General features: G+C 37.3%; 3 protein-coding genes, 1 long non-coding RNA gene and 2 pseudogenes across 12 annotated transcripts; 4 read left to right on the top strand and 2 right to left on the bottom strand.

The window, feature by feature from the left end:
* The first annotated feature begins 95,228 nt into the window (after nucleotides 1-95,228).
* Nucleotides 95,229-97,072, top strand: LOC306655254 (large ribosomal subunit protein eL32-like; annotated as a pseudogene). The gene has a single exon. The product of its transcript is annotated as a large ribosomal subunit protein eL32-like (transcript).
* Nucleotides 97,073-100,031: 2,959 nt separating this feature from the next.
* Nucleotides 100,032-100,889, bottom strand: LOC306653986 (small ribosomal subunit protein uS12-like; annotated as a pseudogene). Its single transcript has one exon. The product of its transcript is annotated as a small ribosomal subunit protein uS12-like (transcript).
* A 16,902-nt stretch (nucleotides 100,890-117,791) lies between these two features.
* Nucleotides 117,792-212,363, bottom strand: LOC306653989 (uncharacterized protein). Of its 4 annotated transcripts, XM_079127198.1 has the most exons (7): nucleotides 203,541-203,922; nucleotides 200,193-200,294; nucleotides 161,546-161,647; nucleotides 149,781-149,868; nucleotides 145,510-145,724; nucleotides 130,545-130,931; nucleotides 117,792-118,156 (listed from the first exon to the last, which is right to left on the bottom strand). In XM_079127198.1, the coding sequence occupies exons 1-5, from the start codon at nucleotides 203,563-203,565 to the stop codon at nucleotides 145,685-145,687; spliced, it is 357 nt and encodes a 118-aa protein (XP_078983324.1). In that variant the 5' UTR covers nucleotides 203,566-203,922; the 3' UTR covers nucleotides 117,792-118,156; nucleotides 130,545-130,931; nucleotides 145,510-145,684. The 4 variants fall into 4 exon arrangements, 1 of the variants encoding a protein (XP_078983324.1); XR_013761848.1 differs by lacking the exons at nucleotides 117,792-118,156; nucleotides 130,545-130,931; nucleotides 145,510-145,724; nucleotides 203,541-203,922 and adding exons at nucleotides 150,184-150,324; nucleotides 205,879-212,363 and having other exon boundaries at nucleotides 149,468-149,868; XR_013761847.1 differs by lacking the exons at nucleotides 117,792-118,156; nucleotides 130,545-130,931; nucleotides 149,781-149,868; nucleotides 203,541-203,922 and adding an exon at nucleotides 205,879-212,363 and having other exon boundaries at nucleotides 145,519-145,724.
* LOC306653966 (alpha-(1,6)-fucosyltransferase-like) lies at nucleotides 204,091-471,432 on the top strand. 4 transcript variants are annotated; one of them, XM_079127144.1, is made up of 8 exons: nucleotides 205,184-205,499; nucleotides 302,493-302,583; nucleotides 313,664-313,762; nucleotides 343,577-343,996; nucleotides 394,272-394,387; nucleotides 394,506-394,668; nucleotides 408,922-409,036; nucleotides 471,163-471,432. In XM_079127144.1, exons 4-8 carry the CDS (start codon nucleotides 343,794-343,796, stop codon nucleotides 471,415-471,417), a joined length of 852 nt encoding a protein of 283 aa, XP_078983270.1. In that variant the 5' UTR covers nucleotides 205,184-205,499; nucleotides 302,493-302,583; nucleotides 313,664-313,762; nucleotides 343,577-343,793; the 3' UTR covers nucleotides 471,418-471,432. The 4 variants fall into 4 exon arrangements, 2 of the variants coding, with proteins under 2 accessions (XP_078983270.1, XP_078983271.1); XR_013761842.1 differs by lacking the exons at nucleotides 394,272-394,387; nucleotides 394,506-394,668; nucleotides 408,922-409,036; nucleotides 471,163-471,432 and adding an exon at nucleotides 287,961-288,008 and having other exon boundaries at nucleotides 204,091-205,499; nucleotides 343,577-343,690; XM_079127145.1 differs by lacking the exons at nucleotides 205,184-205,499; nucleotides 302,493-302,583; nucleotides 313,664-313,762 and having other exon boundaries at nucleotides 343,570-343,996.
* Nucleotides 271,042-276,359, top strand: LOC306653313. Its single transcript, XR_013761702.1, has 2 exons — nucleotides 271,042-275,373; nucleotides 275,489-276,359. It is a non-coding gene; the product is annotated as an uncharacterized lncRNA (long non-coding RNA).
* Nucleotides 471,433-499,785: 28,353 nt separating the features above from the next.
* Nucleotides 499,786-561,097, top strand: LOC306653960 (alpha-(1,6)-fucosyltransferase). The gene is made up of 5 exons (XM_079127126.1): nucleotides 499,786-500,055; nucleotides 543,399-543,645; nucleotides 545,434-545,610; nucleotides 555,657-555,807; nucleotides 560,114-561,097. Exons 1-5 carry the CDS (start codon nucleotides 499,914-499,916, stop codon nucleotides 560,429-560,431), a joined length of 1,035 nt encoding a protein of 344 aa, XP_078983252.1. The 5' UTR covers nucleotides 499,786-499,913; the 3' UTR covers nucleotides 560,432-561,097.
* Nucleotides 561,098-576,716: the final 15,619 nt, after the last annotated feature.

Raw genomic sequence — 576,716 nt, 5'->3', positions numbered from 1 at the left:
GAACAGTCTCAGCAACTTAGCAAGACCTATCTCTAAATATAATACAAAAAGGGCTGGGGATGTGGCTAAGTGGTTAAGCACCCCTGGGTTCCAAAAAAAAAAAAAATAAAAAAAAAATAAAAACTCAATACTCTTTGAAGGAAGACAAAAGAGATCAGACCCTCAATGGTATAATATTTATAATGACTAGTATTCATTCATCAAGTTTCTCGATAGAACTGGACACAGTGGTGTACACCTATGAAACCAGCAATTTGGGAGGCTGAGGCAGGAGGACTGCAAGTTTGAGACCAGACTCAGCAACTTAGCCAGAACTTGCCTCAAAATAGAAAAAATTTAAAAGGACTAGGGATTTAGCTTTGTGGCAATTTCTTGATAAGCATAAAATCAGGAGAAAACTTAAGAATGAGAGAAAACATCATTAGTAGGCAAGGACCAACAACCATGATAACATTCTCAAGGATTTAAAGGAAAACATAAACATAACGAAGAAATAAAACTTTTAGAACTGAAAAATACTCTGGAATGACAAATTACACACTGCAAAGAAAGAGCAATAGACCAGAGACCCTGCATCTTACAGAAGAAAAAGTGGGTCCAAATCTTCAACTCGTTGATTTAGGATCAGACTTCCTTAACAGGACTCCCACAGCACAAGAAATAAAAGCAAGAATCAATAACTGGGACAGATTCAAACTAAATAGCTTTCTCTCAGCAAAGGAAACTATCAGCAATGCAAAGGGAGAGCCTACAGAGTGGGAGAAAATCTTTGCCACTCATACTTCAGATCGAGCACTAATTTCCAGAATATATAAGAACTCAAAAAACTCTACACCAAGAATACAAATAACCCAATCAACAAATGGGCTAAGGAAATGAACAGACACTTCACAGAAGATCTACAAGCAATCAACAAACATATGAAAAAATGTTCACCATCTCTAGTAATAAGAGAAATGCAAATCAAAACTACCCTAAGATTCCATCTCACCCCAATTAGAATGGTGATTATCAAGAATACAAGCAACAATAGGTGTTGGTGAGGATGTGGGGGAAAAGGGACACTCATACATTACTGGTGGGACTGCAAATTAGTGCAGCCACTCTTGAAAGCAGTGTGGAGATTCCTTAGAAAACTTGGAATGGACTTACCATTTGACCCAGCTATCCCACTCCTCGGCCTATACCCAAAGGACTTAAAATCAGCATACTACAGAGATGCAGCCACATCAATGTTCATAGCTGCTCAATTCACAATAGCCAGACTGTGGAACCAACCTAGATGTCCTTCAATTGATGAATGGATAAAGAAACTGTGATATATAATATATATATATATATATATAATATATACACATATACATACAATGGAATATTACTCAGCCATAAAGAAGAATAGAATTATGGCATTTGCAGGCAAATGGATGAAATTGAAGATATTTAGCTAGAACTTACTGTCCTACTTGTGATTTAGAATAAAATCCCCAGTAACAGCAAATCAATTCTGCAAAAGTGCTGTAATTGAAATAATATAAAGAAAAGGGGAGATAGTGTACTCTAGAAAACTGAGATGACCCAAAACATGGACCTAAGGAAAACATATGCTGATATGAAAGCGACTTGGAAAGAGTTTGAATAAAGTATTTCATAAGTAAGAATGAGAAAAGGTAGTATTTTTACCCTAGAATGTTATTTTATATACATGATTTTAAGGATGTATGTGTTACTAAAGTAATATATAGTTTTAGCGAAAAGTCATGTTTTAGAAGACCAATAACAAAGAGAAAAGGTCATGGCAGAAATAAATCAGTATAAAAGTGTTTGGTGTATAAAATTATTCTATCGCAAATACAAATACATATGAAAGAAAATAAATATCTATTGATCTGTAAAGAAAGTCATAAAAATAGATTGGTTATATTTGGAGCTAAGATTACAGGTGAAATTCATTTTCTTATACATTTCTAAACCTTACACAATGAATAATTATTGCTTTGATGACAAACAAGAACCTTATTGTAAAAAATTGAAAAAAAGTTTTTTTTTGTGTGTGTGTATGGTGTTGGGAATCTAACCCAGGGCTTCATGCATGCTAAACATGTGCTCTACTTTCCCAGCCCCAAAGAATCTTATTTTAAGCTGGTATGTTGGTGCATGCCTGTAATCCCAGCCACTGGGGAGGCTGAGGCAAAATGATTGGAAGTTCAAGGTCAGCCTCAGCAATTTACTGAGGTTCTGTCTCAAAAAGGGCTGGGGGTGTAGGTCAGTGGTTGAAGTGCCCTTGGGTTCTCAGTCCCCAAAACCAAAAAAAAAAGAGAGAGAGAGAGAGAGAATGAATATGAATGAGAGAATAGCTATCTTCGAGTGTGAATCATGTATGTAACTGGCACTGTTTTGAGTATTTGGCATGTATTTTATGCAATCACCACTTAGTTCTATGATGTTGACATTGTTAACAACAAATTTTGGCCCTTCTCTTAAGAGAAAGGAAGAGAACCCAAAATGGATCTTTTTTTCTGTCTGGTGTCAAGAAGCCAAAAGTGAAACAGGCTGAGCGCCAACAGCACAAGTTTATTCAGTGGTCAGAGAATGGAGAAGCAAGGGTCTCACTCACAAATCAACTTCTCCCCACTTCAGGGGCAGAGAGAGGGGAGAGGATAGAGATTTCCCAGGGACTCCTGCATCACATCTTGATGCTCCTTTTATGATTCTTTTCAGCTGACATCATGGCAATTGCCAACTGTCATGGCGCTGGGGTGGTATCTCATTTAGCATGCAAATGGGAATAAAATAGGGCTTGGGGTCTATTAGGGGTCATTTAGGTGGTCACTGGGGATCTCTCCTGTTTCAGCCAAGTATTATGAAAAGGAGCTTCTCACCTCCAGATCTCCTGTTTTCAAAGGTAAGCACTGTTAGGGTAGGGTAAGAGGTAAGCCAGGCTGTGTTGATGTCGTGCTGGGTAAAAACATGCAAACCTGATTTTAGGTGAGGAAAACAAGTATTAGAGAGGACTAGTTCTTGGCCTACATCTCACAGATAGTCAGTGGGTGTGCTGGCATTTAAACCCAAGCAGTTGGGTGTGGTAGGGCACGCCTACAATCCCAGCAGCTCAGGAGGCTGAGGCAGGAAAATGGAGAGTTCAAAGCCAGCCTCAGCAACTTAGCAAGGCCCTAAGTAACTTAGTGAGACCCCGTCTCTAAGTACAATACAAAAAAGGGCTGGGGATGAGGCTCAATGGTTAGGCGCCCCTGGATTCACTTCCCTTAGTACCAGAAAAGAAAAGAAAAAGTCCAAGCAGATGGACTTCAGAGGTCACACTGTCAGCCATGGTATGACCCTGTGCTGCCTTCCAGCACTCCATATCTATCTGGAAAGATTTCAGAAGCTGTAAAATGCCAGCCCTGGGACAATTCCTAGCCTAGTGTCCTGAACATCTTACTCAGCCTCCCACTCTACAGAGCTAGAAATTTTAATTGAGGTTAAGCAAGAGCCATGGTCTGAACTTTTGTGTCTCTCCAAAAAACTCATATGTTGAAACCTAATCTCCAATGTGATGCTATAGGTCATGAGAGCAAACCATTCAAGAAAGGGATAGTGCCTCGATACTAGAGGCCACAGAGCCACTGTGTCCTTCTCTACCATATGAGGACATAGTGAAAAGGTACCATCGATGAACCACAAAGTGGTGAATCTGCTGGTGCTTTAATTTCGGGCTTCCACGTCCCCCACATTGCAAGAAATAAATTGTTGTTTGTAAGTCACCCAATCTGCTGTCCAAGCTGATCAAGTAGCAGATTCTCATCTGGGACTATTTCCTGAGTCCCCAGGCCTTGAGTTCTGAGTAGGGCTCCTTGAACTTTTTACCAGAGCAATCACGCAGGCCCTGGGCTTGGTCTCTTGCTCTGCTGCTGCCATCTTGAAATTTTAAATCATTTTTTTAACAAGGGATTTATTTTTGTTTTTTCACTGGTAGCCTACAAACTGTATATCCTGTCCCACCAGCAGGGTATCAAAAGGTAGTAGATTTCCTCTGAAGTCCTTGGGTCAAAGGACCAGGGGGTGTTGGGCTACAGGGAAAGCTTCCCCACCTCCTTCAAAGGTTTGCTGAAGTGAATCAACAATAGATGGACTAGAGACGAAAAAGGCTACACGTTTATTAACATGCATGGAAAATCACAGGAGAGTGATTGATAACAGGGTGAGGTTCAGCCACTTAGACACCCTTCTTCATAGGGGACACGTGAGAGAGGAGAGGGGTGGAAATTTGCTGCCAACAAGCGCCGTATTGTGCAGGTAAAGTCTCCCAGGTAATCTCTCTGAGCTGCTCTCAGAACCGATGAAAAGCCGGTCTGGGTGTGCTGACCACGTCAGTCTTCTCTCTTCCCTAGAGGTTAATCTTTCCTGGCTAGTCAGTGAGATTCCCTGGGCTGGGGGTGGGGGTGTTAAAAACAATCAAACGCTTTAGAAGTTTCCTCAGTCAGCTTAGGAAACTTCAGAGAAAGCTCTTTCTTGTGCTTTGGGGGAAACAAAGGAAGGTCAAGGAGACCCTTGATTCTGAGACAGTTTTTCCACCTTAGCAGGTCAAAGAGCCTGGCTTTGGTGTATCACTTTCTGAACTTCAACAACAGGAAAGGAGGGAGATCCTCTAGTGACAATGAACCTGGAGGGCAATGGCACCAGAGACAGGGGACCCCAATCTCTCTCTCTCTTTTTTTTTTTTTTTTTTTTGCGGTACTGGGGATTGAACCCAGGGCCTTGTGCTTACGAGGCAAACACTCTACCAACTGTGCTATATCCCCAGCCCTCCGGTCTCTTCTTTTACCCTGTTTATGGCCACGGTCATATGGGAGGGGACGGGGAAGGGTGGCAAGGGTGGCTTCAGGATGCTTGCTTTGTCTTCAGGTCTCCTCTCAGGCTCAGAGGTTTGTTCTCAGCTGCTGAGAGCTGACCCCGAGGATGGAAAGTTTGAGGTGAGTTCAGCAACTTGGTGAGACCCTGCCTCAAAAAAGTAAATAAAAAGACTGGGAATGTAGCTCAGCAGTAAAGCGCTCCTAAGCTCAATCCCCAGTACTGGATTTCTTTGTGTGTGCATGTGTGTGAGACAAATATGCTTTATTGTGACAGCAAATGCACATAGTGCTGTAGGTAAGCATGCTATTGGGTATTTTTTGTATATTTAAAGACCAGTATAGATATGAATGGGAATGAACACTATTTGATTTTATTATTATTATTTTTATTTGGTACCAGGGATTGAACCCAGGGACACTTAACCACCGAGCCACATCCCCAGCCTTTTTGTGTTTCATTTAGAGACAGGGTCTCACTGAGTTGCTAGGGCCTTGCTAAGTTACTGAGGCTGGGTTTTGAAACTGATCCTCCTGCCTCAGCCTCCTGAATCGCTGTTTTCTTAATACTGGAAAATTTAGTCTGTGGTGAAGGGAATTTAGAGAAGAATTTGTTCCACTATTAAATAAAATGTATAGGAGGTTATTTTCTAGACTAATCCCTTGCACTAGTTCCCAGCATATGAGAACAAAACAAAATGGAATCTGCAAGGGTCAGTTTGACAAACAGACAAACTCAAAACACAAGAGATTAGCTGTGACCTATGAAAGAGGCCCACTCTACCTGAGCCAGCATGATTAGGAAGTTCCCATTGTTTTCACCCCATAAGGAAGGAACCTGAACAAACAAATCTGCTTCTTGTCGTCTGGTTCTACTTTCCTCAGTCTTTCCCTGCCCATAAACCAGGCCTCTCTACTCCAATTCATCTGGAACACAGATTCTCTTAAAGAATGAGGTGTTGCCTGATTTAAAAATTACAAATAACAGCCAATTAAGTTCTCTAAACTAGGGGTGCCAAGGATGTAGCTCAGTGGTAGAGCTACCTATCCCTGGGTTTGATCCCCAGTACCACAAAATAAAACAACAACAACAAAATCTTTAGACTTAATTTGTTATAATTTTGTTTTTTTTGAAATTACTTATTTCAAGTGGTACGCTATACCAACGGTAATCAGGGATCTGTGCTTCTAGCCAAGAGCCCAAAGGCAAAAAAGAACATCAAATCTTTTTTATCCTATTTTATTTATTTTTTTGAGACAGTCTGCTTTGTTGCCCAGGATGGGCTTGAACTCCTGGCTCAAGTGATCCTCTCACCTCAGCCACCAAGTAGCTGGGACTACAGGTGCATGCCACTGCATCTGGCTGCCTTTGTTTATTTTTTAAAGCTACTTTAGTGAGAGATGATTGACACACAATAAGATGTATTTAATGTATACTGTGAGAAATAGAAAGTCCAGTGGTCCATTTTCAGAATATAGTTAATTTAGCCTTAAATGTAAAATTACTGAGAATGTAAGAAAATAGGTTTTAAAGAATGGTAACCAGCAATTAACACCTGAGTGTGACAGATTGGACAGATTCGCAACCCCTTGACAAACAGGAGGTGGCAGGGGAGGGGTCTTCCTGACCAACAAAGATAATTTCATATGTGCCAAAAGGTACTCAATCCCAGAAAGGCCTTCCTGACACAGAGAACAAAGGAGGTGGGAACAGCTAAATAACCCAATAGGAGACAATGAAACCTGCACCCCACAGTTCCTCATCCAATGAGGAACCGGGAGAGGAACCCTGTGCCCCGGGGGACAAAATGCTGATTGTAACTGCTCTGGGGTGTACCTGCTCCCCTAGACACTGGATCTTGCAAGACTATCATTAAAAGTCTACTTTCTGTGTATCTTTTGTGCCTGTCCATTCTTTGGGTTTGGACAGGTGAGCATATTTCTCACATATACAACTTGTTGTGTTTGGAGAATAATCATATTCCTGTGAAATCCTCAACCATCGTCACTATTGTTAGCACAAAAGGACTGGGCCAGACACAAACTTCATGGATCTGCTCAGCACAGCTTTTATTCAGCAATGGAGTGATGCCTCTGATGGACCCATGTTCCTAGTGGAAAATGAGCCATCAGACAAAGGGGGAGGAGTGTAGGCTTAAATAGGTCACACTGGGAGGTGACTTAATTAATAGCATGTCGGTTTGGGCTATCTTTACTAGGCCACTTGGAGGATGTGGGGTCAGTGGGTGTGGGGTCAGTGGTTAGAATCTGGGAAAGTTTAGGGTGCGATCAATGCTTTGGCCTCTTCCCAGAAACTGTCATTTCAGATTGATGGATATCTCCTCCCTAGGGCCTATCTTGTCACTGGGAAAGATAGTGACTCCCTCATTCCTTCTCCCTGGGCCACATTATCTTGGGATTTGTCATTTTTCATGTCCAACAACTATCAACGTCACAGACTCAGCTATCACATCCAAAAAATTCTTCTTGACTCCTTTGCTTCTGTTTTTCCTTCAGGTCGTGCCTAATAGTTTCTGTTCTGTTCAATTTCTTGTTTGGTATTGATTCTGTCTCAGTTTCTTAATTTTACTTATGAGACTTGTTTTACATTCTCGGTCCGTTTGATCCTTCTGCTGCCGGTACAGGTGTGACTTGTGTGGGTTGCTGTTTTTTCTTCTGGGAAGTGACAGTGCCCCTATCAGAGCCCAAGTTCCCTGGGACTCTGGCTGCTCCTTTTCCTGTTGCGTACATGCAAGAGTCCAGCACCAGGGCCAGGTGTGAGCTTTCCCCCGAGGGGTTTTCACAGCCTTCTTGCTGTTGTTGGCTCCTGGAATCCCTGTTTTCCTGTACAGTTTCTCCAGTGTGGTTGGGGAGAGGAAGCCAGCCACCCTGGCAGACCACCAACTTGCAGGAACCGGAAGTTTTCTTCCTGACACCCTCCATCCTCTTGTGGGACCTACCCAGGCTGCACTCTCACTCGTAGGTGACAAGCCATGTTATCATAGGTTGCTAGGTGGGGGCAGTTCTCCCTTGAAATCAGTCTATTTCAATTATTTACTTGGGGCCAATTGACTGCTCCTTCTTTTGATTCCAGGACCTTAGTCATGGAGGTTAATAAACCAAGTGTCTGTGAGGAGAATGTGATTGCAGGGTGGCAGGATATGCCACCCCAAAACATGCCACTTAGAGCTAAAGGCACTTAAAAATAAAATAAAACCAGCAGGTGCAAAAAGGGTGCTCCAACCTCCCTCTGCTCTTCTTGAAAGGACAAAGCCTCAGGCCCTGCCCTCAGAGTCTCACTCAACAGGGCTGAGCTGGAGCCAGAACTCTGCACTCCCAGTGCCGGAGGTTCACAGACTCCCCCTCATTCAGGCCCACTGAGGAGCAGATGCCAGGTTGAGATTGGATGTAAAAGAGATTTATTGAGGAAATGTCTGTGGTAGAAAAGAGTGGGAGCCAGGAAGGTGGGTATGTGCAGATTGCGATGCAGGTTGGACTCCTAGAAGGAGAGGCATGGGCAGCAGTTGAGTCAGGGCACCTGACAAGTTTTGAGGGAACAATCCCCACAAGACCACCCTCACTTCTGACACCCTTGCACCTTCAGAGGTCCCCAAGACCACCTGCAAGTTTCAACAATTTGCTAGAAGGGACTTATTTTTCTACTCGTGGTTATAGTTTATTACAGGGAAAGGTTACAGATTAAAACCAACAAGGGGATGGCAGGCACCATGGGCTTGGGGGCAAAAGCTCCTCTCAGTTCCCGGCTGTTAGAAGAACTCTAAGAAGGCCGGAAAGGAGTAGGAGATGGTCCAGGCAGCTGAGATCCAGAAGATGAAAACATGCACAGGATGGACAGGGATGATTAATAATTTATGAAAATGAATATACGACCTTAAATAGAATATGTTCTAAATACCAGAAGCCCCCTCCTTTGTAATATTTGCAACAAGAATTAATATGAACGGAGTTAATGGTTTTAATGGAGTCATAGGCTCGGAAGCCGTTTATCAGAGCTAGCAACATGGCAAAATTCATACGAGGCTGTTCCACAAGAGTGTTGGTGCTTAATGAAATCTAGAGACAATATGAAACTCCCTCAGGCCCTGAAGGACAGTGCTGAGGGCACTTAATCAAAAAGAAAACCACAGGTCCTTCCTCTCCTCCCCGTTCCATTTCAGTCTTCATTTTTTGCAGTAGCGAATTGTCTGGATGTCTGGTAGACCTTGCGTTACTAGAAAGGAAGCTCCTATTTAAAGGTCATTTATCTTAAGGTGCAGTAAGTGATACTAATTTTTATGTCCATTGGAATAAGTTGTGGTGTAACATAAATAGCAACAAAAATCAACCAAGGGAAGGAGTGCAAAGGGTGGGGTCAGGGAAGTATCCATCCAGGGCTTCCATTGTCCTTTTCCTAGGGAGTCCGGATGTGCTGCTTTCCTGGCACTGATGTGTGGCAGTATTCAGGGAACCCCACCTTGTTGGTACCTTGTGACCCAATGCCCCACCCTAAATCAAAAAGGTTGATTTTTCTGGTGTGGCCAATACCCACCTCCTGTCACCTTGTTAATATCTGGCCAGTCCAAGGCCCCCAGGCAAACAAAGATTATGTTTCACAAGCCAGGGGTAAAAGCCATACCTCTCCCATAGCAAGGTTAAGTTCTTTACTGCACAGGTAGGAACAGCACAGACTGCAGCCTAGCTCCGAAAAAGGTCCCATCCAGGTGGTGTGGAACTCTTTAGCTCAAATTACCCTTGAGAGGAGTCCTGGGTCTTGCAGGAGTGGTCCAGTTAGTACTGCTCACCCGAGGTGCTAGTTCATTTTCATTTTAATAATGAAATACCCAAGGCAGTCTACTGGACAAAGAGCAGGGTTTATTTTGGTTCATGGCTCTGTAGGTACAAGGGGCTGCATTGGGTGATGGCCCTTCCGCTACCAGAGTCCTGAGGCAGCAGCACAGGGTATCACATAGCAAGACAGGGAGCACACGTGTATCGACGTTTGTGCCTCTTCTGGTCTGTCTCCCTTTTCTCGTAAAGCCACTAGGCTTCAATCCCAGGGACTTGACTCTAATGACTTTAATCCTAATTAGTTCCCAAATGCCCCATCTTTAAACACCACACTCTCCACCTTCTCAATACCTTAGAATTCAGCATGAGTTAGAGGTGTGGCTACACACCTAATCAAACCACAGCACCTCCCACGCTAGGCTTGGCCAGAAGGCCTGGGGAGTGGCTTCAGTGTGGACAGGAGGGTGAGGGCAGATGCAGAGCAGTAGCATTGGGACTTCTCGTCAAGCCTGCTCAGGAGCAGGAGAGCCGAGTGGTGCCTTGTCATGGTTGTTGGGCCACCAGAACTGGGAAGGGCAATGGGGCCAGGGTGGGGGTCCAGCTGGCCTGTTAGCCTTCCTGCTGCAATACACTGCCCTGCTCCTTTGGTTGGTCGGTGTTTGGTCCTGGGGATTGAACCCAGGGGTGCTTTTCCACTGAGCCACAACCTCAGTTTTTTTATATTTTATTTTGGGTCAGGGTCTCACTCAGTTGCTGAGGGTCCTGTTAAATTGCCCAGGCTGGCCTTGAACTTGCAATCCTCCTGCCTCAGCCTCCAGAGTCACTGGGATCACAGATGTGCACTTCCATGCCTGGCTGCTTGTCTCCTTTGCCTGGGATGACTCTCCTTCTCTTCTGACCCGTGGCTGCCAAACACAGCCATGCCAGGGGTGGGCAGGCCCTGGGCTGTACATGCACCTGTGGTGCTGTGTGTTGGTAATCTGGGCAATGCATACAGGGTTAAGAATGAAGCATAACACAGAGGCTGGGGTGTGATGACAGACGGGCTTCTGCTGGGGGCAGTGTGGCTCTGCTGTGGCTTCTGCTTGGGCAGCTATTCTCCTGGGACCCCATGCAGCTTTGCCTCAGCGACCTTCAGGAGAGTTCCCACACACGTGGTACCTGAGGGGCAAGGTCTCCCATGTAGGAGAGTTCCACACACCCAGAATGACAGCCAAGAGGAGTGGCTCCTCTCCTCTGTGCTGGGAAGGAGCTGGGGAGAAGCCACCCAGGGGATTGGCCAGAGGCAGAGCTGCTTTTCTGGGTCCTTCCTGGCACAGATATTTCAGGCCTTTATAGATTTCTCCTTGACCTCCAACAGGAAACCAGGTGGGAGAAACTGAGAAGGTAGAGAGAAAGTGTCAAGTGTAGACCAATCATGTGGAACCAGAAAGGGGACAAATGACTCAGAACAGACTGTCAGATCTAGTTGTGTGTGAGTGTGTCCACACCCGTGTGTTTTTTGAACTCCTTAGTTGGGTTTGCCCCTCATTTTGAAGACTGGTCCCTATTTTCACCTTGGCTTTCAGGTATGCATCTGTAATTCCTGCAACTCGGGAGGCTGAGGTAGGAGGATTCTGAGTTTGAGGCCAGGTCTTAGTGAGATACTGTCTCAAAATAAAACTTAAGAAGGGGGCTTGCTTGAGCTCAGTGGTGGAGCACCTCACTAGCATATAGAGATCTTGGGTTCAATCCTCAGCAACATGAAAAACAAACAAACAAAAAAATGCCCAGCCCTGGGCCAAACCTCTACCGAGGCTAAGGCTAAAGGAAGAGTGGGGTGGCAATCCCTCCCCCAGAACATGGTGATCTTGGGAACAGGACACTGGACATGGTGCCTTGAGTCCTATTCTTGACTTTGCCATTAACTATTTTTACTGTGTTTTGGATTTTAAGTCACCATTGATTATAAGACGCACCATCAATTTAAAAAAACTGCTTTTGGGGGGGTAGAAAAAGAAACATGGCCACACAGAACACATATATCAACTGAAACACCCATCCCTGAATCATTCAAATGTGAGAAATAGAATGCCTCTTAAAATCAGAAATATTTTTTTAAAGGAGCAAAATTTATAAAAACTAAATACAAAGAAACTGTCTCTAATCCTGGGAGTGAGATGCAAAATAAATACTCACATTTTGGAACAATAGTATTACTAGTCCTTTTACCATGTGTAGCTGCTGTTTGGGGGGAGAAAGAGGACAAGAATTGGCCTGATAAATACTCACCCAGAAGTGTGGTACTAGTGATGTTTATATCACTAAATCCTGCAAACACTGCAGGGTTCAAATTGATTTGTTTAGTACATATTTGCCGTTGTTTTTTGGGGGGGGTTCTGGGGATTGAACCCAGGGCCTCATACATCCTAGGCAAGCACCCTACCACTGAGCCACACCGTCACCCTTTTTGTTTTAGTTTAAGATAGGAGCTCACTAAGTTGCTGAGGCCTGTGGAGTAGCTGGGGCTCTAGGTGAGTGCCACCACACCCGACTGACGTTTGCATCTTCTAACCACACAGCTGGAGTAAGAGAATTCCATTTTAGGATAGTAATAGTTTGTGGAACACTTTTTTTTTTAAATTGCAATGCTAAGGATGGAACCCAGGGCTCGTGTATGCCAGGCAAGCAGCAGTGAATAGCTTCTTATGCACAGGTGCTGCTCAGGGTAGCTTACCATGTTTTAACTCATTTAACCCCTTGAAAATCCTCTGAAAGTCTGTGGCTCTCTCGGCCTTAGAAAAAGGAGCAATGAGCCACAGAGAGATTAAGCAATATGCATGAGGTTCCCACAGGTAGAATGTAGACGTGAATCCCAGGATGTGTGGCTTTCGACATACCCCCTTGTTTAAATGTGCCATGCCTTTTCTCTGAAAGCATGCAAGAGGGAAATAGATCAAGCAAAGCTGAGAGTTTCTAGTCATTGCTGTGGTCAGAAGGAAATGTGAGGTTGGCCCATGGCAGTAAGTATGCTGATAAACTGGCTCTTCTCCCCACAAAATGCCCTGGTTTATAATATTTGCCAATTTCTACCTTGGCTAATTTCAAGATGCCAGTCTGCTGGTACAATTCCCGAGTGTTCAGCAGTTGCCACGGCACACCAACTGCTGAAATTAACTGTCCAAGATGACGTGGGACGTTTTGTCCAGGAACACAACTTGCATAGTGTTACATTAAGTCCACTGTGGACATGATTTAGCATGTGTGTTCAGGGCTTGGAAATAGATTCCTCCACTTTGATTCCCCATCTGCCAAGTGGGGGAGGAGCACTGCTCTCCACCCTCCATTGGTCCCCCTTTGTGCCACAGAAAAAGCTGAAGACCACAGTGCCCACTGAAAGGTACCCGGTTGCCTGACTCACGGGGTTGCTTAGTGGCGGTGGTGAAATAATAAGATGTGAGGGGAAAAAAACTGCCAGGTTAAATAGGAGGGGAGAGGGCTTCTGAAGTAGGCTGACCGAGGGCCAGGAAGAGGCTGGTGTGCTGTGGCCCAAGAAGGCAGAGAAGAGAGAAAGCCCTGACAAGTGAAATAACTGGAAAACACAACCTTACAGTAGGTTACTGTAAGGACAGCGCTGGAAATAAAGTCATGAAGCAGGAGTCAAACTCAGATGCCTCCATTGCCCAGGGGGATATTGGACAAGGTGTAATAGAATAGGGAGTGGTGGAGACTGTGGTGCTATTTGCTGGAAGACATTGAAGGCTTTTAAGGTTTATTTTATTTTATTTTGTTTTGTTTTATTTTGTTTTGTTTTGGTACCAGGGATTGAACTCAGGGAAGCTCATCCCCTGAGCCACATCCCCAACCCTATTTTGTATTTTATTTAGAGACAGGGTCTCTCTGAGTTTCTTAGTGCCTTGCTTTTGCTGAGTTTGGCTTTGAACTCAAGATCCTCCTGCCTCAGCCTTCTGAGCCACCTGGATTACAGGCGTGCACCATTGTCACTGTGCTGGCTTTTTTCTTTCTTTCCTTTGTTTAAAACATTATGACCACAATCTGGATGCACGTCTCTACTTCATGAATTGTCCTGAATCTCCACAAAAGGTCTTAAGGTCCAGACTCCTAGGTTAGACTGCTGGTAGCCACCAATAGTAGTTGCTTCTGTCCTCATCTGAGGCTCTGGGGCCCCAGGGGTGGGTCCAGTACTGGGATTCATCCATCCCAGGTGCAGGCCATAAGGGCTGCTTTGTTTGTAGCAAATTTTAAAACAATAATAAGAAAAGCAAAATTCAGTCTACTTTTTATTACCAACATGTGCTTGAAATTCTGTTCGAAATATTCCTCCTTAAGAAAAGTCTTGTTGGTCCAAGTTCTACACCACTGTTATGACTGTTGTCAATCTTAACAATGTACATACATATAAACTTCATGGACACATTTAAGTAACTTACCTGTTGATTAACATGCTTGTCTACATGGAGGTTAATTCGGAGAATTAACCCCTGACTCGAGTGGTTTCACCCACAAGCATTTCTTTCCAGAGTTGGTATCTAATGATTTGGAACCCCTTGGTTCCAAACCCTATGGAAACATATAATCCCATGGTTAAACAATAGATTCCAAGTAAACAATGATTGCACATGATTGTAACGCGAAGAAACAGAATCCTAGTTCCTTTCAATTCTCTTGTTCAGTGTGGTCACTGCCAGAACTCAGAGGGGCAGTGTTTCAATGCTTTGATTGTTTTCCTCAAGAATGGGATGCTTGTTCTAAATCAACAAATCCAATAATGCCAATACTTCCTGCCACTCAGCCATTTCCTCTGATTTTGACAGAAGCAAAACTTGAGAAGTTCACCACAACAATACAAATTTATGATGGATTTGCTGGCGAAGGTGTTTTAGTGGGAAAATTTTGACTGGAGATATTTAAAAGCAGTTACAATCAATCCTAAAGAAATACATACTCAGTCTTGCATCTTCTGAAATTAATTTTAAGGTGAGATTTTTATGACTCTCCAAAAATCTATCCTTAGGTTTAAAGCTTCCTATCTATTTGTATATCTGTAGATTCATCGAAAATTAAATTTTCTAAGTTAAAGTTAGTAATTAACTGTGAGTAAAGAGAGATCCACAAACTGTCTACTGAACATGAACATGTGAACATCAATTTTGACAGAAATTCACACATTTGTATTCATTAAACCTCAAAAATGGAAACCATAATATTATTCATTGTGCTGATAAATCAATAATAGGAATGTTTGTTCCAGGTTTTGAAAATACTGCTGTAATTAAAACATCGATTTGTTAGTTTTTTTTTTTTTTTATATTTTAATGTTTATATTTACTGACAGTTACATGCTTCCTTTCCTGATCATGATTATTATTTGTTTCTTTGCATTATTAACTGCTGCAAGTGGTCCCATAGAGGAGAGGGGGTGTTGACAACCCTCTGTGCCCCATGGCTTGGTGTGCCCTCCTCTCGGGCCTGCCTTAGCTTCTCAGGCCAGACAGCCTCAAGGACTGGTGAGAGCCAAGGGGAGGAACCCTGGATGCTTTCTAGTGTAGGCACAGGTCACATGCAATGGGTTTCCCTGAAACATTTTGTTTAAAACCTTATCAATCATAGGAACAGGTTTATTTATTATGACAATATTGTTAACGTCCTCATAGAGGCTATTTGTTTTCGAGTTGCATACTGTCTGACCTGGGCACTGCTAATACTGATCTCCCCCTTAAAGAAAAGGTTTTGGAAACCTATAGGGTCACTATAAGCCTCTAGGGGGGAAACTGCAATACCCCAGGTCTGCACTGCTAGAGGGGAAGATACATGAACAACATGAAAAAACAAGGGAAGAAAATGACCCAAACAAACCTAGATTCTATATTAATAGAATCCAGTGACAGTATGGTAGAAGAAATGTCAGAAAAGGACTTCAGATTATGCATAATTAAAATTATTTGTGAAGCAAAGGATGAGATAAGAGAGCAAATGCAGGCAATGAATGATCATACCAATAAGCAGTTGAAAGAGCAACTGCAGGAAGCAAAAGATCATTTCAACAAAGAGATAGAGATTCTCAAAAAAAAAAAAAAAAAGGAAATCCTTGAAATGAAGAAAACAATAAACCAAATAAAAAACTCAATGGAAAGCATCACCAACAGACTACACCACTTGGAATACAGAACCTCAGAAAATGAAGACAAAATATTTAATCTTGAAAATAAAGTTGCCCAAACAGAGAAGATGGTAAGAAATCATGAACAGAATCTCCAAGAACTATGGGACATCATGAAAAGACCAAAGTTAAGAATTATTGGAATTGAGGAAGGCACAGAGATACAAACCAAAGGAATGAACAACCCATTCAATGAAATAATATCAGAAAATTTCCCAAGCCTGAAGAATGAAATGGAAAATCAATTACAAGAGGCTTACAGAACACCAAATGCACAAAATCACAACAGGTCCACACCAAGGCACATTATAATGAAAATGCCTAACATACAAAATAAAGATAGGATTTTGAAGGCTGCGAGAGAAGAGCATCAGATTACATATAGGGGAAACCAATACGAATATCAGCAGATTTCCCTGTCCAGACTCTAAAAGCTAGAAGGACCTGGAACAACATTTTTCAAACTCTGAAAGAATATGGTTGCCAACCAAGAATCCTATACCCAGCAAAACTAACCTTCAGATTTGAAGATGAAATAAAATTTTTCCATGATAAACAAAAGTTAAAAGAATTTACAAATAGAAAGCCTGTGCTACAGAATATTATCAACAAAATATTCCATGAGGAGGAAATGAAAAACAACAATGTAGGTCAGCAAAGGGAGGAACTACCTTAGAGAAAAATCCACTCAAAGGAGAAACCAAGCCAACTTAAAAACCAAAAATTAGCCCAAATGACTGGGAATACAAATAATAATAACCCTGAACATTAATGGCCTAAACTCATCAATCAAAAGACATAGTCTGGCAGAATGGATTAAAAAGAAAGACCCAACAATATGCTACCTGCAAGAGACTCATCTCATAGAAAAAGACATCCACAGACTAAAAGTGAAAGGATGGGAAAAAACCTACATGCACATGGACTCAGTATAAAAGTGGGGGTTTCCATCCTTATATCAGATGAAGTGGACTTCAAGCCAAAGTTAGTCAGAAGGAATAAAGAAGGACATTTCATACTGCTTAAGGGAAACATAAATCAGGAAGACATAATGATCATAAATATTTATGCCCCAAACAATGGTGCATCCCTGTACATCAAATAAATCCTTCTCAATTCCAGGAATCAAATAGACCACAACACAATAATTCTGGGTGACTTTAACGCACCGCTGTCACCACTAGATAGATCTTTCAAACAAAAACCAAACAAAGAAACCATAGAACTCAATAACACAATCAATAACCTAGACTTAATAGACATATATAGAATATTCCATCCATCAACGAGTAGATACACTTTCTTCTCAGCAGCACATGGAACCTTCTTGAAAGTAGACCAGATGTTATGACACAAAGCAGCCCTTAGGAAATGCAAAAAAATAGAAATACTGCCTCGTGTTCTATCAGATCATAATGGACTGAGAGTAGAAATCAGTGACAAAATAAAAAACAAATTACTCCAACACCTGGAGACTGAATAATATGCTATTGAATGAAACATGGATAACAGAAAACATCAGGGAGGAGATTAAAAAATTCTTGGAGGTCAATGAGAATGATGATACAACATATCAAAATCTCTGGGACACTACGAAAGTGGTACTAAGAGGAAAATTCATTGCATGGAGCGCATTCCAGAAAAGAATGAAAAGTCAACAACTAAATGACCTAACATTACAGCTCAAAGCCCTAGAAAAAGAAGAACAGAATAACAGCAAGAGTAGTAGAAGACAGGAAATAATTAAAATCAGAGTTGAAATCAATGAAATTGAAACAAAAGAAACAATTAAAAAAAATTGACAAAACAAAAAGTTGGTTCTTTGAAAAAGTAAACAAAATAGACAAATCCTTAGCCACACTAACAAAGAGAAGAAGAGAGAAAACTCAAATTACTAAAATTCGTGATGAAAAAGGAAATATCACTACAGACACCACTAAAATACATAACATGATGAGAAGCTACTTTGAAAATCTGTATTCCAACAAAATACAAACTACCGAAGAAATTGACAAATTTCTAGAGACATATGCACCTCCCAAACTGAACCAGGAGAACATACACAATTTAAACAGATCAATATCAAGCAATGAAATAGAAGAAGCCATTAAAAACCTACCATCCAAGAAAAGCCCAGGACTAGATGGATTCTCAGCCGAGTTCTACAAGACCTTCAAAGAACTCATTCCAATACTTCTCAAAGTATTCCAGGAAATAGAAAAGGAGGGTACCCTACCAAACTCATTCTATGAAGCTAATATCACCCTCATACCCAAACCAGGAAAAGACACATCAAGGAAAGAAAATTTTAGACCAATATCCTTGATGAATATAGATGCAAAGTTTGTTAAAATACTGGCAGACTGTATAAAAAACATATTAAAAAAATTGTGCACCATGATCAAGTGGAGTTCATCCCTGGAATGCAAGGATGGTTTAACATCCGTAAATCAATAAACATAATCCATCATGTCAGTAGACTTAAGGATAAGAATAATATGGTTATTTCAATTGACACAGAAAAAGCATTTGACAAAATACAACACCCCTTCATGCTCAAAACACTAGAAAAAATAGGGATAGTAGGAACATACCTGAACATTGTAAAGGCTATTTATGCTAAGCCCATGGCCAACATCATTCTTAATGGAGAAAAACTGAAACCATTCCCTTTAAAAAATGGGAACAAGACAGGGATGTCCTCTTTCACTACTTCTATTCAACATAGCTAGATGGACTAGATGGATTCTCAGCCGAGTTCTACTTTTGGACCTACTTTTTCTTCTATAAGGTGCAGGGTCTCTGGTCTGATTCCAAGTTCCTTGATCCATTTTAAGTTGAGTTTTGTGGAGGTTGAGAGATAGGGGTTTATCTTGTGGAGGTTGAGAGTTAGGGTCCAAATCTTCAACTTGTTGGCTTAGGATCAGACTTCCTTAACAGGACTCCCATAGCCCATGAAATAAAAGCAAGAATCAATAACTGGGATAGATTCAAACTAAATAGCTTTCTCTCAGCAAAGGAAACTATCAGCAATGCAGAGAGAGTGTACAGAGTGGGAGAAAATCTTGGCCACTCATACTTCAGATAGAGCACTAATTTCCAGAATATATAAAGAACTCAAAAAACTCTACACCGAGAATACAAATAACCCAATCAACAAATGGGCTAAGGAAATGAACAGACACTTCACAGAAGAAGATCTACAAGCAATCAACAGATATATGAAAAAATGTTCAACATCTCTAGTAATAAGAGAAATGCAAATCAAAACTACCCTAAGATTCCATCTCACCCCAATTAGAATGGCGATTTTTCAAAATACAAGCAACAATAGGTGTTGGAGAGGATGTGGGGAAAAAGGTACACTCATACATTGCTGGTGGGGCTGCAAATTAGTGCAGCCACTCGGGAAAGCAGTTTGGAGATTCCTCAGAAAGCTTGGAATGGACCCACCATTTGACCCAGCTATCCCACTCCTTGGCCTATACCCAAAGGACTTAAAATCAGCATACTACAGAGATGCAGCCACATCAATGTTCATAGCTGCTCAATTCACAATAGCCAGATTGTGGAATCAACCTAGATGTCCTTCAATTGATGAATGGATAAAGAAACTGTGGTATATATATACAGTGGAATCTTACTCAGATGTAAAGAATGATAAAATTATGGCATTTGCAGGCAAATGGATGAAATCAGAGAATATCATGCTAAGTGAGATAAGCCAATCTCGAAAAACCAAAGGACGAATGATCTCGCTGATAAGTGGATGATGACACATAATGGGGGGTGGAAGGGGGGCAAGAATGGAGGAAGGAGGAACTGTATAGAGGGAAAAGAGGGGTGGGGGGGAGGAAAAATAACAGAAAGAATCAAACACCATTACCCTATGTACATGTATGATTATACAAATGGTATGCTGTTACTCCATGTACAAACAGAAACAACATGTATCCCATCTGTTTACAATAAAAATAAATAAAAAAAAGAAAAGAAATACTAACCAGAGCAATTAGACAGACTAAAGAAATTAAAGGGATATGAATAGGAAAAGAGGAACTCAAGTTGTCACTATTTGCTGATGACATGATTCTATATTTAGAGGATCCAATATACTTCTCCAGAAAACCTTTAGACCTCATCAATGAATTTAGCAAAATAGCAGGATATAAAATCAACACACATAAATCTAAATCATTTTTATACATAAGCAATCAAACATCTGAAAAGGAAATGAGGAAAACAACTCCATTCACAATAGCCTCAAAAACAAACAAACAAACAAACAAACAAACAAACTTGGGAATCAATCTAACCAAAGACGTAAAAGATCTCTTCAATGAAATCTACAAAACATTGAAGAAAGACATTGAGGAAGACCTTAGAAGATGGAAAGATCTCCCATGTTCTTGGATAGGCAGAATTAATAGTATCAAAATGCCATACTTCCAAAGGCACTATACAGATTTAATGTAATTCCAATTAAAATCCCTATGACATTTCTCATAGAAACAGAAAAAGCAATCATGAAATTCATGTGGAAGAACAAAAGACCCAGAATATCCAAAGCAATCCTAGGCAGGAAGAGTGATGCAGGAGGTATCACTATACCAGAACTTAAACTATACTATAGAACAACAGTAACAAAAACGGCATGGTACTCACACCAAAATAGACAGGTAGATCAATGGTACAGGATAGAAGACATGGAGACACACCCACATAAGTACAGTAACCTCATACTAGACAAAGGTGCCAAAAACGTACAATGGAGAAAAGATAGCCTGTTCAACAAATGGTACTGGGAAAACTGGAAATCCATATGCAGTAAAATGAAATTAAACCCCTATCTCTCACCTTGCACAAAACTCAACTCAAAAGGAATCAAGGATCTAGGAATTAGACCTGAGACCACGAAATAGAAGAGAAAGTAGGCCTGATCTCCATCACATTGGCTTAGGACCAGACTCTTCCTTAACAAGACCCCCATAGCACAAGAAATAAAAGCAGAATCAATAAATGGGACAGATTCAAACTAAAAGTTTTTTTCTCAGCACGGAAATAATCAATAATGTGAAAAGAGAGCCTACAGAGTGGGAGAAAATCTTTTCCACACACACTTCAGACAGCACTCATCTCCAAAGTTTATAAAGAACTTAAAAAATTTTACACCCAAGATACAAAGAACCCAATCAATAAATGGGCTAAGGAAATGGGCAGACATTTCACAGAAGATATACAGGTGATCAACGAATATATGAAAAAATGTTCATCATCCCTAGTAATTAGAGAAATGCAAATTAAAACCACCTTAAGATTTCATCTAACTCTAATTAGAATGGCTATTATCAAGAACACAAGCAATAATAAGTGTTGGCAGGGATGTGGGGAAAAAGGCACAGTCATACATTGCTGGTGGAGTTGCAATTGGTACAGCCAGTTTGGAAAGCAGTATGGAGATTCCTCAGAAAGCTTGGAATGGACCCACCATTTGACCCAGCTATCCCACTCCTCGGCCTATACCCAAGGATTTAAAATCAGCATCCTACAGTGATGCAGCCACATCCATGTTCATAGCTGCTCAATTCACAATAGCTAGATTGTGGAACCAACGAATGGATAAGAAACTGTGATATATATACACAATGGAATATTACTCAGCCATAAAGAAGAGTAAAATTATGGCTTTTGCTGGTAAATGGATGAAGTTGGAAAATATCATGCTAAGTGAAATAGGCCAAGCCCCAAAATCCAAAGGCCAAATGTTTCTCTGATAAGTGCATGACAATACATAACGATGGGGGGTGATGGGGGAAGAGAAGAATGAAGGAACTTTGGATAGTGTAGAGGAGAAAAGGGGTGGGAGGGAGTGGGGATGGAAAAACAGTAGAATGAAACAGATAGTATTACCCTACATATATGTATGATTACACAAATGGTGTGAATCTACATTGTGTACAACCACAGAAATGAAAAGTTGTACCCCATCTGTGTACAATGAATCAAATGTGTATGTAAAAATAAAAAAAATAAAACCTTATCCATCATAGGAACAGATTTTTTTTTTTTAGTTGTTTGTTTTTTATTTTTAGTACTGGGTATTAAGCCCAGGGGTGCTCAAACCACTGAGCTACATCCCCCAGCCCTGTTTATTTTATTTTTTGTGGTGCTGGGGATCAAACTCAGGGCCTTGTGCTTGCGAGGCAAGCACTCTACCAGCTGAACCATCTCCCCAGCCCCTTATAGGAACAATTTTGAGACAAGCTGACCCTAACCACCTGATTGCCTGGTTTGAGAGTTCATAATGGTAGCACAGAATGAATTTTGGGACCAACTACAGAAACTCCCATATTCACAAATTAGATTTCATGTCTAAGGAGTGGTGATTCTTGTTCCCACTTGAGAATAAAAAATATTGTGGGGATCTTTCTGGCCACCTTCCCAGTTGAGTGACTTGGGGGTTTTCACTGGCACAATGATCTCACATTGGGCAGAAGGATGGAGATGACTTGCTCTTCTGCTGGCTCCTGGCCCTGAGCCAGATCATTTCACTGCAGGCTCCATTGTGTCTACCACTCACAATGGTAGAGATAGGAGGTGGAGATAGGCTAGTTTGAGGAAGGGGCTGAGCTAAGGTGTGAGAATGATCCCTAAATCAGCCAGACAGGGCGAGGCTGGGTCCTACTGTGGCCGTCCCTGGAGGTCAGGGATGCACAGCAGGAATGGGGTAGTGGGGAATCTTGGGCAGGATAAATTCAGGACAGATGGGCAGGATAAAAGGGGCACTGGGGGTGTTGTGGGTGTGGCTCAGTGGTTGAGTGCCTGCCTAGCATGCATGAGACCCTGGGTTCAATCTCTGTAACAGGAAGAAAGAAAAGCAAAGCACTAGGAGTGTGGGAAAGTTCTGGACTGCCAGGGCTTCATGCGGAACCAGATGCCTAGGGATGGAATAGGCAGAGGTTCTGGTCCTTTTCACTGTATTTGGCTCATTCAGGGCATCTAAGATTGTCATGTGCCTGGGAGACCAGGTGGTGGCATGGAGACACTCCAAAGGCAACTGATTTCTTCTGGAAGCTGTTAAGGTTATTGATTTAAGTCATGACAGGCTCAGGGCACAAGAGAGTTCTCAAAAGAAATCAAACTGTTTCTCCAGGTGACTATTGCTTTTTATTTAGTCAGGGGTCTGAATCTATGGAGGTGAAAGCTACTGGGTCTCACCTCTGGAGCAATCTGGGGAGACCTATAAAGTTTATTGATTTGACTTACTTAACTTACACTGACTAATAATAAAACAACCAGACCCATCAATCAGTCTCCAGACCCCCCAAGAGAATGATTACTGAGTGGATTGATTCCTGTGCAGAGATGAAAGTTTATGGGGAAGGCTCTGAGGGGGTCCGGACAGTAGATGCTGCCCATGCTGGGGGCTAGTCTGTCCCTTTGCATTGCACAATGACATTCAAGGGCAGTGCACTAGGGAAGCCGCTTCCCTGCCCAGGTGAGGGATCTGGGAGAGGGCCAGGAGTTCTCTGGGAATAGGCTGCAGTGTCTTCTCTGGACAGCAGAAAGCCAGCCTGTCCCCAGGAAAGTTTTGGGGAGCTGCCAGATTTGTCTTTGCCAGGTTAAGAAAAGGCAAAGAGAAAGAGAATATCAACACAGGAGGAGGTGAGGAAGGAGAGTTGGAAGCCGAGGGGCAGGCAGCCAAGATAACAGCAGCCAGCACGCTGGCCTTGAAGGCTGGAGCAGGGCCTTCCAGAGGACACACTGCCTGCCTTTGTGCCAACAGGAAGGACTTGGAGGGGGAGTCATTCAACCCTAGTCACCAAGCTTCTCTTGCCTCCAGAAGACCTGTCCTTACCCAGGGTTACTGCAGACTGGCTGCAGAGACAAGATGTTCCTATTTGAACAAGATAATGAACTGAGTCCTTTTATGATGAAATGCCAAGCGAGGGGCTGGAGGTATAGCTCAGTGGTAGAGCGCTTGCCTAGCATGTGTGAGGCTCTGGGCTCAATCTCCAGACACAACCCCCATCCCCAACCCCCCCAAAAAAAGCCAAGTCAGAGGAGCACATTATAAGTGCTGTGGAATTCTCTATAAAGGGTGCCCTATGAGAGCTGGAGGGGTTGGGGAGGGTCTCAGAGAAAAGCTGAACCTTGAATTAGGCTTCCCTATTCAAGAAAGAACAGAGGGGTGTCGGATGAATAAATCCATCTCCTAGAAACGTAATATCTACTGTGTAATTGGAAGCAGAAACACTCGAGAACAGTCAGGTAATATACAGACTGGTGAAATGTGAGCGCTCTGGAGTCAAAGATTGGGTTTAAGAATAAACTCTTCCAATTGTTATCTATATGGGGCAAGTAACACAACCTCTGCAAGTCTTAATCTCCTCATCTATAAAATAGAGATAATGATAGTACCTGGTAATAGTTTTTAGTAACAATAGTATTATTAATCATATAGTAATATTAATAGTAATACTACTAATGAAGTATTAATATAATAGTAGTAGTACCTAATAATAGTACCTATAAAGACTAAATGAAACTAAAGTTTGGAAAGCCCTTGGCACAGTACTTGGCACGCAGAAAACACTGAGGAAGTGATCAACACCACCGTTATTATTATTTTCATTGTGAGTGGTAGTAGGAACAATTTTCAGATTACCACCGGGTTTGGAGATGCTCTGATTCCTCTTTCCCTCTGCTTGGGGGAATGGACAAAGGGCAAGAAGAAATTCTCTGTCCTGAGGGAGATCACGTACAGAATAATTTCCAAAATTTGAATGTGCTTCATGGAGGTCCACGTTCTTCTTGTCTTCTCAGTCCCAGAGTGAACCCCCTGCCCCTCCTCCTCCCTTCCCGAACCCATTCAAGCGCCCCTCCTTATGAAGGTTTCCCTTTCAGCTTCTGTGTCATGAGCAAACTATGCCATTAACCCCGACAGGACACGTTTGTATCTTTCCACAATGTCACAATTTATTGAATAACAATAAATTCACAAGCTACATCACTTTCATCAGCTTAATTCATCCAAACATTCATGGTTCACTTGATATCAAGATTGAGGCAATCACAAATTCTTTTATTTCATTCCAATCTTAATTACTAATATCAATACGTAGCATATCAATCACTAGTAATAAATTATAAATCTCTGTTACAGAAAGGCCAAGAAAGAGTTAACAGTGGCCACAGGGTTTTAAGAAGCTGCATGAACACAGGCAGAGAGCAGATATCAATGCAAAGAGTCACTGCAGGTGGTCAGATTAGATGACGAGTCCAACCAGTCAGAGAAGCAGTTCAGGGCTCAAAGCTTTTGGTTGTGGAACTTGTTCTAGCTGAGGACCCTCCTGGCAGGGAGTTTTGAAGGGGGCCAAGGAGGAAAATGAGCAGAGCTGAAGTCCCACGGACAGACAGAGGCTGCAGTCTCTTGCCTGCTGACCTCAGGTGTCCTCAGGGCACATTCTCCGATGGTCTGATAAGAGGACAGGCGGGTGTGTGCTGCCTACCACCACGTTAGGCGCTCCTATGGGTTTCAGGTGAGGTTCCATCATTCTGTGGTCTGGTGTGTTGGATAAGCCCACAGGTCTGGCCTCCCTGATGTGAGTCTGATACACCCAGGCAGCCATCCATCCCCGAGCTTCTGATTTAGTTCGGTTCACAGGGGGTCATTCTTTATTATGATTCATTTATTGATCAGTTTTTGCTTGATGATTGTACTGTGCTGCTGGGGGTTGTTCTTTCTGGTAAGTTCTGTATGTCCAGCACCTGGTGGTTATCTGTTTTCCCACACAACTTACCAAGCCATTCTACCTTAGCACGCGTACTCACCGTGTAGTAGCCTGGGACTGGGCACCCGTGAAAGCTGCTGTTCCCTACAACGTGGAGCAGCTCGGCAGGGCACAGCCTGCCCTCTTCATCCCGCCACCGGGCTCTCTCCTTCACTGAACCTGTCACCCCTCATCTCCTTGGCCCCAGGTTGGAGGACCGACTCCTCTCCTGTGGAGCCTCTCTCAGGGCCAGGCATTTCTCATAAGTGGGTAGTGAGCACAGCGATGTGCTCTGTAATCAGCGGATGAATCCAGTTTTGCTGAATCTGCAGACCTGGTGTTCCTCGAGATCTGAAGGTTTTTGCTCTTGTTCTATCCTACCCCTTTCCCATCAAGCTTGTGCCTATTGCTCAGTACCTGGAACCCAGGTGCCCTGTGGGCTTTAACCTCTGCCGTCTTCCCAGGATGTCCATGCCCCACTGATGAGGACCCTCCCTGGGTGGGCAGGCTGAGTTTCTGTGGACAAGGGAGGGGCACAGCTGTACCTGCTCTGGGCCCAGGCTTGGATTGGTTTTTGGCCTCTTCAGAGAAGTGGCCACCCTAGTCCAAATGGGTCTCAGACAATTTCCATTTGAGAGATCTGAGCCCCAGTCAACCTGATAGCTGGGACAGATTGGGATCTGTGCCGGGAGGAGGAACAATGACACTGCCTTCTTGCTTTTCTGTGGCTTTCCTTCAGGGCTGGGAACTCCCCCTAAATCATATTTTATATTCTTGGTTTTCAACAGTCGCCTGTCTGGCAAGCATATTATTGGAACCATTTCTGTTCCTCCTACTGTCCCTGTTTTGTTCTCCAACCCATACTTAGGAAGGGAGATTAACAAGGAGACATACTGCAGGGCGATTAGAGAGAGGCTCCTGGACCATCAAAGGAGATGGCCACAGAATGGGGAACACCCCCTTCCAGAATAAATAGTCTGAAACATCATGCAGGGACAGCCACATACAGACCAAGGAAACCGATCATACGAGGAAGGATAAAACTGAAATCTGGCCCTAAGTTCTTGCTCCTTCAAGGGGAGACATTTTGGCCCAGATGTCACGGAGATTGTTCTCAGTATGGAACCTTCTGTTCTGGTTGATATTTCCTTCATGCATGATCTCCTCTTTGCATTTTATATATATGGCCCTTACTAGAATCTGAAGGACAGGGAAGAGGAAGCCCCAGAGCACTCCGAGGAGGTGAGCTATGGTGTGCCATTGTGGTAGCTAGCCTGTGTAGTGCCTTGCAGGGAAGAGATAAAATACCCCTGACGTTTACAGGGCCTCTACTTACAATGGAGCTCCCCAAAGGCACCAGTGGAGCGCTGGTAGGAATATAATAGAGTGGAATGCAGCTGTGAGTCTTGAACTTGAAGCCTCTGCCGCCTAGAGAATAAATAGATTGAAGAAACTCTGAGAGAAGGCAATCCTTCAGGGATTCAGCAGAGGCAGATCTAGAAGCAATGACTCCACAGCAACAATTTCACAAAGGGGTTCCTAAATCGTTGTGAGATGAAAAATAAACCAATCTCCAATACAATACCAGAGTGCCTTGGGTGATATTTACAAACATCTTCAGAGTGGGACAAGGAGCAAACTTGCCCACTCACTCTCTAGCTAGGTCTCCTTTGCATTCCCTGTGCAAACAAAAGCCGCAGGGCTAATACGCTCTCAGAATGGGGTGAAATGGAACTTGGAGAAGTGGTACTTTCTGCAAGTTGGCAGGGATTAGCCAGGGTATTGGAGAGGTCAAGGAATACATGAGCCACTGTCATTTTTTAAGGTCTCTGGCATATTAGAGAAAGAGAGGGAGGGAGGGAGAGAGGGAGGGAGGGACGGACGGACAGAGGGAGACGGGGAGAGAATTGTCAAAGCAGAATAATAAAAGTTAGTTGTGATATTGTTTGAAACTTTATGTTTCATAAATTGGTACATGTCACCAAAGGTACTGAGCTATTCATAAGATAATGAGAAGACTTTTGAAAAATATTTATCCATAACATATCACAGGCACCTGATCTGGTGATGGGGACACAGATCTAGTTATATGAAGAAGAGTCTCATCTTCCAGTGTTGTTGTTAGTGTGACTCTGAAACTTTATGCATAACCTCATTTGCAGATGACTCAGAATTTTAAATTTGAGGACCTTGTTTAGTCTGGGATAAAATGGGATAAATGACTTCTCCAATCCTCCACTTCCTTCCTACCATGATAGCCCTGGGTTTAGCAGGAATAGTTTATATAAATGCAATATTTGAGGAAGATTCAGAAGTCCTGGATAATATTTAACCAAGATTCCACAGTAAGCTGTGGACCTGGCCAACTCCACAACACGTTTCTGTACTGGTTTTTAAAATTTCCCTCCCTCTAACCTCCCACACTCCCTCACTTCTGCTCTTATGTTCCCCAGCAAAGGGCTTGCATAGCACGTGCCCCAAACCATGATTACCACGCCTAATTTGTGAGTTTGCTTTTTTACTGTCTTAAGGCTCTGCTCTCTGCAAAACCCCCGCAAAATCTCTACATAAAAACTAGTGGTATACTTGATCTTACTGTTACTGTTCTCTTGCAATTGATTTTTTGAGCATTTTTTATTTTGCATTTTAAATGCAAAATATGACATTGAGATTGGTTACATGCTATCGATGGGAATGTTTTTAAATTCTGCCTTTGCCACTTAACAGTGTTATCTGTGCTTTCTAGCCTTGCATTATCTACGAATTTGCCCATAAAATTTATTGGCTGTTGAAAAAAAAAGCCATCGATGACCAACTTCTGCAACCTCATCTCATGCTTCACCTTCCTTGATTACTACCCTCCAGCAACCTCACCTCCTCTCAGGTGCCTAAATGGGTCAAGCTCTTCCCCCTCAGAGTCTTGAACTTACTGTTCTTTTGGCTTAGAATTCTATTCCCTCAAGCTCTTCACATGGACATCTCTGTGTTACACCTTATTATTTTATTTATATATATATATATATATTTAGTTGTCAATAGACCTTATTTTATTTATTTAATATGTGGTGCTGAGAATCGAACCCAGTGCCTCACGTGTGCTAGGCAAGTGCTCTACCGCTGAGTCACGACTCCACCTCTGTGTTACACTTTAAAAACTCTGCTTAAAAGGCACATCTTGAAGATGACTTCCATGGCCACTGTGTTCCTGTCATAGCACGTATCCCAAATAGCGATTTCGATGTCTACTTTATTAGTTGGCATTTTTATTGTCCATTTCCCTAGTTAGAATGCAGTGGGCTGGAAGGCAGGCTATATCCCCAGCACCTGGTCCATGTCTTACACCTGGAGGGGTTCAGGTCATCCTCTCTACCTGTGTACTAGCTAGAAGCTGCGCCCCTTTGCCTATCCAAGGGCTTCATCCCACCGATTCCCTCTCCTCTCTCCTACCTCATCATCTCCCTCTCTTTACTCAGTCATTACTCATTGTCTGTCTCTTCCACTAGACAAGCAACTCTGCGATGCAAAGATTTGGGTCTGCTTTGTTGATTGTCATATCTATAGTGCCTTGAAAGGGCCTGGCCCATAGTAAGCACTCAAAAAAAACATGTTGAATGAACTAAGTCACTTTGTGCAATGAATGAATGAAACAGCCAAGCCTTTTTTACTAACAGAGAAAACCATCAGTCTATATGTAACAGAGCCCCCTTTAAAATTAAACAGCCCCAAAGTGTTTTTGTTTCCCAACTTCCTAGTAACTGCTTTTCTGCATCCAGAATTTCCTCATCCTGAGAAGCCACCCCCTGGCCTGAGCAAGCACAAGGAAACTGAAATTAGGACCGTATCTCTGATTAGCATAGCCTAGCTAGATCTATATATGTATATTCCTGGCTTTTGTTCCTATAATTGTAACCACTTCGATAGGACTTGGGGGAGACAGGTTAGCTGCTTCTCCCTAGTTCTGGCCAAGCTGCAGTTAAATTCATTTTTCCTTTTAACACTGCTTGTTTATTTCTTATGTGGGCAGGCAACCGAATCCAGTCAGCCAGGATCCAGACAGACTCCCTGACTCGGCTGCCACTAACATAGATTTTTGAGCAATGTCTAAATAACTTACAAGATCAATATTCAACTAGAGAACAAAAATGCACAAGACAGCTCTCTAGGGGTGCGTGGTGGCTATTTAGCTGTGTAAGTATGTGGGGAAAGAATTCTCTTTAATTCTCTAGCACAGCCTTTTTTTAGGGGGGAGGTGCTGGGCATTGAACCCAGGGGGCACATTCCCAGTCCCTTTTATTTTTTATTTTGAGATAGGGTCTCACTAAGTTGCTGAGGGCCTTGCTAAGTTGCTGAAGCTGGCCTCGAACATGTAATCTTCCTGCCTTAGCTTCTCAACTTGCTGGGATTACAGGTGGGTACACTGCCTTTTAATGTGGAAAGCTCAACAGGGTAATTGGAGAAAGGAAAACCTGCCATAGACTCCCCCAGCATTTAGATAAAAGCCTTGACTTACAGATGCAAAGACTGAGGCCCAAAAGTAATTTTTTCCCAAACCCTGTGTCCGTCCATCTAATGGCCTAGGGTGTTATCTTCCACACAACACATCAGATTACTAACTTGTGCTTACTTAGGACTGGAACACCAGGAATTGCTTTCTGGAAAATGGCCATGCAATAATAGTACTGGCCAGGAGATGGCGACTTGCTTCTCTCTCCAGGAGGACTACACTCTAGGCAGCATGTAAGGACAGAGAGGAGGTTGGGCCTTGGGCCCTGAGCCCTCTAGGGAGGAGAGCCCAGAAAACAGGACTCTGCCTCAGAATGCCTCTTGTTGGCTGGGCCCACCCTGATAAAAAGTGCTTGCTGAAAAACATACATTTTCGAGACTTCAGATGCAAGAGCAACCATAAGTCCAGGACGGTTGGCAGGTCCACAGTCAGGATATTTATCTCAAATTCAGGGAGTCTGAAAATCTAGGACAGCTCCTTGGCAACCCATTACTGACAGCCCTTTTGTTCAACTTTCCCTAGGCCTCGGCAACACCTCTGACAGCCAAGTAGATTTTCTCCAAGATGCAGACTCAACCTAGCCAGCGTTCTGCCATGAGAATTATTACTTGGACTTTGGGGTCCTCTCACCCTTAGACTGTGTAACATTGTGCACAAAGGTTGGGTGATGTGCTGTAGATGGTCACACTTCTGAGAGAGAAAGCCTTTAGTTCCCTCTGTTTCATATAGGGCTCTGTGTCTCAAAAAAATGATTAAGAAACTACCTTATGGGCTGGGGGTGTAGCTCAGTGGTCAAGCACTTGCCCAAGGCTCTGGGTTCAACACCCAGTACTGGGAAGCTGTGGGGGAGGGGACGGAATAAAAGAGAGAAAGAAAAAAGAAAAACTATTCCAGCGCTTCCCCTCAGAGGCTTTGCTGATTCTGTACTCCAAAACAGTGCCCTGAGATACTCTAGTTCTCCATTTTTCATTAGGAAGTGTTTTTGATCAGGCACCAGGGACCAGTCAGGAGGTAGAAAACATTCTCAGATATTTGAACAGAGAGGGTAATGGAAGTATTAACTGAGAATGATTTTGTTAACTAGCTATCTGAAAAGGCACAAAGGGGACCCTAAAGTATCATAGTAGTAGCAACTGCAGGAAGTCGTTACCACCCCCAGAGCTGTTATGCGGGGGGCGGGGGCAATTATTAAAACTTAAAAACTTGAATCTAAAACTCCAAGAAGGAAGCTTGGCTTGGCCGGGCTGGTGTCTCTGCGCACGAGGGACCTGTGAGGACCTGATGTCTTCTGGAAATGGGGGCGTGATGAGGCTGCTTCTGAAAGTGTTGGAGAAACTGCAAATGACATTTGACTGTTGTCACAAGAAGGAATGGCCACTGCCAAGGTGAAAAAATGAGACTAGGGTGACACTGAGAGAAACAGAAACCTCACGGGAAGCAGAGAGGCTGGGACGAGTCCTCTCTTTCTCTTCCACCCATGCTGTTCCTTCTAGTGACTTCCATTGGAAGAACTTAGCATGGAGCCAGCTGGCAAAGCGGAAGCGTGGCTGGCAGAGTCCCAGCTCCAGCATCATCAAGCCAAGTGCAGAAGGTTTGGAGTGAAGAGTAAGTTAAGAAGGTCTCCCAAAACATTTTGTTTACTGCAATATTCACAGCCATTATCCAATCTCTACATGCAAAGGGATCCATAGTCTAGAGAGATTAATCACAGGGCCGTCTCTGGGGGCATATCTAGTGGATTTCCAGCCAAGTCTGGAATTCCCGGAGGTAAGGCATAGCATCCATCTGCTTTCATGGTCTTATAGAAATGAGAGCAGCAGTGAATCTAATCTAATCTCTTCTTCTCTTTTTTGTGGTACTGGGATTAAACCCAGGGCCCTCTAATACTGGCTCAGCCCCAGCCCTTTTTAAAAGTTTTATTTTGAAACGGGGTCTCACTAAGTTGCCAAGGCTGGTCTCAAACATGAAATCACCCTGCCTCAGCTTCCCAAGTTGCCGGAAGTACAGACATGTGTTAGCTATCATTTTCAACTTCAGGTCAAGATGGTCTTCTGATCTGGTGGGGAGCAATGGAGACCTCTTGACCATGCCCCATATATTTAGTTGGTCTTACCTCCCTAGTGAAATCTTTTGGGATTTTGACTCATAAACCTGTCTTTCCTTGATCACTAGTAAATCTCAGTATTGGAAATTTGGATGTTCACCAGGCTGAAGAAACCTGATTCACGGGTTTAATCAAAAGCAAAATTTGCTCCAGCGCTGGGGGGAAAAAAAGCAAAATTTGGAGGTTGAGGGTATGCTTAGTGGTAGAGCACTTGCCTACTATGCATGATACCCTGCATTGGATCCCTGGAACTGCAGAAAAAAGGAAAAGTTAAGTATATTTTGGTATCCTATCCTTGTCTGTTCAAAGAAATGAGTTCTTCCTTTGCCCCAGACGAAATATGGAGCAAGCCCCATGACTTTCTGGTCACACTTAGTGTTTTAGCTTTTCATTGCTATGACCAAAATACCCAATGAGAACAACTTAGGGGAGGAAAAGTTTATTTGGGGCTCACAGTTTCAGAGGCCTCAGTCCACAGATGGCCACTCCATTGCTCTGGCCTAAGTGAGGCAGCAAACCAAGGGGAAAGGGCCAATGGAAGAAAGCTGCTACCCTCAGGGCACCAAGGAAGCAGCGGGTGGCAAGGGCACAGGGAAAATGTGCTCTGCCAGAGGAGCCCCCACTGACGCACCTCCTCCAGCCACACCTCACCTGCCTACAGTTACCACCCAGTCAGTCCCTCTGAACTAGGATGGACTGATTAGGTTACGACTCTCACAATCTAATCATTTTACTTCTGAATACTCCTGCGTTAACAGGAGTTTTTGGGGCAACAACTCATATCCAAACCATAATACTTAGTAACACCAATAATCTTCCAGTCACTTTAATCACCTGGTAAAATGAATTAAGCAACAAATGATTTAGTTTCTGCTCTGGTTGAATATGGTTTCAGTGTGTCCCCCAAAGGTTCACATGTTCGAGCCTGGTCCTCAGTATGGCAATGTTGAGAGGTGGGGGGACCTTTAAGAGGTGGAGCTTAATGGTAGGTTTCAAGACTTGCCCCTCCCCACACTTTAACTTCCCACTAATCTTTCCCTCCTGTAGGCATGATGCTGTCCACCAGGATGAGATGTCACTAAGGGACCCCTCACTAGAGTCAGTGCTATGCTATTTGGACTTTTAGTTTCCAAAGTCATGAGCTAAATAAACCTTTTTTTTGGTGTGTGCTAGGGATTGAAACCCAGGCCCCATGCTAGCTAAGTGCTGCACTGTTAATCCTCATCCTCAGCACTAAATCCCACCTCCTACCTCCTCCTAACCCTCTACTGGGGTGGAACCCAGGGCCTTGGGCATGATAGGAAAGTAGTCTACCATTAAGTTATATCCCCAGCCCTTTATAAAAATCTATTTTGAGATAGCATCTTTCTAAATTGTCCTGATTGGTCTGGAACTTGTGATTCTCCTGCATCATCCTCTGAGTAGCTGGGATTACAGACGTGTGTCCCTGTGCCCAGCTCATCCTTCCTTGACCTGTTTGGTGGTTTGGTACTTCATTTTAGAATGTGATATTTGTTGTCTTCAGGCCTTAGCAGAAATTCTATTTTAACACCATGTTATATGTGTACACTGAGAAAAAAATGTGTAAAGTAACTGCACTACTTTATTATTCTAAATGTAATGGTATTCGGAAAGCTCCTGAACATGAGTACTATAGTCAGAATGGGACTTTTTAGGCCTTTTACCAACTGTTCAGAGAGAGGAGAGGTGCTGCAGAACTTCCCCATGGCCTTGAATCAACTCTCAACTAAAAATCAGCAAACTGTTTCTAATCCCTTCTAGAAGGATTGAAAGCTCTGGGATTGTTTCAAAGGACTTTCGTCCACCTCGCTGGTTTACCATGAGGATTAAATGAGATAATATACATGAATGAATTTTGTAATTGGATAAACTAGAAGGCACAATGCACAGACATGTACGGATCTATCATGACTATCAGTACTTTAAAGGAGTGTTGATTATCTTGATTCCTGGGGTTTAAACCCACAGCCTTGCACACACTAAGCATATGCTCTACCACTGAGCTATGTTCCCAGACTTGTTATCTAGAGTTTCTAAAGACAGCACTAAGCAGGTATTTACAGTTCAAAGAGAAAATTTTGTTCTTTAAAACTAAATTCAGCTGAGCATGGTGGCACATGCTTGTAATCCCAGCAACTGGGTAGGGAGGCTGAGGCAGGAAAATTGCAAGCTCAAGGCCAGGCTCAGCACTTTCACAAGACCCTGTCTCAAAATAAAAAATAAAAAGGGTTGTGGATGTAGCTTAGTGGCAAAGAGCCCCTAGGTTCAATTCCAGTACAAAACAAAAGAAAACAACAAATCAAAACAAAATTAGATCCAGAGCAAATAACAGAGCTATTTGGTGGCAAGTGTTTTGGAGAAGAGGGTACATTAACCTCACTGGGCATTAACTGTAACTGGTAGTCAAGGTACCACCCTACATAGACGGACTACCCTAAGGTCACCTGCACGCTGTTCCCATTGCACCAACAGCTTCGTCCTCCTCCTTCTTTGTCATCTATGTCCCAGGGATTTAACAAAGGAGCACTTGAACACTGAGCCATATCACCAGCACTCTTTATTTTTTATTTTGAAACAGGGCCTTGCTAAATTGATGAGGCTGGCTTTGAACTTGCAATCCTCTTGCCTCAGACTCCCTGGCTGCTGGGATTATAGGCCTGTGCCACTACACCCAGTGCTTCTTGCTTTTTTGCTTTGGAATACCTACCCTTGAGGAGGAAAGGTAGTGAATGCCTCTGGGGCAAGCCTCACCGATGGGGGATGGGTGCAAGTGTTCCCAGGGACCTTTCTGAGGTGTATCCAAATAATTTTGCAGAGGATCTCAGAGGGATCAAACCCCTTTCCCCAAGTTAGCCTGTTCACTTGGCTTGCCTCTGTCAAATACAAAATTACTACAAATTTAGTTGAGAGATATTAATTGACTTTATCTGCAATTCTAAAGTCAGCCAGCACCTCATCCTGTAAAATAAAATGTGTGCCAATGAGCTGAGTAGAAGAGGCTAATTAATTTTATAGTCAGAAAAGGGCTGAAGAAAACAGAAACAAAGAACGAAGAGTGGATTACTTATTTCAGAGTTATTTTTCTTGTAAGGTGGGAGACAGAACAATAGAAAAAAATAACCGATTGGTTAACAGGTAGTTTTAGATAACTTTTTAAAAATTTTTTGTACTGAGGATTGAACTCAGGGTTACTTTACCTCTAAGCTACATCCCAGGATTTAAAAAAAAAAAATTAAATTTTGAGACAGGGTCTCACCAAGTTTCTGAAAGTCTCAGTAAGTTGCCCAGACTGGCTTTGAACTTGCCATTCTCTTGCTTTAGCCTTCGGATACTGGCAGTGAGCACAAGCACTCCTGGCTTCAGGTTACTTCTTTTGATAAGGAATAAATCAGAGGAACTTCATTATCATGTCAATTAAAAGTGGCCTGTAGCCCTGTGGCTGTGGGAGATGGACTGTGAGTTTGCAGCCAACCTCAGCAACTTAGTAGGCCCTAAGCATCTCAGATAAAACATGAAGAAGGGCTGAGGATGTGGCTCAGTGGTTAAGCTCCCCTGGGTTCAATCCCCAGTACCAACAAAAACCAAAAAACTGGCCTTTATGGGAAGTTTGGCTGCTATCTCTTTTAACTTCCAGGAAAGCCAGATAACAACCGAAATTTGGTTTGGTGATATGGAAATTGAGCCTGAGTGACTCCATTTTGAGATTTGGTCTGGTCTGCTGGGGCCCAGTGCAGGCCTTCATCCAAACAATGACCTCCTATAATGTGCACCTAACTCATTCCTTGCCTGCCTGACTTCCCCATTCCCCCAGAGAACTTTCTGGGATCACTGACCAAGCCCCAGGCAAAAGGGGAAATCAGGAAAGCCTGTCGTTGCCAGAAAAATATAAATTATACTAACTGAAATGAACACTTCTCTGTAATCTAACTCCCATATGATAGTAGAAAATTGTATCTCACATTCACATTTATTGACAGCTTTCTTCATCCCAGGCATGATCCTAAGCACTTTCCCCAAAACCCCATTCATAGAGATCTTAGGCAAGGTGATCCCTTATTCTACACATGAGAAACTGAGGTACTGAGAGTTGCCCAAGGTCACATAACTTGCACATGCTGGAGTGGGATTTGACCATGGAAATCTAGTTCTAGAACCCACGCTCCCAACTACTCAGGATACTTTTCAAATTACTGACTGCCGAACAAGCCAGGGAGTCAGGTATGGTTCTCTGAATTACTTTGAGAGGGCTACATCAAGGATAGTTGAGAGACATGTTGGGGTACGTAAATTTGAGAATTATAAGCCTAAAATCAAAACTACATACCACCATCGCTTATCAACCAAATGACCTTGGACAAATCACTTCTTTTCTGATCCACAGTTTAAACCTTCTGTGTAACACAGGGTAGTGGTGGAAAATAATGTGAGTCATGAGGATTTTGATGAGGTTCAAATGAGGTGAAGTTTGAGGAATCCTTGGCAGCCTTTAAACATGATGGATGATTTTGAATGCAATGACGTCTACCACAGGCTCCAGACTTCCTCCTCTTCAGAATGCCATCCATTTACTGTGTCCCAGGGCATAGACCTTCACCTGCTGCTTTCTTGAAAGTGTTGGTATGATATAGGTGTAGTACAATGATGGAGCTTTGGAATCTGATAAGGACCTGAATTCCAGTTCTGCTATTTCTACCTTTGAAAAAACAAAATAAAGCTGGGCACCATGGCACATGCCCATAATCCCAATGACTTGGGAGGCTGAGGCAGGAGGATCACAAGTTCGAGGCTAGCCTCAGAAAATTAGTGAGACCCTGTGTCAAAATGAAAAATAAAAAGGGCCAGGGATGTGGCTCAGTGGTAAAGTGGCTCTGGGTTCATTCCCCACACACATTCACAAAAAAATAGCACATTATGAATCTCTCCAGGCCTCAGTTTTGTCACCTTAAATGACAGAACTGTGGAAAAAATTAAGACAAGGCACACGTAGTGTTTAGCACCACCCAGTAGTGTTAGTACTCAAAATACAGGGGGTCAGTTATTGCTATTGATTTTGTGAGAGGAAAAATAGGAGCCCCATCCAAAGACAGAAAAAGGGAACGTGGATTTGATTGACTTTACATGATATTTAAGAAGCTGTTGCCTCATCTACTCAAGAGGAAGCAAGAAGACCTCAATCTGTCACTGCATTCCAGTTTACATTCAAATTCCACACATCTTACCAGAGGGGGATAAAGAGGGTTGGAAGAGAAAACCGTTTTGGAAGCCATCATCAACAATGAGGTAACACAAAAGATAGCATCTGTAGCAGAGAATGAGCATTAGATTCTTTAGATGTAAGCAAAAGCTTCTATTCCTGCGTCTAAAGAGATAGCTAGGCTCCTTGGGCCGCTCTTAGGCGTGGAATTTGAAAGGAGGTGGGGGAAGGGGGGGCAGAAAACGGTGAAGAAAGTCAGCCCTGGCCTCTAACAGAGCGGGGCGCCCGCGGCTCCGTCCCTGCCCCACCCTGCCCGCGGGGTCTGGCGACTGCGTGAGAACCGCGGTGCTCACGAGGGCTTAACTGCCTATTGGAAACTCAGCACTTGTTAACTTGTCACCGTATAAAAGAAGGGAGAGAGGCCTGACATTTTCCCAACCCCTGAAAGTGAAAGAAGAAAGAGTTCTTTACTTTCAGGGCCACATCCTGAATGACAGGGGTCAGTGTCTGCCACTGATCCCTGTGGGCGTGGGTTGCTAATTATTTCCTGGATAACCTGTTATCTATTATCCATCAGGCTGTGTGCCAGAATATGCTAATGTCTCCGGAGTTCCGGGTCTGGATTCTAAGGAGCATTTTTTATTCTGCTTTGTTTTGCATTTTGTTTTTGAAGGGGATGCAGGAGTTGAGGGGCCAGCAGCTCTGAGCATCCATTAGCAGAAAGGCTGTCCCTCACCTCTGCATTAGCCCTTGCTGGTGGAAAGCAAATGCCACCAGGCTTATGTGGTAACTTGCGGTCTCTCCTTTTTCTCCTGGCTCTTTGACTCACAGTCCTCTGGGAGGCTTGACTTTTTTCAGAACCTTCTGGAAAAGCTTCTGAGAAAGACATGTTTTTCTGGGCTGCTGTCGTTTGCTTGAAGAACAAGGAAACTCTTCAAATAATCTTTTGTTTGGGGAAGGGAGGGTGTCAGAATTCAATAGGCCTGTTCTGCAGAGCCAGGGCAGAGTTTGGCCATCACCCAGGTGAGCTCCATATCATTAACCATCAGTTACACCCCTGGCCTGTATATTTGTACTAAGACACAATGAAATGCCATCAAGTGGGAAAAGTGCACAAGCATAGTGCATTATTCTTTTTTAGAAAGAGTATCCCATGCACATTATTCTAAAATTTAGAAACTCCAGAAAAACAGAAAGAAAGACAAAAGAAAGAAAGAAAGAAAGAAAGAAAGAAAGAAAGAAAGAAAGAAAGAAAGAAAGAAAGAAAGAAAGAAAGAAAGAAAAGAAAGAAAAAACACTCAAAAGTTCATTTCTTAGAGATAATCACTGTTAACATTTTGGAGTATCTTCTTTTATCTTACTCCGATTTATAGCTGGCTCTATGAAAAATGGCACTTTTGATTAAAAAAATGCCCTTAAATTTTTTTGGAGGTGCGTGGGGGTGGAGGGCAGGGATGTATCCTTTAGCACTGGAATTGAGAGTAGCTCTCTGAAATCCTCAGTGGGTGAGTTTTATGAAGTTAAGAGGGAGTAGGGCTGAACTCAGCAGGATCTAGTAGTGGTTGAAATCCAAGATCTTTGGTTTTAAGCATTTATTTTCATTTATGTGCACATGGAGAAAAGGGGGGGTAGGTGGAGCTGCCCAGGAAAAGAGAAAGAGAGCATGTAATGCTGTTGATCAAAAAGCAGACTGGCAGATTATGAACTAGCCCTCCCATGGTAAACATCTAGAAAACCAGACAAAGTATGTGAAACAATTGTTTCTGCACATTTCAGATATTCACTGAGAGAGAGGAGACAAATGAGGTGATTCCTAGATTGCCCTAGCTTTCTGCCGAGAAGCACATTCCAGAACACAACCCAGGGATGGAAAATCAAGCAGAACACAGCAGACTTGCTGAGTTGAGGAGACAGAGGCCGGGGGAGGCTGAGGTGGTTGGAATTTGCCAGGCAGAGTATAAGGGAAGAGGGATTCACACACACAAAGACCTCTAGAAAGCTTTATAGGAGAATTTGGCTAAATACTAGGCCACAAAAGTGCAGGATCTCAGGGTAAGTTTCTATAAAAATGCAAGAACAGTTATGGGAGAAAGAATAAGTATTGGGGAACTATAAAATGGAGACCACAAAAGTTTATATGTAGTTGGAAGGGTTTCTGTTTTTGTTTTAAAGTTCTAATTGGCTACTATAAAGATACCTCACTAGACATCTGGAACATTCAGAAAAGTTGGGCTTTAGAAGTGATGCTGAAGTAGCATAGAATGAAGGTCATGCTAGATGTATGTGCCCTAACAAAGCTTGCTTCAAAAGGATCATGATAAATCAGAAGAAGCTTAAACTACTCACAAAAACAATATTCAGTCAGGTGTGGTAGTGCATGCCTATAATCCCAGTTGCTTGGGAGGCTGAGGCAGGAGGATTGCAAGTTTGAGAACAGTCTCAGCAACTTAGCAAGACCTATCTCTAAATATAATACAAAAAGGGCTGGGGATGTGGCTAAGTGGTTAAGCACCCCTGGGTTCCAAAAAAAATAAAAAATAAAAAAAAAAATAAAAACTCAATACTCTTTGAAGGAAGACAAAAGAGATCAGACCCTCAATGGTATAATATTTATAATGACTAGTATTCATTCATCAAGTTTCTCGATAGAACTGGACACAGTGGTGTACACCTATGAAACCAGCAATTTGGGAGGCTGAGGCAGGAGGACTGCAAGTTTGAGACCAGACTCAGCAACTTAGCCAGAACTTGCCTCAAAATAGAAAAAATTTAAAAGGACTAGGGATTTAGCTTTGTGGCAATTTCTTGATAAGCATAAAATCAGGAGAAAACTTAAGAATGAGAGAAAACATCATTAGTAGGCAAGGACCAACAACCATGATAACATTCTCAAGGATTTAAAGGAAAACATAAACATAACGAAGAAATAAAACTTTTAGAACTGAAAAATACTCTGGAATGACAAATTACACACTGCAAAGAAAGAGCAATAGACCAGAGACCCTGCATCTTACAGAAGAAAAAGTGGGTCCAAATCTTCAACTCGTTGATTTAGGATCAGACTTCCTTAACAGGACTCCCACAGCACAAGAAATAAAAGCAAGAATCAATAACTGGGACAGATTCAAACTAAATAGCTTTCTCTCAGCAAAGGAAACTATCAGCAATGCAAAGGGAGAGCCTACAGAGTGGGAGAAAATCTTTGCCACTCATACTTCAGATCGAGCACTAATTTCCAGAATATATAAAGAACTCAAAAAACTCTACACCAAGAATACAAATAACCCAATCAACAAATGGGCTAAGGAAATGAACAGACACTTCACAGAAGATCTACAAGCAATCAACAAACATATGAAAAAATGTTCACCATCTCTAGTAATAAGAGAAATGCAAATCAAAACTACCCTAAGATTCCATCTCACCCCAATTAGAATGGTGATTATCAAGAATACAAGCAACAATAGGTGTTGGTGAGGATGTGGGGGAAAAGGGACACTCATACATTACTGGTGGGACTGCAAATTAGTGCAGCCACTCTTGAAAGCAGTGTGGAGATTCCTTAGAAAACTTGGAATGGACTTACCATTTGACCCAGCTATCCCACTCCTCGGCCTATACCCAAAGGACTTAAAATCAGCATACTACAGAGATGCAGCCACATCAATGTTCATAGCTGCTCAATTCACAATAGCCAGACTGTGGAACCAACCTAGATGTCCTTCAATTGATGAATGGATAAAGAAACTGTGATATATATATATATATATATATATATATATATATATATACACATATACATACAATGGAATATTACTCAGCCATAAAGAAGAATAGAATTATGGCATTTGCAGGCAAATGGATGAAATTGAAGAATAACATTTTAAGTGAGATAAGCCAATCTCAAAAAACTAAAGGACGAATGATCTCGCTGATAAGTGGATGATGACACATAATGGGGGATGGGAGGGGGGCAAGAATGGAGGAATGTTGCTCCCTGTTGAGCAACAAGGTCTGATGTATCTCCTTAGGGCCCGCCCAAAGGAGAATACAGGGAGAGCAGGATGATGAGTGTCGTTGGCTAAGGAACCACACCAGAGCCGGAAGGTCTGTCAGCACATGTGGCAAAGCAGGAACTCGTTTATTGAGGAGGTTACACAGGTTTCATGTAGGATGGGAGCTAGGTGGGAGCTAATTAGCTTAAAAATTAACAAGGCACGGGGGATTCATGCAGGGGAGAGTTCCATAGGACTATATGGCAAGCACGAGTTGATCACATCGCAGAACTGCTACTAACCAATCCCTGACAGCAGGAGGTGGAGATAAGCAGGCCAACCAGGGAGTTACACGTAACTGGTTGCTGGGTAAGAACATACCTCCCAGGTCTCAGGGGAGGGCGGCAGGGCAAGGAGGTCTGAGTAAACTGTTAGTGAGTCAGGCAGTGCCACGTATGAGGAGGGGGTCGCCATGAGGGTGCAGTCACCATTATAGGGTATGTTCCCTATAGAGGAAGGAGGGACTGTATAGAGGGAAAAGAGGGGTGGGAGGGGTGGGGGGAGAAAAAATAACAGAATGAATCAAACACCATTACCCTATGTAAATGTATGATTATGCAAATGGTATGCTGTTACTCCATGTACAAACAGAAACAACATGTATCCCATTTGTTTACAATAAAAATAAATAAAAAAAAAGAAAGAGCAATAGAAATTATTCAATGAAGTCCACAAAGAAAAAAGAATGAACAAAGATGAACAAAAGTTTCAGTGATTCATGGGACACCACAAGGTCTGACATACTTGTATTCAAAGTACTAAAATCAGGTAAGAGATAGAAAAATATTTGAAGAAATAAAGGCTGAAAACTTTTCAATCTCAATCACAGATTCAAGAAATGTAATGATCTCCAAGCAGGATAATTACGAAGAAAGATCAGAGTAGACAAATCACTGTCGAAAGCTTGGTCCTTGTCCCCAATGACAATCCAATAATGAGGACATGGTTTTGAGAAAAATGAAAAAGCAGCTTTATTGCTTTGCTGGCAAAGGAGAAACAAAGGGACTCCTGTCCCAAAGGATGTGATTCTGCCCATCAGCAGGAACAGGGGACTTGTAAAAAGGTGACTCAAAGGCTACATTTCACGCGTTCTCTGTCTAGATTTGTAATTCACTTGTTCGTTTGGGAGAGAGTCGTTTCTGAGATCTTCTGGCACCATCTCCAAAGTCTGGATTACTTCATTCCTGTGGTGGGTGTGCTCAGGGACAGATAACTCTGCCTACAGTGGGGAAAAAAGGTAATCCATTTTCCCCTGAGATTAGGGAGACAGAGAGATTAGGAAGGAGCAGGGAGAGAGGAAGAGAAAGAAACATGTCCATTTTGAAAATAAGTTGCAGTGGCAGAGCAGCAAGGTCTATAGTCAAAGCACAAAGTGAACTGTTGATACCGCCATTTCCCGGTGACGGGTTCTGCTTCCTCAGGGGTTGAAGTGTAATATCAGAGAAGCACGCGGAGGCAAGCATATTAAGCAGGTTTTATTTAAAGGTAAAAATACAAACTTCTCCTGGGAGGGAGAAGAGGGCCATGGCTGATGTTCTAGAGTCCCAAGAAGTGAGCATGCCCTACATCTTCTGTAGGTTAAGGTTGTAATACAAAGCTGCTCCCCCGCCCTTTCCGCTGCAGCCATTTCCCCGCCTCCCAGCTACTGTCAGTCTGAGAACATCCTAGCTAGCTATTGGTTCATCAGTCAGCTCGCAAGTATCCTTCTCCATTATTGGTCCCCTGTTAGCCCGGCGGGATTCTTAAAGATAGCTTCACCGTCATCTTCTCTCATGCTTCTCTCTCCCCTGACTCACTTTTCTTTCTCCTCCTTGCTTTCTACTCTCTCAAGCGCGCACCCTTTCTCGTTCCCTTTCTTTTCCTCTCATTTTCTCTCTCACCCTGCAGGGAGACACTCTGCTTAGTAAACTCCCTTATGTGATATCCCGTGTCTGGCGTGGTTTCGTGGGATTCCTTACAAAGATCTCTTTTGTTCTCCATCTCTCCCCCCTTATCTCTCCTTCCTGCCTACATGACTAGGCCTGGTTTTGCAGGTGAGATGCAAAAGTGAGAAGCGGATGGGCAGGGGATGGGGGGCAAAGTGATTAGCCAGGTAGGGGATCAGGGGGCATTAATTAGAAGCTCCTTGCCTGTAGTTCATGACAGGGGCAGGTAAATTTGGTGATCAATGAGCTCCTGAGATCCTTGACATTCCATTCTCCCAGGGGCAGTCTCCAAATTCCAGAAGCAGATAGCTTTCCTGACCTCCATTTCCTTGATTTGACCGGATGCCTGTCCCCAATTCTGGCTTCACTGTTACACAAAGACACAGAGAAAATAATTAAAATACAAGGAAAAAAAAAAAAGCACTTTGGAGGTTGTCTGGGGAAGGAGGATTAACTGTAAAAGGACACAAAAGGACTTTTTGGGGTGATGAAATTGTCCTGTATCTTGACAGCAATGGTGGTGATTGTGATTTTAGAAACTATTAGTTCATACTAATTCATTCAGTTCTTATCCAAGATATCCATAATCATTATATCTCCCCTATTCACAGTAAGAAACCAGTTCCTAACTATATTTACCCAATAGTTTCAGAATTTATAAAATTATTATATTTTAAAAATTTAAAAAACAGATATACTAAAAAAGTTGTTGTTTTGCAGTTTTCCCCGTCTACACTGTATATATTTGAAATGTGTTTAAAAATTACTTGGATTATTTATCCCCTACCCTTTCCATATGGTTATTTAAAATACACTTGAGTATCTCTCAGTGACCAATAAGGGGACAAAAGTTATTTTTAACAAAGAATTTAACATAAATATTTTTTAACTAGGCACTAAGTTGTTAAATAGGTAACTAAACAGGTTAAGCTTTTGGGCAGCAGTTCTATCCTTACTGGTTTTAGAAGTCTTTTATACTTCTATAAACTAATTGAGGACCCTGAAGAACTTCTGTGTAGATTAAGTCTATTGCTACTATCATCAGTATTGGAAATTAAAAATTAAAAATTTTTGAAATATTTATTTAAAAAAATTCATTTAAAAATGACATCAAACCCATTGCATATTAATGTAAAATGTATAATTTTGTGTGTGTTTGTGTGTGCGTGCTTGTGTGTAGTGCCAGGGATCAAACCCAGAGCCTTAAGCATGCTAGGTATATCCTAGCTGAGTCACATCCCCAGCCCCTAAATAACAACTTTTTATAAGGAAAAAAAAATATAAGAAATTTAATGAGAAGCCAGGCACAGTAGCATACACTTGTAATCCCAGAAACTTGGACACTGAGGCAGGAGGATCATAAGTTCAAGGCCAACCCTGGCAAATTAGCAAGACCCTTAGGAACTTAGTGAGACCCTATCACCCCCCCCAAAAAAAAAAAAAAAAAAAAAAAGAAGGGTTGGGGATGTAGTGTCCTTGGTTTCAATCCTCAGTATGAAAAAAAATAATCAGTGAGAAGAGGGGCATTATTTGAACATTTTTGCAAATCTAACATCTGAAGTAGACAATTGAATACTCATATCTGTTCCTGCATTCAATACATCGATAAGTTGTTTTAGTTGAAGAAAATCTAACAACACAGATCTGTAGTTAGAAAAGGGAGGAACATTTTTAGTAGACTTTTTCAGATGATCACATCTATCCTTTTTGATATCAAAATTGAACAAGTGATAGTTTCTTAACAATTGTTTATAATGTGAAATCTGAAACCATGTCTAAAAAACTTGATAATCTGTGATATTTTAGTACCTTGATCTGTCTTGCACTTGAATGGATCTTTGACCTATGTATGATTTTATAATCCCATGCATGGGTCACTTGAAAAGATTAGTGACTGAGGAAGACAGATATTTTGAATGTTGACACATTTATTATACACTATCAATAAAAAATCACGTTTGTTAATGTCACCATCAATTTTACCAGTATTGGGAGCTTTAAATATTGGGAGCTGTCAAGCTCAGAATGGCAGATGCATGTTTTCCAAATTTCTAATTTTAGCTTGAAAGCTCACATTTTATCATTGGCAACAAACTTTATCAGTTTTTCTTCTTTGGAACGACAGGCTTACTTTGTTCATTTTTGAGAAAATGTCTGCTAAATTTCCAAGTCTGAATAACCACACGTTGTCAATTTTTTCTTTCATCAAAAATGCATTCAGTGGCTGGGTGCAGAGGCACATGCCTATAATTCCAGAGACTCTGGAGGGGCTGAGACAAAAAGATCACAAGTTCAAGGCCAGCCTCAAGGTCAGACACTGTCTCAAAATAAAAAATAAAAAGGACTGGGGATGTAACCCAATGGTAAAGTACTCCTGGGTTCAATCCCTGGTACCCTTCCCCTCACAAAAAAATACACTCAATGGAAAAAGTGATTCGTTTAGCTAATAATTCAAACAATTTCACAAATGCTCTTCCTGGAGACAACCATCATATTTTGCAATATAACAGAAATACTTCCCACTTAATCATAATATTGAATGACGTGTACATAATGAGCATGATTTAATATAGTTACTAATTTTTCTTGCTTCATCAAGGATTTTCTTAAGGGTAACTACATTATTTTTCCTGAAAGTGTGTGGTAGTAAAAAATATGAGTGGGCTGGGGTGCAGCTCAGTGGTAGAGCACTTGTCTAGCGTGCCTGAAACCCTGCGCTTCATCCTGAACAACATAACCCAAACAACCCGACAACTACTCCTTCAGTACCGCCTTTAGAAATGCTAGTATTTTACGCATTATTACTTTTGCATCATCATTTTGCAAATGTCAACACGATGAAAAAGGGAAATAATGTCTTTTTTTTTTTTTTTTTTGGCATTGGGGATTGAACTCAGGGGTGCTTGACTACTGAACTACATCCTATTGCGAGCAGTGAGTAAGAGAGGAAAAGAGAGGAACCAAGTTGGGTTCCAACAAGTGGATTTTATTCATGCAATGCACACTCAACATTCCTAATAATAGCAAGTCACCAATACATTGAAGATTCACTCCCTTGTTCACCTAGAGTCCAATCCCCATGGACTTACTCAATGCAACGTCTCTTAGCCATGAAGTCATTCAGCAAGACTGAAGGGATTCTTCTCAGCCGTAGCCTCTCTCAGCTCCTCGGATGTCTTTGGCTGTCCTTGGGTGTCGGATAAGCCAGAGGCTGGGTGGCAGTAGTTGCCGTGGGAGAGGTGGTCAATCATCTGGCCTCAGTGACAATGGTGGATCAGCAATTGGTGATGGAGTGGAGAGCAGCTGGGGCAGTCAAGAGACAGAGCGACATGGAGTCCTCTGGTCACGGTGCTGCCGACAGTTTGCTCCGAAAGTCCAGGGATTTAAGTAGTGATTTTCAGCCCAGTCATGCCCTGGTCTTCATTGATAAAGACCAGAACATGGCTAGATTAGGAGCCACCACTCAAATCATAGATAAAGGTTCATATTGGCATTGTTCAGGAGTGTCATCCTGCCACACAGCAAGTTTGTCACCAGGTGCCTTTATTTTAGTTTTACAAGTTCAGGCATATACCAAATACAGCTTATTATTACTGCATGACACACGACTATAGCAATTCCTATTATTTCCTTGTCTCATTACAATCCCCAACCCTTCTTCCCTTTTTCAAGACAGGGTCTCCAAGTTGCTGACGCTGGCCTCGAACTTGTGATCCTCTTACCACAGCCTTCTGAGTAGTTCTGTCTTATTATTAAAGAAAATATTTTGGACCTCATGGATCCCCTGAAAAGCCTCAAGCTTCTTCCTCATCTTTCTCATGGATCCAAGAAACATACGTTTAAAAACTGCTGCTCCAACAAATAAATGAATAAAAGTTTAATATAAAAAACAACCACTGTTGCTCTAAGTTCTTATGGTAGCAACTGTTGGAAATACCTACCACACTGAGGGGTGAGAGAATAAAAGGAGGAGGTTCTGATGATTAAAACTCAGGAACTTAGAGGAAGGGACGCGTGGAGCTGAAGCTCAGACCTGCGAGGAGAAGATCCTACCTGGCGGAGGCTGGTTTCTGAGAGTTCAGAGGTGGGGCCCTTAGAGCTGTAAGCTCTGGTGGGAGCTTTGAGAAGGGGGTGCCAGATGGCTGGACCGGGTGTGCCTCTCATGATGTGATGAGACTGGTTCCTAAGTGTCAGAAAAACTGTGAGATACACTTCGCTGTTGCTGGGCAAAGGAACTGGGGCTGCCAGGGTGAAGAAGCAGGGCTGGGGTGAGACCCAGAGGCGAGCGGGAAGGAGCGGTCTCCTCCAGCCTTACTGTTGCAGAGCCAGCAAAGCGGAAATGTGATCTGCAGAGGGTGTGCTCCAGCATCCCAAAGCAGAGCACAAAAGGGTGGCCTCGGAACTGAGAGGCAGTAACAGGCTGGTTTGGGTTTACTTGCCCTTGTTTGCATTTATATAAAGATCCCTACCCATGCTTCTTACTAGATTTTATTTTTTGAGTATGTGAAATATTAACATGCTTTGCAGGAACCAAAACTATACAAAAAGGTGTATCCAGAGAAATCTCATTCCTTATCCTTTTAACCCATATCCCTCCTCTTATAGGTAATGTGTTCCATTGTTTTCTGATTATCTTAATGCATTCCATTGCTTTCTTTTTTTAAAAAGTATTTTTATTAGTTGTTGATGAACCTTTATTTATTTATTTGTATGAGGTGCTAAGAGTCGAACCCAGTGCCTCACACATGCTCGGCAAGCGCTCTACCAATTAGCCACAATCCTAGCCCATTCCATTGCTTTCTGATGCATCTCTCATCTGTATTTTTCCCAAATTAAACAGATACATATATATTATCTTATTCCCTTTTACCTTTTATACAAAATATACTATGTTTGTTCACTTTCTGTTACTGTAACAAATACCTAAAATAAATAAACTTATAAAGAGGCAAGGTTTTTTCCAGCTTATATTTTTAGAGGGTTCAGGGCTGGACACATAGCTCAGTGATAGGGCACTTACCTAGCATGCACAAAACCCTGGGTTTGAACCCCAGCACTGGGGGGGGGGAGGGGGGGGAGTGAAGACTAACAATTTTGGAGGGTTTGGTCTGTAGTTGATTGACCCTGTTGCTTTTGGGCCTGTGGAAAGGCAGCACATCATGGCAGGGGGAGTGTAGCAGAGCAGTGCTCACCTCAGGCTTCTAGGAAGCAAAAAGAGACCAGTATCCCACAATCCCCTGCAGGGGCCCATTTCCAGTGACCTCAGACTTACCACTCAACTCCACCTCTTAAAAATCTCACTCTATCCTGGTAGTGCAAGGCTAGGGAGTAAGCCTTTAACACATAAGCCTTTAGGGGTCATTCCAAAAACAAACTATAGCATAGATCCATGTATTATAAATCATTCTTTTCACTTTGAATTTTTCATTTAATGTACTTTGGAAATCAGTTCCTAGAGATTGTTATACTACTTCAACCAAACACCACCAATTTAGCCCATCTTTAATGTTTATGTATCTATGACATTAATTTTTGCAATTGCAAATAATGTTACATACAACTTAGTGCATGGATATTTCAAAATTCCTGGAGGTGCATCATGGTAAATTCCCAGAAGTGAGACTACTGGGTCAAAGGGTAAATGCCTCTGTAGCTTTGGTATTGCCAAGTTCCTCTCCACCGGGATACTATCATTTTTCATTCCTAGCAGTAATGTATGAGTGCCTGTTCTCCACAGTCTCACCAACACACTGTATTTTCAACATTTTGAGGTTTTGCCAATCTGATGAGTGAAAAATGCTCAATATAGTTTTAATTTATACTTTTCTTATTATGAGTGAGGTTGAACATCTATTCATGTGTTTAAGTGTGAGCTTTACATTTCTTGTTAATATTTTATCCACGCCTTTGCTCTTTTTTCTAAGAGACTTTCAGTGCTTTTCCTCAAGTTTTAGAAGTTATTTATGTATTAGTGATTTTGATCCTTTTTCTGTGATATAGGTTGTAAATATTTTCCTCTTACTCTGTCATTTGTCTTTTGATTTTGTTCCTGGAGGTTTTGCCCTACAAAAGTTGTGAAAATTTAGGTAATTGACTGTATCAATATTTTCTTTTGTTGCATCTTCATTATGAGTCATAATTAGAACATTTCCCCCTTCCTTGGTTGTGGAGGAATTCATCCATATTTTCTTTTAATTTCATATTGTGCCTATGGTATCTTTTTCCAAATGACTGTTCTTGTTATCTATTACTATACAGCAAATTACTCCAAAACTTGAGCAATTTGAGACCATATGTGTTTTATTATTTTACATAGTTGTGTGTGTAGACGGGGCTCGGCTGGGCAGTTCTGCTGACCTTGCTTGGTGGCTGGAGCTTGAGTTTTTCAGAGGCTAGGGATGCAGGGAGGCGGGGCCTCTCCTTCCCCATCCTCTCCACGTGGCCTCTCGAAGTAGGTAGCTGGACTGCCCCTTCCTCTCCCTCCCTCCCTCCCCTCCCTTCTTCCACCTCCCTTCTCAGTTTACTAAGATAAATTTAACAGGCCATAGTGCTCACCCACGTGAAGCCTGCAGGTCAGTGTTTTGAGTATGTTCACAAATGTCATCATCACCACAATCTAATTTTACGATATTGTTAACACCCCCCCAAAAGAAAGCCTATAGTCTTGGGCAGTGATTCCCCCTTATTGATGGAAACTTCACTCCTGCTCCAGCCTCAGGCCAACAGCTATCTACCTTCTGTCTCTATGGCTTTATCTATTCTGGACATTCCCTATTAATGACTAGTTTTTTTTACTAAGCGTAATATTTTCAAGACTTACCCATTTTGTAGCATGTATTAGAACTTCATTCCTTCTTTATGCCTAAAATAATATAATCTATGATGTGACTATTAAACATTTTGTTTATCTATTCATCTTTTGGCATACATTTATGTTGTTTCCACTTTTTAGCTATTATTAATAATGCTCCTATGAACTTTTTTGTATACATTTTGTGTGGACATATAGTTGTCCCTTGGTATCCACGGGGGATTGGTTTCACATAACCAGTGTAACTCACCATGTTAGTCATCTTCCATTGCTATAATAAAACACCTGAGATAATCAACTTATAAAGAAAAAAGTTTCATTTTGGCTCACGGTTTTGGAGATTCCAGTCCATGATTGATTGGCTCCATTGCCCGGGCTTTTGGTGAGACAGCATATCATGGAGGGAGCACTCATGGAGCAAAACTGCTCACCTTATTGCCAGGAAGCAGTGGAAGAGAGGAGAAGCGGTGGGAGCAGAAAGGAAGAAAAGAAAGGATGAGTCAAAGTTCTGCAATCCCTTTCAAGGACATGCCCCAATGACCTTAAGCCCTCCTACCTACCAAAGGTTCTGCTACCTCCCAATAGCACCCCCCTGATGACCAAGCCTTTAATACATGGGCCATTGGGGGACATTTATCCAAATCATAAGATGCCCCCAGTGGATACCAAATCCACAGATGCTTGATTTCCTTATAGAAAATGGTAAAGTATTTGCATATACTCTGCACACATCCTTTCATGTATTATAAATCATCTCTAAATTACCTGTAATATCTAGTACAATGTAAATCCTGTGTAAATAGTTGTTATACTGAATCATTTAGGGAATAATGAGAAGGTAAAAAATCTATTCACGTTCAGTATATATTTTTTTAAAAATTTATTTTAAAAATTTTTTCGGTACCAGGGATTGAACCCAGAGGCACTTAACCACTGAGCCACATCCTCAAACTTTTTTATTTTTATTTTGAGACAGAGTCTGGCTAAGTTGCTTCGGGTCTCACAAAGTTGCTGAAGCTGGCCTTGAACTTGTGATCCTCCTGCTTCAGCCTCCCAAATTGTTGGGATTATAGGTGTGCACCACCATGCTTGGCTTTTATTTTATTTTATTTTAATTTATTTATTTTAGGTAAGTTTTTTTAGTTGTCAATGAACTTTTATTTTATTTATTTATTTATATGTGGTACTGAGAATTGAACCTAGTGCCTCACACATGCCAGGCAAGTGCTCTACCACTGAGCCACAACCCCAGTCCTTATTTTTTTAACAGTACTGGGAATTGAACCCAGGGACACTCTATGACTGAGCTACATTCCGAGCCCTTTGAGTTTTTATTTTGAGACAGAGTCTCACTAAGTTCCCAGTCTGGCCTTGAATTTGAAATCCTTTTGCCTTTGTCTCCTAAATAGCTGGGATCCCTGGTGTGTGCCATTAGGCAGGACAAATGCTTCAAAAAAAATGTTTTCCCCATCTGTGATTGGTTGAATTCATGGATTCTGAACCCATAGATAAGAAGGGCTAATGGTACTGCATATTTTTTTCTTCTTTTCCTTGAGTATATACCTAAAAGTGGAGAAGCTGAATTATATGGTAATTCCATATTTAACTTCTCAAGGAACTGGCAGTTTTCCAAAGTGGTTGCACCACTTAGACATTTTTGTTAGGGAGGGGGGATGGGAATGGGAAGGAAGTAGAATGAATGGGACAGAACTTTCCTATGCTCATATGAATATGCAACCAGTGAAAGTCCACGTCATGTGCAACCACAAGAGTGGAATCCTCACTGGAATGGGTTATGATATGTCATAACATGTATGTATGATATGTAAAAATACACTCTACTGTGACATATGTCTAAAAACAATAGAAAAATCTTTTTGTCAAAGGATGTATCATCATTTAAGGTGAAATCATTTTATATTCTCCTTAGACCCTGTGTTAGGCAGTTTTTCATCACTGTGACAAAATATCTAAACAACAATAACAACAACAACAACAAAACTTACAGGAGGAAAGATTCATTTTGGCTCATGGTTTCAGTCCATGGTTGGTTGACTCCATTTCTTTGGGTGGGGCAGAGCATAACAGCAGAAGGACCTGGGGGAGGAAAGCTGCTCACCTCATGGTATCCGGGAGGCAGAGGAAGAGAGAGGAAGAGCCGGGGATGAGACATAGTCCCCAAGACTGTAAATTAGTGCAGCCACTCTGGAAAGCAGTATGGAGATTCCTCAGAAAACTTGGAATAGGCCCACCATTTGATCCAGTCATGCCACTCCTTGATTTATACCCAAAGAACTTGAAATCAGCATACTACAGTGACGCAGCCACATCAATGTTAACAGCAGCTCAATTCACAATAGCCAAGCTCTCTCTCTCTCTCTATATATATATACACACACACACATGTATATATATATTATATAATGGAATATTACTTAGCCATAAATAAGAATGAAATTATGACATTTGCCAGTAAAGAGATGGAATTGAAGACTGTCAAGCTAAGTGAAATAAGCCAGTCCCACCAAACCAAAGGCTGAATGTTCTCTCTGATATGTGGATGCTTGACCACAATAAGGAAGGGTGGGGAGGGAAGAATAGAAGTCCACTGGATTAAACAAAGGCAAATGAAGGGAAGGGAGGGGGGATGTGAATGGGAAAGACAGTAGAATGAATCAGACATCACTTTCCTTAATTCATATATGAATACATGACCTGTGTAACTCCACATCACGTACAATCACAAGAATGGCAAGTTTTACTCCATGTATGTAGAATATGTCAGAATACACTCTACTGTCATGAATATCTAAAAAGAACAACAAAAAGATAGTCCCCAAGGGCACGCCCCCAAAGACACTCTCTTCTACTAGGTTCCACCTCCTGTGGTTTCCGCCCCCTCTCAGTTGTCCTTTTATGAATCTCTCAATGGCTTGATTCATTGATGAGGTCACTTCCCAAAACATTGAACATTGCTGCATTGGGGACCACGCCTTTAACACACGAGTCTTTTAGGGTCATTCCAGATCCAAACCATAACAAACCCACTGAATTGTATTAATGGATTTCTGATTATCGAATTACCCTGTCATTCCTGATATACTTCCCAACCAGTTTTCTCTTTTTCTTATGGTATTAGGGATTGATCCCACGAATGCTCTACCACTGAGCTACATTATCAGCCTTTTTAATTTTTTAATTTTTAAAGTCTAGGTAGCCTCAAATTTGTGATCTTCCTGTCTGAACCTCCTGACTAGCTGGGATTATAGGTGTGCACCACTACGCCCAGCTCCCGTGAATGATTTTTGTTTTTTAAACCAAGATGGAGCCCAGGAGTACTTTACCACTGAGCTACCTCCCCAGTCCTTTTTATTTTTTTTGTTGAGACAGGGTCTCACTAAATTGCTGAGGGCCTTGCTAAGTTGCAGAGGCTAGCCTCCAACTTGCAATCCTCCTACTTCAACCTCCTGAGTTGTTTGGATTACAGACATGCACCACCATGCTTGCCTAAGCAGTGAAGTATTTCTTGATGATATGTCTCTGAGTTTCAGTTTTGTTATCTATAAATTATGGATAATAATAGTATCTACCTCAAAGGGTTGTGAAGATTTAATGAGATAATGAATGTAAAGTGCTTTTTACAATGCTCAAAATATAGTAAATACTCAAAAATGTTAGCTACATATTTCTATTTTTAGTTGTAGGTTCCCAAAATATCTAATGCATTTTCCAGCTACAAAGTCTGAAACAACTGAATTTCTGTGTGGAGAATTTTTCTGCCGGGAACAGTGTACTTTGTAGTTAAAGGCTCAGGCACTGAGATCAAGCAGACATGAGTTAGAACACTGAGTTTACCACTTATATGCTCTGTGCCTTTTTGAATGCTTTAATTAACCTCTCAGTTTTACTTCTGTCATCTAGAAAACAGGGACATTGCCTACTTCATTCAGCTTATCTATGAATGAATCAAAATAATTTATGTAAAACAATCTATAGTAATATGGATTAAATACATGGTGTGTGTGTGTGTGTGTGTGTGTGTGTGTGTGTGTGTGTGTGTATTATATAGCACAATATATAGTGATTTGGAACTTGAAGGGGAAGAATAGCCTGGCAAAAGAAAGATGTTCCATGAGATGGCAACAAGTTGACTTAGTCTGTTTTCTGTTGCTATGACATAATACATGAGACTGGGAAATTTATCAAGAATAGAGGTTTGTTTAACTCATGGTTCTGGAGGTAGGAAGTCCAAGATGGGGTGGCTACATCCCAACCGCAGAAAAGCAGAAGGTCAAGTTGAGCATGTGTGGAAGAGATAAGTATGAGGGACTGGGTTCATGTTATAACAATTCATGCTCCAGGTAACTAATTTAATCCCTCTTGACAAACTAATCATCTCTTAAATTTCCCCTCTCAACACTGTTACATTTGGTGACCAGATTTCAATATGTGTTTTGGAGGGGACAAACCATATTCTGATAACTGATTGGACCAAGATAAGCCGTCTCCTCTCCACTCTTCTGTCAAAAGAAGAATTAAGGTCTCTTGACAGGGTGAAGGAGGAGTGTGGAAGGGTGGGGACACGGACAGGGAATTCAGAGACCTGGCTCTAGTATCGATTTGTCCATGAATGACGGCTCGGCCTTGACTGAGTCACTCTGTAACGAGATTAGTCGCTTTCAAATATTTAATCACATCCTGAAATCAATATTGAGTTATACAGGATGGTCTAATACTTATGTATTTATAGACGTAAGTGAAATAGTTTTATAATGCAATATTTATCCTTATCCTTAGTATCGTATTCATTTTCTATTGTGCAGAAATTGCCACAAATGTAGTTGAAAATAATGTTACATTACCTCACGGTTTTTAGAGGTCTGGTTCCAGCTTAGTTGAGTGCTCCCCTTAGGGTCTCACAAGGCTGTGATTGAGGTATCTGCTGGGTCTCATCCTAGGCTTGGGGGCCTCGTCCATGCTTGTATGGTTGTTCCATGCTCACATGGTCGTCAGGATCCGTTTTCTTGCAGCTGGAGAATTCATGGCAGTTTGCTCTTTTTTTTTTCTTCAAGCCCTGAGGAGAATCTGTTGCAGGGTTTGCCTGATTAGATCAGGCCCACCCAACATGATCAAAGTCATCTGCTCACGGACTTCATTTTTTTCTAAAATGCCACATGTCAACAGAGTTATGAGGGTGATATTCCATCATATTCACAGATACTGTCCACACTCAAGGGGAGGGGGCTACATAAGGTCATTGGAGGTTCTTTTTGCATTCTACTTTCTATACATTTTAGGTATCCTACACTTTTCTTTCCTTTTCTACACTTTTCTTTCCATTAAAAACAACAACAACAACAACAGATTTTGCTATTTATTTAATGGATTGGTCCAACAGCTTGAAAACACTGGACTAGATGATTTTCAAGGGCAGGAATCTATGCTCTCAAGCACAGACCAGACCCTTGGATTCTTGGAGGAGTCTGGCCATAGGGGCGGAAACAGTTGTATTAATAACTTGGACAGAGAGCTTGAAGGTATTGGTGCTCACTGTCTGAGTTTCTTTGACTCTGACCCTCACAAAGAACTCCTGTCTCTCCAAGTTGCAAGGTATTTTATCTAGACAACTCCCAAGAGGAGGGAATAGCTGGGACAAACCCAGAAGTGCCAGTTGTCATCAATTCTACCTGGCTCAGGGGCTCACGGTACCCCAAGGAGACAGGAGAAGGGGAGGGAATGGAAAACAGATCCAGGCCCGACACAGCGGACGTTAGCAGGCACGTGACTTGCACTTCAGAAAATTCTTTCTGGACCCCAGATTCCGTCTCTGATAGAGGAATGGGTAAGGACTTTTCCTATTCAGAGCACTTATGGCTTTGAGAGGAAGCAGAGTTGACATTTTTCTTGGAGACTGACATAGGAAGGGGACCATCTCCAAATAGGTGGTTTTATTCTACTGGTCAATGATCAGATATGTTCCAGAAAAGATCAACTATGAGAAGCCAGACCGTGAACTTCCCAAGAGCAGGGACAAGGACTTCCTCACCCTTAGGCTCCGACCTCAAGCACAGAACCTGGTACCTAAAATTTTGTTTGGGGCTGGGGACATAGCTCAGTGGTAGAGCTCTTGCCCCTCATGTGTGAGGCCCTGGGTTCAGTCCCCAGTACTGGGGGGGAGGGCACCAAACCAAAACATAAAAAAACAAACAAACTTCATTTAGCTGAACAAAAGAACTCTAGAAGTTTCTTCTTCCTTTTTAAGCATTAGCTTCCTGAATCCTACCATCTACTCTAGTTTTAGGATTAAGAACCTATCATGATGGAATATTACAAATGGTATGCCTTTACGCCATGTACAAACAGAGAAACAACATGTATCCCACTTGTTTACAATAAAAAAAAAAGAAGAATGAAATTATGGCATTTGCCAGTAAAGATGGAGCTGTAGAATATCATGCTAAATGAAGCCAATCCCCCCAAACAAAAGCTGAATATTTTCTCTGATAAGCAAGTGCTAATTCACAATGGGGGGGCTAGGGAAGAATAGAAATACTTTAGATTAGTAGAGGGAATTGAAGGGAGGAGAGGGCTATGGGGGTAGGAGGAATAATAAAATGAATCAGACATTATTACCTTGTGTACTTATATAACTATATGACTGGTGGGATTCTACATCATGTATAACAAGAAGAATGAGAAATTATACTCCATTATATGATATATCAAAGTACATTCTACTACCGTGTATTACTATTTAAAACAAATAAAAAAAAAAAAAAAAAAAAGAAGAACCTATCATGAACTTTGGCCAGTGGGGCTGTGAACTGCCTTCCAATTGGTTAAAAGGAATTAAAGTTGTTTCTAATCAGAAGCAGCTGGGGCCATGGAGTGGCATGAAGCTGAGTGGCAGGAGACCTGAGTGGGCGTCTCCTGGGTCTGTCTGAGGCCTCAGGCACCTGAAGGGCATCACGACACCTCATCTCCCAGAACCAATTCTGGGACCTGCCTGGAGTAAGATCATTTCCAGGAGAGAAAGACTTCTGGGGTGAACTGAAACATGGGGAAAGAGAGGCAGGGATGGGAGGGGGAAAGAAGTGGAAAGGGGAGGGAGAGAGGGAGGGAGAAGAGCAGAATAACATTGATTTTAAGACTAGGTTTCTTTGCCAGGCTTGGTGGCTCACGCCTATAATTCCAGCAACTTGGGAGTCTGAGGCAGGAGCATCATAAGTTCAAATTCAGGCTGAGTAACTTACTGAGACCCTGTCTCAAAATAAAAAATAAAAAGGGCTGGGGATGTAGCTCCGTGGTTAAATGCCCCTGGGCTCAATCTCTGGTACACCCTCCCCCCACCGCCAAAAAAAAAAAAAAAAAAAAAAAAAGACTAGGTTTTTTCCCCTGGGGATTTTCAAAGGTGAAAAATCAAAGCAGCAACAACAACAATACTATTTAAATATCTCTGCTGTGGTTGGGACATTTGCGTCTACCCCTAATAGAAAAATAGACATATTGCAGCTTAATCCCTAATGTGAGCCTTTGGATGCTACCTCATGAATAGGATTAGTGTCCTTATAATAAAAGGCCTGAGGGAATTTGTTGGTCCCCTCAGCCATGTAAGGACACAGAAGGGCCCATCTGTGAGGATGGGTGGCCACTAGGTACCAAATCTGTTGTGCCTTGATCTTGGACTTTCCAGCCCTTAAAACTGTGAGCAATAAATTTTTATTGTTTATAAAATAACTGGTGTAAGTAATGAGGTTCCTTATCTTCCTCTTCTGAGTGGGCAAGGTCTGGGGGCAGGAGGTTAACCCCTCGCCCTTGCCTCCCCAGGCAAACCCTACATCTGCTCCCTGCACCAGCCCCTCGCTCTTAACGTCCAGGGCCTGCTCCCTCAGCCTGCGGTTCATTTCCCAGATGCAGCCCTTTCCGTGGTGGGACCCCCTGGCCTGCCTACATTTTGATAAAAAGTCTCTATGAAACTTTGTCCAAAGTATGTAGCTTGAGTATGTCATCCGTTCCTGCCAGGATCCTCAGTGGGGCTGGCGGGTTTAGGAGGGGAAATTTGACTACTGCAGCCCCTTCGCCTTCCTTTCTTCCTGGGTTCGGCCTTCCTACCTTGCAGTGCAGTGAAGTGGCCCGGACCCTTCCAGGTGCTGGAGCATCATCACTATCGGCGTTAATCAGTAACAACTAGGGCCTCCATTTGTTAAGTCGTTTGTCTTATTCCTCAGCCTACAGAGGGCTTGGTTAGGAAAGAGGGGCGTTACTGGGCCCCGTTCCAGGGTGCTTGGCGCCCTTAATGAGGGGAGGGTGTGGCGGGGAGGTTCAGGACGGCGGCGCTTCTTTCCCCGGGGCATCCTGCCCTTTCCGGAGAGGCTGCTGTGGGGTGGGTGGAGGCAAGCGCCCCGGTGCTGTCAGAGCTGCTGAGTCAGCCGCTGGCTGGCTGGGAGGACGGCAGCCGCTAGCCGTTCATCCCAGCGCCCGCGCCAGGAGAGGCTCCAGAGCTCCGGGCCTCGGGAGCAGGCCTGGGAGGCACGGCCTGGAGAGCCAGGCGCGAAGGGCCCAGGAGCCCCAGGGAGGGGGTTCTAGCGTCTCAGGGAAGAGGAGGCAGGTGGCTGTGCACAGGGGGTCCCCTCCTGTTTGGCTCTCTGTGGGCCACCGGGGGACCCTTCACTCCAGTCTGCTCCTGTGTGCTACCTGTGTGCTTGGAAACGCTCATTAATTTTTATCTTAACATAAGAGAAGTTAATTAGGAAGGTGAATCCACTGCAAAATAAATTCTTTGATGCATTTACAAAGGAATGAATTATCTATTGTTCGGGATTGTTCTGCTCTGCTCTCCTTCCATTAGCACAGCCAAGTGTGAACAATAATTGTTGTTCCATAATGGAATAATGTGTGGTGAGGGCCACAGGAGTGGCATAGACAATAGGCACGAATAATTTTCAAGGAGGAAGAGGTCACATTAGGTGAGGTTGACAGGAAGGTTTCACAGAGCTAGCTTTAGGCCTGGGGTGATATTCTACAGCATCCATTGCTTCATATCATTTCATTGTATAAGTTTTCCCATCATTTATTCAATCAATTCTCAATGGTTGAACGTCTAGGTTATTTCCAGAATTTTTGTTACTATATATAAAACAGTCATGATCATGCTTAAACACACATTTTTTATACATTTATTTAAAAAAATTTATACCAGGGATTGGATTTTGTACCAGGGATTGAACTCAGGGGCACTCAATTACTGAGCCACATCCACAACCCTTTTTTGTATTTTACTTAGAGACAGGATCTCACTGAGTTGCTTAAGGCCTCGCTAAGTTGCTGAGGATGGCTTTGAACTTGTGATCCTCCTGCCTCAGCTGCCAAGCTATTGGGATTACAGGTGTGAGCCACCATTTCCAGCTAAATGTATCAAAATTTTAAAGAATATTTTTCTTGAAGGGGAGTTGATAAATCAAAGGGCTTACACAAAATTTTTTAAATCATTATTTTTTTTCTGATAACCAAACCAATGCATACTTACTCTAAAACCTTCAAACACAACCAAAGATTACCATTTTGAAAATGAAAGACTCCTATAATCCCACATCCCAGAATTATTTTCTTATAACAGTTTGGTAATTATTTTTCTAGCTTTTAAAAATGAGGCACTAAAATGTGCAACGCACACACTTCAAAGGACTGACTGGCCATCCCAATTAAATGAGATGGCTCAGGGTGGTAGGGTTTACTATCACACTTAAGAATAGATGCCTGGACTGGGTGCTGTGGCACGTGCCTGTGATCCCCGTGATTCAGGAGGCTGAGGCAGGAAAATCACAATGGCCAGGCTGACCTTGGCAATTGAGAGAGAGGCCGTCTTAAAATAAAAAAAGGACTAGGGATGTAGCTTGGTGGTAAAGTGCCCCTGGATTCAACCCCCAGTCCCTGCCCCCCCACCCAAAAGAATAGGTATCTGAGCCCATGCCATGGCTGGACCCAGATGGCCCTTGTGACATCCCCCTGCCCCATTCTTTTTTGTTTGTGTGGCACTGGGGAGCAAACCAGGGTGCTCTGTACCTGAGTTAGATCCCTAGCCCTTTTTATCTTGAGACAGGATCTAACTTGCTGAGGCTGGTCTGGAACTCGAGGTCTTCCTGCCTCAGCCTCTTGAGTAGTTGGGATTATAGGTGTGAGCCACCATGCCTGACCCCCACTACTCTTTCTTTCTGTTACTTTGCTGCAGCTGCTCCAGTCTCCTTGTTGCTTTTGGAACCAGGTGAACACGCCATGACTACAGGGTTTGTGATGTCCAAGCCTTGTGGTCGGAGTGTTCTTCCTCTATTCACAGTGGTCTTGCCTTTACTCGGTCTCTGCTCGACCACTACCATTTCAGAAAGGCTCTTCCTGACCACCCTCCCTAAAATAGCACATCTCAAAACTGTTTCTTCATGACTTTATAGTTACCTGACAATTAATTATATACCTATTTATTTGCTTATTATCTATCTAGAAAACTCTGGGAGGGCAAAACTTTGTCTCGTTCTTTTGTATGTCCCCTGTATGTAGAACAGAAACTAGCACATTACTAGGTGCTCAATCAATGCATGTCAGATGCTTGAATCAAAGAAAACTCTGAAATAATCTGAAATGCATACTTACTCTAAGTTCTGAAAATGATCTTTTGGTAGGTAGAAAGTGCAAGAGTTTATTAATAGATAATAAGTAGTACTTTTTGGAATTCTTTGGGAATTCACTAAAATACACATTATAAAGTCCATTGTTCAACTTGTGAATGAATATAATTAACATTGGAATTAAGGAAAGGGAAAGTTATTCATAAGAAGGTTGTACATACAAAAATGAAACCTGTTTTTTTTTACTCAGAGTATATCATGTATATCTTTTCATATCAGTTTATTTATCTTTTAGTTTTTCAATGTATTCTCTTTTTCTTTTTTGACAGTGCTTGGAATTGAACCCAGTAGTACTCTACCACTGAGCTATATCACTAACCCTTTTAGTTTGTTTTTGTTTCTTGTTTTTTGTTTTTGGTACCAGGGATTGAACCCAGGGGCACTTAACCCCTAAGCCACATCCCCAACCTTTTTAAATATCTTATTTAGAGATAGGGTCTCACTAAGTCACCCAAGCTGGCCTCAAGCTTTCGATCCTCCTGCCTCAGCCTCCCCAGTCACTAGGATTACAGGCATGTACCATCATGCCTGGTTTGCTTCCTAGTTTTTCTAAGACTGCTCAGTTGTATCATTATTTACTCAGTTCTCTTTTGATGAGCATTTGGCTTGTTTCCGATTTTTCTATATTGTAAACAATGTTGCACTGCATATCCTTATGCATAGTGCCTGTATTTTTTTTGGTCCTTTTTCTGAGACAATGAAAAAAACATACAAGCATAAATATCTAGCCTGGTGTTGGAACTGCAGACTTAGACCTGAGAGGTCTATGGCCCATGGTAGACTGGAGACTTCACACACTCCCCAATCATTGAAGTCACAGGACTCAGTGAAATATAAAGATGGAAATTGAGCAAAACTCAAGAACCATGGACCATAAGCAGTGTTTGCACATAGAGGGCAGGAGGGGCTAAGAAATCATTCATTCGTTGAACAAATATTTATTGAATTGGTATTTTTCTAAAAGTCAGAAACAGTAAGGCGGTGTGAGTGCGGTAGACGTCGCCCCTGCCTTCCTGTGGCCCGCAGGCTAATGGAACAGCCTTGCAAAATATGAGAAATGAAATCCGACAACCACAACAGGGCGGTTAACACGAGGTGATGTTGAGCTTCCAAAGCTCCAGACTTTACAGAAAGTGTTCTAGAAGTGACACTGAGGCCGAGACCGGAGTCAGGAGTTAGCCGATGAGAGACATCTGGGAGTGAGAGGTGTCGCCGGCTAAGGAACAGCGCTTTTGAAGGCTCAGAGCCATGAGGGGACAAGGCCATTAGGGCCACTGGAAGAAGGAAAGTTTATGTGGTGGGAGAGTTAGGAATAAGGAGGGTGGTGGGAAGAGGTGATGTCGGGAAATAAGCAGGAGCCGTCTGGACTGGGCTAATGGGTTAATGGGTTTGGCTTTTATGTTAAAGGCAATTAAGGAATTTCAAGCAGAGAGGTCATGTGATCAGAATCACATTTGAAAATTACTCTGAGTGCAGTGTGGGCCCTGTATTTTGTTTTGGTACCAGGGATTGAACCCAGGGCCCTCAACCACTGAGCCACATCCCCAGCCCTTTTTAGTATTTTATTTAGAGACAGGGTCTCACTGAGTTGCTTGGGGCCTTGCTAAGTTGCTAAGGCTGGGTTTGAACTTGAGATTCTCCTGCCTCAGCCTCCTGAGCTACTGGTATTACAGGTGGGTACCCTTGCGCCCAGCTTGACACTGTATTGAAGGTGAGGCACAGATGTGGACAAGAAAAAAGGGACACCTGTTAAGTATGACAGGAGAGGGAATTTGGGGCCAAATTGGAGTGATGGAGATTACAGAGTACAGTGGATAGATTGCAGAGGTATTCAGGAGGATCCGAAGGTGTGATTGACAGAACAGGGTTACAGATTAGATTTAAGGAGAGAATAAAAGTGAAGACTTAAAAGATGATGATCTGAATGAAGAACAGCTTCTGGTTTAGGTAATAGGAAGAGGGACAGAGAGGACAGGGATGAAAATTTTATTTGGGCAAGTCAAGTTTGAGGTGCATGTGGGATAGTCAAATAGAGATGTCAAGAAGACAAGAGAGAAGGGGAGATCCAGGCCAGATACAGAGATAGATGTCATTGGCATCAAGAGAGAATGGACACCACTGGCAAATGTCAAGTCCACAAGAGCCAGGACTTTGACCCTCTTCCTCGCTATGGTGCCCTTAGGGTGCAGAACATTGCCCAACTCATGATGGGAGCTCTATAAGAATTTGTGGAGTGAAGGAGTCAATGAGATCAATTGGGGCAAGGGAGAAAAGGAGGACCAGGAGAGAAAGCAGAGGGGTACCACCACCGCACAGGAGAGAAGGAAGGAGGGAGGAGGAGGGGGCACTGGCTTGTCCTGGGCACAGAGAGGGAAAAGCCAGGGGAGGAGAGGTAGGAAGTGGTGAATAGTGTCAATGCTATCTAGAATAAGTCAGAGGCGACAAACGGGTCCAAGGAATTTTGGCAAGAAGGAAGTCATTGGTAACCTCGGTGAGGTTGTTGACTGGCAAGTTGGGGAAAATGTTATAGTTCACAGGACTGAGGAGTGACCAGAAAGGGTGTAAGGGGAGAAAATAGGCACCTAACCCTTACAGGAAGTTTCATTGTGGAGCTGGGGTTGTGGTTCAGTGGTAGAGCATTTGCCTAAAATATCCAAGGCCTTGGGCTCAAACCCCAGCACTGGAAAAAAAAGACAACATAAGCAAGAAGTTTGACTATGAAATTGACATTAAAGGATATGAAAATAGACTTTAAAAAAAAAATGAAACAATAATATTTTCATGATTTGAAATGGATAAAGAAAATGTGGTACGTATACACAATGGATTATTACTCAATCTTAAAGAATGAAATTATGACATTTGCAGGTGAATGGATGGAACTGGAGAATATCATGCTAAGCGAAATAAGCCAATCCCCCCAAAACCAAAGGCTGAATGTTTTCTCTGATCAGTGGATGCTGATCCTTTGTGGGGGTTAGGTAGGGAAGAATGAAAGAACTTTGGATTGTTCAGAGGGGAGTGAGGATGGGAAGGGCGGAAGATTTAGACAGACATTATTACCCTATATACATGTATGAAAGTAATTAAAAAAATATTTATCACTGTCAAAAAAAGTTAAAGAAAAAAATAAAATAAAAATAAAAAAAGAGATGGAAACAATAATATTTTCATGATTTTAAGGAAAAGCAGCAGAAGCAGTAAAAAATTGAAGAGTAAGGGAGGGTAATTGTTAGAGAGAGGTCCCGGAGAAGGTGGAAAGGGACAGTATTCCCTCCTGGATGGAGAAACTGGTGCAGTTCAAGGAAGAGTCAAGCGCTCCATTTCAACTACAAAAATAAAATGCATATGACAGTGAATTTTCATGTTGCAGGTGGGAAGTTGGGGTGTTTCTGTCTGGTGGCCTCTGGTCCCTCATGAGGCCACCAGCAGTGGTGGGAAGGGCTACAAAAGCAGAGGCATTAGCCGTGGAAGGAAGTTCAGCAAGGGAAGGGCCTGTCAGCAAGCAGGGGCGCCACCTGGACCAGTGCCACAGAGGAGAGAGCAGGAGTGCAGAGGAGGCACAGGGTCTGGTAAATTGTGGGTCATCCCGAGCGTCTAAAGTTTCCCAGAAGTGACGGAGTATAGACCTGGTATTGCAAAGGTGCATGGAATGAGCAGAAGTGTGGGAAGTGAAGGCAGCAGTTCTAAATAGCTGGGGAGAATTCTGGAAGGAGAAGGCAGGGTGGAATGGGTGTGAAGGATGAGTTGAACTTAATGCAAGATTTATAAAGAAGCGCAGCCGGGGCTAAAGACATGGCAGGAGCCACCAGAGAACCGCGTGGAGAATAAATAAAGGCAAATAAAGGAACGGAGGAGCCAGAGAGAGATGGAATTCAAAGTTATGTGAGGGTATCCCTAAAAATGTGGCAGGATCCTTCCCTTTTGTGACAGGAAAGGATTCGGAGGGGACTGGTACTAGCAGAGAAATAGGCTAAGGGGAGGTATGGACTCAAAATTCTGGGGGGACTGTTTTTTTCTATACAGATTATCCATGGGAGGGCAGGAGGCACATATTTTCCCTTTTCTCAAAACTTTTACTTCCCAGGTTACCAGGCATCTGATGCCCATGGCAGCCCTGGCAACCTGCCCCACCGGCTGAATCAAAACCAAGGACTAAGGATTTGGTAGTCTCCGCCCTGGCCCTCACACAATGAAGGACTATTGTCGTTCCTGCCCGTGTTCCCTTTTGGAAAAGAAGAACACAGAAAATTGGGTCTGGAAAGGACCTCAGAAAACACGTGGTTCGGATCCCAGAGTATACAGCTGGGAGAAGATAAATCACCCTCACAGAGAAACTCCCACAGTGTACCTTGTCTCCCTAGCTGATTCTTTGTCACCGCCTTGTCAAACCCTGTAGCCTCTCTCCATTGTCTTTAGAAAGAAGTTCCCAGTCTGTACCTTGGGATCCAAGGCCCTCCACTATGGGGCCTCACTTGACTCTGGAAACCCCAGACTCTACTTCTCCCCTAGAACTTTTCATCTGAGTCGATGTTTCCCCCTCAAATTGGAGCACCTTAACTTCTCGGTGGAAAGCCTGCCAACCTCAATGAAATCCTGATCAAAATCCTAGAATTTTTTTTTTTTTTTTTCTTTTTAGTGGGGGAAGGTTAGAGAAAGTAGAAATTGGCAAATGGATTCCAAAATGTATAGGAAAACAAAGGATCTAGAATAGGTAAAATGATATAGTAAAACAAGAATGATTTCATGATCAAAATTGAATATAGAGTCCAGAAATACATTCACATTTATAGAGTCAACTTATTTTGGACAATGTTACCAATGAAGTTCAATAGGATAAGGACAGGCTTTTCAACAAATAGTGTTGAAACAACTGAATTTCTGTAATCTTAAAAGTTTTTTTAAAACATTGACTCTTACTTCTATACTATAAAGATTCCAGACAAAACCATAAGAGAATATCTTCATAATCCTGGAGTAGGCAAAGATTTTTTTTTCCTAGGTTGCACAAAACAATAGCCATAAAAGAAAAAAAAATCAATTAGATTTCATCAAAATGAAAAACTTCTGTACCCTTAAGAAAATGAATAGGCAATCCAGAGTCTAGGAGAAAATATTTGCAAAACAAAGATGCTATCAATAAAATTGAAAGTGATCATACAACTAAATAATGAGAAAAGTGACACATTAAAAAAAAATGGGCAGACACTTCACAAAAAAAGATGTGCCAGAGCCTGATAAACATATGAAAAGTGCTCAACCTCACTAATCAGCAGGGAAATGCAAATTAAAGCAATCACATACTCACTAGAATAGCTAAAATTAAACAACAAATGACAACAAATGTTGATGAAGATGTGGAGCAACGGGAATGCTCACACACCATTTTGGAAACCTGCCTCGTGGTTTCTTAAAATTGGGCATGTGCATGTTCTGGGACCCAGCAATTAAATGTCTAGAAATTTACACAAGAGAAAGAAAAACATGTCCTCAAAACGCCTTATACAAGAATTTTTCTGTCTTCGCCACTTGACTAGTTGAGTGTCTGTGTTACTCAGGGTTCTCCAGAGAAACAAAACCAACAGGATCCATGATATCCAATGATAGTTAACCTATCATTAACTGTCATCTGATTTATGGAATACCTACCTATAGGTAGGTAGGTAGGGGTGACAGACAGACAGACAGACATGAGATTTATTATAAGGAATTGGTTCACATGATTAAGGAAGCTGAGAAGCCCGGAGATCTACTGTTGGCCAACTGGAGACCCCAGAGAGCTGAGGGTATAGTTCCAGGCTGAGTCTGGGTCTCGAGATAGGGGCAAACTGATGCACCATCTAAAAGTTAGGCAGAGAGAGCAAATTCTCCCCGATGTGGCCCTTTGTTCTATTCAGACCTTCAGTGGATTGATTGAGGTCCACCCACATTGGGGAGGGCCATCTGCTGGCCTTGGTCTGCCAACTCAAATGTTAAATCTCATCCAGAAACATGCTCAAAGACACCCAGAACAATGTTTAACCTCTATTGGGTAACTCATGGGTCCAGCCAAATTGACACATAAATTACTCATGACAAGCCCACCCTTTGTCAACTTAGCACCTACAGGCATCTCCCTAAACCATCTTAATCTCCAAATAAAGATAATAACAAGGTCATAATTCTGCCTACCATGATTCACATATCCTGCATACACCCCCAAAAAACATTAACCTCTTTCCCAGAAAAGGAACTACAGTCCTTGAGGGATATTTACTTTCTCTTTGCTATCTTGTATCTTAAATACAATGATGTAAAATTAACAGTGTGTAAATACTATGATATAAAGTCAATATATCTCATTTTTATATAATGAAGAAATAAGAGATGGCAGAAAAATATATCTGCTTAGCATAGAGATAGATTAGTATCTACACACAGACAAACACACAAACACATTAACCTATCATTAACTGTCATCTGATTTATGGAATGCCTAAAAAAACTTAAACTGACTAATAAATATTTCATTTATGGTAACTTTAAAATAAATATTTGTTTTTAGAATTCTAGTCTTTTAAGAAAAGAATATATGAATAATTAATGATAATATCAATATAATTAATAGTATAATTATAATTAATTATATAATAAGCTCTAGATTATGATATTCAATCTATTCTAATGTACCTTTGTCAATTTCATTGAAATATTTGCGGAATTGAAAACCTAGGGGACTGGGGTCATAGCTCAGTGGTAGAGTGCTTGCCTAGTGTGTGTGAGGCACTGGGTTTGATTCTTAGCACTGCATATAAATAAATAAATTAAACAAAAGTCCATTGACAACTAAAAAAAATATCAAAAAAAAAAAAAAAGAAAAGAAAATCTGGGTCTTCTGGGTCAATAACAAAATAAGGAGGAAAGACCTGGGACAGTCACGGCCCTTGTCTATAACTGGTCACATGGCTGTACCTTCCCTCACTACCCATTCTGTATTCCCTTTGCCTTCAGCAAGTGCCTCAGCTGGTTCTTTACCTGGTGCAGTGACTCAAACCGTCCTTCCTGAAGAGTCTGAGTCATTCATAGTTCTGATTGCATTGGGTTGTTGTAGTTTTCCACTGACCTTAATCACAGGGCATTACCCAAAGCAATCTTCTGCATTCCATTCTACTCTTCCTTGCCTCATCTGTGGAGTAGTAATCCAGTTTCTCCTTGGTAGTCAGGATCAATCACCCCAGTCAGCACCACAACCCCCTCCCCACCCCAGTTTTTTTGTATGGGGGATTTAACCCAGGACTGAGCTACATCCCCAGTCCTTTTTATTCATTTTTAAATTCTGAGACAGGATCTTGCTAAGTTGCTTAGGATTTCACTGTTGCTGAGACTAGCCTTGAAATTGAGATCTTCCTGTCTCAGCCTCCTGTCACCATATTCCTTTTTGTCTATTGATTCAGAGACTAAAGAGACCTAAGTGATCAGGTGACTATCTTAACTTGCAGACCAAGGGAATCATTATTATATCTTCTGGTGGAAGTGGCTCCCTTTGGAACTGAGACCTCTAGGCCAGTAGGAAAAATTATATATGAGAATAGGAAACAAAAATTTTGTTCATGGGTCACTAGAGGTATTAGTGTGTAATACCCCTTACATTTCTACTGCTTTATTTTTGGACTTGTAAATTCCAGCTAGGGGAGACACAGCACCATATATTGGAGCACATATAGCTTTCTGCAGAGCTACTTTCAGTTCTACAAGGTCTTGCCACCTGTCTGGTCCTGTCATTGCCTTTTCAAAATGCCATTCCAGTTGGGTGTGATAGGGCACACCTGTAATCCTAGCAAGTTGGGAGGCCAAAGCAGGAGGATCCCAAGTTGAGGCCAGCCTTGGAAACTTAGCAAGACCCTGTCTCCAAATAAAAAATAAAAAGGGCTGGGGATGTAGCTCAGTGATAAAGCTCCCCTGGGTTCAATCCCTAGCCCTGGGACAACAACAACAACAACAACAACAACAACAACAACAAAAGCCATTCCACCGTTCTATCAAACCATCTGCTTCAGGATGGCAGGTATGTAAGTCAACTTTCCATTACTGCAACAAAATAGTTGAGGAAACTTATAGTTTATTTTGGTTCACACTTTTGGAAGTTTAAGTCCATGACTGGTTGGCCCCATTGCTTTGGGCCTGTGGCAAGGCAGCATCATGGTGGGAAATAGATAGCAGAGCAAACTGTTCATGACCAAGATGTGAAAAAGAAAGTAGGATCCCTTCAAGGGCACACTCCCAAAGACCTAAAATGTCCCACTAGGCCCACTTCTTAAAGTTTCCACCACCTTCCAAGAGCACCACTCTGGGGGTCAAGCTTGTAATGCACATGCCTTTGGGGGACATTCTAGATCCAAAATATAGCAATGGGGAACATGGAAAGATCAGTGAATGCCAGGAGCATGGGCCCTTTGTCACATTTCTTTCTTTTTTTAAAAATTATTTTCTGATATATCTTTTAGTTGTTGATGGACCTTTATTTGTATTCATTTATCTATATGTGGTTCTTAGAATTGAACCCAGTGCCTCACACATGCTAGGCAAGTGCTCCACCACTGAGCCACAACCCTGGCCCCCCTTTGTCACATTTCTTTCACTGTGAATTGAGGTCCTTGATCAAAAGCAATGCCACGTAGAATACCCTGACAGTGGATGATGCTTTCTCTTAGGTCCATGGGTGATGTTTTGGGGTAAACTCACTGTGTACAGGAAAGCTAAACCCATATCCAAGTAAGCATTTATTTTAGGCAGAACAAAATGCTATCCGTTCCATGATGGAAGCAGTCCAATGTAATCAACTTACTACCAGGTAGCTGGCTGATCTCCCTTAGGAATGGTGCCATTTAAGGGACTATGTTGGTCTGTGCTGCTGGCAGATTGAGAACTCAGCAGTGGCCATAGCCAGGTAGGCCTTGTCCAGTGGAAGGACATACTGCTGAGCCTGTGCATAATTTCTGTCCCTGCTACCATGGCCACTTTGTTCATGATGTTAGTGGTGGCTGGGTAGAGAGGCTGACTGGTATGCACAGAACAAGTCATCCTAACCACTTAACTATTAAAATCCTCCCATGCTAAGGTCACCTTTTAGTGAGCATTCACATGGGACGTAAATAACTTTAAATCTTTTGCCCAGAGAGGTATCTCCACACACCTGTTCCCCAAGTTTCCTAGTCACCAATTTTCCAATCATATTCCTTCCAAGTTCCTGACCATCCAGCCAAGCCACTGGCTATAGATCATAAATCTGCACAAGCAGAGTGAACAACCAGGTACCCTCCTGGGATTTCTGCCACTGGCCCTTTACCAGTGACCCAGAAAGGGGTGGTAGTGCTGTGGCTGTCCACTTTCAGGTGGAACCTATGTACTGTATGGAACCATCTGTAAACCAAGTCAATCTTTTTGTCAGCTGATCATAGGGAGTTCCCCAGAGGACATAGTTGCAAACTGAAAGAGAGAAGGGAGTGTAATGGAAATCGTGACTATTGTCATTTGGGCTCCTTCTTCATATAATTTACTTACGCCTGTGGGACCTGTTCAGGCTCAATCACATATGCGTCACATCTATTTGGTGAAGTAGTACATGTGCTACTTATGATTCAGTGGGTCAGATAACACCTCATTAATGATGGGCAGCTCAGGGTCCATGGTAATTTGGTAGCCCATGTTCAAGCCTTCAATTTCTACCAAGGTCCAGTAGTCGGCTAAGAGTGAGTATCTGCAGAGGACGGCAGAGTCTTGCTCCCAAACTCTAAAGGCTTATGCTGTGTTTTAGCTATGGGGCCTGCCAAAAGCTCCAAACAGCATCCTGTCCGCTGCTGCACTTCAAGCATTTGCAGGTCTGCTGGGTCATACTGCACAAGTGGCAGAGCAGCTTGCTGCATGCCAGCTGCTGTTTGGACCTGTTGCAAGAAACTTCTCTTGTTCTGGATTCCACTGAAAACTAGCAACTTTTCAGGTCATCAGGAAATGGGGCAGAGTCGCACACCCAAAAAAGGAACTTGTTGCCTCCAACGTCCCAAAAGGCCCAATAGGCATTTAGTTTCTTTTTTGATGGCAGGAAGGACGAGATACAATAACTTATCTTTCCTCTTAAAGGAGATGTCTTGACATGCCTTATACCACTGTACCCCTAGAAATTTCACTGAATGAAACCACATCTGCAATGAAACTACATCAGTAATGAAACTTCATCTGGTACAGCAGCTACAATTGGAATCGCCACCTGGTTAAGCTATGATAATCTACTGTCATTCTCCAAGATCCGTCTGTCTTCTACACAAGCCAAACACGTACATGAAATATGGCTGTAGTGGGTATTACCACCCTGTATTCCTTAAGTTAGTTTTCCTTCCTTCCATTCTTCCCTCCTTCCCTCCTTTCTGTGGTGCTGGGAATCAAACCCAGGGCCCCAGTGGTAGACAAATGTTCTACCACTGAGCTATACCCCACCCTCCTTTCGCCCCCTGCACCCCGCCAAAAAAACAAGTGGTTGTGGTCTATTTCCTTTAAGTTCTTGGTGGCACTTAACTCTATAATTCCTCCAGGAATTCAGTATTGCTTTTGCTCTATTAGTTTCAGAGGGAGAGGCAGTTCTAGTGGCTTCTATTTGGCCTTTCTCAGCAGAGTTGCTGCTGTATGAGTCTGTTTCTGTCAGTATTATGAAATACCCCAGATTGTCCCCAATTTCATAAAGAAAACAGGCTTATTTAGCTCATAGTTCTGGAGACTCAAGGCCATGGCACTAACATCAGTGTGGCTGTGGGGTACACCTCATGGAGGCTGGTGCCACGATGGCAGGTATGCTAGCAAGAGGGAGAGTCAGAGGACAGGAAGTCAGAGGTCCGGCTGTGGCCAAGCTTGCTCTTTTGTAATACTGCTCTTGTGAGAACTAATTCAGGGTCCTAAGAGAACTACCTTCATCTCTTTTGAGGCTGTGCTCCCTGCAAGATCTACATTAGGCCCCACTCCTAAAGGTCCTTCCACTACCCTCCACAGACACTGAGAGCCAAGCCTTCAACATGTGAACCTTTGGGGAGCAAACCACACCCAAACCATAGAAGCTGCTATGATTTGAATATACCCCAAAAAAACTCATGCTGAAATTTCATCCCCATTTGAGGTTTTAAGGGGATATAAAATTAATCAGTCTATGGCATTTGAAGGTGGGAGGTCATAAGGGTGAGGCCTAACTCCAGTGGGACTGTGGCTTTATAAGCAGAGGAGGAGAGGGACGGGAGTGTAGCTCAGCAGCAGAGCACTGGGTTTGATCCATAGCATTGCAAAAAACAAAGCAACAAACAAACAAAAACAGGATGGAAAAAGAAAAGAGGAGAGACCTGAGCTAGGGTGCTTAGTCCCTCCCACCATATGATGTCCTGTACCACCTTGAGATTCCACAGAGAATCCCCACCAGTAAGAAGGGTCTCACCAGTTGCCACTGCCCAATTTTGAACTTCCTAGTTTTTGGTATTGGGAGTGGAACTCAGGGATACTTTATCACGAAGCCACATCCCTGCCTTTTAAAAAAAATTTTTAAAAATTTTTAACAGGATCTTACTAAGTTGCTGAGGTTGGCCTTGAACTTGCAATCCTTCTACCTCAGTTTCCCTAGGATTACAGGTATGTGCTATAATGACTGGAACTTCCTAGCTTTTGGAATCATAATCTGAATAAACCTCTTTTCCTTATAAATTACCCAGTCTATGATATTTGGTTACATAATTGAAAATGAACTAAGACAATATCCCTCGCTCCACAGGTCAGGGAACCCATGCAGTGATTCTGCCAGCTGCTGAGTGTCGTTCTTTTCATTCTGCATTCCAGAACTGGGGAAATGATCACAGGGTGGGCTTGGCGGTCTACTGGACCCACTGTGAGGTAGACCTGGGAAAAAGATCTTGCACTTTATTCACATTTACTACATAAATTGGTAAGCGTGGGAGTTTTTCAGGCTCTAAGAAGGGGATGCTAGTGTCCTCAAGAGAGAATTCAACACAACAGAAGAAGGAACACAAATGCAACCCTGGGGAAGGAAGGTGACTGTGTGTACCTCACAGTGAGCAAGGCTGCATTTGGAAGATGAAAAATGCTTTGTGTTCTTTGTGGTGATTTATTAGATTCTCCTCAAGTCAACTATGGGGACCCCACTCCACATGCCAGGGAGTGGCTCAAGAATGGGCCTGTACCCAATTCTGGTCAATAAGACACAAAGGAGATGCTATGGGAATTTCTGGGAAAAACTTCCATGCTTCTAAGAAACAGATGCTGGAAGAGAATCCTTTTCTTCTTCTAGATGTTATTGGGTCTGTTGCAGACATCTTGTTACAACAACAACAACAAAAAAACAACCTGAGGACAAAGACAACATATTGATAGCAAAGCAGAGAAATGAAATGAAGACACGAGATGAAGCTTCCCTCTGGCGCCCTGAAGTTTCCTGGGATGAGCTCAAGGGCCAATGAAGAGTAGAAAAAGCATACACATTTATTTAATGTATATGGGGCATACCAGGACAGTGATTATCCAATAACCCAGTGAGGTTTAGATGCTTATCTTTCCAACTTCATTGGAGAGGAGGAAATGGGGAAATGAATGGGAATAGGGACCAGATGGCCGTTGGTAAATGAGTTTCTAGAAGTTGAGTAGATCTAGGAGACAGACAATAGTTTGTGGACAAGGTAAGGAAAGGTGAGGGGTAAATGCATTGTGAACAAAGGTTATCTTATGATGTGGATAAATTTTCTCTCCCCCCCGCCCATCTGTCACAGTTGTTCTCAGAAGACTAGAAGAAATGTCTGCCTGGGTCTTGGTAGCAACTTACAGTTTCTTCTCTTCTTAAGTGGCTAATCTTTCCTAGTTATTTAATAATATTCCAAGGGAGGCCGTTTTAAGACAATTGTATTTCTTTTGAAAGTCAAACAAGGGAAATTTGGGAGAAAGCCCTTTCCTGTTCTTGTGTAGAGAAAAAAGAGGATCAAGAAATGGGGGAGGGGAAGGTCAGAGAGACCTTGATTCTACAGAACTTTTTCCTGCAAACTTGGCAGCACAGTGTTCTGAGTTTCAACAAAACCTGGTCTTTGAGGGCACCTTGAATCACTCAATCACACCTGGAACCCGTTGCTTCTGGACTTCCTACTTATGAGATAATACATTTCCTTATATATTGTTTGAACCTGGATTTTCTAATACTTGAGGCTAAAGCATCCTAATCAACAGAATATGAAACTGGATTTCCTACATTAGCTGGTAGGAGCTTAGAGCTAATAAGATTTGAGTATTAAGAAAATGTAACTGGCATCTTCAAGGCTGGAGAGGTGAAGTCAATGGGTCATTCTTCTATACATGTTTTTCTTTCTTTCTTTTTCTTCCCTGGTACTCAGGATTGAACCCAGGGGCACTTTACTGAGCTACATTCCTAGCCTTTTTAAATTTTGAAACAGGATCTCTCTTAAGTGGCTGAGAGCCTTGCTAAGTTGCTGAGGCTGGCCTTGAACTTGTGATCTTCCTGCCTCAGCCTTCTACATGCACCACCTTGTCCAGTTTTTTTTTTTTTTTCTTAAATCAAAGAAAATCTGACTCTGAACTTCCAGTCCTGTTCAGTGAACAGATTATTAATCTATCTCCTGGGGGGCTCAACCTCTTCCCCACCGGATAGTGCTTAAGTGGATAAAAGTGTGGGCGTCCTATCTAGTCATCAATCAAGAGTCCTCACTAAAATTTCCTCTGCTGTCCCACATCCTTTTCAGCTTGGCAATGTTGCTGTTTCTGAGCCCAGGAACTTGTGGGACTGGAGACCCAAGGCCAAAGACATTATTCTGAGTGTTCTGGGATCTGACTGTTGTCTGACAGTTCTCACAACCACAGCTGTTCTCTCTCTCTCTCTCTCTCTCTCTCCCCTTCCAGTCTCTGAACACCCCCCTCTCTATCTTGTCCTTCAAGGCCCTCTTCTCTCTGCCTTTCCCCTTTCTCCCTCAGATCTGTACTGTCACCTCAAAAAACCAGGACTTTTACCAAAGACAGCCAGCATCTGCTTCCTGTCCTGAAAGAATTTCTAAGGGAAGGCAAAACAAAGAGCCCAACTAGAAGTCCCTGCTTGGGAAGAGAAGGTAATGGAAAAATACAGCACAAATTACTATCTTAATTGTCTTATCCCAGGTACCTCAGAGGTGACCGGGAGAACTCAGTCCCAGGAGAGGGCTGGCTCCATGAGGAGCAGCAGCCAGCCAACCAGTGAGAGGGTGATGAAGGAAGAAGGCGGGTCACTGCTGAGGAACTGTCTGTTAACTTGGGAGACCTGCCTGACCGCCCAAGAGCCTTGGGACATGGCTGCCTCTTTCCTATCTCCTGTCCTAGGTGTCCTTAAAAATACCTTTCTGATCCCACAGGCATTCTCTTGGTTCTCTCCCTTGTGCTCACGCAGTGGGGGAGGGAGCTACTATATATACTACCCTCCCGAGGGAGAGAGAAGGATCAGATGAGATGACATCTGTGAACTGAATCTTTCAGCAGGAGGAAGGCCCTGCTCGCCTGCAGCAGACCCTCGTCCTCCCCAGGGGCCGCTCTCCTTACAGCTTGGGAACTCACCTGCGGCCGATAGCTGCCATGGCCCTCCAGGTGGCCCTGGGTTCCTGGGACTTCTGGGCTTGCCTCAGAGGTAAACCAGAGCACAGATGTCCATGTAGCTTGGATTTCAATAGTGCCTTCACACCCAAAAGTGAAAAGACCTTTAAGGTCATTAGGGTGAACTCCCTAATCCCTAATCCTACAGGTAAAAGCCCTGAGGCTCAGAGGAGCCAAGACACTTGGCTAAAATCACCTGAAACTATAAAAGCATACAACTAGGGGCTTCTCTTACTTTCAGCCTTACTTTTCCATCCTGATCTCCCTGGTCCTGCCCCTTGATCCTGACTGTCCCCTCCAAGGGTGCTTTCAAATGGTTTACCTACACTGCCTTATTGCCGCCTCTGAGGCCAGTACACCTGGACCTTCCTGACTGACGCTTGCTCTCTTCAACCTCTTGGACTGTGAGATGATTAACCCAAGGACAATGAAGGGCATGTTAGCCCAAGGGCCTCTGATCCTGGCCTGGGCTTCTGCTCGGATTCATCATCCTTAGAGAATTTTTGAAGGGCATTTGGACTGTGAGTCAGCCCTGGGCATTTCCCAATTCACGGAGTTTTGCTTCTTTATTTTAAAGAATGGGGTCTCCGTGTTGTCCAGGCTGGCTCTGAACTCCTGGGCTTGAACAATCCTCCTGTCTCAGCAGTGATCCTTCTACCTCACCCTCCCAAGTAGCTGGAATTACAGATGTAGAGTACCACACCTGGCTAACAGCAGGTATCTTCTCGGCATGCTCTTTTGTGACTTTTTGACCTGAATCATGTCAGTTTAGAGATGATTTTTAATACAGTCACAAGGCAACAGATCTGGGTTTGTTCCCCTCATTGTTTTGGTTGGCTTAAGAACTAATAAACCAATCATATATTCTGAGGCTTCTTTAGAATCCTCAACTGTGTTCCAGGTCGTGACCTTGTGTAGCATTTTATAATTCAGAACATGTTATTTCACTAGCTCTATGAGAGTCTTTGAGTACTATAATACCCATTTCACAGGCATGGAAACTGAGTCAGCAAGGTTAGATGACCTGCCAAGGTCCTGTCAGGGAAACAGAACAATAAAAAAAGAACTGATTGGTTAACATCAGAGTCCTTTCCCCTCCACTCCCCATCATGCTTTGGTGCTAGGGATTGAACCCAGGGCCTCATGCATGCTAAGCACGGCTTCTACCACTGAGCTTCACTCCCAACCCCCTACCTCACCAGTCTGCTGCCTTTCTTTTTTCTTTTTTTTTTTTTTTTTAATAAGGACTAAAGCTTATCATGCTATCATATCCTGTTTGGGCAATCTGGTTATTTTCTATCTTTCCTGATCTCTAGGAAGGTCATATAAAAACTTAGTTTCAGTTTTGGGATGGGGAACTTTAGCATAAGTGACTCCATTTTGATTTTTAGTCTGCTCTTTCAGGACTTAGTACAGGAACTTAGCCCAAAACAAGGGCCTCCTAAATTTTTATTTAACATTCCCCCATTACCAAAGGTCCTAGAGAGGCTTTGGGGTCAAGGTTCAGGGCATTTAGGGGCAATAAAGCCCAGTCCGAGCACCTCTGGCAAAGGTGTGTGCCAATTCACTCCTTTCCTTATCCAAGGTGAGTGACCCTTAAACTTCGGTTCACAGGGGAGCTGTGAACTTCACTATGCCTTTGCTCGCACCTAGACTTCAGGTTAAGACCAAAGACTGCATTTTAAACAAACACTTCAGGGCATTCTTTTTTTTTTTTTTATTGTAAACAAATGGGATACATATTGTTTCTCTGTTTGTACATGGAGTAAAGGCATACCATTTGTGTAATCATAAATTTACATACAGTAATGTTGTTTGATTCATTCTCTTATTTTTTCCCTTCCCCCCACCCCTCCCACCCCTCTTTTGCCTCTATACAGTCCTTCCTCCATTCTTGCCCCCCTCCCTAACCCTAACTCTAACCCTAACACTAACCCCAACACTAACCCCTCCCACCCCCCATTATGTGCCCTCATCCACTTAGCAGAGAGATCATTCGTCCTTTGGTTTTTTGAGATTGGCTTATCTCACTTAGCATGATATTCTCCAGTTTCATCCATTTGCCTGCAAATGCCATAATTTTATCATTCTTTATGGCTGAGTAATATTCCATTATATATATATGTGTGTGTGTGTGTGTGTATATATATATATATATATACATATACACCATGGTTTCTTTATCCATTCATCAATTGAAGGGCATCTAGGTTGGTTCCACAGTCTGGCTATTATGAACTGAGCAGCTATGAACATTGATGTGGCTGCGTCTCTGTAGTATGCTGATTTTAAGTCCTTTGGGCATAGGCCGAGGAGTGGGATAGCTGGGTCAAATGGTGGTTCCATTCCAAGCTTTCTGAGGAATCTCCAAACTGCTTTCCCGAGTGGCTGCACTAATTTGCAGCCCTACCAGCAATGTATGAGTGTACCTTTCTCCCCACATCCTCACCAACACCTATTGTTGCTTGTATTCTTGATAATCGCCATTGTAATTGGGGTGAGATGGAATCTTAGTGTAGTTTTGATTTGCTTTTCTCTTATTACTAGAGATGTTGAACATTTTTCCATATGTTTGTTGATTGCTTGTAGATCTTCGGTGAAGTGTCTGTTCATTTCCTTAGCCCATTTGTTGATTAGGTTATTTGCATTCTTGGTGTAGAGTTTTTTGAGTTCTTTATATATTCTGGAAATTAGTGCTGTATCTGAAGTATGAGTGGCAAAGATTTTCTCCCACTCTGTAGGCTCTCTCTTCGCATTGCTGATAGTTTCCTTTGCTGAGAGAAAGCTATTTAGTTTGAATCTATCCCAGTTATTGATTCTTGCTTTTATTTCATGGGCTATGGGAGTTCTGTTGAGGAAATCTGGTCCTAAGCCGACATGTTGAAGATCTGGACCTACTTTTTCTTCTATAATTTGCAGGGTCTCTGGTCTGATTCTGAGGTCCTTAATCCATTTTGAGTTTAGTTTTGTGCAGGGTGAGAGATAGGGGTTTAGTTTCATTCTGTTGCATATGGATTTCCAATTCTCCCAGCACCATTTGTTGAAGAGGCTATCTTTTCTCCATTGCATATTTTTGGCACCTTTGTCTAGTATGAGAAAATTGTATTTATTTGGGTTTGTGTCCGTGTCCTCTATTCTGTACCATTGATCTACCTGTCTATTTTGGTGCCAATACCATGCTGTTTTTGTTACTATTGCTTTGTAGTATAGTTGAAGATCTGGTATTGCAATTACCCCCTGCTTCGCTCTTTCTGCTAAGGATTGCTTTAGCTATTCTGGGTTTCTTATTCTTCCAGATGAATTTCATAATTGCTTGCTCTATTTCTGTAAGGTATGTCATTGGGATTTTAATTGGAATTGCATTGAATCTGTATAGCACTTTTGGTAGTATGGCCATTTTGACAATATTAATTCTTCCTATCCAAGAACATGGGAGATCTTTCCATCTTCTAAGGTTTTCTTTAATTTCTTTCTTTAGTGTTCTGTAGTTCTCATTATAGAGGTCTTTCACCTCTTTTGTGAGATTGATTCCCAAGTATTTTATATTTTTCAAGGCTATTATGAATGGGGTAGTTTTCCTAACTTCTGTTTCTGAAGATTCATCACTTACGTATAAAAATGCATTGGATTTATGGGCATTGATCTTGTAACCTGCTACTTTACTGAATTCACTTATGAGTTCTAAAAGTTTTCTGGTGGAATTTCCTGGTTCCTCTAAGTATATAATCATATCATCAGCAAATAGGGATAGTTTGAGTTCTTCTTTTCCTATTTGTATCCCTTTAATTTCTTTGGTCTGTCTAATTGCTCTGGCTAGAGTTTCAAGGATATTAAATAGAAGTGGTAAAAGAGGGCATCCCTGCCTTGTTCCAGTTTTTAGGGGGAATGCTTTCAGTTTTTCACCATTTAGAATGATATTAGCCATGGGCTTAGCATAGATGGCCTTTACAATGTTAAGGAATGTTCCCACTATCGCTATTTTTTCTAGTGTTTTGAGCATGAAGGGGTGCTGTATTTTATCAAATGCTTTTTCTGCATCTATTGAAATAATCATGTGATTCTTGACTTTAAGTCTATTGATATGGTGAATTACATTTATTGATTTCCTGATGTTGAACCAACCTTGCATCCCTGGGATGAAACCCACTTGATCATGGTGCACTATCTTTTTAATATGTTTTTGTATGCAATTTGCTAAAATTTTGTTAAGAATTTTTGCGTCGATGTTCATTAAGGATATTGGTCTGAAATTTTCTTTCCTCGATGTGTCTCTGTCTGGTTTAGGTATCAGGGTAATATTGGCTTCATAGAATGAGTTTGGGAGGGTTCCCTCCTCTTCTATTTCATGGAATACGTTGAGAAGTATTGGAATGAGCTCTTCTTTAAAGGTTTTGTAGAACTCGGCTGAGAACCCATCTGGTCCTGGACTTTTCTTTGTTGGTAGGCTTTTGATGACTTCTTCTATTTCATTACTTGAAATTGGTCTATTTAAATTGTGTATGTCCTCCTCGTTCAGTTTAGGCAATTTATATGTCTCTAGAAACCTGTTGATGTCTTCGAAATTTTCTATTTTGTTGGAGTATAGATTTTCAAAATAGCTTCTAATTATGTTTTGTATTTCAATCGTGTCTCTTGTGACATTTCCTTGTTCATTCCGAATATTAGTGATTTGGATTTTCTCTTCTCTTTGTTAGAGTGGCTAAAGGTTTATCAATTTTGTTTATTTTTTTGAAGAACCAACTATTTATTTTGTCAATTTTGTGTATTGTTTCTTTTGTTTCAATTTCGTTGATCAGCTCTGAGTTTAACTATTTCCTGTCTTCTACTACTGTTGGTGTTGGTCTGTTCTTCTTTTTCTAGGGCTTTGAGCTGTAGTGTTAGGTCATTTATTTGTTGAGTTTTACTTCTTTTATTGAATGCACTCCATGAAATAAATTTTCTTCTAAGTACTGCTTTCGTAGTGTCCCAGAGATTTTGATATGATGTTTCTTTGTTCTCATTTACCTTTAAGAATTTTTAAATTTCCTTCCTAATATCTTCTGTTATCCATTCATCATATAATAGCATATTATTTAATCTCCAGGTGTTGGAGTAGTTTCTGTTTTTTACTCTTTCATTTATTTCTAATTTCAATCCATTATGATCTGATAGAATACAAGGTAGTGTCTGTATCTTCTTGTATCTGCTAACATTAGCTTTGTGGCATAATATATGGTCTATTTTAGAGAAGGATCTGTGTGCTGCTGAGAAGAAAGTGTATTCGCTCTTGGTTGGATGGTATATTCTATAAATGTCTGTTAAGTCTAAATTATTGATTGTGTTATTGAGATCTATGTTTTCTTTGTTCAATTTTTGTTTGGAAGATCTGTCCAGTGGTGAGAGAGGTGTGTTAAAATCACTGAGTACTATTGTGTTGTGGTCTATTTGGTTTCTGAAATTGAGAAGGATTTGTTTGACATACATGGATGAGCCACTGTTTGGGGCATAGATGTTTATGATTGCTATATCTTGCTGATTTATGCTTCCCTTAAGCAGTATGAAATGTCCTTCTTTATCCCTTCTGACTAACTTTGGCTTGAAGTCCACATTATCTGAAATGAGGATGGATACTCCAGCTTTTTTGCTGAGTCCATGTGCATGGTATGTTTTTCCCCATCCTTTCACCTTTAGTCTATGGGTATCTCTATGAGGTGAGTCTCTTACAGGCAACATATTGTTGGATCTTTCTTTTTAATCCAATCTGCCAGTCTATGTCTTTTGATTGATGAGTTCAGGCCATTAACATTCAGGGTTATTATTGAGATATGATTTGTATTCCTGGTCATTTGGTTCATTTTTTAAATTTTATTTATTTATTTTTTTTGACAAGACTTAGTTCCTCCTTTATTTAACAATTCCTCTAGGATAATTCCTCCCTTTGCTGATTTGCTTCTTTGTTTCTCATCTCTTCCTCATGGAATATTTTGCTGAGAATGTTCTGTAATGCTGGCTTTCTTTTTGTAAATTCTTTTAGCTTTTGTTTATCATGGAAGGATTTTATTTCATCGTCAAATTTGAAGGTAAGTTTTGCTGGGTATAAGATTCTTGGTTGGTATCCATTTTCTTTCAGGGCTTGAAAAATGTTGTTCCAGGCCCTTCTAGCTTTTAGAGTCTGGGTTGAAAAATCTGCTGATATCCGTATTGGTTTCCCCCTGAATGTAATTTGGTTCTTTTCTCTCACAGCCTTTAAAATTCTGTCTTTATTTTGTATGTTAGGTATTTTCATTATAATGTGCCTTGGTGTGGGTCTGTTGTAATGTGTATTTGGAGTCCCACAAGCCTCTTGAACTTGATTTTCCATTTCATTCTTCAGATTTGGGAAATTTTCTGATATTATTTCATACAATAGATTGTTCATTCCTTTGGTTTGTTTCTCTAAGCCTTCCTCAATCCTAATGATTCTTAAATTTGGCCTTTTCATGATATCCCATAGTTCTTGGAGATTCTGTTCATGATTTCTTACCATCTTCTCTGTTTGTTCAACTTTGTTTTCAAGATTAAATAATTTGTCTTCAATATCTGAGGTTCTGTCTTCCAGGTGTTCTATCCTATTGGTTGTGCTTTCTATGGAGTTCTTAATTTGGTTTATTGTTTCCTTCATTTCAAAGATTTCTGTTTGGTTTTTTTCAATATCTCTAACTCTTTATTGAAATGATCTTTTGCTTCTTGTATTTGCTCTTTTAACTGTCGATTGGTGCGATCATTCAATGCCTGCATTTGCTCTTTCATCTCATCATTCAATGCCTGCATTTGCTCTTTCATCTCATCGTTTGCTTCCCTGATCATTTTAATGATGAACATTCTGAACTCTCTTTCTGTCATTTCTTCTGCCATGCTGTCATTGGATTTTATTGATGTAACATCTAGATTTGTTTGGGGCATTTTCTTCCCTTTTTTTCTCATATTGTTCAGGTATCAGTGGACCACTGAGATATTGCAGATTTCCTCTATTGACTTACAATGTCCCTGAAGATTTCTAATATAGCCCCTCTTAGCCTTCAGTAGGCTGAAGTCTTGGAGGAAGTTGATAGCGTGGTGCTCCACAAGGAAGCTGCCTCTCTAGGACTGGTGGCCTTCAGGTGGGGTATATTCCCTGCTAGTGGGCAGAGGTGCCTCCACTTGTTGATCAATGGTCATCCAAAGGGGAACTAGGCTGCGGGCTGAGGCAAGGCCTGTTTGGGCCTGTGTCTCTGGTTTTACCATCTTTGTGGGAAAACCTCATCCAGCAGGAAAGACTCACCTGGTGGGGAGGTCTCGCTGGTCGGTTCCCCTCCTAGAGGTTCCCCTCAATCTACAGCTACTGCCTGGGCTGGGCTGCCTTCCTCTGCAACATTCCCAGGGGCCTTCCTCTTGGGACTGGGAACCTCGCCCTTCGCAGTCGAGTCTCCTTAGGCTGCCCCTCCTCAGAGAAGCTGCCCGCAGTCCTGGAACCTTCATTCCGCCCCTCAGCTTGTCTCTGTGAGGCTCTTCCACCAAGAAGTCACCTAGGTCCTGGGACCGTGCTCTGCACCTAATCACCTGGCTATGCGGCCCCTCCTCTGGGCAGCCACCTGGGGCCCCGTACAATCGCTCTGAGTCCCAGTGACCCGCCGCACTCCTCTTCCTCCGGGCAGCCACCCAGTGTTCCAGTGCAGTCTCTAGGAGTCCAAGCAAATCACTGCACGCCTCCTCCTCCTGCCAACCGCCCGTAGCCCTGGTGCGGTCACTCCGAGTCCAAGTGACCCACTGCGCTCCTCCTCCTCCTCTGGGCAGCCCCCTGGTGTTCAGGAGCGGTTGCTCTGAGTCCAAACAGCTCGCTGTGCACTTCCTCCTCTGGGCAGCCGCCCGGAGCCCCGGTGGGTTGCTCCAAGTCCAAGCGCTATGCTGAGTGGCCTCCTCTACGATGCTCCCAGTTGTCCGAGTTCACTGCTCCAGCGGGGGGAGGGGTGTCTTGCTGGGCAGCTCTACTTCACAAAGTTCCCTGCTTTCGGGGACTACCGCCCCATCCGGGACGCCTCCGCAACGGGAGAGACTCACCCGGTGGGTGAGGTCCCAAGTCAGTTTGAGTTGGTCCCAAGTCTCTCAATATCTCCTCTTCTTGAATCCTGAGTCCTGGAGCAACATGAAATGCAGCCACTCTCTAGTCCACCATCTTGAAAACCACTTCAGGGCATTCTGAGGCAGTCAGCCTACAGAGCACACTGCAGGAACCATTGGTGAACTGTCTTGGGTCTCTCTTGCTGTCCAAATTCGAACGAAGTTCTCACCCTCTCTAAACTGGGGATAGGAGTACTTTATAGGGCAGTTGTGAGGATTCAATGAGAAGAACTGTAAAGTACTTAGCATAATGTCTTACATATGGCAAGCACTTGACCAATGTTAGCTGTCATTGCTATTATGATTATTTTACTCATGTCAATATTCAACCAGACTCCCTGGAACTACTGTCTGCTTTTTTTTTTTTTTTTTTAATTTAATTTTTTTGCAGTACTGGGTATTTAACCCACTGAGCTATATTCCCTGCCCTTTTTTATTTTAAGACAAGGCCTCACTAAGTTGCTGAGACAGGCCTCAAACTCATGATCTTCCAGCCTCTGCCTCCCCAGTTGCTGGAATTACAGGCATACACCACCATGCCCAGAGAGCTTCTATTAGTCTTCTCAGCCATTGACCTCCCAATCCCATCATATAGATTTCTTTTTTTTTTACTGGAATTTTAACTCAAGGGCACTTAACTGCTGAGCCACAACACTAGCACCCCCCTCTTTTTTTTTTTTTTTATATTTTGAATACTTCTGTTATTTAAAATTTTTTTTTATTATTCAGTTGTCAATGCACCTTTATTTTATTTATTTCATTATATAAGGTGCTAAGAATCAAACCCAGTGCCTCACACATGCTAGGCAAGTGCTGTACCACTGAGCCACAACCCCAGTCCGAATCTTTCTGGTTTTTTTTTTTAGACAGGATCTTACTAAGTTGCTTAGGGTCTCAATAAATGCTGAGGCTGTCCTTGAACTTGAGATCCCCCTGTCTCAGCCTCCAGAGCTTCTGGGATTACAGGCATGTGCCACCACACCCAGCCATCAAATAAATTTCTTATCACTTAGCTCCTGAGTATAGACTAAAATGCCAGGGTCACCCCCACTTTCTTGCCCAGACACACACACACACACACACACACACACACACACACACACACACACACATTATCTCTCTCTACCTGTGCTCCAGCTCTGCACATTGTCTCCTGCAAATCCTGGTTGTCAAGGTGTTGAGAATATTGACAGAAGTTGTCTTTTGGTAGGCGATATTGTAGGTGGGGACTTTCTTTTATTTCCTTTCTTTGCTTGTCTGTATTTTCTGATTTGTTTGTCATGAGCATGTATGCTTTGTACCAAGAAAAATTATTTTTAATTTTTATAAAATCTAGTTGTTGCTATGTCTAGGAAACTTTCTCTGAAGGGTTCTACTGCATTCTGAGCATTCATTTTAAACTTCACGCCCCCTCAGCATCTCTCTTCTCTGTGCTCTGTTACATTTGCATTTGCTTATAAATTGCTCTGTAGATGCTCTTAAAGGGCTTGAGCATCCTTAAGCAGCCATCTTGAGAATAGAAGTTAAGTTTCTTCTGTAGAAATAGCTTGAATGTATCTTAGGCACTTCACTCTACCCTCCTCTCTGAACCATTGAACTCCGGTGGCTATGGGAAGTCTAGGGTGCTTGATTAGAGCAGGACTTGGTTCTTCCAGCTGGATTTGCCCTTGGTCATGTTTTTGAATTGACACTGGGCTGGCAATGTAGCTCAGCAATAGAGTACTTGCCTAGCATGAGGAAGGCCCTAGGTTTGATCCCCACTTAGAACCATAATAAATAGATTAAATTCCTGACACTTAGGCTATCAGCAGAGTGCAGTCTTTGGGGACCTCTGTTAGATACAGAGGGCAGATATTAGTAGGGATTGGCCTTGTCAAGGGGCTTGGAGGCAGTGTCTTAACTTGGGCAGGAATTTAACCTAGATCTTACAAAATCTGCAGATATTCTCTTTCCCTCTGATTTTCTTAATCCCTTTACAGCTCTGAGAAGCCTGATAGAGGCTGAGTTAAGATTCATTCATCCAGTTGTAGCACTTGGGGGGCTGAGGCAGGAGGATCACTTGAGTCCTGGAGTTTGATACCATTGCGAGGAGCACAATGAGACTCTGTCTCCAAAGAAACCAAACCAATCAACCAACCAACCAAACAACAACAAAACCCCCAAATCCACATTTACTCATCTGGTATATATTTAAGCATCAAACATGATTAAAGGCAGACGTGAAGCACATGGGCTTGAGATAAACCAATTATCTTAAACCCCAGCTCTGATCCTTAACTGTGTAACAAGTTACTTCACCTAGCCTTGCTTTCCTTACCTGGAAAATGGAAATAGCCTTTTAGGATCCCTGTCAGAATGACAGAAAATAATGCATATGAAGTGCCCCGTGCTGGTAACCATCACTACTACTGGGATTTTTTGATGCTGTAGAGATACAAAGGAGAGACATTACCTCTCACTTGGAAAAGTTTTCTCAAAAGAGACAAAGGAAGAGACTCATGTGACACAGACAAGTCTAAGGTAACATGCCCACCTTCGGGGGAGGACAAGGGGCACACAGTACATGAACGTGCTTGGAGCTTCAGATGAAGTGGAACAGTCTGAGAAGTCTGCAGAAAGGAAGGACATCATCAGTGAACCTGGAGGGATGGGTGCTGTGCAGAGGACAGCTGGTGGACTGTGGGTTAGTAGGGCTGTGGAAAGAGCAGTATGGGCTCTTGGTTAAGAGCTCCAGGCTAGAGTCAACAGGGTCTGCATTTGCGTTATTAACTAACTATATGATCTTGGAAATGTAGCTAATAAACAACAGAATTTTAGGGCTGGGGTTTTGGCTCAGTGACAGAGTGATCACCTAGAACATGTGAGGCACTGGGTTCAATCCTCAGTACCACATAAAAGTAAGTAAATCAAACTGAAGGTATTGTGTCTGTAATATATAAAGCTGCTCCCCAACCCTTTCCATTGCAGCCATTTTCCCCGCCTCCCAACCACTTGTCAATCTGTGAACATCCTAGCTAGCTATTGGTTCATCAGTCAGCTTGCAAGTATCCTTCCCCGATATTGGTCCCCTGTTAGCCGGGCGGAATTTAACCGCCATATTTTCTCTTGCTTTTCTCTCCCCCGGACTTACTCTCTTTCTCCTCCTCGCTTTTCCACTCTCTCTGGCACGAGCCCTTTCTCTTTCCTTTCTCTTTTCCTCTCACTTTCTCTCTTACCCTGCAGGGAGACACTCTGTTTGCTTAATAAACTCCCTTATATATTTTTCCGTGTCCGGGGTGGTTTTCGTGGGATTCCTCACAGTGTCCAACTACAACTAAAAAAAATTTTTTAAGGAATTTTGTGCTTTATAGTTTTGGAGGTTGGGAAGTCCAAGATTAATGTGCTGGCAGCTTCAGATGTCTGGTGAGGGCCAGATTCCTGGGTAGTAGGTGAATCGTTCTTGCTGTGTCCTCACATGTTGGAGAAGGCAAGAGAACTCTCTGGAACCTCTTTTATATAGTCACTACTTCTATGGGCTCTGTGCTTATGACCTAGTCACCCCTGAAAAGTCCACCCCAGGGCTAAGGTTGTAGCTCAGTAGTTGAGTGCTTGCCTGGCACATGTGAGGTCCTGGGTTCCATCCTCAGCACCACATAAAAATAAATAAAATAAAGGTACTGTGTCCATCTACAACTAAAAAAAAAAAAAAAATTATATATATATAATATATTATATATAAAATATATATTATAATATATTATATATTATATATAATATATTATATATATAAAATATATATATTATATATACATATATATATAAATTATATATATATACATATTAAAAGAAAAGTCCCACCCCAAATTCCATCACCTTAGGGGTTAGGGTTTCAGCGAATGAATTTTGGGAAGACAAAAACATTCAGAACACAGCAGTTACTTACCCCCTCCCCAATGAACCTGGATTTTCTTATTTGTGTAATATAGCTAATGGTAGTTCCTTCCTATTAGAATTTTTATGAGATGTTAATTAAATAATGCTTGCAAAGTGCATTTTAAAAGTTCACTAAATACTGGCCAAAGTAACTTCCACTATTATATCATAAGTATCATAAAACCATACTTAGCCTTTTTGTCCTCCAAAAGAATTCCATTGCAATATTCCCATATATTTGGATACCTGCATTCATTCACCTATTGATACCACTGTTTATTGTTTATCAGTGATGGGTTCTGCTTCCTCAGATGTTGAAGTAAAACACCAGAGATACACACCAAGGCAAGAATATTACGCAGGTTTTATTTAAAGGTAATCACACAGACTTTCCTGGGAGGGAGAAGAGGGCCATAGCTGATGTCCTAGAATCCCAAGAAATGAGTGCACTCTGCCCTTTTTATAGATTATCTCCTGCTCCCCCCCCCCCCCCGCCCCGCTTATCTCTCCTTCCTGCCTACCTGACTACTAGACCCAGGAGATGGCAAAAAGGTGAGAAGCAGATACGCAGCGGGGAAGGGCCACACGGAGTGATTCAGGCAGGTAGGGGCCCAAGGGATGTTAATTAGCAATTCTCTACCTGCAGATTTTTGGGAGGGGTAAGTATAGGCAGGTAACCTTGGTGATCAAAAGGGTATAGGAGACACTGACATTCCAATCTCCCAAGGAGGGTCTCCAACTTCCCAGACTCAGATGGCCTTCATTCCTTGATTTGACCAGATTCCCTTTTCTATACTAACCGGCTGTCCTCAATTCTGGTTTCACTATCACATAGTAATAGTATGTAGTATATGTACAGTATATGTAATAAAAATAGTAGCTAACATTCAAACAGCAAATTCTATGTGCCAAGCATTGTTCTAAGTACTTAATACGTATGAAACTAATTTAATGTTCCCAATAATGCTGTGAAGTATGCCCTATTATTATCCTTATTTTATAGAAATTGAAATTGAGATACAGAGAAGTTAAGCAGCTTGTTCAAGGTCACACAGCTTTTTCATTGTTGTTTTCTCCTTTTTTAAGGGAGTGACTATTGAACCCAGGGGCACTCTATCACTGAGCTATATCCCCTGCTCTTTTTTATTTTTTATTTTGAGACAGGTTCTCACTAAGTTGCCCAGGCTGGCTTCAAACTTGCCATTTTCCTGCTTCACCTCTCAAGTAGCTGGGACCACGGGTGTGCGCCACTGTGACAGAGCTATAATTTTTGGTTCCAAGAAGTCTGGCTTGGAATCTATGCTCTTAATTACTTGACTATTTGACATCTGACGCCATCCAGCAGCGTCGATTTGGCGCGGGGAACAAATGAGTAGCAAGGCTCTTGAATTCCGAACGGTTTATTGTTGAATTAGGAAACCCGGGAACTCTGGCTCTCGAACCTGGAACTTGGGACCTCCAACCTCGAACTTGAACTCCGACCTCCAGTGCTCGAGGAGAGCCGGCTATATCCCCTCCAGGAGGTGAAGGGTAGGGCTGACATCAATTATGCAAAGATTAGGCGAGGAGCTAGCTGCCCAAACATGGCAAAGGTCAAAATGAGCAGGCATGATCAGGAGCACTTGGGATCACTTGTGCACACTTTGTGTGCGTGGACTTAATTGAATATGGCCAATGATAAATCACCTGGGTGTGCTTATGTTAATCAACCTCCTCACTGCCGATGTGACCAAAACAACTTCTGGCTGGGTGCCAGGCGCCATCTTGGTGAGTTCGCATGGCATAGCCCCCAACAGACATCCACGCTATGTTCAAAGATTCTGGGAAGAACAGAAGCGCAAAATTATGAAGTAAATGCTAATCTTACCCAACGGGAGATAGTAGCTAGGAGAAGTGATAAGGTACAGTAAGACGGTAGCTGCCCGAGGCACTGAGCTCATGACTGTCCTGGAGATCCAGGTAGAGCTTGTGTGGGCTTCTCCACATGCCTGAGTTATCACTTGAGACCAGCTTGGGGCCTCAGAAGTCCCTGCTGCAGTCTCTCTCAAGTTACTTCATGCACTGAGTGTGTTGCTGTTCCTGCTTTGCCACAGGTATCAGCCCATTTAGTGTCCCTTGACCAATGGAAGGCTGGATGACAATATGGCTGACTGGGTGTACACCCAGTCCAGTACTAACTGAAAAAATAGCTCCAAGCACAGGGTATATTGATGCAGGCTGGGTCATTGCCCCATTGGGTTATCACATTATTCGTGGACTGACCACCTGTTTTTTGCTAAGTTCTCTGTGCTGAATATTACACCGAAAACATACTTGTGATCTGTCCTCCTGAGTGTACTTTCAAAATCCCCAGCAATTTTTTCACTTGGCCCTTCCTGACTTCAAATGGCTTATGCTTTAGTATAAACATTTAAAACATTGGTGCTACCAAGGTCCTAGATAGTGTGGCATGCTGAATACCAACTTGCAAATTTTCAGGAATTGTACAAGCTGATTGTTAAACACAACCACAATCCAAAAGTTGAATTATATAAATGTACAGTCAAATAAAGTATATTAAAAACAAAGGTAATAGGGGGCTGGAATTGAAGATCTGTGGTAGAACACTTGCCTGGCATGTGTGAAGCACTGGGTTTGAACTTCAGCACCGCATAAAAATTTAAAAAATAAAAAATAAAGGCGTTTAAAAAAAGTAATAAATGTGAGGCACTGGGTTCGATCCTCAGCACCACATAAAAATAAGTAAATAAAGATATGTGTGTAAGATATAAAGCCACCTTTCCCTCCCGTGACAGGAATTTCCCACCTCCCAACAACCTGTCAATCTGCGTTCTCCCCACCTCTCACATTATAGGAATTTCCGGCTTATGTTGCTGTAATATTCCTGCCTCCCACGTTAGGTCCTAATATGTCATTGGTCCATCAGTCAATCTGTAAGAATTCTCCTCCACGATTGGTCCTCTCAGCCCGTGAAATTTCTATGTCTGAGAGAAACCTTGCGCCATCTTTCTCTTTTCTTTTTCCCCTTTCCCGTGCAGATGTGAATTCTTCTGCGCAAATTAAAGGGTTCCTTGTGTGAGACCTGTATCTGTGGAGCGTTTCTGGGAGCTAGCCACGAACCATGACTGCGCCCTTTTACCACCTAACATCTGGTGCCGAAGACTCGGGGATGGGTTTTTTTTTCCGCTGACTAAGCAGGTGGTACCCCATCCTATAGCAAGCTCCAGCGCCCCCCTTATACAGGCTCATCTTCCATTTACCTGGATGCCCAGTTTTCTGCATACAACACCAGACTCCAGAATTGGTGAGTTCCCTTAGGGCCCTGACCAGAAACACATCTCCGCAGCCCACGGTGCGCCGTGGTGCCGTTCCCTCTCCCCGCACTGCGGTTTCCCTCCTGGGGCTTTTTCTCGCTGCCTGAGGCTCCCGCCGTGGTGCCGCCCCCCCCCCCATCTGAGAAGCGGCCATTCCCGCCGCTCCCTTCCGCTGCCCTGCGCCTTCCCTTTCGTGGCTTCCGCCGCCTGGCCCGCGGCTCCCGCCGCTGGACTGCCAAGGTGTGGGGGTATCTCCGTGGTCCCCAGAGCTGGTCCTAGTTGCTGGGTGGACTCCTGGGTTTTATGGTGCTGAGATTCTTTCTCAGGGTCTGAACCTCTCTCTTATTTCCCACTGTGTCTGGCTCGAAATCCTGGCCAGGTGTTGAGACCCTCTCGGCTTATGCCCGGTTAAACATTGGTTCTTGGTGACGACCAGCCTTTGTTCTAACCTCTCGTTGCCTGGCATCGTGGTCTCAGGACGCCGAAATCACTAGCCAGGTGGGTCTCAGTTTACCATGGGATTCAGGACATCCACCCCAGCAAACTCGCCCCTGAGATGTTTAAATCATCTCAAACCCCTTCACCTATTCCCTAAATCAGAGCTAAATTGTCCTTTAGATAATAAGTCAGAATGGTCTATTTATGGCACCCTAAATTCTAGCTTTATACTAGGTAAAATTATATGCCTTTACAGCCTGCTCTCCCCGCAACTGGACTTCTACCATGAACCCCTCAATTGACTCAATTTCTAAAAAGGAACCTCCAAACTGCTTGCCCCACGCTGCCCACTTCCAGCTCGAAGAAGTCAGATCGGTCATCGGCCCTTTTCCCTACAGTAGTGAAGGAGTTCCTAGTATTAGAGGGGTAAATGAAGTCAGAATTGGGGAGAGGCAGTTAATGCAGAAATAGGGGATCAAGCAAATCGAGAAAATGAAGTCCATGAAAATCATCTGCCTTTGGAAGCCTGGGAGGAGAATGAACTTTTTACATCTCACCTGCAAAACCAACCCCAGTCACCTAGGCAGGAAGCAGAGAAGGCTTCAAAAAGAACTGGAGAGCAAGATTTTTTTATTTTCTATATAAAATGAAATGGGGGAATGTAAGATATAAAGCCACCTTTCCCTCCCATGACAGGAATTTCCCACCTCCCAACAACCTGTCAATCTGTGTTCTCCCCGCCTCTCACGTTATAGAAATTTCTGGCTTATGTTGCTGTAATATTCCTGCCTCCCACGTTACGTCCTAATATGTCAATGGTCCATCAGTCAGTCTGTAAGAATTTTCCTCCACGATTGGTTCCTCTCAGCCCTCGAAATTCCTATGTCTGAGAGAAACCTTGCGCCATCTTTCTCTTTTCTTTCTTCCCCTTCCCCCGTGCAGACGTGAATTCGTCTGCGCAAAATAAAGGTTCCTTGTGTGAGACCTGTATCTGTGGAGCGTTTCTGGGAGCTAGCGACGAACCATAACTGCGCCCTTTTACCACCTAACAATGTGTCCATCTACAACTAAAAAAATATTCTAAAAAAAGTAATAAACATTCAAAATTCATTGCTGTGCTGGGCATGGTAGGACACACCTGTAAATCCTAGCTGCTCAGAAGGCAGAACCAGGAGGATCACAAGTTCAAGAGAAGCCTGGGCAACTTAGAGACCCTGTCTCAAAATTAAATTGGAAAAAATAAAAAGGGCTGGGGATGTAACTCAGTGGTAGCATGTTTACCTAGCATGCCTGCAGCCCTGGTTTAATCCCCCGTACTGAAAAAACAAACAAGCAAACAACAATGATAAAACCCTCATTGCTTCATAATCAGTTTCCTATATGATGGGTTACTGCATGCCCAATTCTGCATTTAGTGACATGACTTGGTAGCTTTGAATTTAGCCATGGTGGTGATATTTACACAACTGATATCAGCAAACACTACAAATCAGCTCTTTCCCCAAAGCCCATTGTTAAATATTTCCCAGAACATTGCTGGCCCTAGAGATAACCAACTCTGGTGTTTTTTTCACCCTTTTTCAGCAGAGGTTTTCCACTAAGAGTGCTTGGTTGCTGCTTGGAGGAGGAAGAGGAATGAAAACAGGCCCTGCCCATGTGGGTTTGTATGTTATTGTGTGGGTTTGTGTGTGTGTGGTGCTGGGGATTGAACTCAGGGTTTCAGGCATGTTCAGCAAGTGCTCTATCACTGAGCTATATCCCCAGCTCCTCCACCACCTTCTTTGAGACAAGGTCTCTCCTAAGTTGCTGAGGCTGGTCTTGAACTTGGGATACTTCTGCCTCCACCTCCTTAGTAACTGGGGTTACAGGCATACACCACCACATCAGCTGTTTGTATGTTTTTAATACAAACTTATATGTAAGATTTTGAGTAAAGTCTTTTTAGTTAAAATATATTGAAGTGACTGGTCTGATTCTTCTATTTTACTGTTTAGGAAAAGCAACTTTTAATGTTCAGATCCACAGTGAAGTGACTTCCTCTAGGTCTGCAGGGCCTAGTCCACTGCCTCACCTTGGGGAACCAACACCATGGCGCCTCACAGTGGGGGACAGACTCCTGCAGGGGCTGCTCCCGGTCCCAGTGCCAGAGACTCTCTTTGCTCCTAAGGGATCTGTGAGCCTTTCCAGAGCCATGTGCACTGGGCCTCTTTGCCCTGTACAGAGTAGAATCCCACCAAGTCTGACACGTGTATTCTCCCTTAACAGAAATCCTTCCCGACATGTTAGGACTGCTGGGTTTTCAGAACCCATCTTCCATGACCGATTTGAGGTCAAGTTGGAAATCTGATCCTCATAAACAGGTTTTTAAACTTGTTCCCAAGTTTTGGTTGGGAAATCTGCTTAAAGCCTTAGAAAAATAAACAAAACACAATAGCTATTTTATTTTATTTTTTTATTAAGTAGAGCCAGAAATGGATATGAGAGCCCGCTAGAGGGCAAGAGGCTGTATTGGCAATAGTACTTGGGCGGGTACACAGGAGATAGCGGAAGGGTGGCAAAATGGAGAGAAGAGGATATGGGAGTGAAAAAATAGAAACATTTAAAAGAATTATTTTTAGGGGTAAGAAAATTTAGCTCCAGGTGTCAAGGAGTATACAATTTCCTGAGACAAAATCTTGCCAATTGCTTCCCAGTAGCAGAACCTGATCTCTTATATTATTAGTCAGTTCTGCTTTGTTACGTAATCCCAATTATACAGCACTTAGGCAGTACATGAATGCATTGCTCAAACATTTTCATGGTACCTATCATGAAGAATTCTGTAATAAATGTTGAATTCGTTTGTTAGGGCTTCCCTAACAAAACTCCACAGACTGGATGATTTAAATAAACAGAAGTTTATTTGCTTACAGCGTGGAGCCCAGAAGTCCAAGATCAAGGAGTCAGCAGGTTTGGTTTCTTCTGAGGCCTCTCTCCATGGCTTGCAGCTTGCTGCCTTCTTGGTGAGTTCTCACATGGTCTGCACACACATCTGGTGGTTCTGTGTGTCCAAATTTCCTCTTTTGATAAGGACACTGATCATATTAGATAGGGACCACACTAAAACCCTCATTTTAAACTTAATTATCTCTTTAAAGATCTTATTTCCATATGTAGCTATAACAGTGGTTCCCTTTATGCTTTGAATATAACCCTTGCTGTGCTGCCTCTGTGACTTATTTTTAAAATGGACATGTTTTCCCTTCCTATCTCCCTGCTCCTCCCTAATCTTTCCTCCTCCCTAATCTCAGGGGAAACAGGATTTCCTTTCTTCCCCATTTTAGACAGATTTATCTGTCCTTAAGTACACACCCACCATAGGAACCAAGTAATCCAGACTTTGGGTGTGGTACCAGGTCTCAGAAATTACTATCTTCCAAATTAACTAGTGAATTACAACTCCAACAGAGAACAGATGGAATGTAGCCTTTGAATCACCTCTTTAAAAGGCCCCTGTTCCTGCTGATGGGCAGAATCACAGACTCTGGGACAGGAGTCCCCTGTGTTTCTCCTTTGCTAGCAAAGTTATAAAGCTGCTTTTTCCTTTTTTGCAAAACCATGTCCTTGTTATTGGATTTGGCATTGGGGACAAGGACCAAGCTTTCAGCAATATAGCTATATTCTGAAGTGCTAGACTTTAGCATTTTAATATATGCAATTTGAGGGGATATAATTTGACCTAAAAAAAATGTTTAAGAACTGTTTTTCCAGCTGGGTATGGTGACACATGCCTATAATCCCAGTGGCTCAGGAGGCTGAGGCAGGAGGATCACAGGTTCAAAGCCAACCTCAGCAACTTAGTAAGGTCGTAAGTAACTTAGTGAGATCCTGTCTCAAAAAAAAAAAAAAAAGAAAGAAAAGGAATGTGGGAATGTGGCTTGGTGCCAAAGTGCCCTTGGGTTCAATCCCTGGCACAAAAAACAAAAAAACAAAAAAAAAAAAACAACCACAAACTTTATCCTATCTTGAGTGAATATGACCCCAATTGCATTCTTGGCTATAAAAAGGAGCTCCCCCACTGACACTGAGGGGTTTTGTCATCTACACAAGTTGACTGCTATGCCTGGGGCTGAGATCTTATCAGGGAAAGTGCCTTTAAGAAGCATCTCATGTTGACTTAAATAATTTTAAGATTTACACCTCTCCTCCATATTGCCTTTTTTATCTTGTTTTCGTTATTTATTATTATTACTATCAGGGTTTGAACCTAGGGGTGTTTAACCACTGAGCCACATCCCTACCCCCTTTTATTTTTTATTTTGAGAAAGATTCTCATTAAGTTGCTTAGGACCTTGTTAAGTTGCTGAGGCTGGCCTTGAACTTGCGTTTCTCCTGCCTCAGCCTCCCAGGCCCACAAGTATGCACCACTGTGCCCAGTTTTGTCCAGTTTCTACAGAATTATTTTAATAGGTGAGAAGTCCCCAAACAATTTTCAATATTAGCAGAAGCTACTAATGATGTGGAAACAGGTGCAAGGGCTGAGCTGAAAGTAGGTAGCGAGATCACTGCCAGAGTCAAAGTATTTCTCATCTAACAACTTGTCGAGTACTTCCTCTATGCTGTGTCACTGTTCCTTCATTCCTTCCTGAATCCATTTGTATTTGTCAGACATCTGAAGTAAGCTGGACCACTGCAGATGCGCAGCAGAGTGACATTCTCACCACCCTGCCCTTATGAATTTACAGTTCATTTGTGCTGTTACAGAAAGTGACTCACAGAAACAGTCCCTGTCCTACAAAAGGAGAGGCTCCTAAAAGGGTCATGACCAGGAATTCTCTGGAGACCCAGAGTGGTGGTTTCCTTTAATCTCCGGGAAAAGACTAAAAGGATTGCCAGATAAGACTGCAGTCAAACTCCTTCCTGTCCCTCCACACATGCATGCAAATGAATTTGAAATATGAATTTTAGGTATTCCTTTAATGACCTGGTATATTAGTCAGGGTTCTCTAGAGGAACAGAATCAACAGGAAGTATGATTATAAAAGGGGATTTATTAGATTGGCTTACACGACCCGAAGCTGGATAGCCCACAATGGTCGTCTGCAGGCTGGAGAGCTGGAAGCACCAGCAGCTCTGTGGTCCAAGAGGCGGAAGCCCCAGAACAAGAAGGATCAACAGTGCTTCCCTAGTCCAAGACCAAGGCTTCTGAAAACTACCTAGAGAATCACTGGCAGAGTCCTCTTTGAAAGAGTGAAGAAGTGAGAGTCCAGTATCTTCAGACGATCCAAGCAGCAATCAAGAACCCGTTCAGCTCTCTCTTCCTCGGCGCTGCCTACAGAGGTGACTGCCATCTGTATTTGGCATCATGGCTGCCCTCAGACCTCTTGTGAAGCCCAAAATCATCAAAAAGAGGACAAAGAAGTTCATTGGGCACCAGTCAGACTGATATGTCAAAATTAGGCGCAACAGGCGGAAACCCAGAGGTATTGACAACAGGGTGCAGAGAAGATTCGAGGGCCAGATCTTGATACCCAACATTGGTTATGGGAGCAACAAGAAGACAAAGCACATGCTGCCTAGTGGCTTCTGGAAGTTCCTGGTCCACAACGTCAAGGAGCTGGAAGTGCTGCTCATGTGCAACAAATCTTACTGTGCTGAGATTGCTCACAACGTTTCCTCTAAGAATCACAAAGCCATCATGGAAAGAGCAGCCCAACTGGCCATCAGTCACCAATCCCAACGCCAGGCTGCGCAGTGAAGAAAACGAGTAGACAGTTCATGGGCACATTTTTTGTGTGCTTAAATAAAACCATAAAAACCGTCAAAAAAAAAAAAAAAAAAAAAGAATCTGTTCAAGAAGAGTTGAGCTTGCATCTGCATCGGCATCTGCTTCCTTGTTCTTCCAGCTTTTATTCCATCCAAGCCACCATCCTATTGGGCAGTGCTGCCCACACTTAGGGAGGGGCTCCACTTCAGTTCACTATCCCACATTTCGATCATTCCTGGACACACCCTCATTGACACACCCAGAACCTCTTAATCATGGACATCACTTAACCCAATCAAATCAACAATTCAAATTAGCCATTATACCTGGGAAGTGGATTTTAAATAAGAAAAAGCATTGTGTATGCCTTTCCAGTCCTCTGCCCCAGTAGATTATAAACCATCTGAGGCTAAGAACCAAAGTGTGTCATCTGTAGCCTCAGGCATTCTTTGTTGGAAGTGGGCACTCAATACATATTCACAGATGTGATCTGAATCTTCAAGAGGAAAGAGGGTTTGTTTGTTCATTTGTTTGTTGTTTTGGTACTGGGGATTGAACCCAGGAATGTTTTGCCATTGAATTTCATTCCCAGACTTTTTTATGTTTTTATTTTGAGAAAGGATCTCCCTAAGTTGCTTAGGGCCTTGCTACATTGCTGAGGCTTACCTTGAACCTACAATCCTCCCGCCTCAGCCTCCTGAGTCAGGATTAAAGGCATGTACCCCTACACCCAACTCAAGAGGAAAGAGAGGTTAACCAAAGCCACTTCAATACCAAGAAAAAAACAATGTCATCACTCTTTTAGATTGAGAAAGAGGTAAGGCCTGAGTACCCCAGAAAGCAACCCAAGTGACTGGTGGCAGGTCATACTCTTCTTTCTTTGAGGTCTGTGCTCTTCAGGTCATGAACTGGAGAAAATGGGCTGGTGGTGATTTCCACAGGAAATTCCTATGACCCTTCCAAGGTGTGGACTTGAATAGCTTATAGCTGTAAGGTATTTGCTCTCTTGTCCATTCTCTATAAACAATAACCCAGGGTGACCTAGACTGCCTCTGCGCCATGCTCAGAAGTTAAATGAACTCAATTCCACAGATATTTATTATGTAGTTCAAGATAAGAGGGCTCTCAGATAGCTTATATTTTAAGTAGGAAGGACCCAAAAATCTGGAGAGGGAACTTAGAAGAAGGTTGACCTTTGAATATTGATTTATTTGTAAGATCTAGGCACAGGGCTATAAAACAAAGAATAAGTAGAACCTAAACTGCTGGATGGGAATTTATAAATTTAGAAAAGTGGAGTGCTCATCATTCATGCATGTGATCTGGTGGTTAATATAATCCAAACCTGGACTTGAGTTTCTTCTGCAGTGGTAGTATAGGTAGAGGCATTTGACTTACTACGGTCAAGTAATTAAAAGAAGTAATTAAAAGAACCAGTGCAGGAAGCTGGGGGTGGAGAAAAAGAGGAAGACTTCCAGAAAAGGCTAATACTGACAAAAAGCCTCTGTCATTTTGATGGTTCAGATACTAGTCACCACTTGAACACTCTAAGCAAAAAAAAAAAAAAAAAAAAAAATATATATATATATATATATATATATATATATATATATATATATATTCAGTTTAGGAAACTGGATGCTTAAAAGCACGGATGGGTAATAGGAGCAGATCCTAGGCCACACCTTAAGCAGAACCTGAGAACACCACAGAAATGTCTGTTGGGCTGGCTGTCATGTGTGTAACCATCAAGAAGCTGGGGGAATCAGGAAGCCATAGCAGCAAGAGTGGTTCCAGAACTATGCCACCTTATCTACATCCAGGGATCAGGAAGACATTTCAGGGCCAGACTGTGCCTTTTTGACCTGTGTGGGTGAAAAATGAGAGCCCTACTTCCTGCTTCTCTGTACCCAGCAAGCCTGTGATGGGCTGGCTCTGGGACTTTTGCTAACAATGCTGCCAACGTCCAGTGCCTCCATGCCCACGATTGCCAGGAAACTGCAGACAGAACAGACCGCAGCCTCCTTTCACATTTCAAGAGGGTGCACTGACATGCATTCTTCACCTGAGGACTCTGTTAGGGGAACACACCTGCCCTTCTTCCCACCTGTCACATGTTCTTTTCCATGGGACATGAGTGATCTATCTGACTGCCAAGTTTGAAAAGAAATCTGACCCGCACAGACCAATCCCCTTCTCTTCTTTCTTTGTGCTTTCTGTTTTGTACTTCCAGGGACAAGCTTTCCCCTGAAGGAGATACATATGGTTCTCCAGAGTTGCCTGTGACTGGCTGGGTAAATTGGCCTAGTATTGGGTTCAGTATTAAGATACTCACTTACCTACAGATAAACCTCCTATCGGATTTATCAGAAATAAGGGCAATGTTTTGATTTCTATAAACCAACACTCTTTTTCTTTATTTCTTCTTGGATTAAGAACTCTGGTGAGGAAACTAGGGGTAGAGAAATAGAATCAGGCTCCCCTGTTACTGGTTGAGACCAGGCACTCCTTCTGCCTGTCACTCTGCCTCTTAGAACAGTCAGCAGCTTTACAATGATTTCACACCTGCACCTTGGGAGATGCTCACAAAAACCTGTTGACAGAGGCAGGACAGACATCATCAGCTGAGACACTAAGACTGTAACCTTGGTGCTTCCAAACTTTTCCATAGCATGATGCACACAGGAAACTGAAAAGAATGGATAAATTGAAAAATAGACACACACAGGTACACATCACACTATGAACAATGTATAGAGCTTCTGGCCCAGAAGGTTCTGGCAGCCCTGGGCCTTGCCTGGCTACTCTGAGCATTGAGACAATAAGTATCTCATCAGCCCATAACCCACTCCCTGCCTACCAGTTGGGAAGTTGTAGCTGAAGGAAGTGTGTGAAGTCGTTCAAGAACACAAGGTTAATATATAGAAATTTGAACCCAGATCTTCTGAGTCTGAATCCAAACAAGTTCAAGTCTGCAGTGGGGGAGCACTTATTACCAGCACCAAAGTTTACTGGGTCAGTGGAGTTTCAAGGTGATGATTTCGTATTCCCAACTGTGTCTACTAGGCCAGTCTCTATCTGGAAATGCTGTCTGCCTCTCATCAAGTCTCCTCCTTTCTGAACCAGAGCAGATTTTTCTAGTTACATTCTATAAAGGGGAGATTAGGGGAATCTGCTTGAAGGTCTCATGACCTGGGTGAGTCTCTGTTTTGGTCCTGCAACCCACTATGGTATGGGCAGTGCATATTACATAACCAATGCACTGTCCCTACTCCCTACACAGGCAAAGCTCTCCTGTCCTATGCTACCTGAGTAGTAGATCCTTTAATTGATAATGTTGGTTAAAGGGGAACCATGAAAAAATGATAGAAACATACCTTAATCTTTTAATTATTTTTTCTGGAATATTAAAATTTATTACTATTGTTTTCATCAGCAAAATTTATGATCTTTGTTTTTCCTTCTTGCCTTTGTATAGGGCCAAAAGAGAGACATTGGCTACTTTAACAACCTTAAAGCAGACTCCAGGAATGTCACCAACAGCATGACCTTTTCGACCAAATCCAGCAACCAGAACCTCATCATAAAGTTCAGGAAACCATCATGGGTACAAAAGCTGTGATTTTCTTGCCATGCTTGATCAACTGGACCCTGACACACTTCCTGATGGCAGAATTTGGCTGTTTGGCTTCAACCCCTGCTTTTTCCAACACAATTCCCTTTGCATGGGAAGCACCACCAAAAGGGTTGGTCTTCAGGGCTGTGCCCAAATGGGCTTTCTTGTACTGTTTATCATGCCACTTCTGGTCCCATTGGTGACTACAGAGCTTCTTGGCGGTATGAAGACCATGGCACTTGCTCATACTGTGGGTGCCACAGGGACCAGCGAAAGAGCAATCTTTTAATTTTAACTTAAAGCATATACAGGTATGTTTAGGTACCATGGATTTTAGGATAGGATCAAGCATTTGTCTTAGAGCAGCCCTTTGTTAATTGGAGTACTGCTTCATCTTTCTTGCCTTAATCATACCCACAATTCATTTATTTTACAAATATTTGTTGTGCTCTTTCTATGTGCCAGACATATTGTAGGTGTTAGAAATAACAGCAGTGAATAACATGGTCTCTGCACTCATGAAGTTTACATTTTACTGTGATCTACTAATTTCAGGATGGGTTTCCTTTTTTAAGTTTAAAAAGAATTTTTTTTTTTTTTTTTTTTTTTTTTTAATATGGGTCTCACAGTGTTGCCCAGGCTGACCTTAAAACTCTTGATCTTCCTGCCTCTTTCTCCCAAGCAGCTGAGATTATAGATGTGCTCTACTGTGCCTGTTTTTCAGTGCTGGTTTTCCTAAAGTAGAATGAGGACTCAAGGCAGTCTGATTACAGAACTATCCTAAAATATTTATGAATCCTCCCCCCCTGCCTAGTTTTTCTGCATGTCTTTCCCACACTAATTCAACAGTTTTTTTTTTTTTGTTTTTTTTTTTTTTTGCATGCTTGACTTGTCTTTATGAAGCCTTTCCAAAACATACAACTCGAGTTTTCACAGGAAAAGGGCTCTTGTTTGTTTGTTTTTTTTCACTCAAATTTCATTGGTTTTCACAATAATCAAATTACATCATCAGAATGACAAGTACAATGGGCAGATGTGGATTGGGAACAAATTGCACTGAACTCTGGTGAATGCTTGTTTGGATTTGTGGAACAGGAGTGCCTGAGAGTACCTCTACTTGTTGAGCATCTAGTGTGTCATGGGCATTAGTGGGTTTTACAGAGGCAGCAGAGAACATCTGCTACCCTCCTGTTTGGTTAGATGGGGGTCAGTGTCAAGAGCTTCTGCCTTACTGATGTGCCCATCTTCTCCAGACCAAATACCAAATGCATTATGAACTTGGATGATGGTTTGCATCACTTTTTATTTTTGACTTTTTTTTTCTTCTTTGGTACTAAGGATTAAACCCAGGATCTCTACTTCTGAGCTACATCCCTAACCCTTTTTTATTTTGAGACTGGGTCTCATTAAGTAGATGCTCAGGCTGGCTTAGAACTTTTCAAGATCAGACAAGATCGGGTGCTTTCAGGGTGGTGTGGCGGTAAACTGGCTTAGAACTTTCAGGACTTTCAGTCCTCCTTCCTTAGCTTCCCACATAGCCATGATTGTCCGTGTGTGCAGCTACATCGGCTGTGCCATGTTTTTTCCCCAAGATTTTAAAATTGATACATTATACATAATAGTGGGATTTATTGTTGCATATTTGTACATGCACACTATGTAACAATATAATTTGGTCCACTTCATTCCTCAATACCCCCCGGCTGTGCCATTTTTTTTTTTTTTTTTTTTTGGGAGGTACCAGGGCTTGAACTCAGGGGCACTCAATCACTGAGCAATATCCTCAGCCCTATTTTGTATTTTATGTAGAGACTGGGTCTCACTGAGTTGCTTAGCACCTCGCTATTTGAAAGGTCAAGTACTTACACTAAAGCTTTACAAACATGGAGGGAAAGGAGTTGTATCTTTGTTTAGCTAAGTTTTCTTTTGCTTTTTTTTTTTTAATTTATTTTTATTGTAAACAAATGGAATACATGTTGTTTCAGTTTGTACATGGAGTAACAGCATACCATTTGCATATTCATATATTTACATAGAGTAATGATGTTGATTCATTCTGTTATTTTTTTCCTTCCCCCACCCCTCCCACCTCTTTTTCCCTCTATGCAGTCCCTCCTTCCTCCATTCTTGTCCCCCTCCCACCCCCCATTAAGTGTCATCATCTGCTTATCAGTGAGATCATTCCTCTTTTGGATTTTTGAGATTGGCTTATCTCAACATGATATTGTCCAATTTCATCCATTTGCCTGCAAATGCCATAATTTTATTATTCTTTATAGCTGAGTAATATTCCATTGTATATATATACCACAGTTTCTTTATCCATTCATCAATTGAAGGGCATCTAGGTTGGTTCCATAGTCTGGCTATTGTGAATTGAGCCGCTATGAACATTGATGTGGCTGTATCTCTGTAGTGTGCTGATTTTAAGTCCATTAGGTATGGGCTGAGGAGTGGGATAGCTGGGTCAAATGGTAGGTCCATTCCAAGTTTTCTAAGGAATCTCCATACTGCTTTCCAGAGTGGCTGCACTAATTTGCAGTCCCACCAGCAATGTATGAGTGTACCTTTTTCCCCACATCCTCTCCAACACCTATTATTGCTTGTATTCTTGATAATTGCCATTCTAATTGGGGTGAGACGGAATCTTAGTGTAGTTTTGATTTGCTTTTCTCTTATTACTAGAGGTGTTGAACATTTTTTCATATGTTTGTTGATACATCTTCTCCTGTGAAGTATCTGTTCATTTCCTTAGCCTATTTGTTGATTGGGTTATTTGTATTCTTGGTGTACAGTTTTTTGAGTTCTTTATATATTCTGGAAATTAGTGCTCTATCTGAAGTATGAGTGGCAAAGATTTTCTCCCACTCTGTAGGCTCTCTCTTCGCATTGCTGATAGTTTCCTTTGCTGAGAGAAAGCTATTTAGTTTGAATCTATCCCAGTTATTGATTCTTGCTTTTATTTCTTGTGCTATAGGAGTCCTGTTAAGGAAGTCTGATCCTAAGCCAACAAGTTGAAGATTTGGACCTACTTCTTTTTCTATAAGATGCAGGGTCTCTGGTCTGATTTCAAGATCCTTGATCCATTGTGAGTTGAGTTTTGTGCAGGGTGAGAGATAGGGGTTTAGTTTCATGCTGTTGCATATGGATTTCCAATTCTCCCAGCACCATTTGTTGAAGAGGCTATCTTTTCTCCATTGCATATTTTTGGCACCTTTGTCTAGTATGAGAAAATTGTATTTATTTGGGTTTGTGTCCGTGTCCTCTCTTCTGTACCATTGATCTACCTGTCTATTTTGGTGCCAACACCATGCTGTTTTTGTTACTATTGCTTTGTAGTAGAGTTGAAGTTCTGGTATTGTGATACCCCCTGCTTCACTCTTCCTGCTAAGGATTGCTTTAGATATTCTGGGTTTTTTATTCTTCCAGATGAATTTCATGATTGCTTGCTCTATTTCTGTGAGGTACGTCATTGGGATTTTAATTGGAATTGCATTGAATCTGTATAGTACTTTTGGTAGTATGGCCATTTTGACAATATTAATTCTTCCTATCCAAGAACATGGGAGAACTTTCCATCTTCTAAGGTCTTCCTTAATTTCTTTCTTCAGTGTTTTGTAGTTTTCATTGTAGAGATCTTTTACATCTTTGGTTAGATTGATGCCCAAGTATTTTATTTTTTTTGAGGCTATTGCAAATGGTGTTGTTTTTCCTCATTTTCCCTTGTCAGCTGTTTCGTCGCTTGTGTATAAAAATGCTGTAGATTTATGTGTGTTGATTTTATAGCCTGCTATTTTGCTGAATTCATTGATGAGGTCTAGAAGTTTTCTGGAGGAGGTTTTTGGATCCTCTAAATATAGAATCATGTCATCCGCAAATACTGACAGCTTAAGTTCCTCTTTTCCTATTCGTAACCATTTAATTTCTTTAGTCTCCCTAATTGCTCTAGCTAGAGTTTCGAGGACAATGTTGAATAGAAGTGGTGAAAGAGGACACCCCTGTCTTGTTCCCATTTTTAAAGGTAATGGTTTCAGTTTTTCTCCATTAAGAATGATGTTGGCCATGGGCTTAGCATAAATAGCCTTTACAATGTTCAGGTAGTTCCTACTATCCCTATTTTTCTAGTGTTTTGAGCATGAAGGGTGTTGTATTTTGTCAAATGCTTTTTTCTGCATCAATTGAAATAACCATATTATTCTTATCCTTAAGTCTATTGACATGATGATATGTTTATTGATTTACGAATGTTGAACCATCCTTGCATTCCAGAATGACCCCACTTGATCGTGGCTGCACATTTTCTTAATATGGTTTTTGGATACGGTTTGCCCATATTTTGTTAAGGATCTTGCATCTATATTCATCAAGGATATTGGTCTAAAATTTTCTTTCCTTGATGTGTCTTTTCCTGGTCTGGGTATGAGGGTGATATTAGCTTCATAGAATGAGTGTCAGTAGGGTACCCTCCTTTTTCTATTTCCTGGAATACTTTGAGAAGTATTGGAATGAGTTTCTTCTTTGAAGGTCTTGTAGAACTCAGCTGAGAATCCATCTGGTCCTGGGCTTTTCTTGGATGGTAGATTTTAATGGCTTCTTCTATTTCATTGCTTGATATTGATCTGTTTAAATTGTGTATGTCCTCCTGGTTCAGTTTGGGAGGAGCATATGTCTCTAGAAATTTGTCAATGTCTTTGGTGTTTTCTATTTTGTTGGAATACAGATTTTCAAAGTAGCTTCTCATTATGTTCTGTATCTCAGTGGTGTCTGTCGTGATATTTCCTTTTGCATAATGTATTTTAGTAATTTGAGTCTTCTCTCTCCTTCTCTTTGTTAGTGTGGCTAAGGATTTATCTATTTTGTTTACTTTCTCGAGGACCAACTTTTTGTTTATGTCAATTTTTTGAATTGTTTCTTTTGTTTCAATTTCATTGATTTCAACTCTGATTTTAATTATTTCCTGTCTTCTACTACTTTGCTGTTATTCTGTTCTTCTTTTTCTAGGCTTTGAGCTGTATAATGTTAGGTCATTTAATTGTTGACTTTTCATTCTTTTCTGGAATGCACTCCATGCAATGAATTTTCCTCTTAGTACTGCTTTCATAGTGTCCCAGAGACTTTGATATATTGTATCATCATTCTCATTGACCTCTAAGATTTTTTAATCTCCTCCCTGATGTTTTTTGTTATCCATGTTTCATTCAATAGCATACTATTTAGTCTCCATGTGTTGGAGTAATTTCCTTTTTTTATTTTGTCATTGATTTCTACTCTCAGTCCATTACAATCTGATAGAACACAAGGCAGTATCTCTATTTTTTTTGCATTTCCTAAGGGCTGCTTTGTGGCATAACACATGGTCTATTTTGGAGAAGGTTCCATGTGCTGCTGAGAAGAAAGTGTATCTGCTCGTTGATGGATGGAATATTCTATATATATCTATTAAGTCTAGGTTATTGATTGTGTTATTGAGTTCTACAGTTTCTTTGGTTGGATTTTGTTTGGAAGATCTATCTAGTGGTGACAGTGGTGCGTTAAAGTCACCCAGAATTATTATGTGTGGTCTATGTGATTCTTGAAATTGAGAAGGATTTGTTTGATATACAGGGATCCACCATTGTTTGGGGCATAAATATTTACTATCATTATGTCTTCCTGATTTATGGTTCCCTTAAGCAGTATGAAATGTCCTTCTTTATCCCTTCTGACTAACTTTGGCTTGAAGTCCACTTTATCTGATATAAGGATAGAAACCCCCGCTTTTTTACTGAGTCCATGTGCATGTAGGTTTTTTCCCATCCTTTCATCTTTAGTCTGTGGATGTCTTTTTCTATGAGATGAGTCTCTTGCAGGCAGCATATTGTTGGGTCTTTCTTTTTAATCCATTCTGCCAGTCTATGTCTTTTGATTGAGGAGTTTAGGCCATTAACATTCAGGGTTATTATTGAGAAATGATTTGTATTCCCAGTCATTTGGCTTATTTTTGGTTTTTAAGTTGGCTTGGTTTCTCCTTTGAGTCGTTTTTCTCTAAGGTAGTTCCTCCCTTTGCTGACCTCCATTGTTGTTTTTCATTTCCTCCTCATGGAATATTTTGTTGAGAACATTCTGTAGTACAGGCTTTCTATTTGTAAATTCTTTCAACTTTTGTTTATCATGGAAGGATTTTATTTCATCTTCAAATCTGAAGGTTAGTTTTGCTGGGTATAGGATTCTTGGTTGGCAACCTTGTTCTTTCAGAGCTTGAAATATGTTGGTCCAGGCCCTTCTAGCTTTTAGAGTCTGGGTTGAGAAGTCGGCTGCTATCCGTATTGGTCTCCCCCATATGTAATCTGATGCTTTTCTCTTGCGGCCTTCAAAATCCCATCTTTATTTTGAATGTTAGGCATTTTCATTATAATGTGCCTTGGTGTGGATCTGTTGTGATTCTGTGCATTTGGTGTTCTGTAAGCCTCTTGTATTTGATTTTCCATTTCATTCTTCAGGTTTGGGAAATTTTCTGATATTATTTCATTGAATAGGTTGTTCATTCCTTTGGTTTGTATCTCTGTGCCTTCCTTAATCCCAATAATTCTTAAATTTGGTCTTTTCATGATGTCCCATAGTTCTTGGAGATTCTGTTCATGATTTCTTACCATCTTCTCTGTTTGGGTGACTTTATATTCAAGATTAAATATTTTGTCTTCATTTTCTGAGGTTCTGTCTTCCAAGTGGTCTAGTCTATTGGTGATGCTTTCCATTGAGTTTTTTATTTGGTTTGTTGTCTCCTTCATTTCAAGGATTTCCATTTGGTTTTTTTTGAAAATCTCTATCTCTTTGTTGAAATGATCTTTTGCTTCCTGCAGGTGCTCTTTCAGCTTATTGGTATTATCATTCATTGCCTGCATTTGCTCTCTTATCTCATCCTTTGCTTCGCGAATCATCTTAATCATGTATAATCTGAAGTCCTTTTCTGACATTTCTTCTAACACACTGTCATTGGATTCTATTACTATAGAATCTAGATTTGTTTGGATCATTTTCTTCCCTTGTTTTTCATGTTGTTCATATATCTTCCCCTCTAGCAGTGCAGATCTAGGGTATTGCAGATGTCCCCCTATAGGCTTATAGTGGCCCTATAGGTTTCCAAACCCTTTCTTTAAGGGGAGATCAATATTAGCAGTGCCCAAATCAGACACTATGCAACCCTAGACCAAATAGCCCCTATGGGGACAATAACAAAATTGTCATAATAAACAAAATGAGTTCAAATGTTATCTTCGGTAAAACAAACAGGTTTGCAATAAGGTCTGCAGTTTCTAAGGGAGGACAAAGAGGATGCAGAGGGATGTAGAATGTGGCTGTTAATGGGATAAGAAAAGAATATACAGAAGTTCTAGAAAATAGAAAGGGTGAGAGTGTAATCAAAAGAAATCGGATGTTAGCATGCAAAAGAGGGAGAAAGAGACTCTGAGGGAACAGGTAAACAAAAGGAAAAGAAAGCAAGAAAAGTAAAGAAATAAAAACTTAAATTTTTTTAAAAAGGAGAAAGAAAATCTACTGTGTAACAGTCATATACTAATGAAACCTCCCAGTGTTCAGTAGCCTGATTATGAGAGGTACCTGACAATGAGCTTCAAGCCTCCCGTAGGCGTCTCAGGATGGGATTTGCCCCACCCGAAGATCGGAGCTCCGGCTTCCAGGATTATCCAAGATGGCAGTTCTGGCTTCGAAATGTGTTGGCAAATGGGGAGCTGCAGCTTAGGGGTGGACGTGGTCAGCTGGACGTCCTGTAGACGGGATGCAGTTGGTCCGGCAGGGGTCCTGGAGGTCGGGTGTGTTTGTGGTTGTGGGATCCTGGAGGCCGGGTGCAATCAGTTGGTCTGGGTTCCCAGTGAGAGGGCACAGTCAGTTGGTCTGGGGGTCTTGGCAGCAGGGAGCAGTCAGTTGATGTGAGGGCCCCAGAGGCAGGGAGTGATCAGTCAGGCTGAGGGATCCTGGAGACGGGGCTCAGTCAGTCCGGCCAGGGGTCCTACGGGGCCTGGCTGTTGTCTCAAAATGGCGGCAGCCACGTGTAATCAAACCTGCAGGTACTGTGACAGTGAACTTCCAGGCAATAGCAGGCAGCTGGTTCTCCACTGGCAGTCTGTGGTCAGTCTGCTGGCAGCTGTCGGATGATCGGGAGGTGAACCTCGAGCGTTGGGTGATGGATAGGGATAAGGCAGGCGATGGACAGGCGAGAGGCAGGCAAATGGCGGATGATAGACGCCTGATAGTGAGCAATCTGCTCTCAAAAAAGGTGTTGATATGCTGGCAGATTGCAGGTCATCACAGCAGACAAATGGGTAAACACCAGGGGCTTCTTTTGCTTTTTATAAAATACATTAAGGGGTACATATGCCTCCATGTAGCCTTTCGTATGATGTCATTGGAATGTCCTTTTTCTTGTAAGCTTCTTTCATTTACCTCCTTAGTTGGGTGCCCCAACTCCTTCCTCAAACATAACACTGATACCTTAGGATAAAACAATGCCATAGGGCTGGGGGTGTGGCTCAGAGGTAGAGCATTTGCCTAGCATGTGTGAGGCCCTGAATTCCGTCCCTAGTATCACGCACATAGACAAAAATTGATGAGCACAGTGGCTTGTGCCTGTAATCCCAGCTATTCAAGAATCTGAGGTAGGAAGATAGCAAGGCCAGCCTGGTCAATTTAGCAAGACCCTGTCTCCAAATAAAACTAAAAAAGGACTGGAGGTGTAGCTTGGCAGAGTGCTTCCCTAGCAGGCCTGAAGCTCTGGGTTAGATCCCCAGCACTGCAAAACGAACACAAAACCCCATCCCAGCCCTTCCTTTGCCTCCCAGATTGTATCCTTCAGGCATCAACTGGGTACCACTGCATTTTCCTTTAGCACAGGCTTTGTGGGCTTTGCAGGGGCAAGAGGTAAATTCTGGTCCGTGGATGGTAGTGAAGGAGGAAAGAGAACCTTGGCTTCTTTTCATTGGAAAGCAAATGGAAGTCACCACCACTACAAAATGTGATTTCTTCAGAAAATCATCCAGTCTTGTCTTCTTTACTTTTCTGGGGAGGGGAGAGCCTATTTTTCCTATTATGACTTGGCCCTGATTTTCTCATCTTTTATTTCATAACAAAGGACCTCCTCTACCCCCATTAGCTGAAAATGCCCTTGCCAGACTCGTTCAGGGCAAACGACACTGTGTTCAAATAGCATATGATGTCCAAGTTTCTTCCTGGGTGTTGAAGATAGAGTTTAGTTGGTCCTCTGTAATAAAGTTCCCACTCTAAGGGTGCCAGTTGCCCTCCCTTTTGTGATAAGAAGAGAACATGTACCTGCACATCTCCACAACAGCACACTAAAAAGGGCAAGCACTATTAGAAACCAACAGGCAACAATGATCATCAGAAGACAATGTCCCATGTTGTTCCCAAGGTGATGATGAGATGACAGAGATCATTTAATTCAACCAGGTTATGTTACAAACAAGGAAGCTTATTTGTACTTGGATCAAATGACCTGCAGAAGACAGAGCTGCTCTGAGACACACCTGAGGGGTCTTTGATATTTAGTCACTTGCTGCTTCCACTATACCAGCTGTTCTCCAAGTATGGTCCATAGGCCCTGAAGACCCCTCTGCCATACTTCATATACCTAAAGAAGTCAAAACTGTTCTCATAATAATACTAATTTTTAAATTTATTTTTATTTTGCTTGTTTCACTGTGCTGACCTTACACTGATGGTGTAAAAGCAATGGTGGGTAAAACTCCTGACACCTTAGCATGCATCAAGGTAGGAACACTGAGCTAAGCTAGTCATCATGGCTACATACTTGTAGGATAAAAAAATGCCAGTTTCACTCAAGAATATCCTTGAGGAAGTAGTCATAATTGTTAATCATGTTAAATATTGACACGTCCCAAAATAACCTACATAATAAAATGGGAAGTATGCATCAAGTACTCCTGCCACATTCTGAAGTATGATAGTTATCATGGAAAAAGCACAGAAAAACACTTGGGCTATTATTTGAGTTGTGAATTGAATGAACCACTTTTTATCATGGAACATTTTTTTTTTTTTTTTCTTGAAAGAATGACAAAGAATGCTTTTTTCAGACTGGGCATTTGGCAGACATTTTCTCAAAAATGAACAAAGGGATCCTGTCACTTCAAGGAAAACAACTGTTAGTACTGTTGCCAATGATAAAATTTGAGCTTCTTAGTGAAAATTAGAGCTTTGGAAAACTTGTACGTACCGCCATGGTGCTTGGCAGTTTCCCAATACTTAAGGACTTTTCTAATGAGATCGATGGTGATATTAATGAATACAATTTTTTTTTCCAACTTGGCATAATGAAAAGTGTCAACATTGGGAATACTGGCATAACTCAATAAACCAATATTTTCCATTGACCAATGCATTGTGTTACCAAATCGTGCCTTGGTAAAAGATCCAGTTTGGGTGCACAATGTGGCTGGTGGTATTGCTCAGTGGTGGAGTGCTTGCCTAGCATGCATGAGATCTTGGGTTGGATTGGCACTGAAAAAAAAAGTAAAGTCATTCTAAGTACAAAATAGAGCAATAGACTGATGGACAGATTACAAAAAGTTCATTTACAGGGTTTCAAATTCCACATTGCAACTGATATTTAAGACACTTATGAAGTTTGGTACATTATGAAAAAGAATCTCTACAATTATCTTAAAAGGCTATTATTCACTCTTCCTTTTCCCAGCTACATATTTATGTAAAACCAAGCTTTCTTCATATACTTAAGCCAAAACAACATATTGCAATATACTGAGTGCAGAAACAGATATGAGAATCCAATTAACTTCTATTAATGTAGACAATTTTAAAAGTTATAAAAATGTAAAATAAGATGTGACTTAAAAAATAGAAATATGTTAACATGGAATGGGTTTTTATTATTGTTTTACAATTAATAAATTTTTACTAATAAAGATAACCTCCATACATTCTCCAACCACTGCAGTAACTACTCTGCTCTCCAGAAGGTAGACTGGAGGCAGGAGACATGTCCTGCTACTTGACCCAAATAACCCAATGCTGTTTTATTTATTTATTTTTTAATTTAATTTTATTTTTTTTGTCAGTGCTGGGGATTGAACCCAGGGCCTTGTGCTTGACAGGCAAGCACTCTACCAACTGAGTTATATCCCCAGCCCTGTTGTTTTATTTTTAAATCCAACCTGCCTTCTTCCTCCAAAACTGTTAGGAAGTAAAACTGCCAAAGAACTGTAGCTTCCCCAAATCACAGGCCCCCAAACACAAAGAAGTGAATAGGAGCATCTCCAGGATCTGCAAGGCTGGCCCGGGACACCCCCCTCCTGGCAGTCAGGGAGGAGTCGCCAGTTTCTTTTTGCATCATTGGTCTCACACCCAGTCACCCACTCTCACCCACTGAGTCTCAAAACCCATCTTGGAAAGCTATTGTTCTCTGGGCCTTAAAAAGGAATTTATAAAGCCGTGAGCTGACCCCCACCCAGACCCCTTCTGGAATTAAGGAGCAGGGAAGGACACTTTCAGATTGTGTGGGAGCCTCCCTCAGCCCCCTGTTCTCAGGCTTAGGGTTGAGGTGAAAAGGGAAGGCCACTGTTTCTGTCCTGAAAAGGAAATGTAAATCTCTTGCAGACCACGTACCAGAAGCTGCCAGAAGACCATTTCCCTGTTAGTAAACAGGGTTGCCTGGGCCATCTTTCTCTTCTTTAATAACCTGTGGGGCACCTATTGATTGCACATGCTGGTCCCTCATAAATTAGAACAGGGATGCCTTCCGGTTGCTCTGGAGCTGCATGGATGGTGAAATTGGCTCACTAATACTTCATGCTCATGGAGCACAGTGTACTGCACCACATAAACATGAAGAATATGTATCATCAGGCGCTGAGAATGCACGGGAAACAACCCTGGTGGCTGTGAAGGCTTCTGGGCATGCGGCAGACTTTAATTAGGCAGTTTCTTCCAGTCATACTGGAGACTGACAGAAACATGGACTGCAGGCCTCCTTCTGCAGCCTGCTCTGCTTTCTAGTGGGAGGGAGCAGCCAGACCTGGTGGGTAAGAAATTGGCCAGCTCCTCTCTCTACCCCTAGCCAGGAATGGGAGCCAGCAAGTAGAAAGGAATTCACATCTCTTATGCTGTGGTGGATCACTGCGTTAGGAATCAAAAGACATGTTCAAAACCTCCACTTCAGTCATTTATGGTTGTGTGATCTTGAGCAAGTCCCTTAACCTCTCTGAATTAGTTTCTCTTCTGAAAAGTGGGGGAAAAACTATTTAGTTTGTTGTGATGGTGAAGGAAAATGAGTCCTGCCTGGTGCCCAATATGCTCTCAGTAAACACTGAAGCTGAATTCAAAACAGATGAAAACATGTCAATAGGTATAAGACAAACGCTTTTTTCTCCCATCTCTGAAATCTGGCAGCAGGAACTTTCTACCACTACCCCTAGCAACACCTTGCGCTCTCTCTCTCTCTCTCTCTCTCTCTCTATATATATATATATATTTTTTTTTTTTTTTTCATGATGCTGGGGATTGTACCCAGGGCCTTAATGCATGCAAGGCAAGCACTCTGCTAACTGAGCTATATCCCCAGCCCCAACACCTCACTCTTTTAAGAAGTGAGGACATGGAACTCATAGCTTGATAAGTTGGAAATGTGTCTTTTATCCTTTGCCCAAAGCGTGTGGCACTGCTGCTATGTGATACAACCAGAAACCTATGATAGTACAGCACCATACTCTTGCACCTCCAGAACTGCGGGGGAAAGAAACTTTTTTTCTTTATAAAGCATCCAGCCTCAAGTATTTTGGTATACCAACACATAATAACTAAGACTGCCACTGAGTCCATGGTAATTTATTAGGGAGCATAGGAAACCTCTATAATATGCTCCAGAGGATGGACCCAGGTGAGGTTCATCTTCCATAGGAGATGTTTTCTCCTTCTGTGGCAGGATTTGCCTGAGCAATAGCCTCAAGCAGCCCAATCTGCAACTCTCAGGAAATCTAAACACCTAGATGTGACTGTGGCTAAGGATCTGCCCTGGAGAAAGCAACTTGAGATGTTTTCAGTATCTATCAGCAGACAAAGCACAAGAGAAATGGGCTGAATTTTGGACCTAGACAGAGATGGGTTTAAAACTCAACTCCATTACAGGCTTTATGACATCAGACAAATTATCTGTACTCTCTATCCTTCAAGTTCCTCATTTATAAAATGAGGCTGATCTGTGCTTACCTTGTAGGCAAGGGCAGACCCAGCATTTTAAGATTGTGTAATCTGGGGGACTTTTTTTTTTTAAGAGGAAAGAATGCAAGTTTTAAATTCAAAATTAGAGAAGGGGTCTTGGAAGAGCCCTGTGCAAGTGAGAGTCCTCGAGGTTTAAACCAAGCTCACCTCTTCATCAGGAGCTCTGAGATTCTAGATAAAAACATGAAGCCCAGGGCAGTGCCTGGGTCCTAACCTGAAATACAGTGAAAGACCAACACTTAAATGTCCACTAAAAAGTCTATAGATTTGTACATACCACACAAAAATATCAGATAGGGCATGTGCCCCACAGATAGCTAGTTTTTGCCCTGATGTCCATTTTCCCTTCCTCTAAGATAACAGAGAACTGACATTTAGGTGATGGCCATGTGCTCAGCTCAAGTTTGTCTTCTGCATCTTGCAGCTGGGTGTGGCCATGAGACTAAGCTTTGGGTAAAGAAGTAGAAACAAAGAAGAATAAAAGAATTCTTGGGCATTAAACCACTGAGCTACATCCCCAGCCTTTTTTATTTTGGGCAGGGTCTTGCTAAGTTGCTGAGGTTGGCTTTGAACTTGTGATATTCCTGCCTCAGCCTCCCGAGCTACCGGGTTTACAAGCTTGTGCCATTGCACGTGATGAGTAAGAGAATTCTACAAAGTCTCCTTACCAGAGAGTGTGATGTAAATCATGTCTTCCCAAAGTTCATGTATTAAGTCCTAATTTCTAGGACCTCAGAATGTGGCCATTTTGGAAATAGGGTCTTTTGTTTTGTTTTTGTACTCGGATTGTACTGGGAATTGTACTGGGCGCTTAACCACAGGGTCACATCCCCAGCCCTCTTTTGTATTTTTTATTTAGAGACAGGGTTTAGCTGAGTTGCTTAGTGCCTTGCTAAGTTACTAAGGTTGGCTTTTGAACTCGAAATCCTCCTGCCTCAGCCTCCTGAGCTACTGGTATTACAGGTGTGCACCACCGTGCCCAGCTGGAAATAGGGTCTTTAAAAATTTTTTTTTATTTGTCCTTTTTAGATACACATGACAGTAGAGTGTATTTTAATATACATGGAGTATAACTTATAGAGTGTATTTTAACATACATGGAGTATAACTTATTCTAATTAGGATCCCATGCTTGTGATTGTACATGATGTGGAGTCTCACTGATGGTGTATTCATATATGAACATAGGAAAGTTATGTTTGATTCATTCTTCTGTCTTTCCTATTCCATACCGCACTCCCTTCTCTTCATTCCTCTTTGTCTAATCCACTGAACTTCTATACCCTGCCCCACATTTGGTGTCATATCAGAGAGAACGTGGACCTTTGTTTTTTTTGGGATTGGCTTATTTCACTTAGCATGATGGTCTTCAGATTCATCCTGCAAATGTCATAAGTCATTTTTTATGACTGAGTAATATTCCATTGTGTATATATACCATATTTTTTTTATCCATTCATCTGTTGAAGGGCACCGAGGTTGGTTCCATAACTTAGTTATTGTGAATTGAGCTGCTATAAACATTAATGTGGCTGCATCACTGCAGTATGCAGATTTTAAGTCCTTTGAGAATGGGATAGCTGGGTCTAATGGTGGTTCCATTCCAAGTTTTCTGAAGAATCTCCAAACTGCTTTCCAGACCGGTTGCACCAATTCATAGTCCCACCAGCAATGTGTGAGTGTACCTTTTCCCCCACATCCCCACCAACATTTATTGTTACCTGTCCTCTTGATAATTGCCATTCTGTTCTGACTGGAGTGATGACATCTTAGTGTAGTTTTAATTTGCATTTCTCTAATTGCTAGAAATATTGAACATTTTTTTCATATACATTTTGACCATTCATAGGAAATAGGGTCTTTATAGATGTAAGTAGCTGAGGCCATTAGGATGGACCCTGATCCAATCTAAACGATATTCTTAAAACAAGGGAAAATTTAGACACAAACACACACACACAGGGAGAAGCCATGTGAAGGTGAGACAGAGATCAGGGGATGCTTCTACAAATTAGGAAGCTCTAAGATTGGCAGAAAATGAGATTGGCTCCTCATGGGAACTGATCATTCCAATACACTGTGAGAACGGTGAGACAATAACTTTGTTATTTAAGCTACTCGGTTTTGTGGTACTTTGTTGCATCAGCCCTAGCAAATGAATGCAGACAGACATACCCTTCTTCACCACTTTTTCAACCAGCTGCCTCAAATGCAGGTCAAAGGGCTGATCCTCCATTAGCCATTTTGGACTTTATGGACGGCCTATTCCTGGGCTTATAATTTTATTTTATTTTTGGGGGCAGATGGACACAATGCCTTTATTTTGTTTATTTAGTTTTATGTGGTGCTGGGGATCGAACCCAGCGCCTTCTACATGCTAGGCAAACGTTCTACCACTGAGCCACAATCCCAGCCTCACTGGGCTTATTTTTCTGAAAAATAAACTTGAAGCTATTGTTGTTGTTATTGTATTTTGAAACATGTAGCTGAGCATAATCTTAACTAATATACACATGGTGTTGATAAATTAGTTAATCTCTGGGGAGAGGGCTGGGATTGGAGTATCCATACAGGGAAATTTCAGCATTATCTATAATGTTTCTATTTTGATTCCAAAACTGTATCTGTGTATTCTTTTGTAATTAAAAATACATTTATTTTATAATATATATAAATTATTAGAGGAAAACAAAGGATGAGAACCCGTAGATTCAAAGAGACCTAAGAAATACATCAACCAAATGCAATGGATCCCAATTTACCAAAAAAAAAAAAAAAAAAAAATCTTAAATTTATGAGACAATTGGGGAAATTTTAATATTAATTGTATATTTGATAATATCAAGGAATTATTGTTAATTTTATGTATGCTAACAATATTATGTATTTAAAGCAGTTTTAAACTCTAAAGCATGTTTTTAAAGCCTTGGCATTATTGTTATTTTAGCCAAATAACTTTGTCCTGAGGGGCTATCCTATGCATTACGAGATATTGAGCAGTACAGGCTTCTGACCACCAGGCACCATAGCCTCCTCCAATGCTGAGGTTTTAACAACCAAAAAAATGTTTGCAGACATTGCCAATTCCCTCTGGAAGGCAAAATTGCCCTGAGCGGAGAACAACTCCTCTAAAATTTAGGGATGTTTACTGGAATATTTTTGGGTGAAATGATTTGATATTTGGGTTTTGCTCTACAATAATCCCAGTGTGGGGGTGGGAAAACACTCCATATGAAAAGTTTAAAATACATTTTAAAATGTCAAGGAGACTCTTTGGGCTTAGCTTTCCATCAATATGGTGGACTGAATATTCCAAAACACTCTCCCACTGTAAAACCTGAATATCCTGGATAAAATATAGTAAATAATGATCTTCCTCAAGCCAAGATTTTATCTCATATCATCTATTTGACCTACATGATCATTAAAACTCAAGGCTCAGGCAAGCCCTCACTCCCCGGGCACTAACTTGGCTCTGGGGCATCAGGAGCTCCTTTTGGACCAACTTCTGTCACTTGGTAACCTCAACTCCTGCCTCCCTATTTCTATCCTCGGAGACTCCTCCTTCTCCAGTCCCCAAGGTCCAGCGCAGGGGAGCTGGGCTTGGAGCCAGATTCATTAGGGCCTGTGGCTCCCTCAGAGAGTGCAGCCCATTAGCTCCCCGTTCACTGTTTACAGAAGCTTCGAGCCCTGGCAGAGCACCAGGCCGGCCTATTTCCTTTAAAAACACACACCTGTATCCTTATTCTCCATTTGTGACTTCACATGGCCACATTAGGCCTTCTCAGGATAGGGCTGGCCATAGACGTGAGTTGAAAGCTGTCTGCTGAGAGGGGATGGGACCAGCCCCTCGGGGGCGGGGGTCAGGGTTGGGGATGGGGGCCGGACCGGTGGGCGCTGCTCAGAACCCAACACTAGGTCTCAGGCTCTCTGCTTGGCCGGCAGCCGAGTGCGCAGGGCCTGGCCGAGGCTTCCCGGCTGCGCTGGACAGGCAGGCGCGGGTGCGTGGGTGGGCCGGGGCTGCAGACCTTCCCCGCACAGCGCGGGGAGCAGGCCTGAGTAAGATCGGCCTGGTTATTTTTACACCGACACCTTTCCAACCACAAAGACTTGTTTCCGAAGGTGGGCGGTAGCCTGGTGGAAGGATCTTTGAGAGGAGGGCATGGCAGGAGGCCGCCCACCGCCACTTCCTCTCCCCTTCTGAGTGTTCCAACATGCAGTCACCAATCCTGGTTCTGCTCCAGTTTTCTGTCTCCTAAAGAAGAATGAGCAACCTGTTCGCTTAGGAGACAGACTTGGCCACTGGTGAGTTTCAGGTGACTTGAGAGCCCCCCCGCCGTCCCTCTTCACAGAAACTGAAAACTCTGCAGGTTTATAACAGGGCTGAGGAGACAGAGAGCTCTGGTTCAAATCCCAGATCCTCCATGTATTACTTGTGTGAAACAGTAGGCAAGTGAGTTGGCATGTCTGTCTGTGCCTCACTTTCCCCATATGTAAAATGGGAATAATCGTACCTACTTCATGAGGTAAGATTATTGTATGAGTAGGTAAAATTTACGGGTACATAGTACTGTTTGTGCCCATGACCACAGTGTGTTTGTAATAACTGAAACTTATTGAAATCTTGCTCTCTGAAAAAGACCCTTTTCATCAACAAGCAACTCAGGGAAGGAAGAGAGATGACTGGCAAGGAGGCAGTAGTGAGGAGCCATTCCTGATGTTGGAGCAAGAGCATCATTGAAGTAGTCAAATACAGACACAACTGACTAATGGGTTTTGAGGGTGGAAGCCTGTGGCATGCTTGGAAGTGTTTGGGTTCACCAGATGTGCTCCTAACCTTTGATTGGGGACACTTGTTTTTGCTTACCAATTTCCCCATCCTTAATGCCAAATAGTCCTTTGGGAATGCTATGACTTGGATATGGTTTGAGTGGGTCACCCAAAGTTTCATGTGTTGAAATTTAATCCCCCTTGTGAGGTATAAAGAGGGTAGAAATTTAATCTGACTATGGTATTTAGAGGTGGGACCTTTGGGAGGTAATTAGGATTAGATGAAGTCATTAGGGTGAACCCCTCATGATTGAATCCTGGTGGCTTTATAAGAAGAGAGACCAGAGGACACACATGTGTGCGCATGCTCCCTGTCTCTTGCCATGTGATGCCCTGTACACGTGGCACTCTGCCGGCAAGAAGCCATCACCAGTTGGGAGCCCTTCAACCTTCAGAACTGTGAGCTGAATAAAATAAATATCTGTTCCCTATAAAGGTATACCCATCCTCAGGTGTTTGATTATAACCAGCAAAATGGACTAATACAGGAAATCACCCATCTTCTCTCTCTTGCCATATAGTTGAGGTAAGGTTGGCTTCATCCCCTAGCTCCAGGTGAGGGTATATAACCAGGCCAGGCTACCCACAGTGCTGGTGATTGGTTGAGGGACAAGCCCTTTATCTGGAGTGGGTCAGTGAGAGTCAGCCTTTTACTGACATAGGCACACCTTTTCCACTAGAGTTGCAATGCTAAGAGAATAAAAGTCAAAGCCAATGCCAGGCATCCTTACCACCTTGTGACAGTCTGCCCGAAAAGAAAGGACAACAGAAAAGAAGCAGATGCAAGAGCTGAAGAGACATAGATTTTGGGTTGCCCTGGCTGAGCACCTGGAACCAGTCATTTCTAAAGAGGTAGAATTTTTACTCACATGAACTAACATATTACCTTTTTAAAGACAGTTTGATTTGGGGTCTGCTACTGGCGACCGAAGGGGTTGTGACTAAAGCCTCTATTTTTTATATGGATGAAAAATTTTGCCATTTTTACATTGTGGCATAGAAACAGAATCCTGACATGTTTAACACACCCTTTTGACAGTTCTGTCTATTTCTGTCCACAGCATGCTGGGAGGCTGTGGGAACCCATTCTCTGTGTTGACCCTCATCCTTTCTAAGGACACTTTAATTCAGAACTACATAAATGTGTGCTAATAATCTGATGAAGATGATGGTCAGAACTGGGCTCAAGATACTAGTGCGTAGGATTAGAGTAGGGGGAGTCCAGAGGCAAGAGGACCACTCAGGAAGTCAAGTGAGAAGTAATAGGCATTTTCATGAGGTGGAGCTTACAGGGATGGAGAGGGGAGACACGGAGGGGTGGCATGATCATGGTTTGGTGAAAGATTAGGGGCAAAGGAGTCAACATGCTTTCATCCGGCCGCCCTATGGGGGCTTACCCCCCTGTTTTGTCCCTGAGTTGTCACTTATCATCTTTTCCTGTGCCCTGTCTGCCCAGCTACACTGGTTTTTGAACTTGCTGTGTCCTCTGTCTGGGACACTCAGACTCCAGAGGCCCCCTGAGGGCTCCTCACCTATCGGTGCATCTCTCACCCTCTGCACTTCTTACACCTGATTTTTTTCTCTTTAGTACCTAACACCTGGTTAACTATGTATAGATTTCGGTCTCTCCTGACTAGAAGGCAGGCTCCAGGAGGGCAGTGACTTTTGTTCACTGCTGAGTCCCCAGCATCTAGGGCAGAACCTGTCACCAAGTAGGTTCTCGAATATGAATGAATAAATCTTGAACAACTGGGACAATGATGATATGTTGACAAGAGCGGAAACGCTGGGAGATGAGTGGTTTCCGGGTTGGAGGCTGGGGGGGTGAGATGGGCTTTAGAGCCCATGGAATTTTAAGGTTAGATGCGCAAATAGCAGCATAGCCTGCTGGCTCGAGCGCAGTCTAGCACTGGAGGAACTATAGGTGAGGATCCAGGAGGGAAGGACGCAGCAAAGGCTGGTGGAAGCTGTGGAATTGGTGAAACCCCTAGGGAGATTGCAGAGCTGGGAAGAACTAGGAACAGAGTCCTAGAGGCCTAACGTGACCAAACTGTCCCGGTTTGCCCAGGACTTTTCTGGTTTTCAAATTAAAAGTCCAGCATTTTGGGAATCCCCTTGATCCAGGAATGCGGGAATGTTGGCCACCCTACCAAGGTGGAAGGAGGGAGAGGATTGGTTGGAGAAAGCTGAGGCAAAGCAGCCTGGGGCTTCCCCGACAGAAAGTGGAAAGGGACAGAAAAGGACAGGTCACCCTCCTTGTCTTGCCCTAGGACCAGTTTGGTTCTGCCTGGAAAGTCTGACTCACCTCTTAGCCCCGTGTCCCACACCTCCCGGCAGCACTCAATAGCTTCCTGTTAAGCCAGATGGCTGGTGTGGTTCCAGGACTTGGGCCCCAGCCAAGATTAACCAGAGAAAGTATGAATCTTTAAATTCTGGAGTCTGGGGGCTTAAGTGGTGCCCTGGATAAAGGGTTCTCAGTCAGTGATCATTTCCTGCTTGTCTCGAGGTGGAGCTTAAGAGTACAAACAACTCTGCCGCCACTGTGGCTAAGGAAACAGGAAGCTGTGTCTCTCCTTGTAAATAACACCAGCCAAGATTAGTAGCACTTGCAAGTTGCCAGCTCTTACCAGTGGACACTGAGTTGTGCTCACGACTAAATTTCAAGTGAGAGAAATTGTTGCTGGGTGTGCAGAAAAAAAACAAAAGAAAATTCTCAAGGGGGCATTTTCAAGCCTCTTTAGTTGGGCAGTGGAGTGAATCCTGAATTAAGTGTTTCAAACTCTGATTATTATGAAAAGCAATTAAGACAATAATTTAAAATAGAGTGTATAGAGTTTAATTTTAATTTTTAAGAATTTTAAATACATGTATATAAGTTCTTATCTCTGGGTCTTGTTTCATTTAAAGAGATTCTCAATATTTGATCTACAGAAAACATGGTTACTGTCCTCAGAGAACTAACTCCATCGCTTACCTATAGAGGTAAGACACACACCAAGTTTATGAAAAAACTTTAACTGTATTTACTAAGCAATATGTAAGGAAGGAGAAACAAATGCTGCATCTACTCCCTGGTCCTCATGCTCCTTTCCAGCTCACTACCCCACAACGTACATGTCTGCCTTCCTAATGAGCATGAAGAAAAATATAATTCCTCCAGGCCTGAAGGTGAGAGGGAGCATTATCAGCCACCGTACTTTACCCATAGACCTGTTCTGGTAGGAAGGGGCCAAGAATGTGGCAAGCCTGGGCTTCTATATGATGCCTAGAAGTTTGATTCAGTAAGTGTGTGTAGACCACCTATTGAAGGCTTAACTCTGCCTTAGGCCCTGTGGGCATCTTAAAGAAGACCCTTGCCCTTAATCTCACGAGAGTGATGAAACTGTGAGTCCCCCAAACAAGGTCATGTATTGCTAAGTGCTGATGTTAATTATAAGCATAATGAAATTCTAGAAAGGGGAAACTTTAGTACTTTAAGCAGACTTCATACTTTAGGGAGGCTGAAGCCAGATTGACTGACAAGAAGGAAACTTGATGATTGAGGGTGTAGTAGAACGAATGAGTACGGCATTTGGGAAAACAGCAGTGAGACTTTCTGCTGAGATCCTGCTTGAGAAGGTCGGGAGAGTATTTTATCTCTTCTTAAAAGATATGGGTTGCTCCCATGTACATATCTGGAAACTATACAGTGAATCCCACCACCATGTACATCCAAAAGAATGGGACTCTAACTAGAATAAGATACATTCCATGCTTGTATAATTGTATTAAAATGGATTCTGCTGTCATGTATAACTAAAAAGAACCAATCAAAAAAAAAATAGGTTGTTTTTAGTAGTATTGAAAGAATCCATGGATCTTAAAAAGTTTAGGGGTTTGTTTGTTTCTTTGTTTATTTACTTGGATACCAGGATTGAACTCAGGGGCACTTAACCATTGAGCCACATGGGCAGTCCTTTTTTATTTTTTATTTTGAGACAGGGTCTCACTGAATTGCTAAGAGCCTCACTGATTTGCTGAGGCTGGCTTTAAACTTGTGATCCTACTACCTCAGCCTCCCAAACCACTAGTTTTACAAACGTGTGCCACCATGCCTGGCAAGTTTAGGGGTTTAAAAGGAGAAACCTTCATGCTCCAGGTTGATCAGAAAACCTGGCTCTTAAGGAATTTAAAGGGTTATAGAAAATAATATTTCAACAAGACAGCTCCCCAAGAAAAATGGAGGGACAGTGTGGCTTGGGAGGAGAGAGGGGAAATTGGCCAAACATTAAACGTCTCCCAGTGCACACTTTCCTAATAACAATGGACCCTAAAGGAAAGGGGTGGATACTAACCTTGACCTTCCTCCATGGCAAATGATAGGGAGCTTATGCTGTAGTAACAACCTCTAAATCTCAGTGGCTTGATAGAATAAACATTTATTTCTTGCTCAAGCTATATGTCCAATGTGGATAAGGATAGTGTGGGTCATAGGCTCTGTTTCATATAGTCTTAGGGACCCAGGCTGATGGAGGTTCCACCATCTTGGATTGATATGATTGCATCCTGTGGCTTCCAGGGGTGTTATACAGGGGAAAGAAAACTGTAAGATGCTTATAAGAGCTAAGACTATGGTTGATTTACCTCATTTCAACCAAGAACCCACTGACTAAAACCTAGTCATAAGTGAAAGGATCTGTGAAATTTATCACTTTCCTTTCTACCCTGAAAGAGGGAAAATGAAATAGAATTTAGTAAACATAGAACATATCAGTCATGACCAAAGAATGATCCAAAGAATCTTACTGTAATCATAATAGCCACTACATTTTGCTAATCCTTATAATAATCCTGTAAGGTATCTCCATTGTATAGATGTGGAAGGTGAAGCAAAGGAAAATTAAATCACTTAATCGCTTATTCAAGGTCCCATAGCTGGTAAGAGGTCTTACAGGGATTAAAACTCAGGTCATTTGTCTCTGGAGTTTCTACTCTAAATCACTATGCTATACTTTCCATGTTATAGACTTAAAATGGTAGTTACATCATGATTCCATGCATCCTACAGAAAGCTTCTAGCAATGGTGTTAAGTTTGGCTCTCACCAGTTCACCTTGCCAATATTCATTCCCACAGCGTCAGTCGTATAAATATATCCACAATGCTCTTGACCTGCCTATCTTGGATTCCCATCTGTTCTAAGGGACATGGTTGGGGCTTGATTGTGTGTAAGCTATATGGGTAGATGCTGTTTCTAAATGCAACACATCTTGCATAGGCATCAGCAATCGTCAGAAGTATTGTGCCCTCTATTTCTGTCCTTGGGTGAGGCATTCTGATTCCCTTGTCCTTAACTGCTCTCCAGTACAAGTTCTTCTCATTCTTTGGAACAGAAGTTAAGTGAACTGCATTTCTTCTCCTAAATCAATGTAATGGAGAAGATTATGTACAGAAAAGTGGTGGGGGAGATGTTGGCAGCTGGCCCTGAGCCTGGCTGAGTAATGGATGTACCAGGAATCCAAGTTATCTCAAGCTTCAGAATTATTCAAGTTTCTTTATGTAACCCACATGTCCAAGGTCAGCTTAGTCTGGAACAACATAAGGGCTATGATTTCAATAATATTCAGTCTTGAAACCTAACTTGAGCAGGGATTTTGTATATTTTGTTCATGGTTGTATAGTAGGGCATTAGAATGGTGCCTGGGATATAGTAGACATGCCCTAAATGTTGAGTGAATTTGTTGACTAAGTTCTGATCCTCTTTGGAGACTACAACGTAATGGTAGAGCACTAACTTTAGAAGCAAAAGCCATATGACCCCTTTTAAGTTATTTGCCTTCTCAAATCTCTTCCTGCCTCATTGGTAAAATGAGGCTATTATTATCTACCTCTTGGATTGGTAGGAAAATGAAACAATGTTTAATGTCAACCACTCAATACATTGCAGCTATCGCTTTAGCCTCTATCAGAAAAGTTTCTGGAAACTGAGTCATTCCTTAGAGTTCCTCTCCAACTTTTCTACAAGTCTTCAGGGTTGTCTCAGGTCCTTTTGTTGACCAGTTTTCTTAGCTACCAAATCTAATACTTCACTTGGCTTTTCCACCATCCTCCTCCTCCTCTGCTCTTATTTCTGCTGGTCCTGTCTGATGCTGAGCCCTCTCCTACCTTTGTGCAGTGCCTACTGTGTAAAGTGCTAATGTCTTGAGCTAATGGTGCTGCTTCCTGCCTAAAGTCAGTGATGTCAATGCTGAATCCACAGCATTGAGGCCACTGCAGCTACCACTTCCTGACCTTTAGATACTCGTTAGACATCCACCACTGCCCATCCAAGTGGCCTGCTGTCTCTCTGCTTAGCCACCTCACTGAGCCTCTTCTGAGGAAAATCCACCTGCTGAAGCAGAAAGCATCCCTTAGCTGCCTCTTTGACACATGTCCCACATGACGCTGTGCATTGGGGATTATTCACTTATACTTTTCTCCAGAGTACTATTTGTAAAACATCCTCAATATTTCACAGAAATTTGGTGTGGCTGTGTCTACTTCAGCTTTCCACCACTCAAGTCCCCTTCCTGTTTCATGTGATTAGGATTTACTCACACCCACAGGGTATTGAGTGAGGAACAATTAGAAAGGCATTCACTAGCTGGTACTCAAAAAATACTCCTCCCCCTAGAAGTCAAGTTACAACTTGTGTCTTCCAATTTCAGGTTCCGCGTATGGATGTTTCCTGACAGACCTCCGCACCAACCTTCTGCACAGACCAGACATGGCTAAATCCGAGCAACAGGTGGCTTGCTTCCAGCCCAGACCTTCATCACTCTTAAAAGGGAAAAATTAGCTACTCAGGGGGCTGAGGCAGAAGGATCACCAGTCTGGACAACTTATCAAGACCCTGTCTCAAAAGAAAAAATAAAAAGGACTGGGTGATAGAGCACTTGAATAGCATGCAGGAGGTCTGGGTTCAAACCCCAGTGCTGCAAAACATAAATGAATAAGCAAATAAATAGCAGTAAAGGAAGAGTAGACAATAAAAAGTAAAAACATTAACTTCCTTGGGACTTTCTGAGCTGATCAATAAGTACTGAGAATACAAAATTAAGGTTTTCAATGAACATAGAAAAACAATGCTGATTGAGATGATTTGGTTAAAAGCAGAGGTGGAAAGTTCTAGCCTTTCAGAACAGATGGGAGAAAAGTTGCACAGAAGCCAGTACCGGAGCTATCTGCAGAGCAGACGTCTGATATGCAAATGCTGATGAAGCTTGGAAACTCAAAGGACCTGGAGGAGGCCCCTTTTGAGACCGTTTGATAAAATGACAAGCACAATCACAGAACTGGGCATGTGCTAGGAGTTTTATGTACCTTGTCTCCAATCTTCAAACAACCTGTGTTACTGGAAAAAGCCGCTTGCCTACACCCACTTCCTCCCCTACTCACCAGACAGCCTGGGAGGAAAGAGCTTGTCTCTCAAAGCAAGTGTAAACTTAGGGCTCTTACAAAATACAAAGGGTCATTTTTTGTAGTTGCAGTGCTCCAACCAGGTGCCTCATGCAAGCAATCTACCACTGAGCTACCTCCTAGCCCTATAATGGATACTTTTAAAGCTTTAGCAAAGTCCTTCAATCTGTTCAGCACAATGTTTTCAGTAGGGACTGGAGAGAGATTATCTGGTGGCATTATCTGTGTTGTTGTTGGTGGTGATGGTAGTGGTACTGGATTGAATCCAAGGCCTCATTCCTGCCAGGCCAACGCTCTACCACTGAGCTATCTCCCTAGTCTATGGTTGCATTATCTTATGCAACTATTATTTTATAGAAGGAATCTGTCTTTCCTCTAGACGTGGGGGGAGAGAAGGAGAAGAAAAGGAAGAAAAGAAAGATGAGAGCATGGTGGCAGACTGGAGCCAGAACTGGGAAGAATGCCCAGGGACAGAGAAAGAGAGATAATGTTCAATTTTAAGTATTATTGATTGGATGCAAATCTGTCTATGCTTCATGCAAAGGCTTTGGTGAGTTTTTGTCAAGATTAAGGACTGAGCTTTAAACTGAGTTGATGTGGCACAGGTCAGAGGCAGCTTGAGGGGGATGATGAGTCATTATTCTAGAATTTGAATAATTCTGCCGAAGCAGGATCTCATAACCAGAGTCTTCTTATGCTTTTCCAGAAAGTTTCCAGACTTCCCTAGGGGGATATTGTACTGCCTATACCATGTGATGAGTGTGATGATGTGATGAACACATCTTACCTAAAAATTAAGTACCAGAAAGACCCTCTGCCTGACCTCTACTTATCAATTTGTATCATGGTATGTACAATTTTTTAATCGTCTGTCATTTTGCATCACATTCATAAACTTTTCCAATGTCATTAGGATTTCTTTATTCCATTAAAATTTTTTGCACAATACGGGTATACCTTAATTTTCTTAATTCTATAAAATTGAGTATTCTGGCTGTTTCCACCCTTGTTTTTGTTTTGTGATTTTTTTTTTTTTTTTTGCAATTATAACTGCCACTGTGATAAACATCTGTGCAATAAATTTTTAGTGAGCAGCAGTTTCCATCCTAAGAAAAAAGCAGGTAATCCAGACTGACTAGGATTCGCCAGGGCTGTCTCTCCCCAAGAGACTGAGCATACAGAGTGGTCAGACCATATGTGAAAATTGAACTCTGACTCACACAACCTCCATAAGCAGTTAGCTCCCAAACTGTTAGGACTTGGTTAATAGTTGTCAGCTTCCCCAAGTTTTGCTCCACCTTCCAACTCAGGACCAACCAGAGTGAGCCAAATGTGCTCTCCCAACCAATCATACGGGGTACCCTGCTTCAAGTTAGCCTGCTTCAAGCATCCCCACGGCAACAGCCTCCAATCAGAATACACCTGATGCTTTCTCTCTCTTTTTTTTTTTTTTTCTCACTATGAAGCTTTCCCACTTCTCCGCCCCTCTTTGAGTCTTTGCCACAAGCAAGTGATGGCAGCTGACTCCTGTGCTATTGTAAGTTCTGCTCACATCCCTTCCCCTTGGTCTCATTTGGGTGGTCTTCATTTATGTCCACCCTCCCAGCAAGCTCATTTCAAGTTAGCCTGTGGATGCTGAATCCAAAGGAATTTTACTGACCAACTCTGCATTTGAGCTTTTTCCACTGTGAGTTCTTGGGAAATACCTGGCTATTTCTAGAAAGATAACTGAGAGAAACACTGCCTCCACACCCCATGCACACCCACCACAGAGAGGGCCCAGGGCTCAGTGTGTCCCGGGCCACTTGGTGCCTACGTGTTAGCTGCAACAGTAGAGTGGAAAAACATAAAATATGAATCAACTGCTGAGTTCGAATTGCTCCAGTCCATCATGCTGCTGTGTTGCCAGCCCATGGTACTTTGCCCATCACCACCATAAGCACTGAAGTCACTTTTCAAAACATGGCCAAACTCCAGTAGGGCCAGTCAGGCGTTAAAACACACATACACAATTGTCAAAGCAAAGAAATTGGTGCCACGAAGTAGGAGTCTGGGCTCCAGGTAAGCAGTCACCTGGGTGACAGCCTGAAGGTTAGCTTTTTGTGTTCAGACTTAACTTCAGTGGGATCTGGCTAAAAGAAGGGGCACCCCTGTAATCCCAGCTACTTGGGAGGCTGAGGCAGGGGGGTCACAAGTTCAATAACAGCCTGAACGATTTAGCAATACCTTGTCTCAAAGTAAACAAGTAAATAGAGAAAAAGGGCCAGGGATGTAGCAGCTCAGTGGTAGAGTGCTTGCCTAGCACGTGTAGGACCCTGGGTTCAATCCCTATTAGTGTCAGAGAGAGAGAGAGAGAGAGAGAGAGAGAGAGAGAGACAGAGAGACAGAGAGAAAGGACCTGAGATGAGAGGGGACCCAGGCGTGGAATTCATTCATACTGAAACCACAGTGGTTTTCTATACTGTTATTCCTGGGCAACCACAATTTGGGGACTGTGGGCAACTGTGTCAATTCAATCCAAAAGCTTCTCAGCCAGGGTTCACTCTTGCACATCAGTAAATGGACAAATGTTTCCTGACAACCTGCTGTGTATCTGGCACTGAGGCTCCTTGATGGATTGAAAATGTCTCTGAAGTGTTTGACTCCTTGGAGGATACATGACAAGAGGCCCACCTTTATCTCATTAGGGCTCCTTCTCCAGGGCTATTATCATTGTCAGTGTAGATATTTTCATACTGGGCTCCCAAGGAAAATTCTGAAAAGCTCCTTTTGAGCCTAACAATGTGAGAAGTTATGCCATCTAACATTTAAGTAGGACTTTAACATCTATTAATCACTATCTACATAACATACTTGGTTTAATCTCTGTATATCTTCTAAGTTGGTATTATCATTATCCCTCTCTGAGGCTCAGAGAGTAACTTATCCATTATGGGTGAGGAAGGTATACAGGTAGAGCTCTTCTGTCAAAATCTACAGAGCTCCTTAACTGGAGGGCTCAGGATGGTGGTAGAAACAATAGAACATCTGACTCCCTCCAGAGCTGGAGGTGTTTGCCCTAAGCCTTCTGATAGAATTGAGAGAGGTGAATTTGAGAACTTGCAAGGCTCACATGGAAGCTTTTGGCTAGAAATAGCCTCTGAGTGTTTAAACCTCAAGCCCTGGAAAGGGAGTGCCTAAATGAAAAAAATTTTTCTGGTGTTTTAATGGAACAAAAAGCAGGAAATAAGCCAAGCATGGTGGTGCAGGCCTGTAATACCAGGTACTCTGGAGGCTGAGGCAGGATTGCAAGTTTGGCTACTTAGCAAGACCCTGTCTCAAAATTAAATGAAAAGTACTGAGCATGTTGCCTAGTGGTAGAATGCCCAATCAGCACTGCAGGGATTGGGGTGGAGAACAGGAAATGCAAGGAATGAGCTGGTTGCTGGGACAGTCCCTCACTTACACTTGAACTGCAATGAGCTAATGAACGGGTCATTTCCTGGATGTAAAGGAAAGGTTTAAGAAAAAAAGCGACAGAGACGGCTCCCACTCCCAGTCATCAACCCGGCCAGCTGCAGAGGGGGAAACAAATGAGCTTCTATAGATGGAGTCCTTTGTTTGAATAGTTAATTTTGGCTTTCCTTTGTGTAGAACTCAGGTTGGGCAGTTACTACCTTAATGCTTTTCTCAAGGCAGTGAGTAGGAGTCCCTGAAAGAATGCCCACGTTGGGACCCCAGAGGAGACCACTTATTAGAAAGGCTGTGAATCTAGAGGAACCAAAGATGAATCAAGGGATCAAGTCAGATTTGGGTAAGGAGCCTGTGGATCTAGGAGAGGAAGGACATTTTCCTGCCAGGAGTTCTCCTTTCTTATCCTCTTTCCAGGTTGCATTTAGGTAGCAAGACCAACTGATTCAAGAGGCTGAGGCAGGAGAATTACAAGTTTGAGGCCAGCCTCAGCAACTTTAGTGAGGCCCTAAGCAACCTGTCTCAAAAAGTAAGAAGGGCTGGGGAATGTAGTTCAGTGGCAGGTGCTCCTGGGTTCAATTCCTAGTACCAAAACAAACAAACAAAGAATGATGGATAATAAATTCCATCCACCAGCCCCAGTGGGAATGAACTGAGTAGCAGGTGACATGTGCCGGAGACCATGGGGTACTGGTCATGTGTGCGGGTGCCCAGGGAGGGACAGGCTTATTTTGCTGCTCACACCCCCCAGCCCACTCCAGCACCACTATCCATCAACTAAGTGCCTCTTGGGGGCTGGGAAGGAACTGGACCCTACCCAGCTCCTCCCCCATTCTCCAGTGACTGCTTCTACACCACTTCCTCCTCCCCAGCTCCTGGAACCTTCCACAGCTTCCCACAGAGGTGCCGGCAGGGATCACCACAGGTCTGATGGATTCTGTACTTTCTCTCCTTACAAGTCGTCCAGGGCATGTTCCCCTCAGAGTACTGAACACTGTATCCTGGCAATAAAAGACAACAAAGAGCTAGAAGCGGGGCGCCCTTCCTCTGGTGAGCTCATTCTTCAGTCCCATCCTCTAACAGCTCCCCAGCCACGTTGGGCCCCACAAAGGGCAGTTTCCTGCTGTGTGACTTGTGAAACCAACCTTAGGGCCTGCAGCAGTGATGGGAGGTGGCTTCCAATGGCTCAGAGGGGAAGATCTCTCAATCATGGCAGTTTGGCAGTTATTGCTTTAGAAATTGCTTGGGAGAGGACAGCACAGGAAGTTTGAGTTGGGAGTGAGTTTTCACCTGAAGACCTTTGAAATCTTTCTGAAGGGAACAGAAAACACATGGGAAAAACAAACAAACAAAAACAATAAACAGGTTTTTAAAAAGAATCCAGAAGTGAATCTTGGGTTTTGCAAAAGGTGAGACTTGGATATAGCTTCAGGACAGACTATTGGTTGCCTAGTTCTGGGAAAACCAATATAATGGCCTATTTAATTATGCAAAGGTAGGAATATAATAACCAGGGAGGGAAAAGTGTTCAGGTGGTAAAGTGAATGGATGTATCTATATCAGAGTCTAATATGGATTTCTGCTATGTTTCCTGAGGAAAAACTGGGTTTGTTGAGAAAGGATTTGGCCTGTGCCAGGCTGATACCCATTGAACTGCCTGTATTCTTGTATAGCTCATCGTAGGTGAAAGATTTGATTTTGCAAAGGCTTTGTGGGGACCCTGGGCACAAGCAATGCAGAGTTGGTGAGATTCTGTGTGGAGTCCAGCCGTATGGACAATTCTGGGATCCCAGGAAAGGCTCTCTTGGCCAGGACATTGATATCCTTGTGATGGGCACCATTAGCAGTGAGGCCCTTTTAATGACTTTTTTTGGGGGGAGGGTACCAGGGATTGAACTCAGGGGCACTTGACCACTGAGCCACATCCGCAGCCCTATTTTGTATCTTATTTAGAGACAGGGTCTCACTGAGTTGCTTAGTGCCTTACTTTTGCTTAGGCTGGCTTTGAACTCGAGATTCTCCTGCCTCAGCCTCTCGAGCCGCTGGGATTATAGGCATGCACCACTGCACCTGGCTTGAATGGCTTCTTTAGGTATTAAATATTCACTAAACTAGGCTCAGGTGTTCTTATTCTGAAACTATAGTCCCCCCCCCCCCAAAAGTCGGCAAATAAAATTTAGAGACCGTATGTACTTGGATTAAAAAAAAAAAAAAAAAAAAAAAAAAAAAAAACCTGTATTTTTACTACTAATGAAATGTAGCCGTTCCTTTTATAACTATATAGGCAATATTAGCAGAAATTAGGATTTTGTTGCCAATAGAAATTACAGATATTTCATATTATTTTACTGTTGCTGGTGTTATCTTGAAATATTTTTCACATAGATTACTGCTTCCAAATTATAGTACCTATTTGACTTGCTACTAGAACCTGACAGGATTGAGCCAAACTTCTTGTTAGGGTCAGGTGATAGAATTATTTACAGGTGGCTTACACTGGACCTGACAACCTGTGCCTTAGACCATCTGGAAGGGTGTGAGCTACTGTTTGGGCATAGGTGGAGAGTACCTATGCTGTATCTCTAGCCAATTCACCTATCTTGAACACAAGTCATTTTGCAAGTGAAAACATCCGATTTTTACTCTGCTAATTAACAAACCCTCTGGTGTTAATATGAAATGAAGATAGTTGAATTTATGGGGTATCACTTTATTGTTCAATCTTTATTGCCTAGGGTTCTGTTTACAGTCTCTCAGGTTCTTTCAATCTCTGAGGAGTGCATGTTGTTTAGGGGACTTTGGGTGTTAATTAGCAATTCCTAGGACAGAGATGACATATATATATCATACTAACTATGCTGAAAAAATTTTAAGTAATTGGTTGACTATAACACAAATCAACACTGACCCAGAAGTTTGGTAAGAATTGTAGATTATCTGGCACCCAGTGAATCCTTGTGCTTCATTTGGATAGTTAAACATTAAATTTCTCTTTGGACTTATACTTAAAACCACTTGGGGGACAGCACCAGGTATATGGGCTTAGATATTACTAAAACCCTTGGTCAAGTTTGGACTGTCAGAGCAGGTCTAGCAAACTCTCCAATGCCAGGTCATTGGGTCTTTTGCAGGGACCGGGGGAACAGTTACTGGTGATTGAACCCAGGACTGCTTTACCACTAAGCTACATCTGCAGCCCCATGTATTTTTCGTTTTGAGACAGAGTCTAAGTTGCTAATGCTGACGTCAAACTTTCGATCCTCCTGCCTCAGCATCCTGAATTGCTGGGATTACAGGCATGTACCACTGCACCCAGAAATGCCAAATCATTTGAAAAAAGGGTTTCCTGAAGCAGAAGATCACTTCTTCACTCCTTATCCTTTTCCTGGAAAGATGTGCATTATTTTAAGGTCAGCAGGTAAGTTCTGAATGGCTGCCTTACCCTGTTCTTAGCTCTGTATTACAAGTGTTCTATTCCCCAAGGTGCTAGTTCTAGCTAAATATAGTCAAGGTATTGAATCCAAGAGCAAGGGATGCCAGTCTTCACAACCCTTGGTATCATTTTCAAGTGTAAAGAAGTTCAATGTCCTTTAGCAACTAGAGATACAGGACTCAATTTTTCCCCTTTTGAAATTGAACTGCCTTTTTGCCAGAAAGGATGCAGTTAAATTCTAAGCATTATTAATGTAGGAAGAGATCACAGTGTTTGGTCCAACTTCCCCATTTAACGGATGAGGAAACAAAGGCTGAAAGAGAGGATTGTTTAATGGCCATACCATAGGGGTACTGACTAATCTGAAAGGATTTTCCTTCAACATAAAGATGTGGTCCCTGCTGAGATGAGACAGTGGGAGATAATGGAAATTGGAACTTCCAACTTAGCAAGTACTCCACATGCTAGCAATAACCATGCAGATATGCAATGGGGACATTGATTCTCTTATAAGAGCAGCAAAAATGATAAAATTCCCTCGATAGATTTTTTTTTCACATCATCCACAAGAATTAATTGTGGATTGATTAAAGATCTAAAAATTTTTAAAAAGCAATAAAGGACTAGAAGAAAAAATGATATGACTTATATTACTTATATGACTCATGAATAGGAATGAAGGACTTTCCCAAGTAAGACATAAAGCCTCAGATCCACAGATATTGCTGAATAAAAATTAAAAACCACTGTAAACAAAGGTAAGTGATAAGCAATATTAAGAGATAAGTGATTAAGAGAATATTGACAACATATATAAGAAGAAAACGGTTAATATTCACAATATATACAAATATCAATAAAGAAATACAAAGAACGAAGATAAGTCAACAGAAAAATGGACAAAGGATATGAACTGGCTAGTCACATAAGAAATACAGTTTTCATTGAGCACATGAACAAATAATGATTTTTAGAAAAATAGATTTTGTTTTAGAGCTGAGGTCTCTCCGGGCTGGTCTCTAACTCCTGGGCTCAAGTGATCTTTCTGCTTTAGCTTTTAAGTGCTGGGACTACAGAACACCCAGCTAAAAATAGATTTTTTCTTTTTTTCTGATACTGGGGATTTAACCTAGGGGTGTTTAACCACTGAGCTACATCCTAGCCCTTTTTATTTTTTATTTTGAGGCAAGGTCTCGCTAATTTTCCCAGGTTGCCTAGAATTTGTAATCCTCCTGCCTCAGCCTCCAGAGTTTCTGGGATTATACACACCTGACTAAAAATAGATTTTTTTTTTCAATAGGTGCTCTCTACCACTGAACTACATCTTCAGTCCTTTCTATTTTGAGACAGGGTCTCATTAAGTTGCTAAAGGTTTTGCTAAACTGCTTGGGTGGACCTCAGCCTTCTAGGTCACTGGAATTACAGACATTCACCACCAGGCCCAGATAAAAATAGACCTTTCTCAGTACTGGGGATTGAAGCCAAGTACACTCTATCACTGAACTACACCCCCAGCTCTTTTTATTTTATTTTTTTTATTTTGAGACAGGGTCTCACTGAGTTGTTCAGGCTGACCTCAAACTTGTAATCCTCCTGTCTCCGCCTCTAGAGTCTCTGGGATTACAGGATTGCAACACCATACTTGGTAAAAATATTTTTAAATTGTGGTTCAGAACCAACAAAAGAAGATTAATTCATGGGTAAGGGATAGTGTTCAGAGAAACACTTTCCAGAAAGTTGCAAAGGTACAAGATATTGTTCAGTGACTCCGGGCCTTATTAAGTTTGTTTCCAGAACAGGGAGAGCACTAGGTTGGTAACACCCCTCAGACAGAAATATGGCTTTCATATATAAAGAGCTTACTAAAGAGCAACAAAACCCCTTAGTGAAGTTAAGACATGGCAAGCTTGAACTTCTCTACATCTGGTTTGACCCAGGTGCTCACAACTGCACCTGGCAAAAGTATGTTTTTTTTTTTTCTTTTTTTAATTCTTCCTGCAGTTCATAAAGCTGCCAAGTGCTTGATTAGCATTTTTATAGTCCATAGCCTGCTTTCTTCCAGAAAGTCCTGATAGAACAGCAGGAATTATGGGGTTGAGAGACAGGGGTCTTGGTTCTGGTTCCAGGTCTACCAGGTATTAGCTGGGTGACCTTGGGCAAGTCAGTGAGTCAACACATTTATGGAAGGTTTTATCCTTGAGAATTACAAAAATGAAAGACATAGTTCCTGCCCCCAATGAGTGTACAGAAAATTGAGTAGAAAAAGATACAAGTAAAGGACTATCTCACCATGTGATAAAGGCTATGACAGAGTTCCAACGAGAGGAGAGATACCTCGAGGAAAGGTACCCAGCTTAGCCTAAGAGGTGGTCAGGAAGTCTCCTAGCCTCTCTGAGTTTCAGTTTCTCCGCTGTGAAGTAGGCGGCTTTCATGTGTTTCTGAAGGGACCTAATATGTTGGAGCACAACTTGCTCCCAAATGAAACCCCTTCAGTGACTTACACCTGTCTCCATTTGTGGGTAGGAAAGAAAGCCCAGCTGGCCCTGCCATCCGTCCCTCTGCTTTGGACTCTTGTGAGGTAAAGCTTGCCCCTCCCTGCTTCTACCTCAGTCCACCCAACCCCCCATACCCGCATACACACATTTTATGTATATACTTTCTTGGCTACCCATAAATTCTAGGTGTGTGTGTGTGTGTGTGTGTGTGTGTGTGTGTGTGTGTGTGTGTGTTTCTGGGAATTGAACCTAGGGCCTTGCATGTGATAGGGCAAATTCTCTATCACTGAGACAGCCCTCCAGATGTACTTTCTATGTAAATGTGCTAAATTGAGAGAGATGAGATTTGCTGAGTTGGCAGAAGCAGGGAGCTGCTGAGCAAAGGGAGTCCACGCTCAACCAGGGCAAGACAAAGAACAAAGAGAGGAGAGAGCAGAAGGAAGCAGAGGTGCGGTGGGGAAGGGTAGGAAAGCAGGAGACAAAACCAGTTCTTAAGACCATCCCAGGAGCCCAACAGCTCTAGAGGTTAGGGACTGTTTGACTCTTCAGGAGGATGGAGGAAAGTCAAGAGAATTGTCTCTTTATAGCTGCTAGTTAATTTAACAAAAGCTCTGAGTTCTAAGGGGACAGAATCAAAACAAAATTAAGGGAACAGGGACTTACTGAATAACTAGGAAGATGATACCATTGCTTACAAAGGTATATGCGTCCCTTCAAGGGCATAGCTACAGCTGCATTTCTCATTCATTAACGCCCACAGTCATTCATTCACTTTGTGTAGGGGAATGAGTGGAATATGGAGTTGTGTATACCTCAGCTCCTGCCTTCAGTTTTATTCTACCAAACATTTATTGAGCATCCACTCGATGCCAGACTCCATCCTAGGATTCAAAAATAAGGAAACTACATTTTTTTTTTTTTAAACTGGAGGAGCTGATAGTCTAGTCAGTTTGCTAATAAAATGTCTTCATGCTTAGAATATTCTAAGCATTGACTTGAACAGACATTATTCTCGCTTGTGATTCTGTCAGTTCTTTGGCCTTGTTGGGAGAATAAATCCTCTGGATTTATTCTAGAGGCTTGGCAGTTCAGCTCTGAGCTCACAGTATTTGTGACTGAGAGGGAAAAAAATGGTCTGTTTCCCTATCTTTCCCCTACAGGTTTAACAATGCACCTGGCTGGATCAGGAACATTCACTTTGTTCTCCAAATGAGGTGTCACACACACTGAGTCATTTTTCTGGCTTTCTTAAAAGCTTGATTCAACCCTCCAATTTCCCACTTTCTCTTCCACCTGCCTTGTTTGATAATTAGGCTGTTTAATAAATGCTTTTGATGAGGAGTTGGGGAGGAGGATAGCGATTGTCAGGACTTATGTAAAGCTTCCTCTGCCAGAGTCATCGTCTTCTGGGTTGTTCCTTGGGCATCTTGCTAAGTGGACAGGCCAGAGATTTTTCCTGTTTCATCACTGAGGCTCGACTAACCATGGGTCATTCTGTCCCTAAGTGCCCTACCAAGGAACCAAGTTTAGTTTCTGTCTCTGCCTCCTTGTTGCTTCTGCTCCTAATTTACCTTTCAATTTATTTACTTGGAGCTTTTAATAATAGCAGTTGACCACTGTTTTCAACTACCTACTGGGTTTGTAAGTTCAAAAGCAGACTAGTCTGGGTAGAAGGAAAAAAATCCAGGCCAGTTTGTGACAGAGTAAAAAAACCAGAAGCCCTCATAGGTAGAGCACGTTTCAGCAGGCGAGTCCGGAAGACATGGACTTTAGGAAAAGTAGAAAGTACCTACAGACGAGAAAGAGGGGCGACACACAGAGAGACAGATATACACGCAGAGGAAGAGAGAGACTGACCGTCCTTCCTATCAACAGGCTACGTAGCTTGGAAAAGGGAGCATTGATTTTAGAATCACAAAGTTATAGGTTTGAATTCCAACTCCACTATTAACTAGCTGTATTATCTGGGCACATCTTTTATTCTTCTCTAGCTTAAGTTTCCTCATTTATAATATGAAAATAATACCTATCTTACATAGTCATTTGAGAAGTAGTGATAAAATATGTCAAGTCATTTGCATGTAATAGGTACTCAGTAAGTGGTACCACGGTTGGGTACAGGGGCATGTGTCTGTGGTCCCAGCTACTTGGGAGGCTAAGGCAGGAGAATACTTGAGTCCAGGAATTTGAGGCAAAGAGAAAAGAGAAAAAAGAAAAAAAGAAAAAAGTAGTACCTGTCATCATCATCATCATCATCATTATTACTATTATCATTATCATCATTGGTACCAGGGATTGAACCCAGGGGTGCTTAGCCACTGAACCACATCTCAACCCTTTTTTATGTTTTATTTTGAGATAGGGTCTAAATTGCATAGGGCCTCACTAAATTGCTGAGGCTGGCTTTGAACTCACAGTCCTCCTCTCTCAGCCTCCCAAGCCTCTGGGATTACAGGCGTGCACCACCATGCCCAGAATGTCATTATTTGAGTGTCTTTTGGGTGTACTGTGGGATATGCGAAGAAAGTGTAATGTAACATATAGGATTCTCTAATGAATGGTCCCAAGAGCTCTTTTTGCCTGGCAATAGGCTAGCTTCCCCTTTCCCCAAAAGGAGGGACTAGCAGTACCCAACCTTAACTTTCTTGTCCCCCACCTTTTTTTAATTGGTGCATCATAGTTATACATAATGGTAGGATTTGTTATTACATATTCATACATGCACACAATATGGCAATATAATTTGGCCAGTATCATTCTCTACTATTTCTCCTTCTTTTTTTTTGATATAAAATAACTTTTTATTTACATAATTTATATCTATAGAACAACTGCTTTCTTTAGAACAAGAAAATTTACATATGACAGATATTGCTTTTTTGTCAACAACTTCTTCAAGCAAGATAGTATACATGGTTGCATCTTTTAAAAATAATATGGTGGTAAACGATGGATATTAATATTTTTATCGGTGCCTCAATCACTTACCAACAATTAGGCTTTGAAGCCATCATGTTGATCATGTGCTAAGACTTAAGTGTTCAGGAGCAAAAATCAAGAAAAGATAAAGACCTTTAATCACATCTTCTTCAAGATTTATGAAATAAATTCTTTGCAACATCTTTACATCAGTCAGACTTAACACAGATCATTCCATCTTGTAAGGTAAGTACACTGATTAAACTTCTCTTTATCCAAGATAAGTTTTAAGACTATTAACAGTAGGATAATCTGTTGACTGACTTGATTCTCTATACAATGAATGCCCTGTATTTGTTATACAGTAAGAAATTATTATTGTCCATAAAATTGGTTTATTAACAAAGTTAAAAAATAAATATTATACAGGGATAAATAACAATTCAGTCATGTCAATGTAACACCCAAACTAATACTAATTAACAATTTCAGAATGAGTTGTTTTGTCCTTGAGATAAGTTCTTACCATGTTGCCCAGGATGGGTTCAAATTCATCATATGCCTTCTTCGGCCTCCCAAGTAGCTGAGATTATAGGCATGTGCCACTGTACTCAGTACAATGAGATTTTTTAAAAATTTACATACACAGGTTATTAAAATAGCAATGTGATTTACTACCATGATTTTGTGACATTAGTTGATTAAATAAATAAATGCATACTTATAGAGAATTTCCACTCAGACTGAGATCTTCCTCATGACAAAAACTTAAATTGTAAGTTTCACTGTAAGACAATGAATACGAAATGCTCTAATAGCAAGTTTCAGTAAATTAGCATCACTGGTAAACTTGCTAAGCCATAATCCTCTTTCTAAGGAACTTGAAAACTGGCCACCATTTTCTCAATATACAAACCTTAGAATTATCTAGACTTTAAAATATTTTCCCAATTGAAATACTTATCAGTTCATAATACAATGGACACAGTTTTAACTTATAGGCACAACTCATAACTTCAATGACAAATAACTTATATATATAGATGCCAGCACCTCAAGGTAAGAAAACTACTGTCTAATATAGGGTAAAACTAAAAACAATCCAGCCATGGCCCTTCTTTCAAGTACTGTCTGTGGCTGCTTTCACACGGAATGGCAGAGTTGAAGAGCTGCCACACAGACCAGCTGGCCTGCAAACTTGAAAACGTTTTGCAGAAGAAGTTTATAACTCTAGAACTAATATAGAATATCAATCTAGGAGGCTTTTCAAATAAAATCAGAATAAATCTGCCCTTTGAGAAATTTAATTTGAACCAGGAAAGATTTGCTCAGGTAGAATGCAGTATTTCCCCTTCTAACCTCTGCTTCCTATGGGATCCTCTGAGTATTTCACAGCATTTCCCTAAGAAGTAGCTCTCTGAAGTTCATGCTGCCAGTATCTGAACCCCAAAATATCTAGTCCCCCTAGAAAAGTTCCTTTCAATTTGACCCATAAAAAGAAAGAGGCACATGGTGCATTGCCCTTTGGTACATCCTGCTGCACCCCAAATGACCCCACCTTTCTGCAGGATCCAGGGAGGACAAGGGACCTGCACATCTGCCCCTTTCTTGAGTTCCACCTGCACCAGTGATTCCATTAGTTCTGACACCTTTGCCATAGTAAAAAGGCAGTCTTTCTTCAGAAAACAACTATTATGGTCCTGTGTGGTAAGTACTTTGAGACTTATTTCACAGGGTTCTACCGGGGCTCAGGGCTTGGGCTCAGAGGTGAGGCAGCTGATTGCCTTTTGGAGAAGGTGCTACTTGAGCTAAACTTTGAAGGGAGAGTTGCCAGGCAGATGCAGGGGTGATCTTGGGGAGAGACAGTTAAGTTAAAGGGAATAGCATGTGCCAAGTAGGGAAGTGTGAGAGGGATTGTAAGGATTGTTTGCTCTGAGAGTTGCATATGTAGTGAAGTGACAGGAGATGATGCTGGAAAGGTAGCCAAGACTTTGAGGGCTGGGCTGAGAAGTTGGGATTTATTTTGGAGGTAATGAAAAGTTACCAGAACACTTGAGACAGATCTGCGTTTTAGGAAGTTGTTTTGCAAACTCTCAGTGTGGTGTTGGAGGATCAAGGCTGGAAGCAGTTGCAAAGATCCAGGTAAGAAGTGATGGTGGTGTGAACTAGGGTGGTAAAATCGGAAGATTTGAGAAAGAGAATTTGAGATATAAATTTTAATAATCTGTAGTTCTTTCTTTTATTTTAGTTCTTTCTTTTAGTTTTAGAAAACTGAGACTGAACAACTTCTGACAAGTTGAATCTCTTTGCACCAAAAATCTCTCTATCTTTTTTTTCCCTAAGAGAATTTCCAGATGGTTAATAAGACCTGAAAAAGTTTTTCAGGGCTCAGTTCTCTAGGTCTAGTTCTTGGTCTTTGGGGAAGTATAAGGGGAGGGGAGGGGAGTGATAGGGGATTTCTAATTAAGAGTAAATTAGAAAAAGGAAGAAAGGGGATTGTGTGAGTCTCTTTCCTCTACTTGATGGTCTCTCAAAGCATCCTACATTTTAGAAGGATGTGGGTTTTATCTGCAGAACCACAACCTCTAGTGTATTGGTTTGTTTGTAGAAGAATTGACAAACAGTATTATTTCCTGGCAAATAAAACATACTCAATTTCTTAATGTTTGTGAATGCCTGGGAGTGAGTCTACAATATACACCAAGGGCAGAAATTCAATCTGATAGAATGAATGTGGGTTGCCAGCAAAGTCTAATTGGTCACTGGGTGTGTTATCCAGCTCTAACAATTTAGTATAATTTCTCTAGACTATCACTTGAGATGTGTGTGTGTGAAATAATCCTGCGCTATAAGTATTTTTGGTTGCATTTAACAGAGAGGGAAGCTAAAGCCCAGAGAGACCTTTACATTAGGCCTGTTGGCACAAAGTAAGTAAGCAGTGCTAAAATTCAGAACTCAAAATGCCTGATTCACCTTCCCTTTCGTTCCCCTTACACCTTGTCACCTCCACAGTAATTGGAAGAGAACTTGCCATGATTTCTCTTTTATCCCTAACTCCTGCAAGTCCATGGCTAGATGGTCAGTTGGGTGGATGTAGATTATATTCAATCTGTAATTCTTTCAGTTCTCTGACTCAAACATAGACTGGACCACCCACAGATGAGTTTGGGTAAAAGATGCCCTTCTTCAAAGGCACAACTGTTGTGCTAGCCTCAGCATCACAGGGTATGTATGGAACATTCTAGTAACATACTAACCACCTGTCTTCCTTTAAGTGGGGTGGGAAAAAGACTGCTAACACTGAGGAGCATTCTTTTTACTTGTACCTTAAAATAATGTTTTAATTATAAAATATTTTGTAGTATTATAAGTATATATAAAATAAATAGCAAAAATTAATGTTCAGGTCTAGTGTTGTAGCTCAGTGGTACAATACATGCTTATGTGTATGAGGTCCTGAATTCAATTCCCAGTATCTAAAAAGAAAAAAACAATAATGTTCATCCTAAAATTGTATATGTATATGTGTGTGTGTATTGTGTGTATAAACATTGGAAAGTCTGTACTTATACACTATCTATATTTGTATAGAAATGATGCCAAATTTAGATAGATTATAGTTACCCAAAGGGCTGGGGATGTAGTTCAGTGGTTGAGTACTTATCTAGCATGCATGAGGCTCTGGGCTTAATCCACAACACTGCAAAAATCAAACAAAGCCATCTATCTATCTATCTATCTATCTATCTATCTATCTATCTATCTATCTATCTATTATCTATCTATCTATCTATCTATCTATCTATCTATCTATATATCTGCACATGTATTTCTTTTGCACAATTGGATTCACATTGTACAATCTATTCTACAATTTGCTTTTTCTTTCAGTTATCAAATACATTGATATTTCTTCATAAGACCAAATTGTTGACTTTCCCTGACAGATTCTGGAGAGTTTCAGCACCTCCACTATTTCCTGATGGCTCATGATAATTGTGCATTTTGATAAGGCTTGTATGCAACTTGATCACATAAGATCATGTATCTAAGAATACTTTAAAACTATAGGGTGCAATGCTAATGTCAGCTATCAAAATATCTCATGTGAAGCTAGGAGCAGTGGCTCACAACTGTAATCTCAGTTATTTAGAAGGCTGAGGCAGGAGGATCACAAGTTCAAGGCCAGCATGGGCAATTTAGCAAGACCCTGTCTCAAAATAGAACAAAAACACTGAAGATGTAGCTCAGTGGAAGAGTGCTTGCCTAGCATGTGTGCAGCCTTGGGTTCAATCCCTAGTACAGCAAAAATAAAGAAATAAAATAAACTGATAGCTGTACACAGTAGCACACACCTGTAATCCCAACCACTTAGGAAGCTGAGGCAGGAAGGTCACTTGAACTCAGGAGGTTAAGACCTACCTGGGCAGCTGGGCTTGGTGGCACATGTCTATAATCCCAATGACTCAGGAGGCTGAGGCAGGAGGATTGCAAATTTGAAGCCAGCCTCAGCTACAGTGAGACACTAAGCAACTCAGTGAGACCCTGTCTCTAAATAAAATACAAAATAGGACTGGGGATGTGGCTCAGTGGTCAAGTGCCCCTGAGTTCAATCCCTGGTACTGAAAAAAAAAAAAAAAAAAAAAAAAAAAAAAAAAAAAAAAGACCAACCTGGGCAGCATAGACCCAGACACACATATGCACAAGGCTCTGTGTTCAATCCCCAGCAGTGTTAAGAGAAAAAAAAAAAAAAAAAAAAAAAAACGAGCAAACAAAAAGCAACTTTCGTGACATCAAGAGTATATTTGTATAGAAAGGTTGACTGTTGACTGCTTCTCATAATGGTTTTGTGACTTAGAGGGATATATTTGCATTTTAGATGGGGAGATGGAAAGATTAAACACTGAGATTGATAACTTAGTTCATCCTCTCTTTTGTTAAGTGCCACAACAAAAGGACCCTTCATAGAGCCTCAACAGCGCTGGCCTCTGTGTGCCTCAACCTGCTTCTTGTGGCCTCAATCCCCTAGATTACCCTGGTTATTAATCTGAGGAGCTTTTCTGCTGACATCTGTCTCACCTGACTATAAGACCCTAACCACAATGTGAACAAGATTCCTCCTAGCATCCTCTGGGAGTCCAGAATATGGGAGCAGCCCTCTACCAAATAAAGGGGTTTGACTTGGAGAACATGGGTACAAGTGTAGCATCTTCTTAGCTTCTTAAAGCAACCTCAATTTAACATTTTACTTCTTTCTCATTTCAGCTGACAATTGGAGAAAAAAACAAATTTGGCAGTTGGCTAGTTGGGCTTTTTTTTTTTTTTTTTTCATACCTAACAACAAGCCCAGCTTAAAACTGTTCGACCATTCTTCACGTTCCAATACCGTGTGTCTGTTGATAAACAGGCATATATATTATCTGCTTTTGTTTACTTCTCCCCAAATGGAAGTCCATTAATTTCCCAATATATTTTACAGAATGACTTGACTCTTGCCAGTGCTGGGACGATATATTAATTCTTACTTTTGAAATGTTTAAGTTAGAAAATAATGGGAAATAGGAGAAATAGATGACCAAGATGACTCATTTGTCTCAGATGTTCACCCTCAAGTACTTCAGAAATGCCAGCAGTGAATTAAACCCAGAATTCTAGAAGAATGACCTAAATCTCAATTCAGCAGGGAGAATCTTTAGTCTCTTAGCAAAATTGTGCTTTCTGTCTAGAATGGAGGAGCTTGAAGATGGCTTGAGTCAAGTGGCATGAACTTAACTCCAGTCTGGGGACAAAGAATCAATACTATCTCTTTATGTGCAGAAACCTTTTTAGAAGAAGACAAAGGGAAACCACAGTTTAATATAGATACCGACATGTTGTGGTACTTTAGTGCTGAATAGGAGAACTGGCTTGGAAGAGAGTGGTAGACCAAACCCGCACTTCTGTTTTGCCTGAGGTGGTCCTCCTGCCTTAGTTTTCCCCAGGCACAAATGAAGTGGCCCACAGAGATCCATAACTGATTTTACTATCCATAACCGTCTGAGGGTTGAGGATCTCAGCTTGCAACGGATGGTAAAGCCTAGGGTTGTGATTGAAGCAGAAATCAGAGAGAAGATAAAACTCAGGGTAAGAAACCAAAACCTTCTGTGTTGAAAGTTAGTAAGAGTTCACATTTAACTAGCTACCTCAGGGAAGCAACTAATCTTACAACATAATTGACGTTAGTGGTAATGTTGATTACTTACTGCCTTGAACGACATCCAGAACTGACTTTCAATTTTATGCACTTATTGTTCAAGCTGTAAATTTGATCTTGGAATTAACAGGTGGTAAGGTCCTGGGAAGCCTAAGAAGGGAGATTATTTACTTTATGTATAATGAAGGATTTGACTGAATCAAGACTGTTAGGAAAGAGAGAGGGAAGAGGAAAGATTGAGTCTATTGGTTAGGCTCAAATGGTTCCTAAATGCTCCTAAGTACCAAGTCTAGGTCTTGTGTCAGTAATCTCATCTGAATCTCAAAAGTTAAGAACTTTCCTTTTGGGCTGGGGAGATAGCACAAGGCCCTGAGTTCAATCCCCAGCACCGCAAAAAAACAACAAAAAAAAACTTCCCTTTTTTTGGCCTTCAGGCTGTGACAACCCCACTCTTCCCTGGAGCAGGGCATGTCATGGTCTGCAGAGCAGAAAGTTTCTGTGAAGTGTGTGATATTGATGGCAAAAGGGAAGACCTGGTTGATGTCTCAAAATGTCCTTCTGTAGATGCAATGTTCTTGCATTTATGCTAAGTTCCTTAGACCTGTGTGATCCTTTAAACAGTCCTTGGAATTAAACACAGATGGATCATTTGTTTACCCATGAAGAACTGAAAGTTCAGAGAGAGGGTGGGTACATTGTTCAAAGATTCCAGTGATAAGTGGTAGAGAAAGAACTGAACCTAGGATAATCTAATTTGAAACCTTCATTTTAAATCCCAACTATGGTCTCACATCTTGGTCAACAACTGATTCTTCAGAGAGTTGATTAAAAATTTTTATCAAGACTCATCCTAGGAGATCCAAATACAGTTGTTCTGAGATGGTACTTGGTCATTTGTACTTTGAACTGCCTCTGTAGGTAATTCAGATACACACCAAAGTTTGACAGCCAGCTCTGTCACTTATTAGTTGTGTGGTTCTGGACAAATTTCTTCTTCCAGCACCTCAGTTTCCTTATTTGTTAAATGGGGGATGATGACAGTTTCAACACCATTTGAGTGCTGTGGGAATTAAATGAATTTAAAATGAAAACACTTGAAAGAGTACTTGGCATATCCTGACTTCTCAGTAATTGTTAAAGATTATTTCTTTTCCTGTTTCTTAGTAGCAGCTTACAAAGTGTTTTATACCCAGTTCTGCCTACTGGACATATTACCAAAAAGGGTAATTGTGTGTATTTACTTAGATTTTTAAAAATATAATTTGTATCTGAGAAAGTAGAAACACTTTCCCCCAAATCTAGGTTTATGTTTAATTTGGATCTCATGGTCTCCTGTGGTCCTCAGCTACTCCAAGGACATTTTATGTAGGCAAATTGAAATTAAGCTATGGATATAATAAGGATGGCAGATAAAAGAGAAAGAGAGTAATGGGTCTTTTTTTTTTTTTTTTTTAGTACTGGAGATGGAACCCAGAGCTTTGTGCATTCTAGGAAAGAGCTGTACCACTGAGCTATGTACCCAGTCTTGGAGAGCTTTAAATAATACCCAGGCCTTACACTAGATCAACTAATATCAGAAATATATGTATATACATATATATATGTGTGTATATATGCATATATTTATATATATAAATATATAATGCACACAATCATGCACTATCCCATATATATACACACTATATATACATATATATATACACATACACATATGTGTATACTTAGTGTGTGTATATTTGTATATATACATATATGTAGATAGTGTGAGTGTCTATGTTGCCTATCCTGTTCTTAACCTCCTGAGCTCAAGTGACTTTCTGCCTCAGCTTCTTAAGTAGCTGGGAGTATAGGTGTATGCCACTGTGCCCAGCTATCAGTTTATTTCTTTTATTTTTGCAGACCTAGTGATTGAACCCAGGGCCTTGCACATGCTAAGCAAGCACTCTACCACTGAGCTATATGCTCAGACCTTTTTAAAATTTTATTTTGAGATGAGATCTCCCTACATTGCCCAGGCTGACCTTGAATTTGTGATCATCCTGGTTCAGTCTCCCCAATAGTTGGGATTATAGGCATGTGCCACCATATCCAGCTCCCTCTTTTTTTAAACATCCAGGTGATTCCAAGTGTGTAGTCATTTGGCCCCACCCCAGCCCAACTTGACTGGTTAGAAGTTCGGGAGGTAATCTGTGTCTAACAAGCTTGCCACAAATCTCAGGACTTCTCAGGACCTTCAGTTTAAACCATTCCACTATCCTTCCAGTGCCCAGGCTGCTGTTTTGCTGGTTTTGCTTATCTGCTAAGACTTGAAGGCAAGAGAGTGTAGTAACCCTTACTTAGTCCTTTAAGAAGGTGCAAGCAGATAGGTACTGTGTATCAAATTGCTTTTTATTCTAACCAGACTTGCAGCAGACAGGGAAAATGAGGGTCCTTCAGCCTAAATGCCTGTTTCTCAAGAGGCAGATGATCTGATTAAGAAGGGCTCCATTTTCCCAGAGTGGAGAACCCGTCAGTACAGTATTTACCTAAAATACCCCTTCTCTCCAGTCCCAACCCTGCCCTGGAAGCTTCACAGAGGTCAATAATATGTAAACAAGTCCCAAACCAACCCATCTGCTTTTGTTTCCCTCTGTGGAACGCTAGAACACGCTAGAACAAGTCTTTTGCTTAAGGTGAATCCTGTTCTCTGTCCTGTCAGCTCGGCGCTTGCTGTGTGTCTGCAGACCACCTCAGCTCCTGACTCCTGCACGGGAGCGCTTCTGCACACACTTGCTCCAAACAGCGCTCTCAGTTGTTCCAGCAGTTGGCCTTTTCCATTTTAGTGCACAATGGTATCTTTTTCTTTGTTTTAAGCACTGTCTTCAGTCTGCTCATCTGTCCCTTCTCCTCTGGCAGGTGTAATGCTAGCCACATTTGGAAGCGACCTTGTTCCCTGGTAGCCACCAGGATGTGTGAGGGAGAATGGTGCAGAAGGGAGCATGGGCCAACAGGAGCTGCTCTCCTGGGGCGCAGATGCCTCTCTTGGGACCTCCACATCATGTTTTCCGTCTGTGGGGGTTGGGACCTGAAGTAAGCCTGAGTTTCCTTCCTAAATTTAAGCAATGACTTCAGGTGACCTTAGCCACCCTTGACTTTGTTCTGCTTCTGTTTAGCGTCTGTTTAATGACCTTTGCCACCAATTAAAGAGAGTGAGGCCCTACTCCGTTGTAAAGAAGTTCTGAATTGTAAACAATGTGGAAGAAAATTTCTAGGGAAAACTGCAGGGCAGCAAAGCACCCCTGTGTTCTCCTTTAGGCACGAGGGAGACACTGCCCTCTTCTTGCTCAGGACTTAAATTGGTCCCTCTTCTAAGGCAGAACACCAAACCCCACACCCACCCCAAAATACACTGTCCTGTCTCATCCTTCAGCTTCTCAGGGGCTGCCAAGAATAGGTTAGGTAAGACGACAGCTGTTATTGCCCTAATGTATCTTCCCTCTAAATGTCAACAACAAAAACTTGAGTGCAGTCCTTATACAAAGCGCTGTGCTTTAAGACTTAGCTGTGGCCTTTAAGAAGCTTATGTTCCTGTTGTAGAGTCAGGATATGTGTGTGGGCAAAGATAACAGCCTGAGACCACCCTGAATGAACCAGGTGGATGACAAAAGTTAAAGGAGTACACAATTATTTAAAAACTTATATTGAGTACCTGTTACATGCTATGTTTTGCATTAAGTACTGAAGCTAAACCAGTGAGCAAGATATAAAGCCCCTGACTTCAGGCATATTATATCCTAACGACACAAGACAGAGTGTAGAGAAATACTGTCACAGGTGGTTTAAAGGAAAATAAAGCAGATTAGGGAGGCTAGAGTGATAGAATTGAGGGAGGGTGATTTTTTTCAGATGGGAGATTGGGGAGACCTCTCAGGTAAGGTGATATTTGAGTCAAAATCTAAAGAGGAGCAAGTCAGCTGAGTATCTAGAAGAATTTTCCAAGGAAAGTAAATAGCAAGTGCAAAGGCCCTGAGGAGGGAGTGTGTTTGGAGTGTCCTAAGAAGGACAAGTGACCAGTGTGAAGGTCAGAGCAGGAGATATGGTCAGAGAGGTGATGGGGAGGGTCAGAGGGCACTGCAGGCCTTGGTTAGGATTTTGAATGCTATTTTGAAGCCATTGAGGTTTTTTTAGTGAAGCAGTGACATGAAGACTTCCATCTTTGGAGGATTCTTCTATATGAGGACAGACCCTCAGGGTGCAGAAGGAGAGACTGAGGTCTGGGAGAAGGTTGCTCTGATAATCTAGTATGAAATGAAGCTATTCTGGTCCCAAGCATGAGTCAGAAGGTGGGGAGAAGAGGTTGGATTCTGAATGTATTCCGAAGGTGGAATAGACCAGATAAATAAGATATGGCATTCAGGTTTTTGATATAAAGAAGGAAATTAGGAATGACTTTAAAGTTATTGACTTGAACTCAAGATTTTAAGTTCATAGGAGTGGCTACTTTGGATTAAGATAGCTAGAGAAGGCTTAATGAAAGAGCTAATGAATGCACTTTGAAAACAGGTGGGATTTTGTGGTTTGTAAAGACTCTCAGTGGTTTATTTTGAAACCATTTTGTCTTCTTGGACCCCAGCCACTCACCCTAATCCCACTTTATTATTAAGTTTTATCAGCCTTTATCACAGGGGACCTGGGACTGAGGACTTACCCAAACCCAAGTGAACTTGAGTCTTTTGACTAATCATGGAAAGCCTGTGTTCTGACCAGTAATTGGTATAGAAATGGGCTGGTTTAGGAATGGGCGTGTACTCTAGTTCTGGAATTCTGCAGGAGGGTCTCTGGGAAAGTCTCTAAATCTTTAAAATGAAACAAGAAACTCTGGACTCCAGATGTTATAGTGCAAGGATGTAGCACTTGAACTTCCTGTTCGATCTTCCAAACAAAGGAGAAACTGGGAACAATAGCAGGCATGTAAAGGGTGGCAGGCAGGAAAGGTAGAAAAAGCAAGGTTCCTTGAGGACACCAGTGCGCACTGAGTTCACCCACTCTGTAGCTTCAGTTTCTGGACTTCTTAGGTGAGTTTTGTTTTTTGTTTTGTTGTTTTTAATTCCCCTAAGCTGGGCATAGTGGCATGCACCTATAATCCCAGTTTCTTAGTAGGCCGAGGCAGGAGGATTGCTTTGAACCAAGGAATTCAAAATCATCCTTGGGCAACATAGAGAGACCTGGTCGAAAAAAAAAAAAAAGTATAAGAAGAGAAAGAAGAAAAAATATCCCCTTATCATTAAGGGTTCCTGAGTTAATGAGTAATTTGTATTTGAAGCAGGAAGTACATCATTTTAGATAAACAACAAAGACTATGTGGAAACATACAGCAAAAGCAAACACTTTGAGGCACGACTTTCTTTGAGACAGTCTCAAAACATAGCTGGGATAGATGGATGGAATCATTTGATTCCAGTTGTTCAAATAAATTCGTTGAGTCCCTGGTAAACTGCAAAGAACAGGGTGGGCAGGGTCCCTTTTATGCAGTTTATTACCTTGTAAAGGACAGATTGGTGCGTGAATTGGACAGGCAGAGGAACATGGTCCAGGAAGGCCTAGAGCAGTGAGGCATGTCAGGGTGAAACTCTGGGCTTTCGAATTGGCTTCCTGCTTCTGCTGTGCTTCAGGTTAATTCTCTGAAAGATTTATTAGGTCAAAGGGCAGGAGCAATTTCAGTACTTTTACTTTCCTAATCAGTTAACATCAATTTAAATACAACCTGCCGTGAATACAGGTGACCATGTTACTGGCTTTAGATTTGGGAATTTAGATTTTAATGTGAAGGGATTTAATTTAGTAAAAGAATTATTTAATGAAATCTATTTAGTTACTGTAGTGAAAGAAATAGCATACTTCTTTTAAGCTACATTTTTTTTGATAACTAGTAAAGCTGAATATTTTTTCATGTGTTTACTGTGTTATTTGTTTGTGGGTTTTGTTAGTAGTTTGTTCAATGCTCAGCTGAAGTCTTAATGAGATTCTTACCAGCTTGTCTTCTTGAGATAGCAACAATATTAATCTGTTTTCATCATGTGTGTTTGCAAATATATCTTCTAGTATGTTGTTTGTCCTTAATATTTGGTATTATATTACCCGTAAAACTTCTTTTAAAAAAGTTTAACTGGTCAAGTACTTTCAGTGTTTTCTATGTAGTAATACAATTGCTTCTGAGTAAAGAGTTACTTTCTTATTAATGCATTGATAAATATTTAATTCTATTTACTTTTGGACTTCATAGTTTTAGATGTATTTAATATTCAAATAAAATTGAATTAATTTTAATGTGTACAATAAGATGAAGGCCTAAATTTTTCCCTTCCCTTTCAAATTGCTGATCAGTTGTCGCTCCACTGTGTATTTAAACTAATCTTTGTCTCATTATATAGTAGTGTCTTCAGCATATACTAAAATTCTTAGGAAAATGAGATAATGAGATTTTATATGTGTGTGTGTGTGTGTGTGCCAGTGTGTGTGTATGAATTTTTTTTTTTTCATTACTAGGGATTGAACCCAGGGGTGCTCCACCACTGAGCTATATCCCCTGTCCTTTTTATTTTTTATTTTGAGACAGAGGTCTCACTAAATTGCTAAGGCTAGCCTTGAATTTGTGATCCTCCTACCTCAGCCTCCTGAGTATCTGGGATTACAGGCATGTGCCATGGATCCTGGCTTAGGTTATATTTCTGATCTTTCTGTTAAACTTAGAAGAACTATCCATTCTGACAACAAGACTTCAATATTTTGGTTTGTTTGTTTTATAAGTTTTTACTGTTGATAGATCTTATTTACATCTTCACTATTCCACCTTCCCTCCCCAACACATGTTCTTATTTGTTTAAAATTTTTCTTTCCCTCTTTCTTGTTGTCTTGCTTAAAAGTTCTTTTGGGTTTTTTTTACCAAGATTCTCCTAAGAATTTAAGATGTCTTATATTATAGGAAATAGGTATTTATATAATTTAGGTTTCCTATCCAAGAACTTCTGTTTTTCCATTCATTCACATCTTTTCAGACATGAAAGTTTTTATAGTTTTCATATAAAGAAATGCATGTACATACGTAGGCATACATACAAAATATCTAAACTTCCTACTTAGACTCTGAGATGAAGAGCTGTGTGTAGAGGGTTTTTATAGAAAACACACCTGTAATAAGCAGTTGTAATTGGGACCTTAGCTGATTTTAGGATGGGAGATGTAGTGGGGATTGGGGGAGATGCTCCAGAGCTGGAATGGGACTTGGAGGTTTAGCAATTTACAATTTAAGTACAATCTTCATGACGAGAAGGCTCAAGTCAGCCTGTCTCTCAAATTTTCTGTCCTTAGATAAGCCTCACAGGCAGAAAGATTATCAGGGGATGCTTGGGAGGCGTGGGATCAGATGAAGGAGTGAGCTGATCTCAAGAAATGTCTTTCAGCTAAGGCAGGTTACAGCCCCCCAAGGCAGGAAGTGTAATGGGAGTCAGCTTAGCAATGGAATTCTTCTGCTGTGTTTAGGTGGCACAGGCAAAATTACCTGACCAAATGACTCTCTTGTACGTACAAGGTCTTTTTCCATCTAGAGTTCAAGTTTCTGTTTCCTGCATGACTGTTGCATTCTTCTGCTTCTCTTGAATTTCTCGGAACACCTGCACTGGAATACTGCCTCTTCTCTATCTCTTCAGTCACAAGTTTACAATCTCTAGATTTACCTCCATATAGTTAATCACATTTATAGTGTGGGAGTTTTACTCATTTAATTTTGAGATCAATTTTATTTTCAGTTTCTTGGGAGGCACCTTACTATGATCTTTAAGGATTGTCAACAGCATCTACAAAGTCACCATTCAACATTAGGTACTCTTGGAGAAGTCTCATTCTATCTCTGTTAACGTTATAAATGCATGGATGTTAAATATTAAATATCCTTTTTTGAGTTTATGAAAAAGTCAAATGATGTTTCCAGCTTAATATCTCATGATATTCTCACTTTATTATTGGCATTAACCCCTTATTAAAGGCTTAATCGCCAGTCCATGTCACTATTAGGAAGTGGTGGAACCTTTAATAGGTGGGGCCCAGTGGCAGAAGTTAGGTCATTGGGGGTGGCCCTTGAAGGAGACAGTGAGCTCCTACTCTCTGTCCTTCTCTCTCTGGCACCTGGCTGTTATGAGGTGAATGGGCCTCCTCTGCTGTGTGCTCTTACCATGATGTCCTGTGCTGCCCTTTGGGCCAAACTGTGGCCTAAAACTGTGAGCCAAAATACTCTTTTTAAGTTGAGTGTCTCAGGTATTTTGTTATAGTAACAGAAAGTGGACTAATGCACCCCTACTTCTATTAATGAATCATTCTGAATAGCTAATAATATGCACATGACACTAAATGCAGAAAGTACAAAGAGAAATACAGTTAAAGTCAATTTCTCACCCTTGACTTCCATCCACCTTAAGGCAAATGATGATATCAGTTTGTTGTATATAATTTTATACGTGGCTTATACATTTTCAAATATCCTTCCCTCTGCTCACTTGTTCTCTCTCTCATACACACAGTAGCATATCGTTCTGTATTATTCTGCGTATTTCTTTTTTCAATTAACTGTTTATTTGATACATTTCTATAACAATACATATAGAAATATTTTTTAGTTTTTTCAATTGTTGCATAGAATTTCAACATGAATGTGAGAATTTATTAACCAGTCCCTTACTGATGAACAACTGGGTAGTTTTTAGGCAATTCGTTTTTATAAACAGTGCTGTAACTACGTCCTTGTGCATGCCATTTTGTATACACAGAAGTGTATCTGTGAAGAGTTATTGGAAACAAGTGCATTTTTAGTTTTGAAAATTATTGCCAAAAAGTCTTCCATATATCTGTACCATTTATAATTCTCTCAGTAACAAATTAATGTTCCATTTCCCTTGATGATACCGGATATTATCAACTTTTGACCTTTATCAATCTGGAGGTAAAAAATGACATTTCATTGTAGTTTTAAAGTTCATTTATCTTTAAGAGGTTGAGTTTTTCCTATGTTTAACAGCTATTCATATCCCTTCCTGCAGCTGAGGCTTGTAGCATAGTACAATCTCACCTTTACATCCCAATTTCTACCCTGCAGAACCCAGACATAGCTTTTGCATCAGTTTAGGATAATTTTTACTACTAATATCATAAGACCCTGACTTGATTGACTTTTATAGTAAGGAAAATCTATTTGCTTATGTGACATCATGTCCCGGTATACAGTAGCTCTGGGGTTGGTTAATTCAGCTAGTTTACAAAGGTCATTGAGATCTCTGGTCTTCCTATCTTTCTGGTTTGCCAAGTTCTGGTTAGAGTACCTTGTGATCACAAGATAGCTGTGTCATAGCCAGGTATCCCATGGACATAATAAAGTATCCAATAGGAAAAAAGGGACAGGTTTTTTTTCTTTCTCTTTCTTCTTTTGTGGTACCAGGGATTTAACCAGGGCCTCTCACAAGCTAAGCAAGTGCTCTACCACTGAACTACGTCCCCATCCCTTTTTAAAATTTTATTTTGAGACAGGATCTTTATAAATTGCCTAGTCTGACCTTGAACTTGTGATTCTCCTGCCTCAGCCTCCGGGGCCTCTGGGATTACAGGTGTGTGCCACTGCACCCAGCAAACGTACATTCTTTCTTACTCTGAGTCTCTATTTAAGAACAAGGAAACTTATCCCATAGGCTACTCCTAGAAGATCTCCCCTCAAAGTTCGTTGGCCAGACCTGGGTCTTTTGCCAATTCCAGAACCGGGAACCAGCAAGACGATGTAACCATTACGATTAGTTCATGTGAATCAGAACCTCCTCCTAAACTATACAGAGCAGTAGTGAACACTCCCTCTCCATGACTCTCCTCCACCATGCCAGTCAGGAACATGGGATTAATTGTAGGGTAACAATCACCTGTGACTGTCACGGCTTGGCACATGCCATTTCCTTTGTCTGAAATAGCTCCTCTCCATTTATTCTTTCATCCAACTACTCTTCTTTCAAGTATAGCCTCAAGGCGGCTTCAAGGGAACCTTCTTTACCTCCTTTAGGTTGAGGAGACATCCCCCCTCCGCTCCCTGGCGGCCTGTGCCATGCCCATCAAACTGAATAGAAAGTCTGACTTTACTTCTCAGGCTCCCATATACCCCTGCTCCTTGAGGGCAGGGACTGGATCTTTGGGTCTGTGTCTCTAGTCCCTGGGACATTGCCCTGTCCTTGCACAAGGCAGACATTTGATTCATGCTTGTTGAATGAAATCTATTTGTTTTTCTTTTATTTGAGAATTTCAAGTCTAGATTCACAAGAAAGATTAATTTATAGTTTTGTGTGTGTCAATGATGTGTTTGTTGGGATTTGGAATTAGGGTGGTTTTTCCACACAAAGCAAATTGGAGATTTTCCAAAACAAATTGTTTAAAGAGTGGATTATTAGTTCTTTAAAAGTCCAGAAGGTCAACAAGTGTTTCCTGAACACATGCTATGTGTTTGGCACTGTGGGCACTTTGTAGAAAAGTGGTATAAGAACTTGTCTCTGAATGTAGAGTTTCTGCTTTAAGGCAACTTTTTTCCATCACGGGTAATGAAATTAATTTTGTGGTCAAAACCACCATTAAAAGGAAAAGAAAAAATGCAATGGTGTAAAACAAAATCTATCAGAGTACATTACTCTTAGTAAAGTTCTTGGTCCAGTTATATATGTATATAATGTGTACCTATACATGAATGACGTACTGGGTCGAAATACAAAATGTGTTTTTTACTGTGGGTCATAGTAAAAAAAAAAAAGTGTAAAGTCATTGTGCTCAGTACCAGTATGTTTTCTTTACTCTTTTTTTTTTTACTCCTAATATCTGGGCTCCCTAAGAATAGGGCAAGAGAGGGATTTGAGATTCTGCCTCCCCCTCCTCCCTGGCCGGCTCCCAGCCTTGGATTTGTTAGCCTGGCACAGACTTCAGAGTCAGAAGGCAGAAGTCCAGTGCTCAGCTCCTGGACTTACAGAGTCAGCAGCTGTGGGCAAGTCACTGGAGTGTTCAGAACATCTGCTTTTCTCTTGTGGGTTGGAGAAAACATAGTAAGTATAATAAGGCAGTGAAGAGCATTGGTTGAAATATGTGAAAATACTAGTTATTTAGTAAACTCCCTTCAGTTAAAAGGAGAAAAGCAAACTTTGTGTGTAGGTTAAAAAAAAGTTTTTTGAGAACATTATGTTAAATGAAACAAGTCAGGCACAGAAAGGCAAATACTGCAGGATCTCACCCATGTGAAATCTAAGAGAAGTTGATCTCATAAAAGTTGAGAGCAGAATAGTGGTACTGGAGCTTGGGGAAGGGTAGGAAAGTAGGGCAGAGAAAGGGACAGGGAAATTTTTTGATTGGCAAAAAATTAGGGTTTGACAGGGAAATGAGTTCTGGTGTTCTATTGCACAGTGAGGTGAGTATGCATAATGGTAATGCGCTGTATATTTCAAAAAAGCCAGGAGACAAAATTTTGGATGATTCTACCACAAAGAAATAATAAATGTTTGAGGAGATAGATACTCTTATCCTGATGGAGCATTATACAAAGTATACATGTATCAAAGAATCACAGAGTACCCCGTACAGTTGTATAATTTTTATGTGTTAATTTTAAAAATGTGTCCCCTGAAGAGAGAGGAAAGATCTTAAGGAATGATCACCCAGAGAGTTAAAAGTGGACTCTCACACCCATGAACTCAAGATATTTTAATCAAAATGGTGGGGCTCAATGGGGGAAGATCTGGGCTGCCCTATTTTTCCAATGAGCTGTTAATTTTTATTTCTTGTTTTTGTTCTTTTTGTGGTACTGAGGATTGAACCCAAGGCCTCACACATGCTAGGCAAACACTCTACCACTAAGCTACACCCAGCCCTTTTTATTTTTATTTTTTCTTTTGAGATAGGATCTCATTAAGTTGGCCTTAACTGACTCTGGCCTCCTACTTGTGATCCTCCTGCTTCAGCCTCCTGAGTACCTGGGACTACAGTTGTGAGCCACTGTGCTTTATTTCTACATGACACTGTTGAGAGAAGTCTGGAGGTGCTGGTGTGCACACTGCTGAGTCACATGGTGGGGGGAGAAGTTGTTGACAGTGTTTCCTTTCAGTGAACTTTGCAGGAAGGACCAGGCAGTGGACTCAGTCCTTATTTTGCCCCTTGGAGAGGGTGTGTGTGGAGGAGTCACCCAGCTTGGAGATCACTCAGGTTGTAGGGTGGGGTTGAAGATTGGAGTAGGGCAGGGTTGGGGCTCAAGGCAGCAGAGCCCATTGGCATGACTGGCCTATTGTGTGGGTCGCACTTCACTCTTCTGAGAGTCTCTTCTCAGTGACTGTCTCTGAGCAATTGCTTCAGTGGAGAGGTTGGAGAGGTTGGGCACTGGCTGTCTTGCTACTCATTTTCCCCAGCTGGGCCTCCTGCCTCCCTGGAAATGCTGAAGCCTTTGCAGCCTGGGTTCTCCTGTTCCCAGCGATATTAACATATATGAGGCGCCTTAAATAAAAGGTAATTAGTTGTTTGTTGTTACTCCTGACTTACTGAGACTGGGAGACTTTGTAGAAGCTCCTCCTCCCTGCCCCCACCCCAACACACACACACACACACACACACACAGATAAAGAAGATGGGAAGCTTGCTTGCCTTGGTCAATAGCCAGAGCAGTAGAGGTTGATACCCACCCAGGTTGGGATTTGTCCTAAACTATCCCAAGGGGATGCAGAGTAAGCAGAGAAGAGGAAAGTTCAAGAGAATATGGTGAAGACTGGGGATCCAAGAACTCAATGGTTCTTTGTTTGGTTGGTTTTTTCCAGTGACTCCATCCTGAAGGAGTCCCATCCAAGATCTTGGAACTTCATTCCCTGTTCTCTTCGAACCTGCCTTGGCCCAAAGGTGCTGTGACATGCTTGGTGGAAGGACGTGGCAAAACAGGTTCAACTGTCAGCATCGGGAGGGAGTAAGCTTCACCCGTGAGTGGACGGCTGCTGCTCACTCAGTCTTCCCAGTGTGCTGGCCTGGTTGTCCACTTGTCAACACCTATCTCCAATTGTGCTTTCTTGAAGGTCACCAGTGACCTTTTAGACACCAAGGCCAGCAGCTTTTCCTCTCCCCATCATCCAAGTGACCAGCCCTTCTGTCTTAAATGTTCATCCAAGTTAGCTAGTTCTACCCCTATATCAGTAACAGCTCATTCTCTGGTTCTTTTTTTTTTTTTTTTTCTCCTTCCTAAATGTATGTCTTTCCTCAGCCTCTGTCTTTAGCCGTTTTCTTTTCTTTATCTCCCTCTCTCTGGGAAAATCTTTTATTTTCTTTGCCACCAAATAAGTAGTAGTTTGTTTTAAAAAAAAATGGGCAAAAAGGGTATTATAGTCCAGTGTGGTAATCCCAGTGAATTGGGAGGTTAAGGCAGAAGGATTGCAAATTTGAGGCTGGTCTCAGCAATTTAGCAAGGCCCTAAGCAGTGAGACCCTGTCTCAAAATAAAAAAATAAAAAGGGCTGGGGATGTAGCTGGGTTCCAACCACAATACCACACACAGACATACGCACACAAACTAAAAAAGAGATTTATAGTCTAAGGTGTCTACAGAGTCTGGTGGAGACAATGTCTGGGCTGAATCAAGACTGGAGAGGCTTCTGGGAAGGCAGGCAAAGTTTGCTGAGGCATTGGTGTCTGCTTTCTCTATGCCTGCTGACATCCTTCTTTCTGGCCCACCCGTCTTTTCTGAGGCCTTTGCAACCTCTTTAGTAATTTTTTTAAATAATTTTTTTGTAGTTGTAGTTGGACACCTTGCCTCTCTTTTATTTGTTTATTTTTATGTGGTGCTGAGGATCAAACCCAGTGCCTCACATGTGCTAGGTAAGCGCTCTACCACTGAGCTGCAACCCCAGCCCTCTTTAGTGATTTCTGTTATTTTATTTCACCAGTTATGGCCTCTGCCTTGGGTCCCCTGCATCAGAGGACCCCTTCTTGCTCACTTCAGCTATACCTATCATAATAAAAGGAATCCCTGAGATCAGTAGGATATTCTCATTTGGAGCCCACATTCTCCTAAAGCCTACTTCTTGGGCCTGGTTCACTTCTCTAGGTACTCACCTGAAGACTGACTACATCACTATAGTACTCCTAGAATGGAAAGATGTCCCAGGTACCAAGGGGTAGTTGGTTGGTGGGGAGAGGTGGGGTGAGGTGGGAATTAGAATGAAGATGGAGCTTAGACATGTCCACATGAATGCATCCAAGGGCCCTGGTCATGTGGGACAGTGCCTGTGCTGAGAAGAAAAGTAAGGGTGGGTCAGGGGCCAAATCTCTCTAATCTACTATTTTCCAGCAGGAACTCTGACAAGTTCAAGAATTCTATATTTGAACGTGGCCTTCCAGGTTGTTATTAAGGTATATTTGTCAGTAAAGAGAGATGGAAATATTTTATTTAACAGTTTGATAGTTCAGTTTGTAAGTTTTAAACCCTCTAAATGGTAAATGGCCCTCTATTTGTATTCATGCCTGAGTCCCCACAGATTGTAGGGTCAAATCTCTCTTTCACTATTGGCCTGATTTTTTTTTTTTTTTTTTTTTTTTTTTTTTTTTTTTTGGTGTTGGGGATTGAAGTCAGGGCTTTGTGCATACCAGGCAACACCCTAGCACTGATCTACACACCCTCAGTTCCCCCTCAATATTTAAAAAAAAAAAAAAAATTGTACAAATGAAGCTCTGATTATGCCATCAACTGCCTTAAAGCTTTTGATGGTAACTACTACTATTATTGGGAAGTAACTTGTTACTCTAGATGAAGCTGCAGTCAAGTGGGACTTGCCTTTCATCAGAAAGAGTCAGACCTGATGAGAGTAGGTAGGAGAGCATCTGGCTGCTCAGAACTCTCTGGGGAAGCTTGGAGGGCAGAGCCAGGGCAGCCCGAGAACCAGCAATGGAAACGTGAAGCAGTCAGAGATGGCACAAGTTCATACAGCAAAGGTCAGAGAGTCAAAGGTAAGTGACCAAGAAGTGGCTATACTGAAGTTGCTGAGGAGGGTAGGGCATACATTAAGACTTAATTCCTGTGGTCACTTTTGGGTCCCTATTCCAGATTTTCCTCTAGTTCCCATGTGCTAGAACTTGTCCTAACCTCGTGCTATGAGGTGGGAGTGGACCACAGGTGTGCGGCTCAATTCTTAGCAACAGCTTCTAAGGAACAACTCAGTACAATAATGAGCACAGAGTGTGTATAATCAATGTCATTTCCCCCCTGTATACTGGGGATCATAACTGGTGCCTCACACAGTCTAGGCTACTGAGCCACACCCCTACCTCTGAAAAAAATTGTTTTGACCCAGGATTTTTTTATTCCTTTTCTCCTTATTATTATCTCTAGATACCATACTATAAAGCCATATAAGGGTTTAATATATTTTTCACTCTTATTAATCAATAAATACAAAGTGATTTCTAAGGTGGCACTGCAGTGTGTTATTAAAGGGGACTTGGGCATTATTTTATCATGAAATAGCCCATTTCCTGTTTAACCAAGCATAGCATAAATATTGGGGGTTATTTAACAGTTTGCAGAGTATAGTCTTTGCCATAGGAACAAGATGGACTTTCAAATCAGCACTTTATGGGGTCAGACACATAGCCCAACAAGGTTGAATATGTGATAATCAATGATTTTTTTTAAAGAACCTCTGGAAAGAGCACATTTTATGTATTTTTTTTTCCTTTTAAAAAATTTGTTCTAATTAGTTATACATGGCAGTAGAATGCACTTTGATACATCACAAATAAATGGAGTATAATTTCTCATTCTTCTGATTGTACATGATGTAGAATCCCACTGGTCATTTGGTCATATATGTACATGGGGTAATAATGTCCAATTCATCCTACTATTCTTCCTGCCTCTACACAAGGAATCAGATTTATGGAACAAGCCATTTAGACCAAAAGAAAGGATAAGTGGGCAGGACTAGAAGGAGGGTGGAGGTGGACTAGGGCAAGTTGAAGTCCATGGCTTCTCTATACTTCTGAGATTGAGTCAGGTGCTCATACTGGGAAAGAAGATGCAGAACTGAATCCTGCATTAGGCATCTATGCAGTGCAGCTCCAGCTGCCAAAGCAGGATAACTTGAGAAATTCCCATTCCAGATGTGGGAAGGTCAAGAGCCTCACAGAGGAGCTATTGTTGAGCTTGAGAGACAAATAGGTAACTTTTAAAATAGGAAATGTGGAGCAATGTATATTGTAGGAAAAGTTTTGAATATAAAAAATAAAACCTAAAAAGGAAAAAAAAAAAAAATCACATGCACAGCTTTCCTGGACTTTGAAACCTGACATTAAGAAGAAACTCCAAAAATCCAGATGTCAGGTTGTTCTTTTATGGAAAATTGCTTTATCTCACACTCAGTGAGGTAGCCTCTAATGGAGGACACTGATGTGTTAGGATGGCTGCCTCGCAAGGACTTCAATAGTCCACTTGTGTAGTACCTCTTAAATCAGAGCACACGTCAGAACAACTCAGTAGTAGTGCTTGCTCAAAACACAGAATTTACAGGAAGTTTTATATTATCCCAAATAATCTCTTAAAAACAATTATAGGAAGGGTCTTACTTTTAAACAACAAAAATTATGTATTTAAATTTTTTTAAAAAGCTACTTCAGCAGTACTTAAAGAAAAATAAATTCCTACTTGCAAAAACTTAGGGGAGGGCAGAATGAAGAAATTTTTCCCCATATAAGCTTAGAAATAATATTAGGAGCAAAATATTCTAAAGTTTACATTTGTTGGGTAACCTGACTGGGAAAAAAAGAGTAACCTTTAAATGGAGTCATTTGAGAAGAGTGTAATCAAGGCCATACTTACAGAGCATGGGCTGGGCTCCAACAGAGCAAAAGCTGAAAAGTTCCCGGGCTGTTGCCACCACTAGGCCTGAAAGGGCAAGGGAGTGGGACCAGTGAAGCGGACCTAGAAAACAAGTAGAGGGAGCGGGTCACGTGGCAAGAAGTCAGAGGGGGGAAAAAAACGTTGATTTCTTGACTAACCCCCTTCAAAAGCTGGAGGAGCCAGTCCACCGATGCAGTCCATGTGACTTGGCCTCTCTGGGCAGAGAAGGTTAAGAGTGGATATTGAGAGGCAAATGGAGAAAATCCAAGATCCATCTGAGATAACTAAGAAACAGAGAATGGCTATTGCATATCTTAATAAGCACTGAAGAAAACAGTAAAAAGACTTTCCTTTCTGTCTTGTGTATATAAACCTGCAGTATGTTTCTAAGAAACATATCATATTAAGTGTCTTGTGTGGTTGGAGGGACAACCCTATGCCTCACCCCCAGACTTAAACAGAATCAGGTCACATTCCAGAAGGAGCCCAGAAATTTGAATTTTAAACAAGCTTTCCAAATGACTCACATTCAACTTTTTAAAACCACCACTGAGCTACAAAATGAAAGACTGAATAGTAGTAGTGATTTGTTATTAAAATGGCAAGGTTATCTATGTGGTGAAAGCAGCTTTATAAAATATTTGTATGTATGTGGACAAAGATAGGCAGGGAGAACAAATGAAAACAATTGATTAGTAAGGGTGTTCAGAGTTTTAAAACTTTTTTGCTATGATAATATTTATATAAAAGCTTGTTGAACAGGAAGCCTTTTTAGGAGCACTTGATGCAAATTAAACATTAAGACCATCATCACAAGGGTCTGACTGAGGAGTCCATTGAACTTGACCACAGTATCTGCTTTCTTGGTCTCTGTCAGGGTGGTGTAGAATCCTGAGTCTTCTAAACGAGCTTAGTCTTGAAGCAAACAGCCAGAAGGAACTTCTGTAGCCTGAAAAAGGAAGGTGAGCCCCTGACCTGGCTTCACAAGTCTTTTAGGTACCAGTGGCTACAGGGCGCCAGCCTTGACAAAGCTCACCTTGTCTCTGCTTCTGGGATGAATGGCTGAAATGTCTGGACTCTGACTGGGGAGGCCCCCCTCTTGGTGTTCTTGTCAGCATTTTCCAGAAAGTGAAAACTATCTGTCCAAGATAACCTTAAACTGCAACAGAAATAACTCTTGGGCTAGAGATGCCAAGGTTGTACTAAAAGTTTCCAAAGCAGCACAACACTTAGCTTTATGACTGTGTCCCCACAGAGGCCCTAGTCTTCCTTCTGGGACTGTTCTTCTGGGGACCAGGGCAGGGTTAGTCTGCAGGATTCAGTCTGGTTTTCTGGTGAAGGCCAGTGAATTGCCTGCAAAGAGGAAGTTCTGGCTGGTAGGCCTCAGGGATAAGGAGAGAGGCCTTCTCTAACCCTAGGAGTCAGGAAATGCTCATTATAATACATAAAGGGACCCCCAGTGTTTTCTGGGCTGACTCAGAGAAGGACTATTTATTTCTTAGCCATGGCTTTCTGAATTGGCAAGCTCTTCAGAGCCAAGCGAGGAAAAGCAGATCCAGACAATCATGTGATGAAATTACACCTGCTGTGATAAAGAACAGTGTGGCTCCCCAGGTAAACATTCTTGCAGACTCTACATTGCAAACTCTGGCTCAAGAGGTGCTGGGCTAATTTATCTTTGTCAACTAAAGGCAAATAAATGCAGGAGGGCAGAACCTGGCAGCTTTTCTAGCTGCCTGGTGATTTGAGGATCATTCTAACTATTTCCAGCCCTTTCCTATAATAGGTATGTGTTCACTCTATTTACCAAGGACCTAGGAAACACATATCTCTTTATTTTTCCAAATCGAGTGAAATCATGCAGTCATGCCCTGGGCCCTCCTACCTGTGCCTGACTGGTGGGATCCCTGATATCATTACTGAAATTTCCTCTTCCCTGCTGTTGGACAGTTCTAGAATTCAGGCTACTTGGTAACAGAGATACAGGGCAAGGGTCTGAGTTAGTCAATAAAGTCATTCTTAATTTGGATTCTTTGTAATGTGATGCAGCTATTAGACTAGAAGGTTTCTCCTCATAGTACCTACTTTGCCTGCATACTTTGGGGGCCCTTGCCCTTGTCCATGTTCAAGGTCTTCTAGTTAGAGATTGTCCCTGAGGCATTAGTCATGTGCTGAGTTTGGGTGATGGTGGTGGAAGAAGTTTGAGGAGAATGAAGCCAGAATTAAGGACAGGTAGTTAGTGTAGAAATAGGGGATCAGGTCAATTCGAGGAAATGAAGCCATGAAGCCATGAAGCCATCTGCCTCTGGAAGCTGGAAATTGTTCCTGGAAGAATGGAATGTCAACGATCTCCGGAGCCCATTGATTACCAAATTTACCTGCCTTTATCAAGGACTGCAAACAAGGAGCTGCTAATTAATGCCCCCTGGGCCCTTGCCTGCCTGAATCACCTTGGCCCTCCCCCTGCCCATGGCTTTTCACTTAATGCAAAACCAGGCCTAGTCATGTAGGCAGGAAGGAGAGATAAGCGGGGAGAGAACTGTAGAACGAAAGTGTATTTAACCTATAAAAGATGTAGGGTGCGCTCACTTCTTGGGACTTTAGAACATCAGCCATGGCCCCCTTCTTCCTGCCGGGAGGGAGAAGTCTGTAGTATTACCTTTAAATAAAACCTGCTTAATATGCTTGCCTTGACGTGCTTCTCTAGTGTTCAATCTTCAACATTAGAAGGAGCAGAACTCGTCACCGGTAAACAGCGGTATCAAGACTTTGGACCTTCCCCCTATAATCTGTATTGTAAGGCCCCCAAAAAGGAAACCCCAACTCTGTCCCATGGATCGACGGCAACCCCAATCAACCGCAGGAGGCGTCACTTGATGCAAACCGCAAGAGGCTTCTATTCTAGCGCGCTGGGACCGGACGCGAGGAGTCGAGTCCCTAGCAGAAAATCTTGTAGGTTTATAAAGGCAGAAACCACACATCAGGAGGGGTCGCACATGAAAGGGAAAAGGGGAACAAAGCTGCCGGGAAATTTCAAAGGGGGTCTGGGTTTGCTGATAACATACAACATGTTTCACAATGTTTTACAACAGGGCATAGATTCTGGTCAATAGTTTCTGGTAATCCTACTGTTTGAGCACTATCTGGCTATCTGGCTCAATTTACCCTTTTACTCCTTGTTTGGGGCTGATTCCTGGAACAGCTTTAAGGGTTTTGTTCCCGTCACTGGGAGGGAGACCTTAGGGAGTTGAGATAAAACAGACAGCTTAAAAAAATGTCCATTCTTTCAGTATCAGCACCCCCACATTATTTGTTAGTTACTAATTTCTCATTTTCATGTATACAGCCATGTAAACAGCATAGAGCACTCTCCTCTCCTGGGCTTTCAGCCACATTACTGCTCAAGACCCTCCTACATGTAGAGACATGCTAGTGGCCTCACCACCAGGCACCAATGGCTCCCCTGGGATCCTGCATGGAAAACGTCCAACTCTCCAATATTTGAGGATGTCCTTGAATGTCCTCCCAGACTTAAAAAACCCAACTCTCTCTCATTCAGGAATACCTAGCTTCTTTCCTCCATCCCCACCCCATCCTCTGAGGCATCGGTAGCTTATTTCCTTTTTGGGCTTGACCCTGAATTGTAGAGAAGCCTTTGGCTAACCACTGCCAGCAACCTCCACCCAGATAAAATGAGGAACAAAGACCACTGAACACAAAGCATTGGCTGACTGGGGGACTGGGAGGCGAGTGAATGGGAACTAATTTTTCCCCCTCCTTTTCCAATTTTTTTCCCCCAACAGCAGAAAGGAAAATAAGCCTCATTTGATTATCATTCTGTCACTAGAAAGTCACTTCTCTGGGTGAAACATTGCTACTCCAGGGGATCCCATATTAGGATGTCCTCTTGGGAGAGTTACAAGTATCGTTAGCATCTTACTGTGAACAGGTTCGTCTGGTACTTCCTGATGTGGCAGGAGGGAGAATGTGGGAAGGAGTCTGGGGACACCGGCTCTTCACCACTTTATAGTCAAAGCCAGCCATTGGCATTGTGGTTGAGTCTACCAAGTGAGGCTGACCAGGAAGGCTTCCTCAGGTGGAAGATAAGCACCCAAATTTTCTGTGTTTTGTTAGGGCTGACCCACCCCGTCCTAGCAGGTAGCATGGTGGGGGTGATGAGATCTGATATCAAACCACCTGGGAGTTATTGCTGTTTTGTAAGAAACAAAGACTCAAAGGTCGAGTCTAGAGAGAACATGTCACATATTTGGTAGAGGCACTGAGGATGTGACAGTGACCTCCTTTGGTGCCAGTGGGATAGAAGTTGGAAATATCATTAAATTGATATAGTTGGGGACAAGCACTGTGACAAAGTTCTCCCTACAGAGCTAAGAACCATTAGCCAGCTTTTGGGTATCCTCAGGACAATCTCATCCTACACTGATTGGAATCCAGGTCATTTACTTAGCTATGTGACATGTTTGTGCCTCAGTGTTCTCTTCTCTAAAATGGGGACATTAACATATCTACTCTATGGGAGTGTCACAGGGATCTGTTAATATGTGTATTTAAGGCACTTAGAAGAGTGCTTGGCACACAGCAAATGGTATATAAATGTTAACTACTATATTTATTGTTGTTGCTGTCTAAAGGAGCCAGGTGCAGACCACAGAGACAGGAGCCTCAGGCAAGCCTCTGGAGCTGAAACTAGGAAGATTTATAGCATTTGCCCTGCTTCCCAGATTGCCTAAGGCTGCACATGAGATAATAGCTGTAAAACACTCTGTGCTTCCCTGGGAGGGGCAAAATACCCAGATTCATCTCTAGAATACAGGTGATAGAGGCAATATATTACTGTGGGCTCTGAGCCTATGTATACCCTGCTCCTAGGGGGTTGATACACCCCCAGTGGCCATGATCGAGAGGCCTCTACCCATCTCCATCATAGGCTTGCCTCCGTGCCTCCAATCTTCTGTATTTCCAGATTTGAAGCTGTGTAGTCCTGGAGAAGTTACTTAATCATCTGTGAGAGTGAAGGTAGTGACAGTACCATCTTTATAGAGCATTTGAGAATCAAATGAAATAGTGTTTGTAATGGTTGAACAAAGTGTCTGGGACCCTCTGAACACTCAGGAACCAGTGATGATGGTGGTTTTTACTATTAGAAGGCATAAATTAGCAATTTAATATTTACCCGTGAGCACTCAATTTTTTTTTTTTTTGCAGAACTAGCATTGAACATGCTAATAAGCAAGTACTCTACCACTGAGCAGTCCTGAGTACTCAATTTATAATGCTTTATAATAAAAATAATCAAATATACAAAAACTTTCAAAAACTAATATAATGAACACCTTTATATAACCACTTAGGTTCAAAAACTGTTTTATCTATGTCTTTGTCAATTTTTCCCATTAGTGGGGGTGGGTGGGAGTGCGTGTGCTGTTGTTTTATCATTGTGTATATACATATATTTTCCCCTTAATAATTTGAAAGTAAGCTGCAAGCATCATGATATTTCACCCCTAAGTACTTCAGCATGTAGTTTCTCTTATAGAATCACAATACCATTCCACATCTAAAATAACTGACAATGATTCTTTAATATTATTTAATATAGAGTCCATATTTAAATTTCTTCAGTTGCTCCCCAAACATCTTTTAGATTTGTTTTTTTTTCAACTAGGAATCAATTATAGTTCATTCATATACAGTGTTTGTCTCTTTAGAGGCTTTAAATCTAAAATAATTTCCCTGTCTTAATCTGTTTTCTGTTGCTACAACAGGATATCTGTGACTGGGAAATTTATAAAGCAAAATGGTTTATTTGGCTTACAGTTTGGGAGGCTGAGAAGTCCAAGAGCACAGTGCCAGTTCCTTGCTTCTGATGAGGCCTTGGTGCTGCATCCTAACATGGTGAGAAAGCAAAAGGGCAAGTGGGAGTGTGTGGATAAAGCAAAACAGGAGGTATGGCCTTGCTTTATAGTAACTCACTCTTCCCACAATGAATCCAGTACTGGGAGAACCATATTAATCCCTCTTTAACAACCTAACTACCTCTTGGAAGTCCCTACCACCTCTTGAATCTGTTACATTGGGAATCAAATTGGCACATGCCTACTGCCTAGAGTGTGTGAGAGAGAGAGGAAACTCAAAAAGAGGGCACACTCAGTTTTTGTTATTGTAGTAATAAAATGAAATATATAAATATGTAAAACATAAAAATTGCCATTTTAACCATTCTTGACTGTGTGCAGTTCAGTGGCTTTAGGTACATTTACATTGTGTGACCATCGCCATCATCCTTCCACAGAAATTTTCATTTTTCCCAGCTGAAACTCTGAACCTGTTAAACACTAACTTCCCATTCTCCCTTCCCCTTAGTGCCTGGCAACCACCATTCTACTTTCTGTCTTTATGAATTTCCCTACTCTAAGAATGTCATGAGGGGAATTATCCATTATTTGTCCTTTTGTGATTGACTTCATTCATTAACAGAATATTTTCGAGGTTCATCCATATGGTTGCATGGTCAGCACTTCCTTCATTTGAAGACTAAATAATATTCCATTGTATGTATAGAACATACCTTGTTTATAATACATACATCTATTGGTGGGCACTTGGGTTGCTTCCACCTTTCGGTTATTATGAATAATGCTGCTATGAACATGGGTATACAATTACCTGATTACATCCCTGCGAGGCACACTCATTTTTACATTTTGTTGTGGGACTAGAACTCATACAGCCTTTAATAACAGGTAATTTTAGAAATCATGTTTTTAATCTGATTTTCTTCCCATCATTCTCTCCCTTTTACCAAAAGTCTAATAAAACTACTCCTTCGACTCTGACATCATTGGGAGCATACAGTCATTTATACTAAAGAGAAAAACTTGGGCACTTCTCGGAGTAAGTGTTCTGTACTGTTAATGCTGTAAGTATATTGATTATAATATCAAAATGTGAAAAGCAGAAAGATGCAAGCTTTTAAAGTCAATAAATGCCAGTGATACCATTTTAAATCAACCTAAGGGATTTTCAACCTATTAGGCTCCCATACTTCAGAGGACAGCTTATTAAATGCATTTATTTCAAGATTCCAAGTTAACATGTCTGGTTTATATCTAGCTACCCACAAAGCATGAGAGGAAGCAAGGCAAAGTAGTGCAAGTTCTGAACTGGAAAAGCAGGAGATAGGGATCCAGGATTTGAGCTCTACTGATAACCATGTGACCTGGGGCAAAGCCCCAAATTTACTGTGTTTCAGTTTTCACTTCTGTCAAATGGGAGGAGGCTTCTTGCCCTGAAGTACTTTGGTTCTCTGATCTAAATGCTAATATATATATATATATATATATATATACTTTTTTTTTTTTTTGCAGGTATAACTAGCAGGGAGACAGGTGTGGAAATGAGAATGTCCTAAAGTGGAGTTCTAGCTTCTTTTCCAAATGAGTTGGATAAATTTGGGCAGATCCCTTAATTTTATGAGACCATATTTTTTTCAAAAATTTCTCTGTGAAATGGGAATGATAAACATTTCAAAGCAGTGATATATATTATAAATAATGAAGTATGATGCAAGGGCTTTGGGAACTTTAAGGTGCAGTACGATCACATGAGAGTAATGACATGAAGGATTTTAAATTATAAAGAGCTCCACAAATGTAAGGGATTACTATAGACCTTACATTGACACCTTCAGGACTAAATTACTATATAGTCCTAAGTAGGGACGCTAATGTTATTGACTCATACCAGCTCAATCTTTTACATAGCTGGGCACAGTGATACTGTAATCCCAGCAACTCGGAAAGCTGAGGCAGGAGGAATCCAAGTTTGAGGCCAGCCTTAGCAACTTAGCAAGGCCCTTAGCAACTTAGTGATACTGTTTCAAAACAAAAAATAAAAAAGAGCTGGGGATGTAGCCCAGTGGTATAGCACCACTAGGTTCAATTCCCAGTACCAAAAAATAAAAATAAATAAATTATAAATCCTGTTCCCTTCTCCCCAAGAATCCATTCTCTCTTGGCCCTTGGTATTTTCTCAAATTGCTTTGTATGTTGTGGTGGGCCCTTTCCCACCCCCACATTGTAAACTTTCAACAGCTGTTTGAAATGCTTTTCTTTATTTCACTCCAGAACTTGTTGCAGCATATCTTGTTTCAACAACCCTTTAGTCTGCCAACAGAGCTTTGGTTTTGCCAGTTGCAATGACTACAAAGCTCTTTGTCAATTCTTTTTAGTCTTGGAACACTTGATCAGCCAGTTGGGTTGCATGTTACTTTAACCACTGAAGAGCAGATTCTCAGGCTTTGCCATGTTATACAATCTAAAATTTAATTAAGATTATTTTAACAAGTGTTCTTTGCCAGATCTTCAAATAGTCCCTGTCAACATTTGTTTACTCTTCTCTTTACAATCACACAATACTTTCTCTTTTTTTTTTTTTTTTTGCAGTGTTGGGGATCGAACCCAGGGCCCTGTGCTTGAAAGGCAAGCACTTTGCCAACTGAGCTATCTCCCCAGCCCCCACAACACTCTCTTCTAAGGAACTCACTGTATTTCCAGTTCAAGGGGGGACTCCGAGGAAAAGAATACAGAAATGGATGAGCTCAGAATTGCACTGAGGCTCCATGGATTACCCTGCCTTAGGGTTAAGGATGGCTTGCTATGCTGAACAATTAGTAAACGTAAGAATCACACGGAGTTCATAATAAGTGCAGATTTCTGGGCCCTGACCTAGATATTCTCTGATTAAGAATTTCTTGAGACTTTACCACTGTCTTTAAGTTGAACTGTTAAACTGGATAAAAACTTAAGCTGCAAATTGATAACTTTGCTACACAACAAGGAACATATAAATATTTACAAACGGCTTAAAGATTTGCATGTGCAGTGTGCATTTATAACAAACTTCTGATTGCACAAAACCCATACCAGCGCAAAGTTTAGGTGTACACTTTTACCCAGGTGAGCATTTTTAGAATGACCACGGCACAAATTGACAATAGGTCATTGTCTCTGTTTTTTTTTTTTTTTTTTTTTGTTTTTTGTTTTTGCTTCCCTTTCTTTTTCTCCCCTTCTTCCTTACTCCCGACCCCAACTCATGAAAATTCTATGGATTGAAAGAGCCCCAGGCTAAAAGGACTGGACTGCCTTGATTGACATGGAGAAGGGGCTTAGTAGACTATGTGGTATCAGCAGCAGAGGATGTAGCCCAACGTGTGGTTTTAATGACCAACACACAAGGCAAAAGCATTTTGCACAGTGTTTGTTTTCCTGTCTTGCACTTACAAATAAGGTCTATGGGAGTAGCATGGAAAACATTTGCTATTTTTCCCTTTTTTTAAAAAAATTGCTTTTGTTTAAAATTTGATTGCCTTAACTACTGTAAACATAGCCTATTTTTGTGCTTAAGATACTGAATGGAAAACTCCATGTGTGTTGCTGGACTGTTTTGGAAATATTTGGTCAAATGTGTGTTAATTTGGCTGTAAAGACATTTAAAGCAAACAAACAAATAAAAAAGCTGTGAAAATGGCCTTGAGAGCATTATCTTTAGTTACTTGAAGAGTTTCTAGTTTTTTTTTTAAATAGTTTATGTTAAAATAATTTTTATTAATTTAGAGAAGACAATGTCTGAGAAAATGGACTTTCTTTTGGCTTTTCTTTTTGTGGTCATCCTGAGTGATTGCTTTTCCCTTAGTTTCACATTATTCCGTTGTTCAAAAACTTAGACTGACATCTAGCTTTGACACTCATAGTATGTTTTATTTTCCTGAAGGGGGGAATAACTTGTAATGCTGTTTAGTTTTGTATTATTGGTTTTGGGTGAATTTTTAAACTGTGTGTTAACTGCAATAAATTATATGAACTGAAAAAAAAAAAAAAAAAAGCATTTCTTGAGTGGGTCACCGGGTTCAGGACATACAACCTTGACATTATTAAACTTTTTAAGTATAAGAAGTTGGAGAAATGACATGTGTGGGATAGACTTTTCTGACTCTCCCCAGAAGCAGATCATAAGACCTTCAAGTGAGACGTGCCCTCCTTTTGACTGGAGGAAGGAGCATCTGACCTCTGATGATGAAGGACAGTGAGTGGAACCTGAATCCACAGGCCTGGCTGTGGCTCCCAGTCCACTACTGGTAGCTCAGGCATTTTTGTCCTATCACATGTCTCCACCACTCTTCATTCTTCCTCAAACCTACCATAAAGACACTCAAGATTAACTTCTTCAGGTCTTCATTTCTTTGTGTCATAGCATATAAAAGTTACACTAAATAAATTTGTATGGGCTGGGGATATAGCTCAGTGGCAGGGCACTTCCCTAACATACACATAAGCCCTGGGTTCGATCTCCAGTACTGTGAAGAAAAAATCAAAATACATTTGTATGCTTTTGTTAATCTGTCTTTTGTTACGGAAGCCCCCAGACAACAACTCAGAGGGTAAAGAAGAAAAAGATATTTTTTCTTCCCCCTATAGTAGATATAAATTTTAAGCATGTTCCTCAGGTGATTCTAAAGCAGGGATTCCACAGTTTTAGAAACCTAGTGAAGAAAGAACTGGTTCTCCCATTTTTTTAAGCAAGCTGGCTTTGGACAAGCCACATACATTGTGCTTCAGTCTCTACCTTTATAAATGTCTTTGAGCTGGGTGCGTCGGCGCATACCTGTGACTGCAGTGGCTCAGGAAAGCACAAGTGAGGCACTAAGCAACTCAGTGAGACCCTGTCTCTAAATAAAATGCAAAATAGGGCTGGGGATGTGTCTCAACTTTGTTGAGTGCCCCTGAGTTCAATCCCCAGTACCACCCGTGTCTCCAAAAAAAAAAAAAAAAAAAAAAGAAAGTCTGAAAATAGCAACTGCCTTCCCAATCTCACGGTTTTGAAATAGGAGTAAAATGATAACAGATCCAAACCATTTTGAAAGATAAAGAACTCATGCCAGTACAGATCCCAACTGGCAACCCACCTTCCCAAGACTTGCAGGTGTTTACTTGGGGAAAGGAAGGTTTGCTGACCCTCTTTTGGTCTGTTTCCTCCAGACAGGTTCATCTAGGTTTATGCCTTCTCAATTGAGCGCTGCAAGACCACACACATTTCTGTCTGACATTGTGCCAAAACAAGATCAGGAATGACCTTCCTAACAGGCTACATCTCCTTGAAATCCAGGTACATCTACATCATTAATGATCCCATTAATTTCATGTTCCACAATGTCAGGTCATTCCTGGGTCACATTTGATTGCACTTGGGTCTTCCCTGTGAGCCAGGGTTTACCCCGAGGGTTTGCTGTCCACACCCACTGCTCATGCTTTGGCTGTGTTTTCTGTGTTGTGTATACCTTTTGAAGTTTAGAGTGATCACATTAATCTTTTCTCCCTCCCTCTAATTCCTTTGGCAAGAACCTAATTTCAAGGTAGCCTACCCTTTTTGGCTACTTTCCCCTTGAAACAAAATGATGAGAGTACTATTTCCTGAAGCAAACAGACCAAAAGCAGGTCACATTGCCTTTGTCTTTTGGGTATATTGGCAACCTTCTTGCAAGACCAGCTGCTTGTGGCTTCATTAAACATTCTGCCATTCCAATGAGTATGTGAGTATTTGCAGTATTTGCAGTTACATGGCTCCCCAAAGAGCAAAGAGGACCTGATTCCTGTCCTAAGTCCTCACAAAGTCTTCCTATTGTGCTTTCTCTCTCACACACTTTCATTCATTCAACAAATAATAATGATATTAATATATATATACACACACACACACACACACACACACACACACACACATATATATTACTGTGATGCTGGGGATCCAAGCCAGGGCCTTGTGTACACTAAGAGAGAACTCTACCCTGTGCTGTGCCCTCCCCCTCAACCCAACAAATAATTACTGATTGCTTCATATGTGCCAAGTACTAGAGAAAAAGTTTCTATCCCTATGGAGTTCATGTTCTAATAGGGAAGACAGCAAATAAGTGAACAAGAAAATTTAGGGTTACAGTAAATATTATGAAGAAAATAAAAAACACTGTAGTGTTATGTACAGTGAGTGGGGCAGAGAAATTGCTCTTCTAGACTAGGTATTCAGGAAAGGAAGTGATATTTGAACAGATACCCAAGGAATTAGACATGGAAAGATTGAACATTGGAAAGCTGTTATGCAAGCTTCCCCTGATGGTTCCTGTGTTTTCTTGCACAGAACAGGAATCCTTACTCTTATGTTCTTATCACATGACATTATTTTATGTTATTGCCAGGACATGTATACAAAAGCCCATTAGAATGAATCTCCAGAAAGTACAAAGGGAAGGCCTAAATAATTATCACCAATATGGAGGGTAGGAAAGTGGCATCTCTTTAAACAAATGACTTCTTATCTTTAAAAAAAGAGCCTCATGGATGAGAAAGCCTCAGTAGAGTGAGATCTGCATTACTGTGTGACCTTCATACCCACCAATCCTATAGGAGGTCTAAATGGGCAGGAGATAGAGTGGGGCTGGGCAGGGGCTAGAATCTAGAGGGGTTGTCCCAGCGCTGAGCAAACCATCTTCCTTTTGTTGCTCTGGGTCTCACTTGGAAGAACTGAAACGGGAGAAATAAATGAAAAGGAAAATCCTAGAAAGCTTTGTGGACTAATTCAATGAATATTTAGAATAATAAAGTACCCCAAATCTTGATGTCCTTAGGAGAGTCAGTCTCCTAGAATTATAATCAAAGAAGGCAATCCAGAAATCAAGAAGAAATTAGACAAACATTCCAATCTTTAGAGGTGCAAATCTCTAAAAGAACTCTTCAGGGCCTCATCAGATTCTTCACTTGAAGGACACTTCTTAAATCCCCAGAATCTGCATCCAACAGAGTTTTACCCACCAAATTTCCCACATTGCCCCCAATACCCAGGCCACATGTTTATTACTTTTCTTTGTTCACTCTCTCTCTTTTCTCCCATCTCCTAATCCCATTTTTCTTTCTCTCCCAATTCTTCCTCATCAAACCTTGCAAACTGATTTGGGAAAGAAATTATCCTTAGAACACTGCTGTTTGGTGGCAATAAACTGTAAGCTGCATATGTAATTTGAAGTTTTCTTGTGGCCACATATTTAAAAAGTAAAAGAAAATTAATTTTAATAATGTTTAACTCAATAGGCTCCAAATACTATTATTTTAACTATTGATCGATCTAAACTGAGAAGCTATAAAAGTAGAAAGGACTTTTATTTGGTATTTTAGGAGTTGCAGCTTAGGAGGCACAAGTTCAGATAGTTCTGAACCCGTGTTCAAAAGAAGGCAAGGAAGCTTGGAGACCTGTACTGAGCAAACAGTGTTGACTTATTACAAGGGAGAAAAATTATTTTGTGGGAAAACTTCTGTTATAGTTGAGGACAGGTGCTGTATGATATGGACTATGTGATCAGTAGGAGATATAGAAAAGAATGTGTATATGTAATGAAAATATCCATAAAACAAGAGTCCAGTAACCTCTTGATAAGTTGCTGGGCACAGTGTAATTATTCTAGATGCCCGAACTTAATAGCCAAAATTCACGTGTCTAGAAAGCTGTTGGATCTGGGCAGTGTGTCCTGCTTCCTAACAGTTTCCCGGTTTCATTTTGACAAGTCCTTTTGATATTTTCATAATGATTTTCCCTTTGTTTTCACACATTAGTAAAAATTTAATGAGATATTTTACATTTTTCATACTGTCTTTTAAATCCAGCATATATTTTACATGTACAGCATGTACAGCACATCTTACAATAAACTAACCATATATCAGTGCCATGTACCAGTTGGATGGTGGTCTCATAGACAGATGAATGGCAAGGGAGGAGGAAAGGGGGGCCCCAAGTGTGGGGAATGTAGTCTGGTTCATGGTGTTTTACAAGTTAGTTTTATGGTGAAATGATAAGAATAAGGAGAATGTGTTGAGTTTTTCTTAGAGGCAAATTTTATATTTTGAGATTATATCTGTCCAAGTGAAATGGTCCTCATAGAAATAATCATTTTATGAAATGATAATAATAATTGATGGTAGTCTTATTCTTCTTAATGTCTTCTTTTAATGTGGCTAAATAAAAAGATCATAACTACAGTGTTTTTCCCACTAAAAAAAGTTTTACTGGACCATGAAATCCAAATGACAGGAAACCACTGCTTTATAGCACACAGAGTCTACATTAGCCTGTTTAATCACCACGACTATATGATATATTGCATTTTTTGTTATGAAAGTGTAGGGGAGGAAAAAAAAAAACTTTTTTCACTGTCTCCTAGGTTCTCCAGTTTGAGACCTGGAAATTAAACTGACAAAAGATAGAATCACAAGAGGAAAGCAAACAGTGTTTATTATCATGTGTAGTATGTACACATGTGGCTGAAATTCAATGATGAGTAATTCAAAGCAGGTGGTTGGAACTTGGGCTTGTGTAGTATCTGAACAAAGAACAATATGTAGACAAGTGACAAGACAAAGGAAAGGCATTTTAATCTTTTAGGGGCAGCAAACTATGGGAAAGTTAATATGTGGGGGAAACTAATGTAAGATAAGGGTTGTTTTGGTAAGGTTTGTTATAGAGATTTCTCTTAGTGCTAGCTCTGGACCTGAGAATAAGAGTCTAATCCATTTAGGCAAATGGAGGGGTAAACAGATTTTTGTGCTATTTCTCAGTTGTCTTTTGCTCAAAATTATCCTTGTGTCAGAAGTGGCATGTGTGGGGGTAGCATATTCTGATCTCCTACCAAGCAATCACACTTTCAGAAAAGTTGCAAGTACAGTGTACAGAACTTTTCCCAAAAAACAATTTGAGAGTGAATCGTTTTGATCTGATGTGCTATCACACCCAAAATTTTAGTGTGTATAGTGTGTATTTTCTGCATTAAGGACACAACATAGAAAAAAAAAAAAACTATAAAAAATTTAGGAAATTAACAGTATGCATACTCTCTTCTCGTACTTACATCCCACTCAAGTTTTCACACTTGTCTCAATAATGTCTTTAACCTCCTTCCTTTGGTCTAGAATTGCTCAGTCTTTTTGGCTTACATGAGAAATGATTTTTAAAATTACAGCTCAATTATTATAGTTAGTATTTAGTAAAGAGTTGCTTTGATACTGCAAATATCCCATTCCTCATCAAAGTTTTAACTTATGTATTTTAATCCCCAATTGGTCATTGGTTTAGTTAGTAGGAGCCCCTTCAAGCAGCCTCCCAAGTCTTTTGACATGTTGCCATAATTCTTAAGTGTGTTCTTGTTTTTCTGACACAAGATATTTTCAGGTTCATTTTGTACTTTCTCTGTCCCACTCCAGCAAACAGTCATTTCTCCAAGGAGACCTGATGGACAATTTTAGGAGTCAAAATCTGAGTGCTAGGTGTACTCATTTCTATTTATGCATTTCTGTCCCATTTTCCTTGGTTGGCGGAGTTAAGGCATATATGTGTGTATGTACAAATAAACATACATTCACATCTTTGTTAATGTTTCTATTTATATCTTCTGTATTGGAAACCATGAATTCACACTGATATCTCCAATTCTAACTGAGTGTCAAGGAGCACATATCGGTTTTCTTTCTTTCCGTGTGTGCATCCCTTCTGGGGAATGGAAGTCTGGCCTACTATATATAATTCATTTACACATTTGATCAATCCCTCATATGTATCCAAACTGCTGCCTCCTTCCATGCACAACTTCTTTTCTTTTCCGACTTGAGCTCTGATGCCTTGTGCTAGGAAATTTACCACATGGGACTTCTCTGTCTTCTAATCCTTAAAATAAATAATATTTTCTAAAATCATATTTTCAATTTCCTTTTTAGAATTAAGTTACTTCTTCCTTTCTTCCTTCTTTTATTTTTTAATAGATTGCTGTTCTTGTTTCATGGAGCAATTTCCCTCTTATCTTTATGATGGTAATAATTCTAGTTTGTTCAGTTCTCTTCTGCTTCCATCATTGTTTCTGGTTCTTCTGAATTCCTCGATATTGTTAGTTTTGGCCTTTGTCTTTCCTCTTGGAGGTTTTTCTTATATTCCTGGTGGTTCTTAGCCTTCTGTTCCTGTATAAGAATGAGGCACTGTCTAGAATACAGGGTGGGGGATAGAGATGCCAGATAAAATACAGATAACAGGTTAAATGTGAATTCCTGATAAATGATAAATAATATTTTACTATAAGTATATCCAAATATTGCATGGAACATACTTATACTAAGAGACTATTCCTTGTTTATCCAAATTTAAAATTTATTCAGGCATTCTGTGCTTTTCTTTGCTAAACTTGGTCATTCTAGGTAGGATGTTAGTCAAATAGTGATTTCCTTAAGGGTAACTTTATGGGCCCCCAATTGTTCTGAGATTTATGAGTTTTCTCAGAGAAATAGCCTTGAGTTTGCCCCTTTGGGTTTTAAACCCAGCTACTAATATGCCACAAACCAATTGTGGGAAGGGAGCAATGTACAGACTATCTTTTTTTTTTTTTTTTTTGGCAGTGCTGGGGATCAGGGCTTTATGCTTGTGAGGCAAGGACTCTACCAACCAAGCTATTTCCCCAGTCCTGCAGACGACTATCTTTAATGTCACTGTCCACCTCTCCCAGCTGTGCTAAGTTCCCCCCTGGACTCCTGGACATAAATTCTGGAGGAGGGAAGGAACAGTTGATTGGCAGGGAGAGTTGGGAGAGGGAAACCAGAAATAATAAGTTTTACACAAACTTTCAACCAGTCCTTCTGTTTTCAAGCCTGCCCAGCCATCCTCCCTTTGAAGAACGAGTTGACCCTAATACCTGACTCTGTGATTCTAAGACTGATTTATTTCTTTTCCTCTAAGTTTAAAGTTTCAGATTTCTCTGAATATTGTTTATTTCTCTCATTTACTATGTCTTTATCTACTGTTTTTTTTTTTTTTTCATCTTTGTGGGTTTATGTCATTTGAAAATTCCTTTACTGAATTTGTTTTGTGAGTGTAATAATAAATATGAATGTTCAATCTGCCATGTTTAACTGGACAGCAAGGTTTTCTTCTATTTATTTTATTGGCTAACATACCCAGAGGAGGAATAGTCTCTAATGTGTTGCATATCCCCCTATGCTGGGAGTAAAGTGTTTGGATTATACCCAGGATTTTTCTCTAATTTTCTTTCCTCAATGAAAGACAAAAGGTGACTCTGATATGAATGCTTTGACCTTTTGGACTTGGTATTTTGGAACCTTCTGCTCTCCAAGGAGGACTGGTCTACAGCACCTATAAATCTTTAATCTTAACCACGTGAATTTAAAATCTAACCATTCCCTGCATGTCTGTTACTTAGAGCAATCAATTTAGGTAAGGGCAGGGTTTATATTTTTTTATGGCCTTATAATAAGCGCTGCTTGCTCATGATCATTGGTTTACAAAAGCTCTTGAGTGACTAATAAATAAGTACTTGGAGTCATTTGTTAAGTGGAAGATGAAGAGTCCCAAGTCCAGAGAATCCTGGTCTTTACCTAGTTCTTCAGACACACTTTCTGAGACCAACCCCAGGCAACTTCAAAGATAGTCTGATTGCTTAAAAAAACATTGATTTTTGCCAACTCATAATGTTGTAATTAGACTACATGCTGGTGTGGAGATTAGCCCACACCAGTAAGCACTAGGAAAGCACTGGTAGAGTGCTTTCCTAGTATGTGTGAGGCCCTGGGTTCAATCTCTAGTAACATACACACACACACACACACACACACACACACACACACACACACATACACACAAGAACTGCATGTTACATGTGGCAAATATTCTAGGCAGTAAAATTCAGGCTGATCACCACCAGAGTCAAGAAATGGAAATGAGTAGCACTAGGAGAGCAGGAATACTATCAGCTCTCACTGGAGTTGGCCCCATTTTACAGATGATAAAATACTTGTGTCAAGTAAGTAGTGTCACTGGTATTCAAACTCATGGTTGTTGGACACTGTCTCTTAGAGATTTAGACCCTCTTTGAATTAAGAATCTTCTTTTAAAAATTATTTTCATTTAGCTTTTAATTTTTTATAGACTGCATTTTGATTCATTGTACACAAATGGGGTACATAATTTTGTTTCTATGGTTGTACACAATGCAGATTCATACCATTCATGTAATCATACATGTACATAGGGCAATGATGTCTGTCTCATTCCACCATTTTTCATACCCCCCTCCCTCTCATTTTCTTCTACATATTCTAAAGTTCCCCCATTATTCTCTCATTCCCTACCCCCACCCCCATTATATATCATCCTCCACTTATCAGGGAAAACATTAGGCCTTTGGTTTTTTGGGCTTGGCTTATTTCACTTAGCATGATATTCTCCAATTCTATCCATTTATTTGCAAATGCCATAATATTAAACCTCTACCTCTCACCCTGCACAAAACTCAACTCAAAATGGATCAAAGACATAGGAATTAGAGCAGAGACCGTGCACCTAATAGAAGACAAAGTAGGCCCAAATCTTCATCATGTTGGCTTAGGATCAGACTTCCTCAACAAGACTCCCAAAGCACCAGAAATCAAAGCAAGAATCAATAAATGGGATGAACTCAAACTAAAAAGCTTTTTCTCAGCAAAGGATACAATCAAGAATGTGAAGAGAGAGCCTACAGAGTGGGAGAAAATCTTTTCCACATGCACTTCAGATAGAGTACTTATCTCCAAAATTTATAAAGAACTTACAAAACTTTACAACAAAAATACAAAGAACCCTATCAATAAATGGGCCAAACATGTATCCCATTTGTTTACAAAAAAAAAAAAAAAAAAAAAAAAAAAAAAAAAAAAGAGAAACATGTATCCCATTTGTTTACAATAAAAAAAAAAAAAAAAAAAATGGGCCAAGGACCTGGACAGACACTTTACAGAAAAAGAAACACAGGCAATTAATAAATATATGAAAATGTGTTCAACATCTCTAGCAATTAGAGAAATGCTAATTGGGGGAAAAGGCACACTTTTACATTGTTGGTAGAGTTGCAAATTGGTGCAGCCACTCTGGAAAGCAGTATGGAGAATCCTAAGAAAACTTGGAATGGACCCACCTTTTGACCCAGTTATCCCACTCCTCGGTTTATACCCAAAGGACCTAAAATCAGCAAACTACAGTAACACAGCCACATCAATGTTTATAGCAGCTCAGTTCACAATAGCTAGATTGTGGAACCAACCTAGATGCCCTTCAACAGATGAATAGATAAAGAAACTCTGGTATATATACACAGTGGAATACTATTCAGCCATAAAGAAGAATAATATTATGGCATTTGAATTAAGAATCTTAAGGGCATGGAAGTGCACATCTGTAGACCCAGCTACTTGGGAAGCTAAGGTGAGAGAATTGTTTGAGCCTAAGATTCTGAGACCAGTTTGGGCAACATCTTAAGACAACTGTGTCAATAAATAATAAATAAATAAATAAATAAATAAATAAGAAAGAAAGAAATGAAGGAAGGAAAGAGAAAGAAAGGAAGGAAGGAAGGAAGGAAGGGAGGAAGAAAAAGAAAGAAAGATCTGAAAGGACTATATTTGTTCTGGAAAGCATAGAGTAAAACTAAAGAACTTTCTGCAGAAGGAAATTTCCAACTCTATTTTCAAAACATGGTTTTCCACATTATTTCTCTAGCAGATATTACAGGACAGTGGAACTGGGAAGCCAGTTGTTTTGATGAAGCGATAGAGAAATTTACATGAACTTGATGTTAGTATCAACCAAACAAAATCAAGAATATGTGGTGGTTATAGAGGTAGTCCAGAAGAGTCTGGAAATATAAGATTTTTATGTCCATTTTAATTGTTTTGATGTCTTAACCTAGTAATAAATTGTCAGTTAATCACTTTTATGCAATAATAAAAGGTGCATAAAATGTTACTGCTGCTTCCTATTCAGGACCCCCTCCTCAACTTGGAGTGTTATTGAGATACATTTCTTTCAGGTAAGTTGGCAGTTTTATCAGAGCATAGAGGACACCCTGACAATTACCCTCCATAGCACAGCTGACAATATAAAACTCCTCTAGGTCCAACCTCTCTCTGACTCTCAAGAGCATACATTGAGGAAGGAGCAACTTTGGTGGCCCCAAAGAATTTTTTCACCTGGTTATTTGATTAAAAAAAGAAAGAAAGCCCATGTTCCTGTTCTTAGATGTTAAGGGTTTGTGAATGGAGAAATACAGGTGATTAATAAATGTGATAAAATGGTCATTCTGTGTTAAATCCAAGATGTATGTATAGGTTTTTACTTTATTGTTGGTGGTGAGATTGGTGTTTTGCTATGTTGTCCAGGCTAATCTTAAACTCCTGGACTCAAGTGATCTTGCTTCAGTCTCCTGAGTAGCTGGACTATAGATAGCTGCAAGGTTTTTTAGATTGGGTTTATATAACAACATTCTTGAATTCTTTCCAGTTATCAATGAAGTCAGAGTGACCATAGAAAGCCACCATGTATGAACCTGAATCCTGGAAAAACAGTCATTCCAGATTTCTTCCATGTGACTCCAGCATGACCTCGCTGATGTTTGATTTCTAATCCCTTAGTTTAAGAGGAGAAACCTCTTTAAAAGATTACCACATAGAGTACTAATTGTCAATACTGATTTTGTAAAAAGCCAGAGTCTTTTCTGAGTCTGTTGCAAATTCCCAAGAGATTTGAATCTGTCCTAGTCTGCCCTTCCTACCAAGTGGATGACATCAAGAGAAGCAGTTATAAAATTAAACAATGACGGGGTGATGCAACTTCAAAGTGGTTGGAAATTTCTGATATAATAACGTAGTAAAGTTGCAGAGTAAAAGCAATGACTTGACTTCATGATGACTAATATGACAACCTCGGCACTTCACTTGGTTGCTGTTGCCAAAGGAGGAGGGAGCAGAAAAAGACAGGGAGTTGAGGGGCGGAGGGAGAGCTGCCTCAGTTGTGACAGTTCTACTAGACCATAAATTTAGCTAATTATTAGTATCAGCTGTTACTTGTTATTTAATTCAGTAGTGCTGCTCTGTAATTCTACAACTCTTAAGTTGGCAAAGCATTTTGTAATGGAGATAGCGGCATCAAAGATTCTATATAAATTGAAGATTACATTTCTTGTTATAGATTAGGAGTCACCCTATCAAGCTGGTATGACCACGAATAAAGAAGATGAGCTGCTAAGGAAGAGATCGAGAGATAGCCGATGTTTGTTTTAAGCTAATTTTCTATAATCCCTGTCACTAGAAACAGAGGGCCGGTGGATAAAGCATGAAATCTGTGATTAAAGCCAAAGGTGTGGGTTCTATTACTGATTTTGTCATCATTTTGACCTTTTAGGAAGGAGATGAAATGAAAATGTTTGCCTTGTATCTTATCTGTCCAGGATGTAAGAGAGAAAAACAAAAGAGAAGAATGGAGACTTCCTTAAAGAAACACATTAAGTAAATGTCAGGTGGTATCACCCCAAAAGGTCTTCTAGCCATAACAATTTCACTTGAAATCTATTTATTTATTAAACAGAAGACAGAAAACCCTGAAGCTTCATACTGCTACCCCCTTAAAGCACCTCTGTTAAAACATTTCCAGGACTATAGGCAAAAGAAGTACACTGAAAGATTAGGAAAACATTTGTGTTTCCACAAAGTGAGCTTCCTTATAGTGTCAAAAGGTATCTTTGACTATTTCATATAAAGAGTTATGAGCTGAGCATGGTGGTACATGCCTATAATCTTAATGACGGGAGCTGAAGTAGGAAGATCACAAGTTTGAGGCCACCCTCAACAACTTAGCGAGGCCCTAAGTAACTTAGTGAGACCCTATCTCAAAATAAAAAAATAAAAAAGGACTGAAGGTGTAGCTCAGTAGTAAAGAACCTCTGGGTTCAATCCCCAAGGCCCCTCCCCCCCAAAATTGTGAAAAAATAATAATACTTTATAAGGCAGTTTAAAAAATAAAAATAACATGGAAACATGACAAAGCAACATGACATGGGCAAAGTTGAAACACTTAATAGATAGCTAGTGAGTATCAGCTACTATATGTGTCAGGCACTGCATGGAGCTGAGACTGTAAGGGTGAGTGAGACTCCAATCTCCAAATAATTTAAGAGTTGCATGGTATTCTGATCACTTCAAATCTTTTTTTTTTTTTTTTTTTCAGTAGGTGTCTTAGCTGGTTTGTGCTACTATAATAAAATACCACCAAGCGGGTAATGTATAAACAATAGAAATTTATTTCTCACAGTTCTGGAGGCCAGGGCATCCAAGTTCAAGGTGCCAGCTTTTGGTATCTTGTGAGGGCTTTCTTGCTGTGTTCTCGTGTTCAGAAGAGGTGAATAGAGGAAGCTAAAGGACAAAAAGGGACTAAACTAGTTCCATTCAGTCCTTTTATAAGGCACCAATCCATTTATGAAAGTGGAGCTCTTTTGACTTAATCATTTCCCCAAAGGCCCCACCTCTTAATACTGTCACAACAGGAGTTAAGTTTTAACATAAATTTTGAAAAGGACACATTCAAACCATAGTGGTAGTCTAGACATAAATACTAAATGGGAGAGAGATAAAATAAGGTAGTCAGGCATGGCTCAGTCAGCATTCTGTGGCAAGGGGCCCAGTAATGCCCTTGACAACAATTTATAATGGTTCAATATTGAAACGGTGGAGAGCAAAGCAGGGGTGCTACCCTGATTTTATCCCAGCCTTCTACAACCTTGTCAGCCAGAAGGCTTAACCCCTGGGGTCTCCAGAAGCTCCTTCAGGCCTGTTGGTCAGGTTTCCTGCCCTTCCTTGCAGCTATTCCTGCACCCCACCTTGGTTTACTTGAATGTCAGTGAAGGAAACACGTGGCAGCTACGTCTGAGTTTACTGATCCCAATTTTGTAAAATGTTTCCTAGAGAAAAGGACAGCCATTGTCACAAGTTTTTCATTTAGAGGTTCCCATTTGCCATCTGGAAAATTGGAAGCCATCAAGCTTACTGGCCTGCTTGCCTGTATAGATGGTTAATGGAGGGTCTGGCAATGTGGGATGGCTCCATCCTCAGATGACATCCACTGAGCCCACGCAAATGCCCAGGCATTGTAGAAAGAGGTCACACAGTTCTAGGTAGTTCTGCAATCCAAAGTCACATTCTTTACATCCTCTGTTTTAAGGAAGAACTTTAAAATATGCAGGCTAAATCTACTTCCTAAATATTTATTGATTGCCATTAACTTGGACCATTAAACACTTATCTTTTTGAAGCCCCATCTCCCCTTGCCCTCACTAATGGAGCATTCTCAATAATCGGCTTTTTTAGTTTCTTAAATGATCTTCCACAGCTCTTCCCTTTAAACTAAACTAAGGAAATATTATCATAACTGAAATATTTTCCTATTCAGCTAGAAATGAGCATTTAACTTAAAACAAATTGCAGGCCAAGCTTTAAAGGGCCATTAATTTGTAATGGTACCAGAGGAACAAGGTGACTAGATGGCTGAAATTGGGCAGAATAGGCCTCTTATCTTTGCCTCTTATCTTCTTTGACATTTGTCCTTGAAGAGCCCATTTAATCACTGAATGCAGAAAGTTGGAAGAACTTCAACAGGGCACCCAGCAGATGGAAAATTCTCCTTAAGTATTCTTTTTCCTTCTTCTCTTTTCCTTCTACCTTCTCTGCTCTCAGGAGTCATGCCTTCCATCTCTTTGAGAATAATGGCTTGAACTCCTTTACCTTTTCTCAACTTAAATCCTTCATCTCTGGAATTCCTTCCCTGGACAGACTACTGTACTGAAAGGCTTGATTCTGCCCACTCTGGCTTCCTTTGGGGTCTGCTCTTCTAATAACCCAGAATGTGCCTCTTCATCCTCTCTTTTAATGTTTCCTGAGTCTTCCTCAACTAGTATGCTCAGCTTCAAGTTCCATAAAACTTTCTTTCAACTTTTTCTCTTCATCAATTATGGTTTTCTTCTAACAATTATATTAAATGTCTTGAATCTATTCTCCTTCCCTTCACTTGCTTTCTCTTCCTGGTCCTAAAATCGACTCCTTGCTTATTGCAATCTGACTTCTGTAGGTGCTAACACTGCTTTCCCGGAGATCAGTAATTACCCACTATGCACCGAATCCAGTGGCCTCCACACATTCCTCTTCCACCTGTCTGTGCCATGTGATATTCTTGTCCACTCCCTTGCTAAAATTCTCCTTACTTAATGCCTTTCTGTTTATCTGCCTGCTTTACCTCTGTGCTGCTCATCACCTCCCTTGCCCATCCTTTTAAATGCTGGTGTCTTTCATTCTTAGCTGCTTCTGATTTGCTCTGAGTTAGTTTTTCTCATTCTGGATGCATCTAAGAATCACATAGGGAGCTCTTTAAAAATACAAACCCAGGTTGAGCCAGGTGGTGCACATCTGTAATCCCAATGATACGGGAGGCTGAGGCAGGAGTATTGTAAGTTCAAAGCCAGCCTCAGCAGTTTAGCAAGGCCCTAAGCAACTTAGTGAGCTCCTGTTTCGAAATAAAAAATAAAAATGGCTGGGGGTGTAGCTCAGTGGTAAAGTGCCCCTGGGTTCAATCCCCAGTACCAAAATAAAATAAACAAACAACAACAAAAAACAACAGGAACAAACGAACAAAACCCAGATTAAATTCTATTAAATCTGATTAGATATATACCAATTAAATCTGTTTACTAGCCCCATCTAGAAAATCTGATTTCTAGTCCCACCTAGAAATCAGATTTAACTGATCTGGGGTTGGATTCTGGCATCTACTTTATAAATTGCTCCTCAGGTAATTTTCAAGTCTCACTAGGAATGAGAACCACAACTCTGGATTATCTGCTTTTATCTTCAGTTCTTACCTAGTCCTGATACATAGATGCAAATTTCCTGCTCTTTGCTGAGCATTCTCAACTTGAGTACTTCTTAATACCACTGCCTACGTGAGGTATAAATCAAACTCATCATGTTCCCAATTCTGAGAATCTTTCTTTGTTTATAAGGCCAACTTTTTCCCATGTTCCCACATTGAAGACCTAAAAATCATCTTTAAAAATCCCTTATGCTTTGTCCTCAATTCACTTACTTGCCATACCCCGTAGATTTTGTTGTTTCTTTTTTAAAACATGTGTGTGCACAATAAATGACTGTATTTTACTTGCAAAATTATCAGACAAGGGACTGAGCCTGTAGCTCAGTGGCAGAGCACTTGTCTAGCACATATGAGGCACTGGATTCAATCCCTAGCACCACATAAAAATAAAGAAAATAAAGGCATGATGCCCAACTACAAAAAAATTTTAAAATATATCTGACAAGGGCTGGGGTTGTGGCTTAGTAGTAGAGTACTTGCCTAGCACATGTGAGGCAAGCACATCCTTAGCACCACAGAAAGAAAGAAAGAAAGAAAGAAAGAAAGAAAGAAAGAAAGAAAGAAAGAAAGGTATTGTGTCATCTACAAAAATTTTTTTTAAATCAGACTTCTTTTTTTGAAACTGTCTTCAGTCTCGTCATGTAGCTACAGGAAATAAAATGTATAGTTTGGGTTTTTTACAAAAAGATCTGTATATCATTCTGCAAAAAAAAAAAAAGAAAGAAAAAAAGAAAAATAAAGAAAGTGTGTGTGTTACTGGGGATTGAATTTGGGGCCATGTGCATGCTGGGCAAGTTCTTTACTTCTGAGTTATATCTCCAACCCTTTGAAAAATTAAAAAAAATATTTTGAGACAGGGTCTCTCTAAGTCACCCTGGCTAGCCTCCAACTTGCAATCCTCCTGCCTCAACCTCCTGAGAAGTTGGGATTGCAGGTGTGTGCCACTGCACCCAGTTTTATTTATTTTTTTATTTCTTTTTGTAATGCTGGAGATTGAACCCAGAGCCTTTCATGTGCTTGGCAAGTATTTACCACTGAGCTGCACCTACTGCCCTTTATTTCACTCATTCAAGAGTTACCTAAAGGTTGTCAGGAAAACAAAACAAAACAAACAAACAAAAAAACCTGGGATTAAACATAACCCAGAGGAGGTGCCTCCAGAGTAGGGAGAGTAGAACAGCAGGGTCTAAACTGGCTGATTTTCCCCAAAGTCCGACGTGGTGCCATTCTAGATCCCTCCCTCATTCACATTTCTGAAAAAGGTTCCGTGGACGATTACTGTTCCAAATGTGTTTGCCCTAATGGTTGGATGGGGTTGGAGGGAAAGATGGAGGGATTCTAAAATGGTACCAACCTGGAGGAGAAGGTGAAAAGTCATACCAGGGTAGCAGGGGTGGCAGAGGGCCTCAGCTGGCAAGAACTGGGCACACTGTTTGGAAAGAAAGGCCAGGAACTGGGATGTCTACTGCACCATTGTGTTTCCTATTGTCCTGTAGATTCATATTTAGGATCTTGTTTTGAGGGGATACATCTTACCCATATGATAAAATTATAGAGAGAAGCAGGGAATAATTAGCACGAAGTTCAGGACAGTGGTCCCTCTGGGAGGATGCAATGCGGCAGAACCCACGAGATCCTCAAGGATCTGATTATATTCTTTTCTCATCATGGATTGGGGCATAGAGGTGAACATTTTTTATCATCCTCTAAACTTTACATATACATTGTATCTGCTCATATGTGATTTGTTTCTCAAAAATTTATAAAGCTTGTTCATCACTGAAAATTTTATTAAGTAAAACTTTGTAAATAATCAAGGGTTCATTATTAACAATCTGGTTGATTAGCTTAGAATATCTGTTTAGCAAAATTCTAAATAGTCCATTAAAAATAATAATATAATAATATTCCCTAGGTTCAATCCCCAGTACTGCCAAAAAATAAAATAAAATAATGCGGCTGGGTGTGGTGTGCATTCCTGTGATCTCAGCTGCTTGGAAGACTAAAGCAGGAGAATCACAAAGCAGGAGAATCACTAAAACAGGAGAAGTTCAAGGACCGTCTGGGCCACTTAATGAGATCCCGTCTCAAAAAAATAAAATAAAATAAGAAAGACATAACTTAGTTGTAGAACACACTTGGGTTCAATCCCCAGAATAATAATAATAATAATAATAATAATATATTCAATAAGCAACAAAAATCAATAAGGCAAGAAAGGCCAGCTTTAGCATTTCTTCTTTTACATACTCATGCTCATGTCACAATTGTCTTCTGAAACCACCCCTGTTTTCTTCCCTGCTGGGAACCATTCCTAATTCCTTCCTAAAGGGATTTTTTTTAATGATCCATTTTGGGCTGAGCTCAGTGGTGCATGCGTATAACCTCAGCAATTCAGGAGGCTGAGGCAGGAAGATTGCAAATTCAAAGTCAATCTGGGCCACTGAGTGACACTGTGCCTCAAAATAAAAAATAAAAGGAACGGCATGGTATTGGCACCAAAATAGACATGTAGACCAATGGTACAAAACAGAAGACACAGAGACAAACCCACATAAATACGGTTATCTCATACTAGACAAAGGTACCAAAAATATACGTTGAAGAAAAGATAGCCTATTCAACAAATGGTGTGGGAAAACTGGAAATCCATTTGTAGTAAAATAAAATAAAATTAAACCTCTATTTAAAAAAAAAATCCCTTATGCTTTGTCCTCAATTTACTTACTTGCCATACCCCGTAGATTTTGTTGCTGTCCCATTTCAAATATATTCTCCTTACCACCAATCAATGCCCTATTATAGGACTTATTAAAACAATTTCTTTCCTGGCCTCCCTGCCTCTACTCTCTTTCCTCTTCATTCCATTTTCCATGTGCTAGTAGAGAGATCTTTGTGGAACGCAGATCTGGTGGAACACAGATCTGATGACATCCACTCGATCACTATCAAAGGCTTTCTCTTACCCAAGAACAGAGTCCACATTCCTTGGCAAGGCCCTCATAATTTGACTCCAATTCTCTAAAATGATTCTCCTCTATCCTGAATTCCCATCCATGCTATGTTCCTCAAAATGCAACTCTCCAGTTGTGCGGTTCTGTAAGCAAGCGTTCCTTCTTGTCTTTGCTTATGCTGTTCTCTCTGTCTAGGATTGATTCCACTCAGATGGTTTAAATGGAGTATTTACAGAGATATGCTCATGGTAAAGGGAAAACACAAAAATGGTTGATGCATCCAGAGACTAGCAAACTGAGAAGCACTTACTCTCCCTAGGACGGATGGGCCAAGAGGATGACAATTTTCACAGCACAGGGAGAGCTGGAACCACAGGAAAAGGGAGCCATCAAGGTAGGCTGAGCTGTGCATAGAGAGGGTCGTAGCCACTGCCAGAACCATAGTGAGGAAACCGAGATAGGTCAGTGAAAAAATACTCTTTAACCTCTCTCTCCTTCTGCCGTCTCTTCTCTAGTGTCTTTATTTGACCAAACTTAATCAGAAGCTTAACCACCATGAATGGTCAGGTAAGGGAGTCTTTTGGTTACAAAAGCAGGACACACACAGAGAGAATGAATGGATGAGGGAGGGTGAAATTAAATGATGGATAACCACATAATCTTCTTTTCTGTGTCGCAAAATCCCTTTTATTTTTCAGGGCACAGTTCAAATGTTACCTTTCATATGAAGTCTTCTCCTGTTTTCCTGCCCCAAGTCTCAGTTACTATTTTACTCCTCTTTGTCCCTTTAGCTGTTGTTATGTCTTCACTTTCAGTCAGCTGTTGGCCTGACTTATGACACAATTGTTTATGTATCTGCATCCATCTCTTGAATCACATTTTGTGCTTCTAAAGGAAAGGGATAGCGCTTCATTTGGTGCAGTGTCTTACAGATAACAGACACTCAATAACTATTGGTGGAAATTAATTTTATTCTCACATTATCACCTTCTCAGCCTTTGTGGAGGAGATTTATACATACTTGTAAACCAGAGTCCTCACTTTTTTTTTTTTTTTTTTTATTTAACGTTCCTACTTTTCATAATAGTTTCTTTTTGGTCCTGCTTCTGCTTCTTGCTTGTTTTTTTTTTCCTTCTCCATACCTACATTTCTTAGGTTAGATTCTTAACTAAAGTTCCCCAACAAATTTTGGGGGAATATTATCACTGATCTTGGCAAGGGGCTATAATTTTCTTGCTTTTTTTAAAAAATCTGAGTGGTGCATATAAAAAGTTTTCTTTAATTTATGCATGAAGAAAGCTCAAAAATGAAGCCACAGAACCCAATTTTTCATTTTTTACTGGACTTTAAACTCTTCTGAATAGAAGTTATGCTTGGCTTAATATGTTTTGAATATAGAAAAGTCTTGTGTGCTGTTCCTATTCTTTATAAATACCAATAGCAAATGCAGCTAACATTTTTGCTATGCAAACATTATTCTATATTGCTGGTTGGGATGGACATTTATGTAAAAAGGACTATTTTTAAGCCCAATGAAAAGTGTCATTTTTACATTTGTGGTATTGAGAATAATGGAAATAATGGGAAAAATTATAATTCCATAGCAGTTTTGAGTTTTCAGCTCAACTATTGCGTTTTTCATCTTGAGAAGTTCAACTTGGATCTTTAAAAAATATATGTATCTTTTCCTAACACGCTCATGTTTTATATGGAGCATAATTATAATTACTATTTTAATGTATTTGTCTGCCAATTTTATCACCTGTGGTATATCTAGGTTTGTTTCTCTTATTTTTCCTCATTATGGGTTATATTTTCCTGCTTCTTTGTATTCCTGATAATTTTTTATTGGGTTCTTACTGTAAATTTCATCTTGTTGGGGGCTAGGTTTTGTTTTTTGTTTTTGTATTCTTTTAAATATTTTTGAGTTATATTCTGGGACACAATTCAAGCTACTTGAAAACAGTTTGATCCTTTTGAATCTTGCACTTAAACTCTGATAGGCAGAAGGAGAGCAACCTTAAGACCAAAGTGGTCTCATGAAGAAATAGCCTTCTGAGTGTGAAACTCAATGCATCACAGTTTTTCCATTCAGTCTGTTGGGAATGTAAAATTTCCATTCCTGTGTTAGCACCAGTAACTGCTCCTTTAAGGTGTCTCCCGGGCTCAGGTGGAGTGCTGACCTGACCAATACTCAGCTGAAGACTCAGGTGAAGCTCCTGGGACTCTCCACAACTCTCTGAGTGCTTCTTTCTCCTCCCTGGATAACATGCCCTATGAATTCAAGCTGCCTCAATCTTCCTGAATTCTGTCTCTACAGCTCAGGAAAATTCCAGGCTTTGTTGGCTCTCCCTTGTCTGTGCTGTAGTCTGGACTTTCCAGAAAATAAGCTGGGGCAATTATAGGTTCACCTTGTTTCTCTTTCAGAGATCACTGTCCTGTGTAGCATGTTGTCCAACAACTGACAACTCTTTATATATTTTGTCTTGTTTTCAATACAGAGTAAATTTGGGACCGGTTATTCCATCATGGCCACAGGTTAAAGTTGAATCTTAATTTTCAAATGGGGAATGAGGGGTATGTTGAACCAATTTTGTATCAGAAAATAAGCCAGAGTATGATCATGGCCCACTCATTTATCTTCTTAGTTTTACTTTCTTCGTTCATAAAATGAAGAGGTTTGATAACTTCTAAATATAACTTCTAGATATAACCTGTGTTCCTACATACATACCTCAGGTAAAATTCAGCCAAGTATTCCCTAGAAGATAGGGAGAGATATTTGGAAACATACACAAGGCCAAAATTACAAAATCTGAGGCTCATTATGCAAGTTGGAAAAAGTGCTAGGATTTGCTATTATACATGCCCAAGGTATTTTCTTCTGATGCTTTTATCTGCTTTAAAATTTATGGTGCTGTTGTTGGTTTTGAATTCTTGAAATGTCAATGTAGCAAGTAGATAGTGCATGAAAGATGCTTCCAAAATCTAGCCAGCCAATGAAAGGATATGAAGAACAAGATACCTGACTTCAGGAGACTTATTTCCACATATGAGAGGTTTATTGTGTAGAAACCACTATAACACATGAATAATAGGAAGGAAAACACTACTGTTGGGGGGGTCATTATTCAAAACGGCAATGTTTTGGGCAGATTATTTACTTGCAGGAAGCGTTCTTATTCTCCTCCCAATCTGAGCCATAGATTAATAATTTAACAAAAGGGGGACCACTACTAGGGGTGTCACATTTAGCATATAAAAGTGCAGGATACCTAGTTATATTTGAGTTTTAGACAACAACAAATAATTTTTTAGCATAAGTATACTGCATGCAATATTTGGGACATACTAAAAAATGATTCACTGTTTTATCTGAAAGTAAAATTTAATTGGGTGGATGCCATTTTATCTGGCAATCCCAAGAACTAAACAGAGTAGGGAGTAGACAACATAAATTGTCTTTCCTTCATCTTTTAGTTCTTTCATGATGTGTTGCTGCTGACGCCCTCTACACAAGCAGGATCCGATGCTGCAGAATCGGAATGCAGAAAACAGGTCATAGAGTGAACTACCTATGTTTGTACTACATAGGTAGATTTGTACTGCCTAGGTAGATTTACTCAATGAATTATGGAGGAGCTACCTATGTTTGTACTACATAGGTAGATTTGTACTGCCTAGGTAGATTTACTCAATGAATTATGGAGGAGCTTGGAGACCATGTTAAAGGTTTTGTGTTTACTTTATGAAATGATGGGGCCCCTCTGAAGGCTTCTGATCAGAAAATGGCATGATCAGAGCGGTGCCTCAGGAATATTGATCTGATAGCTCTTTAAGGAGGGATTACAAAGGCAAAAAGGAGTGGGAATAGGGTTTAAATGAGAGGGGGATGCTGGGGTTGTAGTTTAGTGGTACAGTGCTTACCTAGCATGTGTAAAGTACTGGGTTTGATCCTCAGTACCACATAAAAATAAATAAAATAAAGGTATTGTGTTCATCTACAACTAAAAAAAAAAAGTTTAAAAAAAATGAGAGGCGGCTATAGTCAGGGCCACTTTCAGTTGGTTTGGCATCTGTGTTTGAATTAGAAAAGGCACTTCCCCAGAGGGGTATGCAGCCCAGGGGCTGAATTTTAGCTCTCTGTTATCCCCTTGGCCAGTGTAGTAGTTGGTTAATTAACTCTGGTGATTTGATGTAATGAAGATTTGTTTCATGCTCATGTAATAGTCCAATGTCTATAGAGTATTTTTTCTCCTAAAGAAGATTTGGGGATCCAGGTCACCTCATTATAGCAGGACTATCTACAGTATGTAGTTTCCAAAGTTACCATGGTAGGGGAAGAAAGAATTGGAGGTTCTCTCAGGGTCACTTGTGGCCAGGCTTGAAAGTAACTCATATCACTTCTGCTCACCTCCCTTTGGCCAGAGCCTGGTCTCAACTTGACTACAGGGAAGATGGGAATAAAGAAGCATAGTAACTTATGCTGCTCTGTGGCAGGACAGCACTGGAAGATGATTCCAGTAGTTGAAGAAGATCGTAGGGAAATGTGACATACTTAATTCCATTTTCATTTTGACAATAAGAAAAGCAAAATATCCTTTTTCTTATACAAAATACTGTATAGATTTAATGAGCATCCATGTCTAGCAATTTGGAAAATTACGAGTCATAAATCCAGGAGAGACCTTCACTCATTGAATTGTCCATGTTACTCTGTCAGAGCATGACTGACTCAAGCTGAAAAATCATTAAAAAAATTATATATATACATATATATATTATATACATATATATACACATATATATACATTATATATACACATATATGTATACATTATATATACATATATATTATATATACATATATATACACACACATATATATATATACACATATACTTGTACATATACTTGTTAGTTTCTTCTTCTCCTTCTTTTTTTTTTTTTTTTTCTTTTAATACTGTGGCTTTAACCCAGGGGCACTGGATTTAACCTAGGGGCACTTTACCACTGAGCTATTTCTTGCCTTTTTAGTTTTCATTTTTTTATTCTGAGACAGGGTCTCACTAAGTTGCTGAGGCTAATCTTGAACTTGTGATTCTCTTGCCTCAGTCTCCTGAGTCACTGGAATTATGGGTGCGCACTATCATGCCTAGCGTCAAACAGGATTTAAATATTTCAGGTTCATTCCTACAACGTTCATATGTCTTACACTTTCTAGGAAAATTCAGATTGTAAATTTAGATTTAATTTTGGATCACATTCTCACCCTGCATTTGGTGAAAAAAATATGGTCACCACAAATGTTAAGTTGTAGAAGAAAACTAACCAAGCACATTTTTGTCTTAGAGGCACATAAAATATTAAAAGTAAATAGATATTTTATTAGGCCCTTATTTTAAAAATGAAGAATATTCCTATAAAAGAAAAGATAAAGATAATTGAATTTCTCTTGTTATTTAGAAATACAGACATAAATATATATAAGATTTCCTATGCTATTTTAAAAATGCTATTAAAAACAATTAAAATTTTCTTGGAAACCATTTGCAGGATCTAACAACATGTAAAGACTTACTTAGTGAAATATTTTCTGTTGCAATAAACTCCTCTTTCTTTATTTCTTTCTTTCTTTTTTTTTTTTTTTTTGTGGTGCTGGGGATTGAACCCAGGGCCTTGTGCTTGTAAGGCAAGCACCCTACCAACTGAGCTATATCCCCAGCCCAAACTCTTCTTTCTTTATTCATTTATTTATTCACTCATGGATTCATTCAATACTATTCAATAAATTATCTTCCATAGGTCAAGCACTATTCTAAATACTGGGGATTCAATGGTGAATTTATCTGATCATGATTCTTTGGTAAGATATTTTATATTTTTGTAAATGAAATATACTAAAGTGTCTGCCTGCCCATTTCCATACCCATTGCTGAAGAGGCAGCCACCAGTGCCTTGAAATAGTTTGGACTAGAAGTAATACCTATCTCAAGATCAGAAGACCTATGATGTGACTCAGTAGAAAGAGATATGCAAACCCAACAAGATTTCATTCTCTGGAGAATATGAACTGAGAAACTCTCAGAATTTGCAAGTTAAGATTATGTCTGTTACCATGAGGAAGATGAAATTACAAGGGAAGGAGAATGAAATTATAAGGGATCCAAGATTATGAGCAAGGAGAAACCAAAAGATAGAAGGTATGAAAGTGAGTTCGTATGGAGAGAAGAGGAGAAGAGCAGAAATGATGTGGGGAATGTTGAGAGAGAATGAGACATCGAAGGGCAGGCCTCTAATTGTTTTGGTATCCAAAGATGTTTTGGCTCCAAGATAAATTTCAGTTTTTGTGTATTTTAAAAGTCCTCCTTTCTTTGAAGTATATTGAGCAATTCTTTGTTCCTTGTATTTTAAAGAGATCAAATTAGTTGTATTGTCTTTTCAGTCATTTGACTTTAGTGTAAAAGCCAAAAGATGAAGAATATTTTGTTTATTATTATTATTATTATTTTTAGTGTTAGGGATTGAACCCAGTGCTTTGTGCATGCTACCACTGAAGTATACTCCTCAACTCAAGGTACTTTTTAAAAAAATTTTTTTTTGGTTGTTGATGGACTTTTATTTATTTTTAGGTGGTGCTGAAAATTGAACCCAGTGCCTCAAGTGCCAGGCAAGTGCTCTACCACTGAGCCACAATACCAACTCAAGTTACTTTTAACTGAATGATCACTCTTGAAATAAATACAAGGTATTCTCACTTGACCTCTATCTATGTAGGTTTGCAAGCCTACCTGTAAATCAGGCCAGCACAATTTATAGGGAGTTGTTTTTGGAACCTTTACTCCTTGTTTTAAATATCAACAATTGTGTTATAGCATTACTGCAGAACTGAAATGACATTCAGCCTTTGGTCTAGAAAATCGTGTCAATCACTTATTTATTTTGCTTTCATAGATTGTGTTTTCATGTTATCTTTAGATTTAGATCAGATAATAACAGTGTCCACAAAGTCTTGATTTAGCTTAGTGTTTTTGTAGAGCTATAAATGGCCAGCATTTATTATGTGCTTATACTGTGTCAGGTTGTTCTCATTTTATAGTCACAGCAACCCCAAGAGGTGTTCCCATTCTACAGATATGAAAAAATAAGATAGATTTAAAATTTCTCCCAAAGTCTTGTAGTTATTAAGTGGTGGAGCCAATATTCAAATACAATTAGAATCTACATTCTGAACCATGACTTTATATGGCTTTGTTCCCATGGAAACCATACAAGATCCTGACTAACCAAAGGTTATGTTTCTTGTTCCTACTGGCAGTTATATTGCAATGAAAATTAATTCATTCAATAAATATGCTATGTGGTGGTGATCAAGACAGATAGGCAGGGACTCTGCCCTCAAGAGGGCTTCTGCCCTTTTAGACTCCTATTAGTTTGGTTAGTTAATCTTTACCCTCAGAATCTAATTTTTCCTTGGATAGGTTCTTAAAATTTAAGGCGAAAACATTGGAACTTTGGTGACTTTAATAAGGTTCATTTTTGTTGGAGCAGGTATTTGTAGCACATTGACGGTGGTTAATTATTATTATTTGGCTGAAATTTTTCCCTCCGACCTCCTGTTGATTCCATCTTTCCCTAGTCCATATCTTTATTTTTGTTTTTAATTTTAAAATACAGTAGCATGTATTTGTGTCTGCTACATTCCCTTCCAGATTTTTTTTGTGATTTTTAAAAAATTTTGTAGAGCACTAATGATTTAGCTTAACTCAATATAATTTATCAACTTAAAATGGCATTGTATCAATTACATCAGGATTAGGTTCACTGTAATGTTGACAGAAAAACCCAAATGATGGTGGCTTAAATAAAACTTTTAGCTTATTGCTTTTTCATATTAAGGAATTTTTGGAGGTGAGTAGCACAAGATTGGCATGGAGGCTTCACCAAGTGGCCAGGGATCCAGCTTCCGTCTACTCAATGTTATCTGCTGGGTGTGGTTATCCTCCTAATGATTCGAGATGGCTGAAAGGGCTCCAGGCATCATAAAATGTTCCAGGTAGTAGGATGAACAGAAGAGATAAGAAGAGTCTAACTTCTTCCTTTTAAGGAATTTTTTAAAAATATAAGTCCCACATGACATTTCTGGTTAGATCTCAATAGCCAGAATTTAGTTATATGGCCGTATTCACTAAAAGGGAGATTTAGGAAATGTAAGATTTTAGGTGAGTTGCAATAGAATCAGTCAGAAATGGGGGTTTGTCATTATAGAAGAATAAGAGAAGTCTGTGCTGTAGGTACCTTACATAAAGTTGGCATTTGACAAAAATTTTTTCATTCATTTTGATAAACCTGATGGTCATATTCTTAAATGGTATCCAGGCCATTAATGAAGATAATGAATCTAAGAATTTTCCCTTTTGTTTTTTACTTTAGGCTAATGTAGCATATTATTGCATTAATTTCATTTAAAGTAAACCCATCTGGAAGCAGCTTAGATAAAATGGGGAATATATTGGGAGGACACAGGGAAGAGACAAGCATAAACAGAAGGAAAGGCAGAAATTTAGCCACTTCCTTCAAAGTGAGAATTCCAGTGTAAAAAGCACAGTCTGTATTCTCTGCTTTCTTCTGTCCTTTGAGTTTATTCTCTCTGTGCACAATGGGCTTTTTCACATGGGAAAAAAAGGTGTCCAATGACATCTCCCAGATTTTTTCCCCCCCATATTTTACATCTTCCAGATTTTATGTCTAGGTGAGGCCTGAGATGACTTCTGTTCCTAAGTCTAAACTCCTGGAGGAATGGCTTCATTGGATCGTTTTTTTAATCAGGTGTCTTTTTCTCTTGACCAATTAGCTGTGGCAAATGACGGCAGTAATATGGCTCTTCTTGCTGCCATAATGATAGAACTATGGAAGTGAAGGGAGCAGCTCCTATAGAAAAGGTGATATGTCAGGTTTTCATCACTGTGACCAAAATACCTGACAAGAACAACTTCAAGGAGGAAAAGTTTATTTTAATTTATGGTTTCAGAAGTTCAGTTCATGGTTGGCTGACTCCATTGCTCTGGGCCCATTGCTTCATGGCAGAAGAGAGTGGCAGAAGCACTCTGCTCTGCTCATGGTGGCTAGGAAGCAGAGAGAAGAGGTGGGGGAAAGGGCCATAGGGAAGATGAATCCTTCTGGTACAAGCCCCCAGTGGTCTACCTCCTTTAGCAATACCACACCTACCTATAGTTACCACCCAGTTAGTCCATTCAAAGTAGTACGGACTCATCAGGTTATAGTTCTCATAATCTAATCATTTCATCTCTGAATATTCTTTTTTTTTTTTTTTTTTTTTTTTTTTGGTGCTGGGGACCCAGGGCTGTGTGCTTACAAAGCAAGCACTCTACCGACTGAGCTATCTCCCCAGCCCTCTAAATATTCTTACATTTTTAACACAGGAGCTTTCAGGGGACACCTCATATCCAAACCAGAGCAGGTGGTTGCTGGTCACATAATTAAGTAGGTGTTCACTATAATTATATGTAATGAAGACACACAGGTTAAAGGTCTGAATTAAATGAACAGTAAAGGAGAACAGGATTTATATGCTAATGCATAAAAATGAGTTTGCTATGAATAAACATTATTTAGTAGGGCTGCAATGTACACAACATTTACTGTGTGTCAGGCATTATACTGAGTGCTTTTTAATATTATGAGTCCTTTATTCCTCACAACACTATGAACTAGGGATTATTTAAAAAAATTTTTTTAAATAACTAATTTTTTAAAAACAACAAAAATAAGTTTTAGTTGTTGATGGACCTTTATTTTTATTTATTTATATGCAGTGCTGAGAATCAAAACCAGTGCCTCACACATGTTAGATAAGTGCTCTACCACTGAGCTACAGTCCTGAACTAGGAATTATTATCCCCTTATTACAGGTGGAAAAACCAGAGCTCAGAGAAGTTACATAATTTATTCAAGGTCACATAACTAGTAAGTAAATTCTACTTGTTTTAACTTTAATGTTTTCAACTATCAGGGAAACACTGCCTTAATACTTCAATATCTTGAGTTAGAAACTATGGTAACTTTTTCTGAAGCAATTATTAGTTGTTTTCTCCCTCTCATTTCTGCTATAATAAAGATATGCAAACTTGATAAACCTCTTAATATCTCTAAGTCTTAATCTCTTCATCTGAAAAGACTGAATTAAACCAAATTATTTTTTCCCTTTGTTAATAGAGATAATATTTTATTTCTGAAGGCAAGAGTGTGAGCTATTATATTTAAAAAATTTTTAATGCATCCGGTATGTTTGACTTCTTGAGCTAGATCTATGAGGAACTGCGATGAAATTAAAGATATCCAAAAATGCAGTTTCCTCAGTGTTATGGAGGAACAAACAAAATTATTATTTTGCAGAATTAAAAATCTAGGAAGAGCAGCCTTCAGGAGTGATATGACCATCAACTCACTCATACTTTCAAGTGTTTTTCTAGCTCTGCCATTGTCAGTATGTTTACTTTGTTTTAAGATTCGTTCCTTTTGAAGTTGTACTACTGCTACCCATGGCAATTCAGCTACAGACTGACTTACTTATACCTGGTGGGAAAGAGAGTGTCCTCCAAGCATGGAAGCATGGACTGAAAATTCTTTCTTTTGGTCTGATGGAGCCAGTTTACTCCAGAATACATTGGTTTTCAATATTAATTAGAATAGTCTGGAACTTTTCTGATTTTAGCATATACCAATCTACTATAACTGAGATTCTAGGTCATACTGCAGTGAAAAATACACCCACATTTCAGCAGCTTAAACAACAAAAATGTATTACTTACTCAAACTACATGAGGGAGGTGGATGGGTTGTTCCAAGTCGTCCTTGTTTGGGAACATAGGCTGACAGAGGCTTTACCATCTTCAACAATACTGGTCTTAAGGCTGGGGAAGAGTAAACACTGTAAGGACTTACACTGGCAATTAAATGTTCTACCTGGAAGTGACACATACCACTTATACCCACAACCTGCTATAGCCTAGTCCAGCCCTGCTGCAAAGGGGGAGGGTGTCTGGGTGGGCATGGAAAAGGATAGTCTTTTTAATGGCTGGAATGAGAAGGTAAACACTATAAGCCTTTACCATTCTGGGAATTCATTTACTGATTGACTCAGGTTAATAGAGTTGTATTCTTGTAGCTGTAGTTGTTCTTCTTGTAGCTAGATTTTGGGTAGTTATCCAAAAAAAAAAAAAAAAAAAAAAAGGCAAATAAAAACAACAAGAAACTCTATTAATAAGGAAGAAACAGAAATGGATGGTAAATAAGAAATCAGTGGTGTGAAGTATATGCTGCCTTGACCCAAAGAAAAAGACTGGTATTTCATCGGTGAAGGCAAATCATACAGAGAGAAAGTAGCTAGTTTCATCAGCTTTTAAATCAATCACTTCATTTACTCTTCTGATGGGAAAGATTAGCTCTGGCTTTTTAATGAGCAGGTATAGAGTTTCTATTTAAGGATTTGGCTCAAAAATGACTTAAAACACTGGATTTGAAAAGAGAGACTATTTTTCCATATTTCATTTTCGTAGTTACTGTCAATGGTATGTCAAGTTGGCTAAATTTATAGTTTTGGAACTGGCAAACAATTACAATTTATCTAGTCCAACCCCCTTATTTTCAGATGAGAAAACTGAGGCCCCCAATGGATAAAATCATTATTTCAAGGTTATACCTTCTTGCCTGTGCTAATAACTGTACTACCCTTTGTATGATTTCCTGCACAATAGAATACTATCAGTGAAATGTAGTTACAGCAATGATTATAAAACAAGAATAATTACAAGTTATTGAGAATATTTCCAGAGCCCACATTCAGTTGGTATACATTGGCAGAGATGGAAAAATTTCTAAACTCTTTGCTAAGCAGCTGCTGCTGAGTCTCCTGAGTGCCTCAACCCCTACTGGGACCCTATAGATTTCCCCACTATATTAACAATAGGATCCACCTCAAAGGTTTGATTTGAGAAGTAAATAATGAAGAGCTTAGCATGGGGCTTGTGCTCAGCAGTATTACACCTTGGTTATTATTTTTATTATAGTAATAATAAAATGGTAGTAAATTTCAAACTAGTTTCTACATGAATGTTCACAACTTAGGAAATGTGATAGCATTCAAGTTCATTAACTTTGATCTAGCTAATCTCTCAATAAAATGGCCAGTCATGTATTCACTTAAACATTCAGTTTGATCTTTTCCATTGTCTAAGAGTTGACTTTTTGCCCCACATGCAAGTCCCCATAGCTCTGACAGATGACTATCAATCGACCCAGGATGACCCACAAAAGAAAGTGATGGACTGGGAAGGTCCTTTTAGTTCTTGTGGAGAATGTTTTGTACAGTCTTTTGTTGAGAAGAACTTGTCTATAATTTTGGAATAAGCAAAGGTTAGGCCCAAAGCCTAATTTGGAAGGACAGGAGTAGAGGAAAAGATGGAGCATTTCTTGCCGAAGCAAATATTAGAAACTGGGAGTGAGGTAGAGGCAAGCAGCTGGAGTGAGAAGAGGAGATCAGGGGGCCCAGCAGCAGTTCTGGAGGCTGGAGAGTGTGAAGAAAATACCTTTGACAGAGACACTTTCTGATGATTAATGATGTTTAGAATCTTTTAGGGGTTCTTTCTTAGAAACAACCTTATTAAAGAACAGCACAGTTTCAGGACTTTTTCTCTTTGGAGAGAGTAGAAATGTATTTTCTTTTTTACTTTTTGCAGTGCTGGGGATGGAACCCAGGGCCTTTCACATGGCAGGCAAGCCCTCTACCACTGAGCTATACTTTTGAGCCTCAGAAATGTACTTTTTTTTCTTTAGTTTGCACTAAAAGAGGCAGTATAAGTACTCCTGTTATAAGTGATTCTCAGGAAATTCATTATTGGCCTGGAATGTGTAAAGAATTCTTCTCAAATGTCAGTTATTTAACTGATATTTCCAGTTCTGGGATGGCAGCTAAATCCTGGGCATGCCCTAGAAAGGACTTTGATAACAGTGTTCTGTTACAGGTTGAGAAACACTCAACAGAGTTCAGAATCGCTGAAGGACTAGTTTCTGACGGTATTCCAGAGACATCAATGTGCTAAATCCCAGACAAACTTTTTTTCTTGTTTGCATTTTGATGGAAAGAAGGTGGAGAAGATAAATATTTTAATTCCTAGTTTAAAAAAAATTGTATTAGCTATAGGCAGACACAATACCTTTATTTTATTTTTATGTGGTGCTGAGGATCGAACCCAGGGCCTCACGCGAGCTAGGCGAGCACTCTACCACTGAGCTACAACCCCAGCCCTAATTCCTAGGTTTTTGGAAGGAAAAATTGAAGGTTAGATTTAAAAACTTGAATGTTTTAAGGCAAAGGTAAAGCTCTGAACTTAGAGATCTGAAAGTATTACAGAACATAACCTATAATGATTAAACCAACCAGAAATGTTTCTCTTCTTTCTTAAAGTTACACATGCCTGTTAAGATATTTTTTTAGAATTCTATGTTTACACTAAACAGTCAATATCGACTCCACGTCTGACTTATCAAGGCAGGGGATGTGTAGTTCAGCGGTAAAATACATCTTTAGTATTAGAATGCCTTAGGCCCTGGGTTCATTTTCCAGCACTGTGTGTTTGTGTGTGAGTATGAGTGTGCGTGTGTGTGCGGGCGCGCGAGGGGGGCGGGGGCGAGATCAAAATCTAGAGTATGTCCCTACCGCTCAGGAGGCTGAGGCAGGAGGATCGCGAGTTTAAAGTCAGCCTCAGCAAAAGCAAGGCACTAAGCAACTCCGTGAGACCCTGTCTCTAAATGAAAATACAAAATAGGGCTGGGATATGGCTCAGTGGTCAATTGGCCCTGCGTTCAAACCCTAGGACAAAAAAAAAAAAAAAAAAAGACTGACATGTTTTCGCTTTTGACCTATCTAACCAGGATATGTCTAAAATTTGTCTATTTCTAACATTCAAAGGTGTAACTCTTACAATTTTGTTGTTTAGCCCAAATGTCTCATGGGCGGACACCACCCACTCATTTCCGTGCATTTAATAAATGGTTATTGAACGATTTTGTTAAAAGATGATACCCAAACTCTCTGGGCTAAAAAAATAGTTCTGGTTTCCCCAGAAAGGGGGTGGGTGGGGGTGGAAGAGAAGTCTCACCTTGGATAAGGCACTTAATTTTCATCTCAATTTTCTTTTACAGGGAAATAACCATAAAACGATGGCAAAGTACTTCTTGCTTTTAAAAGTTGACAAGAAACCGATGTCACAAGGTCTAGAAAAGTCTAAGAAGATCCTGAGCTGCGTGAGAGCAGGGGTTTTCTTTTTTGAATCCACAAGGTCTTATTTGTATCTCTGTAACACAGTTGTTAGCCTAGAAAAAAGTCTCGATAAACACTGTGAATTTATGAAGTTATAAGGCAGATTGCATTCTTGGCAGACCACTGCTTCTTAAATCTTTCTGCGAGCCTTTTAATACTTAGAATCGAAAAGGCTGCAGCTCTTTGCTCTACGGTGAATACAAAAAATACCCTGGCCGAAAGGAATAATTCTTGTCCTCAGGGCACTTTTCCCTCTTTCCAGCTTGCTGCGCCGGGGGCTTGGGATCTAGGTCCCGAGGCTACAGGGAAGAGTTCGGTACGGGAAGCTCATCTTCCGGCCCTCTGATTGGCCGGCTCGCACTCCACTCATGGGGCTCTCAGCTCTGATTGGTCCCTGCGGCACCCCTCGGCCCGAGACTACTTTGTGTGCCGGGGCGGCTCGCTCAGGTCCTCCCGCTCAGCTTGCGGTCAGGACTGGCCTGAGGTATCTCTACGGCCCACTATTCTGCTTCGCGGGCGCCAGGAATTCCCGAGTCGGAGCGGGTAGGAAGCATCCTAAGGAAAAGTCTCTCCCTCCCTCCCGGTGCTGTTCTCTTCCCCGTACTCAATAAACTTCCGCTTCAGAGGGCTGCTGCAGCCGCGGGTCGGGAGAGGCCGGGTATAGAACTAAGGCCCTCTTGGGGGGTCTTTCTCTTTGCGCGAAAGTAGAAACATAGCTCCCACAAGACAGGGCTGCGCTGGGCTGCTTGGGAGCGATGCCCTTGTAGGATCGCGCTGCGGGCTGCGGTGGAGCGGCCGGACCGGGCAGCAGGGGCAGAGTAGCAGCAGCAGCAGCAGCAGCAGCAGCAGCAGCAGCTGTAGCAGCAACAGCGACCACCCCTAAAAGTAGCAAGGAGCCTGCTTCCAATCCCCAGCGCGGGTGCACCTTAGGGCGGCGGACTGAGCTGGCATGGGCGGTCGCCCCCCCAGCGCTCTAAAGAAAACGGCGTTCCCAGGAGGTGGCTCTCCCTGGCGTGAGGAGCTGCGCTCAACTCGCGCCCCCTCGGCCGCTGGCCTTAAGGCGGTAGAGGGCGGCCTACGCCTGTGTGCGAGCCCGACCCAGCGCAATCGCTGCCCAGCTGGAACTCTGCCGTCCCGCTGTGGCCCGAGGCTCTTCGTGGCGGTGGATGCTGCAGCTACGCTATCCACGGGTGCAGCGAGGAAGGGGGCGGGGAGGAGTTCTGGCACATGCCAGGGTCGCCGTAGGAGGCAGCGGCCAGCGCATGCGCGCCCTCTCCCAGAAGCCTGGAACGCTGAGGGGCGCGCACCCCCATCCGCGCGCGCCCGCCCGCGCTGGCCGAGGCTTCCCCGCCTGCGCTTGTTGTCGGAGCCGCTCTGGCGCGTGCGCGCGTTATCTCGGGCCGACCCTAGTGGCCGGGTTCCCTCGGCTCCAGGCCCCCGCCCCCCGCCGCCCTCTCCGGGCCCCCAGCCAGCCGGTCCCCTCCCTCTCCTCTCGGAATGGGGCTGGTGCTACTCGGGGTCGCGCGCCCGGGACCCGGCTCGCGCTCGGTCTCGCGCTGTCAGCTACTGCCCGGCTCGCGCCGCCTCGCGCTCTCCCTCAGTCAGTGGCGCCGGAGGCTCCGTTAAGCGGCGACCGTGGTTCCTGTTTCCGTTTCTTCCTCTCCCTTTGGTCGGGAGTAGCATCCTCCACCCAGCCACCCCTCCCACTCCCCCAGCACTGGACAGCTGCAGCTGAGGGCTGTGGCGGTGGCGGTGGCGGTGACGGGGATCGGCGGAGACCGCCTCTCTCCCGCCTCGGGTAAGGGGGCGTTAGGAGTCGGGCCCCGCGCGCCTCGGGTCTTGGGCTGGGCGAGCGCGGGATCTGTGGAGGCTCTGGGGCTGTCGCTTCTCTTCTCCGGGCGACCCCTGGGCCTGTTGCTGCAACTGCTGCTGCTTATCCAGCGGCTTGCGGAAAAGTGGGGAGGGAGCCCCCGGGACGCTCAGGCGGGTGTCTTGGCGCGGCCCGGGCAAGGGGTGAGGGGTAGCCGCCGCCGAGCCGGGACGCTGAGCTGCGCTGTGACAGCCACCGCGTCGCGCATCCTTGCTTAAGGCAGGGGCCGAAGCCAAGGAGAAAAGAAGGGATGGGGGCGGGGGTGGGAGGTGTCCCTCTTCTCTCCTCATCTCCAGGCTGCACCTACCTTCCCTTTCGGCAGCGCTCGGTCCCTGTAGTCCCCGACTGGGAAGGAGAATGCCTGTGTGTTATGGGGTTTCTGGGAGTGCTCCTCAAGATAGAAAACATGGAGAAAACCCGCACAAAGATGCGCTCGCGGCGAGGGGCCAATGCAGGGCAGTTAACGGCTTGAGTGCCTTAGTGCCTCCTTTTGATGTGCAAATGAGCTGGCGGCTTTTGAGTGTCTAAACTTATTTGGAAAGGTTAAATGAATCTTTATTTATTAGTTCAAGGAGGTTTGTCCTGCAAGTGTGAGTAGGTTGTCGGGTGCAGCACCTGTTCTCTTCATGTGGAAATTGCAATCCTCAGAGACGCAACGAATTTAAGTTAAATGGCAATGTCATGGTTAATGGGTTTATCCCCGATGAGCTTGTAGCATTTTGGTGCATATTACACTTTAGAATGAGGACGTAAGCAGGGAGATGGTGTGTTTTTCCTTCCTATGTTTGAATTAAGCTAACTCAAGAAGGTGAGCTCAGGAAAGCCAGACTCCAGTAGATAACTCCAAATCTCAAGGCTTCGAGAACAGTGCAATGCAAATTTTGTATCGGAGTTAAACTTGTCACAAGTAACTAACTTGACTTTGACTTGACTCTATAGAAACTGTAAGTAGGTTTCATTAGTTATTATTATTTTTTTAATTTCTGGGCTGTAAATGCATATTTATTTTCTGGATTAAATTGAAATTCCATGTTTTATGCCCTGTTCTTTAAAAAGGGTGCATCGTATAGAAAGTAGTGTAAGGGAGAAATTACATACTGAAATGTATATGTTGTCTCTCTCTCTCTCTCTCTCTTTTTAACGTAAATCACTAAGCCAAATTGTAAGATTGTTTTCTTGTGAAATATATTATAAAGTGTGTATAGAAAGTCTTAATTATAAATGCTATGGTAGTTATAAAATGTTATTTATAAACAACTACAGTAGAAGGACAAAGTGGAAATGCAAGCATTTGAAATTGTGTTTTTATAGGCTTTAATATGTAAAAATGTAGGCAGTTAGAGAAGAATAGACTTGGAGGCATGGATTTTTCTTTTGCTGCTCTATAAATTGAGGATTCTGTTTGAATTGAGCTGAACAGCTGGTATGAAACTTGCATAGTTTGCAGAAAATTTGCAAAAACGTGTCTTTCTCACATAGTTAACCTGAAGGGTATCTTGTAGTTTACTAGGATAGTGAGTCAAAATAATTTTAATATGGTAATGTATAGATAGTATTTATAAGAATGTTCGTGAATTTATCTAAAAAGTCACTTGAAGTTGTTTTCCTGCACATCAGTCCTATATAAGATGTATAGAATTGAAGGAACAATCATTCTGATTACATTTTGCAATGTTTTGTTACAAATTCTAACCAGTTACTTTTAAGGAATAGGAATGTACTTTAAAGTGTTGAATTTTGAAATTTATTAGTGGTTTGAAAAACTTCTGTTCCTCGTTTGTTGTTTTAAATGTAGTTACATTAGTAGGTTGGTCTGGAGGGGGAGCTAGTGCCAAAGAAAAGTATCGCTTAATAGCTGTTTGAACTTTGAAAACACTTAAAACCAGATTTTTATAACCAGGAGAAACATAAATTTTTAATTAAAAAAGTAGGGGAATTAATGTGGGCATAGATCTGTACTTAGTTATTTGTAGGGTGCATATGTTTTGATTACAAATTAGTTTAAATTCATCTGAAATAATGAAAGGAGGTGTTTGTTTTTTGAATTTCTCATGTAAATCTCTGCAAATATGTCCTCATGTGTGATAGTATTTTCTTAACCTTCTTGTGCAGCACATCAGAGGGCAATGTGTTCTTGACCCTTTGTGTATTTGTGTGCTAATTTTTTCTTTATAATATCTGTACTCCTAAAAAATGTTTCAAGCAAAGTCTTGTATAGGAGGAGATATTAATTATGTAGTAAGGTAGGTAGGTATTTATCAAAAGTACAGATACTTTAAAAAAAGAAGTGGAACCTTCAGACATCTGAAGAGCAGTATCCCAAAGTTACTTCTTAACCTCTATAACTGCTGTCTCCTGGAATATAATGCAGGGGGTCTAGCTAATCTGTTAAATTGAACTTGTGCCTTTGAATATGAAACAGATATTTTGTGATCTGTGTTCCTTTAGATTTCTGAACTGTCATCAGGTTTTATTTTTGATCATTCACATATCTTTTAAATTCAAGCCTAGAAACTGATAATGATGTATATATATTAAAATCATTAGCATATTCACTTTTCTGAGGATAGTGGTTGGGTGGGTTGTTATCTGTAAATTATGTAAATAGAATCTCAATGCTGATAAATAAATAAATTTTCTCTTTCTTTAATGGTTATCTTTGTTTTAATATAAACTGCAATTTGAAAATATCTTGGTTTAATTAAATGATAGATGCACCTATTTCATTTTACAACACATTTATAAATTTAGAAGAAAGTGTGTCATTCCATTTTATGAACATAAAAGTAAATATTTTTAAAGTCAGTAAGTTTTCTTTTTTCTTTCCTTTTGTTATTTGTATGTGTGGTACTGGGGATTGAACCAAGGGCTTCAAGGATGTTAGATGAGTGCTCTACCCCTGAATTATACCCCTGGCCTTTTTTATTTTACTTTAAGATAGAGTCTCACTAAGTTGCCCAGGTTGACCTCCAACTTGTGATCCTCCTGACTCAGCTTCCTAAATAGCTGGAATTACGGGTGAGTGCCACATCACCTGGCTAGACAAATTTTTAAAGAGCCTTAAAAAAAACTCAACAAAATAATATTATATGGGTGTGTGTGTGTGCATTTAAAATGTGTTTGAATTGATTAGTATCAAGTTTCAACCTTCTTCTCTCTACATTTTCTTTTGTCTACATTTCCCCTCCCTCAACCACCCTTCCTCATCTCAAAGTTTACTTTTTGGAATGATTAAAAATCAAACCAATAAAGTTAAGCATCACTCAACTGGCAGAGGTTTTTCTTCCTTAACTAAAGGACATAATATCAATCTCTAAAATATTTTGAATATATAACCTATGTAAACTTTATATGATACTGCACATTTTCCTTTCAATGGAAAAAGCAAATAAGGGCCTATGGTATGAAGCCATGAATGTCAATTACTTCCTGTACACTAACTGAAAGCAGAGCTATAGGGTTAATTTCATTTAAGGTTTCTTTTAAGAAGACTTTATTTGCTAAAACCTAGTATCCTACTTACATATTACTATTTAAAAACATTTCTCTGTGATAATCTTGGTTATAAAAAGTTGAAGGGAAAAACCCTTAAATGAAATATCAAAATACTATTAATACCTAGAACAGAATAAATTTGCATATGTTATAAAAATATTTAGAAACCAAGCTGTAAAAGCTTACCAATGTTTATAAGTGACCTTATTTTGTAATCATTTTTCTATTTTGGGAATACAATTGATAGTACTATCTTGATAACTGAAAAGCTGGAAAAATATAATTTGTAGTTTTTGTATTAAATCCATTGCTTGGGACACTGGCAATCAGTGAAGTGAGGGAAGTTGGGAGAGATCAAGAATTGTACTAGATAGTAACCAGCCTTCTTGGGAGGTAAGGGAGTTTTTTTTTTTTTTTTTTTTAAATCTCCTTCCACTTTCTTCTGCCTATTTGTCATCCTTTCCTGGCAGTGGTAGGAAATGTGAGAATTTACTTTGGGGTTTTTCTTTTTCTTTCTTTTCTTTCTTAGGGTTAAGAGGACGTTTCCAGGTAAAACATTAGTTCATAATGTTACAGTAGGTTTGTTAATGAATTTGTTTCTTTTTGAGATGGTAGGCAAGAGACCAGAAGAACATCATTTCTGTACTTTGGTGGTACTAGAGATTGAACCCAGGGCCTTGCACATGGTAAGCAAGTGTTCTGCTACAGAGCTACATGTCCAGTCTTTTAATTTTATTTTTGAGACAGGGTCTTGTTTGCTAAATTGCTTGTGCTAGTCTTCTAATTTGTGATAATCTTCCATCAATCTCCTCAGTATCTGGGGTTACAGATGTTTGCCACCATGCCCTGAAAAATTTTAGTATTTTTTATTAAAAAATAAATTTGTAACTGCATATGAAAAGGGAGATGGGACTAGTGGTGTATATAGCCTAGTGATTAGAACACATGCTTAGAATGTAGGAGACCCTAATTTAGTCTACAGCACCAAAAAACACAAAGGGGTGTGGAAGATGATTCACGATTAAGCATGAATCACTCACATACTTATTCTATTTAATGTTTAATATAATCCCTTCTTCTAATTTCCTAGAGTGCATTCTCATGTCCTTTATTTTTTATCTTAATCTATAGAGTTCCGGACTACAGGGAATTGATTTTTACGAGAACAGATTTTTTACCTGTTTTGTATGCCTCATGGCAATGATATCAAATAGTGTTCATTGAAGAGAACTTTTTTTTTTTTTTGCTTGTATCGGGGATTGAACCCAGGAACACTCTACCACTGAGCTACATCCTCAGCCCTTTTTATCATTTATTTTGAGACCGAGTTTCCTGCTAAGTTGCCTAGGCTGGCCTTGAATTTGTGATCCTCCATCCTCAGCCTCCTGAGTAGCCGGAATTAAAGGTGTGTGCCACCACGCCCAGCTAAGAGAACTCTTAAACTAAAATGAACAACAGTATCCTTTACTTAAGGGAGTACTGTAAGCAGCTTTAGGCCAGCTGTTGTGAAAAGTTCACATGGAGTAAATGTATTTGTTAATGAGAGCTCTAATCATTTGGAATCTGATTTAGTTTCTCCAACAGGTAGAATTGTGCTTGTACCTAAGGGTGAAATATTTTTGGTAGAGATTCTGTTACAGTTTTTGTGCCTAGAGTTCTTTGAATAACTAATTCAGTTACCAAATGTCAAAAGATTAATAATTTTGAGAAAACCTGTTCAAAATTAGAGTTTAACCACGATAAACATTTTGCTTTCTTTTCATAAAATTTTAGATTTTTCTTTTCTTTTAGAGAGTTTAGTGAAATTCTAGGGGTTAGGAAGGAGGTAATTGAAATTCTTGGCCAAAAAACTCTTCTTTATGCTTGGTAAAGTTGAGCCTCAGCAGTGCTAGGAATGGAGGTTTAGTGAGTAATCCTGATCGCTTCCTCTGACAAAATTAGAGACAATTAAACCTCCATTTACTAAACTCTTTTTTTTTTTTTTTTTTAACTATCAAGCTGATACTTCAAATATTAGAAGTATCAGCTTGATAGTTTGGCAGTTATGCCAGGATGAGAGATACAGTGTTACTTTTAATATTTTAAATTTGTAAGTAAGCACATAATGTTATGTTCTCAATGCTAAGTAAGCTGAAGACATGTATGTCTACTAAAAATGGGCCAAATAATGAACTAAACAAACCTACTGATGTACAATTAGGAATAAAGAGATTCTATTAGTGTTTAAATTATAATGGCACAAAGATGTAATGAAGATGAAATCACCAGAGAAGTTTGGAACAGTTTTGTTAGACCAGATAAGAGATAAGAGAACATATCCTTTGTTCTGTAACTATCTGCAGAGACTTGGAGCAATACAGATAGTTCCTAAAATGAAATAATGATAATTGTTTTAATAGGAATTGTGTACAAATTTCCTCTGTATGTATGTACAGTTCTTAATACTTTGTTTCCATGGCAAATGTAAGGTTGGAAAGTAAGGTATTTAACTTTTGGAAATTCTAAAGGGAAAAGGACCTAAAGTTTGGAAAAATGCTGCTTTCTTTTGTGTTTTAGTGATATAGTACTTTTATAGTTTCCTGAGAGCTGTCAGATCTTAAAGCTAAAATCAGAATTCCTTATTTATTTAAGTGAATTTTTTTTCTCCCCAGTTTTACTAAGGTATAATTGGTAAATAAAATCATATAAATTTAAGGAGTATAATTTTATTACTGTATGTATGCATTATGAAATGGTTACTACAATTAGTAATTACTACAATGATTACTAGTCAAGCTAATTAACATGTCCATCACCTCACATAGTTAACCATTGTGTGTGTGTAATAAGAACTTTTAGGATCTTCTCTTTTAGCAAATTTCAGGTATATGTGACAGTATTACTAACTGTAGTCACCATGCTGGACATAGATCTCCAGAATTTACTCATCCTGTATAAAACATCTTGCACTGAAACTTTGTACCCTTCAATCAACATCTCCCGCCCCCCCATTCCTGCTAACTACCACTCTATGTTCTGCTTCTGTGAATTTGACTTTTTAAAAATTTCACATATAAGTGATACCATGTATACAATATTTGTTTTTCTGTGCCTTGCTTATTTCACTTAGTATAATGTTCTCCAGTTTCATTCCAGTGACTGTGTAGGGTAAGCAAAACTTTATCCTTTCAGGTTTTTTTCCCCCTCCTATCTGGGCCTGAGAATTAAATTAACATAAAATAGGAAAAAAGTATACATATTTATTTTATACAAGTTTTATGTGACACAGAAGCCCTCATAAGGAGATGAAGTCCAGAGACACAGAGTTGAATGCTTACATACTCAGGTGAATGAAAAATAGTAACTTTAATCCTAATGACTCAGGAAGCTGAGGCAGGAGTATCATGAGTTTGAGGCCAGACAGTAATTTAGTGAGACCCTGTCTCAGAAGGGCTGGGAATGTAGTTCAGTGGTGAAGTGCCCTTGGGTTCAATCCCTAGTAACCCCCGCCAACCAAAAAGAAAGTAACTTGTGAAGAAGCAACCAAATTCCCTGATTACCTCCCAAGACAACAACAACAACAACAACAACAAAAAACAAACAAAAAAAACCATAACCAGATTATATGAGGAGGCTTAAATGATAGGTATTTTAACAAGGTTTGTACGGAATTCTCTCCATTTCAGCCTCCTTTCCTCAGTAAGAATGTTATTCCCTTTAGTATGGAGAAGGTATCTTTCATGTGGGAATTTCATCTCCTGCTTTTAAGATATGGAAGGTTAGAATGATTTCGTTTCACCTGCTGCTTTTTGGGTGCCTTTAACAAAATTATCAATATGCCAGAATGGCCTGTTTTTTCACTTCTTCAACAGGATTTCCTCTTTCTTTCTTTTATTTATTTATTTATTTATTTTTTTTGTGGTGCCCGGGATTGAACCCAGGGCCTTGTGCTTGCAAGGCAAGCACTCTACCAACTGAGCTATATCCCCAGCCCTCCTTCTTTCTTAAGGCTGAATAAGATTCCACTTTACATATGTTTGCACAGACATTTGACCCTCTGCAGCCCTGTATCTAACAGACTGATGGAATTGGGGATGTAACTCAGTGGTAGAGCACTTGCCTAGCATTCACAGAGCCCTGGGTTTGCTCCCCATTACTGCAGTAAGCAAACAAAACACAAAACTTTAAGAGACTGAAGATTGTAAATATTTGGGAAAAAAAAATTGCATCTGTACCGAACACATACGGACATTTTTCCTTCTTTTATGGTATAAGCAGTATGGTATAACAGCTATTTATGTAGCATTTGCATTGTGTTACGCATTATAAATGACCTAGAGATTATATAAAGTATATGGTAGGAAAAAAGTATATGATAGGATTGCATGGGTCATAGGCAAATACTATGCCTTTTTATATAAGATGCTTGGGTTTCTGTGCTTTTATCTGTGGAGGTGAGGTATTCCAGAGCCAGTCTCCCACAGATACTGAGGGGCCATACTGTATTCTCTTTATTCATTGATGGATTCACTTAAGTGGATTTCATATCTTAGCTATTGTAAATAATATTTCAGAGCACATGGTGGTACAAATATCTCTGACATACTGATTTCATTTCTTTTGAATGTATACCCAAAAGTGGGACTGCTGGAGCATATGGTAGATCTATGTTTAATATTTGGAAGACTTTATAGTGTTTTTTCATAATGGTTATACTGATTTCCACCAACAATATTAAAAGGATTTTCTTTTGTGTACTTTCTTATCAACACTTACTTTTTTGTCTTTATGTGAGTAGTCACTACCACGTGTGAAATGATATCTCATTGTGATTTTTTTTGTTCTAATTTTTTATACATGACAGTAGAATGCACTTTGACACATTATACCTAAATGGAGTATAACTTGTCATTCTTCTGGTTGCACATGATATGGAATCACACTGGTCATGAAGTCATATATGCATATAGGGTAATAATATCTGATTCATTCTACTATCCTTCCTACCTACATATCCCCTCCCCTCCCTTCACTCCCGTCTGCCTAATCCAAAGTAACTATTCTTCCCTTGCCATCCCCCTTACTGTGAATTAGCATCTGCATATCAGACAAAACATTTGTCCTTTGGTTTTTTGGGATTGACTTATTTCACTTAGCATAATATTCTCCAGCTCCATCCATTTACTGGCAAATGCCATCATTTCATTCTTCTTTAAGGCTGAGTAATTTCCACTATATATATATAGTGATATATATGTGATATATATATATCACATTTTCTTTATATCACATTTTCTTTTTCCATTCATCTGTATAGGACCCTTAGCTTGGTTTCATAGTTTAGCTATTGTGAGTTGAGCTGCTATAAACATTGATGTGGTTGCATCACTGTAGTATGCTGATTTTAAGTCCTTTGGGTATAAACCAAGGAGTGGGATAGCTGGGTCAAATGGTGGTTCCATTCCAAGTTTTCTGAGGAATCTCCATACTGCTCTCCATAATGGTTGCACCAATTTGCAGTCCCACCAGCGATGTATCATTGTGATTTGGATTTACATTTCTATAGTTATTAGCAGTGACAAGCATTTATTCATATACCTGTTGGCTTCTGTCTGTCTATGTATGTTTATGTTTTTTTGGTGGTACTGATGATCAAACCCTGGGCCTCATGCATGTTAGGAAAGCACTCTGCCAATGAATTACATCCCCAGCTCTACATGTGTTCTTTTGAAAAATGTTTATTTAGGGCCTTTGTCCACTTTTTAATTGGGTTATTTGTATTCTTGCTATTGAGTTGTTTAAGTTCCTTAATTACTGAGTTCCTTCTCAGTAATTTATTTATTTGAGAACAAAGAAAATTACATTTGTTGGGGGTTAATTAGGATTACAATCTGGGAAAACAAAGTCAAGCAATTTTGAAAATGTGCTTTCCCTTCTAAGTAATTTTTTAAAAAGTTTATTGATGTATAATTTATATATCATGAAATTCACAGGTCAAGTTTTAGTAAATTTATACAGTTGTACAACAGTGATCACATTCTGGTTTTAGAATGCTTTCATCTTCCAAAAAACTCCGTCTTGCCCATTCGTAGTCAATCCCTGCTCCTATCTCCAACTCTAGGCAACCACTGATCTGCTTTTTTGTCTCTATAGTTTTGCCATTTCTAGAAATTTGACATTAATGGAATGTGTAGTTTTTTTTCTATGCCTGCCTCCTTTTCTTTGGCATATTCCTGTTTAGTAATTTGAATGAATGGTTAAAATAGAAAATCTTTAAATTTGAGACTTTGTTACTAGTGTTGGCTCTGCCACCAAACATGTCAACTTGTGTAAGCTACTTCACCCCTTTGGGTCTGTTTTTTTTTTTTTTTTTTTTTTTTGTAAAATAAATTATTTTCTTATATTCCAGTTTTCACAGCTAGGTAGAAAATCAAGGACCTTTCCCTAAAATGTATGTTAACTATTTCCCTTAAATATAGTTATTTGTTCTTTATTTTCCTTCTCTGAATCAAAAAATGAGACTTATGTCTACAATGGTCTTAATGTTTGCATCGTCCCAAAAATCATATTGAAATATAATGGTATTAAGTGGTAGGAACTTTGGAAGGTGATTAGGTCACGGGGGCAGAACCCTCAGGAATAGGGTTAGTGCTCATATAGAAGATGTCTGAGGGAACTTGTTCCCTCCTGCCATATGAGGTACTGTGGTACCATCTATGAAGCAGAGCAGATGGAGTCTTGATCTTAGTCTTCCTATCATCCATAATTGTGAGCAGTATATTTCTATTGTTTATAAATTACTCAGTCTAGGGGCTGGGGTTGTAGCTCAGTGGTAGAGCGCTAGTCTAGCATGTGTAAGGCCCTGGGTTTGATCCTTAGCACCACATTAAAAAAAAAAAAAAAAAAAAAAAAAAGGTATAAAAAGTATTTCTTAGTCTAAGGTATTTTGTTATAGCATTTTGAACAGATTAAGATAAGGTCTAATAGATGATTTAGCAATGAACAAATTTGGGATTGTAAGAATCAAAATGAGTAAACATTTTCTTGGGTATTTCTTAATTTATGTGCACAACTCTGAGAATTGAGTTAATCAAATGCTTAGTTAATAAATATTTTTGAAGAAAATAAAGTCACAGTTGACTAATTCTCTGAGGTGGAGCTATAGAAGTGTTTGAAACTTTTTATGAAGGTGAGAGAAGAATTATACTTCTTTAGTTATTTTTTGTTTTGGTGGTAGAATGAAGGGTGGAACAACTTTAGGTTAAGTTTGTGCCAAGCTGGGCTCAAGGTAGCCAAGAGGTATTACTCTGTTCTTCAGAGAGCAAAATAAAATGGATGGGAAGATTATCCTAGAGGTAAAGCTGACAGGTAACATTCAGGTAACAAGCTAGGACAAAAATACTCATATAGGGGCTTAAATGGGGGTGTGTGTGTTTGTACATGTGCGTGTAAAAGGAGTAAAAAACTGAGTAGGCTGGTATCAGGTATATGCCAAAGGGGTAATGTACACTTTCAGTACAGTCTAAAAAACGAGGCATCGAATAACAGCTAGCTAAATTTAAAGATCAGAGTGTTGTCACTACTCAAATATTCAATAATTTGACTCTTAGACACCTTCTGGGGTTTCTTATTACTTATGATAGTGGAAAGTATGGCTATAAAATGATTGAAATCTATTTTTACCCCACATTTTAGAATGTGTGAGTGGTAAACCACAGAGCAGATACTATGGAGAAGAGGAATAATCTATAAATATATGTTAATGATGGTGTCATTACAGCAGCATAAGGAAATTGGTTTCATGTTTTATAGTCACATTTTCTGTTCAAAAGTAGTATTTCTAATATAGGTAAACCACTTTATGATAACCAGAAATATCCCCATATCATACCTATTTTTAATGTATAAAGATTCGTCATTTCTGACAATATTGTAAAAATTGTGTTAAGAATTTAAAGCAATTCCAAAAGTACACTCCCCAAGCTTTTTATGTAATGGCAGCATTCTAGGAGTAAGTGTGAAGCTTTCTAAAGTAACTAATTTTATGGCAAGAATATTCTTTTGAATATATGATACTCCATACTTAAACACATATAAAGTACCTACATACAGATTGTTTAATTGGAAAGATTCTAGTGTGAAGGTACAGAAACACCTCTTTCTAAAACTTCTGAACCTTCAAAGTATTAAAGACCACCATCATTCATATTTTCTCAGGGAATTTTTATTTTTAGTCATAGTAATAAATGGGCATCTGTCAGATGATATAGCTATATCTAGAATTAAAATTCTTTATATAGATCTCTCAGATACTTGTTAAGAAAATTGATATTAAGGATTTCTTGAGTAATTAAATTCTACCTTCATATTTATGCAGAACATCAGAGCAAGCCTAGAACCACATTAAAGCAGCAAGAATGATTCATCTAAAAGTTTTGTAACATAACAAAGAATAGATGGGTTAATATTACAACAGAAGACACACAGAAAGAACATCATTACCTTAGATGAGATACAAAGGCTAGTTTCAAAAGAATAACAATCAGATCAAATAAATTAGAGAATTTGTGCCGCTCTACTAATTAAGTGAAATGAGATGAGCAATTAATTAGAAAATATGTTCCAATATACTTGGTTATATTGGTTGGCATTTCTTTTTTTACTTCCTATAAGGGGTATTTCAGAACCTTTCTAGTGTCTGATTCCAGTATACTGCTCTTGGACTTCACAGGTTGTTCCAGTTAATTTCCGCTCCCCCGTATGAGTAGAGTAAGGAGATTAAGACCATCCAGTAGAAGCTACCTCATGTTGGCTTTTTCTCTTTAATTTGTGTTAATTTCTCTTTACTTTTTTTTTTTTTTTTTTTTTTTTTTTTGTGGTACTGGGGATTGAACTCAGGGCCTTGTGCTTGCAAAGCAAGCACTCTACCAGCTGAGCTATCTTCCCAGCCCTCTCTTTCCTTTTTGTTACCAGGGATGTGTCGTTTTTGCTTCATGGCTAAATAAAATAAATAATTTTATTTATTCTACCCGCTAGAACGTGTAGCTCCATTTATAAGTTCTTGTAGTTCCATTTATAAGTTCTTCTATCATTTTTTATCTGTCATCTCTGACAATATCACAAACACCTTATTCTTTCTTCTTTCCCCCTTTTCCTCTGCCCCCTCCCTTTTTATTTTTTCTTTTATATTGTCCAAAAGCCCAAAGTGGGGAAATAGTATGTCTGTTGTGTCAATTTTGTTACCTTCTTTTTCACAACAGTTATTCTCTCTGTTGTTACCAGTGACTTTCTGAATGGCCAAATAGGGATTTTTGTAGTCTTCTTGCTTCAGATTTGTCTCTATGAGCCCCTTGTTGTCCTCCATTCTCCTTATAACTTTGTAGTCCTCCTTGTTCTCCTGTAGATCCTGGTTGCTACTCTTCATTTTCAGGCTCAACTTGTTTTTTAAGTATTTGCCTTGTACTTGTTTCTCTAGCCCTTTCCCTTGGAATGGTAACTGCTCCTTTGGCTTCAGCCAAACAACACTTTTACAGATGATTCTTCTACCATAAGTTCCTGAACTTAAGTTGCCTTCTGGAGATTGCCACTTGATTGTCATGCCTGTAAACTCAACATGCCCCAATTTGAATTTTCTTTTTTCTAAAATGAATTGTTCTTTCGAACTTTCCCTTCTCTATTATTGCCTTATCCTTCCGATTATCCAAACTTGAATTCTTAGTCATTGAATCCTTGTCAGATCTATTCAGTTGTTAAACTATGTATTTTATTACTGCAGTGTTTGTCTATATCACCTGTTCATTTTTATTTCATTTGTTACTTTAACAGTTCAGGTTTTTATTATCCCTAACATATAAATTAATAATTATAATTTGGTAATTGCTATGAAAGAGGGAGAGGAGACAGAGGCACTTCTCTTAGGATGTGATGAATGGGGATGGTTGTATTGAAAGGAGGTAACATTTAAGCTTAGCATCAAAGAATAAATGAGGGCATTCTGGGCAGACAAACTGAGGAAAGCTTTTTTAGAAATGTATTATATGTTGTCAACTTATGAGATTTTTGCCTTAATCTACTACAAGTATGCATTTTTATTTTTGGAATATATTATTGCCTTTCCTCAGATAATGATTAATATCAGTGAATAAGCATATAAAGCAGAGCAACACATAGTAACATATATCTTTCTCTTTTTGGTACTGGGCATTGAACCCAGGGATGCTTAACTGTTGAGCTACATCCCTACCACCCCCATCCCCTGCTTCATAATTTATTAAAAAAATTTCTTTTTTAGTTGTAGACAGGCACAATACATTTATGTATGTATGTATGTATGTATGTATGTATGTATGTGGTTCTGAGGATTGAACCCAGTGCTCACACACGCTAGACAAGTGCTCTACCACTGAGCCATAACCCTAGCCACAATTTTTTCAATTTTAAGACAGAATCTTGCTAAGTTGCTTAGGGCCTAAGTTGCTGTTACTGGCTTTGAACTCGCTATTCTCCTGCCTCAGACTCCCAAGTTGCTGGGATTACAGGTGTGTGCCACCACACCAGACTCAGTAACATATGTCTTTATTACCTAGCTTAAGTGAGTAGAATGGTGACATGTAAGGTAGTGAAGAGTGAGCACTCCTGCACTGAATACTTAAAACCTGCCTAAAATTTGCAGTGAAAGCTATCTTGAAGGTTCCTGACTACTTGGAATGTAAATGGGCAGCTCTGTTGAGTCTATATATTTGTGGTTTTATTTTTTATTTCTACCTCTTCAAATGTGTGATTGCAGGGTGGGGTAATGTATATTAATAGCCACTGATCCTGAAAATAAATTAACTGAAGGCTGCAGCAAATGAAGAGATAACTTACCATTTTTGCCTTCTTAGAGAAAAAATGGGGAGCATTAAAAAAACAATTCAGAAATGGCTTAGATAAAAAGGTGATTTATTTACTTTGTAAGTAGGAAGAATAGTGGTAGTCTAGGAACTTAGATTATGTCTTCAGGATACTCTATTTCCTGTCTTACATTTCTCTGTGTTAGTCTCATATATTTAGAAAAGAGAATCAGGGAAAGGGAAAGGAATTAGTATTTAAGTTTCGGTGTGATAAGCCTTATATTAAGCATTTTGCATTTTATCTACACAGAGGCAGCTGCTATCTCTAGAAGATAGCCATTTCTAAATTTAATAGTTAAAACTCTTTCTTTCCCCCAATTTAATATATTTTCCTTATTTGTCCATGCTTTTTATTTTTCATTTTAAAGTTTATGTACAATAAAATTCTATTTTGTGATGTGTAGTTCTGTAGATTTTGGCAAATGCATCTCCTTAATCAAAACAGAGTTCCTGCTACTAACTTTGTAGTTAGCCTTCCCCTATACCTTCAACTCCCTTGTGTACTGTTCCCATGGCTATTTTGCTTTTCCAGAATATCAGGTGAACAGAATTATAGTTACATAGACATTTAGGTTAGCCTTTTTTACTTAGAAAGTGCATTTGTGATTCATTCATGTTGTTGCGTGTATCAATTGTTTGTTCCATTTCATTACTGGGTAGTAATCCATACTATGGATGTATATGGTTTGTTTACTCATCTGTTAAAAGACATTTGCATGTTTCATGTTTCTGGTTTTGGGCAGTTATGAATAAAGCTGCTATAAACATCCATGTTAGGTTTTTGTGTGATCATAAGTTTTCATTTTACTTGGAGAAATACCCAGGAGTGGGATTGCTGGATCATATGGTAAATATGTTTAATTTTGCAAGAAACTGCCAAATTGTTTTCCAAAGTGGTTCTACCATTTTGCATTTGCATCAACAACGTATGCGAATTCTAGTTGTTCCTTATACTTCAGTTCTTTTAAAAAATTTTTTTGGCTCTTTTAATAGGTGTATAGTTGTATATCATTTGCATTTTGTGGGCAATTAATTAAATTAATCGAGTGTATTTTTATGTGCTTCAGAACACCCTTCATTAATATTTTGAGGATGCTTATCTGCTTTTTCGAAAATTGTTCTTTTTTTAAGCAATAGTAAATGACCTTGACGAGATCTTTGATAAGTGTTTATTTTTCAAAATCAGTTTTTATTAAAAAAAATTCAGCAACATGTTTGAAACCAATCATCGCTGGATGCTATAGGGGTATAGCTTAAGAAACAATTTACTTACTTACTTGCATACTTTATTTATTTATGCAGTACTAGGAATTGAACCTAAAGGCTCTGTACCACTGAGCTATATTCCTATCCCTTTTTATTTTTTGAAACAGGTCTTGCTAAGTTGCTGAGGCTAGCCTTGAACTTGTGGTCCTCCTGTCTCAAGACTCCCAAGTCTCTGGAATTATAGGTGTGCACTGCAGTGCCCAGCAAGAAGCAACTTTATTTTGAGCAGGGGGAATGACAAACATTTGATTTACTGCTGCTATATCACACAACTCTAGGAGGACATTATTCACACTGAAAAAAAAAAAAGTTTCCAGGTGTTGTGCAATGCAGTAGTCCTGGCTGTATATATATTTACATTCATTATCTAATTATCTGATAATTGAACTCCTTGGAAAAGTAATATACCATCAAATTGTGCATTTAACAAGTATTTCTCATTGTTTATTTGAAATGAAAAAATGTTGAGGAACTGGTTCTAAAGAAATACCCTATAGGATCAGACTTGGGAGAAAAAGGCCTATTCCAGATATTCCACTCAATTAGTTTACCGTATGAGTGACTTAGGCATCTTATCTAGCCTCTTTGAGCCATTTCTTTATCAGCAAAACAGGGTTGATAATATCTCTTATTTATAGATGAGGTAGAAATGATAAATAATGCATGTAAAATACCTGATACGGAGTAGAACTCTTCAAGTTGTAGCTGTTTTTCTATTTCTTGGCACTACTTAGTGCTGATCACCCAACCAGCATTATTAAACTAAAGCTTAGGTTTCCAGAAGGGCAGAGAACATATAATTTGAAAGAAAATTAAAAACTTTTACTAGTTAATATTTTAAAAGCTTATTGAAATAGTAATCAGGATAGTTAAAAGAATTTTATTGCAGTAACTTAATCTTAGTTGTTTAATACTGTTATTTGAATTTAATAGGGAGGAAGCTGGGGATTTGGCTCAGTGGTAGAGCATGTGTGAGACTCTGGGTTCAATCCCCAGCACTGCAAAAAAAAAAAAAAAAGGAAAATAATAAATAAATAAAATAAAGGGAGAAAGGGTAATATTTTCTGACTTTGGAACCTCTAAAGGTCTTAATCTGGTCTTAGCACACTACTATCAAGACTATCTCCCTATCTTGCCTGTGTTAAAGAAAGACTATGAAATATGTAATCTAATGTTTAGGGTCTTAAAAATGTAATTTACTTGCTTGAGATGAAGGTGCTTGCATTAACACTAACTCAGATCATTAGGTCTGCTCAATAAAGTGAGAATAATTTAGGTCCCAGGGAATTTTACAAAACTTTTAAAACATTATAATTTTTCCTGATTATTCTTTTTGCTATTACCCATAGTGATGATAGTAAAAGTTCAAGGGAAACAGCAAGGAAGGAGAACTGTGGAGATCAGATATGCTTTATGGGTGCAGGGAGAGAGGTTTACCAGATAATGGAGTAGAAGTTAAGAGGAATTTAGGCTGAGATTCTGAATGTGAAATAATTTAAAAGTGTTAGCTGTAGAATTGGTTACAATGTGTGTGTAGTCCCAGCTACTTTGGAGGCTGAGGTGAGAGGATTGCTTGAGCCCATGAGTTTGAGACTGGCCTGGGCAACAGAATGAGATCCCATTTCAAAAACTGAAAAGTTTTAACTGTGGAGTGTCTATGTAGCAGTAGTGGTTTTGTTTCTGTGTTTGGTTTTAAACTATTTACCGTGGTGTTTTCTGTGTATTAGATATATTGGTTTTTATATCTTTGTATAGTCAGGGTGTTTTGTAACTTCTACCTAGATTTGTTCTTTTTTTCCCTCATATGGACTTTTGTAATAACATGGAGAAAAAGTAAGAAATATAATTAAAGGTCCTTGTCCTCTTTTTCCATTTCAAGTAAGTGATATATCTAAGAATAGTCTAGCCTTGCCAGGCATGGTGGTGTACACCTGTGATCCCTTTGACTTTGGGAGGCCAGGGCAGGAATATTGCAGTTTGAGGCCAGCCTTGGCAATTTAGTGAGATCCAATCTCAAAATAAAGAACTGGGATGTAGCTCAGTACTGAAGTATCTCTGAGTTCAATCCCTAGTTAAAACCAAAAACAACAACAAAACCCAAAACACAACAACAACAACAACAACATCAACAAAAGCCTAACAGTTTTCAGTTTGACCTGCCATGGCAGACTATGTTTTTTTCCCAAATATCTGTTGTCAGATTTTCTCAGGTTAACAAAAAACTTAGATATTTACTAGGCACAGTTGTGCTTGCTAGAAGACCAAGTTTCTGAGGTTCTCTTGTAGGTAGGTATAACCTTATTGACTATTTCTGATCAATGATATGAAAATGGAAGTATGTGGTACTTCCCAGCATTGTGTTTAAAGGGAGTGTGGTATAGCTTTTTCTCCAGTTGTCAACTTAGATCATGAAAATGGGGCTATCCTTGAGGGGTGGTAGAATAGAGAGCTAGAAAGATCATGTATATTGATGGTATAGTTGAGTAGCCCAGGACTACTATTTTCAGTTTATGTTGGAAAAAAATAAACTTTTATTTTGTTGAAACCACAGTTGTTATGAGTTTTTCTGTCAGTATAGTTGAATGTCCTAACCCCCAAACTTCCAAGTGGGGCAGCTCTTCTTCCCCTTTCTGATGTGTTATTAACTCTTGGTATCATTTCGCTTTTATGCTTCTAAATCTCTGAAGTCTCTTACTCACTGTATTTTCCACAATATTTGTTCATAGGCACAGTATTGCAGTTAGAAACTGCTTTGCATGCTAGTTAATATTGCTGCTGAAATTTTAATTACTTAAACTTTAGACAGAAATACACAGGGGTGTGTAAATGCAGAGATTTTATTTCCTAGTGAAAAAGATTAATTCTTAATGAAAAAGGTTAATAATTAATGAATTAGTTCCTAATGAAAAAGATTAGTTAGATTTGGATTACTGAAATTATTAATGAAAAATTACCAGAAATATTAATTATTGGAGTGTTTGGAATTTGAAAATTTTAGAATTATTAATGAAAAATCATTGGCATTAATGAGACAGATTTGTTCTCATAGAACTTAGAATAATTAACAGTTCCTGCAGAACATTTGGTTTATATTGCCTGCCTTTGATAAAAAACTAGTTTTCCAACCTTGTCAATCAGTTATAGAAAAAGACGTATGCCTCCTAATTATCCAAAAACTGCCTTAAGTTGAGTTCATATGGACTTTTATCAAAAAATAAAAGATAACAAGTATTGGTGAGGATGTGGAGAAAGGAGAATACCTGTATACTGTTGGTGGGATATAGTACAACCATTATGGAAAACTGAAAATTTCTCAAAAACTTAAAAATAGAACTGGAGATTTAGCTCAGTGATGAACTCAGGTACACTCAAACACTGAGCCACATCCCCAGCCCTATTTTGGTGAGACTGACTTCAACCGCTAGTACTGCAAAAAACCCAACCCAAACCAGTCCAAACCAAAGTAAAAACTGAACTAACATGTGTTCAGCAGTTCTCCTTGTGGTTGTATTATCTAAGGGAAATGAAAGCAGCTGAAGAGATATCTTTATTATCACGTTATTCATAGTAGTTATGTTTGGAATCAACCATAATTGTCTGCCAACAGAATGGATAAAGAAAATATGGTATGTATACACAATGATTTGAGTATGCATTATTCAGCCTTAAAAAAGAAGGAAATCCTGTCAGTTGCACAAATGTGGTTAAACCTGGTGGATACTATGCTAAATGAAATTGGCAAGGCACTGGAAGACAAAAATGTTTGATTTCACTTACATGAGAACTCTAAAAGTCAAAGTCAGCAGAGAGTAGAATGGTCACCAGGGACTAAGGGTGGGAAAGAAATGGGGTGATGCTAGTTAAAGGGTACAAATTTACAGGGTACAAAGTAGTGGACACTTGTAAGAGTTAAGTTCTGGAGATCTAAGTACATCATGGTGACTAATAACTTGAAAATTGCTTGGGGAGTAGATCTTAAATATTCTTACCACAAAAAAAATGGTAGCTATATGAGGCGATGGATATGTTAATTAGCTTCATTTAATATTTCCATGATGTGTGTATGTAGACATCACATTGTATACTATAGAGTTTTAAGCTGGGTGTGGTAGCATGTATTTGTAGTCCCAGCTACTTAGGAGGTTGAGACAGGAGGATCACTTGAGCCCAGAAGTTCAAGGCCAGCCTGGCAAAAGGGTGAGACTAATTCTCTTGTGCCCAGGTATTTTTATGTGTATGTGATATCTATATATCTTTATCTGTTTATCTGTCTATCTCTACACTCACACAATTTTTTTTTTTTTTTTTTTTTTTTTTTGATATGAGGGATTGAACTCAGGTGCACTCAAACACTGAGCCACATCCCCAGCCCTATTTTGTATTTCATTTAGAGACAGGGTCTCACTGAGTTGCTTAGCACCTCACCGTTGCTAAAGCTGGCTTTGAACTTGCCATCCTCCTGCCTCAGCTCCTGAGCTGCTGAGATTACAGGTGTGCGCCACCACACCCGGCCTTATTTGTTGATTTAAAAAGTTATGTGTTATATTTACCAGATTCCCTCTTGCTGGAAAAATGATGTAACTTTTCTATTTAAAGTTCTTTTTTGTTTTGCTTTTTAACTTTCAAATTCTATGACACCTGTGGCCAGTATGAAATTCACAGGGATTAGTAAGATTTTCATAAGGGTCCAGGAAGAACCAATAAAAGCTACAAATGAGGTACCCTAGGAGGAATTAGGGGAAAGCTAAATCATAGTCCAGATTTTTCACTTACAAGTGAGAAATACCTTCACCTAAATGAGATTGAGGAGAAACTTCCTTATCTGTGCACTAATTTATAACTGTGCAATCTTTTAGTAATTATTTTAGATCCTAGATAACAAGATATTTCATAATATACTAAAAACCATATCTGTCATTTAATGCGGAAAAAAATGAATAAATGTAAACAAGTTATCCAGAAAGAAGTGTATGTTACATAGATTCTTAGTGGATGATTTCTTATTTACATGACATCTAGGAAAATTAGAAAGATACTCTTTATAGGTACAGATAATTCTAATTTTCTTTATAATGTTTGGAATTGGTTCCTTTCCCTACCTGATGTATGGAGATCTATATACTATGGTTAATAGAGTTAGGGGAGATTAGGATTGTTGAAATACAGATGTCTGTTTAATGCAGTTTATAGTATTGCACTTAGAATGGTTACCATTTCCTGTTAGTTTTGATTAATAATTTGAAATTTGAACTAAGCTTTGGTTCACAGTGAGATTTATTTAATGAGTAAAACATTTCAAGTTTAAAGATGAGTACAGTATGGAGGTACAGCTTACAAGAAAATCCTGACTAGTGTTTTTCAAAACTGTGAAGGTCATCAAAACCAAGGGAGTTTGTAAAACTCACAGCCAGAAGGATTTTAACATGACAGGACAGCTATATATAATATGGCATCCTGGAGAGGATGCTAGAACAATAAAGAACATTTTGTAAAAGCTAAGGAAATTGGAATAAACTGTGGACTGTAGTTAATATTTATCAGTATTAGTTCATAAAGTGTAACAGATATACTATACTAATATAAGATTTTAGCAATAGGAAAAACTGGGTGGGGGCAGTATATGGGAACTCTATATTATATAATCTTCAGAATTTTTTTATAAATCTGAAACTGTTCTAAAAAATAAAGTCTTATTTATTTCATTTTTTATTTTTAATTTAACATAATAATCGTACATATTTATGGGGTACAGTGTAATTTTACACCTATACATTATATGCTATTCAAATCAGTATAATTTAGCATTTCCATTTCCTCAGCATTTTTTTGTGTTTGGAGTCTTCAGTATCCTTCCATTCAGTGTGTGTGTGTGTTTCTTTTTGGTACCAGAGATTGAATCCAGGGATGCTAACTAGTGAACCATATCCCCAGGCTTCTTAAAATTTTTTTATTTTGAGGCAGGGCCTTAGGGCCTCACCAAGTTGCTGAGGCTGGCTTTGAACTTGCCATCTTCCTGCCTCAGCTTCCTGAGCCACTGGGATTCCAGGTGTGTGCCACTGTGCCCAGCTCTAGTTCTTAATAAAATATGTAATAGGTTATATTGTGAACCGTAGTCACCCTTTTGGGCTGTAGAACATTTAAACTCACTCCTTTTTATTTTTGACTTGTTTATTTTTCGAGATGGGGGTCTCACTCTGTTGCACAGGCTGGTCTTGAACTCTTGAGCTCAAGTGATCCTTCTGCCTCATCGTCCTTAGTAACTTGGGACAATAGGCACATACCACTGTGCCCAGTTGAATGTTTATCTGACTCTATTTTGGTATCCATTATCTACCTTCCTTCTTTTCCCTCTTATTCTCCTTTACCCTTCCTAGCCTCCAATAATTATGATTCTACTCTTTCTACTTTGATCTCTTCTGTGATATCAACTTTTTAGCTTCCACATATGACAGTGTTTGTGCTGTGTTCTAACATAATGTTCTCCAGTTCCTTCCATTTTGCTGCAAATGACAGCAAAATGAAAGGAATGATTTAAAAAAATTAACTTCTTTTCAGACATAACTTTCCTATGTCCATATATACAAAGTTCTTCAATTCCTTCAGCATAAAATGTACTAAAATAAATTCAATCTGTACTAAATTAAAAGTTCTGTGGTAATTTAAAATTTAATTTATTGAGAAAATTAAATAGCTTTCCCCCTCCACATACTGGGGATAGAATCCAGGGCCTTGTACCCACTATGCAAATGTTCTTACCACTGAACTACATCCCCAGCCCTGAATAGCTTCTTTTCACTAATATGCCTATTTTCACAAATACTTGCTGCTCAACATAGTAAATACTGAGTGCCTATTTTCTGTTAGGTACTACCCTAAACCTTAAGCATACAAATGTTACCAAGTCAAAGGACCTTAACCTCAAGAAGTTTATATTTTTTATGATTTTAAAAATTAACTTTTCAGACATAACTTTCCTATGTTCATATATGAATACACAACCGGTGTAATTCCACATCATGTAAAACCACAAGAATGGGAAGTTATACTCCATGTATGTATGATATATCAAAAAACACTCTGCTGTCATAGATATCTAAAATAGAACAAATAGAAGCTAGGTGCAGTGGTACATGCCTGTAATCTCAGTGGCTTGGGAGTCTAAGGCAACAGGATCAAGAGTTCAAAGCCAGCCTCATGTATATCTAAAAAGAGCAATCATTCATTTTTCTTTTTTGTGTGTGTGTGACTACCATTCCATTGTATATGTACATCATATTTTATTTATCCATTTATCTGTTAGTGGACACCTAGGTAGATTCCATATCTTGACTTTTTGTAAATAGTGCTGCAGTAAACTTGGGAGTGCAAGTATCTTTTTGATATGGTCATTTCATTTCCTTTGGTACTTAGAAATAGGATAGCTGGATCATATGGTAGGCATTTTTAGTTTTTTGGGGAACTTTCATGATGTTCTTTCTCTGTAATGGTTGTACTAATATACAGTCCTACCAGTGTTGTGTAAGAATTCCCTTTTCTCTGCATCTTTACCAGCATTTGTTATTTTTTGACTTTTTTTTTTTTATAATAGCCACTCTGGGGTGAAACTAAATTTTATTATGGTTTTGATTTGCAAACCACTCATGGCTAATGATGTTGAATGAAAATGTTTTCATGTATTTCTTAGTCATTTGTATTTCTTAATTAAAAGCTATTTAAAAATTAAGTTATTTTATTTTTTATTATTTTTAAATTATTATTTCTATTATTTTTTTTTCGGGGGACAGGAGAGGATACTGGGGATTGAACCCAGCAGTGCTTAATCACAGAGCCACATCCCCAGTCTTCTTGTTTATATTTTCAACTGAGTTGCTTAGGGCCTCACTGAGTTGCTGAGGCTGGCTTTGAACTCTTGATCCTGTTGCCTTAGACTCCCAAGCCACTGAGATTACAGGTGTGTACCACTGCACTCAGCTTCTATTTGTTCTATTTTAGATATCTATGACAGCAGAGTGTTTTTTGATATATCATACATACATGGAGTATAACTTCCCATTCTTGTGGTTTTACATGATGTGGAATTACACCGGTTGTGTATTCACATATGAACATAGGAAAGTTATGTCTGAAAAGTTAATTTTTAAAATCATAAAAAATATAAACTTCTTGAGGTTAAGGTCCTTTGACTTGGTAACATTTGTATGCTTAAGGTTTAGGGTAGTACCTAACAGAAAATAGGCACTCAGTATTTACTATGTTGAGCAGCAAGTATTTGTGAAAATAGGCATATTAGTGAAAAGAAGCTATTCAGGGCTGGGGATGTAGTTCAGTGGTAAGAACATTTGCATAGTGGGTACAAGGCCCTGGATTCTATCCCCAGTATGTGGAGGGGGAAAGCTATTTAATTTTCTCAATAAATTAAATTTTAAATTACCACAGAACTTTTAATTTAGTACAGATTGAATTTATTTTAGTACATTTTATGCTGAAGGAATTGAAGAACTTTGCATAAACTTTCTCTTACTGCTTGTGAGGCCAATTTGAAATCTCTAGTGTTGTGAATGGTTCTGAAAAGACATCAAACCTAGTTTAGTTTATGAAAGTGTTTTATTCATTAGTAGGCTGAGTGCTAAAATATTAAACATAGTCCTTTGACAAGTAGAATTAAATGTAATAGATATTTTAAAGTTGAATATATAAACATATTAGCCAGTAGGAAATATGAATTAAAATCATGAGATACCATTACATACGTAGAGAATACTAAAACGAAACAAAGCAAAGCAAAACAAAACAAAACAAAACAAAACAAAACAAACCTTAATACCAAGCCGGCAAGGCGGCAGAACAACTGGGATGCTCAGCCATTACTTAAGGGATTTTACAGTTCCTTGTAAAATTACCATGTGGACCAGCAGTCCCACTCCTAGGTATTTACTGAAGAGAAATGGAACTTGTGTTCATAATTGTCAAAAACAGAAAAAAAATAAAGCCCCACAATGTGAATGTGGGACAAACTATCGTGCATCATAAAATGGAATTCTTTTCAGTAATAAAAAGAAATTAATTGTTGATACATGTAACAACGTGGATGAATCTCAAAGGCATTATGCCTTGTGAAAGTAGTCAATCTCATTTTTTCCCTTTTCTTTTGAGGTACTGGGGATTGAACCTAGCTATATCCCCAACCCCATTTTTATTTTGAGACAATCTTGCTAAATCACTGAGGCCAAGCCCCTGTCTTAGCTTTCTAAATCACTGAGATTACAGGCATGTGCATCTGGGCCTGGATTGGCTCCATTTTCCCATTTGTATGGCATTCTCAGAAATACAAGAGTGTAGTGATGCCAGAGGTGGTGCTACATGCCTTTAACCCAAGTGACTGTGGAGGCTGAAGTAGGAGGGTTACAAGTTTAAGGCCAGCCTCAGCAACTTAGCCAGATTCTTCAGCAACTTAGCAAGGTCCTTTCTCAAAAAATAAAATGAAATAAAGAAGTACTGGGAATGTGACTCAGTGGTTAAGTGCCCCTGGGGTTCAATCCCCCATACCAAACAAAAACAAAAACAAAACAAAAAAAAAACCCAAACAAACAAACAAACAAAAACAGTGGAGGTCAGAACACTGGTTACCTGTACTATAGTTTGCTTGTGTTCTCTTAAAAAATTCTTGTTGAAACTAAATCCCCAAATAAACCGTGTTGAGAGACGAAGCCCAATGGGAGGTGTTTAGATCATGAGGGCACTATCCTCATGAATGATGGACTGATGTGTTTATGAAAAGGGCTTCTAGGAATGGGTTGGCCATTTTTGCTCTTCTGCATGTGATGACACAGTTTTTCCTCCCCCTTTGCCCTCTGCTGCATACCATGTTAGTATGCAGCCAACATGTTGCCTTAACCTTGTATTTCCCAACCTTCAGAACTGTGAGGAATGAATTTCTGTTCTTTTATAAATTATCTAGTTGCAGGTATTCTGTTACAGCAGGGTAAAATGAACTAAGATGTCCAGGTTTTGGATGGGGATGTGTTTGACTGTAGAGACAAAGCATTGAGAGAATTTTGGGGGATGATAGAACTGTTTTGTATCTTGAGTATGGTGGTTGTTACCCACTATTTACTCCCTTTTCTCTCAAAAAGTCCATTTTACTGTATGTTAATTTATTTTATTTTTTTTTGCAGTGCTGGGGATCGAACCCAGGGCCTTGTGCTTGCAAGGCAAGCACTCTACCAACTGAGCTATCTCCCCAGCCCATGTATGTTAATTTAAAAAATAAAATTGAAGACATACTCGTGAACTATCCAGTATCTATTTTAAGGTGTTTAGTCTTAATTCCTGGCTAAATAAACTTATATAAGTATTGTCTGATATTGTCTCTATTAGTTTTTTTTTTTTTTTTTTTAACTTTTAAGAACTTCTATGAAAAGTGACTGATACGCAGAATTTTATTTTTTGGAGGTGGGGTCTTGCTATGCTGCAGAAACTGGTCTTGAACTCCTGGGCTCAAGCAATCATCCTGCCTTAGCTTTCTGAATCTGGGATTATAGGTGCATGGCACCTTGCTTGACTCTGAAAACCTTTTATATTAAAAGAATTAGAATTGTAGTCATTCTGTGCAAACATTTCAATGGATAATACCACTGAGTTACATTCCCTACCTTTTTAAAAATTTTATTTTGAGCCAGCCGTGGTGGCACACACCTGTAATCCCAGGGATTTGAGAGACTGAGGCAGGAGGATCACAAGTTCAAAGCCAGCCTCAGCAAAAAGTGAGGCCCTTAGCAATTCAGTGAGACCCTGTCTTTAAATAAAATACAAATTGGGCTGGGGAAGTGACTCAGTGGTTGAGTGTTCCTGAGTTCAATTCCTAGTACCCTTCCCCCACCAGAAACATTTTTTATTTTGAGGCAGGTTGTCACTGAGTTGCCCAGGCTGACCTCAAAGTTGTTTTCCTCCTGCCTTAGACTCCTGAATGACTGGAATTACAGGCATGTACCACTGTACCTGACTAGCTTCCCATTTTCGAATAGGTAATAACTATAATTTATTAAAATAATACTTTTGAGTGGGCACTTTGCTGAACATTTAACCCATATTATGATCATAATCATGGTGTGTTATTTCCCCCTCTTTTATATAAGAGGAAACTGAAACACAGGTATTAGATGACTTGCCTTGGCAAGGTTCTGATACAGCAAGAATTTGATAGGGCTGAAATTTTAACTGTATACCATACTCAGGTATTCTTTCTTTTAAAAACTGTTCTATTGTAAAGTGAAGCACCAATATAGAAATCTGCACAAAACCAACATATTCAGGGTTTTAACCATTACCCAGACTGATGAGCAGAGCTTGTCATGCATTCCAGAGGCTTTCTGTGTACTCTGCATTAATCATAGCCACTTCTGTCCCCAGTAATAGCCATTATTTTGATTTTATGGTAATTCTTATTTTTTCATCCAAGTTCTTATCTGTGGACACTGTAATCTTACCTGTATTTTTGAATTTGGTATGTCTTTTGAGCCTCTTAATCTGTAGATTCCCCTCTCATGTCTTTTTTTTCCTTATACTTTAACTGTTAAACCCTGGGCAGTTTGACTTGTAGGGTTTCCCACAAACTGGATTCTCTTGATTGCATACTAATAGTATCATTTTAGTGTGTTCCTCTGTTTTTTTATATGCCTTGAAGATTTTCACTGGATCCAGAGGCTTGATGAGAATCACATGTGATCCCTTTGACAACCCTATAGGAAGTGTTGTATTCATCAAGAGGCACTTATTTATCTGGGTGACTCTCTTTGTGATGTTAGCAGCCATTGATAATACCTAGATCCATTAATTTAGTAGGGATTACAAAATTGTGATATTATAAATTATTTTTTATTTTGGGATATTTCAATAGAATATTCTCATCTATTTGGGAATAAATGCTTGATTAAAAAAAAGCAAGAATAAATGCTTGATTCTTTATTTACCAGTTTTCAAAATAATGAATGTTTCTTCTATACATCTAGGAATTAGGATTGTTTTGTTTTTTACTTTTTCTAATATTTAAGATCATTTTTATGTGTTCTTTTACAAGGAATGAGCCGTCATTTTTTCAAATGAGTATCAACTCAGTGCATGGATTTTCTTTTAATCTCATCATTTTGAAATCTCCAATTTTTAAATTTTGGTGATACTGGGGTTAAACCTGGGGCCTCACACGTGCTGGGCAAGTGCTGTACCACTGATCTACACTACCAGCTCTTTTAATTTTATTTTGAGACAAGTGTCTCCCTGAATTGCTCAGGCTGTCCTAGAACTTGTAATCCTCTAGCCTCAATCTCCTGAAGAGCTGGAATTAGATAGAGGTGTATACCACTGTGCCTAGCAAAATCCCAAGGATTTTAAAACCATAAGAGAATGATAGACACTGCAAGGGGCATTTTCCTTGGGAACAAAAATTTCAGATGAATAAACTTCACTTTATGAAAATATTTCAAAGCAGAACATTTTTTTTCCACATTACATTTTTACCTGACATTTGGCACAATGATAAACAGAAGGTTGTAAGTGTAGGATTAGTAAAAGTGTTTCTTTCACACATCCTATAGCTTGTGTCCTAAGCTAGTTGACTGTAATGTAGTCATTTTCCTTTTCTTGCAGCAACTATTTTATTCTAGATATCATTCTTTGTAGGAGGATTGTATCTTAGGGTAGAAGGTCAGGATAGTCTCATGGTGGCCTCCAGTAGTTATTACACAGCAGAACCTCAACATAGCGAGAAGTGGAGCAGCAATTAAAAGATGGCTTCTGCTATAGTAAATGACCTATTCAACCATAAAGTAGTATACCAAATATAGAATCAATAGTGTGCATAGAAATGAATGTTTCTTTGAGAGTTGCTAAGAAGTGCTAGGACTTTTGTGGACTTTTGTTGTCTTCTTTAGGTTTTTTATTTTTAAGGATCATGGTAGAGTTATGGAGTTGTACATATTTGGATTTAATCCATTGTAATCACTGTGCTTAATGAGCTCAAATTGTCCTTTTTGGAAGTCTCTTTAAAAGAAGTTTGGAATTCTTTTAATTTAAATTCTTTTAATTTTAATTTGATAGCTTCCTTGTTTCTGGTATGACAAGTTATTCCAGGGTTATTTGTAAATTTTTTGTCAATTATGTTGCAATATGCATTTCTCCAAAAGTCTTCAGAATGACATCATTATATAATAGAGTTAACAGTATGGTGAAGAGAGTTCTATTTAGAGCCACAATTAAAAAGATTTTTGATTTGATTTAAAACCATACCTGGAAGTTAAATAAATAAATATTTGCCGAATGTATGTTAGCATGTGAATAACTTTAAGGCCCATTATTTGTACCCTTCTCTTCCTCTCTTCCCTCCACAGTGCTTGGCTCCTAGGTGATCAGTAAATATAGTGGTACCTCACTCTACCATATATCAGTTGTATGACTTTGAAAAAAGAAGTAACTTTATCAAACTTGCTTCTTTATAAAATGGGTTGACAACTAGCTCAAAGGGTTAAGAGATGTAAGTGAAGTTTTTAAATTTAAATCAAACAACATAGTGGCTGATACATTGTATATATGTAATAGAACCTATGTATAATTATTATTACTGTTATTGAGTTTAAACTTTCTTCATCTGCTTGTCTAATTTTATTTTATTGAATATCAATGTAAAATCAAATGCGTGCAGTATATATACTAATTGATGGGTGCAATCCACTTAGGATGGATAACAAAAAATAACTAACTTGGTAGTACAGATTTCCTGTCCCAAATAAATGAAGAGGTAGTAGTTGCTTCTGTTAATAATTTAAACTATAGCATTTGCCAAATTGGCTGTTAAGCATTATATTTATAGTTTTATACTGCTCATATGAAAATAGACTAAAGGAAAGTAAAAGATGTGTTTTCTACAGCCTATCAAGTTAGTTTGTGATACATTTAGTCTTTGACTTACAAACACCTTAGAGTTAAGCGTTCTATAGAACAGGCATTGTCAATATGGAGCCCTTCTGTTCTACTCAATTTAAATTACTTTGGAAGTGAGTGATACATACTTGGCCATATCTTAAGTGATTGTACATGTTCTCTAATAGAAACCATTGTTTTATCTTCTTTTGGATCCTGGATTCTGCTGCTGAATCCTCTGCTGCTGAACCTCTGCTGCTGAACCTCTGCAAAGCTGCCATTTCACTAGGGGTATGAGGGACATTTTTGTTCTTATTAACAAACAGGCCAGTGAAGCCCTTGGACATTAATATAAACACACATACACATATATTTCCCTGAATTTTTAAATGATAGCTAGGTGTAGTTGATAAGTTACTGTGTAGTTTTCAATGTGGATAAGCTGGGGAATAGAATTGCCATTTATAGTGTTGTTTTCACATAAAGGAAAAGTGTATTGTAAATTCTGGAACAATTTGTTCATTCATGGTGGTCTGCTTCTTTTTACATAGATGGAACGTACTGCTTGCCAGATGGCAAGCACAAAATGTTTGGTATATTTACTAGCTTTACTGTAATCATCCAGGATTATGTATCTGAATCTTTGGTTAAACCAGGAATTGCAAATAATTTACACTTTTGTGTAATTGAGACTGAATGAGTGTTTTAGCTTATTTATGCTGCTATAATAAACTATCACAGACTGGATAATCTATAAAGAACAGGGATTTGTGGAAATTTATTTCTTACAATTCTGGAGAGAGAGAGAAGCCCACGATCAAGGTGCTAGCATTTGGTGTTTCATGAGTTTAAGCAAAAATAACCTACATGGTTTCAGCATCATAATGAAAATACAAATAACCATGATGGAAGCAGACCTCAAATCAGCAAGCTTTTCTTTATTCCGCAGCGGAGTTAGTCAGGCAGGCACGGGAGGGCTCATTTTTTGGGTGCAGAAATGGCTTGTGGGTTATAATGAGGGTGAATTAATCATTGGAAATTATGGATGTGCTGTTCCAACAGTCAGGGACAGACATGGTTGTGTAGGTTAAAATTTTAACTCAGGAAAGTAGTTGTAAAAAGTTGGAAACTCACTGGGAAAAGCTCAGAACTCTGTGTTCACTGCTTATTTTCCTTCCTCTGGGACCCACTGTTACCTAGAGCTTCACTATTTGCTTTTCTCCTTCAGGACTCATCCGCAACCAGAAAGGGTAAAAGTCCAGGTCCCAGTGTTTCAGTATCCACTTCCTCCCTTCAGAACCCATTGTGGTTAGGGTGGGATAAATGTTTGCGTTTGGTGGAGATGCTGGATGAACCTAGGAAGTGAAAAAAGTTTGCTTATTCCTTTGGGGCTGTCTTATAGGAATATTATTTTCCATAACCTTTCAATGAGGACCTTCCTTCTGTACCTTTATATGGCAGAAGGGACAGAAGAGCAAAGAAAAAGGAATATTGCGGTGTTCCTGCAATGTGGAGGAGCAGAAGAGAATGAACTCACTCCCTTACGCACTTTTATAAGGGTCCTTATATGACTTAATCATCTCCTTAAGACTTCACTTTTTAATACCTCATTGGCTCATTTAATACCTCATTTATTTTTAATAAATGTAACCTGGTAGAATGGAAAAAACTGCTTTGGGGGTCAGATCTGAGTTCAAATTCTAGCCCCACCGTTTTATTTACTAAGTTTGCTTCCTCAACTTCAGAATGCTGAAGATACTTACAGGGTTTTTAAGAGTTTTAAATGATTTAGTAGTAGTCCTTTAGCAGTAGTGTATTTAGACAGTGTACTTGGTACATATTAAATACTTAATAGCAAACCATTAGCTCTTTAATTTCTTCTGGCTGTTTCTTTACTAACTTGACATGTGTAAGTGATCATTTTATTGAATTACAGCATAGAATTAAGTTTTCAAAGTCATAAAGTAAATAGGTGTGATAATGTCTGTTGATCTCTCTGGCCATGTTAAATGATGGATGACTTGTTTTAATTTTATAATATTCACAAAAGCATTTAAGTACTATTAATAAATAGAAAGAAAAGCAATGAGTGACTTTCATCTTCAAATTGTAGTAATCTTTGCATTGGCAGGAGTTTTATGGCGATATTGGCTCTATTTTTATTTCTTGTTTCGAAATAAACATTTTAAATGCATACGTTATATCCTTTTAAGATTCAAAAGTGGTTTATCTATAGCCAATACTGACCTAAAATGCCATTTCAATGAAAATGATTTTGAAACCTTAGAATGTAAATGAATTTGGTAATTGTTTTTATGTGAATATAATTGAGCTGGTTTAATATTTTTGTAGGCCAGTTTCAGGTTAATAAGTCTAAGGAAAATTAAACAAAAAGAATAATAATGCTCCTGATCTTGAATACCAAAAGTGGTCTCTGAGGAAGTTTTTCTCAGTTAACCAAGGCTTCATTAAATAAATGGTATTAGATGGTAAATATGAAATGCCTGGAGAAAATTTGTTGACAGATATCATGTACTTAGAACGTGTAGCCACTTTCATGGAATATCAAGTTAGCTAGGAGGGGCTATGCTCTTCCCTACCTGTCCTCTCTGGCTTCTCTTCTCTTATTTCCCCTCTTACCCTGCTTCTCACCCTTTCTCTTCTCCTTCCTTTTCTCTTTCTGCCTTTGTCACCCCATTTTTTTCCTTCCCTTTCTTTCTGCCAGTAGTTTTGGAGATATTTTTAACCTATGAAACATTTCAGACATATTAAAAAGTATAGTAAATTGTATCCACCACTGAAATTAAGCAGATAGTAACTTTTTGCAGGACTTCATTGGTTCTTCTTTTACAAAGGTACAGCAGAAGAGCAGGAATTCTTGACTCTTACTCATTGCCCTATCTTCAGCTCTTGGAATAATGTCTGGTTTATAGTAGGTGCCCAACAAGTATTTATTTAAAATGATAACAATGGAAAACCAATAGTACCAATCATAGAACAACAATAAAAAATATTAAGCATCAAGTCAGGAGTGTTTGAAAAAGAGAGATTTTTAAATAAAACTTGAAAGCAGTTCATGGGTCATTGGTAACTGAGGCAGTCACCAAAGCATTAGTTTTTACCTTAGCATATATCACAGGAGAATGTCATTTAAGGCCCAGGTTCTGGAGATAGATTGGGTTCAAATTCCATTTTTCACTTTGTAATTGGGCAAATCATGTTGTTTCAGTTTCCTTTTCCGTAAAGTAGGGGTTAAACTAAGGGGTTGTAAAAATTAAAATGTGTTAATTTATGTGAAAAAAAGTACAATAATGTCTGGTTTATAGTGAATGCTAAATAATTGTCGCCTTCTAGTATTATTACTACCAAATGTCCCAGACACTGTATGTGACCTATGGACTCCTTGGTGGACTATCTCAGTTTGGCAAAAGGTGACTTCTATTTTGTGCAGTGTTTGCAGATATGAAGTGTCTTCCAAACTTTGTAACTGAGGATGCAATTTCATTATTTTTTTCATCTTAGTAAAGATAGTACTTTAAATTTTCTCTTAGTACTTTTAGATTTATTGACTTTTTAAAAAAAGGGTGGTATTGATATAACCTGACTGGCAGGTAATAATAATTATAATATGATAATATATCAGTGAAAATTAAGTGGTTTTTTTTAAAGACCAAAATATATTCCTGTTGATATTTTATTTATATAACTTCTTATCCTGAAATCTTGACAGATTTTGTTTACTGATGATAGTTTTATGTAGATCTGAAAATATGATGGCGGTAGTATAATTCAGTAGTTTTGAATTATAGAATTATTAACATATGCCTTTAATGTCAGTTTAAGGAGGGAGAGAGCTAACAGTTTTTTTTTTTTAAATGTATTCCATCCTATCCAAAATCATTGAGCATTTCAATGTTAATGATGAATCAGGAACAGAGAAATTCACAATAAGTAGGAGTTCTAAAACTTCTGTTATATATATTAAAAAAACCCAAGTTTGATTATTTATTGAGGAAAAATAATTCTTTAAAATAAGTAGCAGTGTTTAATTATTTTATTTTTTTAAAAAAATATTTGTTTTATTTGTACTGAATTGCATGGGAGCTATGCTGATGACATAGTAGTCAATTTTATTCTTGTTCCTTATTCTAAGAGGTTAGGAGAAGTTTCCTGGCAGATTAGTTTATTGCTTTAATAGTCCTGGTTCTCAAACTTATGTTCTTAAGACCCGTTTGTCATTCTTAAAATTACTGAGGGACTACAAGGAGCTTTTGTTTTTTTGAGTTGTTTATCTGATTAGAAATTAAAGCATAATTATTAAGTCATCACAAAGAAGACAGAAATTTTGTCATTTGCATGAAAATGGGTGGAATAGGAGAGCTTTACGTTAAGTGAAGTAAGTCAGTCTCAGAAAGTCAAAGATTTTATATTTTCTTTCATATGTGATATCTAGAGAGAAAAAAAGGGGTTGGGGGAAGGGCAGGGGAAATTTCATGAAGATAGAAGAGAGACCAGTAGAGTCCAGGAAGATGACCAGGGGGATGGAGGAGGGAAGGGAAAGGGGAGGTACTGAGGAATGAAGTTGACCAAATCATGTTGTGTGCATGTATGAATGTCACAATGCAATAAAAAATAATAAAGGGAAAAATTAAGTCATTAAAATATATCCATTACATGTTTACATAAGTAACTTTTTTAAAATTAAAAAAAAAAAAATCCTTGACTGTGGCTACCCTGCCATCTTTTCTTATCCTTCTGTCTCTCCTCCTCACTTTCTCTATCTTCCTGGCTTTCATACTCTCTCTAACGCACACCCTTTCTCATTCTCTTTCTTTTCCTCTCATTTTCTCTCTTACCCTGCAGGGAGACACTCTGTTTGCTTAATAAACTCCCTTATGTGATTTCTCATGTCCGGTGTGGTTTCCGTGGGGCTCCTAACATTGGTGCCGTGACTTGGATGGGCTCTTCCACTGTCTCTTAAGCAAGTGGAACCCCATCTGAGCCCCAGTGCCCCCGAGACACAGCCCCACCTTCCATTCTGCCTGGATGCTCTGTTCTGCATTCATCACTGGACTTCAGAAGCACCCATCCCCAGATGCCTTTAGAACCTGCTCTTCCCCAACCGGACTTCTATCATGGACCCCTCGATTGACCTGATTTCTAAAAAGGGAACTCCAAACTGCTTACCCCACGCTGCCCCCTTCCAGCTTGAAGAAGCTGGATCGGTCATCACCCCCTTTCCCTATAGCAGTGAAGGAGTTCCTAAAATTAGAGGGGTGAATGAAGTCAGAATTGGGGACAGGCATTTAGTGTAGAAATAGGGGATCAGACAAATCGAGGAAATGAAGTCCATGAAAACCATCTGCCTTTGGAAATCTGGAAGGAGAATGGACTTTTTATATTTCACCTGCAAAACCAGCCCCAGTCACTTAGGCAGGAAGGAGAGAGAAGGCTTTGGAAAGAACTGGAGAACAAAAGATTTTCTTATAAAAACAGAAATGGGGGAATGTAATGTACAAAGCTGCTCCCCCTGACCTTTCCGGTGCAGCCATTTTCCCCGCCTCCCAACCACTTGTCAATCTGTGAACATCCTAGCTAGCTATTGGTTCATTAGTCAGCTTGCAAGTATCCTTCTCCGATATTGGTCCCCTGTTAGCCTGGCGGAATTCAGTTGCTTTACTGTAGCTACGCTGCCATCTTTTCTCATCCTTCTGTCTCTCCTTCTCACTTTCTCTATCCTCCTGGCTTTCACACTCTCTCTAGCACGCACCCTTTCTCATTCTCTTTCTTTTCCTCTCATTTTCTCTCTTACCCTGCAGCGAGACATTCTGTTTGCTTAATAAACGCCCTTATGTGAAAAAAAAAAATCCTTAGTAGCATTGTTTTATACTTATCCTCATCTCTTTTATGTCTAGATTATATCACTTCTATACTCAGTACATTGCAATGTTTTTGTTGAACTATATAAAGAGAATCTGGTCTCATGTACATATAGAGTTAGGGAAGGGAGAAATATTTTAATTGCTTGTTAGATGATGGTAGGTATTCTTTTTGGATATTACATTAAAAAAGTCAAATGAAAGTTTTTTGAGCTCTGAAATCTAAAACTTTATCAAGCGAACCTTTTTACTTTTTTGTGCTATTTAATTAAAATAGTTTGTTGTCAGTACCTTGGTGTCAAAAGTTTTACCCACTGTCAAATAATATCTTAGTGTTGTTATGAAATTAGTTTTGGTCTTTTGGATTCCTGAAAAGATTTTGGAGATCTCAGTGGATCTATGAACCATACTTTTTGCTCTATAGGGCAGTTGGTGAATTGTTAGGTATTTGAAGGATAATTATTTACTGATACTCCTTTTTTTTTTTTTTAACCTGAATTGTTCTGTTCAGCTTTTCATCTTGAGTTAAATTTCATAGCTTGAAGCCTCTGCATTTTTGTGGAGTCCAGGTAATAGAAGTAGTTTCTTCAGAAGAACCATTCTCAAATACTGATTATTTAACAGTCCCAAAGCCTTCAAAGTGAAAAGAAAATACTTTTTGTCTTAGGTTTGAGTAGTCTTTGGATCTAGTTTTAGAAAAAGCAAAGGTAATTTCATTTGTTGGGAAAATTTTTTTACAAGTTGGTGACTGATACAGAAGCTTCAAAATATCTAGTCTTTATCTTTCCCTGTCCTCCATACTGGCTTAGAACCCAGGATGCTACCACCAAGCTATATCCCTAGCTCTTTTTGAGACAAGGTCTCACACTAAATTGCTGAGGCTGTCCTCAAACTTTGGATCCTCCTGCCTCAGGCTCCCACATTACTGAAATTGCAGGCATGCACATGCTGTACTGTCCTTACCTTTAACTTGTGTCCCTGGAGCTCTTATATGTTGAAATTTTAAGACTGGAGGAATATAGGTTTAGAGGTTCTAAACCTCCATCTCAGCCAAGTCATTAAAATTAAAGTGATTCCTGTCTTTTATCTTACTTTTTCTCTTTTGAGGTCTAAGAGTTTAGTCAAAAATAAAGATTCAATTACTTTTGGTGTTGTTCTGTTCTTGTTTTTTAAGGACTTTGAGATGTAATGTTAGGTCATTTAGTTGTTGCCTTTTTATTCTTTTCTTGAACAACACCAAAAGTAGTAGAAGACAGGAAACAATTAAAATCACAGCTGAAATCAGTGAAATTGAAACAAAAGAAACAATTCAAAAAATTGACAAAATGAAAAATGGGTTCTTTGAAAAAGTAAACAAAATAGACAAACCCTTAGCCACACTAACAAAGAGAAGGAGAGAGAAAACTCAAATTACTAATATTCGTGGTGAAAAAGGAAATATCATGACAGACACCACTAAAATACATAACATAATAAGAAGCTACTTTGAAAATCTGTACTCCAACAAAAATAAAGATTCAGCTATTTAGGAATAGCTTATTGGTTTGTTTTTTGCATGCAGATTGTCAGTGCTGGTTGTTCTTTATATGTAGGTTCAATTATTTCAATGTTTGTTGAATGTGCCCTGTTGTGGCAGACACTGGTTGTCTGTGGGAATGAATCAGACAAAAGGCAGATATTAACAGACATGGTCTCAGTTCCTGTTATTGTGTACTATAGAAGTTTGGACCTTGAGCAGAGTTGAGCAGAATCTTCTCTCTTCTTCAAGTTTTATTTTTAAAATAATTTCAAGAATAGTACAAAGAATTCTTTATCTTTCATCATATTCCTTAAGTGTTAGTATTTTACCACATTTTCTTTATAATTTTATCTTTTGATTATAAACACATTAGTTTTCTGAATTATTGGAAAGTTGGCAGACATGATTCTCTAAAACTTCAATGTTACTTTATTAAATGTAGGATATTCTGAAGTAACCAAAAGAGGTTACCTATAAACTTCATTCATTTAGTCTATATATTTGTTAAATTTTGGGGTCTATTTTTAGGTCTTATTTAAATTTTAATAATTGATCACGTATACCAAAAGAAAATAGTTTTTTCCTAACTTAGGAATAAATTCAGGATCTTGAGTTGCTGTTAATTTTCTTTTGTTTCTTTTATTTGGAAAACTTCCTCTGTCTTTTGCGACACTTTTTTGAAGCATTGGCCAGTTGTTTTGTGGAATGGCCTTTAGCTGGATTTGGATAATGTTTCCTCTTAGTCTAATCAAGTTACGTATTTTTTTCAGGGATACCACAGTAGTGATGTTTTGTCCTTCTCAGGGTGTTATATCCAGAAACATACGATGTCCCATTATAGGTGATATTAACTTTGATCACCTGTCAGTTTTTGGCCCTGTAAAGGTACTATTTTTTTCTTCCTTGTAATTAAGAAATATTTTAAGGGAATACTTGAAACTGTGTAAATAAATGTCTGGTTTCTCATCAGACTTTATTCACTACTTTTATGTCATTTTGAAAAAATTGTGATTCAGTTATTAATATGAGGTGAATTTCCCGTTTATTTAGTTGACATTCTTCTCTCACACATACATACATACCCCTCAGGTTCTTATTTTACTTTACTTACTGATTCTCAGATGATTCCATATTTGGCCTTGTGAGGCTGACTCTAATGTTCTTTATTCTTTGGAGTGATTAATACAATGACTTTTACTATGATTATTGATTTAATTGGATTTAGGCCTACTGTTTATTATTTGATATTTGTTTATTCTATATTTTGTAGCTTTATTCCATTACTTTCTTTGGTTTATTTCAATGTTGTAATAATTTTTTGTTTTAATATATCTATTGGGTGTTTATATCTCTTTGTGATATCTTCTGCATTTTAGGATTACAATAAATATCCTTAACTGTTCAATTCTCTTAGAGTTAATATTGTTTCATTTCCCATTAAAGTTAAAAATTGTGCAACCATACAGGTCCATTTACTCCCTGCCTTTTGCTTCATGTTAATAGTTGTTCAGTGTTTTATATCTATGTGTGCATCATTATAAATCCCACAAAACATTGTTACAATATTTGTTTCATATGGTTATATGTATTTTAAAGAAACTAAGAACAATTATTTACCCAGGTATTTATTGTTTCTGATGATTTTCTTGTCTTACTGAAAATTCAAATTTTGATCTAGTATTGTTTTTCTCCAGCCTGAACTTCCTTTAGTTATCCTTCTAAGTGGAGGCCTGCTGACAATAAACTCATAGTTTTTTCATCTTCAAGTATTTTTGTTTTGCTCTTGAAGATCATTTTGACAGTTCTTTTAGCAAGATGTTCTATTTTTTTTTTTATGAAAAGTCCTTGGTTTTGATTTGTGTATAACATGATCTCTAGTTTCTTCAAGATACCTTGTTTCAGGTTTTTAGTGTTTTGACTATCATGGGCTTAGGTGTGGCTTACTTATTTTTATACTTAGGGTTAGCAGAGGTTCTTGCTGCTGTAGGTTTGTGTTTATCAGATCTAGGGAAATTTTTAGTCATTGTTTCTTCATATAATTTGTACTTATCATTTGTATTCTCTTGTCCTTCTGGGATGTAAATGTTAGATCTTCATTTTAAAAAATTTCTCAAGGACCCTGAGACAGTGTTCATTTTCTTTTTTTGCCTGTTCTGTTATTCTGAATAGACAGTTTCTTTTAATCTACCCCAGGTTCATTGACTTTCTCCTATATCGTCTTCAGTTTGTCTTAAGTCTATCCAGTATTTTTTTTTTTTTTTTTTCAGATTCCTGTTATAGAATTCCTACTTCTTTTTATGGTTTCTTTTTCTCTGAGCATACTTTCTTTTATTCATTGATCATAATTATTATTATTTTTTATTTAAATTTTTTTTATTTTTACAGACTGCGTTTTGATTCATTGTACACAAATGGGGTACAACTTTTCATTTCATTTCTACATTGCACACAATGTAGATTCACACCATTCATGTAATCATACATATCCATAGGGTAATACTGTCTGTCTCATTCTACTCTCTTTCCTTCCCCCACTCCCTCCCACCCCATTTTCCTCTACACCATCCAAAGTTCCTTCATTCTTCTCTTCCCCTCCCCCCCCCATTATGTATCATCATCTACTTATCAGAGAAAATATTCGGCCTTTGGGTTTTTGGGTGTGGCCTGTTTCACTTAGCATGATATTTTCCAGCTTCATCCATTTACTAGCAAATGCCATGATTTTATTCTTCTTTATGACTAATATTCCATTGTGTATATATATCACACTTTCTTTATCTATTCATCAATTGAAGGGCATCTAGGTTGGTTCTACAATCTAGCTCTTGTGAATTGGGCTGCTATGAACATTGATGTGGCTGTATCACTGTTGTATGCTGATTTTAAGCCCTTTGGGTATAAACCAAGGAGTAGGATAGCTGGGTCAAATGGTGGGTCCATTCCAAGTTTTCTGAGGGAATCTCCATACTGCTTTCCAGAGTGTCTGCACTAATTTGCAACCCCACCAGCAATGTATGAGTGTACCTTTTTCCCCACATCCACGCCAACAGTTATTATTGCTTGTGTTCTTGATAGTAGCCATTCTCATTGGAGTTAGATGAAATCTTAGGGTGGTTTTAATTTGCATTTATCTAATTACTAGGGATGATGAGCACTTTTTCATATATTTGTTGATGACCTGTATATCTTCTGAAGTGTCTGCCATTTCCTTAGCCCATTTATTGATTAGGTTCTTTGTATTTTTGGTGTAGTTTTTTAAGTTCTTTATAAACTTTAGAGATTAGTTCTCTGAAGTGTGTGTGGAAAAGATTTTCTCCCACTCTGTAGGCTCTCTTTTCACAGTATTGATTGTTTTCTTTGCTGAGAAAAAGCTTTTCAGTTTGAATCTATCCAATTTATTGATTCTTACTTTTTTTTTTTTTTTTTTTTTTTTTTTTTTCTTATGCTGTGGGGGTCTTATTAAGGAAGTCTGGTCCTAAACCAACGGGATGGAGATTTGGACCTACTTTTTCTTCTGTTTGGTAAAGGATCTCAGGTCTAATTCCTAGATCCTTGATCCATTTTGAGTTGAGTTTTGTACAAGGTGAGAGATAGGGGTTTAATTTCATTTTACTGCATATTGATTTCCAGCTTTTTCAGCACCATTTGTTGAAGAGGCTATCTTTCCTCCCTTGTAAGTTTTTGGCACCTTTATCTAGTATGAGATAACTGTACTTATGTGGGTGTGTCTCTGTATCTTCTGTACCATTGGTCTACCTATCTATTTTGGTGCCAATACCATGCCGTTTTTTCTATAGTAGAGTTTAAGGTCTGGTATTGTGATACCTCCTGCATCACTCTTCCTGTCCAGTATTGCTTTGGTGTATTAAAGTCACCTAGCATTATTGTGTTGTGGTCTGTTTGGTTGGTGGAATTGAGAAGGATTTGTTTGACGTAATTGGATGAGCCATTGTTTGGGGCATAAATATTTATGATTGTTATGTCTTGCTGATTTATGATTCCCTTAAGCAGTATGAAATGTTCTTCTTTTTCCCTTCTGACTAACTTTGGCTTGAAGTCCACTTTATTTGATATAAGGATGGAAAACCCTGCCTTTTTACTGAGTCTATGTGCATGGTAGATTTTTTTTCCCCCATCCTTTCACCTTTAGTCTGTGGATGTCATTTTCTATGAGATGAGTCTCCTGAAGGCAGCATATTGTTGGGTCTTTGTTTTTAATCCAATCTGCCAGTCTAAGTCTTTTGATTGATGAGTTTAGACCATTAGCATTCAGGGTTATTATTGAGATATGCTTTGTATTCCCAATCATTTGGGCTTATTTTTGGTTTATAACTTGACTTGGTTTTTCCTTTAAGGTAGTTCCTCCCTTTGCTGACCTACATTGTTGTTTTTCATTTCCTCCTCATGGAATATTTTGCTGAGAATGTTCTGTAGTGCAGGCTTTCTATTTGTAAATTCTTTTAACTTTTGTTCATCATGGAAGAATTTTATTTTGTCTTCAAATTTGAAGGTTAGTTTTGCTAACCTTGGGTGTAGGATTCTTGGTTGTCAACCATGTTCGTTCAGAGCTTGAAATATGTTGTTCCAGGCTCTTCTAGCTTTTAGGGTCTGGACTGAGAAATCTGCTGATATACATATTGGTTTCCCCCTATTTGTAATCTGATGCTTTTCTCTTGTAGCCTTCAAAATCCTATCTTTATTTTGTATGTTAGGCATTTTCATTATAGTGTGCCCTCGTGTGGATCTGTTGTGATTTTGTGCATTTGGTGTTCTGTAAGCCTCTTGTAATTGATTTTTCATTTCATTCTTTAGGTTTTGGAAATTTTCTGATATTATTTCTTTGAATAGGTTGTTCATTCCTTTTTTTTATATCTCTGTGCCTTCCTCAATCCCAATAATTCTTAAATTTGGTCTTTTCATGATGTCCCATAGTTCTTGGAGTTTTCGTTCATGGTTTCTTACCTTCTTCTCCATTCGGTCAACTTTATTCTCAAGATTAAATATTTTGTCTTCATTGTCTGAGGTTCTGTCTTCCAAGTGATCTAATATGTTGGTGATGCTTTCCATTGAGTTTTTATTTGGTCTATTGTTTCCTTCATTTCAAAAAAAATTTTTTTTAAAAGAAGCTCTATCTCTTTGTTAAAGATCTTTTGCTTCCTGCAGTTGCACTTTCAACTGCTTATTGCAGTGATCATTCATTGCCTGCATTTGCTCTCTTATCTCATCCTTTGCTTCATGAATCATTTTAATTATGTATATTCTGAACTCATTTTCTGACATTTCTTCTACCATGCTGTCACTGGATTCTGTTAATACAGAATCTAGGTTTGTTTGGAACATTTTTTTCCCTTTTTTTTTCACGTTATTCATGTATCTTCCCCTCTAGCAGTGTAGATCTGGGGTATTACAGTTTTCCCCCTATAGGCTTATAGTGACACTTTAGGTTTCCAAATCTTCTTCTTTAAGGGGGAGATTAATATTAGCAGCACCCAGTACAGACAATATGCAGCCCCAAACTAAATAGTCCCTATGAAGACATTAACAGTATTGTCATAATAAACAGAGAGGATGAGTTCAATTATTATCTATAGCATAACAAATAGATTTGCAATGAGGTCTATAGTTTCCAATGGTAGACAAAGAGGATGGGGAGGGGTGTAGGATGTAACTGTTAATGGGATAAGAAAAACATATATAGAAGTTCTAGATCATAGAAGAGTGGAAGTGTAATCAAAAGAAGTAGGTTGTTAGCATGAGAAAAGGGAGAAAGAGATTCTGAGGAAATAGGTAAACAAAAGGAAAATATAGAGAGCAAGAAAAGTAGAGAAATAAAAACAATTTTCAAAAAGGAGAAAAAAAAATGTATTCTGTAACATTCATATAGTATTCAAACCTCCCAGTCTTCAGTAGCTCGATGCATGAGATGTACCTGACCATGAGCTTCCAGTCTCCAGCAGGCTTCTCAGGATGGGATTTGCCCCACATAAAGATGGGAACTTCTGCTTCTAGGATAATCCAAGATGGCTGCACTGGCTTCAAAATGTGTTGGCAAATGGGGAGCTGCAGCTTGGGGCATGGGCGTGGTCTGCTGGGGGTCCTGGAGGCGGCTTGAGGATGGTCAGGCAGGGGTGTCCTGGACATAGGGTGTGGTCAGTCTGGTTGAGGGGTCCTGGAAATGGGGCTCAATCAATCGGGTAGGGGGTCCTGCAGTTCCTGGTTGTTTCAAAATGGTGGCAGCTGCGTGTAACCAAACCTGTGGGTACTGTGACAGTGGACTTCCAGGCAACAGCAGGCAGCTTGCGATCTGCTGGCTGTCTGTGGTTGGCCTGCAGGCTACCGGTGGACTATCAGCAGGTGAACATCGGCGGTGGGTGATAAGTAGACGAAAGGCAGTTGCTGGACAGGCAGGAGGCAGGGAAATGGGCAAATGGTGGATGATAGGCGGAAGACTGTGAGCAGTCTGCACTCAAAATGTAGTCTATGCTGGCAAACTACAGGTGATTGCAGTGGACAAATGGGGTAAACAGCAGGAGATCAATAAGCAGCAAAGACTGCCTCACAGAGAAACAGACATCTCTGCTTGAAACCCCCGTTACGGAGCAACAAGGAACATAGCCTCCCTCTAGTCTGCCATCTTGGATCTCCCATTGATCATAATTATTATAGCTGTTTTAAAATCCTTATCTGCTGCTAACAACATCTGGTTCCACTAAGTATCTATGGTTTGTTTATTTGGTATCATTTTCTTGGCCTTTGTATGTTAATGTAATCTCAGATAACATGCTTTATGGTATGTATGTTGTGGATTCTGTTTTACATATTCAAAAAGGGCTTCTATCTTTGTGTTTGCAGATAATTAATTTGGTTGTATTAGTATTGTAAACTCTGTATCTTATTGGGCGTTTCAGCTCTCAGTTCAGTTGTTTTTATCATATGGCAGAGTCTCCAGCTTACATGCAATTCCATGCAGTGCATTGGTCATTCAGTAGGTCTGCTACATTTGAGCGGGGTTAACATAGAATTTAAGACCTCTACATTTGGTCCTTTCCTTTCTGGGATTTCCCCCTCATTTTCCAGTATTGGTGGTTGCCTTGAGTACTCGTCTGGTTCTCTGGAAAATAAAACTGCGAATAAAAAACTGTGGTTTTCTCTTGGAAATTTTAGCTACTTTGTGTGGCTGCTGATTGTGGCCTGACATCATGCTATCAGAAATATGTTTGGAAGTTTACCACTTGTCATTCTCTCATTTTCAAATATATATACTGCCATCTGGGATCTGCCTGCTTTTGTTCATGGCCCCGTCTTCAAGTACTAGTTATCGTTTGTATTTTGTTGAATTGTGTGCAGGAGGATTAGAATAGTTCAAACTTATCTACCATACTGATTATGGAACTCTTTCCCTCTATTTTTTTTCTGCATGCATAATCTGATTTTTTAAAGGGTGGGGGCACAAATTATTACTACTTTAAAATTTGATTACAACCAGTTTTGCTGACATTTTAAATTTGAATCATGACTATATATCAAAACTCAGAAATTAAGTTTGGCAAAAATGGGAATAGTTTTCCATTAATTACAGATCAAAAGGCAGAAATCAATTTATGGAAACAGACAAAACTCATTTACCATGGTTGTGCCACAAAGTTAAACTTTGGTAGTGCATTAGTAAACAACATTTATATCTTCAGTTTGAGATATTTTCATTGGTTCTTTTCAATTATACATGACAACAGAATCCATTTTGACATAATTAAAAGCATGGGATATATCTTGTCCTAATTCAGTCGCTTGTACCTCTCTCCTCTCCTCTCCCTCTCTCTTCCTTCTACTTACCTTTCTGTCATTTCCCCACAGTTACTTTTTAAAATTAATTTCTTGTGGATGTACATGATGATGAGATTCATTATGGTATATTCATATATATACACATAGGAAAGTTACCTCAGGTTCATTCCACTTTTCTTTTCTCATTTTCCCTTCCTTTCATTCCCTTTTGTCTACTCCACTGAACTTCTGTTCTTTTTAAAAATTTTTTATCCCCACCGCCAATTGTGGATTAGCTTCCACATATCAGAGTAAACATTTGATCTTTGTACACAATGGAATATTACTTAGCCATGAAGAAGAATGGCTTTATGACATTTACCTGTCAATGAATGGATCTGGAGTCTACCATGCTAAGTGAAATAAACCAGTCACAAAAACCAGAAGTTGAATATTTTTACTTTGAGATTTGACAGTTGATTCTTCTTTCTTTCTTTCCTTTTTTTTTTTTTTTTTTTTTGCGGTGCTGGGGATCGAACCCAGAGCCCTGTGCTTGTAAGGCAAGCACTTTACCAACCGAGCTATCTCCCCAGCCCTGACAGTTGATTCTTGAAAAAAAATTAGTACCTTGTGCAGATAAATTAGTCTTCTATCTGCCTTAGCACACACTTAAAATATCTCCACTGTGTATATACAAAACACCTACCATATTGGCAGATCAAAATATATACTTTTGTTACAAAACTATAGTGTACCTCTCAAGCATGAACAATATACACAAAATACATGGTATACAGTATTTATAAAATACAAAATATAACACAAACTGTATGTAACTTTTTAAACCATCATTTGCACCTGCATGTTGCAACAAGGCAAATTTCCATTTCTGTACCAATTTTCTTTTAGAGTTCAGAGATTTGAGGAAAACTATATTTTATAAATCTATTGAAATCTAAAACCTAAGTTTGAACTTTTAGTATCATTTTAAATGTACTGCCTTCGGCTCCCTATTTTGGTTGGAATTTTCAGCAGTGTTTCCCATACTGTGACTAGGAGACTTTGAAAGAACTCTAGGACAAAATGGCTCATTAAACTTTGCCCTAGCATACTTTTCCTTTTGGCTTGAGTAAGTTAGAAATACTGATTTCTTCAAATGCATATTTTAGATATTCTCAGTGTTTTAAAAAGTTTTTTTCCCCCCTACATCTGAAGTTATCAGGCAAAACAAAATCCTGCCAAAAGTTTATTTGCATTCGTTTTTTGCAGAGGTGGTCTTGGTTTGTGGCAAATGATACTTGCTTTTTTGTCTGCTGATCTTTGGTTGTTCACACAAGTGTGTTACATGAACAAGCTAGCCCTGGGAAGGGCAGTTTTCTCTGATTTTCCCGTCTTTGATTTTAAAACCTCTTCAAAGAAGGAGAAACTAACGTGGTTCCTGTCAACTCTGAAACTTTAAAGGCCCAACTAAGTTTGTTGGACTCTGGAAAAGCAGAACCCCAGTTGGTGTGGGCATTCCACGCTGGGCACCTGCATCTTCGTCAAAAAGCCAAAGCGGGCTGGGATTGTAGCTCAGTGGTGGAGGCTTGCCTACCACATTTGGGGCCCTGGGTTTAATCCTCAGCACCACATATAAATAAATAAATAAATAATATAAAGGTATCGTGCCCGTGCCCAGTTACAACTAAAATGTACATTAAAAAAAAAAAGCCAAAGAAAAAGAGTGCACCTTTCCTGGCCGCCCCCAACCCAGCCCTGCCACCTTCATGAGTGCCTGAACCTCACTGATTTTTTTATGTATTAATATTTTATAGTCATTTATAGTAACTTTAATTTCATGTTTACATTTAGCTAGGGAGCCCCTACAAAGCTTGTTTTTGTGTCTTTGTATGTGTTTATCTTTGGATATGTATGTTTTTCTAGTCTTCCAACTTGCTTTCAGGCACAAAATGATCTCCTGGGCTCACCTTTTACACTTTCCCTGCCAAATACAGGCACAAAATTTCGTTACCAAGGTCTGCTTGCCAAGATAATTTTTTCAGGTATATAATTGCCTCTGAAAACCTCTAGTTGGACAAAGCTAGGATATACTTTTTTTTAAAATGTAAATTTATATCTACATTCCAATTTTATTCCAGTTTTATTTATTCGAAGTTTATTTTTCTTGACTTTTAAAAATTTTGTATCTCATCTTTTTCCCACCATGCTAAAAGTCTTAGTTTCTAATAACATAATTACCCATTTCTTTTATCCAACATGATGCAAAATATTTCCTTTTTCAAATCACAATACTAGTGTTATAAAACTGAATGAATCTCAAGATTTAACAGTTCTTTTTTTCCCTTAGAAAGCATTCTGTAGTCAGGGCTTATCTGTGAAAGTTATTTTAAATAATTCTTTTTTGTGTGGTTATTTTAACCCAGTGTATATTTAGGTTTCTTTCTTTTTTATTCATCTGGATTTAATTTTAATTTTTAATTTGTAAAACATTCACTTAGTGCAAATAGCAAAACTACCCCATAAGACATACTTACAGGAGTCTCTTTTTAATCCCCATTTTCTCCCTCCCATTCCTTTCCTTCTCATGCCTTTTAAAGTGACTTTTTATTAGTTTATAAAATTTTCTTTTGGTGTTTCCCTTGAGAAAACCAAAATATATCTAGTTTGTGTTTTGGTAAAAGCTGGAATACCATATATTTATCTTGTTCTATACTTTGCTTTTATTTTTGATAACAGTATATCCTGAAGAGTACCTCACATCAGTGCGTAGAAATCTTATTTTGTATATGTAATAACCCTTGTATTTATATAAAATATTTTATTCAGTCAGGTTGTATTGGGGTATTTCTGATCTTTCCTGTTCCAAATGTCTGAAGGAATAGTGGTCTGTATTTATTTGTGAAAGTTTATCTTCAGGATGGTCACAGGATCAGGGAATTGTTGAGTCACAGCCTAAAATTAGTGGTGTCCAGTAGAAATGATGAACCATATTTGGCTAATACAGATTTTAAATTACACATTAAAAATTATAAAGTTTTGACTAACTTAATTGTATGTCCAGACATTATCACATGTATCCAAAATATCATTTTCAGTGTCCAGCATGATTATTAACATGTAATCAATATAAAAATTATCAGTGTATTTTAATTTTATTTGGTACTACATCTTGAAAATCTGAGGTGTACTTTACACTTTTAACACATATGGGTTTGGACCAGCAACATCCTCAGTGTACAGTAGTGCTTATTTAACAACCACTTATTTTTCTTACACTTTGTTTTCTGCCTTTGCTCCCCCACCCCAATATAAACCTTAAAATCCATTCTTATTGTTGGATTTATCAATTTAAAGTTATAATGTGTTAGTTTTTCATCACTATGGTCAAATACCTAACAAGAACAATTTAGAGGAACAGTTTATTTAGATCTCACAATTTCAGAGGTCCTGTTCATAGTATGCTAACTTCTTTTTTTCTGGGCCAGAGAGGTAAGGCAGACATTATAAGGGAAGGCTCTTGCAGAGGAAAGCTATCTAGCTCTTGGCAGCTGGGAAGCAGATGGTGAGAGCCAGAGAGGCCAGGGACAAGGTATAATTCCCCAAGGCACACCCCCAATGACTTCCCACCTGCCTACCATTACCTCCAAGTAGTCCATTCAAATTATTAATCCATCAAATGGATTAATCCTCTGATGAAGTTATAGCTCTCTATAATATAATCATCTTACTTCAGAACATTGCCTTTTGGGGGGACATTTCTAGATCCAAACAGTAGCATATATTTTTTGCCTTTTATTTTGCTAGACTTTCCTGATTCCCAGATTATAACTGAATTCATTCATGTTTTCATCTAGGACTTACCTTTTTTTTTTTGGGCAGGGAGCTCTCTGATCCATTTGGAAATTTATCTTTATCTTTCTTTTTACATGTTTTACAGATTTTGAGTTTTCCATTCCATTCACTTAATAGAACACTTTTTTTTTGTCCCCAGGAGGAAACTTTTTCATTGTTGCTGCTTTTCATATGTAGCTTTATGTCACTGTGATAAGAGAACCTAGTTTGCATTGTGTTTCAACTACTCTGTTGAACTTATTGAGATTCATGACCTTATATGTGGTCAATTTTTGTGAATAGTCCATGTATACTTGAAATGAGGTTATTTTCTCTATGAGAGTAAGAAGTTCAGTATAATAAATTTAGTATGAGATTATTGATTACATTTATTAGGTCTTCTATTGCTTTACCTGCTACTCTATTTCTGTTAATTTCTCCATGCATCTCCTATACATTTTTTTCTTTATAAAGTTTGTGATTGTGTTGTACAATGAATTGAAAATATTTATAACTGATTTATTTTCCACATTTTTAATTTGGGCTTTATGTACCTTTGTCTTGGTTTGCTTATTGGCCTGAATTTTAACTGATTAATTATTAAGATTATGATCTGTGCTTTCTTTTTTTTTATCGTTTGTTCTGTTTAGTTATACATGACAGCAGAATGCATTTTGATTCATTGTACACAAGTGGAGTACAAGTTTTCATTTCTCTGGTTGTACGTGATGTAGAGTCACATCATTCGTGTAATCATACATGTACATAGGGTAATGATGTTTGTCTCATTCCACCATCTTTTCTTCCCCCTCCTCCCTCCCCTCCCCTCATTTCACTTTAAACAACCCAAAAGTTCCTCCATTCTTTTCCCCTCCCCGATTATGTATCAGCATCCACTTATCAGAGAACACATTTGGCCTTTGGTGTTTTGGGATTGACTTATCTCACTTAGCATGCTATTCTTAACTCCATCCTTTTACCTGCAAATGCCATAATTTTATTCTTCTTTATGTCTGAGTAATATTCCATTGTGTATATATACCACACTTTCTTTATCCATTCATCTATTGAAGGGTGTCTAGGTTGGTTCCACAATCTAGCTTTTGTGAATTGAGCCCTATAAACATTGATTTGGCTGTGTCACTGTAGTATGCTGATTTTGTCTTTTGGGTATAGGCCAAGAAGTGGGATAGTTGGGTCAAACGGTGGTTCCATTCTAAGTTTTCTAAGAAATTTCCAGCCTGTTTTCCAGAGTGACTGCATCAGTTTGCAATCAAACTAGCAATGTGAGTGTATCTTTTTCCCTCACATCCTCAGCAACACCTATTGTTCTTGATAATAGCCATTCTATTTGGAGTGAGATGAAATCTTAGGGTAGTTTTGATTTGCATTTCTCTTAATTACTAGATATGTTGAACATTTTTTCATATATTTGTTGATAGATTATATATCTTCTTCTGTGAAGTGTCTGTTCCTTAGCCTATTTATTGATTGAGTTATTTGTATTTTTGGTGTTATGTTTTTGAGTTCTTTATCCTGGAGATTAGTGCTCTATCTGAAGTGCATGTGGTAAAGATTTTCTCCCATTCTGTAGGTTCTCTCTTCACATTATTGTTTCCTTTGCTGAGAAAAAGCTTTTTAGTTTGAACCCATCCCATTTATTGATTCTTGTTTCATTTCTTGTGCTTTAGGAGACTTGTTAAGGAAGTCTGGTCCTAAGCCAACATGATGAAGATTCGGGCCTACTTTGTCTTCTATTTCGTGAAGGGTCTCTGGTCTAATTCCTAGGCCCTTGATCCATTTTTAGTTGATTTTTGTGCAGGGTGAGAGATAGGGGTTTAATTTCATTTTGCTGCATATGGATTTCCAGTTTTCCCCACACCGTTGTTGAATAGGCTATCTTTTCTCCATTGTATGCTTTTGGCATCTTTGTCTATTATGAGATAATCGTAATTATTTGGGTTTGTCTGTGTCCTCTATTCTGTACCATCAATCTTCTTTTTGATTGTATTTGTCTGTTATACTTTTGTTCATTTTCTTTTCTCAAACATTTCCAGTTACTTTGTTTTAGGTGTGTATACTTAGATATAATATACAGTTTCGTGAACCAATTTGAACTTTTTTCTTTTAGTTAGAGGAGTTAAGCTTTTTCATTTATTATTGATAGCTGATAAACTGATCTTAACTCTTAATTATTTATTATGTTTTCTATGTATATTTGTTTACTATGTGTCTCATTAAGTCTTGTTTTCATTGCTCTTTGGAATTTTTTTGCTATTTTGCATATTTATTCGTAAAAACTAAAGTGATTAATATTTTATTAATGATGACAAATGTATCATAGTAATTCAAGATTTGCATAGTAAAGGAACCGAGGTACATGGTATATTATAGAAGCTCTGTTTTTGTTTATGTAAAACTATTCTACAGATTCAAAAATTATTTAATGTAGTGGCATTGAAGGTTTCCCGAATGGTATTGGAAAAAAATTAGTGAGTTTATTGCTTAACTTAGTAAATACAAGCTGTTTTTTTTTTTTCAGTTTACAGTAAATCAGGGAGGTGTAATCATTGTACATTTGATGTTGAAGATTTGTAGGTAAAGAAAAGCTTAATTCTGGTACTGGTTATTCAAATGATATTTTGTCAAATGAAATTATTCAGAATGTTTTTGGCATGTTTAGTTGCAAATGGTAAATACTGATTTAAAGATAAAGTTGGAAAATTTTAATGGCTCCTTGAAGGTGGTAGTTCATGCTTTAAATCCCAAAATTTCGAACTGGAAGGTTTTTTTTTTTTTAAAGAATTTATTCTAATTCCTTTATTACAGAAGAATAACTAGAATTCTAGGGGCATGATGTATTATATCTAAGATCATGTAGTAAATTGATAGAGATGGGACTAGAAACTAAACCACTTCATTGTGGTTTCATGATTCTTGAGGCAAAAATGTGTTCTTGTAACTTACTGTATAACCTAGATCCTGTATTCCTCTTGTCCTTCTTAAATTAGTGTGGCTAAGGCAATATCACACATGTATATTAGCATTTTTAAAAAGGCACAGAAATATAAATGTTTTATTCAGCATCATAGACATATGGTAATCATAAGGCCCTGACCTGTTGATTCTTTTTATCTTGTCTGGTATGCTAGTTTGAATATTGTAGCAAAAACAAAAAAAGAAAAAGAAGGAAAAAAAAAAAAAAAAAAAAAAAAAAAAGCACCAGTTGATAAGATGATAGATTGGGTGGAAACCATAAAAACTCCAGATGATGTTTGGTTGTTTGGGGTGTAGTGGTGGTGGGGTGCTGGAATAATATGGGGCCGGAGTTGATGGAAACTTCTAGGTGAGCACTAGAATGGGGGACAGAGAAAAGGAGGCTGTGGAGCTGCCATCAAACTCCTACATGTCATAAAGTTTGTTTGTTTTCCATTCTTAGAGCATGCCATCACTTGCCAACTAAGATTTAGAATGATCATAGATAATAATGAAATAAAATCCATTTGACATGTGCAAATTTTTTTTTTTTTGCACAGTCCTCTGAAATATTGTGCTACTTGATCCTTGCTGTTAATATTCTTGTGAGATAAGTAGAATTGGTGAACAGAAAGTATTAAATACAGTATGTCTTAAGGTAATGTGCCAGAAACCACCAAGGGATAAAAAGAAGGACAACACAGCCCCTGCCCTCATAGTATACACGGTTTTGTGGGTATTAAGTGAGAAAGCAGTCACTTTTAAAAAAGAAAAAAAAAATTTTTAAGTTGTAATGGGACACAATACTTTTATTTTACTCATTTATTTATTTTTATGTAGTGCCGAGGATCAAACCCAGTTCCTCAGACGTGCTAGGCAAGGCTTTACCACTGAGCTACAGCTACAGCCCCAGTAGTCAGTTTTAATGTATGACATGTTGAGAAAGATTTAGAAAGTCAAACTACCCCATGGGAATTGTGTTATAACTGATGGAATGTTGGATATTTTGCTGTTAGATTTCAGATTAACTGAAAGAATAATGACTAAAAGAAGATTCTGTCTGTAATAGATAATTGATACAATTTCCTTTCTAGTTTTTGAATTTTATATTTTCATTTTAGGCAAATGGTGAAGGTTGATTTAAATCTAGCAAATTTAATTGAACTAATTTGTGAATTAAGAATGACAGAAGTCACTTAAATTGTTTTAGTGACTTTTGGGATATAAGGCTAACTTGAGAAGGAGGAAGGAAAAAAAAACAGGAGTTGACTTTCTAACTTCAAACAGAACTTAAAATTTAGGACAGATTTACCTGGGTCAATATGGATTAATATTTATGAATTAAAATATATTAGGGTAAAGTTGTTTTAGTACCAATTTATGTTGACAATGTAGACAACCTCAAGAAAGGAGAGAGAATAATATGTAAATTAGTCCCTAACTTCTTAGTTTACTTTAATGGCAGGATAATAAAAGGAAACATTTGTTTACTAATAAATAGGAGTTTGACAGTCTTACAATGATGAATTCATTATACTGAAGTAGTATTTGGACAAACGAACTTTTCAGGTTTTCTTTTATCCCTAAAATTTAGTCTCTTTAGTTTGTTTAACACAAAATGCTTTCTTTTTCATTTATATTACCTGCCTTAGCAATTTTTCTTTGCCAGTGTAGAAAGAATGCAGCTTCCCTTGATTCACTAGTTACTGGAGTACTAATGCTCTAGGGAAAAAAGGAAAGGGAAATAGAAAATTGTCAGTATGCCTTTTTTGAGGCTTGCTATTTCCTTGTTTTTTCTCTCTAATGTTGGTCCATAGTTAGAAGAGATGCTAAGATGCTGTTTTACTGCCTTTTTTTTTTTTTTTTTTTTTTTTTAATTCAAGCCAGAAACAGTATACCCTATACTATATTTAGGTTGACACATTTCTGGTAGTAAAATAATTCATAGTAAAATTATCCATAGCCTCTTGGACTGTTTCCACCTCCTACCCTACTCCTGCTTCCATCTGATAGTCTTCTCTCTATGATAATACCTCCCTATGTGAAGTCTGGCTTTTGTGGTAAATAGAATGGTCTTAGGACCCTTGGTGTTATGAAACTCAGTGCTGAGTCATGCTTAGTTTATTTTAAATGTGTTTACAACCTTTACTCCCTTACCAGTAAATAACCTGTTACTATCAATATAGTACTTCTTTTCTCTTTTTCTTAAAAAGGACCAATTTTGCCTCAAGTTTCTTTTTTGTCATCTGTAATTTTCCCATAAATAAATTTTTTTTTTTCTCTATTTCATGTGTAACTTTATATGTGTTTGGTTTCCTTTTTAAAAATAGTGTGTATTATTGGGGCTGGGGTTGTGGCTCAGTGGTAAAGCCTTGCTTAGCATGTGTGAGGCACTGGGTTTGGTTCTCAGCACCACATATTAATAAACAAAATAAAATAAAGGTCTATCACCATCTAAAAAGTATTTAAAAAAATAAAAAAAAAATAGGATGTATTATTTCTGTGAAGATGAGAATCAATGGGCCATTTGGTTTTCTTTTCCTGCTCAGGGTACGTTGTGTTGAGTTCTCAATCTTTCTTTTCTTTTTAGTTATACATGACAGTATGTGTATTTTGATATATCATACATACATGGGGTATAACTTCCCATTCTTGTGGTTGTGCATGATGTAGATTTACATTGTAGTGTATTTATATATGAACAGAGGAAAGTTATGCCCTATTCATTCTACTGTATTTGCTATTCCCATTCCTACTCCCTTTCCTTCCTTCCCCCTGAACTTCTATTCCGACTTCTATAATCCGCTGAACTTCTATTCCGACTCCCTATTGCGTGTTAGCCTATCAGAGAGAACATTTGGGCCCTTGGTTTTTTTATAATCTTTCTTCCCGACAATGTGACTGACTCTTTGGCATCACAGAATGAAATAAAAACTGATTCCTAATTTCCCTTTCTGTAGTTTCTGTGAAGGTCTTCTAAGAATTTTTCTTTCTTTATACTTTACCTATCATGGAAATAATTTAAGGTACTTAATTTTGTTGTGTTTCTCATGAAGATTTACTGGTTTGCTTCTTTTCCTTTAGTATGCTTACCTTTTTGATTAGTCTGTAGGCAAATCTTATAATATTGAATCTGAATTCTAATACTACTAATGATAAGCAAGTATAACCTTTCATCTTAAATGACTAATTTCCTCCATGTATTTGATTTGAGCAAATATGAGATCATATGCTTGGTCCTGGGTACCTTTTTTTTTTTTTCAGAGAAAAATTTCAGGTTGTTCTAAAGTGAGTTTTTCCCCTAGGTTCACTTTTTTTTTTTTCTTGAAAGGTAGTAGGAATTTAGCCCAGAAGTCCTTTACCACCCTATATCCCTAGCTCTTTTTATTTTTCATTTCAATAGGGTCATATTCCTTATTGTATATTAAACACGGTACTATGTGATAGAAAGGCAGCAATAAAAGAAGTAGAAGATAAGAGTCTCTAATCAGAAGACTCAAAAGATGGTACATATGAAATGCAGCAAAATATTCTAGCAAAGTTTAATGGATGGGCTGGGTTTGTCGCTTAGCAGTAGAGCGCTTTCCTAGCACTTGTGAGGCACTGGGTTCACTCTTCAGCACAAATAAAAATAAATACATAAAGGTACTGCATCCATCGACAACTAAAAAATATTTTTTTAAAAAAGGGTTAATGGAGTACAGAATGTTTATATCAGCTTTCAGACAGGGAGGTGCAGAGGGGATGGCTTTTGAGAAAGTTGATGGTTGTACTTTAATTGGCAAAGAGGATAAGGGAGAAATAGAAATATCTGTTCTATTTTTTCCCTTCTTTTTTAAAAAATTCATTCATTTATTATTATTTTTTCCCCATCCCACAATCCCACCCCTCCCCTCACTCCCCTGTGCATAATCCAAAGTTCCTTCATTCTTAATACCCACCCCTCACTGTGTATCAGCATCCACTTATCAGAGAAAACATTCTGCTTTTGGTTTGTTGGGATTGTCTTATTTCACTTAGTATGATATTCATTTACCAGCACAATTATATATACATAATGTTCTATTATGTATATAGACATTTTCTTTGTCCATTCATCTGTTGAAGGTCATTCCATAATTTAACTATTGTGAATTGAGCTGCTATAAACATCTAAATTATTAATTTTATTTTTTTAGTTCTGTAGCTTCTTTAGTTTTTGTTTAGAAGATTTATCTAGTGATGAGGGAGGCATGTTAAATTTACTCAGTATTATTGTCTTGTGATCTGTTTGATTCTTGACATTGGGAAAGGTTTGTATGATGTGTGTATATGCTCTATTGTTTGGGGCATAAATATTTAGATTGTTGTTTTTTGTTTTCGTATGATTCCCTTAAGCAGCATGAAGTAGCCTTCTATTATTCTTTGTCTCCTCTGATTAGCCTTTGCTTGAAGTGATCTTTATCTAATATGAGAATAGAAACCTCTGCTTGTTTCTGAGATACATGTGAATCATATGCTTTTTCCTGTTCCTTCATCTTCAGTCTGTGTATGTCTTCACTTATGAGCTAATTTTCTTGGAGACAGCATATTGTGGTTCTTGTTTTTTAATCCTGTCTGCCAGCCTATGTCTTTTGATTGATGATTTACTCTACTACCGTTAAGTATTATTTTGATTTATTTCTAGTCTTTAAGTTGATTTAGATTTTCCTTTGCTTAACTAAGTTTCTCCCTCTTCTGATTTTCATTTTTCTTCATAAATATTTTACTGAGTTTTTTTTTTTTTTTTCCCTTGGCAGTGCTGGTGATTGAACCCAGGGCCTCATGCTTGCAAGGCAAGCACTCTACCAACTGAGCTATCTCCCCAGCCTGAGTGTGTTTTGTAGCATTGGCTTTCTAGTTGTGAATTCTTTTAACTTTTCTTGTGGAAGGTTTTTATTTTATCTTCAATTCTGAAACTTAATTTTGCTGGATATAGTATTCTTGGTTGGCATCTGTTTTCTTTCAGAGCTTGGTATATATTATTCTAGGACCTCCTGACCTTTGGGATCTGGGTTGAAAAATAGGTTTGGTTTACCTTGAATTGCGACCAGTTGTTTTTCTCTAGCAGCCTTCAAAATTCTATTTTTATTCTGTATGTTACGCATTTTCAAAATAATGTGCTGTGGCATGGGTTTGTTGTAATTTTGTATGTTTGGAGTCTTGTATGCTTCCTGTGTTTGATTTTTCAATTCATTCTTAAGGTTTGGGAAATTTTCTGGTATTATTTCATTGAAGATTATGCATTCCTTTGATTTATTCTTCAGAGTCTTCATCTATCCCTGTGAATCTGAGATTTGGCTTTTTAGTGTTAGCCATATTTTTTGAAAATTCTGTTCATGGTCTTTAACATCTTTTCTACATGATCAACTTAAATTTCAAGATTATATACTTTGGGGCTGGGGTTGTGGCTCAGTGGTAAAGCACTTGCCTAGCATGGGTGAGGACCTGAGTTCAGTTATTAGCACCACATATAAATAAATGAGTAAAATAAAGGTCTATCAACATCTAAAATTAAAAAAAAAATAAGATTATATACTTTGTTATCTGAAATTTCTGTTTCCCAGTGATAATATAGTCAATGGGTGATGCTTTCCATTGAATTTCAATTTGGTTTATTGATTTCTTCATTTTGAGGATTTCTGATTCCTGCTTCTTTAGTATCTTTATCTCCTCATTGAAGTGATCTTTGACTTTCTGTATTTTCTCTCTGATTTCATTGCTTATATCATCTTTTACCTAATGGATCAGGTTACCTGTGATCTTTCTAAATTCCCTCTCTGACATTTGCTCCACTGTGATGTCAGTGGAGTCTGGTGTTGAGGCATTCTTATTTGTGTGGAGTGGCTTGTTCCCTTGCTTTTTAAAATTATTTGTGTGTCTGCCCATCTATCTGAATGGCTCTGAAGGAGCAGCAACTTGTAGTGTTCCTAAATTTTCCAGTACCTCACAGTTTAGGGGGAACCAAATAATAGTAATGACCTATGCAAGTAATACATAGTGTAAACTAAGTACTTGATTCTTATTATGACATCTGCAATGTTATTTGGCACAATAAACAGAATTGGTAGGATCAGTAGTTTCCATCAATAAGAACATTAAGGATCATTTAGTATGGCATAAAATCAAATAATAGGTGTTATCTTTGACTTATCTAATATTATTTATTACTACAGCATTAGTGATGGGTCTGGCCTTATATAAACCAATTACTGCTAAGAGATGATAACAATAGAGTTAATTAAGTAAAAAGATGAAGAGCAAGGAGGGTAGAAAAGGGTTTGCAATTTCAGTAGGTGAAGGTGGGAAGTGCAAAAGCAATGTAGGATGTGATAGATATGAGGAGGGAAGAGGAAAAATAGAAGTATAAAATTAAAAGGAGTGAAACAACAACGGAATTGGGCTATTAGCAAGAGAAAAGGGAGAAACAAGGGGAATAGAATAGTGAAGAAGACAATACGAAACAAAATGTAAATATACTAATAAAAAACCCTAACTCTTAACAGAGTAAGGAAAAATAACTACCTTCAAAAAATGATAAAAAGAGAAAACAGAAACCAGTATGTATATGTATAAATGTCCATGAAGCATTCAGCACACTAAGGGAAAAATAAGAAGTCGTTTTCTTTACAGTGGACAAAAGAGTCGCGAGAATATATGTTGATTATCTGAGCCCAGCTGTCTGTCTTTCCGTTTTTCTTGAGGTATGTCCTAGGCGCAAGATTAGGGGCCACAGTTGTCGACCTTTTTTTTAAAGTTGTGTTACTCACCAAGATATCTGCTGGAGTTCAAAAACCTCCACTTCCCTTCTCCACTGTAAGGTGAAGTTTCGTATGGGAAAAGCTGCAGGCTCCTCTCCAGGGGGAAGCTGGGTTCTTTGAGATGAATTCAGGTAGGAGGAGTTCTTGTGGGGTGGAGTTTAGGTCTAGTGAGGCCCCAGCTGCTTTATTGCAAAGCTAGTTTCTGAAGACTGAATCAGTGCACCCTTAGAGCCGCTCAGATTCCAAACTACACTGGGAGAACTCTCCCCAGGGATCAACTTGTAAGACTGGGAGCCCAGCAAAGTACTCTCCAAGTCTAATTTTCTGAATTTTGCTAGGATCAGATTAGGTCATGTGCCTGATGCCTGCCTATACTGTGTATGGAACCAGTCCTGTTTTCCTGGTCCGAGTTCTTGGTTTCTGTATCCTCTGGCCCCCATAGTGTGGATGACTCAAAATGACTTGTACCTTGGCTCTCTGTGGAATCAATTTATTGTGTCCAATAGCCTCTGGATTGGCCTAGGAAGGCTGCTCCTCAGATCTCAGGATTTTCCACTCTAAGATTGTCCCTTGTTTCTTGATTTTTTTTTTTTTTCATCCTCTTTTGACAGTTCTGCTGCTCCCCTTATTAGACGTCCTTGTTAGACAGTTTGGAGTTTTCCCCTTTTTCTTATTTAGAATACCTAAAATTTCTAAGTCTAGGGCACTCTGGCTGACTATTGGAGAGTTTTAATTCTTTCACCCACCTCTCAGGAGTAGTATTCCCAGTGCTTGAATACTGAGTCGCTGAGCTGCTAGAAAAGCCATCGCCTTCTAGTCCTTCATCTTCCAATCTCCACATTTCAATTTGAAAAGCATATGTAGAAGAGGAACATTCTTCAGATCAGTTCATTCACTTAAAGTTAGAAAAAATACATTGTTTCTGCATCTGCATCTGCATGAAAGGAGTAAAAGAATATATGTCCCCCTTCTTTGCCCACATTTCTGTTTCTTATCAGTCCTTTTTTTTAAAAATTTTTTTTATTGTAAACAAATGGGATACATGTTGTTTCAGTTTGTACATGGAGTAACAGCATACCATTTGCATATTCATATATTTACATAGAGTAATGATGTTTGATTCATTCTGTTATTTTTTTCCTTCCCCCCCACCCCTCCCACCTCTCTTTTCCCTCTATGCAGTCCCTCCTTCCTCCATTCTTGTCCCCCTCCCACCCCCCATTAAGTGTCATCATCTGCTTATCAGTGAGATCATTCGTCTTTTGGATTTTTGAGATTGGCTTATCTCACTTAACATGATATTCTCCAATTTCATCCATTTGCCTGCAAATGCCATAATTTTATTATTCTTTATAGCTGAGTAATATTCCATTGTGTATATATATATATATACCACAGTTTCTTTATCCATTCATCAATTGAAGGGCATCTAGGTTGGTTCCATAGTCTGGCTATTGTGAATTGAGCCGCTATGAACATTGATGTGACTGTATCTCTGTAGTATGCTGATTCTAAGTCCTTTGGGTATAGGCCGAGGAGTGGGATAGCTGGGTCAAATGGCAGGTCCATTCCAAGTTTTCTAAGGAATCTCCATACTGCTTTCCAGAGTGGCTGCACTAATTTGCAGTCCCACCAGCAATGTATGAGTGTACCTTTTCCCCCACATCCTCGTCAACACCTATTGTTGCTTGTATTCTTGATAATCGCCATTCTAATTGGGGTGAGATGGAATTAGTTTTGATTTGCATTTCTCTTATTACTAAAGATGTTGAACATTTTTTCATATGTCTGTTGATTGCTTGTACATCTTCTTCTGTGAAGTTTCTGTTCATTTCCTTAGCCCATTTGTTGATTGGGTTATTTGTATTCTTGGTGTAGAGTTTTTTGAGTTCTTTATATATTCTGGAAATTAGCACTCTATCTGAAGTATGAGTGGCAAAGATATTTTCCCACTCTGTAGGCTCTCTCTTCGCATTGCTGATAGTTTCCTTTGCTGAGAGAAAGCTTTTTAGTTTGAATCTATCCCAGTTATTGATTCTTGCTTTTATTTCTTGTGCTATGGGAGTCCTGTTAAGGAAATCTGATCCTAAGCCAACAAGGTGAAGATTTGGACCTACTTTTTCTTCTATAAGATGCAGGGTCTCTTTTGTCAAGGGATCTTAGAAAAATTCGTACTAGAAAATGATGATAGATTTGTGAGGTGGTGCATGGTGCTACATGCTGGCCTAAGAAATTCATATTTCTAGGTGTGACTCACTGGCTATTGAGTTTTCCTTGTATTTTGAATAGGTCATTGCACTTTGTGTTTGAATTCTTTTTTTGAATCATTTTGGAAATACGTGATATTTACTATTGAGATATTGTGGGGACTAAAAAGGAAATTCTTTGGTACTACCAAAATCCCCTGTGGTTATGTATGTCCTTGTTCTTTTCAAGGTACAAATTAACAATGCCTGTATATTGGTGCAAAGTATAAATACATGAACTATATGTTTTTAGACCTAGATAAAAGTAACTGAAATGAGAGAAAACAGGGATTTTTCTTTTAGTCCATACCGTAAAAATTGAAAACTCTATTCCAGAATAGAATGAATTTATGGGTCTTCCTGCTTGCAGCCCTTGAGTGACACACAATTATACTAAGTATTTTTTTAGTGGGTATTAAGGCATTTCAAAAAACTCTGACCAGCTGTCATAAGGATAGTACTTTTTGGAGGTCCTCTCTGCCACATCCCAGGTGGAAGAAAGGGTTAACTGGCAGAGGAGGATGTTGGCGATTTTTCTATTACCCAAAAGACTTATCTACTCAATAAACACACAATATCTAATACTGTTTTCATATGAGAGGGGCATGATGGGCCTGGCCATACCAGCTCTGGTCTCTTACAACAAGATGGAGTTGCCCAACTCTCCTTTATTTATAATATACAGGTAAGGGGACCAGGACTGGGAGGAGCCTCTTCTGTGATGGACAGGATAGGGTGGAGTTCTTTTAGGGGGAACATTCCAGAAGGAGGAAGGGAACCACTCCTACACAGTGCCACAGCCTTCCCGGCAGTTCCTAGAAGCCAGGCCACTGTGTCCCGTGGCTCCACCTAGTCTGATTCTGCTAAATAATGAGGGCTTCCCACAGTGCTTGACTGGTTGACTTATTTTAGAAGATATATTTTAATATAGAATTTGCAGTAAACCTGTTCAAAACCTGAAATAAAATATTTAAAAGGACATAATAGACTAAATAGACCCTATAATTATAACAGTAAAGATATACCTCTGGATCATATTTTCTGTTTATGTTTCCATTCTTCAATAAAAAGTGTAGGAGGATGTTTTTACTTTATTTTCTTAACAATCAAGATAGTTTTCCACATCAGAAAGAGTATCTTGCTCTTTTGATATGGCTATTTTGATGATTCTTGAAAAACTGTTTTTGGGGGGAACGGGGAGTGGGGTGAGGCTTGGTACCTCATTATCCAGGATTGGATCAAACTCTGTTCTTTTGCAGTTCTACAATTTAGACTTTTCAGTTGATGATATTGGCAGTAAAATAAAGTTACTCCAACTTACAAGTTAGTGTCAGAGAATTATAAACTAGCAAAGATTAAAAACTAGAGTGTGGATATGTTTGAAATTTCCTTATGATTTGGAGTCTTCATTTCTATGTTGTGTGTGTGTGTGTGTGTGTGTGTGTGTGTGTGTGTGTGTGACTTGTAGATGCATAAGAAACAAGAGGGATTCTCCCTCACCGTTTAGCCACCCCACGGCATCATAAGGGTGAAAAAAAGAAAGAAGGAAAACCATGTTGAACACATTTTTTTTTTTTTCTGGAATACCTCTACTGAATGTATTATTGTGAAAGTTGTTTAGTTGGAGTTTTTTTTTTTAATTAAGTACTTTATTTCTTATTTATTTTTGTTTTCATTTATAGAATAATTGAATACCAAGTTTCCATGTATTTCCTGTTGCCTTGCTAAAACTGTGCATTAGCTCCAGGAACTTGTTAGTCATTTCTTTGTCATTTTCAACAAAGGTGATCATGCCATCTACAAACATTTTTTCTTTTTTAAATTTGTTCTAATTAGTTATACATGATAGTAGAATGTATTTTGACATACATATAAGGAGTATAGCTTCTTATTCTTCTGGTTACACAAGATGTAAAATAATATTGGTTGTGTAATCATGTGTGCACAGAGAATAGTATTGTCTGATTTATTCTACTATTTTTCTTATTCCCATTCCCCCTCCCTTCCCTTCATCTCCCTTTGTCTAATCCAAAGTACTTCTATTCTTCCCTAAATCTGAGCCCCCTAATTGTGAATTAGTATCTACATATCACAGAAAACATTTGGCCTTTGGTTTGTTGGGATTGGCTTATTTCACTTAGCATGACATTCTCTAGTTCCATTCACTTATCAGCAAATGACATAATTTTGTTCTTCTTTATGGCTGAGTAGTGTTCCATTATGTATATATACAACATTTTCTTTGTCCATTCATCTGTCGAAGGGCATCTAGGTTAGTTCCATAGTTTAGCTATTGTGAATTGAGTTGCTCTAAACATTGACGTGACTGTGTCATTGTAGCATGCTGAGATTACGTCCTTTGGGTATAAACCGAGGAGTGGGATAGCTGGGTCAAATGGTGGTTCCATTCCAAGTTTTCTGAGGAATCTCCACACTGCTTTCCAGAGTGGCTGCACCAATTTTCAGTCCCACCAGTAGTGTATGAGTGTACCTTTTCCCCCACATCCTCGCCAGCCCTTATTGCTTGTCTTCTTGATAATTGCCATTCTGACTGGGATGGGATGAAATCTCAGTGTAGTTTTAATTTTCATTGCTGTAATTGCTAGAGATGTTTAATTTTTTTTTAAAATATATTTGTTGATCAGTTGTACTTCTGTGAAGTATCTGTTCAGTTCCCTAACCCATTTATTGATTGGGTTGTTTGTTATTTTGGTGTTTTTGAGTTTTTCATATATCCTGGAGATTAGTGCTCTATCTGAGGTGCATGTGGTAAAGATATTCTCCCATTCTGTTGGTTCTCTTTTCACATTATTGATTGTGTGCTTTGCTGAGAAGTAGCCTTTTAGTTTGAATCATCCCATTTGTGGATTCAGATTTTATTTGTTGCACTTTAGGAGTCTTGTCAAGGAAGTCATGTCCTAAGCCAACATGATGAAGATTTGATCCTGCTTTTTCTTCTCTTAGGTGCAATGTCTCTGGTTTAATTCCCAAGTCTTTGATTCACTTTGAGTTGATTTTTGTGCAGGGTAAGAGATAGGGATTTAATTTCATTTTGCTCCATATGGATTTCCAGTTTTCCCAGCACCTTTTGTTGAAGAGGCTATCTTTTCTCCATTGTATGTTTTTGACACCTTTGTCTCTTATGAGATAAGTGAATTTATGTGGGTTTGTCTCTGTGTCCTCTATTCTGTACCAATGTTCTACATATCTATTTTGGTTCAGGGTTAAGGGAGGACATTTACCAGGTAGTTGTGCCCCTAAATCTCTTCAGAAGGGGAATATTTGCCTGCTGCTAGGCTGTTCACCATCCCTACAACTTAGGGCTTCCTAACATGTATTATTTGAGGTGACAGGAGCAGCAGGTTTGGGTTCTGTAATTCCAGCAATTCAGTGTATGCGTCTTCAGAGGCTCGCTGTACCGAGGCAAGGGCTGTTTTTCCCTGGGGACAGTCCACCTTCTGTGTCCCCATTGCTCACACTTGGAACAGGACTTGGTGGGGGACCTTGAGTTAGGGCAGGCTTTTGCACAATGTCCAGTCCATCTACATCAGAAACAGGGCTCACGAGATGTACAAGAGGGTCTGGTGGGGCTATTGAAAGCAGTATCTAGAAATTGCTTCTGGGAAGCCTTGGCATCCTTCTCTGGTTACCTTTTTTTTTTTTTTTTATGGGTATCAGGTGCAGACTTGCTGATAAATTGATCAGGAAGAAAGAGAGTACCAGTAGGAGTATGAAGGCATAGGATGGTATATTTGGTAATTGATTGAAGGAAAAAAGCTTGGAGGTAGAGAACCTCAGACTACCTTGCCATTCTGTAAATTTTAGACAATTTTGCCAATCTTAATAGGTAATTTTTAAATTTTGGAGAATCTTTTGATTAAAGGTTTCATACTTGGGCCATTGGTACTGATTTGTATTGTGGTCATATTTGAGTGCTGAACCTAATGAGGTGTTTAATTTCTAGGTCATTTTGGGAGTAGAGGTTCTTAAAATTTGTAGAGACTCCAAGGGGGAGTCTCTGGGAACTGATTGGGCAGTTCCCATATTTTAGAGAGGCTTGATGGAGGTGATAGCTGAGGGCAGAGTCCTTTGCACTCTTATGTCACGGGTGTGCCAATCCCAGACTGGTCTTTTCTTACTGGGGATTAGGGAAACGTCTTTACCCTAAGACATTTGGGTAACCGGGTCCTTGGGGTCCTGGTTAGCCAAAAGGCAGGGGTATCTACTTGGTAGAAACTAGACAAATGGGGTCTTACCTATTCAGAGAGATGAGGAGGCTGATGGTGAATGCAGAAACAGAATAGCAAGGAGGTCTCTGATTCACAAGTTTTGCTGGGTGCGTAAGGGAAGAGAAGATTAGGGAGGGAAGGGGGTCAGAAAGAGGATGCCTTCCAAATCAATAAAGGATTCGATACAACTGCTTGCTCCATCCATGTAGCATAGGCTGCGAAAACCTAGCCCAGGATTGGGGTCAGTTATGGGTCATGTACTGGCAGCTGTTCAGTCAAAGTGGACTTGGAGGGTGTGGAGGGTCTCTTTTTGTAGGGTGGGGAGGGAGGTGAGGGAAATCTGGGGGTCCAGCTGTAGCTGTATGAGCTGTGGCTGGAGGTTCCTTTGACCTCCAGTATCCTTGAAGGTGCCGGGCCACTTCCCAGGTCCCATTGGTCATTTAACTTAAGTGTAGGGGAATGGGACAAGTCGTGGGGACCGGGAAGGATCAATTTCACCTTATTCCTGCTCCTGGTCAGGGAACCACATGCTAGCACAAATGTCACACAAATGATGAAGGTGGGAGACAGGAAGCAAACCTTGGATCAGCAAGTTTTTCATTATTCAGTATTTAATGGCAGAGTCAAATCACTTGAACACCTGGCATGGCTTATTTTGGGGGCAGAAAATGGCCCATATTCTCTTAACATCTTCTTTCCATGGTCAACTTTATTTTCAAGATTATATATTTTGTCTTTACTGCTTGAACTTCTGTCTTCCCAGTAGTCTAAATTTTGGTGATGGTTTCCATTGTATTTTTAATTTGGTTTATTGATTCCTTCATTTTGAGGATTTCAGCTTGATTTCTTTTTAGAATCTCTATGTCTTTATTGATCTTTCACCTCCTGAGTTTTTTCTCTGATTTCACTCTGTCCTTCATCTCCTGCATCAGTTTCATCTCCTGTATCGCATTTCTTCTACTGTGGTGTCTATGGATTCTATTTTTGGCACATCTTGGTTTGTTTGGGTCAATTTGTTCCCTTGTGTTTTCATGCTATTTATGTTTCTACCCATCTAGCAGTGGATCTGAAGCACAGTATAAGTCTGTAGACTTATAGTGTCCCTGAAGGTTTCAAGTAACTCCACTTTAAGAGGAGACAGATAATAACAGCAACCAATGCAAACAATATACAGCCTTAAACCAAATAGCTCCTATTATGACATCTACAGTTTTGTCACACAGAAATGATGTGTTCTGTTATTGCCTACAGTAAAAACAGTAAGTTTGCAATAGGGTTTACAATTTCAAATGGTGGCCAAAGAGATAACAGAAGTGTAGGAAGAGTGGAAGAGGGACTAATAGAGGTTTTCTGTTGGCAGGAGAACAAAAAGATAATTAAGGGAAACAGGTAAGAGAAAAAAATACATAAAATAAAAAATTAAAAATAGAAAAAAGTCTAAATAAATGAAAACAAAACATAACTGAAATATACTCTTCACACGTCCCAGTCCTCAATAAACTGATGCATGAAAAATAATTGGTTTCAAAATGGTAGAAATGTGAGAGAAAAAAGAAAAAAAAATCTTGGTGAAAAATTGAACAAATTGTTTCCGTTGTTCAAAAGTTTCTCAGCTTCCATTCTCAGCGCTTAGGTAGGGTTGTCTGGAGTTTGAGGCGACTCTTTCCTCAGTTTGTGGGGTTGCTAGGGTCAGAGATTTAATCCTGCAGGTGGGACTTCCTGGAGGTTGTGTGTAGGTTTAGGTATACCCCAGTCTCTCCATTGAATGCCAACTTATCTGGAGATTTTAAGTCAGCGTACTTCCAGGGCCCAGTAATTGCAGGTTCTCGCTGGAAGATTGCATCCCAGGAATCTCCTTTGGGTTCCACTCCTGTGGTGTAGGAGCCAGTTGTTGCCTGTGGACCCCACCATTTCTGGTCTCTGATTCAATCTCTAAACTCATTCTTTTCCACCTCTGCCCTTTCAAATTCCTGGTCAAGTGTTTCGCTCCTAGCCTGTCCTGAGGGCTGGGCACCAGAACCTGTGGGCTGGCCATAAAGCTGCATTCTGGATTGGGCAGGTCTGGTGCAGCCAAGTGGTTTGTGGGGCATTTGGGGTCCTTGCCACATTGGGTGCATTCTGCAGCAGGTGGATCAAGTCTGGTCATCTGGACCAGTGGGCTGGTGCTGAAGTGATTGATAGGCTGGGTCAGGGGCTAAGAGCTTTGGAGGACTCAGTAACTGGAGGGCCCCTTTAGGTGCTGGACTGATGCTGGACCTGCTGGGATCTGGGGACCAGTGAATGCTGGACTGGGGAGGGAGTTGGGGACCAGGCTGGTGCTGGGACCCAGGGAATGCTGACCCCAGTGGGCCCCAAGAAACTGGTGGGTGTCAGACTGGCTGGTGAGCTGAAAGCAAAATACTCTTCCAACCTTCTGGTACCTGCCCACTGTAGCCAGCCCCATCAGTCCCTGTGAGCCTCAGGACTCACAGAACTAAGGAGAGCCTGACTCTTTAACCTGTGTTCCCTTGGGTGAAATGCTCCCAGTTTCTGACTTTCCATATATTTGCTAGGCTCAGACAGGCCCATGTTGATCTAATTGCAAACTTACAAATCTTGTTTTCCAGTTTTCTGCAAATAGTTATAATAAAACTTCAGGCAGTTTTACTTCTTCCTTCCCAATTTGTATACCTTTTATACCCTTTTCTTGTCTTACTGTGTTAGCAGGGATGTCCAGTGTGATTTTGAATTGAGGTGGTAAGAATGGAATTCTTTGCCTTGTTTCTGATCTTAGGGGTCTACCTAATTTCTCACCATGGACGTTTGCTGCTGTAATTTTTTTTTTTTTTTTTTTTTTGGTAGATATTTTTTATCAAATTGAGAAAGTTATTCTGGATTACTAGTTTTCTAGTTTTTAATCAAGAATGGGTATTGAATTTTATCAAATTCTCATAATGTATCTGTTGGTATAAGAATTTTTCTGTTTCCTGGATTACCTTAATTGATCTTTACATACTGACTCTGTCTTGTATACTTGGAAGAAGTATTACCGGGTTGTGGTGTATAATTTGATTTGCTGGTATTTTTTGTGAACTTGTTGCATTTATGTTCATAAGAAAAAATTATCTGTAGTTTTCATATAATGCTGTTGTCCAGGCTTAGTGTCAGGGATATGCTGGCCTCAGAGAATTCATTAGAAAGTGCTCCCTCTGCTAAATGGTAGAGAATTGACTTTTTTCCCCCCCTGCTTAAATATTTGGTGTAATTCACAAGTGAGCCATCTGGGTATAACACTTTCTGTTTTGGTATATTATTTGTTTAGTTCCTTTAATTGATAAAAGCCTGTTCTTCCTATATGTTTAGTCTTATCCTATATGTTTAGTCTTATGTGAGTTTTGGTAAATTGTGTCTTTCAAGGAGTTGGTCCATTTTCATTTCAGTTCTTCAGTTTGTGGACATAAAACCAGCTTTTAATTTTCTTTATCTTCTTTTTTCTGTTCCACTGATTTCTGCTCAGACATTTATTATTTACATGATTTGTGTGTGTGTGTGTGTGTGTGTGTGTGTGTATGTGGTGCTGAGGATTGAACCCAGGGCCTTGTGCATGCGAGGCAAGCGCTCTACCAACTGAGCTATATCCCCAGCCCCGAAACACATGATTTTTATCTTTTTCTTCTTTTATAGTACATCATTAAAAGCTATAAATTTCTCTTTAAGTACTGCTTTGTTGCATCCCATAAATTTGGTAAGTTTTATTTTCATTTTAACATAATTTAAAATATGTAATTTCTCATGACTTCTTTAATCAGTGTGTAATTTAATTTCCAAATATTTGGGAGTTTCTAGCGATCTTTGTATCCTTTTACTGATTTCTACATTTCTACTTTAATTCCATTGTAGTCTGAGAGCATTCTTATTTTATCTTTTTTTGATGAACAGGTGTTGTTGGGCATTGAACCCCCAGGGCTTCATGGATGATAGTCATGCACTCTTAACACTGACCTATACCCTAGTCCTGATGTTTATTCTTTTACATTTATGAAGGTGTGCTTTATGACTCAGAATGTGGTCTATTTTGGTGAAATTTCCCTCACAAACTTGAGAAGAATGTTTGTTCCGTTATGTTTCTAGATGAAGTGATCTGCAAATTTCAGATAGATCCATTTAATTGATGGTGTTATCAATTCTACAGTATCTTATTAATTTTCTGCCTCTATCGATTACTGTACTAGTGAATATGTGTTTCTTCTTACAGTTCTATCAGTTTTAACTTTATGTATTTTGACATTCTGTTGTAAAGAAAGTTATATCTTTTTGCAGAATTGACCCTCTGCTTTTATGTAATGCCATTCTTCATTGCTGATAATTTTTCTTGTTCTGAAGTCTGATCTCTCTGAAATTAATACAGCTCTTCCAACTTTCTTGTGGTTAGTTTTAGCATGGTCTGTCTTTCACTATCCCTTGACTTTTCATCTGAGTCTTTTTATTTGGAGAGGGATTTTTTTGGACAACATGTAATTGAATTTTGTCTTATGACCCAGTCCTACAATTTCTGTCTTTTAATTCATATATTTAGATCACTGATGTTTAAAGTAATTGTTGATATAGTTGGATTAATATCTGCCATATTCAGAACTGTTTCCTATTCATTGCTCACTTGCTTATTTTCTTGTCTTCATCTCAAACTCTGTTTTTGCTTTGTCTTGTTTTAATTGATCATTTTATGCGAGTCCGGTTTTTCTTCTGTTTTAGTATATTGTGTATACTTACTAAAAGTTTTTTTGGATGCTGTGGATGCACCTTGGTGGTTGAGCACTTGCCTCACATACATGAGGCCCTGAGTTTGAACCCGAGCACTTACATTTTTTTTTTAAGTGGATACCCATGATTTATAATTATGTTTACAACTAATCTAAGTTCACTTTTCAGATAACACGATACTGCTTCATGGGTAGTGCAGGTAACTTATGATAGAGCATTCTAAATTCCTTTGTCCCATTCCCTGTAATAGTAGTGTTGTTCATTTCATTCTTCCATGAGCTAAAGTCATCAAAAGTGTTGCTAGAGTGTGAGTATTTCTTCTCTTTTTTTTTTTTTTTTTCAGTACGGGGATCAAACTCAGGGCCTTGTGTTTGTGAGGAAAGCACTCTACCAGCTGAGCTATCTCGCCAGCCCTAGAGTGTGAGCATTTCTAATCATAAAATTCAAAACCTGAAATGCTTCAAAATCAGAAACTTTTAAAATGCCCATATAACGCTACAAATGGAAAACTCCACATATGACCTCCTTTGACAGGTCATAGTCAAAATACAGGGTCATAAGCAGTATTAAATAAAATTACCTTCAAGTATCTTTTGTATAAGATGTATATGAAACATAGGTCAATTTCGTGTTTAGATTTGGGTTCTCTCCCCAAGATACTTCATTATATATGTGTAAATATTCCAAAACCTGGAAAAAATTCCAAATATGAAATGCTCTGGTCCTGTATTATGATTTTTTAATAAATTCTTATGTTGGATCAATTAAGAAATAAGAAAGACAAAAACTTTTTATTTTACCTTTACTTATTCCTTCTTTATGCTTTTTAATGCTTTTGATATACATAATTTTCCTTATCTCATAAGACTTACTTTTTTTTTTTTTTTTACAACTTTATGTTTATACATAGTACTTGGGTTGATCCAACAAACTCATACATGTATGGAAATAAGTTTCATGTCATGATGCTCCTGTTTCCTCCTTTTATTCCTCTCCTGTCCACCCATCTTCTCCTTCCTCTAGTTTACTCGACTTACTTTTGCTCACTTATTAATTTCTATTCACTTGGTTCCTTATGTAATCTTATCTTTCCCTCCCCCTTTCCTGTATTTTACTCTTACTTCTGCTTATGAGAGAAAACATTCAACCTTTGAGTTTCTGAGTTTGGCTAATTTCACTTAGTATGATATTCTCCATTTCCATCAATTTACAGGCAAATGCCATAATTCATTCTTTTTAATGACTGAGTAGAACTGATATTTTATGTAAATATATATATATACACACACACACACACACACACACATATATATATATATCAATTTTTTAATCCATCTATTGACCAGCATCTGGATTGATTCCATAATTTAGCTATTGTGAATTGTGCTGCTATAAACTTTGATGTGGCTGTGTCACTGTAATATGCTGCCATTAGATCTTTTGGGAAAATACCCAGGAGTGGGATAGCTGAGTCATATGGTGGGTCCATTCCTAGTTTTTGAGGAATCTCCAAACTGCTTTCCAGAGTGGTTGTACTGGTCTATAGTCCCACCAACAGTGTACATCTGTCCCTTTCTCCCTAAAACCTTGCCCACATTTATTGTTCTTTATGTTCTTGATCTTTGCCATTCTGACTGGTGTGAGATGAAATCTTAGTTTTGATTTTCATTTCCCTGATTGCTAGAGATGTTGAGCATTTTTTCATATATTTATTGTCCTTTTCTGTTTCTTCTATTGAGAAGTTTCTGTTTAGTTCTTTTGCCCATTTATTGATTGGGTTATTTGTTTATTTGTTTGCTTGCTTTTTGGTGTTAAGTTTTTTAGTTCTTTGTATATTCTGGAAATTAATCCCCTATTTGAGGAGTAGCTGGCCAAGTTTTTCTCCCATTCTATAGGCTGTCTCTTCATGCTCTTAATTGTTTCCTTAGCTGTGCAGAAGTTTTTTAGTTTAATGGCATCTAACTTATTAATTGTTGGTTTTATTTCTTGTGCTTTGGGGGTCTTGTTAAGAAAGTTGGTGTCAGCACGTATATGATGGAATATTGACCCTTTGTTTTCTTCTAGCAGTTGTAAGGTTTCTGGTCAAATTCCTAAGTCTTTGATCCATTTGGATTTGAGTTTTGTGCAGGGTGAAAGATAGGGGTCTAATTTCATTTTTCTACATGTAGCTATCCAGTTTTCCCAGCATTGTTTGTTAAAAAGGCTGTCTTTTCTCCAGGATATATTTTTGGCACTTCAGGGAAGTTTGACTTGATACTCTTTTCCCAGTTTCTGTATTGTGTGAGATGACAGAGCTTCATGCAGTAACTCATTTATGAATTTAGTGTGTTTACTCAAATCAGAAGTCTGTGGTTTAAATACCTTATTTGAAACTAAGCTCTCTCCTAAATCTGCTTCTGCTCCCCTTACTGAGACTTGAATCCAGGAACATTGTACCTCTGATCTACATGCCCAGTTCTTTTTATTTTATTTTGGAACAGTGTCTTGCTAAGTTGCCTAGGATAGCCTCCAACTTGGTATACTCCTGCCTCAGTCTCTCTAGTAGCTGGAATTACAGGAGCGTACCACCATGCCCCTGTGCCTTAATTCTGTATGCATAACCTGTAGCAACTTCTAAGCTATTATGAATACATTTTCATTGTAAGTTGTACACCAGATGATTGAAGATACACCCCAGATAGTATCTATTTTGAGGTTTTAGAATAATAGCTTTACTATGCTTTAGATTCTAAGTTGCTGACTTGAAGGAATTGCAGAACAAAAAGAAGATAAATCTTTTTTGTTATTGTTCTGGGGATTGAACCCAGGGGGCACTAAGCCACATCCCTAGCCCTTTCTTTTTAGAGACAGGGTCTTGCTAAGTTGCTTAGGGCCCAGCTAAGTTGCTGAGGCTGGCTTTGAACTTACCATCCTCCAGCCTCAGCCCCCCACCAACCCCCCATGCTTCCTCCACGCCTAGCACAGGAAGATAAATCTATTTAAAAAATATTTATTACTGTGCCACCAGTTACTAATGTCTTTTTTTTTTTTTTTTTTTATCTTTTTTTTTTTTTTTTTTTGTAAACAAATGGGATACATGTTGTTTCTCTGTTTGTACATGGCGTAAAGGCATACCATTTGTGTAATCATAAATTTACATAGAGCAATGTTGTTTGATTCATTCTGTTATTTTTTTCCCTTCCCCCCACCCCTCCCACCCCTCTTTACCCTCTATACAGTAGTTCCTTCCTCCATACTTGCCCCCCTCCCTAACCCTAACTCTAATGTCTTATAATGTTGAAATATTTTTAAAAATCCTAGGAATTATACTTACAAGATAGTTTATTATATACCTTTTGTATTTTAGGGATTTTTTAAAAAGTGCTGCTTAGAAAAAGGTGTGACTTAAAAACAGTAACTTTGATTTTTTTTGTGTGTGTGCGTACCAATGTTACTTGAAAAATTGATTATAGTTGAACACTTTTTAATTATTAAACCCTAGATTCTAAAGGATGTTTAAATAACAGTAAATAGAGTACTAGTTTTCATGTGTTTTGTTGTTAAAAACTGAATTTTGACAGTATCATATGATGACATATTACCCACGAGATTATTAGTTGACAGCCTCAGAGAAGCTTTTCCTGATCACACAGTCTAAAATAAGCAAAAAGTTATAATATTTGTATAAAACTATTATATTCCTATTTATGTGTGTATGTATAGATGTTTCTATTTTTATTTTTATTACTGTTTTCATTCATCTTATTGGTTTGGTTCTGATTTAGAGTGAGAGTGCCAGGGTTCAGATTTGAGTGAGGTATGAGTAGATTTTAGGTAACTCAATTTTGTAAAGACTATGCCAGGAAAATATATTTGCATAATAAGAGAATACATTTCAACACTTTAAAAATTAAGAACTCATTAGTTTTAAGGCTTGATGGTTTTCATCAATGTAATCTGGTAAAGGAAAGTATAAATTGTGATAATTAAATTGAGAATTCAAGAGAAATTTTTGAATTGGTGAAATTATAATACATCTGTAATAAAAATTCTAATACGATTAAAAATTTAGAAATACTATGAAATTTTATTTTATTTCATTTTAGAAATACTATGAAATAATATGAAAGCACCAAAACTTAAAAAGGCCAAAGGAAAATTTCTGAAGTATAACTGTATTCCATAATTTACAAGGGAAAACCAATACAAATTAAATAATAAATAGGAGGGTAGGTATTGCCAATGTAGATCAACCAGTGGCTAGATGTTGTTAGCTAGGATAAATGTTCTCGACCAGATGTTCAGTGGAGGAACTCAGATGCAATAATACCTGGAGCCTACTTTGAGTTAGACTGTATTAGATGTATAACATAGAATCTCCATAAGAGCAGTGTCAAAAGAAATTACAACAAATTAATTTAATGAAGTAATTGAATTTTATTTATGATTACATTTATGATTAAATGCAATCATAATGATAATCATGATTAAATGTAATTTATGATTAAATGTAATGTTTTTGCAATTAAACATCCTGTCAGGTGACCTAATGTCAACTAAACTGTTTCTGTGATCCAGTTTATTCTCTCATTGGAGTCTTTTTTTTTTGGTGGTTAATGCTCTAATAGCTTTTAAGTGCCCAACCTGTGCCCATCAGTCAGGTTGTAGCTTTGGTTCTGAGATCACGTTGACCAACTTAGTCAATGATTTTTTTCTCTACCTAAACACGTAAGAAACACGTAAGATAAAAAAAATAAGAGGACAGAATTCAAATCCCTGTGAATTCCAAAACCGCAGTTAATGCACCCTGCAGTAATTGCCATCAGTTACTTTTAACACTGTGACTCCTGCCAGTGACTCACTAGCTACCACAAACCCCAAAACATCATATGTTCTCTTACAGCATCAACTAACCCTGGATTCAAAAGATCAAGATGCCTGATGCAAAAAAATTGTTAGACCTGAGAAGAACTTAACAACCCTTGGGAAGAGTACCTCAAAAGGGGTCACTGGCGCCTCTCTTGCATTCCACGGGCATCTTGGAGTCATCATAAATTTCTCTCAGCTCATTTTGTGGTTGCCAGAAGCTATCAAAGATACAGTCACAACAAACAGTTTAAAGATCTAATTAGTTTTTATTTATGATTTTAGAATTGGGACATTTATGTATTTTCTGTTTGTTACATATATTTATTTATTTTAAGTTACCATATATAAACTACTAAAGAGTTTATTTTTCCTGTTAAGGAAGTCTGTATTTCTTCATTATATAAAGTTATGGTGATTTAGTCAAGGAATTGGAAATGAGTTATCAAAAAAATTTTTGTACTGAGGTTGTGGATCAGTGGTAAGAGCACTTGCCTAGCAAGTGTGAAGCACTGGTTCAAATCTCAGCATCACATGTAAACAAATAAAATAAAGGTCCATAGACAACTAGAAAAAATTAAGAAATTTTTTTTCTTTGGGGTCAGTGATCACAGATCTTTTTTTGTATTGGTGGCAATGAAAATTCTAGGAGTCATTATTTGACATGAAGAAACTTGAAATTTCCCTTTTTTTTCATATCTTCATAGAATGAAGGGGATGGATAAATTGCCCTCGTCTAGGCTTTTATTTTTTAAGGCTTTTTTAAAGCTCTCAATACATTAAAAATTAGTGTACACTTAATGCATTAGTATGCCTCTAGGCTATATTGAATTAATTGTGTTTTTAATACAGACTGTGACATAATATTAATAGTTTAATGTCTGTCCCTTAAAATAACCTTCCTGTGTTGGGGATGCAGCTCAGTGGTAGAGTATTTGCCTTATAAACTCAAGGCCAGTACCACTAAATCAATAATTGATAATTAAAATAATATTTCTTGGGGGGGGGGAGGAATATTGATCAGGTTTGTATTATAATAATAATAAATAATTAACTCTATTATATATGGCTGTTTTAATTAAAACCAAAGTAAATATATTAGTAACTGATACTGTTAATATCAGATGAAATCCCTTTAAGAAGAAAAAATACAAATTAAGGCTAAAATGTTGCTCGTGGGGATAGGATTGTTTGGTAAGTGAAGTCTGTGAACTCTGTAAGGGAATTTTTGTGCGTTCTGCTTAGTGCTTGGCAGGTAGGAAGTACTTAATAATGAATGATAAATAACTGCTAGTTTATTAGTTTGGTAGTTTTAAAGAAGGTGGGGAAACACAGGAATAGGAAACAGGTTTGCTTGAGCTGTTGATAGTGGTTAAGGGACCAGAAATCATGAAGATCAGTGTTAAGAGGATAGCTGCTAGGCACATATGGCTATATAAATTAAGCAAAATAAATAATTTAATTCTTTGCTCTCACAGTATTTCAAGTGCTCTGTGGTTATATATGGCTAATGGCTACCATATTTTTATTTTTTTGAAGAGGATAGAGATTTTTTTTGAGGGGGCAGATGTTGGGGAGTAAATCCAGGGATACTTACACTGAGCCGCATCCCCAGTCCTTTTTTGTTTTTTATTTAGAGACAGGGTTTCGTTGAGTTGCATAGGGCCTTGCTAAGTTGCTGAGGCTGGCTTTGAATTCGTGATCCTCCTTCCTCAGCCTCCTGAGCCACTGAGATTACAGGCATGCACCACCGCACCCAGGCTGAGGATAGGGATTTTTAATATGGCAATGACAACTATGGCAGGAGAGAGAGAAACATCCCCTTGCCCCCACATACACTGCCAGGGACAAGACACACACACACAAACACACACACACACACACACACACACACACACACACACACACCCAAGTAGCTACTCCTTCACCTAGGTCCTGCTTCCTACAGATTCTACCAGCTCCCAATAGTGTAACCAAATTAGTAATCCACTGATTAGATCAGAGCCCTCATGATCCAGTCACTTCCCAAAAGTTCCACCTCTGAATATTGCTATATTATGGACTGGATCTTCAACATATTAGCCTTTGGGAGACATTTCAGATGCAAGACGTAACAAATACCCTCACTAGCCTGCTGCCATGCAGCAACTGAATTGCAAGACCCTCTGTAGTCACAAGACAGGTTGCTCCCATGGCTACCATATTGGATAGTGTGGATATAAAACAATGAGGATTGCAGATAAATAATATACAAAAATGTTTTCTCATAGATTTTAGTGATCTAGATAGTTTATAGTTTTAAACAAAAATACTCATGATAGCTTTTAGTAAAATATTTATTTTGTGAAGTTATTTTGATTTTGTATAAATATATAAACTATATAAACTTATTTTTTCTGTAGTAAGTTTTTCTTTTGACAACAAGGGAGCATGGATTCTGTTAACTTACAAATAGAAAAATGAGAATTATCTTTAAGATTTTTTTCTACAAATATTTTAGGAATATGAAGATCTCTAAAACATCCTATTCAACTTTTAATGTGTTTTGGTTAAACATGTTCATGTATTTGTTGGTATAGTAACAGGTTTATGAAAGTTGCTAAAGAGATGTTAGTTCCTTTCATACATACACTCGTTCTTTGGGGCACGGTTCACAAACTGGATGATTTAAGAATACCCTTAGGAGAGCTTAAGAAATATAGGTATCTATGACATATATGTTTGTACATATATAAATGCACACAAATAATTTTATCTATTTTTTTGTTAGAATTAATTCATTGAGATAGTATTGTTGGCTCAAAGGATTTATTTTTGAGATTTTTGATTCATAGAAACAAGTCCTTTTCAGAAAAGTTGTACCAATTGCCACATTTACTTTTCCTCGTGTTTTCTTTAACACTAAGTAATCTTCAGCTTTTAATATTTCTCAGTTGATGAAAATGATTCCTAATATTAGTTTTTATTTCTTTGATTATGAGTGAGATTCAGCATTTTTCATAATTTATTTGATATCTGCATTTCTTTTCTCCTCCCTCCTTATCGCCCTCTCAGATTGCTCCTTTTTATTTAAAATTTAACAATCATGATAAGGATACATAACAAATTACCATTTTAAGTACTTTTAAGTGAATGTACAGTGCAGTGGTATTAAGTATATTCACATTTGTGTGCAACCATCACCACAGAACTTCATCTTGCAGAACTAAAACTCTGTACCCATTAAATAATAACTTCTCAATTCCCTTCTCCCCTGCCTCTGGCAAGAACTATTCTAATTTGTCTCCTACGAGTTTGTCTATTTTAAGTACTTCACTGGAGTAGAAACATCTAGTATTTATGTCTTTTTATGATTGGCATATTTTACTTAACATAATGCTGCTGCAAACATAGGTATGCAAATATCTTTGCTTTCAGTTCTTTTGTGAAAATTCTCAGAAGTGGAATTGCTGGATTATGTAGTAATTCTCTTTTTAACTTTTTGAGGAAACATCGTGCTGTTTTCCAAATTGGCCACACTATTTTAAATTCCCACCAGCAATGGATAGAGTTCTAATATTTCCACATCCTCACTAATAGTTAGAATTTTCTGTTTTTCAATATTAGTCTTCTTAATTGACGTGAAGTTGTATCTTATTATGATTTTGGTTTGCATTTCCATAATGATTAGTGATGTTATCTTTTCATGTACTCATTGGCTATTTATATAACTTCTTTGTGGAAATGTCTATTTAAGTCCTTTGTACATTTTCAAATCAGATTATTGTTTGGTTGTTGAGTTTTAAGCATTCTCTCCATATTAATCCCATGAACTAGTGATTTATATATCTATAATATATACTTCATTTTCCTTATAGACTTTAATATAGTGTATATTTTGGGGGGGCAGTTAAGAGAGTATGTTTTTTAAAACTTTATTTTGTGGTGTGACTGGCATGTAAAACACTGTACATATTTGAAGTGTACAATTTGTCCACCCATTGTCACAATTAAGATAGTGAATATACTAATTACCTTAAAATTTTTTTTCCTGCTCCTTTATAATTTCTTCCTCCACTACTTTTGTCTTTCCCTCCTTCCAGGCTCTGTCATTATAAGGTAGTATATTTTCTAAAGTTTTTTAAAAATGGGATTTGTAATTCTTGGGGCAGGTGTTAGCTTTTTTCACTCTGCATAATATTTGAGATTCACCCATGTTGTTACATGTATCATCACTTTTTATTGTTGAGTAATATTCTCTTGTTTGATATAGTAGTCTGCGTCCAATCTGGAAATAAAAATGAAATGATATAGTAGGTTAGACAGGAAGTTTAGTATCAATAATTATTAACTGTGACAAAAGGGTAAGGTATAAGGAAACTTTATGTGCTACTTCAGGGAGCATATCCAAGGAGGCCAAATTTGGAAGGTGTTTAGACCTTGTTTGAGTCTAGTTCTGTCCGTTGGATAGCAGAGAAGTTTGTGGTTCGAACAGTCTCAAGATGTCTGCCATTGCCGGGCAAGTATACCAAGAGGGGTTAACAAATTTGGTGCTCATGTTAAAGGATGAATACTTAAAGAGATGTAATTTATTATACAGTCTATGTCAAAGGGTACATTCAAAGCTGAGGGACAAGTATAACTGATACATAGATATATCACAGTTTCTTTTTGATCTTGTCTTTTTGGGGTTCTGAATGTCTCCTGTAACTGAATGTCCATCTTATTCTCAAGGCTTGAAAATTTTTGTGTAATCATTTACCTGAAGAGATTGTCTATGCCATTAGCCTGCATCTCATAATCCTCTTCAATTCCAATAATTCTTAAATTTGGTCTTTTAATGTTGTCCCGGGTTCTTATCTATTCTGGTCATGGTTACTTTTCTTTTCTTTAATACTGTCTGAATGTTCAAGGTTGGCTGCTTTATCTTCCAGCTCTGTGATTCTACCCTCAGCATGGTCTATTATATTAGACTTTCAACTGAACATTTTATTTATTTATTATATCATTCATTTCCAAGATTTCTGTTTGGTTCTTTTTCAGTATCTTTGTCTCCTTTTGAATTTCCCTTTCATATCCTGTGTTGACTTCCTTAATTCATTCAGTTATTTTTCTGTGTTCTCTTGAAATTAATTCATCATTGTTATAATTATTTTTTGAACTTTATTGGGTATTTTATTCACTTTAATGAAGGCAGTTGGTGAATTATGAACTTTAGGAAGCATTGTATTACCTTGTATTTTCATATTTCATGTGTTGGATTTTATGTATCTGTTGGGATGGATTTCTCTTCTACTTTTATGTGTAGACCTTTGTAGGGCATGATCTTCTTTTGACAAGTGTCTTAGGGTGATCTAGATTGAGTTCCCCATGTAGGTGTGGTATCCACAGGTTTTGTGTTAATTCTGTTTTTGGTTGAAGCAGTGCATGTCCTTGAATGGGACCTGAGGACCCACCCTAACCATTCCTACTTGGGATCTGATGATTGTTAGTTTGGGTTTTTGTCTCTTCTCTTCTTTGTATTAAAGTATAACTGAAGTTTCTACCCTGAAAACTTGTAGTATCCTTGAGTATAGTATGTGAACAGTTCATCAAAGGGGGCAAACAAACAATAGTAACAACCAATGCAAACAATATACAGCATTAAAATAAATATCCAGTGCTTACTACAACACTGATTACAACAGCAGTTGCCAACAGCAAAACAATAAACAACCATGAACTAGATCTGTCATTAAAATAATTGGCAAGTGTCAACTATGTCATCCACACCAGTAATGATTACAAGAACATGAATGGTCGGGCAGGAGTTACATAAAACAACTAGTTCTAAAAGATGGTAAAAATACATTAAGAGAAAAGAAAATGTGATATGAAGATAGAAGAGAGTTTATAGTGTTGAAAATGTGAACAGAGAATACAGAAAAGATGTAGCAAGTGATGGTTATCAAGAAGGGGTAGAAAAAATAGGAAAAGCAAAAAGGGGAAGAGAGAGAACAAGAGAATTTGGTTGTAAGTGGGAAAAGAAAGATGAGAAAGAAAAACACACAAACCCGAAATAAACATCCCAAACCCTAACCTTGAAAAGGCAAAGCCAGGAAGTGACATTAAAACCTGCCAAAAATGAGCTAAAAATAAATAAATATGTATGTGTCCGTGAACCAGTCAGCAAGAACACATATAGACACACGGGTGTGCTAAGGGAAAAAGATCTTAATGAGAAATGGAAGATTCGTCTCCACTTGGTTGGTCAAAACAGTTGATGAGAGTGGGTGGTCACTGTCCTTTCTGTTTCTTCTTGGGCTAAGGCGCGTGGGGGGTAGTGAGAGCATATGAAAAACTGAGCAAGGGCTGGGGATTGTTAAGCCCTCCTCTTTTTGTTTGCTTACTGAACTGTCAGTTGGAGTGGCCTAAAACTGAAGCTGTTTGGAATAGTTCCCAGCTTCCCTTCTCACCAGTATAAGGCAGGATGGAAAGGGAGGTACTGTCAATTGGAGTTTTGTTGCAACAGACCAGATTGATTCATTCCCTGGATGCTGCTGCTGCAGAGTTCTGTGAGGGGAGCCGTGTTTGTTGGGGCTTAAGTCTAATGAGGTTTTAGGGGCTTTGTTGGATGGTATCTGTCCGGAGAGATTATATCAACAATGATTCCTTTGAATGCTTCATCTGGTATTTCTTATACTTCAATATTTTGTGGTTCAGTTGCTCGTGAATTATGAACTTTAGAAGGTATTTTGTTACATTGTTTTTCCTTTTTTTTTTTTTTTTCAAATTCTTGTGTTGGTTTCTTTCACTCTTACGTGTGGACCTTTTTAAGGCACAGTTTTCACTTGCTTTTGTGTCCTTGCGTCATCTAAGATTGAGAACCCCTTGTAGATGTGATGTCCACAGCCTTTATGTTAATTTTCTCTGTTTTTGCTATAGCAGTTGATGTCTTGTGAGTGAGCCTGGTTGGTAGTTTGAGTTTTTGTCTCTTCTTTGTATTAAAGCATAGCTGTAGTTTAAGTGTTAATTTATGTGTGGAGCAAGGTCCTCTGTCTTTGGTGTAGTTCAGCAGAAGAGTCTGTACCCTGTGGACTTGTACTGTCCCTGTAGGCTCCCAGCATCTCACAAAATAGGGGGAAACACACAAGAGCAACAACCAATGCAAATAATATATAGCATTAAAAGAAATGTTTCCTAGTATGGCATCCATAGTGTTAATTGCCACAAAAAACAGAAATGGTGGGGTCAGCAGTTGCCAACAGCAAAAAAAAAAAAAAAAAAAAGAAAAAAAAAAGTAATAATGAGCTAGATCTGGCATTAAAGCAAACAAGTGTCAAATATGTAATCCACAGTAATATTTCTGACTGCATGAATGGTGGGTGAAGGAATTATATAAACCAATCAGTCCTAAAACATGTTAAAAATACAGTTTATTAAGAGAAAACAAAATGTGATAGGAAGGTAGAATAAACTTTATAATTTCAAAAAGTGAACAGAAAGAATGCAGAAGAGAAAGCAGGTGATGTTTATAAGGAAGGAGAACAAATAGAAATAAAGTAAAGATGGAGAGAAAAAGAGAAAATTTGAATGTTAGCAGGAGAAAAAAGATAAATAGAAACAAGAGAAACAAACAGAAAGAAAATACAACCAAAATAAGCAAACCCAAAACCGAACCCTGAAAAGATAAGGCAAGGAAAAATCACTACATTTTAAAAATGAGAAAAAAAGAAATATGTGTATGTTTATATGTCCATGAACAACTTAGCATGGCAAGAACACCAGAAATAAAACAATAAGAAAACCAAAATAAAACAAAACACCCCACCCCCTGCAAAAGAGAGAGAAAGAAAAAGGTTTTAAATGAAAAACGAAGAGATTTTCTCTACAGAGATGTTCAAAATATTCAACAAGAGTGGATGGTTACCGGTGGTGCCCAAATGTTGCTTTTTCCGTTTCTTCTTGGGCTATGTACTGAACAAGGGAGGTAAGGGGGAGAGAACAAGAGCAGCAAGGACTAGGCGTTGTTAACCTCTTCCCTTTTTTTTTTTTTTGGTTTTGCTCTCTGAACTGCCAGTTGGAGTGGCCTAAGACACTAGCTCTGTCTCCTTCTGACCACTATAAGGTAGGTTGAAGTGGGAAGTACTGTCAGTTGGAATTTTATCTGAACCGACAGAATTGATGCGCCCCCACGTTGGGGGGTGGTGCAGAGTTCCATGGGAGGAGTTCCTCCTGCCGGGGTTTAGGTCTAATCAGGTCTAACAGGCTTTGTTATGTGGTATCTGCTCTGGAGAGGGTAGATCAGCCTACCCCTAGGGCCAGGAAGTTGTCGATCTCTGTAAGTGGTTTGGATCCTAGGAGCCTCCCAAGAATTCTACTTGTGGGGCAGGGGAGCCAGTCCTCTACACACTCTGCTGCCCAGGAACACAGCCTTCCCAAGCTTAGTCCCTGATTGTATTCACACCCGCCCGTTCAGAGTCCCCACCCCGTTCAGCTTTTCACGGGAGCTGCCAGACTCAAATGAGTAGTGAGTTGGTCTCCCCTTTTCCAACTTGAATCTATAATGCAATTATTAGCGTGTTGCCACCTCTTGTTGGCTACTGCCTCAGCTCTCCCCGTCCCAGTTGGGAAGTGTGGAGCACTTTTCAAACACCAGTTCACGGTACAGCCTCTGGATCAGCTAAGTTCAGACTGCTTTCCCTCCCCCTTTCTCTCCCCCTCCTCTCTACTCCACTCCTCCAGGGCACTTAACCATCCATCCACATCCCTAGTCCTTTTTTTTTTGAGACAGGGTCTTGCAGTTGCTTTTGGCCTAAGTTGCTGAGGTTGTCTTTGGAATTTTCAATCCTCCTGCCTCAGCTCCCTCAGATTGCTTTTCTGATCTCAGTGTTTTTTGCAGTTGGGTTTCTCTCTGTGTTCTCTCTCCCTCCGTGGTGATCCAGCGTCTCTGCTTCTGCTGCAACTGACTAGCTCCGATTCTTTTGATGTCTACTTTATTGAGAACTGCTGTTTTTCCTTAATTTCTTTGGCCTTGTTTGTTGTTCTCATTTCAAGTGAGAATAAAAAGCTGGTTCTTCTTGCTACATCTTGACCTCAATATTTTTATTTTTATTTTTATTTTTAAACATCATTAATTCTGTGGTCAAAATAATTGTTATGTATGAATTTATATTGGTAATTTTTTCTAGTAAGAAAAGCACTTATTTGCATGTATATCAAAATTTGACATTTTATCCCTATATAATTTCTGAATAGTTAAAATATTATCTATAATGCATACTAGTGGAGCCTGAATATTGAACTGTGATAGGAAGAATGAAGAAAAACTAAGGATTGTCTAGGGAACATATCCAAATGAAATCTGTCATTTGTTTTAATTGTAGAGTTATGTTCAGCATTACTAGATGGGAGACATCTATAGGACATTGGTGAAAGTATGGGAAGAGATGGAAATGAGATGAATTATATGAAGAATATTTTAAAGCATGAAGATTGAAAAATTCAAATAAATAGACCTAACAAAACGAGGGGTTTCAGAAGAGTGCAGTTGTTTCTTACAGACAAATAGTTTGAGGAGGGCAGTGTAGCTAATGGCTTTGGTTGATAGGAAATAGTCGACCTGGTATAATAGAGTTTAAATCTTGTATTTTCCACTTGATAACTGGGTAAACTTCTTAAACAAAGTTCCTTATTTCTCATCCATAGAATTAGCATAAGAATATCTCAAAGATTATGGTGAAGATCAACTAGAATCAATTACATAAATAGTTAGATGCTGAATAAATGTTTGTCTTTGTTTTATTATTGTTTAAAAAAATGATCAATAGATCCTGGTGTGGTAGAACACTCTTGTAATCCTAGCTACTTGGGAGACTGAGGCAGGAGGATTGGAAGTTCGGTGACAGTCTGGGCAACTTAATGAGACTCACCTCAAAATAAAAAATATAAAGGGCTGGGGTGTAACTCAGTGGTAGACAACCCTTGGTTCAATCCCCAGTACAAAAATAAATAAAAATGAAATGACCAATGGAAGATTTACTTTTATGTTGCATATTTACCTAGTGATTAAATGAACATAGCAGCAGTGTTCATATGAACCCTATGAAGGAAACAAAAATGACACAAATTTTTATGTTGATATCCTGGAACTTTTCTTAGTTTGAAAGCAAATAAACCAGAGCACTGCTAGTATGAGACTGTATTAGAAAATGCTGGGCAGGAGAAGGGTTCTAGGGTGAAGGATGGGGGATTTTTTTTTTCTTTTTTAAAGTAGGGCTACAACTGTGATGGTAATGGTGGTAGTAGTGGAGATAGACATGACAGGGCTGGAAGATTCTTAATTTTTCCAGTGTCTTCACAGTAAAATTTTCTGTCACTTACTCTTTCAGCACCCTCCCCCCTCCAACACCTGTTTGTGACTCTTAACCTTCCAAATAGAAGGGAGGGTTAGATTTATTTTGGTCATGATTTTAAACTCGTTATAGCTCTTGATTTTAGAAGGCAATGTGTTCTAAGTTGAATTCCTTCATCTTAAAAGAACAAGAAATTAAATATTTCATGGTGCTGGAAGTTCTTAGTCTTTGCTCTCTACCTTCTTTGTACTATCTTAGATTCTGCTACGTAGGTACTCTGTAGTAAAGGAAACAGTAATGTGTGATAATGAAAAACCTTCAGAGTAGACATATGGCTGGAAGGAGATTGAATAGGGTTTTGCAGCAGCTATTTTAGTTGATGACACATCTTCAACTTAAATTGCAATTGACTTTTTTCATTTTGTCTCATCTTTTTGTGATGATTCTAGTAGAAGTCAAATGAGATCATTTTGATAAGTTGGTTTTGCAAAGGTACATGCATCCAACCCCCTTTAAAACCTACCTGTGTTTTTCAGGGAGTTCAGCTTGTTTCTGAGAGGATCAACTGTTGTATCTTTTTAATGCACTACTGATTGTCTTCAGCTGCTGCTTAAGGCTTGTGTTTGGTAAATTGTGCTCCATGTGGTTTCTTTGCCTGATGAGGTACTTCTTGACAGCAGGTGAGCCATGACCTGTAAATATAATCTATGCTTTGAAATTAAATTATCTGTATCCCTTTTGAACACATACATCATCTTATTATATGATCTTAGTTTGCTTCTTGCTTTGTGGCTTCCTGTATTCCTCTTACTTAGCTTTTAAATTTGGTCCATGTTGATTAGCATCTATGGGTTTATGTTGATTAGCATCTGTGGAAGACATTGACCTATTAAGAAAGTAGAAAAATATGAATATTTGGCCACCACGTTTAACATTATTGGAGTATTTCTTCCTATCTTTTCAGAAGTGTGTTTCTTATTCTTTTCTTATCAAACTCAATGTAAACCTTGCTTTTTTTTAAACCTTGCATTTTTAAAACTAACTTGAACAAGAAAAAATATGGAGGACAATATGTCTGCTATTTCTACATAGATACACTGACCATTACTATGGAAAATATATTTGATTTGTTGTAAGACTTTCAGAATAAATGTGCCAGATATAATGAATATTTTAGTATCATCATGTATTATTAAGTATTTTTCCATAAGTGATGAGAATGTTATTTATGATTTTCTTTTTGTTCAGAAAACTAGCAAAAGAATTTCAATAACATTGCTCTCTCTTTTTGGTAGCCAGATGAAGGTAGAGAACTTTTATCTACGACTAAGCAGTAAGTCACTGGTGACTTAAACCTCATTCTCTCCATTTGCAACATGAAGCAAATATTCACTATTCTAGCTTTCTTTAATTTGGGGGGAGAGTAATCTTTTTTAGTTCCATATCTTGAATCTTGAGGAATCTGCTAGCCTTCTTTATTCTTTTTTATTTCTTCCCAAGGAAGTATCTTCACTTACTTTTGATTTTTTTAATAGAAATTCCTGTTGTCCATATATATAAATAAAAATATGCAACTGAGAAAAATCATAGTTATTAAGGGCATTTTGAAAATTACCAGAACAGTTAGTTTAAGCATTCCATAGATTTGTGATTTTTAAAGATAATTTTTCTTTTGAATAGTTATCTGGGAATTAACTAAAATGCTGATTACATCTAAAATATAATATAAAACGTGTCTTAAAGTGTGTGTAAGCTCCTTTTGCTGCGTTCTGTAGCATTTTTGAGTAAATACACAATTAGAAAATAACTTTGAAATCATTTAGAAAAGGATTCTGTGTGTTATTTATTGGTACCAGGCATACTTGTCATTTGGTTCAAAGGCTTGTTTCATACTTGCATAAAATAGATGAAATGGTGAGGGAGAAGAAAAACCTACTTTTAATTATTATTATTTTTTAAAAAATATAATTAGTTCCAAGAAAAGTTTCAGAACATCTGTAATTACAGCTGCACATTTAGTCAAAATAGGGGTTTTAGAAGGCCCTTTACGCCTCTTTTGCATCTCTTTCCCTCACCCCAAATAACCCAAATTTAGTTATAAGAGATTTGGTAAGCTCAGGATTCCTGAAACTGGGTGCCATATGTGCAACTGCATGCAGATGTGATGATTACAGATGACTTTTTATTAAGGGTCCCACAACCTTTTAGTTCTCCTACTGCTCTATTCATAGTTAAATTATTTTTTATCAGCTTGTGTCTGCATTGAATTTTATAAATATACATGTATTCCACAGAGTTCAATGATTTTTTTTTAAATCAAGACCTAGTAGTTTTTCTAAAACTACTTTAGAGTATAATAGTTTTCAATCTAAATTTGAACTAATGGTTGACATTATTACAGATTGGATATATCTGTGACAGCCTATATCTATGGTTTTAAAAATATTTCTTCAAAGTTTAACAGAAATTGTCTTTAGTCTCATTTTAACACACATTTGGCAAATCTTTTAATTTTTGGAACAGGATTCATCGTAATACACTGAAACTGAATACATATTTGTGGTAGTCGTTCTCTCCTCCTTTATAGCTTTATGATCTAGGGGAATGGATGGAACTCTAAGGTTTGAGATTTGTTTTTCAGTTTATTAGTCAGGTATTGAATGTTGGGGTTATGAAGGACTGTGGCTCAAAGTGCGGTTTGGTGCCAGATTCCCCTTCCCAATAATTTCCATCTCTTTTGCAGGTGCTTGTTATACTGAATACTTCTCATGGAATATAATAACATAACTGGGATTTTAATTACAGTTGTACAGTGTTATCTACACAGAATTTGGTTTAAAATTGTAGTGAATTTTTGATGAATCACACAGGGAAATTTGAAGTCCTCTGCGAAAGCCAGTAATTTAACACTTTCAGTTAGAATGCCAAGTGAAACATGCCTAGATTTAAATAGCACCACATTCAAAGCAGTAAGGGTACAAAGCTTATAAGGCATGAATTCAAATAGGTGGGCAAAATATAAATACATGCATTAAAATAATAAACCAGCTATTAGAAGGTAAATGAACTTGGATTTAATCCCCTGATTTAGAAACTCTTAAATCTTAAAGAAAATCCAAAGATCTAGACTAAGGTTTGTTATTACTCATGCGGAAACACTCAGAGAAGTCACTGATTAAATAGGAGATAATATAGGACTTTCTAAACATGAACTCAGGAGTAATAATAGGTAGCAAATTACCTTTATAATCTTTTTTAAAAAATAACTTTATAATAATCTTAAATGTCATCTAATGTTGACTGATTGCTTATTAAAAGTACTTTTATAGACAAATTGCTGGACTTATCTCACACAAGTGGGAATATTAGAATAATAATAGGTTATTGTTAGGGTAAAATTTAGCAGAAGCCATTTTAGAGTAATAAAGTACATTCATTAACACAGAACAGGACAACAGTATTTGCAAAACTTGCATGACTTTTAAAACATGTATTGATTTATAGGTATGAGGGAAGATAGGTAAAATTGAGATGCAGTATAATTTTGATGATGGTACAACTATGAAACTTGACTGAAAAATCTTTTAGGAAGGAAAATAAAACTTTGAGACTTTAATAGATGAGAAAAATGAAATGTGGATAGAAAGTTAATTTTATTTAGAGACTGACCATAGATTAAGCTTATTATCAAACTTTTTTCCTCACCATCATCATCTTTTTTCTTCCCTGCTGGTTCTCTCTGAGAGAAACTCTGATGAAATGTGATGTGATGTGATATGATATGATGTGATGTGATGTGATGTAATATGATGTGGTAGGGTGCTGTGAAATTCTGGTTTTGTTGCCTCTGACCAGAATGGTCTCCAACTAAAGGTTTCCTTATTAATATGCACAGAAGTGAATAACGTTGAATTATATGTTTGGACTTGTAGGTTCAGTTGCTTAGCCAAAAACGAGACTATGTCTTTGATGAGACTGTCTGTTTGTGGAGACAATCATGAAGTCATGTGAAAGTGTTTTTATAAACTGCAGTGAGTCACAGATGTAAATTTTTTTTCATATTTAACAGTCAACATGATGAATATTTGAGTATCTAATATGTCAGATGTATGCTGTAGATTTTAGAATTCAGGAAGATGTCTTTCTCTAAGAGAAAGAGGAAATAAAATATAATGCAAATGTCTATAACATATAGCAGAATTTAAAAAAGGTAATGAGAAATTTAGCTTACTGTTATTTTGGTTTTAGTTAAAGGGCTTCCCATATGAATCTGCTCTAAGTATGTAAGACTTGGTTTGTTACTAATGACTTTATAGGAATTTGTATCTTTTCATATATGTTTTCTGCTGTTTGAACTCTTGGGTAAGAGTGGACAGATGTTTTACTTGGTTTGACATATGGTAAAAGTCTAATTTGGGCTCTTCAATGGCTGTAGATGGGAACTTATTGATTTCTTTTTCTTTCTTAGGTATGTAGGCAGGATCAATAGTCAAGTCAGAGTGCCACACGAAGCTAGTTTTTAGACCTGATAATTGATGAGTATTGCCAATGAGATAGGTTCTAGATTTTTTAAATCTGGTTTGGATACCTTGATGGTCTCCTTAGAGGGGAACTTTAGAAATAACCTATTCTAAACCCCTGTGAAGACACTTTTTATGAGATGCCAGACTTGACTATTCTCATAATGAGGAATCTTTTTATTATGTGATGCAAACTATTTTCTTATGGGTTCTGGTGTTGGAGTTTTTTTTTTTTTTTTCATTTTTTCCTCTACTCCAAATGACCTCCTTCTCCATTTCTGGTTATGTGTTCTTGAACTTTTTTTGTTTTGGATATGCTGTAGACTAGTATAGGAGGGAGTCTGTTGATGGGACAGCCAGGAAGAAAAAGAGAATGATAGGTTTAGGAAGTACGACAAAAAGAGAAATGATGATAACAGTAACAGCAATCCCAGGTAGTGTCCTAAATGCTTTTTCTTAAGTTATTTCACAACTTATGGAATTGTTATTTTAATGTTAAATGTTAGTCAAATGAAATATTAATTTAATATTTAATGATGATAGTATTGGCCTTTGTGCAGAGAAGGAAACTGTGCTATAATAATGTATACAGTAGGAGGCAGGGTTAATGTGTGACTCTTTGATTCTAGTTACTAAATCCTTAATATTACCACATATTACCTCTTTGAAATAACCTGAAGGTCCATTTTAGAAAAATTCATTACCTTCCTTTCTCTGTGATAGTCTTTAGAGACAAAAGATTAAATATTTTAAGGCTAGTAACTTGGGTGAGATTTGCAGGTGGGGGTGGAATATTATAGAAGGTATTCAACATTTTAAGGTTGGATGAAGATATCAGAAAGGAAGGAAACTAGAAACGGATAAGTAAATGTAATCTTTGCATGTCAGGGGGAAAGGGAATTGTGATTTGCTGTTGTAATGACTAAGATTTAATGATGCTATAAAACATGAAAGATTGATAGGGGGAATAGTAAAAGTTTATGCTCATTAGTTGATAGATTGATCAGCACTGTGGAATAGAAATATAGTGTGAACCATACATTTAGTTTTAAATTTTCTGATAGCCATATTAAAAAAGTAAAGATATTAGTTTTAAAATTTAAGCTAGTATATTCAAAGTATTTTTATTTTAACAACTAATCAATACAAAAATATCATTGAGATAGTTTACATTCTTTTATTCATATAAGTCTTTAAAATCCATGTGTATTTTATATTTATAGCATGCCTCAATTCAGACTAGCTATATTTCATATGCTTAATGACCACATTTGGCTACTGACTTTTTTTTTCCTGGAGAATGTGTTTACATATCATTAGAATGTGTCTTCTTAGATGTGGACACATTTTAATGAGTACTTCTTATTAGATTAGATCCTTTAACTTTCCATATTTTTTTCATATTCCTTATGGAGTTATTATTACTTAGATTTTCTAATTTGTAATTTTAAAGTGCTATGAAACATTAAGCACTCTTAGCAATCCATCATAGTCTTATCCATGTTCTTCTTTAACTCTTCGTCATATAGGAATATTTGTAAGAGGATTCCTAGGCCATGAGTGACCTGGAGATGATTCAGGACAATTCTTATGAAGCGCAGCTATGACTGTTGAATGGTTTTGTATCTGCTGTTGTTGTCCTCCTGCTTTATAACCTTGTTAGCTAGGTTATAATGGAGTTTAGGCTCTGCTCTCCATGAATTATTGTCTTGAATTCTGTCTCTACACCTTGACTATCCCTGTGACTTTGGGCAAGTTATTCTACCTGTTTCCTCAACTACAAATTGGAAATAAATAGCAACTACCTCCTAGTGTTGTTATAAAAGTTAGAGATAATGGAAGTTATTATTATTGAGCATTTATTTATTATAGGCAGATACTGTTACATACTTCACATGCTGTATATAATTTAATTATTATGTATAGAATAGAATTATGTACAAGTTCATGATCATTTGTAATGTATGTCCAGTAACTGGTTGTTACTTTTTCTGTGTTAGTTCTAAGCATATACCTTTATCAGAAGTTAAGGCTAACCTAAGAAGTGGGAGTGCACATTCTGCTTAGATTGAGAACATGCTATATGTAAAGCAAAGTAGAAGAATGGAGGAGGTGATTTTTCTGGTGCTAAGTAGCAGGAAAAAAATAAGTACAGATAATTTACATAACTAATATGAATAATTAAAAGATAATGGAAATTTTCAAGGAGTGTTGACTTGAGTCATTTTATTAGTCATATTAGTTAATGAAAGCATCATATCAGTAATGCTCCATCTCTGCTTTTTGACTGTTGTCTTGCCCACTGAAAACGCTCTTTTTTGGGTTTTATCTGTAGTGACTTCCTGGGAAGTCTTACTTGACTTTTAGGAAGTGAAGTTGTGTTCTTATCATGCTTACCTCAAACTTACTTTTTTAAATTTCTTTAGGTAATCTTACTCAAAATTGTTTCAGGTCATAATTTTAAACTTATGTGTTTAGAAGACTACATTTCATTGAGTCTTTTTATTGGTGTCTTTAGCCCCCAAATCTCTTTGGCTGTAACTCTGTTTTTGTTATCTGTTGTTCTCTTCATTTTCAAAAACTAGGTCACCAGGGCTTTGTCACTGTTAATGAAGAAAAGTATACTTTCTTTTTTTTTTTTTTTTTTTAAAGGAGCTGACTGGACTGAATGAAACTAAAATATCTTAGTCATGCTTTGTTTTAAATATGATACAGTTTGGCATATTTTCAATTCAATCTTTTTGTCAGTGCAGTGATGTTATTTATATCTGGAACTTTGACTCTTCTATCACGCTACTTAGAATTCACATGAATTATTAAAACTTTTAGTAGGCTTTTTACTGATAGCCTCTGTCTGACCTCTTCTTTAAAAGTCTTCTTTAACATTTATGGAAGTAACATTTGGAGCTTATTGGAAATGGAGTTCTTGCCTTCTGTAATGACAAGTGGAAAGAAAGTGGATATTTTTTAGAGGTTGGGAGCAGTGGGGGGCAGAAGAGGAAAACCAGACTAAATTTATGTTATACTTCTTTCATTGTGAAAAATAATCAGAGCCTTATGTACTTCACTTTTCTAAGCATGGTGGTGGTGGTAATGGAATGGTAGGAGAAGTTAGTTGTAGAGATCGATTTAGGAGGCACCAGGGAGTCTGTTTCTCCTAACAGACTTCAGTTACTTCCAGACAGGATTTCAGTTACTTCCCAAATGTAGTTAACAAAGTAGTTATTAGAAATCTTTTTGTTTTATAAGATAGTCTCATGTGTAGTATTGCTCTGATTATTACTCACTTCAAAATACTGATAATGTTGGAGTTTTAAGTAACCTCCTGGATTACTGTCTACTCTTTCATGCTCCTGTTTTTCTTGTGGACCACAGACCCAATATAGTGTTGATATGATTATAACCCTATTAAAACTTGGTTTCTTCAAACCCAAAGCCTTTGCCTTGTTCATGTGAGGCAAATGCTCTACCACTGAACTCTACCTCCAGACCTTGAATTTGTTTTTTGTTTTTCTATTGGAGAAAGCACACTAATTTTTTCCTTACTCTTACAGAATTTTTATTGCCAATAATTATACTTTTCTCTTGAATGATTTCAGCATATTTGGGGAGTGGTATTGGAAAACAGTATTATTTTGTTTTTATATCTGGAACTTAGACTATCTGGATTCAAAACTCAGATTGTACTTATTAGCTGTGTAATCTGGAGCAAGTTATTTATTAAATAACTCATTTTGCCTTTTTGGCAAAACAGGGATTATAAAATATCTTCTTTAGAGACGTATTGAGGATTAAATCAATTTGTAAAGAAAGAACAATGCTGATATATAGTATGTGCTGAATAATCATTACTATGATTAGTAAACTCTTGAGTTTTAAAGTCAAAATCTTTTGTATCTAAAGCTATAGAAAAATTCAGCTTAAAAAGTTTAATTTTAGGCTGGAGTATGGCTCCTCCCTTCCTTTTTCCTACTCCTCCCCCCTCAAATTCCTTTCAAACTGAGCAATATTATTTGAACTTGAATGTGCATAAGGATTACTTAGGGATTTGGTTAATATGTAGATTCTTATTCAGTAGTTTTGCAGTAGTCCTTAGATGTAGACTTTCTAACAAGCTTCCCTAGTAATCTGGATATTGCTAGTCTTCAGACCCTACTTGGAGTAGCAAAGTTATTAAATGTTCCATTAAGTGATTCTTATTTCCTCTGTAGTATGTAATACACTTGAGTAGTTTTTAATTTTTAAAATTATGATGAGCTGTGCCTAAGACCAGATAAATCCAGTCTCTGGCATTAAGATTTTGTGCTCGTCATCATCATTATCATCAACAACATTTTTTCTTTTTGACAAAGATTTCCTCAGTCATTCTCAGGTGCAGTTGGCATTAAGAGCCAAGGAGAGTCAGTAAGCTAAGAAGCTCCATTTTTATGTCTTCATTTACTTTGTCATTGTCTATATTAAATTCATTTCCTTTATAGAGACGAAATACAGTTGATCAGAACTCTTAACCTGGAAGGCAGCTAATGTGTTGGCCAGAAGTTTTCTTTTCACTAAAGTAGATTAAAAAGTCTAATTTTTAGACTCTTCAAATCTTTTTTCAGAGTTCATGTTATTCTTCTCTTTTTATCATTTGTATAATCTTCTTTGAACTCCCCCCTAATTTCTTGACAGTTTGAAGTGTGGTAACCCAAACTAGATATAAAACTACTGTAACAAAAATGAAAAATGTCACAGGCAGAATAATAAAGTTCTTTCCATATCTGCACTTATGTGATTTTTATTATTTAAAGTGAAAAGTTTTTGTTTCAGACTTTTATTGACTCTTTATGTTTTTGAGAGTTACCGTGTTTTTTCTATCATGATACTAGTTTCAGTATATTGCTTTCTTAGACTGTGTTTCTTCTTCTTTATCAACTGTATTTCTTGCATCCATTTCCTATCTTGCATCTATTTTGGGGGAGAGGCAGTAAATATTTTCTTATGGATTATCATGTTTTGGGCAAAGAGTTTTCCAAAGTGATCAAGATCATTTTGAATTATTTTCCATCTCTCCATGATGGTTCAGTTAGGATCAGTTCAAAAAAAAGTCCATGTTAGATACTGTATCCAAGAAAACTTAGTATAGGAAATGGGTTATATTATATGGTTCTCATAGGACTGACAAAAGTAAAAGGGGAACACTGGGATAACACAGAATCAATAATTGCAGAAAGCAACTGCCACATAGAGGTGGGATTCAGAACCTCTAGAGGGGTACTCCCTGGGCTGCTGCTACTATTTTTGAGTACCAAAAAAGATGGTGGCTTCAAGTAACTGCTGCTGCTGGAATTGAGGGCCTCAGCTGAGACAGTGCTGATGGGAAAAAGCTTGTATTCTTTTTCTAGCACCCTTAATAGGAGGAAGATACCTGGTAAAAAGAAAAAACTGGCTTCAGAGTTCTATTTTCAATAGAGGTAAATATTAATTAGAGCGTAGATTTGGAGCTGAGAAACAATAACTGAATAATCAGCAAATATAACTTCCTCTTCTAGTTACATGTTGTCGTAGGCCTTTGGTCTCTTTCCTAGTTACTGGGACTCCAAATGCTCACAGTGCTAAAGATTTGGAAGGAAAGAAGGTGCTGTTATATTCATCGCAGACTTACATTGCTTGAGGATGGGCATAGTTCTGAGAAACGCATTGTTAGGTGATTTCATCATTGTGTGAACATCATAGAGTATGCTTACAAAAACTAAGATGACTGTGACTTTACCAGGCAGTATAATTGTATGGGACCGTCATTGTATTGTGGTTCATCACTGACCAAAAGATCATTATATAGCACATTACTACAGTTTACCTAGTTAATGTGATTTGAAAACATGAGATAGGACCACTAATTCTACGATTACTGTGTCAGAGCTTTCTTGGGATCTGAGATTTAATCACTAGATACTCATTTTTTGATACTTGAGGTGTTCCTATTTCTCAATAAGTTTCTTACTTAAACAATGAGAGGAGTAATGATGCTATAAACTGGAGGTTAAAAATTGGCTGCATATTGACTGAACAGTGGCCTGCTGCTTTTAACAGAAGATTATAACTTTTCTCTCATTCTACTATTTCCCTTCCCACAGAGCTTTACAAATTGTAATGAGTATATAAATCACTCAGGGATCTGTTTAGATGCTTAATTCTGATTCAGTATGTACTCAGTAGGACCAGAGATTCTGCATTTCTAACAACTCCCAGAGAAGGCTGGTTTCCAACCAGACTTTTCTTCTCCTTTCCCTAGTTTGAGAACCACTTGTTTGGTTTGGATCCACTGTTGGACCTGTGTTTGGATGTTGAGTAGTGAGTAATCATAAAGTAAGAGTTTCTTGCAGGTCTGCCTGTCTATAAATATTCTGAGCCATCACCAAAGAGGGTAGATTCCTCTGGATAGGTTGAATTTTCTTTCACAGTTCAATGCTGTCCTGAATGTAGAGGCATGCCTCTATCACTTATTATTTTCCTGTAAGGTCTGAGGCTTTTCAGTAATCTTGTACATGTTTAAGGGAAACTGACTAATGGGAGATAGAATGAAACAATTAGCAAATTAGTGCCTCAAATAACTTGACTTCATTAAAGCCATTAATTCTGTTAATTATTGATTGCTCCTAATGATAGGGTCATCTGTGGATTTCAAAAAGTATGTTTGGTTTTAATCTCATACTGATTGTGTTTCCCTACTTTTTGCAGTTTTATGTACTCAAACTTGTTATAAAAATACAAGACATTGCCTTGAACCAAATAAATGGTAGTTTTTCTAAATGGGACTTTGAATACAACCCAAGTTTTTGAAGTGTGCTAATTGTTCTTTACATCTAGGTTTTACATTACCAAGGCATAACTGATCAGACAAAATAAAAAATTAATCTTTTGTTCAGCTGCCATCCTTCAAGATCCTCATGACCCTCTCCGGGTTCCTGGATCTTTCCTTTTGTTTTTAAAGACCTAGAATTTCAAAGGTTTTAGATACTTTCCTTTTGGCTATTGATTCTTATGGGAATGTTACCCTGAATTTTTAATTCAGGCTATTCATAGAGAGACTATCTTTTAATCAGATGGGGTGAGAGTTCAAATGAAAGTTAGGGATTCAGGGGATTCCTACAAAAGGATGAAAAAAAGCACTCAAGTTTAGAATCCAAAACAGAGCATTTTGATTGGCAGGTGGAGACCCTTGCATGCACACAAATGTCCATATTTGAATGTTTATAGAAGATAGTCTGTCAGAATTACTGTTATTTTAATTTGCCAAACTTGACTGATTGCATCAGTTAGATGTTAGTTGAATGCTAGATGAGGGAGTGTAAATATGTTCTGGAGGGGAACATGGGTTTTTTTTGTCCTTGAAATTATTTGAACGTTTCTGCCACCTTTCACCTCCCAGCCTCCTTGCCTCCTTTTTTAAAGCTGTGGGTCTTTTCTGTCTTAGGCAAAATCCATTTTCTTTCTAAGGGAAAAATATTAATGTAGGATTATAACTATAAAGATTTAATTTTTTTAAATTAAATCTCTTCACATTTAGGGATCAGGAGTTTTAAAATAATTTAAACTGTTTCATTAGTCTTTATTTTCAAAGGACCTGTCCCTGGAGAGTCAAATTTAAGGATATATATTTTGTTTGAATAGTTTCATATGAGGTATTTTTCATGTTAACAACAAAGATAATGTGTATTTTTAAAATAATTAACATTTCTCTTTTGTTTTGAACAGCTAATAATTTTTGTGACCCAGACTCAAGCAATAATAACTTCCTCTGGATTTCCGTGATTTCATTAATGTCTTCTGTTCTTGGGAAAGGAAGGTAAGCCATTTTTCACAGTTAATATTAAAGTAGCTTTGTTAATAAGTTAAATTTTTCTCCTTTTATAAGTCAGGAACCCTTTTCTCTTTAGATAATTCTCCTCACCTAGAAAACACCATATTACTGTAATCTTTATTGATGGAATATTGCTATTCCTCAACAGAGTCTACTCTAGAGATGATATAATGAGTTTCTCAAAGTCACATGACAGTTTCTGGAGCAGGTATACATTCTGTGCTCCCTTTGTTAGACTGTCTTGTCTCTTACATAGCTGTGGTCACCTGAATAGTTTATTTTTACACATATAACCAATCACCTGACATAACTAGATAGTTTAATTTTTTTCTTTGCTTTTGATATTTTTTTAATTCTTATCTTTTGTGAACTGATATAATTGAATCTGTTTAATCTGTTATTACTGTAGTTAGAAACTTTCTCAAGTAGTAGGTCTCAGTTTTACTTAGATATTGACGTAGTTTTGGGCTTTCAGGAATGTGGGGTCTCATGTTTTATATTTTATAAATTGGCAGTGGAACTTTTGCAATATTCTTTTCCATCTTATTCAAGCATCCATCTTTGTTCCATTTGACTATCTTATTTTGGTACATTATTTTTTTTCTACATGATTTATAAAATCTTTCACTTCTTATTTCTTTTCCCCATCCTTTTTCTGATCATCTCCAAATCACTTCCCACCTAAGTCACCCTGATTCTTCATTATCTTCCTAGGAAAAGTTATTTGTCCAACTCTGTAGCTATCCCCTGGTTGAAAGACAAAAGTATTAAAATTTCATAAAATGTTCCCTGAGTTCCTAATTTTGTAGTGGTTCATTATTTGTTCACTGTTTAAAGGCTTTAGAGATGTCTGTTGTTCATAATGTATCACAGATATGGAAATAATAATAAAGTCAGATTTACATATATGTAAGTGAAGATACTGCTAATATGTTCTCCTAGGTCTGGCCATTCTGATAGTCTTGCTAAGTTTGGAGGATTATTTTACAACAGTGCTTTCAGATTTCTTAAAGTGAATTATGTAGTACATTTACCTTAACTTACTTAACCAGCATGCTTTTAGTTAAGTAGGTTAAAACTCAATTACATAAAGTTTAAACCAGTAATATTAAATGTAAGAAGCTGTTTTTCAGTTTGATTTGGGGGAGAAAGTTGGTTGTATTTCTTGCTATAAGAACCAGTAAACAATACTATACTATGGACTAAGATTTTCCAAGTAAATAATTTTCCATAAAGGTTAATTCATGGTGATAACAAATGTTGGGGGCTGGCATCCAAGTGCCACATTTCACATAAAATTTTAGCTTTCTCTCTCTTTATTCTTTTTTCTTCTAGAAGAAATCTCTAAAACTTTAAACTGGTATAGAGATATGATAATGCTATTATCATATAATAACAGGAATATCATATAATAACAGGAATAAAATAACAGACTTCATTATTCTGGAAATTGAGCAGTAAGGATGACCAGTGAACTGTAGTACTTAGTGATAGCTTTTTCTTTTTTTAGTGATAGATTTCTTTTTATATTCCCTATGGAAATTTAATATTTAGGTATTCATTCAGAAAACATTTTAATTTATAATAATGACATGGGATCTAAATGATCCCCACAATATTTGATTGTCCATGTTTTCATTGCTTCAGAAAGAAAGGAGGGGGTGTATTGTTTAATAATTTGCGTCATTATTATTTATAAACATGAATTAATCATATTTTAGGTAATACATGTGCCATTGGGACAGATTCAAATTTCTAAGTTTTTTCCTCTCCCTCATAAATGTTAATATCAATACCCTAATCAATTGGTAAAATGTGAAGGTGAGAAATGAAAATGTGGTTTCTGGTTCAGCCTGGAATAAGCTTAGGAGTGATCACTTTGTCCTAACACATCAGAGGTTGAATAAACTGAAAAATCAGTTGTTCTTAACTTAGAGAATGAAGTCACAGGGCAAACTGTTACCCCAAAATCGGAGACAAAAACAAATTTGGAGAATTGCAACTTATTTGAGTAGAAACCCAGTGGCAGAAACCACCATAGGAAGCAACAGGGTTCTTGCCAGTGTACACAAATCTAAATTGTAGGAATTATCGAGGCCCAGTATGAACAAATATAAGTATTAAAAACTCCAAGAAAACCAAGTCATAGGGAACCACCTCTTTTGTGACTTTTCCTCCAGGAGTTTGACTAGTTCCTCACAGGAATATTAGAGAGAGGAAAAAAAATCCCCCCATGCTTCTAACAGTGATAGAGGAAAAGTAATCATTTTGAAATATACCAGAGCATTCTGTTCTTCTTAACAAGGTTTGCACTCAGGTACTACAAGTAGTTTACTTGGTCCTCTTAGGATTTTGTCAAAACCTAGCAGACTGGGGTAAGGGTGAGGAAGGGAAGTATTCAGCTCCTGCTGACTCTAACCATCCTGCTCGGGGTTGGGGTTGGGGGTTGGGGGGTAGACTGAGAAGCACTTGCTGACAGGGGCACAGGCTCACTAAAAGACTAAGAGCTAAACATAGGACTTACTGTTTGAAACTTCTCTGCAACCTCCCTGTCACTACTGTTTCACTGCTTCTACTACAAGTAGTTTACAAACTGCATGTAGATGGCAAAAATGAGCACTGGCCCATTATTATACTGGGCTAAAATGAACAATGTGACCCTGATACTGCAACAAGGGACACAAATAAGAATTAATCCTCTGACTCCTAGGAAATCATGTAAACAAGAGAGAGAAATGAAATATTTAAGTGTTGAAAGGAGAAAACCCCCCCCCCCCAAAAAAACCCGTAAACAAACATCAAAGAAACAAAACATCACAAATCCTTTACTGAGAATTAAGTTTGATCCTGCATCTGGACCCTCCCTGGTAGTACAGTTTTACTTTTGCTCCTATAGACCATTTTCAAATGACACATTCTTGTCCTTAGTGAAAACTCTGACCTTAAAGGAGGAATATCAAGAATGTGAACCCCATGCTGCAACAAAAGACAATTCCCTAAAGTCCTTTTTTGAATCATGTTCGCTTCCTTTCCCTTCATCTTCCCTCGTTACTAAAGACCTCATGGCTACAGTTCCTTTTACTTAGTACATCATGTCTAATTTCTGACGAAAACTTACATAATTAGGAGACACACTAAAAGGCCAAAGAGCAGTTTAAAGAGACAGCAAGCATCAGAATCAGACTCAGATATGGCAGGGAGAGAATTATCATAAAGAATTTCTTTGAGATTTAGGCTATGTCAGAAGAAACTTTCAAAAACAAAGAGAAAAACGACTTGTAAAAAGGAACAGAATAAAAAAAAAAAGAAAAAGAGTAAGATTACAAAAAAAAAAAAAAAAACAAAACAAGGAACAGAATATACAATAACTATGGGACCACAACCAAAGGTATAACATATATGTATTGAGAATACCAGAAGGAGAAGAAAAAGAAGACATATTTGAAGCAAGGAAGACTGAGATTTTTCCCTAAATTAATGTAAGATACCAAATCACAGATCCAGGAAGTTTAAAGGAATACCAAGTAAAACAAATGCCCCCAGTCTCCAACATACATATAATGTTCTAGTTGCAGAAAGTGAAATGTAGGGCTGAGGATATAGCTCAGTTGGTAGCATGCTTACCTTATAAGCACAAGGCCCTGGGGTTCAATCCCTAGCACTGTAAAAAAAAAAAAAAAAAGTGAAAGGTAAACATACAACAAAAGAAATCAGGGCGGTGGGGGGGGGGGGGTTATCTATGGAGAAGCAAAAATAAGAATTAATCCTTTATCTCTTAGGAAATCAGGTAAGAGAGTGAAGTGAAATATTTAAGTGTTGAAAGAAGAAAAAACCCAAACATGCAAAAACAAAACAAAACAAAAAAACCCTCCAAAAAAACAACAAAACAGCAACAACGAAAAACCCCAACAGACTACCAGTCTACAATTCTGTGTCCTATAAAATTATGCTTAAAAATTGAAGAAGAAATACAAACTTTCTCAGACAAAAATTGAATTGTTGTCAATAGGCATATCTTGCTAAAAATGTTAAAAGAAGTTCTTTAGAGAGAAGGAAAATGAATGATAACAATGAAACAAGGGACAGGAAGGAGAAATGGGGAATATTTTATAATAAGATACTTGTACTATCTGTAAATTGGTATAGTGTTACTTGAAAATGAACTTGGATTAGTTGGAGACACATGTTTCAAACTCTAGGGCAATCACTAAGAATAGTAAAAAAAGAAATATTGTTAATAAGCTAAGAAAGGAGAAAATGGAATCATATTAAATGCTCAGTTAAAACCACAAGGCTAGGAAAAAAGTAGAAAAGAAATAATAATGAACAAGGACAGCACATATAAAACTTGAACAAATATGATAGATTTTATGCCAGCTACCATAATATCAGTGGTCTAAATACATCAACTAAAAGACATTATCAAAGTAGATTAAAAAAACATGATCCAACTATATATTATCTTTCAAAACTCACTTTAAATACAAAGACATATACATTTAAAAGTTAAGGGTTAGAGAAAGATAATGTTAACTCTAAGAAAGCAGAATATTAATTTTAGATAGGTTAGTTTAGGGTGAAGAAAGTTATCAGTGATAAAGAGAGGTATAACATTGTTATAAAGGGACCAGTTCTCCAAGAAAGCGTTTAACAGTCTTAATGTATGTATGCCAGACAACAGGGTGTAGCAAAAACTGATGGGGTGTTAAGGAGAAATATGGTAACCAGTTGTTACAGCTGGAGATGTCAATATTACTGTATCCAAAATAGGTAAATCTAGCAGACAGAAAATCATTAAAGGCATAGTAGAACTCAGTAGCACCATCATTCCACTGGACATAATTGACATCCATAGACTACTTTTTTGAGGGGGTGGGGAGTGCTAGGGATTGAACATAGGGACTCACATATGCCAGGCAAGCACTCTACCATTGAGCCACATCCCCAGCCTTATAGACCACATAATTTAACACAGTGAAATACTCATCCTTTTAAAAAATGAAAATGGAATTAAGAAACTTCAGGATTCTTTTATATTTTAATATTTTATCTTTAGGGCCTGCATCATATAAGTCATCAGAGAAAGGGAAGATGAGGAACTCTTTTTTAAAAAATAGAACACATTCTCACCTGCCTCCCTTCTTCTACCTATTAAATATTCCAGGGTAAGAGTTTTAAATTTTTGATTGAAAAACCCACCCATTTCTTTTGTCTCAAATTTGGTGTACTGAATGAAAAGAGGTATGGAGTTATAGACCTTAACAACTGAAACCTAGCTGGTACTCTCTGATTCCATTACTGCTTTCTTGAGCTGTTTCATACAACTCTTGATTTCAATACAGCAAAATTTGAAAAGCACTATTAAATAAGAATCCATTCTGGCCTAGCTAATGTTTGATAATTGTTGGCCTGAGCTCACTGTGTATCTCTAACTTATTCTTTTGATTGATCTTGAGGAAGAACAGAAGCAGATGAGAAAGGATGGGAGAATTTGTAAAGGGAGAGAAACTTTTGAAATGGATTTAGAAGACTAATAGAAGATAAAATACTTTGTGTGACAAATTTCTGAGCTTTCTAAAGGAGAGATAAAATAATTTAGGCTTGATTTTTTTTTTTTTTTTTAATTTGTTTGAAATGGTGGTGTTTCCTATCCCAGACCACCTTTATCTTACTGCTTATTCTTTCTTATAAAGCTAGGTGGTGGGGGGCAGGATCATAAGCTTAAATTAGTGAAATGTAGGAACATTGGATAGGATGCAGAGAAGTATTTCAGTTTCTTTCTGTACACTTTAATTCCTATTCTTTGTTGCTCAAACTGGTTTACATAATTTGCATCTGACTTAAGAAGGGGTCTGATTCTTTGCAAACCAGATATTCTTGATTATAAAATGGTTTCTGAATTAATTCATTAATACTGGGTTGACATCCATTTGCATGCTAAATGCTGCATCATTGTTATCACTTGGCATTTATTAGCTAAACTCTGTATTCTGCATTAATTGGCATTTATGAATGTCCTAGTCTTTATTCTTAAGAGAACAGTGGAAATTAGCCTTTTCTTATATAGATGGCAGCCTGGAAGCCTTCGGATAAACAGATCTTTGTTTAAGCATTGCAAGGTTATTTACTGAGTAGTTAAGATAGGAAATGATAATACTATAAAATATGGAGGATCTTAAAACAGGCCAGGTAGACTCATCATAGTGACCCTACTAGAAATTATCAACACAGATACGGTTCTCTCAAGGAATTAGAAATCATCTTATTAAAATTAGATTAGTAGACTTGTTTCCTTCTCTGTCGAATATAAAACAAAAAAATAACACAACAAATCAAACTAACCTCCTCAGATCAAGCAAGTAGTGCTGTGGACAAAAATCTATCAATGTGTAATCCTAGGATTTCTGTCTTTTCTTGACTGCTAATTAGGTGTATAAATCTTAGTCAACTGAAGTCACCTCTTACCTCAGTTTCCTTATCTTCAAAATGGACATAATGCTTGCCTTGCAAAGCAGCGATGAGAATTACTTGAGGAAAGGTATTCAAAAGTGTGTTGCATGTCTGACACATATTTATCATGCAACAAGTATTACTTCTCTTTCTCTTCTTGTTGCATCATTAATGTCTGGATTCCTGCCCTTGAATTTACTAGTTACTAGTTGTGAGAGCAGATTATTTTATCTTCCCCATCCTCATAAAGTGGTAGTTCAAGTTCAGTTCCTAGTGCAGTCTAGGACATTTTTGCTTAATCTGAATTTGAATGTTAAATTGCTAAAATCTTACATGAATATGTGAGTTTTGCTAGATAGGACTTTTGGACACAAAATCACAATATCTGGTAGGATAATAAGGGAAAGTGAATCTCCAAGATTTTTTTTTTTTTGAGACTGTAATAGCTTATTGCATTTACACTTAATGTAATTTATTGTGATAATAGGAAGTTATGGACTTAAAGGACTTTTCACTTGGAATAGCCACATATAGAAGGAATATGCATAGAGTACTAAGATTGGAAGTCAGACACTTGAACATATGTTTTGCTTTTCTTTCTTTCTTTCTTTCTTTCTTTCTTTCTTTCTTTCTTTCTTTCTTTCTTTCTTTCTTTCGTGACTTGAGATTTTATTGACGTATTGGTTTTGTGGATGGATCTTGGAAATTAATGAGTACTGAAAAGTTTTTGTTGGTGATAATTATCAGAGAAAGGACTAATTAAACCAGTATTAAAGTTGAGTTGAGTAACTAAGGTCAGGACTCATAAGTGAATCACATTAAATGAGTTTAGAATTAAATAAAATATTGTTGAGTTTGTGTCAAATCAGTATGATTTCTTTGACATAGTCATAGGATAGAAATCGATGTATATGTAGTCTGTTGTATTAAAGAGTTGCATTAAAGAACTAGGAGTTTGTATTTTTAAGGATGTTGTATTTCCATGAATTTTAATTAGATTTACTTGAATGTGAATCACTTTCATGACATTCTTTAGTCTTCTCCAAGCCTCATATTCTTAGGTGGCTTATGTTCCCTCCGCAAACTTCCACCTTAACTCTGAACTCATCTCCTATCCCACGCCTATCTTGAGCTAGAAAATTATGTGGGTACATTCCTTATGTATGTAAGCTGACTAACATGTAAATGAGCTAAGAAGTAAAAGGGTGAACTATATATTTGTGTAGAACTTTATAGTACTTGGAATTTCCAAATGAAAGAAACAGTAAATACTTCGAGGTTTCTTAGCAGATTTGTTTTATAGTGATTTTAAAGACCAAAATTTTAATTGGGATGAAAATATTTTGGCATGTTTTGTTGTTTCAGTGGTGCTTTCCCTATCTCCTTTATTTTTCCTGGAAAAGCAAAATAAATATTTTATGAACTCAGTTATAACTTTACAGTTTAATTGGATTTTTAGGGTTTTTCTGTGTGTGCCAACTGAACCTTTTGCAGTTTAGCACTGGAATACTAGCATGAGTATTCCTACTTTTTTTTTTTTTTTTTTTTTTCCAACTAATGTTAGAAGAGATCAAAGGAAAACACACAACCAGCTGTTAGATTCACATTTCCTTTGAATGATGTTTTGAAGCACAGAAGGAACTTCTTAAAATAAGGTACACAGAATTTCTGAAGTAACATTGTAATGCTGCTTTCTACCCCCTATACATTTTACCTCCTTGGCCTCCCCATAGACTGAACTGAATGGCAAAGGCTAATTAATGTGAAGGGTGACCTGATCCTAAAATCCAAGTTCTTCCTCATGGTCACTTGAAAGGAGGGAAGGAGGGGGAGAAAGGGAGAGAGGTAGCAAGGAAGGGAGGAAGAGAGAGAGAGAGAAAAGAAGGAGGAGGAAGAGGGAGGAGGACAAGAGAGAGAAGCCTTCACCCTCCAAATTTTGTGATTCTTTAAGCCTTTTGGTAACAAGGACTGTCGTTTCACTTTTGTAGAGTTGGTGTCTTGCATATAATGTAATCTTATCTTTTGCGGTTATAAATCTGTGAAGACAAATGAAAACAAAACTTATTTTAAAGTTGTAAAAGGAGTAGACTGCATGAATGAACATTACTGGCCATCCATTCATTCAGTACTTAAATGAAGGTGTACTGTGTACCACATACTTCTCTAAGCAGTGGAAGTAAAGCAGTGATTAAAATGGACTCAGGCCCTGCACATAGGAATATAAATTGTCTAGAACAGTGAGTGGCATATAACAGGCACTTAAAATATTTGTATACATGAATGTCTATTTTGTGGAAAATGTTTTGGAATATGAGGATTTTTAGTGAGGAAGTGGTTTTGTTATGTTCGTTGTATTAGAAGTATTTCATTAAGAAAAAAAAGTGTTAACTGAGGAAATAGTTATATTATGGTAATCCATAGAATTTAGTACTGTAGCGTCCTTAAAAATAATTTTACACACACATACACACACACAAACACACAGTGACTGACATAGATGTTCTTTACATAATGCCAAATTAAACAAAGAAGGCAATAATATAGGATGTATGAAATGATTTCTTTAAAATTATTTATATCTCTAGATATGGTGAAAAAATGATAGCATTAAATGATTCTTTTAGCAGGGAAACTTGGGTTACATTTCCTTTATCCTTTATTATGATTATGATTTTTACCATTGTTTTGATTTTGCTTTTTACCATGATCATGTGTCGCTATTTAAACATAATAAAGCTGCTATAAAACATTTTGGATAAATTGATTTTTTAGTTAAATGTCTGTGTGACTAAACATAATTACTGGTTGATGATCCATTGTCCTATAAATATAACATGTATCTACATTAAAGAATTCTTTCTTTTTCCAAGACTATAATCAGAGGAGAATACCTTTAATATTGAACATTTATCTGTAACACTCAGAGGGTGAGGTATAGTTTTAAAATGTGTGTAATGTTAGTAATTTTAATTTTGTTTAAGAGATGTTTTGGGGTATTCCTGCAAAATTAAATGAGGAGAACTGAATTTTTTTAAAGCTTTTTAAAGTATTTAGAACCTTAGTTTGAATGTATAGTTATTTGTAGATACTAGCTTGAACTACATTTTTTAAACTGAAGATTTGTTTTGATTCTGCTTATTATGACTAAGCTGATTTTCTTAATAAGGAGAAGATATTTTTGGGGGAGCCCTGGTTATCACTAATAAATAATCATAGGTTTCATAATATAATAGGGCATATGGAATTATTATACATGACTCATGACTCTTAACTTTTTCTAGTAATTTGCTGTTTTTATCAGGAGAAATTCATGGACTAGTCAAAAAACATTCTGTTGTTCACAGATTGCTTATGGCAAACTCATTTTATTAGAAATGTTCTAGTAACCTTATTATTATTATTATTTTTTCCTCCAGAAGATCAAGCTGAGTTTAGTTATTGGGTTTGAAACCATATGTGATTCAATTTTAAAATGGTCTTTGGGTCTGTTGAACTTTTTTTTTTTTTTTTTTCCTTTCTTTTTCGGTACTGAGGATCGAATCTAGGGTTCTGTGCTTTAAGGCAAGCACTTTACCAACTGAGGTATCTCTCTCTCCAGCCCCTCTGTTCAACTTTTTAAATGATATTATTTAAAAAAGATAAAAGTATAAAAATAGTTTTTTTCATTTAAAAATAGTTTTATTGATATACAATTCACGTACCATACAAGTCACAAGTCACCCACTTGAAGTGTACATTTCAATAGTTTTTTTTTGAACATGAAAGTAGGTTTTATTCTTCTTCAGAACAAAAGTTCTGGGCTGGGGTTGTGGCTCAGTGGTAGAGTGCTTACTTAGCTTGTGTGAGGCACTGGGTTTGATTCTCAGCACCACATATAAATAAATAAAACAAAGGTCCATCAACAACTAAAAACATTTTTTTTTTTTTAAAAGTTCTGTTCTTCAGACCACATAACGCATTGAGTTTTGATACACCAAATTTATTTTTTTAGATATTTATCGACAAGTACCATAATTCTATAAAATCTTCAGAAACTGAGCATAAAATATGTTTATAGTTCAGTAAATGTGATAATTACAAATCCAGGTAAATAGTCCATCTTGTTTTGTCATTATTTGTTTAAAGTGAGATAGTTTATAAAATGGAAAATAAGTCATTTTGTTAGATACTGACTGTCGTCTAGGTTTTTTTTGGTACTGGGGATTGAACCCAAGGCGCTGAACCACTGAGCCACATCCTCAGCCCTGCCCCCGCCCCTCACTTTAAAAAAAATTTGAGATAGGGTATCAGGTTGCTTGGAATTTAGGCTGATTTTAAACTTGCAATCTTCCTGCCTTCGCCTCCTGCTGGGTTACAAAAGTGTGCCACCTCTCCTGGCTCAACTCTTATCTAGTATTAAAAATGAGACTTTTTAAAAAAAAATGTATTTCTACTTTAAATGCTTTAAATGTTTGAAAGTAATATATAAGAAAGTAATTATAGAAAAACGGAAATGAAATGCCTAAATTAACATCATAAACATAAATGATAGCATACTGATATTTTAAATTGTGACATGAAAACATGTGTAAAATAAAAATATAGTGTACCATTGTACTCATTTATTCATTTTTAGGTGTTGCTATATTCCAGGCATTATTCTAGACAGATACCAGTGAGCAGCCAGATGGCACTTATATTCCAGTGAGTAGATGGATACTAAACAAATAAGTATGTCAAATGACTGTGTTCTAGAGAAAAGCTAGACAAAGCTGTGGGATACTTGGGCATCTGAGTTTCTGAAAAGGTCAAAAACCCCGTATTAGGTGCAGAATCACCGTATTTAGAAACACAAGAAACGAATTGTGGAGTTATTTCATTTTCATTTTTCTTGTATATTATAAGTTTCACTGAGCGGGAAGCGGATTATTTGTCTTGCTCATTGTTATATTCTTGGCACTTGGTAGGCAATGGATAAGTATGGGTGATGGGGGGAATTTTGAAAGAATTTTTTTCTTTAAAGTTTAAAAACAAGCGTTTTTATACTAGCTGGGCATGGTGGCACACATCTGTAATCCCAGCGACTCAGGAGGCCGAGTCAGGGTGATGGCAAGTTTGAGACCAGCCTGGACAATTTAGTGAGACTCTGTATCAAATTTAAAAAAAAAAAAAAAAAAAAAAAAGGGCTAAAATGTAGCTCCATGATTAAGTACCCCCTGGATTCAGTTCTCACTACCAAAAACAAGAACAAAAATAACAACTAAAATCCAAAATACCTCCTGCTATTAAAATACTTCTAGTGCAGAGGTCTTTATAGATCATCTATATTGACTGTTTTTGAGGTTATGCATGAGAAAACAAGACTGCTTTTTAAGTAGAAGGACTCTTCCAAAAGTCACAATTAATGAGTTGTTGTGTTCTTAGGACAATAAAGATTTTTTATCTCTAAACTCTACTTCTACTCCATTGATGGAGCTCCATTGGTTTCAGATGTCTGATCTACAAGTGGGAAGATACTTGCTATGAAAATCTCCCTCAAGTAGAATCTAGAAATCAGGCTCTGGAGTCAGCTTGCTAGGTTGAAATTCCTTTTGTATGTTTGCTCACTGTTTAAGTCTCACACTCCACCCACCCCAACTTTACCTTTTGATACCTTGTTTTTGTTATTTGTAAGACATGTTGTGGCAGCTTGGAAGGCTAAGGCAGTTAGATTGAAAGTTTTAGGCTAGCCTTGGCAACTTAGTGAGACCCTGACAAAAAATTAAAAAATAAAAAAGGACTGGGGATGTAGCTTAGTGGCAGAGCACAACCCCTAGTTTCATTTCTTAGTACCCCTGCTCCCACACACAGATATTGTTTTAGTCAGCATTTTTACTGCTGTGATAAGAAAAGTCCTGAGCAGAACAATTGTAGAGAAGGAAGAGTTTATTTTAGGGCTCACAGTTTTAGAGGTCTCAGTCCACAGACAGTTGGCTCCATTCCTCAGGGCTCCAGATGAGGTAGAACATCATGGCAGAAGGGTGAGCTCTGAGCAGTATTCAGCATTAGCGACCATATAATTTTTCTTTCCTAGAAATTGATTTTGCTCAGTCTCATGGATTTTCACCCAGTAACACATGTAGATTGGCATTTAGGTGATTTAAGGGGATCATTTATTTAAAAAAAAAAAAAAAGTCTTGTGGAGCTCTTACTTCAGGAATTTCTCCCCAAATTTCTTTTCTTTTCTTTTTTAATGTGGTGCTGGGGATTGAACCCAGGGCCTTGTGCATGTAAGGCAAATACTCTACCAACTGAGCTATCTCCCTTCTCCCAAAATTTCTTGTTGCTTTGGACTTTTTAAATTCTGATCACTGACTTTTCAACTCAACAGTGGCACTGGATTCTATTTTTATGTCCTGTCCTATATACTACAGTACCAAAAGTACTTTCAAAAAGCAATCCCAGGGGTTGGGATTGTGCCTCAGTGGTAGAGCGCTTGCCTAACATGTGTGAGGCACTGGGTTCGATTCTTAGCACCATATATAAGTAAAAGAATAAAATAAAGGTCTATCAACATCTAAAAAAAAATCTAAAAAAAAAAAAAAGAAATTCCAAGCAATTATAGGACTCAATTGTTTTGTTTCCTTTTTTATGTTTTTAAGGAATCACTTTAAGCTTCTTGTTGTTCAACGTCAGTTTGTCCAGTTTTCTAGTCCAGTGTTCTGGTTGTTTACATTTGAAGAGTAATTTTTGACCCTGTTACTTCTTGGGTGACAGTAGAGTTCTCTTAATACTTTAAATATGGTGAATTATATTCTTAGCACGACATTCATTCTGCCTATTATTAAATTGAGTTCAAGTATCATTATGTGTTAAAACTGAATTTTAAATGTTGCTTAAATTTATTTTAGTAACAGCATTTCTGTTATTCTTCTACACATAGCTGTAAATAAAGCCTACTTTGGCTGATTTTCATCTAACATCAGTTACCTGTCAACTGATACATTAAAGTTGTCATAACTCTAGTTATTTACTTTTTAAAATTTTATAACATTATATTTTATTTTAAAAATATAACTTCATAATAACTTTTCTTTTAAAAAATCTGATTCTTTTTGGTATACTTCTCTTCCTCACTAAATACCTCTACCTGTGTTTTGTTTCCCACCTGCCCTTCTTTCTTACCTTCCTTCCTTTCTTCCTGAGTTTAATATAACAACAAAACACTTAACTCTTACTTAAGTATAGAGACTTTTTACCAGTGAAAACTGTTTTTTTTAAATCTTATCTATTGAGATTTGGTGAAATGATGTATGTTTAGTACTGCTCATTATTTCTTTTAAATCCCTCCTGCCCTGCCTCCTTCTCCTTCTCCCCCTCCTGATTGAACTCAGGGATGCACTACCACTGAGCTACATCCCCAGACCTTTTTATTTTGAGACATGGTCTTGCTAGGTTGTTCAGACTGTTGAACTTGTGATCCTTCTGCCTCAGCCTCTCCAGTAGCTGGGATCACAGGTGTGTGCCATGCCTTCTTCTTTGGACATTTATTGCAAGCATAATAAGGTGCTTTAATAATCATTTTGTACCATGAGATGATCCAAAAGAAGCTGGATACCAAATCTGTAGAATGGTGGAAGAGAAATTTAGAAGCTTGGTTCCCCGAGGACACTGTGCAGCATTTTCACTTGTCTCCAGACTTCTTTCATGAAGAGAAATATAATATTAAGGTGTTTCTGTATTGGCATTGCTATGATGTAAAGACTTGTATCCGTATACAGCGGGGAAGAAAAATAAATAATAATGCACTGGTGGAATTTAATGATGTACAGAGGAAGGAAGAGAAGATATAAGGAGAGTTGAAGGACAGTAGCATAAACTAATTCATTAAATAACATGAATGGAAAGATTGTAGAACTAATTTGACTGTGCTGGTGAAGTTGGGAAATTGTATTAGATTAATGGGAAATAGGAACTTATTCTAAATTTAGTTTACAGGAAAAAATACTAAATAGTTCAGTGACATGTATAACTAGTTACAAATTAAATTTTGTTGGATATTGGGGGTTGGTTAAGAAAGTTGGTGATATTGATAGGATTCATAATTTATTCTTATCTTAAAAATATAAACCATTTTTCATAGGCTATGCTTTTTGACTTACTATTACCACTGTTAATATAACTTGATTTTTTTTCCATAAAATCCTTCTTATTAATGACTTAAGTATCTGCTTGCAAAATTTGGTCTGCTATGTCTTTTTAAAAATGTTATCAAATATTGAACTTGACATTTCTTTTGGAAGAGTTTGTGGTTTGTATATAACTTGGGTTTATTTTTCCAGTGAATTTATCTCTTCATATTAACTAGTAAATGCAGTGTTTAAGGACTCTGCACCTCATCAAGAGTTGGTTTGAATGCAGATCACTTTTCTTTCTTTCTGTCTCCCTTCCTCTCTCCCTTTTCCTTCCTTGTGCTGAGTGAGGATTGAACTCAGGACCTTGTGCATGTCAGGCAAGCACCCTACAGCTAAGCTGCATCCCCGGACTTATGGTCTGAAATTATATTTAGACCTGTTTCTTTCTGAGCAACTACTTGTGGCATATTATTTCACATAAAAATAAATGGATGAACATGATAGTGACTTCGAATTCTAGTTCTAATTGTTCTAGGACGATTTTATTTTTATTTTAGGATTTTGACAGTATTAAATAAATATTTATATGCTTGGGAGACATGCATTATTTTATTCAACAAACATTAATAATAAAGGTTTTGCTGTATTTTAGGTACTGTTCTTGTTTTACTGATATATATCTTTTAGTATAGGGAGAAAATAAACCAATAAGTTGGATAAACATTAATGGCAAAGGTGAGTACTTTTAGGTTGTTACAGCATTCTGGTAGGTTGTTTTAGTCATTCTTCCATCAGTGTTCCAATGTTCTTCTGGAGCCTACCCTTAGGAGTAATTCCTGATTAGTGTAAGCGAGTAATAGTAATCCTGTTCCACTTGCCAGTAATAGATTTTGTAAGGGACAGATTATTCAATCTTGGCTAATAAGATGTGCATATCTTCTACAGTGACTTTTTTCAGTAGTTTGTTTTTAAAATGAGAGAGACTGGAAGAGATTATCAATTGTTTTTTTGCACATAATTGCATGTGGCTGGAATTGAGGCAGCTATCTTGCTAGCAAGAACTCTAGCCTGATGACAAAAGGGGACATAATAAGGGGACAGAAAAGAAAGACAAAAAGAGATATTTTACTGTTTCATCAAACCATTAAATTAAATAACTTTTTGTCAAATGAGAAATTAAAATTTTTTAATTTTTAAAATCAGTTTCATTTTCATTTTCTTGTACTTGTATTCTAATGTGTCATAATTGATGTAGGGACTGTATGAGAAAAAGGTAGTATTTAGGTAGAGATCTGAATTATAAAAATAAGCCAAAGGAATTGTAGTTTAGGTAGAAGGAACAGTAAGAACAAAGGTCTTGTGATGGATAAGAACTTGGTATTGTCTAGAAACTGGTATCAGGCTAGTATATTAACGAACAAGGGAAAGATAATAACTAGTATTTATAAATTGCTTTATAACATACAAGTTACTTTTACTCATATTATCATATGATTTTCATGATTATGTGAGTTTATATAATTATCATTCTTGTTGTATAGTTGGGTAAAGTAACCATATATTAAAACTCATGATTGATTTGAAAGGTTTGCTCTTTCTTCTGTATCACAGTGCCAATATATTATATGTCCGCAAGCATATTTGTACACACGCCAGAGAAAATGGGCAATGTATATATATCTCTTGAATTTATTAAAAATACCAAATTTGGGCAGTATTAATGTATTCAAGGCTGAAGGTACAGATGGTAAGACCAGATTTCTAATCCCATTTGAATATTATAAATTAATTGCATTGGTAAACACAACCTGGTGTGTTATCATGTGTAACGGTTAAGGTGAATGAGATGATCCTGATGGAAACCTCATTAATGTGATTATGTGTTTGTACTTTATAATTAGGAAGATTATTGATTTCTAAAACATTGGCTGGTTTCCAAGAATTAGTAAGTATTTCATACTCATGCATTCAGGATGTCTGGCATTTTAAATGTATATGTGCATATACTGTGACCCTACCAATAATAAATGTAGAAGTGTGATAGATGACTCTGTAAGTAATGAATGAAAATTGAATTTTGTAATTTCGGTAGGGACTATAAGAAAATTTTCTTCTCCACTATTCTCTTTCCTTTCTGGCTTCCTACATTTCAATTTAGTTGATTTCACTAAATGCTTTCATGTAAAGCAGAAGTTGATTTCAACCAACATTAAAGGGCCATTTTTGTTTATGCTATTATTTTTACTATTTATTTCTTACATTAATAAACCATTTTACAAACTGTCCTTTTTCTTTATGAGGATACTGAATAGTAAGAACATTTAATGAATTCTGTAGCCATACTCAATTTTAAAATGAATCATGATCAAAGGAGAAAGTATTTAAAAGATTCATTAAATTTTTGAGTAAACGATTTCATTTTTCTATTAAACTTTTTCAGTTCATTTCTTACATAGAATTGCTTCAAGAAGCAGTTGATAATAATGATTTTGGTTTTTACTCTTTCCAGTTTGTTTTAACTTAGAGAATCATTATTATTTGAACGTTTGTGATCATTCCATTTGTTCTGGGGAAAAAAAAAAAGGTTAAGCTACTAAGAAGATTCAGCAGTTTGTTTTTAAAAAAATTATATTACTAGTTATTCAAGTTGATATACTCTTTGAAATGTGTGAAAAATATAATTTTCACAATAACATTTGAGTTGAAGTCAGTGGAATTATTTCTGTGGAATAATTACTGTTGAAATTTTTTCATTAAGAGTAATAACGCACTATGATGTTGATTTTGCTGGAAAAAAAATCTGTCATCGAAACTCAAAACGCAATCACACAATCTAGGCATTTAATGAATTTGCCACTTTTATTTATTGACATTTTCAACTACATTCACAAAATAGGGGTAGTTTAAACTTTCTCTTAATATTTTTTCTATCTTACTGAATTATAATTTACATCAATAAAATGTGCCCATATTAATCGAACATTTAAATGATTTCCCCCAATTCTATACTTTCATATAACTCTCATTTTCCCCTATTATTTATTTATATTTTGGTATTGGGGATTGCCAATTCTCTCTTTGCCACTGAGCTACATCCCCAGCTCTTTTTTTTTTTTTTTTTTTTTTAATTTCTTATTTTAAGACAGGGTTTCATTATGTTGCACAGGGCCTCACTAAGTTGTCGAGGTTGGCTGGCCTTGAATTTTTCCATCATCCTGCCTCAGTTTCCAAGTCACTGGGATTATTATAGGCATGTACCACCATGCCTGGCCACATATCCTTTTTAAAGTTACTTACTTTTTTACTTGCTGGCAAGCATGAATATCATGTTAATCACTACATATTAATTTTTCTGTTTAGAATTTTGCTGGCATCTTTTTTCAAGCATATTTTTGAGATTCATCTTTGTTGTATATATCCATTACATTTTTACTGATGAATAGTATTTCATTTTATGAATGTGCCATAATTTATCCATACATTTGTTGAAGGCTGTTATAAATAAGGTGGCTGTGTGCATTCTTGTACAATTCTTTTATGTATGTATGTTTTAGTTTCCTTTGTAAATGCCTAAAAGTAGATTTGTTGAATCAAATGGTAATTATACATTTAACTTTGCAAGAAACCTTCAAGTAGTTGTTTTTCTTTTTTCTATTTTCTGGAAGAATTTGTGTAGAACTGTAGTTATATCTCCTATAGAAGTCACACAAAAAACCATATGGGCCCAGAGTTTTCTTCATGGGAAGATTTAAATTCTTTTATAGTCTTAAAGTTCTTCAGGTTATTTTTTTCTTTTTGGTTGAGCTTTAGAAGCTTGTTTCTTCTAAGAAATTTGTCCATTCAAATATGATTTCACATTTATTGACCTAAAGTGATTTATAATACCCTCTTATTCTTTCGGTAGCATCTGCAGTGCTGCTGCTTTTTTCATTTTTAATGTTAGAACTCACGCCTCTGTCTTAGTCAGCTCTTCCACTGCTGTGACTGAATGACCCGGCCAACACAACCGTAAAGGAGGAAAGGTTTATTTGAGGGCTCACGGTTTCAGAGATCTTAGTCCTAGAAGGCCAGCTCCATTCCTCAGGGCTACAGGTGAGGCAGAACATCATGGTAGGAGAGGTGGTGGAGGGAAGCAGCTCGCATCTTGGTGATCAGGAAGCAGAGAAGGAGAGAGACTCCACTCTCCAGATAAAAAAGTATATATTCCATAGCCACACCCAATTCCCACCTCCTCCAGTCACACCCTGCCACTTCAATTAATCCCCTGGGGATTAATTCACTGATTGGGTTAAGACTCTTAGAACCCAATCATTTCTCCTCTGAACCTTCCTGCCTTGTCCTACTTGTGATCTTTTGGGGGACACCTCACATCCAAACCGTAGTAGCCTTCTTTTTCTCCCTTGATCAGTTCCGCTGAAGATTATGAATTTTATTTATCTTTTCAAGGAACTTATTGTTTCATTGATTTTTCTGTTATTTATCAGTTTTATATTTAATTCATAGAGTTTACATTATGAATTGTTGGCTTAGTTCACCAAACTTACAAATATTATCATATATCTTGAAGTGTATAATGTAGGGATTTTAAAATACTGTGCTTGGACTGGGAGTGTAGCTCAGTGATAGAATGCTTGTGTAACATGTAGGAGGCCCCGGGGTTTGATCCCCAGAACTACAGAGAGAGAGAGAGAGAGAGAGAGGGGGGGGGGGAGGAAGAAGGCAGGGGGAGAAAGGGAACACTACTTTTCTTCTTCTTTTTTTTTTAAACTGTTACCCTTCGTGTTATTCATGCCATACATTGTACATCTATTTGTTATAAACCCTATATTATTAGTGTAATAATATTTTAATGTATTTTATTAATATTATAATATAGTATTATTTTAGCTTTAGTGTCAAATGTACTGTAAAATAAATTAAAAATAAGTAAAAAAATTACATTTGTATGTAAACATGTATTTAATATGTTTATTTAATTCATCATTTACATTTGTTTCTATCCATTGTCGGTTATTTTCCAGTCCAAAGAACATCCTTTTAAATGTGTTGTAGTGCATGTTTGCTGACAAGTCTTTTCATTTTTGTTCTCTGAAAGTGAACTTATTTTGGCTTTATGTTTCAAAAGCATTTTATTTGGGAATAAGTCTAGCCTTACAGAAAATTGCAAAGAGTACAGAGAGCTTCTGGATACCTATGTTTCCCTAAAGTTAAAAATCTTACATAGCCTTGGTACCTTTGTCTAAACCAGTTAACAATAGTGCAATACTGTTAAGTAAAACATAGACTATATTTGGATATCACCAGTTTTTCCACATTGTCCTTTTTCTATTCTAAGATATGATCCAGGATACACATTAAACTTAACCGTTATGCTTTCTTAGTGTATTTTTTGGTAGTTTCTCAGTTTTTTTTTTTTTTTTTTTAATCTTCATGGCTTTTAATAGTAGTGGTCATGTTATTTTGTTGAATGTCCCCAAATGTGGACTTGTCTGATATTTTCTTCATTATTATTATAGATATTTTCTTCATTATTATTATTATCCATTACTAGAGTTATGGATTTTGGCAATGAGTAAGTACCAAAGAAGTGATATGCCCTTCTTCCGTAACACTTAGACTAGGTCCATTTTTAAAATTTCCCCTACAGCCTATCCCTTTGGAATCGGCCTCTTCCTGTACTATCAACTCTTGGCAACCACTGATCTATTCTTTATCTTATAGTTTTTCCTTTTCCCACAATGCCATGTAAATGAATCACACTGTATATAGTTTTTGATTTTGGTTTCATTCACTTATCAAAATATATTTAGTGTAAATCAATGACCCATTTTTTTTTTATGCTGAGTATAATTTCTTTTCTCTGTACCTTGTTAACCTATTTTCCTATTTGACGCCTCCCAACTTTTGTGTATTATAAATAAAGCTGTGGTTATTTATCAGTTTTGGGGGTAATGTAAGCTTTTATTTTTCTTAAGTGGATGCCTGAGTGGGAATACTGGTTAGGTTTAACATTGAAACCTAAAACTCAAACTTCTTAAAGAAAATAGTTGAAAATATATGTGACCTTGGGTTTGTCATTGGACATTTAGACATCAAAAACATAATTCATAAAGAAAAAAATGAATAAATTGGAGTCTATTAAATATAAATTTTTTTGTTGCATACAACATACTATTAAGAGAAGATGTAGATTATTTAGTCAGCTTTCTGTTATTGTAACAAATACTTGCAGGAATTGACTTATAAAGAGAAAAGGTTTATTTTGGCTCTTGGTTTCAGAGGTTTCTATCCATGATCAACTAACCTGTTATTTTTGGGTTTGTGTGGAGAGAGCACATCATGGTAAGGACAGAGCTGCTCACCATATGTCTAAGACAAGGAAAAGAAGAGGAAGGTACTGTGTCCCCTTCAAGGATACAAAGTCAGTGGCCTGAAGACCTTCCACTAGGCCCCCCCTCTTCATGGTTCCACTACCCCGCACAAGCTGGTGACTAGACCTTTAACACATGGGACTTTAGGCAACATTTATAAAAGCCATAGAAGCAGACAAACCACAGATTATGAGAAAATAGTTGGAAGTTGCACGTCTTATGGAAGACATAATCCAGAATATATAAAGAGCTATTTATAATCTAATAGTAAATCAAAAATACAAAATTTAAAAAAATTAACAGTGGATCTCAATGGGTGCTTCACCAAAGAAGACAAATAAGCACATGAACAGATGCTCAGATGCTCACTGTTATTTGTTATTTGAGAAATGCACATTGGAATCACACTTTGATACCACTATAGAACTATTAGAATTGACTTATAAAAAGCTGACAATACAAAATTGTGGGGAGTTTATGGAACAGCAGAAACTCATTCATTTCACTGCCAGTGACAGTTCATAACAGTACAGTCACTTTGTTATACAATTTGGTATTTTCTTATACGTTTATCCTATGACCCAGAAATTCCATTCATAAGTGTTTACCCAACTTATTTGAAGATTTAACATGCACAGAGGCTTTTTCATTTTTTCAATAGCTTTATAGTTGTACTTAGTAGCTGGGTTCATCTCTACAAACCCCCTCATGTAAGCGTGGAATTTGATTTCTGCTCAAGATCCATTGGAAATTCTGTATATGCCCACAATTAAATTTATTTTCAAGGTATAGTATTTCAAGTGTGATGACAAATTTTGTTCTGAAATGTCTTTTTTTAAACTGAATACAGACATGAAGAAATACCTATAGATTTTCAAATGATCCTGAGGCTAATATTGTGAATAGCTTTTTGACCAGTTAATGAGGAGGTGAATGACTTTCATTTGCCTTTTGTCACTTGAACAGTTTTCTATTCATAATGATAGTTATTGTAAGGTGGCGTGGTTGTGGTGAAGTTATGAAGCACTACAGAATCCAAAGCTAAGCTCTGTTAACAGTGTGGTTGCCCCTTCTAGCAGTTTTCTCAATGACCTCACTTTGTGTAATTTTATTTCTGTGTCTTCATGTTAACTTTTCCTAACAGAGTAACTTCTATGTTCTTATACTTTCCCAGAGAATTTTATAAAATTTCAGATGTTGTGGGATGTTTTTGTTCTAGAAGTTCTATTTTTGTTATATGTAGATTTTTCTCAACATACTGTTCTTTTTTTTTTTAAATCAATGTTTTGATAGTTGTTTTAATTGTTCTCTACTATCATCATCTTTAGTGTTTTGAAACTGTTTCAGTTGGCTGATTTTCTTCTTGGTTATAGGTTGATTATCCTCTTGATTGACCCTCTAGTAAGAAAACTATTTCTGGCAAACTAATTCATAATTTATTCAACTATACCTCTATTGATATGGAATTATGTGCCTCCCCTCATGCCCCTACCAGTTTGAAGCTATTGCAAACAGTGCTGTATAAAATAACCTCATGAATGCATTTTGTTCTCATGTTAAAATGCATTTAGTATACATTCTTGTTAGTATTTTCTTGGTTGAGGGCATGTATATATAACTATTTTATATATTGCACAAGGCATATGTATTTATATTAGTTAAATAAATGCTGGGGCTGGGGTTGTGTCTCAGTGGTAGAGCACTTGCCTAGCATGTGTGAGGCACTGGGTTCTATTCTTAGCACCACATATAAATAAATGAATAAAATAAAGGACTATCAACATCTAAAAACATGTTTAAAAAATTGACTTATTTAATGAATTAGACAACAACCCTTCAATGAACATGGTTCATAAGAAGAGTAAGACAAACTTTTGGTCAGAAGAAGCTTTCTAGTTTGAATCCATCACATTTATTGATTCTTGATTTAACTTCTTGTGCTTTAGGGGTCTTGTTAAAGAAGTCAGATCCTAGGCCGACATGATGAAGATTTGGGGCTACTTTTTATTCTAGCAGTCATTGGGTCTCTGTTCTAGTGCCTAAGTCTTTGATGCACTTTGAGTTTTGTGCAGGGTAAGAGTTAAAGGTTTAATTTCATTTTGTTACATGTGGCTTTCCATTATTCACAGGATCATTCATTGAATAGGCATCTTTTCTCTAGTGAATGTTTTTGGCAACTTTGTCTAGTATGTCTAGTATGAGATAACTATATTTATGTAGGTTTGTCTCTGTGTCTTCTATTTTATACCATTGGTCTATGTGTCTTTTTTGGTGCCAATATTATTTTATTTTTATTATTATAGCTCTGTAGTATAGTTTGAGGTCTGGTATTCTGATGCCTGTTGCTTCACTCTTCTTGCTAAGGTTTACTTGGCTATTTTGGGTCTCTTTATTTTTCCAAATGAATTTCATGATTGCTTTTTCCAGTTCTATGAAGAATGTCAGGATTTTAATAGGAATTGCGTTAAATTTGTATAGTGCTTATCAGAGAAAACATTCGACCTTTGGTTTTTTGGGTGTGGCCTATTTCACTTAGCATGATATTTTCCAACTTCATCCATTTACCAGCAAATGCCATAATTTTATTATTCTTTATGGATGAGTAATATTCCATTGTGTACATATACCACACTTTCTTTATCCATTTGTCAATTGAAGGGCATCTAGGTTGGTTCCACAATCTAGCTCTTGTGAATTGAGCTGCTATGAACATTGATGTGGCTGCATCACTGTTGTATGCTGATTTTAAGTCCTTTGGGTATAGGCCAAGGAGTGGGATAGCTGGTTCAAATGGTGGGTCTCTTCCAAGTTGTCTGAGGAATCTCCATACTGCTTTCCAGAGTGGCTACACCAGTTTGCAACTCCACCAGCAATGTATGAGTGTGCCTTTTTCCCCACATCCATGCCAACATTTATTATTGCTTGTGTTCTTGATAATAGCCATTCTGATTGGAGTTAGATGAAATCTTAGGGTGGTTTTAATTTACATTTATCTAATTACTAGGGATGATGAGCACTTTTTCATATATTTGTTGCTAACCTGTTTATCTTCTTCTGTGAGGTGTCTGCCAGTTCCTTAGCCCATTTATTGATTGGGTTATTTGTATTTTGGGTGTAAAATTTTTTAAATTCTTTATAAACTTTGGAGATTAGTTCTCTGTCTGAAGTGTGTGTGGCAAAGATTTTCTCCCACTCTGTAGGCTCTCTTTTCACAGTATTGATTGTTTTCTTTGCTGAGAAAAAGCTTTTCAGTTTGAATCTATCCCATTTATTGATTCTTGTATTTATTTCTTGCCCTTTGGGGGTCTTGTTAAGGAAGTCTGGTCTGATAAGTGGATGACGATATACAATGGGGGGGGTGACGGGGAGGGGAAGAGAAGAATGAAGGAACTTTGGATGGTGTAGAGGAAAATGGGGTGGGAGGGAATGGGGCATGGAAAGATAGTAGAATGAGACAGACAGTATTACCCTATGGATATTTATGATTACATGAAAGGTGTGAATCTACATCGTGTACAACATAGAAATGAAATGAAAAGTTGTACCCCATTTGTATACAATGAATCAAAATGCAGTCTGTAAAAATTAAAAAAAAATTAAAAAAAATAAATGGGGAACATGAGGGAAAAAATTTTGTATAGTGCTTTTGGTAGTATGGCCATTTGACAATATTTATTTTGCCTATCTAGTAGCATGGGAGGTCTTTCCATCTTCTAAGGTCTTCATTTTCTTTCTTTAGTGGTATGTAGTTTTCATTGTAGAGGTCTTTCACCTTTTTTGTTGGATTGATTTCTAAGTATTTTATTTTTTTTGAGGCTACTGTGAATGGGGTAGTTTTCTTTATTTCTGTTTCAGGGGATTCATTATTGATGTATAGGAATGCATTTGATTTATGGGTGTTGATTTTATATCCCTTTACTGAATTCATTTACGAGTTCTAGAAGTTTTTTGGTGGAATATTTTGGACTTCTATATATAGAATCATGTCATTGCCAAATAGTGATAGTTGAGTATTTCTTTACCTATTTGCATGCCTTTAATTTCTTTCTTCTAATTGCTCTAGCTAGAGTTTCAAGGACAATCAAAGTGGTTGAATCAAAGTGGTGAAAGAGGGTATCCTTGTCTTGTTCCAGTTTTTAGAGGGAATGGTTTCAGTTTTTCTCCATTTAGAATTATGTTGGCCTTGGGTTTAACATATATGGCTTTTACAATCTTGAGGTATATTCCTGCTGCCCCTAGTTTTTCTAGTGTTTTGAACAGGAAGGGGTGCTGTATTTTGCCAAATGCTTTTTCTGCATCCATTGAGATGATCATATGATTCTTGTTTTTAAGTCTATTGATATGATGAATTATATTCATTGATTTCCATATTTTGAACCAACCTTGCATTCCTGGGATGAACCCCACTTTATCGTGGTGTCCTATTTTTTTTATTATGTTTTTGTATGCGATTTGTCAGAATTTTATTGAGAATCTTTATGTCTATGTTCATCAGGGATATTGGTGTGAAATTTTCTTTCCCAGATATGTCTTTCTCTTATTTTGGTATCAGGGTGATACTAGCTTCATAGAATGAATTTTAAGGGTCCCCTCCTTTTCTATTTCATGTAATAATTGGAAGAATATTGGTGTTAATTCTTCTTTGAAGGTCTTGTAGAACTTGGTTCAGACTCCATTGGGTCCTGGGCTTTTCTTGGTTGGTAGGTTTTTGATGACATTTTCTATTTCATTATTTGAAATTTATCTGTTCACATCGTGTATGACTTCCTGATTTCAGTTTAGGTAGGTCATATTTCTCTAGAAATTTGTTGATGTTTTCAAGATTTTCTATTTTATTGGAATATAAATTTTCAAATAGTTTCTAATTATCTTCTGTATTTCAGTTGTGTCTATTGTGATATTTACTTTTTCATCACGTATCTTAGTAATTTGTGTTTTCTTTCTCTTTCTCTTCATTAGTGTGGCTAGGGCTTTATCATTGTTATTGATTGTTTTTCAAAGAACCAGTGTTAATTTTTTGAATTATTTCTTTTGTTTCAGTTCCTTTGATTTTAGATCTAGTTTAATGATTTCCTGTTTCCTACTGTTTTTGGTGTTGATTCGTTTTTTTTCTAGGGCTTTGAGATGTAATGTTGAGTCATTTATTTGTTGACTTTTTATTCTTTTAATGTAAGAGCTCAATGCAATGAACTTTCCTCTTAGCACTGCCTTCATAGTGTCCCAAAGATTTTGGTATGTTGTATGGGTTTTCTCCTTTATCTCTAAGTAGTTTTTCATTTCCTCCTTGATTTCTTCTACTATCAATTTGTCATTCAATAGTGTATTGTTTAGTCTCCATGTGTTAGAGCAGCTTCTATTTTTAATTTTATCATTGATTCTAATTTCAGTCCATTATGCTCTGATAGAATGTAGGATATTATCTTCAGTGATTTTATATTGGTTAAGAGTTGCTTTGTGGCATAAGATATGGTCTATTTTAGAGAAGGATCCATGTGCTGCTGAGAAAAAAGTCTATCAGTTATTGATGGATGAAGCATGTGATACATATGTCTGTTAGGTCTAAATTAATGATTTTATTTTAGTTCTATAGTTTCTTTATTTAGTTTTTGTTTAGAAGATCTGTCTAGTAGTGACAAAGGTGTGTTAAAGTCACCTACTAGTATTGTGGTCTGTTTGATTTTTGAAATTGAAAAGGTTTTGTCTGATGTACATAGATGCTCCATTGTTTGGGGCATAAATATTTACAATTCTTATGTGTTGCTGATGTATAATTCTCTTCAGTAGAATGAAATGAACTTCTTTGTCCCTTCTGATTAAATTTGGCTTGAAGTTCACTTTTTCTGATATGAGGATAGAATCCCCTGCTTGTTTATGAGATCCTTGTGAAAGATATGTTTTTTCCCATCCTTTTATATTCTGTCTGTGGATATCTTTGCCTGTGAGGTGTTTCTCTTCAAGACAGCATATTGTTGGGTGTTGTGTTTTAATCTAGTCTGCCAGTCTATGTCATTCAATTGGTGAGTATTGGCCATTATTAATGTTCAAGGCTATTATTGAAATATGGTTTTTATTCCCTGTCATTTTAATTTATTTCTGGTTTTTTATTTGAATTAGTAGTAATTATTTGAATTTATTTCTCTGTGATACATTGTCCTTTTAGTGTAGTTTCTCCCTTTGCTGTTTTTCACTTTCATTACTTCTTCATGAAATATATTATTGTGTTTTATAGTGTGAACTTTCTAATTGTGAATTCTTTTAATTTTTGTTTATCATGGAAGATTTTTATTTCATCATCCATTCTGAAGCTTAATATTGCTGGGTATATTATTCTCAGCTGGCATCCATTTTCGTTCAGAGCTTGGCATATATTATTTCCAGACCTCCTAGCTTTGAGGGTCTGGGTTGGGAGATCATCTGAGATATAGATTGTTTTCCCTCTATATGTTAACTGTTGTTTTTCTCTGGCAGTCTTTAAAATTTTATCCTTACTCTGTATGTTAGGTATTTTCATTACAATGTTCCTTGGTATGTGTCTGTTGTAATTTTGTATAATTGAGATCCCATAAGCCTCCTTTATTTGATTTTTCTATGTCAGTCTTAAGGTTTGGGAAATTTTCTGATATTTTCATTGAAAACAATGTACATTCTTTTTGTTTATGTCTCTGAGCCTTCATCCATCCCAGTAAATCTTAAATTTTGTCTTCTCAGTTTATCCCATGTTTCTTGGGAGTTCTGTTCTTGATCTCTTAATATCTTTTTTCCATGGTCTTTTTTGTTTTCAAAATTATATATTTTGTCTTCATTTCCTGAAACTGTCTTCTAAGTGATCTAGTCTGTTGGTGATGCTTTCCATTGAATTTTTAGTTTGGTTTATTGATTTCTTTATTTCAATGATTTTTGCTTTTTATTTTATTTTTCAAAATGCCTGCCTCTTTATCGAAGGCAGTATATTTTCTCTCAGATTTCACTCCATATATTGACCTTTATTTCACAGATCAGTTTAACTATGCACCTTCTGAACTCTGTCACTAACATTTCTTCCCCTGAAGTGTCAGTGGATTCTGTTGTTGAAGTATATTGGTTTGTTTGGGGCAATTTGTTCCTTTCTTTTTCTTTTTGTTTATGCGTCTGCCCATCTAACGAGATGAGTATGAGGTAGTAGAGTTTCTACTGTGTGGACTTACAGTGTCCCCGAAGGTTTCTAATACCTTACTGTTTAGGGGGAGACAAATAATAACAACAACCAATGCAAAGAATTTAGAGCATTAAAGTAAATATTTTCTTATATGATGTCTACAATTGCTAATTGGTCTGGAGATTTTAAATCAGTACACCACTATGGCCCAGCAGTTGCTGGTTCCATACTGGAAATTCTTCGTTTACCCAGGGATATACCCTTGGTTCCACTTGTGTAGTGAAGGAACCAATATTTAGTCCTACATGTTACCTGTGGATCCTATATTTACTGTTTTTGGGTTCAGGCTCCAAACTCAATCTCTTTCATCCATGCCCTTCTTAGTTTCTGGGTAGAAGGGTCTCTCCAAGCCTGTCTTGGAAGCAGCCTCATTGGACGGGGAGAGGTAGAGCCAGTTGGGTTTCCTGGACCAATTGTTCCCTGTGTAAACCTCTCTCCATGTTTTATTTTCTCCTGTTCCCTTAAGCATACTCTTAAATTGTGTAGTGTCTGTTTAGTAGACCTATATTTTGGGTCATACTTGGGTTTGCCAGGAATCAGCTCCCTCAGCTGCCAGCCTGTTCTGTGGCTGCAAAATGTTTCCTTCCTTTTTCTTCTGCATGCTGGGAAATATGGCAGCTTCTTTCCCATAGAAGGATATTGTGCAGTGAACCTTTTAGTTTAGGCCAGTGATGTCCTTGATCTCTAAATTCTTGGTACTCAGACAGGACTAATGCCTCATAAAAATGCAGGATCCTTTATTTCCCTTAATCCTCCACTTTGCTCGCTGAGGGATCCCTCTGGCTGGTGCTTCCGGCTTAGCTGTGGTAGCAGCTATATGGCTGAGGATTTCTTCTTTATTTTATTATATCCAACCTCCTGAGTCCCCGATCTGCTTTGAATGTCCAGTTTTAAATTCCAGTAAAGTCTTCCCACTTTTTTTTTTTTTTTTTTAAATTCATCCACCTTGCTGAAAAGCTGCCTGTCTGCTTTCTTAATTTCATACCACAGAACAGCCAGGAAAGCAACCTTCTCTATTCTGCCATCTTGAAAACCAAATTTATTGTTTATTATATTCAACTTGCTGCTCCATAGAATGCTTGAACTTACTCCTGTCAAACAGTAACATTATACCTATTAACCTGTTTTCCCTTCTGTTCTCTTTTACCAGTATCTGGTAGCCACTATTCTACTTTTTAACTTCTTTTCTTTTTCTTTTTAACTAGGGTTTTTGAACCCAGGAGTCTACCATTGAGCTATATCCCCAACCCTTTTCAGTTTTTCTTTGTTTTGAGACAAGGTCTCACTAAGTTGTTAAGGCTGGCCTTGAACTTGCAGTCCTACTGCCTCAGCCTTTGGAGCTATTGGGATTATCAGTAGTTGCTGGGAAAGTAAATTAGTACATCCATTGTGAAAAAAAGATATAGAGTCTCAGCACCTAACTGAGATCAACTTTTTTAGATTCCACTTATGAGTGAGATTCTGTGGTGATGCCTTTGTGTACTTAACTTACTTCATTTAATATGATCTTCTTCAGTTCTATCCATGTTGTCACAAATGACAGGATTTCATTTGTTTTAATGACCCAGAAATATTGTAGTGTGTGTGTGTGTGTGTGTGTGTGTGTGTGTGTGTGTGTGTGTGTTAGTACAAAACACATTTTAAAAAAAAATCTTTTCTTCTGTTGATGGACATGTAGGTTGTTTTTATATCTTGGCTATTGTGCAGTCATCTTTTCAACATGATGATTTAATTTCCTTTGAAATATCCAGTAGTTCATTGCAGTATATATTTCCAATTTTGAGGAATCTCTGTATAATTTTTCCCTAATGACCAGAGTAATCTTCGCCACTAACATTGTATAAAAGTTCCTTTTTGATCGGGCATGGTATCATATGCCTGTCATTCCAGTGACTCAGGAGATAGAGGCAGGAGGATTCCAAGTTTAAGGCCAGTCTGGGAAACTTACTGAAACCTTATCTCAAAATAAAATGAAAAGGACTTGAGATGTAGCTCAATGGTAGAACCTTCCTGAGTTCAATCCCTAGTTTTCTCAAAAACAAAAGAAAACAAAACTGTGTGTGTAGCTCAGTGGGCAGAGCTTCTCTGGTTTCAATTTGTAGTATCAAAAAAACAAAAACAACAACAACAACAACAACAAATCCTTCCCTTTTTCTCTACGTCTTTGCCAGCATTTGTTGTTTTTGTTCTTTTTAATATTATCTAGTGTAACTAGGGTAAGGTGGTATCTCATTGTGGTTTTGATTTACATTTCCTTAATAACATTCTGTCATATGTTTGTTGGTTTGTATATTATGTCTTATTTTGAGAAATGTCTTGTTATGGTTTGAATGTGAGGTGTCCCCCAAAAACTCATGCTTGAGACAGTGCAAGATGGTTTGGAGTGGAAATGATTGGCTTATAGCCTTAACCTAATCAGTGAGTTGATCCCTAATGGGACTGAGTGGTGACTGGAGGCAGGTAGGGTGTGACTAGAGGAAGTGGTTCTTTTCTGGTGTGGCTATGGGGTATTTATTTTGTATCTGCAGAGTGGAGTCTCTCTCTCTGCCTCCTGATCACCTTGTGAGCTGCTTCCCTCTGCCACACTCTTCCGCCATGATGTCCTGCCCAAGGAATGGAGCCAGCCTTCAATGGACTAAGACCTCTGAAACTGTGAGGCCCTAAATAAACCTTTCCTCCTCCGTCAGGTCCTTTAGTCATAGAAGTGAAAAAAACTGACTAAAACATGACTATTCAAAGCTTTAACCCATTTTAAAATTGGGTTATTTGTGTTTTTGCTATAAGATCCTTATATAATTATAATAAAATCTTGACTTAGTAATTGTCTATTGATTTGTATATACAATTTAAAATATTTCAAACTACATAAGAATTTTAAATATTGCAACAGTAAATTTATAAGTTATACTGATATGCTAATATTTTAATGTTTTTTAAATTTTAATAATTTTAACATTTTTGTGCTAAATAGGTAAGTATGTTCAATTCCATGGTTAAATTAAACACAATAAAATGATAGCCCAAACAAAGTAATAAGGAAATGTAATTAGTTGTATAGTTTATATTCAATTTCTGTTTTGTTAATCAGAACATTTGTTGCTATAAGGAAAGATTTTGTCTGGGAAAGGGATTGCTTTATTGGTATTATTGCCCTTTCTATTTAAAAGTCAATAGAATATTATCCCTTGACTATATCCTGAAGGCAGGGATTTCTGTTCGTCTTATTCACTGCTACATAACCAGTGCCTTGTATAGTGTCTTTTATGTAATAGGGACTCAACTTTTTTTTTTTTTTTTTTGAATGAGTGAATGAATGGATCATGGCATTGAATAGATTTGACTAAAACACTTTGTTGATTTCTTTAAGGTAATCCCCATTGTAAATGTTGATAAGAACTATGTCACATATTTAAAAATAAATAAAATATATAATATGAATGATACACTGAATTGAAGTACTTTTTTAGTACAGAAGCACAACAAAAATGCTTCACAGGTAGCTATCCTTAAGTGTAAAGACCTTAAGCTTATTCCATTTCTTTCTTTCTTTCTTTCTTTTTTTTTTCTTCTTCATAACAGGGCCTGAGCCACATCTCCTGACCCCCTTGTTAAAACAATTTTTTTTTTTTTTTTTTTTTTTTTTTTTTACATTTTGAGAGAGGCTCTTTCTGAGTTGCTCAGTTTCTCAGTAAGTTGCTGAGACTGACTTTGAACTTGTGATCCTCCTGCCTCAGCCTCCTGAGCTGCTGGATTTACAGGTTTGTGCCACCTCGCCCAGCATAGCTCTTGCCATTTCTTCTTCTTTTTCTTTTTTTAATTTAAAAGAAATGATGTTTATTTTGGCTATGGTTCTCGAGGCAGGGAGGTGAAAGAGCATGGTGTCAGTGAGGGATGCTTATTATCCCTTTTATAACTGAGGATATAAGTTCTTAATTTTAATTCTAATTTAAATAGTTGCATATGGTTAGTGTCTTTTGAAGCAGACAGTGTAACTCTAGGATTACAATATATATTGTTAGGTCATTAGTGCCTTTCTATTCCTTCCCTCCTGTCCTTTTTGTTTTGCCTTTTATGTTTGTCCTTTTACATTTTACTTTTATATATATTGTAAACCCAGTGGTATGTAGTTGTCATATTTTACTTATCTCTTTTAATGTGATTAAATTAAGATAAAGTGTGTGCTTTTTGGATTTTATCATTTTTGGTGCTTTTTCTTTATGTAGATCTGTTTCTCTTGTCATACTCCTCCTTTAAAGATATCATTTAACTTTATTTATAGTGAAGTTTTGCTGATAGAATTTAATTTTTCAGCCTTTGTATTTTCTGAAAAAATCTTAATTTTGCCCTTAATCTTGCAGTATATTTTCATTGGATATAGAAAGCTGGGTCAACCTTTTTCTTTCCTAGATATTTTTAGAGATGTTCCATTGTCTTCTGACTAGCATTGTTTTTAATGTGAAGTTATGTTCCCATTCTTTTTCCTGTAATTTTTTTTCAGGTTACTTGTAGAATTTTCTCTATATCTTGTTTTTCAGCAGTTTTGTACACATTTAAAATTTATCCTGATCTGTGATTATGTTTCACTTACTTTGGAAAATCCTTAATGATACTTTTTAAAAATGTGTTTTCTGGCTCATTCCATCTCCCCTCACTTTCTTGAACTCATTTACATATCAAAATCAGTTGACATTTTCCCACATTTTCCAAATTCTATATTCTGTTCAATCTTTTTCTTTTTCTTTTCTTTTTTTTTTTTTTTTTTGGTTTTCTTTTCAAATAATATCTATTGTTCTTTCCTCAAACTCATAATTTTCATCTTTGTTTAATCTTCTGATAATACTGTTGAAGGTCTTTTTGTTTTTATGTTTATTTAGCATTTCTTCTGTGCTGAATCTTTTATTTATTCATTTACATTGCCCATACGTTTCAAGAATTTTTTAAAATATATTGATCATATTTCTAAATGTATTATCTTAATGTTCCAACACCAGATTTATTTCCATCTAATTCTTGTGTTTGCTTTTCCCTTTGATAGTGATTTGTTTTTCTTGCTTTTTAAGTGAATCTCATGGTTTTTTGGTACAGTCTAGAAATTGTAGGTTAAGCGTTACAAAACCTGAGTTGAATAGTATTCATGGTCAGTCTTTGAGACTGTGTATAAGTAGATTGGGGTGGGAGGCAAGCATTATGTCAGTCTCTGTAAGTCAGTAATTGAGTTAGGTTTCCTGTTGTTATTGTAGTGTTAACTGAATCACATTTAAAATTATTGCAACAGTGTATTGTTGCTGTGTCATTCTTGTTGTGGAGCCAAGTGTGCTAAGATGTTTTCTCAGTGTTAACGTTGTATCATTACATTAGTCTTTAGCAGGTCCTTGGATTCCTGCAGTACTGGATGATCTCTTTTTTGGGGGGTACCAGCAATTGAACTCAGAGGCACTCAACCACTTAGCCACATCCCAAGCACCCTGTTTTGTATTTTATTTAGAGACAGGGTCTCACTGAGTTGCTTAGCACCTTGCTATAGCTGAGGCTGGCTTTGAACTCTGCATCCTGCCAATTTAGCCTCCTGAGCTGCTGGGATTACAGGCATGATCCACTTGCCATGTTCTTTGTAATTAGTTGCTAGATAATGTGCATTTTATATTGTTTTTTCTTAGTAATTTGTTATCTTTCAAAAAAATATTGAATTTTATTTTGAAAGCACTTTGATCCTTTCGTATCTTATTTGTAAACTTTGTTAGGGCTTTGCTAGCATAGCATTTATTCAGTGTCTGAAGTAAATAAACTTTTGGCTTATGAGCCAAATCTGGTCCACAACATGTTTTTGTATAGCTCATGAACCAAGAATGGTCTTCACATTTTTTAAGGGTTACAGGGTTTCAAAAATAAAAACTAAGAACATGTGACAGAGCCTATAATGTTCCATATAGCTCAGATATTTGTTGTCTTACTCTTACAGAAGACGTTTTTTGATTTCTGCTTGCTTAACCTTAACTTCTTTGATGTTTTATTTCTTAGGATTTTACTGAATGCTCCAGGTTTTCTGTATGGTGTTTTCATTATATTTTCTTGGAATTCATGGATTTCCCAATTATATATATTCTCTGAGAGATTGGTAGATTTCAATTATCTATATTGAATTTCGTTTCTTCTGGTAATTGTTCTGTTACCAGCCTCAGGACCTCTTACTCTACATGTACTTCTTAGTATGCATGCATAGCTTAGTATCTAGCTAAAGACTCAAAGGATCTCCTGTACAAATTTCTGAAGGTTTTTCTCTGTACAGCTATATCCTCTTTAGTACAGTGATCTGCAAATTCTACCCATTTTAAGCTTTCTGAACATGGATCCCTGTCTTCTCATATGAGGAAGGTGGTTGTGCCTTCTTTGCATTATGCCTTTTTGTGTTGATGTTCAGTAAATGCTCCTAGGCAGAAGGCTGGAGTGATCATAGAGCTTAAATTTATAGTAACATTCTTTCAGGCATTGCAATTGCAATTGTGTCTGTTCATTGCCTCATATCTGAAAACAGTTTTTGTAAAAAGAAAAACAACAACAAACCAACAAAATAAAACACCATTTTCCCCCCCCAGTGGTGCTGGGGATCAAACCTAGGGCTTACATGTGCTAGGCTAGCACTTTATCATTGAGTCATATCCTTGGCCCCTTTAGATACATTAAAGTTTTCTAGTTTTCATGTGTGAGGCTAATCTAATGCTAATTTTTCCATCATTGTTGGAGGTGGAACTGTTTAACAAACATTAAAAGATGCTTTTAAACTTCTGGTATAGTGTAAAACAAATAATTCTGACATTTTAATCTGTCGAATCTTTTTATTTGCTACAAATTTTTCGGTTTTATAGTTTTTATTCAAGGTGTATATAAGGAAATATAATTCAGAGTCACCTCTGGGGCTGGGGTTGTGGCTCAGTGGCAGTGCGCTTGCCTAGCATGGGTGAAACGCTGGGTTCAATCCTCAGCACCACATAAAAATGAATGAATGAAATAAAGGCATTGTGTCCATCTACAACCAAAAAAATGTTAAAAAAAAAAAAAGAAAAGAAAAAGAAAAATCACTTTTGTCCTGCTTCTTGAATTCCAATTTTGTGTCCCAGGCTTTGTACAATATGCTGAGGACAGAAAATAATGCATGAATTGAAGACCAGCTCCTTAGCTTAGTATGGAAGGTAGACATAATGTATTAACTATCTATTGCTGCTTAACAAATTGTTCTAAGATTATGTGGTTAAAAAGAACAACATTTATGATTGGTTGGTCAGAAATTTTAGGATGGCTTAGCTGGTATGTTGGTCAGCTTTGCATTGCTGTGATCAAAATACCATATAAAAATTACTTAGAGGAGGAAAAGTTTATTTTGGCTCATAGTCTCCAAGGTTCAGTCCATGGTGGGCCAACTCTGTTGCTCTTGGCCTGTGGTGAAGCTGAATATCATGGCATAAGGGTGTAGTAGAGGAGGACTGCTCTGTTCATGGCAGCCAAAAAGCAGAGAGAGAAAGGGGGGATATCTTTAGGCAAGATGAACCCTTCTAGGCACTCCCCCAGCAATCTGCCTCCCCCAGCCTTGTTTGAATTGTCTAGTTACCAACCAATTAGTCCACTGAAACTAGGGTGGACTGATTAGGTTAAATTTCCCATAATCTGATCATTTCACCTTTGAATATTTTCTGTATTAGACTGGAGCTTTTGTGGGATACCTCATATCCAAACCATAACAGTTGGATCCTCTTACTCTGCTCTGTTATCTAGCTCAGTCTTTTCAAAAGTCTTCAATCAAAAGTGTACCAAAATTGCTGTCATCTCAGAGTTTGATGATGATACAATTCCAGGCTCACTCATGTTGGCAGAATTCAACAATTGTGAGGTCCTCGTGGCCTTAGGACTGAAGACCTCAGTTCTTTATTGGTTATTGTCTAGAGACTGCCCTTATTCCTTTCAGGGGCCTTTCAGTAGGGCAGTTCACAAAATGGTAGTTTCTTGAATCAGAATGCAAGCAGAGAATATGTGAGCAAATCAAACTTCTAATCTGTTGTAACCTTATCTTGAAAGTAAAATTCTATCAGTTTTGCTGTATCCAATTTAAGTCACTAGGTCTAGTCCACACTCAAGAGGAGATAACACAAGGGCATGAATACTGGGTACAGGGATAACTGTCCAGCCCCCCCGCCCCAACCTTTACTGAGGATTGAATCCAGGGGTGCTTTACCATTGAGCTACTTCTGCAGCTCCCCTCCCCTTTTTTTGAGAAGGGTCTCCTTAACTTGACCAGGCTGGCATCAAACTTTAAATCCTCCTGCCGTAGCCTGCTGAGTTGCTGGGAATATAGGCATGTGCCATGGTACCCAGCTGTTGGAAGCTATTTTAGAAGCTGCCTACAATTGAATGTGGCATATTAATTATATAAATAATTATAATTGGGTCTATGAAATAATGTAACAGCATTGACATACACTGCATAATAATATGTGTGTGCTAAATGTTTACTGTATATTACTTTATTTAAGCCTTTCCCAATATTCTCTGAAAGAGGTAGTGTGCATTATTGCCATTTTACAAGTAAAGAAATAGAAACTCAGTGAGGTTACCTAGCCATGATTTGGCAGAAATGAGACTTAAGTGCAAGCACTGCTGTTTCTGGCACACATAATTTTAATGTCCACATCTTATCAGCATTAAAATAAAATTACCTTTGATTAAATACCTCTTCTGAGCCAAGCATTTTAGTAAATGTTTTATATTAACCTTATTTAAGCCTCACAGCAACTCCATTAAAACTCCTGATCTTACTGATTCTACACACCAGCTTCCAGATTTAAGAAGTAGTTTTTAAAAATTACATATATTTATTGTTCCAGAGATATTAAACAAAAACAACTCAGTTTCTCTGAATTCCAAAAGAAGTGAGCTATTTAAAATTTAGTACCTTTAAAAAGGGATATTACTAATTAAATAAATTTGCAGAAGGAAGCCCAACATATTTCAATCCATTGAATATTCAGTGAAAGAAGGGTACTATGTGACTGTAAAACAGGCATAAATTCATATATACTTGAAAACAACCCACTCTGGTAAGAAATTCAGTAAATACTGCTACATGAAGTTTTGCCAGATTTACCCCATGATAATGTCTACGTATATATAATTAGTGTTGAAATATTTTTACTAATAAATTTGAAATACTTTTACTAATAATTGCACAAAGAAGTGGCTTTCATGTCTCTCATACTGTCTTCAGTCACTGTTGTCTTTGCAAAGTGAATATCTTAGAGGCGGAAAATAAGACAAAGTGAAGAGAAATTATTTTCTTGTGATTTACAGGTAAACCATTAGATGACTGACATTATAGCTTTTTAGATCAGTTAATTGGTCTGAAAATATATTGTAGATACATGTTAAAGATAATAAATAATTAAGTTTATAAGTGATTTTATTTTTTAACAATTTTCCTTACGATAGTACTTTCTCTGCAATCAGATTTTTTACCTGGGGCATAAATGCAGTTGACAATGATATACTTAGATTCTATAATGTAAGTTATACTAGGTATGTCATGTATGGTATTCTTCTCTCCCTCATTCACTTATTCATTCATTGAAAAGTATTCATTTGCCTACTAAGTGCCAAGTACCATCATGTGTGCTTAGGATATATCAGTGAAGTAAACAAAAATTATGGAGTTTATATCTAAGTATAGTTCAAACAGATGGTAAACATCATAGGCAAGTAAGTGGTTAGTAGATAGGGAGAAAAATTCTGCATCTGTATTTTAGAATCATGCTAATGAAACTACGTAGAAAAAGTACTCATTTTTCCGCTTGGCTTGGTTTTGTTGATCCCATTTTTAAATATTTACTAAGAATAGTAAAACCCTGTAAACATTTCCTCCAAAAACAGAGTTAAAATGATGTAATTAATGAAGAAAATTACCACGTTTTGCTCCTACAATAATCTCTTGATTTTTACAACTCATAATCTCAATATTGCTTTATAGTATAGTAGATCGATACCTTGGATTTTTTTTTTTTTTTTCAGAACTAGAAATTAAGCCCAAGAACACGCCACCACTGGGCAACATGACAAGCCCTTTTTCTTATTTTTTATTTTGAGGCAGAGTCTCTCACCAAGTTCCTGAGGCTGACCTTGAACTTGGTCATGAGCCTCCCAAATCACTGGGATTAAAGGCATGCTTCACTGTGCCTAGTTTATCTTGGGTATTTTTGCTACTGGTTTACTGACATCTAAAGTACTTTGTATAACAAAATTTATGTTTCTGTAAACATTTGTTACTCTTTAAGTTGTGTCTTTTGCCAACTTTGAATATTCATGATAATTTTGTTAAAATTCCAAGTAAAATGTTTCAGCATATCTTATTTTTATCATAAATTATTCTTTTTTTAGAATGCTCTTTGTGGTTATTTATAATAGTTGTCTTTCTGAATTACTTTTGCTATGAAGGAAAAGAAAATTTATATATATATAAACTTTTATATATATATATAAATAGTTTGGGATTAAGTGGGATATATTATAGGTTCAGCATATGGTTTGATAGCATTTTTCAGTGTTGTCACAAAATATTAACTCACACGTTAGTACTTAACATTTTTTGTTGACTTAATTAAATTCATTCCTTAGGCCATCAAAGTGGATTCATGTTTTAAAAATTTTAATCAGTTAATCCTGAATGTCTGTATTCTTTCTACATAAAATGAAAAGTATACCTCATATTATAAGATCTTTTTACCTGAAATATGAAATAGTCTTGAATTATTCTTATGTTTTGATGATTAGATTGGGATACCTGAGATTAGAGGAGCATGTTTTGAGAAGGAATTTTGAGAAAGTGACAGGATAAACAGTGGAGTTGACAAAAAGTATTATTGATAGACTTGAGAATAGTTATTAGAGCAGTAGACATCAAATTTTCATTTGATAATATTACTTTTCTATTTAGCTTTCAAACAGTTCTCAGTGAGTACAGATCTTTTAATTCTATGTTTTAGCTGGTATAAACCAGTAAAGTCTTGGTAAATAGAGTACAAATAAAATGGGAATGAAGTAGTGTTTCTAGTGAGTAGAATAGGGGAATAGGGAAAAATAGGGGTGGAGAAACAACTCATGAACTCATAAGCTCTGATGCAGGAGTTGTTTCTTCACACCTGTACTTCTTGCAGAAGCTACTCTGGCTCAATCCCAGGCATTGTATTCGTATATGATGGACAAACCAACAGTCTGTCTAACCTGGCTACATTCTTGAGCCAGCTCCAGCTGGTTTCTTGCACAGGCACACTACAAGAACCTCCTGATGAAACTTTACCTTTCTGATCATTAAGAATGATTAACATGTACTCACACAACCCTTAGCTGCGTAATTAAATGCAATGAAGTTGAGCAGGGTTCTGCAAAGGGAGCTCTCATTTCCAGAAAACTTCATCCCCATTGAGTCCCTGCTTTTGAATACTAATTTCATAAACAATGTAAATCACAACCCACCTATGTCTGTGCCAACAGCTCAGGTCTTGAGCATGCACACACTCCCCATAAGTGTGTCTTTTGCTTTTTCAATAAACCTCTTCCTTTTCTACTGAAACTTAATGTATTACTGAAATTGCTTTTTAGGAGAGGTCAGGAGCCTGAAGAATTCAAGTAGAAATCTTCCCTTTCAAATTCAAGAGACCTCCTTGGACCTCTTACTAGTGATACAGTAACACTCATTTGAAGAGATTTTCTTCATTTTGAATACTTGGTTATTTAAAACATTTGAAATTTCAGGTTTTGAAACCTTTTCTCTAACTTTTGTTTAATATTTAGTCTTTGGTAACTTTTTAATTAGTGGTCATATGCTCCTCAAATTCAATTTTTCCTGTTTGGGGGGTCAAAGATCAAACCCAGGGACTCTACCATTGTGCTACATCCTCAACCCTACAGAAATCATTAATTTTTTTTTCTCTTTTCTTTTACAAGGAACTCTGTGGCTGGACATAGGATTTCTCTTCCATACTCTGGAATTGTGAAATGACTTCAAATTAATTTTTTGCATACAAATTCTTTGGGGAGAAAATAATTGTAGTTTCTAAGAGAATTCTAAATGTAATGATGGAGTAATGACAAATGTGTAACTAAACCTGGGAAAGCATGTGTATTTGTAGTTTAAATGCACAGTAAAAATTTAACTGGTATTAGATTTGTTGTGATTGTTGTTATTTTTAATAAATTTCAGGAAAGTGTAGTCTAGTCCTATCCATTTGAACTTTTGCTTGTAATGTTTGGAGTAGTTGTCAGTGGAATAATGGCCATGATAACCTTTGCTTCTCTAATATGCCTGCCAATTTTATAATTTATCCTAAAAATGACAATTGACCTGTCACCTACAGAATTAAGTGGTAAAATGGCAGCTGAGCAGTGAGATGGAGGGGATGGAGTTAAGAATTTTAGGAATGAATTCACACATACAGACAGCATGTTTTTGTTTGAAATAATGAATATGTTAGCATGAAATATTTAATGGGAAATGTTTTGGTCTTGATTGATTAATCAAAGATATAATCTTTTACTTGCCATGTAAGAGCTATTGAACAGTAATGAAAGAAGAAAAGTGAAGATGGCACTTGGAGGACTTTCAGGCTTAGAGCTAATTAAACTGTTAACTTGTAGAGCCCTAATATATGTGGTTGACTTAGCATGCAGATTTAAGCTTTTACTTTTTACTTCTTATTAGGTGGTTAGATTGTCTTCCAGCCTGTTGGCCAGCCAGCACCCATGTGTTTCCTTTAACTCCATTAATCTCAGTATGTGCTCAATTACATATTCAGTAATTTAAATACATTTCTTACTCTTTTCACAGCACATAGAGTCCATGAAGCACAGGACAGTAAAGCTTCCTACTCATATCACCACAAGGATCTCTTTCAAAGATTCACCACAGGACTACCAGAGAGACTTAATTTGAAGCATCATGTGTTGAACCAACAGAAGTCTTTTCACCTGTGCACTTACTAGAAACAGAGTTACAATGTTTTCAATTCTTTGAGCTCCAGGAAGCCAGGGAAGTGAGTTGAAAGTCTGAAAATGCGGCCATGGACTGGTTCTTGGCGTTGGATTATGCTCATTCTTTTTGCTTGGGGAACCTTGCTATTTTATATAGGTGGTCACTTGGTTCGAGATAATGACCACCCTGATCACTCTAGCCGAGAACTGTCCAAGATTCTGGCAAAGCTTGAACGCTTAAAACAGCAGAATGAAGACTTGAGGCGAATGGCTGAATCTCTCCGGTAGGTTATAAAATACTGAAGGAAGAATGATGAGATATTGTACTTTGTTTTTAGATATAAGGCTTCATTCAGTTGTTGAAAAACAGGTAATAATTTCTGTAAATTGATGTCTTTACAAAATTCAAATATCTTAATAGGGTATTTTTTTATATCAGTGATATCTGTTTATATGCAATATAGAGAATGTCTCCATAGTGGCAAATCATGTCTTGCATATGAATCTTAATAGAAAAATTGTGCCACTTAATTTAAAAACATTTTATTTAAGGTTATCTTTTGCATTATGAAAATTTTGGTAAATTGAATTCAAAATGTATATGATTTAAATGAGTATATATTAAAACTTTTATCACATGGACTATAACAAAGACATTATAGGTTTTGAGAGGCTTAGTCTAACTATAACTTCTTAAAGAAACAAATTCATTGTTGAATGAAACAACTGCATCTGGAATGTGGAGAAGGATCAACATTGTTGCTTCTAATGTGATATATGTTTGAAGGCATCCTTTGTTTGGGAAACAAAGTCTCCTATTTTCATGGAGAAGTAGGAAAAAATAGTGTTTACATAGGTGATCTCTATTTTTTTCAAAATCATTGAGTTATGTGACATCTTCTAATTTCTCCACTTTAAATATGAAGATAATCATGTATTTAAAGCTTGCTGTCTCTCAAAATACTGTCAAGGCTAGAAATGAAGATTTGAGAGTCTTTACATTAGAGGTGGTATTTGATTCTAAAGAGAAGTGAAGTGTAGAGATAAACTTCAGAATATTAGAGAAAACATTCGACCTTTGACTTTTTGGGACTGGCTTATTTCACTTAGCATAATAGACTTCAGTTCCATCCATTCACTGGCAAGTGCCATAGAGTAGTTCTTCTTTATAGCCAAGTAATACTCCGTTGTGTATTTATACCACATTTTCTTTATTCAATAATCTGTTGAAGGGCACCTAAATTGATTCCATAGCTTAGCTATTGTGAATTGGGTTGCTATAAACTTTGAGGTGTCTGTGTCACTGTAGTGTGCGGATTTTAAATCCTTTGGATATATACTGAGGAGTGTGATAGCTTGGTCAAATGATGGTTCCAGTCTTAGTTTTTTGAGGAATCTCCATACTGTTTACCAGAGTGGTTGCACAAATTTGCAGTGCCACCAACAATGTATGAGTGTACCCTTTTTTCCACATTATCACCAAATTTTATTGTTACTTGAATTCTTGATATTTGCCATTCTGACTGTAGAGATGAAATCTCAGTGTAGTTTTAATTTACACTTCTCTTGCTGAAGATGTTGAACATTTTTTCATGTATTTCTGACTTTATATTTCTTTTTTTGAGAAGTGTCTATTTAGTTCCTTTGCCTATTTATGTATTTTTTATTTATTATTTTTTTAAATTGTCAGTGGACCCTTATTTTATTTTTTAATATGTGATGCTGAGAATTGAACCCAATGCCTCACACATGCTAGACAACCTCAGCTCCCTCCTTTGCCTATTTATTGATTGGGTTATTTGTTATTCTTGGTGTTAAGATTTTTGAGTTTTTTGTGTATCCTGGATATTAATGCTCTATTGGGGGAGAAGGTGGTAAAGATTTTCTCTCATTCTGTAAGGCTCTATCTTCACACTTGATTGTTTCCTTTGCCGTGAAAAAGCTTTCTAATTTGATGCCATCCCATTTATTGATTTTTTTAATTTTACTTCTGTGCTTTAGGAGTCTTTGTTAAGGAAGTCAGTTTTTGAGCTGACATGTTGGAGTGTTGAGCCTACATTTTCTTCTAGTATTTGCATGGTTTCTGGTCTAGTTCATAGGACTCTGATCCACTTTCAGTTGAATTTTGTGCAGGGTTAGGGATAGGCTACTACATGTATTTTCAGTTTTCCCAGCACCATTTGTTGAAGAGACTTTCTTTTCTGCAGTGTGTATTTTTAGCACCTTTGTCTAGTATGAGATAACTGTATTTATGTGGGTTTGTCTCTGTGTCTTCTATTTCATTGGTCTTCTTGCCTGTTTTGGTGCCAATACAATGCTGTTTTCATTACTAAGCTCTGTAGTATAATTTAACTCTGGTATTGTGATATCTCCTGCTTCATTTTTCTTACAAAGGATTGCTTTGGCTATTCTGGGCCTCATATTTTTCCAAATGAATTTCATGACTGCTTTTTCTATTTCTGTGAAGAACATCATTGGAATTTTGATGGGAATTGCAATGAATCTGCATAGTGCTTTTGGTAGTAGGCCATTTTGACAGTATTAATTCTGCCTATCCAAGAACATGAGAGGTCTTCCTATCATCTAAGGTCTTTAATTTTTTTTCTTTAGTGTTCTATAGGTTTCATTTCAAGCTATTTCCCACCAATAACATTGTATAGGTCCTTCACCTCTTTTTTAAGATTGATTCCCAGGTTTTTTTTTTTTTTAAGGTTATTGTGAATGGTATAGTTCTCCTGATTTCTTTTTCAGCAGATTCATTATTGGAATATAGTGATGCAATTGATTTATGGATGTTGATTTTGAATCCTGCTACTTCCCTGCATTTATTTATGAGTTCTAGAAGTGTTCTGGTAGAATTTCTGGGTCTTCTAAATATAGGATCACGTTGTCAGCAAACATAATTTGAGCTGTTCTTTTTCTGTTTGTATCCCTTTAATTTCCTTCTCTTGCATAATTAGTCTAGCTAGAGTTTCAAGGACTATGTTGAATAGGAGTGGTGAAAGTGGACATCCTTGTCTTGTTCTGTTTTTAGAGGAAATGCTTTGAGTTTTTCTCCATTCAGAATATGTTGACCTTGGGTTTGTCTTATATAATTTTATTAAATATATCTTGTTTTGAAGTGAACTTAAGAATAGTTTAGGGAGACTATTGGGAGAGAATTATGTTATGGATACCGAAGAGCATTTTGTGAAAGAAGATAGTTGACACTGTTAAGAGCTATAGAGAGAATGTGTAAAGCCCTCCATTCTTCTGTCCCCCTTTTCCATTTCACTTTTCTTTTAGAACTCTGATTTTTTCCTTTGTTTATGTCCATAACTTTTTTATTCACCATAATATTAGTTTTTCATCTTTTATAACCAATGGAAGACAATGCTAGGGTGTTAAAAGAGTTTTACAAAAATGAAACATCATTCCTGTCAGTTTTAATAGTAGTACTGTTTATCAGGGTAGTAAATGATTAGAGGTGAGAAAGTGCACACATTACTTCAAGAGGTTATGGGAGGTTAACTAAGATCATCAAAGAAGTGATCTTTTTTTTTCCCCCCTGCAGTACTAGGGATCGAACTCAGGGCCTTGTGCTTGTGAGGCAGGCACTCTACCAGCTGAGCTATCTCCCTAGACCTAGAAGTGATCATTTAATAGTCTTATATGCAGTTATTTTTTAGGAGAACCAAAGATTGATAATTTAGGGATTAATAATATTGAGAATTTATCGTATATCAGGTATTGGGCCAAGAACTTTGCATGGATTTTTTAATTGAGTCCCATCATATCTTGGTGAGATCCTAGCATCATTGTACATCCACTATACAGGTGGAGAATCACAGGGATGTTGCTGAAGGTCAGACTTTCCACAAGTGCTACGTAGAGCTTCCTTTGAATTCCAGAAGTCTGATGAATTTTAATGCTGCTCAGCAGAGAACAGAGATAAATCAAAGACCCTAAAAGCTCAACTAAAATTCTCAAATAGGAGATCACCAAGAATAGTTTCTGCTTTTGGCATTTGCTTTGTGGTAAAATCTTGTTCTACATCATGGGAATTTTGCTCCTCTGAGATTTTCTCTCTTAACAATTTAGGCTTGTAAATTGTGACTAATTTTTCTCATTCAATACTGATACTTCTACTTTCTTTTTTTCTGATTGCCAAATTTCTTGTATTTGTTGTGTGCAGGAAAATTTGCTTTTAATATGGTTCCTCTGTAAAATAATTGTTGGGTCTCTTAAGTCCATTTCTTTATATTGTTATATATTGAAATTAAATTACCAACTACTGCAATTTAAATATAGAGAAGACTTCTGAGAGCTCAAGTACTTAATAAGTCATGTTGTAATTTCATGTAAATACATTTAGAAACACAGATGAAACAAAAGAGCACAATTTTATATATAGACACATAATTTCAGTAAGTAACTGGTTATTTCTCCCTGATTAGGCCATTCCATAGACTTTCCTGGTGGGGACATTTGAATATAATCCAAAAGAATTTCATTATAGATCAAGGGCATTAATGGAAGAACAGTGGAGCTACTGCCATTGGGATTTTTTTTTTCTCCCTATTGTAATTCAACTAGTATTGTACTCAGTTTGCTATATCATTCTTTTTCCTGTAAGAAAAATATGTTTGTAGCCCACAATATGGAGGATTAATTCAGATGTCTGTAATACTAGATCATTTGTTTGAGATAAAGCATTTGGACTGGAGTTGGAAAGCAACACAGAAGCCTGAAACTATAATTTTTTAGATTTGGAACAATAATTTAAAAGCAGTTAACTAATATGCTAATTTTTGATAGTGTTACAAATTTAGAAAGGTAATTTTAACATCCCTTCTTTGAGGGATACAGATATCCAAATACAATGAATGGGGAGTGGCTGTGTGTTGGGGATTGTGTGTGTTTGCTTGTCTTGACTTATTGATGAATACTTTCCATACAGTAAAATCTGCTCCTTTTAGCATACAGCTCTTGAGTTTTGGCAAATGTTCTCAATTGTAATCACTACTACAGTTAAGTTAAAAGGCTAATTATGCCTCCTCTCAGAATTCTGTTATGCTCCTTGTAGTGAAGTCCCTGCTAACCCACTTCTAACTTTGGCACCTGATGATCTATTTGCTCTCTTTTATTTTTTCTGTTCTAAAGTCATATAAATAGAATATGTTGTGTGTAACTTTTTGAATCTGGCATTTATTATTTAGCTCAATATAATTGAGATACATTAATGTTATTCTGCAAATTGGTGATTCATTCTTTTTCATTGCAGAGTTGTATTTTCATTCCTTTTTAATGTCGAGTAGTATTCCATGGTATACATTTATTAGTTTGATTTTTTTAAAAAAAGTCCATTCACCAATTAAAGAGCATTGAGTTGTTTTCATTTTTTGACATTTGTGAACAAAACCACTATTAATCTTGCCCTCTAAGTTTTTATTTTTCTTCGTTAAAGATGTAGGGGTGGGATTGCTGGGTCCTATATTTAAATGCATATTTAACTACATAAGGAGCTACCCCAATGTTTTCCTGAGCTCCTGTGCCTTTTTGAAATTCCCATCAGTAAGGCTCTTTTTGTCCTTAGTGGTGTAGTACTTGTTATTGTCATTTTTTTATGTTAGCTTTTAAAAATAGATATGTAGTCTCATCTCATTGAGTTTTCAATTTGCATTTCTCTTATAATGCTGAACATTTTTTTCATGTTTGTATTTACCATTTATGTATCTTTGATGAAATGTTTGTTCAAATCTCTTGACTCTTAAAAAATTGAGTTGTTTTATTATTGAGTTTAAAAATCAGGCTTTTATATGTATCATACAAAGTAATGTATACAAACATATATAGTACAATGCAGTATACTATAATGTAATATAGAAACAGTAGTTCTAGCTATGTATAGGGTCACTCAAGTGACTGCAGTCATTTGGTGGCTCCACTGGCAGGGCAGGCCAAAATGACCTCAGTCACATGTTTGGCAGTTCGTTGGAACCATCAGCTGGTTCCCTTCCATGTGTCCTTGCCAGCAAGATAACCCAGGTTTCTTACATAGTACTATTCAAGAGGGCAAGAGCAGGAATGGCAATGGCCCTTGAGGGACATTGCAATAGCACGGTCTCACTTCTGCCGTATCCCGTTGATTGTTCCAAATTGAAAAGCCAACCCATATTCAAAGAAATGGACTCCATCTCTTGGTTGGAAGAACTGCAAAAGAATTTGTAGCTACATATAACCTACCATTCTCACCCCCCAAAAATAAGGTAGAATAGATCTGATTAATTGAAATAATGGTGTTCTTCAATAGGCAGAGTTGAGCTTAGACCTGATTGATAGACAATAGGGAATAATAGTTGGTTTTCAGCAGAGGAATACACAGTGAAAATGATAAGGAAGATTTATGTTTCCAGATGGATTAGGAGATTTGCCTGACTGGAGTTAAGAAACTCTTAGAATATTAATCTAGACATGAGGTGAAACAAACTTAAACTAAAAATAATGGTTTAATCTTTTGGCTTTGGTATTTAGAATTCCTACATGCTTAAATTTAGCTTTCCTCAGATACTTCTTTCTTGCTTTTTAATTTTAAAATCTTAAAAAATTGTTCTTTTTAGATATACAAGATAGTGTATTCTTGTGGTTGTACATGATATAGAGTTTGGCGGCTGGCTTGTTTTTAAATTGTTATGCATGTGATGCGCTTTCTTTTTAAATCTTTCTTGACCCTTTGATACATCATTTTTGTCTTATCTCAGTCCTTAGTAATGATAAGTTGCTTTCAGCTCATAGAATTTCTGCTCCTTGGTATTTGAATTGGCCACATTGCCTCTCAGAGTTGAAATTTGCTAGAAAGCACCCAGAAAATTACTGAAGTTTGTGCAGAAATTTCCTAGAATAGTGAATCTCAAATTGGATAGGTGTCAGATTTTTACATCATTATAACATGTAAAGAATGCTTAATTGAAGACTTTGCTCAACTTAAATCCTTGCTATTCTAGTGGGATTTATTATTGAGAACACAACTTTGAAAGATTCAAATGCAACTCTGGGGTCCATTAATAAAGATTTTTTTGTTTGGTTGGTTGAGTCAGTGGTAGAAGACATTTGTTCTAGAATTTAGATATCATCTGTAAAACTGTATAAAGCTCAGAGAATTACCTTTTTTTTTTTTTCCCCCCTGAGCTACATATCACTTGCCCAGATGAATTACAGCCAAAGCATGAATCTTCTGGTGGAAAATTTGTCCAAGGCAAGAGAAGTATGAACACTGAGTTGAGTTGGAAGGAATCTGAAATGGTTCTTCACAGGTTCTATCTTGCATCTCTTAAAGGAACTTGTATTGAAAAGTGGGGATGCCTTTGTTCAAGGTTGGAAGATTTGCTTCTGGCTTTCTCCTCTGTAACTGCTCATCTCTCGTATAAGAAGTGTACTTATGTTTCTGGAGCAAGTGACATAGATTGGAATGTGTAGAACACTTGTCATCTAGCTATAACTTTACTATTTTATATGACTTTTTTCTTTTCAGTCTTACAATTATATTCCTTTCCTTTGGGTAGATATTGGCGAAAGCTTAAGAAAAGTGTATATTCTACTATTGTTGGCTCTTACCTTCTATGTCATTTAAGGGAGGTCAGTTAATTGTGTTATTCATATTTTCTGAATTTACACAGATTTAAAAATTTTTAAATTCTTGCTCTATTGTCAGATGAGAGAGGCATGGTAAAATCTTCATCAGTGGTTGTGGATCAGTTCTGCTGTCTTTTGTGTAGTTTCAAAGCTATTTTTGTTTGGTGAATCCAGAGTCAGAACTGTTTGATTTTCTGTGAGTTAACCCTTTAATCATTATTTAATTCTTATCTCTAGGAATACTTTTATGTCTAAAAAACCTTATTTGGTGTTACTGTCACTACACTAGCTTTCTTTTAGTGTTTATATTAAATATGCATCTTTTAAATTTTAATGGTCTTGTGTTCTTAACATTTAAGTACAAGTTTAAATATTTGAAGAATTTCTTAAAAGCAGAATGGGGTTGAATCTTGTTTTTCGTCCAGTCTGGCTCCCTCTGTCTCATTTGATTATCTTGTCCATCTAAGTATAACTGCTGGGCTTCAATCATAACTTTGCTATTTTCCCCATCTCTTTTTTGTCTTTTATTTCTTCCTTTCTTTTGGATTGACCAATCTGTTTTTCTAATTCCATTTTTTCGCTTACAGTATAATTTCAGTTATGCATACTTTTAATGGTTACCTTGGGTATCATAAAATACATCCTTTATTATAGTCTATCTTAAGTTAATATTCTTTCATTGCTCTGGAAATGATAAAAATCTTATAGTACTTAACCTTCTATACCTCATCCACTTTGGGTGGTTTTATTGTCAGATATTTTAACTTAGTGTAAGTTATAGACTGAACATTGTGTTATTATTTAATATTTTAAAGCATATTCTTTTATTATTGACCATATATTTTTTCCTTTTTATTCCTTTCCATATTTTTTATTCCTTGCTGTAGTTCAGTTCTTCCATGTTAAATCATTTCCTTCAACCTTTAGTATTTTTTATAGTGCAGGTTTTGAGAGTAATGAATTCTTACAGATTTTCTTAATTTTTTTTTTTACCTTTCATTTCTTAAAGTCACTTTAATTGAGTATAGAATTTAGATTTGCCATAATTTTTTAAAATAACATTTTAACTATGTCCTGTTATTATTTCCTTATTCCTTATATTATCTGGAATATCTTATTTTTCCTTAGGGAAAATAATCCTTCTATATTTGACAACATTTTAGTGGGGGTTTTCCAGTCAAGATTCCTCATCTTTATAGTCTTTATTGAGAAGTCTGCAATTTTCAAAAGTATATCCTTTTCTTTGACTGCATTTACATTTTTCTTTTTGTCTTTGTAACAGTTAACTATGATGTGTCTATCTATGACTTGATTTGTTTTTATCCTGCTTGAAATTTGCTGAACTTTTAAAATCTAGATTTGTTAGTCAGCTTTTCGCTGTTGTGATCAAAATACCTGACTAGATCAACTTAGGAGGAGGAAAAGTTAATTTTGTCTCTTTCTTAGTCCATGATCAGCTCACTCCACTGTCTGGGCTCCAGGTGAGGCAGAACCTACACACCTGGGGAGAGAATTTCTCAAGGGCTTGGTTACCAGAAAGTGGAAATCAATGGGGGCATCTTATAGACACCCACCATATGGTGCATGTCATTTTATGTTTCATTGCTCTCAGAAGTAATAATAACACCTAACTTTTCATCATGTATTAGCATTTTACATATACAAGAGTCCCCAGTATCTGCAAAGAGTTAGTTTCAGGACCTCCCATGGATATCAAAATCCACCAATGCTGAAGATCCATATATAAAATGGTGTAGTATTTGTATGTAAAATATATATATATATATATATATATCCTCCCTTTATACTTTAAATCATCCCTAGATTATTTCTAATACCTAATACAATGTGCATGCTATATAAATTGTTGTTATATTGCTTAAGGAATAATGCTCCCCCCCAAAAAAAATATGTACATGTTCAGTGCAGATTCAGTTAGTTGTCTTAGGCCTTACTGTATTTTTCAACCTGACATTGTTTCAGTCTGCAGATTCATAATCCAAGATCACACTGTACTTATCTTGTTTAGAAATAAAATGAATTGCCCTACATGTTATGACTGATAAATGCTAAAACTGGTATAAGAGCTGAATATACAGTAATAAAGTATAATATCTTTTATTAAACATGAAAAGCTTTAAATAATGCTTCCTATCTCTTTTTAAGTGTTCTAGAGTAGAGGTGGATGGCATTTTTACAGCAATAAGAATGCTAATCTGGTGATTTTATTATTACTATTATTTCAGTCTAAACATTGCAATACAGTGAACCTCATTTTTTCATGCCTCAGTCTCTTACTTTCTTAGTTCCTAGTACAAAAGTTGAGGGATAAATAGTGATAAGACATTTTGAAAGATATTTAGCTGGGATTAGAAATGTACACATCTGCTCCTGGCTCCTAAAGTGGGTGGATTACAGAAATATACTCCCACACCAACTCTTGGTCAATAATTTAAATATCAAAATGTTTACTTTAGGATAGTAATTTTGAAACTTTACTGTTTATCAGATCCACATTGAGGGCTTATTATACAGATTGCTGAACTCCATTTGCCAAGTATGATTCACTGGGCCTGGGGTGGGATCTGAAACTTTGGATTTCTAAGAAGTTTTTAGGTGAATGTTGATGCTACAGTTGAAGAACCACACTTTGAAAACCCACTGCTTTTGGAGTTTTCATGAAAACAGAAGTTTACTTATAGCCATTCTAGCATTGTTTTTCTTCCTTTCCTTATCAAAAAGAAAAAATAATTATTCTGGCAAAGAACCTAAAGTGTGAAATTATTACAGATGTGTGCAGCTGGGCCCAACTCCTAAAACATTTTTAATAAGTGTTACTGATTTTTTAAAAATATATTTTAGTTGAAAATGGACTTTATTTTATTTATTTATATGTGGTGCTGAGACTAAACCCAGTGCATCACACATGCTAGGCAAGCACTCTACCACTGAGCCATGACTCCAACCCAAGTGTTACTGAGTCTTTAAGACAGAGCCCAGGTATGTTCTCCTTTGAGAATCTTCTCTTTCTACCATTCATATGATTTAGGTACCATTTCTGTGTATTCACTCAGCATCTATGCTTTACTCCTGACAGCATACTTCCACAGTGCATTCATTTTTTATGTAGTTGTCCTTTGAGCTGAATCTTAAATCGGTACCTTTAACCATCTTATTCATCTTTGTATTTTAATGTTCAGAACCTGATACTTTGAATAAAATGCCCATGAAATGAATACATCAATTACAGGGATAAGCCCAAATGATTTGGGGACCATTTGAATCTGACTATAAGTCATTCCTGTATTCCCAACTGATGACTGTCATCTTAGACATGTTGATCTGTGCTTTTTTATCTTTGATTTCACATATTACTTAACTGAATACTTTTAGCACAGTGAATGCTGTACAAATCAATTGGAAGGTGAGATTTTTTTTGTATTAATCATATAACAAACATTTGTACCTGTAGATTTAGTCACATTATAATTAAAATTCAATGTCCTTAGAAGCCATCTTTTTTTTTTTTTTTTTTTTTTTTTTAATTTGTTAATCTTACGTTTTACCTTTTTGGATTCTGTTATGGAGTTTTTTGTTGTTGTTGTCTAGCCATATAATTCTTTTCAACAATTACATAGTAGTTCCCTCTGAAATTTTGTATTCTCTTATCATTGGAAAAGGTGTTAGAAGCAATGTTTTTATAAACTAGGTTACTATGATAGTTATCACTATGATAAAGTATTGAAAGTACATTGCCATTTATAACCAACAAAAAGAACAAGGAAAACTTTTGTAAGTGACTTATGTAGAATCTAGGTAATGTAAGTGATATTTAGTTCACTTGATTGCTGAACATAATAAACAGAGGGGAGAGAAGGGGAGGGGAGACATGAGAAAAGAAGTGATAATCCTGAGTCAAATTCAGTGCATTTAGCATATTCAATAACTTTTTTTTTGTCACAGATATTTTTTACTTTAATTATTAATACATGTTAATTGCACAAACTAATGTGATATTTCCATGCATACATATTGTTGCTGAAAGCTCAGTCCTTGTGTCAGATGCCAATCCAATAATGTGGACCCAGTTTTGAGAAAAAGGAAAAAGGTTTATTGCTTTGCTAGCAAAGGAAGAAACACAGGGCACTTCTGTCCTGGAGGCTGTGATTCTGCCCATCAGCAGGAACAGGGGGCTTTTAAAGAGGTGACTCAAAGGCTACATTCCACATGTTCTCTTTTGGAGTTGTAATTCACTTGTTCATTTGGGGGAGAGTCCTTTCTGAGATCTTCGGGTACCATCCCCAAAGTCTGGATTACTTTTCCTTGGTGGGTACTTAAGGACAGATAACTCTGCCTAGGATGGGGAAGAAAGGTAATCAGTCAATACTGATTCACCTGAGATTAGGAGGGGGAGAGATTAGGGAGGAGCAGGGAGAGAGGAAGAGAAAGAAACATGTCCATTTAAAAAATAAGTTGCAGTGGCAGAGCAGTAAGGGCTACAGTCAAAGCATAATGTTGACCACTCTTGCAATATAACTTGCTTTGATCATATTTACCTTCTCTACTACCCTCTTTTATCCTCCTCTGACAATTCTGATTCCCTTCCTCTTCCTTAAAAGGCACCCTTCTACTTACATGTTTTCTTTTTTAAAATAAAAACACATATTTAGTATCAATTCCCCATATGAGATTAAACATGGAATTCTTATCTTTCTGGTCTGGTTTATTTCACTTAACATGATGATCTCCATATCTGTCCATTTTCCTGCTGATGACATTATTGCATTCTTTTTATGACTGAATAATATTCCATCATGTATATATACACAATGATTCCTTTGGATTTATACCAGAAGCGGTAGAGCTGAATTATATGGTAGTTACACTTTTAGTTTTTTGAGGAACCTCCATACTGTTTTCTGAAGTGGCTATACTAATTTACATTCCTACCAATAGCATATAAAGATTCTTTTCCCCACATATTTGCCAGCATTTATTATTTTTGTTTTCATAATAGTCTGCCTGACTGAGGTCAGATGGAATCTCAGTGTAGTTTGGATTTACATTTCCCTGATGGCTAAAGATGTTGAGCATTTTTCATGTATTTCTTAGCTATTTGTACTTCTTTTGAGTTGTATCTGTTCAGCTCACATACCCACTTACTGACTGGATTACTTATTCTTTTGGTATTAACATTTTTTGAGTTCTTAATATATTCTGAATTTTAATCTTCTGTTGAGTGAATAGTAGCTGGCAAGATACCCAGCCATTTGGTAGACTGTCTTGTTCCTCTATTGATTGTTCTCTTTGCTATGCAGAAGCCTTTTAATTTGATGTAATCCCATTTGTTATTTCCTAAAATAGTGGAGTCCTATTCAGGACATTGTTGACTGTATCAGTATCTTGAAGTGTTTCCCCTATGTTTTCTTCCAGTATTTTCTGAGTTTCAGGTCTTACATTAAGGTCTTTGATCCTTTTGTACTTATTTTTTTTGGTACTGGGGATTGAAACTAGGGGCACTTGACCACTGAGCCACATCCCGTCTTTTTTATATTTTATTTAAAGACAGGGGGGTCACTGAGTTGCTTAACACTTCACTAAGTTGCTGAGGCTGGCTTTGAACTTTAGATCCTCCTCCTCAGACTCCTTAGCTGCTGGGATTATGGGCATGTGCCACTGCACCTGGGCTCTGCACTCATTTTTTATGTTATTTTCTCCTTTGTTCAGAAACACATGGCTGTAGATGTATGAGTTTACTTCTGGGGCCCCTATTCTATCCCAGTGGTCTACATTTTTTTTTTTTTCTAATGCCAGGACCATGCTGTTTTTGTTACCGTGTCTGTAGAGTATTTTTTTTTTTATTGTAAACAAATGGGATACATGTTGTTTCTCTGTTTGTACATGGCGTAAAGGCATACCATTTGTGTAATCATAAATTTACATACAGTAATGTTGTTTGATTCATTCTGTTATTTTTTCCCTTTGTAGAGTATATTTTGAAATCAGGTACTGTGATTCCTTTTGCTCAGGCTTGCTTTGGCTATCTGGAGTCTTTTGTGCCTTATCAATTTTAGGATTTATATTTCTGGTTCTGTGAAGAATGTCATTGGTATTTTGATAGAGATTGCATTGAATCTTAGAATACTTTTGGTAGAATGGCAATTTTTTTTTTTTCAGGGTACTGGGGATTGAACTCAGGGCCACTTGATCACTGAGCCACATCCCCAGCCCTATTTTGTATTTTATTTAGAGACAGAGTCTTAGTGAGTTGCTTAGGGCCTCACTAAGGTGCAGAGGCTAGCTTTGAACTTGTGATCTTCCTGCCTCAGCCTCCCGAGCTGCTGGAATTACAGATGTGTACCACTGTGCCCAGTCTCTGATTTTTCTATGTTGATTTTTATTGTGCTACATTGATAAATTTGTTTATCAGTACTAAGAGACTTTTGGTAGACTCTCTAGAGTTTTGTAAGTATGGTATCATATCTCTGCAAACAAGGATAATATGACTTTCTCCATTCCTATTTGTGTTCCTTTTATCTCTTTCTCTTGCCTGATTGCTCTGGCTAAAATTTCCATTACTTGAATAAGAGTGATGGAAGTGGACACCCTTTTATCATTCTTGATTTTAAAGGAAATGCTTTCAGTTTTCCTCATTCAGTTTGATAATGGCTATGGGTTTGTTTTATACTTTTTTTTTTAAGTTGAGATGTGCTCCCTCTGTTCTAGATTGTTTAAAGTTTTTATCATAAAGAAAGGTTGAATTTTATTGAAGGTTTTTTGTACATCTATTGATGATCATGTGATTTTTATCCTTGATTCTTTTTGTGTGGTGAATTAGACTTATTGGTTTATGTATGTGGAACCAGCTTTGCATTCCTGGAATGAAAACAACTTGATCATGGTATATATGATTTTTTTAATGTGATAGTGAATGCAGTTTGCAAGTATCTTATTAAGGGTTTTTGCATGTATGTTCTTCAAGGATATTGGTCTGTAGTTTCTTTTTTTGCTTTATCTTTATCAGGTTTTGGTAGGATAATATTGACTTTGTGCAATGAATTTGGAAGAGTTCTTTCCCTTTCCATTTTATGGAATAGTTTGAGGAACATTGGAAATCCTTAAAAGTTCTGGTAAAATTTAGCCGTGAATCTATCTGGTTTTGGACTTCTTTGTTGGGAAACTTTATTACTGTTTCAATCTCACTGCTTGTTATTGATCTATTTAGGTTTCTTTATATCCTCAAGTTGTTTTGGTAGGCTCATATATGTCTAGAAATTGGTCCATTTCTTCTAGATTTTCCAAATTATTGGTATATATTTTTTCAAAAAAAATATTTTCAAAATATTCCCTAATGATCATCTGGATTTCAGCACTATCTATTGTGAATATTCCCTTTTTCACTTCTAATTTTATTTGAGTCTTCTTTCTCTTTCATTTAGTTTTCAATTTTCTTTAGTTTTTTTTTTTTCAAGAATCAATTCTGTCATTGATCCCTGTGTTGTTCTTTTGGTCTCTTATCTCTACTCTGATCTTATTTCTTTCCTTCTAGTGATTTTAGGTTTTGTTTATTCTAGTTTAAGACCAATGACTTGGTGTTTAATGATTAATAAAAGAGCATAGAAGCTGTTCTTTCTAGCCCAGCATTCTTATTTTCTAATTTTTTGCAGTGTTCCGAATTGAACTGGGGCCTCACACATACTAGGCCAGCATTGTACAACTGAGCTATATCCCTACCGTCAGTCCCAAATTTGAAAATAGACGTTTCATTTTTGTGATGCAGAATAGGCAGATATTTAGGAAGACAGTGTTTTCCTTTTATTTCCTTTAAGCTTTTTGAATTAAATCTGGATTAGGCATCTAAGAGTCTTTGTTTAATTTTTAATACCAAACTTTGAATTTCCTTTAGAAAGTTTAGAGAGTGATTTACTATCTGTCACTGTTGCTATTTGCTTTTTAAGGGCATTAAAAATGGAATAAAGATGAAAAGATGATAGGCCTAGTAGTAACAAAGAGGAAGTATAGACTACAAATCAAAAGAATAAAGTCGTGGATTCAGAAGTCAAATTCTTCTCTAATATTTTAAAGTATTCTTTGGGCCAAATTCTATATACTTTCACGTGTATTTCCTTAATTAACTGGAATAATGTTTTGAGATATGGTCTCCCTGTGCTGTCCAGGCTGACTTTGAACTCATGATCCTCCTGCCTCAGCCTCTCACATAGCTGGAATTTCAAGCAGATTTCATCACATCCTAGTCTAATTTATTTAGCATCAAGTGAACATTGTTTTGTTTTGCCTTATTTTGCATCTTTCAGTATTTAACTTTAGTTTGTATATCTGCTTTGTAAAATCTGATTCATTTCTATAGTCCTTCATTCAGGCTTTTGTAGTCAGACGAATCCAAATTTATATTCCATCTCTGCAGTTTACTTATTAGCTCAGTGTGGCCTCTGAGTTGAGTTGACACTCCTCCTTGAGTTTATTTTATCATTTATAAATCATAGAAATGAAACATCTTGGTTCAGTCATTTATTTATTTATTTTCAAATTAAATAAATCCACCTTTCTGCAACATGAGATTATTTTGTAGGGAAACATGGGTATTTTGAACTCCAGGGCAGGGAAGGAAGTAAAGAGTTCATGATGATATAGAAACAGAAATTGGACAGCTGGTGTAAAATCTCAACTGAAATCTCTCTCTCTCTCTCTCTCTCTCTCTCTCTCTCTCTCTCTCTCTCTCTCTCTCTCTCTCGCTCTTGTTCTCACTCTCGCTCTCTCCTTTCCTATTCCCTTTGTCTCCCTCATTGCCCCCTCTCCCCATCAGCTTTCATTGCCTCAGAGTGCTCATGACCAAATATGGGTAACCCACCCCTCTTGAATTTGTATAAATTCAGTTTGAGTGATCATATGAAACTAACTAGAGAAAGTCAGTTCACAGTCTAAATCTCCAGCAGAAAGAAACTGGTCCAACTTGTATGTTTGTCAACATGTCCATTGAACTATGGGAGGAGGAGGGAGGGTCATGATATGAACATGACTGCTAAATCAATTCTATAGCTGATGGCAGGGATTGATATTAAATTGGCCCATGATTGTCCTCTTAATGTCTATCTTATGCTACTGTTATTATCACATTACATAACACATGAATTTGTGAGTTCCTGGTAGGCGGCCAACTGCTTGTGTACTAGAAAATACCATGTTGTCATCACAAAGTGAGTGATTCCCAAATACTGATTGCTTAACTTAATATTCTGGACAATAGGAACTATAGCACTCACATTTTATAGTTTGGCATATAAATATTAAAGCAACCTATCAGAGTGAAATAGGTTTAGATGTATAAGTAGATAGTAGGCCCATCAGTTTTCTTTCTCTTCAGTAAAATGGACTTATTAAATTCTTAATAACACATAAGGCTATGCCACAAAAATTACTGTGACCGTTTCCTGATTTCTAATAACTTATAATTAAGGCATTAGACATTGAAAGTAGCCAATACGAAATATCAGTCAGTCTTTGATAGAGTTTGTAATGTGCTTATACTTAATGCAATTGTAGGATGCATATGTAGATTCAGAATGCAAAACTAATATTAGAGACAGCATTTTCTTTAATATAAATTGAAGTGTGGCCATGGAAATTATACATCTTATATCGATATACTACATTCTGTGAAACCTCTCTTACATTATTGTTAAATATACATATATATGCATATATATAAAATTCAAAACTTGAGTGATTATTTAAAATTATAAGCCCAATAATAGATAAAGGGCTAAAGAATTTCTAACCCGGCTTATTGCTCCCGAAGTCTTCAAATGAAAAGAAGGATCAATGCACGCAGTAGGAATATAGTAATTGCTTTGTTCATATTGTTCTTGTTTACTTTATCTCAAAGTGTAATAGTAAACTCATTGAATTAATTGTGGTTCATTTTTAGTCATTGTTATTGATTTGCAGTCATTAAAATGGTGTTGTGTGTTTTTCATGTTGATTAAGTTTATATGTAAACTGGTAGAGATCTGTCCTTGATTTTTCAGCATTTGTGATAATTTAGAATAAATCATTAGTTACACGCAAAAATATATGTAATACTAAAATTCCTTTAAGAGCTTTTGTGTACTCTAAATAGATGGGAGACACTATTTTTAAGAAATAAGTACTATATTATCCCGTTTGTTCAAAAATATCAAGAAACCAGATGTGATGCTTCACACCTGTAATCCCAGTGGCTCAGGAGGCTGAGGCAGGGGGATCACAAGTTCCAGGCCAGCTCCAGCAATTTAGTAAGGCTGTAAGCAACTTAGACTTTGTCTCAAAATACAAAAAGGGTTTGGGGATGTGGCTCAGTGGTAAAGGACCCCTGGGTTCAATCCCTGGTACAGAAAGGAAAAAGGAGACAGAAGAAGGAAAAAAGGAAGAAAGATCAAATGGTGAGGTCTTTGATATGGCAAATTTAAAAGAGACTTTGATGACCGTATTCATTAAAAACAATGTGTTATGGTTAAATATTATGAAATGACTCTTAGATTTTGCTATAGCAGGTCTAAAAGTGATAAAATTGTAGAACAAAGTAGAAAGTCATTTTGTTAGCTTGTATGTTGCTGGTGATTTTATATGCAGTGAAACTAAGGAAAATTTGCAGAAAGATATGTGGCTACTACTCCTGAAATAAAGTCTAACCTAGAGAAAAGCCTTCCATTGAAGAGCTATTATTTTATACAAAACTTAAAGAGCTTATGAGTCAGAAAAGAAAAAGTTTTAGGTGTGATTAAAATAGCAGATAAGCAACAACAACATTTTAAAATCCAGAAAAGGATATACTGGTTAATTATCCAAAGTTTATTTTTAGGAAATTATTTCTTCCTTTTTGGGATAGATTATCAGTCATAGATTTGAGAGTTTTTTAGTTTGTTTCATTTGTTTTCTTTTTTCCACTTAGAAGGTATTTGGGTACCTGTTGGATGTTACATACCTTTAAAACATTTTAGACTGATAGACTTTATATATTATCACCCTACTAATGATCATTAAAGAAGGAATTAACATCAAAATGTCTGTCAAAATTGGATATATTTTAAGTTAAGTGAATTTTTATGCATAGGTAGGAAAATGCTAATACTGAAAAATAAAATTTTTGTATGTTAAAGAAAAAGTTATGACTCCAAGAAGAAAAAAAGTGAGACCCAGAAATTATATGACCTAAGTCAAATACTTATTTTATAATTAAGCCAATAGTTAAGTATTTGGAGTTTTTGTTCAGTGATATTTCACTCTCTATACAAGTAATAATAGAAATTATATGTTTCTTAGAAAATTTTTACTAAGGGAAACAAACGTATAGTAGTACCTATGTTATTAATATTTTATGAATAAAATTATATTTTCGAGGTAATATTTAGAGAATTGTACAAAATTAGGCATAAAAGATGGTAGCACAATCTCTGAGATTCGGTGTATTGAATCTTAAGGACAACTTGGACTGAGAAAATAATGCTAAATATCAGTGTTCCTGGGGCTTAGATTTTGCAGATAATACAAATACTCAGAATGTATACATGCCTGATGAGAGGAAAGGTGTAGCTGTATTATCTGTGTGGTTAAACATCACTAATTTGTTTGTGAAGAGATTGTTGATCTAAATTAATGACAAATGTAAATTATATAACATCATAGTAAAGCCTTGTTGCTTTCAAATTCATTTAAAACAAAATAAGCCTTACAAACTATTTCCAAGTGAACCTGATATCACTAATAAGACACCGATAGTTAGTGTATTTGTGTTCTGAAGAAAAAATGTTTTTATGTTAAAACACTACTATCAACCTTAACCCCACCAAATATTTACAAAATATACTTTTAAAATAAACATGCTTCTACAGTGTAAGAAAATTGGGCCTACCAAATGTTCTAGCTTCATTTCCAGTACTATTACTTCCACCTTATTCTCCCTTTTTAAGTTTACTTCCTGAAGTCCCGTGTACCATATGCTCATCAAATAAAATAAGTTAATATTCCCAACTACAGTATGCTCTTTCACACTGCTGTTCTTTTAATCTCTTTCTTCCTTATGTTTCAAATATCTTTCCCTTCCTTTGTCACTCAATAAACTCTTCTTAATTTTTAGGGTGGCAGGTGTGGCTACACTTTTTAAACACCTTAGCTTCCCTGACATTATTTATCTATTCTTGTGCAGTCTAAAAACCCTCATACCAAATCATAAATTTTATTACATGTATTGCAATTCATAATTTGTATATGACTTTTTGGCCAGGTCATAAACTCTTGAGGATGGTGGCTGTTTCTTTTTGCTCCCCCCCCCCATCTCCTTTTAAATTGTCCTCCTCTAACTCTTCCTTCCTCCTTTTCAATTATGTTCCTTTCTTCAGCTTTTTTTAAAAATTTTTTGGTACTGGGGATTGCACTCAGGGGCACTCAACCACTGAGCCACATCCCCAGCCCAATTTTGTATTTTATTTAGAGACCTTGTCTCACTGAGTTGCTTAGTGCCTCACCATTGCTGAGGCTAGCCTTGAACTCTAGATCCTCCTGCCTCAGCCTCCTGAGCTGCTCCTTTCTTCAGCTTTATATAGGGGACAAACATTTTCAGAAGTGTTTAGCTTAGGAAAAGTATAAAATCCACTTGTGGGTACTACTTTCCTATTCTTATGTATAATCTAGATGGATTTCTTTATGATGAAACATTTAGGAAAAGAATGCTGATTTCTTTAGGAATTTTCTTCCTTAAATAACAAAGCCTATTAATAGTATTATTTACCTAAATGCAGGTAAAATAAATAAAGGATAATGGGCCTATCTTACCTTGAAATGCACATTTGGTGCAGAGATTTATAATTATGTAGAACTTCCCAGACCTTTGCTTTGATCTTCATTCTGCTTGTCATGGGTTTTTTTCTTAAATGACTGAGAGATTCACCTTCACTTACTTAGTAAGAAGATCTCTAGTCTCATTTCTTTTCCTTTCTTTTACAGTAATAAATTTAATGATTTTTGGCACAGTAAGAGATAACAGTTTTTTAAAAGGTGATACATAGACGTGGTAAAGCATTTCAATATTCCAAGAGGGGCATACAGTAGCAAAATAGTTCCCATTATCACCCAGTCTCTCAGTTCCTCCTCCCAGAGGTGACTGCATCTTACGCATCCTTTCAGAGATACCCTCCTTATCTATGAGGAAAGAAATAACTCCACGACATACCAGTGGATCACCCAACCTGTTAGAGTGATTTCCTGGTCATCCTGTCTTTGGTGTTTGAGATCCCTTCTTACTTGACTTTTTCCTTGTAAGTTCATATATTTTTCTTGCACAAAAATAAGATTCAGGGGCTGGGGAGATAGCTCAGTTGGTAGAGTGCTTGCCTTGCAAACACGAGGCCCTTGGTTCGATCCCCAGCACAACAAAAATAAATAAATCAATAAATCAATAAATCAATAAATCAATAAATAATAAAAAATAAATTTAAAAAAAAAAAGATTCATTCATTGACCATGAATTCATGGGCAGAAAATTTAGGATTTTTATAACCATGATTTCTAAGTTTGGAGGATTGGAAATGACTTTGCAATGAGTAGGTTTTCACCCAGTATATCCATTTAATTTGTAATATGGGATAAAAAGAGACTCACAGAAAAGGGGAAGGAGTTTTTGCTTTTTCTGAAATCTCAACATCTTGAGGTACCTGCAAAATTGTTTTTAGGTCTGTATCATGGAGCCAAAGAATAATACCAGTAGAAAAATTCCTTCAGATTTCTCTCTCTCTCTCTCCTCTTAACCAAACCATGGGCAATTCTAATATGAAAAAGATTTCATTGCCTAGATGGCATCATGCCAAAGCCCAGTGTGTCATTCATCCATTTCCTGAATGTTTATTATCTGGAGTATATCAGGGAAATGGGAGAACTACAGTCCTGTGCAGTGGAAACATATCACAAAAAGGCTAATACTGTGATTCTTACTTCCAGATAAAAGATTCTAAAACACTATCACATAGTTTTAGGGTTTAATATTTCAGTGAAAATCCTACCTAAGCCATTGTTTTTCTCATCTCCTGGCTTTTGTTAGAAATAGGTCTCATACTTAAGGCTGATATCATATGCCTGAAGAGAAGGACAGTAATGTTCTTTCACCTTCTGTCACTCCATCTGCCTGGATAAAATTCTCCATGGGGAGGAAAGGTGGTGTTACTGCTGTATTTTACACATTTGTCATATTTGGGGAATTTTACACTTTTGTCATTTAATTATAAGGGAAAAACAAAAAACATTTCTGTATTGATTTGGGAAAATGTTATGTCCTTTAGGTTCTTCTATATTTTTTTAACACACACTATATTTGTGTGTATGTGTGTGTATAAATACATATACATAAAATTCTATAGAAATGAAGGAAAAAAATTTTTGTTGACACTTTTGTTAGGGGACAAGACAGATGAGAATGGTGAGAACAGTAGATTAAGAGAATAATTCTATACAGTGGGCCCATTGTGCTTACCCCACATGCTTTCTTTTCTAAGAAGCAATTTACCTGCAGCCCCGTGGGGGCTGTGTGGACAGGCAATGTGTATGTCACATTCCTCAGCAAACTACCTGTTAACTGCAGGAGAACTGCAGGCCCAAAATAATGTTGATAAAAGGAAGCCAAGTTACCCTGAAGGGGGAGACTTCTGTGACCAGATCCTGGAACTCTGGGAGATAAGGATAGTTCCTCCTAACCATAAAATCTATAAGACTGTATGGTTAAGAATCCAATTAGAACTGGTTAGCAAGGGCCAAGGTGACCAAGGGATAAAGTTGCCATGGCAGTGCGGACTTGAAAGTCTGATGTCATCTTGCTGTCAGTCAAAAGTCAAGAGGCAGACCTGGGCTGAACTCTCTGGAAACTTGTCTGGGATCATCCCCAGTTTAACTGGAGTGAAGGGTAGGCACACTGTCCCTTTCCTCTCTGAGAGGACCCACTCTCTCCTTTTCCTTTTTCCTATCCTTTTAATAAACTCATGCCTATTATTCTGAATGACATGTCTGAAATCTTTTTAACTTGATCACAAGAGTTGGTTTGAAGAGGAGGATCTTCATGCTGCCTTAGCTTCTTGGAAGGCCCCAGCTCTGTACCACTTCAAAAACAAAGAAATTTTTATACAAAAGGTTAATTGTTCTCTCTTGAGAATGGCTGGGTGAATACTTAAAGTTACTTAAATGAATGTGGAGCTAGTTTTAAAATTTTCCCTTTTAACATGAAAAAATTTACCCTTGGACTTGGCTTTAATGATCAGTATGGCTTTTTTCAGCCAATCATTAGTTATTGTTTTTAATGAAAGAAAAAAAAGGTGATATTTATTTAGGAGTTAGATTGAAGTTTTTAAGAACTTCCTGAAAGGGGCATGAGATTCTTCTTGAACTTGTAATACATTATATCTTCGAACTTAAACTCCCTTGTTCTGACAACTATGTTACACTGCAGCCTGTACACAAGAAAAGTCCAGATATTTTTTTTTGAAAGGATTAACCTTCAGTTGTTGATAATGCTTACTTTACTGGGGTTTTGTGTAACTTGATTATCATTGGCAAAGCAGCTTAATACTGTTGGATGAAAGGCTATTAAAGGTTAAATTGTGTTATGATTGTGATATTACAGACAGATCATTTCTTCATTGGTAACATTTAGAGATAAAGAGAGTCTTTATCTTGGTCTTAAATCTCTCAGGTAGTGTGACTTTTAAAGCTAAAATGCTTTATGAAGTATGCCCTATCTTTAATAATATCTCAACTGGAAATTTGTTGTTTTCTTTCTGTAAGACTATTCTAGCACATTAACCCTGAGAAGTATGCATTGTTAAAGCAGGATTTGTGTATCTGTGCATGAGTTGCAAAATCTATTGTAAGATTATTAGAAAAAACTGGAAATAAACAAAAGGACAATGCTTCTAGATCTCACCTAGTTCTTCAGGAAGCTTGCATTTTCTTATTAACTGAGGAATTAATTATGAAGACTTTTCTGCAGCTTTGTACTTTTGCAAGTGTTATACAATTTTTTTAACCAGCTTCATTTTTAAAATAGTTACTGAATCACTTCAGATATTATCTGTGAGGGTTTTCACTTTGTATTTTGTGCTGTAGGCGTTGTTTTGTTGGAAAGTAGTTCCAGGAAAACATTGTATGAATGTGAATTGAAGTAAAGTATATATTTGTAATTTATGGATAAAAGAATGGCAGCATTATTTATGAGGAGAGGAAAAACTGACCTATGACCTATTTTGTCCCTTAATTCAAGCAGTAACTTTTATAGGGGAATTGTTTTCTGTGAAGTCTTCCTTAATTATCAAGGGCTTGGGTCACCCTTTGGTGAAAAGCAAAAAAGAACTCTAGTAGAGGATATGACATTGCGCTTGCATTTAAGGAATGTCATTCTTTCTTTCTGATAATTTCATTTTAAAATGAAAGGACATTTCATTTTAGAATTGGACAGTTTGTCCTCTAGGATGCAGCCTCAGAAATTTTGAGGCATATTCAATCACCACCTCCCCTTAAAAATAATCCCTTTGGATTTGCTATCTATTGATTTATTGAAACTTTGAATCAGAGTGTGTTCTCAGCATTGGGATTGATTCATTTCGTGTATTTCTATCTTTTGTGAGAAACACTCCTCTTACTTGTTAGAAAGCTACTATTGTGAGTCATTCTTTAAAGCATCATTCATTTGGTAGACATTATATGTCAGCACTTAAACTGGACCAAGCTTTGTTCATGAACTTGAATTATACATGGTAGCTGATCTCCAAGTAGAAAATTATTACTTGTGGATACACTGGGTATTTTGTTCCTTTGTTACCATGTTGGGGCAAAAGGCATTGTGTTCCACAAATACTATGGATTTAACTTGGCAGGAAAATAGGTTTATTCAAAGTCAGCTTTCAAGACAGGTAGACGGGACTTGGTTTCAGATCACCAATTTAGAGAACTCAAGGGCAAAGAAAATTTTTATAAGAGGAGACAAAGTGGTTCAAAAGGCAGAAATATACATATGCAGATTTAGCTAACCAGTGAATCTGCCAGTTCAGTTCAGAACCTGCTTCCTTAGTGTTGTCTTTCCTCAGCAGGAGAAAGTTTATTCTCAGTACAAGGAAGTTAAGAGGTTAAAACATTTGAAGTTTTAATTTCAAAAAGGGAGTCTCTTTTAAATCCTATAGAAAAGCATGTTTTCAGAAGTTGCCCTTAGTTTCAGAGGGAATTTGTTTCACTTTTTTCCTTCATTTCTCCTTTTTCTAATTGGGGTACTGGGAATTAAACCGAGTACCCCTCACGCTAGGTAAGCACTCTACCACTGAGATATCTCTTCCCCTTTTCTGTCTAATGAAGCTGGCCTGGAACTTGTACATCCTCCTGCTTCAGCCTCCCGAGTAGATGGAATTATAGGCATGTGATTCCACATCCAGTGTCCTCTTCTACCTTCTCCTCTTCCAAACAATAAAATTGTAATCATATTTCGTTTAATGTGATAATAACATAAGCATATCCTTATGTTTATAAAACATCTTTCACATGATTATAAACATAAGCATATTCTTTTCAAATGAAAAGTCAAAAAATATTTAATAAATTTTTTATTAATTAGATAGAAATAATCAGGAATAAAACAAATGTCATTTGAGTGGTTTTAGGATACCTTTCTTTTTGTTTGTTCTTAAGAGTAAATGTTCTGTCACTATTAGAGCTATATTCAATTCTGCTGGCACCTTTTCTCCCTCTTCTAATGGGCAGGTTACTCTTTTGCACAATTTCCTTATTTTGTTGGCATTTGTGAAATGTGTTCTATTGCTGAGATTTGATTGCTATCCTACTATTCAGAAGATCATTTTACTTATTTCATGACTCTCAGCTACATCCATTCTAAAGAGAGCAGGCATCATGAAACACCAGTGTATTATATATTTAATTTAGAAGTATTACATTAGCCTGCCCCCCCCCCTTTTTTTTTTTTTTAGTATTCTTTCACCTTACATTCAGAATCAATGGTTCAGAATTTGGATGGTCATTAGAATTATCTGGTTTTGTTTTGAATTAGATTTCTGGATCCTTTTAAAGGATTCAATGTTGTGTTTGTCAAGAAAAAAAATCTGATTGCCCCCACTTGCCTCATTCATTGTCAACTGTTATTTAAGAGTATATCATTGATACTTTAAGGCATCTAGTTCTCTAAATTGATTAGGGAGGAAAGCTCCTGAAATCCAAATCTTTCTTTTTATTTCTTATACATTATTTCCCTCTACCTCTATTATTTTTGATAACTTTGTCTGGATTTGTTATAGAAGGTGGAGAGCAGGAAGAGACTCAGATTCTCCTATCCAGTAAGCCATCATATTCCTTAGCCTCACGGGTAATTCTAGTGAAGAGCAAAAAGGTAATAAGAATAGAGAACTAGTCTCAGGTAGAAATGAAGATTCTGAAGTAGCAAAGAATTTGCCTAAGCACTGTGGAAGGTAGAATTTAAAGGTGATGGACTAGATTATTAGGTGGAAGAACTTTCTAAACAAAATGTTGATGGGGCTATGTGAGTGCTTTTGGCTCCTTTCAGCATGATTTGACAGCAAAGGGAAGCAGAGGGGAAAGATTTGGGAAACTCTCAACCTGGCAGGTGGGGGGAGGAATAAAGAAAAAGCTCCTTGGTGGAGCAACTCCTTTCTAAGGAGAGTATTGTAATTAAAAGGGAGCCAGGTTGCTTTGCATCAAGACTGAGAAAAAGGCCTTCAGGACACCTCAGAACTAATAACAGACTGTGGTGTAGGTTTGCAATATAGAGAAGTTACTGCATTTTATTTGTTAGTTTTCACCTAACATCTCCAAGGTAACAATAAGAAACCAAATACACAAATATCAAATCTAAAAAATATCAACTACATAAGCCTTTGATAATATGAGTTTCTTTTTTTTTAAAAAAATCACTTAAAAATCATCATTGTTTTTGCTATGTATATTCTAGTCTGTTGTGTTTTCCAGAGAGGGTCCTATCTAAAACACTGTGATATGTAGAATTTTTTTTTTTTTTTTTCTGACTAATGATCCTGGTTACCTCAGCAGTATAAAAACAGGAAGCTGTCATCACATTCCTTATGCTTTTTAGAAAAACTGTGGTATGTATAATTTATTCCACAGTATTTTGTGCTAGTCCTCAAAAGCACACAATAAAAGTGTTAATATGTGACCTATATTGAGCTCCTACTGTTTTGGAAAATTTATTCCTCAAAATAAAATTGTGATACTATTGTTATTTTCATAGTATAGATGAGGAAATAGTGGCTTAGAAATGTTTAATAACTTGGCCAAAGTCACACAGCTAATAAATGTTTAAACTCTTATCAAGGTCTCTTTTCCTCTAACTCTTATAGTCTTAGGGCCAGGGATTTATAACTCAGTTGTAGAGTGCTTGCCTAGCATGTATAAGGCCTTGGGTTTGATCTTTAGTATTGGAAAAAAGAAAATAATTTCTATACCGTTGTTATAGATAATGTGCTTTCCCAGCAGTTTCAATGATTTTTTTCAGTGAAGGTGATGAATTCATCTGACTTATCCACACTTTTTAGGATGATGCATATCTCAGAGTAGCTTGATGTGGGTGGATAAAGTCCAGGAAAGCATAACACAATTTTTCTCTGGATGCCTGGGAATTCTGAACCCCTATCTTAAAAAAAAGGGTAATTGGCTCTCACAGCTGTGACCAGTAAAGAAAACTAAATCAGGCTAACATTGGGTCAGGTATTATAACTCATGTCACCTCACAATGAATATCCTAAATGTATTTCAATTTATTTTACTAACTAACAGGAAGGAAGATTAATAAAAGTCTGGATTCCAGCTCTGGCTACACCACTAAGTAGATTTAGAATCTTAAAGTTGCTTTTGAATGAAATAATATATATTAAATGGTAAACATAGGTCTCGAATATAATAGTAGTACTATATATGATAATAGCTGTTATTACTCTTTTATTTTCATCATTGACTCAAGAACAAACCAAAATAGGTAAAAGAAAAAGCACTCTATTTGTAAACTTAAGCCCTTTGGAAACCTGAGGTTTGATGTGATAAACATTCAGTTGCACTAACTCATCATGCCCTTAGATTAAAAATATAGTCATGGAAATCTATCAACTTGTTTTAAAGTGTTCTACTATGAAAATAAATGTACATGTTGCAGCTTTTAGATGTGTCTGTATATGTACACTTGTATATAACCTTGTTTTGTGGAGAGAAGTATATATATGAATGCATCCATTTAAACTCTGGACTAATTTGAGTACTTGTTTGCTTGCTTGCTTTTCTTCCTTCTCTTTTTTGATAGGGGTTGTTCCTTCATTTCTCCATTTCACTTAGTTTATTTTCACCATTGAACTGTAGAGAAAAATAGTGTTAGGTTTCCATAGTAGTACATTTACTGCTTCAAAAATGGAAATAGGTTTGAAGATATGTTTATATAGAAGTTAAATAAAAATCTGCAAATATTTTACTGGTTTTTGGAACAAAATTTTTAATGAACCACTTAATTTTTTTTCGCCTAGTTCAGTTTTCTGCCCTATCAATAAGAAATAAGCAAAGTCAAACTCAATCATCAGCATTAAAGTAAAAAGAAAAAGAATGATATCAGAATATAGTGTCTACTTTAGGATCAGGATATAAATAAGATTATCATTTCTGTGAAATTAGAAGAGAAAGAAGAAAAGACTCAAACTTATTGCTAATTACTTGTTTTCCCTCCTCCCTAGGTGCATTTTTAATAGTAGTTCAACTCTGTTTCATCTTTACCTTAAAGCAATTCTCAAAAATTGAAGGTGTCCTTGAAAGAAAATGAAAAGTTTCTTTCGGAAATTTAGTTGTTTCTTGATTTGCTTGAATATTTTTGACAATATTCTAAGTTTTTACTCATTCTAGGAAATGACTGGTATGGGATGATAAGCCACTTGACATACTGCCTGCGTCATATAAAAGCTCTATAACTCTGCTGCAGGATGCTTGTACTTAGAAGTCCGGGGCTGAGTCCTGGGTTAGACATCCAGAAATGTCCTGTTTTTTTCAAGGTTTGCAAGTCTCTGTTCAATGTTTTGTCCTAAGTATTCTACTTTACTTAGTAAACTAATAATGGCTATGTTATTTTCATTTTACATTATCTTTGACTCTTATATTTAAAAGATTTGTAGTAGTCAATTTACAGACAACAGAGGTCTTTCCATTTCTCAGGAAAGCCACTCACTGCTTTTATTATTTATAATAGATCTTAGCAGTAGTTTATTTTATCAGGTCTACTTTGTAAATGAACTCTGACCAAAAAAAAAAAAAAAAATCAGTAATCTGTTGTAAAATTCAATGCCCAGAAAATAGTCTGACCAGAATCTTGCCCTTTGGAGGTCTTGAAGAAAATAAGCTGTTATTATTGAGAAATATTATAGTGTAGAAAAACCTATAGATTTTAAAAGAAGAGTAACTTGTTAACAGGGTCAGTATTGTACTTATTTTCACCAAGTGTGCTAGTCAGCTTTGCATCACTGTGACCAAAAGACTCAACAAGAACAACTTAGAAAAGGAAGAGTTTTTGGCTCACCATCTCAGATGTTCAGTCCATGGTGGGCCAACTACATAGCTCTGAACCCAAAATCAGGCAGAATTTCATGGCAGAAGGTGTGGAGGAAGAAAGCTGCTCAGTTCATGACACCAGGAAGCAAACTGAGAGAGAGTGTGAAGTGCCAGGGACAAAATGTAAACCCCAGAAGCATGTCACCCAGTGACCTACTTCCTCCAGCCACAGTCTACCTGCTTTCAGTTATCACCCAGTTAATCCATTTGAATGGATTAATCCACTGATTAGGTTACAACTCTTAAAATCTAATAGTTTACCTCTGAACATTTTTGCATTATCTTATACATGAGCTTCTAGGGGACCTCATACAAACCATAGCATTCTTTCCCTGGCTTCCAAAAACTCATGCCTGTTTCACAGTGAAAAATACTATGTAGTCCATTTTCAAGAGTTACCACTGTCTTAACAATTCCAGCTTGCCAAAAATTCCAAGTCCAAAAATCTCATCAGGCTCATGGCAAACTTAGCTGTGAACCCCTGTAAATCAAAAGCAAGTTACATATTATCTAATACGTAATGGCAGAGAATACATTTTTCCATTCCCAAAGAGAGGAAGAGGAGCGTAGAAGGAAGGGAAAGACCAAAATCCAGCCGAACAAATAAGTCTTTTAACTCCACATCCAGCACCTGGAGCATGTGGCATCATATGTTCTTTCCAAAGGGCTTGTGTAGCTTTGCCCCTGTGACCTTGCTGATTGTAGTTCACTTGGCCTGTCTCTCTGTTTTTTACTTGATCTCTACAACTTTCCTTGGCAGATGTTCCACATTACTGACATCTCTTTATCTCATGGGTCTCCACTATAGCTTTAGCTTTGGCTTCTCATATCTTCCTACATCTTCACTCATTGCCCTCTCAGGGCTTGCCTGAAGAGATTCCAACCCTGTTAAACTTTGCCTGCCTCTCAGACCTACTTTGAAATCTCAGTGGAAGCCTCCATGAACCCCTAACTCCAGCATCCTGCATTCCTGCAGAACAAGCACAATGTGGTCAATGCCAAGATCTGTTGCCATCTTGAGCAGTAGCTAGTCCTCCTAGGATCACAGTTGCAGTAACCTCTAGATGCCTGGGAAACTAAGCATGATAAAACAACTTGTAATCCCCACACCCATGTAAGCAGAGTGCCTCCAAGATCTCTCCTCAAAGGAATTTAAGCTTTTACACTCCTGAGCCTGTGATAGCTTGCTAATTCTTGAGATGTCCTCAAGCCATCTTTCCTATCTCTGTGTAAAGTACTACGCATCTCTTTAGTGACTATAATTTTTTTTAACAACCACAACTTCCTTAACCTCAGTTTTGCTTGCACTTTTCTTGGCAAAGTGTAAGGTTTTTCAAATCTTTCTGCTTTGCTTTCACAATAAACTTGGCTAAAAACTGCCAGTAATATCCATGCCACTGCCTGAATGCTGTTCAGACTTGAAATTTCCTCCACCAGACGAATTAGTCCATCAGGACATGGGCAAATGTAGATAACAGCTTTGCCAGAATGTAATGTGAATGTCTTCTAGTCCATTTTCCTCCTGAGTCTTCCTGCTCCTCTAAAACCTCATGAGCCCTGACTTTACTATTCACGTCCTATAGGCATTCTGGTCTTCTAAGGTCCCACCAGAATTGCCTATTAAATCCAACTTAGAATATTCTAAAGCTTTTCCAGTCTGTATCTGTAAACTTTCAAAATTCTTCCCACAAACCAGTTCCAACTGCTTCTGAACCACACGATCAGGTTAGTCACAGCCATGACCACACTCTCAGTACCAATTTCTGTGTTAACTTTGTGTGATTATGAACAAAAGACCTGAGGAGAGCAACTAAGAGAAGGAAGAGTTTATTTTGGCTCATGTTTTCAGAGGTTCAGTTCATAGTGGGCCCACTCCGTAGCTCTGGGCCAGCGTTGAAGCAGAATTTTACAGTGGTACGTTGTGGTGGAAGAAAGTTCTCAGTTCATGACAGCCAGGAAACAGAGAAAGAGAGAGCGAGGTGCCAGGGACAAAATACAAGCCCCAGAGCCACTCTCCCATCTACAACCTACCATCCAGTTAATCCATTTAAATGATTAATCCGCTGATAGGTTATAGCTCTCATAATCTAATCATTTCACCTCTGAATATTACTCATTGTCTCACACATCAGGTTTTGGGGAATACCCAAACCACAACACCAAGTAAGGCTAGAATAGTTGTCTAAATTCCCCACAATGACCTAAGTCTTGAACATTTTCTCTCACTAATATTTAGATGGTTTCATGTCAGAACTTTATTTTTTCCTGTGTTTGCCACTTCATTATTCTTTTTCCTCCTAGCTCTGATCAGTAGTAAGCAATCTGTTTGTAAGTTCATTTATTCAGAAATATTCATGGAGAAACTGCCATGTGTCAGAGAATGTGTCAGATGCTATATATAGAATAATGACCTCACAGATTTGAATATAGCAGGGATGAGACACAAATAGCACTTTTATTGCATAAGTGGTTATAGAGATAAAGGATCATCAGTAAGAGATGAATTAATAAATTAGGATGTTTCCATGGGGTGAATGTACTGCCGATGTTACAATATATTTGTAGAAAAATGCATAAGACACTGTTAACTGTGATTATGTCAACTGGGAGTTCATGGAGACTGAACTTATTATTCATTAGGTAAATCTTATACCTTAAAAGAAAAAAAAAACAAAAAACCAAAACTTGGTCTGTGGTGTAGATGAATGGTACAGTGCTTACCTAAGATGTGCAAGGCCTTAGGTTCAATCCCAAGCATACAAAAAACAGCAGCAACAAAAACCCAACTCTATTCATGTATTATACTTTCAGTTAAACTCAAGTAAAATTTAATGAAAATTAGCAGTATGCTGACCAAGCAAATAGGTAAGCAGTTACATTTCTATCAAAAAAATGGAGATAAAATCTTGAATTACTAAAATATTACTTATTACCCTGATTCTTAAGCTTTCTTCAAAATGTCTTAACACATTTGAAGTGAACATGAATATCTATTTGGTTTGTATTGTTCTGGTTTTAACTTCTAGGTGCTAAAAGAATAGTCTAGAATGATAGCAAATACTTGTCTAGGTAAACACAGACAGGTATCTTTGAATGCCTGAATTGAGCTGGTAACCCATCTAATAATGTTGACAGATCTGAGAGCTAAATTTGGATACAGAATATCTCAAGTATTTGTTCTGTTAGAACCAATATTGCTCTTTGATCCTTCTAACTCATCTTGGTTTCTACTCCAGTCTGAAAGATATAGAAAATTTTGAATATTATAAATGAATAATTGCAAAATTTTTCACATTACATAAAATGGGTAAGTATAGTCACAGGAAGCAACTTACTTGAATAAATGATATTTTCTTTCAATAGAGGACCTGGCTCTTCCATGTATCTTATTTTACAGACTTGCAAAGCTTGACATTTGAATAAATATAATTATTTCTTATGCTTTGACTTGGAATATTTTAGTCCCATGGGTGGCCACTTAAAATTCTCACTGAAAAAATGAGCATCTGTGAGTCATTGAGTGTAATTCCAATTTTCAGCCAGTTTAGTTCATATTTATAAGTGGTCCACATTTTTGTTAATCTTTGTAGTTTGTTGAAAGGATACTGATTCTCTTTATAGACTTTCTTTTTTTAACATTTATTTTTATCAGGTGAAATGATCTTATTTTGGCAACTGCACTGACAGCAATGACTAAAATTTTAGGGTGATTGGCAAATATGTTGGTTAATTTCTTCTAAATAAAATATTTTCCATTTTATATTTTTAATAATAATATTTCAATATGTTGTATTATATGATGCCAGAAGTTGAGAGTCAAAATTAAATTATGAAAATGTACCAATTTTTAATCTAATTTTTTATGGGGTATCTGTGCTATTAATATATATATACATAAATGTATATATATATATAGAGAGAGAGAGATGTGTGTATGTGTGTGTGCAAAGCTCAGAAAATATGTAACCCAAGGTCTTTGTTACTTAGATGAACAAATATTGATATTTTGCCCTCTTAGCTTCGTATTGTTAGAAAAATAGTGTAGATCCAATTCCCTTTCTTAATTCCATTTTCCTTCCTTATTTCCTAGATGAATTATTTTTCTAAGTGTTGTGGATTCCTCCTGACCACACTTTATTTTCCTGCATTATATATGTGTGTATAAAAGCGTGTTGTTTTATGTTCGTACAATTCGTATGAATGTATATATACATCTTGTGATGGACTGACAGATCTGACTCCATGAGAATGTTATAGGCCAGACTCTGAGGGAAATGACTAAACAGACTCCATTTTGCTCTGAGACTCCATGTTATGTAGGAAATAAGCTTCTCCCATGGGAACACCCCACTTCTGTACCCATCATCAGTTACTTAGTGTGACATGTTTAACAATACAGAATGACAATTCCTGTGTAAAGAAAAATTGCTCTCTTTTGATTCCTATTGCTCCTAAACAGTGTACCATGTGAACAGTGATTGTGTGAATGTTAGTAACCATTCTTCAGTTTGTACCTAGGTAAGGGTCATTTTGACCCACTTCTCCCTCTGTTGATGATCTCATGATGTTAGTTTGTAATTTCGAATCATAGCAACAGACACTTATGATTGATGTGATTTTTGGTATGAAAACCCCTACAACCCTATGGTCAGGGCTGTTCTCCCAATAGCCATTTTTTGGGGCATTGTGTGAGACAGTCAGCTGGCCGGCTTAATAGATTCTCAAATTTGGACTTCTCAGTGGTGATCGATCTGTTCTTAAGTTGCACCCCATAACGATATACATGTATTCTGTTAATGCAATGTAGATTACTATACATGAATAACCACAGTTATTTAGCCATTCCTCTATTAATGGACATCTAATATCTCCTTATGTACATGTGTTTCTTAAAGTTTCTTTGGGGTGATTAAGACACATTCTAGGTCTTAATATATGTGCATCTTTAACTTCAGAGCAATTTAGCACTATTTTGTAAACAGATTTTTTTCAGTTTTACATCTCTACTTTTAGTATATGTAATGAGTTGAATTGTGATCCCCAAATTCATATGTTGAAGCACTAGTACCTCAGAATATGACTGTACTTAGAGGTAGAACATTTAAAGAGGTGAGTTAAAATGAGGCCTGATAAGCTGGTCAATAATCCAGCTGGACTGATGTCCTTAACAAAAGGAAATTTAGACATACAAAAGGGATAGCATGGAGACACACAACAGAGGAAAGACCATGTTGAGGGCAAAGTGACAGGAAGCAGACTTCTACAAGGAAAGGAAAGGGGGCTGTGAAGAAATCAAATCTGCTAACACCATGATCCTGAACTTCTGGCCTCCAGAACTCCGATAAGAAGAAATTTCTATTGTTTAAGCTACTCTGATTATAGTATTTTGTAATGGCAGCTCCCAGACCTAATATAGTATATAAGAGCTTCAGTTTTACTATATCCTCACTCATTCAGTATCACACTTTTTAATTGTTGCCTTGCTAAAAGATGGGAAATGGTATCTCTATTTTAATTTGAAGTATCCTGGTTACCAAAAAATGTGATCACTTCTTAGAATTATTAACCAATATAGTCCTCATCTATGAATTACTAGGTCATATATTTTGCAGCTTTCTGTTGTCTTATTCTCATAGACTTGAAGGAGTTCTTTATATAATCTAGATAATCTATATTATGCATTTTTCTTTCTCCTTTTGTGACTTGTCTAATTATTGCAGAATTTCTCAATTTTTAGGTAAGAACAATCTTTCTTTTTATAATTTAGGCTTTTATAATAATTATTTGATATATTCTTCTTCTTCCCAATATCAGTGAAGAACTCCAAATTTCTTCTAATATTTAAAGCTTTAAAGTTTTGATTGTCAGGTTAAGTTTTAGGAAACCAACTGTTTCAGCATCAATTTGTTGAATAATTTTTCCCCCAGTAATTTATAATGATGCCTATTATCATAAATGCTGGGAAGCTGGGGCAGAAGAAGCACAACTTCAAGGCCAGCCTCAGCAACTTAGCAAGATTCTGTCTCAAAATTTGAGAAGGGACTGGGGATGTGACTCAGTGATGAAGCACCCCTAGTTTCGGTCCCTGGTGTCAATACATACATACATACATACATACATACATACATACATACATACATACTGGATTCTGTTTCTAGGTGGTTTATTTGGTTCTGGTAATCCTATTTATCAGAGTGTGTGCCAATATCAGACTATTTTCATATTATAATTGTGTTATCTGACAGGGCAAATAGTCCTTTCACTTTACTATTTTTCAGAGTAACTTAGTCTCCCTGTAAGATTTTGTTCTTTGATAAGAACTTTAGGATCACTTTGTCAGATTTAATGAAAAATGCTTTTAAAATGTTCATTAGAATTGCCTCTAATTTATAAGTCAATTTGGGGAATGCTTACTTAAGAAAATTTATAATTTTTTTCCATACAGATTTTCTTGTTCTTTTTTTGGGATTTATTTCTTGGTACTTTATAATTTTGTTGTTGCTATTGTAAAGGCAATATTTTTTAAAAATATGTTTTGTAATTTGTGGCTCTTGTTATGGACATAACTAATATTTGTATATTGATGTTTTATCTAACAAATTCCCTGAGCCCTCTTATTAGTGTAGTTTGTAGATCACCTTGAATTTTCTAAATTAAAGTTCTATCATTGTGAGTAATGTATATTTCTCTCTTTTCTATACTTTATAAGTCTTCTTTCTCTCCTCATTACATAGGACAAGACTTCCAGTACAGTGGTTAATAGAAGCACAGATGGCAGGCCTGCCTTTTGTTGTTCTTAACTTTAAAAAGAATGCTTCTGATGATTTGATCCAGGGAACTTGATATTTACTATGAATTTTTGGTAGATACTGATTTTTTAAATTTTTTATTTTAGTTGTAGATGGACACAATATCTTTATTTATTTTTATGTGGTGCTCAGGACTGAACTCTGTCCTCACACATGTGAGGCAAGCATTCTACCACTGAGCAATACAGCTCCAGCCCCGGAACTTCTTACTGAGATAAGGAATTAACCTTCCATTCAGTCTTTGCTGCTAAGACTTTTATAATGTATAATGTTAAATTTTATCAAATGAATTTTTATTTCTATTAAGACAGTATTTTATTTTTAAAAATTTGATAATGTAGTGGATTTATATTAACAGCTTTTCAAATCATAAACCAATCTAGTGTTCTTAGGATAAAATCTCACTAATCATATTGTATTTTTATTTTTATTTATTTTTAATTAATTTTTAAATTGATATATTAAAATTATACATAATAGTGGAATATACTGTGACATATTCATCCATGCACATAACATAATTTGGTCAATTTCATTCCCCAGTACCTTTCTTTCCCTCCCCACCCTCTACCCTCATCCCTTTTCTCTCTTCTACTGGTTTCCCTTCTAATTTCATGAAATTCACTTATTTTTTCCCCATTTTTTTTTCTCTCTAACCTGGATATGTGTTTTCCGAGTCTGGTTTATTTTGCTTAACAAAATAATCTCAAGCTCCATCTGTTTTCCTGCAAATGACATAATTTTGTTCTTTATGGCTGAATAAAACTTCATCGTGTATGTGTGTGTGTGTGTGTGTGTGTGTGTATACACCACATTTTATCATTTTATATGATTGTATTTTAATATATTGCTGTATTTGTTTATATATTATTTAAGAGTTTTTCTGTATTTGTTTTTATTAGTGTATTATAGTTTTACATAATTCTGAGGTTTATTTTGACATATTCATGAATGTGTATAACTGAACTTGCTCCATTTTAACCCCAAGTATTACCCTCTTCCTTCTATTCCTCTCCCTTCCTAATCCCCTACCTCTATTATATTGATCTTCCTTCTCTTAGTTTTTTTTTTAATTGGTACACTATAGTTATACAGGAAAGTGGAATTATGCTATATTCATATTATCAATTTCATTCTGCCATTTCTCCCCTTTTCCATTCCTACTCCCTTGCTGTTGCTCCCTTCCCTTCCCTCTCCTCCCCTTTCTCCTTTCTATTTAAAAGAGATTCCCCCCTTTAAAAAAAAAATCTTATTTCTCTCTAGCTTCTATATCTTGAGAGAAAACATCTGACCCTTGACTTCCTGAGTCTGGCTTATTTCACTTAGCATGATGTTCTCTAGTTCCATCCATTTACCAACAAATGACGTAATTTTCTTTATGGCTGGTTAAAACTCCTTTGTGTTTATACACATTGTCTTTATCCATTCATCTATTGAGGTCCTAGACTGGATCCATAACATGGCTATTACAGGTTGTACTGCTACCAGCATTGGTATACCTGTAGCACTATAGTGAGTGGGTCAAATGATGGGTCCATTCCCAGACTTTTGAGGCATTTCCATACTTCTTTCCAGTGTGGTCGAACTGATTTGCAGTCCTACCAACAATGCACAAACGTACCTTCTTCCCTACATACTCACCAGCATTTATTGTTACTTGTTTTCTTGATGATTTGCCATTCTAACTAGCATGAGATGATATCTCAGTATGTAATTGAATTGACCTTTACTTTTTTTTATTTCATTATCCTTGTCTACTTTTATATCAATCTTATAACAAATGGAGTTTTAGAACTCTTCTTTTGATGTTTCCTAGAAAACTTCCATAAAACTCATATGTATTAATGCCCAGACTTAGTTTTTTAATTCAACAAAGTTTTTATATACTGATAAAATTTCTATATTTTCTTGAATCTATATTGGCAATTTAATTCTTATAGAAATTAATTTTCTATCTTTTAAAACTAAGAATGTTTATAGTATTTTGTAATGAGTTTTTAAATTCTCTGTCATCTTCTTTCATTCCTAATATTTTTTATTGGTGCCTGGGTTCTTTTTCTTTATTAAGATTTTTATTCTTCAGGCATTCATGGCATAATTTTTGAAAGTTTTCAAGAAAAGTAGACTGTTTTAGATGAATTATTAAGTGCAATTGTGATAAGAAAAGTTTAGCTGGGTGCAGTGACCCAGCTGAGGCAGGAGGATCACAAATTCAAATCTAGCCTCATCATCTTAGCAACGTTGAGAGACTCTGTCTCAAAATAAAATATAACTGGGGATGTGGCTCAGTGGTTAAGTGCTTCTGGGTTGAATTCCTAGTACCAAAACAACAACAACAAAGAATAATTTCTCTGAGAGCTGTTCTAGTCATTCCATTTAGGATATGAATCTTGCTTTTTTTTTTTTTTTGCCATATTCTCTTTGCAAAGCAGTAATTTACTATATTTTATATTTTCAGTTAGATGCATTGTATTTCCTGGATAGTGGGGCTTAGGTTTCAGTATTAGAAGGGAATATTTTTGTTTTCATAAAGCTTTTTTTCAAATGTTTTATTCAGGAGAAATGTATAATTTTTGAACTATGTAATAAACCTTCTGTATAGACTATTTATTTTCACACTATTGGGATTGAACTCTACCCACAGAGCCACATCTCTAGCCCTTCTTTATTTTTTGAGATGGGTCTGACTATGTTGCTCAGACTGGCCTCTCACTGGAGATCTTCCTGCCTCAGCCTTTTGGGTAGCTGAAGTTACAGGTCTGCATTACCACTCCTGGCTATAACTTAGGCATTTTAAAAGACTTTTAAAATAGGGAATGAAATTAGTGACTATTTCATGTTCTGGGTGTCAAATAAAAGCAGTGATCCAGGCTAGTCTATATATTTAGTGATGTAGCCACAAACCTATGTTTCCCTAATGCCTATTATGTGTAATGTCTTTAAATGTGCTTATTTGCTATTTTTATTTCACTTTTGGTGAAATTCTGTTATATTTTGTTTATTTTCTTGGTGTGTGACTGTTTTCTGATGATTGAGTTCTTTTGTAGTCTAGATACAAGTTTTCAACAGACATAGGATTAAAAAACAATTTCTTCTGGTCTGTGGCTTGTCTTTTCTGTCTCTTAACTGCATCTTTCTGAAAGAAGAGTTTTTTAATTTCAATAAAATTCAATTTTTCAATTTTAAATTTTTATGTATTGCACTTCCGTGACACAAGTAAGAACACATTGCCTAACAGAGGTCACAAAGGTATATGTTTTGTTCTCTTCTAAAAGTTTTGTTGTAAAACCTATTCTTTTGGTTCACTGACAACTGAAAAACAAAATATATATTTTATATATTTATTTACATATATTTATTTGTTTTATATGCATATATAAACAAAAAACTATCCTTTCAACACTAATTACCATTGCAACTTTGTAAAATAAAAATCAGTATTCCATTTATGTGTAGGCCTATCTTTTTACCAGGGTCTGTCTTGAGAACTTTTATATTAATTCTTGATATCAGGTTGTGTTAGTCTTCCCATTTTCTTTGTCTTTTCAGATTTGTTTTTGGCTATTCTAAATTTTTGCATTTCCATGTGATTTTATATTTGCCTTGTCAATTTAGCAGGATTTTTCTACATTGTTTCAAAATTTTAAGTTTATAGCCCTTGCCCATCTTTTGCCATATTTATACTTCATTTTTCTTGTGTTTTTGGTGATATTATAAGTAATAATGTAATTTTTTTTTATTTTTATCTTATTTTATTTTTTAAATAATTTGTTTATTCTGATTCATTGTAAACAAATGGGATACAACTTGTTTCTCTGGTTTTACATGAAGCAGAGTCATACCATTTGTGTAATCATACATGTACATAGGTTAATGATTTTTGTCTCACTCTGTCATTTTTCCTTCCCCCCACCCCTCCCACCCCTCTTTTTCTTCTATGCAATCCATTCTTCCTCCATTCTTGCCTCCCTCCCACCTCCCAATTATGTATCATCATCCACTTATCAGAGAGATCATTTGGCCTTTGGTTTTTTGGAATTGGCTTGTCTCACTTAGCATGTTTTCTCCAACTTCATCCATTTGTCTGCAAATGCCATAATTTTATTCTTCTTTATGGCTGAGTAATATTTCATTGTGTATACATACCACAGTTTCTTTATCCATTCATCAATTGAAGGGCATCTAGGTTGGTTCCACAATCAAGCTATTGTGAATTGAGCAGCTATGAACATTGATGTGGCTGCATCACTGTAGTATGCTGATTTTAAGTCCTTTGGGTATAGGCCAAGGAGATGGATAGCTGGGTCAAATGGTGGTTCCATTCCAAGTTTTCTAAGGAATCTTCACACTGCTTTCCAGAGTGGCTGCACTAATTTGCAACCCCACCAGTGTACCTTTTTCCCACATCCTCTCCAACACCTATTGTTGCTTGTATTCTTGATAATCACCATTCTAATTGCGGAGAGATGGAATCTTAGGGTAGTTTTGATTTGTATTTCTCTTAATACTAGAGATGTTTAACAATTTTTTTTTTTTTAATGTATCTGTTGACTGCTTATAGATCTTCTGTGAAGTATCTGTTTATTTCCTTAGCCCACTTGTTGATTGAGTTATTTGTATTCTTGGTGTAAAGTTTTTTTGAGTTCTTTATAGATTCTGTAGATTAGTGCTCTATCTGAAGTATGTGTGGCGAAGATTTTCTCCCACTCTGTAGGCTCTCTCTTCACATTGCTGATAGTTTCCTTTGCTAAGAAAAAGCTTGTTAGTTTGAATCTATCCCAATTATTGATTCCTGCTTTTATTTCTTGTGCTTTGGGAGTTATGTTAAGGAAGTCTGATCCTAAGCCGACATGTTGAAGATTTAGACCTACTTTTTCTTCTATAAAGTGTAGGGTCTCTGGTCTGATTCCAAGTTCCTTGATCCATTTTGAGTTGAGTTTTGTGCAGGGTGAGAAATAGGGGTTTAGTGTCATTCTGCTACATATGGATTTCCAGTTTTATCAGCACCATTTGTTGAACAGGCTATCTTTTCTCCATTGTATGTTTTTGGCACCTTTGTCTAGTATGAGAAAACTCTTATTTATTGGGGCTTGTCTCTTTGTCCTGTCTTCTGTACCATTGATCTACCTATTTTGGTGTCAATACCATGCTGCTTTTGTTCTATTTCTCTGTAGTGTAGTTGTAGTTCTGGTATTGTGATACCCCTGCTTCATTCTTTCTGCTAAGGATTGCTTTAGCTATTCTGGTTCTCTTATTCTTCCAAATGAATTTCATAATTGCTTGCTCTATTTCTGTGGGTACATCATTGGGGTTTTAATTGAAATTGCATTGAATTTGTATAGCACTCTTGGTAGTATGGCCATTTTGACAATATTAATTCTGCCTATCCAAGAACATGGGAGATCTTTCCATCTTCTAAGGTTTTCTTTAATTTTTTCTTTAGTGTTCTGTAATTCTCATTGTAGAGGTCTTTCACCTCTTTTGTTAGATTGATTCCCAAGTTTTTTATTTATTTATTTATTTTTTTTGAGGCTATTGTGAATGGGATAGTTTTCCTAAATTCTCTTTCAGAGGATTTATCACTTATGAATAAAAATGCATTAGATTTATGAACATTGATTTTATATCCTGCTACTTTACTGAATTCATTTATGAGTTTTAGAAGTTCTCTGGTGGAATTTTTTGGCTCCTCTAAATATAAAATCATGTTGTTGGCAAATAGGGGTAGTTTGAGTTCTTCTTTTCCTATTCATATCCCTTTAATTTCTTTGGTCTGTCTAATTGCTCTGGCTAGAGTTTCATGGACGATGTTGAATAGAAGTGGTGAAAGAGGGCATCCCTGCCTTGTTCCAGTTTTTAGGGGGAATGCTTTCAGTTTTTCTCCATTTAGAATGATGTTGGCCATGGTTTTAGCATAGATAGCCTTTACAATGTTGAGGAATGTTCCTACTACCCCTATTTTTTCTAGTGTTTTGAGCACAAAGGGGTGCTGTATTTGATCAAATGCTTTTTCTGTGTCTATTGAAATAATCATGTGATTCTTAACTTTAAGCCTGTTAATGTGGTGAAATACATTTATTGATTTCCAGATGTTGAACCAACCTTGCATCCCTGGGATGAAACCCACTTGATCATGGTGCACTATCTTTTTAATATGTTTTTGTATGTGATTTACTAAAAATTTGTTAAGAATTTTTGCATCTATGTTCATTAAGAATATTGGTCTGAAATTTTCTTTCTTTGATGTTGTAGGGAATATTCCTCACGCTTATCTGACAGCAGTTGCTGACACCATGGTCTAAGTAAGCCAAACCGTTTGGACAGAGAAACTGAGGTAATGGTAAAGACCAGCCATAGAATGAAGGTCTTTGCAGTTACTGAGGCTGAGTTACGAGCTGAGGGGACGCCTTGCTTATCAAGCATCCCAGCAAGCTGTGATGTGAGCTCGCCTGCTCTGCCTTGCCTCATGCTGTGTGCTGGAGCTTGCCATCTCCCCAGTCCTTTGTCTCAGACTTGTTGCTGGGCAGAATTACTTAGGTATACTTGATTTTTTTTTTGCGTTGTCTCGATGTATAGTTCACCCATAGGCTGATTCTGTTATGCTTTAACAAGCGTGTTAACCTGATTGGATAATGTGCCTATATATGTGTTGTACAATCCTAAGTAAAATTAGATCTGTGCCTTCAGAGCCAGGTCTCCTATGTCTGAACGAACTGGGTAGACATTGTCGTCATCATCCTCAGCAGGACCCCTAGTCTCTGAATGTCAGCACGCGGTGTCTCTATCTGGTTTTGGTGTCAGGGTGATATTAGGTTCATAGAATGGGTTTGGAAGGGTTCCCTCCTCTTCTATTTCATGGGATACTTTGAGAAGTATTGAAATGAGCTCTTCTTTGAAGGTCTGTAGAACTCAGCTGAGAATCCATCTGGTCCCGGACTTTTCTTTGTTGGTAGGCTTTTGATGACTTCTTCTATTTTGTTGCTTGAAATTGATCTATTTAAATTGTGTATGTCCTCCTGATTCAGTTTGGTGGATCATATGTCTCTAGAAACCTGTTGATGTCTTCGAGATTTTCTATTTTGTTGGAGTATAGATTTTCAAAATAGCTTCTAATTATGTTTTGTATTTCAATTGTGTCTGTCCTGATATTTCCCTTTTCATCATGAACTTTAGTAATTTGAGTTTTCTCTCTCCTCTTTGTTAGTGTGGCTAAGGGTTTATCAGTTTTGCTTATTTTTTTCAAAGAACCAAATTTTTATTTATTTTTTTTTTTGATTGTTTCTTTTGTTTCAATTTCATTGATTTTAGCTCTGGTTTTAACTATTTCCTGACTTCTACTACTTTTTGGTGTTGCTCTGTTCTTCTTTTTCTAGGGCTTTGAACTGTAGTGTTAGGTTGTTTATTTGTTGACTTTTTCTTCTTTTATTGTATGCCCTCCATGAAGTGAATTTTCCTCTTAGTACCACTTTCATAGTGTCCCAAAGATTTTGATATGTTGTATCTTTGTTCTCGTTTACCTCTAAGAATTTTTTTATTTCCCCCCTGATGTCTTCTATTATCCATGCATCATTCAATAGCATATTATTTAATCTCCAGGTGTTGGGATAATTTGTTTTTTTATTTTATCACTTATTTGTAATTTCATTCCATTATGATCTGATAGAATACAAGGTTGAATCTCTATTTTTGTATTTGCTAAGAGTAGCATTGTGGCATAACATGTGGTCTGTTTTAAAGAAGGATCCATGTGCTGCTGAGAAGAAAGTGTATTCGCTCTTGGTTAGATGGTATATTCTATAAATGTCCATTAAGTCTAAATTATTGATTGTGTTATTGAGATCTATGGTTTCTTTGTTCAATTTTTGTTTAGAAGATCTGTCCAGTGGTGAGAGATGTGTGTTAAAATCACCTAATATTATTGTATTATGGTGTATTTGATTTCTGAAATTGAGAAGGATTTGTTTGACATACATGGATGAGCCACTGTTTGAGGCATAGATGTTTATGATTGTTATGTCTTGCTGATTTATGCTTCCCTTAAGCAGTATGAAATGTCCTTCTTTATCCCTTCTGACTAACTTTTGAAGTTCACTTTATCTGCTATGAGGATGGATACCCCCACTCTTTTATTGAGTCCATGTGCATGGTATGTTTTTTTCCCATCCTTTCACCTTTAGTCTGTGGGTATCTTTTTCTATGAGATGAGTCTCTTGCAGGCAGCATATTATTGGGTCTTTGTTTTTAATCCGATTTGCCAGTCTTTGTCTTTTGATTGATGAGCTCAGGCCATTGACATTCAGGATTATTATTGAGATACGATTTGTATTCCTGGTCATTTTTGCTTATTTTTAGTTTTTAACTTGACTTGGTTTCTCCTTTATTTGGCTATTCCTTTAGGGTAGTTCCTCCCTTTGCTTACTTACATCATTGTTCATTTCTTCATCATAGAATATTTGGCTGAGAATGTTCTGTAGTGCCAACTTTCTATTTGTAAATTCTTTTAGCTTTTGTTTATCATGGAAGGATTTTATTTCGTCATCAAATCTGAAAGTAAGTTTTGCTGGGTATAGGATTCTTGATTGGCATCCATTTTCTTTCAGACCTTGAAAAATGCTGTTCCAAGCCCTTCTAGCTTTTAGGGTCTGGGTTGAGAAATCTGCTGATATCCGTATTGGTTTCCCCGAATGTAATTTGATTTGTTTTCTCTTGGAACCTTTAAAATTCTATCTTTTATTTTGTATGTTAGGTATTTTCATTTTAATGTGCCTTGGTGTGGTTCTGTTATAATTTTGTACATTTGGTGTCCTATAACCCTCTTGAATTTGATTTTCCATTTCATTCTTCAGAGTTGGGAAATTTTCATTGAATAGATTGTTCATTCCTTTGGTTTGTTTCTCTGTGCCTTCCTCAATCCCAATAATTCTTAAATTTGGTCTTTTCATGATATCCCATAATTCTTGGAGATTCTGTGTTATTTCTTACTATCTTCTCTGTTTGGTCAACTTTGTTTTCAGGATTTTGAAATATTTTGTCCTCATTGTCTGAGGATATGTCTCCCAGGTGTTCTGTCCTATTGGTTATGATTTCTATGACATTTTTAATTTGGTTTATTGTTTCCTTTATTTCAAGAATTTGTTAGGTTTTTTTTCAGAATCTCTTTATTGAAATGATCCTTTGCTTCCTATATTTGCTCTTTTAACTATTGATTGGTGTGATCATTCACTGTGTTTGCTCTCTTATCTCATTATTTGCTTCTCTGATCATTTTAATTATATACATTCTGAACTCTCTTTCAGACATTTCTTCTGTCATGCTGTCATTGGATTTTATTGATGTAGCATCTAGGTTTGTTTGGGACACTTTCTTCCCTTGTTTTCTCATATTGCTCATGTATCTTCCCCTCTAGGAGTCCAAATCTGAAGTATTGCAGTTTCCCCGCCTTTTGACTTATAGTGTCCCTGCAGGTTTCCAATAACTCACCTCCTACTCTTCAGTAGCCTGAAGTCTTGGAGGAACTTGATAATGCAGTGACCCAAAAAGGATGCTCTTCCTCTAGAGATGGTGGCCTCCAGGTGGGGTATATTCCCTGCTAGTGAGCAGAGGAGCCTCCATGTGTTGACAGATGATCAACTGCAGGGGCATTAGACTGCAGGCTGGCGTCCATCTGGTCTGGACCTGGGTCTCTGGGCCTACCTCCCCAGTGCGAAAGTCTTGCCCAGCAGCTCTGCACTAGGCCCACCTCTCTGGTCCTACCTCCCCAGTGGGGAAGTCTCTCCCACTGGCTCTACACTGGGCCCTGCTAATAATGTAATTTTAAATATCAATTTTCTATTTTTTTTTGCTAGAATACAATTAAATTTTGTATGTTGATCTTACATTTTGCATCCTTGTTAAACTCTTTATCAGATTTTCAATCTGTGAACAAGGATAGCTTTATTTCTTCCTTTCCAGTTTGGATATCTAGGATCTCCAATACAGTGGTGAATACGAGTATTGAGAGAGAATCCTTGCTTTGTTTCTGATCATGTGTGTGTGTGGGGGGGTGGTATATTCATTCTTTCAACATTAACAACACATTTTCATAGATACTTATCGGGTAAGGAGGGTTCATTAATTTCCTATTTTACTAATATTTTTCATTAGGAATGTGTGTTTGGACTTTTGTTAAGTTCTTTTTTGTTTAGGTAATCATATGTTTCGTAAAATTTTGTTGATGAGTTAATTATATTGATGTGTTTTTTTTTTTTTAATAAGTCAACCTTTCATTTCTATGATAAGCCCCATTTGGGCATGATTTACTATCCTTATTACATGTGGTTGAGTTTGATTTGCAGAAATTTTTAAAGAGTTTTTGTATCTGTGTTCATGATTTTAATTTTCTTTTCATGTGATATGTTTCTCTGGTTTTGATATCAGAATAATACTGGCCTCATATAATGTGTTGGAAATTATTCTCTCCATTTGTCCTCATCAGCTTGGTTAGAGCAAAAGTCAGTAAACTATATTTGAGTCAGTAGGCCCAAATCCTACCAGCCACCTCATTTTTTATGGTCCACAACTAAGAAAGATTCTACATTTTTAAATGGTTGCATTTTAAATATTAGATATTTACCTATGTAGTAGGCATGATTTTATCTATTGGCCTACAAAACCTAAAGTATTTACTGCTTGGCCCACTACAGAAAAGATTGTCAATTTTATTGATTTTCCTGAAGAACCAGCTCTCTTAGCTTTGTTTCATTGATTTTTCTCTATTCTTTTTCTTATTTCCATTTAATTGATTTCTTCTCTGATGGTTATCATTTCTCTTTGACTTAATTGGAATTTCATTTGCTATATTTTTCTTAGTGTCTTAAGGTAGAAGTTCTAACATGAAATCTGCAATAAATGCCATTCATTCAAATTTAGTTTTTAATGTCCTTTTTTGTATTACTTCCTTACCCCTTAATGTCCTGCTTGGGTTGGAACCCAGGGCCTCATACATGCTAGGCAAGCTCTGAACTACATCCCCAGTCCTATGTGTCTCTTTTGAACATATAAATACAGTTATAATAACTGCTTTTATATGCTGATTTTAACATGTCAGTTTTGAGTTTGTACTTATTGATCAATTTTCTCATCTTTATTGGTTGTCTTTTCCCATTTCTTTACAAACCTAGTAAGTTTTGGTTGGATTCTAGACATCATGAATTTTATGTTGTTTATTACTAGAAACTTCTGTTCTTAAAAATATTCTTATGCTTTCTTTAGGAATTTAATTAATTCATTTGAAAATACTTTGATCCTTTTGGGTGCTGGTTTTAAGAATTGTTATTCGAGATTCCATAATCTGTGTTTAGTGTAGCGCTAATTTCCCTACTACTGAGACCAAATTCTTCTAAGCATTCTAATCAGTGCCCAATGAATTACAAAGTCTTCCATACTGTGTGGTGGGATCAGGAATTCTTCCCACACAATCCTGCATGAATGCCAGGTACTGCTTGCACTAATTCTTCTGGAGAGTTTTTTGCCCTAACCTTGAGTAGTCGCTTCATATACATGTGTTGATCAGTAAGTACTCTGCTGATTATCAGGTATTACCTCTGCAGCTCTCTTGAGTTCTCTCTCTCTCTGTCCAACTCTCTCCTCTGTAATACTCTGTTATCTGAATTCTATTTGTCTTGCTCTTACACTTTTAGTTCTGTTTCTTCAACACAGGGAATTTACTAGACCCCACCTGGATTTTCCCTTCTCTGCACTGTGTTGTACAAATTATTTTAAGTAAGCTGGACCAATTGAAGCACTCTCCTCATTTTATTTCCCAACCAGGGATCACTGCCTTTTGTTGCCTGATTGAATTTTGTTATTCTGTTTCTTACATTTCGTGTGGATTTTGAATAATTTCAGGTGGGATGGTAAATCTGACCTGTTTTCCTGCACATTGGCCAGAAGTGGAAGTCCTATATGTCTTCTGCAGAGTGACTATGATAAGAGAATATCCCATTTCCTGAGTATTCAGAAAAGAGACTATTCATGCAGATTGACTCTTCTATGAATGGGATTTAGAAAGAATGATGTTCATATAATTTTTTATATTGATTTCCTCAGTACTAATCTTTATCTATACTTTATTCATAGTTGGATTAGATTATTATATATAATAAAATAATATAAATCACTAGCTCCATTAGGTTTTGTTAGAATTAGATTGGGTTTAGTACTTGATGAAAATATGCTGAAAAGATCATATGCTATTTTTTCATGCCTGTTTTTCTTCTGATATTATTCCATCAATATTTGAAGAAATGAGATAAGAAGAAAAACATATACATAATCTTTCTATTGTCTGAGTTTTTCTGTCACTGAACTGTTCTGAAAAAGAACATCCCTGTTGTATGGTCTGTTGCTGCCACAATTAATCCTCAAAGGTGGAAGTTTTATTTTCATATTGTTTCCTAGAAACTATCAAATTCTGAAAAAGAGCCAAGTTTTTTTTTTTTTTTTTAAACCCACAAGTTTTAAAAACTGTGTATCAGGATTTGTGAATGTGCACGCATATGTATATATGTGTGTGCTTATAATTGGGTAATTGTGCACCTAATTTTATCATTTACTTTGTGCATATATGAATGAAGGCTTTTCATTCACACTTTGTAACTTCAGATACTCACGATTGGAGGATGGTTATTTTTAATGCTACTGTTCAGTGTTAATACATACAATTTCACAGGAAATTATAATTACTCTGGTATAACTGTAACAGTAGCCTCTTTACTAAACTTGTAACATAGGTAGTAACATAGGTAATTGAAAATTAATTTGGCTCCTGTGATATATAAATATTAGAAAGGCTTTAAAAAAATCATTAGATTCTTCACATCAAAGGATTATGTTGACTTCTGAATTTAAGTTCTGTTGACTATAATTTAAAAATCAAGTTCCCTTAAACAGATTGTGATGGTAAGATTTGGATATCCCAGTTTTTTTGACATTATAACTCATCATAACAGTAGCCCTCATAAAATTTATTGCTAGACACTGTGTTGTGTACTGTTATAGACATTTTCTCATTTAAATAGACTTTAAAAGAAAAATCAGTCATATTTAATTTTTATAACAGTTTTGCAAAAGGGTACACACACACACACATTTATATAATGTTAGTTTCCTATTGCTGCTGTGATAAACACCACATATTTGGTGGCTTAAAACAACAGAAATTAACTCTCTTATAGTTTGGGAGGCTAGGAGTCTGAAATGAATTTCACTGAGTGTGAAATCAAGGTGTCAAGAGGACTGCATTTCCTAGGGAAGCTATAGGGAAGAATGTTTCCTTACCTTTTCCAGCTTCTAAAAATGCATTCCTTGAGTTCCTGTATGTGTGTGTCACTGGGGATTGAACCCAGGGGCGCTCTACCACCGAACTGCATCTCCAGCCCTTTTTATTTTGAGACAAGTTCTCCCTAAATTGCTTAAGTGAACTTGTGATCCTCCTGCCTCAGCTTCCATGTCACTGGGAATACAGGGGTGCATGGCACCAGACATTCTTTGTTCATGGCTCCTTTCTCTCTAGTCAAAGCTAGCAGTTACATAACCTTTTCCTATTCCGTAGTCAAATCTTTCTATATTCCCTCCTGTATGGACACTTGCTATTACATTTGTGGCCTCCCAGGGGGCAGTCTCCCACCTCAGGATCCTTAATCACATATTCAAAGTTTCTTTTTACATATAAGGTAATATTCACAGGTTCCAGAGATTAAGTTACAGATGACTTTTGGATACCATTGTTTGTACTTGCTTATTTATACCAAAATGGAGAACAAAATACTGCCAAAAGATAAAAGCAAAAGTGTCAGAAACAATCATAGTTTGTATTAAAAAAAAAAAAAAAGTAGAGGAGATAGGTTGATAAAAGATCCTATAGTTGTTCCATTTTCCAACATTTTATATTATTGACCAATATTTTTTTGTTCCAGATGGAAGCAAATAGGACATTAATCTTTAGTTTTTCCTAATATATTTCATCTTCTCTTGTCTTTCCCTTCCTTATAAAACCAATTCATGAATTGAAACACATATGCACATAGCCTGATATACTGATTATTTGGAATTACTTTGCATTTGATATTTGAACATGATTGTAGACTCATATTCAGATGTAAGCTTTCTTATTCTCTTTAAGCCTTTATAACTTCACTCTTCTATGTTATTGACTACTTTGCCACTGATGATGGCACTCTAAATAATAAAAAGTCTTTTGCAAATAGCTCTGAAGTTTCTCAGCTCCTCCAAGATCACAGATTTCTGAACTAGATTATTATTTTCTGTTTTTGTTCATTATCATGCCAATGTTTCTGGTTCATCTACCTTCAAAAATTTTTTTCATTTGGTACCTTTATTGTGGTATGTTTAAAGACTTGTAGAGTTACTAGTAAACATGTTTTAACAAAGTAAACGTGTATTTTGTTCCATAATTTAAAAACTAAATATTTATATTTTCTTCCCTGAACTATAGGATACCAGAAGGCCCCATTGATCAGGGGCCAGCCACAGGAAGGGTACATATTTTAGAAGAGCAGCTTGTTAAAGCCAAAGAACAGATTGAAAATTATAAGAAACAAACCAGAAATGGTAAGTAATAAATGTTTCCCTCACTCAGTAAGTTGGCTTTAGCACATGTAATTGAAAATATCAAAATTGTATCAAAATCTTGGAAATACTGATAATCCTCTCCATTCTTTCACTGCAGGTCTGGGAAAGGATCATGAAATACTAAGAAGAAGAATTGAAAATGGAGCTAAAGAGCTCTGGTTTTTTCTACAGAGTGAATTGAAGAAATTAAAGAATTTAGAAGGAAATGAACTCCAAAGACATGCAGATGAATTTCTTTCTGATTTAGGGCATCATGAAAGGTACTTTTCTCCCTATTCATATCATTTCGGCTATCGTGTGCATTATAATCTAAGAATGAGAGACTGAAACTTTTGTTAATTTCTCTGCTAAATGGTAGATGATAACCATGTTTAAGAGCAGTAGGGTACCTTAGGTCTTAAAGGATAGTTATTGCTGCACGGTTCTAATCAATCAAAGTGTATCACAAGAAAATATTATTTAAAATGTGTTTCTAGAAATCTTTACACCATAAAAACTCTGAAGGTAATAGCATCAGCCAAAAATACCCTGAAATATCATCCTATAAATGTCCTTCATGTATGATCAATATTTGAAGCAGACTGTGTATTTTTGCCTTGTGGTATGTTGGAACTCATACTAAAGACTACAGTTATGTTTTTTATTCAGACACCAAACACTTTAAAATAGTTCCCTTTGTAGGATTTTTAATTAATGGGTTAGAGGATTTGAATAAAAAGAACTGTTCTGTTAATTGCTCTTCCATTTAGTTGCTGGAAAGAGGAACTGAGATCTGCCTACTTAACATTTGTTTCTACTATTTATTCTTTTCTAAATAATGTACAATTTATCGTTCATAAAAAAGAAAATATTTTGGTGCTGGTATATTCACGCAGAATAGAATGTATCTGAGAATCATTATAAATACAATGAAATCTATCCTTTGGCCTCTTATATTCAAAAGCCTATGTTCTCAGTTGGATTCTGGTGGCAATTACTGACTCATTAGTGAACAATAAAAGAAAAATTGGTGTATTAGCACAGCCTACCACTGTGAAGAGGAAAAGAATTACCTCATACAAACAAAAGATTCATATATATTAACATCATCAACAGTATTATAATGATTTTGAAAAATTGCTCTGTTTTAAGTGAAAGTACAAACAAAATCTATCAGCTTATTGGAATCATTTTAACATTAATGATTCTTTAGAAATACAATAGCATGGATTTCAAGGGACATTGAATTATGAGACCTCACACTAGGCAGTCCCTGTGAAATTTTTAGCCCAGCTTGCAGTCATGACATATTTAGACCATTAGACCAAATATTGACTAATTCTTAATACATCTCTACCCTATAGCAAATTCTAGGCACCACGTGTCTGGAAAATTGAGGTTGGTGATTGTGTGCTTTGCTGAAGTTTTGTAGGAAAATAAAGATTTGAAGATTTGATATGGTTAGACTATGTGGTATATAACAGGGAAAAGGTTTAAATGATTTAATTAGATTACCTGAATTTGATTTTCAGGTCTTTTAAAAATTAAAATAATATTTAACATTATTTTGTAAATATAATTTGTTTTTTTAACTTTTATTTTTTTACTAAAAATTTTTTTCATACGCGAATATAGGATAATAATGCCCATCTCAATCAACCTTTCTTCCTATCCCGTGTAAATATAATTTGCACATGTACTTCGTGAATTTGTACAAATGAAAAGTGAATATAATAAATAGGCCTATTAAAAAAAAACATAAACCAATGTTACATTTTTTGCTAGTTCAGTTCTGCCTTAAATGTATTGTAATTCCTGACACTGCCATTTAGTTTATGTTAAATAACATTTTACTGAAAACAATATGAAAAGTACAAATGCCCAGGTCAGTTTCTTTTGCTATCTTAAGCAGAAATTGGTAATGCATCTGAGAATCAACTTCAGAGAGTAGTAATTTAACTTCAGGAATGAACAACATAACCAAACATTAGAGAAATAACCTTTAAAGTTATAAATGTACAAATAAAAGTGTTTGTAATACATACTAAATGTGAAATATGAAAACACCTTCACAGTGACTATTTTCAAGATCCTTAAGTAGAAGAATTAAAATAGACTTCTCCTGCCCTCTGGTGATTTTTATGACAAAAAAAAATCCCCATTTTTATTTTTCATGTTTTATTAGTAGACTTTTAAATTTTTTTAGAATGGTGTTATATTTACAGAAATTTGAGAGAGTATCCATGTACATCTTTTATCTACTTTATTTTTATTTACACTTGCCCAAATTCTAGTTTATAAGGTGTCTCTGGACAAAAGCTTCTGTTTTATGAAAAGTCAGTTTTCTTATTTAGATTTCTCAGCATTCTTATTTTTTGGTTCATAGAGATATAAATTATAGTGGAAAATATGGGTTTTGATTTCTTTAGAAGAGATTTCTTTCTTAGGACTGTTTTTATTTTTCCAACTTAACTAAATATATCTTTTTTCTAACTTAACTAAATATATCTAACAAGTAAAAAAGTATTGGACTGGAGATACACCTTAGTGGTAGAAAACTTGCCTAGATTGTGCAAGGCCCCGAGTTTGATGCCCAGCAACCCCCCTCCTTAAAGGTTAATTTGTGATTTGTACAATGTGATGGTTTGATATACTTACACATTGTATAATGATTACCACCATCAAATGAATAAACATATGCTTTACCACACAGTTACCTTTGTTTGTGTGATGAGGACATTTAAGGTGTGCTTTCTTAGCAGATTTCAAGTAAACAATATAAGAGTATTAACTGCAGTCACCATGCAGTATATTATATCCCCAGAACTTTTTATCTTACTACTGAAAAGTTTAATTAGACAAGAAAAAGAAATACAATGTATCTAAATCAGAAGGGAAGAAGATATTAACCTTTTTATAAGATATATAGTTTGTAAATATCTTCTTCATTTCTGTAGGTGTTTTTATTTTGTCGATTGTTTGCTTTGCTGTACAACAGTAGCTTTTATTTGTTTGTTTGTTTGTTTGCTGTAGTCCCATATATTTATTTCTTGCATAATCGCTCTGGCTAGGATTTCCACTGTGATGTTGCATAGAAGTGGTGAGTGAGGACCTTGTTTTGTTCCTGATCTCAGAAGAAATCTTTTAGGCTTTTACTGTTGAGTATGATGTTAGCTGTGAGCTTGTCACCTATGGCCTTTACATTGAGGTACCTAACTTATTGAGATACTGTCATGAAAGGATGTTGCATTTTAACCAGGGCTCTTTTTGTTATTTTCACACATTCAACATATGCGAATCAATAAACGTGAAACAACAATAGAACATCCTTGCATCCTAGAGATAAATCCCCTTTGAACATAATGTGTGATTCTTTTAATGTGATATAGAACTTGGTTACTTGATATTTCATTGAGGACTTTTGCATCCATATGTGTGAGAGATATTGTCCTGTAATTTTGTTTTCATATTTTGTCTTTTGTTGGCTTTGGTATAAGTGGAATGCTGACCTTGTAAAATTAGTTTGAAAATATTTCCTCCTGTTCAATTTTATGGAAGAATTTGAGAAAGATTTGTATTAATTTTTCTTTAAATGAAATGGACTGAAACTGGGTATGGTGGCACATGCCTGTAATCCTAGCAGTTTGGGAAGCTGAGGCAGGAAGAGTAGTGTTCAAAGGCAGCCTCAGCAACTTAGTGAGGCCCAAAACAACTCAATGAGACCCTGTCTCTAAATAAAATACAAAAAAAGTTTGGGGACGTGGCTCAGTGGGTTCAATGGGTTCAATCCCTAGTCCCTCTCAAAAACAAAAAAAGAAATGGACTGAAATTCAGGGCCCCTCTGAAATTGAGGACAACTTCCTTATGCCTCCACCTGACTTGGGGGGATATTAAGGAAGCTGGGAATGAAAACTACTTCTTCCTTCGACTTTCTAAAACAGGATAATGAAATCTGCATATTTGTATTTCCTGTCTTTGGTTCCATTTTACTGAATCTTCAGTTTTAAAAACTTTCCTCACCCAGGAGTTTCCATAGACAGAAATATTAAAGAAAAAATTGACAAAACTTCTGAACAGGAACAAAAACAAAGAAACAAGAGCAATACTCAGAACCCTAGCGCAGAGGGGTGATAAGCAAGATGAAGACATATTACCTTTAACCCTTGAGGAGATAGAAAACAAAGAACTCTTAAAATTTTTATTTAGATTCTTTTTTTTTTTTTTTCTTTTAAATAGAATAGTGTCTGGCTTTATTTCCCAGCATCACTACCATGATTTTTTTTTTTTTATTGGTGCATTATAATTATACATAATGGTGGGGTTCATGGTAAATATTTATACATGCACATGATATGAGAGAATAAATTGGTCAATATTATTGCCCACTGTTTCCTCTTCTCCCTCCCACTGGTCCCTTTACTCTTCTAAAGGGGTCTTTCTTCAGTTTTCATGAGGAAATTTTTAATTCTTATGGAAAAATAAATCATATATCTGGGTAGGCCTGAATCTGATGAAATCCCAGAAGTTCTCTTACTCTTGAAAAATTTTAAACCCTATGGGAGTGCCAAATAAATTCTAGTGAAGAGGTCTTGAGAAAGTGCTTTGGGACCACAGTATTAACACATTGTTCTATTCTAAAACATAGGACAAACAGATGCTAGAGATTTGTGAAAGCTGTATTTGAGAAGAAACTCTCAGGGAAGCAAGAGACACACTTCTTTTCTATTATCATTGACAATGTAGTGGACATAAGCAAGGGAAGAGCACCTACCCATGTTGGTGAAATTTGTTAATGAATCTTATACCTGAGAGAGGACTTTGTGGGCTCTGCCTCATGCAGCTGATGTAAACATTTTGGCTGTGAAATTCCACACTAGCATAACTGAGAACTGGGGACTATATGGAGTGTTCATTGTATATTTTGAATTTTCTTCCAAAATGAAAGTTGTTGTTTCGGGATTGTAAAAGAAATATTCCCAAGCTATCTGCGTACACACTTTGATCTTCCTGTACCTTAAATAGGTGATTGGCAAAATCAGTTCTGTGATGGGGAATTGTTACTCAACCAATTCCCCATCACAATTGAGTAAGCTTGTTTTTTTTCCCATTGATCACTCAACTACTTTCAGAAGTTGACAATAAAATTTCTTTTCTCTCAGAACATTGAAGAAAGGGATAAAGAACTGAAGGAAATTTGCCGTTCTCAGTGGAAAGGCAGGCATGATACTTTTGAAATTTTAGTATACCTCCTGCAAACACTTGTTTTATGTTTAGGTATTACAAAAAGTGACACATGTATTAGATGGAATATCTAGAGCTGGTTGAGCATTTGTAACTGTAGTGCACTGACAGATTTTGATTTTGTTGTATAATTAAAAATGCTGTATCTTTTACAAGTGTTTTTGGGAGAAATCTCCAGGGGCAAATCTCTGATATCTTCTTTGCAGCCAGTAGCTTCACTGTAGTGCTGCATTCACTCAGAGAAGTAGTGGGAAATGTTGAAGTTTATCATGAATTTTGTTTTGAGGAAATCACAAATTTAGCAACCAAACTTGCTTTTCAAATGGAAATTCCATAGGGTTCAGCAAGGTAAATTGGAATCTCAACTAACCTCTCAGAATCACAATAAAAAAAACTAAGTGTTCCAATAGTGGAGTACATTATTCAGAAATTTAAAGATGTGTTCTCAGATGCATCTCAGAGGTCGTAAATGCTTATATCTGGTACCCTCTGTCATGGGAAGCTCAAATTCAATATATCAGAGGTAATTAACATGCACAGAAGTGACTTACCCAATCCAGATGTTCTCTCAGCTGAGATTTATTGTTAGAGAATCAAATGGAAACTCAGAGGGGAAAATATGGAATTTCTATCCACCATTTATGTAGTCCCCATCTGCCTGACATCAAGTCTTTTCCTGATGTGTATGTATTGCTGGAGTTTCCATGTATTCGTCCAGTGAGGAAGGTTGAGAATAAGCACTGTGAAAATGGACAAAAGCATCTCAATGCATTTTGGCAAAACAGTGTTCAAGTAACTTGGCTTTGCTTAACATAAATTTTGATATAAAATATGATCTGGATTTAGTGATGGACACATATCAAACTCTATACAACTAAGTCAGAGTTTCCTACAGATAATTCAGAAGCCCTTAAAAATACCTAACGGTCTTTTAAAGTGGACTTTCTTTTATGTTTCATATTTGAAGAACAGCCATAAGGTATATGTAGGTCACTTAATCACTGGATATCTTTGCCTCAGACCTTCCATTGAATGCATAACTCATTGACAGTCTGCCTATTTAACTGGTCCCTCTGTGAACTGTCATGCTTTGAACACCTGTCTGTTCTTCCAGAAGACAGCATTTATAGTGCCACATTTCACTTCTGTGTTATCTCTGCAGGTGGCACTCTGGAATTGTTTCAGTTAAATCAGTTTAGATATAACATTTGTTATCGCCATGGGTCCAATTGTCAGGTACTAAGTTAGGAATATTTTTAAGAAATAAATTAGAAGGAAGGAGTGTATTTTGTAAAATTTTATGACACCCACCACGGATCTTTGACTAACAGAATTTTTAAGTATGTTCTTAAAAATATATAATGGACATTGAAGAGAATTACCCAAGAGAGAAGTTTGTGAGCTCCCCAATCATGGGTTCAAGTGTAGATTTTGTCTTTAGTAAATGAACTTAAAGGAACAAGTTAAAGTTTCAGTGGAAGTGCCTGCTATTGTTGTTCCACATCTGGTCCTTGCTGTTGAATTCCTTTGTTGAGCCTGCATGTTCATAAGCTTTTTAGCAGGTAAATGTAAATAAACACTCTGCTTCATGGTTAAGGCAGAATCAGAGTCCATGGATATTGGCAACTGATTTGTTTTCTTCTTCTTTTTTCATGACTTTTATCTTCTGCCTTTTCTTGATTTATGAGCAAAACCCAGAAAATCTACAATAAATGTTTTATGGTTCATCTAGAACTAATACAGAAAATGTTGCTGTTATTTTTTGTGAAGAAAATCAATTTTGTATAGTTTATTTCAATTTAAATAAAATGTGAATTTAAAAAGAAATTCAACCTTGGTAGGTATATAGGATTTATCCATTTCATATAATTGCTCATGGTAGTCTTATGATCCTTTGTGTTTCTGTGGTATCCATTGTAATGTCTCCTTTTTTACTTATAATTTTATTTGAAGCCTCCTCCCCCCCCCCTTGGATAATCTAGATAAAATTTGCCAATTTTGTTGACCTTTTCAGACAACCAACTCTTAGTTTTATCTTTTTCTGTTATCTTTCTAGTCACTATTTTATTTATTTCTACTCAGTATTGTTTCCTTCCTCCTATCTTTGGCTTTAGTCTATTCTTTTTCTGGTTCCTTGAGATGAATTTACATCAAGGTCTTTCTCCTTTTTTTTCCCCTCTTTTTTTTTCTTTTTTGTGTAGACATTTATCATGGCAAAATTCTCTCCTAGCACTGCTTTTGCTGCATAAATTTTAGTTTGTTACGGTTCCAATTTTTGTCTCAAGATACATTTTATTTCCTTTTTATTTCTTCTTTTATCTATTGATTGCTTGGGAGTGTTTCCTTTGTTTTTGTGGTGAGAAATGATAACCTAATGTAGGAGTGGGGGTGCAGCTCATTGGTAGTGACTTGCCTAGCATGTGGGGGTGGGAGGTCCTTAGATTCAACCTCCAGCACTGCAATAAAAGGAAGAAAAGATACCTATTGTGATTTTAATCTTATTAAATTTGTTAAGATTTATTCTGTGGCACAACACATAATCTGTCCTGGAGAATGTTTCATGTATGCTTTGAAAGAATTTGTTTTCTGCTATTATTAGATAGAGTGTCCTATATATGTTTGTTGGTACATTTGGCCTTCAGTGTTACTCAAGTTCACTGTTTGCCCATTGATTTTCTATCTGGGTGATATATGTACTATTGGAAATGGGATATTGAAAGCCTGCTATTTTTGTATTACTTTCTGTTTTTCCCTTCAGTTCTATTAATATTTGCTTTATTTGGCTAGATGCTGCTTTTTGGGATGTATACATATTTATAATTGTTGTATCCTCTTGAGGAATTTAACCCTTTAATTATGCAGTGACCTTCTTTGTCTCTTGTGACAAATTTTGGTTAAAACTTTATCCGATGTAAGTATAGCAACCCCCATCCCATTTTGGTTACCATCCCTTCATTTCTCTTTTTGTTTTTCATTTCCTTGTCTTTTAGCTTGTGTGTGCCTTACAAGTTAAAGTGAGTTTCTTATTTGGAACACAGTGTTGGATCTTGTCTTATTATCTGTTTGGCCATACTGGGTCTTTTGTTTGTTTGAAGAATTTAATCTGTTTATACTTAATTATAGTTGATGGTGAATTCCTGGGCAGGTAATACTGCTTTCAGACTCCAGCTGAAATGGCCTGGTGCTGAGTCACATAGCTATATGAAGATCGGTTTGCTGTAGGACCAAGATCTGCAGGTCTGATCTAGGGGTACAGGATGAAGTTTCTCTGGGCAGGACCAGACAAAATCCATCTTAGCCAAGGTACAGGACTGTTTCAGGGTTCATAGTGGAGTTCATAGTTGGTGGGCCTCTCGCCTGGGGATTAGTGGCAGGCAAGTTGTGTGTGGGTGAAGTCTTTTGTTCGTTTTCTACTTGATGCTGTTCACTATGATGAGGGCACTGTTTTCTCTTTTGGAATATGGCTCCCATTGTTCATTACTCTAAATACCAGGCATGTTGCAACCTGAGGATCAAATATCATATGTTTAGATCTAGGATTCAAGCTCACCCAAGATTTTTAGCAATATACTCTTGTTTAACCTATTACTTGGCTGCTAATAACTAATAGAGCCCAATCCCTGCCTTCCACCACAGTTGGGTAATCAATAGATAATAGTTGGTAATACTCCTTGGCTTTAAGAAGCTTTAAGAGGATTTTTTAAGAATTTAGAGGAGTTGATGGTATAATGACTAATTGCAGAGTAGCATATTAATTATTACTTGCTATACTGGTCTCAAAAATTATTATCACTAATTTTCAATTGATTTTATTCTAATAATTGCTTATGACCCTATTTCATAGTAACAGTCAAATTTACCATGCTTTTGATACCATTGAACATGAGTTGGCCCCAGCCTCCCTCTTTGAAATAGTAATGAGAAATAAGTATTATGCAGTGATTATTTCAGTCAAGATTTTATTACTTATTTAGCATTGTGGATTCAGTGCTTAAATTTATGGGGGTTTAGATTTGTATCTTAACCTCTGGACATACTTGGGGTTTTGTATTATCCCACTTTCACATTACCACAGAAACACATCTAACTTAATTGTTTATTTTGTCATCTTCATATTGCCAAACACCAGTTTATGAAATAGTTACCACAGTTGCTTCTTTTTGCTTTTAAGTTGTAGCAAGTATTAAATTTCACGAAGGCTCACAGAGTCGATCAACTAAGTTGACTGAAACCTTTGAAAAAACAGTAAAGTGAAACAGCATTTTCGTCTCCCTCACCTAGTCTGCATCATCTCATTATCAGTAGTATATAAGCCAGCTTTGCTAAGGCTAAGGCTTGATGTGTTTCCAAATGGTAAATGATGCTTATAGTTGTTCATACTGATTAGCCATTTGCTGATGTGCAAAAAACCATCATGGGGGATTATGTAACAAAGAGAGCACTTTGAATCAGATAAGGTACAGTATCTGACTGATTATAGGGAAAGACTGATAGGTTAATAGTTTGTAAATTCATTAGATTTTCTAATCATAGCTGATGTGGCCCAATTACATAATTTTTCACTCTCTTTGGAAAGTAGATACTTTGAAAGGCCCAAGAATGTATATTTGCACTCTTAAAAAGTTAAGTTTTATGAACTTTCAAATCTTGTTTGTGTTTTATTTCACAGAGAGAGAGATGTAGGAAGATCTTAAGTTCTTCCAGATATGATTTGTAGCTTTTTTTTGTTTTTATATTTGTTCATTTTAGATATACATGATAGTAGAATGTATTTTGACTTATTATACATACATGGAATATAACTTCCCATTCTTGTGGTTGTACATGATGTAGAGTTACACTGGTCATGTATTCATATGTGAACATAAGAAATTTATGTCTGATTCAGTCTATTCTCTTTCCTATTTCCATCTCCCTCCCTTCTCTTCATTTCACTTTGTCTAATCCAGTGAACTTCTATTCTTTTCTTCCCACCTGCTTATTGTGTGTTAGCATCTGTATATCAGAGAAAACATTCAGCCTTTGGTTTTGGGGGATTGGCTTATTTCACTTAGCATAACAGTCTCTAGTTCCATCTATTTACCAGCAAATGCCTTCATTTCATTATTCTTTATGACTGAGTAATATTCCATTGTGTGTGTGTGTATATATATATATATATATAAATATATATACCCCATTTGCTTTTCCACTCATCTATTGAAGGGCATCCAGGTTGGTTCCATAGCTTAGCTATTGTGAATTGTGCTGCTATAAATATTGATTGACTGTGTCACTATAGTATGATGATTTTAAGTCCTTTGGGTATATACCAAGGAGTGGGATAGCTGGGTCAAATGGTGGTTCCCGTCTAAGTTATTTAAGGAATGAGATATGATTCTATTGAGATTTTTATTAAATTGGAATGTGGATCCCTTTAAGTTTGGGATTTTTTTTTTCTTGTATGATTGTCCTTCTACTAAGAAATCTAGGCATATTCTTCAAGTAGGACTAGAATGTTCCTAATAATTTTTATGAGCAAAGGAAGACATTCGCATATGAAGTTGTCCTTATTCTGTTTATCGCTTAGTCTATATCAATTAGATGATAATTTTCTGTCTTCTTTAAGGAAATACTTGTCCCAGTTAAACGAAGAATATCTATAGGTAGAAAGCCTTGTTTAGTAGCCTTGATTCTGTTTTACCTACCCCCACCAAGCATCTGTTTGGGAGTGGTTTCTAAACTCAGGAATGATTTTGGCATTAAAAATAATCACTTACTAAGGATTTCCTACATGCCCATCACTTGAGAAAGACCCTTTATCCATTGCTTATTTGTCCAACACAATAACTCTATGAGGTAAGCAGTATGACAGTAGTCCCCTTCATCCACCATTTTGCTTTCCACAATTAGTTACCCATTGGCAACCATATTCTGAAAACATTAAATAGAAAATTCCAAATATAAACAGTTGATGAGTTTAAAAATGTGCATTATTCTGTGTGCCATGATGGAATCACTTGTCGTCCTCCTAAGATGTGAATTATCCCTTTGTCTATATAGCCATGCTCTATGTGCCACCCTCCCATTTGTCACTCAGTAGCTGTCTTAGTTATCAGATGGAGGGTTGCAATATTGGAGTGCTTGTGTTCATGTTACCCTCATTGTGCTTATTAATGGACCCAAAGCACAAGATTAGTGATACTTGTTTTAGTCAACTTCTTTATTGCTGTGCCTAAAAAGACCTGACGAGCACAGTTGTAAAGAAGGAAAAATTTATTTGGAGGCTCACGGTTTCAGAGGTCTCAATCTGGAGACAGGCAGCTCCATTCCCTGGGATTCCAGCTGAGGTAGAACATCAGGGCTGAAGAGTGTGGTGGAGGGAAGTGTCTCACATGATTATCAGGAAGCGGAGGGAGAGACTCAACTCACCAAATACAAAATATGTACCCCAGAGGCACACTCCTATTGCCCACCTCCTCCAGCCGTACCCTACCTGCCTTCAGATACCACTCAGTTAAGCCCCACCAGGGGATTCATTCACTAATGGGGTTAAGGCTGTCATAACCCAATCATTTCTCCTCTAAACCTTCTTGCATTGTTCTCACACTTGAGCTTTTGGGAGATAACTCGCATCCAAACCATAACAATATTAATCTCTTAATATGCCCTAACTTAAGAACTTTATCATAGAAATGTATGTATAAGGGAAGAAACCCAGTACTACCTGTAGTTTCTGGCATCCACTGGGGGTCCTTGAATAGTCTCCTATGGGTAAGGGGGGCTACTGTATTTCTCCTATTACAACTAAAGTTATTTTCAGACCTAGAAGAATTAAATAGCTTACATAATAGCTGATTAACTCCAAAATTTTTTCTCTTAATTGCAGCATATTTTTCTTCTACTCAAGGGGGGAATCATTCCTGTAGCACAGCATTGTGACCATTAAATGAGGGAAATATATAAATATATAAAACACTTACCACAGTGCCTAATACATTATAGATTTAGATTTTAGTAGGTTGTAGTTAGACCTCCATAAGGACAACTCATAAGTGAATATAAATAGAAAACTCTCAGACCCTGCAGGATTGGCAGAGATAAGGGGAGACTGGCCAAGTGCTCAGTGGGAAGAATTTTAAGGCCTAGAACCTATGTCCCAGCTATGTCAGCTGTCAAGATGGAGATATGCTAAAATTTCTCCCTAGGACAACAAGGGAAACTGTAGGAGATTGACTCACTATCTCTCTGATGGTCCTTTTAATCCTTTGTACTGCATATTTCTGCTCCAAAAGCAAGCCAGCTCCAAAAGCAAGCCAAAGAAAAAGGAAACTTGGACAAAATCTGAGTAATTTTTCTTGCCCATGATCCAGATTTATCCATGGATTAGACTGTGATATAATCTCCCTTAGTCACATTTACTTTAATAAATGTTAGCTCCTTCACTGTGGAGTTTTTCTTGCTTGAATTATACTAATTTTTTTCAGCAAAAAAAAAAAAAAAATGGGGTGCAATCATTATGTGAGGTTTTTAATAAGTTTTGTGTCTATTTCTTAAAAATCATTTATTACTAAACTATCTTTGGTATAAGATCAAAATGCATGGAATTCTGTGAATATGCGATAGCATTGATTATATGATGAAATGTGGTACATCTCTGTGCTGGTCCTTAAGGGGAGCTTCTATAGTTAACATTCTGAATCTATATCTGTTTATATCTATAAACACCCCCCCCCCATTAGGAACTGGTTGATTTCTCAGTGCCATAGTTCAGACAAAACCCCCCACTAAAAAAATATATGACTATTAAAATAGAAAAATAAATTACCAGAAAATGTAAGGACCATAAACCTGCTTCTGAAATGAAGGTTTTGATGTCTGCCATAATTGGCTTATTCTTAAAGTCATAAATTCTGTTCTGTTCATTGTCTTCAGGCATCTATATTCCATCCTCAATCAACTAGTACTACTTTTCTGGTGCCTTGCCTGGGTTTGCATATCCCAGACCTTGATATGGCTTCATACCAGGTCCTCAAATCTACTGCCCAGCTGTTAAATCCCTTGCTGTTTTCATAGTCAAAAGTAAGACAGCAAGATTCTCAGTTTTGGGGAACTCCTCTTGGAGACTAGTTTCAGGGTAAAATCACTGAAAACCCAGGGCTTCTGCAAAATATTTTGGAGTCACCAATAATGGACCACAACTGATATTTTCTGATTTGATTATCCTTATGTCTTGGGCAGAAAAATAAGGTTTGCAGGATAGTCCAGTCCAAAAATGTCAAAGGTCAATTATTTTTCCTGATATGTGGAGGCTAATCTAAAAGTGTGGGGAATGAAAGATAAAAAGAAGTAATGTATATTAGAAGATGATAATTGTTTAGAAACGATTGAAGGAAGGAAAAAAGAAGGAGAAGGGTGGTGCTGATGGAATATTGGATTATTTGCTTTTACTCTTCTTTATTACAGAATGTAGGTCTTCACTTTTATTTAATGCAATGTAATTTAAAACCATCTGCACTAGCTCTAAAGTTTCTCTTCTTAGTTTACGGAGGATTTTAGTTTTTTCTTCAGGAAATCTAGTATGTTTTAATAGAAATTATTCATGCTACAGAGTGGCAAAGTATCTTAATCATTTCATATTAGTTTAGTCCAGGTAGTCATAAATAATGGCCCCAGGACCAACTCTGACTTATTGCATGTTTTTGTTAATAAAATTTTATTTAAACAGAGTCACATCCATTCATTTATTGTTAATGACAACTTCTCTGCTACAAAAGCAGCAGCAGATACTCACAAAACCTAAAATACCGTCTAGACTTTTAAAGAAAAAAGTTACTTAGATCATTGTTTAAGAGATGTGTTACTATTTTCTTCTGATCTTTTTCTAACCACTCAGAGACTTAAGAATGAAGAAAAATTTAAGAATGATCATGAAATGATAGTAGAGAAAACAAATTTGTACTAGTCAAATACTAAGACCAACCTCTTTGTCTTCCCTTTGTTAACCCATCTATTTATTTTCTTTGGGAATTACTTCTCCAAGACCTCTATGGTACTTTGACCATGGGGGAGGAAGGTGGACAGTGCAACTATCTTAGAAAAACATAAAAAGGCTTTTATTTCAACATTAAAAATTTATTACAGAGATGAATCTTGAATGGTAGAGACTAATATTTGAATTTCACAGCTTTGATAGAAAATAAACAATGAGTACCAGGTTCAGTGTGAGCATCAATCTTTATGAAGAATTTGGCCCTCTTCTTATGGCTTTGTATAGTCCAGTGATAACACTCCAATGTTGTTTGCTTTCACAGGTCTATAATGACAGATCTGTACTACCTCAGTCAAACAGATGGAGCAGGTGATTGGCGGGAAAAAGAAGCCAAAGATCTGACAGAACTGGTCCAGCGGAGAATAACCTATCTCCAGGTGAGAAGGTTAGATTAGGAAATAAACATAGTGAAAGAAAAAGAAGGAAATCATAGTAAAACTAAGAGTAAGAATTATTATTTGTTTTTGGTATTCATAGTCTTTGCTTTTTGAAATTAATTGCTCATTTTACATATTTATTTAGAAAGATACTATTATACCTTGAGTGGAGTACAAAGGAGGCTAAAACAAGGTAACTTCCCTAAGAGGGGCTACCTTTTATACACACATACACAAAACCTACAATACAATTATGAACGTACTACATTTTATAGGACAGAAACCGATAAAATGATTATTGGAGTTTTAAAATGCTTATTGAAGGAGACTCACTGATAGTTTTGTAGAGGAGGTATTATTTAAATGGAACTAGAAAAGATAGGTTGAACTTGGACGCACAGAAATGAAGGAAAAGAACGTAGCAGCTGAAGAATATGTTATGAGCAGAGTCCCATGGCCAGGTAAGAGCAGTCCAGGAATCCAGATGTGAAATAAAGATAGTACAATTTGGAGCTTTAGATTGTGTGTAAAGGAGGGTTGGAAGATAAAATGGAAAGGTAGGTTTGGGAGCTAGAATATAGAGGTTAAGCTTTGTAGTGCATAAGCAGTGAGTGATCACTGCAAGATTTTATTTGTTTTACAAACAAAATTATAACCACAAATAGGAAATAGTGGCAAACACCTCCCCCAAATTAAATCTCAATTTTTTGATGTTCTTTTCTAGTTTTTACTAGTATACTTAGCTGTCTTACCTATTAGTAAAGAAGGAATCTATTTACTTTCTTTTTTCTGCTTAATGCAATTTTTTTCTATTTTGGAGTCATAACCAGCTTTTGAAAATTTTTTCCATGTAAGAGGGTCACAGTGAGACTTGTGCTTTATTTGATGTTAATCTAAAAATAGTATTTTATTTGAACTGTGTTAGTATTTGAAAAGTCTGGTAACCTAGAGACCTTTCAGAAGAAGAGGACCATAGTGCCATTGAGAAGTATGAAAGTATGTGACAGTTTGAAGTGAAGAGACAAAATTTGGGAGAGTTTGGGAAAATAGAATTGACCAGGTCTTTCCCATAGGTGAAAGAGCTGAAATGGATGGGAATAGGAACATCATTGATTGACAAGAAGTGGCAAGATTGGATAGTTTTCAGGGGTAAACAATGAACTGGTAGAATTCTTCAAAATTGAAAAATGCTTAAAGTTGAAATGACCACGAAACATCCTGCACCCATCATTTTCTAATGCTGTTGATGGCCTGGTTTCTGCTGTCCTTTTAAAGTTAAAAGAAAAATGGCTGCCAGTGATAGGCTTCTGTGTATTTTAAGGTGCACATTTTCCTACACATAAGTAGGAAGAAAAATAGAAAATCAAGTGTTTAGAGATCATTAAAATCAACCTGATCTTGGCATGCCATCTTGGTCTCACACTCCCATGACCATTCTTCAGAAGCATCTGCAGAATAAGAAATACTTCACCTCCTGTTGGGAAGAGGTAATTATCTCTTATCAACTACATCATCATGCAATGAATTCTGAGCAGCTGGTGGTGCAGAAACATCATCTTTATTTTTTAAAACAGAAATAACAGTGGTTTCTGAACTTCTTCCATTTCCTTATATGCATTAAATTTTCACCCTCTATATTTCAACTGTGATCAGGTCATAGGTCAGATCCCTACATTTTAACAAGAACCTGCTATCTGCTTTAGTTATTGGTTTTTTTTCTATTTTTCTCTCTTGTTTTAGGCGATCAAGTCCTTTGACCAGGAGTACTAATTTAATTGTCTGTATGCTGATTTCTGTTGTTCTATATTAGAGAATTTCACTTATAAATTATGTTTTTGATTAAAATGATATTGATTAAATGATCAAAAATGACATTGGCTTTTAAAATCTTTTAAACTGTAGCAAAATTTAATATTTTACCTGGATTTTAACTTAAATTTCAAACATTGCTAGATAACATCCTTATTTTATGCTTTATTTCCATTAAATAGAAAAAGTGATTTTTTTTCCTTAAATATTTTTATTAATTGTTGATGGGCCTTTATTTTATTTACTTATTTATATTTGTATGGAGAATCGACCCACTGCCTCTCACATGCTAGGCAAGCACTCTATCACTGAACAAACCCCCCTTTTTTTAATATTCAAGGAGATGGGGAAAATCTCAGGAAAAAATATACTTTGGAAATATATTTTTCTTGAATTATTTGATGTATTCATGATAATTCTTTTCTCTAGACTAAAAGTTCCTTGAAGTCAGGAATTATATTTTTAACATACTATTTATTAGAGGTTGAAAGTAGCACACACTCAATCTTCCTCTTCTCTGTGTACATTTTTTGTTCATTTGAACAAAATCAACATCTGTATTGCTAGAAATGTTTTCTGTGACTGGAATTTTTATCCCCCTAGTACATTTTTTAGACATAACAGCTACTAAACAAACAAAAGAAGATTTCTCAAATGGATTAGTCTACTTAATCAGAAGAGTTGAGCAATTTATATGCATTAAAAATGAATAAATCTTTTTTTTTTTTCCCCAGTACAGGTTATGTACTTATCCAAAATGCTTGGAATCAGAAATGTTTCAGATTTCATATTTTCTCAGATTTTAGAATATTTTCATATACCTAATGAAATATTTTGGGGATAAGACCCAAGTGTAAACATGAAATTCATTTGTTTCATATATACACTTTATACACATACTCTGAAGGTAATTTTATACAATACTTTTAGTGTGTTGGTGTTGTGACTGAGGCCCAGTATAGAATAGATATGGAATTTTCCCCTTGTGACTTCATGTTGGTGCTCAAAAACTTTTGGATTTTGGAGAATTTCATATTTTAAATATTTGGATTAGGGATACTTAACCTGTACAACTTTTTTGGTTTTGTTTTATAGTACTGGGATTTGAACCCAGGGAACTCACATATGCTCTGCCACTAAGCTACACCCAGCCCATCTTAATTTTATTTTGAGACAGGAACTTGCTATGTTTCCCCAGGCTGGCCTTGAACTTGTGGTACTTCTGCCTCAGCCTCCCAATAGACTTGGGATTACAGATGTGCACTACGACATGTGAATCGTACAACTTTTCTTGGTATTTAAATGTCTTTATGTTCCGTTGTCATTAGTTTAAGTGAAGTATTACTGTAAAAATTGTAATAAGTAACTTAAATTCTGACAGATTTCAATAGGGTTTAGACTTTAGGAAATAAAATCATCCCTCCCACAGTGTGGTGATTGAACCCAAGGCCTTATACATGCAGGCAAGCTCTCTACCTCTGAGCCATATGTGCTGTTCAGGAAATAAAGTTTTTAAGAGAAGAATAAAGGAATCTTTGACTTTTAGAACTCAAAAATAAGCAATTTATACAACTTATTAATGGAGATTTTTAAAAGGTTTACCTTGTTTGGCCCATTATCATTTTGATTATAGAGTTGTGGGTTGATGTTATACTGATTATTCATAGTTTAGCCACATGATTTGAATCAAATAATCAACTCTTTCAGAATTTATATTGAACCTTAAGTCAAACTACTTTTGTCTCTTTTCTCTAACTTTGCACCCATTTCATAGCACTAAATGTTTAAAAATGTGACTTTGATACTAAATTTATGAGTTATGGGCCAGATACAGTGGTAATGCCAGTGACTCAAGAGGCTGAGGCAGGAGGATCACAAGTCTGAGGCCAGACTCAGCAACTTAGTGAGACTCTGTCTCAAAAAATGGAAAAGGACTGGGGATGTAGCTCAGTGGTAAAGTGCTCCTGAGTTCAACCCCCAGAACCCCAGACCCAAGAAAATTTATGGGTTTTAATTTTATGATGATTTTTCCTCTGTCTCTTGATCTCACTGATAAATACCTGGGTCAGTCATACAAATACTCTGCTCTAGTATTTTTCTGTTAATGATGATAATAATGTTACTGTAAGAAATTTTTCATGTGTGTGAGTTAATCTTGGCAACATGTTTAGAGATCATTTGAAATGTGCCCTAGATATACAAAGGGTCATAATAATTTGTATCTTAATAGGAAATAATAGGAAAAAATGGCATTAAAAGCAAATGTTTTAAATATTTAAAGACTGACAGATTTTCATCATTTAAATAACATTATATTCTTGATAAGTAGTCACATAATTTATGACTTATTTTCACTGATTGGAAGACTACTGATTTAGGTAGTTGAAAATACTTTCAGTTTTATTAGATTTTTACTAGTCCTAATAAAATTTATTATCACTTCTAACAACAAACATTTATTAAAGATTTTTGAAATATACTGCAAGACCCATACAAAGAAAACAATATAGATTAAGCTTTTGTCTTAATCAATAACAAGTTTCATTTTTTTCCATGAGTATTTTTTTTTTATTGTAAACACGTGAGATACATGTTGTTTCTCTGTTTGTACATGGCGTAAAGGCATACCATTTGTGTAATCATAAATTTACATAGAACAATGTTGTTTGATTCATTCTGTTATTTTTTCCCTTCCCCCCACCACTTCCACCCCTCTTTTCCCTCTATACAGTCCTTCCTTCTTCCATACTTGCCCGCCTCCCTAACCCTAACTCTAACCCTAATACTAACCCTTCCCTCCCCCCCATTATGTGTCATCCTCCACTTATTAGCGATATCACTCATCCTTTCGCTTTTTGAGATTGGCTTATCTCACTTAGCATGATGTTCTCCAATTTCATCCATTTGCCTGCAAATGCCATAATTTTATCATTCTTTATGGCTGAGTAATATTCCATTGTATATATATACCACAGTTTCTTTATCCACTCATCAATTGAAGGGCATCTAGGTTGGTTCCACAATCTGGCTATTGTGAATTGAGCAGCTATGAACATTGATGTGGCTGTATCTCTGTAGTATCCTGTAGTAGGCCAAGGAGTGGGATAGCTGGGTCAAATGGAGGGTCCATTCCAAGTTTTCTAAGGAATCTCCACACTGCTTTCCAGAGTGGCTGCACTAATTTGCAGCCCCACCACCAATGTATGAGTGTACCTTTCTCCCCACATCCTCGCCAACACCTGTTGTTGCTTGTATTCTTGATAATTGCCATTCTAATTGGGGTGAGATGGAATCTTAGGGTGGTTTTGATTTCCATTTCTCTGATTACTAGAGATGTTGAACATTTTTCCATATGTTTGTTGATTGCTTGTAGATCTTCTTCTGTTAAGTGTCTATTCATTCCTTAGCCCATTTGTCGACTGGATTATTTGAATTCTTGGAGTAGAGTTTTTTGAATTCTTTATAGATTCTGGAAATTAGTGCTCTATCTGAAGTATGATTGGCAAAGATATTCTCCCACTCTGTAGACTCTTTCTTCACATTGCTGATAGTTTCCTTTGCTGAGAGAAAGCTTTTTAGTTTGAATCTATCCCAGTTATTGATTCTTGCTTTTATTTCTTGTGCTATGGGAGTCCTGTTAAGGAAGTCTGGTCCTAGGCCGACATGTTGAAGATCTGGACCTACTTTTTCTTCTATAATCTGCAGGGTCTCTGGTCTGATTCCGAGGTCCTTAATCCATTTTGAGTTTAGTTTCGTACATGGTGAGAGATATGGGTTTAGTTTCATTCTGTTGCATATGGATTTCCAATTCTCCCAGCACCATTTGTTGAAGAGGCTATCTTTTCTCCATTGCATATTTTTGGCCCCTTTCTCTAGTATGAGAAAATTGTATTTATTTGGGTTTGTGTCCGTGTCCTCTATTCTGTACCATTGATCTACCTTTCTATTTTGGTACCAATACCATGCCGTTTTGGTTACTATTGCTTTGTAGTAGAGTTGAAGATCTGGTATTGCAATACACCCTGTTTCACTCTTCCTGCTAAGGATTGCTTTAGCTATTCTGGGTTTCTTATTCTTCCAGATGAATTTCATAATTGCTTGCTCTATTTCTGTAAGGTACGTCCTTGGGATTTTAATTGGAATTGCATTGAATTTGTATAGCACTTTAGGTGGTATGGCCGTTTTGACAATATTAATTTTTCCTATCCAAGAACATGGAAGATCTTTCCATCTTCTAAGGTGTTCTTTAATTTCTTTCTTTAGTGTTGTATAGTTCTCATTGTAGAGGTCTTTCACCTCTTTTGTGAGATTGATTCCCAAGTATTTTATTTTTTTCGAGGCTATTGTGAATGGGGTAGTTTTCCTAATTTCTCTTTCTGAAGGTTCATCACTTATGTATAAAAATGCGTTGGATTTATGGGCATTGATCTTGTAACCTGCTACTTTACTGAATTCACTTATGAGTTCTAAGAGTTTTCTGGTGGAATTTCCAGGTTCCTCTAAATATATAATCATGTCATCAGCGAACAGGGATAGTTTGAGTTCTTCTTTTCCAATTCGTATCCCTTTAATTTCTTTGGTTTGTCTAATTGCTCTGGCCAGAGTCTCAAGAACGATGTTGAATAGAAGTGGTGAAAGAGGGCATCCCTGCCTTGTTCCAGTTTTTAGGGAGAATGCTTTCAGTTTTTCACCATTTAGAATGATATTAGCCGTGGGCTTAGCATAAATGGCCTTTACAATGTTAAGGAATGTTCCCACTATCCCTATTTTTTCTAGTGTTTTGAGCATGAAGGGGTGCTGTATTTTATCAAATGCTTTTTCTGCATCTATTGAAATAATCATGTGATTCTTGACTTTAAGTCTATTAATATGGTGAATTACGTTTATTGATTTCCTGATGTTGAACCAACCTTGCATCCCTGGGATGAAACCCACTTGATCATGGTGCACTATCTTTTTAATATGTTTTTGTATGCGATTTGCTAAAATTTGTTGAGGATTTTTGCATCGATGTTCATTAAGGATATTGGTCTGAAATTTTCTTTCCTTGATGAGTCTCTGTCTGGTTTAGGTATCAGTGTGATATTGGCTTCATAGAATGAGTTTGGGAGGGTTCCCTCCTCTTCTATTTTATGGAATACTTTGAGAAGTATTGGAATGAGCTCTTCTTTAAAGATTTTGTAGAACTCGGCTGAGAACCCATCAGGTCCCAGACTTTTCTTTGTTGGTAGGCTTTTGATGACTTCTTCTATTTCAGTACTTGAAATTGGTCTATTTAAATTGTGTATGTCCTCCTCGTTCAGTTTAGGCAATTCATATGTCTCTAGAAACCTGTTGATGCCTTCAAAATTTTCTATTTTGTTGGAGTATAGATTTTCAAAATAGCTTCAAATTATGTTTTGTATTTCAATCCTGTCTGTTGTGATATTTCCTTGCTCATTCCGAATTTTAGTGATTTGGGTTTTCTCTCGTCTTCTCTTTGTTAGTGTGGCTAAAGGTTTATCAATTTTGTTTATTTTTTCGAAGAACCAACTATTTATTTTGTCAATTTTTTGTATTGTTTCTTTTGTTTCAATTTCATTGATTTCAGCTCTGAGTTTAACTATTTCCTCTCTTCTACTACTTTTAGTGCTGTTCTGTTCTTCTTTTTCTAGGGCTTTGAGCTGTAGTGTTAGGTCGTTTATTTGTTGAGTTTTACTTCTTTTATTAAATGCGCTCCATGAAATAAATTTCCCTCTAAGTACTGCTTTCATAGTGTCCCAGAGATTTTGATATGATGTTTCTTTGTTCTCATTTACCTCTAAGAATTTTTAATTTTCTTCCTAATATCTTCTGTTATCCATTCATCATATAATAGCATATTGTTTAATCTCCAGATGTTGGAATAGTTTCTGTGTTTTACTCTTTCATTTATTTCTAACTTCAATCCATTATGATCTGATAGAATACATGGTAGTGTCTCTATCTTCTTGTATTTGCTAACATTAGCTTTGTGGCATAATATATGGTCTATTTTAGAGAAGGATCCATGTGCTGCTGAGAAGAAAGTGTATTCGCTCTTGGTTGGATGGTATATTCTATAAATGTCCGTTAAGTCTAAATTATTGATTGTGTTGTTGAGATCTATGGTTTCTTTGTTCAATTTTTGTCTAGATGATCTGTCTAGTAGTGAGAGAGGCGTGTTAAAATCACCTAGAATTATTGTGTCATGGTCTATTTGGTTTCTGAAATTGAGAAGGATTTGTTTGACATACATGGATGAGCCACTGTTTGGGGCATAGATGTTTATGATTGTTATATCTTGCTGATTTATGCTTCCCTTAAGCAGTATGAAATGACCTTCTTTATCCCTTCTGACTAACTTTGGCTTGAAGTCCACATTATCGGAAATGAGGATGGATACTCCAGCTTTTTTGCTGAGTCCATGTGCATGGTATGTTTTTCCCCATCCTTTCACCTTTAGTCTATGGGTATCGTTTTCTATGAGGTGAGTCTCTTGCAGGTAACATATTGTTGGATCTTTCTTTTGAATCCAATCTGCCAGTCTATGTCTTTTGATTGTTGAATTCAGGCCATTAACATTCAGGGTTATCATAGAGATATGATTTGATTTCCCGGTCATTTGGTTCATTTTTTAAATTTTATTTATTTATTTGTTTGACACAACTTGTTTCCTCCTTTATTTGACAATTCCTTTAGGATAATTCCTCCCTTTGCTGATTTGCTTCTTTGTTTTTCATCTCTTCCTCATGGAATATTTTGCTGAGAATGTTCTGTAATGCTGGCTTTCTTTTTGTAAATTCTTTTAGCTTTTGTTTATCATGGAAGGATTTTATTTCATCGTCAAATTTGAAGGTAAGTTTTGCTGGGTATAAGATTCTTGGTTGGCATCCATTTTCTTTCAGGGCTTGAAAAATGTTGTTCCAGGCCCTTCTAGCTTTTAGGGTCTGGATTGAAAAATCTGCTGATATCCTTATTGATTTCCCCCTGAATGTAATTTGGTTCTTTTCCCTCACGGCCTTTAAAATTCTGACTTTATTTTGTATTTTAGGTATTTTCATTATAATGTGCCTTGGTGTGGGTCTGTTGTAATTTTGTGTATTTGGAGTCCTATAAGCCTCTTGAACTTGATTTTCCATTTCATTCTTCAGATTTGGGAAATTTTCTGATATTATTTCATTGAATAAATTGTTCACTCCTTTGGCTTGTTTTTCTAGGCCTTCCTCAATCCCAATAATTCTTAAATTTGGCCTTTTCATGATATCCCATAGTTCTTGTAGATTCTGTTCATGATTTCTTAACATCTTCTCTATTTGTTCAACTTTGTTTTCAAGGTTAAATATTTTGTCTTCAATGTCTGAGGTTCTGTCTTCCAGGTGTTCTATCCTACTGGATATGCTTTCTATGAAGTTCTTAATTTGGTTTATTGTTTCCTTCATGTCAAGGATTTCTGTTTGTTTTTTTTCAATATCTCTAACTCTTTATTGAAATGATCTTTTGCTTCCTGTATTTGCTCTTTTAATTGTTGATCGGTGCGATCATTCAATGCCTGCATTTGCTCTTTCATCTCTTCATTCAGTGCGTGCATTTCCTCTTTCATCTCATCGTTTGCTTCTCTGATTATTTTAATTATGAACATTCTGAACTCCTTTTCTGTCATTTCTTCTGCCATGTTGTCATTGGGTTTTATTGATGTAACATCTAGATTTGTTTGCAGCATTTTCTTTCCTTGTTTTCTCATATTGTTCAGGTATCAGAGGACCGCTGAGATATTGCAGATTTCCTCTATTGACTTACAATGTCCCTGAAGATTTCTATATATATCCCCCCTTAGCCTTCAGTAGGCTGAAGTCTTGGAGGAGGTTGATAATGCGGTGCTCCACAAGGAAGCTGCCTCTCTAGGAGTGGTGGCCTTCAGGTGGGGTATAATCCCTGCTAGCGGGCAGAGGTGCCTCCACTTGTTGACCAATGGTCATCCAAAGGGGACCTAGGCTGCGGGCTGAGAGAAGGCCTGTTTGGGCCTGAGTCTCTGGTTTTACCGTCCTTGTGGGGAAACCTCACCCGGCAGGGAAGACTTACCCGGTGGGGAGGTGTCGCTGGTCAATTCCCTCCTAGAGGTTCCCCTCAATTTACAGCTACCGCCTGGGCTGGGCTGCCTTCCTCTGCAAAGTTCCCAGGGGCCCGGCCCTACCTCCTGGGCCTGGGAGCCTCACCCTTCGCAGATGAATCTCCTTAGGCTGCCCCTCCTCAGAGAATCTGCCCGCAGTCCTGGAACCTTCGCTCCGCCCCTAAGCCTGTCTCTGTGCGGCTCTTCCACCCAGAAGCCTCCTAGATCCTGGGACCCTGCTCTGCACCTAATCGCCTGGCTATGCGGCCCCTCCTCTGAGCAGCCACCTGGGGCCCCGTACAATCACTCTGAGTCCCAGAGAACCGCCACACGCCTCTTCCTCCAGACAGCCGCCCAGTGTTCTGGTGTGGTCACTAGGAGTCCAAGAAACTCACTGCGTGCCTCCTCCTCCCACCAACCCCCCGTAGCCCTGGGCAATCAATCACTCCGAGTCAAATTGACCCTCCCCGTTCCTCCTCCTCCAAATAACCCCCCCGGGTGTTCAGGAGCGGTCGCTCTGAGTGGCTCTGAATCCACGTGACCCGCTGCATGCGTCCTCTGGGCAACCACCCGGAGCTCTGGTGCGGCCACTTGAGACCAAGCGACCCACCGCGCTTCCCCTCCAGGCAGCCCCCCTGTGTTCAGGCGCTGTCACTTTAAGTCCAAACAACTCACCACTTGCCTTCTCCTCTGAGCAGCCGCCTGGAGCGCTAATGCAGTCCCTGCGAGTCCAAACGACCTGCCACGCTCCTCCTCCTCCTCCTCCTCCTCCTCCTCAGGGCTGTCCCAGGTGTTCAGAAGTGGTCTGAGTCCAAACAGTTCGCCATGCGGCTCCTCCTCTGGCAACCGCCTGTAGCTCTGGTGTAGTCACTCCGAATCCAAGTGGCCGCGCTCCTCTTCCTCCTCCTCGTCCTCAGGGCAGGCCCTGGGCTTCAGAAGCGGTCGCTTAGAGTCCATACAGCTCGCCACGTGGCTCCTCCTCTGGCAACCGCCTGTAGCTCTGGTGTAGTCACTCCGAATCCAAGCAGCCACGCTCCTCCTCCTCCTCCTCAGGGCAGGCCCCAGTGTTCTGAGTCCACACAGCTCTCCTCGCCACTCCTCCCCTGGGCAGCCGCCGGAGCCCCAGTGGTTGCTCCGAGACCCAGCACTGTGCTGAGCGGCCTCCTTTACGGCGCTCCCAGTTGTCCAAGTTCACTGCTCCAGCGGGGGGAGCGGTGTCTCGCCGGCAGCTCTACTTCACAAAGTTCCCTGCGTTCCAGGACCACCGTCCCATCCGGTACGCCTTCCCAACGGGTGAGAGTCTTCCGGCTGCTTTGAGTTGGTCCCAAGTGTCTCAATATCTCCTCTTTTGAATCCTGAGTCCTGGAGCAACATGAAATGCAGCCACCCTCTAGGCCGCCATCTTGAAACTCAACAAGTTTCATTTTGGATTTTAAACTTTTCTTTCTACAATCTGAATTGAGTAAACATCATTATTTCTCAGAAAAATAGTGTTTGACTTAAAAGTTGTACAGTTCAGTTATGACAAGAAGTTTGGTCTCAAGTTTAGGTTTTCATTTGTTTATTCTGTGTCTTAGTTTTACTTGAAAGATGCAATTTCATACAGATATCAGAAAAATTTTTAAAAATCTTCTGGGCAACGAGACTTTAGCAAGACAAAGTTCATGGTTCTTGTAATTATAATTATTTTCAGAGTTGGAGTCCCTATGACATGGTTTATAAATATTAAACTGATTAAAAGATTTCAGTGTGGATTAGACAGAGGGATGAAGGGAACAGAAGAGGATGGGAATGGAGAATACAGTAGAATGAATCAACATAACTTTCCTGTGTTCATATATGAATGCACCATTGGTGAAACTTCACATCATGTACAACCACAAGAATGGGATATTAATTAGAATAAGTTATCCTCCTTGCATGTATAACGTGTCAAAATATACTATCATCTATATCTGGAAAAGAACAAATAGAGAGGTTTCAAGATGGTGGAATACAGCAGGTTGCTTTCCTGACTGCCCTGTGGCATGAAACCAAGAAAGCAGAAAGGCAGTGTTTCCGCAAGGTGGGTGAATGAAAGAAAGGGAGTTGCTTTCCTGGATTTTAATACTGGTACTCAAAGCTGATTGGGGACACAAGAGGTTGGGTGTAATAAAATAAGGAAAAAAATCTCCAGTGCCATAGCCTATGCCACTCCAACCAGAGTGGTCCCTCCACAGACACAGTGGAGGGATAAGGGAATTAAAGGAACTCAGTTTTTTAGGAGGCCTGATGTATGTCTGGGTACATAGTTAAAATGATTTGCAAGGTAAAGGACAATGTAAAAACTGATATCAGACAGAAAATACAGGAAGTGAAAGATTACTTAAGTAAAAAGAGATTCTGGAAAAAAACAAGCAAAAATCCTTGAAATGAAGGAATTGATAAATGAAGTTAAAAAGTCAGTGGAAAGCATCACCAACAGACTAGTCCACTTGGAAGACAGTTTCACCAATGAAGATAAAATATATAATCTTCAAAATAAAGTTGACCATGGTGAAATAAAGTTAAGAGACCAGGAACAGAACTTCCAAGAAATATGGAATAACCTGAAAAGAACAAATTTAAGATTTATTGGGATAGATGAAGGCTCGGAAATACAAACCAAAAGAATGCACAATCTTTTCATAGAAATAATATCAGAAAAATTCCCCAAACCTTAAGAATAAAATATAAAATCAAATCCAGGAGGCTTATGGGATCCCCAAATATACAAAATACAACAGACCACAACAAGGCGTATTATTACGAAAATACCTAGCATACAAAATAAGAATAGAATTTTAACGGCTGTGAGGCAAAAAGCAACAGGTCACATTTAGAAATAAACCAATCCAGATCGCAGCTGATTTCTCAATCCAGACCCTCAAAGCTAGAAGGTATAAAATAGTATATACCAAACTCTGAAAGAAAAGTACACCAAAGAGTAGTCAAACAAAGGAGAAGATAATTCAAATGAAAAACTAGAAATAAATAAAAATGACATGGAATAAAAATCATATCCCAGTAATAACATCTAATGTAAATGGCCTAAACTCATCAATCAGAAGACATAGACTGGGAGATTGGATTAAAAAAACAAGATCCACTATTACTCTGTTTCCAGAAGACCCACCTGATAGGCAAAGACGTTTACACATGAAGGTGAAAGGATGGGAAAAAATAAATCATTCACATGGATCTCAATAAGCAGGGGTTTCTATTGTCATATCAAATATAGTGGACTTTAAGCCAAAGTTAATCAGAAGGGACAAAGAAGGACATTTCATACTGCTTAAGGGAATTATGTATCAATAAGATATAACAATCATAAATACTTACGCCCCAAATAATGGAGCATCTATGTATATCAGACAAACCCTTCTCAATTTCAAGAATCAAATGCACCAGAACTCAATAATACTGGGTGACTTTAATATGCCTTTCTCACCACTGGATCGATCCTCTAAATAACTAAATAAAGAAGGCTATGGAACCAAAAAATACAGTGTAATAATTTAGACTTAACAGACATATATGCAGTATTTCATCCATCATCAAGGACTGAATACACCTTCTTCACAGCAGCACACAGATCCTTTTCTAAAATAGACCATATCTTAGGCCACAAAGCAACTCTTAGCAAATCAAAAAATAGAGATAATACCTTGCATTCTACCAGATCATAATGGAATGAAATTAGAAATCATTGATCAAAGAACAAATAAAAGCTACCTGGAGACTAAAGAATACACTATCGATTGACCAATGGGTAGCAGAAGAAATCAGGGATGAAATTAAAAAATACTCAGAAGTAAATGAGAATAGCAATACAATATATCAAAATCTCTGGGGCACTATGAAGGCAGAGCTAAGAGGAAAGCTCATTGCATTGAACTCTTTCATCAAAAAAAAAAAATAGTGAAAAAAGAAATAATGTTGCATCTCAAAGTCCTAGGAAAAGAATAAATCAACACCAAAAGCAGAAGACAGGAAATAATTACAATCAGAGCAGAAATCAGTGAAATTGGAAATAAAAGAAACAGTCCAAAAAAATCAACAAAACAAAAATTTGTTTCTTTGAAAAAATAAATAAAATTGACAAATCCTCAGCCACATTAATGAAAAGAAAGAGAAAACTCTCACCAAAATTCGTGATGAAATAGTAACATGGATACTACTGAAATACAGATGAAAATCAGAACCAGTTTTGAAAATTTATATTCTAATAAAATGGAAAATTTTATTAGAGATCAACAAATTTCTAGAAACATATAACCTACACATATTGAATCAGGAGAACATAGAAAATTTACACAGATCAATTTCAAGCAATGAAATTGAGACATCATCAAAAGCCTACCAACAAAGAAAAGACCAGGGCCAGACAGATTCTCAGCCAACTTCTACCAGACCTTCAAAGAAGAACTGACACAAATACTCCTCAAATTATTCCATAAAATAGAAAAGGAGTGAAACTTTCCACACTCATTCTATGAAGCTAGTATCACCCTTATACCAAAACCAGAAAAAGACACATTGAGGATGGAAAATTTTAGATCAATATCCCTGATGAACATAGGTGCAAAAATTCTTAAGAAAATAATGGCAAATTGCATAAAAAAAATATTTAAAAGATAGTGCAACATGATCAAGTGGGGTTCATCCCAGGGATGCAAGGTTGGTTCGATATATGGAAATCAATAAAAGTAATTCATCACATCAGTAGACTCCAAGAATCACATGATTATGTCAATGGATGCAGAAAAAGCATTTGACATTAATACAATATCCATTCATGTTCAAAACACTAGAAAAACTAGGTACAGTAGGGACACACCTCTATATTTTAAAACCTTTCTATGCTAAACCTAAGACCACCATTATTCTAAATGGAAAAAAATTGAAGGCATTCCCTCTAAAAACTGGAACAAGACAAGGATGCCCTTTCACCACTTCTATACAACAAAATAATCCTGGAAACTCTAGCCAGAACAGATAGGAGAACGAAATTAAAGGGCTACAAATAGGAAAAAAAGAACTGAAATTATCCTATTTGCTTATGACATGATTCTATATTTAGAAGACCCAAAAAACTTCAATAAAGTTCTAGAACTCATAAATTCATCAAAATAGCAAGACATATGATTAATGCTCATAAATCAATTGCATTCCTATATATTAGTGATGAATCAACTGAAAGAGATATTTGCAATAGCCTCAAAAACAAAAATGGGAATCAATCTTTTTTAAAAATATTTTTTATTTTAAACCACAAAAAATATATTTTTTAGTTTTACAGACACTTTTTGATTCATTGTACACAAATGGGATGTAACTTTTCATTTCTGTGGTTGTACACAATGTATATTCACACCATTCATGTAACCAACATATATATAGGGTAATACTGTTTCATTCTACTGTTTTTCCATTCCCACCTCCTCCCACCCCCTTTTCCTCTACACCCTCCAAAATTCCTTCATTCTTCTCTTCCTCCCACTACCCCCCATCATTATATATTGTCATGCACTTATCAGAGAAAACATTCACTCTTTGGTTTTTTGGACTTGGCTTATTTCACTAAGCATGATATTTTCCAGCTTCATCCATTTACCAGCAAATGCTATAATTTTATTATTCTTTATGGATGAGTAATATTCCTTTTTGTATATCTACCACAGTTTCTTTATCCATTCATCAATTTAAGGGCATTTAGGTTGGTTCCACAATCTAGCTGTTGTGAATTGAGCAGCTATGAACCTTGATGTGGCTGCATCACTGTAGTATGCGGATTTCAAGTCCTTTGGTATAAACCAAGGAGTGGGATAGCTGGGTCAAATGGTGGTTCCATTCCAAGCTTTCTGAGGAGTCTCCATACTGCTTTCTAGAGTGGCTGTACCAATTTGCAACTCCACCAGCAATGTATGAGTGTGCCTTTTTCCCCACATCCACGCCAACACTTATTATTGCTTGTGTTCTTCATAATAGCCATTCTAATTGGAGTTAGATGAAATCTTAGGGTGGTTTTAATTTGCATTTCTCTAATTACCAGAGATGCTGAAGCACTTTTTCATATATTTGTTGATCTCCTGTATATCTTCTTCTGTGAAGTGTCTGCCCATTTCCTTAGCCCATTTATTAATTGGGTTCTTTGTATTTTGGGTGTAAAGGTTTTTAAGTTCTTTATAAACTTTGGAGATGAGTACTCTGTCTGAAGTGTGTGTGGAAAAGATTTTCTCCACTCTGTAGGCTCTCTTTTCACATTGTTGATTGTTTCCTGTGCTGAGAAAACCTTTTTAGTTTGAGTCTATCCCATTTATGATTATTGCTTTTATTTCTTGTGCTATGGGGGTCTTGTTAAGGAAGTCTGGTCCTAAGCCAAAGTGATGGAGATTCGGACCTACTTTTTCTTCTTTGGTGAAGGGTCTCAGGTCTAATTCCTAGATCCTTGATCCATTTTGATTTGAATTTTGTACAGGGTGAGAGATAGGGGTTTAGTTTCATTTTACTGCATATGGATTTTCAGTTTTCCCAGCACCATTTGTTGAAGAGGCTATCTTTTCTCCATTGTAAGTTTTTGGCACCCTTGTCTAGTATGAGGTAATTGTACTTATGTAGGTATGTCTCTGTGTCTTCTATCCTGTACCATTCGTCTACCTGTCTATTTTGGTGCCAATACCATGCTGTTTTTGTTACTATTGCTCTGTAGTAGAGTTTAAGATCTGGTATAGTGATACCCCCTGCATCACTCTTCCTGCCCAGAATTACTTTGGCTATTCTGGGTCTTTTGTTCTTCCAGATGAATTTCATGATTGCCTTTTCTGTTTCCATGAGAAATGTCATAGGGGTTTTAATTGGAATTGTGTTGAATCTGTATAGCGCCTTTGGAAGTATGACCATTTTGACAATATTAATTCTGCCTATCCATGAAACATGGGAGATCTTTCCATCTTCTAAGGTCTTCCTCAATGTATTCCTTCAATGTTTTGAAGTTTTCATTGTAGAGATCTTTGTTCCTCTTTGGTTAGATTGATTCCCAAGTATTTTATTTTATTTTATTTTATTTTTTGAGGCTACTGAAAATGGAGTTGTTTTCTTCATTTCCCTTTCAGATGTTTCATTGCTTGTGTATAAAAATGCTTTAGATTTATGTGTGTTGATTTTATAACCTGCTATTTTGCTGAATTCATTGATGAGGTCTAGAAATTTTCTGGAGGAGTTTTTGGGATCCTCTAAATATAGAATCATGTCATCAGCAAATAGTCACAGCTTAAGTTCCTCTTTTCCTATTCATATCCCTTTAATTTCTTTAGTCTGTCTAATTGCTCTGGCTAGTATTTCAAGGATGACGTTGAGTAGAAGTGGTGAAAGAGGACATCCCTGTCTTGTTCCTATTTTTAAAGGGAATGCTTTCAGTTTTTCTCCATTTAAATGTTTGCCATACGCTTAGCATAAATAGGCTTTACAATGTTCAGGTATGTTCCTACTATCCCTATTTTTTTAGTGTTTTGAACATGAAGGGGTGTCGTATTTTGTCAAATGCATTTTCAGCATCATTTGAAATAACCATATGGTTCTTATCCTTAAGTCTGTTGACATGATGGATTATGTTTATTGTTTATGGATGTTAAACCATCCTTGCATTCTACGGATGAACCCCACTTGATCATGGTGCACAATATTCTTAATATATTTTTGGGTACAGTTTGCCAGTATTTTGTTACGGATCTTTGCATCTATATTCATCAAGGATATTGGTCTAAAATTTTCTCTCCTTCATGTGTCTTTGCCTGGTTCGGGTATGAGGGTGATATTAACTTCATAGAATGAGTTTGGTAGGGTACCCTCCTTTTCTATTACCTGGAATACTTTGAAAGTATTGAAATGAGTTCTTCTTTGGAAGTCTTGTAGAACTTGGCTGAGAATCTGTCTGGTCCTGGGCTTTTCTTGGATAGTAGGTTTTTAGTGGCTTCTTCTATTTCATTGCTTGATATTGATCTGTTTAAATTGAGTATGTCCTCCTGGTTCAGTTTGGGAGGAGCATATGTCTCTAGAAATTTGTCAATTTCTTCGGTAGTTTCTATTTTGTTGGAATACAGATTTTCAAAGTAGCTTCTCATGTATCTCAGTGGTGTCTGTTGTGATATTTCCTTTTTCATCACAAATTTTAATAATTTGAGTTTTCTCTCTTCTCTTTGTTTGTGTGACTTAGGTTTTATCTATTTTGTTTACTTTTTCAAAGAACCAACCTTTTGTTTTCCAATTTTTTGATTTGTTTCTCTTGTTTCAATTTCATTGATTTCAGCTCTGATTTTAATTATTTCCTGACTTCTACTACTTTTGCTGTTATTCTGTTCTTCTTTTTCTAGGGCTTTGAGCTGTAATGTTAGGTCATTTAGTTGTTGACTTTTCATTCTTTTCTTGAATGTGCTCCATGCAATGAATTTTCCTCTTAGTACCACTTTCATAGTGTCCCAGAGATTTTGATGTGTTATATCATCATTCTCATTGACCTCTAAGAATTTTTTTTATCTCCTCCCTGATGTTTTCTGTTATCCATGTTTCATTCAATAGCATATTGTTTAGTCTCCAGGTGTTGGAGTAATTTCTGTTTTTTATTTTGTCATTGATTTCTAATTTCATTCCATTATGATCTGATAGAACACAAGGCTGTATCTATTTTTTTGCATTTCCTACGGGCTGCTTTGTGGCATAACATATGGTCCATTTTTGAGAAAGTTCCATGTGCTGCTGAGAAGAAAGTGAATTCGCTCGTTGATGGATGGAATATTCTATATATGTCTGTTAAGTTTAGGTTATTGATTGTGTTATTGAGTTCTATGGTCTCTTTATTTGGTTTTTGTTTGGAAGATCTATCCAGTGGTGACAGCAGTGTGTTAAAGTCACTCAGAATTATTGTGTTGTGGTCTGTTTGGTCCCTGAAATTGAGAAGGATTTGTTTGATGTACAGGGATGCACCATCGTTTGGGGCATCGATATTTATGATCGTTATGTCTTCCTGATTTATGGTTCCCTTAAGCAGTATGAAATGTCCTTCTTTATCCCTTCTGACTAATCTTCGCTTGCAGTTCACTTTATCTGATATAACGATGGAAATCCCCGCTTTTTTACTGAGTCCATGTGCATGGTAGGTTTTTTCCCATCCTTTCACCTTTAGTCCGTGGATGTCTTTTTCTATGAGATGAGTCTCTTGCAGGCAGCATATTGTTGGGTCTTTCTTTTTAATTCATTCTGCCAGTCTATGTCTTTTGATTGATGAATTTAGGCCATTAACATTCGGGGTTATTATTGAGATATGATTTGTGTTCCCAGTTATTTGGGCTTACTTTTGGTTTTTAACTTGGCTTGGTTTGTCCTTTGAGTGGATTTTTCTTCAAGGTAGTTCCTCCCTTTGCTGTCCTACATTGTTGTTTTTCATTTCCTCCTCATGGAATATTTTGTTGAGAATATTCTGTAGTACAGGCTTTCTATTTGTAAATTCTTTTAACTTTTGTTTTTCATGGAAGGATTTAATTTCATGTTCAAATTTGAAGGTTAGTTTTGCTGGGTATAGGATTCTTGGTTGGCAACCATGTTCTTTGACAGCTTGAAATGTGTTGTTCTAGGCCTTTCTAGCTTTTAGAGTCTGGGTTGAGAAGTCTGCTGCTATCCATATTGGTTTCCCCCATATGTAATCTGATGCTTTTCTCTTGTAGCCTTCAAAATCTTATCTTTATTTTGTATGTAGGCATTTTCATTATAATGTGCCTTGGTGTGGATGTGTTGTGATTTTGTGCATTTGGTGTTCTTGTACGCCTTTTGTAATTGATTTTCTATTTCATTCTTCAGGCTTGGGAAATTTTCTGATATTATTTTATTGAATAGGTTGTTCATTCCTTTGGTTTGTATCTCTGTGCCTTCCTCAATTCCAATAATTCTTAAATTTGGTCTTTTCATGATGTCCCATAGTTCTTGGAGATTCTGTTCATGATTTCTTACCATCTTCTCTGTTTGGGCAACTTTATTTTCAGAATTAAATATTTCATCTTCATTGTCTTAGGTTCTGTCTTCCAAGTGGTCTAGTCTGTTGGTGATGCTTTCCATTGAGTATTTTATTTGGTTTATTGTTTCCTTCATTTCAAGGATTTCCATTTGGTTTTTTTTTTTTTTTTTTTTTTTTTTTGAGAATCTCTATCTCTTTGTTGAAATGATCTTTTGCTTCCTGCAGTTGCTCTTTCAACTGCTTATTGGTATTATCATTCATTGCCTGCATTTGCTCTCTTATCTCATCCTTTCCTTCATGAATCATCTTAATCATGTATAATCTGAAGTCCTTTTCTGGCAATTCTTCTACCCTACTGTCATTGGATTCTATTAATATGGAATCTAGATTTGTTTGGATTATTTTCTTCCCTTTTTTTTTTTTTTTTCATGTTGTTCGTGTATCTTCCCCTCTAGAAGCACAGATCTGAGGTATTGCAGATTCCCCCCATAGGCTTATTGTGGCCCTATAGGTTTTCTAAACCTTTTCTGACAATGAATTTCAAGTCTCCAGCAGGCATCTCAGGATGGGATTTGCCCCACCTAAAGATCGGAGCTACGGCTTCCAGGATTATCCAGGATGGCCACTCTGCCTTCCAAATGTGTTGGCAAATGGGGAGCTGCAGCTCGGGGTGTGGGCGTGGTCGCCTGGAGGTCCTGGAGATGGGGTGTGTTTGGTGTGGTTGTGAGATCCTGGAGGCGGGGTGCAATCGGTAGGTCTGTGGTTCCTGGTGATAGGGCGCAGTCATTTGGTCTTGGGGTCCTGGCAGCAGGGAGCAGTCAGTCAGTGTGAGGGCCCCGGAGACAGGGAACAATCAGTCAGGCTGAGGGATCCTCGGGACGGTGCTCAGTCAGTCTGGCCAGGGGTCCTCCGGAGCCTGGCTGTTGGGAGTTGAAACTCAGGCGGATGGTGATGGATGGGTGTAAGGCAGGCGATGGACAGGTGAGAGGCAGGCAAATGGCACATGATAGATGCCTGACAGTGAGCAATCTGCACTCAAAAAGGCATCGATATGCTGGCAGACTGCAGATAATCACAGTAGACAAATGGGTAAACATCAGGGGATCAATAAGCAACAAAAACTTCCTCACCAAGAAATAGATATCCTCTGGTTGAAACCCGAGTTATGGAGCGGGAAGGAACTCAGCCTCCCTCTAGTCCACCATCTTGGATTCCCCCCACCCTCCTTGTTTTTGGGGAATCATTCTAACAAAAGTAGTTAAAGATCTCTGCAATGAACACTACAGAACTCTGAAGAAAGAAATTGAAGAAGACCTTAGTAGCTGGAAAGATTTCCCATGTTCTTGGATAGGCAGAATTACTATTGTCAAAATGGCCATGCTATACAAATTTAATGAAATTCCTATTATGATTCTAAAGATGTTCTTCATAGAAATACAAAAAACAATCTTGAAATTCATTTGGAAAAATATGAGGTCGAGAATAGCCAAAGTAGAAAAGTGAAAAGCGAGAAAAGTGAAGCAGGAGGCATCACAATCCCAGACCTCAAATTACATTGTAGAATTGTAGTAACAAAAATGGCATAGCATTGGCACCAAAAAAGACACACAGACCAGTGGTACAGAATAGAAGACAAAGAGACAAACCCTCATAAATTAGCTCATACTAGACAAAGGTGCCATAAACATACATTGGAAAAAAGATGGTCTCTTCCACAAATCATTCTGGGAAAACTGGAACTTCATGTGTAATAAAACTAAATTAGACCCCTATCTCTCATCCTTCAAAAAAACTCAACTCAAAGTGGTTCAAGGACTTAGGCATTAGAACAGAAACCCTGCACCTAATATAATTAAATGTAGATCCAAATTCCTCAACAAGACTCCTCCAGCACAGGAAGTAAAATTAAGAATCAGTAAATGGAATGGTATCAAACTAAAAGACTTCTTCATAGCAAAGGAAACAATCAAGAACATAGACAACCTGTAGAATGGGAGAAAATATTTGCTACCTGCACCTCAGAACATTAAAATCCAGGATATAGAAAGAACTCAAAAAACTTAACACCAAAACAACAAATAACCCTATCAATAAATTGACAAAGGAACTGAAGAGACATTTCACAGAAGAAATGCAGTCAGTCAACAAACATATGAAAAAATTGTCAACATCTCTAGCAGAAATGCAAATTAAAACTACACTGAGGATGTGGGGATAAAGGTACACTTATACATTGTTGGTGGGACTGAAAACTGGTGCAGCCCCTCTGGAAAGTAGTATGGAAATAGTACCACTGTTTGATCCAATTATCCCACTCCTCAGTATATACCCAAAAGACTTAAAATCAGCATACTATAGTGACATGGTCATATCAATTCATAATAGCTAAGTTAGGGAGCCAACCTCGGTGCCCTTCAAAAGATGAATGGATAAAGAAAATGTGGTATATATACACCATGGAATATTACTCAGCCATAAAGAAGAATGAAATTATGGCATTTGCTAGTAAATGGATGGAACTGGAGACTGTTATGCTAAGTGAAATAAGCCAATCCCAGAAAACCAAAGACCAAATGTTCTTTCTGATATTTGGATGCTGACCCACAAAATGTGGGTTGGGGAGGTGGCGAGAAGGGGAGGTTCACCAGATTTGACAAGGTGGAATGCGGGGAAGAGAGAAGGGATGGGGACAGGAAATACAGTAGAATGAAATGACATAACTTTCCTATGTTCACATATGAACCAGTGTAACCCCATATCATGTATAACCACAAGAATGGGAAGTTATACTCTGTGTATGTATGATATGTCAAAATATATTCTACTGTCATATATAACTAAAAAGAACAAATAAAGAAAAAATGAAAATAAAAAGAGCAACTTAAAAAATAGGAAAAAAAAAGATTATAATCTTATTGAAGACAACTCCAGGTATGCTATTAGAGTCAAGTAAAATGGATCACGTAAATCTCCTAAGGCCTTAAGTCTTTCATGTTTATCTAAAAATTCTTCACTCACATGTGTGCTATGGCGTTGTTTACCATTTTGTGCTACTCTTTACTCTTGTATTACATAAATAAGAATGAAGTGCTATTGTTTATGTTCATCTGTTTCATTACTTTCCTTTATTTTTTGCATTGCTGGGAATCAAGCCAGGACCAAACACACGCTGGCCAAGCATTCTACCATGGAGTGACATTGCCAGCCTGTTTCTCTCTCTCTCTCATTTTTTTTTTAAATGTTCTCATTTTTTTGTTGGTACATTATAGTTGTACATATCGATGGAATTTGTTGTTATATATTTGTACATGCACACAGTACAACAATATGGTTTGGCCAGTATCACGCCAGCATTTCCCTGCTCCCCATCCCTCTCTACCTCCCACTCCCTGGTCCCTTCCCTTCACTGGACTCCCTTTGATTTTCATGAGATTCTCCTCCCCCATCTTTCTTTTTTCCTTTTCTTCTCTAGCTTCCACATATGGGAGAAAACATATGACCCTTAACCTTCTGAATTTGAAAGTTGAAATAACCTTATTCCGCTTAACTTGATGGTCTCTAGTTCCATCATTTTCCTGCAAATGCTATAATTTTATTTTTCTTTATGGATGAATAAAACTGCATTTTGTATATATACTACATTTTCTTTATCCATTTATGTGTAGATGGATACCTAGGCTGATTTCATAGTGTAGCTGTTGTGAATTGTGCTGCTGTATACATGGGTATGCATGTATCCCTATAGTTAGATGCCTTTAATTCTTCAGAGTAAATACCAAGAAGTGGTACAGCTGGATCATATGGCGTTTCCATGCCTAGTCTTTTGAGAAGCCTCCATACTTATTTTCATAGTAGTTGTACTAATTTACAATTCCACCAACATTGTACAAGTGTTTCTTTTTCTCCATATCCTCTCCAGAATTTATTATTTGTATTTTTGATGACTGCCATTCTTACTGGTGTGAGATGAAATCTCAGTGTAGTTTTGATTTGTATCTTCCTAGTTGCTATTGATGTTGAACATTTTTTCATGTATTTGTTGGCCATTTGTGTTTCTTCTTTTGTGAAGTGTCTGTTTAGTTCATCTATCCATTTATTAATTAGGTTATTTGATTTTTTGATGGAAAGTTTTTTGAGCTCTTTATATTAATGTCTAGAATATTAATATTGTTGACAGAATATTAATATTCTGTCAGAGTAGCTAGAAAAGATTTTCTCTCATTCTGTGGTTTCTCTCTTACATTCCTAATTATTTTCTTTATTTTGCAGAAGGTTTTTAATATGGTGCCATCACATTTATTAACTCTTGGCATTATTTCCTGAGTTTTAGGGGTCCTATTGAGAAAGTCATTGCTTGTGCCTAAAAGCTGGAGTTTGACCCTACATTTTCTTCCAGGAGTTGCATAGTTTCTGGTCTAATTCTGACATCTTTGACCCATTTTGAGGTGATTTTTGTGCAGGGTGAGAAATAAGGGTCTAATCTTATTCTTCTATGTATGAATTAACTAGTTGCCCCAGCACCAATTGTTAAAAAGACTGTCTTTTCTCCAACATATGATTGGGGTATCGTTTTGTTTTTTGTACTGGAGATTGAACCCAGGGGTACTTAACCACTTAGCCAATCCCCACCCCTTTTTAAATATTTTATTTAGAGGCAGGGTCTCGCTGAGTTGCTGAGGATGACTTTGAACTTGCAATCCTTCTGCCTCAGCCTCCCAAGCTACTGGGATTATAGGCATCTGCCACCATACTTGGCTCCAATTTATGTTTTTGGCACCTTTGTCAAGAATCAGATGACTGTGTCTGTGTGGGTTTGTCTCTGTGTATTCTATTCTGTACCATTGATCTGTGTGTCTGTTTTTATGCCATTACTATGCAGGTTTTGTTACTTTAGGTCTGTAGTATAATTTGAAGTCAGGTATAGTGATGTCTCCAACATTGATTCTTTGTTTTAAAATTGCTTTGGTATCCTGGATCTTTTACTCTTCCAAATGAATTTTAGGACTAGTTTTAGTTCTCCTAGAATTCCATTGATATTTTGATGGGGATTGCATTGATCTGTATATTGATTTTGGTAATATGGCTATATAACTATGAATTCTGCCTGTCCATGAACATGGAAGATCTTTCTTCTTGAGTCATCAATATTTTCTATGTTCTATAGTTATCACTGCAGAGGTCTTTCACCTCTTGGTTATATTTATTTTTAGGATTTTGGTTGTTTTGTTTTCTTTTTATATTTTTTGTAGATGGACACAATACCTTTATTTTATTTATTTTTATGTGGTGCTGAGGATCAAACCCAGTGCCTCACATGTGCAAGGCAAGCACTCTTCCACTGAGCTACAATCCCAGACCATTTCATTCGTTTGGAGGCTATTGTGAATGTAAATTATTTCCTGATTACTTCTCAACAGATTGTTGGTATATAGAAAAGCAGTTGATTTTTGTATATTGATTTTGTAACCTGCCACTTTGCCAAATTTATTAATTCTAGAAATCTTTTGATGTAGTTTCTCTTATTCTGATATTGACCTCAGGCTCATTTTAAAAACTCCTTTTTGCTGATGCTTTCATTCTGACTCCACATTTTACTATAATGTAAGTCATTTTCTAGATTTCTGAGTAATTTTACATGTAAGAGGTTTTCTTTAGAACATTTGTGTTATTTCTTATGTTAAACAGACTCAGTTGAAAGAGATTGGTATATTTCAGTACCTTAGTTTCTAACCTGTTTGGAGAAGTTGGAAGTTGGCAGCTACAGTGAAGAAGGCAAAACAGTTTATGGTGAAAGGCATTTCCGATTTAACTTGATGTTATCTGTCTTATGGTACAGGATAATGACTTTTTTTCCTACCTAGCCTCAAAGTTGACATTTTATGTAAAATGGATCACATTTCAGGTGAATCTTAATAAAATATATAAAAAGTATCAAAAGATTTTCTTTCTATTTTTTCAATTTCTTTATGTCTTGAATTGGACTTAGTTTATTGGAAATTGGTAGATTAATAGTTTTCCTTTTTTTGAGAGAGAAAAAACTAAAAGATGTGAAAATGGAGAACACATTTCAATTTTTAAATCATGTTAAATCATGTCAGAGATTTGCTTTTCTTTTCTAAATTAAGTCTGGTTGGCAAAATCAAAAATTTTGTCTTATTCTAGGTTGATTTCAGTGACTATATATGGTGTTTTGGAATGGAAGGGGCCACATCACATGAGGGATCCATTATCAAAGCTATTAAACACATGTTTCAGCTCATGAAGAACACTTCTACTTCAACACAGAAAATATCCTTTTTTTTTTTTCTTTTGGACAGGAATAATTCTTTAAAATATATTTAAGTCCAGAATATAAATATAAACTTCATTTATCTGCTAAAATACTAAACAGGAGATCAAATCAATTACTAGATATTCTCAGTTTTGTAAAGTATGTTCTTTCAAGTGATTCAGATAGTTGTTGTATTTCTGCCTAACCAAAGTAAAGGCAGTGTTAATTCATTAGAAAAAGTCATCAGCTTACCTACATTAACATTTTTATTAAATATTTAGAACAGTATAGGTACAGAGAAGCTTTCAAGGACTTTCTGTTTAAAATAAATTATTAGTTTGAGATGAGATCAACTATGAATAAGCAGTTTCTCAGAATAAAAGGCCTATCCTCTGTTCTGTTAACAGAGGATATCTTTCCCTAAATCAAAAATATAAACAGTTTTAACTAAGCAAAGAATGGAAAGTGGCTAGTAGATCTAGTAGCAGGAATAGCTTTCATTAAGTGACTGAGAGGATTGCTTTTTGGAGTGGAAGAATAGGGGAGACAAATGGTCAGGCAAAAATCAGTGTGACCTAACTTGTTCAAAAAATAAATCACACTATCTTAGGATGACTTAGAAGAATGAAAGAAATAGAAACTAAGTAGAGTAGACACTGGTAGAGTGTTTAGCATGCATGAAGCTCTGGATTCCATCCCTAGCACCAAAAAAATGATGACTAGAAACAAAAAACAAATTTAAGAGGAGAATGAATCAAAAGACTGAACTAGTGGATCTAAGAAGAAAAGGAAAAAAAATACATGTCATCTCAAGTGAAAAAGAAGATAAGTACCAAAACAAGTTTTTTCACATAAAAATGTGAGTTATGTTGGTATTTTTTTGTTGTTGTTGTTATTGTTATTATTGTTTTAGAGTGTTGGGGATTGAATCCAGAGCCTTGTGCATGTTAAGCAAGCAATGTACCAGCTACATCTCCAGCTCCATATTAAATTTTTCTCATTGCTTAGTTTGATTTTTCTAGCTAACAGTTTTCATTTCTCATAAGTGTTTAGCATTCTTGGTTAAAGCACACAATTAAATATTTTTGGAACATATTTTTATGTGATTGTTATTTAATATCTACCTTATAAATAATGGTAATGTGAACTTGAACTGTTTGTTGACCTTCATATAATAGTAGAATCTTTACTTATATTAACTTCATTATTTTAAATAACATAATCTTTACTTATATTAACTACATTATTTTAAATAACATAACATAGATATGATCTATGTTATGTTATTTAAAATAACGTTGCATTGGCTTTTAAGATTTTTCTCCCCCAAACAAAATTAACTACATTAGAATATCGCATGGAGTAGATAGAAGTGAGTTCATGAGCAAATGGATTATCATTTTAAAATGAGAATGAAGTTTTTATTTCTTGTGCTTTAGGAGTCATGTTGAGGAAATTGGTTTCTAAGCCAACTTATTGGAGTGTTGGGCCTACATTTTCTTCTATTAGGTGCAGGGTTTCTGGTCTAATGCCTAGGTTTTGATCCACCTTGAGTTCTTTTGTTTAGGGTGAGACACGGGTTGAATTTCATTCTACTACATATGGATTTCCAGTTTTCTCAATACCATTTGTTGAAAAGGCTATCTCTTCTCCAATGTATGTTTATGGTGCCTTTGTCTAGTATGAGGTAACTGTACTTATGTGAGTTTGTCTCTGTGTCTTCTATTTCATTGGCCTCCATGCTGGTTTTGTTAATATAGCTCTATACTATAAGGTCCGGGGATTGTGATACCTCCTGCTTCACTATTCTTGCTAAGAATTGCTTCGACTATTCTGGGTCTCATTTTTCCAAATGAATTTCATGACTGCTTTTTCTATTTCTGTGAAGAACATCATTTGAATTTTAATAGGAATTGCATTAAACCTGTATAGTGCTTTTGATAGTCTGGCCATTTGGGCAAGAAGTAAAATTTGAAAATCAATAAATGGGATGCTATCAAACTAAAACTTTTTCATAGCAAAGGAAACAGTCAAGAGCTTGAAGAGAGAGGCTGCAGAATGGAGAAAGTCTCCACCTCCAACTCAAATAAGGCATTAATTTTCAGGATATACAAAGAACTCAAAAAGCATAACACCAAAAAACAAATAACCCAATCAGTAAATAGGCAAAAGAACTAAACAGACACTTCTCAAAAGAATAATCAAAAATATATGAAAAAATGTTCAACATCTTTAGCAATTGGAGAAGTGCAGATTAAAACTATACTGAGATTTCATCTCACTACAATTAGACTGGCAAATATCAAGAATACAAGTAACAATAAATGTTGGCGAGGATGTGGGGAAAAGGGAACACTCATACATTGTTAGTGGGACTGCAAATTAGTGCAACCACTCTGGAATGCAGTATGGAAATTCCTCAAAAAATTAGGAATGGAACCACCATTTTACCCAGTTATCCCATTCCTCACTATATATCCAAAGGCATACTACAGTGATGCAGCCATGTCAATGTTTATAGCAGCACAATTTACAATAGTCAAGCTGTGGAACCAACCTAGGTGCCCATCAACAGATAAATGGATGAAGAAAATGTGGTTTATATACACAATGGAATATAAAGAAGAATGACTTTATGACATTTACCAGTAAATGAATGGATCTGTAGACTATCAGGCTAAGTGCAATAAGCCAGTCCCAAAAGCCAAAGGTCAAGTGTTCTTTCTGACACATGGATGCTATCACACAACAAGGGAGCTAGGCAGTGAGGCACAATAGAAGTTCAGTGAATTAGACAAAAGGGAGTAATGGAAAAGAAATAGGAAAGACAGTGGAATGAATATAACTTATCTTTTCTTTGTACCTATATGAATGCACCACACTGAATCTCAACATCATGTACATTCACAAGACTAGGATCCTAATTAGAAAAAGATATGCTGTTTATATAAATATGTCAAAACAGACTGTACTGTCATGTATAACTAAAAAGCACAAATGAAAATTGAAAAAAACAAGAATGAAATATAAAATATTAACACAAAAGAAGTGGTATGTGATAGTACTCTGATTCTATGCTTACTCCAGAATCTGGCACAGTGCCTGGCATATTCATAAGTGCTCCATAAATATTCAAATGAATAAATTAGAAGCCTAGGCCCAAATTGTCTCTAGAAAGGAATTTAAAATAAAAAAAAAAAAAAACAGATTTATATGTTTAACAGAAAAAATTCTTACTGATGACTTAAAACTCAACAGTAGTCTCTTCATTGTTTTTCAGTAACTTTCTTTTTTCTTTTATAGCTTTACTGAGGTAGAATTGATGTGCAGCGAATTGCACAGTTTTAGAATGTAATGTGATATTTCTAATGGATAGATACAACCAGGAAATCACACCACAATCAAAATAGTAAACATATTCATCTCTGAAAATTTTCCTCATGCTCTTGTGTTTCCTCCATCTCTCCTCAGACCCAACACAGATTTGCTTTCTACCACTATGGATTAGTTTGTATTTTGTAGAATTTTATATAAATGGAGCTATACAGTATATATTCTATTTGGCCTGGCTTCTTTTACTTAGCAATGTTATTTTGAGGGTCACCATTATTGTATGAATTAACAGTTCATTATTTTAATTACTGAGTGGCATTACTTTGTATGTATGGATAAGCCACAATTTATTTATTCATTTGCCTGTTGATGAACATTTGGTTGTTCCCAGTTTGGGGCTATTTTGAACAAACTTTTATGAGCATTCATGTACAGGTGTATATGTGGGCATATGCTTTCATTTCTCTTGGGTAAATACCTAGAATGGAATGCTGAGTCATAACAATGTATATTTTAAGAAATATATAACCTTTTAAGAACTTTTTAAACTGTTTTCAAAAGTAGGTATTCCATTTACATTCCTAAACAATAGTATATGAAAGTTCCAGTTCCCCCACAGCCTCAGTAACACTTGGGATGGTCAGTCTTAATTTTAGCCATTTTAGTGTATATATAATATTATGCTATTGTGGATTTAATTTGCATTTCCCTCTGACCATTGTAGAATATCCTTTTATATAATTATTTACCATCTCTATATCTTCTTTAGTGGTCTGTTTTTGTGCTGTTTTGTTTTGCTTGTTTGTGGTGTTGGGGCTTGAACCTAGGGCCTCATGCATTTTAGGCAAGTGCTCTACTATAAGCTACATCTCTAGACTTTTGCTCATTTTTTAATCAAGATATTTGTTATCTTCTGTTGAATTATTGATGTTCTTTATAAATGCTAGATACGAGTCTTTTGTCTGATGTATATTTTGGAAAACTTTTTCTATTCTGTAACTGGTCTGTTATTTTATTTTTTTGAAAAGCAGAAGTTTTTAAACTGATGAAGTACAGCTTTATAATTCTTTAAATTTATAGTTTGTTCCTTTGCGTGTCATGAAATTTTTGCCAATCTAAGGTGACTAGATTTTTTTTCATTTTCTTCTAGGAGTTTTATAATTTAATTTTTACATTTAGGTCTGAGATTCATTTGGGGTTATGATATGAACTAAGAGTTCAGGTTCATTTTCTTGCTTATTGCTATTCAGTTGGTCTAGAACTGTTTGTTCAAAGGTTATCCTTTCCTTTTGCCTTAGTATTTTTGTCAAAAAAACAGTTGATTGTCCATGTCTGTTCTTTTGCCAATACCACACTGTCTGGGTTACTATAACTTTGCAGTAAATGTTAAAATCAGGTAGTATTTTTTTTCCAACTTTATTCTTTTTTACAAAATTTCTATTATAAGTTCTTTTTGTTTTTATTTATATTTTTGAATCAACTGGCCTGTTGTGAGTACATAAAATTGCAACTGATATTTGTATTTTGATCTTGTATCCTATAGCTTATTGATTCTAGTAGCTTAAGATGGATTTTTTTGAGGGGGGCATGGAGTACAGGGGATTGAACCTGGGGTTGCTTATCCACTGAGTGACACCCCAGCTTCCCCCTTTTTTTTAAAAATTATTTATTTTGAAACAGGGTCTTGCTGAGTTGTTTAGGACCTTGCGAAGGTGCTGTTGCTGGCTTTGAACTCTCAATCCTCCTGCCTCAGCCTCCCAAGCTACTGGGATTACAGGCCCAGTGGTTCCATAAGATTTTTCTACATAACTTATCATACCATCTGCAGATAGACCCTTCTTCATTTCTGATCTTGATGTCATTTGGTAGTGGTTTCATTGTCCTTAATTTTAATTAAATAATATAATTTGCTATTAGCATAATATTCAGTAAACCAGAAATTTAGTTCCTCCTTCATTTAAGTCCTTGAAAAAACTGAATTTAGATTATAGGTCTTCTTAGCAAGAATTTAAAAATATTTTCAGATGCCTAATGGCAATGAAGGATCATTTTTAATTTCAAACATTGCGCGTAGATGCTAACTCTCAACATTTGTCATTTTAGGAATATAAAATACAAGTTTAAAATTAAATATAAACTAAGTCCTTTCAGTCAAGCTGATGGTTTGCACCTATAATCCCAGTTGCTTTGAAGGCTAAGGCAGGAGGACTGCATAAGCCCAGAAGTCGGAGGCTAGCTTTGGCAATAGAGTGAGACCCCATCTCCCCCACCCCTCCAAAATTTACTGTTAGTCCTCATTATTCATATAAATTATGTCACCACGAACCCTGAAATAGTGAATATTAAACCATCATTCCTAGAAAAAATAAACCTTAGCCTTTGGTCACAACATTTTTGTCAACTGGCCAGTATGTAAGCTTGTTTTATATGTGTTTTTGTTTGCTGACACCTATTTAATGTATATTGTTATTCATTTAACACTGAACTCACAACCAGTAGCACCATTATCTAAGATACTTATTTTCTCTGTTAAGGTATGCCACAGTTCTTTTGTTCTTAGGAACACTAAAGAGCACTTTAGTACTACATTTGGGGGCCATCTTAAACTGTGAATTCACCCTCCCCCCAAAATAATAAAGAACAAAAATGTGAAAAAAAAAACAAAATAGACTACAACTGTCATTTGTTCATAGACTGACAGCTGAAACAAGGCAAAGCACCTTATTTGACCTCAGCTTAAACTTGTGCATTAGAGGACTCAAAATTTTCACCACACTGCACATATCCGCAATGACTGAGAAGGGACCACAGGTATTGATTTCATAGTTAAAAATAAATTTTAGCAAATCATTTTAGATGATTTAAAAAATATGGAATCTATTAAAAGTGAGGGTTGGCTCTACTTAAAATGAAAAAGAAATCCTGAAAAATAATAACTTTAAAAGGTGACAAATACCACAAATACAAAACCCTAGAAAAATAAACTTTTTTTATCAACTGCCTGAAAGGTTTCTTGTTGTTGTTGTTGTTGTTTTTGTACCACTGTTGAACACAGGGGTGCTTAATCACTGAGCCACATCTCCAGCTTCTCCTCTTTTTAATTTTTTAATTTTGTGATAGGGTCTCACTAAGTTGCTTAGGGCCTCACTGAGTTGCTGAAGCTGGCTTTGAACTCGAGGTCCTCCTGCCTCAGCCTCCCAAGTCACTGGTATTACAGGCATGCACCACCACGCCCAGCTGCCAGATAGTTTTTATAATGCTATTTTCCTTCACATTTCTTTGTAATACGTACTCTTTGATTACATGATAATGCTTTGTAATATTTTCTGGAGTATAAGAGAAATTAGATAGGTCTTTTTTGACTAAGCATCATTGAGAACTGACTCCCCCACTTCTTTTATTACTTCCAGTGGTAGGTGTCATGGGACACAGCCATACCACAGTACAACTCTTTGCCCTGTTATGTATATCACAAAAGTAGCTATGCATAAAAATAACTATGAACCACATATATCTATCCCTCTAAATCCAAACTAAATGAATCCCCAGCTTAATTTCCCTGTTACAGAATCCCAGAAATGCAGATGGCCATTTTGTTTGCCTCCCAACACTAATACTAAATCTGGCAAAGTGAGATGGTGGGGAATTCCAAGTAGAAAGTGACAACTATCTTATTGTGGTCACATTTGGCAAAATTTATAAAAACATGTTGCCAGGTGAACACCTAAAACAAAACTCTCCTGGGACCTTTTAAAGTTATGTGTGCAAATGAGGATCCTGAAGCTTACGTATCAGTAAATCCACTTTGCCTCTCAAGAAAATTTTCTCATTGAATTAGCAAAGAACCTCAACTTCCTAAGGGATCTCAGTCCTATTCCAAAGACATAAGGTTATCTGAAAGCACAAACAGTAAGAAACCTAATGTAGAGAAAGACATACTGGAATATCAGATGAAAAGTATTAGGTACTAATCCTTGACAATTTAGTGGGTTCTATCTCAAGCACAGAGTATAACAAAGAAAATCTATGTTGCCTTCAGTTAAAAATCTGTTTTAACTTGGTTTGAGAATAGTAGTTTTCCTTTAAAGAGTGCTAACATCTGACTAGAACTTTCATTCACCATCACTTCTTAAGAGTTTATAGCACTTCCTCAAATTGACCTGCCCATAATTGTTCATTAAGGACTCAAAACCATTGCGTAAGTCAGCCATGCTCCTCGTGTGAGTCCTGGTGACCATAGACCATAACTGAGCAGCTTTTCTAAAGACTTTTATCTGTTTGGTAAACCATTTCTTACCCTTCTCCCACCCAGTGATCACTTAGCTAAAGTAGAGTACTATATAAAACCAAATAAGTAAAAAATATGGCTTAGTGATAAGTCATAAGATCATATGACTACATAATTGTAATTAATTTAAATATATAGCTATGCTCTAACCCTAGAGTGTGGACATGAATTAGATAACCATGGTAGTCCTAATGGTAGGATATTAGGAGAAGGGGTTGTAACTGAGTAGTAGAGCACTTCCTAGCATGTGTGAGGCCCTGGGTTCAATACCCAGTACTGCAAAAATAAATAAATAAAATAGAACCATTTAAAAAGAGAGTGAGAGAGTGCTTGCATATATGCCATTAGAATTTTGCTGTATCTGAACCTAAAAGACCAATTGTAAATATCAGGGGTGGTGTATGTAACTAGCATAGCTTATATCCTTTCAACTGTCCATTATGGTTTGTGCTAATTCCTGTTTCTCTATAGAAAATTGAGGCATTCATCACATTGGTATTACTGGTCTCAAGATTTGGGTCAGTCATATTGATAATAGGTGATAAGACATCCAACTATCTCAAAGTCTCACTGAAATTCTTTAGTTGGAAGAGTGAAAGAGAAAAGATATTTCTTCTTGTTCTTCTGGGTTGTTAAAGTACATTCAAGGAAACTAGAAAGAGGAAGAATTTCAAAAACTGCTATTTCTGAGCACTTTGTATATGCTAAGTATTATGCAGAGTAACTCTTAAGGTGTGGGTATTGTTACATTCAATATGAAGGAGAAAAAAATGAGGCTTACAGAGGTTTGTGTAAGTTGTCTAGTAAGTGGCAAAGGAAAGAAGAAAAGGTTTAATTCAAAGACCATTTATTCACCATTAATAAGAAACTTCAGGACCAGGGGTTTTTGTTTGGATGGTTTTGTTTGTGCTTTTGTTTTTGGTTTATTTTTTCCTAGTGCTTTGATGAGGTGAATGAGTGGAAATAAGCTTTAATATTGTTTTTTAAAAAATATTGGTACATTATAATTATACTTAATAGTGAGATTTATTATGCCATATCTGTATGTGCACATAACATAATTTGATCAATCTCATTCCACAGTACTTTCGCTTTCCCTCTCTTCCTCCCTCCCCCATCCACTTGCTATACACTACTGAACTTCCTTCTGTTATTATTTTAATTTGTGCATTACAATTGTATGTGTGCAAGTATATATATGTATAATTGATCATATGATTCATTGTGGTATATGTATATATGGACATAGCATAATTTGGAAGATCTTTGTTTTCCAGTACTGTGCCCTCCTCCCTCCCTCTTGATTCCTTTCCCTACTTTATTGATCTCCCTTCTGTTTTCTTGAGATCTCCCTTTTTAATGTGTCTGTCTGTCTCTCTCCACCCCTTCCACATGTGAGAGATAACATTCAATCCTGGATTTTCTGAGTAAGTGTGGCTTATTTCACTTAGCAGCAAATGACAGAATTTCATTCTTCCTTATGGCTAAGACTCCATTTTGTGTGTGTGTGTGTGTGTGTGTGTGTGTGTGTGTGTGTGTGTGTGTGTATCTATCTCATTTTCTTATATGTATTCGAATATCTATTGACAGGCACCTAGGCTGGTTCCCTAACTTGGCTATTGTGAATTGTGCTGCCATAAACATTGATTTTGCTTATGTCACTCTAGTATACTGATTTTAGTTCTTCTGGATAAATACCAAGGAATGAGATAGCTGGATCATATGGTGGTTCCATTCCTCCTCTTTTGAGGAATATCCATACTGCTTTCCAAAGTGATTGTAACTAATATGCCAACAATATATAAGTGACTTTTCCCCCACATCCTCACCAGCATTTATTATTATTTAGTATTCTTGATGATTGCCACTCTAATTGGATTGAGATAAAAATCTCATTATAGTTTTGATTTGCATTTCTCTGATTGCTAAGGATGTATGTTGAACTTTTTTTCATATATTTGTTTTCCTAGTGCTTTAATGAAGTTGAATGAATTTGTATTTTTTCTTTTAAACAATGTCTTTAAATTATTTGCCCACTTGTTGATTAGATTATTTTGTTTTTTTGTTTGTTTGTTTTTGTTTTTATCAAATTTTTTGAGTTCTTTAAATATTCTGAACATTAATCCCCTGTCAAAGGTGTAGCTGGCAAAGATTTTTTTCCATTCTGTAGGATTTCTTTTCATACTCTTGTTTCCTTTGGTGTGCAGAAACTTTTTAAATTTGATGCCATCCCACTTATTGATCCTTGGTTTTATTTCTTGAGCTTTAGGAGTCTTATTAAGGATATTAGTACCTGCTTAGTGCTGCTTTTAACCAACTGGTGAAGACATATCCTCTTCTGTATCTACCCATCAATAACGTCATAGGACCTTGCTTCAAAGACTATAAATGATTAGGCATCATATATAACTAGTTAATTGAGTGCTATGGTAAGTCTCATATACACATAGCCTGAAGGTCATTTTACACAGTATTTTTAGTGCACCTCCATTTTGACTACAACCTACCACATAGGATCATGTGTGGAAATTTCTACCTCTGGCATTGTGTTGTTACTCAAAGTGTTTTGGATTTTCAAGCAATTTGGATTTCAGATTTTCAGATTAAGGATGTTCAACCTGCAGTATGAATAGAAAGTAATGTAAGCATTAGAGAATGGCTTTGGGTTTACTGAGGAATTAAATCTATGTGGCCCAGTAAAGGCTAAAGGACCCAGAAATTGTGTCATAGAAACTATGAAATAAACAAGATATAGGTATTTTTCTTAGGAAACCTAAATTTATGCCTTGCCTTGTCTTGTATGTTGTTTTCCCATTTACAGCCCTGGGGTCTATTTGTTTGTTTTTAATTTTTAATATTTTTTGCAGTCCTGGGATCAAACCTAGGGCCTCGCACATGGCATTCTGCTTTTATAGCTTTTATTGGCCTGAACCACAGATCAGCAAACTAGTGACTTAGGCCAAATCCACTCCAAATATTTTATACATAAAGTTTTATTGGAACTTAGACATGCTATTTGTTCATATATTTTCTATGACTACTTTCCAGCAATAGGGACAAAGTCAAATAATTTCAACAGAGAATATATGATCTGCAAAGCCAAAGATATTTACCTTCTGATTCTTTACAGAAAAATGTTTGCTAAACGTGGCCTAGACAGTAATGGAGATAATTTCTTATATATTTTTGCCTTCTGTTTTCCTTTTTTTCTTCTTCCTGTTACCTTCTGTTCCTTAGCTGTATGATAACTTTTATCAGTATTTGAGGTGTCATCTCTCTGGGAATGTGTCTCTGTTTGTCTGCTGCTGAGTTTCCTAATCCAAATAATTATTTTTGTCCACTTGTGAGGCTAAGGATTTTTAATGCTTAGATCAATGGGACTAGAAATGAAGAATATGTAAGAATTCAGAAATATATACTCTCTGCTTTGTCACAGGGTGGCTACCACTTGTTCACTTTAGAGCATTACTAAAAGCACAGTGATTTTAAGATATCAAAAGGAATAATGTTAATGATGGTGAATTTTTCAAATTCAGTGATGTATGCTTAAATATTGGGACCAAATCCTAATTTATTCTGAATAATCATAAGTTCTACAAGAGGAGATTTGAAGCATCTATGCTAATGAAATCAGTTTTTATTTTAAGTTATCTTTGATTTCTTAAGTGCTAGAAGTAGAGAGGGAACAATGATTAAGAACAATGTTCTTTTATTCTACAGTAAAATTCTAATGGTGCATCTGGGCTGTTATTGTTGTGCTTTCATAATAGCCAGAAAGATTAAGAAACATATAGGAATTATATTGAAATATAGCTTTCAATATGGAGTAAGTCTGTCTGTATCTGGATAAGGACTTTTTTTTTTTTATTGCTTGTTAATGTTTCCTCTCAACTATTTACTCTCTCTTTTCATGAACGTAAGCACTTTTCATTGTGAAGCAAAATACATTACCTATAAAATATGACACTTACCCATGCACATATGTACACCATAATTTCTTCTAGAGATGAAGCCTATCAAAGGCTATCTAGAATTGGGAGAATTCCTGTTAACATTCTGCCAATAAAAGAACTTTGAGTTTTGAGTGTTCCTTTTGTTCATATCTACTTGAGATTTGTGGAGTTTTGTTTGTTTTTCTTTTCCTTTTTTTATTTGTTTTATTTTAAATTTTGGTCTGAATCCTCTTCCCCTGGAGGACTTGCTGAGTCTGGAAGTGACAGGGCTAGCAGAGAAGATGACTTCTTTATGCTGCAAGTAATATCAGAAATAAAGTGAGGTGTTGCTGTGGCATCCCATGTTAGAGAGTTGATTGTGTCTAAAGTGCTGAAAACAGGATGATACTGTGTGTTTGGCTTTGCAACCAGAAGACCTAGTGTGCTGTCCTTTTTACTTCATCATGGATAATTGAGGAAATGAAGTTGAACACTAAGAAAAAGCTTTTACATATAGTCTCTCCTATATTCAAATCCTGTGTCCAAGCAGCTTTGAGTTATTAAGTGTTCAACTAGAATTCATGTTGAAAAAAATTGGTTTGTTAATTTTTTTTTATTGTAAACAAATGGGATACATGTTGTTTCTCTGTACATGGCGTAAAGGCGTACCATTTGTGTAATCATAACTTTACATAGAACAATGTTGTTTGATTCATTCTGTTATTTTTTCCCTTCCCCTCACCCCTCCCACCCCTCTTTTCCCTCTATACAGTACTTCCTTCCTCCATACTTGCCCCCCTCCCTAACCCTAACTCTAACCCTAACACTAACCCTTCCCTCCCCCCATTATGTGTCATCCTCCACTTATTAGCGATATCATTCGTCCTTTCGCTTTTTGAGATTGGCTTATCACACTTAGCATGATATTCTCCAATTTCATCCATTTGCCTGCAAATGCCATAATTTTATCATTCTTTATGGCTGAGTAATATCCCATTGTATATATATATACCACAGTTTCTTTATCCACTCATCAATTGAAGGGCATCTAGGTTGGTTCCACAATCTGGCTATAGTGAATTGAGCAGCTATGAACATTGATGTGGCTGTATCTCTGTAGTATGCTGATTTTAAGTCCTTTGGGTATAGGCAAGGAGTGGGATAGCTGGGTCAAATGGAGGGTCCATTCCAAGTTTTCTAAGGAATCTCCACACTGCTTTCCAGAGTGGCTGCACTAATTTGCAGTCCCACCACCAATGTATGAGTGTACCTTTCTCCCCACATCCTCGCCAACACCTGTCGTTGCTCGTAGTCTTGATAATCGCCATTCTAATTCAGGTGAGATGGAATCTTAGGGTGGTTTTGATTTGTATTTCTCTTATTACTAGAGATTTTGAACTTTTTTCCATATGTTTGTTGATTGCTTGTAGATCTTCTTCTGTGAAGTGTTTATTCATTTCCTTAGCCCATTTGTCGACTGGATTATTTGAATTCTTGGAGTAGAGTTTTTTGAGTTCTTTATAGATTCTGGAGATTAGTGCTCTATCTGAAGTATGATTGGCAAAGATATTCTCCCACTCTGTAGGCTCTTTCTTCACATTGCTGATAGTTTCCTTTGCTGAGAGAAAGCTTTTTAGTTTGAATCTATCCCAGTTATTGATTCTTGCTTTTATTTCTTGTGCTATGGGAGTCCTGTTAAGGAAGTCTGGTCCTAAGCCGACATGTTGAAGATCTGGACCTACTTTTTCTTCTATAATCTGCAGGGTCTCTGGTCTGATTCCGAGGTCCTTAATCCATTTTGAGTTTAGTTTCGTGCATGGTGAGAGATATGGGTTTAGTTTCATTCTGTTGCATATGGATTTCCAATTCTCCCAGCACCATTTGTTGAAGAGGCTGTCTTTTCTCCATTGCATATTTTTGGCCCCTTTCTCTAGTATGAGAAAATTGTATTTATTTGGGTTTGTGTCCGTGTCCTCTATTCTGTACCATTGATCTACCTTTCTATTTTGGTACCAATACCATGCCGTTTTGGTTACTATTGCTTTGTAGTAGAGTTGAAGATCTGGTATTGCAATACACCCTGTTTCACTCTTCCTGCTAAGGATTGCTTTAGCTATTCTGGGTTTCTTATTCTTCCAGATGAATTTCATAATTGCTTGCCCTATTGCTGTAAGGTACGTCATTGGGATTTTAATTGGAATTGCATTGAATTTGTATAACACTTTAGGTAGTATGGCCATTTTGACAATATTAATTCTTCCTATCCAAGAACATGGAAGATCTTTCCATCTTCTAAGGTGTTCTTTAATTTCTTTCTTTAGTGTTGTATAGTTCTCATTGTAGAGGTCTTTCACCTCTTTTGTGAGATTGATTCCCAAGTATTTTATTTTTTTCGAGGCTATTGTGAATGGGGTAGTTTTCCTAATTTCTCTTTCTGAAGGTTCATCACTTATGTATAAAAATGCGTTGGATTTATGGGCATTGATCTTGTAACCTGCTACTTTACTGAATTCACTTATGAGTTCTAAGAGTTTTCTGGTGGAATTTCCAGGTTCCTCTAAATATATAATCATGTCATCAGCGAACAAGGATAGTTTGAGTTCTTCTTTTCCAATTCATATCCCTTTAATTTCTTTGGTTTGTCTAATTGCTCTGGCCAGAGTCTCAAGAACGATGTTGAATAGAAGTGGTGAAAGAGGGCATCCCTGCCTTGTTCCAGTTTTTAGGGGGAATGCTTTCAGTTTTTCACCATTTGGAATGATATTAGCCATGGGCTTAGCATAGATGGCCTTTACAATGTTAAGGAATGTTCCCACTACCCCAATTTTTTCTAGTGTTTTGAGCATGAAGGGGTGCTGTATTTTATCAAATGCTTTTTCTGCATCTATTGGAATAATCATGTGATTCTTGACTTTAAGTCTATTAATATGGTGAATTACGTTTATTGATTTCCTGATGTTGAACCAACCTTGCATCCCTGGGATGAAACCAACTTGATCATGGTGCACTATCTTTTTAATATGTTTTTGTATGCGATTTGCTAAAATTTGTTGAGGATTTTTGCATCGATGTTCATTAAGGATATTGGTCTGAAATTTTCTTTCCTTGATGAGTCTCTGTCTGGTTTAGGTATCAGTGTGATATTGGCTTCATAGAATGAGTTTGGGAGGGTTCCCTCCTCTTCTATTTTATGGGATACTTTGAGAAGTATTGGAATGAGCTCTTCTTTAAAGGTTTTGTAGAACTCGGCTGAGAACCCATCTGGTCCCAGACTTTTCTTTGTTGGTAGGCTTTTGATGACTTCTTCTATTTCAGTACTTGAAATTGGTCTATTTAAATTGTGTATGTCTTCCTCATTCAGTTCAGGTAATTCATATGTCTCTAGAAACCTGTTGATGTCTTCGAAATTTTCTATTTTATTGGAGTATAGATTTTCAAAATAGCTTCTAATTATGTTTTGTATTTCAATCCTGTCTGTTGTGATATTTCCTTGTTCATTCCGAATTTTAGTGATTTGGGTTTTCTCTCGTCTTCTCTTTGTTAGTGTGGCTAAAGGTTTATCAATTTTGTTTATTTTTTCGAAGAACCAACTATTTACTTTGTCAATTTTTTTATTGTTTCTTTTGTTTCAATTTCATTGATTTCAGCTCTGAGTTTAACTATTTCCTCTCTTCTACTACTTTTGATGCTGGTCTGTTCTTCTTTTTCTAGGGCTTTGAGCTGTAGTGTTAGGTCGTTTATTTGTTGAGTTTTACTTCTTTTATTAAATGCGCTCCAGGAAATAAATTTCCCTCTAAGTACTGCTTTCATAGTGTCCCAGAGATTTTGATATGATGTTTCTTTGTTCTCATTTACCTCTAAGAATTTTTTAATTTCCTTCCTAATATCTTCTGTTATCCATTCATCATATAATAGCATATTGTTTAATCTCCAGATGTTGGAATAGTTTCTGTGTTTTACTCTTTCATTTATTTCTAACTTCAATCCATTATGATCTGATAGAATACATGGTAGTGTCTCTATCTTCTTGTATTTGCTAACATTAGCTTTGTGGCATAATATATGGTCTATTTTAGAGAAGGATCCATGTGCTGCTGAGAAGAAAGTGTATTCGCTCTTGGTTGGATGGTATATTCTATAAATGTCCGTTAAGTCTAAATTGTTGATTGTGTTATTGAGATCTGTGGTTTCTTTGTTCAGTTTTTGTCTGGAAGATCTGTCCAGTGGTTAGAGAGGCGTGTTAAAATCACCTAGAATTATTGTGTCATGGTCTATTTGGTTTCTGAAATTGAGAAGGATTTGTTTGACATACATGGATGAGCCACTGTTTGGGGCATAGATGTTTATGATTGTTATATCTTGCTGAATTATGCTTCCCTTAAGCAGTATGAAATGACTTCTTTATCTCTTCTGACTAACTTTGGCTTGAAGTCCACATTATCTGAAATGAGGATGGATACTCCAGCTTTTTTGCTGAGTCCATGCGCATGGTATGTTTTTCCCCATCCTTTCACCTTTAGTCTATGGGTATCTTTTTCTATGAGGTGAGTCTCTTGCAGGCAACATATTGTTGGATCTTTCTTTTTAATCCAGTCTGCCAGTCTATGTCTTTTGATTGATGAATTCAGGCCATTAACATTCAGGGTTATTATAGAGAAATGATTTGGTTTCCCGGTCATTTGGTTCATTTTTAAAATTTTGTTTATTTATTTGTTTGACACAACTTGTTTCCTCCTTTATTTGACAATTCCTTTAGGATAATTCCTCCCTTTGCTGATTTGCTTCTTTGTTTTTCATCTCTTCCTCATGGAATATTTTGTTGAGAATGTTCTGTAATGCTGGCCTTTTTTTTGTAAATTCTTTTAGCTTTTGTTTATCATGGAAGGATTTTATTTCATCATCAAATTTGAAGGTAAGTTTTGCTGGGTATAAGATTCTTGGTTGGCATCCATTTTCTTTCAGGGCTTGAAAAATGTTGTTCCAGACCCTTCTAGCTTTTAGAGTCTAGATTGAAAAATCTGCTGATATCCGTATTGGTTTCCCCCTGAATGTAATTTGGTTCTTTTCTCTCACAGCCTTTAAAATTCTGTCTTTATTTTGTATTTTAGGTATTTTCATTATAATGTGCCTTGGTGTAGGTCTGTTGTAATTTTGTGTATTTGGAGTCCTATAAGCCTCTTGAACTTGATTTTCCATTTCATTCTTCAGATTTGGGAAATTTTCTGATATTATTTCATTGAATAGATTGTTCATTCATTTGGTTTGTTTCTCTAGGCCTTCCTCAATCCCAATAATTCTTAAATTTGGCCTTTTCATGATATCCCATAGTTCTTGTAGATTCTGTTCATGATTTCTTAACATCTTCTCTATTTGTTCAACTTTGTTTTCAAGGTTAAATATTTTGTCTTCAATGTCTGAGGTTCTGTCTTCCAGGTGTTCTATCCTACTGGATATGCTTTCTATGGAGTTCTTAATTTGGTTTATTGTTTCCTTCGTGTCAAGGATTTCTATTTGGTTTTTTTTCAATATCTCTAACTCTTTATTGAAATGATCTTTTGCTTCCTGTATTTGCTCTTTTAACTGTCGATTAGTGTGATCATTCAATGCCTGCATTTGCTCTTTCATCTCATCATTTGCTTCCCTGATCATTTAAATTATGTACATTCTGAACTCCTTTTCTGTCATTTCTTCTGCCATGCTGTCATTGGGTTTTATTGATGTAACATCTAGATTTGTTTGCAGCATTTTCTTTCCTTGTTTTCTCATATTGTTCAGGTATCAGTGGACCGCTGAGATATTGCAGATTTCCTCTATTGACTTACAATGTCCCTGAAGATTTCTATATATATCCCCTCTTAGCCTTCAGTAGGCTGAAGTCTTGGAGGAAGTTGATAATGTGGTGCTCCACAAGGAAGCTGCCTCTCTAGGAGTGGTGGCCTTCAGGTGGGGTATATTCCCTGCTATTGGGCAGAGGTGCCTCCACTTGTTGACCAATGGTCATCCAAAGGGAAACTGGGCTGCGGGCTGAGGCAAGGCCTGTTTGGGCCTATGTCTCTGGTTTTACCGTTTTTGTGGGGAAACCTCACCCGGCAGGGAAGACTCACCCGGTGGGGAGGTCTTGCTGGTCAGTTCTCTCCTAGAGGTTCCCCTCAATTTACAGCTACCGCCTGGGCTGGGCTGCCTTCCTCTGCAAAGTTCCCAGGGGCCCGGCCCTACCTCCTGGGCCTGGGAGCCTCACCCTTCGCAGATGAATCTCCTTAGGCTGCCCCTCCTCAGAGAATCTGCCCGCAGTCCTGGAACCTTCGCTCCGCCCCTAAGCCTGTCTCTGTGCGGCTCTTCCACCCAGAAGCCTCCTAGATCCTGGGACCCTGCTCTGCACCTAATCGCCTGGCTATGCGGCCCCTCCTCTGAGCAGCCACCTGGGGCCCCGTACAATCGCTCTGAGTCCCAGAGAACCGCCACACGCCTCTTCCTCCAGACAGCCGCCCAGTGTTCCGGTGCGGTCACTAGGAGTCCAAGAAACTCACTTCGTGCCTCCTCCTCCCACCAACCCCCCGTAGCCCTGGGCAATCAATCACTCCGAGTCAAATTGACCCTCCCCGTTCCTCCTCCTTCTCCAAATAACCCCCCCCGGGTGTTCAGGAGCGGTCGCTCTGAGTGGCTCTGAATCCACGTGACCCGCTGCATGCGTCCTCTGGGCAACCGCCCAGAGCTCTGGTGCAGCCACTCAGACCAAGCGACCCACCGCGCTTCTCCTCCAGGCAGACCCCCTGTGTTCAGGAGCTGTTGCTTTAAGTCCAAACAACTCACCACTTGCTTTCTCCTCTGAGCAGCCGCCTGGAGCGCTAATGCAGTCACTGCGAGTCCAAACGACCCGCCATGCTCCTCCTCCTCCTCCTCCTACTCCTCCGGGCAGGCCCCGGTGTTCAGAAGTGGTCTGAGTTCAAACAGCTCGCATCGCAGCCCCTCCTCTGGCAACCGCCTGTAGCTCTGGTATAGCCACTCTGAATCCAAGCGGCCGCGCTCCTCTTCCTCCTCCTCCTCCTCAGGTTAGGCCCCGGTGTTCAGAAGCATTGCTCTAAGTCCAAACAGCTCTCCGTGCTGCTCCTCCTCTGGCAACCGCCTGTAGCTCTGGTGCAGTCACTCCGAATCCAAGCGGCCACGCTCCTCCTCCTCCTCCTCCTCCTCAGGGCAGGCCCCGGTGTCCTGAGTCCACACAGCTCTTCTCACCACTCCTCCCCCGGGCAGCCGCCGGAGCCCCAGTGGTTGCTCCGAGTCCCAGCGCTGTGCTGAGCGGCCTCCTCTCCGATGCTCCCAGTTCTCCGAGTTCACTGCTCCAGCGGGGGGAGGGGCAGCTCTACTTCTCAAAGTTCCCTGCGCTCCGGGACACCTCCCCAACGGGAGAGAGTCACCCAGCTGCCTGGTTTGTTAATTTTTAAAAGGAACTTCTATCAGCAAATGCCACTGTAAATACAAAGTCATTAGTTTACTAATAAATAAGCAGCATTATAGTTGTGAGTTAAATATACAAGAATATAGGCTGGGGATATAACTCAGTTGGTAGAGTGCTTGCCTTGCATGCACAAGGCTCTGGGTTCAATCCCCAGTACCACCCCCCATATATATATATATATATATATATATATATATATATATATATATATGAATGTATTGGGTTTAAAACACAGTTCTAGGCTCTATTTCAGGATAAAAATGTAGTAAATTCATTTTACCCTTTTCTTTCTGCTATTAAAACAAAAGACCCATACATCGAATTTCCTGTCTTTTGTATATTTGCTTATTTGTGTATGTGTTTGTTTTGCCCCCTGCATATCTTAATCAAGGTCTGTGACTAGTAATACCAATGGATGAAGTTAAAAAATAAAATCTCCATTTTTATTATAGCTATCTGATTGCAGGAAAAAAACTGTTGCCTTTCTACCATCTCTAAGTGGAGACTAAGCATAGCCTTGTCCACTGTATGTGCCATACAATAATGAAGGTCCCCTTTCTCCACCTTCTAGGCCCCTAAACTATAGACACGATGGATGGAACTGCAATAACAAGGTGTCCTTCCCAAAGGACATTACAGCCATTGAGATGGTAGACAATCCCTGTCCACCATTACCAACCAAAAATAATGAGGCAGTTCCCCTCCCACTTCCAACTAGAGAGCAGAGGAAGGATTATGAAGAGGAAAAAGTTAAAAGAAAGGGATTTTTTAAAAATCTGTGTTTGAAATCCTAGGCAGACACCTGCACATCCTATACATGAAATTGATCAGAAGCAATACAGAAATACGTTCAAGAATTAGGTTCTCGTTTGGTACCCCAGCCAGGTTTCAGACTGGCTTCTGGTTTAGCCTAAAGGGAAAAGAAGGGAGAGGAGTATGAAAATACAGGAAAGAACTTGATAGAATAAACTTTTTAAAAATATCTCAGCTATGTGCTAGCTAGGTGTCACTTCACACATATTGATATAGGTAAATTAAAAGTAAAATAATAGAATGATATGCCATGCAAACAATAATTAAAAAGATGGAGTAACTCAGACAAAGTAGACCAAAGAAAACTAACACAAAGAGGGATACAATAATAATATAACAATTGATTCAATAGGAAAATGTAATTCTAACCATGTACATTTAACAAAGCTTCAAAATACATGAAGCAGAATGGCACATCACAGCAACTTGGGAGGCTAAGGCAGGAGAAGGATCACAAGTTCGAGGCCATCTTCAGCAACGTAGCAAGAGCCTGTCTCAAAATAAAAAGGATGAAGGATTTAGCTCAGTTCAATCCCCAGTTCCAAAATATAATAATAATAAATAAAAGAAAGAAAAACTTGAATCAAAAACTGAAAGTACTGAAAAGAGAATAGACAAATATAGTTGGAGACTTCAACAACCTTGTGGTGGTAATTGATGGAATGATTAGTCATAAAAGTGAGCAAGGATATATGAGAACTGAAAAATGCTATAAACTAATGGAAACATCCTGACAGTTAAAGCACATTCCACCCAACAACAGCAGAGTACACATTCTGAACAAGTGTACATGGTACATTCTCTAAGACCATATCCTGGAAGTAAAGCAAACCTAAAACACATGAAAGAATTGAAATTACACAAAGAGTGTGTTCTCTTGCCATAAATAAATTAAATTAGAAATCAAGAAAGACAACAGGAAAAGTTTCATATTTTTACAAATTATACAACTGTGAGCCAATGAAGCAGTATTTCCACAAATAAAACAATATAGTGAACTGAACAAAAATAAAAGTGGAACATAACAAATCTATAGGTACAGTTAAAGTGGTGCTTAGAGGAAAATTTATAGTTCTTAAATTATTACATTATTTTTAAAAAGTCTCAAATTAAGGCTTCTACCACATCAAAACAAAGAAAGAAAAAACTTTTAAAAGGAACAAGATAAATCCAAAGTGAACGGAAGGAAATTATAAAAGGCAGAAATTAAAGAACTTAAAAATACAAAGGTAATAAAGAACATTAAATCACTTTTTTTAAAAAATCAATAAAATTGATAAATAAGTAAGATTGACAAAAAGAAAATAGTGGTATATAATATTTATAATAATGTGTATATAATAATATATTAATTGAGGGAGAGGTTGTCACTTTTGTCCCTATAGTCATTTAAAAGATAAAAGGGAATACTATGAAAAAACTTTATCTACAGAAATTTGATACCTGAGACAAATGGAGTAGTCATTTGAAAATCACTACCAAAACCTGCTCAAAATGAACTAGATAATCTAAATAGCGTTTTAACTACTAAAGAAGTCAAATTGTTATTCCAGGCCCAGGCAGCTTTACTGGTGGATTCTGCTGTGACAGAAGCTAAGCTGATTTCTCATGAATACTCCTCCTGGAGTGCCTTTGTAATCTCTTCCCCTTTAGTCTGGGTGTTGCTTGACAAAGACAATAGTATGTCACTCACATCCTTAGGTTACATTATGTAAATGCTCCTTGCTAGCCTACTTGCTTGAAGGACTCTCCTAGCTGGCTTGAAGAAGTAACTGGAGAATCCATAAGCAAGCAGCTGAGGACAAATTTCAGTTAATAACAAGCCAGGGCTTCTGATAGCTGCAAGCAAATGAATTCTGCCAACAATATGAATGAAGCTAGACCCCTGTCTCTCACCAGTTATGAAAATCAACTCAAAATGTACTAAAGATTTAAATGTTTAAGAACTGAAGCTATAAGACTACTAGGAGAAAATGTCAGGCTTCAGGACATCAGAATGGGCAAAGATATTTTGGGCAAGACCCAAAAGCACAGGAAATAAAATGCAGTTATCAAAGGAAACATTCAACAGAGACAAGCTACAGAATGGTAGATAGTATTGCAATGTATACATCTGACAAGGGGTTGATATGCAATATACATAAGGAATTCCAAAACAAAAACAAAAATAATCCTGTTAAAAATGGGCAATAGGCCTGGGGATATAGCTTAGTTGGTAGAGTGCTTGCCTCAAATGCCCAGCAACACACACAAAAAAAAAGGGGGCGGGGGGGCAATACATCTAAATAGACATTTCTCAGGACATAAAAATGGCCAACACATACATTAAAATGTCTAATCATCAGGGAAAGAAATTTAAATCAAAACAACAATGAGATATCACTTTATCCCACTAAGAATGGCTAATATAAAAAAGACAAAAGGTAAAAAGCACTAGTGAGGACATGAAGAAAAGAGAGTCCTTGCACATTGTTGGTAGGAATGTAAGTTAGTATAGCCATTATGGAAAACAGTATGGAGTTCCTCATAAAATTAAAAATAGAACTACCATATGATCCAGCAAGCATATTACTAGGTACATATCCAAAGGAAATGAAGTCCAAAAGAATAGAAATATGTTTGAGGAAATAAATACTTTTAACATGATTTAAACATTATGCAATATATACATGTATTGAACATTACTGATATCCCATTAATATGTACAATTTGTTTTTGTATATCAGTTAAAACAATAGTCATCTGTATCCCCATGTTCATTTCCCAACTCTTCACAGTAGGCAAGAAAATGGAAACAACCTAAGTGTTTATCAACTGATGAATAGATAAAGAAATGTGGTATATACGCACAGTAGTATGCTCTTCAGCCATTAAAAAAGATGGAATCCTCTCATTAGTGACAATATGGATGGAACTAGAGATCATTATGCAAATACTGCATGTTATACTTTAGATATGAAGTGTCCTTCAAAAGCTCATATGTGAGATAATGCCAGAAGGTTCAGAGGTGAAAGGATTACAGATGAGAGTTATAACCTGATCAGTGGATTAATCCTCTTATAGGGATTAAGTGGGTGGCATCTGTAGGCAAGTAGGGTGTGGCTAGAGGAGGTGGGTTACTGGGGGCACATCTTTAGGTTTATATTTTGTCCCTCGTGAGTGGAGTTCTCTCTGCTTCCTGGTGGCTATGTCCTGAGCTGCTTTCCTCTAAACCCTCCACCTCCACCAGGATATTCTGCCTCATCTCAGGCCCAGAGGAATGGAGTTGGCCCTCTGTGGACTAAGACTTCTGAAACTAATCCCCAAATAAACTTTTCCTTCTCTAAAAGTGTTCTCATTAGGTCTTTTGGTCACCACAGTGAAAAAGCTGACTAAAACACTGTATGATCTCACTCACATGGAATCTAAAAGTTAATTTCTTAGAAGTCAGTAGAGCTGTAGAATGGTGGTTACCAGAGGCTGGGGCCTGGGGTGGAGGGTAGTTTGATCAGTAAGTACTAAGTTACAGTTGGAGCAGGAGGCTCTGGAGTACTATTGCACAATGCAATGACTATAGATAACAATTACATATTGTACCTTCAAAAGAATTAATAAATGTTTGAGGAAATAAATACTTTTAACCTAATTTAAACATGCAGTGTGTAATGTATCAAACATTACATCTTGTTCCATTAATATGTACAAGTGTACAATATGTTTTTGAATATCAGTTAAAGGTCTTTTAAAAGTAACATCAGAACAAGTGGTAAAAAAAAATCTTGAATTAACACAAAATGAATAGTAAATCTGACATAAATAAAAACATGATGTGAAAACTAAAATATTTATAGGAAAACACTGGAATAAATCTTGTGACTGGGGCTAAAAGTTCTTAAGCATGATCCCAAAAGAGCAATTCATTTTTTTAAAAAACTCACCAAAATTAAATTAACTTTATAAAAATTAACAACTTTTGATCTACGACTGACCCCGTTAAAGAGAATGTAAAGATAAGCCGTAAACAGGCAGAAGAATCCTTGTAAATCACATATCAAACAAAAGTCTTGCTCCAGAATGTACTAAGAACTAATTTCAACAGTAAGAACCTAATTAGAAAATAGGCAAAAGTTCTGAACAGACAACTTTAAAAAGAGAAATATGACAAATTAAGTACATAAAAATGCTTAAAATTGTTCACCGTTAGGGAAATGCAACTAAAGACCTGAGATGCAACTACACACTAAATGGCTAAGATATCAGAATGGCTAAAATAAAAAGAACCAAGAATGTGGAGCAACCAGCTCTCTCACACATTGTGAGAATTTAAAATAGTAAAGTCATTCTGGGAAATAGTTTGGCAGTTTCCCATACCATATGATCCAGCAGTCACATTCCCATATATTTATCCTAGAGAAATCAGTACTCAGATTCACACAGAAAGCTATATATTCATGTGTATAGCAACTTAATTTGTAATAACCCAAATCTGAAAACAGCCATAAAATGTCCTTCCAGGAGTAAATAAACTGTGGTACAATCAGCATAATAGACTACTACTCAATAATAAAAAGGAATAAACTACTGATATATACACTTGGATGAATCTTGAGAGCATTATGATCAGTGATAAAATGCCAGTTTTCAAGAGATTAAATACTGATTCCTTTTATAACACTTTCAAAATGACTAGCGATAGAGAACAAACAGATCAGTAGTTTCCAGGAATTAAGGTTTGGAGAAGAATGTGACTCTCAAGGGGTAGCAGAAGGGAGTTTGTTTTGATGGAACAGTTTGTAGTCTGATTGTGGTGGTGATTACATGAGTCTATACATGTTAGATCTGAGTTTTATGTTAAAATTGATAAAATGTAAATAAATCTTGTAATAACTCACAGTGTTCTGTAACATCAATTTCCTGATTTTGTTAATGTGCTACAGTTAAATAATATGTTCTCATAAAGGAAAACACTGTGGAAGGTGCATAGTAACTGTCTCTGCTTCCCCCTCCCCAGCTCCATAATAGGGATTGAATCCTGGAGTGCTTTACCCCTGAGCTACATCCCCAACCCTTTTTTTTGTTTTGAGACAAAGTCTCTAAGTTATCCAGACTTGACCTCAAACTTGGGATCCTCCTACCTCAGCCTCCCAAGAACCTGGCATAACAGGTGTTCCCTCTATACTCAGCTTTCTCTCAGTATTATTCCAATTTATCATGCATCTTAAATTATTTGAAAATGAAAAGTTAAAAAAAAATTTTAAAGATTTTGAACAGTTAAGAAAATGAATTGGCTAATCCCCAGCACCTCAAAAAAAAAAAAAAAAAAAAAAAAAAGAAAGAAAATGAATGGGTTACAATGTTGTTAACTCTATTAACGTAGTTTGAGAAAAGTGTTCTTTGGAGGATTTTAAAAAATTAATAATGGGATGCCAAAGAAATTTATGCTGAGCTAAGAATATGTTCTTAGTATATGGCTAAGTGTGTGGGAAAACGAGACAAAGCCTCCATCATGGAGAAGAAATATATTTGGTATGTTTTGATTATTATTCTTGGCTTAATTTTAAAACCAGTAGATAGACACTACAGGCTGTCTGTACCAATACTACCAAAAGAATGGCTCATTGCAGAACAGCAAAGCCAGCAAAAGACTGTAACTAAGTCTGACTTTTATTTAAAGCAAAACTGCAATAGCTTTGAACAAAAAAAAGTGTCATCCAGTTTCCCTTTTGAAATGACTTCATCTTTTTATTCTGTGTAAGATGCTGCTAACCATTCACAGGCTTGCTTCTGCTTCCTCTCTTTTCTCCTCTTCTCTCCTTTTCTTTCTTCCATTCCCTCTCTCCTTCTTTCATTTTTTAATCTTTATTTGTTCTTCTTATATATACATTGACAGTAGAGTGTATTTTGACAACATACATGAAATACGTTATTCTAATTAGGACCCCATTCTTGTGTTTGTACATGATGTGGAATTTGACTGTGCTGTGTTCATATATGAACATAGGAAAGTTGTGCCAATTCATTCTACTGTATTTCCTATTCCCATCCCTTCTCCCTTACCTTAATTCCCCTTTGTCTAATCCAATGAACTTCTATTCTTCCCTCCCTCCCACTTGTTGTGTGTTAGTACCCATATATCAGTGAGAACATTTGGCCTTTGGTTTTTTGATTTGGCTTATTTCACTAGGCATAATAGTCTTGAGATTCATCTGTTTACTAGCAAATGTCATAAAGTCATTCTTCTCTATGGCTAATACTTCACTGTGTATGTATACCACGTTTTCTTTATCCAGTCATCTGTTGATGGGCACCTAAGTTGGTTCCATAACCTAGCTATTGTGAATTGTGCCACTGTGAACATTGATGTGGCTGCGTTACTGTAGTATGCTGATTTTAAGTCCTTTGAGTACATATTGAGGAATGGGATAACTGGGTCAAAAGGTGGTTCTAGTCTTAGTTTTTGAGGAATCTCTATACTGCTTTCCTGAGTGGTTGCACCAATTTTGCAGTCCCACCAACAATGTCTGAGTGTACCCTATTCCCCACATCCTCACCAACATTTATTGTTACTTGTCTTCTTGATTATTGCCATTTTGACTGGAGTGAGATGAAATCTCAGTGTAGTTTTAATTAGCATTTCTCTAATTGCTGGAGATGTTGAACATTTTTCCATGTTTGTTGACCATTCGTATTTCTTCACGAAGTGCCTGTTCAGTTCCTTTGCCCATTTATTGATTGGGTTATTTGTTTTTTTGCTGTAAGGTTTTTGAGTTCTTTGTATATCCTGGAAATTAATGCTCTATCTGAGGTGCAAGTGGCAAAGATTTTCTCCTACTCTGTAGACTCTCTCCTCACGCTCTTGGTTGTTTCCTTTACTATAAAAGAAGCTTTGTAGTTTGATGCCATCCCATTTATTGATTGATTTTACATCTTGTGCTTTAGGAGTCTGTTAAGGAAATCAATTCATATGATGACATGATGGAAAGTTGGGTCTACATTTTCTTCTTGTAGGCACAGGATCTCTGCTCTAGTTCCTGGGTCCTTGTGCCACTTTGAGTTGAGTTTTCTACAGGGTGAAAGATAGGAATTAAATTTCATTCTGCAACATATGAATTTCCAGTTTTCCCAGCACCATTTCTTGAAGAAGCTATATTTTCTTCAGTGTTTTTTTATGGCACCTTTATCTAGTATATCTGTATTTACGTGGATTTGTTTCTGTGTTTTCTGTTCTATTCCATTCATTATCTTATCTGTTTTGGTGCCAGTAGCATGCTGTTTTTGTTGATGTAGCTCTGTAGTCTGATTTAAGGTCTGGGATTGATGATGCCTCTCACTAAGGATTGCTTATTTTTCCAATTGAATTTCATGACTGCTTTTTCTATCGTTGGAATTTAAGTAGGAATTGCATGAAATCCATATAACATGTTAGGTAGTATTTTGATAATATTAATTCTGCCTATTAAAGAACATGGGAGATCTTTCCATCTACTAAAGTCTTCTTCAATTTCCTTCTTCGATGTTCTGTCATTTTCATTGCAGAGGTCTTTAACCTCTTTTGTTAGATTTGAAGTATTTTTTTTAATGCCATTGCGAATGAGATAGTTTTCTTAATTTGTCTTTCAGTTGATTCATCATTAGTGTATAGGAACACAATTGATTTATGGGTGTTAATTTTGTATCCTGCTCCTTTGCTGAGTGTGTTTATGGGTTCTACAAGTTTTCTCTTCGAGTTTTTGGGTCTTCTAAATATAGAATCATGTCATTGGCAAATAGGGTTAGTTGGATCTCTGTAATTTTTTTCTTTTTCCTAATTGCTCTGGCTAGAGATTCAAGGACTATGTTGAGGAGAAGTGGTGAAAGAGGGCATCCCTGTCTTGTTCCAGTTTTGAGAGGAATGCTTTCAGTTTTTCTCCATTTAGAATAATGTTGACTTTGGGTTTAGGATATACAGCTTTTACAATGTTGAGGTGTATTCTTTAACTATCCCTGGTTTTTCTAGTGTTTTGAACATGAATGGATGCTGTATTTTATCAAATGCCTTTTCTGCATCTTTTGAGGTAATCATGTGATTCTTGTCTTGAAGTCAATTGATGTGATGAATTATGTTTATTGATTTCCGTATGTTGAACGAACCTTGCATCCCTGGGATGAACCCCACTTGGTCATGGTGTACTATCTTTAAATATGTTTTTGGATGTGATTTGCCAGTAGTTTATTAAGATTTTTTTGCATATATGTTCATCAGGGATATTGGTCTAAAGTTTTCTTTCCTTAATGTGTCTTTCTCTGGTTTTGGTATCAGGGTGCTACTAGCTTCATAGAATGAATTTGGAAGGGTTCCCTCCTTTTCTGTGTAATGGAATATTTTGAGGAGTATTGGTGTTTGTTCTCTGAAGGTCTGGTAGAACTTGGCTGAGAATCCGTCTGGTCCTGGGCTTTTCTGTATTGGTAGGCTTTTGATGATGTCTTTAATTTCATTGCTTGAAATTGATCTATTTAATTTTTCTATGTCCTCCTAATTCAATTTGGGTAGATCATATGTCTCTAGAAATTTGTTATTGTCTTCAAGATTTTCTATTTTATTAAAGTATAAATTTTCAAATGTTTCCAATTATCATCAGTATTATAATGGTGTCTGTGGTGATATTTCCTTTTTTATCACAAATTTTAGTAATTTGAGTTTTTTCTCCCTTTCTCTTCATTAATGTGGCTAAGGGTTTATAAATTTTATTTATTTTTTCAAAAAACCATCTTTTTGTTTTGTCGATTTTTAAATTATTTTGTGCATCAATTTCATTGATTTCTGCTCTGATTTTAATTATTTCCTGTCTTCTACTGCTTTTGGCATTGATTTGTTCTTCTTTTTCTAGGGGTTTGAGATATAATATTAAGTTAGTTATTTGGTGACTTATAATTGTTTTAATGAATGAGCTCAATGCAATGAACTTTCCTCTTAGCATTGCCTTCGTAGTGTTCCAGAGATTTTGATATGTTTTGTCACTGTTCTCTTTTACCTTTAAGTATTTTTTTATTTCATTCCTCATTTCTTCTGCTAATCATTGGTCATTAAATGGTGTATTATTTAGTCTCCAGGTGTTAGAGTAGCTTCTGTTTTTTTTTTTTATTATTATTATTTTATCATTGATTCCTTAATTTCATTCCATTTGATCCTATAGAATGCAAGATATTATCTCTAATTTTTTGTATTTGCAGAGTTGCTTTGTGACCTTCGAGATGGTATTTTAGAGAAGCATCTGTGTGTTACTGAGAAGAAAGTGTATTCACTCATTGATGGATGAAATATTCCATATAAGTCTGTTAATCTAAATTATTAATTGTATTTTTTAGTTTTATAGCTTTTTTATTTTATTTATCTATTTTTTGACAGTCTGCCCAGTGATGAGCAAGGCATGTTAATGTCACCCAACATTATTGTGTTGTGGTCTGTTTGCTTCTTAAAATTGAGAAGGGTTTGTTTGATGTATGTAGATGCTCCATTATTCACAGCATAAATATTTGTGATTGTTATGTCTTATTGATGTATAATTTCCTTAAGTAGTTTGAAGTGACCTTCTTTGTCCCTTCTGATAAACTTTGGTTTAAAGTCTACTTTATCTGATATGAGGATAGAAACCCCTATTAATTATGAGATTCATGTGAACGTATGTTTTCTTCGTTTATTCTGTGGATATCTTTGCCTATGAAGTTAGTCTCTTGAAGCCAGCGTATTGTCAGTTCTTGTTTTTTAATCCAATCTGCCAGTCTGTGTCTTTTGATTGATGAGCTTAGGCCATTTATGTTCAATGTTATTATTGAGAAATAAATTTCATTTCCTGTCATTTGATTTATTTCTGGTTTTTAATTTGAATTAGTTTCTCTTTTAATTGAGCGTTTTTCTATTGTAATTTCTCGCTTTGCTGGTTTTCACATTTATTCTTCATTTCTTCTTTATGAAATATTTTTTATGTTTTGTAGTGCAGGTTTTCTAGTTGTGAATTTTTTAAACTTTTGTTTATCTTGGAACATTTTATTTTATCATCAGTTCTGAAGCTTAATTTTGCTGGGTATAGTATTCTTGGCTCCATTCATTTTCTTTTAGAGCTTGGTATATATTATTCCAGGACCTTCTAGCTTTGAGGGTCTGGATTGAGAAATCAGCTAAATGTGACCTGTTGTTTTTTCCCTCACAGCCTTTAAAATTCTATCTCTATTTTGTATGCTAGGTATTTTTGTAATAATATGTCTTGTTGTGGTCTGTTGTAATTTTGTAGATTTGGGGTCCCCTGAGCCTCGTGGATTTGATTTTACATTTTATTCTTAAGGTTTGGGAAATTTTCTGATATTATTTCTTTGAAAAGATTGTGCATTCCTTTGGTTTGTATTTCCGAGCCTTCATCTATCCCAATAAATCTTAAATTTGTTCTTTTCAGGTTATTCCATATTTCTTGGAAGTTCTGTTCCTGGTATCTTAACATCTTTTCACCATGGTCAACTTTATTTTCAAGATTATATATCAGAGATATCAGAATACTATCTCAAAGATCGTTAGTAGAATAAATGCTCCTTAATTGTTTGTTGCTTTCTGTTGGATTAGTAGAATTTCCATTTTTTTACATGGTTTTAAAATACCTCATATGAATGTGTAGGGAAATTGTAAGCAAAAGTTTATAAAATGTAAAATTCAGTAAATTGCTTCTTTACTCATCAAAATAACTTTACTCTTCTTTACTGTATAGTAACTATCTGCATTTGCCGTTATGGGTCAGTATAATAATGTATAAGCTATGTGTCTTGATATCTTTTCTCAATTAAGTTTCCACACTCACATTTTACAGAATAGCCACAGGGAAATTGGGTTCGTGAAGCACTAGGTAGCCTACTTGGGCCTGAAGTATTGTGACATCCTTACTACTTGCAACAGATTGTTCTTTGCTACAGGAATGGAAAGGACACCTCCATATCATCTTAACATTATTAGAGAAATATTCTCATTTAATATATTAAGAGACAGTACAGTAATTTCCAATCTGGGCTTTTAACAATGAAAAGGCTTTTTGACTTTCTTTTTCATGGTTATTAACTGTGCCCAAAGTCTTCATTTTAATTACCACCATGCAGTGCTTCAATTCTCTTATTTGCTTCCTTACTTTTTCTGCTTTTGTTTTGAAAATAATTTTGGAGAAATAAAATCAGATTATTTCCAATACAATGAAATGCTTTCATCATACTATTAATGAATCTTTTCTTCATTACCAATACAAAACTGGATACTGCAAATCTTTTGAAACAAAGTTTAAACTGTTTATAGTCTTGTGATTAGAGCATACAAAGAGCACAATAAAGTTCAACCTACCTGACCTGATCCTTTCTTTTGTTTTACTGAGCTCTTCATTGGGAGTTGGAACTATCTGTGTATTAACTCAACCCAGTAGAAGGAACATTCTTAGAGAGGAGCTAGAAGTATTCTCTTGGGCTCTGATTCTTAATCCTTAGCCTACAAAATATGAGTAGATATGTGTCCAGGTATGCTGTAAGCCTATGCTTCTTTGTATCGTGTATCAAAGACATCATGGAGAAATAGATAAGGATACCAAAAATGGCTTGAGAAATCTCAACTCTAAAGTCTGTCTTGTCGACTACTAATTTATTTTTGTGACTATGTACATCTCCCTTGTCCCTTAAGTAGGTTTTGTTTTGTTTTTGTTTTGCTTGTTTGTTTTGCAGTGCTGGGGATCAAACCCAGGACCCCATACATGTTAGGCAAGTAATCTATCAGTAAGATACATTCCAACCCAAAATAATAATTTTTGAGCATTTACTTTTTGCAAGAGATGCCTAGAGATGTTGTGTCTGATTTATTTTGACTAAATGTTTTCATTTGTAATTTAGCCTTTTTTTTTTTTTTTTATAATGTTTTTGGTCAGTAGTAACTCTGGACAAGTAAGTGAAGGAAATTACATTGTGACTGGGAATTTAGTACTTTGAAGAGGCTTTTATTTGTGTGTAGGAAAAATCTTCCTAAATCTTCATAAGAAAAAGATAGGTGATTTAGAACAGGAATGTAGCTCAGTTATATAGTACATGCTTAGCATGTACTGGGCCCTGGGTTCCATCCCCTGCACCACAATCATTTTTAAAAAATTAAAAATTGCATGTATTCAATATAAAATAATGTCATAGAGGATAAGGATAAATAAGATAGTATGTTTATGTTAAATTTGAGCATATATATCTCATTTAGCCTCACAGTATCTCTGAGAAAGAAGGATGGATCAACAGGGAAAGGTTATAGAGGGAGATCATTTTTGTCTCAATTTTAAAGTAGCAAATTGAAGCAAAGTCACACAATTGAGTTCATAGCAGAGCCTTTATTGTAACAATTGTATCTTAAGCCTCTCCCCAGTACTCTCATTAGAGTATATTGTCTCAAGTGGTTTTTCAAATTTTCCTCCTATTTCTAAAACTTGGATAATTACTATAATTGCAAGGAGCTAGAATATATATCTATTGATGAGTCTAACTTTAAGAAAACCCTTGTTTAAAAAAATCTGGCATTATAAACATGATTTATGGCATCTGGAGTTTAACTTTGCTCTTCACAATTATTTTTACAGAGTGAACTCCCATTTAATGATTTTTAAAAGTCTGTTTACTTAGCATTTCATAAGTACAATAAATTATACTATCAAGGTTTAGCATAAATGCAATTTTATTCATAACCCTTCCAGTTCAGCTGAAAGTGGTTTTTTTTCTTTCTTCTAGTCCTTAATTCCTATTTATCATAATCTTAGAACATTAAAATTGTCTGCTACTATAGTTATGTATATGGTTTCTTTTTCTATTGGATGTCACCTCCCAAGTTTATTGCATTTATTAAGTGCTTGGTCTTTCTTTAATAGACACAAGTTCACCTGAAATTGGTCAATGAATACACTCAAGGCAGGAAAGAGAAGTGAATAAGACTCTCTTTGATAAAATTGATGTGTATACTTTCAGTTGTACTCTGTCATCTTCCACTGCCAAATAAGAAGTACTTCCTAGTGAGTGTCCTTCAGCTGAAGTGTATATAATATCCCATATATGGGAGGTGTGGGAGTGGGGGCAATTAGAGGAAGGAATGCTATAAAAGGAGAAGAAAATGATTGATAAGAATCACAATATGAAACAACAACATGCCTCCAGTCTTGCATAAGTATTAAAGATTTATATAGGAGAGAGTATATTAAGTGCTCTAGAAGCAATTGCAAAACAGACCTTTTTAAAAATATTTTTTTAGTTGTCAATGGACCTTTATTTTATATGCAGTGCTGAGAATCAACTCAGTGCATCACACATGCTAGGCAAGCACTCTACCACTGAGCTACAACCCCAGCCTGCAAAACAGACTTTTTAATCAGAAGTAAATATCCTGTTAAAGTAGTAGCATGATTAAAGTGAAGCTTCTTTTAGTAATGAGACCCTTTTATATATACTTGTTCATGGATAAGATACACCTTCAAGTCTTTGCAGCCATCAGCCTGATAGTATAAAACGAGGATCATTAGTAATTGACAAAGGCTATTTGGCAAAAAATATTTGAAGATCACAGAGCTGTGCATCTGTTTCTCTATTATAGACTTCCAAAAATCTCCTTTTATTTGTTGTTACTCTAACAATGGTGAATATCAGAGACTCAGTTAAGATTAGGGATTTCCTGTGAAGTTCCTTTCTATCATCATAAATCCCTGTACATCTCAGTTGTCACTGACTTTAAAACAAAAGGGGAAAAAAATCCTCTCCCTTTACCTTAAAATTACTAACTCATTTTCTTCTAGATTTTTATACTGATGAGCCTAACCTTATGTGAAACACAAATACTTTTTCTCACTGTCCTTGTGTTTCTGTGGATCTTTTATCAGCAACATCCTTTGAATTTTCCATACATTTAAGTATTAAGTATTGGCAAAAACTAAATACTTGGGCTGTGACTCTGAGCTTTTTCAGTATTTTATTTACTGTTACCATTCTAATCATTCAGTTTCCCTTCTCTACCTTGGAGTCTTCCATTGATTACCTTTCATGTATAGAATTCTCATTTCAGAATCAAGCATAATGGGTGTTATCTCATTTCTTTATGTTACATAGCTATAAACTAAGAAAAAATAATTTATATATTCTTTATTCAGCTTGATATGAGACACACTAATCCTTAAGCCTCTTTCATAAATTGCCTGTTCCTTTCTCTTCTGTCTCAACTTTTGTGCTTAAAATCGTGGATTCCAATTAAATTGTTCTCTTAAATCAGGCAGTAGATGTGCTTTTCTTACATGCAGATGAGACCCTTCTTTTAAGTAAAAGATCTGTAGTTTCCAAACTAAAGATCAGTGTTTCAATAATTATGTCCCTTTACTTTTTTCCTTAATAAACAAATATGAAGACTAATATATAATAATAGACCAAGCTGTAATAATAAGGGAACCTGAATGTGAAGTATATGGGAGCACTTTGTACTATCTTTGTAATAATTCAGTGCATCTAAAAAGTGCTCTAAAAGAAAAAAGTTATTGAAAAACATATGAACCAAGATTCAAATAAAGTTTTCATTCAAATAAATTTTAGAGATCTTCAAGTACTGTATTTCTCACAAATCATGAAAAAAATCTGACAAACATCAACGTTAATCTACTTTTGTGACAAACTGAGCCAACAATAAAGCCTTGGGGTAATTTGAGAGTGGCACATACTCCCAGGATTCCTTATATGATACTGTACAGAAAGTAAATAATGTGGGTCTCCCATTCCCACATGACATCACACTTTTCTGTTCTTCTCCAATCTTCTGCGGCTATACCAACAAGACTGGGGTTACCACCTTAGGATTCTGCTATGAGTTCATAGTCTCATGAAAAGAATAGACAACTACTGTTTGATTGTGAAAACATTATTAACCAAATCAGTTTATCAGGGCTGTCTTGGATTCTGAAGGTTCTTGATGGTGTAGGTTCTGCTTTGATCCAAAAAAAAAAAAAAAAAAAAAAAAAAAGCAGCTGTGATGCATTTGACTGTGAAAGGTACCTTTTCTGAAAGTGACTTCATTGCATTTTCCTTCAGAATCATTTTTATAGCCTTACCATGTTAGCTTTTGTAAGCAAGTCTCTACTTGACAGAACAGATGATATCCCTGGAATGTAGTTGTAGATATGATGTTTCTTGACTGCTTTATTCAAGGCTCATGTAAATTGAGAACTGATTTTTCCTTGCCTCTTGAGATGTGGGGAAAAAGAGATTCTGTTCCTAGAAGCACTCATTCTCTTTTCCCTTGTGAAAAAAACAGCCTGGAAACCTTCTCAGACTAGAGTCCTTGTCAAAATAAATTGTTATTAGTAACAGGTCATACAAATTAGAGCAGAACTGAAACTTTAGAATGGAAAAAGAATTTTCACATTAGCTAACCATTTTATAGGAAAGCATAGAATTAGCAAAGTGGACCTCCCAACTGGCATAACACATTCTCAAAATAGCCAGTATAAAACATGTTTTAAATTCAGTTGTGAAATTACTAATGGCTACCATCAAGGTTAATTAAAAAAAAAAGTTCCGTGACTGATATTTTGTTAATAGTTGGATTCAGAGATCCCTTTACTCAGCGCCTTTTACTTCATAATGGAGCAGTAGATTTTGTTAAATCTCTGCAGATAGATGGAATTAATAGATAAATTATAGTTTTTCATTTAAGATAATTTGAGTTTTATCACAGAGGGTAAGTTCAGAATGTCAAAGTGCTATTGGAATAAATGAACTGTTTTCACTTCTTTCATTAAGATCTCAGTGTTTACAACTGTGGGTTCAGAGTTACATGTTCTGAGAGACAGAAGTGAGTTTTAATCTAATCTGCTTAATTTCACTTTAGTGATATTTTCAAAGTATTGTTTTTTGTCACTGCCATCTCCCTGAATGCATGTATATTTTTTTATTGAATTCTTTTTATTGGATCCAATCCTTTAAGCTGGATTCTTTACCTGATAAGAAATACACTGTATCAGTCCTGGCTTATTATGATTTTTGGTACTTGTCACTTGCGAAGAGAAGTTGACCTCTCTCTACATCTTATCTTCATCTCCATTTCTTTTCTTTTTGATAGAATCCCAAGGACTGTAGCAAAGCCAAGAAACTGGTGTGTAACATTAACAAAGGCTGTGGCTATGGCTGTCAACTCCATCATGTGGTCTATTGCTTCATGATTGCATATGGCACCCAACGGACACTCATCTTGGAATCTCAGAATTGGCGCTATGCTACTGGTGGATGGGAGACTGTGTTTAGACCTGTAAGTGAGACATGCACAGACAGATCTGGTGTCTCCACTGGACACTGGTCAGGTAAGGAGCTTGTGTAGCACATCAGGCCTCTGACATGATCAAATTATCAGATTTCTAAGTATAATTTTATGGATCATAGTCATCTTTTACTCTAGATCCATGGGTGCTCACATTATCCAAATAAAATCTAGAAGAACAGTATCTTATTTGGAAAGTATTTTATGTTCTGTTTCATTTCTGATATTCATTTCAGTCTAGATTTAGTAAAATCACTGAGTTTTTTTCCTAGGAATGTAATTTAATATTTTAATGATGTCGATGATACAGCCCTCACTTTTTAGGGTACTTTCACCCTAAAAATGAGTATTGAACTCATTTGATCTTTATAATTATTTTACAAAATAGACCCTGATTCTCAGATGTTAGCATGCCTGTAAGACTTGTTAAAACATCAGTTTCTGATTCATAAAGTCTGGAGTGGGACCTGGGTATTTGCATTTCTACAAAATTTCCCAATCTTTGGACCACAGTCTTAGAACCATTGAGGTAGACTATGCAGGTAACTTATCTTCATTTTATAGTTGAGAACAATGAAACGTAATTTGTTCATGTGATTTTTAATTTTCTTTAGGAAACATTTGATGAAGAATAATGTGAATTAAAGTACTATGCCAGACATTCTAAAGAGTTAAAAACAAAATGTCATTTAAAAATTTCTCTTGTTTTTAAGGAAATGGTATTAGGGGGACTGGACTATAGATATAGTTTCTTACTTCTAGTGTAAGACTCTTTTTCTATAATCTTGATCTAAGGTCAGGCTACCTTTATTTTAAAATCCTGCTGCTAACGTTGTGTAATCTTGAGCAAGTTACTTAACCCAGGCCTTGGTTTCCTTATGAGTAAAATGAGAAGTAATATTTTACCTCATTGAACTGTTTGTAGCATTAAATGAAATAATATATGTAAAACACTTACCACAGTACCTGATACAAGAGTTTTAGTAACTGTTAGATACTATTAATAGCCTTTATTCACTGAGTAAATGTATAATGAGTGCCTACAAGGTAGCAGATGCCGAACTAAGTGATAAATGCTAAGCAAGGAAATACACTGTTTCTGCACTTACTTCTTGTGGGAAGTCATATATTTTTCAAAAAGTTGGAGGCATTTCAGTTAATATCATTTATCATTGGGCTAAGCTCCTTTTTTCATAAGTTACAACTCTAGATATGTCATTGGCAGTGAGTAGCTTTGGTAGTTCCTGTGGAATTTATGTGTGCCTATGCGTGCATGTGTGTGTGTGTTTGCCTTCTTTGGAAAAAAAAATAGTTAAGACCTGACTTTCACAGAAGTGTCATGAAAATTAATTAGATAATTTCTTTAAAATACTTGGGATTGCTATAAAATGGTCCATATGGGTTGAAAGTATTATCTTGTAGTATAGTTTCTATCTGCCATAAGATGATTTAGAATCCTCATCCTATATATCAGCATATTTTTTTCTTTGTAATTCACTTCATTTTTACATTGAACCTCTTAATTTAGAACCTCCCTGAGCTTCAGTTTTGAGGTTATGTCTTCTACTGACCTGACCTTAGTTTATAAAGGTATAAAGAGTAGGAAGATATTAAATTGGTCCACCAGGAAAAGCAGCCAAATCTGCCATTCTCACTGTAACTATTTTCATTTCTTGGACAGTTTAAACATTTTTGATTGTGGAAATTTATAGCCAGAGTAGGGTAGGGTCCTATATTTCACTGGGTCTAGGGAGAGGCATCTTTTTGAGTGGTAATCAGTTAATAGAAATGTTAAAAAGAAAACACACACACACACACACACACACACTACAATAACAACAAAAAACTGACCTCACGGGATTTATCAGGTTTAATATATAATTTGGCCCCGCCTGTATGCTACAAGTGGTTGTTTTGTTTTTTTGATTTTTAAGGCTGTCTTGTACATTTGATAGTCTTTAGTGGAAACCATAGGATATGAAGATTTAAAATGGCTTCAACTTCAAACATTCAGAATTTCTTAATGTTACAAGTAAACAGGATATAGAAACCATCCTTCCTTCATGTAATTCAAGGAATAGTTCAGGAAAATGATTTATCCAGGGTCATAGAGCTTACACATGCTAGAACTCTGGTTAGCATATTCAGTTGTACTCTAGTCTGAGTCCCTCCCAGGAAACTTGTGCCTCATACCTTGCCTAGCCAGAATAATAATTAGAGTTATAGAAATTGCCTGGAATGTGTAGATGCTAAATGAAATAATTTTAATATCTCTATCCCTATTCTTCTATGCTGTAACTTATTTCAAACCTTCCCTACAACTTCCTGTATTAAACAGTTGTAAGTTGTATTTTCTTCTTAGTCATGGTGTAGTTCCTGATTAAAGTCATTTTATCATGATAGCATAGACTTACAATTTTAATTAAATAGATGTTTTCTTTGTCAGCATAGGTATTCTGTAAAATCATATGTTTTTCTTCATGCTAATGAAGTGAACTGTGCCTTTAATTAAACTAGTGATTATTTTTAATATGCTTGCAGAACTCATCATAACTAAAATAGTTTAGATGCTAATCTTGTATCCAATAAAGAGATTTATGATTGAGTTAGAATTTTTTTTGTCATTTTGAAAGTATTGTCACCATCCTTTTCTGCTTATATATATTCTTTCTTTCAGTCTCTGTCTCTCTCTCTTTCCCTGTCAATTTATATAATCTTTTAAAGAATTAACATGTTTCCAAGAAGTAGAGGAAACATAAGCTCCTTGACAGTAATCCTTCAGTTAGCTGTAAATCAACTGTATCTCTTATTGTTCTGACTTGTTCAAAGAATCTTAGGATATTTCCTTTGGAACCACTGTTATGAAATTATTTTTATTTATGCACACTTAACATGATATGCCTGAGGTAGAATTTAGTGATTCCTCACATGCACAAGGCCCTGGGTTCAATCCCCAGTACCGAAAAAAAAAAAAAAAAAAAAAAAAAAAAAAAAATGTAGTGAGTCCTGTCCAAATATGTCACTAGTACAGGAATTTCTATGCATATCTAATTATTTTAGTAGCTATATCATACTTGTTTTTCTCCTGTATTATTTTATAGTTGTAAAACCATTGTAAAACCATACCCTATATAGTAATTTTTAAGTGAAGGAAAATATTTAAGATTATACTTCCAATTAAAAATAATCGATATCTTTCCATCACCTATAGATGTCAGATATATCCCTAATAATGAAATGATAAAATGATTGGTTTATTTTTCTATATCACAAGATGCATTCTAAACCTGAACTAATTACATTTTGAAGGTCCCTGATTCTTCCACATAGATTCCTTATGATAATTCAGAATGGTAATCTTGCCTCTGTACTTAATGGCTTGAAGTGTTCTTCAAAAATTATTGATTTATTTTTAAAATATATTAACTGTTTTAGGCTATGTGCGACTACCAGCAGTCAAAATGCTTTTTTCCAGTTGGTATAAATGCCCTTGATAGATATGATTTAATGTTAAAGAACCCCAAACATTTAAACTCAATTCTCTACTACTTTTTTAACCTTATAAAAACTAACAAGCTATTCTGTTTAACAAGTAAACTACACTGGCAAATTTGTCTTTTTTTTATTTTATCTTTCTCTCATTGTCTCAGTAAATATGTAATTAGTTTAACTTAATTATTTAATAAATATAATTGAAAACTAACTTTGTAAATGAAAATGATCACTAGTAAAAAAATACTTTGATGCCTTAGAGGTGCCTGGTTTAAGTATATGTTTAATATACATGTTAAATAATCTTCTAAACATATTAAGTCTAGTCATTTTCTGTATTTACTCATCTAAACTAGATGGTTACTTTCTTTTCATGCATCATTTCAAAAAGGTTTTGGTAAAAGAGTTCTGTGTGACCTCCTTAAGATTTTTATACAGGCAATTACAAAATAAAAATAATTGAATAAAAGCACTTGATACATGCTAGACACCCTGCTGGACTACATGAAGAAGACACACACATTCCCTCTCTTGTCAGGGGAGGTCTAGGGGCAATGTCAGATGAATAAATGAACAATGAAAAAAATGCTATGATAATGTTAAAGTATGGAAATACACATCTAACACATATTCAGAGTTCTTTTTGAAGAAGCAATTTCTAAACTGAGACCTAATGTATAAGTAGTAGTCAGCCAGGTAGAAACATGGTATACCTCTCTACCGTAGGGAGATGGTGAGAATGATTAAGAGCCACTAAAGGCATTAAAATGACTTCCTCATAAAATTTGTTTTCATTACATATGTTTTATCCTCAAAATTCAAAGCACAAGCACAATACTGGAATATATTAGTAGATTTTAACCTGTAACAACAGAAGAGTTGGGCTGGGGTTGTGGCTCAGTGGTAGAGTGCTCACCTAGCATGTGTGAGGTCCTGGGTTTGATCCTCAGCACCACATAAAAATAAAATAAAAGTAGAGTGTCCACCTACAGCTAAAATAAATAAATAAATAAATAGGAGAGTTATCCTTTTATTCCAAGATGAAATAAAAAAGTGTTCATAAGAATTTCATGTAGTTTTTCCTTTTAAAAATTATAATGTTAAATGGAAAAATTGAAAGATCCCAGAGAAGAAAAAAACAACTTCTGAGAATAACTTCTAGACACTGAACTATCTGTGTGCTGAATAAGCTCACCATTGAATCATAATAAAATTCTGGAGCCATCATAGTCTCTCAAGAGCAACCTTAAGCCTCCAGTAGTTCTTTTGTGTGTTTTCAAACATGACACACCAGAGAGAGAATATATGCTTCTACCTATAATGGTGACTTTCTGTAATTAGTGATTTTAAAACTAGCTTTGTTGTGGGAAAGAAGTATCAGTGACGATATAAGGGTTGTAGATTCTAAGAAGATTCTTTGTCCTATGTTACTCTGAGAATTACTGACTTAGACCAGTATCACTGGAAGTGTATAAGAACTTTTGATTTAACCTCTATAAAATTTTTTAGGTGTGTTGCAGTATTTATGGTTAATAAAAAGAAATATTTTTGTTTTAGGAGTTTAAAATACTGACTGTATGTCTCAGAAGAATTCAAAGCTGCTTTGTAACATCATCTTTATCTTCAGTTCCCACTTAAGGATATAGAAAGAAATCTATGAAAACCCACTTATAATTGGAAAATGTGGATATAGGGAGTGGAAGCTACCCACCTTACAGCCTTGTTCCTAATTAGCCTACATTCTTGCACATAATTGTTGCAACCAGCATGGCCGTTATTCACCCAGAGAGGGGTGATAGGGGATGAAGAAAAGGCACACATAGAGAAAAAGCTAGGTGGGCAGCCAAACCCTGTTGGAGTTTGACTGACCCAGAGTTAACTCAGCACATTTATTATATAGGTTTTGTCATCAGAAAGTTATTTGTGAGAAAGTTTTGGCAAAGTAGGCAGTCTAAGCATGCAGCAAAACTTGTGAGATATGGAGGTCATCTTATGCCCAGAATTCTCTACCCCTATGAGTTGGTGCCTCAGTCCAGGGTTCCAGCTGATAGAGATGCATGCCCTTGCATGTGGCCTCCTCAGGCCTGTGAGCCGCATAGCACCTGGCCATCTTGACCTGCACCTTTGCACAGGAAGTTCCCAGCACAAACACAGCCGTGAGGGAATCAAGGACCAAGAATCATGGACCAGCTCACCACACATAATCATAGACATTTGTTTCTGTGTTTATGCTACAAACTGCTTCTCAAACTGAATAATGAGTCAACCTGAGGAAAGTGAATCCATGTTTGCAAGATGCAAAGATAAACGTGGTATATTTTCCTGGACTATCAGTTTTACTTACTGGTAGGCAGGGTAAATTAAGTTCAAATAATGAATGGCATATGTGATTGTTTAAAATGAAAATCTGATAAACCATCAAATTTAACTAGGTAGGACAGGTTTCTTTTACTGTCCTCTGTTATTTGGGGAATATTGTGATAGAAACTGAGAAACACCATTCTACACCAGAGTTTTTAGCTGTTTATTTTATCTTTATATGTAGCATGGGGTTATTTATGCAGTGTCAAACACTTGACCAGAAACACATTAAATGCAGTAAAAGAAACTAAACTTACCTCTCCTGCATTCTCTTCCTTTCATATCTCAAAATATTGCCCTTCAAGCTATATGAGACACTTTTGTTAATTTATAGATTTGGGGTTTCTTTAAATTATTTTACTAATAATGAATCTTTTAGCAATATGTTCTTCTTTTAAGACAAGGGGTTCTGGCAGAATGAGTTCAAAGATAAAAAGAGGTATGATTTAGGAAGAAGCAATACATATTTAGCATTAAAGTCACTATGGGGGTGGATATAGTTTCATTCAAAAAGTTTTTAAATTTTAATCCCATAAATTCTATTTGAATCTATTCAAGGTTGCTAGAGCTAGAAATAGAATCCAGGTATTCTTATTCTTGTAAGATGTCTGGGCCCATAGTCTTGATAACTATTTCAGAAGTTATGAGTGTTTCAGTAAAGACTGATAATGCTTTTTGTGTTATTGGTCTGTTCCTTAAAGACTTGATATAATTAAATTATTAAAAATCAAGTCACATTTTAAACTTTCTAATGGAGCTATGTAAATATATTGAATGTTGAAAAGGATTAGATTTGTCTTCCACCTCTTTCAAGAGGTGTTCCTTTTGATTCAATTAAAGTTTAATCTACTAATAAAGTCACCTTTAAAGTAAATGCAGGTTGTATTCTTTTGAAGAAAGAATTGCATGCCTGGGAATGTAGCTCAGTGGTAGAACATTGTCTAGCCCACCTAGAGGCCCTGGTTCCCTCTTGAGCACCACAAAATAGGGAAAAGAGGGAGGGCAGGAGGAGAAAAATTGCAGCTAGTAAATACTGTAAATCAAATTGATTTTTCCAAAAGATGGTATATTAGGATTATTGTAATTCCTGTTCACATTTCTTTGGGGGAAGTACCAGGGATTGAACCCAGGGGCACTTAACCACTGAGGCCACATACCCAGCCCTTTTTTATATTTTATTTAGAGACAAGGCCTTGCTAAGTTGCTGAAGCTGGCTTTGAACTTGCAAACCTCCTGCCTCAGCTTCCTGAGCTGCTGGGATTACAGGTGTGTGCCACCACGCCCAGCTTTGATACACAACTTTTTAAAAAAATACAGTTGCCAAAAGGTACTATATAAATATAGTGAACACACTCATATTTATGCTTTTTAATTATATTTCAAGAAAAAATGAAAAACTACCATAAACAAGGGAATGCCCTATTCATTTAATTAGAAAAATGAGTGTTTCTAGATGTTGTGGGGGTTAGAAAGATAAATAAGACTCGTCCCTGCCCTTCCAGAACTTGCCATTGAGTATCTTAAGACCCACACATCTAAATATTTTTAAAAGATAGGACATGTTAAGTGCCATAAAAGAGATATAAAGACCTATGAGTCATCGGAGTATTGAGAAACTTTCTGGCTGAAGAAATTAGAGACTACTGGAAGGATAGGCTAAACTTTTATTTAGAAAGGTATTATCTACAAGGACAGATCAGTGCAATTGATTTAGACTTTGGGTAGTGTCTCTTAACCTCCCTGTTCTATGTACCTTACCAGGTTCTTAGGAGGATTCAGAGTGATAATCTATTTGACAGTGCTTTATATATTCTAAATCACCCATATGTTATAATTACCACTTTACTTTTATGAGAACAAAGCAAAATAATAGTAATTGCATAATTGGTTCATGGGATTTTAGTGGGGCTTCTTTGAGAAAGGTTAGCAACCACCATTAATGAAACTCAAAACTATTAGATGGATTAAAAAAAAACTCATTCAAGAGGACATGGACCTCTTGAATAAATACAATTTTCTCATACTAGACAAAGGTGCCAAAAATATGCAATGGAGAAAAGATAGCCTCTTCAACAAATGGTGTTGGGAAAACTGGAAAACCATATGCAATAGATGAAATTAAACCCCTATCTCTCACCCCTGCACAAAACTCAACTCAAAATGGATCAAGGACCTCAGAATCAGACCAGAGACCCTGCATGTTATAGAAGAAAAGTAGGTCCAAACCTTCAACTTGTTGGCCTTAGGATCAGACTCCCTTAACAGGACTCCCATAGCACAAGAAATAAAAGCAAGAATCAACAACTGGGATAGATTCAAACTAAAAGCTTTCTCTCAGCAAAGGAAACTATCAGTAATGTGAAGAGAGAGCCTACAGAGTGGGAGAATATCTTTGCCAATCATACTTCAGATAGAGCACTAATTCCAGAATCTATAAAGAACTCAAAAAACTCTACACCAAGAATACAAATAATCCAGTCGACAAATGGGCTACGGAAATGAACAGAACACTTCACAGAAGAAGATGTACAAGCAATCAACAGATATATGAAAAAATGTTCAACATCTCTAGTAATAAGAGAAATGCAAATCAAAACTATCCTAAGGTTTCATCTCACCCCAATTAGAATGGCGATTATCAAGAACACAAGCAACAATAGGTGTTGGCGAGGATGTGGGGGAAAAGGTACACTCATACATTGCTGGTGGGTTGCAAATTAGTGCGCCACTCTGGAAAGCAGTATGGAGATTCCTCAGAAAGCTTGGAATGGAACCACCATTTGACCCAGCTATCCCACTCCTTGGCCTATACCCAAAGGACTTAAAATCAGCATACTGCAGAGATACAGCCACATCAATGTTCATTGCTGCTCCATTCATTGTAGCCAGATTGTGGAACCAACCTAAATGCCCTTCAGTTGATGAATGGATAAAGAAACTGTGGGCATATATATATATATATATATATATATATATATATATATATATATATATATAATTATAATAATGGATATTATTCTGCCATGAAGAATGATAAAATTATGGCATTTGCAGGCAAATGATGAAATTGAAGGTTATCATGCTAAGTGAGATAAGCCAATCTCAAAAAACTAAAGGATGAATGATCTTGCTGATAAGCAGATGAGGACATATAAGGCGGGGTATGAGGGGTTCGCTTTAGGGTTAGGGTTAGGTTTAGGGTTAGGGGATAAGGAGGGTGGTAAGAATGGAGAAAGGAAGGACTGTATAGAGGGAAAAGAGGGGTGGGAGGGGGTGGGGGGGAAGGGAAAAAATAACAATGACTCAACAATATTGCCCTATGTAAATTTAAGATTTTAATTAAAATAAATAAATTTCAAAAAATTTCATGTTTGGAGAGGAAAAAAAAACTCATTCAGAATAGAAAGAAAAGAGGAAAATTATGACAGAGGAGCAAAGTGAAGATGAAGGTGATTGCCTCTTTATTCATCCTCCAAGGGAGAGCCAGCTGTGGCTCTCCAAACTTCTTCATTCCTACGAATCCATATCCTTTGGAAATGTCTTTCCATTAATGCCTAGATTGAATTAGAATATGATATTTACATTTAATAGTGACATAATGCCCCTATTTCAGAGGAAAGGTTACAATTTTGTGGCATGTCATGAATGACCATTTTACAGGTATCTGTTTTATTACAAATGTGTTAATAATGGGAAATTTGGTTCATTCAGCTTTTGTTTTTATTATATATTGTGTCATGGTGTATATATTGCCTCATGAGGGACATTTAGATTATCTCCAATTTTGGCTATCATGAACAGTGATTATAATAACCATCTTTGTACATGATGTCTCCTTGTACATGTACATTAGTTTTTCTAGGGATGTGCTTACCAAACTTTTCTCATATCATACCATATAAAAGATATTTTTACTGCCCATATTATCACCTTTGGTGGGGGTAGCATATAGTAGGCTACAGAGATCTCTATGACAGTACGTTATATATAAAATCTACCTCTAAAAACAGGGTGACAGACTGTGGTCCTCAGATCAATTTAGTCCCCTACTTGAATTTGTATTTTATCAGAGCACATCCATTCCCGTTGTTAACGTATTGTCTATGGTTGTTTTCACAGTACAGTGGCAGAGTTGAATAGTTGTTGACAGAGACCTTGTGGCTGCTGTGTTAGTCAGGGTTCTCCAAAGAAAAAGAATCAATAGGATCTTTGTGTCTGTGCGTTTTTTTATTTAGAAAGAGATTTATTACAGGTTTTTGGCTTAAGTAATTATGAAAGCTGAAAAGTCCCATGATCTGCCATCTGCAAGTTGGAGACCCAGGAGAGAGCTAGTGGTGTAGTTTGAAGGCCTGAGGGCCAGAGGCTGATGATGTAGCTTCCAGTGCAAATTGAAGGCCTGGAAACCAGGAAGCCCCAGTGGAATAAAACAGTGTTCTAAAGACTCTCTTACATTTCTTTCAAAAGTGTTACAGTTTTAGCTCTTATATTTAAAGTCTATGATTCCTCTAGTATTTTATGTATAGCATAAGGATTGGAAGTCGTTATTTTTTTATCCAGTTACTCCAGGCTTAGTTCTTGAAAACCTTCCTTTTCCCTAATGAATTGTTTTGGTACTTTTGTCACAAATCAGTCAACAATGTATGGATCTATTTTTGGTTTCTCCATTCTTTTCAACTTATTATGTTCTGTATATATTTCTCCTTATACCTCAGTTTTTTATTGTCTTCAAATATTTTATATCATGTTAATTATAAAGCTGTACATATGTCTGAAAAAGTGTTCCTGCTAAGTCAGAGTAAGTAGGCATTTCTTGACTTGTCTGTATATGCCTACTCCTTCTATGGGAAAATTATTTCACTATCCCTTTTGCTTTCAAAATCTGTCTCCTTTAATTCATCTTCCATACTACCATCAGAATGGTATTTCCAAATATGACTTTGTCTCTTAAAATCTTCATGACTGCTTAGGTCTCTAGAGACTAAGTGTCTAGAGACATTTACTTAAAATATAGGAATAAGCCCTCTCGTTCATATTGTCCACTTCTCAAAATGGGTCCTGTACTCCATATCTCACCAGCCCATCTACAAATGTATTCCTTAAAAGTTCTGTACACATTTACTGCTAATACCAGGAGCATGTAATATCTTCTTTCTAGAGTATCTTTCTCCACTTGATCTTACAAAATTCTGTTTACCTTTTAGTGTCTTTCCTTTGAGATATTTCCTTCCAACTGACCCCATATTTCACTTATATACTGTATTCAAATGGTCTGTTTATGTGTCTCTTTATTATGAGTTCTTGCAGAAACTCATCCTATTTATTTTTGTCTCCTTGTTGCCTAATCATACTGGCCAATAGCTTTCACTCAGTGTTCTTTTTATTAAATTGCCTATGATAAGCACAATGGTCCTTGAACATTTTTAATCTGTTCTTAAATGTATCAAATAAAGAAAATATAGGCTAATCTATGTGACTCACAGGTTTCTGGTGAGGAACAAATGAGGCACTATGTATAAATATTGAAAAATGTTTTTTAAATACGATGGCCTATTGTTGTTTATAATAAAATTCTACTAGATTTAATTTCCAAGTGTTCCTATTATGACAAGTTTATTATGATAAAATTTTACATTCACATATTTGTATTGATTAAAATAACCCTAATATTAGAAGATTTTTTTATTCCTAATGTTTCCAAGGAACTGCAAATAAGCAAGTCTAAACATACTCATTTAAAAGTACTTTATTACTAAATAAGACATTTTATTATATAACATTTCAGTCTCTGAATATCTTCAGTTTAATAAACACTAAATACTGCTCTGTTCAGGTAGTATAAAAATAATCATATTACATGTAGCAATAGCTACATTTAATGAACCTTACATTGTAACACTACTGAGAACTTTGCATATTTTATCTCATTTATTATTCACAACAAACTATATTATTCATATTTTATATAGGTAAGTAACTTGCCAGAGGTAGTACAGCTACCTCTGTAGACACAGACCAGTCTGACTTTCAAAGCCTGACCTTTAAACAGTGGTGTTCAGGGATTAGCAAATGATGGTGCCACAAAAGTCCCTGCATCCTAGTTTTATAACCTGCTGCTTTGTAAAGGGTTGTTTTATATCGGCTGTAGCAGAAACATGTATGCCTGCAAAACATAAAATATTTGTTATCTGGCCCTTTGCAGAAAAAAGGTTGCCTGCTTCAGTATAGATGATTCTTGTATAAGAAGTTCTTGTAGTCAGGAAGCTCCCCATCTAAATAGGAAAATAAACACAACATTTAAAAATCTTATGTCATGAGGCAAAATGTGATCAGTGTTACTATAAAGATGTAAACAAAACACCAAAGGATTGGGGAGGGATATAGTCATTGTAGCCAGAAAAAGTTTAGACCAAATAGCCTTTTAAAACTGGTTTTGGCACATAAGTTTTAAAATGACCTAGAATCTTTGCTTTTGCAATTCTGCACGTGTAGGCTATTTGATAGGTGATGATAAACATGCTTATGTGCCTGTCACTGTAGGTGCCAAAATGTTAGAACTCTTGGGCATTATTGTTTCTTCTGACTCTGATTCGCTGAACTGTATGGAAGAGAGATAAACCATCTGCTTCTCAGTTAACCTTTAGTCAAAGGTGACTAAAAAATTGGTTTTGATAGCTAGTTATATTGCATTTTCAAAAAATAAATCTGATTAGAGGCTGCTTAGATGCAAGTTCTTTTAAGTCGTACAACTGTGAAAATGAGTGTTTTCATTAAATAAACCTTGCATTTGTATTCATTCTTAACTATCATTGCATAGGTAAGACTTTATATTTACCATAATTGCAGTTTGTAATAGGTTCTTATTTAAAGGAATTATTTGGCATGTAATTGTATAACACATTTGCAATAACTGTGGAAAACAGTACAACCACACTTTTGAAGAATACTGGCAAAAGTAGTCGATATAATGTTGCTGCTAAGAAATTTTCTTTCTTTCTTTTTTTTTTTTTTTTTTTTTGATACTGGGAATTGAACTCAGGTGCACTCCATCACTGAGCCACATCCCCAGCCCTGTTTTGTATTTTATTCAGAGACAGGGTCTCACTGAGTTGCTTAGCACCTCACCCTTGCTGAGAGCCGCTGGGATTACAGGTGTGTGCCACTGTGCCCATCTCTTTATTTTATTTTTTTCTTTGAGCCAGGAATTAAACCCAAGGCCTACCTAGCACATGGGAAATTTTTTAATTGAATTGAGGAAATGACAGAATTGGCATTGTTATTACTCAATCCTTCATTATAAACAGTGCCAATGATATAATGCATGTAACCTTGAAAGTTTTATACTTTCTAAATTATACACACAATAAAAAGTATTAAACTACTTTGAGAGGGGCTGGGGGGGTCAGTGGTGAAGTGAGTACATGTTTAGCATGCAGATGATTTCAGTTTTCAATACAAAAAGCAAACAAACAACTAAGTTGAGAGATGCATTTTCTCCTGAAACAGTTTAGAACATGACAATTGAATAATTAATCAAGTATTCAGATTTTGAAGGCTTTTATTCTTGAAAAAAGAGAGAAAAGGATAAATTACTCCATATTCCTTGTAAAATATTCTAAGACTGGTGATGTAGTTCAGTGATAGAGCCTAACATGCAAGAGGCTTGATTCTCAGTGCTGCGTGTGCGCGCATGCACACACAAATCCAGACACCAAAAATAAAGGCAGAGAAGGCATAACTGTTCCCTAATTTTGTAGTTTCTGCAGATCGGTATCTCTTATATGAGTAATAAATATTATGTCTATTCATGGCATTTTAAAAAGATCTGATAACAGCTTTAAGCTGTTTCTTTTCCTGTATATCATTAATATTAATAATAATCAGTGAACTAATTAATGTGTATATGGGCAAATCACTCTTCCCAATTCTGCTGGGGATATATTTAAATTGTTTCTCACTTGATTAAATATAATATCTTCTTTGAACATTTTTTTTTAGCCTGAAAAAAATATGCATTAGTGATAAATTGCAGTTTTGGTTTCTGTGCTCTATGTTATACAGATATTTTGTTTGGCATTGTATATTCAAATGTATATTTGATGGCATTTTTAATTGTTTTAAAAAAAGACTTACATGTTTTACTATAACAACTGATTATGTCCTTAACTACTTATCAGTAGGTATTCCTCTCTTTTTTAATAGTGAACTCACAAATGTAATTGGTAAAAAACAGGAGTAACCACAGACACGTTTTTAAAAATCTGTAAATTATTATATCTGCCTTATTATTTCTTAAGGACTGTCTTGCCGTTCTGTCTCATTGAAATGAATTGCCAGTAGGTCTTTAGAATATTCTAGAAATGATTAGAGAAAGGGTAGAAAAGAATAGTTCTGAGAACATCTGAATATAGTCTTTGAGTTGTGGAGGAAAAAAACAGTCTGTACCCTCTAGCCATGTCATTCTCTAAAAATAACAGGGAAAGAAATGGTTTCACAAAGCTATATTTTCATGAAATTATCTGTTGTCAAGGGCAGACTAGCATTTTAAAGTTTTTTCTTTAGTAAAACATGGGCGGAGATTCCTGGACTTAGGAAAAGTGGGATCCTTGGTGGACTTGATGGAAAAGCATTTCAGCAAGCACCAGAGACAGATTTATTTACTAAAGCAGATACATATTCAAGGGAAAATATGAGCTATCTCAAGAGAGATGTCTTTGGGAGTAAAGTAAGAATACACATTCAAGGGATAATTCCGGCCCTCTTGAGAATGAGATGCTTTTCATAAACATTCAAGGTAGAATGAAGGCCACCTCCAGAGGAGGTGCAACAACGCATCGGTGTGGGGTGTTAATAGTTAGAGAGGGGCACTTGCTAGAGGCTGGACTACAGGTGGAACCTGTGCAGAGTTACACAGTTTCTCTGATTTCCCAGCACTTGTGAATTTCCCTCCCATTTACTTTTTGCAGGCAAGAGCATGCACGAGTCAAGGGTGTGGGCCAAGGGGCAGTCTAAGGCTGGGTTGCTTAGAAATGCTTATTTTGCATTTCAAATGTTCACAGGCATTTTCAGAATTCCAGGGACTCCTGGGTGCTTCTCATTTAAGATTCAGTCTATCTTTACTATTTCTCCAAGTTTCTATCTCAATAGTATGTTATTGATACTGGTTTTGAGAATCAGTCAGTCAGGATCCGGGTCCGTAACCCCAGTGTTGAAGATTGAACTGAGAAACACTAAGGCAAGAGCAAAAGACAGAGGCTCCTCGCAGAGGAGGGGGTCCAAGTAGGTGCCCAAGGAAGTGGGGGTGTCCTGCCCCTTTTTATAGATAATTTTGATTTCCTTTGTTCTCATGCCCTTTCCTCCCCTTATCTTGTCTACGTGACCCAAAAGGTGGAGTAATCACAAGGATACAGGCTGAAAAAGAGTGGGGGGGTGGGGGTTATTCCTTAACAACTCTTTGTTTGGAGGAGCAGTTCCTTGGAGGCAGGTAATCTGGGCAACTGGTGAGGAGGAGGGGAAGTATCCTGAAGATATTAGCATTTTATTTCCTCTCAAACCATCCTCCATCTTCCTGACTCAATCATTTATTACCTATACTGACTGTCCTTTTGCTCCCCCCATTACAAAGCTTTTTATGTTTAAATAGTTTGATTTAAATCAATCAAATACTATTTTATCAGGATCACAATTTATATCAGGAGAAATTTACAGAAAAGGACTGTATAATCTGTGAATTGTTTAAAGGCCATTGCTGTTTCTCCTTTCATTCCTCTTCTCAATAGTTAGTTTGGTGATTACCAAAAAGAACGAGAAGGTAAAAACTCAGATATGTTTTTGTTTTTTTTATCTTTTTTTTACAGACTGCATTTTGATTGATTATACACAAATGGGGTACATCATTTTGTTTCTATGGTTGTACATGATGTGTTTTTTAACCTGTCATTTTACAATATCTTTTGTCGGTGGAATGTGAGACATTTTTTTTTATTCTATTCCCATATTTATTGCTAATTTCATTAGTAGGAATTTCTTTTTTATTTATTGTAAACAAATGGGATACATGTTGTTTCTCTATTTGTACATGGAGTCAAGGCATACCATTTGTGTAATCATAAATTTACATAGGGTAATGTTGTTTGATTCATAGTTTTCTTTCCCGTCCCCCCCCCACCCCTCTTTTCCCTCTATACAGTCCTTCCTTTCTCCATTCTTACCATCCTCCTTATCCCTAACCCTAAACCTAACCCTAACCCTAACGCTAACCCCTCATACCCCCCCTTATATGTCCTCATCCGCTTATCAGCGAGATCATTCGTCCTTTAGTTTTTTGAGATTGGCTTATCTCACTTAGCATGATATTCTCCAATTTCATCCATTTGCCTGCAAATGCCATAATTTTATCATTCTTCATGGTAGAATAATATTCCATTATATATATATGCCACAGTTTCTTTATCCATTCATCAACTGAAGGGCATCTAGGTTGGTTCCACAATCTGGCTATAGTGAATTGAGCAGCAATGAACATTGATGTGGCTGTATCTCTGTAGTATGCTGATTTTAAGTCCTTTGGGTATAGGCCAAGGAGTGGGATAGCTGGGTCAAATCGTGGTTCCATTCCAAGCTTTCTGAGGAATCTCCAAACTGCTTTCCAGAGTGGCTGCACTAATTTGCAACCCCACCAGCAATGTATGAGTGTACCTTTTTCCCCACATCCTCGCCAACACCTGTTGTTGCTTGTGTTCTTGATAATCGTCATTCTAATTGGGGTGAGATGAAATCTTAGGGTAGTTTTGATTTGCATTTCTCTTTTTACTAGAGATGTTGAACATTTTTTCATATATCTGTTGATTGCTTGTTCATCTTCTTCTGTGAAGTGTTTGTTCATTTCCTTAGCCCATTTGTTGATTGGGTTATTTGTATTCTTGGTGTAGAGTTTTTTGAGTTCTTTATAGATTCTAGAAATTAGCGCTGTATCTGAAGTATGAGTGGCAAAGATATTCTCCCACTCTGTAGGCTCTCTCTTCACATTACTGATAGTTTCCTTTGCTGAGAGAAAGCTTTTTAGTTTGAATCTATCCCAGTTATTGATTCTTGCTTTTATTTCTTGTGCTATGGGAGTCCTGTTAAGGAAGTCTGATCCTAAGCCAACAAGTTGAAGGTTTGGACCTACTTTTTCTTCTATAACATGCAGGGTCTCTGGTCTGATTCTGAGGTCCTTGATCCATTTTGAGTTGAGTTTTGTGCAGGGTGAGAGATAGGGGTTTAATTTCATTCTGTTGCATATGGTTTTCCAGTTTTCCCAACACCATTTGTTGAAGAGACTATCTTTTCTCCATTGCATATTTTTGGCCCCTTTGTCTAGTATGAGAAAATTGTATTTATTTGGGTTTGTGTCCATGTCCTCTCTTCTGTACCATTGATCCACCTGTCTATTTTGGTACCAATACCATGCCGTTTTTGTTACTATTGCTTTGTAATAGAGTTGAAGATCTGGTATTGTGATACCGTCTGCTTCGCTCTTTCTACTGAGGATTGCTTTAACTATTCTGGGTTTTTATTCTTCCAGATGAATTTCATAATAGCTTGCTCTATTTCTGTAAGGTACATCACTGGGATTTTAATTGGAATTGCATTGAATCTGTATAGCACTTTAGGTAGTATGGCCATTTTGACAATATTAATTCTGCCTATCCAAGAACATGGGAGATCTTTCCATCTTCTAAGGTTTTCTTTAATTTCTTTCTTTAGTGTTGTATAGTTCTCATTGTAGAGGTCTTTCAACTCTTTTGTGAGATTGATTCCCAAGTATTTTATTTTTTTCGATGCTATTGTGAATGGGGTAGTTTTCCTAATTTCTCTTTCTGAAGATTCATCACTTATGTATAAAAATGCATTGGATTTATGAGCATTGATCTTGTAATCTGCTACTTTACTGAATTCACTTATGAGTTCTAAAAGTTTTCTGGTGGAATTTCCAGGTTCCTCTAAATATATAATCATGTCACCAGCGAACAGGGATAGTTTGAGTTCTTCTCTTCCGATTCGTATCCCTTTAATTTCTTTGGTTTGTCTAATTGCTCTGGCCAGAGTCTCAAGGACAATGTTGAATAGAAGTGGTGAAAACGGGCATCCCTCCCTTGTTCCAGTTGTTAGGGGGAATGCTTTCAGTTTTTCACCATTTAGACTGATCTTTGCCATGGGCTTAGGATAGACAGCCTTTACAATGTTAAGGAATGTTCCCATTACCCCAATTTTTCTAGTGTTTTGAGCATGAAGGGATGTTGTATTTTATCGAAAGCTTTTTCTGAATCTATTGAAATAATCATGTATTTTTTAACTTTTAGTCTGTTGATATGGTGAATGACATTTATTGATTTCCAGATGTTGAACCAACCTTGCATCCCTGGGATAAAACCCACTTGATCATGGTGCACTATCTTTTTAATATATTTTTGTATGCGATTTGCTAAAATTTTGTTGAGAATTTTTGCGTCGATGTTCATTAAGGATATTGGTCTGAAATTTTCTTTCCTTGATGAGTCTCTGTCTGGTTTAGGTATCAGGGTGATATTGGCTTCACAGAATGAGTTTGGGAGGGTTCCCTCCTCTTCTATTTCATGGAATACTTTGAGGAGTATTGGAATGAGCTCTTCTTTAAAGGTTTTGTAGAACTCGGCTGAGAACCCATCTGGCCCCAGACTTTTCTTTATTAGTAGGCTTTTGATGACCTCTTCTATTTCATTGCTTAAAATTGATTTATTTAAGTTGTGTTTATCCTCCTCGTTCAGTTTAGGTAATTCATAAGTCTCTAGAAACCTGTTGATGTCTTCGAGGTTTTCTGTTTTGTTGAAGTATAGATTTTCAAAATAGCTTCTAATTATGTTTTTATTTCACTCGTGTCCGTTGTGATATTTCCTTGTTCATTCCAAATTTTAGTAACTGGAATTTTCTCCCTCTTTCTCTTTGTTAGTGTGGCTAAGGGCTTATCAATTTTGTTTATTTTTTCAAAGAACCAACTATTTATTTTGTTAATTTTTCCGATTGTTTCTTTTGTTTCAATTTCGTTGATTTCGGCTCTGATTTTAACTATTTCCTGTTTTCTACTACTTTTGGTGTTGGTCTGCTCTTCTTTTCTAGGGCTTTGAGCTGTAGTGTTAAGTCGTTTATTTTGTTGATTTCTACTTCTTTTGTTGAATGCGCCCCATGAAATAAATCTTCCTCTAAGTACTGCTTTCATAGTGTCCCAGAGATTTTGATATGATGTGTCTTTGTTCTCGTTTACTTCTAAGAATTTTTTTATTTCCCTCCTGATGTCTTTTGTTTTCCATTCATCATATAATACTGTATTATTTAATCTCCAGGTATTGGAGAAGTTTCTGTTTTTTATTCTGTCATTTATTTCTAATTTCAATCCATTATGGTCTGATAGAGTACAAGGTAGTATCTCTATCTTCTTGTATTTGCTAACAGTAGTTTTGTGGCATAAAATATGGTCTATTTTAGAGAAGGATCCATGTGCTACTGAGAAGTGTATTTGTTCTTTGTTGGATGGTATATTCTATATATGTCGGTTAAGTCTAAATTGTTGATTGTGTTATTGAGATCTATGGTTTCTTTTTTTTTGTTTGGAAGATCTATTCAGTGGTGAGAGAGGTGTGTTAAAATCGCGTAGTATTATTGTGTTGTGGTCTATTTGATTTCTGGAATTGAGAAGGATTTGTTTGACGTACATGGATGAGCCAATGTTCAGGGCATAAATATTTATGATTATGTCTTGCTGATTTATGCTTCCCTTAAGCAGTATGTAATGTCCTTCTTTATCCCTTCTGACTAGTTTTGGCTTGAAGTCCACATTTTCTTTTTTGCTGTGTCCGTGTGCATGGTATGTTTTTTCCCATCCTTTCACCTTTAGTCTATGGATATCTCTTTCTATGAGATGAGTCTCTTGCAGGCAGCATATTGTTGGATTTTTCTTTTTAATCCAATCTGCCAGTCTATGTCTTTTGATTGATGAGTTCAGGCCAGTAACATTCAGGGTTATGATTGTGATATGATTTGTATTCCCAGTCATTTGACTCATTTTTGTTTTTTGACATGATTTGGTTTCTCCTTTTATTTGGCTATTCCTTTAGGCTAGTTCCTCCCGTTGCTGATTTGCATCGTTGTTTTTCATCTCTTCCTCATGGAATATTTGCTGAGAATGTTCTGTCATGCTGGCTTTCTTTTTAAATTCCTTTAGCTTTTGTTTCATGGAAGGATCTTATTTCATCGTCAAATCTGAAAGTAAGTTTTGCTGGGTATAAGATTCTTGGTTGGCATCTGTTTTCTTTCAGGTAAATGTTGTTCCAGGCCCTTCTAGCTTTTAGGGTCTGGATTGAAAAATCTGCTGATATTCTTATTGGTTTTCCCCTGAATGTATTTTGATTCTTTTCTCTCGTGGCCTTTAAAATCTGTCTTTATTTTGTATGTTAGGTATTTTCATAATAATGTGCCTTCGTGTGGTTCTGTTGTAATTTTGTATATTTGAAGTCCTGTAAGCCTCTTGTACTTGGTTTTCCATTTCATTCTTCATATTTGGGAAATTTTCTGATATTATTTCATTGAACAGATTGTTCATTCCTTTGGTTTGTTTCTCTAAGCCTTCCTCAATCCCAATAATTATTAAATTTGGCCTTTTCATGATATCCCATAATTCTTGTAGATTCTGTTCATGATTTCTTACCAACTTCTCTGTTTGGTCAACTTTGTTTTCAAGATTAAATATTTTGTCTTCAATGTCTGAGGTTCTGTCTTCCAGGTGTTCTATCCTATTGGTTGTGCTTTCTATGGAGTTTTTAACTTCGTTTATTGTTTCCTTCATTTCAAGGATTTCTGTTTGTTTTTTCAGTATCTCTAACTCTTTATTGAAATGATTTCTTGCTTCCTGTATTTGCTCTTTTAACTGTTGGTTGCTGCGATCATTTTAATACCTGCATTTCTCTTTCATCTCCTCCTTCAATGCCTGCATTTGCTCTTTCATCTCCTCGTTTGCTTCCCTGATTGTTTTTAATTATGTACATTCTGAACTCCCTTTCTGACAATTCTTCTGCTGTGCTGTCATTGGGTTTTATGATATAGTATCTAGGTTTGTTTGGACATTTTCTTCTCTTGTTTTCTCATATTGGTCAGATGTCAATGGGACTCTGAGATATTGCAGATTTCTCTATTGGCTTATAGTGTCCCTCTGATTCCAGTGTATCACCTCCCAGCCTTCAGTAGCCTGAAGTCTTGGAGGAACTTGAAAATGCAGTGCTTCCGAACAAAGCTGCCCCTAGCCCGCTACTGGTTCCAGGGCTTGGAGATGGCTCTGTGCAGAAAGGCTCTCACTGGGGGGCCTGCTCCAAGAAGCTGGCCCTGTGGGAGAAGGGTGACTTATAATTGTTTTAATGAATGAGCTCAATGCAATGAACTTTCCTCTTAGCATTGCCTTCGTAGTGTTCCAGAGATTTTGATATGTTTTGTCACTGTTCTCTTTTACCTTTAAGTATTTTTTTATTTCATTCCTCATTTCTTCTGCTAATCATTGGTCATTAAATGGTGTATTATTTAGTCTCCAGGTGTTAGAGTAGCTTCTGTTTTTTTTTTTATTATTATTATTTTATCATTGATTCCTTAATTTCATTCCATTTGATCCTATAGAATGCAAGATATTATCTCTAATTTTTTGTATTTGCAGAGTTGCTTTGTGACCTTCGAGATGGTATTTTAGAGAAGCATCTGTGTGTTACTGAGAAGAAAGTGTATTCACTCATTGATGGATGAAATATTCCATATAAGTCTGTTAATCTAAATTATTAATTGTATTTTTTAGTTTTATAGCTTTTTTATTTTATTTATCTATTTTTTGACAGTCTGCCCAGTGATGAGCAAGGCATGTTAATGTCACCCAACATTATTGTGTTGTGGTCTGTTTGCTTCTTAAAATTGAGAAGGGTTTGTTTGATGTATGTAGATGCTCCATTATTCACAGCATAAATATTTGTGATTGTTATGTCTTATTGATGTATAATTTCCTTAAGTAGTTTGAAGTGACCTTCTTTGTCCCTTCTGATAAACTTTGGTTTAAAGTCTACTTTATCTGATATGAGGATAGAAACCCCTATTAATTATGAGATTCATGTGAACGTATGTTTCTTCGTTTATTCTGTGGATATCTTTGCCTATGAAGTTAGTCTCTTGAAGCCAGCGTATTGTCAGTTCTTGTTTTTTAATCCAATCTGCCAGTCTGTGTCTTTTGATTGATGAGCTTAGGCCATTTATGTTCAATGTTATTATTGAGAAATAAATTTCATTTCCTGTCATTTGATTTATTTCTGGTTTTTAATTTGAATTAGTTTCTCTTTTAATTGAGCGTTTTTCTATTGTAATTTCTCGCTTTGCTGGTTTTCACATTTATTCTTCATTTCTTCTTTATGAAATATTTTTTATGTTTTGTAGTGCAGGTTTTCTAGTTGTGAATTTTTTAAACTTTTGTTTATCTTGGAACATTTTATTTTATCATCAGTTCTGAAGCTTAATTTTGCTGGGTATAGTATTCTTGGCTCCATTCATTTTCTTTTAGAGCTTGGTATATATTATTCCAGGACCTTCTAGCTTTGAGGGTCTGGATTGAGAAATCAGCTAAATGTGACCTGTTGTTTTTTCCCTCACAGCCTTTAAAATTCTATCTCTATTTTGTATGCTAGGTATTTTTGTAATAATATGTCTTGTTGTGGTCTGTTGTAATTTTGTAGATTTGGGGTCCCCTGAGCCTCGTGGATTTGATTTTACATTTTATTCTTAAGGTTTGGGAAATTTTCTGATATTATTTCTTTGAAAAGATTGTGCATTCCTTTGGTTTGTATTTCCGAGCCTTCATCTATCCCAATAAATCTTAAATTTGTTCTTTTCAGGTTATTCCATATTTCTTGGAAGTTCTGTTCCTGGTATCTTAACATCTTTTCACCATGGTCAACTTTATTTTCAAGATTATATATCAGAGATATCAGAATACTATCTCAAAGATCGTTAGTAGAATAAATGCTCCTTAATTGTTTGTTGCTTTCTGTTGGATTAGTAGAATTTCCATTTTTTTACATGGTTTTAAAATACCTCATATGAATGTGTAGGTAAATTGTAAGCAAAAGTTTTATAAAATGTAAAATTCAGTAAATTGCTTCTTTACTCATCAAAATAACTTTACTCTTCTTTACTGTATAGTAACTATCTGCATTTGCCGTTATGGTCAGTATAATAATGTATAAGCTATGTGTCTTGATATCTTTTCTCAATTAAGTTTCCACACTCACATTTTACAGAATAGCCACAGGGAAATTGGGTTCGTGAAGCACTAGGTAGCCTACTTGGGCCTGAAGTATTGTGACATCCTTACTACTTGCAACAGATTGTTCTTTGCTACAGGAATGGAAAGGACACCTCCATATCATCTTAACATTATTAGAGAAATATTCTCATTTAATATATTAAGAGACAGTACAGTAATTTCCAATCTGGGCTTTTAACAATGAAAAGGCTTTTTGACTTTCTTTTTCATGGTTATTAACTGTGCCCAAAGTCTTCATTTTAATTACCATGCAGTGCTTCAATTCTCTTATTTGCTTCCTTACTTTTTCTGCTTTTGTTTTGAAAATAATTTTGGAGAAATAAAATCAGATTATTTCCAATACCAATGAAATGCTTTCATCATACTATTAATGAATCTTTTCTTCATTACCAATACAAAACTGGATACTGCAAATCTTTGAAACAAAGTTTAAACTGTTTATAGTCTTGTGATTAGAGCATACAAAGAGCACAATAAAGTTCAACCTACCTGCCTGATCCTTTCTTTTGTTTTACTGAGCTCTTCATTGGGAGTTGGAACTATCGTGTATTAACTCACCCAGTAGAAGGAACATTCTTAGAGAGGAGCTAGAAGTATTCTCTTGGGCTCTGATTCTTAATCCTTAGCCTACAAAATATGAGTAGATATGTGTCCAGGTATGCTGTAAGCCTATGCTTCTTTGTATCGTGTATCAAAGACATCATGGAGAAAGAGATAAGGATACCAAAAATGGCTTGAGAATCTCAACTTAAAGTCTGTCTTGTCGACTACTAATTTATTTTTGTGACTATGACATCTCCCTTGTCCCTTAAGTAGGTTTTGTTTTGTTTTTGTTTTGCTTGTTTGTTTTGCAGTGCTGGGGATCAAACCCAGGACCCCATACATGTTAGGCAAGTAATCTATCAGTAAGATACATTCCAACCCAAAATAATAATTTTTGAGCATTTACTTTTTGCAAGAGATGCCTAGAGATGTTGTGTCTGATTTATTTTGACTAAATGTTTTCATTTGTAATTTAGCCTTTTTTTTTTTTTTTTTATAATGTTTTTGGTCAGTAGTAACTCTGGACAAGTAAGTGAAGGAAATTACATTGTGACTGGGAATTTAGTACTTTGAAGAGGCTTTTATTTGTGTGTAGGAAAAATCTTCCTAAATCTTCATAAGAAAAAGATAGGTGATTTAGAACAGGAATGTAGCTCAGTTATATAGTACATGCTTAGCATGTACTGGCCCTGGGGTTCCATCCCCTGCCACCACAATCATTTTTAAAAATTAAAAATTGCATGTATTCAATATAAAATAATGTCATAGAGGATAGGATAAATAAGATAGTATGTTTATGTTAAATTTGAGCATATATATCTCATTTAGCCTCACAGTATCTCTGAGAAAGAAGGATGGATCAACAGGGAAAGGTTATAGAGGTGAGATCATTTTGTCTCAATTTTAAAGTAGCAATTGAAGCAAAGTCACACAATTGAGTTCATAGCAGAGCCTTTATTGTAACAATTGTATCTTAAGCCTCTCCCAGTACTCTCATTAGAGTATATTGTCTCAAGTGGTTTTTCAAATTTTCCTCCTATTTCTAAACTTGGATAATTACTATAATTGCAAGGAGCTAGAATATATATCTATTGATGAGTCTAACTTTAAGAAAACCCTTGTTTAAAAAAATCTGCGCATTATAAAACATGATGTATGGCATCTGGAGTTTAACTTTGCTCTTCACAATTATTTTTACAGAGGTGAACTCCCATTAATGATTTTTAAAAGTCTGTTTACTTAGCATTTCATAAGTACAATAAATTATACTATCAAGGTTTAGCATAATGCAATTTATTCATAACCCTTCCAGTTCAGCTGAAAGTGGTTTTTTTTCTTTCTTCTAGTCCTTAATTCCTATTTATCATAATCTTAGAACATTAAAATGTCTGCTACTATAGTTATGTATATGGTTTCTTTTTCTATTGGATGTCACCTCCCAAGTTATTGCATTTATTAAGTGCTTGGTCTTTCTTTAATAGACACAAGTTCACCTGAAATTGGTCAATGAATACCACTCAAGGCAGGAAAGAGAAGTGAATAAGACTCTCTTTGATAAAATTGATGTGTATACTTTCAGTTGTACTCTGTCATCTTCCACTGCCAAATAAGAAGTACTTCCTAGTGAGTGTCCTTCAGCTGAAGTGTATATAATATCCCATATATGGGAGGTGTGGGAGTGGGGGCAATTAAGAGGAAGGAATGCTATAAAAGGAGAAGAAAATGATGATAAGAATCACAATATGAAACAACAACATGCCTCCAGTCTTGCATAAGTATTAAAGATTTATATAGGAGAGAGTATATTAAGTGCTCTAGAAGCAATTGCAAAACAGACCTTTTTAAAAATATTTTTTTAGTTGTCAATGGACCCTTTATTTTATATGCAGTGCTGAGAATCAACTCAGTGCATCACACATGCTAGGCAAGCACTCTACCACTGAGCTACAACCCCAGCCTGCAAAACAGACTTTTTAATCAGAAGTAAATATCCTGTTAAAGTAGTAGCATGATTAAAGTGAAGCTTCTTTTAGTAATGAGACCCTTTTATATATACTTGTTCATGGATAAGATACACCTTCAAGTCTTTGCAGCCATCACCTGATAGTATAAAACGAGGATCATTAGTAATTGACAAAGGCTATTTGGCAAAAAATATTTGAAGATCACAGAGCTGTGCATCTGTTTCTCTATTATAGACTTCCAAAAATCTCCTTTTATTTGTTGTTACTCTAACAATGGTGAATATCAGAGACTCAGTTAAGATTAGGGATTTCCTGTGAAGTTCCTTTCTATCATCATAAATCCCTGTACATCTCAGTTGTCACTGACTTTAAAACAAAGGGGAAAAAAAATCCTCTCCCTTTACCTTAAAATTACTAACTCATTTTCTTCTAGATTTTATACTGATGAGCCTAACCTTATGTGAAACACAAATACTTTTTCTCACTGTCCTTGTGTTTCTGTGGATCTTTTATCAGCAACATCCTTTTGAATTTCCATACATTTAAGTATTAAGTATTGGCAAAAACTAAATACTGGGCTGTGACTCTGAGCTTTTCAGTATTTTATTTACTGTTACCATTCTAATCATTCAGTTTCCCTTCTCTACCTTGGAGTCTTCCATTGATTACCTTTCATGTATAGAATTCTCATTTCAGAATCAAGCATAATGGGTGTTATCTCATTTCTTTATGTTACATAGCTATAAACTAAGAAAAAATAATTTATATATTCTTTATTCAGCGTTGATATGAGACACACTAATCCTTAAGCCTCTTTCATAAATTGCCTGTTCCTTTCTCTTCTGTCTCAACTTTTGTGCTTAAAATCGTGGATTCCAATTAAATTGTTCTCTTAAATCAGGCAGTAGATGTGCTTTCTTACATGCAGATGAGACCCTTCTTTTAAGTAAAAGATCTGTAGTTTCCAAACTAAAGATCAGTGTTTCAATAATTATGTCCCTTTACTTTTTCCTTAATAAACAAATATGAAGACTAATATATAATAATAGACCAAGCTGTAATAATAAGGGAACCTGAATGTGAAGTATATGGGAGCACTTTGTACTATCTTTGTAATAATTCAGTGCATCTAAAAAGTGCTCTAAAAGAAAAAAGTTATTGAAAAACATATGAACCAAGATTCAAATAAAGTTTCATTCAAATAAATTTTAGAGATCTTCAAGTACTGTATTTCTCACAAATCATGAAAAAAAATCTGACAAACATCAACGTTAATCTACTTTTGTGACAAACTGAGCCAACAATAAAGCCTTGGGGGTAATTTGAGAGTGGCACATACTCCCAGGATTCCTTATATGATACTGTACAAGAAAGTAAATAATGTGGGTCTCCCATTCCCACATGACATCACACTTTTCTGTTCTTCTCCAATCTTCTGCGGCTATACCAACAAGACTGGGGTTACCACCTTAGGATTCTGCTATGAGTTCATAGTCTCATGAAAAGAATAGACAACTACGGTTTGGATTGTGAAAAACATTATTAACCAAATCAGTTTATCAGGGCTGTCTTGGATTCTGAAGGTTCTTGATGGTGTAGGTTCTGCTTTGATCCAAAAAAAAAAAAAAAAAAAAAAAAAAAAAGCAGCTGTGATGCATTTGACTGTGAAAGGTACCTTTTCTGAAGTGACTTCATTGCATTTTCCTTCAGAATCATTTTTATAGCCTTACCATGTTAGCTTTTGGTAAGCAAGTCTCTACTTGACAGAACAGATGATATCCCTGGAATGTAGTTGTAGATATGATGTTTCTTGACTGCTTTATTCAAGGCTCATGTAAATTGAGAACTGATTTTTCCTTGCCTCTTGAGATGTGGGGAAAAAGAGATTCTGTTCCTAGAAGCACTCATTCTCTTTTCCCTTGTGAAAAAAACAGCCTGGAAACCTTCTCAGACTAGAGTCCTTGTCAAAATAAATTGTTATTAGTAACAGGTCATACAAATTAGAGCAGAACTGAAACTTTAGAATGGAAAAAAGAATTTTCACATTAGCTAACCATTTTATAGGAAAGCATAGAATTAGCAAAGTGGACCTCCCAACTGGCATAACACATTCTCAAAATAGCCAGTATAAAACATGTTTTAAATTCAGTTGTGAAATTACTAATGGCTACCATCAAGGTTAATTAAAAAAAAAAGTTCCGTGACTGATATTTTGTTAATAGTTGGATTCAGAGATCCCTTTACTCAGCGCCTTTTACTTCATAATGGAGCAGTAGATTTTGTTAAATCTCTGCAGATAGATGGAATTAATAGATAAATTATAGTTTTTCATTTAAGATAATTTGAGTTTTATCACAGAGGGTAAGTTCAGAATGTCAAAGTGCTATTGGAATAAATGAACTGTTTTCACTTCTTTCATTAAGATCTCAGTGTTTACAACTGTGGGTTCAGAGTTACATGTTCTGAGAGACAGAAGTGAGTTTTAATCTAATCTGCTTAATTTCACTTTAGTGATATTTTCAAAGTATTGTTTTTTGTCACTGCCATCTCCCTGAATGCATGTATATTTTTTTATTGAATTCTTTTATTGGATCCAATCCTTTAAGCTGGATTCTTTACCTGATAAGAAATACACTGTATCAGTCCTGGCTTATTATGATTTTTGGTACTTGTCACTTGCGAAGAGAAGTTGACCTCTCTCTACATCTTATCTTCATCTCCATTTCTTTTCTTTTTGATAGAATCCCAAGGACTGTAGCAAAGCCAAGAAACTGGTGTGTAACATTAACAAAGGCTGTGGCTATGGCTGTCAACTCCATCATGTGGTCTATTGCTTCATGATTGCATATGGCACCCAACGGACACTCATCTTGGAATCTCAGAATTGGCGCTATGCTACTGGTGGATGGGAGACTGTGTTTAGACCTGTAAGTGAGACATGCACAGACAGATCTGGTGTCTCCACTGGACACTGGTCAGGTAAGGAGCTTGTGTAGCACATCAGGCCTCTGACATGATCAAATTATCAGATTTCTAAGTATAATTTTATGGATCATAGTCATCTTTTACTCTAGATCCATGGGTGCTCACATTATCCAAATAAAATCTAGAAGAACAGTATCTTATTTGGAAAGTATTTTATGTTCTGTTTCATTTCTGATATTCATTTCAGTCTAGATTTAGTAAAATCACTGAGTTTTTTTCCTAGGAATGTAATTTAATATTTTAATGATGTCGATGATACAGCCCTCACTTTTTAGGGTACTTTCACCCTAAAAATGAGTATTGAACTCATTTGATCTTTATAATTATTTTACAAAATAGACCCTGATTCTCAGATGTTAGCATGCCTGTAAGACTTGTTAAAACATCAGTTTCTGATTCATAAAGTCTGGAGTGGGACCTGGGTATTTGCATTTCTACAAAATTTCCCAATCTTTGGACCACAGTCTTAGAACCATTGAGGTAGACTATGCAGGTAACTTATCTTCATTTTATAGTTGAGAACAATGAAACGTAATTTGTTCATGTGATTTTAATTTTCTTTAGGAAACATTTGATGAAGAATAATGTGAATTAAAGTACTATGCCAGACATTCTAAAGAGTTAAAAACAAAATGTCATTTAAAAATTTTCTCTTGTTTTTAAGGAAATGGTATTAGGGGGACTGGACTATAGATATAGTTTCTTACTTCTAGTGTAAGACTCTTTTTCTATAATCTTGATCTAAGGTCAGGCTACCTTTATTTTAAAATCCTGCTGCTAACGTTGTGTAATCTTGAGCAAGTTACTTAACCCAGGCCTTGGTTTCCTTATGAGTAAAATGAGAAGTAATATTTTACCTCATTGAACTGTTTGTAGCATTAAATGAAATAATATATGTAAAACACTTACCACAGTACCTGATACAAGAGTTTTAGTAACTGTTAGATACTATTAATAGCCTTTATTCACTGAGTAAATGTATAATGAGTGCCTACAAGGTAGCAGATGCCGAACTAAGTGATAAATGCTAAGCAAGGAAATACACTGTTTCTGCACTTACTTCTTGTGGGAAGTCATATATTTTTCAAAAAGTTGGAGGCATTTCAGTTAATATCATTTATCATTGGGCTAAGCTCCTTTTTTCATAAGTTACAACTCTAGATATGTCATTGGCAGTGAGTAGCTTTGGTAGTTCCTGTGGAATTTATGTGTGCCTATGTCGTGCATGTGTGTGTGGTTTTGCCCTTCTTTGGAAAAAAAAATAGTTAAGACCTGACTTCACAGAAGTGTCATGAAAATTAATAGATAATTTCTTTAAATACTTGGGATTGCTTATAAAATGGTCCATAGGGGTTGAAAGTATTATCTTGTAGTATAGTTTCTATCTGCCATAAGATGATTTAGAATCCTCATCCTATATATCAGCATATGTTTTCTTTGTAATTCACTTCATTTTTACATTGAACCTCTTAATTTAGAACCTCCCTGAGCTTCAGTTTTGAGGTTATGTCTTCTACTGACCTGACCTTAGTTTATAAGGTATAAAGAGTATGAAGATATTAAATTGGTCCACCAGGACAAGCCCAAATCTGCCATTCTCACTGTAACTATTTTCATTTCTTGGACAGTTTAAACATTTTTGATTGTGGGAAATTTATAGCCAGAGTAGGGTAGGGTCCTATATTTCACTGGGTCTAGGGAGAGGCATCTTTTGAGTGGTAATCAGTTAATAGAAATGTTAAAAAGAAAACACACACACACACACACACACACTACAATAACAACAAAAAACTGACCTCACGGGATTATCAGGTTTAATATATAATTTTGCCCCGCTGTATGCTACAAGTGGTTGTTTGTTTTTTTGATTTTTAAGGCTGTCTTGTACATTTGATAGTCTTTAGTGGAAACCATAGGATTGAAGATTTAAAATGGCTTCAACTTCAAACATTCAGAATTTCTTAATGTTACAAGTAAACAGGATATAGAAACCATCCTTCCTTCATGTAATTCAAGGAATAGTTCAGGAAAATGATTTATCCAGGGTCATAGAGCTTTACACATGCTAGAACGCTGGTTAGCATATTCAGTTTGTACTCTAGTCTGAGTCCCTCCCAGGAAACTTGTGCCTCATACCTTGCCTAGCCAGAATAATAATTAGAGTTATAGAAATTGCCTGGAATGTGTAGATGCCTAAATGAAATAATTTTAATATCTCTATCCCTATTCTTCTATGCTGTAACTTATTTCAAAACCTTCCCTACAACTTCCTGTATTAAACAGTTGTAAGTTGTATTTTCTTCTTAGTCATGGTGTAGTTCCTGATTAAAGTCATTTTATCATGATAGCATAGACTTACAATTTTAATTAAATAGATGTTTTCTTTGTCAGCATAGGTATTCTGTAAAATCATATGTTTTTCTTCATGCTAATGAAGTGAACTGTGCCTTTAATTAAACTAGTGATTATTTTTAATATGCTTGCAGAACTCATCATAACTAAAATAGTTTAGATGCTAATCTTGTATCCAATAAAGAGATTTATGATTGAGTTAGAATTTTTTTGTCATTTTGAAAGTATTGTCACCATCCTTTTCTGCTTATATATATTCTTTCTTTCAGTCTCTGTCTCTCTCTCTTTCCCTGTCAATTATATAATCTTTTAAAGAATTAACATGTTTCCAAGAAGTAGAGGAAACATAAGCTCCTTGACAGTAACTCCTTCAGTTAGCTGTAAATCAACTGTATCTCTTATTGTTCTGACTTGTTTCAAAGAATCTTAGGATATTTCCTTTGGAACCACTGTTATGAAATTATTTTTATTTATGCACACTTAACATAGATGCCTGAGGTAGAATTTAGTGATTCCTCACATGCACAAGGCCCTGGGTTCATCCCCAGTACCGAAAAAAAAAAAAAAAAAAAAAAAAAAAAAAAATGTAGTGAGTCCTGTCCAAATATGTCACTAGTACAGGAATTTCTATGCATATCTAATTATTTTAGTAGCTATATCATACTTGTTTTTCTCCTGTATTATTTTATAGTTGTAAAACCATTGTAAAACCATACCCTATATAGTAATTTTAATTGAAGGAAAATATTAAGATTATACTTCCAATTAAAAATAATCGATATCTTTCCATCACCTATAGATGTCAGATATATCCCTAATAATGAAATGATAAAATGATTGGTTTATTTTTCTATATCACAAGATGCATTCTAAACCTGACTAATTACATTTTGAAGGTCCCTGATTCTTCCACATAGATTCCTTATGATAATTCAGAATGGTAATCTTGCCTCTGTACTTAATGGCTTGAAGTGTTTCTTCAAAAATTATTGATTTATTTTTTAAAATATATTAACTGTTTTAGGCTATGTGCGACTACCAGCAGTCAAAATGCTTTTTCCAGTTGGTATAAATGCCCTTGAATAGATATGATTTAATGTTAAAGAACCCCAAACATTTAAACTCAATTCTCTACTACTTTTTAACCTTATAAAAAACTAACAAGCTATTCTGTTTAACAAGTAAACTACACTGGCAAATTTGTCTTTTTTTATTTTATCTTTCTCTCATTGTCTCAGTAAATATGTAATTAGTTTAACTTAATTATTTAATAAATATAATTGAAAACTAACTTTGTAAATGAAAATGATCACTAGTAAAAAAATACTTTGATGCCTTAGAGGTGCCTGGTTTAAGTATATGTTTATATATACATGTTAAATAATCTTCTAAACATATTAAGTCTAGTCATTTTCTGTATTTACTCATCTAAACTAGATGGTTACTTTCTTTTCATGCATCATTTCAAAAAGGTTTTGGTAAAAGAGTTCTGTGTGACCTCCTTAAGATTTTTATACAGGCAATTACAAAATAAAAATAATTGAATAAAAAGCACTTGATACATGCTAGACACCCTGCTGGACTACATGAAGAAGACACACACATTCCCTCTCTTGTCAGGGGAGGTCTAGGGGCAATGTCAGATGAATAAGATGAACAATGAAAAAATGCTATGATAATGTTAAAGTATGGAAATACACATCTAACACATATTCAGAGTTCTTTTGAAGAAGCAATTTCTAAACTGAGACCTAATGTATAAGTAGTAGTCAGCCAGGTAGAAACATGGTATACCTCTCTAACGTAGGGAGATGGTGAGAATGATTAAGAGCCACTAAAGGCATTAAAATGACTTCCTCATAAAATTTGTTTTCATTACATATGTTTATCCTCAAAATTCAAAGCACAAGCACAATACTGGAATATATTAGTAGATTTTAACCTGTAACAACAGAAGAGTTGGGCTGGGGTTGTGGCTCAGTGGTAGAGTGCTCACCTAGCATGTGTGAGGTCCTGGGTTTGATCCTCAGCACCACATAAAAATAAAATAAAAGTAGAGTGTCCACCTACAGCTAAAATAATAAATAAATAAATAGGAGAGTTATCCTTTTATTCCAAGATGAAATAAAAAGTGTTCATAAGAATTTCATGTAGTTTTTCCTTTTAAAAATTATAATGTTAAATGGAAAAATTGAAAGATCCAGAGAAGAAAAAAACAACTTCTGAGAATAACTTCTAGACACTGAACTATCTGTGTGCTGAATAAGCTCACCATTGAATCATAATAAAATTCTGGAGCCATCATAGTCTCTCAAGAGCAACCTTAAGCCTCCAGTAGTTCTTTTGTGTGTTTTCAAACATGACACACCAGAGAGAGAATATATGCTTCTACCTATAATGGTGACTTTCTGTAATTAGTGATTTTAAAACTAGCTTTGTTGTGGGAAAGAAGTATCAGTGACGATATAAGGGTTGTAGATTCTAAGAAGATTCTTTGTCCTATGTTACTCTGAGAATTACTGACTTAGACCAGTATCACTGGAAGTGTATAAGAACTTTTGATTTAACCTCTATAAAATTTTTAGGTGTGTTGCAGTATTTATGGTTAATAAAAAGAAATATTTTTGTTTTAGGAGTTTAAAATACTGACTGTAATGTCTCAGAAGAATTCAAAGCTGCTTTGTAACATCATCTTTATCTTCAGTTCCCACTTAAGGATATAGAAAGAAATCTATGAAAACCCACTTATAATTGGAAAATGTGGATATAGGGAGTGGAAGCTACCCACCTTACAGCCTTGTTCCTAATTAGCCTACATTCTTGCACATAATTGTTGCAACCAGCATGGCCGTTATTCACCCAGAGAGGGGTGATAGGGGATGAAGAAAAGGCACACATAGAGAAAAGCTAGGTGGGCAGCCAAACCCTGTTGGAGTTTGACTGACCCAGAGTTAACTCAGCACATTTATTATATAGGTTTTGTCATCAGAAAGTTATTTGTGAGAAAGTTTTGGCAAAGTAGGCAGTCTAAAGCATGCAGCAAAACTTGTGAGATATGGAGGTCATCTTATGCCCAGAATTCTCTACCCCTATGAGTTGGTGCCTCAGTCCAGGGTTCCAGCTGATAGAGATGCATGCCCTTGCATGTGGCCTCCTCAGGCCTGTGAGCCGCATAGCACCTGGGCCATCTTGACCTGCACCTTTGCACAGGAAGTTCCCAGCACAAACACAGCCGTGAGGGAATCAAGGACCAAGAATCATGGACCAGCTCACCACACATAATCATAGACATTTGTTTCTGTGTTTATGCTACAACTGCTTCTCAAACTGAATAATGAGTCAACCTGAGGAAAGTGAATCCATGTTTTGCAAGATGCAAAGATAAACGTGGTATATTTTCCTGGACTATCAGTTTTACTTACTGGTAGGCAGGGTAAATTAGTTTCAAATAATGAATGGCATATGTGATTGTTTAAAATGAAAATCTGATAAACCATCAAATTTAAACTAGGTAGGACAGGTTTCTTTTACTGTCCTCTGTTATTTGGGGAATATTGTGATAGAAAACTGAGAAACACCATTCTACACCAGAGTTTTTAGCTGTTTATTTTATCTTTATATGTAGCAATGGGGTTATTTATGCAGTGTCAAACACTTGACCAGAACACATTAAATGCAGTAAAAGAAACTAAACTTACCTCTCCTGCATTCTCTTCCTTTCATATCTCAAAATATTGCCCTTCAAGCTATATGAGACACTTTTGTTAATTTATAGATTTGGGGTTTCTTTAAATTATTTTACTAATAATGAATCTTTTAGCAATATGTTCTTCTTTTTAAGACAAGGGGTTCTGGCAGAATGAGTTCAAAGATAAAAAGAGGTATGATTTAGGAAGAAGCAATACATATTTAGCATTAAAGTCACTATGGGGTGGATATAGTTTCATTCAAAAAGTTTTTAAATTTTAATCCCATAAATTCTATTTGAATCTATTCAAGGTTGCTAGAGCTAGAAATAGAATCCAGGTATTCTTATTTCTTGTAAGATGTCTGGGCCCATAGTCTTGATAACTATTTCAGAAGTTATGAGTGTTTCAGTAAAGACTGATAATGCTTTTTGTGTTATTGGTCTGTTCCTTAAAGACTTGATATAAATTAAATTATTAAAAATCAAGTCACATTTTAAACTTTCTAATGGAGCTATGTAAATATATTGAATGTTGAAAAGGATTAGATTTGTCTTCCACCTCTTTTCAAGAGGTGTTCCTTTTGATTCAATTAAAGTTTAATCTACTAATAAAGTCACCTTTAAAGTAAATGCAGGTTGTATTCTTTTGAAGAAAGAAATTGCATGCCTGGGAATGTAGCTCAGTGGTAGAACATTGTCTAGCCCACCTAGAGGCCCTGGGTTCCCTCTTGAGCACCACAAAAATAGGGAAAAGAGGGAGGGCAGGAGAGAAAAATTGCAGCTAGTAAATACTGTAAATCAAATTGATTTTTCCAAAAGATGGTATAATTAGGATTATTGTAATTCCTGTTCACATTTCTTTGGGGGAAGTACCAGGGATTGAACCCAGGGGCACTTAACCACTGAGCCACATACCCAGCCCTTTTTTATATTTTATTTAGAGACAAGGCCTTGCTAAGTTGCTGAAGCTGGCTTTGAACTTGCAAACCTCCTGCCTCAGCTTCCTGAGCTGCTGGGATTACAGGTGTGTGCCACCACGCCCAGCTTTGATACACAACTTTTTAAAAAATACAGTTGCCAAAAGGTACTATATAAATATAGTGAACACACTCATATTTATGCTTTTTAATTATATTTCAAGAAAAAATGAAAAACTACCATAAACAAGGGAATGCCCTATTCATTTAATTAGAAAAATGAGTGTTTCTAGATGTTGTGGGGGTTAGAAAGATAAATAAGACTCGTCCCTGCCCTTCCAGAACTTGCCATTGAGTATCTTAAGACCCACACATCTAAATATTTTTAAAAGATAGGACATGTTAAGTGCCATAAAAGAGATATAAAGACCTATGAGTCATCGGAGTATTGAGAAACTTTCTGGCTGAAGAAATTAGAGACTACTGGAAGGATAGGCTAAACTTTTATTTAGAAAGGTATTATCTACAAGGACAGATCAGTGCAATTGATTTAGACTTTGGGTAGTGTCTCTTAACCTCCCTGTTCTATGTACCTTACCAGGTTCTTAGGAGGATTCAGAGTGATAATCTATTTGACAGTGCTTTATATATTCTAAATCACCCATATGTTATAATTACCACTTTACTTTTATGAGAACAAAGCAAAATAATAGTAATTGCATAATTGGTTCATGGGATTTTAGTGGGGCTTCTTTTGAGAAAGGTTAGCAACCACCATTAATGAAACTCAAAACTATTAGATGGATTAAAAAAAAACTCATTCAAGAGGACATGGACCTCTTGAATAAATACAATTTTCTCATACTAGACAAAGGTGCCAAAAATATGCAATGGAGAAAAGATAGCCTCTTCAACAAATGGTGTTGGGAAAACTGGAAAACCATATGCAATAGAATGAAATTAAACCCCTATCTCTCACCCTGCACAAAACTCAACTCAAAATGGATCAAGGACCTCAGAATCAGACCAGAGACCCTGCATGTTATAGAAGAAAAAGTAGGTCCAAACCTTCAACTTGTTGGCTTAGGATCAGACTCCCTTAACAGGACTCCCATAGCACAAGAAATAAAAGCAAGAATCAACAACTGGGATAGATTCAAACTAAAAAGCTTTCTCTCAGCAAAGGAAACTATCAGTAATGTGAAGAGAGAGCCTACAGAGTGGGAGAATATCTTTGCCAATCATACTTCAGATAGAGCACTAATTTCCAGAATCTATAAAGAACTCAAAAAACTCTACACCAAGAATACAAATAATCCAGTCGACAAATGGGCTACGGAAATGAACAGACACTTCACAGAAGAAGATGTACAAGCAATCAACAGATATATGAAAAAATGTTCAACATCTCTAGTAATAAGAGAAATGCAAATCAAAACTATCCTAAGGTTTCATCTCACCCCAATTAGAATGGCGATTATCAAGAACACAAGCAACAATAGGTGTTGGCGAGGATGTGGGGGAAAAGGTACACTCATACATTGCTGGTGGGGTTGCAAATTAGTGCAGCCACTCTGGAAAGCAGTATGGAGATTCCTCAGAAAGCTTGGAATGGAACCACCATTTGACCCAGCTATCCCACTCCTTGGCCTATACCCAAAGGACTTAAAATCAGCATACTGCAGAGATACAGCCACATCAATGTTCATTGCTGCTCAATTCATTGTAGCCAGATTGTGGAACCAACCTAAATGCCCTTCAGTTGATGAATGGATAAAGAAACTGTGGCATATATATATATATATATATATATATATATATATATATATATATATATATATATATAATGGAATATTATTCTGCCATGAAGAATGATAAAATTATGGCATTTGCAGGCAAATGGATGAAATTGAAGGTTATCATGCTAAGTGAGATAAGCCAATCTCAAAAAACTAAAGGATGAATGATCTTGCTGATAAGCAGATGAGGACATATAAGGCGGGGTATGAGGGGTTAGCTTTAGGGTTAGGGTTAGGTTTAGGGTTAGGGATAAGGAGGGTGGTAAGAATGGAGAAAGGAAGGACTGTATAGAGGGAAAAGAGGGGTGGGAGGGGTGGGGGGGAAGGGAAAAAAATAACAATGAATCAAACAATATTGCCCTATGTAAATTTAAGATTTTTAATTAAAATAAATAAATTTCAAAAAATTTCATGTTTGGAGAGGAAAAAAAAAACTCATTCAGAATAGAAAGAAAAGAGGAAAATTATGACAGAGGAGCAAAGTGAAGATGAAGGTGATTGCCTCTTTATTCATCCTCCAAGGGAGAGCCAGCTGTGGCTCTCCAAACTTCTTCATTCCTACGAATCCATATCCTTTGGAAATGTCTTTCCATTAATGCCTAGATTGAATTAGAATATGATATTTACATTTTAATAGTGACATAATGCCCCTATTTCAGAGGAAAGGTTACAATTTTGTGGCATGTCATGAATGACCATTTTACAGGTATCTGTTTTTATTACAAATGTGTTAATAAGTGGAAATTTGGTTCATTCAGCTTTTGTTTTTATTATATATTTGTGTCATGGTGTATATATTGCCTCATGAGGGACATTTAGATTATCTCAATTTTGGCTATCATGAACAGTGATATAATAACCATCTTTGTACATGATGTCTCCTTGTACATGTACATTAGTTTTTCTAGGGATGTGCTTACCAAACTTTTCTCATATCATACCATATAAAAGATATTTTTACTGCCCATATTATCACCTTGGTGGGGGTAGCATATAGTATGGCTACAGAGATCTCTATGACAGTACGTTATATATAAAATCTTACACTCTAAAAACAGGGTTGACAGACTGTGGTCCTCAGATCAAATTTAGTCCCCTACTTGAATTTGTATTTTATCAGAGCACATCCATTCCCGTTGTTAACGTATTGTCTATGGTTGTTTTCACAGTACAGTGGCAGAGTTGAATAGTTGTTGACAGAGACCTTGTGGCCTGCTGTGTTAGTCAGGGTTCTCCAAAGAAAAAGAATCAATAGGATCTTTGTGTCTGTGCGTTTTTTTTATTTAGAAAGAGATTTATTACAGGTTTTTGGCTTAAGTAATTATGAAAGCTGAAAAGTCCCATGATCTGCCATCTGCAAGTTGGAGACCCAGGAGAGAGCTAGTGGTGTAGTTTGAAGGCCTGAGGGCCAGAGGGCTGATGATGTAGCTTCCAGTGCAAATCTGAAGGCCTGGAAACCAGGAAGCCCCAGTGGAATAAAACAGTGTTCTAAAGACTCTCTTACATTTTCTTTCAAAAGTGTTACAGTTTTAGCTCTTATATTTAAAGTCTATGATTCCTCTAGTATTTTATGTATAGCATAAGGATTGAAGTCGTTATTTTTTTATCCAGTTACTCCAGGCTTAGTTCTTGAAAACCTTCCTTTTCCCTAATGAATTGTTTTGGTACTTTTGTCACAAATCAGTCAACAATGTATGGATCTATTTTTGGTTTCTCCATTCTTTTCAACTTATTATGTTCTGTATATATTTCTCCTTATACCTCAGTTTTTTATTGTCTTCAAATATTTTATATCATGTTAATTATAAAGCTGTACATATGTCTGAAAAAGTGTTCCTGCTAAGTCAGAGTAAGTAGGCATTTCTTGACTTGTCTGTATATGCCTACTCCTTCTATGGGAAAATTATTTCACTATCCCTTTTGCTTTCAAAATCTGTCTCCTTTTAATTCATCTTCCATACTACCATCAGAATGGTATTTCCAAATATGACTTTGTCTCTTAAAATCTTCATGACTGCTTAGTCTCTAGAGACTAAGTGTCTAGAGACATTTACTTAAAATATAGGAAATAAGCCCTCTCGTTCATATTGTCCACTTCTCAAAATGGGTCCTGTACTCCATATCTCACCAGCCCATCTACAAATGTATTCCTTAAAAGTTCTGTACACATTTACTGCTAATACCAGGAGCATGTAATATCTTCTTTCTAGAGTATCTTTCCTCCACTTGATCTTACAAAATTCTGTTTACCTTTTAGTGTCATTTCCTTTGAGATATTTCCTTCCAACTGACCCCATATTTTCACTTATATACTGTATTCAAATGGTCTGTTTATGTGTCTCTTTATTATGAGTTCTTGCAGAAACTCATCCTATTTATTTTTGTCTCCTTGTTGCCTAATCATACTGGCCAATAGCTTTCACTCAGTGTTCTTTTTTATTAAATTGCCTATGATAAGCACAATGGTCCTTGAACATTTTTAATCTGTTCTTAAATGTATCAAATAAAGAAAATATAGGCTAATCTATGTGACTCACAGGTTTCTGGTGAGGAACAAATGAGGCACTATGTATAAATATTTGAAAAATGTTTTTTAAAATACGATGGCCTATTGTTGTTTATAATAAAATTCTACTAGATTTAATTTCCAAGGTGTCCTATTATGACAAGTTTATTATGATAAAATTTTACATTCACATATTTGTATTGATTAAAATAACCCTAATATTAGAAGATTTTTTTATTCCTAATGTTTCCAAGGAACTGCAAATAAGCAAGTCTAAACATACTCATTTAAAAGTACTTTATGTACTAAATAAGACATTTTATTATATAACATTTCAGTCTCTGAATATCTTCAGTTTAATAAACACTAAATACTGCTCTGTTCAGGTAGTATAAAAATAATCATATTACATGTAGCAATAGCTAACATTTAATGAACCTTACATTGTAACACTACTGAGAACTTTGCATATTTTATCTCATTTATTATTCACAACAAACTATATTATTCATATTTTATATAGGTAAGTAACTTGCCAGAGGTAGTACAGCTACCTCTGTAGACACAGACCAGTCTGACTTCAAAGCCTGACCTTTAAACAGTGGTGTTCAGGGATTAGCAAATGATGGTCCACAAAAGTCCCTGCATCCTAGTTTTATAAACCTGCTGCTTTTGTAAAGGGTTGTTTTAATCGGCTGTAGCAGAAACATGTATAGCCTGCAAAACATAAAATATTTGTTATCTGGCCCTTTGCAGAAAAAAGGTTGCCTGCTTCAGTATAGATGATTCTTGTATAAGAAGTTCTTGTAGTCAGGAAGCTCCCCATCTAAATAGGAAATAAACACAAACATTTAAAAATCTTATGTCATGAGGCAAAATGTGATCAGTGTTACTATAAAGATGTAAACAAAACACCAAAGGATTGGGAGGGGATATAGTCATTGTAGCCAGAAAAGTTAGACAAAATAGCCTTTTAAACTGGTTTTGGCAAAGTTGTAAAATGACCAGAAATCTTTGCTTTGCAATTCTGCACGTGTAGGCTATTTGATAGGTGATGATAAACATGCTTATGTGCCTGTCACTGTAGGTGCCAAAATGTTAGAACTCTTGGGCATTATTGTTTCTTCTGACTCTGATTCGCTGAACTGTATGGAAGAGAGAATTAAACCATCTGCTTCTCAGTTAACCTTTAGTCAAAGGTGACTAAAAAATTGGTTTTGATAGCTAGTTATATTGCATTTTTTCAAAAATAAATCTGATAGAGGCTGCTTAGATGCAAGTTCTTTTTAAGTCGTACAACTGTGAAAATGAGTGTTTTCATTAAATAAACCTTGCATTTTGTATTCATTCTTAACTATCATTGCATAGGTAAGACTTTATATTTACCATAATTGCAGTTTGTAATAGGTTCTTATTTAAAGGAATTATTTGGCATGTAATTGTATAACACATTTGCAATAACTGTGGAAAACAGTACAACCACACTTTTGAAGAATACTGGCAAAAGTAGTCGATATAATGTTGCTTGCTAAGAAATTTTCTTTCTTTCTTTTTTTTTTTTTTTTTTTTTGATACTGGGAATTGAACTCAGGTGCACTCCATCACTGAGCCACATCCCCAGCCCTGTTTTGTATTTTATTCAGAGACAGGGTCTCACTGAGTTGCTTAGCACCTCACCCTTGCTGAGAGCCGCTGGGATTACAGGTGTGTGCCACTGTGCCCATCTCTTTATTTTATTTTTTTCTTTGAGCCAGGAATTAAACCCAAGGCCTACCTAGCACATGGGAAATTTTTTAATTGAATTGAGGAAATGACAGAATTGGCATTGTTATTACTCAATCCTTCATTATAAACAGTGCCAATGATATAATGCATGTAACCTTGAAAGTTTTATACTTTCTAAATTATACACACAATAAAAAGTATTAAACTACTTTGAGAGGGGCTGGGGGGGTCAGTGGTGAAGTGAGTACATGTTTAGCATGCAGATGATTTCAGTTTTCAATACAAAAAGCAAACAAACAACTAAGTTGAGAGATGCATTTTCTCCTGAAACAGTTTAGAACATGACAATTGAATAATTAATCAAGTATTCAGATTTTGAAGGCTTTTATTCTTGAAAAAAGAGAGAAAAGGATAAATTACTCCATATTCCTTGTAAAATATTCTAAGACTGGTGATGTAGTTCAGTGATAGAGCCTAACATGCAAGAGGCTTGATTCTCAGTGCTGCGTATGCGCGCATGCACACACAAATCGAGACACCAAAAATAAAGGCAGAGAAGGCATAACTGTTCCCTAATTTTGTAGTTTCTGCAGATCGGTATCTCTTATATGAGTAATAAATATTATGTCTATTCATGGCATTTTAAAAAGATCTGATAATAGCTTTAAGCTGTTTCTTTTCCTGTATATCATTAATATTAATATATAATCAGTGAACTAATTAATGTGTATATGGGCAAATCACTCTTCCCAATTCTGCTGGGGATATATAATTTAAATTGTTTCTCACTTGATTAAATATAATATCTTCTTTGAACATTTTTTTTTAGCCTGAAAAAAATATGCATTAGTGATAAATTGCAGTTTTGGTTTCTGTGCTCTATGTTATACAGATATTTTGTTTGGCATTGTATATTCAAATGTATATTTGATGGCATTTTTAATTGTTTTAAAAAAAGACTTACATGTTTTACTATAACAACTGATTATGTCCTTAACTACTTATCAGTAGGTATTCCTCTCTTTTTTAATAGTGAACTCACAAATGTAATTGGTAAAAAACAGGAGTAACCACAGACACGTTTTTAAAAATCTGTAAATTATTATATCTGCCTTATTATTTCTTAAGGACTGTCTTGCCGTTCTGTCTCATTGAAATGAATTGCCAGTAGGTCTTTAGAATATTCTAGAAATGATTAGAGAAAGGGTAGAAAAGAATAGTTCTGAGAACATCTGAATATAGTCTTTGAGTTGTGGAGGAAAAAAACAGTCTGTACCCTCTAGCCATGTCATTCTCTAAAAATAACAGGGAAAGAAATGGTTTCACAAAGCTATATTTTCATGAAATTATCTGTTGTCAAGGGCAGACTAGCATTTTAAAGTTTTTTCTTTAGTAAAACATGGGCGGAGATTCCTGGACTTAGGAAAAGTGGGATCCTTGGTGGACTTGATGGAAAAGCATTTCAGCAAGCACCAGAGACAGATTTATTTATTAAAGCAGATACATATTCAAGGGAAAATATGAGCTATCTCAAGAGAGATGTCTTTGGGAGTAAAGTAAGAATACACATTCAAGGGATAATTCCGGCCCTCTTGAGAATGAGATGCTTTTCATAAACATTCAAGGTAGAATGAAGGCCACCTCCAGAGGAGGTGCAACAACGCATCGGTGTGGGGTGTTAATAGTTAGAGAGGGGCACTTGCTAGAGGCTGGACTACAGGTGGAACCTGTGCAGAGTTACACAGTTTCTCTGATTTCCCAGCACTTGTGAATTTCCCTCCCATTTACTTTTTGCAGGCAAGAGCATGCACGAGTCAAGGGTGTGGGCCAAGGGGCAGTCTAAGGCTGGGTTGCTTAGAAATGCTTATTTTGCATTTCAAATGTTCACAGGCATTTTCAGAATTCCAGGGACTCCTGGGTGCTTCTCATTTAAGATTCAGTCTATCTTTACTATTTCTCCAAGTTTCTATCTCAATAGTATGTTATTGATACTGGTTTTGAGAATCAGTCAGTCAGGATCCGGGTCCGTAACCCCAGTGTTGAAGATTGAACTGAGAAACACTAAGGCAAGAGCAAAAGACAGAGGCTCCTCGCAGAGGAGGGGGTCCAAGTAGGTGCCCAAGGAAGTGGGGGTGTCCTGCCCCTTTTTATAGATAATTTTGATTTCCTTTGTTCTCATGCCCTTTCCTCCCCTTATCTTGTCTACGTGACCCAAAAGGTGGAGTAATCACAAGGATACAGGCTGAAAAAGAGTGGGGGGGTGGGGGTTATTCCTTAACAACTCTTTGTTTGGAGGAGCAGTTCCTTGGAGGCAGGTAATCTGGGCAACTGGTGAGGAGGAGGGGAAGTATCCTGAAGATATTAGCATTTTATTTCCTCTCAAACCATCCTCCATCTTCCTGACTCAATCATTTATTACCTATACTGACTGTCCTTTTGCTCCCCCCATTACAAAGCTTTTTATGTTTAAATAGTTTGATTTAAATCAATCAAATACTATTTTATATCAGGATCACAATTTATATCAGGAGAAATTTACAGAAAAGGACTGTATAATCTGTGAATTGTTTAAAGGCCATTGCTGTTTCTCCTTTCATTCCTCTTCTCAATAGTTAGTTTGGTGATTACCAAAAAGAACGAGAAGGTAAAAACTCAGATATGTTTTTGTTTTTTTTATCTTTTAATTTTTTACAGACTGCATTTTGATTGATTATACACAAATGGGGTACATCATTTTGTTTCTATGGTTGTACATGATGTGTTTTTTAACCTGTCATTTTACAATATCTTTTGTCGGTGGAATGTGAGACATTTTTTTTTATTCTATTCCCATATTTATTGCTAATTTCATTAGTAGGAATTTCTTTTTTATTTATTGTAAACAAATGGGATACATGTTGTTTCTCTATTTGTACATGGAGTCAAGGCATACCATTTGTGTAATCATAAATTTACATAGGGTAATGTTGTTTGATTCATAGTTTTCTTTCCCGTCCCCCCCCCCACCCCTCTTTTCCCTCTATACAGTCCTTCCTTTCTCCATTCTTACCATCCTCCTTATCCCTAACCCTAAACCTAACCCTAACCCTAACGCTAACCCCTCATACCCCCCCTTATATGTCCTCATCCGCTTATCAGCGAGATCATTCGTCCTTTAGTTTTTTGAGATTGGCTTATCTCACTTAGCATGATATTCTCCAATTTCATCCATTTGCCTGCAAATGCCATAATTTTATCATTCTTCATGGCAGAATAATATTCCATTATATATATATGCCACAGTTTCTTTATCCATTCATCAACTGAAGGGCATCTAGGTTGGTTCCACAATCTGGCTATAGTGAATTGAGCAGCAATGAACATTGATGTGGCTGTATCTCTGTAGTATGCTGATTTTAAGTCCTTTGGGTATAGGCCAAGGAGTGGGATAGCTGGGTCAAATGGTGGTTCCATTCCAAGCTTTCTGAGGAATCTCCAAACTGCTTTCCAGAGTGGCTGCACTAATTTGCAACCCCACCAGCAATGTATGAGTGTACCTTTTTCCCCACATCCTCGCCAACACCTGTTGTTGCTTGTGTTCTTGATAATCGTCATTCTAATTGGGGTGAGATGAAATCTTAGGGTAGTTTTGATTTGCATTTCTCTTTTTACTAGAGATGTTGAACATTTTTTCATATATCTGTTGATTGCTTGTTCATCTTCTTCTGTGAAGTGTTTGTTCATTTCCTTAGCCCATTTGTTGATTGGGTTATTTGTATTCTTGGTGTAGAGTTTTTTGAGTTCTTTATAGATTCTAGAAATTAGCGCTGTATCTGAAGTATGAGTGGCAAAGATATTCTCCCACTCTGTAGGCTCTCTCTTCACATTACTGATAGTTTCCTTTGCTGAGAGAAAGCTTTTTAGTTTGAATCTATCCCAGTTATTGATTCTTGCTTTTATTTCTTGTGCTATGGGAGTCCTGTTAAGGAAGTCTGATCCTAAGCCAACAAGTTGAAGGTTTGGACCTACTTTTTCTTCTATAACATGCAGGGTCTCTGGTCTGATTCTGAGGTCCTTGATCCATTTTGAGTTGAGTTTTGTGCAGGGTGAGAGATAGGGGTTTAATTTCATTCTGTTGCATATGGTTTTCCAGTTTTCCCAACACCATTTGTTGAAGAGACTATCTTTTCTCCATTGCATATTTTTGGCCCCTTTGTCTAGTATGAGAAAATTGTATTTATTTGGGTTTGTGTCCATGTCCTCTCTTCTGTACCATTGATCCACCTGTCTATTTTGGTACCAATACCATGCCGTTTTTGTTACTATTGCTTTGTAATAGAGTTGAAGATCTGGTATTGTGATACCGTCTGCTTCGCTCTTTCTACTGAGGATTGCTTTAACTATTCTGGGTTTTTATTCTTCCAGATGAATTTCATAATAGCTTGCTCTATTTCTGTAAGGTACATCACTGGGATTTTAATTGGAATTGCATTGAATCTGTATAGCACTTTAGGTAGTATGGCCATTTTGACAATATTAATTCTGCCTATCCAAGAACATGGGAGATCTTTCCATCTTCTAAGGTTTTCTTTAATTTCTTTCTTTAGTGTTGTATAGTTCTCATTGTAGAGGTCTTTCAACTCTTTTGTGAGATTGATTCCCAAGTATTTTATTTTTTTCGATGCTATTGTGAATGGGGTAGTTTTCCTAATTTCTCTTTCTGAAGATTCATCACTTATGTATAAAAATGCATTGGATTTATGAGCATTGATCTTGTAATCTGCTACTTTACTGAATTCACTTATGAGTTCTAAAAGTTTTCTGGTGGAATTTCCAGGTTCCTCTAAATATATAATCATGTCACCAGCGAACAGGGATAGTTTGAGTTCTTCTCTTCCGATTCGTATCCCTTTAATTTCTTTGGTTTGTCTAATTGCTCTGGCCAGAGTCTCAAGGACAATGTTGAATAGAAGTGGTGAAAGAGGGCATCCCTGCCTTGTTCCAGTTTTTAGGGGGAATGCTTTCAGTTTTTCACCATTTGGAATGATATTAGCCATGGGCTTAGCATAGATGGCCTTTACAATGTTAAGGAATGTTCCCACTACCCCAATTTTTTCTAGTGTTTTGAGCATGAAGGGATGCTGTATTTTATCGAATGCTTTTTCTGCATCTATTGAAATAATCATGTGATTCTTAACTTTTAGTCTGTTGATATGGTGAATGACATTTATTGATTTCTGGATGTTGAACCAACCTTGCATCCCTGGGATAAAACCCACTTGATCGTGGTGCACTATCTTTTTAATATATTTTTGTATGCGATTTGCTAAAATTTTGTTGAGAATTTTTGCGTCGATGTTCATTAAGGATATTGGTCTGAAATTTTCTTTCCTTGATGAGTCTCTGTCTGGTTTAGGTATCAGGGTGATATTGGCTTCACAGAATGAGTTTGGGAGGGTTCCCTCCTCTTCTATTTCATGGAATACTTTGAGGAGTATTGGAATGAGCTCTTCTTTAAAGGTTTTGTAGAACTCGGCTGAGAACCCATCTGGCCCCAGACTTTTCTTTATTAGTAGGCTTTTGATGACCTCTTCTATTTCATTGCTTAAAATTGATTTATTTAAGTTGTGTTTATCCTCCTCGTTCAGTTTAGGTAATTCATAAGTCTCTAGAAACCTGTTGATGTCTTCGAGGTTTTCTGTTTTGTTGAAGTATAGATTTTCAAAATAGCTTCTAATTATGTTTTGTATTTCACTCGTGTCCGTTGTGATATTTCCTTGTTCATTCCAAATTTTAGTAACTGGAATTTTCTCCCTCTTTCTCTTTGTTAGTGTGGCTAAGGGCTTATCAATTTTGTTTATTTTTTCAAAGAACCAACTATTTATTTTGTTAATTTTTCCGATTGTTTCTTTTGTTTCAATTTCGTTGATTTCGGCTCTGATTTTAACTATTTCCTGTTTTCTACTACTTTTGGTGTTGGTCTGCTCTTCATTTTCTAGGGCTTTGAGTTGTAGTGTTAAGTCGTTTATTTGTTGATTTCTACTTCTTTTGTTGAATGCGCCCCATGAAATAAATCTTCCTCTAAGTACTGCTTTCATAGTGTCCCAGAGATTTTGATATGATGTCTTTGTTCTCGTTTACTTCTAAGAATTTTTTTATTTCCCTCCTGATGTCTTTTGTTTTCCATTCATCATATAATACTGTATTATTTAATCTCCAGGTATTGGAGAAGTTTCTGTTTTTTATTCTGTCATTTATTTCTAATTTCAATCCATTATGGTCTGATAGAGTACAAGGTAGTATCTCTATCTTCTTGTATTTGCTAACAGTAGTTTTGTGGCATAAAATATGGTCTATTTTAGAGAAGGATCCATGTGCTACTGAGAAGAAAGTGTATTTGTTCTTTGTTGGATGGTATATTCTACATATGTCGGTTAAGTCTAAATTGTTGATTGTGTTATTGAGATCTATGGTTTCTTTATTCAATTTTTGTTTGGAAGATCTATTCAGTGGTGAGAGAGGTGTGTTAAAATCGCGTAGTATTATTGTGTTGTGGTCTATTTGATTTCTGGAATTGAGAAGGATTTGTTTGACGTACATGGATGAGCCAATGTTCAGGGCATAAATATTTATGATTATGTCTTGCTGATTTATGCTTCCCTTAAGCAGTATGTAATGTCCTTCTTTATCCCTTCTGACTAGTTTGGCTTGAAGTCCACATTTTCTTTTTTGCTGTGTCCGTGTGCATGGTATGTTTTTTCCCATCCTTTCACCTTTAGTCTATGGATATCTCTTTCTATGAGATGAGTCTCTTGCAGGCAGCATATTGTTGGATTTTTCTTTTTAATCCAATCTGCCAGTCTATGTCTTTTGATTGATGAGTTCAGGCCAGTAACATTCAGGGTTATGATTGTGATATGATTTGTATTCCCAGTCATTTGACTCATTTTTGTTTTTTGACATGATTTGGTTTCTCCTTTATTTGGCTATTCCTTTAGGCTAGTTCCTCCCGTTGCTGATTTGCATCGTTGTTTTTCATCTCTTCCTCATGGAATATTTAGCTGAGAATGTTCTGTCATGCTGGCTTTCTTTTTGTAAATTCCTTTAGCTTTTGTTTATCATGGAAGGATCTTATTTCATCGTCAAATCTGAAAGTAAGTTTTGCTGGGTATAAGATTCTTGGTTGGCATCTGTTTTCTTTCAGGTAAATGTTGTTCCAGGCCCTTCTAGCTTTTAGGGTCTGGATTGAAAAATCTGCTGATATTCTTATTGGTTTTCCCCTGAATGTATTTTGATTCTTTTCTCTCGTGGCCTTTAAAATCTGTCTTTATTTTGTATGTTAGGTATTTTCATAATAATGTGCCTTCGTGTGGTTCTGTTGTAATTTTGTATATTTGAAGTCCTGTAAGCCTCTTGTACTTGGTTTTCCATTTCATTCTTCATATTTGGGAAATTTTCTGATATTATTTCATTGAACAGATTGTTCATTCCTTTGGTTTGTTTCTCTAAGCCTTCCTCAATCCCAATAATTATTAAATTTGGCCTTTTCATGATATCCCATAATTCTTGTAGATTCTGTTCATGATTTCTTACCAACTTCTCTGTTTGGTCAACTTTGTTTTCAAGATTAAATATTTTGTCTTCAATGTCTGAGGTTCTGTCTTCCAGGTGTTCTATCCTATTGGTTGTGCTTTCTATGGAGTTTTTAACTTCGTTTATTGTTTCCTTCATTTCAAGGATTTCTGTTTGTTTTTTCAGTATCTCTAACTCTTTATTGAAATGATTTCTTGCTTCCTGTATTTGCTCTTTTAACTGTTGGTTGCTGCGATCATTTTAATACCTGCATTTGCTCTTTCATCTCCTCCTTCAATGCCTGCATTTGCTCTTTCATCTCCTCGTTTGCTTCCCTGATTGTTTTAATTATGTACATTCTGAACTCCCTTTCTGACAATTCTTCTGCTGTGCTGTCATTGGGTTTTATTGATATAGTATCTAGGTTTGTTTGGGACATTTTCTTCTCTTGTTTTCTCATATTGGTCAGATGTCAATGGGACTCTGAGATATTGCAGATTTTCTCTATTGGCTTATAGTGTCCCTCTGATTTCCAGTGTATCACCTCCCAGCCTTCAGTAGCCTGAAGTCTTGGAGGAACTTGAAAATGCAGTGCTTCCGAACAAAGCTGCCCCTAGCCCGCTACTGGTTCCAGGGCTTGGAGATGGCTCTGTGCAGAAAGGCTCTCACTGGGGGGCCTGCTCCAAGAAGCTGGCCCTGTGGGAGAAGCCCACCGCCGGAGTGAGCAGGGTTACCTGGAGAAGACTGTAGCTGCCCTGCCCTGCTCTGATAAGCTGCCCCTATCTGTGCCTGCTGGCCAGGCCAAGCTTCACCCAGTGGGGGAGACTCACCCTGTGGCTCTATTTTAGTCCAAGTCTCTGAATGCCTCCCCTTCTTGAATCCTGAGAGATGCAGTCACCTCTAGTCTGCCATCTTGGATCGCCCTGTGGAAAGAGCCTGTGGCCGGAGGGGGCAGGGCTGCCTGGAGAGGTCTCTGACTGCCCTGCCCTGGTCCCAGAGGCTGCTAGCGGGTCGGAGGTCTCTGCTGGCTTGGGGATTTGTTTCTGGCTCTGTGTAGAAAGGCTCTCACTGGGCGGTCTGCTCCGAGAAGTAGCCTTGAAAGGCGCCTCCCGCCAGAGGGGGCCAGGCTGCTTGGGGAAGTCCCTGGCTGCCCTGTCCTGGTCCCTGAAGCTGCCTGCGGGCGGAGCTCGCTGGGCTGGCTCTGACACTTAGAGCTGGTTCTGTGCAGAACGGCTCTCACTGGGGGGCCTGCTCCGAGAAGCTCTGAGACAACATTTTTGCAGTCTGCCATCCAGTGTCGCAATTTATAAAAGATTTGGGCGGTTTCTCCTGTCAGTACTGAATGAAAGATTCACTTTCAGTGGCTGTTACTTAGAACAGTAAGAACAATGCAGTCAACACTCTCCTAAATTAATTAAGGGAGGTGTAATTGTAGATAATTTAAAATGGTAAATAATCAAAAACTGACTTTTCCTCCATTTTGGATAGTTCTACTCTGTGCCAAATCCCAGTTACTCAAATGATGAACAGAGGCCACAGTCCACCATGTGGTTGAAGCATTTCAAGAAATGGAGAGCTTCTGTGTTTTTGTTGCATGATGGTAAACAACTGTAACCACCAGCAAACTTGACTTTTTTTGACAGCTATCTTCATTTAGCATGTTAAGCAATTGCATGCTCTTTGCCTCTGGTGCCTGGCATTCTTCATTTAAAATTTTAAATGCATTCTTATCATCCTTTAACACAAAGCTCATTTATGCAGTCCCAAATCTAACCTGTCATACCTGTTCTTGAATCTATTTTTTTTAATAATAAATTCAGTATGAAATAAATCTCTCTGCCCTCTAATTGTGATTGAAAAAAAGCACACATTATTATAATGGAACGTTACTCTAAGATACTTAGGTGAACTTGTCAATGATTGAGGCCTATTAATGGATATGAGAGATTATCACATCAAAGCCATCTTGAATAAAGAATTGTTTTTAATTTTAAGAGTCAATTTTGTCATTTTGCTAAGAATCTGAACAATGCTTGAATTTTGTCAAACAATTGAAGACACCATCAAATATTAAATAGAGAGAGGGGCTTGATTATTGGTTTGATTTCTTTTAAGCCTTGAAAAGTCTATCAGCTAGGAAAGAACAAAAAACTGTTATGTAAGGTCAAATTTTGTGTTATCTATTTGTCATAAAAGATAGAAGACTTTGAAAAAGCAGTATTTCCACTTTATCAAATTATAGGCTTTATGTAAATATTGATTAGAAGACAAGTTCTTAGTTATAAACTTGAAAACATCTATATTGAAGGAGAAATGAAACTCATTCAGACGGAACAAGTTTCTTCCTAGTTAACCTATGACACATACTTAATTTTAAGCTGTGTTTCCATATAGCCTTAAAATTGAACTAAAAAGGCCTTTGATTTAATGGAACAACTCTTTGTGTCTCTAGTTTGTGTTAAGTTTGACCCTTGTTAATTGCTAAGAGATTTCATTGAATTATTTGCAGCCTAACCTCTTCTTCAGTCAAAGAAAAAAAACCTCAGCTTTTCCCATCCTTAACTCATTTAGTCCTAAGTTTTCAGTTCTATGAATATTTCAATGAAATTTACACAGGTACATTAAAATAGGTTGGAAATAATAATCTATAAACTTATATATCATTAATATTATAATGCAATTATATTCTGATAAATATATTATCATCTTAATTATGTAATTATTTACATATTATATAATATATTTATATATATAAGTTTATATGCATGTTACTATATTTAATTTTATATACATGTTCCACACTCATTTTGATGGGACAAAATGAGTTAATAATACTTAGCAATTACTAGAACATCATCCTGGTTTTTATTTTTAATCAACAAATTTTCCTCATTTTGTCTCAGAAAACAACCTCAAGTGAAAATAGCATTGTTTTCAATTAATATTGAACACATAAAGAACATTTACAGATTATGTTGACTGGACAACAGTGCTAAAGATCAAACTTTCCTAGGTTTAATTTCATCCAGATCATATTATAGTTCTGGTAATGCTAATTGTATCCAAAATTTTGTTTAACCTAATTATTTTAACATAAGTATTAAAATATAATTCAATGAATACTTATTGCTCAAAAGCCCAGAAGTGCTTAAAAAATAAAGAAAAGATAAAAAATACTACTTAAATAGATGAGTGTGTGTGTGTGTATAGTCCTTTCGGTCATTTTAAAGCCATTTTTAAAAATTAATAGACTATTTTTTGAGTAGTTTTAGACACACAAAAAAATCGAACGTAAAGTACAGAGTGCACACATACGCGTGCACACACACATACGCGTGCACACACACACATAACTACCACCACTGTTTTGATCAATCTTTTTGTTGCTGTGACCAAATGACCTGACAAGAACCATTTTAGAGGAAGAAAAGTTTATTTGGGGATCACACTTTCAGAGGTCTCAGTTCATAGGTGGCTGTCTCCATTGCTCTGGCACAAGCTGAGGCAGAACATTATGGCAGAAAGGCATGGAGGAAAAACCACCTGCTCAGGACATGGAGCCAGGAAGGAGTTGAGGAGAGAGGGAGAGAGGCAGGGAGGAAGGGAGAGAGGGAAGACATTGTAGACCAGGAACAAAATATTCATCCACCTCCTCTAACCATACCCTACCTGCCTAAGTTACCACCCAGTTAATCCTTACTAGTGAATTGACCCAATCCTTTCACCTCTAAACTTTCTCACATTGTCTCAACACGTGAGCTTTTGGGCAACCCCTCATATTTAAACCATAACAACTACCAGCAACACACCCTGGGTGCTTGGCATGACCCACTTTTCCCTATTATTAGTACTTGTATTGCTGTGGTACATTTGTTAAAATTGATGAACTATTATTGATACTTTTTAACTGTAGTCTATTTATGTTAAGGTTCATTATTTTTGTTTTATAGTTCTCTGGCTTTTGCCAACTGTATAATCTCGTGAATCTACTACCATATAACCATACAGGGTAGTCACTGCCCCCAACATCCCTTGTGTTCCACCTATTCAACCCTCTCTTTCACCCTCTCCTCAGCTCCTGGTAATCACCATCCTTTTTGTCTCCACAGTTTTCCCTTTTCTGGAATCATACATAATGTGGTCATGTAGATGGAATTATTATATGAACTTTCCTGCCTGGCGATGCTGCTGCTTTTTTCTTCCTTCTTCTTCCTCTTCCTTATTTTTTCTTCTTTCTTCTTCTCCTTCTCCTTTTTCTTCTATTTTGAATGTCTTTTTGTGTCTTGACAGTTCATTTCCTTTGCTGAGTGTATTATAGGGATATATCACCATTTGTTTATCCATTTACCTATTGAACAGTATTTTGGTTGCTTCCAATTATATTAATTATGAATAAAGGTAGTAAAAACATTCTGTTGCAGGTTTTGGGGTAAACATAATTCTCAACTCATTTGGGGAAGCATTTAGAAATGAGATTGCTGGATCATATTCTAAGACTACACTCAGCTTTGTAAGAAACTGCCAAACTATCTTCCAAAGTGGCTGTCTGTTCAGACTACTATAACAAAATACCATAAACTGAGTATTAAGTCCTAGGCTGTAAAGTCCAAGATTAAGATGTTAGCAGATTCTCTTCTTCGTGAGCTCCCTTTTCCTGACTTGCAGTCTTTTTTTCACTTTCTCACTATATACTCACATTGTTGGAGAAAGGAAGCTCTGATGACTCTTCCTCTTGTCATAAGAGCAGCAATCTTATCATTGGGGCTCTACCCTCATGACCTTATCTAAGCCTAATTACTTCCTCAAGGCCTTGCATCCTAATACCATCACATTAGGGATTAACACTTCAACCTTTGTGGTGAGGATGTAGGGAAAAATGTATACTCATAATAATTGCTGGTAGGACTGCAAATTGGTGCATTCACTCTGGAAAGCAGTATGGAGATTCCTCAGAAGACTTGGAATGGAACCACCGTTTGACCCAGCTATCTAACTCCTCTGTTTATACCTAAAGGACTTAAAATCAGCATACTACAGCCAGATCAATGTTTATAGCAGCTCAACTCACAAATAGCTAAACTATGGAACCAACCTAGGTGTCCTTCAATAGATGAATGGATAAAGAAAATGTGAGATACACACACACACACAATGGAATATTACTTAACTTTAAAGAAGAATGAAATTATGGCATTTGCTGGTAAATGGATGGAGTTGGAGAATTTCATCCTAGGCAAATTAAGCCAAACCCCAAAAAAACAAAGGCCGAATGTTTTCTCTGATATGTAGATGCTAACTCACAATAAGAGGTGGGAGTGGGGGGTGGGGCAGGGTGGTGGTGGTAGGGAAGAATAGCTGTATTATGGATTAAACAGAGGGGAGTGAAGGGAGGGGAGGGAGCAGAGGGGTAGGAATGATAGTTGAATGAATCAGACATTATTACCTTATGTGCATATATGATTACACGATCTGTATACCTCTACATCATGTACAACCAGAAGAATGAGAATTTATACTCCATTTATGTATGATGTGTCAAATGCATTCTACTGTCATGTATAATTAGAACAAATTTTTTAAAAAAAGAAAAAGAAGAGACCTGAAAAAAAAAAAAAAAAGACTTCAACCTTTGAATTTAGGGGCAGAGAGGGACACTGAAATATACGTTCCATAACAGTGACTGCATAATTTTACATTCCCACCAGCAATGAAAAAGACTTTCTGTTGTTCTGCATCCTCCCCAGCATTTCGTGTTGTCACGATTTTAAAATTTTCTATTCTAATAGATGTGTAGTAGTATCCTATTTTAATTTGTATTTCATTCATAACATAAAATCTTGAGTGTCGTTTCATGTGCTTATTTGCCACCTTTTTTTTTTTTTTGGAGAAGTGTCTGTTCAGGTATCTGCTCATGTTAAATAATTGAGTTGTTTTTCAACTGAGTTTTAAGAATTCTTTTTATATTTTATTATTTTTATATTTATATCCTTTAGCAGATATCAATTTTGAAATTATTTTTTACTTGTGGATTTTTATTTCATTCTCTTAAGTTCCTTCACAGAGCAAAAAGTTTTTAAAATTTTAATGAAGTCTAACTTCTCAATTTTTTTCTTTTGTGGATTGTATCTAAAATCTCATTGCCAAGGGGCTGCAGGTATAGCTCCATGTTAGAATGCTTACCTAGCATGCACAAAGCACTGGATTGAATCCTCAGTACCAAAAAACAAAACAAAGCAAATTAATTGCCAAATGCCAAGTCATATAGATTTTCTCCTGTATTATCTTGTAGAAATATTACAGTTTTATGCTTTACATTCAGATCTGTGATCTATTTTAAGTTTTGTGAAACACATAAAGACTGTCTAGATTTCCTTCCTTCCTTCCTTTCTTTTTTGTATGCAGACACCAAACAAATGTTTTTTCTCTGTTGAAAAGACTGTTTCACTCAATTGCCTTTGCTCCTTTGTCAGTCAGCAGTTGACTATATTTGTATGGGTCTGTTTCTAGACTCCTCTTTTTTGTTGTTTGTTTGCCAGTACTATGCACTGTCTTTATTACTATAATTTCATAGTACAGTTAAGATCCCTTGGTATCCACAGGGTAGTGGTTCCAGGACACAGACACACCAGAATACCAAAATCCACGGATGTTAAAACCTCCTGTATAAAATGGCATAATGTTTTCATGTAAACTGAATACAACTTCCTGTATACTTTAAATCATCTCAAGATTATTATAATATCTAATACACTGTAAATTTATGTGAATAGTTGTTGTACTGTATTATTTAGGAAATAATGATAAGGGAAAGATGTCTGTACATGTTCAGTACAGATGTTATTTTCAATTTTTGTTTTTTTAAATTTCCCATCAAAGGTTGGTTGAATTAGCAGATGGGGAATTTGCAGAAGGAGGATGAAATGTTAAGTCTGGAAGTCTTACTTTGTTCTTCTTCTCCAATGTTGTGTTAACTCTTCTGAGCGTTTTGCCTTTCCATGCAAATTTTAGAATCAGTTTGTTGGTATCTAAATAGTAAGTTGCTGAAATTTCAATTTAGACTGTAGTGAATGTATATAAAGTTGAAAAGAATGGTATCTTGACAATAAGTTTTCCTGTTTACCAACCTGAAATATCTCTCCATTTATTTTGATCTTTTCATTTCTTTCTTCAGTTTCATGTCTAATAAAATATGTATAAACGTATATACCTGTGTATTTCATTCTTCCTCCTTTCTCCACTCTTTCCTCTCCCCCTCACCTTTCTCCATGCTGATGTCAGTGTTGGCATGCTTATATAATTCAAATTCCAGTTGTTCATGAGTAGTATAAAGAGCGTTTGATTTTTGTATATGAACCTTGTATCCAGCAACCATGATATTATTACAGATTTTTTAAAAAATCATGTAAAGGTGTTGGATTTTATGGAATACTTTTCCTGCATGCCTGTTATAGTTTGGATATTAGGTCACCTCAGATAATACAGGAATATTCAGGGGTGAAATGGTTGAATTATGAGAACTGTAATCTAATCAGTGGATTAATCCATTTGTTGGATTAATAATTTGAATGAAATACTGGGTGGTGATTGTAGGCATGTAGGATGTGACTGGAGGAAATAGGGCACAGGGGTGTGTTCTTAGACTATTTGTCTTGCTCCTGGCTCCTCCCCACTTCCTGGCTGCATTGAGCTGAGCAGCTTTCCTTTCTACCATGATTCATTCTCTCCTCAGACCCAGAGCAGTGGAGTAGAATGACCCTGGATTGAACTTCTGAAACTTTTAGTCCAGAATAAACTTATACTCCTCTACATTGTTCTTATCAGTTATTTTGGTCACAGCAATGGAAAGCTGACTGATACAATGTATTATCATATTGTTTTTCATTTTTAACCTGTTGACATGATTGATTGTATTAATTCATTTTAAATGATGAACCAGCTCTATTGTCCATCTATAGTATGCCAAGGAACTATACGGGAATAACAGTTACTCAGGGACAGTCATGGTGGTTTATGTCTCAAGATGGCTATAATCATGTCAAGTTGAATTCATACAGATGGGTTAATATATTCCCTATATGTGACTTCTTCTATTTTTTGCCTTTGTTTTTTGTTGCTCTCTTACTCTTCCTTTGTTTTTCTGCACTCTTGCTTCATTATGATTTCTATTTTAGCATGTCAGTTGTAACTTCTTTTTTCAGTGGTTGCTCCAGAGTTTGCAGTATATATTCACAAGTTCACTATCAAGTAACTAAATATCCCTTCATGGTTAGTGCTGGGATTTTATATCAGAGTATTTTCAATTCTTTCCCATTCCTTTTAATATTGTTATTTATTTCACTTAGCAATAAGCTATGATCACCAAATATACTGTTATTGTTATCATGAACAACCTATTATTTGCTATATAAATTAATACTATGAAAAAGAAAATAAATGTTTGATTTTTTTTTCCTTTTTATTGAAGCTGGCAACAAATTCCCTCAAATTTTTTTTTCTAAGAAATTTTTTTACATCTCCACTTTTGAAGGATAATTGCACTGAATACAGAATTCCAGATGACTAGTTTTGTTCTTTTAAAACTTCAATCTTGTCTTGATTGCATGATTTTGAAGAGAAGGCTGATATAATGTTATCCTTGTTCAACTATAGGTAAGGTTTTCTACACCCCACGCCAACTTCTTTTAAGACATTTTTCTTTGATGTTCTGCAGTTTGAATGTGATATTCCTAGATGTAGGTTTGTTGTCTGTTTGTTTGTTTTTAATTGATCCTCCTTGGTGTTTTCTGAGCCTCATATTTATAGTTTGGTGTCTGTCATTAATTTTGGAAAATTCTCAGGTATTATCATTTCCTATATTCTCTTCCTTCTTCTCTGGTATTTGTATTACATGGATATTCACGTTTTGTAATTATTCTGCAGTTTGTAAATATTCTGTTCTATACTTTTCATTTTTTTTTCCTTTTTTATTCAATTTTATAAATCTATGTTTAGATATCTTTAATTACTAATTCTTTACTTGGTCATGTCTAACCTGTTGATGAGGCCATTAAAGGCATTCTTCATTTCAGTTACAGAGCTTTTGTTTTCTAGCCTTTTCTTTTGATTTTTTTCTCACAGTGTTTTCTCTCTTGGCTTATATTACCACCTGCTTTTGAATGTTGTTCACTTTTTCCATTAAAGTTCTTAGCATATTAATCATACTTACATTTTGAATTCCAAAACTAATCATTCTAAAATCTCTATATCTGAGTTTGGTTCTGATAGTTTCTTTGTGTCTTCAGGCTGTATTTTTTATGGGAAGCCAGATATCATGCACCTGGAGAAAAATGATCTGTAGTAGATAAGCTCTTAGTTGAGGTTTTATATTTATCTGGCTAGTAGTCAAACTAGGTTTACTATTCACTGTAGCTGTGAACTCAGATACTAAAATTTCCTCTAATGATCTTGTTTTTTGTCTCCCTTGTTGTATTAGACTTTCTTAGAGGCTCCTTAAATAGGCAGTTCTTTTAGTTGTAATTCCTTGTCATTATCCATCAGTCCTATTGATGTGATGGTGTGATGTAGTGGCAGGGGAGTATCCCTTGTTACTATGATTGGTTTTCAGTCTTTTGGTGAGCCTGAATTGGATGTTTCCTTTCCCTTAGGTAGGGTAAGCTTTGGTAAAACCCCAATAGGTTCAGCTGTAGTTTTCCTTAAAGGCAACATTGTTAAGAATAGAATTCTGTTGAGTATAAATTGAGCTAATATATGAAAATTCTCTAGAACTGAAATATAGAATGTTTTATTATAATTATAGTAATGATCAGAAATAGCAATCAAAAGAAATATGAAAATAAATTAGTTTTATATGTAATGTTTAATTCATTTTTATATTTCTGTTATGATATATAGAAATATTCAGAGACAGTCTTAAATGATTTCATTATCTACTTCAAGATAATATGCAATGTGAAACATACAAAATTCTGATGGGAGAAAGATAATGTTCTAGCAGTAGGACATGCCTAGCATAATTTCTTCTGGCCCTGTTCTTCAGGTAAAAATTAGCTGTAATATCTGATATTGCTTAATAACTAAAATATATTTTGTGTTTATCACTCTCAAAGATAAGTTTTCTGTCCACGAAATTGTATTCAACTCACTGAAAAGTGTACAGTGAAATAATAACAAAATTGACAAAAGCAAGAATAATATCTCTTTTCCTGTCCTGTACTATTTAGGTAGTATGTATTAATGAAATGTTTGATGGATCTAAGGCAGAATGACTCTATGTTTCTGAAATAGTATGCAAGACATGAGAGAAACAGAGGTATCCAAGTAGATTAGTGTTTGTATACCCTTTCCTAGGTATTTGACATCTTGCAAACTGATAACGTTATAGATAAAGGCAGAACCTAAGTCCTATTAACTGTTTTACATCTTAAGAATGGTAAGATGTGATATTCACAAACCTCAAAATTTACCTTAACATGGAGATTGTGACACTGGTGGTAGGCTTACTGTCTAGCTAAGTGATTATTCCCTACAGCAGTCTGTGAGCTCTCTGTTAAGTAAAGTACTTTATATTATTAAGTTCATATATTCAATTAAGCATTCATTTTGTGCTTTTTATGTGCATGGGGTAGTGGTAGTTGCTGAAGCAACAAAGAAGAATTAGATTATTAAGAAGGAGTAAAGTATATGCAAAGAATAGTCTCTGAACCCTCATTCCTGCCATAATCTTTATAACTTGAAATGAAGATAGGAGGGTGCAAAATGGTTTGAAGATCTATCAGCTATTACTTTGTGGCCTATTGATAGATAACTAAGCATGTTGCATAGAGTGAAAAATAACAAAAACATTCTTGGCAATGTAGCGACAGAAGCCTTCTTTTGCAAATTCTAACCCAGGTTTTTAAAAAGATTATGGTGGTGGTTTCCCTGTTTTTAAGCCTAAATGAGAAATTTCACAGGAACCATAGTATGAAATACCAAATCTCTGTACAATATATTGTCTTTTTAAGGCAATAATAAGCCAAAAATTACTTCTTACCATATCAGACATCTTGCCCTGTTTGTTACATGTATCTTCATCCTTCTTCCTCTTTCCATGCTCTGTTAAGGTTTCATGCCTTTTGCTTCATAGTTCTTTTTCTTCATTAATGGATATCCCCTGCTCTTCCCCAATTAAACCAAAAAGGGTAAATTAGTCATTTTTTGAGTGGCACCTTTACAGTATTTGGCTCAGTTATGCCACCAGAAGATTGTAAAGTATTAGCTCTCTTTCTAGAGATGTCACATAGCCCAGAAGAAAGGGAGAGAGAGGCAACGTATGCCAGAAAAGTAATAGCACCTGTCACTTTGCACACAAGGCCACATCCCACATCACAACTTCTTTTTTCCATAGTGGAAACAGAGGCAACTTAGAAAAAAGATGCATTGTGCAGTCTGAGGAGGCAATAAGATTTAGAGTGATGGTAGAAGCTGCTGGTACTTTGTAGGTTGCTGAAGGTTACGATATTAGGGAAAGTTGCTACTCTGGTCCCTGTTTTAGTAGGCTAAGATGTTTGTCTATTTTATTAGCAATTTGTATAGCACTGAAGTACCATGCTATGCTAATTAAGTTGTCTTCTCCCTTCATATGCCATGAAATTCTTACTATTTTCTTCTTCAGCATCACTCTGTGCTTCATTTTCTTCTCTCATGGTGTAGCCATGAGATTTTCTAGTTACAATTAGGATTGATCTTTATCCTACAACCAGGAAACCCAAATTAGACCTTCCTGACTTAACATAATTAGGTGATAAACTTGGTAGAAAAATTATAGTATCCTCAAATTAAAAATTATAAATATCCTTAAATCCCAACATGAAACATCTCATTCCTAACTCACCAACTACGTTAATCAGAGAGGCAGCTATAAAATTCCCCCAAAGCAAAGGGGAATCCAGCATGCTACCTGACAGCTGTAAACTGTGAGATCCTGATAGCACACCTGCTTACTTTGTCTCCTCTTTCAGGAATTCTTAAGGAATAAAAGTCTGTTGGCTTTAAGTCTTTCCCCCTGGCTATTACTTGCTAGGAAATGTGACTTATAGTGGAGGAATAAGAGAAACAGAAGAGTGGAACTGTGATTTTTTTTTTTTTTTTTTTAATAAGGGAATATGAGAAAGGGAGGTTGGAAAATGACCACAGGGAGCCTGAACAATCCTCTTTGGTCTTTTTTCCTTTTGACACTGTCTGGCCTGCTTTATCCTAAACTGTATAACTCACTGAAATATTTTACATATTTTCCATTAGCTATTCTTTTAGTCCCCAATACAGAGTTAAATCTGTCAGATATCATTGAGGTCAGTGAACCATACCTTTGCAAGGCATTTCTTTTGCTAGTAAACCAGCAAGCACCTCATAAGAAAGCAACCCAGTCATTCTGAGAGAGTTATATGCTAATTCTTAAGAATGTTGCTAACACTGCACTGTTTCATATGATTGAATAAAACTCAATTGGTTAAAGGCTTCAAACTGGCAATAATAATAGTCTTTTAGTTGTTGATTAAGTACAGCAGTGAAAAAATTCATATGGCAGGTGATGGTTGCTCATTTAGGTTCATGAAGAGATCTTTATTGACTGCAGTGGTTGAAAAGCAAAAGTAAAATACCCTAGATGTTCACTTTTTAATAGTATATCTGCTATATTTTAAATGAGAACAGATCTCTCTCATTAAATGAGGATATAAATATTTATGTGGTCATTGTTGAAATACCAAGGTACAGACCTCATATATTTGTTTCATTTTTTAATGACCATCTTTCTTATCCAAGTAAGATCAGAAAAGCTCCCTGACCCCATATCACCAGAGATTTCACCACAGCTATTAGTTTTGATCTTCTTCTCCTTTTGCCTTCTTTATCAAGTCTTGGATAGTTCATAAGAATTTAATCAGTCAGATTTGGCAACATTCTCTTAAAATGTAAATTCCAGAAGTCTGATAGTCCTTGTAAGTGTAAATTGAACATACGAATCCCTTGCTATAATGTGAACAGAAAGTATTATTGATTCAGGCAACCAACTATTACTCTGCTTTAGTGCAGAACTGAGTTTGGGTCAAGTTAAGGTAGTGACAACAGTATTCCAAACTTTTCAAGTAGCTAGAAGTCCCTACTCTTCTATTTGATCATTTGTTGAATATTTGGAAAAGATAAAAGCTGCTCATTGTTTTATTGCCTGTGATAAACAGCATGAATAAGATTTTTGGGAGAGTAAAATTTTTCCTCACTGAAATGGGAGACTGTCATATATTTTTCAGAAAATATGTTTTGGTAATTAATCTATTCCTCAGCCAAATTGTAGCTGGCTTCTTGAGAAATGTTCAATAGAATTATAATAGAATAAAAGAAATAACATTTTTCAAGAATTACTCCACATCATATATTGTACTCAGCTTTTTATATGCAACATCTCATTTCATCCTTAAAATAACTTGAAGGCTGGTGTGGTAGCTCAGTGCTGGAGCGCTTGCCTACCATGTGTGAGACACTAGGTTCAGTTCTCAGCATCACATATAAATAAATAAAATAAAGGTTCATTAACAACTAAAAAACATACTAAAAATAAAATAACTTGATAAGTAAGGTACTGTTAATCCCATTTTACAGATAAAGTAATTGGGTTGATATTGAATATAACTTATTCATGGCCACACAACTATTAAGTAATAAAAAATTTGAACATCAGTTTTTGTGATTCCAGAGTCCATGCTCTTAATCATTACATGGTACAGTCAAGGCACTTCATAAATCAGTATCATTTACCTCAATATATTTTGCCTAATGCCTCTCCCTTCTCCGTTCTCCAAAAGGCCACAATTCTCAGCAATTTGCAGTCCTTAGAATAGTTATTGAATATACTGGTATCTAGCAACTATAACCATTCAAAGCAACTTATAGGAACAAAATATAAAACCTTACTCTGCCCCTGTCTGTCCATGTGGGTAGTGAGAACCCTCTTTAACGAGGTTTAAGTCTAGAATGTAGGCAACTATTCTAGTTCAGAGTCACCAAAAAGCTGCTAATAATCCTATTCTTTCCTGAAGTAAAATTTATATTGCAGGTAATGATGTCTTTTCAGAGGTCTTTCTCAACCCTATCCAGACCTCTTTGCCTTGTCTATTCTGAGCTTCATGAGTTCTGACTTCAGGAAAGTTCCCCTCCCTGAGTTCTGCTTCTCCCTGAAGTCAGAGTACTAATAGTTGCTGAATTATCAGCTAAGGAACACTGTAAGTGCAGAAAATTCTGTGGACTGGAAACCCAAATCCTTCCACTCTTGAAATATTTTCTTCACATTAAAAACCTTTTTATTCATGGTAGATCTTAAGCTTGGATATGTAGTCTAGGAGAGACGATTATTCTAATTCACCTGTTCAACTTTTTCTGTCTTCTGTTATAAGAAATGACTAACTAATCCTTTGAAATGGGGTTATAAATTGGCTAGCAGTGAAGAGAGGACTTCTCTAGAGATGGCTTGCTCACAACTATGCATATCCTCCCTATCAAAGAGCTATGCTCCAAAAAATTTTTGTCTAAAAAATCTTGCATAGTACAAAATGATAAAGGGTAACCTGAAACATCCTAACAACTCCTGCTCGTCCTACTGGGAAGGTTCATCTCTCAAGACTTTTCACTGTACATCCACTTATATGCATTTATAATTTTTTTAAATTTTACATAGCTAATGTCAGAATTTAATGTTTAAAAATATATCTTGGAGTCATTACCATGATTAAATTTACACTATCTTTTTTGTAGGGCGTGAATTGGTCTTGCAGACTGGACGAATCATAATTTATTTAATTATGTACATTCTGAACTCCTTTTCTGTCATTTCTTCTGCCATGCTGTCATTGGGTTTTATTGATGTAACATCTAGATTTGTTTGCATCATTTTCTTTCCTTGTTTTCTCATATTGTTCAGGTATCAGTGGACCGCTGAGATATTGCAGATTTCCTCTGTTGATTTACAATGTCCCTGAAGATTTCTATATATATCCCCTCTTAGCCTTCAGTAGGCTGAAGTCTTGGAGGAAGTTGATAATGCGGTGCTCCACAAGGAAGCTGCCTCTCTAGGAGTGGTGGCCTTCAGGTGGGGTATATTCCCTGCTAGTGGGCAGAGGTGCCTCCACTTGTTGACCAATGGTCATCCAAAGGGGACCTAGGCTGTGGGCTGAGGCAAGGCCTGTTTGGGCCTGTGTCTCTGGTTTTACCATCCTTGTGGGGAAACCTCACCAGGCAGGGAAGACTCACCCAGTGGGGAGGTCTCGCTGGTCAGTTTCCTCCTAGAGGTTCCCCTCAATTTACAGCTACTGCCTGGGCTGGGCTGCCTTCCTCTGCAAAGTTTCCAGGGGCCCGGCCCTACCTCCTGGGCCTGGGAGCCTCACCCTTCGCAGATGAATCTCCTTAGGCTGCCCCTCCTCAGAGAATTTGCCCATAGGCCTGGAACCTTCGCTCCGCCCTAAGCCTGTCTCTGTGCGGCTCTTCCACCCAGAAGCCTCCTAGATCCTGGGACCCTGCTCTGCACCTAATCGCCTGGCTGCGTGGCCCCTCCTCTGAGCAGCCACCTGTGGCCCCGAACAATCGCTCTGAGTCCCAGAGACCCGCCACAGGCCTCTTCCTCCAGACAGCCGCCCAGTATTCCGGTGCGGTCACTAGGAGTCCAAGAAACTCACTTCGTGCCTCCTCCTCCCACCAACCACCCGTAGCCCGGGGCAATCAATCACTCCGAGTCGAAGTGACCCTCCCCGTTCCTCCTCCTTCTCCAGATAACCCCCCGGGTGTTCAGGAGCAGTCCCTCTGAGTGGCTCTGAATCCACGTGACCCGCTGCACGGGTCCTCTGGGCACCGCCCGGAGCTCAGGTGCGGCCACTCAAGACCAAGCGTCCCACCACGCTTCTCCTCCAGGCAGCCCCCCTGTGTTCAGGAGCTGTCACTTTAAGACCAAACGACTCACCACTCACCTCCTCTGAGCAGCCGCCTGGAGCGCTAATGCAGTCACTGCGAGTCCAAAGGACCCGCCGCGCTCCTCCTCCTCCTTCTCCTACTCCTCCGGGCAGGCCCCGGGGTTCAGAAGTGGTCAGAGTCCAAACAGCTCGCCACGCAGCCCCTTCTCTGGCAACCGCCTGTAGCTCTGGTGTAGTCACCCGAATCCAAGCGGCTGCGCTCTTCTTCCTCCTCCTTGTCCTCAGGGCAGGCCCCGGGGTTCAGAAGCGTCGTTCTGATTCCAAACAGCTCGCCACGCAGCTTCTCCTCTGGCAACCGCCTGTAGCTCTGGTGCAGTCTCTCCGAATCCAAGTGGCCACGCTCCTCTCCTCCTCCTCAGGGCAGGCCCCGGTGTCCTGAGTCCACACAGTTCTCCTCGCCACTCCTCCCCTGGGCAGCCGCCGGAGCCCCAGTGGTTGCTCCGAGTCCCAGCGCTGTGCCGAGCGGCCTCCTTTACGGCGCTCCCAGCTGCCCGAGTTCACTGCTCCAGCGGGGGGAGGGGCGTCTCGCCGGCAGTTCTACTTCACAAAGTTTCCTGCGTTCCGGGACCCCCGTCCCATCCGGGATGCCCCCCCAGGGGGTGAGAGTCACCCGGCTGCTTTGAGTTGGTCCCAAGCGTCTCAATATCTCCTCTTTTGAATCCTGAGTCCTGGAGCAACATGAAATGCAGCCACCCTCTAGGCCGCCATCTTGAAAACCCCTGTCCCATAATTTATTTAACATATTCTTTATTAATGGACGTTTGAGTTCTTTTTCTCTTTGGACAAAAATCAAGTATTATTGAATGTTTATATGATTAAATATTAACTAATAAGGAAACATTTTATTTTTACATAGAAAGGTTCAGTGTCATGGTGATAGTTCTTTCTAAATAATTTATATATATTATGCAATACCAGTGTAATTATAAGTGAAAAAAATCTATAAAAAAATAATTCTACATATATTTGTAAAAAATACATGTTAAATCTATGTGTGTGTAAACATAAATACATGCACTGTTTCTTGACACTGGTTATTATGATTTCTGTTTATAAATTTTAAATTGAAAACATTGTTTCAAATTAAAATACTTTGATTTTTTCATATGGTGTTAGATATTATTATGTTTATTAAAATTTTTCTATTGAATTAAAAAAAAAAAAAGCTATGCTTCCTGCAGAGGACTGAGGCAAGGGAGGAAAGAGGAGAAAGGGAAGCTGTTGATGAAAAGGTTCAAAGTTTCAGTTGGACTGAAAGAATAAGTTTTAGTTATTTGTTGCCTTGCATGGTAACCACAGTTAATAATAATGCAGTTACCCCTCAGTATCCTAGCCCTGAGGACCCCAGAATACCAAAATCCCCAAATCCATGGGTGTTCAAATCCCTCAATATAAAATGTCATGGTATACAATAACCTACACAATCCCCCCTTATACTTTAAGTCATCTCTTGATTACTTATAATTAACACAGCATAAATGCCATGTACATAGTACATAGCTATTAAACAGTAGTGTTTATGGAACAAAATAGTAAAAACAAAAAATCTGTATGTGTTCAGTATAGATGCAGTTTTTCTTCTTTCTTTCAACTTGTTTATTTTTGCAGTGCTAGCAGTCAAACCGAGGTCCTCACAAACACTTAACCACTGAGCTATATACCCAGCCCATTTTCAAATATTTTTCATCCAGAGTTGGTTAAATACAAGGATCCATAACCCACAGATATATGAAGAATTGTTTGTATTATGTATTTAAAATTGCTAAAAGAATCTACTTTTTTTTATGTTCTTCACAAAATAAGTTATTGAGGTCATAGATAATTATTAAATTTACAGTGTATACATAGATCAAAATATTACATTGTGCTTCACAATACAAAATTATTATCAAGTGAAAATAATTTTTTAAATGTAGGCTTCATAAATTGGTATGTAGGATAAGTAATAGAATAAACACTAGCATGTGATCCTGGCCCTTTTATTAGCAGTATTGCCTTTGAGAAGTTCACTTAACCTCTTAGTCTTTTCCTGTGTAAAATGAAAAAGTTTAAATAAATCAGTGTTTCCCAAACTCTGAACCACTACAGATTCCTAGAGATGATTCAAGGTGGCATATGAGATCATTTCAGACAGTGCCTTGATACATTAAACATTGAATCACATAGTGGGAAAATTACTCCTTTTTTTAAGTCTTTTCTGATTATTTCAAAGAGAAGTCTCAATTTGATATGAAAATATATTTAATAGTTCTTTAATACTGGATAATTGTTCACCTGGTAGGAGGCAGGGAGTTACTATGAATCCTCTATTCCTTTGAGAGTTTCTACAGAAATGAAGTAAATTTCATTCCTTAGAAGGGTAAAAATGCAGACGTGCTTTGTGCTCTGTTTATCTCATTTCCCTTCCATTGGGAAATAGTATGTGATCCAACTAGTGAGTCTGGGAGGAAGAGCTTAACGTGAGGCACAGCCCTTTTTGGCTTCTTTCACAATGTGGCCCATTCTCAGAGGCATGCTTTGCCTCCACCAAGCAGTAGACTTTGGTGACAAACACTGCTTAGCAAGCTCATGGTGCCATAAATCCAAACCACACAATCACATTCTGGCATTCATTCTTATTGGCTGTCAAGGTGATATTTTCTTATCTCTTATTTCTCTCTGTTTCTCATTTGGTTTCAAATTCACAGGAGATGTAAAGAGAAAGCAGTTATCACCTTTTAAAACCTCACTAATTAAAAAAATAAATAAAAGCTCACTAATAATCTCCCCTTTTAATAAATCTGCCTTGGGCTCAGAGCCCTCTCTAAGCAATAGTATCCTTATAAAATTTAGCAACATGTTTAACCTCTGTAAAATAGATTCATTTAAGTTTTAAAAGGTTTGTTAAAGTTTTTGGAATATTGAATAGTACAGGTGGTACATGATATGGTAGAAACCATAAAAGTGGTACACAAATGACTAAATTTTAGGAAACATTGAACAAGATTGTTCCTAGAATTTCATCCAGATTAAAAGTCTTTTGAATGTGTATTCAAACAGAATAAAAAATGTTATATGGTAAAACATAAAACAAGGGATTTTCTAAACATAGCATGTGCTGTAATGGTAAAAGTAATGGTAAATGTAATGGTAAATGTGCTTCATTTACCATTATTGAGGAAACTAAACTTTTATTCTAGGCCAGTTTTATATTTGTAAACATAAATACCTTTTTCTTGACATTTTGTTAGGCAGTTGAGTATTGACATATTTTGATGCATATTTGTTGCTGATAGTATTATTTATTTTTCTTTCACTAAAAGCAGTTAAGACTGGGTGAGGGTTTTGAACTAAAAATCTTGAGCATCTTTTATTTAGAGAGCAAGAAGTATGTCATCACTGTATATTCTCACTAGTACAGTATTTGGCACATAGTAGTATTCAACAAGTATTTGAACAAGTAATGAAGGGATAAAGAATCAATGAAAATAAAACTGAGTTCTGATGATAATAAACTCTGCTTTACATGAAGTAAGAAATAATTTATTCTGAGCCAGGAACTTGAATTCAAGTTACCCTGAATGATGTGTTTCACCATAGAAGAGATTGAACAAACTTTTATAGTCAGAGAACAAAAGAAAATCATAAACCAGTACCTTTATGTTGTCAGGAATGTCAGGTGGGAACTCCCAAACAAAACAGGGAACTCCCTTCTGTAGATTTCAGATGTTAGAGCATTCTTCGCCTTAGGATTGATGGGGACTAGAGGTCTGCTAAGCTTAGCTGTACATTTGGAGAAACTCATCTGTTGGTTACAAGAATGGTAGGTCAGATACAGAAGTTAAGGAAAATGTCTATTAAAAGTCCTAAGATAGTGTAAGAAAACTTTGGTCGCCACCTGCAACACTCCATCTCTCCACAATCACAGTGTTGCAGTCAGCCAAGTTTAAGCAGTCTGCAGGATCTTTAATATAGATGTAGCTTCTTCAAAGAACTTCAGTTCCCTGTTTTCTGTCTTGAAGATGTAGTTTTCATTTCTTTCTAAAGACTATCAATTGAGCTAACTATAAGGAAGTTGAGCCTTAGGGCAGTCAGAAGTTAATACTTTCATACAGATGAAATTTGGAGCCAGTTATATTGAACATTTAGAATAACCTTGTTAGGAAGAAGTCACAAAGGGAAGAAAGCTTTACCTATTTTGCTTTCATTTATAGAAAGAGGAATTTATACAAGGGGCTGGGAACTTCCTTCCTTTATTTATCAGCTCATTTTCTCCATCATTTCAGATGTGGAATTGAGCAACATATATCAAGTAAACCACTTATGGAACTTTGAAATAATACTTGAATGTTTATTATATTTGCAGAATTAAAAGCTTGGGACTAATGGGTTATAGAACTATTTTTCCCCTTACCCCTTTATTCTTTCTTTCTCATACATGTACTACTTCTCTGATCATCTCCATATCAGGGAAAGCACTCTAGTTTTTCTTACTTTAGAGGACACTATTATAGCTTAATTTAAAATGCATCTCTCTCTTTCTCCTTACACTCTTAATTATACTTCCTCATCTAATTAAGGGGCCCAGATCTTTCTTAACTGGCACCCTAGATGAACTATAACACTGATGGTAAATACTGGTGATAAATTTTTATTACCATTTATTCATGCAACAAGTCATGTTTCAAGGATTTTGTTCTCAGAATCTTGAGATGAGTTTTACATATTAGAGACAGAAAATATTAACCAAAGGTTTTTAATTCTTGGTTGTACTCAACTGACTTTATAATAACCATGTGGTTAGTTTTATTGACTACATTCCCAGATCTTTTAATTTATTTTATGTATGTATACACAGAGGGCAGAGGGAGAAAAACAGAAATAATTGTTTCATACTGGTGAATACAGTTAAAACATGTTCTAGGTTTATTCTCTACAAGTATATATTTTTTAATGGTTCAATGATCACAATCTTAATTTTTTATATACAATGATAACATCTTAACTAGAGGTAATTTTGTATGTTCAGGGTAATATTTTCTGTTATTGAAAATTTAACTCAGTATATTTTCAGTTGCCAAAATCTCTCTACCTGATCTTTTTATCTTCTAGTTATTACTATGTTTTTGTAGTACTAAAAATTGAACCCAGGGCCTCATATTGAGCTACATCCCCAGCCGTATTTTGTTTTGTTTTGGTTTGATTTTTTTGGCACCAGGGATTGAACGCTGGGGCACTTAACCACTGAGCCACATCCCAGCCCTTTTGATTTATTGAGACAGGTTCTCTCTAAGTTACTTAGGGTCTCACTAAGTTGCTGAGGCTGCCTTTGAACTTTCAGTCCTCTTACCTCAGCTTCCCCAACGGCTGGGATTATAGGCATGACCCACCATGGCTGCCTTTTTTAAGATCTTAATTTTTTAAAATTAGTGAGATAGAGTCTCACTAATTTGCTTAGGCTGCCATAGAACTTGTGATCTTCCTGACTCAGCCTCTTAAGTAGTTAGAATTATAGGCAACTGTGTGGTCTTTAATATGTAAAGTAAACTATAGGAGTTCCTGACTGTTACCTTGTGGTTTATTCTTATCATTACATTATAAATTAGATAGAACAGCAATAACAGTAATGTATTAGCTTTGTATCACAGTATCAAAATATCTAGAAAAGACAGAAACATTGTGGTAGAAAGGCATGGTAGGTGAAAGCTGATGCTCATCTCATGGCAGCCAGGAAACAGAGAAACAGACAGACAAAGGGAAAGGAAAGAAGAGCAAAAGACAAGATGTAGTCCCAAAGGGCATGCCCACAAGGACTCTTCAACTAAATCCCACCTCCTAAACTTTCCATTACCTCCCTGTAATACATTCAGCCATGACTCTATCAAGGGGTTAATTTGTTTACAAGGTTAGCGCCCTCATGATCCAGTCACTTCCCCTGCCCCCACAAAAAAAGCCCACCTGTGAACATTGCATGTATTACAATGAGCCTTCAACACATGAATCTTTGGGGGACATTCCAGATCCAAACTATAATAAGTAATGATGTATAGAAAACAAGAGTAATCATCCTATATATAAATTAGCATCCAAACTGTTTGAACTTTAAATTAATATCCAGGTAAACAAGCAATGCAGATTGTTGGGGCTGGGGATATAGTTCAGTTGGTAGAGTGCTTGCCTTGCCCTGGGTTCAATCCTCAGCATGCAAAAATGAAAACAACAAAAACAAAAAACTCACAGATTGTTATTGTCATGGGTCTGTTTTGGCCTAAATAAATAAATTAATTAAATTAAATTAAATAAAGACTTTAAAATTATTTAATTTTTATCTCTATAAGAGATTGATGCTTTGTTTATCATTGTAATCTTTAGGTAGTCCCAGAGTGCTGTCATGAAAGTCATGCAAGAGCCATTTGCTATAATGACAGGCTGGAAGTTTTGAATACCTTTGTCTAATTCCAAAACAACAGTAACAGAAAAACAGAACTTTGGCAGCTGTCTGGGTCTATGGGCAATATGACCATTCTCTGATTAGATACTTTGAGTGCTGATACCATCCTTATCTAGGGTTTGAGGTAATAATATGATAGCATGATAGAAATTTTCAGAAAATGTCATGTACTTAAGAAGCAGACCAATCTACAGGTGTTCAACTGTGTCCCATTTGCTCTGGGACCTTAGATAAGTTACTTAATCTCCTCAGTAGAGTGAAAACTTTAATACTTCTTGAGTTGCTGTGAAGACGAAAGCACCCCGTGTGAGTTGTTGTGGCAGGGGAGATAAATGAGGAATAAAGTGTGGTGATGCTGTATTTTGATATTCTGTTAGGTGAAGTGAAGGACAGAGTTGTTCAAGTGGTGGAGCTCCCCATCGTAGACAGTCTTCATCCTCGTCCTCCTTATCTACCCTTGGCTGTACCAGAAGACCTTGCAGATCGACTCCTGCGAGTTCATGGTGATCCTGCAGTGTGGTGGGTGTCTCAATTTGTCAAATATTTGATCCGCCCACAGCCTTGGTTGGAAAAGGAAATAGAAGAGGCCACCAAGAAACTTGGCTTCAAACATCCAGTTATTGGGTAAGAATCTGATTCTTTTCCCTCAAATAGTGATATATAATAATGATATATAAAATTTTTGCCCTCTATTTTGACCTTTACAATACATAGTTTAATTTCCATTGCCCCATTAAAAACAGGTTTCAGAGTTCATGTTAGGACACAGGGAGAATATTCTTCTTTTGTTCACTTTACAACAGTAAAAATTGCTTAGTACTGCTTTGTAATGCTTCTCTTTTTTCCACTCTTAATATTACAGATGTCCTTTGTTTTTATTTTCATATTTTCCACTCCACATCTTCCTTCATGTTTTAGTCTTTATAGAGAAATTACTGAACACTATTTTAAATGTTAGTGCTAAAGAAGATACATAGGTGAAATCAGAATATTAAATAGTGTTTCATCACATGAAACTTTTCACTGAAATTCAGTGGAATCATTCTTTCTGCCCCATGTCATCTCTATAGAGCACACTGAACAATTTCAATTTCCTAAGAAAAGCAATGTAGGAAGAATAATAGAATGAATTGGACATTATTGCCTTTGTACATATATGACTTCACAACCAGTATGATCCTAAATCATGTGCTACCAGAACAATGAGAAGTTATACTCTATGGACGATGTGTCAAAGTGCATTCTACTGTCATGTACAACTAATTAGAACAAATAAATAAATAATAATAATAAAATTAAAAGATTGTGGGAAAGAAAAGATGACAGAATAGATGTTCCTATGATCTTATCCATATCTGGACTATAATCTGGAATGCAAAGGAAAGAATGCAAAGTCATAAAGACGGCAGAGTAACATCAGTGAAACAAACCTTCACACCGCATAATAGAGCTGGCCTTTGACTTGGCCTGAGGCATGCCCAAGACTACAACTTAAAGGAAACAAATCTACCATTTCCCTTTTTCTACTTAGGGATAGTGATTTATTAACGGGTGGCTCTAGGGGGCAGATTGAAGGAACCTTAATTATGAAAACAATATGATTATTATTATTTCCACTGAAATTACTTTAGAAGCATTAAGATAGGAGAAGACTGTATAAGTCAGTGTATTATTCAGTGTAGGATGATATAAATCTGCATATCCAGTTTTACTATTTTAGGCCTTTTCTTAAATAGGATAGATGAGATCTGTATCTGCTTGCATTTCATAAGTGAAAAACAGAAAGGAAACACATTAGAAACACAACAAAAGGGCTGGAATGACTCCATGAACCTAAAATAGTAAAAATCCTTAAAAGGTTTGTCCTGCCTCTTCCTATAGGAAAAGTCCATGTAGTCTGTGTTTTCTTTGACAACTTTAAATTCTGTAAGCTGGCAATTAAAATAACTCCACAAGATTAAACAAAGAAGAAAAAAAAAATTGGCATCAGAATGTGACAAGCACTATCTTTAATGTTCTATAATAACAACAGTGACAACTCATCATTTTATTCTCAAAACCCTTAAGATTTATTTCTTTTTTTTTTTTTTTCTGGATATCTAGTGGGTATTTTGCTCCCTAGTATGAAGTGTGACTCTGAAATCTCTCACTTAACCTGCTACACCAAGTACTTTCTCTATAATAAAGCATTCTTCAAAAGCTTTACTTATTTTCTAATTCTTCTCATGTTGTATAGTATGCAAATATATTAAAATGTGAGGGTTTTTAATATTTATTTTTTCTAATTGTGAGAATAAAGGAAAATTGGTTTAAATTGTCATGATGCCACCATGACTAGAGAGATAAATTGAGTACCCTAAAAGCGCCAAATGAATCAATACATTATCAGCAGAATCTGAATTTCTCCCCCAGAGTCCATGTCAGACGCACAGACAAAGTGGGAACAGAAGCAGCCTTCCATCCCATTGAGGAGTACATGGTGCATGTTGAAGAACACTTTCAGCTTCTCGCACGCAGAATGCAAGTGGATAAAAAAAGAGTTTATTTGGCCACGGATGATCCTTCTTTATTAAACGAGGCAAAAACAAAGTAAGTTAGACCATCTAGTGGTTCTAGAGTGGGATTGTCTCTTTTAATTGAAAAGAATCCTTAATTCCTGTGACTTGTGATTCTTGTTCTAATATTATTACTCATTATTTGGATTTAAAATTCAAATGACTGTGTACTTGCTTAACTCTTAATCTAATCAAAGCATACTTTATTAGCCATATCTGATATCTTGAAATAAGACATCCAAAACAAAGTAGATCATTGGTTACACATCTTGAGCATTCATCACTGTCATCATTAAACACATTTCCCCCTTCTTGGTACCAAAGTCTGTCCGTTTGCTCAAGCTTCCACAATAAAATACCATATACAGAGTGGTTTAAATGACAGAAGTTTATTTCTCACAGTTCTAGAGCCTGAGAAGTCTGTGATCAGTGAGGTAGATTTCGTTCTAAAGCTTTTCCCTTGGCTTGTAGGCAGCTGCCATCTCACTGTGTCCTCACTTGATCTTTTTTTGTGTGTGCCAGAAGAGAGCAAGCCTCAAGTTCCTCTCTTGTAAAGATGCTGATCCTGTCGTGATGGTCCCAGCCTCTTGAACTCATCTAACCCTAATTACCTCCCAAAGGCCAAGTACCAATTAGAAACTCAACATGTGAATTTGGGGGTAACGTAAACATTCAGTCCATAATATTAATCAACTTTACAGAACTACTAGTAATAAAGCAAAACACACCTGATACTTGCCCGTTTGATCTTATTATCTTCATAACAATTACAGGCAACTGAACACATGTATAGAAGTTTTTTGTTTTAAAATTTTCTGAAATTTGAAAGTTACACTAAGGAAAGGTAAAGAACCAAAGAATGAATTTTTTAAGTAGAGAAATAAAGTCAACTATTATGTATTGAATAATAATGATCATTTTTTGAACCTGCCTATATTTCAGGCACTGTGCTAGATATGGGGATGCCATGATAAGCAAGGTATTACCTCCTCTTAAGGAATTCCTAATCTAGTGCGGGAACAATCATACTGCAGTGTGATTAATACTACAGGATTAACCAGGAGCGGTGGCACATACCTGTAATCTCAGTGGTTTAGGAGGCTGAGGTAGGAGGATCACAAGTTCAAAGCCAGCCTTAGCAACTGTTAGGGTTTGGATACAAGGTATCCCCCAAAAGCTCACATGTGAGAATGCAGGAAGGTTCAGAGGAGAAATGATTGGGTTTTAAGAGTCTTAACCCAAACAATGAATTAATCCCGGATAGGATTAACTGAAGTGGTACCATGTGGCTGGAGGAGGTGGGAATTGGAGCGTGGCTATGGGGTATATATTTTGTATCTGGAGAGTGAAGTCTTTCTCTCTCTCTCTCTCTCTCTCTCTCTCTCTCTCTCTCTCTCTCTCTCTCTCTCTCTCTCTCTCTCTCTCTCTCTCTGCTTCCTGATGATACAAGCTGCTTCCCTCTGCCACACTTTTCTGCCATGATGTTCTACCTCACCTCCAGCCCCGAGGATTGCGGCTGGCCTTCTGTTGGACCAAGATTTCTAAAACCGTGAACCCTCAAATAAACCTTTCCTCCTCTATAATTGTGCTGATCAGATCATTTAGTCATAGCAGTGAAAAAGCTAACTAAACAACTTAAGGAGGCTCTAAACAATTTAGTGAGATCCTGTCTCAAAATTGAAAATAAGTAATAAAAGGGCTGGGAATGTGGCTCAATGATTTAAATGCCTTGGGTTTGATCCCTAGTACCAGTAATAATAGTAATAGCAATAATATAATATGTTATAATATATTATAAAATAATAATATATTATTATAATAATATAACAGGTCTTATGAAAACAAATAGACAAAGCACTGATTCTAATTAGAAATTTCTCATCATAAGATCTAAGTGAACCTGAGGTTGACCATTATTTACCATCCATAAATAAAGGTTGTATTAAATATATACAAAAAATGGGAAAGACAATAGAATGAAGTGGACATAACTTTCCTATGTTCATACACAAATACACAACCAGTGTAACTCCCCATCATGCACAACCACAAGAATGGGAAATTATATTCCATGTGTGTATGATATGTCAAATTACATTCTTCTGTCATGTATAACTAAAAAGAACAAACAAAATAAAAAAGAAAAATGAATAAGAATACACACACACACAAAAGTAGGAAACAGTGGAAAATAAAATTGTGGTCTTACTTTTGCTCTGATACCATATCTTCCAGAAATCATTCCTGAATCTTTGACTGAGTTATGTCCTTGCTCTGTACATTCCTCTGTTATAAAGCATAGCATTTGTTTACATCTGCCTTCCTCACTAGATTATATATACTTTATTCAGAAGGCCTGTCTTTAGTCTGTGCCCAGTACAAATTGAATTGAGTTTATTTTGATATCATTAGTTTGAAAACATTTTATTAGCTATGAATGAATTATTTAAACCATTTGGCTATCTAATATATTTCTTATTTCCCTTTTTCTGTCACAAGTGGGATAGGGAAAAGAAGCAAAGTCAGAATATGCCTATAATGCTGGTAATACTCCAGGTCCTTGGGTATACACATAAAGAACTAAGAAATTCATCACCCAAATGTGAGAATGAATTAATATTAGGTTTAGGGATTAAATAAGCATTTGGGCACAAAACACAATAAAAATTTTCACATTATTTTTCAATTTAATGTTTGGATGTGTTAGAAACAAAGTAGAAATAGTTCACCATGTTCCCTCATTTTAAAACACCATATTAAATTTGTAGCTTGGTTGAAGAAAAGGATATTAATTTGTTCTATTCTTTCATTTATTCTTGAATGCATCATAAATTTTGATTAGCAAAATAATTCATGTTCATGAGAAAATATGGAAATTGGTAAATAAAAACCAAGGAAACAGTATCACCCATAGTCCCATTATTCCCTGCAATAACTGTATAAGTATTGACATGTTCCTTCCTATTATTTATATAGTCATATTTTAAATAGTTTATCTAATTTTATGTAATTTGGACTCTTTTTTTGTAACTAATATTAAATTAGACCCACTTTTAAGGTCACTAAAAAAGTTGTTTATTTATTTGGAATAGACAAATAATTGTGTATATTTATGGGTTATTATGTAAGGCTTTGATCTGTGTACTCACTATCATCAATAATTAATATCTATAATCTCACCAAGTTACTGATTTTTTTATGATGAGAATGTTAAAAATGTATTGTTTTAGCAACTTCTAAAGATTCCATACATTATTATTAACTGTGGTCTCCATATAATGCCATAGATCCCTAAAACTTAGTGCTCCAATCTAATAGAGACTTTGTACCCTTTCATCAATATAAGTCCTTTTCCCATTCTCCTCTTCTCCCATACCCTCACCCTGTCTCTCCAACTTCTGGTATCCATCTTTCTGCTCTGTTTCTGTGAGATCAACCTTTTAGATTTGACATATAGGTGAGATCATACAATATTTGTCTTTCCATGCCTAGCTTTTTTCACTTAGCATAATGTCCTCCATTTTCATTCATATTGTCACAAATGACAGAATTTCCTTCTTTTTAAGACTATATAGTATTCCATAACATACACGCATATATATATACATATATATATATATATATGTGGATAAAGAAAATGTGATGCACACACACACACATATGTGTGTGTGTGTGTGCATCACATTTTCTTTATCCACTGCTGAACATTTAAGTTGCTTTCATATCTTGGCTACTATTAATGCTGAAATGCACAAAGTTTCCCTTTTCTCCACATCCTTGACAACACTTGTTATCCTTTGTGTTCTTGCTTGTAGCCATCCTACCAGGTGTGAGGATGAAAAATCATATTCCGTTATGACTTTAATTTGCATTTTCCTGATGATCAGAGATGTTGAGCATTTTTTCATATATCTATTGGCCATTTGTACCATCTGTTTCAAGAAATGTCTGTTCAGATCCTTAGACATTTTTCTTTTTTCTTTTTTTCTATGTAGTGCTGGGGATTAAGCCTAGGAACCTTATACATGCTAGCCAAGACTGTTCTACTGAGCTATATCCACATATCCCCAACCTCAACTCTCATTGCTATTTTTTAATCAGGTTATTTTTGCTTTTGAGTCTTTGAGTTCCTTTTATATTTTAAAGATTAACCCCTTACCAGAAGTATGGTTTGCAAATATGCTTCCAAATCTCTTGGTTTTCTCTTCATTCTGTTAAGTATTTCTTTTGCAGCATAAAATCATTTAAATTTGATATAATCCCATTTGCGTATTTTTGCTTTTGTTGCCTATGCTTTTAGAGTCTTAGCCAAGAAACAATTGCCTAGACCAAAGTCATAGAGCTGGGGGGGGGGGGGGTTGTTTGTTTTATACTAGTGGTTTAAGTCCTTTATCCACTTTGAGGTTTTTTGGTTGGGGTTTTTTTTGCATGTGATGGGAGATAAGATCTGCTTTCATTCTTCTATTAGATTGGAGAACTAAGTTTTAGTACTGCATGTGGATAGCCAGCTTTCCCAATGCAATTAATTAGATGGTCTTTCATTTCCTTATTGTGTATTCTTGGAACCATTAGTGAAAATCAAGAGACCATAAATACTTTGATTTATTTGGGGGTTTGTAGTCTCACCCATTGGTCATTGTGTCTGTTTTATGCTAGAAACATGCTGGGTTTTGTTTCAGTTTTCCTTTTTTTTTTTGCAGGGGAGTATTCTGTTTGTTTTAGAGGAGAAAATGTTTATTTGGTTCACAATTTCAGAGGTTTCAGTCCATGGACAGCCTACTCCATTGCTCTGTGCCCAAGGTCAGGCAGAACATCATGGTGGAAGGGTGTGGTGGAAGAAAGCAGCTCAGGACATGACTACCAGGAAGCAGAGCCTATTTGATTGCAATAGACTATTTTGAGTACTATAACTTTGTAATACAGTTTGAATTCTGGAAGTGTAATTCTTCCAGTTTTGTAGAGTTTTTGCTCAAGATCGTGTTGGTTATTTGGGTTCTTTTTATAGTCCCATACAAATTTTAGGATTTTTTTTTTTCTATTTCTGTGAAAAATAGCATTGGAATTTTGATACAAATTACATTGAATTTGTAGATTATTTTGGATAGTATGAGCATTTTAACAATGTTAATTCTTCTAATCCTTGGCCACTGGCTGTATTTTCATTATTTTGTATGTCTTCTTCAGTTTCTTTCATCAGTGTTTTATAGTCTTCAGTATACAGGTCTTCTACCTCCTTGGTTAAATTTACTTGTAAATATTTTATTTTTGGGGGTGCTATTGTAAATAGGATTGTTTTCTTAAATACTTCTTTTGATAGTTTGTTGTTAGTGTATAGAAATGCTACTGATTTGTATTCATATTTTATAATCGGAAACTTCACTGAATATATCAGTTCTAAGAAGTTCTTGGTAGAGTCTTTAAGGGTGTGTGTGTGTGTGTGTGTGTGTGTGTATGTGTGTGTGTATGTGTGCATGTGCACGTATAAACAGCAGATAGATAATTTCACTTTTTTATGTTGATGCCTTTTATTTCTTTCTCTTATCTAATTACTCTGGCTTGTACTGCTAGTACTATGTTGAATAAATTTGGTGAGAGTCAACATCCATGTGTAGATATATTTCTTCTGTAGCTATTTTTTGAGAGTTTATAATGAACATGTTGAATTTTGTCAAGTGCTTTTTCTGCATCTGTTGAGATAATCATGTATTTTTTTATATTTATTCTGTCAATATGCTGTATAACATTTATTGATTTATATATGTTAAACCATCCTTGCATTCCTAGGATAAATCCCATTTGATCATGGTGAGTGATCTTTTTAATGTGCTATGGAATTCAGTTTGCTAGTATTTTGTTGAGGATTTTTTCATCTTCAATGAAAATGAGGATTTTTTTTCCTCTTCAGTTTTTGGAAAGGGTTTGAGACAGGTTGGTATAACTTTAAATGTTTGATAAAGCTATCTGGTCATGGGCTTTCTTTAAAAAGGAGGTTTTTTTGTTTTGTTTTGTTTTGTTTTGTTTTTTAATTATTTTATCTCTTTACTTGTTATTGGTGTCTTCAGATTTTCTGTATCTTCCTGATTCAGTCTTGGTGGGTTGTATGCTTCCAGAAATTCATCCATTTCTTCAAGGTTATACAATTCATTGGTGTATACATGTTTATAGTAGTCTGTTGTGCTCCTTTGTATTTCTTTGGTATCAGTTGTAATGTCTCCTCTGTTATTTCTGATTTTGTTTTTGTGTGTCTGTTATCTGGTGGTATGTGTGTATATATTTACAATGGTTATAACTTCTTGAGAATTGATCCCTTTTGTTATTATATAATGATTTTCTTTTTCTCTTTTTACAGTTTTTGACCTGCCTCTTTTGTCTGATATAAGTATAGGATACCACTGCTTTCTTTTGGTTTCCATTTGCTTGGAATATTTTTGTTTATTCATTCACATTCAGTCCTTATGTGTCCTAAGTGGTGAAGTGTAAACTGCATGGGTCTGCTCTCACTTGACCAAGCATTCCCCTAACATTAGGCAGTTAGATTATTTCCAGTTTTTTACTTTTATAAATAATGACACAAAATATGCCTAAAATTATCTACATTATTTCATTAAACTATATTTCTAGACTTCAAAGTGTTTAGATAAAATGATACAAATATTTTATAGCTTTGATCCAATACCACAACATGACATTTTTATACCAAGCCACTCTTACATTACAGTTAGTAGTATCTATATGGACTGAGGAAATAGCAAAACTTTAATTTCCTCATTTTACTCTGTAGCTGTAACTCTTTTCCCTGCAGTAGTTTAGAAAGTAGTTTTCTCCATATTCTAAGTGTAGTGGTAACATTTTATACATAACTTTTTCCTCTTTGAAAATGCTTTCATTTTAATTTTCCAAATCATTTCAAAGATATTCTCAGGAATTTAAAACTGTTTTTCTCCTTCATTCTTTTACTTAAATGTTTTTCAACTCTGAATTAATTCTCCTCTGGACCTTTCACAGTTGGTTTGATACTTAAGCAAATTACAAAACTTCTGCATTGTTTTAGGAAACCAAAAGAATGAATTAGCCTTATAAGAGAGATTATGTCCAAGGTTATCATTGTAAGACTTTTATGTTTCAAGAGTGAACAGAGATGAGAACAGAAATGATGCATAGGCTTTACACAGCAAAAGGAAAAGCCATTTTCTGGGTAGCTAATCCTTTGAAAAAGGAGTCAAGATAACTTTATACATATGGCTTCTATGTATCATTAGTCCTTGCTGCATGGTTTTATACCTCATGTTTCTCTAAATTAAGACTGAGTTCATCCACAGGATCTTAGCATAGACATCACAGTAACTGTATCAGTCATTACTAATGTGGCAATCAATATTTCTCTTAAGAAAATCACTACTAGAGTGTTCAAATCACAGAATCATTGGGAGTTAAAGAAATAAGAACTATTATCTATCAATATTGTTTTCAAAGACTTTGGAAAGTGGGGATAGGGATAAAACAGGAAGATAAATAAGCCTTTAAAAACCTCCCAGGTAGGCTGGTATAACTCAATGGTAAAGTGCTTGCCTAGCATGTGCAAGGCCCTGGGTTCAATCCCTAACACTGAAGAAAAAAAAAAAAAAAGAAAAAAGAAAAAAACTCAGATATGTAGTTTGTTCTTATCAAAAATTCTGGATGAGCTCTTTCTAAAGTACATTGAAATGAATAGAGGCAAGAAAAATGTTTAAAAGTTTTGCCAAGTATTTGGTTGCCCTGTGAAACAAAGAATCAACATGAATGGTATGTTTGTTTATTATTGTATTGAATTCTCTGCAAGGCACAGTACAGGGCACTAGGAATACAAATACAAAAACAAATAAAAGATAATATGTGCTTTTTTACCTCGGAAACTGTCTAACTGAAAAACAATACATACATGCAACAAATAATTACAGCATAGTTAAAGAAGTGTCTCGAAGAAGTCTTATACCAGATATCACAAAGAATAGTATCTCCATCAGTCTAGAGAAAGATTTCAGAAATGAAAATGTGATATTAGTTTATGACTTCAAGCTAGTCCTTTTGTGGGTGATATAAAAATATAAATTTCTGCAACGTATAAAAACACTTATTTTTATCATTACCAATCTCTGAAACCAAGATGGAAAAATATCTCTGCTGACATATTTGAAGACAAGTAGTATATTTGTGCAGAAAATTTCTTCTCCTATTATTCACTTGATTTTTTTCTACTCTTGGTATCCTTCATGATGCCATCTTTTATATATAAAATGCTTTTGATGTGATTCTAAAGAGGGTCCTTTACGTTAGGAAGTTCATTAATGTTTGTGTCACTTCTCAGTAAATGAATTACTCCTTTCTTTGTTTTGCTGAGCACCCAAACCATGCTGACAAAGTAGTCTTTATTCAAGGATAAAACCTAAACTGGTATTATCAGTTTGCCTTCTCTTCTATCCTTCAGCATTTTCAAATATATTTGTTACTTTTTCTGCCCCCTCCCTGGGTATGTAACTCCACAGGGTTCATATTAAAAGTATTTCTTGTTGTTTTCTTTTTAGAACGATGTAACATTTTCTTCATTTCCCTGTTCTGAGCTGAGGAGGGCAAAATGTCAAAAATCATAAGACAAATAGATCTGAGCACTGAACCAGCCTGAAAAGATGCTCAGACTTTGCCTTTACAATTAGTATTAGGAGGTAATGAGAAGGAGCTCCTTGGTGGCCACAAAATGAAAAGTCTGAAGCAGCTGTTAGGGGATTAGAATAAAGTCCCATACAAAGGTATCACTCAACTGTTGATGTATTTATTCAGACAACATGGTTCAGAATGCAAGGTACTATGATACCAAGAAAAATAAGTCATGGTCCTAACATTTGGGGAACACTGTTTGGAGGACAGATACATAAACCAATTCCTGATGTTTCCATTTCTAAAGTAAGACTTATCATTCTTTCAGGAAATACTCTTTCATCCTCCTGTTATCTTCCAGATTCTCCTTTAGGTGCTGAGAATAATACAGTGACCAGAACAAGTAAAATACCTCCCTCTATAGAGCATATATTACAGTTAAGGATGATGGAGGTGGGGAATGAATGGATGCAGACAGTAAACAAATAGTAAACAGATATTATGTCAGTTGACAATAAGCACCGTGGAGAAAACCTAAGCAGATAAAAGGGACAGGGATTGCCAAACTCCTCACTAATGGGGTGATATTGAGCAGAAATCTAAATAAGTAAGGAAAAAAATTAGGTGGATGTTTGAGGGAACACTTTAATAACCATAGCCAATATTTATTGAGCATTTACTACATGTCAGGTACTCTTCTAAGTACTTCGTACTTACTATATTAATTCTTTTGAAATTATATATGTATAGTTATTATCCCCTTTTCACATAACTATACAAGGCTTACTACCTAATTCTGAAGATCTATCTCATGCACTAAGACACTAATTCACTCTATGCTACAGTACAGTTAAACCTCTAATTCAGAGTGGAATCATTTGAACATGTGGTAGATGTTTTTAAAACAACCTGTTTTAATATTTTTCAACACATACCTATCTTCAATAAGACTACTTAATGTTTTGCTTAGTAGGCATCTATAAAGAATTTGCTTTCAGAAATTCATTAGAATGATTTCTATTACTGTATTGTTTGACTTCTTCAAAAAGGATGGGAGACTGTTTATTCTCACAAAATTTTAAATATTCATTTCTTAATTTCCTTGTATTATTTACTCATACTATCAAATTTTAACTCAAATCTGAATTATCATAAATTATAAATGAAAATTTTAAATGAAATTTTATCATGATATTTACATTCTAAAGGAAAAGTTCAGTGTTATATGATATACCAATAATATTTAATATATAGGACATTCTAGAATGTCTTCTGTCCTGCTAATAGATTCACCTTTGAAGGTGCCTCACCAATTATTCCATTGAACATTTTAATTAAAACTCTCCTCCCTGTTAGAAAGAGAAGAGCTCTTAACCAAAGGACCAGTTCTCCCTCCTAATAAGATACTATAATTTCAATGACCGTGCATAAAGTTCTTTCTTTTTTCAGGTACCCCAATTATGAATTTATTAGTGATAACTCCATCTCTTGGTCAGCTGGACTGCACAATCGATATACAGAAAATTCACTTCGGGGTGTGATCCTGGATATACATTTTCTTTCCCAGGCAGACTTCCTAGTGTGTACTTTTTCATCCCAGGTAGGTGGCAATAAGACATGTTTAAATGACTGATACTTTTTCATCAATATTGGGTTCAGGAAAATTATTGTTTATATGTCTCTGTTTTTAATGTTAATTATCATGATTCAGGTACAGTTTTCCTTATATTTAGTAATGATATGTTTTGTGAAAGAATGAAGAGATTCCACAAAATAACTATTTGAATACTTTGAATATTTGGTTGTTTGCAAGCAATGGTTGAATACATCTCCATTGGAGCCGGTTGGTGAAGTTTAAAGTACCTGGCTTGTTTATAGCATGTAACACAAACAGCAAGTAATTAAGCTTACTTAATACTTTCTGGTTTTGTATACATTCAGTGTATAACCAGAATCCATTCATTTCAACTCATCAGTGCATTTATATATTGAGAGACTTAAGTGCCCAGCATTTTGTCTCACTTGATTGCTTTATAGAAAAGAAAGAGTAAATATAATTTCTTTTCAGATCCTATTACATTTCTACTAAGCAAGAAACTATACATTAAATTTAAGCAATACAATATCATAATCATTTTTTGAGTTTAATTATTGCATATAACTATAGGTTATGAGTTTGTGTGTGTTTTTGTGAGTGGTCCAATCAGCCTTATGTGCCCTGTGGAATATAAATATAACAATATTTATTGTGGATTTTATTCTCCTTTCTCATTATACACATATATTATTGGTTAGTTCATTTAACCAGCTATTAAATGACTGTACTCAGAGTTATATTAGGTGCAGAGAGGATTTCAAAGGAGATTGAAGATTCAGTTCTCTTCATTCAAAATCAAAATATTCACATGAATCAACTAGAGAATAATTACTAAAAAATGTAAATCAGTATAAGATAAATAAATATATGTTTAAATGCTGAAAAAATGTGAAAAAATAAAAATGACATTCCCATGGATATATGTCAAAGGGAATAAAGAAATGGACAGTTTTTTTATTACATAACAATGTACATTGTCACAATGGGATGGTAATATGATTTTTTTGGAAAGACACTTAAACATGCAAAGGCTACGGTTTCCTTCAGTGTGGAATAAGAATACAACTACTATTGTTTTGGGAATAGCTACACGAATCAGGAACCATATAGCAACAATGCTTATCAGAGGGAAAACTTACTTTGTCTTCAAGTTCCTATGAAGGCACCCACTGTTGATGTTTCTCCCTAATGGGGGTGAGGTCTGTCTTTTAAGAAGCTCCCTGTCCTTTCTCATGGCAGGAGTCAGGTGTATGTATCTCTTTAGTCCCTCTCAATTAGTTTTGAGACTCTAGCTTTGTATCTACCTGATCAACAGGTGCCTGTAGCTAGTAAACACCTCTACACATAACTGATGCTTACTGTTAGAGTGAATGAATCAGAGTCACTTTCCCAGTTGTACCACTTCCCCTGCAAACCTAGATTTTAGACCTGCCTGAAGTCTATTCCTCTAGTCCAGGGTTTCTCACCCTAGGCACTACTGGCTTTGGGGGCCAGTTAATTTCTTTGTTGTGAGGAGCTATACTGTGCATTGTAGGATGTTTAACAGCAGCCTTTGTCATAACACCTCCAACCAAAATCGTGACCAAAAATGTCTCTATACATTACCAAATGTTCCCTGGGGACCAAAATTGGCTTGATTGAGAACCACTGTTCTAGACATAAAGCTCTAAAATTAAATGATATATGTCTGATTGTTTATCATCCTTACATGTAGACAGGTACCAGGATTTAAAACTCAATGTTTTGCTTTCTTTCTTCTAGAGCTTCTTAAGAATACCATTATGCTCATTCTGGAATGGAAAGAAGATTCTTTTTCTGTTGTTTTTTTTTTTTTTTTTTTTCCTCTTAAATTGTTTTAGAATTTCTGGTTCTTATTACTCTTAACTTTGACCCAGAAATCAAGAGATCGATGTCACTTCATGATGATAGAATTTTGTCTGGTCTTTAGGAGAAATTATGTCGCTTTGCTCTGCTTTATGATGATATCAGCCTCATTGTGTTCAGACCTTGAGTCCATAGAAGCATTCGTATGAAGAAAACCTGGGCCGAAAGAACTTTTTGTATCCAAAGGAATGAAATTCATATATTACTCCCAAAACCTTTTAACAAAGTTTACCCCAAATAATTTCTGCACATTTTTTTCAAAAGCAAAACTCAAACAATATTTTATATCCCCAAATGGACTTGAATACCTCAAAATATTTTATGTTGGACTCAGAATAAAAGTTTAACAGTGATAGTACCTTTTATTTATAGGTCAAGTGGCAGTTTGCCAAATATCACTTCCATTATCACTAACTTATTGATGACTAACAGCTATATTATTTTAGAATGTGGAATGAGTGCACATTCAATGATAAATCTCTGGACTTATTTCCACCTCAGTGTTTGGCTTTTTTTGTTTGTTTGGTTGGTTTTTGTTTTGTTTTGTTTTTTGTTTTGTTTTTATTCTTTGCAACTCAGTGTTTTTGGCAGATATTTTCAAATATAGAGCTATTTAGTACAATTTAATATTTTTGCAATGATAACAAAAATTGGTTACTGGATTTAGAAGTTCCCTTGCCATAAACTAAAATTGGAATCATTTGAAAAATGCCCCAGTAATGGCTCATCATCACCAATAGGTCATGAGAAAAAGTCACTGAAAGGATCAAAATGCCAAGCCACTGACTTCACTAGATGGAGAAGAACAAGGCCACGGGGCTCTCAGGGCAGACTCTGGATTTGAATTCAGTTTTGCTCACATAGTGGCTCTCAGACTTAAACAAATTACTTACCCTATCTCTAACTGTCGGAATTTTGTTTTGTTTTCACATTTATAAACAGTAATAATAATAATAATAATAATAATAATAATAATAATAATGATAATATATAGAATTTTGTGAGGATTAATGAGTTATTTAAAACTTTCTGAAGGGAGTTTTTTTGAGGATTAAAGTGTTATTATGTGTAACTAAAGTATTACTGCCAAATGCAGTAACAGTTGTGAATGAGTATTTCAGGCTAGGGGTGTGACTCAGTTGTAGAGCATTTGCCTAGCATAGATGAGGCCCTTTGTTCAATCTCTAACACTGCCCCAAAATAGAGTGTCTCCAGCCATTTTCTTGATCTTCATAAATGCCACAGTTTTAAAAGACTACTGAGTAGTCCTACAAGTGCTTACTAAGCTGATTAATAATAACAGTTATTATTATTAGTGTTATTTTAAATAAATAAAAGTATTGGTAATAGGAACAGTAACTGAGATGGCCACAGCTACAGATTTAGGAAAATTTGACATAAGCTGAGTTCTCAACTTAGCATGTATAAAGGAAAATAGTTCTCTCTCTGTCATCACCTGTTTTAGAAAAGTTTCTGAAATCCATTTACTTTATGCTGAATCTACTAATTCCTTAAAATGTTATCCCTCTGTGAAGATAGTTTAACTTCATAGTTATAGTTTAACTCTATCACCAAGCATTAAGCTCAAGGAATGAAGTTCAGAGTGTGGAATTTCACCAGCATTCAGTGGACAATAAAGATATTCTTTGGACAGAAGAGTCCTAAGCAGCCTTAAAGCTACATTAGTTAGGCATCTTCCCCAAAGGTTAACTCAGTTTTTGTTAACTCAGTCCAAGAATTATACACACACATACACACACACACACACACAGACAAACACACACACAAAACACACTTAAAACTCTGTAGAACAGAAAAGGCAGATGTGTTTTAGCTCACTTGAAAATGCTAATTGATTGTTAGTAATTACATGAATCTCTATTGAAAAGGATTCTGAGACAAAGTTCTGAGCAAAAAAGGTTGTGTGATTGATAACAGTGAATAAAGGCAAAAGAACAATAGTATTCATATTAAGTATTTGTAGTCCTAATCCTAGCAGCCCTTAAATTCTTCCAGGCACAAACTCTGGGTTACTCTTTTTTTTTTTTTTTTTTCCCATTATTGCCCAGCCTGTATGACTCTGTAACTCTTAATAAATGCTTATTAAAATCAACTGGTTCATATTCTTAAATTATTTTGCATGAGAATATATGTAGCTCCCACACACACACACCTTAATTACAGTAATATTTTATGTGCATTTTTTAAAAGATACAAGCACAGAAATGAAGAATGACTTATACCATCATCTGATAGCAAATGGATTGAAAGCTTGTTACTGGAAGCCACTGCTTCTCAACCCTCTCAGTATTTGGCCCATGTTTGGCCAAGGACTTTCCATTTGCTATGAAGGAGCAAACTGTACTACTAACAAGGAGCGTTTATATACTGTACTAACAAACTTTTTTTTCCATTCCTTTCCAAGGTCTGTCGAGTTGCTTATGAAATCATGCAAACACTACATCCTGATGCCTCTGCAAACTTCCACTCTTTAGATGATATCTACTATTTTGGGGGACAAAATGCCCACAACCAGATTGCCATTTATCCTCACCAACCTCGAACTGAAGAAGAAATCCCCATGGAACCTGGAGATATCATTGGTGTGGCTGGAAATCATTGGGATGGCTATTCTAAAGGTGTCAACAGAAAACTGGGAAGAACAGGTCTATATCCCTCCTACAAAGTCCGAGAGAAGATTGAAACGGTCAAATACCCCACATATCCTGAGGCTGAGAAATAAAGCTCAGGTGTAAGAGATGAACAACCAAACTCAGTTCAAACCATTTCAACCAAGCAGTAGATGAAGAAGGCCCTGACCTAACAACAGTGGTTAAATGGTAGAGACCATTGGCACCAAGAGCAACTAGGAACTGACAAATGCTTCATTGGTGGAATTCCTCTTTAACAAGGGCTGCAGTGCCCTCAAACCCATGCACAGTACAATAATGTACTCACATATAACATGCAAACAGATTGTTTTCTACTTTGCCCCTTCTTTAAATATTATGTCCCCATGAAACAAACACTGCCACATTATGTAATTTAAGTGACACAGACATTTTGTGTGAGACTTCAAACATGGTGCCTATATCTGAGAGACCTGTGTGACTTACTGAGAAGACCTGAACAGCTCCCTACTATGGAGAAGTTTATTCTTAGCCAGTGGTGGTATTGTGACCACTGAATTCACTCCAATCAACAGATTCAGAATGAGAATGGATTTTTTTTTTTTTCCTTTATAAGGTTGTCTGGATTTTTTTTTAATAATTGCATCAGTTCATCCACTTCATCATTAATAAGTGAAGGATACATCAGAAAATTAAATATTCACTCTCCATTAGGAACTTTTGTAAAACAATGCCATGAACAAATTCTTTAGTATTCAATGTCTCTGGACATTCTCTTTGATAACAAAAAATAAATTTTAAAAAAGAATTTTGTAAAGTTTCTAGAATTTTGTATCACTGAATGATGTGGTCATCAGCTTTATAGTAGACAAACTATGATAAAAAGTTTTATAGTTTTTCAGCTTTATTTTCTTGTTTCTGATACAGTATTCAAATCTTAACTAAAAGAGACATTGATTCATTTTAATAATGAAAATTGATTTTAGTTGGTGCACATTACAAAGTTGCTAAGAATGTTCTTTGGGAGCTCATTCTCTTATCTTGGACATTGATGGTTTACTTTAATTGAATGAAATACTGATAATCTCTGCTCCCAGAGGAATTGTTACCTCCATTTCTATAACTAACCATTTCAGATTTGTTTGATAATCTTTCTTAGTGTGGCTCTTGTCAGTTTCTGTGAATTGGGTCCTGTTTTTTCATCCAGAAACCAAATTATGCTCTTTACTATAATGTCCTGATTGTAAAAGTACAAGGAGTCTTTAGAGTGGGAAGCTGACTCTTTTCTGAAATGTGTATCTCATAGTATGCAGAATTAATTTGGTGAACAAAGGAGAAAGGGACTAGCATGAGACCCAAAATTATCTCTTACAAATTATCTCTATCCTTTAAGTAATATTATGTTGGAATCATTTGAAAAGGTAAGAGCTTTTCTCCTAATAAAAATACTCCCTATTTGTGTGTAGCCTGCCTCCTACAGATTCCTTGCAGGGGTGTTGCACAGTATATGTCCTACCATCTAAAAGAAAAATGTGATCCGTGTGGTAGCCATTATCAGGCCTGGTGTTAATATCAGGGATTCCAGACAGAAAAGCTCAGTTAGCTCTGACCTTCACAACCTCATTAAGTAAAAACACCTTCCTACCAAATGTCTGTAAATTCTTTCCACCTCTTAAATCTTCCAAAGCACAAAAATTAACTACTTACAGTGTCAGTGAGCAGTTTTCCATTTAGTTTTGGTACAAATAAAAATCATTTGAAGCAGAATCTCTAAGTAGAGGTAATTTTGAGTATTAGTTATTCTCTAGTTTCCATCTCACTTGTCATCAGAACATCAGTAACTATGGGTCTGATTTGTGCCTTTGTACAAAGGTAAATAGATCTCTTTAATTCTAAGTTGATTTAGTTCCAGAGGTTAAAGAATGGAAATGTGAAGGAAATACATGAAAGAGTTGGTCTCACATGAAGGTAAAGATTTAGTTTCAGTAGAATCTCTTTCCTCATCCTCCAAGTGGAAGTCTTGCTTTATTGCCCAGGCTGACCTTGAAATTGTGGTCCTTCTGCCTGAGTCTCCCAGATAGGTGAGTTTACAGGTGTGAGCCACTCTGCTTGGCTAGAATTTCCATTTAATTCTATTTCTTTGCTAAGATTTCTCTTTTAATTCACTGCAAACTCAATTTCCTTTGTTGAACATAGTGATAATTACTTTAAAATCCTTTTCTTATATAGCTAACCTCTGAGTAATCTCAGAATTAGTTTCCATTGTTTGTTTATTCTCTACAGAATGGGTCAGTTTTTTGTTGTTGTTTTCTTTGGGTCCTTCATATGTTGAGTAATTTTAAATTGAGTCCTGAACATTGTACATGTTTGTATTATGGATTCTGTTATATTCCTCTGAAGAATACTGATTTTTTTTTTTTTTTTTATGTTAGCAGGCATTAACTTTTAGACTCAACTTGCTAACTGTGTCTCAGGCAGCAATTCAAATATCAATTCAGTTCTTGTAACTGTAGTCTGTCCTGCACATAACTCAGGTGTTCCACGAGAGATTTGAGTAAGGTGTATGCACAGAATTTAGGCCACTCCTTTCTCTTTGGTTCCCTTTCTTCTGAGGTTTCCTCTCACACGTTGCAGCAACTGTAGTTGCTTTGTTTTTGCGGTGTCCTTTAACCAAAAAGAATGCAGTTTTCTATCAGCCTCAAAAGCCATAAAAATGGGAAACTCACATTGCACCATTCTTTCTTTCCAGATTCAACCTCTGCCCAGAATTTGCCTGCTTTTTGGTTCCATCTCCAGTATCTTCAAGTAGTTTTTTGTCTTTTTTGAAAGTTTGTAGTTGTTATCCATTAGACGATTGGCTCAGTAGGCACTTGCTTTACCATACAGGAAGCAGAACTCTAAGGAAGAGACTTAAAATGAATTTAAAAAAAAAAGGGGGGGGGGAGGGGAGGCTTAGTCCTTCAACAACTTCTGTTTAGTAGCCTCCAGCAAGGAGAAGGCAGAACTAACCAAACTCTTAACCTACAGATGTGAAGGTCTAAGGACTGTTGCTGACCACTTACTTGCAAATCATGTGTGTATTGGTGGTTCTTTCTATCCACACTGCTATTTTGGGGAAAGCTGACATTTCCTCCCCACCATTATACTTTCTCTATGAGGATCTGGTACTTAAGAAGCCTACATTAGAGTTAGATTAGAAGGATTTGGATCTTTCCTTGTTATATGAACCATTTTTGGAAAAGACTTCTGTGGAACTACATTATTAGCCCAGGCTCATTGAATGTGGGTAATAGCATCCTACAGGTTAATGACAGAGCAGTTAGAAAACATCTTACCAAGACTCTCATGGTCCTTCCACTGGAGTCTGATATAGTGCTAACCTGGGTACTGAACCAGGTAAGTCCAAGCCTGTTGTGAAAAGGCTCTCAACCCTACTCCAGGTTTTTATTGTATTCCAAATGAATGAAACTAGTTGCTTCTCTCTCTGAGCTTTAGTTTTTCCTGCAATATAGAGCCAAACCTGTTTACTATATTCCCTCTTAATAGAGTTAGAAAACGAATAGCTCCAGCTTGTAAGGCAGTTTAAGGTCAAAGAAAAAGTCACATATAAAAAGTCACCTCCTGGAATGATTATTGTCATCATTTAATTCTGAATGAATACAATCACTATATATTTAGTGAGGGGGAAGAATATTGGGTAACTAGTGCATCTTGAGGGGTCTCTGCCTCATTGAAAGTAAAACTCACTTGAGGGGGAAGGTTCATAGCCATTGCCAACTGTCTGCTATTTCATTTGTGGTCCCAGAGACTGCAGTAGAATCTATAGACCTGTACATAGTAGTAGATGTGTGACTTGGGGATTGGTGAAATTGGGAACTTGGCTATAACACCCTAATTTACACCAGATATAGACTAGGGAATGTGTTAAGTGCAGGGCCCTGAGGGGAGCACAAAGGAGAACTGACTTCTGACCTTACTGTTTCATGGCAGCAGTCTCCCTCATGGAAACACAGAAGAGCTCATCTGGGACCCTTGGCAGGGAAGAGGCAGGTCTTGGAAACTTCTCTGGCTTCAACTGTCATTGATGTTACACATATTTGAACACTAGTCCTTTGTTCTTTTTTGTCAGAATCTCTTGTTCAACTACCTGCTGAGCTATTCAGCCCTGATCACCTCCAGTCCAGTTCAGTTGCTACCTGCCTTCTCCCCTTAACCTTAGGACCATCTTGATTTTTGTATTCCTGCTACCTTTACAGAGAATTGATCTCACGTGCATGGTTCCCTTATACTATTTCGTTCCTTTTGTAGTTCCTGTTCCTCATTACTAACAATAGTTTTGTCGCTAGCATCTCTATGATATTAAAAGGAACCAGACAACCCTTTGAAGAGATTTAGGTGAGATATTTGTAGACCTAAGTTATCATGAACCTAGGCACTTAGGTTAAAGATTTCCCAAGTTTTTAGGTATTAATGTTACTACACTTGCAGGGAGCGTGCCTAGGTCATCTTTTATGTCAAACTATGTCAATCTGGACAGAACCTATATTTTTTTAAAAAGTAGTTTATTGACCATGAACATTTGATGTTTGGAGAAGAGAGCCAGGAGAATTCAGAGCTCCGCTTGACCTCCTGCCATCAGTAACTTCTGTCTATAACCTCTTCTCCCACATCAGTGTCCTGCGGAGGCTATGTTCCCTAACTGCCTGTATGGGTAGAAAAAAGGACCATTTACAAAAGAAAAGCACAGCATGTTTGTCCATAGCCCAGCTGTGTGAGAGCATCTGTGGAGGCTGGGAATGTGCGGCACTTTGTTCAGATGTTTTAGTCTGTGGGTGTGGTGAGGAGCCTGAGGAATGGTAGGGCTTTAAGTTCCTAGTAGATCACAGCCGCAAAGAATTCTGGGCCCAGCAAAGGAAACAGGGGAGTGGGTAAAAGGCGGAAGACCCAGCTCTCATCATAGTGGCTACAAGTGGATAACATCCTGAATCTCAGATTCTCTTCAGAAAAATCAATGGCTCTCGCTGAAGGTGATTGAACTAGGAACCAGTTTTCTGATTTTGAATGTGCCATTAAATGTGGACAGGCCAAACTGTTTTTCAGAACTTTATTTTCTTCACCTGTGAAATGAATTGGTTAGGTTATTTCAGTGTTTGCAAATTTAATCGTCTGGTTGAGCTCCACATACCTGTGGATGGGGATAGCTGCTATTCAGCCTCAGCTGATTGTTGTCCTAAGGACAAATGTGGCCAGATCTTTATTTTTCCAAACAAGCAAAATCTGTTTTCTATGCATAATCTTCAGAAACTATAGCAAATGATTCAAATATATATATATATGTGTGTATATATATACGCATATATATATATATTATGTAGAACAGTAAGGGGACAGATATCTGTGGCTACTTTTGGTCTGTGGTTCATTAGTTTATAACCTCTAGACTAAAATGAGAAGGTTCTTTTCTAACTTCAAGTTTGTTTCTCTAGAAAGGGTAGGTAAGGTGGGTAACAAGGTAACAGCTGCACCATATTGCAAGTCAGTGTTGGAAGTATGTAGTTTTTGAAGTTGCTGCACATGCCCCAATTCTTTGGTCATATCTGCTTGGCTGGCTCATCCTGAACTCAGAAGTAACTTAGTATGCTAAAGGACAACTGTGCTGCGATAGCTCATAACCTGTGCCCCTCAGACTTGGCCTCATAACAAAGTATATAACTTCCAAGTTCTATTTTAGCCCTAAATTTCCAAAAGGGTCATGATAGAGTCAGATTCTGACAATCATGAACAATTCTAACAATCAGTCATGAGTGGTGTCAACCAGGACCTATCTTGGTAAGGAGCCTGGGTAGCTTGATCTGGTAGCAAGAGAAAAAAGGACCTGTTTGCAAGACCAGGGTGACAAGGTTTCTCTATACCTCAGTTACAACAGGAGTAATTCCTTGCCTAATTAATAGCTGTTTAAAACCCACCTGTTTATATTTGTAAATTCTTTTGTTTGCTTTCTTTTCCACCTTTTTTCCTGGTAAATCTTTAACAGAATCACAACTTTGTTTTAGCTAAACTAAGAAAGAGAGATCTGTAGATAGGAAGATTAAAAAAAAAAAAAAGAAAGAAAGAAAGAAAATTGAGAAGTTCCCTTGGAGGCCAAGAGTGGGGATAACATCCCCTCTGGGACTAATATATGACCCCCTCCCCAATCCAGGAAATCAGAAGTGTGAATGGATGTCCACAATGAGTCTCTTCTGGTCTGATTCATTTTTTTAAGTAAAAGCTACAAACTGGAAATTAATTCACAATTGATTAAGATGTACTGGTTGGCCACAAGGCCAAGAATGAAAACATCTGGCTTGTGTTAAGGTTAAAGAACAAGGAGTTCAAAATCAGATTGCTCTAATTCAAGTTTGGCTTCACACTATTGAGTATCAACAGATTAAATCTAACTGAGTTATGGTCTTGCAAGAATCTCTTGATTCAGATAACCAGATTAAGTCAGTAATTAGCAAGTTATGCCCACTATCTGGGTGAGTTTTTGGGTTTTTTTTTTTTTTTTTTTTTTTTTTTTTTTTTTTGGTTTTTAGCACTAGGGATTTAACCCAGGGACACTTTATTTACCACTGAGCTGTATCCCCAGCCCTTTTTGTTATTTTGAGACGAGATTTCACTAAGTTGCTGAGAGCCTCATTAAATTGCTGAGGCTGGCTCAAACTTGTGGTCTTCCTGCCTCAACTTCCCAAGTTGCTGGATTACTGAAATGTGCCACCTCACTTTTGTAAGTAAGTTTTATTGCAACACAGCCATGCCCATTCATTTACATATCATGTATGCCTCTCTTTGGCTATAAGAACACAGTTAAATCTACACTGTCTAGAATGCCAATTGCACTCTCATGAAACCATATGCAAAAGTTCCACTATGTAGTGTGATCTGGTGAAAAGAATACTATATTTGGAGTCAGTAACCTGAAACCCTGCTTCCAGCTCTGAAATGGACCTTCTGATACCTTGACAAGCCACATAGTCTTTCTAGGCCTTTCTTTTCTCACCTTTGAAATGGAGGCAACTTTTAGCTATTTTGAGAAAAAAGACAAACAGTCGCTTTGAAAAGACTAGCACCTCTGCAAAATCAATTGCCACTCATGTTTTGAACAATTTGCATACTTCTGGAACTACAGTAGGTCCTGATGAAAATGAAATCCATTTAAGGAGCTTACAATGTAACTAGAAAAATGTGCACTGATGAACTGCACTCGAAAGGCACCATAAGAAGGTTTGCACGTTTGAACTTACTGGAAGACTAATAAAGGTTCACATCTGATCTATGTGCCACACTTAACATGCATTATTTCACATTAATCACATCAGCCCTTATCAGGTAGTATTGTTATCCTCTTCCTACACATAAGAAAATATGGTTTTTATTATTGATTATGCCCCAGACACTATTCTAAGTGACTCACATATTTTAACTCATTTCATCTTCACAACACCCTCTGAGATATGTACTATCTCTGATGAGATTTACAAAAAGTGCTTTTCAAACTTTTTCATACGATGAGACAAAATTCTAATATTTCTTTGGCATTCTGTGACAAATTTGAAGGAACATGGGGCATCTACTTGGGATTTGGTAAGAAGATTCAGTATATCTCTATTAATAATCTGACTGACTAGGATGACTCTGGAGGATCCAGAAAGGTAAATCAGTGACACAATCACTTCAGACTGCTCTCTAGCAAGGGAACCTTGGTCTAAAGTATTATGCAACAAAAAGCAAGTACTGTATTCATGAAATCTCAGAGGGAGTCACATAGTGTTCAAATGTAATTTCAACTCTTATAAAATGTTAAATAGTTATAAAGCGACTTTAGGCTGTTTTATCATTATAAAAAATTTACAACCAATAGCAGTTTATGGAATACCTTCAATCTATTCATGGTTGGGAAGCTCTGGGTTAAATTCTTTGCAAGGCATTTGACTACTATGGGTCATGTGGAATCAAGGCTTGTATCCAGAACTGCCTGATTGTAAAGTCTGTTCTAGCCTCGGAGCAATCTTGCCCTTCTGCAGTGAAGAGTCAAACCGTGTGATTCACTCCCTTTGTCCTTAGGGTATTTGATTATTTGAAGTTTGGTCATCCAGGCTAACTCTAAGGATGAACTTCTTGTTAATCATGGTCTTCAATTAATCTTATCCCCCCTCCCCCATTCTCCAACAATTTTGGAACTCGTATTTTATGCTTCTTTCTATTCACTCACTACCCACATCCAAAACAGGAAATAAATGAGCAGGGTGGATAAGTGAAGATTCTGTGGGTTGAAAGGCAGCAAACTGCCCCTGGGCTTGGCAGACATCTGCTTGGTCTCACTCCTCTGGGCCTCTGCTTGCCCGCATTCATTGGAAGGTGAGTCTAGGCAGTGTCCACTCCCAGCTCAGCCTGCTGTGTACTAACTACATAGAGGGCTAAAGTATAATAAGTGCTACTTAAGCCATCACTTACCAACCCATAAATGCAGGAGGAACCCTGGGTGTGGTTCCATTTACCTCAATAAGATATACCTCTGACCAGAAGCAACTTCCTCATGTGTATTTCAGAGACTACATTGCTCAAGCAGGTGAATATTCTGTAATTGATGTTGAAGTAGGAATTACATATGTACATAAAGCACATTGTCCTAATATGAAGCTTTAGTTTTACCTAATGATGTCTTATTTCCAAGTACACTTATATTTGAATTTTACACTCCAGGATTCTTCAGGATGGAGAGAGTTAAAGGAGAAAGAAGATGCAGACATTATTTTATTCGTTGGCTTTGTCTGGCTTGCTTTGATGTTGGTGATACATGGCAGGACATCTGGGGCAAGGTTTAGTGACCCATTAAGGTATCCTGAGCTCTGAAGAGAGAGCTTGGAGCCAGCAGAGCTGTCAACACTCAGTTTCTTTTTATTAAGATTCTGCCTCTTAAGCCCTGGAGGCCACTTATCCTTCCCACTCCCAAGAAAAGACAGAGTTAAGCCTGAGGTCATTGCTTAGTGGAAGCCCCAGGAGCTGACTGGGCCAGAAAGGGCCTCTCTTCGTCTGTCTCCTCTCAGCAGCCACTCCATTATCAGGCTTCTCTCCTGACAGGTTGAGCCCACGCTCCCGAATACACAAAGCTCCTAAGCTAGAGTGGCTCTCACAGGAGCAGCTGCTCAGGGAAGAGTGAAGATGCTAAAGGAAACCCACTGGCAAGACAGGAGGTCATGGAAAGGAGGTTATTGTGGTCACCTCACCTGTTTTGAGAGAAAGAGAGAGAGAGAGGAGAGATAGTGTGTGTGTGTGTGTGTTAGAGCCCATGCTGGAAGTCAGGATACTAGCCTCCCGAAGAGCTCTGTTCTTTTGGGGGAGGTATTTTTCCATTTTTTATTGGTGCATTGTAATTCTATATAACAGTGTATAATCGATGGTTACATACGTGTATATGCACATGATATAACAATATATTTGGTCAATATCATTCCTCAGTATTTCCTGTTCCCCTCCGCTCTTCCCCTGTCCTGTTCCCTTTCCTCTATCTTACTGCTCTTCATTCAGTTTTAATGAAATACCGCCCTGACACACACCTTCTTTGTCCTTTCCTCTCTTGAGAGAAAAGGGTTGTTTTCTAATTGTGGTTCAGTCTGACTTAGTAAGCTTACTCTATAAGCTCCTCAGCTGCTGTTTTTAAAGACAAAAATTTTACCTTACATTGTATTCCTAGCACATGCACAGTGACTGGCACTTTATGAGTTCTTGAAAATGTACTATGCTGAAATAATGATTGTCCCAAGATGAGGATGAGGCGAAGAGTTCTGAGCTGGGTGCAGGATGTCTCTAGTAGACATAACTGTGAGGCTGTGGGAATTCAGGGCATGCAGAGGAGCAGAACATCTATCTGCAGAGCATCTGCATGTTCCTGGAACTGCTGGCTCTTTACAGCACCTAATTCTCCTAGCCAGTTCAGTGGAGTTATATTCTCATTAGTCTCCGCCCCCCACACACACAGACACACACAAGGAGACTGGATTTAAACAACATTCACAGGATCATATAGCTGATGTGTCTAAGGCAGGATTCTATCCTGGGCCTGACACTTAAGCTTGTGCTGTGTCCGCTGTCCTTGCTACTCCTAGCAAAGCAAGCCAAATCTGCGCCCCATACCACCTCCCTATTCCAACTCCACCCCCCCTCCCCTCTACCCCACCCTTATCTTTCTTCTTCCATATTAGCCTATCTATTATTTTCTTCCTCAGTTGGCTTATTTAGCACTTGACCATGTCTTCTTATTAATGTAACCAGAGCTTAAACATTATACATCCCCATTGCCTCATTCACCAGCACGGTGCTGAGCACTTATGAGCGTGGCAATTAGCCTGAGCTCAAAGGGGCCATATATCTGCATCTTCAGCTGCTTTCATAGGGAAATGGGGTAGAGAGGAAAGGATGTGAGATGGAGCAGTGTAGCCTAAGTGTGGCATGTGTTTGATAGAGAAGGGACCAAGGTAGGGGAAGCAGGCCCTTGGTACTCAACCTTGACTTCAAAATGAATGCTTGGAGGTAGTTTCTGCTAAACAGCCTCTACTATCTTGTTCATGTGACTGATCTCAATAGCAGCAACAGCACCCACCCTCTTACTGAGTACCTATTGTGTACTTTACACATTTAATCCCACTTAATACACATAATAATTCTATGAGCAAATGCTAATGTGTTTTATAGGAAAGGAAGATGAAACTCAGAAAATTTAAGTAACTGCTCAAGTTCACACAACTATCAGGTGGACAGAATAAGGAGAAAGAGCAGGAAAAACCTGAAAATGAAGAGGGGTTGGGGTGAAGAGCAATTACCATCAGGATAAGCCTCTTGAAAGTACCTCTTGTGTTTGGGCACCTGCCCAGGTGAGCTGGAAGAGTAGGGGAGCAACTGAATGAGCCCCTGTCAGATCACCTTGTGGCCTAACTGGAAAAAGAAGAATCTCTAGGTCCCAAAGGTTAATGCTTGGATCCCTTACTAGCTTCCCAAGGATGTTTCAAAAACTGGCAGAAGTTGTCCTGAAAACTGGGGTCTTTATCCTCAGGAAGAGGATTTGATTTGGGGCATAATCTCTCTTATGTCTCAGTTTCCCTATCTGTACAATTGAAAAAGTTATCATACCTAATTGATTAGGTTTTTGTTGTTTTCGAGATGGGGTTTCACCAAGTTGCTAAGGTTGACCTCAAACTTGTAATCCTCCTGCTTCAGCCTCCTGAATCACTGAGTTTACAGGCATGTTACCTGGCTGCATACATGACTTCTTAAATCTACTTTATTTTTTCTGGCTTTATTGAGGTATAATTAGCAGATAAAATCATACACATTTAAAGTATACAATGTGAAGCTTTGCTACATATGTGTTATAAAATGATTATTGTGATCAAGCTAATTAACACATCCCTTACTTCACATAGGTTTTTTTTCCTTTTCTCTCCATTTACCTCACTTTGTATAGGTGTGTGGCATGAACATTCAAGATCTCTTAACAATTTCAAGTGTACAATATATTACTATTAACTATGGTCACCATGCTATATATCACATCTTCCAAGCTCATTCATCTTACAATTCTTCCACCAAAATCCCATTTCTCTAACCCTTCAGTGCCAACATCCACCTACTCTCTCTTTCTACAAATTTGACTTATTAATTCCACATAGAAGTGAGATCATTCAGTATTTGTCTTTCTTCATCTGACTTATTTCATTTAGCATAATGTCCTCCAGGTTCATCCGAGTTGTCCCAGTGGGAGGATTCCACATCTTGGCTATCCTAAATATGCTGTAATGAGTTTCTGCATAGCGAAAGAAATATCAACAATATAAAATGGCAACCTATCAAACCATGTATCTGATAAAGGGCTAATATCCAAATATACTATAAAAAAACTTATATAACAGCAAAAAAATTTTTTTAATGAGCAAAGAACATTCTTCCAAAGAAGAAGACATGTAAGTGACCAACAAATTGGCTCAAAGGGGCCATAACATCTGCATCTTCAGCTGCTTTCTCACTGAAGAGTCTGAGCTGGGTGCAGGGTGTCTCAGTGACCAACATTTGTTGGTCACTTACTAACACAGCTAATCATCAGGGAAATATAAAGGAAAGCATAATGAGATACTGCCTCACACCTGTTAGGGTGGATATCACTAAATAATCAAACAATAGCAAGTGTCGGGGAGGACATAGAGAAAGGGAACACTTGTATACTATTCGTGGAATTGAAAATTTGCGCAGCAATTATGGAAAACTGAAGATTGCTCAAACAATTAAAAGTAGAATTACTATCTGACTCAGCAACCCACTTCTGGTATCTATCCAAAGGAAATACAATCTGTATCTCAGCGAGATATCTGCACTTCCATTTTTGTTGCAGAATTATTTACAATAGCATGCATAATTCTTAAATAATTATAATTGTATCAGCAACATTTTATATTCTACGAAAGAGAAGTATGTGATCCTTCATGACTATAGCAAGGGTTCATTGGCTAAATGTTAAGGGAATTAATGTGCTTAACATTGTTTATCTTCCAGACTATAAATAGAGCTTAGAATTCTCATTTTAAGATAAAGGAACATACAGTCTTGGATTCAGCTGCTAAAAACAGAGTTGTGGAAAGCAGTAATTTATTTAATTGATTATCTCAGCAAACTTTTATTAAGTGAACCTATATACAAGCACCTAGATTAAGTAAATTGATAAATAGATCACACTTTATTTCAAGGGGATCCCAGTCTTATAGGATAGATCAAATTGCTATAATTTGTTTTATATCTAAGGGCTATACTGGAGGGTACATGTGATGTGTACAACTTATTCTAGAAACGCCATGGAAAATACACTAAACTTCAACAGAGGTATAGAGACTTCCAAAGAGAGGAGGCACCTGGACAGATGAAGCTTATTTTCCACATACTTTAAATAGGGTACAGAAGAGACAGAGCTCAGTTGGCGCTTACCAGTGACTTGTATTGCTGATTGTTCTGGCTGACTTTTCCACTAGACTATGTTGTATCTCTGATCCCTGGCACTATCCAGATACCTGACTGTCATGTCCATAGTCCTGTTGTGCCAGGCCAATGAGATTGGTTGCCAAAAGGCCAAATAAAGTGCCTACAGACAGCATGCAAGACATATGATTTATTGGAGTAAGCTTATAGGAAGGAGGTTCAGTGACTACTCCCAGAAGAATTCAGTGTCAGTGGGCTGACAGTCCCCCCTATCCCCGCCACCATCCTTCAAGGTGTTTCACTAAGCAGCACCTCCTCTCTTTCCTGGTATCTTGACCAGTGGTGGCCATCTGGATGAATGACATGTATCCATTCCACAGTGCCATCAGTTCCATACCCATCCCCACTCAAAGAAGGGTTTCATTTGTTAGGTTGCAGAAGCAGTGACATCATCAGTATTAGCCTGCTTAGATAGCTTGTATGACCAGCATTCCAAGGAGCAGTTAAACTGTCCTGGTATACATGCAAGAAAAGTAATTGTTTACAAAAAATACTAATTTGCCCAAGTTCCCAGTGTGCCTAAGAGAAAGCCAGAGTCCTTCAAGATAATATGTATCTGAACATTCTGACCCAGGCTTGCTCTCACTGTTCCCTTAACTTGGCTAGATTTTTGGAAACAAAAGGGGCATTCAGGGACATGGTGTTTCACTGTTCCCCTTTTCTTCAAGGATGATGAACTGACACATGGTAGCTACTGTTTTAATGTTGTTTTGAACAAGCTCAGTATTACCTAAGAAATGGCATGTAAAGATCTCTCAGGGGTACACTGGCTTTATAAGTTTTTTGTTGTTGTTGTTTGTTTGGGTTTTTCTGGGGGGGGGGGGGAGGTTGGGGAAGGAGGTAAAAAAAAAAGAAAAAAAAGATATTTCTTGATTTTCAAAAAGCCCATGCTCAAGCTGGGGGAAGGAAGGTCAGGGAAGTCACTGTTAGAGGTTATAAAATCAAAACACTCTGGGATTTCAGAGAAGCCACTTTCAGGCTCTACTTCTAGTTCTACCAACACCGGTGACTTGCAGAAGCTTACCAGAAATGAATGCAGACCTTGGTCTGCTTTCTGCTTATACATCTGCCCCCAGTTGCCACTAGAGAAAATACAACTTCTGCTTTGAATCTCACATAAGAGCCTCTCACTGGCAGGATATAACCCAGAATTATAGAGGAAGAGAGAACCTCAGAAATGTGGTTTCAGACTTCTGTCCTGCCAGACAGAGGAGATTTGGGGACAGGTGTGGGGATGCTGCTGCTAAACTAACAATAGACAATCCAGCCCAGATGGAGGGCCACAAGTCATTTCTGAGAAGGGAGACTTGAACTGTGGAAACATTGAGCTCTACTTGCCCCCACCTCTAGGAAGCTGTCATATTCAGTCCAATATCCTCCTGTTGGAGGCAGTACAACATTAATAATGTTCCCACCCAGCTAAATCATGAGAGCAGATCCATACAGTGTGGGGTGGTGGAAAGAACTCCAGTCCTGGAAGCAGACATACTGAGTGTTAATCTCAGTTGTACTGTTTATTAGCCATGTCAACATAAGGAGTTATTTAATCCTTCTGAAAAAAGATTATAAAATAATCAAAGCTATAAATAAAAATACATATAAAATAATGTTCATAACTGTTATAAAATAGAGAATTTTAACTAAAAACTTTACATCAAAGGTGTAGTTCTCTCTGTAGGTAATTGGGATTACAGGTGAGACTTTTTTTTTTTTTGCACATGTGTGAGTTTCTTAGATTTCCTGCATTATGTATTACTTTTTAGGTTTTAAAAATTATTTTTTTTAAAAAGTTCCTAGTATGATTATTGAGAGATATAAGTTAGACAACATAGACAAATTATCTGGTACACTTTCAATAAATGATAGTTCCCTTCCACATCCACATAGAAATGATCTTATTTCATTTCATCTTTTGAGTAAAACGACAATCATGTTCAACATTTTTAAAATATGAAAGTGAAAATTCTCCCTCCTACTTCAGACCTCCAGCCATTCACTTCCATCTTCCATAGACAACTAATGCTATCAGTTTCTTACATACTTTTTAGAGAAAATGTGCACCTGTATAAGCACATATAATGTTATGCATCCTTTCACTCCTTTTTTACACATGTGGTATAGTATATTACACTATCTTTTATTCCCCTTTGCATTTTTCTTTTATGTTCTTTTTTGGTGATCTTTCCATATCAGTATTGCTATAGTTTGGATTTTAAGTGTCCTCCAGAGGTCCATGTAGTAAAGAATACCATGTAAGTAGTCCCTAACCTGTGGTGTTTTCGGGGATGTGTGTGGAAACTTTAAGAGGTGGACCAAGTGGAAAGTCTTTTGGTCTTTCAAGGGGGTGCCTTCGAAAGAGGTAGTGGACCCAAGCCTCCTCCTCTTCCTCTCTTTCACTCCCTGACCAAGAGGTGAACAACTTTGTTCCACCACACTCTCCCACCACGATGTGCTGCCTTCTACAGGCCTAAGAGCATCAAAGTCAACCTATCATGAACAGGAACTTCTGACACTGTGAGCCAAAACAAATCTTTTTGCTTTTGCTTTATAAGTTGATTCTTTCAGGTATTTGTTATAGCGACAATGAAACTAACACAAGTACATCTCAATAGAATATAATAATTTACAGCATACTAGTATTTACTTAGCCAATCTCCTGTTGGTGGACATTTAAGCCCAGTGAGAGTAAAGGTGACGGTAGAAACAAGGATGACCATGCCTGTCCTTGGCCTCCTGGACTTAAAATCATCACCTTCCCCATAGGTACAGTCACACTTAGGCTTCTGCTTCCAAGGCTGAGGGCCTTCAGGAGACCAAAACTGGGCTTATACCTGTACTGATTACTGTCATTTTACCTATTTCTTTCTTTCACTTTTTTCTTCCTTTTTTTTTTTTTTTTTTTTTTTTAATTCTTGGAATTGACCAAGTCTGGCCTGGTTCTAAGAATTGATAAGCCAGGAGCCATGTGTTCAATGATCTGTTCCTCTGTGAGTCTCTCTGTGTTGCTGCATTGAGTCTCTTCTACCACCCCTAGTCTTTTGTCTGGAGAAGTCTGTGCCCATGAATCCCAGAGCTGTTTCTCCTTAGTATTTCCTGCATCATCTTTATGTATTGGATGATCTGGAAATGTAAGGACTATGGTATTGTCATTTAACCTCACACCTGGGTGATAAATAGGGTGTAGTGACCACGACATTGAGGAACCAGATCAGGGATGTGATGGTGACATGGGTGTGCCTTGTCCAGGCAGGTGAGTAGGAATGCAGATGTGAGGGTTAGATTAGGAGGGAGGAGCTAACTGCAAGTCTTTTGGATGGAGAATCTCTTGGGATAGTGGGT

The sequence above is a fragment of the Sciurus vulgaris genome (genome assembly GCF_902686455.1).
Source record: "Sciurus vulgaris genome assembly, chromosome: 2".
NCBI lineage: Eukaryota > Metazoa > Chordata > Mammalia > Rodentia > Sciuridae > Sciurus > Sciurus vulgaris.
Note: the sequence above shows the minus strand (reverse complement) of the source record. Positions and strands in the feature narration are given on the sequence as shown.

Coding starts and splice junctions, on each gene's coding strand:
- LOC306653989 (XM_079127198.1), bottom strand. CDS start 203,565: ATGAAAATTAAGTGCCTTATCCAAG. Junction 149,869..161,545: donor TGGAGCCCAGCCCATGCTCT/GTAAGTATGGCC, acceptor TTTTTCGACCAG/GTCTCTCTATGTTGCCCAAG. Junction 145,725..149,780: donor CTAAGAAACTGGGATTATAG/GTGCATGCCACT, acceptor TAATTCCCACAG/CACTCAAATGGTGTTGAAAC.
- LOC306653966 (XM_079127144.1), top strand. CDS start 343,794: ATGCGGCCATGGACTGGTTCTTGGCGTTGGATTATGCTCATTCTTTTT. Junction 394,388..394,505: donor TAAGAAACAAACCAGAAATG/GTAAGTAATAAA, acceptor CTTTCACTGCAG/GTCTGGGAAAGGATCATGAA. Junction 409,037..471,162: donor GGAGAATAACCTATCTCCAG/GTGAGAAGGTTA, acceptor TCTTTTTGATAG/AATCCCAAGGACTGTAGCAA.
- LOC306653960 (XM_079127126.1), top strand. CDS start 499,914: ATGATTGCATATGGCACCCAACGGACACTCATCTTGGAATCTCAGAAT. Junction 500,056..543,398: donor CTCCACTGGACACTGGTCAG/GTAAGGAGCTTG, acceptor ATATTCTGTTAG/GTGAAGTGAAGGACAGAGTT. Junction 543,646..545,433: donor TTCAAACATCCAGTTATTGG/GTAAGAATCTGA, acceptor TTTCTCCCCCAG/AGTCCATGTCAGACGCACAG.